At 42.7% G+C, this 532,572-nt stretch overlaps 7 protein-coding genes and 4 long non-coding RNA genes across 21 annotated transcripts; 4 read left to right on the top strand and 7 right to left on the bottom strand.

Annotated features, from left to right (window-relative positions):
* Positions 1–4,620: 4,620 nt before the first annotated feature.
* On the bottom strand, positions 4,621–14,172 carry CACNG1 (calcium voltage-gated channel auxiliary subunit gamma 1). The gene is made up of 4 exons (XM_061377020.1): positions 13,645–14,172; positions 8,616–8,690; positions 6,126–6,263; positions 4,621–5,431 (listed from the first exon to the last, which is right to left on the bottom strand). Exons 1-4 carry the CDS (start codon positions 13,883–13,885, stop codon positions 5,205–5,207), a joined length of 681 nt encoding a protein of 226 aa, XP_061233004.1. The 5' UTR covers positions 13,886–14,172; the 3' UTR covers positions 4,621–5,204.
* A 6,606-nt stretch (positions 14,173–20,778) lies between these two features.
* Positions 20,779–61,161, bottom strand: CACNG4 (calcium voltage-gated channel auxiliary subunit gamma 4). Its single transcript, XM_061376921.1, has 4 exons — positions 60,782–61,161; positions 28,542–28,625; positions 23,708–23,848; positions 20,779–22,876 (listed from the first exon to the last, which is right to left on the bottom strand). Exons 1-4 carry the CDS (start codon positions 61,002–61,004, stop codon positions 22,338–22,340), a joined length of 987 nt encoding a protein of 328 aa, XP_061232905.1. The 5' UTR covers positions 61,005–61,161; the 3' UTR covers positions 20,779–22,337.
* Positions 35,941–51,375, top strand: LOC133225016 (uncharacterized). Its single transcript, XR_009728997.1, has 4 exons — positions 35,941–36,488; positions 40,882–41,131; positions 50,207–50,321; positions 50,600–51,375. It is a non-coding gene; the product is annotated as an uncharacterized LOC133225016 (long non-coding RNA).
* Positions 61,162–93,118: 31,957 nt separating the features above from the next.
* On the bottom strand, positions 93,119–103,555 carry CACNG5 (calcium voltage-gated channel auxiliary subunit gamma 5). The gene is made up of 6 exons (XM_061376913.1): positions 103,372–103,555; positions 96,569–96,902; positions 95,793–95,879; positions 94,899–95,039; positions 94,330–94,475; positions 93,119–93,859 (listed from the first exon to the last, which is right to left on the bottom strand). The coding sequence occupies exons 2-6, from the start codon at positions 96,774–96,776 to the stop codon at positions 93,602–93,604; spliced, it is 840 nt and encodes a 279-aa protein (XP_061232897.1). The 5' UTR covers positions 96,777–96,902; positions 103,372–103,555; the 3' UTR covers positions 93,119–93,601.
* Positions 103,556–103,598: 43 nt separating this feature from the next.
* On the bottom strand, positions 103,599–109,853 carry LOC133225198 (uncharacterized). The gene is made up of 3 exons (XR_009729056.1): positions 109,722–109,853; positions 108,408–108,586; positions 103,599–103,671 (listed from the first exon to the last, which is right to left on the bottom strand). It is a non-coding gene; the product is annotated as an uncharacterized LOC133225198 (long non-coding RNA).
* Positions 109,854–119,244: 9,391 nt separating this feature from the next.
* PRKCA (protein kinase C alpha) lies at positions 119,245–280,858 on the bottom strand. Of its 4 annotated transcripts, none has more exons than XM_061377225.1 (18): positions 280,621–280,858; positions 260,503–260,534; positions 206,921–207,003; positions 175,991–176,102; positions 175,135–175,263; positions 164,195–164,351; positions 163,965–164,099; positions 163,157–163,253; positions 155,923–155,952; positions 144,837–144,980; positions 143,922–144,095; positions 140,973–141,064; positions 139,313–139,375; positions 138,677–138,815; positions 132,691–132,771; positions 131,192–131,299; positions 128,603–128,743; positions 119,245–124,380 (listed from the first exon to the last, which is right to left on the bottom strand). In XM_061377225.1, the coding sequence occupies exons 4-18, from the start codon at positions 176,001–176,003 to the stop codon at positions 124,216–124,218; spliced, it is 1,668 nt and encodes a 555-aa protein (XP_061233209.1). In that variant the 5' UTR covers positions 176,004–176,102; positions 206,921–207,003; positions 260,503–260,534; positions 280,621–280,858; the 3' UTR covers positions 119,245–124,215. The 4 variants fall into 4 exon arrangements, with proteins under 4 accessions (XP_061233209.1, XP_061233206.1, XP_061233207.1 ...); XM_061377222.1 differs by lacking the exon at positions 280,621–280,858 and adding an exon at positions 264,033–264,353; XM_061377223.1 differs by lacking the exons at positions 155,923–155,952; positions 280,621–280,858 and adding exons at positions 148,632–148,655; positions 264,033–264,353.
* Positions 278,005–284,948, top strand: APOH (apolipoprotein H). 2 transcript variants are annotated; one of them, XM_061377226.1, is made up of 8 exons: positions 278,005–278,155; positions 279,298–279,474; positions 279,922–280,018; positions 281,370–281,446; positions 282,002–282,190; positions 282,766–282,945; positions 283,458–283,655; positions 284,552–284,948. In XM_061377226.1, the coding sequence occupies exons 1-8, from the start codon at positions 278,092–278,094 to the stop codon at positions 284,620–284,622; spliced, it is 1,053 nt and encodes a 350-aa protein (XP_061233210.1). In that variant the 5' UTR covers positions 278,005–278,091; the 3' UTR covers positions 284,623–284,948. The 2 variants fall into 2 exon arrangements, with proteins under 2 accessions (XP_061233210.1, XP_061233211.1); XM_061377227.1 differs by lacking the exons at positions 279,922–280,018; positions 281,370–281,446.
* On the bottom strand, positions 283,527–287,652 carry LOC133225126 (uncharacterized). Its single transcript, XR_009729037.1, has 3 exons — positions 287,514–287,652; positions 286,460–286,588; positions 283,527–283,685 (listed from the first exon to the last, which is right to left on the bottom strand). It is a non-coding gene; the product is annotated as an uncharacterized LOC133225126 (long non-coding RNA).
* Positions 287,653–287,813: 161 nt separating this feature from the next.
* CEP112 (centrosomal protein 112) lies at positions 287,814–472,010 on the top strand. Of its 5 annotated transcripts, none has more exons than XR_009729033.1 (28): positions 288,472–288,567; positions 288,840–288,960; positions 289,391–289,581; positions 290,189–290,355; positions 296,319–296,415; positions 298,623–298,697; positions 307,044–307,091; positions 307,227–307,295; positions 318,100–318,186; positions 320,045–320,144; positions 321,309–321,427; positions 323,686–323,829; positions 326,556–326,710; positions 326,947–327,076; positions 327,836–327,928; positions 329,077–329,136; positions 331,608–331,687; positions 345,545–345,680; positions 348,779–348,886; positions 359,745–359,927; positions 387,312–387,542; positions 401,784–401,846; positions 405,893–406,042; positions 428,148–428,237; positions 441,616–441,717; positions 444,108–444,166; positions 445,475–445,529; positions 471,913–472,010. XR_009729033.1 is itself a non-coding variant. In XM_061377218.1 (27 exons), exons 2-27 carry the CDS (start codon positions 288,861–288,863, stop codon positions 445,476–445,478), a joined length of 2,841 nt encoding a protein of 946 aa, XP_061233202.1. In that variant the 5' UTR covers positions 287,814–287,971; positions 288,840–288,860; the 3' UTR covers positions 445,479–445,911. The 5 variants fall into 5 exon arrangements, 3 of the variants coding, with proteins under 3 accessions (XP_061233202.1, XP_061233203.1, XP_061233201.1); XR_009729034.1 differs by lacking the exon at positions 471,913–472,010 and adding an exon at positions 446,454–447,155; XM_061377218.1 differs by lacking the exons at positions 288,472–288,567; positions 471,913–472,010 and adding an exon at positions 287,814–287,971 and having other exon boundaries at positions 445,475–445,911.
* Positions 471,997–494,875, top strand: AXIN2 (axin 2). Of its 2 annotated transcripts, none has more exons than XM_061377221.1 (10): positions 471,997–472,842; positions 478,517–478,657; positions 483,920–484,022; positions 486,041–486,181; positions 486,388–486,875; positions 486,991–487,170; positions 487,455–487,673; positions 488,561–488,650; positions 489,899–490,066; positions 494,091–494,875. In XM_061377221.1, exons 1-10 carry the CDS (start codon positions 472,019–472,021, stop codon positions 494,215–494,217), a joined length of 2,481 nt encoding a protein of 826 aa, XP_061233205.1. In that variant the 5' UTR covers positions 471,997–472,018; the 3' UTR covers positions 494,218–494,875. The 2 variants fall into 2 exon arrangements, with proteins under 2 accessions (XP_061233205.1, XP_061233204.1); XM_061377220.1 differs by having other exon boundaries at positions 486,988–487,170.
* On the bottom strand, positions 493,739–520,943 carry LOC133225125 (uncharacterized). 2 transcript variants are annotated; one of them, XR_009729035.1, is made up of 4 exons: positions 520,721–520,943; positions 497,913–498,007; positions 496,198–496,413; positions 493,739–493,987 (listed from the first exon to the last, which is right to left on the bottom strand). It is a non-coding gene; the product is annotated as an uncharacterized LOC133225125 (long non-coding RNA). The 2 variants fall into 2 exon arrangements; XR_009729036.1 differs by having other exon boundaries at positions 497,913–498,002; positions 520,721–520,942.
* Between the last annotated feature and the right edge of the window lie 11,629 nt (positions 520,944–532,572).

Here is a 532,572-nt window from a genome sequence, read left to right as displayed (position 1 = left end):
GCAGAACGTGAACGCTGCCCTTGGCTTTCCAAACCCTGCAAGTACCATTCCCTGCTTTGATTAATTAGTGTTTTGTTCCCAGATTTGTCAAGTTCAGCTGTTTTGGTGCTTTTTTTTTTTTTGCAGAGATCATGCTTTATAAGCAATTCTTTTGCTATGTGTGTGATATCTCGACTGTAAGTAGCACTGAGGACACTGTGCCTGCCCACTCTGACTTTTCTTTGGAGTGAACTCAAGCATATGAGAATCCGCACGTTTCCAGAGCCATCAGGCCAGGATGCTTCATGCTCTGCCCTTATCATCGTTGAACTCATTTCATTTGTTTTGTTAGTTTTTTAACTTCCTGGTTTTCCTGGAAACACTGCAGACAATTAACTTGTCAAGGCGGGTGGGGATGATTTATGGTGCCTATAAAATTTGCACATCATATTCCTTGACATGAAATATGGGCTGTTTGTGTTGGTATAGCAGTACTTGCTCCAACATCTTTTTGTGAGCTGTGTCAGGAGCAAGGATTCAATAGTTCAATTCTTTCTTAGCTCTTTCATTCAAGGAAAGGAAAAAGATCTACAGCAAGTGCAATGGAAATGTCAGGCTGGGAGGGGGGTGGGTTTGGTAACTTTAGTTGAGAAATGTTTTCATGAGAAGTTTTTATCTCATTAAGGATTAATAGATGCTTCTGATACATGACAGAAGCTGCTCTGTGATCTGAATTCTCCCAGGCTAGTTAGATGGTGTCAGTCCATTTTCCATAGCTCTTGCTCACTCCCGAAGGGCAGATGCTTTCATGACCAGCACAAGCCATCACGGTGCTGCCAGTGATACTAGTAATGGTGGATGTAAAGCTGGACTCAAACTCTGGGGTGCAGCCCTACCAAAACAGGCTTGTTAAAATGAAATAGAAACCCAAGTTCATTTCCTTCTTTGCATTTTCTTGTAGAAAGCAGGGAAGCTGCTCACTGCCTGTCTAGCTGCAGAGTGTGCATATGTGATGTCTGTATAGCTTCAATTTATGTTCAATAGCTCCACCGGAGCCAGAACACCCATCAAGTATGACAAAGCAAGAACAATCTCATCCTCTACTACAGTCAAAACAAAGCCATGACGCTCTTTTCTTGCCCTTTGGTGATAATAGAAAGGGGAAATAATTTAAATGGATGCATTTAAAACAGGTACTGTGGTGTGTGTGTAGTTTATGGTACAGAGCAGCCAATACTCCAGTATTTAAGTTACAGAAGTAATACAAATAATTAAACTATAACCATCATTCAGAGGGGCACTGTCCCACCATGGGAAGTTGAAGCTTCTTTTAAATGGAGTTTAAACTGAGGTTCATTCTATAAACAGTTTCTGCACATGGGTCAGGTTCCTGGCATGCAAGTATCTGACTCCCACACTCTGGATGGAGCCCAAGAGCTCAGTGTTAATCCCCAGGGCCCTCCTTGGGGCTGGCAGAACACAGTTCTGTGAACAGCCATCCATTGACATCGATGACCTCTTGTATCAGGTATGTTCCTCAAGAGCTATCAAGGCCAGGGGAGAAAGGGTCCCTGTGCAATGGGGCCAAGGATCTCATTGCAGGGAGAGGGGGGGCAATTCTCCTATCTTTGGGACTGTCTGGAAATCATTTCCACAACAAAACTAAGGACAAAAAAGAGGTGATGGCCACAAGGAAGTGGGAGTGGAATAGGGTCAGGAGCTCCTTGTCCCGTGTGTGGCCGGGGCCAGGTTGTTGCTGCTGCAGATCCAGGCGCTGCAGATGGATGCTGTGCCGAGAGCTCAGCTAGCTGCGTGCTAAGCAGGCAGTTCTGTTCTTCAGAGTTGTGAGTCTGGCACCTTTTCTGCACATTAGATTCACACCACAGAGCATTTCACAATAAGGGAAGCAGATTCTCTCCACGCCTTGTGCCTAACAGCAGATCTTGCTCTTACATAAACAAAACTCTCCATGCCTCCTCTTGCTCTGGGATTTAACACTTGGGCTTTGCAGTGTGGTGGGCAGATACCAGCAAGAGAAATCTCACAGTACTGTGTGGCATGTGATGCCCTGGGGCACCCTGGTGTGTGAGCCCCAAGGAAGGGATGGGCATGGATGTTGGCTTATGGAGTGGCAAATGGCATGTACCCACTGGAGCCATGACCGAAGGTGTCCATGGGTTTGGTAGTGGCAGGACCAAGGCTTAGGGTTTTATAGTGTCTGGTGGTAGTTACTTGTTCTGTGAATTTATTTGCCTCTCTTCTTCTCTCTAATGCTTTTCCCACTTGGTTCTTTGTGTCCCAAGCCTGTGTGTGATCCTGTTGGTTGTGTAGCATCTGGGTTCCCATCCCTATTTGACTCCTGCCAACAAGGAAGTTTCTTGCACGTTTTCATGCTACTTTCCCAAAGTTTTGCTGGCCATTCCTTGCTGTTAGCTCAGGGAATGAAAACTGACACTGGTTACAGCTCCCCCTCGATGTTCTGTTCTTTTTCTTCCTTTAGAAAGGCCAATTACTTTTATTAACTCTCTCCAAACACTTTACCCTCTCCCTGGCAGACAGATTTCGGTATGGCAGCACAAACCTGCTGCAGGAGCAGTGCCTTTCCCACTGTGAATACCAATGACCAATTTAATGGACAGGTTCCTCATCAGCATTTCTTAATACCTGGGGAAAGAAAATGAAGTCATCCACATGCTTCTCAGTCTTGCAGGGACCATATGAAGTAGTGAGTGATGAAAAAGCCCCAAAGCAGACAGAGGATAAAGCTCAGTGGGTTTAAGAGCTTTAGGAGGCACCAAGCTCTGCCGCCTCTGTTGCTGCCTGTGGGTGTAAGGTCTCACTGCTACAAGCTCTGTGTTTTCTCTGGCTTGTGAGTCGAGTGAGCCCAGAGAGCCTGGAAAACCTCCAGATCCAGGCCAAACCACGGCACCCACTGGGGATCTTTCCATTGCCCTCACTGGGGTTTGGCTGAGGCAGTTCAGCACGGACCCAAGCTGGAGCATGCATGAGATGGGTGAGACCTCCTGGGGTGTGTTTGTCTGAAATACGTGTGCCTTGCTCTCGAGTATCACAACGGAGAGAGCAGCTCCTTGGCTGGGCAGCAAGTTGGTCCATCAGGGTAAGAAGCCACCTAGAAATGACTTCATCCCAGAAGCAGCATTGCACGAGAGGGATGGTGTGGATGAAAAGGTGTGGATGAAGGCCTTCCTGTGGGCTTCCATTGGTCTGCATGGGTGATAACCTTGGACCCATGTCCCCAAGCCTTGCTTATCTCAACGCATTGCATGTCCACGTTGGGGCCATTTTGATGATGATGGCTGAGCTGGGAATGTTTTGCTTAGATCAATCTGCGTTGTGCATGTTTGGATAGATCCCAACCTGGGTTCAGCTGCCGCAGGGGTCACACCAACTCCTTTCTTTTCTGTTGTCACATGTAAAGGATCTCCCTAGAAACTAACCTCTGTTTTCCTGAACAATGGAAATGCAAATGAAGGATGTCAGCTCTGTACCCAAAAATAAGATTTCAAAACCATTTAGCATTTCACAGTGACAGCTTGAAGACTCGCACTTGTCTCTCATGATGAGAGACAGGCAGAGGTCCCCAGCTCACACTCAGATCTGAGCACTAGCGACTGATTTATCCCAAACTTTATAATATATGTGTTATTTGTAGTGCTTTTCAACTTCAAAGAGCTTGAAAACTATTAATGCAAGAGCACAAAAGGCTTCTGTTCTTGCTGCCACTCTATGGGGGGGGGGGAAATGGAGACGTGCCTGAGTCTGGTGGGGAGTTGCTTGGGCTCAGTGTGCCTGCATGGGGTCTGGCTGATGGCAGGGCATGGGCAGCCCCTTGTACCAGCACAGAATTGCTCTGTAGCTTTTTGAACTGCTTGGATATGTCATGATTTCAGATCTCTTCAAATTGATGTTTTTCTGTTCCGAAGTCTGCTTTTCTTCAGGACTGTGGACAGCTGAATGCAGTGGGAAGGATGCTGCAGTCCCCTTCCCTCCTGCTTTTTGAATTATTGGGTGTAAAACTACATGTAAAACATACACTTTTCCTCCTGGTGCTGGAGGACTGTGATGGTGCAAGCGGCTGGGTGAGCACATGGGGTTTAGGGACAGCCATGGCACAGCACCACAGGGGCTCTGCAGCACAACCGGCCCTGCAGCATCCCAGCAGCAGTGCCTCGGGGGTACATTTTTTCAGGCATGCATAGAGAGCCATGCACTTCTGTAGTGTTTTCATTGCACCCTCCTGGGTGTTTCAGCCTAAATCCTTCTTTCTTGGTGGCTACCTTGAAGGATTTTACCTCAAATGTGGTTTTAGGTATGTATGCAGTGAGCAAAGCATAGTAGTCTTAAAAAACCCATTCACAAGGAGCAAATGAGAGCTCCATGCAGTAAATACCATCCCGAATCACACTGTCATCCTGGACAGAGCAGAATGATGGGCCAAGTGATTCATCCATCAGTCATTTTTCCAGAAAATCATGCTACTGGAAGATTATGCTTTTTATTAAAGGAAAATATCACTCTTAGTGTTCAGTACTTCCTGGCTCCGCTATCAAAGTTGAAGCAGAACAAAAACCCTATCTTGCAGGGGGTTTGTGCTTAATTCAAAAGAATGGAACTGCAGGGTGTAAGTTGGTAGGAGAAAATTTTATCCCAATGCAAGGCAACGTTTTTGGTTTGGTTTGGGTTTTTTTTAATCCCATATTTTAACAGTTTAATAGAACAGCATAAGGATGCCCAAGTTATTCCGCAGTGGTGAGCTCAGTCTTCTTAGGGAGGAAGAGGAGTACAGCATGAGCAGGGAAACGGACACCCCGCGGAGCTGCAATTTCCCACTGTCTATTTCTAAGTGAGGTGTCTAAGCCCAGTATTCCTCATGGATCTGCACCAAACATCATCTCCCTAAGAAAGCTGTCTTCTCTATGTCTCACACAGAGATTTTCTCCCAACTGCATTAGGACGGGGATCCCCAGCTGGTCACAGAGCAATGCCATTCACCCCCCGCTCACCGTGTGCTAACTCCTTTTTCTGCTCTCTTTAAAAAAGAGGGGGGGAGAATAAGGAAACAAAGCAATAATTACATTGACCATGCCTTGGTTCAGTAATGACCTCATTACTGGAGCCCACATTGTACAGCGGGACCCGGATACATTAAAAAATACAAATCTTTTCACAACACTTTCCTTATTTTCCTATGGGTGCTGGGAGCATCAGTGCTCCGGTTCCGCATCCATGCAGGTCTCCCAGGGGTTCTGGGGGAACCGAGGCAGCGCGATCAGGAGGAGGGCAATGCCACAGATGAAAAGCAGGACAAAGGAGGCACAGGCGCAGGCGAAGGACCAGGAGTAACTGTACTCGATCCAGAGCGTCTCCTCGCTGTCGATCATCCTCTTCACGGATTGCCTCATGACTTCAACAGAGATGATGATGCAGAGACCTGAAGGAAGACAGGAGCACGGGGGTGAACGACCAGCTGCAGGTTCTGCATCCGTAATTAACCACTTCATCTATTTGCCTACAGGAGCTGCAGTGAGATTCACAGGTGAGGCATTGAGTGCAGTGTTTGAAGGAGCTCTGCTATCACACAGGCCATCCAAGTGAGCCGATGACTTGTTGAGTGTGATCTTTATCAGTGGTGGAGGAATAACTGCATTCCCTAGGGAGCTTGTCCAAAGGTTGAATAAGATTGTTACTGAGGGCACAGTTTGCACCTCTGTCTTTCACTCATTGTGACATGTCAGGGTATTACTATCTCATGTAAAACTGCAGTCTTCATGGGTTTGGGAGACAGCTGTGTATTTTGGGCCTGAATAGGCTCTTTCTTTGGCATGAGTCTTAATAAATGAGGTGGAATAGTGAACATCCCTCATTTAGACTGGGGCTGGCACTGAATATGCTAGAAATACCCCTTTTAAAGGTAGCTGGAACAGACACGCTGCTGGGTAATGCTTGTTGAGCAGGATGCTCTCAGAGCTCTTCAGCTGGAGCAACACATAGGGACCTGCAGTCTGACTGGCTGGGAAGAAATGCCAGTTTCAGGGTGTTTTAGAAGTGTCTCCATCCTCCCAGGATCTAAATGCCTCTGTTGTCCTATGAACCGAGTGCAAGCGTGGGAGCACCGAGCCTCCTACCTGCGAAGGTGTAGAACATGGATGCTGGCTTCAGCAGATAGTCCCTCTTCTTCCTGAAGGATAGGAGGACGCAGATTGTGCCGATGATCGCAAAGCCAACGCTGAAGATGGCAATGGCTGCAGCTGAAATGCTGTACTCTGCCAAAGCAAAACAAACACCAAACAGTGAGAACGGATGTGAACTCGGAGCATGCTCCCATCAGCTGTGGTGACTGCAGTAGGTCGCTTTGAGAAATAGGTATACCTAGCAAGGTGACTCTGGTGAACTGAGTTTTTCCCTCAAATAAAAGCAGGGGCAAGTGTTGACCATGCATCTGCTGAACGTGAAGGGTACAAAAACAGAGCAGGAGGAGGAATCATAGAATCATAGAATAGTTAGGGTTGGGAAGGACCTTAAGATCATCAAGTTCCAACCCCCCTGCCATGAGCAGGGACACCTCACACTAAACCATATCACCCAAGGCCTCGTCCAACCTGGCCTTGAACACTGCCAGGGATGGAGCATTCGCAACCTCCCTGGGCAACCCATTCCAGTGCCTCAGCACCCTAACAGGAAAGAATTTCCTCCTTATATCCAATCTAAACTTCCCCTGTTTAAGTTTTAACCCATTACCCCTTGTAATCACTTTATGAACACTTACTGAAAGAGCAAATGGCACCACAATTGGGCTGAAGAAGCTCTGGGCTGGAGCTGTTTTAGCTCTGCTGCATAGATGTTACTGTTGAAGCCTTTCTGGACTCTGTGCTTTCGCTTCCTCCATCACCCCACACTCTGCTCGCACAGTAAATAGGCAGCCTCATGCTATTTTTACCCCGTGCCTGTACGGCAGAGCCCTGACGAGGCCCCTGCGCATGGTGCTGATGTTGTGCGATGCAGAAGGACAGCTGTGTCCTCCATGGGCTCAAAGCCTGAGCTGGCAAAGCAGGCAGGAGGCCAGAGGTGAGGTGTTTGCATGGCATTTCTTCTGTTTATTTCTCCCTTAAGCCAATGATTTCCAGGTCTGTGGAACCCAGCTTCTTCAGGGCATAGGATTAAACCCTCCATAAAGCATCTTGGTTTTTGCTAAGCCAGCTAAGATGTGTGCTGGACACTTCCCCCAGCTGACTTCAGTGCCTGAATGGAGGGGACGAATTGCTAATTGAATAATTCAGGCCTTCATTTACATCTTGCTTTCGTTTTCAGATGGATTTAATATTTAACACATGCAGCCATGCGTGAGCATCACAGCCCTGGTGATATTTGCCTTTCAAGCCATTAAAATATAGATCTCCTAGGCAAAATCATGAAGGTTTTGCCTGTTACTAATTAGCTCCCATCAAAACGTAGCTATTTCTGCAGGGGGGGACAGCAGATCACTCTTTGTTCTCCCTGCTTTTCATACCACTGTTTCAGTGTGATTTCCTTCATGTTTCTCTTTCCTAGGTGCTGGAAGTGCCTGAAACAGTTTGTTTCCATGTGAAATCTTTTGCTGGGCTTAGGCTTTTCTTTTTGCTTCAAAGAAAAGGAGTTCTTCCTGACTCTTTTCCTGACATGAGCAAGAAGGCATTGGCTGTGTTTTTAGACCAGATAGCTAGATCTGATAATACACAGAGCAAAAGCAGGTAGTGCCCATATATGCTCTTCTATCCACTTAAAATTCCTATTCCTTCCTGCCTTAGGAAAGTGCTCATTTAGCAAACCCATCTGCAGGGTTTTCCACTGTTATAATCTCTCTGCAAGAAAAGCAGATTGTTTAATAAGTGTCATGCAATCATCTGCTCATGTACTGCACTGTCAAACACGTCGTGTGGCGAGCTAGAGAGGAATTCGTCCTTAATGAGAGCATGAGGAAGAGAGAGAAGTGTGTTAGGCAAGTGCTCTAAATATTGGCTTTATCAGGGACTTATTGGAAATGTGAAATGTATCCAACTTTTCCAAACCCACGCTCTGAGAACACTGATTGTGGCTTTGTAGGATTTCTGTTCCTTCCTTCCACCGATTGCTCTGTTTTTCACATGGCTTCCATATAAAATCAATCCAAAGCGTAACATCCCTGAGGGTCTTCACAGGGTCTCTGTGCTTCTTTTCAGGGTCAGGATGCTGTCTGGGGTATGATTTATTCATTTCGATTTCATTAATGTTTTCTTCCTTCCATGGCAAAGGCTCGGGGATCGTGGATCATGGCTATGTTCTAACATCATTTTGATGCTGGAAAGACTTTCTGCAGTTTTCCTGTGTATTGACAGTGTTATATGTTTGTGGGACAGCTTTCAGTCAAATCACACTTACGAGTGTGAACGTACATAAAAGCTCTTCCCATGAAGCTGGCATTTGAACTCATTCAGAGCATTCTCCACTTTTTTCCAGCTGATGGAATCTGATAGGAATTCCTCTACTGCTTTCAGTGGGACCAGGGTTGAACCCTCACTTTGGGGACCCCTTTACATTAGACCTTATGTACAGCTCAGCTCATACAACGTTAGGGGAATATATTTCAGGCTTATTCTTACCTTTCTGCGTGGTTACTTCAAATATCTCTGAGCTCTGTCCTGGAGTGAAGTGCTTGAAGTAGGAGCAGTTGTGTTCTGGAAGAGAAAAGGAAATGCAATTTTGTGTAAACCTTGGATTAAACGTAGTAAAACTGGATTTGCTTTTTACTGGTGTATCAAACATGCACTGTTCTTACGGTTCCCTACCCTCAGTGATACCAGGAAACTGGAGTTGGATCTGCTGTGTTAAGGAGCAGATGGGTGGCGCACCAAGCCAGGCCACCAGCTCCAGCTTCAACCTCAGCACCTCAATGGGATGGAGGAGGGTCTGGTGAGGACCCGCTGCCTGGAAGCATGAGATGGTGGAGGGTGCTCTCACTATTTATAACCCATTTAACTGAAGGGATGTGGAGCTGGGGGAGCAGTTGCTCGCCAGGAGGTTGGCTGGGAGGTGCAATCGTGCTGAGCAGTGCCAGCTCTGATTGCTCTATTCTGCTGAGCAGGGATGGAGAGGACACAGCGCTGGCCCCAGCATCCCTCCTGCACCCCAGGCTGGGCTTCCTCCTGGTAAACCATGCCAAGACTGCACGAAATACAGGCACTGCCTGCAGCAAGGGCACGCCTGGTGAACATCAGCATCTTTGTCCATTGAATGGTAGAGTCAGCACCAGTTTCCAGGAGATGCTTTGGGGTCCTCTCCAGCATCCAGGCTGGGTCAGGCTGCTCCAGTGTAGGTTGTGGGGTAAATCTGAGCCAGGTCCTGGGTGCAGGACCATGCAGGGTGTGCTACATTTTGCCTGTGGGCACGTGGTGCATTTTGGTGGTTGTTTTCAGCTTTAATTTCTAGTGGCAAGAAGACACCAGCACACTGTATGTTACCTGTTGGGTTCTGTGCTACTTTTCTGTCATGTAAATGGCAGATGTTGGAGTTACTGATTCAAAGAAGATTTATTTTCTCTCTCCCAAGAGACAGGCAATTGCAAAGCAGCAATTTTGGGCCCGTTAAGTGGAAGATTCCTTTGAGATGCTCTTATCTACTTACTTGTAAAAGCTGACTTTATTTAATGTGGAGCTTCTTGCTGGAGACTGGGTTAATGTTCAGCCCTGGCATCTTCTGACCTGCTCTTTATTATCGTTGCAAACAACTGGAGGAAACAGTTGAACTCAGACCTCTATCACTGAAATTGCAGATTCTGAGCCCTAGAGGAAGGCTGCGTGCCTCTGCCAGGGACTAAGTGGTAGCTGAGGCTGAGCATCATGTCTGGTGATCCCGGTTTCGGGATCCTTTGGCTCCTGTGCTAAAGAGGAAGGAATGGGATGAAATGGGGATGCTTTGGTGTTGTTTGGTTTGTCTTTTGATTAATTCTCTGAAAAGCCTGAACTCAAAGGAGGCCCCACATGTGGTGACTGTATGAATCCCAGGGTGACACCATCCGGATGCAGTGTGGCTGAGGGCACAGCACAGCTTTGTGTCCATTGCAGGTGAACCAAACCAATCCCCTCCTCAGTCTGTGAAGGCTCATCAGAGGGGGACACTGCCCATGGTGTCCCTGCCCATGGCAGGGGGTTGGAACTGGATGGTCTTAAGGTCCTTTCCAACCCTAACTGTTCTATGATTCTATGACACACAAACCCTTCTGGAGATGCAGGAAAACGAGCTGCTTCTGTCTTGTGACTTATAGCAAAGCTCTGCCAAGGCACAATAAATAGGGTTATCACAGAAGGGGGCTAGATCTAGGGGAGGTGGTTTTATGTAAATGACATTTATTGTGGGAAAACACAATTAGATTGTTTGGGGTGAAATGATGCATTGTTTAAAGAGGCTTCGGTGCTCTGCTGAGCTGGGAATACCTGTTTCAACAAGGCTCCCTGTTATTCAGGAGAACTGAGGGACTTCAATGCCTCCCTGGTGCCATCATGAATAAGAGAAAAGCCCATTTGTGTCACACCATGTTTGCATAATGGATAGGATTTAAAATGGGTTTTATAATGGATGCAAACTGTGTGGCAATCTTTGCTTCTCTCCACCCCTAACTGCATTATCTTTGCCAGGAGGTCACCTCAGTGTGCTGATGGGAACAGTCAATCAGAACTGTGGTTGAACCCTGGGGGTCTGCAAGAAGGAGACCTCATGGGGGAAGAAAGGGCAGAAAGACCATGAGATGCTGGAGCGATGCACAGCTTCAGGTAGCTGCTGTCATTCATGTGCAGTGCAGTGACAGGTTGGGAAGGGGATGAAGCCACCTTGCACTTGAACATGAGATGGGTTTGTTGCAGGCTGGGTGGGTAAATCCATGTTAAAACCATAGATTTTAATGTGAGGTTTCTACCTGCGTTAAGTTTGGGAGACAGGACCTGCTGCTCTAACTAGAAGAGGTGTTAAGGTGAGGGCTGTGTGGTGGAGAGGGCCAGACCTCAGGCTCTGACCTGGCCAGCAAGCCAGGGGAAGGCCTTTGATACACACCGAGTTATGGAGATGGTGTCTCCACATAGTTTAAACTCACACCAGTATTGCAGAGTGAATCTCTTGTATGGAGGCAGCCCTGCTGAAACCCATCTGCTCAAGCCCTTCTGCTCTGCAATTCCCTGAACTGAGGTTACCGTGTTTACAAGGACCTATTTAACATGCCAGCAGTGCATGCAGGCTGTAGAGCATCCAATGCACCAGAGCCCACTTTGTAGGATAGCAGCTACACCAGAGTTACTAACAGTGACAGTGATCTTGGTTTACAACCAGTAGTAAATAGCCCTGATGCCCACCGGTCACAGTTAAAATGTCCCAGTGTTAACCTGAATTTACCTTGTTTTAGCAGCATCTCTGCAGCAGGATGCTGAACCCCTTCCAGTTTGTCAATATCCCCAGAAGCATGCTGCGAAACTTCAAAGCCCTGCCTAAATCACAGCCCTGCTTTGTGCTCTGCGAGCCAGGGCACCCTCCCCATTTCCACCGTGCTGAGCCCAAACCCTAGTAAATAACGTTAATTGTGCCATCCATTTCCTCCTCGGGGAGCCACTGGTGAATGGTTATTAATGCAGTGATGAATTCTTATGTTTCTTTTGCAGCCCTGGCAGTAATGCCTGGTTATGCCTCACGATCTGCAGGAAGACCAGTGCCCACATCTGCTCTTTAACCGCATGTTCGTTCATTCACATTGTCTCGGCTGCTGCAGGTTTCACAACCCTGGGGTTTCCCTGCTGACATCTCTTCCCAGAAGTGTGAAATCATTCTAACACGAGCAGTGGGGACGCAACATCGTTTAGCAGCCTGGATCCACTGCGGCTGCACTCCCTCCCCTCCCCTCCCCTCCCCTCCCCTTGCTGTGTTCCCTGCCTGAGTAAAACAGGGATTTGTGTATATATATTTATATATATAGATACAAATTTATATCATTATATATTACTTTTTTAAAATAGATTTTAAATATATATTTATATACAAAAATGCATAGATATAGTATATAAATATGTATTTAAATGTATTATCTATATTATATATATAATATAAACATATTATAAATGCAAATTTTGCCCTTTGAAACCTCAGATGTCGATTACAGGATATCACCTAAATCCCCAAATATCCTAAAAACCTGGGAAAAGACCTCTGTGGTGGGATGGGTGGCTCAGCCCCTTCACTGTCCCCCTGGTTATTCGCTGTGCCCAGCAGAACAGCAGCGCTGGGCCGTGATTCAACGCCTGTGCAAGCACATGCTGATGTCTGTCAAAGATAGTGGCTGCTTTCGTGCTGCCCTGCCCTGTGAATCTGGGTTTTGCAGACAGCTGGCTCTTTATGAGGTTTATATTTACCCATGGTTGTGCAATTCCCCTGTTTATGCACCCATTTCTATTGTTTTTCCCCGTTTGTGGGCGCTTTCCTCCGCACGCGACGGGAAGGCGTACAGTGACAAATGGGTTTCTAGGCACGTTAGGTACCTTCGCGTGAGACATTAAGCATATGGATGACACACTCCCAAGTTTGGTTAGAGGCAGATCTGCACGCTGAGGCTGAGCTCCTCTCTTCAGAACACGCAATTTGGCCAAGGAGATAAAGAATTGCAGTGATGCAGGGAATATGCAGCAAGCCCAGGCAGTCAGGTTTTTCACAGGCAATTCTCAACTATGCCTTCACATCGATATTTCATTTCAAGCAGGGAGTCCGACATGAAGGCAATCCTGTTATTTCTGTTCTGGAAAGCATCCAGTACCTGATCAGCCTTCTAAAAAAGCAGTGGAGCTCAGCCATGGAGGCAGTGTATTAGCGCAAGCGGCGTGAATGTTGCTGACTTTGCGATCAGCAAAACCATAATGAGCTCCTTTTACCATGGGAATGGAATGGTCTTCCCGGAAAGCAGCCCTGCAAGCCCTCCTTATCAGTAGCACTGGAGGGACCCGTGTGGTGGCGATGTGTGGAACCAGCCTGCCAGCACTGAGTGAGGAGTTTCTCTGCTGAGAAACTGCTTCGAAGCCAGTTTATGACTCTTTGTTTCTTTTGGATGCTGGCAAAGCATCCTGCAGGTCCCGCTTCCTCCCTGCCCTGAGCAATGGTTGTTATTAAAATAGCTTAAAGGCATCTTAATGCCAGCCAGAGACTGGAGGTTCCTCTGGGAAGTTGGATCTTTAGGATTTCCAGGTCCATATATGCATGATGGACTCATAAATCCTGTTTCTTGCCTGCTGCCATCAGCGTCCCTGGGTGCTGTGGGACCCTTGGCTCGTGTTCAGCAGAATTTCCTCCATCCCATGGGACAATTTCCCTCTGTGATTTCCACCATGTCCGATCCTCCTCCCCTTCTCCCCGCTGCGGTCATCATTGCACAGAAGGTTCAAATATGGTCACAAGCAGACGTGCAAGGCAACACAAGGCACACTTACAGCAAGAGTGGTGACAACAAGGTGTGATCGCAGACCAACATGAAAACAGCCCCATGCCAAACTAAGTGCTGTGGGATATGGACCCCGTTTTCCTTCTGCTATGTCCTGCAACCTCCTAAGCAAAGCCTGGTGTGATCTAAAGTGCTTTCTCCCATGCGTTGGTGCATTGCTCACGTACCTCCTGGCAGGCTGATTGGCCCGCAGGCCTTCTCTTTGGGGTCTTGATTGTGCACAAAAATCCTCTTTGTACAGAGCCGCCATAGCCCAAAATGAGCCGCTTCGCAGGTGGTGTTGAAGTTCTCCACTTTGGGGCTCAGCACAGCCCAGTGGTCCGTCACTACGGCTGCAAACAGCAGCGAGATGCCCACCAGGATCACGAGGAACGTCAGCCGGACCTTCAGGGGTTTGCTCTCATCCATCCCGCTCCACAGCGGTGCTCCCAGCGGCTGATTCACGAGCGCTCCCCAAACCCCGGCTCATCCGAGCGCTGGGAAGTGTCAGCAGGGAGAGCGGGATGGCCACCGGCAGCTGCCGGGCTGTGTCAGCTGCGCAGGGAGGAGGCTATTAATGCACATGGGGAGAGCAGTGCCGGCGGAGCTCGGCTTTCTGCCCCGTCCCACCGGGATTGCTTTGGATTCCCACGAGCCGGCGGGGCGGGCGCTCGCTCCCAGTCGCTTTCAGCCGCTGCTCAAAGGCCGTAAACTCTGGACTTGCAGCATGCCCAGAAATAGGCATTAAGAGGACCATTAACTTGTGAGCGAGGTTACACAAACATCTGTGTTTATGCGAGGGCCGGGCCCGAGCTCAGCCTCATCCTGAACAGTTTAATAGCCCGGGAGCCCGCTCCCTGCACACCCGTGCCTTCAGCTTGGGACGGCCCCTGCAAGCAGCCCTGAGCTGGATGTCCCTCCGGAGCCCAGCACTGCAGTGTAAAGGAAGCAGCAAAATAAGCAAATAGCTTCATTTTCATCTCTGAGTACTGTATTTTTATTATTACCTTTATTACTATTATTATTACTATTTGAATTGCTTTTTATTTTTACAATTTTAATTATTTTAATTTTTATTAGTTCTCTTATTTTCCTTATAATTTTTTTACTAACCTGAAGTATTCTGAGTAGTTGGGGGGGTTTGTGTTTGTTTTTTTATTTATTCTTGCTTTTATTTCCTAATGCAAAACCTCTCCAGCACTCGCTTTCACGCCAGCCAGGTCTGCCTGCAATGCCTATAGTAACTCCAGCACCCACCCAGCACATCCTTTCCTTCTTTGAGAAGTGGCTTCTGCCCCCCTGAACCCAACCTCTCTCCTTCCCTTTGGTATTTCAGCTGATCACAAAGCTAATTTGATGATAATATCAGTGCAGAGGCCACTATGGAGGTGATGTTACCATTGCGGTGTCAAACAGAGGAGGGTTACAGTACCTCAGTGTTAAAGAAATGACAGTGGAATGCTGCAAATACCATGTGATCGTGTCAAGATAAGGTCAAAGCTCCTCCAGTCCTGTTTTATGAACACCCCAGTTTGATGTCAAAATTAAGGTGCAGTGGTGTTAGCTCAAATTAAAGAGGACAATCTGTGAAGCAAGGAGTTAAGTAGGAAGAGGAGTGTGGGAAAAGGGTAAGAAATAAGGAATAAGTTGAAACAGATTGACCCAAACTAACTGTATTGAAATAGGATTTCAAGGGGTTAACATTGCTGTATTTGATGTGTGGCAGGGTTTGATGTGGACACCCCTGGGGAGCAGGGGGATGTGTCTGAACCCAGGATAGCATCTGGTAACCTGGTCCTGCTGGGGATGTGGAGCCGTGGGCAGGAGAGAAGGTGTGTGGTGCAAAACGGAGGGGAAAGGGACCGGGGAGGGCAGTGGGGCCATGGGGCAAGGCAGTGCCTATCGACCACCGGCATGTCCGAAGGGAATTGCTCACAGCCTTGCGCAGGACTGTGATGTGCTGTGTTGGGGCTGGGAGAAAGATTACAGGCTTACTTTTAAATCAGAACCAAGAGTTCCCATAAAGTGGAAAAGCCCAAAGGGAGCAGCCTTTACTCCAGAAACAGAGCGCATTAAAAATGTAATGCTTTCTCTTTTGAAGTACTCTTGTTAGATATCACTTAGACATCAGTCGATCTTAGGAGCTGCAGCCTGACTCTGCTTCCTTGCTGCTACGAACCGCAGGTCCTCGCAAGCTGAGCGGAGGAAAGCCGGTGTGCGCTTGCCAATGTGGGCACAAAGCGAGGTTCTGGTTGCTGAGGAAGCAAGTGCTAACGATCCCACTTTAGACTCATTACAGCCTGCGAGCACTGCAGGGGTGGGAGCTCACTGATTTGTTTTGTCGGTGCTGGTCTTTGTGTCTCTTCCAGTATCGGCAAGAATCGCGCTTTTTGGTCTCATTTAGGTCCTTAGATCTGGGTAAGTTCCTCGGGTTTTGTTTCGGAAGTCCAGGAAGCAACTGAAGTGGGACCAGAAGGGAAGAGCTCATCCTCCCCAACCCTGCAGGGCAGAGCGGGGGGTGTGAATGAGCTGTGATGAGCTTCTACCTGAGCAGCAGGCTGAAAACTCCCATTACTGCAGTGGAGGTGAAACACTGTCCCCAGCCCAAATAAAGTGGCCTGCAGCCACCAGCCTATGGGACAGAAAGTATTTTGTATGGTTATTGCTCCCCATGGGCTCCGTGGGTTTGCTACACGAGCTGATGTAGCTGCATCACAGGGATGCTGCTGCCTCCTCTTCCCAGCATGGGCTCCATGTGGTTTTGGGGAATGTTGTAGGTGATCAGTGCTTGTGGCCCCTGTAGCTGCTGTGGTGAGAGCCAAAAGGTTCCTCTGCCGATGGGCTAAGCCTCTGTCCTCAACCTGTGTCCCCAGCCTCTGTCCCTGTGTGGAGGTGAAGATGCTCTCCCTGGGGCTGGTGGGCTCTGTGCCTCAGGTGGGCACCTGACAAATACAGAAGCAAACCTGATTTCTGGGGAGCAAAGGACCAAGAGAAACCCCAAAATTCTTCTGCATGTCCAGATCAGGATACCTAATCCTCTAGGAATGGTTCCTGCAGCCTCCCTGTGTCAGGCGGCAAGCATTCGCATCTAAAAATCAATATCCCATGAAATATAAATAGTCTATTAACGAGGACCTGTTGGGAAGCAAGGAGGGGTGTAATTAGTTGCACTTTATCAGCAGTGAGAGACACAATAATGTTGCTCTACTGGAGGTGTCTCAAGACCAACTCTTGTGTTATTTCTTCCCTAGCAGAGGCTCTGCTCCCCAGAATTTGCCCTTTTCTGTGTTTCTTCCAGACCAGCCTCAGTATTTACCACAACCAGGTTAACCAAACTCTATGGTTCCTCCTTGCAGAATGATGTTCTGCAGAAGACCCTTCCCAGGTGAGAACCCAGAGCCGATTACTCCCCGTCTGTTCTCAGCTCAAGTATTTACAGCAAACAGCTTCCTTCAAATGGGAGCTCCTTGGCACTGTTTGAGCTCCTGGGCCTGAATTGCTCCAGTGTGCAGAGACCACCATAACTGCAGTCATCTCTGCATAGAGGATACCTCAGAGTACCACCAATGGCACCTTCCAAAGGGAGGTGATGGATGCGCCATCCCTGGAGACATTCAAGACCAGGCTGGATGTGGTTCTGAGCAACCTGGTCTAGTTGAAGACATCCCTGCTCATTGCAAGGGGGTTGGAGCAGATGAACTTTGAAGGTCCCTTCCAACCCAAACTCTTCTATGATCCTGAAAGCTCCCTAATTCTGGGGCTGAAATCTTGCTGCCACTGGAGGCAACAGCAAAACGTGTGTGTTTCAGTTGGTTTTGTTTTCATTTGTCAATAGACACCCACGTGCATGAAGAAGAGACAAAATCCCGCACCCCCGAGCACAGCCTCTCGATGTGCCATCCCCGCAGCCCGTTGAGCACCCCACCACTGCCTGCACTGTGTCTGACCCACAGTTCTCTTCCAGTACGGAGCACCGTGCCCAGCGTGCTGGCTCGGTAAGTGATCCCTTTCACTGCGGAGAAGCTGTAAGATGAGCTCCTTTGCAGACAGGTGCAGAACACTCCTCATTCCCTTTTATTTTCAGCACCTCCCATGTCTGTTAGTTTTCTCATTCCAAGGAAATGCCACATCCTCCTCACCGGGCTATTTTACCACTTACTGAAGCCCTGCATTTTGCTTCCCCCTCAAACAACACGATGCTTTGATACATCCCCGTTCACAGCAAGGCAGCCGCAGCTCTTGGGTCACTATTTACCCACAGACTTGCTCAGCAATGTGGGATAAACCTTTATTTTAGTTCAAGGGAACCAGCTTTGGGCTTGAGCTTTAAATGGCTCCTGGGGTTCAGAGGCATTTGGAAAGGTGAATCCCTGCCTCCCTCCAGACACGCTGGTTGATCATATGCATGGGGAGATGCTGATATACACAGACAGTGTTCATCTGTAACAACAATCTGGAGGCTTAGGAACTTGGAAGGTAAAGTTAAATGAAGTATTTTAAGAAGAAATAGTGTCTGTAATACAGGGATGGTTTGGAATGTCTGGGAGCAGCCGGGAGTTGCTGTACTGCTGGTTTTATGGTGGTGATCAGATAAAGGCTTTTGTGGAGCTTCAGCACACAGGGTTGAGCTTTCTTAAGGCAAAAATGGACAAGATCAGGGAGAGGAGGATGCTTGGAAGTGAATTCATATAAAAAGTGGAGGCAAAGCACAGGGTTAGGGCTGGCATTTCAGGAGACACTGGCTTATTCTTCTTGATGGTGGTTTGCAGTGCCTCTGGCCACTATACCACTCCCAAAACAGGCACTGAAACCAGAGTGTGTCACATATGGTCCAAGCTTAAGCTGGAAACAGAAGGTTTTTCTTAGTTTCTAACCCAAATACTGTGAAGATAGCTTATCTTGGTGGTCTGGGGGACCACAAGAACAGTTTTCTCTCCTTTAATATATTGGCTTCTAATAACATTCCCAGCTGCAATCAAAATAGAAATGTGGAAACAATAAACACAGAAATCTCAGCTCAGAGAATCTGGAAGTTCAAAGTCTATATACCTTTCTCCACACAAAAAATGCATACATTTAAAATGGTTTATTTAAAAAGTAAGGATTAAGTACATTATACATGGTTGTGATTATACCAGTAGAACTGAAACACAGTGGAAATAACACTTTCAAACTGCAGACAGAAAGGTAACCTCAAGGGACGTGATATATTAGCCCTTGTGGATATGTGATCCATACAGAAAGAAAAGGAACTATAAAAATAGTTTACTGTTAGATGTACGGGCACATGAAGTGATTTCTCCTTTTACTCCTATTGTATATGAGAAACTAGGAAGAGAGCTGATGATATACCTGAAACTTTGTTTCCTGGAAAATAGAGCCTGATCCCATAGCATTTATTATTTAGGTCTGCTCTTGCAGTATGTTACAGGATAATGCCAAAAGGCTGACTTTTGTGTTAATGATGTGATGATATCTGCAGGCCTTGTTGAGAAAAGGGGGCTAATTTGTTCGATGCTGTCCGGGGAAACCAGAGAGATGTGGAAGAACAGATGATTTTTATTCATATCTAACTATCACTGAGTGGTTCCGAACTCTGAGCACAATCTTCTGCTTAGACAGATCAGCCATGGAGCAAGACACTGCTCATGGGCAGGAATGATGTGACTTTTTCAGTGGCGTCAGAATCACAGTTTTCCACTGGAAAAGACTGATTTGGGGGGGGGATTTTTTTTTAACTGGAATTGTTCAATGAAACAACTTTCTTTTTGCTTTGATTAAATTACTATTATTAGCTAAATTATTGTTAAATATTTAATTATTATTACTGTGCCGAAAGTTGACATAGACCATGGGTTTTAAATCTCAGCCCCCATTCTCCCACAGGAGGAAAGCTCTGGTCCCTGTACCTTTGCTCCCTGTCTGTGCGCTGTATCCCATGAGCATCCCATGAATACTTGCTCACTCCATCTCCATTTTCAAAGGTGGTTTCTGGAGAGGGACTCAGACTGAAGCAGGGCATCGTTCTCAGAGAGCTGCTGAAACCAGCCCTGCTCTGAGGAGGAGGCTCTGGCAAAGAGGAACATCCCAAAACACTTGGTAAGACTCTTTTGTTGTCATGGTGTAAAAATACTGCATGTGCCTCTGCAGGTCCAACCCGGGCTGTAGGGAAGCCTTGGCCTTTGGCTGGAATCAGATGGTTGGTTTTAAACACATTCACTGGAGAATGATGATTAAAAGAACAAAACCAACGCGCGAAGCAAACCTCACACTGTCAACTTCCAGTTCAATGGACATGAGCTTAGAAAAACAGCCTATATCTAACTCCTGGTTTTAAAGGGAATGGTTTTATTCTTAATTACAGTAAACACGAATGAGGACTTATTTCTAACTATTAGTTTTATTAACACAGTGGGAAACAAATAGTTCTGGGAAATTGCACTTGAAAAATACATCGACTATAATTAGATGTAAATTAATTAGCACTTAGTATGACACACTAATGAGACAGAAGGTTGGTGTTTTGTTTTCATTGCAAACTTCTACTTCTATCATAGCTAATCAAAGTATTTGAACATTACGAAGTCTCAAAAAGTAGGAAATAATTTATTGTTTGAAAGCATAAAGATTCTTGTAAAAAAAACCTTTCATCAAGAACTTTAATAATTTTAGAACTCTTTTTTGTTGTCCTAGCCGAAAAGTAGGTAAAAAAGTTTTCTTGTCTGCTTCTGATTTTTTTCTTTAAAAAGCTTGTGTAACATCTCTCTCCATCGTGTGTTGATACAGAAAGTAGCACAACATTTTCTACTTTTCAATTGTTCCCATCCCTCCATTCACTTCAGGTCTCAGAGTTCAGAGGTTTGAAAAAGGATCCCAGCAGAGTTTTAACCTGAATGGAAACTCTTAATAAGCAGGGATGAAGGCTCCAACCCACCTCAGCCAAAATAACCATGTTGCTCTGCCAGGCTGAGGGCGAGGCAGAGCTTAACAGCTACTAAGGGAAGACTTTAGCTTACATTTGAGACTTGTGTCTTGGTTCTTGCAAGGAGAGAGGCTTAAGCAGGGTTTACCTGGAGGGGAGAAGGGATTCAACTTGCTTTTTAGGTTGTTAAGGCAGCTCCTCCGGGATTTCCCTGGAGCACTTGGTTCCACTAGCTGAAAGCCTCATATCCAAAACACCACGTAGTCACTGATGCTGTGGCCATTGCAAGATGAATTAAGACTAAAGAGGTTTTAACAGTTTGGCTGAGCTCTCCCACTATCAGTGAGCCACGTTTTCCAAATCATGACTTTTTTTTCTTGTCACTTCTCTGGTCTTCTGGCCAAAGACGATGGGTATATAATCTACAGGAATTAGATGCTCCTCTCTCACTGCACCTAATTCATCCAAGGGGAATTGGGCACCTCATTCTCATATGGCTTGGTTGAGTGGTCACTAAAATTAACATGAGTACTATTAAATTAAATTACCTTTGAGTCAGGCCCTTGAGCTTTGAGATTCCAAGCCTATGTGTAAAAAACATGAAAGCAGGAATTTGAAAGAAAAAGGATATTTCAGACTTTTTTAGAAACATACAGAAGCGAAGGGTACAAATCAGTTCCCCCTTAGGTGATGCATAGAGTTGTCTGTGGGCTCTCTGCACGTCAGTAGATTCACCATTACAAAATAAATAAAATTAGACCAAACCAGACCATCATTTCCATCTAAAAGTAACTATACCTTGCACCATGCGGCACTTATTCATAATAAAAAGAGTTTAATAAATATCTCATAAACGGTGATTATTTTTGTTCTGGTTTAAAAAATACAAAGTTGTCATCCGTTCTGTTAACACTCAGTCCCCATTGCTGCAGGAAGTTTTGCTAGTCCGAACATATTAGCTTCTCGTTTTCTCACGCACATTGCTTAGGTATCTTAGTTTCCAGTAGCGTTAGTGTTGCACTTGTGAAGCAGTAAGGAAAACAGGAATGCAGTCGCAGGGAACCGGCCACCCTGGCTCAGCTCTGCTTCTCACTCTTGCTGTAAGTAGTCTATAGGGGCTCCTGACAGACAGCACTCAGCACCTTGCCAGATCAGGCACTAGGGCTAGTCGAAATGAGAATTCAAGTTTTCTAAATGTTAGGCAAGAAATGATATTTGCAAATATGCTCAAGTCCCACCTACTTCAATCCTTCCCCTTTTAGGTGTTTCAGGATGCACCCACCCTCTTCTCCCCTACCTGCATTGCCCCGAGGGACGACTTACACCAGAAATGGGAGACCCCCTTACACCCCATCAGGGAGTCTGTAATGCTCAGCATGCGGGTGCTCTGCGGCTTCAGTAGCACAGGTCAGTTTTAGAAAGTGTTGCCTTCAAAAATATTCCCTTTTTTTTCTTTTTTTTTCTTTTTTTTTTCTTTTTTTTCTTTTTTATTGGAAAGAGGCAAAGCTTACGCTGCATCAAAGGGAAGTGGCTCACTTGAGGAGCAGTTCATATTCATCCTTGGGCTTGGTTATAAATTACATTTGCAAGTTCGTACTAAGGGATCTCAACATTAGAAAAAAAGAAGAAGTACGACAATTTCTCTGTAATCCTTTAAAACACACTGGTGGCCAGTCCTTTGCAGTTTCTCCACGACTTTGTACACACTACAGAAGTGCAGCAACATGAACCACCTTCATCTTGTGACACCAAGAACTGAAAGAAATGAACTCCAAATAGCTTCAAAAAAAGCTACGAGCGTGTGATATCATTATGTTGGTCCAGAGGATCTCCACTTGCTACCTCAACACATGCCACAATTCTAGAGGTGAGAGGGTATTTTAACATCGCTCCTTCTCGCTCATGACCGATCCATTCTGTTTCGGTATTTCTTCAAATAGCATGGGAAAGGAGGGTGCTTCAAACAGGCGTTGTTCTCCTGTTGACCATGTTGACATGGAGTCCTTCCTTAAACTCCTTCTGAAGGAAGTTGTGAACCTGCAGAAAACTGGCTTCTTGGTCTGCGTTGTAGCTGGCAGCGGTTGTAACCTTCAAAGGCTCTCTGGAAAGAGTGTACATGGAAATCTCATTCATGGGAATGGTGCTTGCTATCTTCATGCCAACTGGAGAAATGTCTCTAGATGGAGAAGGTTCTGTAGACCGAGAACTGGATCTGGACCTCCGCCTCCTGTACCTGTAACTTGGCATCCTGGCATAAGGAGAACTGGAAGAAGTCTTAAGGAATTCCCTCCTGGTCTTAAACCTCAGCTCTTTGTTCTTCTCAATATAAATGTTCACAGCCAGAACACCTATGGTTTCAGCCACGATGAAAGACAAGGCTCCAAAATAAAAAGACCAACCATAGTTGTAATGGTTCTTTTTGTCCTCATCTCGCTTGTCACTCGGGTCACCTGTGTTGCTTGATATGTAGACAATGATCCCTATGATATTACTTAGTCCTAGAGACAGAAAAACATAAATCAGTGGTTATGCGCCTGGGAAGAGAAAACTCAAGCCACGGTACTTTCTGGACCTGAATAGTTCAAAGAAATTTTATTACATTTATTCACTCTTCCATTTATCTCAAGATTTTAATTATTCTTGAAAAACAAAGAACAGATCCACATCTTGGTCACATACGCTTGCATGGATCCCAAAATGCTCATCAGGATTTGTTCCCACCTCTTCATTGCCACCGTGGGAAAGAAGTAGCCTATGGGAGCTCGCTAATACTGTTAGTGGGATTCTAACATTCAGGATAATAATAAGAATACATTTGGAGCTCAAGGCTATGGCTGTTCACCTTGATCAAGATAAGTTGTCTTCCACCTTGCTGAATTTTCATCTATATGCAGCGTGCTTAATCCCAGCTTCAGGGAAAGCTATTAGCAATGTGGATGACTCTCTCCGATGTTTCTAATGTGAAAAATGGGCTCACCTATCACAGGTGAATATTTTCTGCCATCATAGGAAAGAAGAAGGCCCTGGATGTAAGAGGTGCCTGATTCATCTAATGTTTAATACGTTTTTAATAGTGCAAAACCTGCTTGTTACTGAATTGAGCCTTCTTTTGCAGGAAAGCGAAAAGCTTTTCTAGAATATACTTATTCTAGAGCTTCAAAACATGATTTCGTCTTGAACAATTTGCCCAGTGTGATGCTGTTAGTGCCCCCAGTCCAGAAAAGGGGTTTATATTTTATATGGCAGGGAGAGAACTACCAACAAGGTTTTCCACAGTCCTTTTCAGTTTAAAAAGGCGGCACTTAAGGACTCAATTTAAGGGAACATACCTGCTGCAACAAAGAGAATCCCAGCACTGAGAATAATGTTGTTTTTGCTGTTGTAAATCCTTCCTGCTCCGACACAGAGTCCTCCCAGCAACAGCAATATTGTGCTCAGGATGGGGAACACACTGGAGGCACGGACAATGCCTGGAGGGGAGATAGATAGGGGGAAAACCAAGACAGACAGTAATCATTTCAGATGCCTCCTCGAGTGCAAGTACAGAGCTTACAAAGTCTCAAAGCCTTTTCCTTTTGCTGGAATTATCACTGATTCTGCATTTCTGGGCACATTTTTGGGAGCCAAGGCCATGGGTACGTGGTCAATGTGGCACAGACACTCTTCACTAAATAGCTTAAATCTCTTTCTCCTAGAACATCCAGAGTTACCACCATTATTTGAAGCCACCATGTACAGAGCATCTCTGGCAACGCATGAGGTAAGCGACAGCATCACGCAGGGAGCAGCAGTGAAAAATTCATGAGCTGGCTACGAACCCTACATCTGGGGCTGGCTTCAGCAGACAGATCCCTTCCGTGATACATGCACAAGGTGAGCAAATTACAGCTCTTGAAGTCTGCAGCGTTGGCATTGCCAGCGAGCGCAGCTAATAACCCCTTTTTCTGTAGTTGAATACCGAGGCTGTTGGAACCTTTCAGATTGTTAAGGGAGACATTTCAACAAGTGTGTCTCGGATGTTTGTGTTTAGTTTCCTGACAGCTAAGTAGAGCCATTTAAAATTCCGTGTGCTTCAGCCCATTCACCAGAATGGGCTATAAAACCCCTGGAAAAAAAGATTTAAAACACCACTTCAAGCCAGCTTTCAAAGTCGGGGTCACTGCAAGACCAAGCAGCGATCGCAAGGGAAGTGGCAGGGAGGGAACAAAAAGGCTGAGAGAAAAATAAACAAGCACAAGGAGAGAGATGTCTGTATTGTAAAACCAAAGGGGTGAAGCCTGGTAGGCGTCCCTGAAAGGCAGAGCGAGGAAATGAGTTATATTGTTGTAGAGAGAGAGGATTTTGTTGAAGAATGGGAGATAAGGTGCTGAATACTGCTGTGGAAAACACGATTGCCCCAAAGCTGAGGACAGTGGAGAGGCAAAGGCGCAGAGGGGAGTCCCATCAGGGTGAGCGGGTGCATGGGCACGGGGCCAGAGGCTGCTGCCACAGGGCTGGGTGCACGGACAGGAGCAAACCTCCATCTGGCTGGATCTGCTGCTGTGGTGCCATTCCCAGCGTGTGCTTTCCCGGGTGCCATTCGCAAGCAGTGCCCGCTTCCCAAGGAGAATCAGCCAGATGTTACAGCTGATGCTTTCCCATTTTACTTTTGATGGCCGCGGCGTTCCCAGTTCAGTGAACTGCTTCCTAACGATTCCCCTGGTAACCGGTGGCAAAACTCCCACTGACTGCAAAAGGGACAGGGCTGGGCATTTAAAGTGCTTTTGTGAGTGATGCAAAGCCCCCCCCCGGGAACCCCAGCTACGGTCCCAGCCCTCATTAGGATGGTGCAAACGTAAAGCCAAAAGGACAGTCCCAGCCTGGGAAGCTTATGCCTGTATCGATCTGCACCAGTGAGAAAGGTCTGTCTCCTACCAAACCCGGCAATGTCGCTGCACGTGTCCTTTACAGACAGGGCATTTTCTAACCGGATCTAAACCCAATTCAGTCGATGCATTACTATTCAGACAGTGTCTTGCAATAACTGGCAAATCCAAGCAATGAGGGTGTAAGGTTTCTAATCAAAGCCTGTTGAGTGGTGAGAGCCTGTTCTGTTGTCCTGGGTGTATTCCCACGTGTGTGGTATGAAGTAATGGTGCTTTGACCTTTGGGTCAGTTTTTAAAGTCAATTATTAGAAACAGATTCAATGTCATCTCTGTGCTGCTGGACATGAAGGCACCCCAAATCACTGTCTGTTAGTATCCTGGCAAAGGACAGCATGGCTTTAAAATCTACTGTGGCCCACCCTTTCTGGCTGTTGTTTCCCCTGTTTTATGGTCATGCTATTTATAATGGTTTCAATTAAATCAAAGAGCTTTCCTAAAATGCTTCAGTGATATCATCAGCAGGAACTTGCCAGACATGCCAAATATAGGGAGAGGGCTGTTCTACTTGTAGCAATAATCTCCAGAGATGATTTTTCTACAGTAGAATGAATATGAAGAGAAAGAAAATCAATATGAATTAATTTTATTCATATTTATTTGTAATTAATTGATATGGAGAGAAAGAGAATGCCCAGTGTTCTCTTCTTGTAGAACTCTACTGTATATTTTTTCCTACAATGTGTAGCTCTGGTATTTAAAAGGAAGCTCATAGGTACCATGTAGAATTTGCATATGGCTCCTGATACTGGCAATAAAACGACAACACACCAAAACCCATTAAGGCAGTCTGATGTTTGCTTTCTCCCCTGCTTTCTTTTCCTCTTGTTTACCATCCTGTCTGTTTACATCGGCTGCTCTGCACTGCTATGCCTTGTGACACCTCCTTCAGTGGTGCGCTGCAGCGTGCTGTGCTGCTCCTCCCCATGGGGCTGTGAGCCCCCGTGCTCTGCTCATGCTTTTATTCTCCTCCAAAAGGCAGGAGCCAAGCAAGCAGCTTTAAAAAGGGGATTCTATAGCATATGGGAAAGAAGTGTGGACATGCCCTGGAAATGGGGTCCCTCTCCTCACTTTTGCATCGCAGCAGTGAGGATGAGTATGGCTGAAATCCAAAATGGGATTTTTTTAGACATCCCAGTTGGTGTGTGTTGTCGTAAGGAAGGTTCAACAGGAGGGGTCTTATGTGAGCTCTTTTGCACGTGTTGGTGGCCACTGTGGCTGCTGCTCACTTAGTTTAGCCTGAATGCCAAAGGGTAAAATCTAAACTCCTGCTCCTATCCATACCCTGGACCAAAGTCTCCTAAAATTGGACTTTTTCACTGATTTCAATAGGCTTTTGAACCAGTGCCTGATTCTGCTAGCACCATGATGTTTACATTTATCTCAAGCCTCTATTAGAGTGGTCACTGTGGAGCAGGCTGAGACCTCTCATGCTGCTCTTTCAGGAGCACCAGATGAACATGGCATTAGACCATTTATCTAAGCCAGACAGGAGCAATAAGGATTACCCTCACCGTGGCCCTCTGAGAAACTTGTGCCAAAAATGGCTGAAGAACATGGTGAATGATACAGAGACTGCAAAGGTGTTGCACAGAGGGCAAAAACAGGACGGAACGTCTCACGTCTCCTTTGAAACAGGATGCAAATATCCTCTTGTCTTAGACAATGATTCGATCCCTATTACATGTACATATGAGCTCATCTCTTCTGGATTTAGATACATAGCCTTTTAGTAATCTCTAAATCAGCTGTATGCATTTTAAGTGGTGCTTCGGTTTTTCCTACAAGAGTTAAGCAGAGGGGCCCTGTTATCTGTGCAGATGATGTGAGGATGAGCTCTCCTCTGTGGGGCTCATTTTGCAGAAGACATAAAAGGTTGGACCAACTTGTTTTTAAGATCTGTACTGAGTCACTTTGGAAAACAGCTTTTAGGAACACCCGTCACAAGCACACTTACAACCAATTTACCAATCTCATGTCTTACTGCAGAGCTGTAGACTGCTTTTCCCAGTTCTCCCTTCTCTCCAAATCAAGAAGGCATAATACACTTTTATCAAGATGCTACTTAATTCCTCTTTCCTTTACAGGCCTTTTACTAATGATGTTTGTTTCTTAAAGCTGACTTGGCATCCATTTAACATTAATTCCAAGTCTTTCTATGAATGATGAATGCAGCTGTGCTCACACTGTGCTGCTGCCTTCGCCTGATCACTGAAATCATGACACCCAAGCGCTATGACTGATCTAAATCGACAAGAGTAAAGAGCAAAAACTCTGGGTTTTCTGGTAAAGTGTCCCTTTTGGAGATTGATTTTCTTCTCTTGTTGTAACTAGGATTTGTTTCCCAGAAGGGAGCAGAAGGGCAGAGTGGTTCTCTCAGTGGTGTTTCAGGTAATTAATAGCAGTGTAATTGAGAAGTGTTTTGACTTGCTGGGTGTCTCAGCCATCAGCTCATTCATTGCTCCCTAAAGCTTTCCCAATGCCTTGTGAACTTTCTTGGTAAAGGGCACTGCTTTCAGCTTGGCTGGCCAGCTCAAAGGGAACAGTGAGGCTGGGCATCATCTGGGGAGTGGGAAATCCAACTCAAACTCTGCAGGTTCCAAGACTTCCCATCAGCTGAGTGAGTGGTCATCTGGAGGAGCTGAAATGATTGCCCTTATTTCAAACACCAGGCTGGTGGATGAAATGACTTCCATAGTAATTCCATGCACAGAGCAGCAATGGCTGGCTGTCCATGCAAGGAAGCCACAGCCCATGCTCATGCTGAGATTTTGCTGTTAACTGCAGAAATTTCAGCTTCCTTCCTACAATGCAGTAATTTCACTGCAGGGGGAGGTGGCTCAGCAGCTGGAAAGGATGAGGCTTGCATGAGGGTTGGGCTTAAGCATTAGGAAATGCTTAACCTACTCCTCAAACTAGTTTTGATACCCTAATCAGATAAATAATCCCTCTGTAAAATGCCCTTACCAGTCTGGGAATGATGGCTGTAGTTTTCATTTGGAAATTTTCCATATATTTAGAGAATGGGCACTACCAGTGGAAGGAAACCCTTGAAATGGGGTCCCCATTGTCATGGTTGTGTCAGGGGCAGTGTGAACTGGGCATCCATCACCACTGCTCTGTACCACCCAGTTTGGGCCAGTCTCTTGCAGTGAATAAGACTTGCTTGATTCCACTCTACACAATAGAAACCCAGAAACATCTCTCTGGCCTCTGTATTAGGTATTACTTTTCACTTACGGAGAAGGTATTCTGAGCTGTCATGGTCATAGTCATTGTCTTCAGGGAAATGGTTGATTCGGAAGCAATGTCCTTTGTAGATTCCTAAATGAAAAGAAAGCAAATGTAACACATGAGGAATAGAACCAGGTAAATGTGCTTCTGCCAGCTCTGCTTTGTTCCCTTTTCCTCCCAAGTTATGTTAGTGAATTTTTCTCCTGTAGTGTTGGTCACAAACCATCTCTCAGGTCAGATTGGGCTGAAGCCTCACTGAAGAACGGGAGAGCCAGGATTTCTGGGCTCTTTTCTTCAGTCTGCCCCTAATATAGTTCTCTTGAGATGTGAAATCTCTCTGTGCTTTATCAGCACTGTGCTTATCTTAACAAGCACACTGAGTTTGCAAAGCTTCTTTCTGTTCCTAGAGTGACTGTCGCTCTGGGTCCCTGCTCTGGGATGGTGTCCACAGCAAAGCCAAGTACCAGTCTAGCACACATCACCTCTCCTGTCTCATCCCCAGGGAAGTGCTGGCTTCCCTTATCAGAACTGGCAATTGTTGAACTGTCTGAGGACTCTTCAGTTACTCTCTCAGCTTGGAAAACAAGTCCATAAATCTCTTCCTGCTCCAATTTAAACCCGTACGTCCCCCTCAACATTGGCTCAGCTTTTAATGGTGTATTTGTTTAGTTAACTGGTAGCCTGTGCAGCAAGTCAGGTGTGCACTCCTGATACCTGAAGGAACAATACCAGAGTTGGTTGGATGAACCCCTCGCTCAACTGAACAAGATAAGGTTCAGCACTTTGTCCATCTGGATAAAGCTTTACATTAGTATTTTGCATTATCTTCTATCACAGTTATCCATGGCCACATCCAGTCTTAGCTGCTGTTGGGTAGTTGCACTGCAAGCTGCACGGGGACCTCTCCCCAGAGAGCTTATTGCAGGAGTGAAGCCCCAAGGTGTGATTCTGCCTTGGTGCTTTCATTATTCATTAACCAGCACTTTCATGCCCAGGAACATACATCACCCAGGATGAGTTATCCTCTGCACAGGGGTTTCGGTGCTTACAGCTCGAGCTGGCAGAAGGATTTAAAAACCTTCAGTTAATACCGCTTTAACAGAAGCACAGCTGCAGTCTGGAGGATATAAATGTGGATTTATTTCACTACCTATTACCAATGATTACAAAGATCTCAAAAGAATTACTAATCCAGAGGATTTAAATTGCACCCTGCGAGTGTCAACTGCAGGTTTGCTACTACAGCGCGTTTTAATTCTTCCAGTAAAAGATGTATCTACTCTAATTGCGGTAACGGCTCAGGCTTTCTCTGCACAGCACTTCAAAGGCTGTGCACAAGAAGTGAGTGGCTCATGTCACATCTGGAAGCGACACACCTGCCCCGTCTGCAGGCGGAGGAGAGCCCTTCAGCTGGGGCTGCTCCTGCTAGGCGCATTGGTCCGTGCATCCCTCTGCCATCAGCTGGTTTGTCACTCGCTACGGCTCTCCAGCAAGGCAATCCAAACCCCAGGTTTTAAAGATCCCACTGCTTGTTTTTATGGCAGTTCACACAATGAAATTAAATCGCTCCCAGCTTAACAGGGCCTGTGAGGTTGGATGGTCATTTGTTTGAGCCTCTTCATTATGGTGTGCTGGTTTAGAGGGAAGACATTCAGAGTATGATTTTTATCCTCTTGTATTCAGTAAGGAAAAAACAAATCTGAATCATGTTCTCACCCCGATTTCCCATGAAATAGGCTTTTCAATGACTCCGTGCTTGTGTGTGTCTGGTGGGGCCATCTGTATGTACTTCTGTGTGTACTTTATATACATACAGTCTGTATGTACTTCTCCAATAACTTTTAAGGTAGTTGGTTGTATTTATCTACAGCTGATAAAAAAGTAGAAGTATCACAGGTAACTGAGCTCCCACAACAGGATGATACACGAACGAGAAAACTCTGTCCATTGAAAGCTGCTTTGTGAACTTGCGCATTCACAGCATGGACATGAGCTACAGCCCAAATAAACGTTCTACTTCCAGAAGCTCAGTTAAGAGGCAAGAAGTCTGCAAGACTGAAATGTTCCCTAAGCCCCTTCTGTTTGCAGCACTGATGGATTGATGGAGGGTTCTGGTCTCTGTGAAATGGCCTTACATTATTAAACTGCTGGATGAAATGGGCCCCTCAGCAGAAGTTTCTCTTACGCGGAGGCCATGAAGCCATCCCTTCCTCCACAGGACTGAAATGCATCAGCAGGACAGGATGGGCTGGTATTAGCAGTGTCTGGGCTATTCCTCTCTTATGGTTCGAGACCTTCATTTCCTGATGCTTATATAAGCCTAGCAGAGATGAACAAAGAGTTTAATTAGCCCCAAACAGAAAATTGCAGATGAGCGTGAGGTTTCTCTTCTATTTCCAGTTTTTAGGAATGCTGTGGTTGATCGTTCTGGCCAACTTTATGCAGAAACAGCAAATTACAGTGAAATTTGGACCTGTATCAAAGCCTGGGAATCCAAAATATTCTTCCCAATATTTTTGCTATAGATCAGGTCATAGATGCTGGCTCAGGGTCCTCTCTGGTGTCTGTGGTATTTGATACCTAATAACAGCAGCAGACTGGGTAAATTTTTCCATAAACTTAACAGGTATCATATAGCTGCAGCAGCTTATTAAACTTTCAGTGAGGCTTGAAGGTGCTATCATGAACTCTGGTGATCTGCAGGGTACTGAGGGCTTTTTTAATCCATAAAGTATCAGAAACAAAGGCTTGCTGAGAAGTACAGCAGTGCCTTTCTTTTTTTCATCATGATGGACTTTTTGAAACTTAGATTGGAGAAATACTAAAACTAGCAGGGTGGAAGCTACTGGAGCATGATCAGCTTTAACAGCACAACAGCAGAGCCTGACTTGTACTTAAACACAACAAATCAAACCAAACCAAAACAGATCTAGTGAAATACCTGGCTCCGTGCCCTAGTGTGTAAAGCAACACCAAAGAATAAAAGTCAGGAAATAGAAGAGGTGGAAACACCTCAATTAAATTCAGTAACAACCATTCTGCAGCATCTGCACCAGATCTGAACTCATTGAAGCTCTCCTCAAAGGCTTCACAGAGGCTGCCTCAAGGAAATGTGCAGACAGATGTGGTCGCTGGTCCATGCTCACTCAGGCACACACGGGCCATTTCCCACACCAGAATGTGATATGAAGAGAGATGTTCTTTGCTTGAGTACGGGGATACAGTCCCTTATATCCTTTGGAGAGGGAGATGGAATATTTAACTTCTACTGATGTACCCACTAGAGAGAGATAAATAAACTGCACTCACTGCCTAACAGATACTAAAATATTGAGCAGCACTTCTGGATGCCTCTTGAGAGTAAGATGTAATACCCCACTGAGATGCTGTAAGTATTACTCTTTTCTTTGAATGATTACTGATATGTTTTAATGATGCTTTTAGAAATACAAATATAATGCTTTTTTCTTTCTCATAATAATAATAACAACTTTGTTCTGAATTTTGAGCTAGGAGTTCAGGATCTGAGTTAATGATAATGAAGAGGCAAATTTCCTCAAGTGTTGCTGGTGGTGTAAGAGTACTTTTTTCCCACTGGTTGCAGCATACATAGCTGGCATTTAGAACCTTAAAATTGGTTCTGACTCGGCCTTACTCTGTGTTCAAGGGCTCCTCCAAAAAGGTTAGTACTTCCCAAGCTCACTAAGTGTTGTTCAGATAACTGTAATTAGAGTGTGATGTATTCCAATAATGTGATAAGGGAGGGAATCGTAGTGCCTAAGTGAAGATTTAGCTTTGTTTTGGGGTTTGAGATCTCAAAGTACAAAGAGTTTTCAACAGTAAATCAAAGTAGTGATCCCAAATTCTGATGACATACTGCCACCTCCTTGCTCTTTCTCAAATAATCCTTCAATAATCTTGCCTGTACCATTGCAGAATGGCTCACTGGGGTTTTATTTCTTGACAACTGATGGTTAATGCTGTAGGATGCAAGTGCTTATTAACTTTGTTTGTGGCCATGTGTTACATGTTCACGTTGTTATTGGCCATACCATCAGCCTTTTCCCATGGTTAATATTTATCAATGACAACATTCCTTGATGTCCTGGAAGTGTTTGCACAAATCAGCTCTGGAAGATAGAGCCTTTAAATGTCTGGCAGTATTTGTCAAGGCAGGCTGTACTTTTGTTTTCTCCCTCCCTTATCCTGAAACCTACATACAACAAGATCTTTCCATAACGTTAGTGTTGTGTTCTGATTTAAAATAGGTTTCCACCATGCAAGAAGCTAGCAGCTTTGCAGCAGAGGACCTTGTCTGCAGGGTACTTCTGTCAATAGCAATTTTCGTCTCCTTGCTCTGAGCACGAGCTTACGGGAGGCGATATCTGATAGCAGTGGGAGACACATGAGGATAGATGGGTCAAGCTGCTGCCTCTTTCTCCATCAACAGCTTCTACAGAGCTGTTGCTAGATTAACTATTTCATCTTCCAACCCTCTCACCTGCCCTTGGTAGTGAATCTATGCAGTAAAATATCAGGTTTAGGACTTGGCTGGGAAACCTTTCTTGTTTTCTCATGAGACATTTGCAACCTCCTTGGATCAAACTCTCCCCTGCCAGCACACCACGTTCTTGTAATTCTTGAGCAGCTATAGATACTTAGTGAGCACACGTGCACACTATTAATAGAGTTAAACAGAGTTTTCTCCTGAGAGGGGTTATACTGGTGGAATGAGGGCTACAAATGTCAGCTGCAGAAGTAGTTGCATGGCTAGAGCAATTACCTGCAGGCAGGTAAATACACCCAATAACTATAGCCTAACATCCCACTAACCAGCGGATTTCTTTCTGGCAAATATGGGCCTTCTGGGATGGTACAAAGATGTGGAACGAAATGATCTTTGCTTGCAAATACAGGGAATGCAAGTTGTAAGGAGCTGACTGTATATTAAGAATCAGGCAATTAGTATGGAGCCATTGGGAATTTGGACCCAATGGTTCTGCTGCTTGCATCTATCTTGTGATCGAATGTTGTGCTTCAGTTCCAGAGCCAACCATTAGCCTGATTTACTGCAACAACACTTGAATATCCGAATGTTCAAATGACAAGTTTTCTGACTCTGTCAGCACAGAGAAGGCTGACTGACAGACAACATCACAGACAGCAAGAAAAACGTGATGTGCAGAGTGGGGCTGTTGTAACAGAAGTTGCCTGAACACAGTGTCCATCCAAACATGCTGTGTGAGACTGGGTTTCCTGAGTGGCATGGCTTTGCACTTCCCTCAGACGACAGTGGAGAGCCTCTATTTATAGTGAGTGAGTGTCAGCACTGGACTCTGCCAGGGGAGGAAAGAAACAGTTATGTATTTTTTCTATAGGAAAGTTTCTTTGCTGACAAGTCCTGAAATCCTCTGCCGCGTGATTTGAGCAATAGTGAGCAAAGGAGATCAGACATGCCCAAAAATGTCCCTCTCTGCACAATTCATAGCATGGAGTCTATCTGTGCACTGTGTTCATTTCTTTGATTTTCCACTGGCACAACTGCCCTGTCTCACTGCATTGACACACAACAGTGGATGCAGCTGCCCAGTTAACTTTCTTTCCTCTTCATTCCTCTCATCATAAAATCACTCTTGAAGAGGAATAAGCGGTATGCCTCCTTTTGCATTCAGAACCTACTGTTCTAGAACAGTTTTGTTCAGAACCTACAGTGGTGCTGCAGCTCAAACAGGTACTATTGTGGTCCTGAGCTCTCCATTCAGGAAACAAGGAACAGCATTAGATGTTTTTCTGTTTCTTGGCACTTTATATGTCAAATTGTCCCAAGTTTGATTATTTGTCTCCCGCTGTTTGCAGAGAGTTTCACAAGCCTGTCCTTAAGTTACTCGAATGAGCACAGAGCCTGTGAGCCTCTGCCAGAGGATGTTTAATGCTGTCATTATAAAAGAAATCATGAAGTATTGATGTAGGTCGTGTGCAAAACACATCCCATGTGAATTTGCTACCCCACATTGCTGCTGTAACGCCGCCTTCATCACCGTGGAGGATGGAGCCAGCAGAGAAAGAAGCCTTGGGAAGTTAAATACCCATTTATTGGGTGTCTGCCTTTGAGAAAAGTTTGGCTGTTGTGAGAGTCTTGCAAAGCTGGGAACGTTAAAGCATAGGTTTTTGAGACGGATGCTGTCTGGCACCCTGAGTCCTGCCAGGCCAGGAATTATTTGTCCATATGACAAATACATGTCCATATGATGTATTTTTGTTTCATCCCGAAGGTGAGTTTGATGAGCACTGGAAGTACCAGGAGTTATTGTCGTGCTTTTTCCAGGGTAGGTCCTGTTTTCAGAAAATGTTTAGGATCTAAAAGAATCAGAAGTCCATTCCCAGAACTGTGGGCTAGCATGGTAATAAAACAGCTGACCATCACGAGCTTCCATGCGTGCCATGGTTGGGCTAAAGCAAATGCAGCTCAGCTGAGTCTTTAAAAGGGATTTATCCTGAACCTTAACCGTGTTTCTCTGTGGGTGTTGAGAAAGTGGAACAGTAATCCTTTATTTTTCTTCATTAAAGTCCTTTCCTTCATTCTGTCCTTCCTCCGGTAACTCAGAATTCATGTTTCTCATTTCAGGGAGCTGAACTGCCTACTTAAGGGCCAGATTCTGCTTTCAGTGCAGTGGGCTCAAATCTGTCTCCCTAAGTAACAGTGATAGCAGAATTTGGTCTTGTTCCTTTGTTAGCTCCCCTTCTACTTCCCGGGCAAAAAGGAAATGCTTTTAAAATGTTGAAATGTATGAAATTTGCCCCAATTTCTTCCTTAGGAGCTGTCATCTCTAAGAAACCCTTTGGGTTCTTCTTTTGATCTATTTTCAATTGTCTGGTGGGCAAAGCAAAACTCCTCCTCAAATCCCTGATTTTCTTATCTTCTGCTGTGACATGAATTTCCCCCTTTTCCAGTCCTCCCCTTCCGCTGCCTACAGACCCTCTGCTGCTCAGAGCTTTTCAGCCATGCCCTTGGTGCCACGTGAATAACTACTGGTTGCTTTTGCTGTCTGCTCCATCTTGCTCCTCTTTAAGGTTTTTAAACACAAATCACGTTCCTGGTGTGTTTCACACCTCACAAGGGCTCAGACTGCCCTGGTGGCAGCGATGCTAGAGGAGACGGGCACCGGAGCAGCTTGCAGCTGCTTCTGCCCATGCACTTGCAAATGAGCTGCTGTTGGCAGAGGATCATCTCTGCTCTCATCCTCCCCCTTTATTCTTAGCGCTTGCCATTCCCCTCACCCCTGGCAAAAGCACTTTTTCTCTAGGAACAGGTCTCAGTTTATCTCGTCATTTGACATGCTAGTCCCACCATTAACCTCACTTCACTTCTCTTACCTTCATATAGTAGTTAATGCTCCCTCCTCTCTCCTTTCTATGAGAAGATACTGTCTTATACCGCCACTTTCAAGTATTTAGGATATTATGATCTGCTTTCCCCAACTTGCCAGCACTGTGGCAGTGTCTGATCTGATTGCTTTCTGCTGTCTGCAGCCTCTCCTTGGTGCTCTTCTACAAAGCCCTCTCTGTTGGAAGCAGAGGCAGTTCACAGCTTCTCCCCTCACCATATCCCCGCAGAATGAAGGTTGTGTTGCTCCAGTCCTTGCATAGCTTCCTTCTACAGTGGTCTCAAACTGCAGTGGAGCTCACGCGCTGCATTGCAGAGGAGCCATCTCCACTGACCTGAGTGCCAATTTCACAGCCATAGAGACTGCCAAGGTTCCCATTTGGGCAGTTTGACCTTCATGTCATGAACTAGCCTATTCTCTTCTAACAGTCTTGAGTTTCCTGTGACCCAGATGTGGTGCCTTAGCTGATCTTCCCCCAGGTACCAATGGGTGCTCACCGTTACCCAAAGAAGTTAGCTACAGAGAAGACATATCTCCCTTAGGTGGTGAAGAGGTCTCCTGTTGGGTGGTGAGTTCTAGTTTTGGCTTGAACAATTTTACTCTGAACAATATTATTTTGGCATGCTGCAATCAGGATGTAACACCTGAATGCGGTTTTGTACAGCTTGGTAAAGCATCTCCAGCTTCTGGATCACCTACACCAGAAGGCATCCAGGGAAACGCCTACAGAGGCTCAGTCAGTTCTAATTCACGTGGGTATCTACAGCCTTTACAGCAACCTTCTCTTTTCAGCTGGGCAAATATCATCAAAGATGTTGTACATTTGTATTTCTGTGTAAGAAACGAACACATGCAGAAAAGATGCTTTGCCAAAGATGAATTTAAAATTCTGTGACAGCCTTTCCCCTCCATTATAAGGTTTTATATGAGACCTTGAGTGATGTTAGAAAATCCATGGCAGCGAAACTCATTTACCGAAGATTCACCTCACCTGCACATCTGGGAGCTAATAAAACACATCACAGTGTCTGGCTGCTGTCCTTTGAATTCTCTTTAGTCATTACAAAACTGCTGCCAGAAGTACTAAGTGTCCTTGTGCTACCACAGTGAATACCAATAGTACCGGGGAAACGCAGGACAGCAGTGAAGTAGGTAAGAGTTGACTGTATGTTAAATATTGTTTTGAGCTACTTAATTTCCATTTTTTCTAATGTTCCTCTCATAAATCAGCATTTTGACCACAGAAGTAATGACTGAGGTTTATTCAGCAATGCTCCTATCACTTTCCCAGCTGCCTTTCCTTAGCCAAACGGCAGATAAAGTCCTGTGCTGGATTATTCCACTGTTCAGGCATCCCCAGTAGCCCCTCTGTGTATTGCTGACAGCCTTTCTATTACCATCTACAGTTTGCTCTTTAGTAACGACGTCCTCTTGTGCTGCTGTTTGGATGGCAAAATGGGGGAAATTTCAAGGGGGTTCTGTGACTTTGTTTAGTGGGGTTTTTTTGTTCCTCCTTTTTATGGAGCTTATTGAGGGAATGACTTTGTGTTTTCTAGGAAGAAACACGTACTTCCAGTCATGACGTTCAGTTTGCATGGGGAGATAGGTTCAATTCCTCAACCTGAGTACGACATGATGGAGAGGGGGGCAATGATGGTGATACTGCTTGAGGAACATTTTAAAGTCAGAGATAAGATAGCCCTGCCGTGGCAAGCATTCCCATTCCTGGCTCAGTCCCAAGAAACTGTCAACATTCCTCGTTGTCATGGGGTTGCTAACTCACTTTTCTGTGTCTGCTCTCCTACCTACCACCACGACCCACGCTTGCTGTGTTCTGCCTTCACACCTCATCTCGTCCTGCGTCTCATGCTGCAGTCCTTTATCCCAGCAGCCCAGAAGTTTGTCTCACCACTCATTTCCATACTTTGCTCTGCTGCTGCTCTGCCAAAGCTGTTTCTGGGTGGGTGATATCATTGTTTTCATCCTTTTAAAATGGATTTGGAGCTTGGATAGAAACCTCCATTGGAGTTACGTAGTTGTCTTTTCTACCTTAGCTAAAATTGGTCTAACACTTGAGGGGTTGGTGCTGGCTTCTTCCCCTATCAGAGCTTTTAACTGAAAGTCATTCTCCAATGACTTTCCAGCTCTTTCATACATTCTGGTCTAAAATGTCTTAATTTAAAGAGGTACTTTGGTACCAAGCAGTGCTTTTGGCACAATGTGTCAGAGACTAACTTTTTATTCGCAACTCTCACTACACTGTGGCCATCATCACTCCAACACCCCACAGACTAGCAGGAAATAAGCTGTGATGGCATGTGTGCTAAGCCAGGATTCAGGTATATCTTGATTTGGACCAAAATCCAGCTTTTCCTCCCCCCAGTATTCTTGACCCTGACATACATTCACTGGTACGAAGACTGCTCATTCAAGCAGCTTGCTGCCAGTCCATCAATCATTATGAGAGGGCTCAAATGCCAAATTGTACCGGATGCAATTTGGAGAACAGATAGTCATTTTGTCTGACGAAGCGTTCGTATGCTGCAAAATGACAAATCATGTTTATTTTCACATTGTCAAACTGCTTTTTTTCCTGTGTTGGCACAATTGGAATCAAGTTTTCCTTCAGGGATAGCTTGGGTTTTATCCATATGGTTTGCCTTACTTCAGTAAGTCATCAGTTCTCCCTCATTAACATCATGATCAACCAGGGCTTGATGGTTTCACCTCTTACGATCACAGCATGTCTATAAAGCCTGTATCATGGCTCATCACTACCTGGGATAGGAAATCTAAGGAAATGGACACTCACATCTCTTCAAAGTCCCCATGGACTTTATAATTTGAGACAGTCATGGTCACATCTGGGGAATGAATGCTGCTCTTGAGCTAGATGAAATATACCCAGTACAACATGTGCTGCTTTGTCCCCTGTACCTTCTGCCACTTCGACTTTCATACATGTGCAGACTTGAGCTAGTACCTTCTCAGTCTTAACTTCAACTTTTCAACCCTCTTAAATTGCCATTTCTTGAGGCTCCTGAAGCATCATTTCACACCAGGCAAGGTTCCTCAGGGATATCTGGGGTAACATGCACAGGATGGCCCTAGTGCCTTCTGTAATGCAAAAACCCCTCCAGATCAAGTGAGTAGAAAAATGGTTCATATTATTGATACTCCTTGTGAGAGCTCTTGGTGTAGCTGAAGCTTACAAGGCATCACATAATTACCTCTCTACATAAAATGAATTATTGTCTGCTCTAATAGCAGGGAAGATCTCTAATCTGACATCTAAAACTGAACTCTTTCTTTACAAACCTTCTTTTGGCTCATTCACACACCACAAAGTTTTTAGGACCTTGCTAGTTAACTGATTAGGAACATTTGGACACTCCTGGAATCTTGTAATGATTCCGTATCTCTTTAATCCATGGTGATTCATCTTAAAATGATGGCAGTTAGAAAAATAGTTGGATATTGAAGAAGCAATGGGGAAATTTCACTCCATAAATCATTTTAATTGAAGGGAATGCTTGCAATATGTCTATCTTCGTAATGCTGTGACCTTGAGTGGGATCTGCATTCATTTTGGATCATGTCTTCCTCGTTTCTATGCCAGCTTGTTGAGTTATACATAGAAGCTAAACCTCTAGAGATTGATCATGCACAATCAGTGATGCGGGACTGAAACAAGGCAGATGACAATAGGGAATCTAAAGGTTAGGAGAAAGGGGTGTAACTGCCAAACCCTGCTGATGGCTGGAACTGGGAAATGCAAGGCAAAGGTTTCTAAAGTCATCTGGGTGACGTATTAGTGGAAAAGACATTTCAGTAGGAGAGATTACTTGAATACCCAGGGCTGATGTCTAACCTTGGAAACAGACAACAGAGCTGCTGGTTACAAAGAATAGGTTCTAGTGTGAAAAGTAAATGAAAGGAACAAATGTATTTTGCAGCTGAAACGTATCCTGGAAGAAAATACAACAGAAATACGAAGGCCCTTAGCTTGAATCTGAGTTATTAGAGGAGGAGAAGACGACAAGGTGGGCAGTGGGTGGCTGGAGGCAAGGAGAGGGCTTAGGAGGAGAGCAGCAGCCTGGCAGATTGGTGGTGCCTGTGGAGACAGGGACCAGATGGCGACCTGGGTCCTCCCTGAGCAGCTCTGCCTGCATCCACAGCCCTGCCCAGCCAAAGAGTCGGTGTCTGTGCTGTTGACAGAAGGCGAGGGGATGCACAGAGCCAGTGCCTGATGAAAATAAAGAGCCTGAAACTTATAATTCCCAGGACTGATTTAAATGACTGCAGTTAACAAATGATCTAATACATCAAAATGGGACGCATACTAAACAGATCTGTTTATATGAACACATGCAGAAGAGATTTCTTTTGGCTCCTGCACCTGAAACTTTCTATTTCCTAATGCAAACTAAACAGTGACAAATAAAAATGAGACTGCGAACGCAGCATGACCTCTTTAAGCTTTAATTATTCATTAGTTTCCTTCTCTGCTGAGATTCAGAGCAACACATTGAAGCAGGTTCCTCTCAGGTTTATGGAAGATGTAGCTTTCTTGTTATGCCATCTAATAAATACAACTAAGCACAATGGCCCAGCAATACCTGTAGAAACAGGATTTGGGAAAATGTGTTTAATGTATCAGAAGTGCCTCAATCTAGTCAGTCTTGAAAAGCAAAGCAGATCATGCAAAATAACAATGCACTAAAGCACAGATGCTTAAATATTTTATTATGGAGTTTACTTTCAGTATTTCAGAAGTGCATTTTACTATGAAATGTCTCTGCCTGCATGGGGGAAGGATGATGGTGGTAATAGCTTTGAGCAGTCCAACCTGAGATCTCAGAATTAGATTTAAATGTGTCTTAGACTCCCAGCCCTTAGTAGCATCAGGCACCTCTGCCTTTGTAATGGTTACAAATGCTTATTGCGTTTTGTTGTCCTAGGATGACATGGAAGCATCTGTGAAGATTTACAGCTGGGAGAAGAAAACCAATACATTTTCATTGTGCTGGGAAGACTGGACAAAAGGCAGGAGCCCCCAGGCCATTGACTCCCTCACAGCTCTCCCTCATCAGTCCTTCATCCTTCTCCCTGCCCTTGTACAACAGCATCTCGGGGACCATATTTCCTCCTGAGTTCTGAAAGCAGGACAGGACCTGAGTTTGTCACCACCTTGGCGAGACCTCCTGAAAGGTATGCAGCTCGGGAGGCAGGCAGCGGCTCCGACCGCCTGGGAACGGTGCCATGCACAGGGGGAGATTTACGGCTCCTTTCCCCTTCAGACACTTCATCTGAGGCGATGCAGAGCTGACAGCTCCTCATTTCCAGGTACTGCAAACTCCTCTTCCTCCACAGGAGCCTGTACAGGCTGTTCGGGGTCCCACAAGCTGAGTGCCCCCTAAGACAGCATCCCTGAAACGGTCCTGGCAGACAGGCACTGGCAGCCAAAGGGCAGCTTTCCAAAACCCGCTTCTCCTAACAGGGCCACGCTCTGGTACTTACTCAGTCTTTACAACTCAGTGATATGCTGCCAATGTATTTTTGCCAAGGAGACAAAAATACGTCTCTTCTTCCTACTCCCTCAGCCTATGAAAAATCTCAGTTGTGTGCAAAGAGACTCTGTCTGTATACATGTGTATATTTAGGGGAGGGGAAAATAGAGGTTTTGTTAATTTATCTCCCAGTTGAAAGTCTGCCTTGTAGCCAGGGAAGCACTGTTTTCACCATGTATAAATTTGGGCAGAAAAGCCTTACTTTGTGCTCAGCAGAAATGGCAGTGTGTGCAGTGGGAATTGGGAGCAAATCCTTTAACTGCTCCAGGTCCCAGGGTCTCCTTTTTAGAATGCAGGCATGATGGCTTATAAATAATTTGGGGATTTATGGGTCAAAAAGCTATATATTAGCAAAGTCTCCTAATAATGCATGAAGAAGAGAGACATCATCTTTCTAAGGTGGGAGCTCTCTGCTTAAGTAGTGCTTCAATTTCCCCAAGGGCCAGAGAGACTTCAGGTATTTCACATGTTAACTTACTTAACTTTCAATTAAGCAAGACACAGCCCACACAGCCATGGTTTGGGATTCTAGCTATGCTCTCGGAATGATTTGGGTACTTTAAAAGCACATGGCACAAAGAGGAGGGTTTGAAGGCTTTTTCTAACCTTCAAGGCAACTTTGCAAACAGCATGCTCCAAAAAGGTATATTTCTTTTTCCTCTTTCCCCTCCCTTTTCCCCCAGACCTTGCATGACTTCAAGGCATCAAATGTTAATGAAAGTTTGCCAGGCTTCAGGGGCTGTGAAATGGAAGTTAAAAATCCTGCACCATAGGATGGCTCTAAAAATACTCAATCATGTCGAAGTATCAGCGGCTCCAGCAGCTCTCCTGCACACAGCGCTGCTGATGCATTAGGGCTTTCTCTTCTAAATAAGCTCTTGAGAAAGTTTGCGTAGTGACTATAAATCACTTACGCTCTATCGACTGGATTCACCAGGTTGTGTGCCAGCAAATACCTACTGCAAAGTGAGCATCTGCCTTGTCATTTAACTCTTAATGGTGCTGCAAGGGAGGTGCCAGCATCCAAGGGGGATGCAGCGATGCATACCTGCTCTGCTTTGCTCTGCCTCCATCCAGGGACTCATAAATGTGCTGTCTGTCCCTCAGGATGAGCACAGCCTCAAACACCAGCCCTGTGGGTTTGCAAAGCTGTCTGATGCCAGCCTGCTCACCGTTAGTGCCCAGCTCCTGAGTTCTACTCTTCAGTGTCATTTCTTGTCCAGGGTGCTGGGGCTGGTAGGCTGAGCTACTTTTTAGGAACAGTGATACCTAAGCCCCTTTGCAGATCTCTTCCTAAGTGCTCTTGAGAAGGAGAGCTGTATCCTCATGAGACATGGGTGCTTTTCTGCAGCAGCTCCACATGCCTCAGGCGATCTTAGCTGATGTGTCCTGCTAACCAGCAATACTCTATATGCCAGGTGTGCCTTCACTGCCTTCCAAGGGGCTCCAGCAGAGAGATTATCAGTCCCTTATGCTATTAAGGTGTTTTTTGCTGGATTTTTTTCTTTCCTAACAGCACGCTCCTGAGTGGGAACCCAGGAGCTCGCTTTCCCACACCACCAACCCCTTTTTCTTCTCCAAGAAGCACAACATACTTTCCCCCCTGTGAAGCAAATGAGGAGCTTGAACACAATGATTTGCATCGTGACTTCAAGCACAATGTTGAATACGGTGCCTAAGCCCTTCCCATCACAGGTGAAGCCACAGGAGGCTGTGACTCAGCTACACTCTGACTCATGCAGCATGATGCTCCCCTGCTCTCGGGGGACAGCACTTCCCCATTAACCTCTACAGGCAACAAACTCTGGCTCTGTCTCACTGGTTCAGACCTTAGTGAGATGCTTGGACCCCAAACTCTGGCCATTCCCTGTTGAACTGTATCAGGGGACGGACAAAGAGCATGCCCCCGACCCACAGTGTTGGGGAGTTTTATAAACATATATATATACCTAAGGAGGGGTATTTGGTTCAGGTGTGTGCAGGAAGTCTTGCCTTCCTAGGCATGAGCAGGCTGCCTGGCCATGCTCCAGCCCTGTGTGAGTACATTGCAAGTCAGGCTCAAACTGCTATTTTTGAGCAAGTCACTAGAAATAATTCATGTACGTGCAAGTTAAAATTCTGCTTAAAAATCACTCCCTGCCTCAGAAGCTTAAAACCTGGGAGATCTACAGCAGCGGATATTGGATTTCATTTTACCGTGTTCTTTCCAGCTGTTATGGTAAGCTTAGATCCTCATCCTGCACTTCTTCACTCTAAGGGTCTTTTCTCATGCAAATAGCTTCAACTCCAACACTGACAGGACCAGCCACACATGTAAGTGTTGTGAAGAATCTGCCCCTTTACCTGGACCAGATAAAAAGTCCTGCGCCAAACACTGAGCTGCATGATATTTCTGAAGTGAAAGTTCAAGTAATAAACCTTCTTCTTTTAAGGATTTCAAAATCGATTTCTGAATATTGAGTCACTTCATTTAACCCGAGCTTTTGGGAAGCTGGAAGGTGCAGGTCTGTGGGTGTGTGAACTGTGTGAGAAACAGCACAAAAGGAAAATGCTTTTTCATCCATATGAGCTTCTGTAAATTGTGTTCTATTCTTAGGAGAGTAAGCATAACATTAAAAAGAAAATCTAATAATTTAAACCTTGCAGGAAAAGAGGCAGGAGCGAAGGGAACCTCTGAAATGATAAATGTCTGAATTTATTCCACTGCCGCTGCTGGCTTTTAAATTAGTTTTCTTTTTCTTTCATTTCTTGCTGTTGACAAGTTGGGTTGCATTGCTGTACAGTTCTAATGTTTACAGATAAGGAAGTCTTGAAGGTCAAACATTCTGTTCTTAGTTGTATAAGGTAATCTTCTTGTGTTGGTGACAGTGCGGAGTGATCTCATGTCGCCATGGGTACCTGAATCATGCCTGTCTAACAGCAACATTCTTCATTCCTATCCCCTCCCATTAAGTTCTTAGATAGGAAAAAAAGAGCCACCTACAAGGAAAGCTTTATGTGTGATGCAAATAATGGATTGGAGGAAACACTTTAAGAAAGCTCACCGAGCCAGCGGTCTCTCCTACCGCACCCATGCACAGTTGAGGTGATGAATTGGTTTGTATTTGACTACGACCAGTATGAATTTTGCCATAAATGCTCCAAAAACACAGACTGTGTGCAATGTGTTATTAGTGTTCATCATAATGCCTACATGTAGACATCAAAACCGCCATCGTTCAGATGGGTAACTGTCCCCATAGTGGATGCACAGCAAACTAGACCCACGTGAGGAAACTGGAAGATTGCTGAAATCCAGATTACAGGGGAGAAGTCAGACCAGCATCTGCCCACAGCTGATCATAGCAGTGACATGGCAGGGAAGCACAGAAACATGGTGAAATGAAGGTACGTGAATAAAGGACAACCTTAATTACACCTTCCCATGTTCCTGCAGGTTCAGTTCAGTGCTCTAATGCCTGCTGGATGCAGCTTTCCTTGACAGTTCTGTAACATCTAAAGGAAAGAAAGGAAAATGAAGAGGAAGCAAAACGTATGGGCCTTGATTGTGACAGGGCTGCAGCTCTTTGATCGTCAGCTTTTCTCCCTGCTACAGCATGAAAGTTTTTGGTCTCTGCTAAACTGCACTTTGAGTCAATGTGGATGGATCATGTACATGAAAGACCAGCAGCAAGAGTTTCTAGAGGCTGACAGCGTGGCTGCGGATCAAGACTTCTGCCTTTTACTTTATTGATGGGAGGGACTGAAGTCTAAATTTGGGTCTTTGTGCTGAATGTCTTTATGCAATCTTATTTTAAGGGGAAAAAACCCCATACAACAAGAACAAAAAAGAGCACTTTCCAGGAAGGGAAATCAGTCATTTTTCTTGGTAGCAGGATTTCTGACTCCAGTAATATGCAGAAGTCAGGTAAATCAGAAACCTCAGCTGGAAGGTTTGGACCTGCAGGTTCTAGCAATGGGATAATATAGTGGAAATCAAATAAAGCAGCTTGTACATACCACCTTGCTGTGAATTAGGACTGTCCCTGCCTTTCAGTGTTGTACGATCAATATTCAGGATAATATCCTTTCTTTTACGTGCTCAGGGGGCTTAATTCAACCCTGGAATAAATGGGCAGCTAACAATGGGCCAAACTCAGCTTGGATGCTGCTGTAGTTAATTAAGAAGAGTAGCATCAGGGATAAATTTGGCAAGGAGTGTTTAAGTGACTGCCTTGGGAGGCAGGGAAGAAAAACCCTTGCTTAGCTCACTGCATCCAGCTCTTCAAATGCAAATTAACCTGTCAACATCTGCATGCAGCCACACAGGACAGCTGCAGAAAGGAGCTCCCAGCACCCAGAAGAAGGGCTGGAAATGCTTAGTTCCAAACAGCTATTTTCCAAACTAATTTCTAGTAAATAAGAATACATTTAAAGCGGTAAACTGAGCATCTGCTACATGAAACGGATGGAGGACAGCATGTGAAAAGAAACATATGTCAAGCATGCACTTCAGATGCATTGACTACTTGCCTTCAAAACAGAGTGAATTTAAACATATTTGCAGCAAACACTGAGAAAAAAATTGCCTTTGCAACCCAAAGAAGAGGCTCAAATAACAGTGCAATTTAAGCCTGACCATACCTTGCCTTTCCCGCAGAGGAAGAGAGCAGTTCATTGTGTTTCAGCTGCTGCCTGGCTTCTTTTAGCGAGGAATACATCAGGAATGCCAAGTTGAGGCAGCATTTGTTTGGAGAGAAAAATGTTCCTTTAACAGTACATTTAAAAACCCAATTAAACCAAGTTACTGCTGGAACCAAACCGTACACAATTCAGTTCATTGGAGGGAAGATGCAAAAATACCCCCGTGCTTCTTACAAACTACCGTATCTGCCGGCATAAGACAGTGACATCCTTCCCGGACTGATTCAGCAACGTGTACAGCAGGAACTGAGCTCTGTTGCTGCAAGGGGATTGCTTGTGACTCAATCTCTTTCTTCAATACGCTGCAACTCAGGGAAATTGCATTTCGGTATTTCCTTGAGCCCATTATCCTCAAACAAAATCTCTACTGACTTAGCTGAAGCCCTTACTTACAAAACAAGCACAGGATAAGGCTGCTTCAGCAAGCAAAAGAAGGTGAGGTTGGATTTCAGCCCTGAAGGATGCAACTCTTCCTTGCGAAGCAGCATGCAGGAATACTTTGCTCTTGTTTTCAGTATAACAGGGCATGGAACAAACTCTGATGTCTCTTTTTCTTTGTCAGGGGAATAATCTCCCTAAGAAGCCTGGGACATGTGTGCTGCCTGTCAATCTGCCGAGGCTTTTGCTAACTTTTTGGTTATGCAGCTGTGATCTCATGGTGCAGCCTTCTCCTATGGTCCCCTTAGGAGAGAGGGAAATCAGAATGGAAATAAGCCATGAGCAGCTTCTGCAGAAATCATTTTGCTATGACAATGCGGTACAATTAAACAAGACTCGTAAATCCCACTGTTATAAAAAGCCATGGCTTGCGCCAACACTTCTACTCATCTGTGAGTTTTCAGCCTGGATCAGGGCTGAGGAAATAGTAGAGATCCTTGACTCAGTTAACAGCACTGCTCTTCGCACTATTCACCTTGGCGTACTGTAGCATCGTGCTAAGCAACATGAAATGAGAAGATAAAAGAGAAAAGCCTCTGGAAAAGCCAGAAACCAGCCTGACACAACTGTGGTTCCCAGAACAGAGACATCGCCTCCTGCCCCTTCACAGCACCCTCACTGCCTTGCTCAGGTTTGCTTCAGTACCTTTTTACCCCTGATCCTCGGAACGATGATTGTGGAAAGGAAGAACTGTCATTGTAACAGCAGTGAACTGACATGGCCCAGCAGCAGAGATAGGGTTTTAATCCCCTTGGCTTGCAGAGCAGCACAGTGTGCTATTGAGTGCCTGTCCACCATGGCAACAGCAGTGGTGCTCCAAGAATTCAATTTCCATGGTGCCCCTGGGCCTTGCCTTGACATCTTCATTGTTCCACAGCAAAATAAATAAATAAAAAGCCAGGGGTACTGTAAAAGCAGTGCAAAATATGGAACGCTATAGAACAGGGTTATTTAATGGTTAATTTAGAAAGGAACATAGCATTAAAAACGTATGAAGGTGGCTACATATTGATGCTGTATACATATTTAAAGGGATGCCTCTCTTAAGGGCAGAGTTCCAAGCTACACCTAAAATAACGTGTGCAAAGGAAAATTAAAAGTATATTTCACCATTTGGACTTGTTTAATCTGCCTCTGAAAGGCTTTTTCAGCCCAGCTCCTGAATATTAGTGTGGGAAAGGAGATAGAAAAAACCCCTCAGTTTTGGTGTAATTCTAACAAAGTCAGCAGAGTTAAACTGAGGATGATTTTTCTGGCTTTTTTAAATAGAGTGTAATTTCCTCCATGGGTAGTTATTAAATGTTATTGAGAGCGATTGCTGCTGCTGTTGGACAGGCTTTCTGGAGAGGTCACTCTGTCCCATCTGAATAGCACCAGTGAAAAACCAGAAGAAGGTTTGTAGTTTTTACAACTTGAAGAGTCCCTGGGGGCTCTCACTACACCACACATCACTGCCTGACCCAAAGCTAAGAGCACATATCTGTGCTGAGTTGAGATATCCTGGCTTGACATCCACTCCTACATCACAAGAATTCTGCCTGTAGAAATTGCTTGAAATATTGGAGAGGGCATTGCAGAAGATATCCATGTGGACATTTGGTCCCGTCTCTGTCAGAGAGGACGTATTCCTTAAGTATGCTTTCTGAGGCTCAACTGCTCAATGTTGACATTTTGGGGCTGGTGAGGGTTTGTATCCCTTTCACCAGCAGTCCTAAGCACTGGCTGAGAAGGGCATTCCCTATCTAAAAGAAGAAGGACTTAAAATAAGGATAAGATTAAAACAATGACTTCAAATAAAAATCAGATTGGACTCTGATTTCTGTAGCCTTATAAGCACATGGACCAATTTGAAAGGTGCAAAAAATGGCCAACCGAGGGCCTACCGCATGTCCTCAAGACATAACAGACATCTTCAGGCTCAGTAAGCCCCAGACTAAAAAGTTCCTATTCTTTTTGGCATTGGCAAGATTTGTGTGTGGGAAGGCACCGTTGTTGTCAGCGGCTCTCAAAAGGCACCTTAAGGATCTGGGTCCCAAGTGGATGGCATTGCCCATCGCATGCAGTGCTAAGCCAGTACCCAAACTGCGTAGGTGGGTAGGAGCCAACGTGTAGCAGCACAGCATTGACCTTCCTGCGTGTTGACATAGCCAGGTCCCCACCTAGCACACACATATCCAGAATTGCTCTTTCAAGGCACCTGGGTTTAACCCCTGCCTCCACAAGGAATGCAGCTGCCCAGCCAGGGACCCTGCCCTGTCTTGAAGAAATCAGAACCTTAATTCTTAGGCAATGCAGCATCAAACTTTGCATGGATCATGCATAAATCAAGATAAATCTTGGCTTAAATTGGGGCCAAACCCAAAGAATTATTTATCCTTCCTACCAAAATCCTAACTAAAAAGATTTTTGGTTGAAAACAGGAACACAAAACCTCATAATTCTCCCACTGGAGAAATTAAAATGCAAAATAGTATCTCTAAACAAAATTATGAAGCTCTGTCCCTTGAGATAGTTAAAAATTACATGAGCAAAGCATATACCCAAGGATCTATTCTTACCCTTGCAAGACTTTGGGCTAGATAGTAGGTATTTTCTCCCTCTCACAGCTACAATGCTGAGCTCCCAGAAAGGATTTGTCTGTGCAATACAGTGAAGCTCAGCAATAATTACCCATTGTGCTATGTGATGAGGCATCCTTTTGGTTCTTCAGTAACCCGTGCACCTGGACTTTAACTAAAAACCAAATAATATGCACAGAAAACATTTTTATGTAAGAGGAGGTGAACATCACTAAAAATCAGAGAGCCTTTGTATGGCATGCCAAACTGCTGAAGCGAAAAAATGTCTTCAGTGAAAGGGCTCAGATGTGAGCATGTTTCAGTGCACAGCTCCAGGAAAAAACTCTGATAATAAATGTGAGCTTGTTATCGTTGCTTTTCAGTGGGAAGTAAAGCCGGAAGCAGGGTCATGCTGGCTAATTGAAGCTTACATTTTCATTCAAGCACTGCATTTTAATTATAAACTGGTGACACAAGTGTCACTTAGTTCTTACCCTGTTTTAAGTGTGCATACACATAAAGAAATATTTTCAGTTATTAATTTATTCTTGTGATCATACTCATTATCCTACATTATGTCTACCGGGCACGTGCCTAATGACATGTTTGATACGCGCTAATTCTCATGCCTCTTTTAATACAGGGCTTACACACACATTTTAGGCTGAACACCGTGCCAGCTGGCCACCAAAACAGGTACACACTTAAATGCTATAAAATCAGCATTAGGAACTGCGTACCCATGTTCTGGCCAGCTGCAACCACTTGCTCAGCCCTCCTAGGGCAAAGTGGTCATGCCAGAAAAAGGGATAACCTGTGAGAGTGACTGCATCCAGCACTGATGCTTGGAGGTGCCAACAGTGAGGTTCTGGCTGCCTGGGTCTGGCCCTGATCCTGAACCACTTGCCCTTCATCCAGCTTGTGAGTGCTCCTCTGATGCTGCAAAGTTGAGTGTGTTGGCTCTTTGTGTGGTTGAAGCCGTGGGTAAGACTTAGAATTCAGGTGGACAATTTCTGGCCCGTTTTCCTTCCCGGTAGGGTTTTGCTGCTGTGTCCAAAGACTGTGTCCAACTAGAATGCTGCCATTTATAAACAGGAATTAAAATAAAATGAGGAAAAATGTCACTGGGAATTGGCTACTGAGAGACACAAAGTAAGGTATTAAAAATCAGACCAGGAGTACAAGCAAAAACAAGGCGAATATCCCCAGAAATCAAGTTGTGAGGGTAAACCTCTTTCAAAGCCACCAGATGGAATGGGATAGCTATGTTTTTCCCCTCTTAATTTTCTACCAAACTATAAAGAGGATTCTATTTTAATAGCACTACCATAGCGGGACTTTGCAAATGATTTGTTTGAAAGGCTATAATTAGAAGTGATACTGTGAATACAGCCTTAGCATTATTCCTAAATACTGGATTTTTTTTCCAGGTCTTGCATCTTTAAGGATCCCAAAGCATCTCCAAAACTGTCTGCATTTGCCAGTGCTAAAGGCAAGGGCAAGAGTACAGCAAAACATGCCGAGCGAAGGAGAAATGCTTACCAACCTCTGTAGCAAACCTTCTGTCTACTGAGGACAGCCACAGGATGTTAAATCTCATGATTAGCAGATAGTCTTGGGTGAATATTTTTGGAAAACACCTAAGTAACCTAAAAAATTGAATCTTGTTGACTCCCAATGCAACGTTCAAAGACAAAACTTCACTGGAAATATGAGTTCATAAGCCACAGCTTTTGAAACAGCCACTCGTCATCTCAGAGCATCTTTTGTCGACAGACAAAAACGTGTTTTCGCAGCAGGCAGAGCTGGGGGGACGTGGACCAGCTCTGATCCAAATGCAGGGTGGGCAGATCCAAGCAGCACGAAGCCTGAGCCAAGAAACTCAGCCTCTTGCCAGGTTTATTGGCTGAGGTTCAGCACATGCATAAATGTAGAGGGGCTCTTTGGATTGAGGCCGTCTGCATCCTACCGGTCCGTCGGGAAGAAGCTGGTCTGTCTGCAAAGAGCACACTGGTGAACCCAAAATTGCTGTAATGGCAAATAATTGATGCTCTGCTGCCTGCTGGCAGGAGGGTGAGGATAAGCACCCAACTGGTTACGGTTAGCAACCGTCGGTTTAAGAAGCCATTTCCAAAGAGTTACTTAGCTTCCTGATTTATTAATTGATATTTTGCCATGTCTAGGAGAGCTTTGCTTGATACGGATGTTTCCCAACCGTTCCTCAAATAAAACCTGATTGAAATTGTTAACAGTGTTGCTGAGATTTAATTGTACAGAATAAACTGCTGCCAGCCAGGCATATGTCAGGTGGCAGAGTGGGAACATGGGACAGTAAACTGAGGAGGAAATAAATGAAGAGTCTGGAGCTCTCCCTCTGCAGCCCAGCCTGGAAACTGGGTTCCCAAAGTTTTGGCAGTTCATAATTGCCAACAAATAACCTACCCTCCATCAGCAGAGGTGTATCTGCAGAGCTCAAATAACTGAGCTCTGTTCAGTGACTCTGAGGGCTTTGACCCTGTTCAAGATCCATGTGGATAAAAATGCGATGCGACATAATGCAACTTGCTGCTTCATCAGCTTGCTAAAAACAAACACACACACAACGCAACCAACTCCAGCCAGTTTTGCATTAAAATGTATGCAAGTATGAGAAGGAGCACTGCTATGGTTTACCTGAGTTTAGAAGATCCGCTAGACAAACATGATTACAGCCCACCATTGCCATTAGTGAGTCAGATAGGAATATTACTAGCTTTCATATCTGGCTACCTTTGAAAACTCAGCCTAAATAGTCACAAGGTATTCCAGCATTAAGAGCTTGCTATTCCATTTGCTTGCAGGCAGCTGAATGCTGGGGGCTGACCTTTAAAGAAAACAACCCAACAGCATGGCAGTTCTTACAACAAAATTATCCCGTGTCTTGCTAATAGCCATCACTGATGCTCAGTGAGCCATGAGATAGGTATGCACAGCTCTAAGATAGGTGTATGCAATAAGTTCTATTTTAGATTTGATTATATTAAGGCAATGTCGCTTCGGCAAGATCCTATTTCAAGTCATAATTGCAACATGCCATGGTTCCCTTTTAATGCCTTGCAGCTACAGCAGATAAACTATGCCTCTGGGATGCAAATAAAACAATAACAATCCTAACATTATTGAAAGCTATATATTTGGACAGGAGAAAATAATCAGTCATCCATATTGTACACAAAATTGCATTATTTGAAATGTATAAATGGGAGAAAATTGATATGAAACCTCCAGTAAAGAATTGGCAGTAACTTAAAAATGGTTATTAACTAAATCTGAAAAAACACCCCTGGCAGCTAAACAAGGGTGGTAATTCCTCGCTGAACTGGGTACCTCTCCCACTCAAACAAGGGATGCTCATTGCTTCTCAGTATCTTTGAAATATTTGGCATTATGAAGCTAATGGGACTGGCTAAATGAGAAGCATTCAAAGGGCATAACTAAGTGGCACAATTCCAAAACAGCAATTAAAAGGCGGAATGCTTGAAAAAGAACAATAAAAAAGGTTAATTAGTATCAGGGCCTGGCAATCTGCACAGGAAATACTGTAATTCCATAACGCGCTCTCCTTTCATCTGTCTCTCTGTGTCGTGACCATGTTTATTATCTAGCATTTCTTCACATATACCATTTGCAAGCAGATTGAAGAAGAACTTACAGTGCTACTTGTATTTTAAGCAGGAGCCTGGATAAACCCATGGGAAACAAAGTAAAACAGATAGGGAAAAGAGAACCCAAACTTCATGCCTTTTGTCAAGTATATTCATCGGCAGGATGGCACGGAGGTGCTCAAGAGTTAAGAAAAGAAATTAGAAATCTTAAATTTCTCCCTGGGGCTGTATCTACCTGTTTTCTAAAGGAAGACTCTTGCATGGTCATCGAAAAGCTAATAAAGAATGTATAGAATAGAATAGAATAGTTAGGGTTGGAAAGGACCTTAAGATCATCAAGTTCCAAGTATCTTTTTAGCAGAAGGAAAGTTACAACATTTCAGCAAGGAGCGGACAAAAGAGAACAAGAGCAAAGATGTTAAGGCCACAGGATGCCACAGGAAGGAGCAGAAGGAGGGGCTGGACTATCTGCCAGGCTAAATCAAGAACTGCTTCAACACTTTTACTGCATCTGACCTGCAGCAGGCAACAGCTGGCAAAAATGCTCATGGATTTGAAGGGAAATCTAGCTAAAGTCTGTCTAGGCTGGGCTATCCATCCTGCAGGCAGCTTGCCCTGAGGCTTGCTATTTTGAGGTATCAGAGAGGCCACTTGTCATTAATATGATAATAAATTCCAATACAGAGAAAGCCACCATCTCAAATGTTGCTGTGGTCCCCAGGTCCTCTCTGTATCCCTCAAACCAGCCAAAACAACCGCTCTGAAAGAAAAAAATGTGAGCCAAAGCCCAGAAGAGAGTCACCTTCCACTGTAACATTTTGAAGGTAAAATGAACTGATGTACTTCAGGAGTGGAGGCAAATAACTAAAGGAAACAACTATCCAGGAACAGAAGAGAGAGGACAAAATATACTGTAATTTAACTGAGCAAAATGTGATGAAGTGAGAGGCTTTAGGTCAAGGCAGAAAACAGCGAGAAGCCCTGCACAGCACTGAAGACATCTTTTTATTCTGAAGTCATAAATGTGTATCAGCCTCTCAGACATATGGGCAGTTGTGTATTTATCCTGTTTATTTTACTACTCCTGTGCATCCTGCCTTGCCATCTGTTGGTAAGAATTTGGATGCTGAACCGTAAGTCTGTGACATAATAAATACCAGTAAACAGAAATCGAAAATGAAGATAAGCACAAAGTAATGTTTGGAAGCAGGATCAGTTTTTCAGTTTGGAAGTATGATTTATTTCCCGAGATGAGTCTTGGCTCAGAAAACAAGGACCGGCAGGAAAAGGTCCAATTGAAGGGACAGATCTACAATCCGGCCTCTTATATTGGCTTCATATTGGCATAATTCCACCGCCTTCCTAGAAAGCATTTAAATTTATGTAGGTGGAGAATCAGACCTAATCCTGTTCCTCAAGGAACACATGCTGAAACACAAAATATTGCATGTATAAAACATAAGTTGCGCGCAAAATGCTTCAAACCCAGTTAATGTTCCTGCACCTTCTCAAAGCTGGGCAGCCCTATTGCCGTGTCCCAGTTTCTCCGCATCTTCTTTTCCCTTTTATTACTAGTATGAGAGGAAAGTGGGTGGGAAGGAAGCACAGTTCTCCCTCTTAGTCAGGAGCAGAAAGAGGAAGTAACTGGCCCCAAAAAAGGCAAGAAACCTAGCTAAGCCCAGACCCACAAGCCCATCCATCCTCCTACTCCCTCTCCATTTCCAGTTTGGGGATATAGAAATTACTGCTCAGCTCTTTGACACACAAACCACACAGACACCAACTAAATATCTGGGTGTGGAGTGGTATCAATAACAGACTTCATATTATACTCAGTACCTAAGTGCTCACCTTCCCAAAAGAGTAAAAATTAGATGAAAGCACTGGCTTCCCTGCCTAATATTCTTTCTTTTCTTTGCCTGTAAAGATACACAGGGCCACAGAATGGAGATATTGGATATATTCCCCTTCTCCTCAGCTTTTTAAGGTGATTCATGTGTTTGCACCTGGCAAGACTGACCAAAGCTACAGGTCAACCACAGCACAATCTGGGCTGAAGTTAACACAGAGTGACCCAGGCAATGGGACAGGATTCACCAGGGAAATAACGACTGTGTGGAAATTTTACAGGAGCAAAAAATATACATATTTGCCTGTTTTATCAGTTCACACTGGTGAGGGTTAGTAGAGCTGCCAGAAAGCAGGGCAAGCCCTGATGAGGCACAACGGCCATGGGCTCCTGCCAGTATCTAAGAAGAGTAATAAAGCCCATGGCAGAAGGTCAGTTAAAGGTAATGGCTGTTGGAAGAAGCCCAAAGACTACATTACATTACATTGCAAAGGTTCCCCATGAACCCCAAAATGACTTACTATGGCTCTGACAGATATTACCACAAATGCCATCTGTCAACCGCCTACAATATGCAGTATAATTATATACAGAATAAAAACGTAACTATAGCACAACGCAGCCACAGGTATTCCATTTGTACAACCCAACGTCTCCTTGACCCTTCACAAAACATTTCTGGAACCTAGGTAGGATTATTCTCCACATTACATCTTGCACAGATGAAGAAACTTTACAGCTGGATTACAAATGTGCTCTCATTGGTTTGCAGCCTCCGGGGAGTATCGCTAATGCACAGAAAGTCTTTGGGTTCTAAGTTTTGCACTGGGATATCTGACATGCTGATAGCCACGGAGAAAAAACCAAAACCTTCGTGTAGCCTGATAGCTCCCTACTGGCTATATAGTAGATCGAGTTCAAGAAAGCAAATTAATTCATTAAAGCAACGTATATTCAGTCAATTAGCTTCAGATCCCTGTTTCACAGAGCACCTCAGGAAGAATGGATGTTTTGTTACATCAATACAGTCATCTGAGAACCTCTGTTACAAACGTTCAAAGAGGTGCATTTAGGAGATCTGTGCTTTTCTTTATTCAAGAACAGATAAAGCCTCGATCCATCTTCTGCTGACAGTTCCTCCAGCACAAAATTCCTCACTATTTTAAACTATGTTATCCTATGGGCAGTATTTCAAAGGGGTTAACTCTGCATCCCTAAAGATTGCTCCAAATTCAGAAACTCTCTGTAGCAAACAGAATGCTCTTTCAAAAACTCAACCTAAAAAGGCTGTCAAAAATCACTCCATCAATTGCTGGCAAAACTGCACTGCTTCAAACACTGCTTCAAAGGTGACGTTAGAGCTCTAAGAATTCCTTTTAAAAACAGTGAGCAAAGCACAGGCACTTTCTCAACAGCACGGGTTTTACCAAGGAAACGGAGAAGGTATGAGTAGGATGTATGGAAAGAAAGAATGAAAACATGGTCTGAATCTCAGAAAAGTCTCTCTCTAACATGTTTATATTTGTTTTGAAAGATTCGTGGATGCAAATTCACTCTTCAGGACCTATAATACACGTACAAAATACATATAGATTGTCCTAGAAATAGGCTACTGCATGCACAGGGTAAGTTTTTCATCGCTTGTACACCCACTTGTGCATTCTCCATTTGCAGCTACTTTCTCTCATAATGAAAGACTCACACGCTTAACAAAGACTGAGAAGACCAACCAACCAGCCATCTCTAAATATGCCTGTGGATACACCCTCCAGGTCAGGTCGTGTCTGATATTAAAGTGATACAACATTTATTCTTTGACAAATAAAACTTTGGCAATAACACCTGAATACAAAGTCTGCATTGTGCTTCGTTCATTACAAACAGCGGTGGTGCTAGGACTTCATAGCTTTGCTCTGAGAATACCAAAGAATATTCATTCTGTTTGGAAAAGCCATGAATTTGCAGTATTGATGGATAGCAGCATTTGGATTTGTATAAGCATTTTTATTTTGTTTTCCAGAGTATCCATGGAAGCAGCGCATGCGTGTGCTGCAGTTCCCACATTCGTGCGCATTCATCCAAGCTGGAAGTCTCGCAAATAATGGTGCAAATGTGCATTTGTGCAAGTTTTCAAGTCATAAATGATTTACTCTCTTCTTCCTCCCAGTTATAAAGGTTCCAACCACCCAGTCAGGAAGGACATGAGAATTAAATAACCAATTGCACCACTTGAAAAGTAAATGGCAAACAGGGAATACTAAAAGCAGGAGACACAATGGCTTCAAAGAGATTCATATGCTGAAGTGTTTAATAAAACACTCTTTGAATACATTTAAATTTAAATTACAAGTACATTACTTGATTTTGTATCTTGATGTTGCGAGCAGAGCTCCCTGTTGTGAGCTGTCCTATTAACTTCAGCATGATTGTCCACCAAGATAAGCAGTTTCAGCAGATAAAGTGGTGTTTTTTAAATCTTTTCATTTCTTCTAGGCAAATATTTAACAGCACATCCTCCTTGTAAGACTGTGCAAGGCTTTCATAGTTGTGCTGAGCATTTACTACAGGAATAGGGGTTGCTGGAAAATTATGGTGGCTTAACCTCTCTTTCTTGGGTTAGCTTGACCACGAAAAGATTATTCATTAAATACACAGCACCATAGCACAAGTGTGTACACAGGTCAGAACAGCAGCCATTGAAATGGGTCTGATTTGCTTCTATTATTAACTTGTGGATTGGGATGGAAATTTCAGGTGTGATCAGCTGCATTGCTGCATGGGACTTCATCCGAAACTTCTTACTCCAGCGACAGCTTAACTGTAGCTGTCAAAACTGCAGTTATCACAGATGCTGTGTCCCCAGAAAACCAGAAACCAGCTTTGCCAGGGAGCCCCTGGGCCATTTTACTGCAGAGGCTCAGGCGAATCGCATCCACTTCTGCTATGCTCACATTCACACCAAGAATTATTTTAAACAGTTTCCTACTTAAGGCAATTACCTTGGATCAAAATCTTAAAACTCCATGCAGAAATACTGCTATTATTTAAAATTCACTCAATGAGCCTCCTACCTCCACCTCTGACAAACACACTAAAAGAACAAAATTGGGATTATATAGGCAAGAGCTTGACTGATATATCATTAATGCTACTTCTTGAGTGACTAAGCTCCATAGTAGTATCGCCTACTAGTACTGAATATGATTTCATCCCCAAGACAACTGCAGCTCCAAACAAAGATAATAGGCTGGATCGCTAAACTATTTCTCTCCAGTTATCATTATGATGTTCATTTGTGGTAAAATGCTGTCTCAAAGAAGAAAACCAGGAAAACATCAAGGAACATGTAATAATTTGATTAGAAGATTATTCTTTTCCATTCTGTTTCAACAATTTGGTTTGAAATCTTGAAACTGGGAATAGAGGTCATTGTTCAAAACCGGGCTTAGAGGTTGTTTTATGGATATAGTTGAGACGCATTTCAATGGAAAATTTCAATTGACCTGAATTTACTTGGTGAAATGCTTTATTCATGTCAAAAGCAACTTGGGAGGCCATTTAAGGTATTTTCAGCTTTGTACATTGGTGTCTTTGATTTGTCTTTCGAGATGAGTCAGCTGGTGCTTAAGACCATTAAAATAAATTAAGTTGTTTTTTATAATTATTAGTTCAAAACACAGAAAGAGTTCTAAAAATAGGTTTGAGGCCAGACTTTTTCATCACATGCAAAAATCTATACCTGAAATCATCTTCTTGCCGTGCATCTCCTCAGAGTTGCAGCTGTGATGTTGATTTTATTAGAGACTCATCCACTCCGAATGAGTGATGCTCTGAAGCAGTCAAGGGGGTGTTGCTTTAAACCAGCTTCTAGTTTTATTATTTTATGGAACAAAAGAACCTTTCCACGTGGAAATCAAAGTCCCACGATATGGCTTAAAACATGAATAATGTAATGCATCTATAGATTTTATCTTACAAAGGCAGAACATACCGAAAATGTAGGAGAGAATATCTGTGAACAGATGACAGCTTTCTCAAAATTGTCCATTCTTAGCACATATTTGACAACTTTGAAATTTGTAAGTTTGCAATTGCATTATGAGCATTTGAATTTTGAGCAGAACAGCTCAGCTGCTGGTGGATAGATGGGGCCCATGAAATGCTTTTTTCTCCCCTGAGTTGATGAGGATTCAAGGTTCACTTGCACACAAGTGCTGCATGCAGTTTTCCAGCAAACACCCTTGGAAATAAAACATGCCCAGGAAGGCAGAGGCACTGCCCCAGGGATGCAATGGGATCACAGACCAGCCGGCATTACCGGGCACTGGTTGCAATGCTGCCCCTTTCCCTGACATCTTTCTTTTGAGTAAAGTTTTGACTTAAGCTAAAATCAAGGCAAAAATTCCAGCAGTTTCAGTCAAAGCTGCACTTCATTTCAATGAATGAGATTCCTGGAAGACCATACAGAGATCCTGACTTCAGGAAACTCGGGGATTTCTCCTGGAGATGATGGGCCCAGCCTAGCAGAGCAACTCCCGTAAGATGCAAAAAAACTTACTTTCTATGGAAAAGGAAGACTGAAGGCACTAGAACAAGCTCAGTGAAGATGACAAGATTTGGTTCAAGCAGAAGATGCTCAGCATCTCTCAAGAAAACTCAGGAGCTCTCAGATGCAAGCCCTTATTTTCCAAGTATCATGATAGCCCACACCGAGAGTTAGATTTCCTTTAGGAGTCATAAAGCCAAGCATTATTATTACCCATAAATCTTTACATTTCAGTAATCCTTTTTCTCTTTATTGTCTAAAAATATTTTCTTGTCCCACAGCTATTCTACGTATGCATCCTATCACTAGGTAGCAAAGCTGGTAATTTAGAAGGAAAATTACATTACACTGTAGCCTTTAATTGTTAGGGAAAGGAGAAGATGAGAATAGACGTGAGGATGAGGTGCTCCTACGACACCACAGCCTTTCCTGGGGAGAAAAGCCACCTCTGAACACAGCTGCTAGACTGAACTATAGCTGGGCTCATCTGGGCTGAGCCGTCAGAATAAACCGCAAAACCAGGCTTATAAAGTTCATGTGTGCTAAGTTGAGCTGATGGAATTGGGCGCAATGCAGCCACTATGCCAAGCACATTACTGTGGGAAGAAAGACTCCGGCATACCCTCTACCCCCACGAGCCCCAGAGCAGCAAAAGTCAACAGCTTTCCTCCACGCTCTCCCTTTCACACAGCATCACTGGTGCTCTGGAAGACGTTCACACAGAGGAAACAGACACAGTAGATGAGGGGGTTCAGAGCCCCATGGCACTGGTCCCACTGCCAGCACCAGCCCTCAGCGTGTGTCCCTTTCCTTGGGACATGCCGATTTCCCACGGTCAGAGCTCCGTGCACACGGCTAACAGATGTGTTTTCCCATCTGGACTTCCCGATCTGCTACGCCGAACCCTCGGAACACCCATGTGTTTCTTTGTCCCGGCAGTTACCCACCGCGCCTTCGCTACAACTCCATTTTCAGAGGTAATGCCACATGTTTGGCTTCTGCGGGGAGTGGGGTGCCCTGCTACCCATCTCAGCCACTAAAACACATACCCTTCCCTTTGTTAATCTTATTCAGCCTGACCCTTGGCTCTGTACTAAGTAACCGCGAGTCCAAACCAAAGCACTTGAACAGTAGCAACATCATCTTCAACCAGGCTCTCGGTATGTGTATCGGAGGGTACACAGGGACGAACTTGGATTTCCACTGTCCCGCCCGAGAGCTGTGGCCAAGCCCCAGAGCCGCTGAGGCCAAAACCCTAGGGGGTCCCTGGCCCCGAAGCCTGTAGGGCTCCGATGCACCCCAAAGCCCCGAACCCGCCAGAACCCCTCAAAGCGCTGCAGCCCCGTCGGGGGCCACGAAGCGAGGTCGCTCCCTTGGGCAGTGCTCCCCCGGGCAGAGCTCCGCATCCCGCCGCCCGGTTCCCATGGCAATCTCGGAGATGCCGGTTGCCACGGTAACGCCATCCTCCTCCTCGGCCGTGTCCGAGGCAGCGGCGCGGCTCCGGCTCTGCCCGGCGGCTCCGGGCGCGCAGCCGGTCCCCCCGGGAAGTTGCTCTCCCGTTAACCCTCGGTACCTTCGAGGCAGCAGATCCTCCAGAGCCCCGAGTGCGTGAGATCTCCCCTCGCCCGCCGCGGCGGTCCCTGCGCCTCGTCCGTCGTGATGTTGGTGCCGTTGCAGATGTGAGCGCTGGAGTAGAGCCAGTAATCGGTGCCGATGGCGATGGCCATGAGGCTGAAGGCGGCGAAGGCTCCCACCGTGGTCAGCAGCATCTGGACGCCACGGTCACACCACACCATGGTGCTTCATAGTCCCCGCACGGGCGCGGGGGGCCGCACGACACCGCCCGGCAGCCGCCGCCGCCGCCCGCGGGAGGCAGCCGAGTCACGGGGCGGGGGGCGGAGGCGGCGGCGGGGGCAGAGCGGGGCGGGGGGGAACCGCTCTCCGCCGCCGCGGGGCCGGGCTCCACCGCCAGCCGCGCCCCGCCCCGCCCCGGGAGGGTGGGAGCGAGGGAGGGGCCGCCCGGCCGTGGAGCACCGGGAGCTGCGCTCGACCCCGCGGTGCTAGGAGAGCCCCGACCCGCGGCCCCGAGCATCGCTTTGCTGCGCGGGCGCGGAGCGCTCTGTCGGCGGCCGGACCGCGGTGCCCCGTCTGAAGGGGGAAGTTGGAAGGGGGCAAAGGGGCGAGCGGTGCCGGCTCCGCACCCCGCGCACGGCAGGACGTGCCTGGAGCCGCTGCCCAGCTGAGGGTGCAAATCTGATGTCTGTCGGGTCCGCACATCTGCCCCTGCCCTGGGAATCACCGCAGGGATGGTGCCAAAACCGGGGCGCAAAGTGCCGCAGTCCCAAGAAGGGTGCCCGGGTTGTGGGGAGCCACAGGCAGAGCAAACGGGGTGGGTGTGTTAGCCATCATCTCCTGCAGCCCCACGCAGCGCAAGGAGGTGGTAGGCAACTATTTGGGCTGCTGGTTTCCTCCTGTTTGGAAAGGGATGGAGAGAATTCGGCAATTTTCTGTTGGAAAACCGAAGGGAGAAATATCTACACCATTTTTTATCATGTTACTCTGCTTCCCACCCCTGACTCTCATCACTGCGAGTTGACAAGTCTGTCCTGCCTCCACCTCATCCAAGTGACAAGCCAGATGAATGGGAAGCCTTCCTGATCAGCTAATGCATTTGTGTGGAGGGAGCGTGGCAGCACACCAGCTTTATGTATATGAATTAGGGAGTGGGAGGACAAGAGCTACAAACCTCGAGAAATACAGCGCTCTTCCCGAGCAGTGCGTGGATGGCTGCAGGTGCTTGTGTGACTCCGCTGCTCAGTATTCCAACGCAGAGATGCTTTTCAGCTGCTTCTCCTTGCCATAAAAACTGGGAAGGCAAAAAGCAAAATGCAGATTAAAAGCTGGTATTTATTTCACAGAGACCTTAGCAAATTGCTCAGACGTGAAGCCTGTAAGCACAGAAGAGCTCTACATGAGGTGTTTGGTTTAAGCATGTCAATTATGCTTTTCTTTTCAGCTGTAGCTTGTAGGGCTATCACTGCCTTTGCAAAATCACCTTCTAAATGAATGGCTCCATTAGGGATGGAAGAATGAAGTCAGGTAAACTCAAAAGCAGGGTGAAGCCTCGTTCAGGAAAACTGGATCGAGCATTTAAGTTTAATGAGGTTCAACAAACTTCTCGGTTAAAATATATGTTTGTACCTCTGGGCTTTGGGGGTTTGGACAGAGTGGGAAAATGAGATACTGAAACAGCGGGAGAGAAGCCATTTCCATAGCTTTTTAAACCCATCGAGCCTTAATTAATATTATTTATTTGTATTACTGCATTGCCTGAGAGAGCTGCTCCTGGCTGGTTCTCCATAGCGAGGAAAGGGGAAGGGCCATCACGGGGCAGGACTCCAACATGGCATGGAAATACCCTTCTCAGGTGCTCCCAGTCCAGACGTGCAGCAAGAGGCAGGATGAATGGTCTGGTGGGCTCTCAGCAGCCTCTGCCAGCAGAAAACAGACACATGGCTTCCATGGGCTCCGAGCCACCAGCCCTGCAGCAACCCTCCCACATAGCCCTACTGATTGTGCAAGGTAACAGGACATTCACAGAATTCATTAATACAAATCTCTGCTCCTCATCCTCCCCCTGCATTTTGCAAAGGAAGTGTCTGTTTCGACTGCCTTGTGAGAAGTAACTCAGGTTCCTAAAGGGTTACAGAGCAGCATCCAAGGCAGACAATCATTTTCTGCCCAAGCTGTCTTTTTCAGTTTAGAATTTTTCTCTGTTCTTTTGAAATGCATGAAGTAGATCGTGGGAGAGCTAATATTATATTCCACTACTGAAAGCTGGAGTATTTTACATTGATGTCTGGCTTTAGTGATTTTCTAAGGATTTTGAATTCATTAAATCCAACCATTGAATAATCTCCATTTGTGGCAAAAGGAAGGCAAAAATGCTTGAACTCCTCAGTAGCAAAAAAATCATGTAGTCTTTTCTTACATGCAAAAGCTATCTGACCTGCTATATGTAGTAGAGGTTGGCCATCATAAAACTTCTGATTTGCAGACTTGGCTTATGATACAGCCTTATAACGCACTGTTGAAAGTAGCAGTAGAGCAGCCTTGGTGGGGTGTTTTGCACTGCAGTAGCATCCTGTCCTCAATCAGAATTAAAGACCCAATTGTTCCAAGCTCAGACCAGAGAGAAAAGCTCATGACAATGACAAGAGAAAGCCCCACAGCTTCCCCCTCTGATTTAGCCCCCAGAGGACACCATGCAAGAGCAAGTATCCAAACCCAGCAATACTTCTTACATTGGAGAAACAGAAACTTGAAGCAGAATTGTTTTGATTCCTTGATGTCAATGTTCAAAGCTTTAAATGAAATCCCGTGCCTGATCATTTTATTTCCGAACTGAATAACAGTTACTTTGGAGATGAAACTTGAGCTTTAACCAAATTCAGCAAGAGCTGTCACTAATAAAATCCTGCCCCAGAGACACCACTGATAGCCGAAAAAACTCAAGATGTTACCATTTAACACTACTGCTTCTGCTGCCAAGTGTCAAACACATTGAAACACATTGACTTTAACAGATTAGTCTTTTCCCTTTTTTTAATCTATCATCTAGAAAAATTACATCAGAATTTCACCAAGAGAAACTTTTTGGGAGTTGCTCAAGAAAAATTCAAGAGAGTTCTTTCTCAGAATGAAATAATCATTTCAATGAAATAGCCCTTTTGATCTGAATACAGCCTAACCATCAGCCAAGCCTGGAACAGATACTCTGTCCTCCCTTGTTCTTTCTCAGCTTTTGGCTTTACACATGTGAGAATGAAGTTTAGCATCTAGGAATGTCCTAAAGCTATAAGAACATCTATATAATTAACTATTATCTCCTGTGGGTCTTAATATCTTTCCTATTTATTTCAATGCTAATATTAGGGAAAAACTCCTTAATTTCCTTCAGATTATCTACCCATGACGAATGGGAGAAAGGCCTCATACATTTTGTACAGTGTCAGATAATCTCCTTTTATACACAGAGCAATGGTGGGATTTGATTCAACTCATCAGATTAGCAGCAGAGCTTCACAAGCACAAAGATCTCCAGCCTGAAGAAAGAACCTTGCAAGACTATGGGATGTGGCAGGAGGTATCAGTTATGTCACAGGTATATGTAAGAGGAATAATACTGAAGTTGTTCATGGAACTATATTTTCCATACACCTTGCAGATCAGTGTGACACCTACTGAACTGCACTAGGAGACCTTTGTAGAGATGGATCCAAATGACTTGCCAAGCTCATAAATTCTACAGCAAAACAAAGGCTGAATTAACTTCTGAGGTCTAATACAGTACCTGAACTACTGATCCCTTCTATTATCATTCATCATATATTGGAATGGCATGGCATCTTTCACCTCTGGGGACCCTACACCCTGTGGAGGGTCGTCTTCTTCCAGCAAGAAGAAGTCACCATCACATTTCAGAGAGTTAAATCTAAAAAAGGGTGAACTTGATTTTTATTTGAGGAGTTATGAGGCTGAATTTATTCTTTAGTCCTATTAAAAGGCCATCTGAAGTCAACATGAATAGTTTCACTTTGTCCCTCAGAGCTGAAGAATTGGTCGTCTTAAAGGAAAAATATTGTCGTTCTCTTGCCACTCGGTAGACAACAGCTTGGCCTCGGTTCTATTATTCCTTTTAATGTATTAAATATTCCTTGGCTTAGTCATGGGAAGCAAAGCAACACAACTGCTTTCTAATAAATAAAATGTGCTCAGAAGCAACTCTGAAGCTTTCCAGATAACTGCATTTCGAGTTTGTCAGGAAGCCAGATGCTGCTATTGGAAAAGTAGCTGCTATGGTTTGTCATCTGAGCCTAGAAATTGATACTCAAGGATGATATGATGAGACAGACTCGATGACAGCAATGCTCTTTCTATAAATAATTTGAAAAAAACTTTCTTTTTTTCATTAAAAAAGGAAATCTCTTTTGCTAGAGACTTGCACAGCAAACCAGAAAATTAAAAAGGATAGGCCTGCTGTGTTTGAATAGGGCCATCACAAACCCACAATATACACAATTTATAGCAGCTCCTCACATATTTTACACTACATAGGCTGCATTTTCCCATAATACCAATAGTTATGAAGCTCATTATCTTTTTGACAAGGGAGAAATGGAATATTATTCCTTTACTTGCTTGATCATATCAAATGTCAAAGCAAATTATGAATGCTTGTCCTTCAAATACTCATCCCTCCTGGTAAGATATTAAATATCAATAGTGTTCACATTCTGCTACAGGATGAACTAATATTGTACACATCTCCCAGATCTAAAGTTCACTGTGCCTGTTATCTGCTTTCATCTCTTAAGTCCTACCTTTTGTCCATGCCCTAAGACCTGGGAAATTCATTACAGTGGTAAATACCACCATAAAGATTATCTGGAGTATGTGTTACATCTGTGAGTAGTGGTCACTCGTGAGTTTAAAGTGTTAAAAAGGGAGTGGGAGAAAGAATGGGGGGTTAATAGGACTAAACCTTGGTTTTGCATTGTGTTTCCAAGGATTTAGAGAGGTAAAAGTTATCGAATCATAGAATAGTTAGGGCTGGAAAGGACCTTAAGATCATCAAGTTCCAAGCCCCCTCCCATGGGCAGGGACACCTCACACTAAACCATCTCACCCAAGGCTTTGTCCAACCTGGCCTTGAACACTGCCAGGGATGGAGATTTCACAACCTCCCTGGGCACCCCATTCCAGTGCCTCACCACCCTAACAGCAAAGAACTTCCTCCTTATATCCAATCTAAACTTCCCCTGTTTAAGTTTTAACCCATTACCCCTTGTCCTGTCGCTACAGTTCCTGTTGTGATGAGACACAACTTCTAGCACAACAGACCTGCTAGAAGTTCAGTGAAACAATCTTTACCTTTCTTGTAGTGGGGTAACAGATACGCTGACTGAGAATTCATCCCGACAAGGCACTACTGGAATGAGCTGTGTTCGTTCTCAGCGCAGCATCCAGAGGGAAATGCGAAGTCTCCATGGGAATACAGTACAATGATGGGGGAAAAGAGGAAAAAAAAAAAAGGCTGTGAGGTTTTCCCTATTCCATCCTTTATCAGTCAGTTCTAAGAAGTATGTACCTGCAAACAGCCCAGCAACAGGCTATTTGTGCTGTACAGACACACACACACACAGAGCTACTCCACATGGACTTCAGACAAACTAAAGATGAAATAGGGAGCTGAATGTCACTGTGATGGATTGCACTTGAGGGCTCTCTGAAGCACACATGTGCTTGTGTGCATCCTGCTGATCACTGCCAGGACTCCTGAGCACCAGCCCCTAACTGCTCCACAAAGCAGCATTAATCTCTCTAATATCCTTTAAAAAAATACCAAACCCCAAAACTCAATCCTTTTGCAAACAGATATCTCTCCCAGACCTAAGAGAGAAGGTGCTGTAGCAGAGCAGCATGGTGATGCTCGCTGAAGTCACATGAAGTGTAAAATGAGGCAATCTGTAGGGAAGCTTATTGCTTCTGAAACATTGCATCACCCACACATCCGGAGGATAGAGAAGAATTACCCATGGCCAGAGAAATGGAAATGGCTTGCTGCACTCTGACTGCATTTTAACCTGAAAAGAAGGGTTTCAATGGGGACGTCTCAGGAGGTGGATTGAGCAAACCAGGTTTTTAGGATAAGTCTTAAATACTTAATCACGATAACTTGCTGCACTGAATTTATCTCCTAAGCTGCCTAAAGTAAATTCCTCAGATCTGGCTGAATCATTTTGAGCTGATAATGCAGCATTCAAGTAGGAAGGCTGTTGCCCAGTGAGGGGATTTTTCTCATTAGAATTTCAGCTGATTATTCACCAGCAAGTTGGTCTTTTGGGAGCACACCCTGGCAGCTCCCTTGGAAAAGTTTCATAAGCACTCAGTCTGCTAAGGAAGGAAATTGAAAGGTAAAATCAAAGCTAGCCTTTACTTCTGATAGGTCAGTGATAGAACCATCAGCCAAAACAAGGTTTATCTCATCTTCCCTGTGCTCTGGACCTGTTATTTCTACACAAGAGACCAGGAAATCCCTTTAGATCAGCCTCCTGAGATGGCAGGGGCTGCAGTCTCTGGTGCCAAGCCCAAGTTACCAAAAACATGCTCATGATCACCTTTGTAACACTTAATGGGTCTGAAGAGCTGCTTTTCCATAGAATCACACTTGGGATGATGGATCTTGAAGCAGATAATCAAAGCTTTACCGGGAGCCTCCTAACTCCACTGAGATTATTCAAACTGAGAAGCTTAAATCTGTTTCTGTAAAGGATTTCTCATTTCATTGCTCTTTTCCACTTTCAATGCAATCAGTTTTTCAGACGGAGATCAGCAGCAAGGGGAGATGGTAGGTGAGAAACAGGGAAACCCAAGGCGGAGATCTGCCAAGAGGAGCAAAACTTCAAACCTACTCCCAATTCATGAGCTAGTTTAGGTGGAATAAATGCTGGAAGTGTCCATGCACCTCTTCCTTATTTAGCAACTGCACATGGAATGACAGCAACCCCTTTCCACAGACTATTATGTGATAGTAGCAGTGATGAGGAGAGGGAGAAAAGCTGTGGTAGTAACATCAAAACACCCTGACACAGTGTTTTAAATGAGCTGTAAATAAGGCCAGCAGAATGCCATAAACCCTTGCCATACACAGTGCACAAGAGCTGTAATTTGTGCTATCTGCTTGAAAGCTACACCAGTGTCTCGATGAAGTATTTTGTTTGGGCTGAGCAAATGGTAAATGGTGTATTTATTGATTTTTATCTCTCTTCACACCTCAGATGCTGCCCGTCTGCTCAAGGCCAGGTCACAGCTCACTTACTTATTCAGCAAACACCTACTCCATGGCTGAACCATAAGCTCTTTGGGGAAAAGACCGTATTTACTCAGCCTAAGGTACCAAGTGTTTCCTTTCCTCTCCTTCTTCTCCCAGAGAGACCTGCAGGTCATTTTGTAAAAGGTGTTTTGCTAATGTAGTCAATCTACTGTAAATATGAACCAAATCAAAGGCAAAGCAGAAGGAAAAAACTCAGCCCCCTTACACCTGAAACTGTCAAAAAATAAGTCAGAACCTTTGGAAGAGTAAGATCACCAGCCAACACAACCTGCCCCTCTGCTCCCATGAGACCGCACTTGGAGCGCTGTGTGCGGTTCTGGTGTCCTCAATGTAAGGACATGGAGCTGTTGGGGCAAGTCCAGAGGATGCCACGAGGACAATCAGGGGCTGGAGCACTTCCTGTATGGAGACAGGCTCAGAAAGTTTGGGCTGTTCAGCCTGGAGAAGAGAAGCTGCGTGAAGACCTCAGAGCAGCTTCCAGTGTCTGAAAGGGGTTACAAGGATGCTGGAGAGGGGCTCAGTTTGGGAAGTGCAAGTAGCTAGGATTTACCTGAGGAGCAGCAGAGTCATCCCCATGGTGGAGTGGGCAAAACTACATGCTTCCAAGCCCTGAGATCCCCATTTGGTTTCCTCTTCATGGATACACACAAGAGCAATGCCAGGCTGTACCCACCACAACTCACAGTGCTGTGTTGGGGCTGCACTGGCACAACACTGCTCTTAGAGAGCATTCAAGAAACAGGAGGCTCTGCCCAAGAGAGCACAAAGTCTCATCTGCTCAAAAGAAAACCAGCTTTTGGAGATAGATGTGAAACTGCAGCAGCCAGAGTCGTGAAAAGCCTTGACAAAATATTTAGCACGGAGAAAAAGAGAGCGCTTACCAATTGCTAAAGCCTTCCTAATTCAGGGTATTAGATGGTTACTGCCACTACTATTAAAGAGACACTGTTTTCTGAGTGATCTATGCAGAGAAGGGCTGGAACACACCTACAGGTTTCCCATGTTCTTTTAGCTTTGCTAGTAGAGAAAAAAAAAATCCTCTCCTATGAGACTCAGTTGAATAACTATTCAATTTGGTTCGCAAATAGGTAATGTGTGATTTTGTGCTGTAGCCAGTGAATATGTGCCTAGAAAATTCAGTAGATAAATCCTTAGGTTTTAGGTTCATCACATGTATGTTGAGGCATCCAGATTTTTCTCAATCTATCATGGAGAAACTGCTAAAGAATGAGGATGAGGTTGCAAAAACCCTGAAAGGAATTGGCTTTCCACTGAGCTCCACAAGACAACAGTATCATCTGAGCAATTCTACTACAATTTACTTACTAGAATGAAAAATAACAACAGCTATTCTGGTTGAAATAACCTCTTTTCTCATAGCAGAGACCCATTACAAGGTCAACATCTACTGTCAAACCTCATGATTAGGCTCATTAAAACTGTCCTATTGAATTTGCTTTCAAATGAGAGTTATTTTTGTTCATGTTCCTACATGGAACTGGAATATCCACAATATGAACATTGGATCCTTCCCCATCCTAAGCCCCCTCTGGTCTTTTTTTTTTTTTTTTCATTATTTAGGTGAATGATTCTAGTAAAAATGTTTCTGCTTTTCTACTGGAAGTTTTACATTTGTCACAGAAAAGCATTGCAATAAGATCTCTATTAATATAATGGTTTCTAGGTAGCAAGGAAAAAAGCACCGTAAACCCACAGCTTCTCTATGGAAAAACCTGGCAGATGTTTGCTTTCTACCCGTAACTGTAATGCCTCTATAAAAAGGAGCATTCCAGTCTTACAAGCATTAAAATGGAAAATAAATAGAAGTGGTGACTATGGCACACCGAAGATTACCTGTGAGGGACCTGAAATTCAAATCCCCTCTCAGAAGGGACATTGCAGGGGTAATGAGAAGATGCAGAAGCTTTTCAATCTCCAGAATCAGTCCCTTATGGAACATCACCGAGGCAGACAAACCAAACAGGGCAGCATGGGCGGAAAGGATTACTTAATGAGTATCGGCTGGTGCAAGACACCTACAGACATCCCAGCCTGCAGCCTTGCAAAGGAAAGTGCCAGAAGCCATTCCCATTTGCAATAAGCTAACTACGTATCAGGGATTTTCTTCTTGTTTAGACAAACCACACCATTTTATTTACAGTTCTTTGCAGCCTTGTGGAGGTGGGAAAGGGTGCACGGAGCTCCCGGATGGCAGCCGTGATGCCATGAGATGCTGGAGAGTGCTGGGCAGCACCCACCTTATCAGAGGGTCTTAAATATAGCAAATAACAGATTCACCTCATGGGTTTTCAGTAATGAATGAGAGCAAGTGAACCAACACCATTCTCCCAAGATGATATTTTAAAATGAGATGAAATACTGCACGCACACTGGGCTGGGGATGCACAGGGTTCTGCCATACTGAAAGAGCATCATAGTGCCAGGAGGGGTAGCAGTTGCCACATGGCATGGGACAGGTTGTGGGGACCATAGGGACTCACTCCCTTCTGGGATGGGCAGGAAGCTAAAGACAGAAGATGTGATTGCTCAACTTCTAAGCAAACCTGACCAATTATTGTACAGATATCTGCCTTACTGAGAATAAGAGAACAGCTGGGTCCAGGCTGCACACACGCACTCCTACCTTCTCCAGGCTTGTAGCCTGCAGGATACCTTTTTTCCTTCCCCTCTTTTATAGCATAGCCAGAGCTTGTTCTCACAGTCCCAACCCAGGGCTGAAGAAGAAACAAAGTTGGAGAGGAAAGGTGAAGTGGATTCTGCTCAATTGCTAAAAGCTTGCAGTAATCTGCACTGCTGTAATTCCAGCAGTTGAGATAACTAGCTAGAAATATACATTTAATATTTCATTTTTCTGCCTTTTTTCCCCTCCAAGACATTTTTTCCTCAGTGGGGAAGAGAGCTAACAATGACTTCAATTGCAGAACGAAGTTTAAAGCCCAGATCTTTCCAATTCCGCTTATTCCTTTAAGCTATTCCAATCCCCTTTATGTTCTTTCTGCATACACACATCTGTCTTCTTCAAAGCCTTAACCATCTCTGACACACCTGACCTTTCCATCCAAGCGCAATGGTGAGAGGCAAAGCAAAAACCCTTTACCTGCAGCAAGTAACTCTTTGCTTTGCCAGTCCCACGCCTGATAATTTTGCTGCTGCAGGAAGTAAAACAGTGAGCAACCTTTCCTTCACTTTTGAAAACGGGAACTGTCATCTCTTTGAGAGAAATAACAGCTTATCTTTATGCTGTCAGACATGACTTAGTTATTAGAGTCGTCTTAAGCAAATGCTACGAGAAGAATTAGGACAGTTGGTGCAGAAGTGTCAAGAGTTCAGAAATTAATTTGACAAGAAGTGAGAGATCTCGGATGTGAAGCTCTCTGTGACAGTTGTTTTGTAAATACTGGAAACCATTAAAAACAAAAATCAGGTGAAACCAGTCTCCATATTCAATTAATAGATGTTACACCCATTCAACAGCCATTACTCTGATTAGACCCATTCAATACATGCCAATAAATATAATTTAATCTATTCATGCACATGGATCCTACCCATTTTTAACTAAAATAGCTGATAAACTTACTCTTTTTTGGCAATACTACTATATTTTTGGCTGCAGTTTATATAAACATCCATCTCCTCCACTTAGTGAATAAGGTCATACATCGCTATATGATAGAGCACAAGCAGCTCTGGTTTTGAAGGTTTGGAATAATTTCTGTATGAAAACTTATTTCTAAAGATGAAGAGAATTTAGGCTAAGAGGAATTATGGCTAATAGATTCTGACCTCAACAGGCTATAATGCAGACTGGCTTTCCACTCAAGTAATATTTGCATCAAGCCCATACCACATAGCTGTGCTAAACCATACCAATTCATCATTTAAAGAAGCCACTACATCCATTAGTAAATTGTTTCAATAGTTAATTATTAGCAGCATAAAAAGGATGTGATTATCCCCAGCCCAAGTCTCGAGGGGCACTGTCAGCACATGGATTATACTACTGTGACTCCCATCCAAAGCCATCAGCTTAATGAAACATGAGAAACATTTTCGAAACCAAAGATGCTTTCTCTTGTTAGCCAACAGCTGGATATTGGAGCTGCCAGTCTAGGCTTAGGCAGAGGATAAACAGGGCTCAAACATGTAACATGGCACTGCTGCTGCACACCCAGGCAGCCCACATGGCCACCACCATGTCGTGGTAGCTGGGGAGGAGCTGGCACAAGCCCTTACTCATTTGTCTCTTGCTCTCCAGCGTTACTCTGCCACAAGGTCAGTCTTCTTGGCTGAGGATGGGGAAGCTGCGCATCCCCAGGGATCAGTGCCAGTTGGCGTATGGTTGCTAAGCAAGTTCATCAATGCCAATTAATCCTGGAGGTGACATCTGCACGTGAGCATGGCCAGGAGGTGCACGTTCTGCAGCTGGAGGACGTGATTAATTGCGATGGCTTCAGCAGCTAAGGTGGTCGGTGCTTCCATCAGCGCTGCAACTGGCAGTGGAAAGTCACCAAGCCAGCTTGTTGCTGCTAGAGACGGATCTGCAGTCATCTTTGGGGGGGGGGAATATGAGCTAAATTTAAGGAACACTGCTCAGTATAGAAAGTGGTTTTGTTTGGCAGAACAAAAAAAAAAATACCATATATCAGTTGTTTCCAGTATTTGCTGCAATTCCTCTAACTGATGATTTGTCTTAGCATTGGGGTTGGCTGGGAAGAGCAGCATTTGCCAGTAAAACTTCTGAAGAAACTCCAATAATTTAATTAAAATCCCTCCCCAGATTGTTTTCTGATGCAAAGGTATGAAAAATTAGGAGTTGAATTTCCAGTTCATTTTGTTCTTTGATAGTTAAACAACACTGCTTTTTTCAACTGGCATTTTGTCTTTCTGCACCCTCAGCTGTTCCCACCACCATCTTCTTCATCTCTTACCCAGGTAAGCTTCATGTTTGGGCTGCTTGGCAGAAAACTGAGGGCAGATACTCTGCAGGTCCTCTGGGGCCAGGAATCACCTCTGCTCAGGTGGCCAAAGGGGAAATGTGCATCTCTCCAGGAGCATCCCAGCAGAGAAGCGATGTACTACAACCTCCATCACCAAAAAAATCAAGGAGCCTTACCCTGCATGTTCATGCTGAGGGGGCAGGATCAATATCTGTAACTAAGTGGAAAGCCAGTAAAATTATCTAAGAAAGAGAATATAGATAGAAGAAGAAAGACAATTACTTTTCTTTAACTTAGTGTGATGGGTTCTTTTACAAAGGTTTTTCCCAACCATTAAAAAAAGGAAAACCCAAACCCCCACCAGTGTGATTTGTTCTGGAGGCAGGGTAAGACAACATCAAATCCCACAAGCAATTTGCAGTGCTCTCTTACAAAGCACAGCCTGGCAATCTTAGCTCTCCGCCTCACTTAAAACAGCATCTCTGTTCCTGTATAACCCCCAAACCCATGGCGATTAATGAATACAAAAACAACGGGTTGTTGTTTTACTTCCCATTCCCAACACTCACTCTGCATTAGGCTCCATCATTTCACAACTCGCTTGATGTAACACACTGTGGCAGAATGCACCCTGATCCAGAAGTGAACCCTGATGCAATGCAGAATGGATGCCTTGGACTGAAACCGCTCCTTCGTTGCCTTTCCTACCTTTGATCCACATTTTCTGCTTGTGACAGGCTGTTAAACAAATATCAGTGGCAAGGCTTGGAATGCATTTGTTTTCCTGCAGCTTGCTTCCTTTCTGTTCAGCTCTCCAAGCCGAGCGCCTTGTTGTCAAATATGCAAACCCCATTACCGATTAATGCTTTTAGCCTGGTGTCCTCGCCTCTCTTTACTCCCCAGTGCCAGTTCTACACATTAGCCTGGGTAACATTCAAAGATAATTGTTCTGTTTATTTGTTTGGGGGAGTAACAGCAATCAGACAGGCAAATCCCAGTCCTCACTGAAGCTGCAATTCTGCTTTCAAACGTAGCCTGCTCCGAGGGAAGCTGGAGAAGCACACACCGCGTTTGCTCAAGGCGAAACCTCACGTTTCTTCTTTCACTCTTAATTTCTTTCTTCTTTCCACAACAGGACACGTCTCTCAGCACTCAGGGCTTTTGCAGGCTTTGCACATCTAGGACAGGGTTCCTGCAGACTCTTGGTTTGTTTTGTTGCTTTTCAAAGCCCACCCTTGTTGCACGCTGCAATAAACTGAAAACGAGAACTCATTCTTGGTAATAAATGTCAGCCCCAGCACATGCATTTGGTCAGGATCACACATGTTTGTGCACAGAGACCTATTTCAGTGCTTGAAGAAACATTTCATGAACGCTTTCAGAAGTGGTCATTGACTTTGGTTACCTTGATTTCCAGCACAGCTGAAGAACAATGGTTGAAGGTCAGGTGCTTGGGATCTTTGCAAGCAGGAGACCCATAAATCCTATACCTATAGAACTCAGATAAGCTCATTCCCTGCTAGTCCTCTGTGGGAGAAACCCCATTTGATTAACACTAAGTGCAGGCAGAGGTAGCACGGCTTGAGCACGTTAACATGACTGCAAAAGGGAGTGAGCAATGGGTAAGCTTAATTCAGCCTCTTTTCTGCTTCCAGAGATGTAAAGTCTTGCTGAACAGCCGTGACCATGCAGCATGTTAACTGAGGAGACATGAGACACAGTTGGCAACACACATTAGCATCTTCCGCTCTGATAATTAGTTTAGTGAAAAATTATTGCATTATCTGTTCAGTTTCACTAGAGACCAATTGCAGTCTTAAAGAAAAAGGAAAGCTCACATTAGGTGCTTTTAATAAGACAATAAACTCTACAGCATTTCCAAACAAGATTTAAAACCCATTCAGCATGTGAGTAATTAGCACAAGTCAGGTTGGAGGCCAAATGCATTATTTAGTAACGGAATTAAATTCGCTTTGAAAGAAAGAAGCCCATTAAAATCCACAAAAATGCCTAAGTGTCAAGGCAAGGTATTTAAACCATACTGCAGCAGAACCGGTTGTAGCATAGTAACAATGCACTGGGATGCAGTTCAGGTTTTAGCAAATAGGGACCCAATCTTGCGGTCAACGACAGAGATTTTGCTCCAGCTATGCAGGGAGAAATAATCCTACCAGAACCATATTGCATAGCAGGTGTTCATCTCACAGATGGGTTGAAATCAATTATCAGCACTGACTGCTGTGCCATTGGGCAAGAAGTTTGAGATCCTCCAAATTACCCTCGGGTTGTCCATATCTGCATCCCAAAGAGCCACTGGAGATAGTTTTCCAGGTACAGAAAGTCCTTCCCCTGTCTTTTTTTTTCCCCAGGAACATGAGACAAAGCTGTATTTTCTTACATGCTGTATTTTTAATTTCTTCTTGTAGCATGGGCAAATATACTGATCAGTACAAAGGATTCAGAAGGAATAGACTATGCTTAGCAACCTCCAGCAAAACGAGCAGAATGCGTTTGACAAAACTTGTGCTCTATAATGAAATCCCTACAAAGCATTTGGTACTTAAACTAGGACAAATTATGCTGTAAGAAGTAGAATATGTAAACGTGGCAAGAAGCTTCTTTTTAAATTCTGGCTTCAGAAGGGTTACTTCCAGTTGACAGCAGTGTAAATGAGACCAGAATAAGACCCATGCCCGCCAGCAGGAAGGCAAAGCAAGTTTTGTATAAGGGAATATAGAAACATCCCTTAACCAGGTCCATGTGCTGGGCATACTGAGAAAGGAGGTGGATTGTTTGCATCTCTGCCATGAGTACATTCAGACCATCTCTTATATGACAGCTTAAGAAGCAACAATTTCTGGAGCCAGACTACCAGCTCAAACATGCCAGTGACTTGCCAGCTCATCCCTGTGGTAATTCCACAAGCCCAGCAATGCATGTACCACACATCCACAGTACTAACAGGACCATGATGATTTCCAGAATAGTCAGCCAGCAGTGACTAATGGAAAACAAGAAAGAGAAGCAAGAAACATGGCAGCTCCCTTGACCCAGAGACTGGTGGCTGCCAGGATTGCTGCTGATCTCTGGTGTAAGGGTATGAGTTTTCCAAGTCTTGGTGCAGACCCCTCAGCCCTGGAGCTTCTCCCATAATCATTCCTCTCCAGGTACCTTCTTGAGGCTCAAACTTTCATTGCAAAGCAGCAGCAGAACCGGGAATTAGTAGACATTCCTGTCTCTACCCAGTGGGGCTTACATATAAACACTTGCTGCAGTGATTTGTGCTTCCAGGATTTGGTCATATTCCTGCCTCCCTGGGGTAGGTGTCTACTTTCAGAACTGATTTACCTGATGGAGAAGGGATATCCACATCTTGCTTTTCTTCCCATTGGCTTTCCATCCCTGCAGAGAGCAGGGGAAGGGACTAGGTGTTACATAGAGCAGAGTAGAGCCATACACCTTGATCCCAGTGGGATCACTGCCTTCATAAAACACACAAAATGCAGAATGACTCTGGCATGATACATAATTCAAGCAGCCCAAACAGCTCAGGCTGTCAGTGTCTTTACTTGCAGCTTCCAGTCAATCTTATTTACTTCTCCTTCAATTGTGCCAATAGGTAACCCAGCACTGCCTGGGACCCCACTCACTATAACCCTTGCCAGACCAAGCCCTGGGCAGGGCTGCAGAAATAGGTTTGTGTGTCCATTGCAAGCTCAGCACAAACAGCTTTTGCTCCAAGTTCCCAGCTACACCCAGGCACGTGGATCTCTCATTGCAATGTCTGAATAAAGCTTCAGCACAGAACAGCCTGGCAGTCCTGAAAAGAGTCAGTGATCTAAGGAAAATGGGTTTATAGGTGATGCAGAGCTCTCACAGTTTCTCTCTGAAGCTGCTGAGCCTCTTAACATCTTCAAAACCTATTTTCTCCTCTGGTGTGGCAGTGTTTCAAAAGGTGGCTGCTTCCTAGATAGCAGCTTTGAAAGGTTTAAGACTCCAGGAGAGCCATGACATTAGCAAAGGTCCTGCGCAATCACTTGTAAAATCAAGAGATTCAGCTTTCATGAGTGCATTTATCCTCCTTTTATCTGATTGCCCTTGTTTCTGAGCTGGCCACTGCAGGGAGGAGACATCCCACCAGTGACACTGAACACCATGCGCAACTTCCATGCTCCAGGTTTTCCATCTTGACCTTTCAGGCAGCATCATCTCAGGGACCTTCTACTAATGATGTCAAACTGGCAGCAGCTGGACAAGGCAGTGCATGGTGAGACTGGGAGGTCAACACATCCCAGCCAGCACTTCTTTGGCACATCAAGTCAAAGCCTCATCTTCCATCTCCCTTCTATTCCTGGGAAAAGCTCAGAGATACACCCAAGCTGGGGTGGCAAAGCTTCAAGCTTTGGACTAGAAGTCATTCATTATGGCCTTAAAAGCATTCCACCAGCCTGGCTTTTCTCACAGCTAACCTTTCAACAAGGGCCTTGGAAATGTGACAAAAGCAACACGTGGCCTGAAAAGCAGCTTTGCATCAAGAACTCATGCACCAAGCAAGAGCCCTTTTCCTGGCAGTTGTTGTAATGAGTTCAGCCACTGCATAGCTAATGACTGTCACACACACTGAAACCCAACCAGAACACTTGGCTGGAGAGAAAATGAGACATTTCTATCATCATCGTTATTAAAACAGAGACCTGTGAAGGATTACTTGCATATTATGGCAAACTTCAATGGAAATGGGCCATTACTTGCCTCATTAATATTTGAGGTGTGTTTGAATGCATTATGGCAAAAATATATTGCTTGGAAACAAATTCAGGTAGAAGGAAAAAAAAACCCCACAAAACAAATTCCCTTCAATAATGAACACACACTACACAAAGCCATCCTGAGATTCAACCCAATAGCATCAAAGATGAAAAATCCTGGTGTTCTACTTATTTATAAGGCAAAATTATCTATTCATTTAGGAAAAAGTAATCATGCTCAGTTAGACACACCAGACAAGCATATGAAAAGAAAACTGGCTTTGAAGCTGCTCCTGATGGCAAGCCTAGACAGCTCGAGAAGAAAACTCTGCAAGCCAGGCTGTTTTATTATATTTTAAAGTATACATTAGGAAGTCTATTAAAGAAACGGTGTGAATTGCCAATTTTTTGTTGCATAACATTTTTGAATCTTTAAGAGAACATTAATGCAATACAGCTCATTTTGCTGGTACCCACGCACCTCGGTTGGAAACAATTCCCAGCTAAAGGTGCTCCTTATAAATTGGATATTAGCTGTGCTGCTCATCTCTAGATGGAGCATAGCCCACCAGTTTTCCAAAGATTCAGGGCAGGAAAGTTATCTTCTATCTGCAAGGTTTGAACTACCAGTAACCAGTAAAGTGGGCAGGGAGAACTTGTTACTTACCTCCACAATGCAAAGTTTGAGGAGACTTTGCTAAAGCTAAGGAATTAGTTTCTTGGGACATCAATTTTTTACCATCTCTTCTCGTTAAAGCTACTATTAATGGGTGAAGAGAAACATCAAACTATAGCCTAATGACTAGGTGAAAACTGAAAACCCCCTCTTTAACATAAGCTTTGCTGCAGTGGAAGATGGATAGAGGAATTAGCAGCGTGGTTTATCCCCTCAGGAGTTTACCACCTGATTACAGTAGTCTCTAGTTGAAGGTTGGAGGAACTCATTAGTATTTTTAATCAAGGTATTCCTCAGCAGGACCATTATTATTTTCAATGGACCAACTCCCTCACCCTGCTCCTGCTTAGGGGGCAACACCTTTGATTTTCCTCTACACCTCCAATTTTCACCCTCAGGTATATATGTACCAGAAGAGCTTTTCTTTTGTGAAGACAGGAACACCAAAAACAGCCCTCAAAGCTATCAGAGAGAAGCTTTCATTTCACATAAAGCCCTTCACATCAACAAACCCTCTTCCTTCCACTGGGCCCAATACACAGTCCAGCACACTGAGGACCTCAGCTACCTGAACAAGCCTGGACCACAAGACACAGGGTTTGCTACCTCAGTTTAACCTCTTATTTTCTAGACAGGAAGCTGTTCTGTGGGGGTTCAACCTGCAGCCCCAGCAGGTTCTACTGCACCACTGGGCACAGCAAGAGACTGCTGCTGATGCCTACCTAAGAAAATCAGGTTTCAGACTGGGATAACTCAGTTGAAACACAGCAATAATGGGTAAGCAGAGAGAACTCTTACCTGAACAACCCCACCCAGCAAAGGCTGGTGCAGCTCCACCTGACCAGAGCAGAAACCTTCACAGGTGCCTCATTGATCACTGCAGACCTTTTATAGCCCCATCACCTCCCACCTCCCACCTCCCCAATATGCATTAAAGGGGCCAAAACCCAGTGGAGCCTGCAAGCAAACTCAGCAGCCCAGGGGGACCAGAAGAGGTGAGGGCAGCCCAGAGCAGGGATAAGCTCCGAGCTGGGAGGATGCAGCAGGCTAAGGCACCCGCCTGTGCTGCCTTTGCTTTGCCTTTTCCTCACTAATGAGACCCACTGCTGTGGGTACCTAGGGCAGAGCCTGTGGCAACCTACAGGGACAAGGCTCTCCATAAGGAAGTGCTGTCTTCTCTTCTTCAGCACTGGGAAAAATTGCTGTCCTGCACACATGCATTGCAAAACCCTCTAAAATCCCCCAAAGTAGTTTCCTTCTGCCTGCTTTGGAATCCTGCCACTTGCATGGACTGTGTCAGGGTTAGCTCCATCACTCTGTTCTCACATGTGCATTAGGTGCTGGCTATATGAGCATCTTACAAAAAACAGCAATCACTGAGAAAAAATACCTTAAATTGAAAGGGTTTATTATGTCCTATTTTCCCAGTTCTTTGCTATGCCTGTGACTCAAACACTAAAAGCTGACAAACAGACTGTGTATATATATATATATATATATAACAATAGAAATTCACAGTGTTTAACAAACACAGGGCTGCTTCCAAGCTTAGCAAGCGCATCTATGGGTAAAGTGCAGTTTTCCCAGCAGTGCCATAACAGATCCTGTGCCAAGCACCCATAAACGCAAGAGCTCATCCCTCACTGCAGGGCTCAGGGTGGATGCACCACTGCCATGCCTGTACCGAGAAATTAAATGCCTTTAAACTTCTGAGTAATAGCACAGCTGCTTGTGCCAGGCACTCCGAGCAACCTCGTCTGCCACCTTCTGTTCCTGAAAGGATATAACTTCCATGGAAGAATATGGTCCTGTTTTCCTTTGGGCAGGCCTGGTAGGTAGGGAACCTGGGAGAGGAGTTTGTGCAATTAGGGGCTCATTTCTGGCTCCCGCACTCCCAGCACAGGAGCCTCGGGTGCAGCCTAGCATATAGATATGGAAAGCAGGAAAAGCACTTGCACTTCAAGGCTCATTTACAAACAGAAGGAGACAGATAAATGATGGGTGCCAGCGCCGTGGCTTCTAGCACGAGAGGCATTTCCCCCAGGTATCTTTGATGGTGATAGGAATTTCCTTCCAGAGAAAGCCCAGGCTAGGTTTGCACTGTGGCAATGCAAAATGACAGCTGCACATGGCTGCATGGCTAGGGACTCAGTTGCCTTTAGCCATATTGATGAATCACAATGTTTGCTTCACGACGGACTTGCTTCACCAGGCAGGAATAACCTCAGGTACCCAGGAAAGCTGTGTTATGTTTGCCATGGGGACGTGAGCTGCAGCCTGGAGAGCTGCTCCACATGGCTCCGTGTGCCTTCCCAGGAAGGCAAAACCCAAAGTGGCATTTTCTCTGTCCCCAGACTTGTGACTGAAGGGATAAATGAGGAAAATCAAGAACAATGACAGCTCAACAATGGCAGCAAATTGGGTTGACACTCTCTGTGCTTCTCAATTACTCTGTACAACTGCTAATTGGAATAGTTCCTTTCTGAGGCACAGTCAGCACAAATCTCAAAACCCGAGATGGTTTTTCTTTCTCTGCAAGCCATCTGTCATGCTAATGTACCTTATTGCTGAGAGTTGATGCTTGGTTTATCTTCCTTTAGCACCATTATTAAGAGCCAGTGCTATGTCTCCTCCATGGATGATGGCCTCTGTACAGAAAAGAGCAGCTTTCCCCATAGCCCGAGATCTGTGTGCTGCACAGGGGTTGTTAATATTAAGGGAACTGGGTGCTATCCTGCACCAGGAGCCTGTACACCTCAGAGCTGCTCTGAAGATGAGTTACAAATAAGAGCCTCAACTGATGCTTCTCTTTCCTGGAGATTGATTTATCCTGATACCTATGACTGCATCTCAAAGTGCATTTAATGATTCATTCCCTTGAATAATGCAAGCAGATATTGAAGAGGTCTTCAGCTTCCTGAGACAGGCTCTTTTAATAACAAAAACCATTTTCATTTGTTTTCTCTTCAAAATAATAACAGGAAAACCCCAGGGAGATTCTTGGTCTCCCACATCCTCAGCTTCTAAGGAGCAGTTTGAGCGCTCACCTCTCAGTGAGCCGCTGGTGAATGTGGGAGGATGCACTCATCTGCCCTTGAACATGATGGACATTTTCTGTCCCATCTGCCCTCCTCCAGCCTTTGTCAGATAACTGAACCAGGTCATTTCCCTTCATTCCCCCTGTCCCAGGCTGTCCGTGTTTAAGCAGGAGTATCTCACATTTAGCTACCTAGTGTTGCAGCCTGGCTGATGCAAGGCAGCTTTTATTAGGGCAGTATTTACTGAGGGGTCAATTCTGTCCACACCGAGGCATTCAATTCTTATCAGCAAAAATCCATGTGTGATGTGTAGCTGTATCCCCGAGGTAGTTGCAGAGACCATGCAAATCAAATCTCAGCTGTCAGAAATCACACCAAAGAGGTGTTTATTGACACATCTCTTTTGCCAGATTAAAAATTGCTCCATTACTAGGTGATAAAGTGCTTGTCCTGGAGCTATGGACCTAGAGAAGGACAGGATATTCCTCACGGCAAGCTCTTTCACCTTTGGGGCATTTGCTCCCATTCTGCTTTCCCATATCCAGCGGTGCAAACACTGAGCATCCTTGATGTCTAAGCAAAGGCAGGGGTGTGATAACTTCTTGAATATCACAAAAGCAGCATTTCTCCAGAGCAGACAGTACAGGTACACTGAAGCCTTCAGGAATCACATATGACAGCATCTGGCATCTGGAGCCTGACATCAGTGTGTCAGCCTGGGTTTGTGGCCAGACCTGGTCCTCAGAGCCAATGAGGGATGGAAAACACAGTACAAAATCCATTATTTAGCCCCAAGGTGCTCTCCACTGTGTTTGGGACAGAAGGGAAGATGTGCTGGTGTTGGTGAGACCACACATGCAGTGGGTTATCAGGCTTGCAGGAAAGCTTTAACGTGTGTATTTACATGTTTTAGCTGCTGCTTTCCAGAAAGCTTTGATTTCTCTTTTCTGGCCCCGCCAGCACAGCACTGTTGCTGTCCCTTCCCTCCTGCTCCTCTGTGCTGGTTTAAACGGCTCCTTTGCATCTGCACTTTCTGCTTCCCTTGTCCACACTCTTGTTTGGCTTTGTCTGCTCAGAGGTTGAATGAGATCTCTTAAAGCTCATCCAGTTCCAGCCCCTGCCATGGGCAGGGACACCTCCTGCTAGAGCAGGTTGCTCCAAGCTGCGTCCAACCTGGCCTTGAGATCCTACAGATGGGGATCATGCTGGCACCATCAGTGATTCAACCTTCACTTGGGCTTTGCATTCTCAGTTATGTTAATTCCTTTCTACTCTCAAACAGTATTTTCCATATGTATTTTTTTAGCTGAGCCTACCCCGGCCTTTGAGGATTTTCCTTAATATTAAAAGTATTTTTGCTCTGGCAAAGTCCTAATAGTTTCTGGGAGCTACATCAGAACAAGGACTCTGAGCTCTGCTTTCACCCTTTGGAAAAGGAAAACACTTTGCCAGAAGCAGCACAGTTTCTAGAGGAGAGCATCACCGCTGTCCTCTAGATGCTTTCTAGAGGAGCATCGCTCCTCTCCAGGGGGGGTTTCAGCAGCCTCCGTTCACAGGAGCTAACAGCGGGGCTCGGTGTCACTGAGGAGCCTTTACAGCATCGCTGGCGATGGAAAAGGCAGCTCTGCGATCCGCTTCCAGCCTTCCCAGGCTGCTGTTTCACCAGAGGAGCAGGAGAGGGCGTGCGCAGCCAGCGGCGGGGCCGGCTCCCGGGGAGCCCCTTTCTCCTAGAGAAGGGAGGACGGTTGGAAAGCCTCTGGAACAGCACTTCATCATCCCAAGGATGAGCAGGTGAGGCTGGAAACTGCTGCACACCCTCCTCCTGCAAGATTCTTAACTCAAAACCCCCAAACCACTCCCCTTCTGCCCCAAAATAACTCACCCAACAAAAACCAAAAACCCAACCCAAACCAAGCCACCCCCCTCCCAAACCCAACAAACATGAAACTGTTCAGAAACCCACGTTTCAGATCCTCTGGTTTTCAGCGTTTCAGTCTCTGGGATTAGCAATGAATTTACAACCTTTTGTATTTTTCATGAAGGACAAATGGGTGGGGATTCTCCTGTGGCTGTTATTTAATGTATTTTGTTATTCTCAGTCCCTGCCTGGAGCCAATGCAAGCAGTGGAGCTGGAAATGCTATTCACACTGGTGCCAGGCTCGCTCAGGCTGCTGCCTGGTGATGAGCCTTTCCCCTGTTGTCCCAGCTGTGAGCTGGGCCCTTGGCATCCAGGTACTGTGATGCAGTTTGTGAGGGTGAAAACAAATGTAATGCATTTTTAGTGCTGAAAACCAGCATAAGTTGGGCAGGGAGCACCAGATCATGCTGAAACCCTGCTTTGTGCACAGCACCCAGCTGCTGGTGAGCCCACAGGCAGTGAGATGCATGGGGCAGGGGCAGGCAGGAGACTGCGTGCCCTGAAACCAGAGGAAAGGCTCGTTTTATCCCAATTTTTACTGTAGCTCTTGCACAGAACCTGTCTGGAGAAAGAAATCCTTTGTGATGTTAGGGGAGGGAGGCCCCAGCAGCTGTTCAGCGATGCTAGGTGCTGTCACACAGCACCAGGATAACCACACTACAGATGGCTCAGTGAGCGCTACCCATCACCGTTGGGAGCTGCTGAGCTCCTGCAGCTGCGGGTGTGAGCACACACAGAACCACCACTGTGGGACTGATCTCCTTGCTGTAGTTACTGGGGAACCATCCTGTCTTAAATATTTCAATCCATGTGGCTTCCCTCAGCCCTGTTATTGAGGATCCCTCACATCCCTCCGGATGAGCACTTGAGCTGGTCTAGATCTGGTGCTGGCTGTCAGGAGTGTGACCTGCTGCCGAGGTGGTCTGTGGGCTGGGGAGCTCTCTGCTTCCATTTGGATCATGAATATTTGATGCAATGAGTGCTGCAGCTGGGATGCCGCAGAAGCTGCTGCCGAGCCTCACTGTGTGCCCAGGACATGGTGAGCAGCCCAGGAGCCTTAATGCCAGCACTGCTGCAGTGCCAAAGCTGAGACCAGGAGCTTCTCTTTAACAGTCGCAAATTTTGGTTGAATCCTGTCCTGTTCCAGCCTCCTGCAGACCTCCAGGCCTACCATGAAGACCCCCATGTGGAGTCCTCTTGTGTCCAGTGTCCTCCGTGCTGTGACCCATGGTCTCTGGTGTTTTAAATGGGTGGTGCTTTGCTCCAATTTCATTATGAATTGTGAAAATTGTTACTTTGGGAGTATGAAATAAGAACCATACTTCCTAAGGTGTCTTACCTTCCACCCTTCCCATGGGTTACCCCACTGATGGAAAGCCATTGCCCCTAGGGTGAGATGTGAGGATTCCCTTCAACACATATGAGTGCTATGAGCAGACAGAGAGAGGTGCCTGCTCCTTTGAAATCCTGGGAAGAATTTGGAGATGCAGAATGAAATGGCTTTAAATGAAACAGGCTGGAAGAGCAGGTGATGGGAAAACCTCCTCAGCAAGAAGCCCACAGTGTCACAGGTTAGAGACCAGCCAGAAGGTCATACAGGACAGTTATAGGGTTGGCTGATGGAAACATGAGTTGAATTAATGGCTCCACCTTCAAACATCCCAGTCTGAAGGTCTCTCAGCCCAAATAGGACAGTGAAAGACACAGATAACATCATTTATGTGCCAGCCTTTTAATTGATTTGCCTAAACCAGCCCTGACCATTCCAAGTTTTAATTGTTACTCAGCCAAATGAAACCTGGTTTATTTTCAAGCATCTTTCCTGACATTTAAGAACCCAACCAAACAAAACCCAAAGACCCTCAAGCAAATAGGACAGGTTGCCAGATCTATTTCCACAGTACTTTAAACTGCATTTGAATCTTCCTAACCCCTTGTTTCCTGTGCAGCTCCAGCACGGAGCAGGAAGACAGTTGTTCCTTGCAGGCTGGAAAAGGGTGCTGTGCATGGAAAGGACAATTCTACCCCTAACACAATGAGAAATAACCAACTGAATGTCCCGGCTGAATGGCATCACCTGGAATAAGGACAGACCTGGTTAAAGAGAGGAAATAGAGTTTCTTCCCACCCATTAATGACCCACTTGCCTATAGAGGAGGTCAGATTCCATCTTTGGTGCAGCTTGGGCTGGGTTTGGTGCTATGAAACCCTCCTTGCACACCCCTCTTCAGGAGCTTAAGCATCACCTTCCACCCTTCCTTCTTAAACAAAGGCCAGCTGGACCTAATTCCATTTTCCCCCTTTTATTACAAATGAAGCACCAGAAAAACAGGAAAATGCAGTAGAAACCCCAAATTTCCCTAGCTCTCCTTTTTTCCTTCTGTCTGTTTCAAGCTCCTCATTTCTAGGTGGTGCTGGTCCCTAAGGCAGCCCTGACATCCCTCTTAGCAGCAGTTTCTATAAGCAGCTCCAGTTTCTGTTGCAGTGGTAACACACAGCCCCGCAGTGGGGAGGGAGCATCCTGCGAAGAGGAGCTCAGCGCTCATCACCATGCAGTGTGAACCAAACATTAAACCTCCAGAAGACCACATTATTAATGATCTGTATGCATACTAAAGGCAACTCGTTTCCTCCAAAGTTCCCAAAGTACCAACGTGCCAATCAAGAATACAGTTTCTCTTTTATAAATAGGGAAACTGAGACAGACAAACTGAGGTAGCCGCAGGCTGCAGCTCCACACAAGCAGTGGGTTGCTGTGCAGGGTAGTGCCTCTCAGCCCCATCAGAAGCTGCTCTGATTTGCACCCCCAAAACCAGTCTGGACCAGATGAAAGCCTGGATATTGCTGATTAACACATTTGCACATGCTTTAGGTACACACCAGGAGAGCAGCTAATGGCTTTGCCATTGTACTTCAACACCTCCCCTTGTGCAAGTGATTCCCATCTTGCTCAAGAGCCTTTGAAGAAGGATAATTGGTAGATTGGGCTTGGAAAATGCAGCTATACCAGAGCTGATGGCAGGGGGCAGGAAAGAAAAAGCCCCCAGGAGTGTGGAGGTGGCAGCGTTATAATCTCAGGCTGTCATTGGTTTAATGTTATTAAATAACTTCTTAAAATAGCAGCCATAATTATTCCTATATGGAGCTCAATCTGGAGAGCTCTAAGCATTTTCTTTCACTCCTCTCTTGCTTCACTCTGCTTTCCTGCTCCCAGGCCAGTGGCTTGGGTCTCTGTGCCCATGGCAGAGGAGCAATGGACCTGCTGGTCCACAGACAGGCATCAGCCCTAACCCAGTTTCACCAGACTCAGCTCTGTCGACATGAACATGGTTTTTTGTTGCATTTTTAATTGTAGAAATGAATTTACATGAATAAAACACAGCTCAGTTGGGGATATGACCTACTTTCCATGGGATGATAAACCAATAGTAGGTTTGTCTTTTGATTCCATTTATTTCAGCTGTTCTAAGTTAGACAGAGTTGCTGAAAGCAGATCAATAGGAAATCCACAATGCTTTTTTCTGTAAATAATCACATTCTGATGGAAGTGATGGGGAGCTGCTCCATTTCCATGGTGAAGCCTCTAACCTTCAGATCAGCAGAACAGTTTTGGCAGTACATAATTTATATGGAAATAAATAATTTGATGGGGATTTTACATGTACATGTTCTGCACTAGAGAGACCTTCTCTGTTTATCTAAATTATGAATAATAATACTAAATAATATATAATCCTATTGTCCTGGACAAACATGGATCATTCCAAAGTTCATTAAGCGCAGCAGGAAATGGCGATGCTCTCTCAAGAAACAGATCCTGTAATTCCTGCTGAAATAAACCACAGTTTGGTTTTAAGGGTGAAGAAGAGCTTTTACTCAGATGTTTGAACTTGTCTAGTATGAAGCAAGGCAGCTTTCAAAGATGTATTATTTCCATACAAGATGTTGGCTGGGCACTGCGCAGCCTTGGTAATTGCCAGGGACGCCTCTCTTATCCCCTCACTTCAGCAGCCTTTGATGAGCTGAGTTGGAGACAGATTAAACCAGCATTAAGGCCCACACAGCACTCAGTTATGCTAAATCTAAATACCATAGACTTACTTATTAAATACAGAGAAATGAGCAGGGCCTGACCTGCGCTGACATGACAGCACACTGAGACTTAAGACACCGCTGCTCCTTGTCATGTGCATGGCACTGACAGTGTCCCCTGGCTTCAGGAGCATCCTCACAGAGGTGAAATCACCTCCAGAGCAGCCGAGTGACATTTCAGCACTTACTCAAATTAGCTGTTATTAATTAAATAACACCTTTCAGTGCTCTCAGCAGCTTTCCCCCTGAAGCTGCAGCGGGAAGCTGGTGAGCGTCAAGATGCCAGGCAGATGTGAGAACCTTGGGGTTAGATTTTCATGGGCATGCACCTCATTAAAGGTGTTATCACTATAGGAAAATAAGAAATGTATGCTCCTCTATCACAGAAACCCACTACCAGGTGCTTTTAAACATCCCCACAACGAGAGATCTGGTCCAGCAGAACTTCATTTCCCCTTACTTTGGCTCTGGTTTGGATCCTGCTGGGGTCTAAGAGATTTCAACATCTGCCTCCACACTTTGTTGATTAGCAATGGAGAGCTGAATCTCAGGTCTGATTTGTCTATGTGCACAGTTACAGGTGCTGGGTGGTGACAGGTACCTTGTTCCAAAATGAGCAGTTTAAATAGAACCCAAATGTGCTGGCTCTTGCAGCCCCGTGGGCAAACCGAGCTGCATCCCTGGGAATGGAGAGAGGAGTGGGGCTTGGGGATTTCTGAGATGTTTTGATTAAAAATGCCAGACAGAGCCTGAAGAAAACTGCAGTACAAACTGCTCTGGGCTTGAAAACATCCAGGTAGAGCCAATGTGTTCTTCAAACACAGCCCCTGGGATAGGAGTCTGCAAACACAGAGGAGTGGGACTAAACTTCTGATTGAAATACTGCTTTTCTGGGTTGTAAATGATGATGATGATGATAATAATAATAATAATAAAGAATCTTTCCCCTACAAAGTTTGCTAGAAGACTGAATTGACCAGACTCAGAGGAGAAGAGATGTGAAAACGAAAGGGATGTTGGCACAGTGGTGCTATACACTTAGCACAGCTGCTGCAGTAATGGGCACCAGGCTACAACACAGCAATGCTGACAGTGTCATCTCCTTTTCATCCATCTCTGTTGCCAGTACAATCATCTGTGACACAAGCCAGTGGGACTGACTGGCTACAAGCCCTTCATGACTCACCTGCAGGTACATGAGGGCACAGCATATCAGTGTATTCAGCATCACAGTGCCCATAACCAAAATCAGTGTGGTGACCTGGGCATATATTTTGCTAATCCCACACTCTGCAGCCATGTGAAGGGCCTGGTGATGGATAGTCCCACACTACCCAGAGCCACCTCTCCTTTCCTTTCAAGTGTTACATCTAGGGGTCTGGTTTGCAATTGAAGATACACAGGGTAATCGCTGCAGCCATCACCTACTCATTATAACCGCCACAAACCAACATCTAAGGTACACAAAACCTTACATAAAGATAAAGCAAAGAGGCAGCTCTTCCTTTCCTGTAATCTTCTGTATCCATGGGAACAGCAATTTGATATCTACATAGCAATGACAGACAGAAACCCTGCACTGCATGAAGGACAGGTCAGCTGAGGACCCTCACCATGGCAGGGCACGTGTGCTGGCACACACTGGGGTGCTGTGAACACCCTGCTCCCCATGCAAGGAGCCACAGCTTTAATGTGTGCAGGACAGCCATGGTGCAGCCTATTTGCAGAGAAAATGCAAAGACATAACATGGTTCTTAGTGAGAAAGAGCTGGCAAAATAACCTGGCCCATGCAGCAAGGGATGCTGCAGCAGGGTGAAGGGGACCCCTAAAAAAGGCCCTGAAATTGGGCAAGAAAAGTGAGGAGGGATAATGCTGTTTTTTCTAGTTAGGTTTGAATATTGGCCTTTTGTGGTGGGGAAAAAGAATTGGAAGTAAATAAATACACCTCATAAGGAAGGAGCAAGAAGAGAATAAAGATCTCTCAGCTACTTCTCATTAGTGGAAGAGTGTTTACTTGGGTGAATATTTTGCCTTCTCATACAGCATCCTCACCATGGGCATGCCAGCTCTGCACAGCTAACAAGCTGCCAGCAGGTAGGAATAAGGCTGTTTAATTTCTTAGCACACCTTGAATAGCCCATGGGGCTCACATTTGGGAAAATGAATACACAACCCTGACAAATAGTGTTAATAATGCAGCACAAGGACTTGCAAGCAGAGCACTGTGTACCAGAAACCCCCAAACTGCACACACTGTTCCTGAGTCAGTTCTTTAGACTGTGATAAGTGGCTGAAACCCATCCTTACAAAATACCTGTGAGTCTTGCCTGCTCAAAGCTGATGAAAGGGCACAGGTCCTCAGTCCTGTGTCCATGAGAGGCAACAGTAAGCTTCATATGGCTCATTCCCAGCTGTAGGGATGTGCTCTCCCCCTGCCCTCCTGTGCTCCATGTCATCCTCCTAGGCAAGAGCAGAACCAGGTTGTCCCAGAACATCTGCCCAAACCTCAAATCACCACAGCAGCAGCTTCACCAGCAGCCAAAACAGCTCATCAATGCTCTTATTCTGCATCCCTGCAGGGAATAAGATTTATATATACATATATATATATGATTTATATATACATAAAGTGATACATTTTCCCCAGTGCAAGAAAGGACTCTGGAGCCACAAGTTGCTCCAGCAGCAACTGAGAGAGAACATGACCCAGTACAGCCTTATTATTCCTAGCTACTTAATTACTGCTCATGATTGGTCTCTAATGAATCTAATGCATCCATACATCATGATTCAATTAAGGGTTTCAGGACAATCCTAACTAATGAGCAAATGGAGCCTATTCCCACCAGGGTCCCATCACAGCTGGGGCCATGGGAATGACAAGGTGTAAGGTGCAGTAAGGAAAGCATACCCTGGGGATGGGAGGGAGATGCTGGAAGAGAGGAGCTTTCCTATCCTGGGACTTACAGACCACAGGATGCTTCCCTGGGCTTACAGAAAGAGAATTTGATTTAAACAGCCCCAACCACACAATGTGGGGGGAGGCTGGCCCCCAAGTGATTCCCAAGAAGGTCTCAGAACGCTGTCTTCCCAACCAGTGCGTGCTGGTGGCTCACTCACCTCCCGTGTGCAGCTGCTTCAGTTACCATCCATCTCTCCTGGTGCTGTAAAACCCATGTGGCACTAGGGCTGAAGAATGGATGTTTGCGCTGGGTGGGAGGCTGATGGCAGGGACAGAAGCAGCTTCATCCTGCTGCAATCCTGAGCAGTGAACTGTGCATGGCAGGTTTTTATTTAACCCTTAATCCCAGTAATTTGCTCTAGCACTATGGTTCAAGCAGGCACAGCCACATGCACAAAGAGCCTGGCATCAATCACTCATTCATGCAAAGCAAGAGGATTTTGCTTTTAAGCACAAACAACTTTCTGGGAAGTGTCTGATGAGCAATTACCTTCCTATGGGTCCATGAGCAGCTTGACTCAGCCTGTTGGGCGAATGCAAGGACCCTAATTTAATTGCTACTTAATCCTCAAACTCTACTTTTTATTTATCACAATCCAAGCAACAGGCTCAGAAAGAACATAGCAGGAGGCCAGCACTGAAAGAGGGGTGGGAGACGGGCCAAAGGAGGCAACAGGGAGGTTACTCAAGGGGAGAAGGATGTGGCACAACCTGTGTGAAACCACAGCAGACGACTATGAGAGGTGTTTAAATAATGAGTAGGTGCCCTAAGGGGGTACTACATCTATTTACTGAGCATTTATTGCTGTGGAGAATGTCAACCTCGGAGTGATGCTCAGGGAAGAAGGACCTCCCAGTGTTGGCTGGGCTCTGCAGCTCACCCCATTACCTCACTTACACCACCACCACCACGTTCATGTGTCCACTCCTCAGAAACTCTGGAGAAGTTTCTCCACAGTCAATGAAGGTGTGATACTTGCAATTAGAGGCCCATAACCATCCATGTTGAGAGCTGCTGCCATGCCAGGCACTGTTAGAGGGACTGCAACATCACTGTTGCCTGGGCTTGATAAAGCACCACATTTTCCTGCCCCAAATCAGCCTTTACTGAATGAACAGCAAATGCTTATTTTGACAGATTTCTTTTGGCAATCCTGTACTTATGAAGAATACAAAGGCAATCATTCCTAAGCCACCAGAAACCGCTAACATCAAGCCCAACAAACTGTATTGGGCTCTGGGAAATGCAAGATCATCACCTGTGAACTTCAGGGCTTTCTTGAAGCCCAATTCACACCAAACTTAGAGATCCCAGTGGAAAACTCATGATTAATCTGGCTGGGGCAAACAGATGAGGATCAACATGCTTTGTTGCTGGATGATGTGCCTGGGCTGTACTTCACTGCTTGAACCTTCCCAGCAACAAACCTGTCTCATTCATAAGCACTTACAAACGGGGTTTTAAAATGAGAACACAGATGCTTGTATGTAATAGGAAAAGTAAGGGTAAATACAACTGGGTCTACAAGAAGATGCCCTGTTTTTAAAACTTAGCAAATTAGGAGTCAGTGACACTACATATGCATTACTTGTTTATCTGAAGCAACTGGAGAGGAAATAATCCTGTTAAAGAGTTGGCTGGATATATGCCTGCAGTGAGGTCCCATGGGATGGGTGTCAGAGTCGATGCAAACAGTGCCAGGGCTTGGACCCTCCTTTGGAGTAGCTTATAAATATTAAATATGAAACATTAAATATTAACAAAGAGGTGCAGTGCCCATTACACAGTATGCTACAAATGAGGTTAAAAGTGTGTATATTCTATTGTTTTAATTACAGTAAGACGAAACAAGCTCAGATATACCAAGAATCCCCAAAGAAGGGTTTTCTTTTTCAGAAATGCTTAAAATAACAAGAATAGAAATAAAGTTGGGACAAAGCTCTTTCTCCTGCAGGTGACAAGCTCATGGCTTGCACAGGAATACACGAGGGAGCCCAGCCTTTTCCCTGCCCTTCATTTTGAATCAGTGATGCTCTCACTCTGCCAGCCGTCCAAGACCAAAACGCCAAGGCGTCATATGAAATTTACAACTTAAAACCTCAAAATAAGGTTTATACACAGACAGAAAAAGCAACTAAAATACAATTTTCTTGCCAAAATGAACTATAAGCCAACTACTTTGCACTACTAGTGCCATTAATTTCAGCTACATCACTTTACACTGGTTTGGGATCTCTTTCATTGAAATAACTCGCACTTCAGGCTGTAATTTCTCCTAAACTGCTGATGTTTCCTGTGGGAAGGTTTTAAGTAGTTCTTCACTTGATGCTGCACTGAAATTCTCCCTATTGCTCTTCAGACCTCTAGACTATGGGATAGTGGAAGAAAGTGGGTGCCTGAGCCACTGCAGGAGCCTGAACACCGCAGGGCTGTAGTGCCTCCAGTCTAACATGGGATATTTAAGCAACAGGTTGCAAGTGGCCATAGAGAAACAACAGCCTGCTTGTGTCTAAGCCTGCTGAGGTATAGTTGAGAAGGATGGCTATTTCCCATTACAGCCTGGTTAATAGTGGTGTCTGGCAATGAGAGATACAATCAGTGAAGATTGTCTTTTTCTAATGATGGCTCTTTCTTGGAGATTTACACCAATCTTTGATGCCTGCTAGCACTTAGGCCACTGAATCTAGAATAAATGATACGGTAAATGCACAAACTTCTGCAGCCTACCTAAACCAAAAACTACACTTTTTCCCTCCTTTCGTTCTACTCTATTTCCTTTTTCTGCTTGAGTCCAGCCGTGGATTTATCCCGCAGGCAGAACTGCTGTTTGCTCAGCAGGATGAGCTGAAGGAAAAGGACTTTGGAAAGGTTTTAGTTATGCAGGGAAGAATTAAAAGGAAAAGAAAAACAAGCCACAAAACCAAAGGAAAATATCCCAATTCTCTGTGTTTCATGGTTGGTTATATAACCGATCTCCCTGGTTATATTTACACTCCTATAAATAGAGAATTGCTCTGAAAGAGTGGCCTAAAAACCAATGACAAACGGAGTCAGCGACCATCGGCGCTTGGGTGGGAGCGGGCGCAGGGCTGGTGGGGCTCAGCACGGGGACGAGGACATCTGGTCATAGTCGGGGCACTTGAGCAGAGCAGGGTAGCTACTGTTCATCTGCAGGGAGGCCTCGCTGGAGATATCCGAAGGGCTCCGTCCCCGTGCCCATGCGTCCGGGTGCAAGAACTGCCCCGAGTAGTCGGAGCAGTTGCTCAGACGGGGACGGTAGAAGCTGGGGTGAGGTCTGTAGATGTCCTCGGCCATGTATCGCTTCATGAAGAGGTAAACGGACATCACCCCGGCGCTCTGCAGGGATAGACAGACACGGCCTGATGCTCACAGCTGCCTTCTTCACCACCACCAGTACAGGACAAGAATACAAGCTGTTCTTTTTTGCACTGCCGACAGTGCACGAGGGCTCCTAAGAACAGTCACTTCGCTGCCCTGTGCCTCAGATCCACACAACCACATCTCCTCCTCCTCTGCATTTCATACTTGGCATCAAATGGTGATCAAACACCCCATTAGTGCTCCAGGCTTGGAGTCTGACCCTGCTGTATGTCTCCTACCTATGTATCTATGTAGTGTTTTATATATATAATAATAGATATAATAATAGTATTATACATATATCTAATACTACTGTATATTACCCTTCTGCCTGCACATCCTACCCTTAAACCCTGTCTGAGTCCTCTTTTTGCTAACAGCCTCAATACCCCCCTGTCCTAAGAACAGGATATACTCCTTACAGGGATGTGAGGGCTGCTACCTACCTCTGTGAGAAGGAATGAGATGGCAGAGAAGGCAAACGACCACCCATATTTGTAATTGAAGAACGTGTCCGAGTCCTTGGTCCTGTTCAGCATCTCGTCGTTAATGCTGGATATGTAGAGGACCAGCCCCACCACCAAGGACAGACCTGGGGAGAAACCAAGGAGAAGGACAGTGGGAAGTGCTTCAGGGATGAAGCCGCTGAAGAAGCACCTTCGTTTAAGACCTGACTTGTGGGTGAAAGTGTGAAACTCATGGAGAAGTTTCAGACCTCTCCTGATGTGAGACTGACGTGCCATGAGAGGCCTCCTCTCCCCCAGCACCTCCTTCTGCACGAGTGCTGGGTGCTTTCTCCTGCATCTCCTCACCACTGCCAAAAAGGAGTTTTCAACCAAGTGATTGCCCACCCTGCAAAGCCCAATCAGGCTGCAGGGCTGAGCCAGAAGCCCCTGTGGGTGATGACTGCAATGAGGAGCCACCCCAGTATGTTAGGAGAGCACCAGCACCTGTGAAAGCAAACGTGCTCCATGCTCAAGGGTTTTCAGGATTAAACCTGGACAGAAGAACTCACCGGAGAGGATGAAGAATATCCCCGAGACGAAGGCGAGGATGGTCCTGTGGGGCCGAATGTGACCGATGTTGCTCAGGATGAAGCCGATGAACATGAAGAAGAGACTGACCAGAGGGAAGGGGGTGGCAGAGCGAATCATCTCTGATGGGAGAGGAGCAGAGCAAAGGGACAATGGCTCAATCCTCCCCACATTGTGAGAAACAGGCTTGGCTGTGAGGTGGCTCCATCCCTCCTGCTCTCTGAACACCCTGCATCCTTCCTTGCTCCTGGTTAATGTGAGTGCCTCTGTGCTGCTCCCTGGCCCCTGGCAGGGCTTCCCCTCTTTGCTGATGAGCTTAGTAAAGAGGTGACTCTGGCTGCTGTGGGAATGGCTGCTAATGTTGGCATTTCTGAGGGTCTGTGTGAAGTCTGACATAGGAGAAAGCCATCAGAACCTGCATTCCTCTCTAGCTTTGCTATAAAACTGTTTGCTGAACGCTTAGCTACTAAATAAGAAATGACCACAGAATTCATTGTGAGAGCCGTGACACCCCATCCTTAATTCACCCAACTGTGTAATGTGTGAAATTGACTGTTACAGAATAAGTACAGCTGCAAATTACAGAGGAGACTTATAAAGCCAAACACTTCCATAAACATCAGTGCTGAATAGCCAGTGACAGGAAATTGTGCAGCTTAGAGCCTCTGTGAGCATCCTCCCATTAGAAAGTGATGTTCCCAAAAGCTTAGGCGCATATTGGGTGATTCATGGAGTAAAAAATGTAGTTGCATCCTTGCATGGTAGCACTGCCAAGGAAGTAGGAGCTTCTTCAGCAAGGACGCAGAGGATTCTTGAGGGGACCTCTAGTGACCCTTTGTGGGATGCAACAGGTAAGACCCCACTGAATCACTTACTCAGGACATTGACCGTGGACTCAGACGTCAGCTGGATGTTCATGGGCATGATGTATTCAATAGTGAAACACCGGCCATGCTCTTCACCTGCGGCAACACAGACCATAACTACAGACATCTCTTAACTACCATCTCTCTTGTGCTGAAGGGCTCCCCTTGTACACAAAAACATGTCAAGGCAGAGGGTTTAAGGTCACCCCAGGGGTGTTATCAGAGCTTTTCACTCCCCCAACTTTTCCAAAGCAGCCTTGAAACTTCATGGCATTTCAGGTTGGTCACTTTGAGATTCCCATCCCCTTGGATTTTATTCAGCTCCTGCAGCCAAGCCACTTCATCCATCTTGGCATGGATGGAGGGAATGGTCCAGCTGACCTGAATCTGAATTTTAGAGGAAAAAAGATGAAAGCTTTGAGCTGGTGCCTGAGGCACTGTGGCATGGAGAGGGACAGCAGTGGGGTCTGGCATGGCAGCAGCAAACTCACCCAAAGCCTGTTTGCAAAGGCACATTTATCCATCTGACTATTAAAGCTGGGCACAGGGCAGACCCTTTAAAAGTCAAAACACAGCACTGTACCAGCTACCAAGAAGGAGAAAAATGACTGCTACTGCTAAACCCAGGACATGGTGCTACTTGTCAAAGGTTCTGCCTGAGCTTGGAAACAAAGATGCGCAAAGCCTCCAAAAATCCTGGTTTTCCCCATCCCTTTCCCACAGTATGACCCTGACACCCACCAGACATCACCTTACTGAGGGGTGCTTTCGGGATGAGACCATACCTGCCAGGAAGCAGACCCTCCAGAGCCCCGAGTGCAGCGACAGTTTGATCTCAGCCGTCTGGTTTTGGGGCTGGACGATGCCCTCCTCCAGGTAGAGCCAGTAGTCGGTGCTGACGGAGATGCCCAGGAGGCCGAGGCCGCAGACAGCAAACACACTGCTGAGCAGGGTCAGCGCCTTCCTGCTGCAGGCACTCATCCCCAACAGCATAGGGGGCCGAGGCAGCGGCTGCCGGGAGCGGGGATGCAGCCGTCGGCACGGAGCCGTCTACAGCTCCTTGGAGGGATGGATGTGTCAAAGCTGTGCCCTCTGCCCTCTGTTCTTATATAGGTCGAGCTGAAAGAAGCCATTAAAACAATCACAGTGAGCCTTGACAGATGGAGAGTTTGAACTAAATCCCACCCGACTGCTGCCCCATGCTGGCCCAGGGCTTGGGAATGTGCTGAATGCTGGGTGCCAGCACTGGGAGGGAGCAGTGTCAGAATAGCTGTCCAGGAGCAGCTCATTGGCTCCCATTTTGTTTGCTGCAGGTGAATTCCTGCTGCTCTGGCCAAACCTGGTGCTTGTCTCCCCAAGGACGTAGCCAAACCACAGCATCTGCCATCCTCAGAGCCTTATCCATGAAGGGTGGCAGCACGAGCTGTATCCCCTTGGCACAGGAGCCTGTTGAGACTCATGGACCCATTAACGGGTCAACAAAGATGCTTTCAGCTGCTGGACCAAAACCACCTCCAGTGCAGCTCCAGCCACTACCAACAGTGCCATTTTACCTCTTCCAGTGCAGATTTACCCACTAGGGGATCAAGGTCCCTGTTTTGCAAAAACCATGCTATGTCTATGGACACTGAACATCATCAAACACCTTAGAGCAGAGCATGATGCAATCTTGCCTTCTTTTGCTTTTTACTGTGCTTGCTGATCAGTACTGGTGTTGACTGAACGCACAGACTGAATTGGTCCAAACTCAGCTTGTGCTTCAGGGGGAGGCAGGGAAACTGGGCCAGAGAGCTGCAGTCAGGCCCTGGGCAAACATTAAAGAAGGAGGCAAAAACTTCCCTCATCCCCATGTCGCTTATGGATGGAATCTTCTTAGTTTATTTCCTTCTATTTTTGCTGACATGAGGAGTTTTGCGGCTCTCACGGTGCCCTGCAGGCTGACAAAACATCACCAGAAACCGGAGTTCTTGGTGCGGCAGAGAAAAAGTGCAATTTGTATAGGGGGAAAAAGCCACAGAAATGAAAGATGAGAGGAACAAGAGCAAGAAGGGAAATATACGTGCGAGTGACGGTCTTCTGGGGAGTGGGAATGAGGCAGATAGCACTGACTGCTGCTATAAAAGCAGTATGAATCACAAAGTGCAGTGTAATGTGTGTTTTCCAAGGCACATTTTGCTGTTGTTCAGCAGTGCAAACAATATGGGACAAAATTAAAAATAATCCAGCTAGATGACAAAATCTGCCCAATTTAACGCAGCAGCAGCGGGATGCATCTCCCTTGGGCTCCCTTTGAAAGTGCACAAGCTGTGTTTGCGCTGCTTGAAGTTTCAAGGGACAACAAATGGGAGGGAGCTGCGCAGCACAGCTGCATCCCACTGCCTGGGAAGGAGGGCAGCATCCTCCTAAACACATATCTCATTTAAAACACCTATTCCCAAAATAGTGATGGATAAGCAATAGAGCCAGGGCAGGTATGTCATGTATGTCCCTAGGTGTCAGCTTTTGAACCCACGCAGGAATAACTCCACCATGCCTGTATTCACAGCCGGTGCTGGCTATAGCAGCACGTGTTGGTGAACAGGATCTTTGGAAGGGAAACTCATTGCTGTTATCACAGCAAAAGTGGTTGGGTTTAGTGATTAAATCGGATGTGGCTCCTTCCAGGGCTGGGAGATCAGAACTTGCTGTTCTGACACATCAGGGCAGGCGAGCAGACCAGAGGAGGGCTTTTTTCTTGCACCTCTGATATAAACTTATTAATCCTTACTTGCTTCCTGTGACTCTCAGAGATGCCAAAAGTCCCCACAGCTTGCACTTTTACACTCAGAAGTCTCCAAAGACAGTGTTCTGCCATAGTTCACTTATGATTAATAAGAGCAGACAAGGCTGATAGTTATTTCTTGCTGCTGAATGGCTGCTCTCTTGGGAGCTCTGTGCTCTTGCAGTGCCTATCCCCAGCACATCTATAGCACAGTGAAGAGCACCAAGCTCCTGACAGCCCGGTCCTGGGCTGATCCTGCAGCAAATGTCATAACAAGACTGATACGAAGGAAACTTGTAGCTACCATGGACTCCAAATAAGTGCATTTACTGAACAGATGCAATACCCAAAGGCCATCTGCACCTCCAGCTTGCTGCTCCAGGCAGCAATGAGAAGAGCAGCTAATGCTGCTGGAAGAGTTGCAAACTCTTGTGTAAAGAGAAAAAGGGGGAGAGAGACTTTTAGTATCACATCCTATCCCGAGTCCAAAGCAGGCAAGTACATCTTGGTTGGAAGCAGATGTACTTGCACCCTCAAGCGCTGCAGCAGCTCTGACAATTCTCTTCCACATGAAATTGAGGATTTGGCTTTTGCTACGTTCACATTGAGCCATTTCCCAGAAGGTACCGACCTACAGGAAGAGGAGCGCTGTCGCTCACAGGCAGCCCAAGCAGGAGCTCCAGCTCAGTACTGAAAGCTTTCCACCTTTGGCTTTGCTAACAAGCCTCATTTTTAACGTTCTCGTTTAATGCTTCCCTCAGCCCAAGAAAAGCAGGATGTGTTCCCAGGAGGAACATCTCCCTGCTAGGGATGTGAGGAGTGAGATGTATAGAGGAGATGTTCAGGTTTGTTTTCCCTGAGGAATTAGGAGGCAGCAGCTAAAGAAACTGGAAGCTATGGGGGAAAGAAGCACATCCTGCAAAGGTAGCCTTGCATCTTGGCTGCCTGAGGATGACCTTGTCAAGGGGAGAGACTAGCACAGAGCTATAGACATTAGCACGCTGCTCTACTCCTTCACTAGATAGGAATATGCCATTTCCATTTCTTATAGATCCCATTTGATCCAGCAATATAAGCAGGGAAAGCACAGATCATCTGGCTCACCCCTTCTTCCCCCTAACTCAGTTAGAGCTGTATTTTCTAGTTGCTGCCTCAAAATGAGCAGTGGTTACTACAGGGAGTCTCATCCCTCTTGGCAGTTTGGTGCCAAGATGGTAAAAGGAGCTGGAGTCTATTCTTGGCTCATGTATCATTGACAACCATCCTCCTTGCACATTTCTACTTAATGAGGAGCCAAAAAAATCAAAGTAGGGAGTATATGGAGGTCTAGATAGAGCCATTTGGAGGGAAATAGCTAAGTATCGCCTATGATTTGCTACCCATCAACACCAGACACTGGAAAATATACTCATTTAGCATCATTTATATTGGCCATTGGGGTGACGCCAGCAGCAGGGAGAGGGGTTGGGAGGCAGAGTCACGCCTCTCAATTGCCTCATTTCTTTTCTCTCTCACACTTCAATTTCCATGTAATCACGAATGCATTAGAGACTGATCCCTATTACTGCCTTGCTGGCACATAAAACTGAGCTGACCTGGTGGGGAACAGGAGGCAGGGATGGTGCAGCCGCTTGGATCAAACCTTCCCCATGTCCAGTGCCTGGAGAATTAGCAGGGCTCCCAAGAGAAATAGTTTTCAAGGACACCAGCAGGAGCTGGCTTGATGTTCAGCAAGGATTTAGTCCCCAGTAACCTTTACCAGCTGTGTTCTGCTTCCTACAGCTGGTAAAGGTGATGCTGGTCGGCTTCCAACAGTAGCTGTATTTTAAATTAAGTGAATATAGCCCCAAAGATTTCCAAGAAATAGGACCTTATAACAGCTCCTGCTCCTTCAATCACACTGTGCCTTCTGGTAGGAGTCCAGGGAACAATACAGGCAGTCTGCAATGTAATCTGCGGTCCTTGTAATGAATTTCTTCTTGTCCTGGAGCCACAGCTTCTGATGGAAGCTGCACACAGCCCATGCAGAACTGATCCCTTCAGAAAATGAAACGAAATTGGTGGTGTTCCTAAGGCAGTTCACTCAGATGAGGAGCGAGCTCAAGTCCTTGCCTATTGCTCCACAGCCACAGAAAGGAAATATTATCGTGGTCCAGATTCCTGAGCCCACTGCTCTATGACAGAACACCAAGCACAAGCTGCCACCACTCTGGGCTGTGTGGATGAGCTGAGAAAAACAGGTATATCACTGGTCTGGAGAGGGTGGTTGTATCAATAAATCACTACTCCATATTCAGCAGAAAACAACAGCACCTCCTGCCCTGGGTAAAGGTAGAAAGAGCAGGGCCAAGCAGGCCAAAGAGGCAGTGATTGGTTTTTATGTGGCTACAGCATCATTTCCAATTTCCTGACATTTGTGAAGAGGGGAAGCACTGCCAAGGTTACTGGAGCAGACGGGAGGGAAGGTTTTGTTTGTGGAGGGGTGCTGGTATCCAGGACAAGCCTGGCAACCTGTGCTTGTGAAAGCCTGATCCCTGCCAAGGGCAGGGAGAAATCAGAGGTTAAGCCATGGACGTGGAGCAGTGCGAGAAACTGAGCAGAAGATAAAGGAGAGGGAATGAAGCCTGGTGGAAGAAGGGGTAGAAAACCCACTGAGTGAGCAACCGATATACCAAGAGCATCAGGGACATGGGTAAGGGCTGGCAAATGCAGGAGAGCAAGAGCTGTGATGGAGCTGAGCTGAAAGGACCAGCTCCCACTAAGCTGGAACAAGAAAACTGGGCTGGCTAAAAATAAAGGGCCTTCAAGCAGCACGATCTCTTCCTCAGGACACAATGCAAGCCACAGCCGTGGGCAGAAGTAAATAGGTCAAGGAGAGGGGCTATTTCAGAACTAAACTTCCCCGAGCTGGTAGGGCTTAGGCAGGCAGGACCATGCTGGGGGCTGGCTAAGGCCACTGCCACATTGTCACTCCCTTCAGACAGCACATCATCACCCTGGCTCCCTCATGGGCAAATCCAGAAAAGCCTAATTTGGCCATTAATACCTCCAGTGCAATAGAAAGGTGGTTGTGAAAGGACATAGTGGTTCCCACTGAGCTAACGGAGCACCCGAAGGGTGTAAATGCTTTGGTCCTAAAGCAGCCTGTGCAAGATGCAGCTTGCATCCTGCTGAATTGAACTGATGCTGTCAGTTTACAAAGGGTTTTATCAATGTGAGGAGCATGTAGTGAGGTGACTTTGGCCACAGCCAAGTGTACGCATCTCATCAGAGAGGGGGAAGAGGAGGAGATGGTGTGTGCAGTGCCTGCTGCTCCATCTGGAAACCCAGGAGAAGCAGCTCCACAAACCTGAATACTTGGTGATTGGGAAATTACTGCATGGGAAGCAACAGTCCCTCCTGAAGCTTGGCAAAGGTGTACTGCAGGTAGGAGAGAAGCACAAGATTGCTCTGCCTCCATACACCAGCTGAAGGGGAGCAGGAATGGCTGCAGAGAAAAGCAGTATCTCCTGTGCTGGTCCACTTAATGGGAAATGGTTGAAGGGGATGTGGGATGCTGGTCCATAGGGTTCCCAGGAGCACTGTCCTGGGCTGCTGGCACATGCCATCTCACGTGGCACATAGGAAGACAGAAATATATAAGGCAGCTTTATAGAGCTGCATTAGTGTCATAAACAGCTCAGTTTCTGGGAGAGAAATCATGTATTGGTAAAATCAAGTACAGAAATAAATCTTTTTGAGTGGAGGAGGTTTAGCCTGATACTAAGAAACCAAACAGTCCATCTCATGGGTGTTTGAATGGCACTAGTAACTGTGACTATGAGCCATAAACTTCAAAAGGATCAATACTGGACTTGAAAGCTTTCCCTTGCAGTGCCATTACAGCCGGGTAGAAACAGCAGCATTGACTCTATCGAGCACGCAGGGCTCACAGGCTCTCCAGAGAGGGTTTAAAACAACCCCCAGAAGGCTGGTTGTGAGTTATTTACACTTAGATTGAGCCACAGCAATGATAAACCTGTTAAGTTTTTGCTTGTCATCAGACATAAGGAACACCTGAGAAACAATAGGAAGAAGCTACCCGCTGAAATGCTCACCACTCATTTTGTGAGTGGGATTACTTGGCAGTTTTCTCTTATAACTGACTTCCATATTTTTCCTGAGAAATTCCCCTATTCCCTAGCACTTCCCATACTTTATTTCTTGTCCGAGTTATCTTTTTATGCTTGATCAAAAATCCATTCATGGTAGTGCAAGAGTGAAGGAAATGTTGCATAGAAAGTACCATATTTTACTGCTGACCCCACTGCCTGCTTAGCGAGCCCTCAAGGCTGACCCTCAGCTGCTCTTCCCTCTCCTTTAACCACACACCAGCCTTTTTGCTGTGGACTGCTCAAAGCCTGCCCTTTTTGCCTAGGTCTGGTTTGCAGAGGAGGTTGTTACTGGTTAACTGAGCGCTCCTTCGGCTCGGTTCAATATCAAATGATGTTCCCAAGGTCAAAGGAGCAGCAATTGAGGTTTATTTCCCCACCCCAGCCCTGGAAGCAGACACTTTCCCAAATAGGCCATCTCTGCTGTGCCCGTGCCGAGGCGATGGCTCTGCTCCAGCTCGCTCACACTAATGGCTTTGAATGATGCCAGTAACATTCAGCAATCAACTCAGCAGCCCCCTGGTCCCGGCTCACACGCTGCTGGCACAGCCCATGTGTGTACAGCCAGTGCTCATTCACATGGGCTTTCTGCATCCGCAAATATCCCTTCCCAAACCTTTTATGCAGCACATCCCACGCGCGCATCTCCTTTCTCCTTGGTGGTGAAGGCTCTTACCTTGCTTAACCCCAGCTGAAGCAATGCTTTGGCAAGCAGAAAACCTGCGGCACTGGTTGCAAAGATGGGAAGCTCGGGTTCCAAAGGGTCCTTGATGGATGCTTTGGCTGCAGGGTGGCTCTGGGAGGAGCTGGGAGCGATGTGGCTTTAGCAGTGGGCAGGGGAGAGCTCCTGGACCATAGGAAAGAGCTCCCAGACCATAGGGAAGTGTTCCTGGATCATAGGAAAGAGCTCCTGGACCATAGGAGAGGACACAGCCTTGCTTCTGCTTCTCCAGTTGACTCACAGGAGGGCTGCACGCTGTGGGGACACGGGGACAGGGGTGCAGCAGTCAGGTCTCTGCATCCACGTGCCAGCAGCTCCTACCCTGTGGGTTTGTAGGAAAGCATTACACAAAGTGTATCACTCAAGAGCAAAATGAGAGCTGAAGCTCTGAGCTTGCAGCTTGCCCACGCACCCAAGTCCAGTTCCCTAGGTCTGAACTATATATATGTACGTTCAAGGTTTACACCAGTAACAATAGCTGAGCCCTTTCCTCTGCAGAGCCCTTCCCAACGCCCTCTCACCTTCTGCATATCAAAGCTAACGTACAGTATTCCCCTCCTTGCAGTGTGTCAGAGTGCTCGCAGCCAGGGGCATGACTCAAACTGCTCATTTCAATACCCTACAAAGAGCTGTAAAAGCAGAATAAAAGGGGGATATCTAGAGCTGCAGAGCAATCCAGCTGGGGACTTGGCTGTAAAAGCTGCAGAGATCTCAGTGCTGTGTGCTGCGGAGAGCAGGACCTGCCCATTAATCTCTGCCTGCGGTACATTACAAGCTATATTTTATACCCTAAATATATAAACTCCAGTAACCCAACGATCCAGTGACCCTCTTCTGGCTTCGGTGCAGTGCTTCCCTCTGCTCAACTTGGCTGGCACAGAGGAAGCCTGAGCAAGCCCAGCAAGAAGAAGGAGTGAAGGCAATGTAACCCTCAGCTGCAGGCATCTGCTTTCCAACAGGACCAAGACTGGCTGGTCTAGTGGAATATTAAATCTTTAACAGTTGGCTCTTCACTTCAACATTCAAGATGCCACAAAGTCCTGCAATGACCTTGTATATTATAAAGAGGAGAATTAGCTTCTTTGCACAATAGCTTTTCTGTATGTCCTTCCAGCAGCAAGGCAGGTCACGGCACGACTGAACATCTCGGGTACCTTTTCCTAAAGACACTGATGCTGTTTGAAAACGAAGTGGATATGAACACAGCCCACAAATGCAGTGCAAGCCCTGCAGGAGCTGTGTGTTTTGAACGCCAGCACATGAGATTTCTCTGGGCTATAAACTCCTACTGCTACAGGTCTAAGAAAAGCCCCATTCCCAGCCCAGGTTCCGAGAGATGAGGCTGCTCCACAGAGCGTGGCCAACACCTCTGTTTCCTTATTTCCCCTTACCCACCAGTGTATGACAGCCTGAGCTAAATGAAGCACTGGGAGACAAAAAATAGCATCAAGAGCTAATTAAAACTCTTCCACCTCCCCCGTGTCAGCAGTGGGGAGAAGCGAGCCGCAGGTACCCGTGCCATGGAGGCAGGGCAGCCCACCACGGCTCATCCCTGCCTGCTGCAGCTCCTCTCACCAGCACTGGCAGCTGGAGTGCTTTTATGAGCACTTTCAGTGTGATAAATGAGGGAAAGCAAGAAATCCCCCGAGCGCCGCCGGCATCTCTGAGCGATGAAGGCTGCAAAGCAGCACGGTGGGGAGGTTGCACGTGGCTGCCAAGACCCCTGTCCCTTTGGTGTGATTAAACATGATTGCTAGCATGAAGCAGATGCCTTGTTAGACAGGAGACGTGCTTAGAAACCAGCCTCTGAGTACCAAAACAATGGCATAAATAAAGTGGAGAAGGGCTGTGTCGCCCACACGTCAGGCAAACATCTTAATAACCCAAGCGCCATTCGTGGCTGTCGTGAAGCCCTGTTACCAAACACAATGGCAGCTCCATCCAGCTTTGCTTGAGCAGTTTGGGACACAGCTCCTCAGATAGCAGAGGTCATCATACAAAAGCTCCCCAGGTCTGATGCTGAGCAGCCACAGTTTTGTCCCATCTTCGTGTAGGAAAGGCCTTTGCTTTGTGTAACTTGCTGGGTTCAGTAGTCAGGAATACTGAAGTACATAATAAGCATTTTCACACCATTGGAGATATCAAACTTCCTATCATCACCCAGATTTTAGCAAGGCTCATTGCTAATTCCAGGGTTTAACAGTAAATGCCTCAGCAAACAGGGCAGGAAAAGCCACGCGGGACACGGAGCAGCCTGAGCCAGGCAGAGGCAGCATGACCTGGTCAGAGGAGCACAGCCCAGCAGCACAGCCACATCATGGGGAAGGGAATAGACTGGGTCTCACCCAGTTTCCATCCTTCCCCCAGGCCAGCACCAATTACCAGGTGAAACTTGGCCTGCCTGGTGTACCTGGTCTTCACCAGCACCCCTCTCCTATCCACACAGTTCCTTGGTACCACCATGTGCTTGCATCTGCAGCATCCCCCCCAGCAGTACCTCTCCTGCCACCTTTATAATGACCTGATATTTTCTTCTCCATGTGGTCTGGAAGATATTTTACAGTAAGAGCTGTAAAGCAGCTGACACACATGATGCTGATGTTGCTTTCCTCTTCATATGTCTTTACCTGTACATTGTACAGAAAAGGGCACCTCTGTCCCAGTTTGCCTGTAGTCACCTTTTCCGTGTTTCAGGAGAGATGTGCTGCTTCCCAAGCAGCAACTCAAGCTTCAGCAGGATTTAACACAACTTCCCAAATCACCCAGTTTCCTAGCTTGGGTTTGCTGTGTTGCCTCTGGCCATCTGCATCTTCCAGGGTCTCCCAGCAGCATCCAGGAGAGGACCATTTTCTGTTGAATACAAGTCAGTGCAGCTCTGAGCATCCTCACAGAGGCACGAGGGAAACTGGGGATGGTGACAAAAGAAAGCAGGGCCCCAGCTTGGATCAGGTGTTTTGGGAATGTCACAGGCAAAGCTTTCTGTTCCTGTAGAAAGCGATGACATCCACCCTCACTCAGGTAAGAGGCATGGTGGCAGGAGATGAAGGCAGAGCAGCTGCCAGTCCCTCACAGCTTCATCTAGACCCTGCCACAGTCCTGGGAAGAGCTCTTGGATAACAGGCTTCCAGCTATGAGACAAGCAGGATGTTCGTAGTCCATCCTTCCAATGGAGGATGCTCCGAGATTCCCCCATCTGCCTTGTGCCAGCACCTGCTGCAGGATCCCCATTGGCACCTTCCATTTGCTCCAGTGTCTGACTTGAGCATCACCTCAGGTCAGCACTTTGCAAATAGTTCAATGTTTTTCTTCTGTGATAGACTGTATCTCAGTCCCCCAAATGCTAACCCTTACAAACAAACAGCTCACCTTTAGCCTGGGACATGGCACCCAGGGAGTCCTGACAGAGGAAGGACTGGAAACCTTCCTGTCTGCACCCATCCAAGCAGTGGTTGCAATGGCTCACCCAGGCTTGGCATTATGGTATCAACCTCTGCTGATGGATTTTTTATAACCAAATGCTTACCAAATCACTCCTCCTGCCTACACCCAACTTTGTGACTGCTGCAAACACTGAGGTTTCTCCGCACCCTGCTCACAGCTCTGCTATCCCCACTGTCCTGCAGGCTGCAGAGCACTGGAGGACACAGATGCCCATCCAGAACCCCTCTGCAGTCCCACACTCGGGCCACATCTGCCAAACAGACCTCTTTGAGCAATCAGAGCTATTCCCAGCCAGAGCTGTGCAGGGAAAAGGAACATTTACTGTAACCAAGTGTTTAATGTCTCGTGGGAAGCCAGGGCCATGGGGCTGCCCATGTGTAGGGCTTTGAGGGTGAACGAAGTCCTCCCCAGGCAGACCCGAGCCTCTGCTCCCTGCGGATGTCACCCAGCAGCACTGGATGGGCACCGAGGGGGAAAATGCAGGTTCTCTTGGGTCAGTGGATGCCATCTGCTGTGCTGCTCAAACAGCCCCCTCGGTGCGGCCCTCAGCACCGCTCTAACGAGGTTTCTCACTGATGAGCAGTGATACCTTCCTTGTAATAAAGGAAAAACTGCAACTCCCAACTTCCAAAGGGACCAGACATAAACTCCACTCTGCTTAACAGCCCGTTTTCCGAGCCTGATGGTGCATCAGTGTTGTCCTGTTACAAATTCCATTCTCCTAGTAAATATTTCACTACAAATGTCAGAAGTTTGTGGCTGAAAAGAATAAACTGGTATGACTTTGATTCCCAATCCTCTCTCTAGAACACACCTGAAGCTCAAACTCCCTTTAATTTCAATCAGATTAAGGCTCCCAGGTAACTTTTGACCTAGACTCCATCATCCAGCTGTTTTCAAAATGCCATCTTAAACCCAGGGCTTTAAATCTTCCCATCTGACTTACAGAAACCTCCCAGCACTGTACCCTTGCATAGCTCACAGCTTACAGATACTGCTGAAGCCTCTGCAGGCTTGTGCATTATTTCCCTTTAGAGTTTTATATTCGCTTCCCTCTCCATAAATGAAGCTGAAGCTGCAAAAGCTGTGGTATGGATGCTGCCAGGTGGGGATTCATTCAGCTCAATGAATATATTCAACAGCTACAGCAATCCAGCAAGGGATCGGAGCAATAAACACACAGAAGCATTTCTGTCTCCTGGATGCCACGTGGGGCAGCCGCAGGGCTGCTGAGGGGAAGGCATGATGGCAGCAGGGTGGGCTGCAGAGAGCCCTTTGCCTTTTTACATGGTTGTGCTGTGACAAAATGAAAGGGTGTCCCTGAGATCCAGCAGCTGATGAGCCTCTGACAGGAGGGAGCCCAAATACACTTGTGAAACCAAAGGGCAGCAGTGATGGAAACACAGGAATGCCCCTCCTGCCCAGGTCACACCACCAGTGCTGCTGCTACTGCACAGAACTCAATGGAAATGCTCTTTTTCAGCGTTCCTGCTGGAGCAGTGCTGTTTTCAGTGGGTGCAATGCCCTTGCTGCCCTTCCCAAAGGCTCACCTGCACCATGCAGGGCACCTACCAGCTCCAGTGGGGCCTCCTCCTTGTTGCCGTCTCCCCTGTGTGGGTTCAGGGGGTGCAAGGGACACGATGGGGGTGGCAATGCTGCAGGTCAGAGTCCTCTCTGGTCACCACCAAGGAGCCTCCTGCTGCTCTGCTTGGGAGACCCAACCTAAGAGCTGCAAAAAACATCACCTGTCAGGGGCTGATGAAGTTTTACAACATGCCAAGTGATAAACCAACAGTCGAAGGATGTGTCGGATGCCCTCCCTGCTCACAGCCGTGGTGGTGAGGTACCACACTTCCCATTTCACCACCTTTCACGGGATATGAATAGTGCATGGAGAAGTGCAGACAGGCTCCACGTCCCTGTTTGCCTGGTCCTATGGTAACACATGAACCAGCTGGTTTGGGTTATTTTCTTCTCTACTTTACTTAACAACCGGGTGAGGTTTTTCTCAGGTGGCTTCACCTGGATTCACACTCCTCTCTCCAAAGGGTTTGCAACAGTGAAAAGCACTGGTAGCCCCTGACTTCCAGCAAATTTTACATTCCCTGTGTTGGATGGGAGGCTTGGAGCAAGCTGCTCTAGCGGAAGGTGTCCCTGCCCGTGGCAGGCGGTTGGAACTGGATGAGCTTTAAGGTGTTTTCCAACCCAAACCAGTCTTTATGAAAATACACTTCCTTTCCGAGGCTCAACGTGCCAAAGTCACTGATGAGGAGAGGGATGGATGCTCACAGCGCCCAAGCGATGGCCTCTGTGTCCGAGCAGCCTGGTGGAGGAACACCCCTGGGTGTAGAACCCGGGATTTACCGGATCCCGGTGCTCTGAGGTCTGACCGGGAGGACTCGGGGCTCCGGCAAACCCCGGCTCCCAGCGCCCGGGCGGTGCCGTTGGAGCGGGGCCGGAGCAGCCGGGCAGGTACCGAAACCGCTTCCCCACGGCCACACGGGCACCGGTACCCGGGTCCTGCCTTGCTCTCGGCACTGGGACCGGCTCCGCGCATCGGAGCCCGAGCGGCAGCTGCTGCCCGGGGCGGTGCCCGCTCCCCCCGGGCGCTACCGAGGGCAGGGCCGGCTCCGGCTCGGGGGGATATGGAACGTGTACAAATGGATCCATTGATCCCTCAGCCCGTGCCCCTCCGCGCCCGGCGGCACCTCCCAGACACCCCCCCCCCCGCTTTAAACTTCCAGGGCTTCACATCCAATTCGGGACCCCCCTCCCCGGTCCCGGGAGCAGCCCGGCCCCGACACGAGAAGCGGCACCGGCACCCGCCTCCCCCCGCCCCGCTCCGCTCGGTCCCCGGCACCCACCGGCCCCGCGGGCGCTGCTCCGGCAGCGGGACGCGGCCGTCGGCCTCGGGGATGCTCCGCGCCGCGGCGGGGAGGGGAGGGCATCACATGGCGCCGGCGGGGACAGCCCACCTCTCCCTCCCTCCCTTCATCCATCCCCCTTTCCCTCCCTCCATCCCTCCTTCCCTTTCTCCGTCCTCCCCGTCTCCCCCTCCCTTTTTCTCCATCCACCCCTCCTACCTCCCTCTCACTTCTCTTTATCCCTCCTTTCCCCATTCCTCCCTCCCCTTCCACCCTTTTCCCTTTATTCCCTCACTTTCCCTCTATTCTGTGCTCTTTTCCTCTAGCTCCCTGCTTTCCCCAGCCCCTCGGCTGTAGCTGGTGGCTCCAGTTCACCACGGGGCAGGGGTAGCAGCCAGCACTGCCCCTCTGTACATCCTCCCTTCCAAGCACCTCCACAGCCCCCCTGCACCCCCTAACCTGGAAAACCATGGTCCCCTCTGGGGTGGCAGCGCTGAGTGGGTGATGCACCCTGGGACACAACACATCTGGGAGCTGGGGAAAGGAAAACTGGCTCTGTGGGTTAAACACACCCACAGCTAAGGACAGAGCAGACAGCGGGGAGGGCTGAGGGCAGCAAGCCAGGGTGCTGGAGAAAGCCAGCTTGGCAGGGCTGGGACCAGGGCAGGGAGAAAGCCAGGGCTAAAGGAGAGGGACACAGGGGCAGATGCTGTGGGCTCTGGAAGCCACGTTCAGAAGTGATTCAGCCAAAACACACAGAATATTAGCAGCAGAGCCAAGAATAAGCAGACAGCTCTACCAGTGCGTCCAGCAATGGGACACTTCACTGGATACAGCAGGAAGGACGAGGAAAGGGTCACACACCATGCAGGTGACTCCTGCTATGTGAGCTGCCAGTCCCAGCAGCAGGGCCAAGGGCAGCTCACAGCACCATTGCAGTGCCAGAAGCTCAGATTTGTGCAGTGATTTCTGCAGTGAGAGCTTATTCTGTGCAAGGGCTTTGCATGTGCCAGGGTGGCTCCTGCAGTGGGGAGCTGGGCAGCAGCAGCAGTGGGGCACCTCTGACACCTCCCAGCAGGAAAGCAACAAAAGCAATCTGTTAATTACAAGTCTGATAAATTCAGTTTCTAATAAGCACTTAGGGCACCAGTTCCCAGTGGTCTGGCTAAAACGTGCTGCATCTCTGCTGGAGGCATCCTCAGTTAGCAAAACATGACAATCCTAGATGGAATAATTCAAAGCAAAGTGAGATATGAGATGCAGAGGAGGTGTTGGTTGGATGGCTTGTTTGAAGTCAGTGCTCTGGCTTGTTGAGCTCTGCCTTGATTGATAGAGATAATGGAAAATGATGCAGATGTGCAAGATTTGATTTCTCCAACGAGAACACAGTGGAGCCCCCAGTGAGATGCAGGCTGGTGGAAACCTGCCTCCCAGTAGGGCCGCAGCTGGCAGCCAGGGCATAGTGGTTATTTGATTTGAGGGACTGCACCTCCACATATGTTCTTTTGCCCTAAATTACAGCAATACTTAAGTTACAGCAAATTCAGCATGTTTTCCTGGGCTCATGTCTCGGCCCCCTAAGGAAGAATTGGCTGGCCTTGCAAAGATGCATCCTTCACCATATCCTTCCTTGCAGCTGGAGCTCTCAAAACAATCCCTAAAGGTATTTGGTACCTCTCATTCGCATTTGGGGAAGAACAGAAGGCAGCAAATCCATCAGGGGGTGGACAGTAAGGACAGAGCAGGGATTGGGTCAACAGAATGGATTCTGCACTGGAACATGGAGGGAAAAAGAGGTGATGCCCTCTGGTACCCCAGCCCCATGCAGCTCCAGAGAGGAGGCAGCTTCCCTGGGATCAAGCTAATCAGCAGGGAATTACCAATAAAGTCAAGTTACAAGAGGCAGGCTAGACCTGGATGTTCATCATGTTCTGTCAGGGTGCATTATTTAATACAGTAATTGGCTGCTCCATCACTTTTCTTTGCTCTATATTGGTAAAAAAAACCCAGCAAAACAAAGCAGACCTTCACTTCCTCCAGCCAGGCAATCTGCTGTATTAGCTGCTTGGGCCCTGAGTGAGGTTATTTGAATACAGCATGAATAAAGGCTGCAGCTCATACAGCCAGTGACATAATTAACCATTACAGTGTGAGAGGCCCCCAGCAGCCATGCATATAATCAATTAGAAATACACATTTTGGGCTTCAGCCTCCCCCCTCTTTGCTTCTGTACAAATGTGCCTGGGCTAAAACACTCGGATGGATTTTCCATCGCTGTTTGTCTCACACAGCAACTTCTGTCACGGCAAAGCACATGCATGATGCCAGCACTAACACCAGGAGTCTCCCACCAGCATGGCAGGGCCCGGCTGCAGGATGGTACCAGTGATGCCTCCCAAAACTTCAGGAACACAGCTGAGTTTTCCTACCTCGTTAGCAGCTATCCATAATTCCTTCCCCATAACACCTACCTCCTGCTGACAGCAAAAGATGGTGAATGTGAAACAGAAACCCCTTCTCCTGGCCAGAAGCTTGGTGTGGCTGCTCCAGGCAGGACAATTATTACTTAGCATCTTCTCAGCATCCTCCAAAACTTGGGGAACAGCTTTGCCACATCCTGCTTTTTGAATGATGTGACACCATCTTGTGTTGCATCTCCAAAGCAGCATCACTTCAACCACCCCACTTTTCACTATTTCCTGCCTTGCTGCCTCCTCCCCAAGAGTGAGGATCTCTCACCAGAGCTACATGTGGGGCCAGTGAAGCTGGGTGGGACCTTGCACCTCACAGGGTGTTACACAGCTGTGCCAGCAGGGCTGAGTTTGATCCTTGTGCTGGCGGAGCTCCCTTGAACACCATGTCCAAAACTAGCATGGATGCATGAAGTTCTAGAGATGCCTGATCAGGCAGCTTTATGATGCACTCAAGATCAAATCTTATTAGTGAAGAGGGATCTGAGCTTCATTAATGGCCCAGATCAGATGCAATCCTTTACAGCAGCTCTCCCTGGCTCTGGGATGTTGAGAACCCATCTCCTTTCAGTCACAAGTGTTTTATTTCTGCAGGTGGCACCTGCAGGGAGCCTTTTCCCTTCCAGCAGAAGGCTCTCAGGACATTACACAATAGAAGGCCTGGGCTAGAAGCTGATAGAACCCCTCAGGTTTGCCTCCCATCCCACTCCCTCCAATTTACACTGAGTTATTCAGACACCAAACCTGCCCAGCAAAGTGGCTGGGATGAGGTGCCCACAGGCAGCCACCCCTCAAGCCCACGTGTGGCTCTGCTCTGGCATCAGACAACAGCTATCACCCAATTTTAACTGTACACCAGGCTGTAAAGGAGCATTTTGGACCCAGGAAGGGAAAATCTGCGCTAGGCAGAGATCGCACTGTTTGGCCAGGGAAAGAGGGGAGCAGGCAGATGCAGTGATTTGGCGATGTGATGCTGAAGCTGCTGTGGCTTGTGTGGGAGGTGACGGCTGCTCCATGCCAGCTGCCTTGGTGCTTGCTGTTTTTGTCATCTCGTGGGCAGCACGGCTGGAGGGAGGCTTGGGCAGACACTGGACCACTGCAGAGATGCACAGCAGCCTTGGCACGATGCTTGGGGGACCCCGCTGCCACCCCGCTGCTGTCCCCATGCAGCTTCCCAAGGTTGGGAACCACTTGTTGGAGACCTCGGAGACTTTCTCTTTCCATGAGAGGGTTTTTGTAGGACAGGGATCACACTGACAGCAAAACTGGCACCAGCAGCCTGGGTTTGGGATCCGCAGCAGCAGCACCCATGGCTGCTGTGCAGGTGGGATGCAGCCTTAGGACGGGTAGTTCTAACCAGGTCTGGTTACATGGCAGCAGTCAGCACACCCTCAGCCAATGGCTGCTTCTTATCTCAGCAGCAACATCATTATTTTCTTAGCTTTCAAACAGTGAAAGTAGGAAAAGAGGGAAAACTCCTGGCACCGAAGACCACCAGGGACTGGTTTTCATATCCCGCTGGCACCATGACTAAGTGAAAGGGATGGACCCCTGTGGGCCGCTGGAGCTGAAGCTCCGTTTGCGGTTTCTCCTGCACATCCCTACTCCTGGAGCTGCTGCTTGGGAGGAAGCACAAGGAGAGGTGTAACTCTATTTCTGTCTCTGCACCCACACGCTCTGTGAAAGCCTGAAGAGCAGCGCAGAGCCTTTCGCAGCCAGCATCCCCGAGAGGCTCTGCCTCAGGGGTAACAACGGTGCACCTGTGAGCCAAGCTATGTACCTCATTCAAGAAGTAATACCTTCTGCCATCATATGGGTCTAAATGGAGCTAAGCAAAGCTTAGGATGTGCCAGTTGAGGGGTTTCACCTTCACAGCTTGGCCAGGAGCATCCTTCAGCCCCTGTGGTGGCCTGGGTCAGCAGGCAGCATTGAAAGGGCATGAAGTGCCCACATCCCACCACTTGATCCTACAAGAGGGCAGTGCCCTTCCATGAGACAAGCTAGAAGAGATGTGGCAGTAAGTCTGCTCTCACTGCTGGTGTTCTGTTAACCCTCTGTTGAAGGAGTGGATGTACCAGTAATACAACCCCTTTCGTGAGTAGTCTCTGGGGTGGGGACCAATCTGGGTTCCACATCAGCTGGAAAACAGGCTCCTTACAGGATGAGGGATGGCTCTGGCCACAGCAATCAGATTGAAATAGTCATCTCTGGGAAGCAGTTTAGATGGCATTAATTATTAAAGCCTCATAACACTTGTATTAAGAGTAATAGTTTCCCATGTGATTTATAGACCACTGAAATTCATTACCAATCTCTTAATAATGTTATGGTCAATCAGGCACAAGAATGCTAAATGACTTATCCTAAAAGGACCAGGAACTGATCCAGAGAGTTTTGGGATGCTCTCATCCCTGGCTTGTGCTCTTCCCCTCCTTCTGGCACTTGCACTCATTGCTGGTTCCTTGTATAACCATTTTTGATGGATTTGTCCCAAAATCACACCTAAGCAGTGTCTGAGACGTGGTTACACTTGTAGGAGAAGTAAAAGAATCCTGTTAAAAGAAGAGTGTTTCTGGAGGTGTCACTGAAAGTGTTGAAGCTTTAATGAAGTTTTATGTGGATGGTTGCGGAGTGTTTCATGAGGATTAGGAAGTCTCCCTGTTATGGGCAGTTTTATCAAGCCCTCTGCATAGAGGAGCAGGGTAAGGGGTGATGGATCGAAGGCTCATCCCTGAAAACCAGACTTTGCTGGGCAAACCAGCAGCTGAAATCCTGCTACAGACAACTGAGCATCCTGAGCATTCCCACTCCCCTGGGTGCCTGTAATACAGAGCCCTGGAGCTTGCAACAGCCAAACGGCTCGGGTGGGGAAAAGCCAATGGGAATGAGGATGAAGCCATTGACCTTGGTAGAAACAAGGAGCTTTCCAAGCACCTCTGTGGAGCACTGCAGACCGCTCTGAGCAGCTCTGGCTTGGCCTCATGACGGGGTGTCAGAGGTGGATTAGTTTTCCTTCAACTAATGCAGGGAGCACCAGAATGTGCCTCCCGAAACCCAGCTCCTTTAAAACCAGTTGGAACAGGAAATTTGCACGAACCCGAATACTCACTGGTAACTGCAGCACGTGCCTCCCATGCTCCTGAGGGCCTCCACTGCATCTGCTGCAATACCCAGGCACAGGGGCAACACACTTCATGTGACATTGAAAGCCCCATCACTAGCCAACAGCCAGGCTGCTGTTACCTTATGGGAGCAGCCGAACTCTTGCTCCCAGCTGAGCCCTTGTGCTATGGGGAGGGTCTGAGCCCTCCAAGGAGCAGGAAATTCATTCCCAGCACATGAATCACAGCACAGAGGAAAGAGATGGGTGATTTGTGCCAGCCTGGTTGGGTGAGAATAGGATCTAAAACACCTCCAAGCAAACTGCCAATGCAGGGTTGGGTTTTTTTTTCTCACCCAGGTATTGTGCTTTGAATTGCTTCTGGAATGTTTTCCTCTCCTTCATTACATCGTGCAATGACATCTCCTGAGGTAGGATGCTGGGTGCTGACTCAGGGACCAGTAATGAACACTGGAAGTGGCAGCTGGTGTCTGACACTGTCACCCTGGCAGCAAATGCGACAAGTCCCCTGAGAAAGCGACAGCACTGACTCATTTCCCATGAGATCTGCCCTCATTTTGTGCTCCTCCTTTGGGAAAAGCAGGAGAAGCAAGCAAAAAAGAAACCCTTGAAGGTAACTCCGTGGGCCCAGACTTGCCACTGACTGTTCTCCTGGTCCGATTCCCACTTCTTTGGGTTTAGCATCACTTTGGGAAGGTGACACTTGACAGATGCAGTTTGGAAAAACATCCCTTTGAGGACAAGATGCCCACAAGAGGCAGGAGTTTTCCTGTTTTGGGCTCCTCATTGATTTGTCTTTGCTTTAACACAGCTCCCCAGGGCTTACTCAGGGTTTTTTCAGCCCAGCAGTGAGAGTTGCCTTTGCCAGAGCAGGTGAGATTGTAATCACCTCGTGGTAATTAACGCAGCTATCAGTTCAGCTGCCCTAGCAGCTCTCAGAGGAGATGGTTGTATTTGTGGCTCAGGAACCAGCTCTGTAAAGATGTTCTGATATTTGTCAGTCAAACACCCAAATCCCTAAAGAGAATCTGGGGCTGGGAAAGGCAACCACGAGTAACTGCCGTGATTTACTTAGAGCTGGGAGCAGATCTGATGGAGGCTCTCATGTATGGGATGTGGGTGGCGTGGAGAGATTCCTCAGTCCACCCTGAAGGGCACAACTAGGGATGAAATCCCACCCAGCTCCTGTCGGGACAGCCAAGGTGATGGGAGAAGCAGGTCTAGCAGTACTGAGTGCCAAGGAACCCTTTCCTCTTGCCCTGCATGCAGAGACTCAGCCAATGTCTCCTTTAACTCCTGCTCTGCAGGAAACTCTCAAGGCCTGAGAGCAGACGTGTTTATGGCTTCAGGAGCAGCTGAGCACATCAGATGAAGGCTGAGCAGCACGCAGCAGCCTGGAAACACTGTCTCTGCGAAAAAGGGAAATGAATTTCAACCGTTCCTTTGGGCAAACTCAGCCAGGCTTTTCTGCAAATTAAGCTAACCCAATTAATGCGTTAGCATGGGATTCAATACGTTTGAGATCAGGCAGAAAAAAGAAGTCGTTTATCAAGTTGTCACAATATTTGTACATTGTCAGCCTCAACGAGGCAAGTGCTTGGACTGGGGGTGAGCACAGCTGGTGGGGCTGGGAGATCGGGATCCCTTCCTCCAGGAGCGTTAAAACAAGCATTTCATGGCAAAAGGGGGCCCCTGGGCATCCTTAATCACATTAAAACTAAGCCCTCTCCCCGGGAAGTGGCAGAGGGTGGAAGGAACCACCTGGGGCTCACACACAGGGATGTGAAGAAGAGAAGTTTGAGGTTTCCCAGGGTCTAACTGCTAGGAAGGAGGGCACATCCCTCCTCCATCACATCTCACATCAAGCATTGAATCAGACCCTCCAGCCTCAGATCTCACTTCATCCTAGGGCTGCGTTTCCCTGGGGCACAAGCACGCAAAGCAGCTCAATGCTTCTAATAGAGTCCAACAAGCAGGTTAGCCAGGGACCTGCTGGTCCAAAGAGCCACTGCTCCCCTTTCAGCATGCAGAAATCCTCTCACAGACACATCTAACCCCAAGTTAAGCCTCTTTCCCCTCTAATTAACATGAATTAACAAAGAACCCAGGTTAAAATTCCATGTATGGATGGAGAATCCAGGTCTGGGTCTGGCCAACCTCTGCGGCTGATCCCACCGCAATCTGTGCATCCTCTGGGCTGCGTGGGGTCCATTTTGAAATGGCATTTCATAAAGCCAGCCCAAACTCTCACCCAAGTAATGATCAGGATTGTTTATTCATACACAACTTGCTTTGAAACTACAATTAATATTTAACAGAAGCATTTCATGCAAACGAGGATTGAAGATCTAGCAAACTGAGAAACAACCCGATGCTGTGATTTATACATCGGTCGTGCCCACTGCACTGCCAATGACAGTGATTTTTTAATTACTTTTTGAAAAATGAATGGCCTCTCCAAATCTTCTGGTAGAATCTCGCACATAAATGATGGGATATAAAGCTCTCCTTTTTATAAGCACAAAATCCGGGTCTGAAAGTAACACTAAAACCCATGAATGAGTCCAAGGTGGGATTACTCCTTGTTTAAAAAGGTAGTATTACGGTAACATACAATCATTTCAAAGGTTTCAGGTGTGCTCTGTGTACTAAACCAAACGTGGGAAATGCATGTTTTTAAAAGATACAAAGAGCTTCATTTCATTGAAACTATTTTCCTTACATTCATTTTAATAGCACAGGAGAGGATAAATGAAAGGCTTTGTGGGGAACTGTCAGATTAAATTGGTATTATTACAGCAAGATTGGTTTTTTTCTGCTTTTAAGTCAGCAAGTCATCCCAGTGTGCAAACTCCACTGACTTCTATGGGATGTGAAGCCCCAATGGCTGTGCTCTGCTGACTAGCATTGGGCACAAACACTTCCACAGTAGTTTTACAAACTGGGGTTTATAAGCTCCAGTGTACTGCGCATTGTGTACTCAATGCACTGAGTATGCAGCGAGCTCCAAGCACATGGTGATTCCACTACAGGGTGCCCTGGAAGGCCAAGACGGGCACACAAACCTCTGGGAGGATGGAGCCATTGGCACTTATTGGTTCAAACAGAAGGGAAATAAATAAATACAATAGATTTCAAAGTCATAGAATCATGGAATGGTTTGGGTTGGAAGGGACTTTAAAGCTCATCCAGTTCCAACCGCTGTCATGGGCAGGGACACCTTCCACTAGAGCAGGTTTCCAAGCCCCTGTGTCCAACTTGGCCTTCAACCAGTCCTTAGGAAAAGGTTTACAAAGATTAGAAACATCATTTTCCTTTCTATGAACACATTTCTGTCACCAGGTTACAATTATAAAACAAATGTACTGTCAGCTTTAGACTTCCCAATGTATCCCATAGTCAGAAATGAGCTTCAACGGCGGCAGGCTGGGGCTGGTTATCAGTGCTATTGCTACTCTGACTGCACATCACTGTTTAAAATCATTAAGAGACTCCCGATTTTATTTTTTTTTTGGTCAATTGACATTAATGGAAGAAAAAACATTGCTTTTAGGGCAGTTTTCTTTTAAATTTGAATGATGGTGTCACACGCAAGGAAAAGCATGAAGATACACGACAAACAGACACATTAATATATCAATGGAATCAACCTCTCATGGATGGCCCAGCTGCATGAAGAACTTCACTTCTCCTTCAATAGGAGTCAGTATAAACTACCAGAAAACTGCTGTGCTGTCTTTATTCACCCATAGGGAATCTCACCTTCCGAGAATCAGTTCTGCTAAGGCTTTCATCTACATGGAATTGGTCAATTGCAAAAGAAATCTCAATAACTGGGAAAGAGGTGAATACTGCTCACCCATACCATCCGCAAGCATCACCTCCCACTGTACCCTGACTCTGGTTAACGAAAGCTGGACCCCAGGTTCTCTTAAGAAAGGCATCAGATTGCCTTTTATTTCTCTTCACATGTTTTCAGCTGAATTACTAAAGTTCTATAAAAAGTAGAAATAGCATGATATATCCAGCAATACCACGGGAATAAGCTGATTTAATATTAAAAATTATAATAATACTTACACAACTCTTTTCAGGTTAAAAGTGTATTAGAAACATTACCTATGAAGTCCTCACACCTCCTTGTGAGATATGTAAGTATTATTATCCCCATTTTACAGATGAGGTAACTGAGGCAGAGAGGTTAATAACTTGCTCTCTCTCTTAGTTTTCTTAGGAACAGGAGGGCTGTAGTGCATGATGATTATTCATTATAAGGCTATTTAATTACCAGTCATTACTGGCACAGTTACTGGCTGAGAGGAAATCACATATACTTATGGAGTCAGGTCTTTAGTTCTTTAACTGAACTATTTCAGATCCCATTTAAAAGTATGGAGCTGAGTAAAAAGGTGCTTTAGCTTGTCTGCTTTTCTACTTGGCCATTTAGTGCACAGGGGTACCATCGCCTAGAGCTGACACCCATGTTTGTGAAAAGATAAAACCTATGTACAGTAGTTCATGGTACTGACCAAGAGAACTGAAAATCACATTAGATGTTTCCAGAAGTTACATGGCAGGCCCAAAAGCTCACTGTAAACTCAATACTGTCAATATGTTTCTACTCATATCAAAGCTTTACTATTGAATTACTATTATTTCCAGTGATGTGTTTTGCTTAGTAAGGAGGGTCTTCCCCCTCTGCTAAATGCATGTGTCTCCTGTGGCATCTAACTGGGACTGCATCTGGATGGACTGGCTGAGAAAGAGGCTTTGAAGTTGTATCACTCCATCCTGGCCCCTGAGCATGTCACCCTCCCATCTAGAAGGCAAGCTCCTCTCTCTTTACCTTACTAATTTTACAGCATTATTCAATCAAATTCACCCCAAAAGACAGAATGGATTGTAAAGGCCAACAGTGTAACACGAGTTTCTTTCTTTCTAAACAGCTGATTTCCAGAAGAACTTTCTTCACTGTGTAAAAGGAAATCCAACTGTATTTCTGGAAAGAATAAAGGATCAGAAAGCTAAATTGCATTTCTCCTCTAAACTGGATTAAGGGGGAGTATTTTGTTATGGGAACGTGCTCTCTCCTCCTCATCTATGTGCAATCCGAGACTGGCTGGTGGTGAAGTGGCTGTGCTGGAAACCCACCACCCTGCTCAGCTGACTCAAAGGTGCATAAGAACACCCAGATGCTTGAATAATGAAGAAATTTACCTAGGAGACAGTTAAATTCTATTTAATCCCTGAGAACACAGCTTGGAAGTTTACACTGCATACCTGTGCTTCCCCCCAACAGGAACGGGGCTGCTCCAGAGCCCCTTGGGATTCAAGTGCATGTGGGATGGAAACACAGCTCCCAGAACTTCCACCCCAGCTTGAGTGTACTGTAATTCTCAATTTGACTTGCAACGTGTGTTTTCAGACTATGGTTGCTATTGAAAACAAGTGAAAGAAAAGCAGTTCCAATGCCTATCCCCCTGTTGATGCCTGTTCTCTAGAAATCCAAATCTAATGAAAAACAGCATATAAATAAGATCTGTATTTAAAAAGATATGAAAAGACTGGCTGGATACTTCAGTTCTACTTGCCATTATAAATTCCTGGATGGTAAGAAAGCCACATAGAGTTCTCATTAAAGATTCCAAGCATGAACACTCACATACGAGGGCATTAGGCAGAGCAGTGAGAAGGAGCACAAATACTCAATCCCTGCTTAACACAACCCTGTCTTGTTCCTGTGGGAGCCCTGAGTTCACAGTACCTTTCACAACCTTTCAGAAACCTACAGAAGGTGACATGAGCCATAGCAAGCGCAGGGACTTGAAGTAACAATAATAAAGAGGAATTTCTGCTTCTACATCAGGAAAACTGGTGAACAAATGCCCAAGAAAGTGGTTTTGAGAAGCAGCCAAAAAATGAGCAGCTCTGTTCAGATGCTGGACCACATCTTTAATGCCATGTTCTGGTGAGACCATCACCGACCATCACAGCTGTGCCAGAAACATCTGCCTGCAATGGGGCTTCCCTGTCCAATGCATATTTCACCAGGAAAACCAGAACTGTTTGGGCATGTCTACCCATGCAATATCCTGCTTGCTCCTGGCACAGTTCAGTTCTGCCCCTACAATGCTTTTCCTCCTTCCCAAACCTGTGTGCTGCTATTTCTCCCAGTATTTTCCTTTTTCTTAAGTGTCTTTTTCACTTCACATTCTTAAAACACACCTAATGCTGCCTCTCAGCAGATTGAGTTACTCGAGAGCCCCTTCTTTATTCACATCTGAGCCTCAGTAATCTGTTGCATCTATTATCTTCTACAGTGTGATGCTTCTGCATCTTCTAAGCTATGGCAGACTAATAGTATTCAGAAAAACATAAATAGTCATGAACGCAGCATTAGTCCACGTGCTTTATGGTGAGTACCATATATAACACACAAAGAGGATAATGAACTCCCAGACCTGGCTGATAACTTATTTGACACAGAAAGACTTAAAAATTTGACTCCTAAAATGTTTTAAAAATGGTAAGTTCTGTTTATTTAGGCAACAACCCGAGTTCTTGCTAGTTGGTCAATGCCCCTCATTAGCTGTGTGTTCTCCCACCCCTTGGAATGGTTCGGTTCACCCATTAAAGCCTGCTGTTCACTCTTACCCAGGGAGATGCTCCTTGCTTCAAGCTGGGTCTGCAAAAGGACTATCACCAGGAAGAAGTGAGACTCTTGGAGTGTTGTGAATCATTTCTCCTAGGCACCAAGAATACAGCTTCCGAGCATGCCCCAGGAGCAGAAACACATCAGTGACCATTCAAATCCAGTTGTGTTTCGCACACAAACTGTCCCACTCCACCAGGGGTCACCCCCGTTAGTCAAACCCATCCACTTGGATACCAATGTGCAGGACTGGATAGCTCTAACAGAATCTTTGGCACAGGTTCCATGTTTTATTGTCATAAAAGATGATTAGAAAGTAGATTCCCCTCCCACCCCCCCCGTTACATGTTCTAGTATAAATTTAAGTCTTTTATGGCAAATACCTTACTTTTGGAATATGTTTACATGCTGGAAAAACTGTAATCAGTCTGCATGCAGCAACAGAGACATCATGCTTCTGGCATCGTCATGCACATCTGACAGACAAAAAGTGCCTATGGCTGCTAACAGGAACAAGGCAGAAGGGAGAAAAAAAGAAGGAAAATGCACCAACTACTATTTTACATGCTGTAACAAAACCCAAATATGCACAAAAAGAATTCACTGATATTTGAATTAATATCTTCTGGTGAGTTGTAAGAAGATCTATCAAAATGTTTCATCTAAGTGATAGGAGAGGAGAAGATTGCATTAATTACAGTGTTCATCATTGCAAATAAAGTCCATTTCCTTCCCTGTAAGTGATAAGCAGACGTAAAATGAAAGCCTAATTGAACCTTGTATAAAACCTGCAGGTAGCCATTATAGTTTAAAAGTATTTCTACTTTTAAAAAAAGAGATTATTCCCTAAGCCATTAGAATATCCAAACCCTAAAGTAAAAATCAAAACAACAGCAGTAAAACATTTAGCTAAGTCTAAAGGATGTCATTCAGAACAAGAAGGTTCACAAATAAAGCACAATTTGTTTTATAAAATCTTTATAATACTCTTTATGCTGGATATGATTATGTCGATATTATAGATCTGCTTATTATTAACCCTTATTATTAAGAGTTATTACTAAACATGCAAAATTCATTGCATGAAGCCTATGTAAAATGTATTAAATCCCATTCTATCAATAAAACAGGTTCTAGGTGCTTCTTTTTTCAGGCTTTATTATTCGACAGCCCAAAGTTTCCTGAATTAAAACTGATTATTTTTATATCACACTTAATTTTCATGAGTTATTCTGAAGAAATCAGGAAGTCACTTGGGGCTGTATGTGTTGTGAATTTAGGATATGTAACGCTTCCTTCCATTTACTGCCCTATACTGCAGACTATAAATAAACACAAGTAAATAAGTAAATAAAACAAGTTTTCTTTTACATTCCAGGTTAAACAAATCCCATAGTAAAATACTGGTATTAGAACCGGTTAGCAGTAAACTTGAGGAGTAAATTAAATTAACCGAACAAACAATGGCACCCTGGATCACAGAATAATCTCATGGAGATTAAAATTCACAGAAATATTATTAAAATTATTACTATTATTATTATTATTAAAGACAAAAATTCACCCTTGAGTTTATCACATGCTACTTAGCAAAGATCCTAGTGATCTGGCCACCACTGAAGTGCGTTTAAACTTGGAGTTGCTTATAGGATCATAGCCACAAAGGTCTAATTGGATTTTATCCCCCCCTCCCACCCTCTCCCAACTTGTTTTTGTCCTATTTTCATAACAAGTGCTTTCAACATTTCCTTTGCAATGCCTCTCCCTCTCAGTGATGCCTCCATTCCAGCCTCTTGTGCTGCCCATCTCCCTGAAGTCACCGGAAGGAGCGGTCCCTCGGGAATCAGTGCGTTTGTCTCCCAGCATCTGTACAGAAGGACTCAATATTCGAGGTGGTTTTATTCTTTCAGACCACATGTTAGAGGAATTCTAACACAGCAGAGTGGAAAAGGGAGCAAAAGGACAGCGGGAAGTTACAAAAAGATCAAACGTACTAAAAACTGGGTAAGTTTTGCCAAGTCAGTGGCGCCTTCTAGAAGGGTAAGTGGGCACCATACACTGATTTATCTCCCATTAAGACAACACCGCTGTTGCAAAGCCAAAATCCTGAATTAGTGGCCTTTCCCCCCCATCTTACACTTTCTAACCCTACAATTTCCAGGCCCAAATGGAATCAAACAAGGCAAAAGCCTAAACATTGTAGGGTTAAAGATCATTCCCTGCTGCAGGATTTGTTCCCGTTCTGCTGCTTCATGCTACATTTTGTAAAAGGGGGTGTATGAACTGGGGGTTGACGTAAGAGAACCCTTCAAAATCTGTTTGGTCTATGTTAGCAATGACCAGCTGATCCGGAGGCGTTAACACCGGCTGTCCTCGGGTGAAGAACTTGTCGAAGTTTTCGGCACCTTTGCCACACTGCAAGGAAACAAACAGAAACAGGAAAAGGGCTGAAAAAGCATCGGCAATATATCGTCAGTTCCAGCTTTTTGTGAGTTTCTCAGGACACATGTAAGCCTTTCCCTTGTTTCTCCTCTGTAGTTAAGAGAAAATCTTCTTTTTAGCTATTTTAACAAAAATCCAGGCAAACAGAGAAGTTTTTAACAGACAAATTCTGACGAAAACCAGTCTGAGAAATTCCCACCTAACAGAATAAACTGACGAGGTAAAAAGGGTTAAATATTCAGAATTACTGGGATATAAAAGGAGAAAGTATTTTTATGGACATGTATTGGCAAAGAGAGACTTTATCTGTGAAGTCTTTTAATTCTTCTTAAAACCTTTATGATGCAGAACTGAATTTTCCTCTTAGTCTCCGTTTCCTCCACAATCTGCAGAAAGCTAAATGTAATTCATCCATATGCTCTGGTTCTCCATTGTACAGCATATAAAAGCTGGTAAATTCATAAACAACAGCAGAGCTTCAGTCCTGGGGACTGCAGGAGGGAGCTGGGGCAGGGAGCACATCCTGGGATCCTCATCCCATAATGCGCTATCACAGGTTTCCTCCTTTTTTTGTCTAAGAGAAGAGACACATCATCTCATGAAGCTCAGCTAAGAAGGGGGTTATATATAGCTACGCATGAACACAACCCATTCAGAATAGAAAACAAAAGAAACCAGGTTTGCAGAAAGGGTAGTTTTGAGTAATGCAGAGAACACTTGAAAGGCAGCGCAGTATCATTAGAAGCAAGTTAAAAAGGATGAAGGTGGGACCAGAACAAAATTAGCTTGGGTGCAAGAAAAAATGCATGTTTGGGGAAAACTACGCATTGAATATTGTGGAGAGGTCTAAAGGAAACCGGTAAACCTCATCTCAAAAACTATCTACTGTAACAGATACTCAAGCAAAATGTGGTTGTATGATAAAGCCCTGAACGTTTCTTCTTCTTGTCCCTCTTTCCTCTCTATCCATCCCTACAGTATATCTATATGTGGATTTAGAGGTTATAACATGACACTATTATCTTCAGCCTTAAAGGATAACTTGGAAAGGGTAGAATATGGTTCATAAACAGACCAATATTAAACATCGATTTTTCTGAACTAAAGCAACATAAATCTGTGTATTTATAGGAGAAACCAACTGAAGAGGGGCCCGTTTCAAGGGAATTCGAGGGTGAGATGTTTGGCTGTCTTGAAAATAGCACAGTTGCCAGTCTTCTTACAAAGCACCTGGCACATCCTGGACTGGCACATGCCATCTGATCTGAGCTGCAAAGAACTTTTGCTGCCTGAGGCACAAGCTGGTTTATATTTCAGATGAAAAATGCATGCTCAGGTACTGGACTGCAGTGCTCACAGAAGGACACTTGTTCAGTCTTAGAAGGACACAAGCAGAGGGACACTTCAAGAGGTTAAAGGCTAAAAGTAATCTGCTTTTTCACCGAGGATTCTCACTCACCGAGTACCCTGGTGCCCACTGAAGCCAATGCATTTTGGTACAGAATCTCTGGAGAACAAGAATGGACAGAGCTCAACTTTGACAAAAGGAAATCTCTGCATCAGTGGAATGAAAGTCGATGTATCCCTGAATTAACAGTCAAATTTATTTGGAGGCAGTACAGTCACCTCAGCAGCAAAGAAGTGCTATTTATACAGGGAAGACCTTATGCTAAAAAGATGTTCTAAACATATGCATCACCCTTCTACAGAATAATGCTTTTTTGTCTTTTATTCTTCTTTTTTCCTCTTCTTTTTTCAGCAAGTGGAAGCTATTCAAACAAACTGTATATTGAAACCAAAATCCCTGACTCCATTAGGTCTCTCACTATTGCTTACATTAGTAGAGGCTAAGAAATAACTCATGTGAAATTTGGGTATTTTTTTGTGTGTGCAAATATAATAATTTATCAATTATATTATAAAAATTATATTTTCAATATAATTTTGCATCTTCATATACTTATCTGTCTTCACATTAAAGATCAGCAATGTGTTAATGCAGTATTAAACCAAAACTGAAAACAAGGACTCCTACAACTCCTAAACTTACAAATACAAGTAAAATGTCCTTGCCAAATAACCACTCTATATCTATCGCCTGTGAAATGTCAGTCTGGAAGGGAACACATTATTTAAACTGACCAACTGCTGACCCGGAATCTGCAGCTCTGTGTTTGAATGAGAACTGTTCCTGTGTGCAAAGGCAGCAGGATTATTCCCGCAGCAATGTGCTTCCTAGAGATGCACCTACAAACAAACCTTACAAATACATCCATATCTTCAAACAGATTAAGGGTTGTGTGATTTTTTTGCTTTCTAGAACCAATATCCATCCCTGGAGGTATTTAGGAGACATGCAGATGTGGCACTGAGGGACATGGTTTAGTGGTGGACTTGGCAGTGCCAAGTTAATGAATGATTCTGTGATTCTAATGCAAACAGAATCAGCAACCACAATAAAAAAGTTAAACACAGGGTATGTAAAGATCGGACTTGGATTTCAAGTTCTTTTCATCTGGGAAAGTTAGGCTCTATGTGAATATGCTTTGGTGTGTTTAATAGCAGCCTGTATAAACAAATCAGGTCATGATAACTAGGGAGACAGAGCACAGCTGCTCTAAACAGGAGCCAGGATCTGCCACAAAGCGTGCTATTATGAAAGCAGACCATACTTCAAGATTTTAGGACCTGCATGCTGGTGTTACTTTTAACTTGAAGGAGGCTCCATGGACTCAGCTCCTGAGCTAATAAAACTTAAAAGATGTGAAGGTAGATTTCCTTTACGATTATCTTTGACTCAAGAAGCACGCAATGAAAATCTTTCATAAAACGTGCTTTCAAGAGGTGCAGCTCCCCTTCAACAGAGAGCCCTGGAGACCAGTTGGGGAGGCTTGACAGCACCACACGTGTTCTTTACCTATTTACACCCTTCCCTGTGTGCAAAATCCACAGTGTATGAAAGAGGTGTTTTCCCTGGCACAAAACACCCTTCTCAGCATGCAGCTGTCCTGGTGATGTGAAAAAATCATTTGTAGGGGAATGTATTCTTGTGATACCACACCAGCGTGTCTGTATGGGTAAATGTACAGAGCAAGGATCCTCTGCCTGCAGTGCTACAGCCAGCTACACATCTCAATTGAAACAAAGAAAGTGTTGGAGAAGAAAGAGCCAATGTCAGTGCAAAACAGTTTACAGCTGTTCCTGGATGTTTGTACTCTAGTGTGCAATGCTTTTCTTTGCCTGTCAATACAGCACACAGTGCCCACTGAAAGAAATCCTGCATCAACAAATACAGATCTTCAAATTCCATTATGCAAACAGCCCTCATTCTAAGAACATAGAATCACAGAATAGTTAGGGTTGGAAAGGACCTTAAGATCATCCAGTTCCAACCCCCCTGCCATGGGCAGGGACACCTCGCTCTAAACTGTATCACCCAAGGCCTCGTCCAACCTGGCCTTGAACACTGCCAGGGATGGAGCATTCACAGCCTCCCTGGGCAACCCATTCCAGTGCCTGACCACCCTAACAGGAAAGAATTTCCTCCTTATATCCAATCTAAACTTCCCCTGTTTAAGTTTTAACCCATTACCCCTTGTCCTATCACTGCAGTCCCTAATGAAGAGTCCCTCCCCAGCATCCCTATATGCCCCCTTCAGATACTGGAAGGCTGCTATGAGGTCTCCACATCTTTCACTTGTTTGGATTTCTAAAATACTCCTGCAGATACGTGTGCAAACCATGTAATAAACATCAATAATAAACCAGGGATCATTCTTGCAAACTCAGCAGATGTCACTCTGGGATGGGGAATCCAAACCCCATGTGCTGTGTACCCCGGTAATTCAGATACCTTTAATCACTAGCTTCATATGTTATTCAGAGGAGACAGTTGGGAGCTACCTTTATTACAGTGGCTGATGTGAATATGCTAATTTTCCCTGTTTTAACTTCTCATGTAGCATGTCCAGACTCAAACCATTGAGAGACTTCTTCACAAGGACAGAGTACACAGGGTTATATCACCCAGTGCCAAAACACGAGCAGATTTTCTGACTGGTCTGCCATAATCAAATTGCCTTATTTTAGCAGTGTCCCAGATTTGCAGCACCATCAAGCCAACATTAATCTCACCCCGCGGGAAAGCATGAATGCAGACACCATTAGCGAGGGAAGTACTTGGCATCTCACTCACCACTTTAGGTTTGAAAGGTGGCTGAATCTCTCTGTTTTCCAGTTTTTCCCAGTCGATTCTTCTGAAGAAAGCATGTTCCCTGATGTCTCTTTCACCTTCGAGGCCACAGCCAAGGCGTTTTGCAGGGTGTTTAGTCATTAGCTGTTAGGAAGAAAACACCAAGTGATTAAACTCAAGGCACGAATGAAAGTGAGATGGACTTTCCCCAGACCGCAGTGCTCTTGCTCGTCTCCTGAAGATCCAAGGTGCTGATAAAATTGCTTTGAAAAGCTAATATTCATATTTTGAAGGTTACTTTTCTTGTTTGATCACTGGAGACAGCACATCAGCACGAAAATGAAGGTCTGTACTTGAGCTGCTGGGGGTGTGGGGGGGCAGGCAGTGCCTGGGGCACATTGCCATCTGGTTCGTTCACAACTCACTCCCGAATTTCCCCTTTGGTCTTCTAGTTCAGCCTTATAAATCTCTAGGACAGCTCCTGCCCTACCTCAACGATCAATTAAACTCAATAAATGCCAATATACTAAAGCTGTACAAAGTACAACTCCCCCTGATTCATTTTTCTGGGCTTGTTCAAGACATCTCATTACAGAGCCTACAGTTTCTTGGCACCCGGCTGACAATATCTAATCTGCGTTTCCTCCCTTGCATCCTTAATGACATCTTGGTCAATACTATACTCAGTTGCACAGATAAGCAGACATGGGGAAAAAAGCCCAAAACAAAAAGCCACCAGCTTTGCGTGCTTGGAAACAATAATGTGCTCCCTTCATTAACAAGCTCCTCAAAATCTTTTCAACTGATAACATGAGGAATTGAGCAAGGCAGCCTTCACTTCTCAGTTTCAGTGTTGTGGGGACTGTTTGAAGCTCCTTTAGAAATTCTATATGATTGATACATTGCTGGGAGTGATACCTCAACATATCTTTTTAAAACCTCAGCTGTTCTGCTTTAGCCTCCCTCCAAATGCTGAGTTGATCACAGTCCAATTTTGAACCTAAAATAAAAGTAACTCTAAGCAGACTTTGGGAATTCAGCTGTGCACCAGGCTGGGAATCACATCCTTCTGCAAGCTTCCCATTTCTGTTACCTTTTCTAAACCCCTTAACAAACAGTAGGTGACAGAGGAAAATGTGAGAAGTGGTTGCAGGAGTTTAATTTTTTCCCAAAGTCACTGCATTCACCAAACCCAACAAACTGAATCAGTGGGAATAGATGTCAAGCAGACAATTCAGCTTCAAGAGCACAGAGAGCAGATTTGCCTTGCCCAATGGTGCACGGTCCCAGGGTTGCTGAGCTACTGCTGCCTACAAGGTTCAGAAGCTTTCTCATATTGACTTGCTAGATCAGGCATAATGCTTACTGAAATTTGGGATTAATTTGTTAGTTTAATACAGATGATGAACATATTAATATCACAGAGACTTGACCTTAAACCTAGGAGGCAATGTAATTTTAGCTTTCTGACCTCCCTAGCAGAACAGCAGCAAGCAGGAGAGCTGAAAGCAGGGTAATCAGATCAAGTTCAAACCATGCTGTCTGAATATATGATTTTCATGGGAAGGCATCAATATGAATGTACTTTACAAAATCATCATGTTTAGTTTTTGTTGGCCAGCACATCTACACTGGGACGGATTCCACAAGTAGAATGGTCTTTCCTTTTCCTTTGTTTTTTCTAAACAGCTTTTCTATTCCTTAATGAGTTTTCCTTAAGGGATTAATATCCAGCCGATGTACAATGCTTCATAAATGGTTGCAAAGGAAAGGAAGAAAGTAAACACCAAATTAACTGGCACTAAGTGCGGTGATATTTTATCAGTGCAAATAAGACATCAGAGAATGCTTTATAGAGGGTGGTTTGAAAAAGCCACACACTGACAGTACTACAGGGAATCACATGGAGCCAAAGCAAAAGTCAAATGAATTCTTCTTTTCCCTGAGCTCATCCCCTGAAGTCAAAAATCCCCAAACCTGAAAGCAAATTAAATTACCTAAGAATTTAAGATCAATTTTAGGCCACACAGGTTACCACTGGGTCAGCATTTCCCCATGGTTTTCTTGCATTTACACTAAAGACTTTCATATAAGCTCATCTTTACCTACATTTAAGTATTATTCTTATTAACTCTTTAGCTCTGCTGCTGTCATTGGGCACACTGGGCTGAAGACTCGCTAGGCTATTTGGTATTCATTCAAGCTTGGAAATCTCACCTGCAAAACAGGGGTTGTGCTGCAGAGGGCTGAGAGGTGAGGTGGGTGGAGATATTCCACACTTTGGATTTGGTTTATAAATTCTGCTTTGGATTTTGGATTTGGTTTATAAATTCTGCTTTGGATTTCGATTTTGAATTTGGCAGCTACTGATCCTGACATTTGCTCTTACCATAAAAAAAGCTGCAACACAGGAAGAGCTCAATACTCACCAGTGACACCAAGCGATTGGCGCTTCATGACAATTTAGCTTAGCACTGCCTTGACAGAAGTTGCACTTAAAAATCAGTAGTGCCTTATCAAAGCCAGACAAATTTAGTTATTCACAAGGACTGCCAGAAAGGAACTTAAAAGATAAAAAAGCATCTATCTCACCCCCTTGCAGATGGAGACAGCTTCTTTGGACAGTGACTTTGGATAGGAAACATTATGCTCCATTATGGACTGGAAAAGCTCATCCTCATCTTCTCCATCAAATGGAGGCTGTTGAAAATAAATCAAAGCAAGTTATTTCCTTTTTGTAATAATCCTCCACTTTTTATAAATGGCATAACAATCCTGTGGCCACACTGGGTCAAACAAGAGTGCATCCAGCCCAGCGACCTGCCTCCTGTCAATCACAGATGCCCAAAGACATCAGTACACAGCAGTGGTCCTTACCCAGGAATACACACCAAACTCCCCGCCATCTGCAGCTTGGGTATATTCTGACCCAGAAGGGTTTATCAGCCTCAGGTAGAAATTGAGGAGAAAAGTTCATTTCTGCCCCCACACGGCAGCCAGGTTAATGAAATGTGTGCAGGATTATCTTTGTGTTCATCTTTTATCAGTTTTTAAAGCTACTGCACACTCAACAGTCAAAATACTTTAAAAGGGTGAACTCTGGAGACTGACTTTTAATTACCTTGATCCATTCCCCACTTAATTCCAGTTATGCTCCAGTTTGTTTCATAAAACATGGCTGTAGGTTCTGCTTCTGTGAAAGGGAAACTAATCACAAGACAGGGCTGCATTTTATGTTTAAAGATAGGTGATGAAGGAAGTGCCCATGGGGGACAGACTAGGAGCAGGACTCAGCTAATGGTAGATCTCATTTTCTGAAAAGCATTCAGATGCCTAATATTTGCAGTGTAGACTGTAAATGTTAACAACCGCAATTGCTACACTTTAGAAACTTTAAAAATGCCAACTGGAATTTAGTTGAGAAACTATTACAGGCACTTGTTAAAAATGTATGTTTTAAGCTTAGGAAATGCATGCCTCTAGCTAACACCCATTGAAAGCCAACTGCAGAAATGTTTTCCAACTCAAGACTAATAGAATTCCTTAAAGTTGGTAGTTATCTGCCATTCACTGCTGTACGGTGTTGCTTTTCTACTTGAGTGACTCAGAGAGCAGCATCTCATTAACTGTGCAGAATAAGGGGTCTGTAGTTGAGCACATTTCAAGTAGCAAGACCCCTACTTTACTGCTCTTACATACAACACAAAACTGTATTATTGTGACTTAACTGCCATGCAGAGCATGTACACACTCTCATAATGTTTCCCCGTGCTTTCAAACTACTAAATGGCATTTCTTCAACTTGACACGCATTTTTCTGCTCAAGTGTCTCCCATTCAATTTTGAAGATGGCTATTTATAACATTATTACAGTACAAAGAAGCCGTATTCAAAGGCAGGGCTTGATTATGTGGGTGCAATGGAAAACGCTTAAAGCATAAATACATTCTCAGTTCAGTCAGTCAAGAGTAGAAGGAGATAATGTGCGAAATGCCCCAGTATTGTCCTCTAATAGCCTAGGCTTTTAGGGAGCCTTGAAAGACAGCAGCTGCGGGAGGAAGTCACAGTGAGCACTAAAGGGTAACTCTTACCTGACCAGCCAACATCTCATAGAGCAGCACTCCATATGCCCACCAATCCACAGACTTCCCATAGGGCTGGTAAGCAATAATCTGTATAATCACAAAAACAAACCAAAGAGAAAACCCCTATGTTAACCAACACCCAGAGACACATTAGAGAGACACGCAGAGACAAACATATTTCCTTCCAAAAAACACCAATTCTGACATCCTCACTCCAGGTAATCACTGGTTTTAGTCGGAGTTGGATTGTTCTGCAAACCACCCACATCCTTCGGTACTCGGATATCCTGGAAAATGTGGCTCTTGGGAAACCCTGGGATGTGCACTTGAAGGCAAAGGAGGAAGTATGGCAGCACGGTGTAGGAGACAAGGCAAAAGTATTATCCATCCATTTGTGTCACAGCTTGAAAGCAGGAGAGGAGGCTCACTTAACTTACAGGCTATCAATAATTAAGCCCTTCTTTTCAATATTCATGCTTTTGTTCTGCTATAAAAGGGATCCAAATTTAAGAAACGTGCAAAACCCTGAAAAGCTCAGCTACATTTTCCCAAGTTGCATGATTAAAATTCTCAGTACAAAGCCAGATACCAGCAACACCAAAAAGGAAGGGGTTTCTGCTGTTCAGCCTAATGGAACTATCAAGTATTTTGCATCCTCTGGGTTCACACCTGCCTCAAATTGAAGCACAAATTGAGTTCTGACACACTAACAGGCTGTGTGTGCCAAGAGCGCGCAGGTCCCCTCGTGTCATTTTCTTTAATCGAGGCTTCTTCAGAGGTGAGTGTTAATGTATTTAAGAGATGCACTGGGCATGCTAGAGAGGAGTTCTGAGGTGCAGGTTTCTCTCAGCTCTCTTTCTAAACCACTGTGAAGGGATACCATGAATCGCGAAGAGATGCAGGATGTCCTGACCACTGTCCATCCACAATGGACAAGGCAGTATCACAGCCTCCAGCCCCAACGCTACTGCTGCACTAGGATAAGCAGAGAACTGAGGCAGTCATGACTGCAGATGGGCTTGCATTTATTTCCCTGTTTACATGCTTTTCTATTCTTTATGAAACGAATTGCTAAGACACATATCACATATCCTAGACCTTTTAGCTGCCTGCAAGAGAAGTTTAACTGGCAAGTTCTACAGTTTCTCAGGAAAACAGTGAGTCACCAGTTCAATAAAGCAGGACTGCCTGGCTACTAAATAAGATTACAGTCTCTGGGAGAATATATGCTCTTCCTGGGGATAACAGCAGTACATGAATTAAAAATTACTGCTATGTTTCTAAGCAAAGCATTTCAAAATCAATTGTACTTTGAAATACATTACACATCCAGAGGTAATAACAAGATTCCCAGGTGGAAGGCCCTACATAAAGGCAATCTTTATTACTTGTCTTTTAGCAGTAATATGGGCTTTAAAATATATATTTGGGACATTCATTTCATATTATTGTGGTTCACATACTTGGTTACTCTCCCTCCAATTTCTATCACCAGTAAGTTCCCAGAGGCTAGCTGGAATCAGTGCTGCTTCTTGAAAGACCGAATACTTTCAAAATCTCATCCAGAAAAAAGACTGGTCTTTGTATACAGAAAATGATAAAAACCATTTTATCCTCAGCCCTTCTCTGACAATCTCTCCATGCTTTATGGAAATGAGCATTTTATCAAATAAAAGGGGTATTTTTCAGAAGGTCATTAATTTATCAAGGCAGAACATTTTGTACAATAAATGCACTTCGGGAAAGTGGTTTTGATAGGAACAGTTTATTTCAATTAGCAAATGAGAAAAAGATGGACCCATAGCAGCGAGAACGAAAATGCTGCTACATCACCAACAGTTCCCAACCTGGCAGTTGGGTCTGTCCAGGAGCAGTCTGCTCCTCTTCCTACTGTGAGAGAGTTTGATGGGATCATTGAGGAGAGGAAAGCTTTCAAATATGGCAATGCAATGTCATAACACTGAAGATGTGACAAAGCACGGACTCAGTGTTTGTTTACCCAGCAAGAGGTGAGTCAAGATGAGGCTGTTCTCTGAATAGCATCGTCATCAGCAAATGTAATCTGCTCTAAGTAAATCTGCCTGTGTGAGAGAGTATCAAGCAGAATCATTGAGAGAGACAGAATCAACATGAAAAAGCTCCTACATTTAACCTAACATATGGTCAGAGTCACTAAAATTTGTGTCCTATTTGATGCCACATGTCAACATCAGCTGAAGCATCTGACAAAGAGACCAGTGCCCCCTCTGAGCTGGCACACACTTCCCTTGCCTGAACCAGCTGCATGATGAAAGAGTGGGATTGAGAAATAAATACCGACATCAAGGCTGGAAAGGTGCCACTCCAAATGCAATGAAGACACCTTTGTCACTGAACCTATTGCAGTAGGGAAAGGTGGTACTGTCCATGTCTGCTGCTGTACACTGGAAGTCTTTTTCCTTTAATCCTAACCAAATACATCCAATCTGAATCACCAGCTTTGTCCTGGCAAGGATATGACACAAGTGAAACACACAAAAGCCATCTGCCACGCTCATTCACCAACCTGCATGGAGTGCATGGGAACTGGTGCTTATTCGTACTATCGGGAGCTATTCAAAGTGTTCATCGGAAAATGTAAATGAGAGGAAAGAATGCTCACTTCAAGGAAGGAGTTACATGTGGGAGGAAGTAGATGAGTTTTCAATATACAGTCAAACATGCACTGGTACAAAGTCAGCAAATTCTAAATGTCGTATCTGCAGTAGTTCCCTCCTCCTCATCCAGAAATCATCACATATTACCTCCCAGCTGCTGCACTCGGAGCCATCACTGGCTTTGCAGCAGCTGCCAAAATAATCCTGTCTTCACGGAACAACTTTGATACCTGTTAGAACACATAGGGGTACATTAACATGACTCCTGTCTCAGCGCAGTGTGCAGAGCAGACCCAGTGCAGTGAGGGAGCTCAGCTGTCTAGAAGCGAAGATCTGTACCCTCCTCCAGATATGATCTCTGCCTTTACTGGCCAGGGAGGAGTGGAAAGTTGACAGGATGCTTCCCTTCCCCTCCTTCTCCATCATTAATTTAAATTACTGCCTTTTTCATCTCCTTTTCCATGTCACATGGCCCATCTTACCTATCTGTTAAGGAGCTCTGCCTTTCCTGGGTCTGTGGATTTGAGAGCTCAGGAGGAATTGCTTTCATCAAGCCAAACTGGCAGAGGAATGTGGATTGCTTTTTTCCTTTTTATTTTCTGTTTTTCCTCCAAGGAAGGCACAGTTAAGAGCAGGACACAGAGATTAATACCAGCAATTTGGAGGAATGCTCAGATCATTGCAGCTTGCAGCTGGTAGCCAGTTGGGATGAAAAGATTATATCCCAGCGGCAAGAGAATGTCTTGTGTGAATGTACCTAATGTCTACTGGAGAAGTTAAAACTCAGTTATTAAAAGAATAAATATTACTAGCACAAGAAACAGTCAAAGGTACGCTCTCCAAGCCTTTGTAATACCTATCAGCCTCCCAGCATCCTGGCAAATGCAAGTTAGAACTTGAGATTTTGAGGCTATTGGATGGAGGAGAAAGGAAACTGAGCTTTTAATTTAAGTTCTTTGTAAAGTTAAAATCAGTGCCCCAGCTGCTGCAGGGATGCTGATGGTTCAGCACCACACCACAGGCAGCAGGCTGTGCTGGCAGAATCCCTTCCAGCTAATCCTTTTGACATTCATCTCCTTTCTCTCTTGACTGGTCAAGGAAATACAAAGACTTAATTGATTTCACAGCTATTTTATCAATCCAACCATAAATATTTTAGTTCAGCACATCAATAAAGAGATAACCACTTTCTGCCTGACAGAAGTGGTCAGACCTGGGATTCCTGTGCAGTTTAACCTCTGCACATCTCTCGAATTGCATAGCATAACAAAAGGAGTATTAATTCCAGTGTGCTACACACCTAAGTAACAACAAATACAAGCTTTCCCAATCATTAAATAAGAAAAGTATCATTTTACAGTACTCCAAAGTGTGCAAGTCCACTTTGCTGAATGCAGCATCACATTCCTCTGTTTTTCTGTCTGGAGACTGTAGATGTGAAGCCTGCTGAGATGTCCCTGTATGGTCCTTCCAGCCACGTTATCTCTGAACTGTGTCTGTGGATAGCTCATATACAGGCAGCATGAGCTCCTCCAGACCCCACTGCTGTCACATTATTTCCCAGATACTAATTAAAAGAGCCAATTCTCTATATCTGAGTGCAACACACTCACAGGACAAGTCTACTTTAGATACCTTCCGTGGTTCATTTAGATTTAGCTCATTTATCTCCACTCAGTAGGGAATGGTACCGTGCAAATGCCTCCTCATTATAACCTATTATAAATTTAAGCCCATGGAAACATGCTGAAATGCTCCTGCAAGCAACACATGAACTTTACTTTTGCCACGGACCTAGTTAGCAGTTTGTCAGCCACAATAATGTGCTCAGAAATGAAAGAAAATCAGCCAACTGAAGAAAAATAAGTCTATCTGTTTGTAATGTAATAGAAAGACTGATTTCCTCCCAGTTAGTGAATGTTTTGGTCAAAGGCTTATTTCTTCATATGATATTTCCCAATAAAGTGAAATAAATCATTCCAACGCTGACCCATATTGAGCATTTTGGCACTGACAACATGTTCTTTGGTATTATCTGGCACAAGACTATTGCCACAGAAAGGACACTTTCTAAATGTGTAATATTGGCTTCATTTATATTTTGACAGGAGAAAATGAAATACTGCTTTGGTTGTTCCGATATCCTTATGCAAGCAACAGCAATTTGGGAAAAACAAGGTTTTAGAATACATAATATTTCACTCTGAAAATTGTAAATAAGCAAGTAGAAATAACCAAACTATTTTTCATCCCAGTTTCACAGAAATGATGAAATTTACCTTAGATACTAATTTATTTGTCTGTGTATAAATCTCCCCTATTCCAGCAAACATTCAATTACAGCCAGAAATGTTCCAGCCAGAGCTGCCTCTTGCCCAGCACTCAAGTGAAAAAACTGAGTATCTTGGATGAGGATCCAGCCTCTTGCACTGAATTTGCAGCCAAACAAATCAAGACTCTTGAAAGCTCAGTATGGCCAAACACCAGATTTTAATATTCATATATTTGAATCATTTCCACATCACCACATGTGCTTGTTTTTAATGTTTTATACCTAAACTATTAAAACACAAATCATATCCAGAGTCAAAATCTTAACCCTAAGCTCGTATTGATCACAGTGCTTGAAAGGAGAACTGTGCTTCTCACCATCACATTTTCACTTTGGACCCATTTCAGTTATGTTCATGTTTCAATGTGATTTTCAGTGGCTTGAATGCAGCACAAGGATCACCAAGTCACACAGAACTCAAGGCAAATTATGGATTTCTTATGTCAACTCCGTTCAAGCCCTGATTTATCTTTTAGCTTTGCTCAGGCTTTCAATGACTGGAGCTTTCCTGAGATCAAGAGCAATAACTCAAGATACCTGTGTACCATTTGTAAGACATGGCCCGGAAAAGACAAAGTAGCTTTGCAGGGAGGGCAGAAAAGGCTTCAAGACCTCATGAGACCCCTCCCAAAAAGTAACAAATAGTTTGTGATGTCCGGAAAATGCCAAACAACCCTTTAAATGACGGATTTTGGCAGCCGTAAGGAAAAATACATTAAAGAAGCTGTGTTTGCTCCCGATAAAATGTGTGCTGACCTCATCAACAACCTTAGCAACAAAATCTGAAGCTCTGATTTAATAAGAAGTCAGGTTTTCAATCAATTAGGTATTTTTTAGAACAGTGCTGTCTTACTGATAGTATTGTATTAATTCACAAAGTCATTCGATATACCTGCAGAAGTATAAAAGGTACCATCCACACAGTATCCAGAGTGACAGCAATCCGGACTTGGTGGTGTGAAACTCGTGTAGGGACAATTTTCATCTGAGAAACTAAAAGGTTCTTGAAATGGTAAATATTTACCTCTGGTGCAATGTAGTCTGGAGTGCCACAGAAGGTCCTGGTTGTTACTCCATCTAACATATGTTCTTTGCACATTCCAAAATCAGCAATTTTAATGTGTCCTTCTGAATCCAACATCACATTATCTAATTTCAGATCTCTATGAAGAATCACAGTAATTTAATGTTAATGTTTAGGATCAACCAGGGCCAACTTATCTACTTCTGAGTCTAGGTGAGGAACGTGTGGCTCTTCTGAGGGGTGGAGGGAACAGGGCTGCACATGCACAGCAGCCTGGACACTGCACTGCAGACACATAAGAAGGACCATAAGCCCTGAAAATGGAAAAATCAATGAAGAGATGGCTGTGTATGACCACAAGCACACTCACACTGAGACTTCCGAGGGTGTGAAACTGTTCAGCAACACATAGGAATGCACTACATGATGTTTTTTCATTTTCAAGAATTTTCATTTGCACTGGGCAGAGCACAGATATTGGAAAAGCTCAGGTCAAGCAGCGACACAACAAAAAGAACACTGCAGTGATTCCTTCTTACAAAAAAAGGCTTTAAAAATGCACAGAAATGTTAAAGAAATGGATCCTTTCCGTTCAGAAATTCAGTTTGGAAATGATTTATGTCAGATAATACTCACCTATAAATAATCCCTCTGTTATGGAGAAAGAATAACCCGATTGAGATCTCAGCTGCATAGAACCTGTATGAAAAAAAAACAACAGATTTCTTATTGCCTCATGATTTCCTGCAGGCAAAACAGCCTGGAAATGAATCATGGTAAAGAATGATGGCATAAGAGCATATAAAGTATATAAGATACATGGGGTATATACATAAAGTAAAAAAATACATATTGCAGTTGGATGACATAAAAGATACTTCAATCTGACTTTAACAGAAACATTTTGAGTATTTGATGATAAAATTATGTAGAATTCAGAAAAAAGTATGAAAATATCTCCCCAGACCAGAAGAAAATGGTGCAGGAGCACAGCATTTTACTGCTTTGATCTAACTCTGCCTGCAAAGGTCATTATCTGTAATCACATATCAAGGCTGAATGCAGGATGCTGCTCAATTTACATCGCTATTCATATGCCCTGAAATAAGCTGCAGAAGTGGTATTCCTTTATACAGGCTGTTAATAGATTAATTACATAAAGCTAATTAAAATGATTACCATATAAACTATAATTGCTGAATGCAGTTAAAAGATATGTAACATTGATGGATGTTTGAAGCCAGTTGCTGTGGAACTGTGCGAATTATATGCAAGAGGATTATTTAAAGATGAGATTAATTTTTAGGCTAGCATAAGGGAAAGGGAAGCTCGGCTCAAACACTTGATCAGAGGTGTCTGTGAATGCGTGTGCTGGAAGATGCTCCACAGGCATAAACTGTCATAAAGTACCATAGCTTTCAACGGGTGTTGGCAAGTTACATTAGTTGGGAGTCAAGGAGGATCTGACACCTTCTAGTTTTTATTCAGCAAGTTGTGAAATCTTGTTCTCTATCCCAGATACTTATATTTAGAAGGCCTCTCATTTAAAGAAGCACTGATTACTCACATCAAAATGAGAAATTATTTCAGCTTAATTCTTGAAACAGTTGGTCACACTTGATTTTAAAGTTTCACTGGTAAATGATTTATGAAACACTAATAAATGATGATGAGATGATAGAAGCATGACTAAAATGGTACTGATGGATGTATTCACATTTGATATGCTACAGATCATTATCAGTTGCTCACTGATATGCCAGATGTACAATTACCTAAAAGGGATCATGTATATAAACAACTTCTATTTATTAGCTCCTCACAAAACCCATTCAATAATGACATCACAGATATTCTCACAAGCTATACATTGAATTTATCTTGTATAAACTATGATTTATATTGCAGTTCTGAGTCTATTTGTATTGCCTTTCCCTGTAACATTAATTCAGTCTGAAACATTCTAATCAGTTTATTTTATATTTGTCTTTAAAAACAACACCAGCATAACAAGTAACATCTTTAATTTCCTGATGCCTTGTTTAAATTCTTGTCACTTTTAAAGTAGGCATTGCATGCCTTTGCTCGTGCTCTATTTTTCAATAGAAAGGCACAGCTAACCTTGGTCTATGTGTGCAATTTTTAACATAAATTTCAGCTTTTGGGCCTAAAAAACACAATTCAAAATGCCAGCCTTGACTTCATAGTGAACCTGGGAGGCAGAAGAAACCTAATCCTCTTACAGGGTAGAATTAAGATGATGACACGATTTAAATATATAAACATGAACACTCACACTGCTTGTGGCTCCTTAAATTTTCCTACTTGCTGAATGTGATACATGAGATCACCTCCATTCACATACTCCATAACAAAATAGAGACGGTCCTAGGATAAAGTATTAAAGATGCACATAAATACATTACAAAAAATATTAGATAAACATTAATCAGCAAAAAAAAAAAAGTCACTAATACATCATTATAACGCTTTATAAGATTATTAGGACTGGTTGTACATTCTGGCACAATGGTCAGGAAATGGAAGCGGAATGTCTTGTAAAACCAGCAAGAGTATATGGACTGATGAGATCTGTCTTGATCTTGCCAATTTTAGTGATGTACTTTTATATAATACTAATCTACAATGGTTCCCATAACTACTCACATGCAGCTCTGTATGAAAAATCTGGCTCTCTAAAAATAAAAATATATATATAAAAAAAATAAGGATGGTTGAAAATTCTTGCTTTGAGGCCATTTCTAATCCATCTAGTAAGTTTTCCTTTGAAGATGAGAGGTATTCATATATACTTCTTTTATGATTAAAAAGAGGCAAGAAGAAAGTTGTTTAGGGTTTACAAAAGTATCTGGAACGTTTACAAGTGACTCTATATTAATCTCTTGCAGGCACATATTTCAGCTAGAGGAAAATGGCAGTAAAGTATTTTGGAGGGAGATTTTTCTTGCCCAGTGAGGACTCCTAAAGGCCATATCCAGGTATCTCAAATCAAACACAACCATAACATACTTGAGTGCACTTCAGTCGTATTTTCCCACAGTGACCTTCAGACAGTAAGACTTCAAGCAGTAGGTCTGCTCACCAGCTTTCAGAGGACTAAAACTGAGCTCTTCCAAGTGACTTTGTAAGACTACACTGTTTACAAACATGTGTGATTTAGAGTGGGTGACTCTGACCACCTAACGCTACCCTCTGCAGTTATACCATGATCCTGACAGCAGATGAGATACATTAACAGTCTTCCTCCCACTTATGGAAGACAGATTGTTGGCTTCCTCTCATTTCCCTTCAGCTATTTTGGACAGAATCACTATCCTGAAGTATTTGTAGGAAAGTCTGGGTCCAATATTCTGATGCGAAAGAGATTCATTAGTAAGATGCTTTTGTTCAATCTCTTTCCTTCATTGATTGATAGTCTCCCATCATCCAGTAACTAGGATTTCAGATTATTAACATACATTTCAAAACTGTGATTTCCTAAGCTGAGTCCAACAGACCCATGAGCAAAGTGTTTCACTGGCTAGATCTGATTTATAAAATTCAGATTTTTGTAGGAATTGTGTTATTGCAAAACAGGAGCCCACATCTACAAGCACTAACCAAAATCATCAATTTTCCTACGAGCACAGTTTATGCCTTTGCCTTCACACACAATTTCTCATTTTTACAGCTAATATTAAGCCCCCAGAATATTTCATAACACCCAGTGCAAACTACTCAACACTTTGGAAAACATGAAATAAATTAGGCAAAGGTGTTAACGATTTATCTAGGCCTTACATAGCTCCACTGCTCTTGTACATGGTAAGACAAAAAATGATACCGTCAATACTAAACCCCCACTATTTTTCCTTCATTTCCCTTTGCCAGAAAACACCAGACATCTATACTTTTAAGATTTTTCATTTAAAACATAGTTGCTCAAAAGAAAAATAGGACCAAACAAACTGATTTTTTCATTTACTGATGAAAATAGTAGTAGCCTTTTGGCTACTAATAAAGTTATATACAGAACCAGAGGGAGATATAGATATAAATCTATTTCTGACTAGGACTTCTTATAAGTATCTTCATATTGTAAGTAGAGGCAGCAAAAACAGAAGAAAGCAAGCAAGAATTACCAAGTGCAATATTTCCCACATTCATGTTTTACTGTGATTAATTATGTCTACCAATCTGCTGCATTCAGGCCATTTTCTGCTCAGAGATTTGTAGACATTGAAAAGAGTTTGAAAATGCCTCTAACAAGACCAACAATTATGCTATGAAATGGTGATAGGATGGCATGGCTTGCTTGTGGAACATTACAATGTTATTAATCCAAACTGTCTGTTGCTTGTTCATTTGTTTTTAGATTAAAAGCCATCAACAATGTAAGAAGTAAAAGATAAGGAATATTCAAGTGGAAAAACAACCATGTGTCCTTCCATCACCCCATCAAGTGACAACACAGCCCTGAGGCACCAGGTCAATGTCACTGTCATAACCATCATAAGATGGCTACAAGTGAGACAAGAAGAGCCTTGGTTTCTTCTGAATAAAGACCTCTAAGCAGTCTGGAACATTTGGAGCCAGTTCACTAGTGGTGCGCTGTGCACCCATGCCCACTGGAAATCAAAAGCACACTAAATGCCAACTCTCTACCATGCAGCTTTCCATATCATCCAATAGACTGGCATGGTGTCACTGGACCCTCACATCCATCCTGCAGTCTGTCCCTGGGAGATGTTTTGCAGGGTGGTGGGGCAATGTCCACTTCAAATATTCATAAAGAAGGAAGGAAAAACCCCAGTGTTTTCCCTCTGTGCTGATGTACCTGAAAACTGAATTAAAACCTACAACACTGATTCATGACTATCACCTCGTGATATAATAACAACCACTGAGACTTTTCAAGTTATATTCTCAGATCCTTAGGAGCATTCAGGAACCTTTGGGGATCTGGGCTCAAGGCTCTGCCTTAGCAAAGCACACATTATTAAGTTATGAATTGTCACACTGGTCTGCCTGAATTACTGTATGAAAAGACGCAATTAAACCTAGGTTTTGTATTTAACACACAAAGTGTAACTACATGCAGTACCTATTTCTTCACCAAATTCTGTGTACAGAATCTATGATATATAGGTTGGATGATAGTAAATGTTACCGAACTCATAAAATCCATGGTCACACAGCATGGAAAACATCAGGGTTGCAAGAAGGACAGAGCTCTTGTACGTACAACTGTTTGGAAACAAGAGTGAAGCTGTGTCAGGAACGGTGGTTTGTCTTGCAACGCCAGGACTCGCTTTTCAACCATTGTACATTCAACATCATCATCCTGAATCACCACATCTTTTTTCAGTATTTTGATTGCATAGAGCTCCTCTGTCCCCTTCCTGTCTGCCAGCATCACCTGCACAAAGAGAGGCAAAAGGGTGAAAATCTTCCTTACCTGCCAAGGAGAAAAGGTGACTTATATGCCCGAAGATTTGTATAGACAGCAATCCAGCTTTTCCTTTTAATGGTATAGACTAACTTGATCAAAACTCCAAAAATACCACCATTGCTCACCCACTGCAATGAGCTGTACCAGTCATTTCAGACAAAGCCTGTGCCAAACCCCTCTGGTTAATCGCAGGCACATTGCCAAAGGGCCGATAAAATGTTAGGTCCCTAGGGACTTCTTCAGTAAAGGGCACTTTATCACAGAAGTACTTGCTGAAATAGGGAGGAAACCAGCAGCCCTTTCTCTGAACTACCAGATTTCAAATACGTATATGCTACTCCTGCTTTTCCCCCACTATTCAGCCTTACCAATGTTGATGACTTCCAGAAGCAGCAGTGACCTAGGTGGCAAAGCCAGAAAAGTAGACTTGATTTCATCGAAACTGCCAAGAAGTGAGGATCTAAAAGGATGTTTCTTACATCCTGCCCAACAGCCTGAGTGCTTTTATTTTTATACTGCCAATCCTAACTGAAGCCTGCTAGTCCTTAAGGAATCACCCTTTTCCATGTTAAAAAATCCTCCCTAAAAATGCACATCCTTTTGGCTCTCGATTTTGCTTCTTACAGATCTGTAAATTCAGCCTTCCTCAAGGACAGAAAGGAAAAAAGAAGAATGTGACTGGAAGAGTTATTGAGAATTCATTCCTACCTTCCCGAAGCTCCCCTTTCCAAGAACCATGAGAAAGTTGAAGTCTGTCAGCTTCACCCTGTCCAGATTGTTGGATGGCACACTTGAGATCCTGTCTTCTGTTGGAGTAATGACTTTGTTACCAGCTGGCCCAAGTTTGGCTTTCTGAAGAACATACACACACATACACACACAAAAACAGGAAAGTAAGAAGAGCTGCCAGTTTCCTTGGCAGAACGGATCACCGGGTGAAGGTTAGAATTGAAGATCACCGGATCTGAGGTGGCATTCCCAGGAGAAAGGCTGCATAACAAAAGCTACACAGACACAACTTCAAAGACTCATTCCAACAATACTTTTGACATCACCAAATGAAGTAGGAAACTGTGTTCATGTATAACCAGATAAAGGCAGATATCTGCTTAGAAGAGCAAAACCAAAGCAAAAACCAAAGCCAAAGGAAGAAAGAAATCACTCATTTTCATGCCAAACGCAGCCTTATCTGGTGTTTTTGTTTGAAAATACAAAAAATGCTTTTCAAAAATGTCATGCTACGATCTACAGAGGGTATTTTAGGGCATAAACAGACTCTTCAATACATTCTCTTTTAAAATGTAATTCTTCACATCATTGCACAGCAAGAGTTAGGAAATCTTTGACATGCATTACGAAATATTACCTACATTAGGAAAAAAACCCACACATGAGAATTAATGCAGATGAACATGGCCACTTTCAAACCAGCAACACGATCAACTTTGATTTTCAATCAAGTGTTGATCTGGAAAAGGGAGGAAGGGAAATATTACATACAAAGGCTCTGCCTCGGCAACAGAGTCTGGTTTGTGGAAGGTTGCAACAGTCTCAGTATTTCATAAGAGACACCATATAATTGTTCAAGTAAATTGCATTTCAAATCTCAACGTTAATAGAAGAGAAAAAGAAAGACTCACCAAAAGCCAATGCAGGCTACAACATAATATCCCTCTTTTTCTCAAAACAATCCCATATACCTGCAGAAGTAAAGCCTTTGGGATAGAAGCGTTTTCCCCCCATCTATCTAGTGAGTCTGGTAAATCACTTTTAATACAGTCAATTTACTTTGTGCCACTGATATATGTTCCATGTTTAAGAACTACTTTTCTCACTGCAGAAGTATAGTATTTGTGCATTCTCACTGTTTTACAAAGAAACTCACAGAAATAAAAGTTTATTCAAAGTCATGCAATAAATCATCTCAGAAGCCTGGCCTCGTGTATACCTTTGGCAGCCTTGCTGGAAACTGGGAGATACAAACTTTCCCCTCCACAGACAAGTTTAAAACCATTAAGATTGAAAGGGGAGACTCGATCCATGGACTCCAGTACTCTTCTACTGCAGGCAATAATGTCAAGTAATCCTCTGATAGAATAACCACGTGTCACTCGAAAAGCATAATCAAATTGGATGATTCTTCCTTCAACTTTATAAATGCAGACTCTGATACCTGGGATATGAATTCTGGCAATTGTGATCTCTCTTTTTTAAACTGCAATACAGCTTAAAATGTGCAATTTCTTCCATCACCATTATTACTTGCTTGCATGAAAGCAGCACAAAAAAAGGAAGAAAACTCCCAATATCCTTTATTTGAACAAGATAAAGACATAGTTTAAAGAAAGAGCTTTGCTGGCCATGCCTCTGTGATGGGATATCAGAAAAAAGATCCTGCTCCTCAGAAACAAGAAGCAATTTCAATATCCGCCTTTCCGCTGAAGAACTGAGTTCCAAATCAGGCACTGAATGGAAAACACCAGCTTTATTTCTTATACTTTAAACCCACTGGGGTAGGTTGTTGACAGCTTGGTCAAAAAATGTGTAATTCGGAACAACATTATTATTAAATTATTAAATTCTCAGACCCGTATCAAAGGTCCGTATTTCCCTTCCGCCAGGACACTGCTCATGAGCGTGCTGAGGAAAGTTCTTCACATTTCAATGTGAATTCCTGTAACTCCTTTCTGGCTTAAGGTCCTAGTAAAAGTATACTGGGAATTTCAACACTGGCAAGCATGTAACAGGAGGATACAATACAATACAGGATACAATAATAAACCAAATCAAAGCATTTCGTAGATGATGCATTAAGAGCTTCCCAAGACACTACAGCAACATGTTTCAATTATGACTTAGCTTCAGGCATACCACTTTATCATCTTCTTAGTACTGTTTAAAAGAATTTACAGAGATACTGGAGCAAAATTAAGCTACAGGCATGGAAATAAAGTTAGATAAACATAGGGAAGCCATTACAGATGCTACCTGTGCCACCAAGTTTGTGAGGGGGCAGAAAGAAACCCTGAAAGATCTATTACTTATTACCTGTCTTTGAGAATTATCTGCTGTGTATATCCCATGTTATTAAGTTCACCCTGAAGCACAACCCTAAACCAAAACATCTCTTATGAGCCTCATGGAAGTTTCTATACTCAGCAGAGATGTCAGAACTCATCAGTAATAACTGACATTGATGGGTATAAGGAAAGCCTTTAACCTTGCCCTTCATTACAGAACTTAATGCAGAATAGGGGGCAAGACAAAAGTATGCCAGAAACTCAGCTAATGATGTCTGGTTATGACCAAAGGATCAGGAAAATGTCTTCCAAGTATTAAAACTGCTTTACATTAAAACCAGCAAATCTACAACATTTTCTTTACAGAAAACCTACAAACTGAATGAATGTTGTGCCTTATACAAGTTATACACAGGGTGTTGACTGGCAAACTTTCTTCATACAGAGAAATGTTCATCTCTTCCTATGACCTGCCTGGGAAATAACTTGCTGAGCAGATATTTCCCTCAGGTTTTTGAACACCTCAATAATATCTCTCAACAGGGACACTGTCTTTTCACATAAAAAACAATTGATGTATTTCAGGTATTTCCAAACTACTGTTAAAATACAGCCAGGGAGAGGAGCACAAGGAAAATATATATAACAGGCAAAACATTACATTACTGATGCATTTTAATTCACATAAATTACATGCAAAAGCACACACCATTACGTTTACTGTCACCTCTGCAGCCACGACTGCCCATGATGAAGACCTTTACTGTTTATTAGAAAGCAAAAGAATCTATTTGAGGCTTATGCACTGTTAAGGCTAACTTAAGCACTAAGACCAGGACAGACTGTGGCTAGAGGTGATTTCCAGAGCTCCTGGGAATGCTGATGCACCAACATGACCAATCACAGAGGGATAAGGAGACCCAGGGGGTATTCCAGTTTCTGTGGATCCATAGCCAGCTGCAGTACATGTGTGTTCTCATAAGGTCAGGAACAGGGAATGTTTTAACATGCTCTCAGTGAGCTGTATCTGATACGCCTTGGATAGTGTGGAGAGAAAATGCCATGCAACCAACACACTCTTCCAGATTCCTGGAGCAAAACCAGTTCTGCAGCTACAGAAGGGACGTAATGCAAATGATTCATAAAAGCTGACTGGAAAAGAGCAATGGTATTTTGCCTCTTGTACCATGACTGAAGTTGAAAAGAGCAGAATCCTACTTGAATCCACCTTTTCTTTTTATGGATATCAAAACTTGCTGACGTTGAAGATGGCATTCCCAGCCCTGGATTAATTTTCAATTTCCAACTGCTTGGTTAATATATTTGATGAACCCACAACATCATTACACTGAAGCCAGCTTGCAGCAAACCAACCAGGAAAACTGTATGTTAAAGGTAAGTTAGTTTGCACGGTAGCAGCAGAGTTAATCTAAGAAGAAAACAAGACATGCACATCATCTTACTTCCTCTGGTTTGGACGCACCTTATCTTGGCCAGTTCGTTTACCCTGAAACCACAGGTGAGACACACTTCACATATTGAGTCCAAGTTCACTCCTCCATGGAGTGTTACGAAGGTGCAGTGTGTTACACTGCAGAGTCTCTCATTTGGTATGTGCTTTTTGGAAATGATACTTCAGGTTGTGCAGTAAAACTGGTTTTTTACTGCACATTTAATTCAAGTGTAGCAATTTTTCTAGATATCTGTATCTAGATACAGGTGTCAGTATCTGAAGGGGGCCTATAGGGGTGCTGGGGAGAGATTCTTCATCAGGGACTGTAGTGATAGGACAAGGGGTAATGGGTTAAAACTTAAACAGGGGAAGTTTAGATTGGATATAAGGAGGAAATTCTTTCCTGTTAGGGTGGTGAGGCACTGGAATGGGCTGCCCAGGGAAGCTGTGAATGCTCCATCCCTGGCAGTGTTCAAGGTCAGGCTGGATGAAGCCTTAGGTGATATGGTTTAGTGTGAGATGTCCCTGCCCATGGCAGGGGGTTGGAACTGGATGATCTTAAGGTCCTTTCCAACCCTAACTATTCTATGATTCTATATGAGAAGAAAAAAAAAAAGGCTTCTCTAACACCTAATGAGAAGTGTGGTGCAAAGAAGCAAAACAAGTGATTTAGGGAATAGTAATTTACTATTGCATTAAACTTTCAACTGCAAATTCTCATTGAGTCTCTTCAAAACTTTCTGTCTGATTCTCTGCTGTGAAGACAACGTAATGGGGCAAAACAATAAATCTGCACTGTGGCTCCTCTGCCCTCCGGTTATTATCTCTAGTTCAGAAAATTAAGACTCCAGAGCAAAAAGATTGAATTGGTCATTCTTCCCTTTAGCCAATAAATGAATAAAATTCATGAAGAATTTAGAAACCACATTCTGGCTTTCAGTCTCTTTAGGGCAACGAGCTACATATCACAGTGCTAGTGCTTTAACACCCTGTATCGTTCAACTTCATTATTCCTTATCTCTTGTGGTCAGCTCACTAACACTGGATTTGTTCCCATACGGAAAACCAACGTGGGGTTCCAGAACAGCCCAGACCTGCTGCCACACCCCAGCACACTTCAAACACAGCTCCAGAAGGGAGAAACGCTTGTCATTTCCCATGGAAAAGTATTCCAGCCAACAAAAGGCAGGGAATCAGCGGTTCACCAGAGGATGCACTTCTCGGTTGTCAAGGCAACTTGCTCTTTGCAAGCCCAAGATGCCCAATGGGGAGATCTCTGGTAAATTCTCCAGAGGAGGAAGTGACAAAGAGAAAACATTTGACAACGCTGCTGACTTCCCATCCTGTGTGTGGAGGTACCACACATAGAGCACACACAACTTCCACGTGGAAACAGCCACAGTTCATCATTACCGATTCACTCCACTGACACCTACTGGGAAAAGAAATGGGAAAGCTTTGCTCCCGGCAGCTGAGCCTCCCGGGGACTCATAGCTCTGCTCTGCATCACACATCAGCATCCCCTCCCCTTCTCTATAGCAGACTCCACCTAGCACTGGCTGCTTTGCCATTCAGCTGTAAATAGCAAATGAAGGATGCAACAACAGAGCAGCACTGGCTTCAGTGTCCATTCCAGAAAATCAGTTTTGATAGCATGAGGGTCAGCAGTCTAAGGCCTGACTGAGCAGGTTTTATCTGGGGTCCCAAGATCTCTGTCCTCTGGACACAATTCAACCAATTCCTCTGCGAAACCAACAAAAATCACAGCTTCTCACACTGCAACAAGTTCTCACCAGTTCTTTAACAGACCCCAGCACACTCTTCGGATGTCACCGGCTGATGGAACAACCATAGCCCACATTGCTCCCAATGTTTCTCTTCCTAATTCTTATATTAACCCAAACCCGTAACAAAGCTGCAGCAACACTCTGTGTACCACCTGAAGAAATGGCAAAATGGGTGGTGAGAAGGAAGGAAAGAACAGTCTCAACAGCAACATCCCAGTTTCACTACTACAGCCCAGGAGGCTTCCGCTGCAAGTATGAAACCAATGCTCAGTTATGTCTGTCAGTAGCTGGACTTCACACCAGAAGCATCAGAGCAGCTCAGATCTCAGATGAACTGTAGATACTGTCACTGATAGAACTGGCAAAACTCATACCAAGGATGTAAAAGGGAGAAACTGAAATAATCTACTCAACTCTCAAGGTAGGATGAAAAGCCCTATTCAGGTTTCCAGTCATGAAACCTCACTGGGGATTTTGATCAACACATTGAGCTATCAGCAAGCCTTTAATAAAGTAAATAAACACAATAAATTACAAGTCAAATCTGGAGGAAAAAACCTCCCATTTACCAAATGTTCTCCATCATAGTGGCAGCTTGTTTCTTAGATTATTGCATTTCCAATTCCATGTAATTATAGATGCTATGAAGGACTATCAATTTCCTAGTTTATACAACTTAATTATCAGGATGCTGAGAATTTGAAATGAGAAAGCCCACTTCTAAGCCCCAGCAAGACCTAATACTTCACCAGAGTTTTAAGCTTAATACCATAACCTAATGCAAGCTTATAATTCATTAGTGGAGAGTTTTGTAGTCATGGAAACAACAGAAAAGAGAAAGTTAGAGCCTAAACTCTGGATGATTTAGCAGCCCATCAGCTCGAATGAGGGTGGGGACAGCACAAGCACTACACCTTGCTCCAGCCTGAGCTGATGTCATTGCTGTTACACGTCAACAAGGGGGAATTAACTTCCTTGGCCACTTTAGCTGTTTCCCTACAAAACACGCGCTGAGCATCAGGGGAGATGCTTTTGCATTAAATTTCCCATGAAACAGAACAAAAGACGCATTCTCAGACTCTTCTGCTTCTTTCCTTGGCTTAACAAATGCTCATACAGAAGACAGCAACATGTGGCTTGTCCCATCCTGCTGTGCACTCTCACTGGTTCTTCTTTGCTCCTTTCAAGAACAAACTAACTAATGAACTAAACTACAGGAACATACTGCACTCAATGTATACACACACATATTTGTCCATATAGAAAGGAGCACACTTGGATTAGACTGGTGCAGACTGGGATGCCTACACAAAACATCGCAAGAGCCACCAGTGCTGGAGTAATGGGCTGGACCACAGGCATTACTGAGGATTCACAAGGTCTATACAGATCATTTTTCAGCCATGTATTCCTTGGTGAAGTTACATCCTAGCAAGACTTCCTAGCAGCAAGAACACTGAATATAGGCAAAGAAGCAGAATGCTGTTTATATGTACTCATTTATCATTTATTTTCATGACAGCCATGTCACTATGGTGAACTGTGACATAATGCAATATATAAAAATGGAAATGCCTTTTTTACTTCAAAAGCTAAAGTAGTTATTGAAAAAGTAGCTAGGAAAAGAGTTCTCATCATTCTCATTGCTACTAAAAAGGCATGGAGGCAAACAGGATGTTTCATAAAAATATAAATGGGGAGGGTGATAACGCTCTACCTGGGAGTTAAATATGGACTATTTTATGTCTTTAGTTTACTTTTCCCCTCATTTCCTCTCCTCCTCCCCTTGAACTTGTGCCATATTGACCCTTTGGGTTAATAATAGTAAATTCATTTAAAGGATATTCCTGAAAAAAATAATTGTGCCATATACAAAAAGGATTAGAAATGCCTTTCTGCAGAAATCATGTGGAAGAACACAGGAAACCCACTCCTGAAGCCCGCTCTTGTGCTAAACTGCTTTGCTCATCACATAGGAACGATGGTATCAGGGTGCTCCTGAATTAATTTGGGTTACAGATAACAGAAGTGGTGTGTCAAACAAAGAGTCCTAGGCAATTAGTAAAACAGAATTATGTTTCCTAATCCTAGCAGGAGCTGGGTACTTGGATCCCATGCCTCTATTAACACCCTGCAGGCTCACAAAACTGATGAGCTTGTTCTACTCAGTGACTCACAGATTTCCACTGAGGTGCATTACTTGCAGATAGCATATAGAGATGAGCATGACGGAGGCAGAAAGACAGGGAATCATGGAATTCCTGAGGCACCCAAAGGTAGAGATGAACTGAGCACTGTAAAGGTGAGCAGAGGCAGTGCTCGCCAGTACAGCAGCAAGTGACTAAGTACTTTGATTAGTGAAAAAGTCATCAGTTCCAGTTAGAAATCTTAAGTATGAGAATGCTGCATTTTATCCAAACAGCAGTTTAATTTAATGGCTTTGCATCTTTCTAAATATATACCTGCAATCACTTTCATGATTTCATTTCTTTCCGGACTCTTGCTTGCCAGCCGCTTGCTTTGGGAGCTATTCCATGTTCTTTACTGACCCCGTGTGGTTTCTTGCTCCAAGCAAAAATTACTTTCTCAAGCTCAACGTCATGTTCAATGGGAGTTTACTTACGATAAAAGCAGTAAGAGACTCCTAAATGACAACAGTTTAATATGCCATTCAGAGCTGCTTATTCTGGGGGGTTTATAACCTCATTCCCTATTCATCTCTTTGTTTAATGTTATTTATATTGCTATATAGAAGTTAAAACTGTATGAGGTACTTGAATAGATGATTTCCAAGTGATGCCCAAATCTGCCAGGCTCAAGACTAAGGTGACTATATCCCCTAGAAAATGTAGACAATGAAGTCAAATGACTATGAAAAAGAGTAAGATGAAAAGGGATTTATCTACCTTAAGAATAGGATTTTCAGATGATACTGCCCTGGACAGCGGATATCTGGCTGTGAGCAGTGAAATGAAGACAGGGAAGAGCTTCCAGGTTCCTATTTGGCACTGTCAACATGTTTAATCTGTTTAATAATCCTGTGGCCACCTGAGTCTACTTTGTTTTCTGCTTTTATTGCCAAACACGCCATCCCCTGCAACAGAGCACTGTCTAACGGGATGAAATGTAATTAAAGAGGCTGCCTAGGAATAATATTCAAGAATTCTTGCAGAAATACCCTGCAGTAGCAGTAATAAAAACCCCAGACAACAAATACGATGCTAGAACAGCAAATCCCTAAGTGACAGAAAGAGAATTGCTTTTATACATGCTCCCTCATCCTTTAATTATGCTCATTACTGCTAAGTTTCAGTAATACAAAAGCCTGGAGTGCAGAATTTGCTTTTAAGCATAAAACTCATTTTTATATAGCTAAAAAGAGTAAAATTCTGATATAAAATAATCATTAACAACTTCAGTTCTACCTGAACTTAGGGCAAATCTCGGCCACTGACCACCATAGCCATGAGAGGCTGCAGACCAGGACCAACTTTAAAGCCTTGGGATTCTGTATCCAGTGAAACTATTTAGCACACACAAGCACACACACAAAGCTGGAGGTGTTTTCTGCATGATGCTAAGAAAATAATCTGATTAAATATACGCGTTGCTGGTGGAACAAAAGCAGCAGAAATGCGTGATGCTTCCCAGCGTCTGGTAATTCCATAAACAAGAGTTGCTGCTCTTGGACCTCGTTCACAGCATTCTCACATTTGCTGTGATATTATAAAATCATGTTTGCACATTTTACTGGCTTCTAGCTCCAAAGGGTTACATTATCCTCAGGAACACAGCCTGCCTCCTTCATCGGCTCCTGCTGCTTCCTTTCAATTCCAATCCTGGGAACACAACCTCCCCAGACGTCCCACATAAACTGATTACTTACAAAATTATTTCCATGGACATGCTAACGTCAGTGGTGATTAGCCTGCAGAATGCAGCATGCAGTGACGCTTCTGAGCTCAGGTTAGTGATGCTAAGTCACTGCCAGCAGCAAGCAGAACAGGGATTGGTAATAAAGTAGAGAGAAAAGACAAGACAATAAAGAAGCAGCATTTTATCCCATGGAAGTCTCCTCTTCACATCAGAACAACTTTGTTTGTATTCACATTTATGATTTGCAAGGACTAAACATGAATTTTGCCTAGGAAGCAGCTGTAGGAAACTGGTCTGCTCTTTTCTTAGCAACACTTCTTTGGTGACAACACAAATTGATCAAGGATCCTGTTAGTTGTATCAGTGCACTTCAAGGTCTGTATTTTACAACAAAGCAATTAACACCATGTTAGACGTAACTTCACATTTATCCCAGAGGTCTTATTTCAAGGTAGAGTTGCTCTGGTTTAAAATACATTTACACAGAGAAACTTGTAACTTCCCTGCATTAAACAAGTTTCATCAATGAAACCACCATGTGATTTTACTTTCAAGTAAGAAGAGGTGTAAAGCATTGAGGGAAGGCAGTCCTCTTCTGTACAGGCTTTTCTGAGATAAAGATACCAGATAAAGAATCAAGGTTAAGAAAAAATAAGTTACTGATTGCATGGCAAATGATTACTGCATTAGGAAATACTTGGTAATGACAAATACTCTTTGTTTTTCTGGTTCAGCATTAAAGCATTTGGTAAAAACATGCATTAATGATATCAGCAAGTCTTCAATAATAAAATGTGTCTTTAAGTATTTTAAGCTTTGAGCTGTAAGATGCCAACTGCTTCAGGTCAACTTAAATTGCAAAACCACTATCTGAAGATGATAATGGGTTCAATTATCAGATTCTTGAAACAGTTTACATCACAGAACATCAAATGACATTTAAATTGTAATTAACCAATGTTTGAAACTGAAAGCAGGATTTGTGTCTGTAACCTTTTTGCCTTAATAAAGCAAGAGGATTTGTTAGAGATACATGCAACAAAAAGTTCACACATGTATGTTCTCGATGCTGATGTGGGTCTTTTATGGCACTAATTCAGTGATGTGGTGATTAGTGAAAGAAATAAAATGGGAAGTAAACAGGTGAATTGGTATTTCAGGTATCAGAGCAAATGTGTAATATCTTATGATATAGTATACTCCAACCAAGATACAGCAATATATGTAGTACATTATGTAGTATATTATATCATAAAACATGCATGCTATATTATGTAAATTTATCTATTGAAATATACAGTGAACATGAGCATTATCAGATTTGTGGAAGCTAAAGTTCCATGAGTGTCTTTCAAATTAAAGATGCACCATTTTCCATTTTCCATGAGAAGGTGGCATTCGTTTAACTAATTCCTTCAGAAGGAAAGGCATCTGCTGAGGTTTGAGTAAGAAAAATTTGGATCCAGGGAGTACTTTATGACATCATAGAAGATGCATATTTCATTTTTTTTTATCCATTAGAAGGGCTTAAACTGGGGAAATAACAAGTGCATCCTTAAAATAAGGTGAGAATGAAAGTGAATGTAATAAACTTCAAACACTGGTAAAGAGGATTGTGTGGAGAGGAAGGTGTGGGAGAACACCAAGGAGAAAACTACCTTGAAGAAGTGGATATTTACATGACAGTCCTGGAAGAGACAGGAAAGGGAGAAACACTGCTTGGTTAGTAAAGGGCTTGCAAAGCAAAACAGCAACAATTAGTCGCAGAAGTAAGCAAAATCAAAGCAGCCAGAATACAGAAATGGACACATCTGCTACACAGAAAAATCACAGAAAAGAAACCATGGTGTTAATACCCTGCCAGTACAGAGCATGATGCAGCCGTGGTCTGCACGCAGCTGCTCTTCAGTGTGAGCCTCAGTCGTGTACATACATAGGCTTCATGCATGGAACACCCCGCAATGTGTTAAACCACTGCAATGCATAAAGCTACATGTATGTGCAGATGTGTGCAGGCTGGGCTCTTCACAACGAACGAGCACTGCAGAAGCATGGCAGCATGAAAGTTAGGTTTGATTATTTTTGGCCTTGTTTTGAGATGCACATTTAACCTTTATGTATGGGATAAAGAAATCCCTGCTGTCAGTATGATCTTCTACATTCTTCACCTTAAATCACAACATACAGGCTGAGAAAAGCCTTACAGAAATCACAAGCTCATACAAACTGAGACCAGAGATGTATGTCATCTGGTTAGGAAATTTCAAGTTCTCTAGTTTCAGATATGATGAGTCAATGGGAAACCTCCAGATAAGTGCATATGGGAATTCCCCGTGCCAAACTATAGCATAGAACAGATGGAGTCATCTAACAGCATCTCTATGCTGCTGCAAAGTATTCTCTAATGATTAAATATGCACAATTTAAAAATAGGAATGAGTGCCATGGCCAAAAAAAGCAACTCTTCTTTTTCTCTCTCTATATACATAATGAGTGTGTCTCGATGTGCCAGTGATATTTTGGCTGGTCATGATTTCAGTGCAGCTTAGTGCCTGTTTCCTGAAAAGTAAATTGAATCCTTCTGTTTACAGTCTGAAGTGTCAGCAATGTTAGTTCTCTTTTCCATGTCACCTTTGCTGAACTGCCTGAAGTTACAGGGATTGCTTCCCAATGGGAATGCTATTGGTTAGATATGGACAAAAAACATCGCCAGCCTTCAAAGACTTAAAAGAAATGTTTTTCACAGCCCTTGCTAAGGCTTTAGGCAGAGACCTGAAGAACTTAACTCACACATTAACAAAACCACAAGCTCCTCTACAGGACTGAGTGAAAATGTCATATTTAATCAGAAAATTCACTGGGTTCTTCAGAGGCTACTGCAAGAGTCCCTAGAGTTGTTTGCCAAAGCCCTGGCTATGGACCTGCAGCACTTCCACCCAGCCTCCAGCTCAGAATTGAAACTGCTCTAGGATGTCACCGACACTGATTAAAGGAAGAAAGCGTCCTTCTGACCTGTAACTGTTGTGAATTACCAGAAAAATGCCAGATTAATGAGGAAGCGCTGACCTGCTCCTTTCTAACAAAGCCACCCAAAACTGCTTTAAAGGAAATAATACTACAGGGAGTGTCAAAGATCTAAGAAATGCAGCACCTGCAGAGAAATAAACTGAAATGATGCACTGATGTTCAAATGGAAGAGGTTTCTCTAGTGTTAGACTATTAACATTGAAAGACATCATAAAGCCTTAATTGTGCCTTGAAATCTGTGGCAATTTTCTAGTATCGTTTAACACTGGCTGTACTGCCATGAAGAGGGCCGTGATGGTGTAAATACATGTTAGCTTCCTATGTAACAGGCTGAGATAGGCTTTATATACAGACTGAGATAAGCTACTTGTTCAAGTCTGCATAAGGATTAACACACAAGTTTGGTTGAGCAAAATGCTGCCCTGCTTCTAGAAGAGTTTATAGCACATCAGAAGTGGAAACACCTACAGCTCCTGCCTCACTGGAGAAATTACAGGCATTTATAAGCACATTGTCCCTGTTCTTCTATTTACAATATTAAGGCATTTTAGAAGACATTTTCTTTCGGATCATAATAATAATTCTGTTTAGAAGCACTGAGATGTCAACCAAATGTCACCACTGACTGTACACTTCCAATTATCAGATGTATCTACCCTGTTCTGATCTCTGTTCCTTCTCTTGTTATGTTTTGATCCGTTTAGTCTGCAAAAGGAAAGTACAGGTCTAGCTTCTGTACAGCTTTCATGAGTGATTCCACTGCACAAAGCCTCTGAAAGCATAACCTGAAAACAGCCAAAGCAAGACTGCGGGGTGTCCAGAAGCACTGCAAAGCTGGGTCTTGTCACTTCTTGGCAGCAAAATTATCCCATCAGGCAACTGGGATAACCACAGAATGGTTTGGATTGGAAAGGACCTTTAAGTTCATCCAATTCCAACCCCTGCCACGGGCAGGGACATCTTCCACTAGAGCAGCTTGCTCCAAGCCCCTGTGTCCAACCTGGCCTTGAACACTGCCAGGGATGGGGCAGCCACGGCTTCTCTGGGCACCCTGTGCCAGTGCCTCAGCACCCTCACAGGGAAGAGCCTCTTCCTAATAATAAACAAGAGCTGCTCCTGGATGGTTTATCCAGTAGCTGAATCAATTCCAGAAAGGGGAGACTGGAAATAGAGTGTACAACCAGTATGGCCACTTTCGCTGGGTACCCTGCCTGGCCTGCCTACCACACACAGGCTCACAGATCTGGCCCATGATGTCAACTAATAGATGGAAATGGTACCTGATTTTACAAACACTCGCTGTTAATTATTTTGCAGAAAACATACTTATCAGAACAACAATGTCACTGTATTGTGGAGGGATTTCATTGTTATTCATTTAATTAAATGGAATGGTACAAAACTAACTGCCAGGAAAAGCCATGTGCACTTGATGTCTCAGCTGGAATCCTAATCAAGCTAGCCGCCGCAGCAGTAGGTGTGGATGGACGTGCCCAAGAAGCACTTCCTGAGGTCCACCAGAATGGTCCCATATGGATCCCGACAGTGGGGACAGCAGTCTGAGCCCTCCCACAGAAACTAAGGGAACGATTTTGTTCTACTGAAACCCACACAGAGAGCTACAGTAAAGGAAATAACCAGAGCAAAGGAACATGCCTGACATCTCTGGAGTGTGTACCAGGAGAACCATTACGTACCTTCCCCATGGAATGCCTTAAGATTATATGAACACTAACCTATTCCCTCATAACAACGTGCTTGGGTCACCTTAAATACTAAAGCTGACTGAGGCAATTCAGATTGCTCCTATCACTTAATATACCTTGTACTTGGTAAATGTATCCATATGTATGAATTGCAGCTACTCTGCTCTTTTTTCTAAGTAAAAAAAATCACTGCTATGGACCACAACAGCTGCTTTATTTGTAATAGCATTTTCCATGATGGTGATGTGGAAAGAAGGGGACAGACAGAATAATTAACCAGCCTACTTTTAAACCAGCGTCATTCTATTATTATTTTAAGGTGCTATTTAAGTACCAAGAAGTGCTTTGCTAAGCAGCAAATTACAGGAAACGGGGCTTGGCACACTAAAAAAAACCTTTTTACAACAGAAGTTTTAGAATTTGCACATTTCCCCAAATAAAATAACGAAATAATGCCCTAAATGGCAAAAATTACTGCTCAAATCAGAGCCGGGTATGAAAACTACAATAAGGTTGCATTGTGTCAATATTCTGCTTTTTTGACTGGCAAAATACTATAAGAAGTATATAACAAATAGTAGATATTGTGGTTAAAAGACTTGCTGGTTTGGGTCCACGGAGCCACCTGGGAATGTTGGGAGTTCCCATGGCAACCTCAGCACGGACAATTATGGAGCAGCTACAATTACTCTGAATATGCCTGTTGAGAGCAGAGTTTCGTTTTCAGATGGCCACAAATAATGCCATTCCGGAGAGAACAGTCACACCCAAAGGTTGAAACTAAGCGAAAAACAGTGACAGATTTTATCCTGCCTCCACTTCCTGCAGGAGTATATTTTTATCTCTAACTATTAATAATGATGTATCATCTATAAATCACTGAAGACAGATTTGATCGTACTGCTAAATGAGCAGATAATTGATTTGTAGGGCAAGACCCAGAAAACAGATTCATTACAATTTGCTGTAGAGAAAACAGGGCACTGCACCTACAGGTAATGTAACAACTTCGTATGGTAATACATAACAATACATAAAAATCTACTTAGTGAGGTCTCTCTGTGATTCCATTAATGAAACCACCGTCCTACTTAATCCTCCTATTTCTTTTCCAAATTCGGTCCCATTTGTTGGCTAGGGTCTCTAACTACTGGGTGCAAGTCAGGTGTAAATTCTTCATCTGGTTTGGAACTGTCAGGATGAGCCATGAGAAAACTTCTCATCACAAATAGCTTCTAGTGTTCAATTACAAATGTAATGAAGAGGATGTTTCAATCTCTTATTTATTTCTCGTTTATAATCCTGTATAGTTATTTGATGGTAGATTTACACAGAATAAATGACTTAAAGCATCTGTGCCACAAGATCCAGTCAGTAAAACAGCATATCAGTGAGATCTGTGTGACTAAAAAGCACATTTAAATAAGAAGTCTGGGTTGTTAAAGTGGAGCGAGAGGGATTCAATAGGGTTGTGTAAATAGTCTGAAATCAGTGAGAGCTTGAGGCCGAATCTTAAAGATGCCTATTGAACAGCAGACACAGGCAGGTACTTTAAATATGATTTAAATGAGAGGTAGCTAGCTCCTAAGTGCTCTTGGAAAGATACTAAGTAAGTTTCTAAACTTGAGTCAAAAGGGCGAAGTCAGGTTTAAGAATGCTTTAGATTTATCTACTTTAAGACCAGAAACTGGTTTCAGAAATTTCAGCCTGCCCAGGGCAGTGGTTGTGTCACCATCCCTGGAGGGATTGAAAAGACATGTAGATATCTTAGAGTACTTAAAGCCACCATCATGGCTTAGTGGTGGACTTGGCAGTGCTGGGTCAGTGGCTGGACTCTTAAAGGTCTTTACCAACCTAAGCAATTCTATGACTAAATCACAAATAGCAGCACGTTTCTCTGCACTATCTACTTGTTCCTTAGTACAGGGTACCTAAAATAAAATGACTATTTAAACCAAGATATATATGATAAGAAAAATAATGTAAGAGATGATCAGTCAGCACCACTTATGTGCCATACCAGAATAGCTAATAAGTTAAATACCACCATTCAGACATCTGTGATGATTATTTTTACAAGCTATAACAGTAATCCCCCTCAAAACCAAATATGAACATTACTTGGAAGTGCTACTTCCCCCTCTTCCTTCTTACAGTGGTGTATGTTGAGAGTATGGGGCTGAACCTAAACCCTTTTACCATGTAACACTGCATTATACTAGCTTCGGTATAGCTATAATCACGTATTCCCATAAATCATCACTAAGTTTTAGAACTGTTCATTATGCAACTCTAAATGATACTGCTGGAGACAGTGTGTTCACGGAAAACCTATTCCCTTTCCTTGATTAATTCAGACCATTAAAATAGCACCAACCAGGCTACCTGCAGGAGAGAGAAAGCTTCAAATACACAGTGCTGAAGCTGAACTAATTAGACTTTGAGACAGACTAATTAGTTCTGGGGCAGAGCTGACCCCATGTGAAGCTGCCATTTCCGGGACCCAGTCCGGCAGCTTTACACAATGCAACCTCTCATGATTTCTACTTTAGTTCACTGCAGGACACGGATAAACCCTGACTGTTTATTCTGCAACCAATGTATTTACAGTAGGCTTAAGAAAATAACCTAAGAGATTGTAAATTCCATATGCAAACATACTGCATATAATAGCTGACATTTTCAAATAGACCATTTTAGTGATTTGTCTTTGTGCTCTGTCCTGAAAAAAACAGATAGATTTCTATACTTGTATCACCAACATACACATATCCACCCATTCCCAGACTCTGTATCTATTGCACAGAGACATGGAAGAGGTGAAAAGAATTACTTTTGAAGCTATTCTTATTTTCGGGAGGATAAAAAGTAAAGATGATCTTGACTAGAAAATGACCTAGTGCAGCAAAATAAAATCACACTGGTCAGATCACAATTGTAAAGAAAAGAAAATGGAATGGAGATTCAAATACTTCTCAAATGTGTAACAAAAATCATAGTTCATGCTGCAGGCAAAAATATGGTAGCTGATCCAAATGTGTTCAGAAGAAATTGATGCACCTTTTCTTTTTCTTTCTTGAAAGTTGAACATGTGCCGTTTTTCCTCACTTTCTTGGGTTAACCCATCTTTTATAATAACAATGTAGAATTCTGCCTGATGGTGAACATAAGAAATGGCCATTTCAGGTTGAAAGGTCCAGGTGTGGTTGTTTATGCACAACAGGTACATTAATTACTTTCTGGATTAACAGTCATACCAGAGTTGTAAATGTTCAACCAGAAAAAAGGAAACAGTAGTGTAGACTGGAAGATTTCAAACTCAATGCTGTGTATGCAGCTGGGAAAAGCAGTCAAGTCAGATGAGCTGAATCCAGTACAGACATTAGCAACACACGTCGCTTCCCAAACCCTACCTTTCCTGTTGCTGGTTTTAATGGCCAGCAAGTGTTCTGCTGTAATACTGGCTATAGATGCCAGAAGAGGCAGTTGCTGGCTAAGTCTGTTCATTAAGAAGCAATTCCTTTGCGTGGCACAGTGAGACCATGCTTGTGACTACCAACCACTCCATTCTGCACCACAGGAGGCAGGAAGACTGCGGGAAGTATCGCTTTTCTCCAGTATTTCTTTTCTGTATGCAGCCAGAAATACTTCCAGCCCTTCAAAATTCCATACCCACATAAAAGCTGTCAGAATCTCACATCTACAAAGGTTTGGAGGCTCCAAATAATCAGTAATTAACACTGTAAATATTTTCTTTAGAAGAAAAAGCATTTAGTGTGAAACGTTCTAACTATTAAAATACTTTTGTTTCTGATAGTCTAATTTGTCAACTAATGGAGATAAGAGTGATAAGGGCTGGCAGATTTTGCAGCAAGGATTAAAAGACACTGAAATTATTACATATTCTTGACAAAAAAGGTTTTCAAATACCAACTTACAAGTGTCAGGGGAGAGAAGCTGAACCGTCAGAAAAAATGGTACAACTACAGAGTTACACCATGTGGTCCAACCTCCAAGAAACCCAAAGGCACATAGTGCTGTCACAGGCAACAGAAACAGCAGTACTCTAAAAGGTGTCTTGTAATACGTGGGTTTCTTTGGTAATAAAGTGAAAAGTGCATGTAATATACAGTTGCATCCATTTGTGTTTAATCCTCACCTCAAACTTCTGCCTGAGCTCTGCGTTTCCATCTTCATCAGCATCTGGAATTGGAACATTGTAATATTCACCTTCCTCTTGATTCAGCAGCTTGTACCTGGGGAACATTTGAGAAAACAACAGTGACTGCACAGTTTAAGTGCTGCTACATTTAACATGGGATTTAACTGCATTAAGTGTGGTTTGTATCAGTGTCACAGATATGTGAAGAACTGCTCTGAAAGATCTAAAGCAAACTCAGAAACAGAAGATATTTAACCGAACATTAGAACTTTAATCCAAAACTATCTGCCAAGGCAGTTTAAGGGACAAGGAAATTCCACCATCCTGGGGTATGATGGGAGACATCAACCTTGAAGAACCTTTATCTCCAGTGCTTCTATAGCCATAGACAATTGACAAAAGGTACTTTCTGAGTCGACGTGATGAGTTCTATGCCTATTTTACTTGTTAGGACATAAGATGGTACTTTACAAAATCAGTTCCCATGTACTTTGAATCTGCAGAGCTATATATAACATAATACACTTTGTAATGAATATATCATATTCATGATAAAAATAAAAGTCTTATCACAAGAGCATGTACACAGAACTGAGTGTACAGCAGAAGCTTCAAGAACACCACCAAAGAAAAGCATTCCTTTTCTTATCCTCCTTTGTTATAAATAATCTTTTTCTTAGGTTTAGTTGCGTTTTCAGTGAATTCATAACCTGAAATACAGCGCAAAACTCCAAACCAGATCGATTATGTTGAAGAAAAATACTGGAATGTGTTATATTCTCTCCTCTCTTTTCAGAACTCTCACCATCCACTGGCGGGCATTTTCATAAGCTCTGACACTCCAAACGAAAGGGATCCCATGAAATCGTTTCTGGTTGTTCGATCCCAGTCCCAGACCTCTACTGATAACCGTCGATCTTTGTCTGTAGGTTTTAATTTACTAAAAAGGACAGAAACAGAGGAATTTTCAATGCAACACTGAAATAAAAGAATCAGTCCATACACAGGTACTTCATTAGAAGGCGTTAAACTTACAATGTGAATGATTCATTCCAGTCTGGATTCAGAGTAGAACGGATGGTTTTTGTTTTTTGTTTGCTTTCATTCTTAGGATCTGGGATGAGCTTCAGTTTAACGTAAGGATCTGAAAGTCCATTTGGATCCATGGGAATTAGGTTTTTTGCTTCTCGCACTGTCAACATAAAACATAGCTGATTTGTATAGGACTACAGATCAACATAAAGAAAGCAGTTATATGTCAAACCAGATACTGAAACATGCTGGAAAATAAAACAAGCAAGACATGAAACCCATTTGTCAGACTTGGCATGGAAGAAGCTACTTGCTGTAAAGTAAGGCTGCACTTAGCACTATTTATAAGGACGGTAGAGAGAAATGACAGGAGAGAAGAGCAATTCACAAACAAGAAGCACCTTTCAGGCAGCTCTTTTCCTGCAATGGAATGACTGAATGCCCAAATCCATCACTATACATTTTTAAGTGCAGATCTTTTATTTCCTCATCAGTCTCAGGTTATTACAAATACAGGACTATCAGCCAAATACTATAAAGGTGATATAGCTAGATCATAATAGATGTCAGAAGACTGCTAATTTGCTACAATCCTTCCTTTGAAGGTATCTAACACTAAATGTCTCTCAGATTCCTGGTTCTTTCGTTGTCAGATGGAATCACTGTAAGCATTTTATCATGACAGAAACCAAAGTAAAAGTGCAGAGAAGACAAGTTTAAATTCAGCTTCACAAAAAATGCTAATGTAGCTTCTATTTTTGCAATGTCAAAAGAAGGCATGAAGTGAGTTAATATATCTCTTGTTGCTACTGATCCCCAAAGAGAGACAAGAATAGTCCGCAATCTGCAAGGGGTACCATTCCCTGCAAAGACACATCCCTGGAACAAGGCAGGGATGATGGGTTACAAAATGGCTCTTACTGGGGGCTTGGCAGCTTTGGGGTTTCAGCCTGGCTGGAGTTCCTGCAGCACTTGTGAGGTTCATTAAGCAGCAGCTCAGGAGTCACTGAAGGGGAGTTAAGTATCCCAGTGGATGAGCAAAGGCAGCTCTGCCATCCCACTCTTGCAGAGGACCAGCAGAACACCCCCATAACACTTTACTACAATAAGGTTTTATTCTGCATTAACAGATTGAGCCATCAGCTCCTGCTGAACCTCAGCAGAAGAGGTGAGTTTTCCTCATGCTGTGCAAACCCCATCCCACCCTGTTGTGCTGGGAGGAACTGCAGTGGTTGAGTTGGGGTGGGGAATTCAGTGATCACAACAGGGCATCTCAAAACCTACAGGGAGCAGCAATCCCCTGGGCTTGTTTTGGGCAGAAAGCAGCTTTCATTCAGGAATTCTTTTGTGAGATTCATAGTTCAAGATTAGAATTGTCCCTGGAAGGAAAATAACAAGAAGCTTTGAGGGTGACACGGTTCCCAGGGAAGGAAGGAACACCAGCATTTAGGAGTCACTAAACTTCTACTGACTGTGTCCTCAGCTACTGCTTTCACAGAGTCAACCTCAGGAGGGCTTCTTAAATTTACCTACTTAACTGAAGAGATCTGAAAGGAAATGTAGGAGAGATCAACCCTTAAGTTACCCAACAGCTCTTCATGGAAAACATTTCCTACAAAAGGTTGAGCCTTCGAGTCACTTAAGAACTCAATCACAGCAGATCTTCAGCAAAAGACAGTTATGGTTTGCCCAAGGCTCTCTCCTTCTTTCCCCCAGATTTAAATAGCATTTCATATTATGAATGAAAATTACAGACCTTCCCAGGATTTCAACCTGTTATTTCCCAGAATGGGGACTGAATGGCATCCAAGCAACACAGATATTTTATAGTCTCATCTTCTCTCATTATTTATAGAGTTAGAGGAGGGGACACTGATGACGTGTAAACCAGCTGAAGTATGTCTTTTCAAAGTGCCTTTTGTTCTCCCTTTAGAAATAAAGGCAGGGCTGTGGTGGACTGACAACTGTGCTACTAAAACAGAAAGAGATGGACAATGCATGTAAAGCACAGGACAGGTATGTATTCACACGCTGATGTAAGTAGCTCTAGGCTGACAGACTCCTTTTACATGATGGAAAGAGTGTTCCAGTACTGGCAAAGACTGTGTTCTTTCAAATGACATAACTGCTAAGTAATGATTTAGTGCAAGTCTACTGCTTAGCTGTTGTGTCATTTGATTCAAGCTGTAGAGGGAAAAAACTGGGGGAAAACAGCCACAGTTCAACCTGCTCCATTTAATAAGAGAGGATTTGATGTGGTGGAAGAAGTTGGAAGAGAGAAATACCAGATATAACCGGCACCTTATATCCAAAATGGCTGTAGACAGCAGGTAGAGCACAGGAATGAAGCTACTTGTTTGGAACACGCTAGTTTATTTGTCAAGATAATTCTCATGCAGAACAGATACCCTGATGTAGATTAATTATTGACATTAGATCCTGTTTGGAAAGGAATCACATTAACCTGAACCAACTGTTAATAATGATTAAGTTTCGTTTCTTAAGTCCGAGCTTTTAAAATGAGGCAGAAAATGTGTATGGGCTACAATCTTAAGATGAAATGTATTTCTTGTGTTACTCAAGTAATTGTACCAGATTTAAAAGAACAAAACAGAAACATGCATTTTTCTTGCAGTGTTTCATCTGCAGTTTTCCACAATCCCTGTATGAAGCTGACAGTGCTTTGCAATTGGGGAAATGATAGCTTTCAGCCTCCACTCTCATTTCACTCTGAGTTTGCCTTTTGAGGGTCTCTGCATGCAGAGGTCAGCTGGAAAACCTCTTCTGTTCTCAACCCACGCTAAAGAAACCTTCATCCAATATTAAAATTAAGCACACTGAAAGGGACTGTCAAATGCTTTTGAGGAATAACATCACGATTAAATAACTTGCTTCAGTTGAATATTTACAGTCCCAAAGGGATTAAGAACCATAAGTGAGTGAAGGATGAAGTGACAGCTTTCAATGCAAATTGCTCGCTCTCTCATCTTAGATGTGGTTTTATTTTGGGGTTTGGGGTTTTATTTTTGTCTTCTTGTACACAGCACTTGGGACTGCGCTGCCAGGTTTGGCACATGAACTATTGCTTCAAAATCCACCTTTGCATTTTTATTCTCTATTATTATTTCTATGCTGTAGTTGGGCATAAGTAAGGAGCAGAACGCTCCACGTGTTCTCCAGCTTCCCAGGAATACACACTAGTAAGTTTTCCATTAAAATTCCTTGAACAAAATTACTTAACATGGTGCCTTCATGGTTAAATTTTACCTGGAGATTCTCAGTGTGAAACCAAGCACAGTTCTGAGGAACTGGCTGGGTGGATGCAGAGCCCTTCTTGAGGCTGTGCTACGGATTGCTCCTGGAGAAAGCCAGCCCTGATTAGCCTTGATCCATGCCTAGAAACGAGCCCTGACAGCAGGAGGAGGTGGCAGCATGTGTAAGACTTCTTCTTTTCACAGCAAACACATAAAAGGAAAAAAAGCCCTCCAAATACCAGAAAAGAAGCTCAGAAATGAACTGGGAAGAAAGAAGCAACATCTACTAAATACAGGCTGCCAAAGAAGTCATTATCTCACTCCTTGTTTTAAACTATCTGGCCCATTTGCACTTTTGTCTGCATAATTAGTACCCTTAGACATCTTTCTTCAACTGACTTAGCACTTCTTTTCTTGAGGAAACAGCATGATGATACTTGTGCTAAAGAGTGCTTATAAAGAATTAGCATCTATGTGGTCCACCTCTTTAAGAGCACCCTATTTTTAACAGGATAGGTCAGGCTTCTCTAAGAGGACTGAGAAGGAGATTTCCCCTCCCCACCAAAGGCACTACTTCTTGTGTGTGGTTGAAACACAAAAAGTGAAATGAGAAATAAAGACATTTAAAGTGAAATGAAAAATAACACCAAGAAAATACATCAACTTACTGTGGCTGGATTCTGCTATAGCTGTAATGATGGCAAGCAATCTCATACTGCTCTATAATTACCAGTTAATTAAACTCAACACTGTGATAGAGATGTCACTCTAATTTGCAGATGGCTGAAGTGAGATACAGTTCAGCATCACTTGGAGTGTAACTTGGGTGAAACTTAAACTACTACTTGACAGTCTTCTGTCACAACTATTAAGTTATAACTATCCATGACTGAGCAAAGTAGCTGGCACAAGATACATTTCCCAACGTTTTGCTCGGATTACTCTTAAGAGGGACTGAGAAAGCATTCATGAAAATACATTAAAGAGAAGTATATGTTGAAGTTTTGAACACATCCAACATTGCCCAGGTTTTCCTTCTGAAAACCAGAAATATTTGTCAACTTGTCATAGAGAAAAATGTGCCATTTTCCTCCTCATGGCCAAAGAAGACATCATCATGATGGTGATTCAGCAGAAAATGTAGAATATTTGATGACTGTCCTATGGCTGTTCTTATGTATGTGCTACTTATATCCAGCAGTATCCGTCCAGAAGCCATGCCTGAAACTGGGACGCCCACTTTTCCAGGAATAGTCTAAAGCCATAAGCAAATACAGAGCTGGTTCTTAGGCATCCGTACTTTAAATAAATACCTAAATAAGACAGAGTGGGCTGGTAGAGAACAACTGACATTTTATGTACAGAGAAGAAATTCAGGCAGCATTTTGAGGAGCTCAGAGTGCAGATGACAAACCCAGAACTTCCTTCATGAGATCTTATAGGTTACAAGTTGCGAGCCCCATGCAGTTATGGGTTTATAACTTTTGGTGATACCAGCAAACAAATTTAGTCATGGGAATGAATAAATAAATGCTATTGTCCCTATAACAAAGCTGAACTATCAACAGCGTGAGTTTATTCAGTTCAAGTGAGTCACAGCTACCTTTCTCCTGAATTCCCAAATGTTGATAATAAACCAGTTTACTAATCACAGCAACCACTTCTTGCCAACCTTTAACTCCCTGCAGGCAACTTAGATGAGCAGAAATCTCTCAATCACACATGAATAGCTGCTTTTAAAAGATGATTCAAATCTCGAATGGTCTCTCTGGCAAACTATCCAGCAAAATGAAAGCAATGGAGATGGCTGTTAGCTCCAGTACATCCTGCAGTTCCTGCCTTCCCACAATAAAGCATTAGTAAATTATTCCATACGTCTTACTACTTAAGTAATTTGACACAGATTGCAGTGACCTGCCCACTACATGCACTGCTTAGGTGGATAACAGTATTCCCAACCAAGGAACTTTCTCCCCAGTACACCACCACACTCCCCTTACACACAGTTTAAAAGATTCACCCACTACAGAAAATACTCTATCTCCCTATCTGTGCACTTGTACTCTTCCAACACAAAATCCAAAGGTGCCTCCAAAACTGCTCAGCTTTCACTGAAGATTTATTATAAGATTTTATTAAGGTGATCTGATTTTATCCAGACTGAATGCTTGCCTGCTGGAGCTGGCTGTGACTCTGGTACAACTGGCTCCAAAACAGATCCTGCTTTTCAGGCAGTGTCCAATTTCTATACAGTTTTCATCAAGAAGAGACCCTTCAGAGATGAGACTTTTCTCTATTCCATAACTACTCCCCTAGCAGCTAAAATGTCTTTTAATATCCCTCCTGAGACCATCGCCTAATGAATGTAGATGACTGGAACTCCTGCCCTTCATAGGTGATTTACACACAAGAGTAGGTGATTAATTTCCTTCCTAGAACAAGATGAGAAATGAACCAATGTTACAGGATCCTTCACTCCCCTGTATTTATTCAGATTCTTACTAACAAAATAACGTACAGCCATCTCTAATGGTACTTTATAAGTACTTGATGCCTGCAAAAGGCTCTCAAGCTTTGATTTCAACTGGAAATCCCATAGGAGCAACTGTATTTTATAAGATTACCTTTACAAGAATTAACCACCATAAAAGAAAATGTACTACTGGGTAGGACAGGTACTTAATAAAACACAAGTCTTAACACAAGATATATCTAATCATCTGAAAAGGGATTTGGACTATTAAATTTTAACTCTTATCTGTTTATACTCCTACATAAGTATGTAGCATTTTAGTTAGATCTGTTCTATGCATGCAGATGGCCATTTCTGAAATGCTAATCTTCCTTTTAAATGCTACGCACTGCCTATTTCTTTATGGTAAATTGAATTTAATGAATGAAACAGGAAGATTTTAGCTGCTGCCGGGGTTGGCATTTGTAAAAGGCAAAGCTCTTTCCGTAATGAATGCAGTGACCCTGCAGGTTCTGGGAATGCCAGAAAAGAGATCAGATACTGGTGAGATAAACCATGAGATTTGTACTTTTGAGATGTGAAAAATGCCTCCCTCATGCAAGTCATTATTTGGGACCACTTTATAGGTATTTGGTACTAAAAGCCGGTCAAACAGCCAGCACATTCATCTATGTTCCCTTTTAAAGTTGTGGACATTATGAAATTAATGCTAACAAAGACAGACTAATACTGACCTAGACAATCATAAGTAGAATTATGTCTGTGTGTGTGGTGTGGGATCCTTTGAGGAAACATCTTTACAAGCATTCAGCAATGTGCCCAAATTCCCCTCAAGCTTGTTTGGGCAGAGGCTCTTCACTCTGCTGCCTGCAGTGACCAGTGTGACAGGACATTAACATGCAGTGCCATAGGGTAGCTCAGCAGCCAGGCAGTCACAAATGATGTGAAAAATGTATGGAGAGGAGCACAGAACTCCTAGGGAGATGACTGTCGGAGAGCCTGTTCGGTGCTCCCAACCTCTGCCGGGGTCGCTGCCAGGTTTCCTCTTCTTTTAAAGAACGGAAGCATCAGTGAAGAATAAAACCAGGTCTTCTGTATTCTTCCAGCTAGGGAAAACACACTTTGAAAACCCTAAAAACTCTGGGCTGTGTATATATGTATTTTAATAACATTTATGTAAAAGCAGGGTGCATTAGCTGACAGTGAGTCCCTAACACCCTGCCTCTAAACCAGTGCCTGTGTCAGGAGGCCAGCTCCTTAGTGTCAGCTCCTGCCAAATCCAACTCCCAGCAGCTCCCAGGTCACAGTTTTAGGATCCCCATCAAGTGCCAGATGGGGTTATTTTCTCACAAAGGTTACTGTTTACTCACTAAAAAAAGAGAAATCAAAACTGTGATTCAGCCACCTGCCAACTCATTGGAAGAGCTCTGAATTATCAGATGGGTCAAGAAGTAAATGGAAGAGTGACAACACTTCTAATGCACACGAGGAGGAAGAAAATTCAGTGCAAAAGCATAGACTAAAAATACCCCAAACTGCTTTACTCTGCCTAAAAGCAAAATCCCCAACTCAGTCCAACCCATGAAAGGGTCACGAATGCAGTGATTTCAGAAAAAAGCCATTTAGGAGTGTTCCTATAAAAAGAGAACCACCATGTTGATTTACTGCAAGTGCAATGAATTATTAACAGTCACTGTATCTCTCAAGCTAGCAGCTATAAAATAAACCACTGCTATTTAAGAACTGCAACACAAATGAGCACTGAATGAGGCACACTGACTAGCCCTGGAATGATGAAGTTTGGCAAAGTGTGCCTGTACAAAATTCATACTTGTGAAGAGCACTGCAGTCTGTAACTCTCACACAGAAAAGACTGAATGTCTACCTTCAAGCACCCAGATTGAGGATTTGCCCTTATAAACTGGAAATCATTATGTTTTCATCTAGGACTGAATCATTCCCACTATTAGCTCAATTCAAATCTTACCTAAATACTTGGGTATTTCAGATAATCTGACTGAACCAATAGCCAGCTCCATTCGACAGTGCTCCATTTTGATTTTCCCCTAGTATTCACTAGGAAAAAACCAAGTCCTATTTCCAATATTTTATCAGTAAAACACTCAGTTTTACTCTGTGTGTGTTTATTGTGGCCTTTTTGGAAACAAAAGCTGCCACAAAACCCTCAAAGCAATTAATCAGAAGTGAAACCAAATTATGACGCATTAAGCAAGTGTTCCTTAAATGAGCACATCTTGCAGGCGGTGTTATGGGTGCTGCATCACTGATGCGTGCCCTGGCTGGGACTGCGATGGTTGAGTTGCCCATCAAAGTGATTTGCAAGATGCCAACCAGAATGGCAGGTCTCCATTTAGCAGCACAAATGTTTTGCATGCAATCAAGGCTGGCTAGGATTGAATCAGCAGGAGCTAATTAACAACCAAAACAGGATGCAGAGCAGATATTAAGGAATTCAGCCGAAGGATTTCAACACCTACAGAGTAATTCCTTTGATAAAGATACAGGCAAAGGCTCAAACTAAACAGCCAATCATTGATTATTTTTCCTGCTGTTCATACACCCTCCTGGGTGTTTAATTCACCTCCTTTCTCAAAGCTAAATGCAGTGGTGTCGTGCTTGGCAGCTCAGGGAACAGCCTATTCTAGCAGTCCCATACTAGGAGAAAAGGAGTTCAAATGCTTTGCACAGGAATATGTCCATGAACTACTTGCCAACTACTGATTTTATTTGCTGTGAAACATGCACAAAAGGTATCCGAAACTTCCCCCTGTGTGGGTTTAGTCTGTATATATGTTTTTCGTTGGAGAAAAGGATCTGCCTTTCAGGGCAACTGTCATTCTTATTTAAAGGAGTTTTCTGAAAGCTTGGAAAAGCTGGCGAGCCTCAACCAAAAGAACTTAAGAGCACTGTAATGGTTATACACACAACAAGGTTCTAGTAAATGGTTTTTCTTGTTGTCCAGAAACCTACTTCACTGTAGGATGGAAATGCTTTATTTATAAGCACACAAGTAACAGCATTTGCCAAGTCCAACTGCACCAAAAAGAGCTCCAGGAGGAAACCTACCAAATACCTGTAACCATTTTACCACATTCACATAGAATCATAGAATAGTTAGGGTTGGAAAGGACCTTAAGATCATCCAGTTCCAACCCTCTGCCATGGGCAGGGATACCTCACACTAAACCATGGCACCCAAGGGTAAACCATGCGACCCAATATCTTCTCTAATAAAACTGTGAACTGAAAGAATACCTATTTCTGTAATTGCTTTATAGTGCCTTGGTACCACACACTTGTGACAAACGTTTTTGCCCCTAAACCGACTATAAACCTGTGGAATCATCAGAAAATAAATACGTGTTATTTGTCAAATTATGTGCATTATGGCAGGAAGTTTAAGCCATATTTAAGAACCTTGCTGCAAAGCAGCCTAAAATAATGCAAACACTAAATTTAGTCACGTGGATGAGTTTCGAATTAGCATCTATCATGGTACAATTACTTTTAGAATCTGCATCAGCATCTATGAAATGCCTCGCTACTTCCAGAAACCACCTTTCTGTTAGAGTCAGTACCTTGGACAACTTTACCCCTCCTACGTCAACAGGAAGCGATCAGGAAAGTCAAGCTACAATTAGGTACCATTTGGGATCTGCTCTGACCCTAACTAACATGCATCCTATTTCTACATTTTACAAGGGCTGGCAGGAGAATGCGGAGCTGTTTGGATTTAGAGACAACTAAGCCATGGAGTGTGCTGGTTCTGTGAGCTCTGAGAATTCACTGTGATGGTCTGATTTCCTTTCTGTTGGCTACAATGGCTATGGTCTCTATTGAGACTCATTCCCCACAGAAGAAATGCAGGAGTGGTACCCTGCTCTTGTTTCAGTGTGGACACTGAATTCAGTCTCTTGCAGCACCAGTTTTGCAGACGTGTCAGTGTACATGTAGGTTTGTGGCCTTCAGTGCTGGTCACACACTAACCAGCACACTCTCCTGAGGTAAAAGCTTTTGATGATTTGTGTTTTATGAGCATCTTCTAGTCCATTTCCTACATAAGATCATACTTACTTTGGTTCTAGTTACTACAGCACATATTTTATGTGTCCTTAAAATTTTGAGCCATAATAAAATCAGGTTTCTCTTTTAGAATTTGTTTTGCAGGCTTACTCCTACACTTATAAAAAATAATAATAATGAAGATTTTGTTGTTATTGCCTCTCTTATTTAACTTCTGTCCATCCTAACTCCTGCCCTGTGGCCTCCCTTTGAGTAAATACACTGCAATGTGACTGGCAAAGAAAACTGTTTGCATTATTTGTGTCCAACAGAAAGGTAAAATCAAACAAAGTTCACTCCCAACTTTACATTTCAGGTATCAGATACATTCATTAGAAGCTGACCCCACCTAAACAAGCAGGCACACACAGAACAAATGTAACACGCTGTAAATACAAATCCTCATGCAGACCCTGAGCAATGAACTTCGCTTTCTGACACAGAACAAGAAGTCCTGTTGGAGTTAAACAACATTTCACGTGTCTCTTTAGGGGACAGAACAATCCTTCATCTCACAAAATACATTTTCCAGAGCTTTCTTCTGGAACTCCAGAGCTGGAATGGGTCACTGGGATGTGCACAACCAAAGCTCACTCCTAAATCCTGGGAGAAATGAACTGCCACCCTCTCTTTCCTCCCCTCTCTTCCTCCTTCCCACCTGGGTAACCTTCACTTTACAGAATGTGGCGATTTCTTTTTTCATATCATAACTCACTGTCAGTAATATTTGGGATTGAATCCAAGCTGCCTTTGTTTATTAAATACTCTGAAATGCAGGAAGCAACTCCTCAGCTGATGAAAGCCCAGAGTACTTCTGAAGATGATGGCTAACTTCCTGACCAGCTGCAGCCATCCTACTGGGCTGCTCTCTACATGAAAACCAACATCCCAGTTAATTTCTAATGAATATTCCTATGTTTTTAAAGCTATTGCTACAGCTTCCATTTGTCTACCTTTGTGAACACCAGTTCATAGCTTCTTGATTCAAGGCCACGTCGAATGAAATCCTCACACTTCTGAATGGAGATACTCCATCACTGGCTTTAATACACAGAGGTGTGACAAAGGTGCATAAGCCCATATTGTGTATTATACACTTAAAAATCTGCAAAATTCCCAAGTAAGTTGTGTACCTGTTACTTCCAGTTTGTCACCATTGACTTCAGCTTTCAGATAAATCCTTCCTCGTTTCTCTGTGTGATCCATGCCACAGAGGCTTGGGACGTTTATTACACATTGCTTATGAACGTTCATATCACAGGCTGTGGATATAAAAGCAGTTCAGACAGTCATGAGAAGCTAATAATATGACTACACTGCAAACACCGAGCAAAGAGAAAGTTAAGATTACAGTGCTTAACTGTTGGCAAGACTTTCAGGTTACAGCTGTACATTTTCAACTGAAGGACATGGCTAGTTCGCATCTTAGGCTTTGCAGACAGCGAATGAAACAGAGAATTAAATAATCTACTTTAGAAAACTAAAGGTATCTTTAATGGAGCGCAAGGGAAATGAGTGAAAATGGAATAAAGATTTGCTGGGAATACAATTAAGACAACAGAGCACTCGTGCCAGCATCAGCAACAATGGGAGCTAGGTTTAAATTGATTATTTGATTTTTCTAGCAGGAGACTTCCAAGAAGAACGAAACAAAAGTGAAATATTGGACCTTGGCTACCAACTGAACTCCAATTTCAGTCTTCAACAGCACATTCACCCTGACCAGTCTAAAAAGAGGCTATCTCAAAACGGGAACGGCAAAGGCTCTTCAGCCACATCAAAGTGAATACACAGTGTTCTCAGTAACACAGGTGATTTTCATCAATGTATTATTACAGTACTGAAATACCCACTTGAAATGTAACATTACTATAAATAGCTGACATTTGAAATGGTATTTTCCACAGAAAAGAGCTGAGAAGCTGTTACCCACTGTTTCCACTTACTTTCTAAAACACCCTTTTGATAACACAAAAAATCTTCACTTACTGTCACATTTCATCCCTTGGTGCAGAAGCCCATAAAGCAGTGACCCACAATGGTCACAGAAGGTCGGGCTCCCATAGGTGTGGATCTTAAATTTGTGCTTGCTTCTGGGATCCTGTAGGGGAAAAAAACAGAAAGGGATTCCTTTGCTTTGGTGTTGTAAGAAAGACTATGTCAGAACTGCATCAGGCTTGGTCCTGTGATTCATCTTCACTAAAATTCGCCCATTTACTGACTGGACATTGTCACCATTCTGAAATGATGACACCAATTGTACCAGAAGAGGAGGGAAGTAACTGCCAAGGGGCTAATCAGAAATACAGTCAAGTGGCTGTCAAATCAGGACCTGGAAGATGGGATCAATCTGAAATGTTGCAATTTATAATCTATATTATTGTAAATGAAAGTGAACAAATTCCAGTATTTGTAGTAAGTATCTTACAGACTGCTATTCCCATCTGATTTTTGAATAAGGCAACTGAAAGTGACATTTTAAGGCCACCAGCAGCTTGGAAATGGTTTCTAATTTAGGACCAGTGAAAGGGAATACACCCAAATCACTTATATGTACCACATGTCCAAACACATCTGTTCTTTCTCCAGTGATAGAGGTCCCCTTTGGAAAGCTAAAATTTATATAAAAGGAAGAAATCACATCTTCAGTATCTTCACCCATGGCAGCCTCATTCCATGTATACACAGCCACAGAACTTCACATACACCAGATTCCCACAGCCTGTTCCCAACACTCGGAGATGCACACTGCACAAACACAGGGTGCAACAGCTCTGTCCTCCTGGGCACATCAGCTGTACTTTGGTATCCATTATGACCGATTTCAGCCCCAACTCTACTTTAGTCCAAGCTCTCACTGCACAATCTCAATCAGGAGCTGGGAAGAGCAGTCATTTTTCTTCATTAGAAAACATTCATAGGGGACTAAAAGCAATTCTTGCTCACATTCTTTTCAGAAAAGACCATGCAAATTAAGAAATGCTGGGTCTTTCTTGCATTAAAACATCTTGAACAAAACCACAACCTCAAAACAAGACATCAAAAGGTTTTTCTTCTATTTACATTTTATATTAATATACCTTCATATCAGAATTATCAAATGGCCTTAAAAAATTAAGTAACTTTTCAAGTTGCATCTGCTGAGAAAAGCTTTCCAAAAAATCCAAAGCATTGGGACTGTCACACAAAGTGGAAAATCTGCCAACTCTTTCTGCACACAGAAAAGATTCCTCTAGGATAAGAACTTCCTCAAGAAATTTAGGAACTTCTCCTAGTAATTATCATAAAAATATGACTAAGAAGGCAAAATCTTACCTCCAGAATTTGCTATTTTGCCATATTATGCTTTGTGAAGGTTTTCTGCTTGTTTCAGACAGTATTCTTTGTGTGACTTTTTTTGGCAATGAGGAAGCTATGAGCATTGCTTTTCACTGCACAGCCAGAAATTAGACATACAGTATAGAGGAGAGCAAGTAAACACTTCACATTAAGAATTCAATTGGAGACTATTTCACTAGCTCTGTTGGTTATGCAGCTTGAGATATGACATGCAAACTAGTAACAACCATATTGCTTTTGTAAACACAGTTAACCTAAATGGAATGACATTCAATGCTCCGGAGAACATCTGTTTCGTTATTTATTAAAGATGTATCTAATGGGTCTTGTGGTGCAGGTCATGGGAACATTGCTTTGCTGAAGGATTATCTGATGGATTGCCTCGGACTATATGCCTTCCAGACAAATCAGAACCCATTTTCAAAGTTAATTCTGCCTTAAATTGTTTTATTTAGAAGACATAAGGGGACTTGTTGCCTTATAAATACAGACACTTAACCAGTATTTGGTGAGCACAGCTGCTGATGAGAAGGACAGACCCCCAGCTTCTAAGAGTGATACTGAATAAACAGACTTTTGTAGTTGTGTTTAACATCTGACATAAGTGGTATTTATGAAGTAATGACACAGAGGGGAAAGAACTATGGGAAATTATTATAATGAATGTCTACTAAATCCATGGAACCTGTGTATTATACTGAAATTGTATCAAGCACTTCCAGATAATTCCATTTCCATCAATGGAATATACATGGCATTAAGTTAAGCAGGGGTGTGCCTGTGGCTTAAAAATGTTGTGACATGTAAGGAGAGCTCTATCGTACCCGCTCCAGAACAGCAAGCAAGGGCCCATGTACTCCTGCACTTAGCTCTACGTAAACACAAAACACCAGGAAGAGCATTATTCTAAAGCAATGAAGCAAAACCAGGCATGTGAATAAATAAATCGGGTTGGATCAATCCTATTTTCTGCTTCAGTCCTATGATTTTTTTTTTGTTTTGGTAAATTGAAGCACACAAAACAATTGTTATTTTGCAAGCAAGTCTGAGAACATACAGAGAAAGATAGCTATACATCCATCAGAGATGTTAAAACCTTTTCATCTCATTCTCTATATTAACATGGGCTATTCACACACAGTACTACCTTTGAACATATAGGTTACACTTTAAATAACTATATTACTAATAATTACTACACTGCCAGTACTAATCACCTGTATTATTAGCAGCAATTAAGTTATTAGTTGTTAATGTAGTTTTAATACTTCCCAGTGTTAAATATGCAATAAGTGACTTACACAGATTATTGAGGAAATAGCTTTGACATTAGTATTTTTCAGCTAGTCGTAAACTGAGTTAGAGGTAAGCTCCTGTAAATTGTCTTCATATATCCCCTTTTAATCAATGTAAACTTTCAATAGTTCCCTCAGCATTGCTGGCAGTCATATTTCATAGTAAACACAGGGAGCCAAGCCAGGATATGACAGATGAACTGCCAAATAGTGGCTGCTATTTGCAAGAGAACTGAACTTTGCACTAAACTTGGCATAGATTAATCGTGAAACTCTAAAGGGAAAACCCACTTCTGTTTCCAAAATCCATCAAAATTATGAAGGGAGAAGTGGCAATGGGAAAGCAATGGGGAAGCACTTGTTAAGTGATGAATGATATGTTCTATTAAAATGCATGTTATTTTCATGCTAAAATGTGAATTCTTTGCTGTTATGAAGACAACCCCCCATTTTTGTGTGCAGAATTGAACGCAATATACCATTAAATGGGAAAGGAGCAAATCAGTATTACAGACATTTAAATATTTGCCTTTGGAAAACCTTTAAATTGGCAGAAATCTAGCCAGTGCTCTGCAATTTGCCTGCAGTACAACAGAGTTTTCAGAGCCTGTAGTGACATGCATGGGTGCAGCATCCCTATAAAGATGAATAGCAAACAGTCTTCTAAACCCCATCAGCTCTGGAAAAATCAAAATATTAGTCATTAGCCTCAAAGCTGAGACATGCTCATGCAGAGAGAGGCGGCCACACAATTGCACGGACCAGATCTGTGTTGCACAGACTTGTGCTACATGGACCTATAGAAAGAACACTGAAAACAGAGCAGAAAGCTTTAAAACATAAATAAATGAGTTTGCAGAAGTGACTGGCTCAGTTAATGGGCTCTGCACCCATTAAAAGAGGTTCAGATTTGCTCCAGAGCCTGGCCAGGAGATGGGCAGGAATCCTGCCACACTCCAGCAGAGGGAAGCAGAAGAACACAGAGGCATCTCACCAGACCCAAACGTTTGTCACTCCATGCCTTCCCATCCAACTCCATCTTGCCCCCCTGCAGCAGCAGTGCCACCACCCCTGCTTTTTGTCTTTGTTTAGCTAAAATGAATCCATTTCCTTTATTGAGCAGCAATAGAAAGCACCCCCCTGCGAGGAACCATTCCATCATTTTTCTGGCTCAAAGACGGGGGTGTTCAGTAATTGAAAGTGCATGGTTAACCACCAGCACACGTCAAACTGTGCTTTAACACGCTACAAAACAGCTTATGAGTGTTATACTGCTGAATAGCTTCTAAAAGCTCTCTTTGGGTTATAATTTTATTCCTCTTGATAGCAACATTGAACCGGCTATAATTTTGCAGGCATTAAATCATCACGTTGCTTTGAAGTATAACATATCCAAACGCTCACTTTGTGTGAGGTTGCATTAGCGGAGATTTGATATACAAAGCAGCATCATATTATGACTTGTTAAAGTCCCATCAATAGTGTGCACCTTGATAGTACCAGTAACTGTCACCAGACCCATGTAGCTGAGACCAAATCCTCTGAAACTGTACAGATCTTGTCTTTAATTCAGCAACTTCAGGGTGACACAGCCAGAACTGGTGGGGTTTTTGGAAGGGATTTAAATCAACATTGCAAAGCTGATCTGTCAGTGCCAGAGTCTGTGCCAGCGATAAAGGTAGGGGAAATAATGACTGTTTTCAGTCATTAATGCAACGCACATACATTAACAAGGCATTAGGATGTAAGATTGGTTTTCTTATTAAACTGCCTATAGTTGGTGAAAGGTGTTCGTTTGGGTTTTTTCATTTCTGAGCTCTTCTGGGGAGCACTGAGAAGCAGAAAATGCAGAAGCGCGAGTGCAAAAATATGCTGGGAGAAACAGAAAATTCTATTTTCCATTACAAAAATAACTTGGAGGAGTTCTGCAGCAGATGACCCGGAAGGTCCAAAGGTTGCAGCAGGGCTTACAACAGCAAAGAACAATCCTGTGTAAATAAATGCAAATACATCCAGTTTTCCATTTCCTACCTCCATGACAGAATCACAGGAGTGTTCTTCATCCCCAACCAAATGCTTACAAATACATTTATTTACTAGTTGAAAAGGTGGAAAGGAAAAATAAAGTGAAAACATCCCTAATCCCTTCACTTAGGTGAAAGAAAAAGTAATTTCTGGCATAAATTATGGTATGAACTTTGAACTTCTGCTGAAAACAGAAAGGGAGGCAATACCTTAAATATATGCAAAAACCATATACAAATTGTTATACGAGAGATGAGATCAACATCCCTCTTTACGAACAGAAAAGCCCTGGAAGACTGGCAGGTCTGTTTGCCTCGCGTTAATACACAACAACCTTTAGACATTTCCTACTGTGATGGAAACACTGAATCCTGCATCTTTCTTAGTTCCCCTCCAGATGTCTTTAAAGTATTGATTGTGAGGGGTGCTGCTCTAGCAGATCAATGAAACCACTGCAATTTGTGCCACGTGTATTTTCCTTAAAACAGCTTTAATTTCCCCAAGTGAATACCAAGTTAATAAAACACAGTTAAGAACCTAGCATGTTTTTCTCTGTATGAAGCCAAACCCCACATTCAACCCACGCTGTCCTCAGGCAAACTTCCATTTCATTTATCAAAGCCTTCACACTCCACTTCAGACTTTAGCTTTTCTAAACACCTTCCAAACAGCAACTACAATATCTAAGTCCCCATTCAGATACCATGTCTGAGCAACTTTCTTCACTTTCCTATTCATTTTCCTGTAGAGATAACAAAAATTGGTTGGTAATGTGCATCTTCATTTGAGAAAGCAGCTTCAACCTCGAGGAATGCTTGCACTGAAATAACTTCCAGGGCTTAAAGTATAGCTTCTATGAGCCCAGAAGTAAGAAACAGCAAAAAGTCATTGTTTAACTGCTCACCAGCTTTGCTCTTCCCTGACTGAATGAAGCTGCATACATGGGAAAGGGAAAGCAAAGAGAATCTGAGACTCTTGGGAATGACTAAGATCATATCACTTTTTATTACAAAATGTACAAATGCTTAAAGTTTGTTTGACTTTTCCTGTCCCACAGCTGCCAATGTGGGGACCTTTTATTGCTTTGAGTAAAGTACAATAACAGGTGAGACTTCTACTGCCTGAGGAATCAAAAACACACCACAAGGGCTGAGGCTGGCAGGACCTCTGGAGACCAGCGAGCCCAATGCTTGGCTTAAAGCAGGGCCAACTACTGATGGGCTGCGTTCTGCAGCGACTCATGGGTTACTCCTCCCCATCCCAAGACTCCGTTGAGCTCCAAATCTACCTGCCAAGCACTCCAAAAGCCTTCTACATGTTGACATATAGCTGCTAAACGTGCCTTCCTGCAATTAAGCAGAGGAATGACCCAACCCAGCTTTCCCACTTGGCAAGGAATTACAGACTGACTCTTTCCAGGATTCCCACCCTCCAGGCAGGATTTGGAGTTTGACTGTCTGGAGTGACTCTGAGGAACAACTCTGAGAAAGCATTCACCCACCAGCATCTGCAGAATGAGAAACCATATGCACATCTTAACATACTAGTAGCTGTTAAGAGAATGCCACAGAGCTGCATTCAACTCTATAGTAACAAAAGAAGTGGTGAGATAAGAAAACAAAGACTAAGCAAAAATATAGGTAATAAAATGTATGTAAATTAGGCTCTAAGACTGTACAAGGAGGCGATGGAGAAGAGAAGACGCAGGCTCTTTTCATTATGGATTTCAGTGGTAAGGAGAGCCCTGAGCTGCTGCACAGACACCACAGAGTGCTGTGCAAACCCTGCTGTGCTGCTTCAGACCCATGCAAGCACAGCGGAAAGCAGCAGCAGAACAGCGAGTTCCAAACACAGCCAATTCATCTATGGGTTCAAGGGCTGGAACTGCATTCTGAAATGAAGACTGATTCTCAGGCTCTGTAAAACAAAAGTCTTTCATGATAACAAATGACAAACCCCAACCAAAAGTAACAACAGCAATAATCTGTTTTCCCATCACTGGTACTAAAACCACTGTTATTCTTTATTACTCTGAAGAGAAATAAGAAAGTGCACAGACAGAAAAAAATCATATTTAATATTGATGCTTATCAATGAACATTTTCCTTCCCTATGCTTCTACTGAAGGGGACAACTTGACCACAATCAGAAATGATTCCAAGGCAGAGTTTTCAGTCCCCTCCTGGAATTCACACTGAATTACTAGCTTTAATTAAACAAAACAGGTGGCCATTGAATCAACTGATTCTGATTGCTGCCTTTTGTTCATGTTCTGCTTGTATAGAAGAGGACTGATTTGAGTCGGCAAATGGAGAAAGGTCTGCATGCCTGAACTCCCAGGGATTTGTGATTTCCTAATTACTGTAAGAACAGTTAAATTCCAGAGGGGCTTGCTGTTTACTGGCAATTTTTTCTTCATTGCTTTTTAATGAAGAAACTGCAGTATAATTACAGAAAGCACATAAACGAAAGATCCTGTCGGAAACTGATTCATGACTAGGAAAAAATGGAGCAAGATTCTCTTTCAGATACAACTCCATGTTACAGTGAATGAATCATTTCAATAAAGACTGAATCCAGGGATCTGGATTCAAAACGAGTACTAGAAAGACAGAGGCACAGCTTAAAAACCTCGTATCATGTATTACTTTTATTATTTAGACATTTATTGATTTGGAAGACAGACACTTTTCAATGCACAGTATTCTTTACACCTAGAATACATTTTACAATATATAGTTTAACATTGATCAAATGGAAGTAATTTAAATAATTTCCTGTTATATAAAAGAATTTTGCTACTTCCTGATAAGTACAATATGCTGAATTGTTTAGTATTAAAGTTACACGGCAGTTTCTGTGCCTTTCAATGGAGCTGAAATGTGGCTGGATGTAGTGCATCATGACCGTGATACAGGATGTCATTGTCACTGGACCGTGTGACACCAGGTTGCACAACGATTATTCTACATTAATACATTTGTGCACAATAAAATGATAGAATTAAATCTGTTTTCCCATTATCCTCAGCTGAAGCTTACACTATCACTTCACTCATTAAAGAGAGATGAGATGAGATAAAGGCTGAAAATTAATCTCATCTAACGTGCCCTGGCTTTGCTGTAAAAGCAGGAGAGGGGTACATATTTATCCAAGAATAAAGGGGAAAATGGCAACAACAAACCCCCTTTCAGAAGCTAAGGCAGCCATAAGTCAAGTTCACTGTTAGCACGGTAAGAATTAAGGGAGCATCTTCATGAGCCCAAACTTCTTGGCTGCTGACAACTGCAAAACCGAAACAAACTCAAGCTTTTATGTGTAAAGCCAGATGTGCCCACAGTTAGTTCTGGCTAACGTGGTTTGAATGAAGGTCTCTGCAACTATTAAGTGACAGATCTGAGCCCAGAAAGATACACTGATTTGCAAATGGCTCAGAGTAAAGTAGCGGCGGCACTGCGAGCGTAGGTGATGAACGCAGCTTGGAAGCTACTATTCTTGCCTCTAAGCTTCTTCAATATGCGAGGCCCTGGATAATAACTGGTTTCCATTTCCCACTCCTCCTCACAGAGCAGAACTCTGCTTTCCCGTCTAAAATGGTGAATGCTACCAGAAGAACCCACCAATTCATGAATGCACACCTTGCACGGCGGCACCAAACCCTTACCCTTATTTACACGGCACCGTGTCTCCTTCCCACCTCCCACTGCAGCATCTGTACACTTCAGTCTACTTCTAAGTAAAGACATTTGTATGTCTGGATGTACTGCTACCAAACGGAAAATGTAACATCCATATACATTAACATATGCTTCAAAATCTAAGGCCAACCCCACTAACTTCTGTACAGATTTGTTCAACACCAGGCACTGCAGGAGGGTGTTTCCTGAATGGTGAAAAAGAAATCCAAGGAGAAGTTTGTCTGTCCTGGGTTATCACACATTCTAGAGCTGCATCTCTATCTTTACCTTCAGGTTAAGTACTGGCAAAGTAAAAGATACCTCTTGTATACGCTCAGTCATCCTTTGGAAGAGTTTTCTGTATTCTCTACAGAGTTTAAAAGGGATTTAATTTAAATGCTAACATCTGTGTGTCCCTCTCATCACAGACCCCAAAATCTCCAACGCAAAACCAGTTCACATGCAGAATACTGCAATCCAGGGCAGCATTCTATAGATATCTATAAACCTATGGAATATCACTTCAAGAAAGATGGCACGATGAAGCTCAACAGCTGTGGAAAGGCACATACATATAGGAGGAAAATCAGAGTTGCAACGAAGCCTTGCAGCCATGACAAAAGCCACAGTGCAAGAAGTATGTACTTGTCATCGCTTTATTCAGTTCCTTGTGTCACAGCTCAAGAGCTCACTTAAATGCCAGGCCAATGGTATACTTGCATTCTGTAATTTGTAAAGAACAACCTTTTGTTCCTTTTCTTTACCTACATTTTAAAAAATCACATACATGCTAATAAATACATTAATATACTATGCTATCCATTACAGAATTGGGTATCTGCTTATTTTGCTATAATGGGGGCTGGAACTAGATGATCTTAAGACCCTTTTCCAACCCTAACTATTCTATGATTCCACGGCAAAACTGTGCTGACGGTGCACAAAACCAGGAACGGTGATTTCTGAAAAGTCAGAGAAGTTTTGGGTTCAAACTCAGTCAGAATTTCATCACTCAACAGCTTCCTCGTGCAAGAACTTGCGGGGTGTCCTCCTGCTCCTCATTTGACAACTTTATTAGAGACAGACACGAATCTGAAACACCCAAGCAAATTGTCTTCAAAGTTCCTCACTGAATAATTCATTTTTGCCTGATATTTTATACAGTGGTTAACCACACACAAAAAAAAGAAAGGCAGGCAGGAAGGCAAAATATGCATAATTTAAACATACCCTTTCATTTTTGTTCTCCATCTCAGCTCTGTCTTTCCAGAAGGATGGAAGCTTGTACCTGTGAACCAGGCTGTCACTGCACAACATGGGCAGGGTTTTGTTCTCCAGAGACAAAAACTCCATGAATGACTGCAGGTATAAATTCTATTAACAACTGAAGGATTTGATTGAAATATGTTTATCTCAAGATCTACACCTCAAGGTGAAGAACGCTGCTTTTAAGAAATCACAGCCAGAATCATATCACAGTAGATACTAATTCACAGTGTCATTGAATGGTCTTTTACATTTACATATAACCTCTGAAACACTATTTATGCCTTGAACAGATGTTTTTCCATATGTCTATATAACCCTTCTATACAGTAATAACTTTCTGTAATAACTATAAAGTAATTCAAACACATTAAATTTTGCAGACTAAGGAATATAAAGACATTGGACTCATTAGTATTGATAGGGTATTTGGTATCTTTTCTATAGTGAAGTATCTTCTCTTTTGGAAAAGTCACCAATCCTACTCCTCCAAGCAAAGCTAAAAACCATATAAATAGGCAGCTAAGACTGAATGTGCAGTATGTTCTGACAATAGCTTTTGTGCTCAAACCCTGACCTTACAATGGTGGAGATCACAGCCAAGCTGTCTGATCCACACTGTTTTTCCACGGCTGTTATTTATTAGCTGATCAAAAATTCAGAAAACAATAGTGAAACTCGAAGGAAAAGTTAGTGGCACACAATAAACCCCTGAAAGAATGCCAGGCTTTTAGCACTGCCTCCTGATCCTCCAACATTTGGCAGTGCTATTTGCCATTTAAAATGAGAACTACTTGCAGAGAAAGGTGCTTCATTGCGACCACAGTTGAGAGCACACTTAGGTTAAAAACAAGAACTGACACAAATTCTCTGTCCCTTGGGGAGAATTTGACCCTTTTGAGGTTTGCTAATCAAAGAATCTGAACACGGTAAGGACTGTTGGAATCGCATTAGAAGGGTGAGCTCCAGTGCTTGAAGCCCTGAAAGGAGAATTTCCCCATGACAGCCACCTCCGCTTTGTCCTAAGGCTGAATGAGTCTCAGCTGCTTTGCAGCATCAGGAAAAGTCCTTACAACATTTAGCAATGCATAATAATAAAATCCATAAATATTTAATATCTGGCAATTAACTCTGCACTGTTCAAATCAAGGAAAAAACACAGAAAGCCCTCACCAAACCATTCAGTACGACTGCAACACCATCTCCTTGCTATGCCCACCCTGAGACCATCCATGCACACCAGCTTCAGTGACAAGCATTTTTCCTTCTTCTTTAATGAGCATTTTCCCCAAGGCTGCTGATGGCAAAAGAGCTTCCCAGATTACACTGAAGGCTCTGCATTTGGAAGAAAGCCTGCACAGAAGTGTTCTGCTGGCAGAGCACTCCCAACGAAGGGAAGATGAGTTCAGACTCCTACCTTTTATTTCTCCAAAATCACTTGTGGGCAAGAACATTCCTTAGTAAAGCCTCCAACTATGAAGATTTCATAGCCATAGAAAGCACTGCAGTCAATATCTATACTAGACAATGAGAAGACCTGTAAATATTATGTCCTCCTTGTAACTGGTACCTAAACTAACAAACCAAGGCCAAACTTTCAAACAAGCCTACTCTATGGCACTGATTGTAAGTGTTCTTCAATTTACAGGTTTCTTCTGCATACATTCCTCTTTCCTCTGTCCTTTGGCATGAAAGTTCCCAGACAGTATAAATTAATGGTATCTTACATATTGCTAGTCAGGTTCATCCTCTTGAGTAATACTAGTTCCATTTTATACAGAAAATGTGTATCTGAGAGCAACAGACAAAAAGGAAGGAGCAAAAATTAAATAAATAGGTTTTTGTTTTTTTTTTCATTCTCTTAACAAAGGGATAAAATTTGTGCCCTTTTGGCTCTATCCTGGTTTTACAAAATGCAGTCAAAATCACGTACTGGCACTTCCCTGCAATGATTACACTGTAATTAACGTGCCAACATGAGGCAAGTCAGGCTGGATCCTTGTCTGCTCACTGCATCATGTACCACTGAGCCACACTCTTTAGCCAGGAGCTCTGCAGACTGAGACTGCTATGGGGGAAATGGAACAATTGGAGAGATACAGATGTATTTGTAAAAGGTATTACAGTGCTATGTTTAGTCAGGGATTACCAACCAGGCATCTATGAAAACTGCAGCAGAATAAGTGCATTTTTCCTCATCTGCAAGTAATGCAATGTTCATAAAGAAAAAGAAGAGAAACCACTCTTCCCCTGTAATCCCAGTACACATATTAGCATAGGCTTTTACTAACATAGGCTGGTAGGCTAAGCCTTTGTAAGGCTGCAACAAAAGCAATCATTAAAATTAATCCCAGGAACAAATGGAATTGCACAATATTAATCCTGCTGAAAGACCTGATATGATAAACATGCTGAGGATTGACACGAGGAGCAAAGAAAGGAAGGAAAAATAAATCTCTGAAACCCAGTTTTGCTGGCACTGGTCAAGCGATGGGCCTGCAGAATCACACCAAAATTAATGCTGTCAGTGAGATGCATGTCTTTCCTCTGTTGTGGCCATCTTGGCAATGATTTAGGCGCTTGTAGTCTATCAAGAAGAAGCTGAATGACATTCAAAGTGTTTTTTTTACTTGAAGATAAATCAAAACATAAAATTTAGGAAGAAAAATCCTTCCATAATGGACTACGCCAAGTGCAAAACATGGAACAACTTGATTGCAAACCAAGTATTTATGAATTGGCAGCCAGAAATTACATTATGGCTCCTTAAGAAATCACAGAAAACCTCTCCTCACCATGAAACGCAACAAAGCCAAGAGGACAATAACTGATGTCCTCCAGATGAACTTTCACATTTAAAAGAAAACAAATGGTTTCAGATAATGCTTTTACAATGGCTATAATCTAAGTTACTAGATGGCAATATCATGCAATTAGTATGGAGTTGCTTAATACAAAAAACAAATGCCTCTGCTACAGTTTACACTGAGGACTTTACACTCAGGAAAAACCATCTTTCGTACTCTGCTCTTCACTGGGCCTTTGATTTTGATAGAAAGCAATTCAGATTTACACTAAATGCTTTATCTGCAGGAAATCTGTAAACTTCATCAAGTGGAGGGGACAGAACAGATGAAGATACAGGAAAAGCCTCATACAGCTCCTAAAATCCTAATCTGAAATACAGCACTTCCACCAAATTCATGGAGCAGTTGTGCAAATAAAACGCACATAGCACAAAAATATATTACACTTTCTCAGATAAAATGAACATCTTAACCTCTTCCCCATATTCTGGACATAATGTTAAGTTAAGAGCCTGTCTGAGTGCTAATGCTACTTACATTTTAGTTGGAACACTTTACATTGCCCTTTATGAGATTAATGCCCAGCTATAATGCCTCGTAACAGTGTGTTGCAATGGGCAATGACAAAGCTATGCCTTAACACTCTCCCCCCATCAACATGCAGCACTGCAATAGGCTTCAACTTAACATTAAACAACTTGCCCCTGGTTATCATGAGCAAGGTGAAAGACTCCACAAAAAAACCCAGAGCTGATTGACTGACTGAATCCGACACAGAAATCTATAAAAATGCATTATTTAGGAAAAAAAAAATATTAATTGAAAACCAGAAATATGTCAGTTAGAAAAATAAAATCAAATTGGACGTGAAGTAAAACAAAACCCATGGTTACAAGATAAAAACCTGCAATAATAATGTGTTAAATATTTATAAAATACTATGATCTTCCCTAAAGTAAACATGCTCTTAAAATATATGTCTCTATTATCCACAGTTACTGTTAGTCCCAAATTCACCAACAGCTTTAAACTCATTCATTGCCTTATATCCTTGCCCAGAGTTTCTGCAATTACCTGTGTGCCCCGCTCGTCAATCACAGTATTAAAGATTGGCACCTCTCTACTTACATTCATCACTTCTCCATTTTCCCGCAGCACTTAACATCATTAATTTATCAAGTCTCATTCCATTCAACTCCCACGGCTCCTTTAAGCATGACAGAGCAAGGTCTTGTTGTATTATTTTTATGTTTTCCATAGCTCATGTCAGGCACAACAAATGAGGCTGCTCTGCAGGAGCAGCACAGCGCTAAAAGGAAAGCTTTTAGCACAGCTTAATACCAATTTAAGTACCCAGAGTAGAAACACAGCTCTATGCTGAGCTCATATTCTTCCTTACAACGGACCAGCACCCAAAACAACCAGACCCTTCTCATCCCTGTATTAGATGATCTATTTGTAAAGTTATATTCAAGTATTTAGCGATTTTCACTATCCGAGTAATAACATTTTTCTAAATAGGGTTTTTGGAGATTGAGTAAGTTTTGAGCCTGTCGACCACATGATGCTCCAAAATCTATTGTCCTACAGAAAGCAGCACAACTCAGTTCAGCACAATTCAGTTAACTCATTAGCTAATGCCAGACATGGTGCAAACCTTCCTTAGTGTCATCTGGGCAGCTTCAGAGGTTGCAATAAACCTGGTTTTTGACATGCCACATCTGATTCTCTGAGCAGAAGCTTTCCCAGCAGTGCCAGGAGGGGTTTTTAGGGTTTTTCAAGTAACTGCTGTTCTAGAACCCCAGAAATAAATTTAATAAATGCAAAAAAAAAAAATGGTTTCCCACTTTCTTTTCTTAATCAATTACAAAATAATTTCATTCCAAAGGCATGGAACTACTGTCCAGAGATTTTACCATATGCAATTGGCAGTCCTGTCCATCAGCAAACTACTAAATACCTACAACTAAGAGAAGAGAAAGAATCACAACAGGTCTGATCAAGTAAGAGATTGATCTGTGCAACTAAGCCCACTGAGCTACTGATTTCACAGACTAAATATAGAAACTAGATTTTCTCCTCTCTCATTATTACTTTTTGTATTATACTGCGTTTTATGTAACACAGAACAAACAACTGAAGTCTCACCCAACAAATCACTGCAACAGCAGCAATTCTCAAGTGCTCCAACAGTAAAATTCAAGCAGTATGCCCAGTTGTGAGATATTAACTTCAAGTCCAACAGCTCTGCACTTATTTTTTCCCATTATGTATGACCTGCCTATGTTGCTGCACTTCATCTTCTGGCCAGTGCTTCAGATGTCTCACATTCATCTGTGCTGCTGGCCTATGGATGGTGACAGAAGCTAATCAAGTATGGATTTAAAACTGCATGAGTGACTTATCCCATCATTTAGCCTATCATTTTTCCTCTACTACCAGCTACTCTGTCAATATACGTACCACATGTCTGATTTCTCCTCTAGATGCAGCTCAACCTTCTTGCTGGCCTGAACATTTATACTTTCTTTTTTAGTGTGCCAACAGGTCTCAGACCCAACATGCGCTATCAGTAGATATATTCTTGTGTCTCCTAAAACATAAAACATTGCAGGACTGGGTTTTCTGTTTTAAACAATATCAGCACCCAATATAATGTATTTATTTGATAGCCAATATTGGGAAGAGTTCAGAAAGCAGGCTCCCTCCTGAGCCAGTAACTCACACAAAGCTCTGATTTCACAGTACAGAGAATGAGCAATCCACTTCCTGTAAAATTATTACCCCCCAAAAGCACAGAGCCAAATACATAAAGTCAATCTACCATGTATTCAGTGAGACATATATTTGTGCACTCCTACTCCTCTAGGACATGTTGTGCTGATTCCCAGAAAAAGCTTCCTTCCCAAAAACAAACAGTAGGTAAAAATGACATACCCTCAGGTCCCCTTGGGATTAAAAGATACCTGAGCAGTGCTCGGGATAAAGCTGCAGCTTCCACCCTGCAGTTTATAGCACGAGCCCCCATCTATGCCCTACCTGTACCCATTCATCTGTGACCCCACCAGCCACCAGACCTCAGCGAAGGAGATACCAGCTTTGCCCTGGGGTCTCCACCAGCCCCATCATCCAACATGCGGAAGGGATCTGAACCAGAAGATGAGCAAGACTGCTTTATGCCCAACTACTTGCTTTTCCTTGAGATTCACTCAAGTCTTTCCCTGAAAAAATTTACATCTCATTAATTTAACACAAATAATAATTTATTTTCATCCTGCTCCAAGACTGTACCAAGTAACTATTAAAAACAACAGAATAACATTCTCCCTTCTGTCTAAGCAAAGACACTGCGAATCAAAGCATTCTCTGTTAAATAAAGAAATGTTGGATGCACAGACTGAAGTAATGCCTGAAATACTAACACTGGATGTTTCTTGAGATTACATGTTTAAAAACCTCCTCTCCAGAGGCTAATGCACACAATTATAACTCTCTTTACACAAACTGCATGTTAATAAATGAACAATAACAAAAGCCATGGATGAAAAACACTACAGGAAAGTATTAATTATGCTGGTGTTAATGAAAAAGAAACATTAAATGTTAAATCTTTACCCTAAAGCTTTCTACACCTCTCCTTAATTAAACATGTGTTTGTGTTTAGATGTTACCTTCCAGTTATCATGCCCACAGCATCATGAAGCGCTTAGAATAAGAAGTCAATCCAGTGAAATGGTAATTTATTTTTGTAATAAATAAATAAATTATTCTGTAATAATTCTGTAATTATTTATAATATAGATTATATTTTGTAATAAATAACTCAATCCCCTGCAGGTTACAATTGCAATATCGACTTGAAAACCTAACTCTTCCTTCAAAAAGGGGGTATCTGTATGGAGTCACTGGAAGCGTTAGAACTGGTAGAGAAAATATGTGACAAAGGAACAAAGAACAGTAAAGGCAGTGAAATTAAAAACACAAAACCTGGAGATGTCACACTAATGGAACACTGTGAAGAGTGGTTTGGGTAGAGCCATTTCTTGAGCTCCTTATGCTGCGTGATGGTGGATATGCAACACATACAGGGAATGCACCGGGCTCGGATCAGGCTCATGGGCACAAAGTCCAACATCAGATCAGGCAACTACCATTTCTAGTGCACACTGAGTCAGCAGCAGAGCCTAACACATACTGGGCCTGCTAGTGAACCTCCATGGATCTTGTGTGACTCCAGGCAGATCTCAAAATGATTTCCACTGGTTTTAATGTTTGGAAACAACCTTAACATACAAAGGTTGAGAAGCCTGTTATGTATCTAAGAACGGAGCAGTGATGATGCCAAGCACAAAGAACAAAACCCCTACCACCAACCTCCCAATCTCTAAAAACTGTTCTTTAACCAGTGGGAAAAAGCAACTTCTCCTTGAATAAATGGGTGCCACATAAACATGAAATCAGTATGCTGACAATGAGATACTCCCATTGTTGGGGCCTCATGAATCCTGAAGCACAGACATCTGCTTCCCGATCTCTGGGGTTTTGAAGTATTTTTAAACTCTGAACAAAGAACACTCAGTACCACATACTTCCAGTTTCACAGCTGGGTTATTTTAAGCAGGCAAAAACCCTCATTGGAATATAACTTTCTTATTTTGAAATATTTTAGCTTGAAGTTATTAATCTGTCCCCCAAGAATTCAGAACATGTTAGAACAGTGGTTTTAAATATTCAATATCTTTCAAAGATACAATCTTCTCACATGGCCTTACAATAAATGCCTGAAATACCGCACTATAATAACCCAAATGGAGCTCTTGTTAAAGGAGGCATTCAGTTTCTTGATTACAAAACTCTCAATCTCCAATCCCCTCCCCTCTAAAAGGAAAAATGTTCTCCCCATGATCATGAGATGCACATACCATGTATTTTCATAGTGCTTTGGGAAGGCAGAGAGCTACAGACATGCACGCTCTGCAACATGGGGGGTGTAGGATGTATGTAAGGTCAGGAGAATGGGAATTCTGACCCGGTCACCCCATGATCCAGGCAGGACTCATTTTCCCTGCAGCTAAATATCAGTTTCTAAGATCCCTGTTTTCAGAGGCCCTTATCTTGCAGAGACATCGAGATGGTTGTGGAGTGCCTGAAGGCTTGCGAGAGGTGCTGTAAGAACGGAGTGTCAGGCTGACACCCACTCCTTGCTGTGCTGCAGCAGAGCAGGCACACGGTGAGGAGCACCAGGGATGCCTCAGCACAAAATCAGACAACTGAATTCCTAACTGGTGGGGAAACCATCAGGAGGAAGAAGCTGTCGGATGAATTAACCCATGGCACGCACATTAAGTCACAAAGACCACAAAGCGTGGTGGGATGGAAGAAGTGTCCTGACAAGCAATATATGATTTCCTTATGAAATCAACCTAAAAACTGAGAAAGAACCTGGTGGCAGTAAGAAGCGTGCAGCAAACTCAGCAGATCTACGCTAATATTAAAAGCCTGCTTTCACATTTGCCACTGTTTCATTACTAACTCGGTGATTGTTTCTAGGTTCTTAATGAATTCAAACTCAATTTACTCCCAGTAACATCCAGCTTTAGTAAATTTTCATCTTACATATTGACAATGAAATTAAATTTCCCTCTTTAGTGCAGGATGATGAATTTTGTGGCTAAATCTCGAACTTTAAGTGCTAACAGCTACTCCGTCAGTCTTCCCTGAATGACACAAACAGCAAGATTAGTTTGCTTGTGATACAGAACAACAGAGAAGACAAAAAGTCATTTTTCTTCTCTGCAAAATAATACAATTTCTTTTAAAATTCCTTAAATAGGTTTTAAGGAAAATCATGGAATCCTATTGCAGTCACAGCATCTCAAGATGTATTCACGGAGGATATTCTGGATGCAGCAGGCATATGCAAGGTCAGGGCAGTGAAATATCCCAAAGGAAAACCCCACACAGTAAAGAAACACAGTTACGAAGCGCTTTAGCTTCAAACATGCTGTTAATGAAGTGTCTGCTTTAAACAGAGTGGTTTAAGTCTGCTGGACAGTTATTTACAACAGATTAATCTGTAGAGTAAAAACTGGTTTTATGTTTCATTGTCTTTTCCATTTTTACCAGTAGAATCTAAGAATTGATTCTCACTGACAAGACCTGTAGCATGCTGCTTCGTTCACCAATTCTCACTCTTCCAAAGGCAGCTCCAAGTGAAATCTGAAGGCCACAAAGAAAATCTTAAAGGACAGCAAGACAAAATGATTTTATCATCTGAAGGAAAGGTGGGCAACTGCTCAACACTTCTGCCAGTCAGTTAATGAAGATGCTTTGGCAGCATCTTCTGCAGAGACTACTTCCAGCAAGAAATGAAACACCATCTGCATGCATAGAGAAGGGAAAAATAGTGGCTTTGTATTAAAGATGAGTTTCTGATCAGCTGTCCAATATGAGAGGAGAATTAGGGATTGATAAAGTAATAAAAGGCTAAATTTGTGTGTTCAAAATGTGATTAATTAATTAAAGATAGCAAACACTGAAGTTAAGGAATATACCACTACCAATGTCCAGGCAAGTGAAATCCCTTCAATAATAGCATCAGAATAAAAAAACATAGTTTACCTTATTATAAAGTAACTATTACATCTGACTGCCATCGTCATATGACATGTAAGGTCATAACTTACAAACCTATCAGCAGTTCATATTCTTTACTGATTGTATCTTTTGCCATCTCTTCAAGAAGAAATGCCCAAAAAGCTCTTGAAGAGGGCTGAAACTTAAGATATCACCCGAAGCACAGATTTAATGGAATAAATCAGTGCTATTAATTATCATTAGAAAAGTTACATAGGAAATGCAAAAATGCTGACAGATTTTTCATGTCTCCTCATTGTAAGGATTAAACATGGAACATCTGCCAAGTCATCATACATGAACCACTGTAGCTGGTTCTGTAAGTAAAATACCATACCCATAGTAAGAGCACCCTTGCATACTGTCTGTAGACAACTGGTCCTTTCACACCTGGTACAAGAGACCCTCACTTCCCCAAAGAACTCTGCAGACAAACTTGTGAGCATCAGGAAAACATCAGCTGCAGAGAACATGATCATGAACTTAGTGCAAACCATGCCAAAAATTCCAGCTCCGATAATAACACCTGAGGATGGGATCTGAGTTGAAAACCATGACAAACTTCCCAGGGGCTTACTCTTTACTTTTAAGTTTCTGTTGTAAGTGGAAAGAGACACATTTTCACCTCATTTTAGTAAAGCAGACTGGTATCTTTTCCTAACTTTTTTCAAGCAGGCAGTAAATGTTGTCTCAAGAAATAAGCTGTCTTAAAGGGACTGTACAGACAAATAACATGCTTTGAAGAGTATTAAGGAGGTCAATCTGCCCAATCCATTTTAATTGAACTAGACACAGATGGTATATGATTTCATTTAATTAGGATTTAGATAAAGAACATCTCCACATAAGGCATGCCAGTCAAGGATAAATCATTAAATAGCAGCATATACTTGAAAACACTTAAGGCCAAAAAGCTTGCTGTGTAACTGAGGACACTGGTGCAGTATCCCTTTCCATCAAAGGATCAGCAGAAAGAGACCGGAAAATCCCATCAGGAATAGTAAGGAAAAACTACAGAAGGCAATATACAAATGTCTAGTAAATTAAGAAAAGAGAGCATTTTGAGAAAACCATATTTATTCCAAAAGTAATGCTAGTTCTTTCATTATAGAGACATGATACAATAAGGCACAGTGCTCTACCATAAACTATAGTTACAATTAAATAGATTATTCTACCCTTCCATTAAGCAGATCTAATTATGGAATATCATTAGCAAGGGCTTAATTCAATCTTTTTCTTTGCTTTTTGATTACTACCTATTAGTTTTCTCCCTTTACTGACAGACTTCACTTTTAAGTTGTTATCTTTTAAGGCAGAATAGCATTAACAGACTGGCTATACATGGATGATTTTGCACAAGGCTGGGGCTATTGGAGAAGAATGCTCTTCCTGGTCTATTTTCTTCCATTATTATTCTAGCAAGACTTTGGAACCAACAGTTTTCTTCCCCGTGGCCTTATTTATACCTCACCTCTTTTTATCACAATGAATAAAATGCATATAAAAGCTGCAAGGCTTACAGAAAAAGATGGAGGTGACAGTGTAAATGCTATTTTAGGCAAAATACATGGTGCTTATGGGCACATTTACTTCCACAAACTCTGCAGAAGCTGCACAGCCTACCATCGTGACCCTGTGCAGGGAGATGGAGACATCCACCTGCAGAAGAAATGTCTCCTGACACTTGAGTCTCCTAGAACAGGAGGGCTGCAGGAGTACACCATATAATACCTATGGCATCATTCCTTATTCCATTCCCTACTGAACAGATTCAACATTTTAAATCTGATTTTACAGGTATCATTCAACATCATTACAATGGCAGCAGAGTGTTTATTCCATCATCACTACAGCCAAAGGTATTTCTGCCTGGGAGTTTGTAGATGCACTGAACCCCTCTATATAATCAACATTTTCCTCAGCTCTCTGAAGGGAGTAGGGGCAACGCAGTATATTTTGTGTCATTTCAGCTTTTATTATAGTTGCAATCTTACAGTCTTTATTTTTGTGTTAAAGAAACAGTTTAAATACCAAGTTTGTAAATCAAGCACAGTTCATTAAGCACTGAAAAGACTCCCACTGACTTGGATGCAGATTCTGTACTAATGTTAGAAATGCCCAGAAACCCACTGTTTCTGAGACCTTTTCCTGAATTTGTCTTCACCATCATGATTTCCAAAGCAGCATTTTGCATTCAGTACATTTTACAGAACTCAACTCTTTGCCCATTCAATTCATTTAAGCTCTCACTTATGTAGAGAGCTTTTCCTTGAAACATAAGTGGTTTCTTAAACCTAGTATGCTGAGCCAGCATTACCTGCGGTCCTGAGGGTTTTCCTTCCATTCGGATATATCTGATGCTTTTTAAACGTGCAAGTACCACAAATGCTTTATAATATATGGTGATAACGTTTATGCACAAAGAGGCACACAACTGCCTAAAAGAGGCCACTGCAAACAGCATGTATCTGATTAAACAGATGATTTTAACACACGCACACACTCCCAGCTTAGATGTTATGATTTATTAGTCTAATTTTCCAGGCATCAAGTGCCTACCTGCAGCTCCTGTTGACTCTGCTGGCGAACACAGGCACTAATGAACATGCGGAATGAACACTACCTGTGTGTACATGTCAGACGTGTGTCCATGGATGAGGAATTTAATATCCTCTTGAAAGCAGGGCAGATTTTGCCAAAGGCCTTGCTTAAAATTAAAACCTAAAAATCTCCTGTTAAACACACCTCCAACAACGTGCTCTCAGAAGACAAACAATCTTCTACTTATTAAGGAGGAACCTGATTTTCAAATGTGATCATTTTGAACCACAGCTTCAGGAAATGCTTCATTTTTGGAAGTCTGCATTGATTAAGATGCATTGGTCTTTTATTGCAGTGACTAATAACCCAAATTCTTGGAGTGTATCCCAACAGTATTGGCAAAACAAGCAGTAATGAACCTGAGCGACTGGAATGCAGCGACAGGAGCAGATAGATTAAAAAGAATAGAATGCAATGCGGTGACAGCGAATGGGAAAAACCCCCAAAATGGCACTTTTTCATCATTTATTTTAGAACTATTGGAAAATAAGCTTTTATTATAATAGCCATTTCTGGACTATTATGTCAGTGATTTAATCTAGATAGACACAATATCTCCTCACCAGGGTGCCTGCAGTAGTTCAGGCGCATGTTCTGGTGCAGCAGCAGTCTCCTCATCTGACCCAAGGGCTTTCTTGTTACCCAATATAAAGCACTAGGAAACACTTTGATTTGATTTGAGCTTACAAGATCAGTAAACAGCTGCACCTCCTCACAGAGGAGCAAAGGATTAGGCTACAATGGTAGGGTAGAAACTTTTCTGCTCCTCTCATTATACAATGTGCTTCAAGCAAATAATAATGATAAAAAAAAGATGTGTATTTCTATTTCTCTTAATTCTACCTCTATGTAGCCTGCTTCTAAATTAAGCACGTTAAATATAAACCCATTTGTGTTTGACTGAAGTCTTTCATATTGTTTATTGCACCCCCCTTTCTGCAGGAATAGTGAACAAAGTCTGCTGATTGCACAGTTCTTTCTCTCCTCATGAATGGTCCAATCACACTCTTGGCACATGAAGATACAAGTAACAGATGTTAAACAAAACTCTGAGGGATTATATGTTTCCCATAAAAGTTATAGGACTGCTTTCATTTCTACTGTTGGGTTTTTCACCTTCCTTCTATCTCTTCGCTTCTGCTTCTCCAAAAGCATGTTCCTTCTTGCACCCTTTAGAGCCCAGAACCATTCAGGAGCCATCAACGGAGAATGTTTAATTCCCTTATTCTAATTGCCACTATTAATCCAGAGTACTGACTTCATTAAGATTTAGAATCAAACAGATAGAACAAATAGAACAAGATCAACATGACAAAATGAATAAACTTTGGTAACAACTACATAAAGGCTCTGGTTATTAAAATTCTTATTTAATTAAATTAAGTAAAAAGCTTTTTAATATTGTAAAAAAGAAAAAAAGAATGTTATTCATGTGTGCTGAAGAACAGGATTTTAGGTTTCAGATTCAATACAACATGGCTCATTGACTTGTAAGTAGGTCAATCTGTAGGTAACTAATACAGACCTTGGGAAATAAAAGTGGATTTTGACTAAGGAAGGATTTCATAAATCTATTTATAAGAAGAGATAGCCAGGTCTTCTTCCTGTTGCATGTAGGATTATAGGGCTCAAATTGTCTTCAACAAAATGCAAAGAATTTTCTCGGGAAGAAAACTGTAATTTGGGATAATCCCAGGTTGCAGACCAAACACCTATCATTTCCCACCTCACGATAACGTTCATTAAAGAGAATTAACACCCTCAGATTCAAAAGATGCTTTTTAAAGAGGGCTTACATAAAAATCACTTTATAAATTATACTGCTTCTAGTAAGTTTAGATTTAATGTCTGTGAAGTTAACAATTTGCTATTACTCTACTACTTGTCCAGTACAATAGGGTGTACCCTAAATAGTTACTATAATAAGTAGGTTCCAAAAACCTCCAGGTTTGGGGCTATATGCATTTTATATGTATTTTATAACTATTTTTATAGAGGGTTTTCTCTCCTTTCTGGTCCATTCTTTGCTGGTCTGATGCTCCTGTTGCCATAGAAACAGACCTGAAGGGAGCTTTGTTACAGATCACAATGGTTTTCCCAACACAGAGACGTTTCTTTCATACCTTAGTTCAGCAGGTACCTTCTCAGGGGGACAGACAGAAGAAAGGAGAAATCAATCAGTGACTCTACTCTCTATTAAGTTCGCATTAATGGAATTTATTACATGCTTTTCCTTTTAGTTTATGAGCTCAGCCTATGATCACTGGTACTTTAAGGATTAAGTTTCATTAATTACATGGGCCACACTACAGCTTATTTATTTGCAGGGGAATAATGGAAATCAAATCACAAAAGGAATCACGATTGCCGTGATGTTACTGCCACAGAAGCATCACGATTTATTTTTTCGAGGCAGGTAATAGGCAGTTGGTTTAAGATCTGTGTGCATCCAGTTTCATCAGGTTGTTATTACCTAATAAGTGTGCCCTGGATGTTTCATGATAAATCCAATCTTTTTCCAAAAGCTGAAGAAATTTCTATGAACTGCCTGGATCTCTTAAGAGCATCACCTCAACAACAGCAAAAATGAAGAGGAAACAAACAAGGTAACAAAAGCATGTCCAAGAATGAAACCAAACTGCTCCTGTTTAATTAAAGCTACCCAGATGCTTTACCAGGACCAGATAAATGGAACACAAATGGAAAAGGATGACGGCTGCTCTCCTGCCAGACATGATGTGTCTCAAACTTCCCCTCCCTGCTCTTCCTCTCTTTGTCATCTCTTTTTCCCAGGGTCAAAACACCTTGATAAAAGAAACTTGTTCTCTCCTGCAAAGCACAAGTTGCTCTTTCCCCCCCAGCACCATGGGTGGTTTCCTGGAGCTGGCTGTTTTATATTAAGAAACTGAGGCTGTAGCAGTTTCAGTGGGCCCCATCAGCACTGTTCTGCCAGCACCCCAAGGAAACAGCTACCAATAATTTACAAAGATGGGTATGCTCTCTGGTGACACATCTGAGATTTATTTGTGGCATATGGGATCTACAGGGCTTTTCAAATCAGCCCACTCGTTTTATTCCAAATTGAGATTTCATCTAATTTTGGTGTAAGAGCTGCCACCTCAAAAAACAGCCCGTGCTAAGAGCATGTGGCATTCTGCAAGGTTTTCTCAGTGGTCTGTGTATGTTCTCTTGAGCTAGTAAGTTCAGTGTGCCATAATCAGGCTTTTCCTTAAAGAACCCCCAAATCCCCATTGTGGGGATGGTACCTGCTAGAAACGCCCATGGCACATCTGACACGTGACATCTCATGCATGAAGGAAGTCTTAAGCACTCTTCCCCCTTAAACCCCAATATCATGTCAGCATATTTATAAAGAGTAAATATAAGATGACAAGGAAATAATCAAATTCAACTCAAACCGCAGAGCTAACAATTGGAAAATAAGGAATAAACATCAACTTCAATTTGGGGAATTACAGAAAGTTTTGATTGTGAAACCAGCACCCAGCAGATTGCTTCATCAGTTGTAGCTACAGCCACAAAAATGCAACCCTATCAACAAGATTTCTTTCTACTATTGGGAATAACTTTGCTGAGAGTTCTCCTTTTATAATATCACTGCCTAATTGTTCTCCAGTGCTAACGTATGAAAATCACTGGTATTTTTAGAGCCATCATTTATATATATTTCCTAACTCTCTCTGCAGTACTGCCTCTGTTTAGCTATTAACTCTTACAAGGCTATGTGTGTTATACTGTACACTGCACAGCAAAAGCATAGAAAATAAAAAGATAAATTCTGGTTTTTATTATGCAGTTATTCTGCATTGTTCTGTATTGGGAAAATAACAATAATCTTTATAAATAAAAAGCTTTAAAAAGCTATGGACTTTCAAAGCTCACAGACTAGCATAAATACTAGCTAAACGACATGCCCTGTGTGTCTCAGGTCCAAGCTCCATGAGCTGAAAGAGGGAAGGGCTGCAATGGAAGACCTCGGTAGATGTGCCACTGGAGTCACACGCTGTGTGTAGGCAGTCACCCGTCACATATTTCCTGCAAGTGGGGGGTGTCTAAGAGAGGCTTCACACAGCTCCTGGCAATACTGCAGTAAAATTATTCCATGCATCTTCTGCAGAGGGACAAACTACGAGCGTCAATTCCGGGATTGAGCCGTAGGCAGAGGGAAGGAGTAGGAATTATAGACGTAGTGATAAAAGTTTGTGAACCTGCTCCTTTGCAGTTTCATTCTGCTTCATGTGGATCATTCACTCCAGCTCAAAAGCCGTTTCAGTTGCCATAAAAATAGCCGGAGCTTTAAATCAGGAAATAGAAGGTACATCTCAGTAATGATAAAACAAGTGCCAGTACATGAACAGCTTTCAAGCAGAGGCTGCTTCCAACCACCTAAACAAAGGCATTCAGGTGAGCAGTGCAATGAACACCTCTGTACAGCCAGCTAAGAGCAATTAAAACCTGTCTCTGGAGGGCACTGAACAGTTGATCAGTGCATAAGCTGTGCCTGGGTACCAAGTGGTGGTAAAACTCCCACAGGCAGGTGAGCAGCAAAGCTCTGACACAGGCAGTGCCTGCCAACGGGTGATGAACATAAGGTGGAAAGGGTGACATATGGCTGGATTTTATTGTTTGAGATGGGTGGGGAAAATAGCACTTGGATTCTGAAGTATCCAGTAATGGGAGAGGAATGTCAAGGGCCGTAAGATGCTGCTGCAGTTTAAAAGCAATTGATGGGGGAAACTGAGGCACATCCTCTTCAGATGCCAGCTGAATATGAGCAGAATATCTACTCAATATACAGAGCCCTTTGTGGCAGATTTCCTTCTGTAATTCTCTCTCTTCCATTAGAAGGAGTCTTACCTCCAGACTGATTCTGTTCAAAGTGAAATCTCATTGTCAATATACTCAACTGCCCACATTTCCTACCGAGCCATTACAGCCGTGCACAGCACCATTTAAGAATTATTTAAATAAATTATAAAAGTTGTAAAAGCTATTTTTTTCTCCATGTAGTTAATTTTTAGGGCTTTGAGGTCAAACCCATAAGCATGAAACCTTTATTTCTCCATAAACTACTTTGGACACTCTGCAGAGATTCAAAAGTCCGGGTAATAAAAACATCCTTGCTGTTCCGAAATACATGTTTTAAAGTACTGCATCAACTGTGACCTTGCTCATTTTGGGAACCTAGGACTAGGCTTTTGGGAAGGGGGAGTTGTAATATAGTAAGGAATAGCATATTTTGACAAAAGTATGCTTGCATTGTGATGGTTTTATGTAAGAGTATTATCTACCATCCTCATCTAATAATGCCCATTGTAAACACAGCTAGTGTGATTAATCACTTAATTAGAAAACAGACAAACACACTGAGTTGGTATCTCCATTTTTAAACTGAGGGGGCTCTGTATTTTCTTTGTTTAGGATAGACAATGGAAAACTAATGCATTTATTGCATCAGAGCAGTTTAAGAATCGCTTCAAGGAACCCATGCAGCCTGTATGAATTCAAGCGAGCATTTATTGCTAATCTGGCAAGCAGTAAACTGTACCTTGCCAGATCTTCCTCCTGCCTTTGTGTATCTTTTGTGAGGAAGTGAGAAGGGTTTTATTTTAATTAAAAAGAAGATATTTCTAGGACAAGACTGCCTTTTATCCAAAATTCAGATTAGCAGTAATGTTCTCCCCCCTTGGTGGCTCACAGTTCAACTTGATCTTAAGGTCCTTTCCAACCTAAACAACTCTATGATTCTATAATACATATACATAAGATACATCTGTATCTTATCAACTGATTCTCTTCTAGGTGCTTAAATACTACGAACTCACTGCAGTTTTGAGTAGCAAAGTCAGAGTTAACCTCACTGGACAGTACAGTCACTTCCTCTCATTTAGGTTCTTTTCACTTTTTAAACTAAAAGTGATTTTTGTTTAATTCTATGTGATGTGGAATTGGGAACATTTAACAAATCACACACAGTTTGAAACACTTTCTGGTCACTATATTCCATTAACAAAGGGAGGAAAGATCTAACTCTCAATTTTAAAGTACCCTTTCTGAAAGAAACCTGACAATTTACTCCTTACCATTAAACACCTCTTAACAAAGCAGCAGTCAATTCCTGAGGTTGCTCTTAGATTTTTATAGTAATTTCCTCAAGTTTTAAAGCGTTTAATCAATGACTTAAAATAGTTTTTTATGAACACCAAGCAATCTCCCAAAAGCAAGCAGCTAAATTAGAGATGATGCTTTGTGCAACTTAAGAGTATAATAGCAGCAGGAGCTGCTAAACTGTACTCAATAGCATCACCATAAAAGAGCTGGCCATGAAGAGAAGATGAAAAATCTCTACTCAAACTACAGAGAGACATCAGATAGCAGCAAAATAACACCCTGCCAAGCATAAAGGAAACATAAAGTTTTCTGGTGGTGTGAATCTTTATTTCATCTGAAACAGGATATTGTTCCCCAGACACCATCATTTCAGTGCTAGTCAAGGACGACCACTTTATTTGCAAGTCTTATCTTCCTTTTGGCACAAACACAGACCTTTCAACCTTGTATTGCAGCTAATCAGAATAAAGCAAAACCAAGGTGATTTTAAGCTTTTGCCTCTTTTACGCTCACCTTTATTAAGGCATTTAAAACTTTGAAGGAATAAAAAGAAGAGATTCCCTTTTCTACAGCAATAGAATACTGACGCAAATAAAATCGTTACACGAGGAGACAATACGTGTACACCACTATTTTTAGCATGACACAGACCACAGGACTTCTATACAACTGAGTAGTCAGTTTATTAAATACTTGAGATATAGGAGAGCCTAGAGAATAGGTTTGCAGAGCCTGAAACCCCTTTTGTTTCCTGAATTTAGCTAGCTAGTGTATTTATATCTAGTGTGTATTCCTGTTTATATATCTAGAAGTTAAAAAACAACTTTTGTTACAGATGTTAAAGATATTTAGAGTCTACTGAAGCTATCCGTGGAGCCCCCCTTTCTGAGGAGGATGCTGAAGCCAGAAAACAAGAGTTTGGAAACTCAGTGATACAAATCTCTCTGTACACAATTTAAAGTAGCTCAATTCTCTCTTTCAAAAGAGCATTATTTTAAGGACATTACTGTGACCTTGCCCTTCAGCCACAACCACAGGTTTAGCTTTCATGGAAACCAGAATGAAATGTCTAAACATTAAGGGTTTTTTCCCCTTCCCAACCGACTAATAACCCCACCATAGAGACCTGCCATGCCCCGAGGCAGGCAGTGTCAGTGCCAGACTATCGCACCTCAAGACACATCTATAAATAAGTCCTTGCCATCGTGTCCCAGATACCTCCGACCTCAGCAGGGAGGACTGGGAACACTCACCTGCAGGAAACGTCTCCCTTGGCTGTGAAAGGCAGCTTGGCTTCCGAGTGGGAAATGCTTTGCCTATTGTTCTGCAGTCTAACCTTGACCATCACCCATTGCAGGGCACCCATCTGACTGCCAGACTTTGGATTCTCCTTAGTAAATACAACAAATTTAAGTGATAACCACTCTAAAGATGTATTTGTAAGGATTGCCTCATTTATGCTAAATGCGCAGTGCATGCTAATTTAGATTTTTTATAACATGCAATAAATATTATAACATATAATTATAATTTGTAATTATTACTCTGGGAATTTTCATTTTATTAATGACAGTATTACTCTTAAAATTAACAGAAAGGCTGAGTCAGGCGAAGGTACTGGAGAATGTGAGTATGCAAATTAATTGTGCACCTGCATGAAATACTGTAGAAAAGGACTTTTTTGTATTTAAAAATCTGCTAAATATTATGATAACCTTTTTTAACATGCTGCATTTCAGAACAAAGCTTCCAGTAACTCAGACAGGGATAAGTTACTGAACTGAAAAAGGGTAGACATTACAGTCAAACATTTCAGTGAATTAAAGTATAACACTCTAAAATCCTCTTCACATAATAAGACCCACTAATGTAGCAAATTTTAATAAACCATATTTATTTTCTGTTTGCTTTTAATCCTCAAAGTGGTTTTGAGATATTGCTTCTGTGTAAATACTGAAAATGATTATTTGGTAACCCAAATACCAAAAGAAGGCATTAGACTGATTTATTTAATCACCAATGCCCCAAAAATTGAATCAGGAAATGCAGTCAGCAACATTAAGGACTATTAACAACGTGCCACACAACACATTCTATAGCCATGAATTGATTCTCGATAAAATTCAACCGTCTCACTCATAAATGTTTGTTCTCATTTATGAACTTTTGGAAAAAACCCTAAAGAAGTCACCTTTCAAACGAAAAAATAATCAAGAACACTTTCAAAAGTCAAACATCCATAGGTGCAGAAGAGCTACTCGTGCCACCACTAACAGTGTCAATCAGCAATAACAACTGTATTTAAATGTAAAAACAAGATAACTTTTTAACATCCCAAATTTTCCAAAACCCCTTTTGGCTTCTGCCCATGTACTGTTCATTGATCGTATGGCTGGCATATTAAAGCAACTCATGAGGAGCTCATTAAAACCTAGCAAGAAAAGTCTTTGGGTGCATTTCGTCAAAAGAGATAATAGCCTACAATCTAGGGCATGAATATGTCGTAAGAAACAAAACAGAGCCATTCAGACAAAGAACTCTTGGAATGCACTGTTCCCATAAGCAGATGTTAAATTACTTCACTGTAAAGCAGAATTTATAAACCCCAAATGAATGGTATCTTTATGTGAACAAACAAGATTAGCTTATTATTTCAGCAGGGTGACACACAATTCTAGTCCATGTGTCTCACCATGTAAGCAGATGTGCCCAAAGTAAAAACGGGTTGTTGACCGAAAATGCTACGGGTGTGCAGAAGTATTGACACAGCAAGATAGAATGAGTGTATCCTGACTGGAATACAAGCTCAAGCATCGCTGTAATTGCTTCAAAAACCTATCTCAGGTAAGTCACTTGGATCACGATTAAACTGTTATCTCATTGAGCTAGAGATCATTGTGTGCAAATGATAAGGACCAGGGTCAACTCTGAAGATGCACCTTGAGATAACATGGATACAAAGAGTATCAACAAGCTCTTTATGATAGATATTTGTAGTCTAAGTGGTTTTTAAAAGTTCTGAAGTGAATATTTATTATAAAAAGCCTAGTGACAGTGCTTACAATTAATTCTCCCAGTTAGGTGCAAACAACATAAAACCGTGTGTAAAAGCAACATATTAAATGTTAATGTACTTACATCAGTATCAGGTCCCTTGTCAGCCCCAGGACAGGAAAAGGTAACAAACTCATGGCATCTCTTATGAACCACAAAGCAGCAAACTAGTAAGAAAAGGGAAACCAACAATTAGAATGGCACATGTTAATTTTTTTCCTATTGCAACAAATACAACAACAGTGGAAATAAAACTTGTCGTCAAATATTTCACCTGTAGGTCAGTGAAAGAAAAGAGAGCCTAATATTAAATAAAGACACACAAGAAAGGCAGACATCAAGTGAACAATTTAATTAAAGATGGATATTAGAAAAATCAAAACACTCTACACAACACTGAATAGTTAAGTGTTAAAATACAGTGTGGGATGAGCAGTTCCATAAAGCCATGTTTCCTGAGTCTAAATCCATATCTGTAACAAGAACTGTCAAAGTGCATGCAGACAAGAGCAGGAGGCATAAATAAGGAATGAAACCCGTGCTTGGGTATGGGATGCGTTCACCTGTATGCCTTGGTGAAGAGGTCTATGACATCCAATGTCTTTACTGCTTAATTACTTCTGTGAGAAAGCAAAGTCTGGAGACTTCTGTTGAGAACAAAGTGTTCTCATATCACAGAATAGCAGGAGATAATGGGCAAAGAAAATGATCTCCCGATTACAATATGCCTCCCATTTAACATTTATGATCTGAAAGGAATTTTTCTTTCTCAGATAAGGAAAGCTTCTTTTAATTTCATTACCTCATGTGAGCAAGGCTTTAGGCTGTCACACAACACAGGGCACGCGTGTCCCCCCAAACCACATAAGAACAATTTGATTGCTCTTGAGTGTGCTTACTTTGAGAAGCAGGGGTTTTTGCTTTTCACCCTCACTACAGGTTATTTTTAATATTAAGCTTTGTTCAGCTACTCCAGAATTGCTCCACATTTTAACAAAACGGAACAATTTATATTTGAGGCTGTGCAAATACCTTGAAACAAACACACACCAGCAAGCAGTGAGTCAGGAGATGATAATGAAATGATTCAAAGGTAATTCACTATTTCTTTACATATAATACATTCCCTAAAGACTTCAAATTTTGCATTTGCAGTACATAAAAAGACACTATTTCATAGGATGCTTCTAAAGAATAAAATAGATTTCATTCGAATGGCACTTGCAAACACTGAATTTCCTCAACTTCAGTGGAAACCAAATTAAATTATCTCTGGTTTTCCAAACAATTCATTTCCTGAGGCATCTTTAACAGTTCTTTTCCCCCATTTAATATGTATACAAATTTCTTTCACCTAATCAAGAGAGCTGAGAAAGATGTTATCAAGTGCAGCTTCATGTCAGTGCAGCACACAATGATGACTCCTCCATAATGCCAGACTGGCCTCATTTACATCCTTAAGTCAGCCGTCTGGCTTTAAAGAAGTCTAATCACCCTCATATCTTTCTCCAGCTATTTTTCATCCTCATCCCAAGCAGCAATTGTTTCCAACAGTTCTATTTCTGACACGGCATATGTTAATTCTTTGGGCAAATGGAATAAAATGGGCTTTGCTCTACTGATTCCAGATAAGCTCTGTCGTCTTCACATGAGCCAGAGCTCTGGCTCAATGTATGCTGCCCACTTGGTTGCCTAGTTTGTTCATCAATCTCAAGCCCAATGAATCCTACAATTATAATTTCCATGGTTTGTTTCTACCAACTGGAAGATCACTAAGTGGCAATTACTATTAATACTACTTGCAGCTGAAAAACGTTTCACTTCCAAATTGTGTTTTTGGTTCCAAACCTTGAACTCTTGAAGACAAAAGCCCGAATAAATCTCATGAAAAAAAAAATAACATCCTCATTACACCCTTCAGGAAACAGAGAAGTTCACTCGTTCCTTTTGTAGGCAGTGATCATACAGTTGGAAACGACACCACACGCAAAAGATCTTAGAAACACTTCTGGGAAGTTGTAGGACTGAGCGGCTCTACCAATGCCTGCCTTTCAAATCAGGATCTTACACTGGCTACTCCAGCTCTGCCTTTATTCAGCAGGAGTCTGTGTTACAAGAACTGCATTTCTGGGTATCTATTTTGGGCAGTATTTATGAAATAGCATAGTCGCATCCCACCTCTGAGCTGACAGCCTCACACAGCGTGTTAAAAAATGCATTTAGCTAGAGAAAATGTCAACCTTGTTTTTAATATGATATATTCTAAGTGTCAGGATAGATACGTAGGAAAACCATCACCACTCTTTGCTACAGCCTCAGACCATGGTTATCAACTTTAGCTGCATGAAAACAATGCGAATCACACTACAATGGAAACTCCAGCTGCCAAAACACATAGACCAGAGAGCATTTGTCCTTTGGGACTTGTAGCTACACCTCAGAAGAGTCATTCAGGTTTCAGTTATCAGTACTGACTACTGAACTTTTAAAACCCTTTCTGTTCAGCCAATAGACTGACTGTTGTGTGCACATCGGCAGGGGCAGCCTCAATTCTTTTGCCTTTATTTCCTATTTCTATCTGTAATGTGTTAACTCTCTCCAAAGAACTTGTTTCCTTAGGGAGCAATTCAAAAGCATCAGACCTATCTCACCTTTTGTGAATACCCAAATAGACTGACACAAACCAGACAATGGAATGAGCACCTCTCCTGGAACCATAAATCCGAAGGGAAAAGAGTGAGGGTGAACTAAAATCTCTTGTTAGCACTGGTCATTTCCATACATAAAATTTAACACCCAAATTCTCATTTTGAAATTCAGCCATTAGAGTGCATTTCAGCTTCAGTTTTAAAGTCTTCTTACTTTCACAAGGCAATACCGAGCTAGAGAACTCACGTAAAACATTCTTAATCCACAGAAGTGCAAATAAAATGTTATCTGCTTTAAATAACATGCCATTTTTTTCAGGAATAGAGATGAAAAATAACCCCTCACTTGTTACTTGTTTTGAAAAGACGTTAATAGCTTCACATCACTTACTGCAGCTGTTAAGAAGTCACATTATGTTCACCACCTTCTTGCAATGAAAGTTATTACTCTGCTTTGCAGAGACTGCCAGGGAATTTGTTGCTTTATGTTTTAACAAGAGTGGAAGTGAGCTGGCACACATTATGCATAGTAGCTCGAGAGCAAGTGGTATCTTGAGGCTGACAGTTACGATGAAAAAGAAAATTATTGAGGTATTTTCATGTTTTGACAGCGTGATTTTGATCTGTGGTATATAGAAGATGGTTGCAGACATCCACCCTTTCCAGCTCTGAGCTTGCTAGAGACAAATAATCTCTCAGCAGCCCAGGGAGGGGGCACGGGGAGGAAGGGAGAGAACAAAACAGGCCTTGTGTTGCAAAACCAGAGTAGCTGCTAGTTCTCCACCAGCATGCTGATCCCTTGCCCTCCATCCTCCCAGCAGAGAGCAGAGAATGCTAAAGGGGTAACACGAAAACAAGGAAGAATGTGCTACAGAGCACTGGGTGCATTCTCAAAGCAAACAAACAGGAGATGGAGTACATGGTAGCTGGGATTTATGATATGTAATGGGAGGGCAATTCATTCTATCCAGCACTTCTCTGTGCATGCAAAATACTGAGAAAAACATGTTAATAATACATATACTGTCATCAGTCAGAGTTACAAGGCACTGCTGTAAATTTCCAACTGTTTTCTCAATTGTGATGTGCGAAGGTTATCATGATATATATTGTTGGGTGAGAGTTATCTGCTGAAAACCACTGTTAATTGTAGCTTTCAGATATGACACGAGGCTGATGAGAGAAACAAAATATTACAGTAGTAAATAACAGAAGCAATCATCTCTATTAGATGCTCTATAAAGGAGAAAAGCCATTGTGGAGCCCCAGTCCCCCACACATCCTTCAGGCTTATGTCCGAAGAGCTCCACTACCACAAACACTCCAAAAACATCAAGTCAAAAGTCACAGAGTTCATAATTTGGAGTTATCAGAAAAGTCCAACAGATACTTTAAAAATATATACCATTTTTATCCTCCCACTGCTGGGAGGGAAACAGCAGGTCAGATGAGCTCTTCCAAACAGACATGAATATTGCTACCACACCATCTATTTATTCAAGTAAAACGAATTAAGCTGCAAACCTAAGGGGCAAAGGGAATTCATTTCTAAGAGACAAACTGAACTGTCAGTTATTTGCTATAGAGAAATTAGTGAGGTTTTCCCAAGTAATCTTTGACTTGTTTTTCAATAGTCGAGTATTCTCCCAATTTTAATGATGAATTTATGAAACTTTAACTACTGTAAAAATAATGTATTAGCTTCCTATTTAAGCAAACTTTAAAGCTGTGGCTCCACTGTTATGAGATTATTAGTTCACAACAACAATTCCTATACATATTCTTGCATACATCATTTGTTTCTGGTAGTGTTTCTTCCCAAGGAAGCAGTAGAAGCGGACTGGTTGGCCACAACAGGGAAATAACTCTTGTGTATACTCAATATTTGTTGTTAGATTTTGAATAAGAATTGATTGTGAACTGGACAAAGCAGTTGCAACGTAACTATAATAAGGCATGAAAATCACTCTCTGCCATTACCCTCAGAGTACACTGGAGAACTTCAAGGGCCTCTACAGTAGCTTGGAGCACTGCGTAATTTTATGTTGCTGTTTCACATACTTTGCATTTCCAGTGAGGCCACAGAATTTCCCCAAGGGGCCCATATTACTGCCTGCCTTGTGTCTTCTGCACGACACCAAGCAATGAATGAATTTGGCACATGGCACGCATTAGTTAGATCTAAGATTAAATACAGCAATTACATTAAACGGAAATAGGGTACTACTTCAAAATAGACAAATCACTTAAATACCAACTGCATTTGTTATTTAATTAAGCATTACTGTTTAAATAAATTTACTAGGAATAGATTAAACTCAGGAAATATTTCCAGAGCAAGAAGAGTAGCAATTAAGAAACAGGATTTAGTAAAACTTGTCTTTCTCCTTTTCTGATTACGATTATAACCTGCAAGGAAGTAATAATGGAAATCCCTTTCAAGGCTGTAGATTCTAAACCAAACACAAGTCAGAAGGAGCACTACCTTTGGCTGCTATGAGCATACTGAATCCACAGGGAATTCTACTAGAATTCCATTTCTCTAACTTTTTCAACATATATAATTCATAACACGTCAGCTAGTTTTTCTGCTGGTGTTTCACCCCATCTAGAAGAGAGTGCTATCTCACGAGAGTGCCCAGGCTAACACTCACAACTGCTATATGCTATCTTTCCACTTGGCATTTACAACTCTTCTCACTGAAACAGCCTGCAGCACAGTGAGATACAGCCTGTTCCAGGATAACATAGTTAATAAGAAACTGTCTCTCCCCACCACCTTAACCTGTTACTAAGCTGCTTAAAGCTCTGTTATAACAGCATGAGGCCACACAGCACCTTCATGGCACTAATCTGCATAGTGCTACACACTGCTTGCTCCATGGGTTATCTTTATTTCCCTTGCTATTTCTGCAAAGCTCAAACTACCTGCTCAAAGCAGCATCAAACACCTACCCTCAAGTCAACGTACAGAGACTACACGAAATCAATACTGATAAATTAGGGCTGATTCCTACTTCTAAGCGCCAAGCCTAGCACTCAATAATTGGCTTGTGTATCCTCATCCTTCTGACCTTGCTGCACAGGTTGTCAATTCTGGCAAGTTCAATCAGGCTAAACAGGTTGGGGAGGACACAAGTAAGATCTCTACTATGTATTTTTGAAAGAGAAAGTAACAGTTAACTGCAACATCATCTTATTTGTGTGAAAGGATTACACGGATCGTCAGGAGAGTCTTAACTACTCAGGTCATTAACTCCTTTACACTAACTATAAAGCAGATGGATGCTGCCGGTAAGCTGGCTTTGCCAGAACTACAACAGCGTGCAAATACAGCCTGTATGCCTGGCAGAGGACACACAGATATATTTGCATCTACCCAAACAACTCTGGCCAACCTGGTAGTTCTGTGGGATAAAATTATCACCATATACCTGCAGTGACATGTCACACATTGTCAAACAGGCTGCATTCAGTAAAGTAACCAACACATTCTGGTTTGTCTGAACACTATATTCAGATACATACCCCTTTCGCCATTTCTGTCTTCCATTACAGGGAAAAGAATGTTCATAATCCTGCTTTTTCCCCTACAACTGTAGCACGATGCTTGCAAAACTGAGGAAGAGCTTCAAAGTATTGAAGTATTTAATGAAATATGAAACATTCAACACTATCTACTTGTTAATTATACACTTTCAAAAAGACTGAGATCACCATTTCTATGTAAAGTCCTTGCTAAGATTCCACAAGCTATTAATCTCTCTCCTTTGAAGTGTCCCATTTTACAAATGAATAATAACCTAGAAGTCATCTGTCAAAACCAGTGCTGGAACAGCTATTTCAAGAACCTGTAACAGCAAAAGAGATGACCCACAATCAGCCTCTTTACATCGCTTCTGGAGTTTGAATTCTCTTTAGTTTAAAAATCTGCTGATCTGAACGTGTTGTATGCCAGCAACAAAGACACTCTGGGTGCCTGCTGTAACCTGCTTTGGAGCTGTGTACAAGCGTATCAGCAAGGAACAGCACAGCTCTTTCAATTAAAGACCTGACACAATATGAAAGCCCGCAAACGGTTCTCGTGAACACTGAACATTAGTTCTTGATTTTCCAACTAACTCCACAGCGACCCTAATTGCAGAACTGGGATGCCTTAAACGAAGCTGCTGCCTCCAGTTTGATGTATTACCTACTGCAAAAATAAAGGGCCAAGAGAGGCAGCACTGCGGAGCAGCACAGGCTGTACACATTTAAGACTAGGAAACAATGGGATACAAGATGAAACGGATCTCGGGAATGCAGCTGTTGGATTCTGTTTTCTAACACAGCTGGAATCCTGGACACCAGCAGAAAACAGAGCTTTTGGAAAATCATGGTGACTGCCTCTACTGATGCTACAAGACATGAGCATCACATCTAGCATGGAAAAAGAACGAGGTCCTCAACGAGTAAACCTCCTCCAACACTAACAGCAATCACAATGGCCATCCCAAGCCACATTCTTCCCATTCTGCCTCTTCACCACCAAGCCCAGGGCTGGCTTGAGGGAGTGCCAGCCCTGGATGCTGCTGTGGGCACCGCTGCTCCTCGCTGCCAACCAAGCTGAAAACTTGATTGTTCAGTCATGAGGTGCCTAATGCACCAAAGACAAACGTCTGGGAGATTTATGTGATTCCTTAATCTTTCATCTCGCATTAAATCACCCCCATGGCCGATTTAACACAGCCTGCGCCATGCTCCACCGTGAGCATGGAAAACTGATGGAATACAGCAGGCATGCTCGTACAGCTGCAAGGTTTTACCATTTTAGAAATAGAGTATTTTGGTACTAATGTTATAGCTTGTTTTGCTCCTCACTTTACTTCATAATTTAATGATACTGAGCTAGTGGTGGCTGTAAACCAAAACATTTCCTTCCTTCAGTGTGATCTGTATGGACACAATAAATACAACAAGTGAAATGCCAGATCTGAATGCCAAGAGCTGCACATTAGGTATTTTAGTATATTTTGGATTTAAGACTAGGCTTTCTGTTGTGTTTGAGAAACCTTACACATACTAATGAAACTAATGAGCCTTATTTGCCAGTAAACTCAATCCACGCACTAATTCCACTGTTGCCAAAAGACAGTATTTATTTTCTTCATGATGGAAAGAAGTGAGGCCAGGATGACACTGAACAAGCTGTTTGAAATACGAACAGAGCCATATCCCAAGTACTAAACTGCAAGAAATGAACCTCCTATGATACCTGTTCGGGTATAACCTGGGTAAGAGAATTGTTTCACAATTGCTAATACAACAGGGACAATCACATAATTCTGCATTTATTTACATATGCAAAAGTCACTAAAAAGATGATAGAAGTCTTTGACCTGAACTTTCACACAATCAAGATTCCCAATGTTTTTTGCAACTCTTATCCAATTACATACATCTTATTAAAGGGTCATCTGTTAGGAACTTCAGTATCACTTTCCTGAGTTCATCAATCACTGAACACATAGTTTCTTCCCAAAGTAACTGCAAGTTCTCAGACAGAAAAACAACAAACGAAACCCCAAAGCTCTGCATTACATCCCTAATCAGTTAGAAATTTATTGCCCATGTAAGACAACATACACACATTGAAGCCAATAGGCAGAAGACGGTTTTTATCTGCAGTATGTTAGAAGGGTACATTGCTTACTCGTAACAGGCACATTAACTTCTAAGGTCTGGCAGATATCAAAATTACATGGTTGAGTGAATAACACAAGTTATAGTAATTCATTCCAAATAGCAAAAGTGGCATTTAGAGGAAATACCTGCGGACTCAGAAGTAGGCAGTATATACACAGCTAAATATGAAACCATGGAAACATGTCATTTAATTACGAATGAATTATTTACATTTGCAGTAAGGCATTTAAAGAAGAAAATAACTGAAACAAATAAGTAGTTGAGATGGGAGATCTGCAGCAAGAAAACCTGCATGGCAAGAGGCAGTGGAATGTGTCACCATACAGTCACTAACTTTTAAAGGTGTATGTTGAGCATGCATTCAGGAAGATTTAACTAATTGTACCCCCCTCAGTCTACTAATTCAGCACCAGGCTTTCACATACAGCCCTTCTTAGCTTACCCAGCTTGGTTCTAGTGCTTTGCCAGCTCAAACATTTTCACTCTCAGGGAAACACCTCATCAGCATGCAGAGCTGACATAGTGATGACTTCCTAAGTCATGGTTAAGCGACCACTTTAATTTGACATATGGCACATTGCTGTCAAAACCACTGGCCCCATCCACTTGCTTCTATGTCTTAACATTTATGCAGTCAATTTTTTCTGGCAAGGCTGGGTTTTAGCTGGACTAATTCCCCGAGCTAGCTCAATACACAGAGCATGAAAGTTCATGAAGCACAAAAATAGAACAACTACAAGACCCCCACAGTAGCCTAGATTCATGCTAGATAAAGCAGACAGGATAACAACCTATATGAATGTTAAAATGCAATCCATCGTGCACAGTTAAGTCAAAGAACTGAGATTTCTTTGGTTTATCTAAGTGGCTGACAAAGATTTCAAATCATTTTTCAAGTATAGGCAACATTCCTGAACTTTAATCTTTGTCTCAAAATGCTCCCCAAAATTTAACCTACATCTGAGTTCTAAGTTCTTTGAATAATTGCAATCCTTGTTATTAAGTCATATAGAACGTTGACTCTGAAAGTAGCATACAAGCGTTTTCCACTGTATGGTGATGACAGATTTGTGCGGTTTTTCCTGGCTCCCTGAAGCAGCAATAGAAGCAGTATTTCTTACTTTCTGTCAGACAGAATGAGTCGTATTCTCATGATGTGGAAAGATAAACACGATTTCCTCTCCCATATATTTACTAAAAGCAATACATTAGCGCAAGTGAAAAAATGAGGCAGGGCTGTCAGTGATGTGTTAGCTGAGATCCATCCCAGAATATTGCTTACAACAGGCCAAGAATTTTCAAGCAGCAATAAGGGACTGGAATTCAGTAACCCATGACTCAACCCCCCAAAACAACCCCTCAGAGATTGCAACTCATTCCTGCTCGCCATGGAACACGCACAAAGGGTCTGCAGTCCAGAAGGGAAGGAAATTAATTTCTGTCATTGCTGCCTTTTCAGCCTATTTTTGTTCAAGGCTTTACTGTAGGCCATGTTAGCACTTTAGAAGAGATCATAAAGGCCACTGGAAAGAATTAAAGCATTCTGTAATCGCACATCAAATCTATAACTTGTTAAGGAAAACAACCACCAAGATTTGAGCTCTCAGTTGACAGGTTTTAAAAGCACAGATTAACAGGTAAAATAAGAAATCTCTTTTTCATGTGTGTTAAAAAATAATACAGCCTTTATGAATATTTCTTGAGAAGAAACCACCGAAACCACTTTCTTCTGAGCTTTAAAGATTCTCTGACATAAATAATAACTATTTTCCCTCCCTAACTGTCCCCCTTCTTATATAAAGCACAACAAAGCAATTCAGCATTTTCATAATAAAGATTGGATATAAGGAGGAAATTCTTTCCTGTTAGGGTGGTGAGGCACTGGAATGGGTTGCCCAGGGAGGTTGTGAATGCTCCATCCCTGGCGGTGTTCAAGGCCAAGCTGGACGAGGCCTTGGGTAATATGGTTTAGAGCGAGGTGTCCCTGCCCATGGCAGGGGGATTGGAACTTGATGATCTTAAGGTCCTTTCCAACCCTAACTATTCTATGATTCTATGATAGTAAGCATTTAACATCATCAGAAACCCGGCTTTTACAAAGTGCGCGCAATGTGCTTCTGGCTACCTGGGATGCTGTGTTATTCCAAATCGAGTAGAAGTACTGGTGTTCTATCCATTCTAAAAGACAATTTACTGCTAGAGGCGTCGTACAGATCACCCCACCAGTGATATGGATGAATTAAAACAGACTTTTTTTCCAGGAAGTATTAAGATAGGCCAGAAATATAATTTATATTATTAATATATTAAACAAATTTAACATTAATCTGCATAACTGTAACACTCCCAGCACTCCAGTGAGTCAGAGGTGTAGGGGGAAGAGGTAGAAACCCCAACCAACAAAACCCAGACACGCCGTTTGGCATCCAGCCCCAAAGGGACATCTGGGAGCAGTCTGTCACTAGATACATAATGGATGAAGCACAGACCTGCATTCACAGGGTAGCACAGCAGTTGGTTGACATTCAGGTCCCCATTTCCAAACCACACTGGCATAAGAATGAAACCCCATGCATCCATGAATACAAGCAAAACACAACCAGAGCAAGGAGTGCCACTGAGTAGTTTCCATAAGCCCATATAGAGGTAAGACATAGATACCAAAACCAAAGCATTTCAACAGGACAAGATTTCTTCGCATGCTGTGATGCCCATACAATGATGGTGGAAATGGTAAAAGCTGAGAACTGGTAACAACACCTCAAGGTTTATTAAGCAGAGTACATGATCTAGAAAGCTTGTGGCAAGCCACCTCACTTAAGTAGCTTCCCCAGTGCTACAATCTATGTTTATGCATCTTTTGCTCCCCAAGTCGCGTAATTCAGACATTCAGTGTTGCCTGCAAGTTCTAATGGATTTGCACTTGGCAATGTTTCTCCTTAGGCCTCAGTTTAGTAACAAAAGTTAACCCATAGCTAGTTTGAAGCAAGAAAAAAGCCACTTTTTCCCTTGCAAGATTTGGATTTAAGTCCCTACAATCAATAGGCTGAATAATGCCCCTTTTATATAATGCAGCTCATGCATTGCATCTCACCCACACTCCTTAAATGCTGTTTAATATTTCTGACTGTGAATATTCCATTATTTCAGCCAAAAATAGTCTTTATTTTCAATCATTATATGCCTTGTAATGCTGCACACTGCAGTGTGCTTAAATCCTTTGTGAGGTGAGTAAAATAATGCAGTAAAACTGTATGAAAGCAAGCGATTTCTATAAAACTGCATGTTCTCTCTGTAAACAATGTGAAACTATTACAGACATGAATGCAAAATAACACATCCCAGTGGACTCCAATTGGCATGCAAAGAGATGAGTTCTACATGAGTTACACTGAAGTGTCGTAATACGTGTAGAACTAATTTCAGGCTCCAAAGGCTGAAAAAGTGCATCCCACATACAGAATAGCATCATACATCAACAAACTCTTACATAAGGAATCAAACTCCCATTAGTGCCTGGATGCAACAAGAACTTTCAGTGTGGCAGGAACTTTGCTTTAAAGCTGTCATGATTAATCTGCAAATAGGTCAATCATCAATTCAATTAAAATGGGACTAAATTGTGTCATAGGCAAATGGCCAGGGCTGGTCACAAAACACCCCAGCTAGAGCCTTGCCATAGATTGTTTCTTTGGGAAATGAGTTTTTTCACTAGTCTGGGTAAAAACATCCCTCCAAATTGGAGGGCAAACCTACAACAACTACAGTCTACAGTTTCAGCGCAGCACGAATCCTCTTGTGACACAGGCTGGCTGTGCTTGATGGGAAGGAAACAAGCTAAACAACCTCAACCTGTCAAATACTTCACTAGAGAAAGGAACATTAGTCTGTACTTTCCTATCTGCTTCACATAAGCTTAAACCAGCATCACTGCTTAAAGAAACACTTCTGTTACCTGCCTCTCTCCCCAGCTGACTAGTCCTGACCTGGATCAGATCCTTCTTTTTACTGGTGCTTGTAGCTGAGTGGGCACATAGGGCTTCAGTCAAGGATCCCCTCCTTGGCACATTACTGGTGCTTATATGCTGATGCAGTGAAAAGCCTTTGGATGGGCTGGTACACAGACAATTAGTCAGGCAACTGCCTGAACAGCATCTCTAGGGCAGAACCAGACTGCTTTCAACTTGGAGCAGTGTACCTGGGTTGTGGAACGGCATCACAGTTATCACTGAGAAAGGCTCAGCATCTTCACGACAGAGATCAGGCAGGAAAACTCCTGTTTTGGGTTTCGTCCCCTATCCCCAGCCATCCACAACCCCTTTATTTTAACACTACATACCTCTAAAGCCGAAGACTGCCCTCCAAAATACTAATTGTTAAATTCCAGGAAAAGAATTACAGAGGCTGCAGAGTTATGTTCGATGTGATGGGTGAGAATTTCTGCAGCTGGAAAGCCAATGGATGTAGTTGTTCTGAAACTCACTGACTGGATAAAACTCGTTACGAACAGCTTTATGAAAGTGACTCAGAATTTGGAACAAACTGAGGATGAGTAACACAAAAAAGGGGAAGAGAAAAAGATGTGTTCTATTATTTCAAAGATGTGCAGGGCTGACAATGTGCATTGAGGCTGCTGAGGACAGAGCCCTGGGCTCTTCATTTCAGTGCCTTTGTATTTGTTTCCTTCCCTGTGCTGCCTTAAGAGTGCAATGGAGAACTAAAAGGGGGTTTTAAGGTTTTCTTCTTGGACATACTTCTGCTAAGCAACAGCTAACACTGTTACTACTGAAAATAGTAATACCAGGTATTACTATAATCAGGAAGTCAGTTAATTTCCCTGCTGCATAATGGAACTTCATTCTTATCACAGAACTTCCATACTTACATAAAACATCTTGTTTTACAAAATACAATTGCAACTGCTTTAAGCTTTTGTAGAAAAGCCACCAAAATTGTAAACTTTTCTGTTACACTATTTCTACACTGGTATTTCATTCATTTTTATTTGTGAGCTAGGACAAAGACTGGACTTATGTCTTAAAAGTACACAAGGGTTAGGAGTTTTGGTTTGGATTTTACATCCATTCATAGAGACATTAACACAGTGCATCTATGAACAAACGCAAGGGGTTTCACGAGTTCAGTTGTGCTAATTAGTCATATTTCAGATTGAAATGACTCTCTGCTCGAAAGAAATGATTAGGGCTTTGCTTCTTGCTCTATTACCCAACTGGCATTTAAGTCAATCTGCTAAAAGTGTATCTGCTTCAATGAAAGCTCAAAATAACCCATTAACAGAATATGCAAATCTCCAAGCTTTTATTCCTTTTTTTTCCTAATACTTTAATCTAATAAGAACATACTACACTACTAAGAAATTCTGGCTAAATCTCTTATTCAGCCCCTTTTTAGTTCTTTCGTAATTCCACTTGTGCTGTCAAGAATAAGACAAAACTAAGCTATTTTCCTGGCAAGATGCTCAGAACAACTTCAAGTACTTCAGCATTCAGAATGTTTAACAGGGTAAGGAAAGCCTTTCCACAGGACAAGGCACATGCTCAATTGATACTTCAATAGAGATGAGACCATGGGTAACAACAGAAAAACCACCACTGCATGGACCTGAGGTGCCCCTAAATTAGAAGGCTGCCAAGTAAGATGCTATTCCCCAAATCCTAACAGGAAAGCTGTATTGCCTTTCAGCCATACTGTTAAACACAGCTGCATCATGAAATTCATTTAGTGATGTTATTAATAGGTTTGATAAATATAAAACATGTTGAACATGAGGAATACGGAAGAATATTGATTAGACCAACAGCTTGATGAAGGAAGACATTGCCTGCCATTGTTTTGCTCCCTTTGGAAGAGACAGTGCATCACCAAACCCCACAGATAGGCAAAACAGGAGGCTGGTATCTACTGAGCAAGGACAAATAAGGTACTGCGAATTCACTAGAATGGTTGATAAAGAAAGAATGTGTTTCATGAAAACCGCTAGTCCTACACCTTCCAAAAACCCCTCTATGTGGATCAAAATACCAGCTCTTCACATGAAACAATATTCAGTCATTCAATGTAAATGGAAACTAAACCAAACAAACATAGACTGCTGCAAAGTAGCTTTCTAACAGTCTGTGTTTTACATCAACCAGCTCATTTTATTTGGAGTAAGAGGCAACCGAAACCTGACAAACTTCCATTATACTCGTGGTGTTTTGACAGCAGCTGGCACATGCTGCTCTGATTTACAGGGATGCACATTCTAGTTTTTGCACAACGGAAATGGCTCTGCCATGCTTTATGTTGGCCTCTTCACGTCAAGATGTTACATGTGAGGCTTTGTTAAATGGGTTTAAAAATGGCCTATGGTAAAAGAAGAAAGAAATGAAACCCCATGTCTTTTTTAATGTGGAAAATTACTCCTACTTCAGGGTAGCTATTTGATTTCATATAAGAATTACTGAAACCTCAGGATACTCAAAAGGCTTTCAGCATTTTCAGTGAATGGCTCTCCTTTCAGACATACTTTGTCCATTTAAATTCTACTTCCAGCAATGCTCTACACATTTATCATTCTGTTAGAGAGGAATTTACACTGAAGTCTATTTTGCTTTAAGAGGAAAACACATTTATGTACATGTGATGGCTTCTTGTGCCTAGTGCTTACATTTGTGTTAATATACTCATGTTAATGCCCCCCTTGGCTTCCTCCAATCCCGGAGTCAGCAGAGCTCTCCTACCTGTTAAGTTAACAGCCACAGAAATCCAGGTCTTCACTTTTGCTGAGTGACACTTGACTTGGCTACTCTCATTTCCAGCTGACTTCTCTTTGTCAATAAAACTGTTATCCTTCTTCCTGACTGAAGCAGGATGATTCATCCAGTTACAGTAGGAGGGGGGTTGTGTTGGGTTTCCCGATGATTACAGATTTATAAATGAATGCGAGTGGGATTTATCTCATCCACATGTTTAGACATTTACAGGGATCAGATCTGTTTGAGATCACTGCTTTATAATCAATCAAGGGAAGCAGGCACTTCTTTCTCTTCAAAGAAGTGCTTTATCACACCATGATGTAAATTGCTTGCATCATGTGGAAAGGTCCCCTATTAGAAACGATAGATACCACTCTTAAAAAATGCTTTAGGATGAGATTAATCACATCTGAGGAGAGCCCATTTCTCTCCATAGGCTATGAAAGGATTCAAGACAACGCATTTAAAATTTATGTTGGCATTTAAATGTGAACAGATTAAACTCATCCTATACGTTGGCTAAAGCAAAATAAGGTTTAAAGTAATAGGATAATCTGGGTGTGCACTGTGCTTAAAGCCAACTCCTGTAGAAGCTGATGCATCTGCCTCGTTTCTCCAAGAGCACTGCCTCAAATAATGAGAATTCCCTGTGTAGTGGGACCAAAGGAGAACTGATGCACTGCCTCATGCCTTCTGGTTTCCATTAGTAGGACACTTACTGAAGATCTCTTTCCTAGGGATTTCAGGATAAAAACTCTTTTATCTTCATTCTGGTGTCTAAGTGCTACCCTCCTTCTACCTAGTGAGCGCTTAGGCATTTGATCATATCAACTTTTCTATCTCATTCCATATACAGGAAGTGCAGCAGAAAGCTCATTTAGGCCCAAGCAGCATATGTGTAAGGACAGTCAAACCAGTCCCCTATAAATAGAGCACATTGACTTTCATCATTTTCAGTTCATTCCTTCCCTTTTTGGACCAATTTCTGGATATATTATGCAAGCTGGAAGAATAGATGCTAATTCCCTGGTGGCTATTAGTGCGTCTAGACTCATTCATTGACCTAGATGATGCCTTAATTGCATCTTTTCTATCTGATGGGGAAAATATACTCTAACTTTTCCTGACTGCAACCTTTGTCATTAAGTTTTCTAACTGAAATCACCAAATTTACTGAAAAGCAGTTACACTCCATGTTCTCTGAAATTGAGTTATGTGGAACACTTAATATGATCCACAGGAAACCTCTGTCCCTTTAAATGTCTGTTTTCAGGACCAGATTTTTTGGCTCTTGGCTATTAGACAAAGCAGTGGTGCTACCTCTGGATCTTATCGCCTTTTGCAACATATGAGGTTAGACTGAATAAGACAAAAAGCTGAATTTATGTGTATGCTTTTATCAGCACATTTTCATGCTATGGAAAGAAACCTATTCCAGATGTGTTCAACTGTACAAACTCCTCATAAACTTACAGGTTTACAAACCAGGCTGTACCCTCAAACCACACTCTGCATAGCAATGACAAGATGAGAACAAAATAAAGCCAGAGGCTGCGGTGTAACTTCTGCTATCATTTTTCAAGTGGAGAATTAACATCCTTTCTCTTTGCACAGCTCACCAAATGCCCGAGTGCAGCCACTACACAGATTACCAATGCCTTTTTTAGATTAACTGACAAAAAACTGGAATCTCTAGGTGCAAACCCATGTGCATGGATTTTGTTTTGCAGCAAGGAATCTGTCCCTCAGATGAAGCCACGCATTGGGTGGATGCATTATTTCATGATTTTAAGATTAGAAGAGCCTAAGAAGCTTTTGGACTGGATGCTGCATCAAATTGACTCTGCTGCGTCAGTGAGCACTAAAAGCCAAAAAGTATTAGTAGATTTAGCAGACTTAAGCGAGGATGCATTTCACTGATTACTTCCTGCTAATGAAATTTTGTTTTAATCATTTAAACTATTAATGTATCCTTTGTATCAAGAACGTAAGAAAGAGCTATTGTGTGCACTGTGTATCAGGTGCTACTTACACGATACTTTCACCTCTATGGAATTTCCAGTTTGAATAACAGGTTTTTGTACAAAAGCCATCAGTTTCTGATGTTAACCTCTTTTATCCCAACTCTTTCTCTGTGTAATACCCAACAGGAACAGTAATTGGAGACTGCTTTTAAATAGTCTCCCAGGTTTCCAAACTCAAATAAAGCATGAGGACTTTACCATCGCAAAGTCTGGGCAACAACGTGAAGAAGTACCCTGTGTCATCCAGGATGCACAAACAGCTCACCTCAATTTAAGGCATAGGAATCCACAGGGATGCGTTCTCTCCGTCTGTGCTTCCCTTGTGGGAGCAGAATGCCTTCACTGCCAAAACATTCTTTAGACCTCTGATCCAGCAATGGCATTTTAGGACTTCATGGGCCCATTCTAGCACATACGCGCGCACCAAAGGTGCAATAAAACAACATCCCAAAGCTGTATTATAATAAAAACTTGAAATAAGCCTGCTTTGTAAAATGATTTTTTTCTTCCTTTACTTAATACATTAACACCCTTTTCCATTCTTTCAACGCCTATTTTTATTCTGCTCAAAACATGACTGTCTTCAGGGACAACACGCTCATTGAAAGGATGAATGTTTCATTCATGGCCTCTGACAGCCCCAAAAGAGAATTTTACTGCAGGAATATATAATTGTGTATTTTCCTCCACCCGAGTCCCATCATGAATAACACTCTTTCACACTAGTTTAAGTGATTTCCTGGAAAAATATGATGACTGCAATCCTTTGGCTCTTCGTATTTGTGGTTTTTCCCTTACCATGTGCTCAAAAAATGTATTCAATGCTAAGGCAGCAAATCCTTTCTTGTTGTGGCTGATCACACTCCTTTCATATCAGTGTATCCAAAGGGATTATACCAGAGCAGGTTCTATATCTAAGATTAGTTCTATATTGTCCAGGTAATTTGCTTATCTGCTGAACAGCAGCCAGCTCCTTAAACTGGATACTGAAATGGGTTAGGGATAAACACTCAACTTCATTTTCTGCCTTAATAATTTAGTCTTAAGAATGTTCCAGGGGAAATACACACAAACTAGAAGGCTGTAACTGAAACACAAAACGACTTCCTTGTGGTCTCTGAAGGAGTTGGTGCGGATCATTTTAATGTGCCAGCCTGAATCTTGTCACGCAATACAAGAACGGCTTCTGCTGACAGCTGTATCCTGCCACGGAGCTCTCTGGATGCAGTTTCCATCCACTTCAGTTGAACGCCAGGCAGCAGGAAGTTTGTAGGCAGCAAATGCTACAGCCAGATTCTAGGTGCTAGATAGTAAAGGAGTTTGAGGGATTCTTGGGTTGGGCCTAACAACCTAAATCCTAAAATACTTCTTTTAAAGCATTTTAATAGAACAATTCCAGTGGTAGGTGTTGTGAAGAAATGTATGAAAATAAAAAAAAAAAACAAACCTGTATTTTTGTAAAATAAAGTTATAATGAATGATTCATTTTGTCCCCTTTTAACCAGTCTCCAATTTCCACTATAGATTGCTAAGTGCACATTCATTCTAAGCATGGTACCTTATTTTTCCCAGTGCCAAACTCACTCTAAACATCTTTCTAAAGAAGTTGCACCACAAACATGAAATGTTTAAAAGTTTCAATAGTTCAATAAGAAAGGACCTAAAGGAGATCAAAATAACGTAAGGATTTTTTTCTGGTGTGATGTTACCCAGCAGTGGGGAGAGCAGGCTGAAATAACTGCAGAGTTCTCCCCTTTCACTAATACATAAAACGCTTCAGTGATTCATAGGGAACAACCATTACAAGTTCTACTGAAGGACATTTTTAAGCATTTTCTTACTTCTGGTCACAAAGTCATGGCTTTGCAGAGGCAGTTAATAAAGTATTTCTAAACCCTAAGTGAATTTTGTTAGCTCAGGGGATGAAACCACTGTCATCTCCCCAAATTGTGATGGTCTGTAGCATTGACAGTAGGGGGAAAAACCCCATGTAGCTTAACATTTATTCCAGAGCAGAAGACCATGCAGGCAGGTTTCATTTCAAAACAACAAAGATGCATTTGAAGCAATGGACTTGAAGCAATGAACGTGTCTGCTGAGTCGAGCAGACAGACTCCGGCAGGATGCCATTTTCATTATTAGTTCAGTGCAATACCCCAACTTGCTGAGACAGCTACAACCAGAGAAGACAAACCCAAGCTTCTTGCACTGGAAACTCCTTATGTGAGAACTGCCTTGATGCAAACTGGAGGAGTTCAATCAAATTCTGTCTCATTTTCTTCATCAATTCGGAGTTTCACATTTATACCAAGGCCACAACAAGCACCCTTTTCTATTATGCATATTATGATACTTTGGAGAAATAACATTCAAATGTACTGAAATAAGGACAAATGGACAGAATAGACACATTCACTATGCTTTTAAAAATAACTACTGACAATAATGTCCAAGTGATGATCATGTCTCATTTTTAAAATGAACTAGTATGGTAGAAGGCAGCGTGTGACAGTTCCAGGATAGAGCCTATGCACCATAATAGTTCTCTACATTTTCTCTTTAGCTTTTGACATCCCATGCCCTTTTCTTACTCTTCATGTACTTTACTAAATGTAGGCTGATGTCTGCCAGAACCAGCTTCTAATACATTTTGTAATCTGTTGAATTATAGTACTTCAGTGCTGTGTGGCAAGAAGAAGGATAATTTCTTTCTGACAGTTGCAGAAAAGCCTGTGTAAGCCTGAAGATGTAGTTAAAATCGGAACCAAACTAATGCAGCTGTTTCTGAAATAGGCAACATGGGACAAACGCTTAAATTCTTGCTGCAAACTTCCCTAGCTTGGCCTTAAGAAGTTAAACATGTATTTGGGGATCAGATTAGCTTAATTCAGGGAAAATCAGGACACGTAAAAAACCATAGTATTATAACATCTTCAAATACCCAAACTACCGTCAGTACCACAGTAACTTGAAAATGGCTTTAAAAAATAAATGCTAAAGTCTTTGGTCCTTACTGGAAAAGTATATTTAAGAATCAGTGTGTAATTCCAATGGCTTGTTATTGAGTTAGAGTAGCTCACTTCAACGCTCACAGTTTTTCAGTTTAGCCTTTCTGTGGGCCCTTGTTTTCTTACTGGTTTTGCATTTAGAGATTAATGTTTGAATCAAAGGCCCTTAGAAGTTGCTAGGTGACTGAGCTGGAAAAGTCTAACCAAATAAGAAAAGCCCTTCTTGAAGATGAACTGAAAAGGGAAGCAAACACTATTTGTTCACCTCACTGCTGCCCCAGCCCGAATAAAGAGACCTTCAAACTAAACCAAAGTGTTTATTCAAAACATAAATACCTTCTTTCTTTCGTTTTTGGCACAGCCCTCAACCAACCTCACTGAACAGTAAAACACAGCATTAATGAATTTGAGAACTTACATCTATGTACATTTGCTTCTTATAAAAAGAAATGTCTAAAATTACATTAGTCTGGAAAGCTGTTATGTTGCTGTTACCCTTCTACAGATAAACTGTTTTGAATGTGAGCTCAAGCATACTATTCTTGACACGTTTGGACGTTTGCCTTTAATATCCTTACTCAGGCTAAACCAGGTTATTAGGGAAATCCAAGACACAGAGTTGCAGAATAGAAACATGAACAGCAAAACAGGGAGCAATACATGAAACTAGTAATTTAAGAAAGAATCCCACTTGAAGAATATTCACGTTGTTGCTCATGGGCAGGGTAGTACAATATGTGCTGCTGTCCTCAACTTCTGTTAGAAGACTCATCAGGACACAGAAGAAGGACCAAAAGGATTAAGACCGTCTCCACAACCGTTTACAAGGTGAAGCACAAGCTGTGCCACATATTCTTTGTAGAATCCTTTTAACCAAAAGTTTCTAAGAGAACGTGGATGTTTCACACTAAAAATTACTTTGAGCTGCAGCAAGACCTCAGACATTTTTTGTTCTTAAAAACTGAACATTTCTAAAATATTGAACATCAAAATGTCACTTTGATATTTTCCAGTTACCAACCTTGATTTCAACCAAAAATGAGGTTCAGACAATTCTTATGCTAGAACTTGAAACTCCATTCTGAAATAGTAATAGGTAGTTTCCCCACAAGAATACATGTCAAATGTTTGTGAGTTTTAACCTTTCTTCCTGAACTGCTTTTGTTGTCATGCCATCCTTTGTTTCCAAGGCAGCAAGAGCAAACAGGAATGAGTAGTGAGCTGATCCTGTATGTTTTGTATGGACTCACGTTATTCCTCAAACTCCAATCTGTTCTTTTGTGCAAAAATACCAGTGTTCCTTTCACATAAAATCAGGATACAAGAGTCTCTTCAAATGGTAAGGGAATTTATTTCAATCATTCCTAGATGATAGCTAAAAATCGAAGTCAATGAATTACACAACTAGAACTGAAGTTGACACAGCTACAGGCTGCAAAGTTACAAAGAGCAATACTGTGAAAAGTTCCATATGGGAAAACACATTTTTCAGGTACTTCAGTGGCAACAGCCCTATAAATGCAATTCACTGCCTGAATCCCACCAATTCCCCCAATATTCTAAGGCATCTATTGCATTTGAGTTCTCCTCACTGGCAGAGTATCTGTTGATTCCTGCCAGCTTTGAACAACCAACCCACCATCTCTACATATGACAAAGAAAACTGGGGCAAACATTCAATTTGACAGCTTGCTGGAGAAGGATAGAGGAAATCAATTACAAGAGATAGGCAAATATCTTCTCTTCCTCCTCCTCCATCATTGAGAAGAGCCATGCTACACTGAACATGATGGCAACAGCCCCGTTCAGTCATCTGGCACCAAAAAGCAAGGCTGAAAGGTTATTGCAAATAACACTCCTGACCCTGCCTAGATAGATTACTTGAAATAAAAACAAAATGTTAGCACAGCACTAATTTGTCTGCCAACAGTGCTCAGTTCCTTTGAGACTGAACTTAGAAAACCTCCTGTAGAGAAGCAGACAAGCAACTGGGCTGCAAGTGCGCAGGAACTCGGTTTTGCTCTGAGGTTGTTTTAGAAGTTTTAATTAATCTCATAAAAAGCCTTGAAAACCTCTGCAGAAGGTGAAGAACACAAAGAGAGCACCAAGTATTTCAGGTTTTTGCCTTTGCACAGACTGGAAACAAAGCAATTCACCACTTCCATTTAGCTTATCAAGAGACTAAAAAGAAAAGGGCACAATCAGGAAAAGGAGGGAAGGGAAATGGAGGGGAAACACGTGCTGATTGCTGCACACTACAGAAGAAAAAGCATTACCCAATTCTGGCCTCCATATGGAACTACGTATGTGGTACATGATACTGTGTGGGAAGTGTGCTCGGTTTCACTTGTTCAACAAATACAATAGTATTTAATCAAAACAGTCATATCTAGTACAACATGTGATGAGCTTCTGGAAAAAAAAGTCTCAGAACAGCAAGTTTATGAGCAGGTAAATGTCTTCTCCATTCCCAGATCCAATTAGGAAGCTGCCCTTCATCACTTTCAAAACTCCTTTTCCCTATTTGTCCAACTGGGTTTTCTTTTCTTCCCATTTACACACATCTCTTCTATGACTCCATCTCTCCAACAACACTGTCACTGTTGGGAAACAACTGTGCCTCTGAAATTTCCATAGTGAACTGCCTCATGTTCATCCTACTTTCAAGAAAGAATTTCAAACACTTTTTCCATCTCCTCTTCCCCCCTTCCCTAAATAATTTTATAACTAAGTATTTTTTTTCCATCATTTTCCTGTGGTATTTTCTTTTCCTGTGTTTAACAGAGAAAACAACTTGACATACAGCTAGAAAAACACCACACAAAATTAAGTCATTCTAATGATGCAACTCCTCCAAATTTCAGCAGATGGAAATGTTATTAAAAATAACAAAGTTTTCCACGTATGTTTAGTATTTACCTAATTTCATTTTGGATGTGGTTTTGAAAAGATTGCACAGGCTGAAATGAGAGCCACAGTCCCCATTTAGTTTGTGTTGCCTCAAGAAACAGAACTGCAGTCAACGCCCGGATAAAGCAATTCAGTTGGGAGCAGAATACTGATTTTGTCTTTCCACATTAACATGGACAATCCCAACAATGCCAACCAGAAAACATTATGTAAGGCTGTTTGAAATATTCAAATGAAGTTTTGTTAAATTTGTATTTAGAGCTAGAACATATGATCAGCCCAGCATCACCAAACTACCTCATTAGCCATCTGCTTCTTGAAATTGTTAAATATGTATTATATACCTCTAACAAAAGAGTATTTTACCAACCCATGTAGTCTTCTCTAAGCATATTAAAGCACATAACAATGAAGTCTTCTCTGAGCTAATGGGAAGCCAGACATCTCAATCTGTAACAACTTCTGAAAGCCAAGAAGAAACATCAAATAAACCCAAATTCAACCCAAATTCAACCACCCATAGTCTTTTTCATCATTAAAAAGAAAGCCTGTACACCACAGTCTTTACTCCACGATGACACTTAGCTAGTTCTTTAGGTCTTTCAATTCTCCTCTCAAGGCATTAGGACTTGGAACACCAAATTACACAAACATTTGCATTTCCAGAATGTATTTGTTAAAAGTGCCAAAGAGCAATAAGAACTTAGTTTGCCCATTTCACAGGGGGGGGCTCTAAATATCAGTGATCCCTTTTTACAGCTGTAGGACCAAGACCGTAAACAGAACCAAAAACTCTTCTCTGTGATGGCACTAACCTCCATGCCAAGCCACAGGGCTGACTAGAAATGGAAACACACACAGTTGTTGGACCAGTCAGAAAGGAATAATAAAGCATTCTGACTAAATTTAGTCAAACAACATAGGTAATAGTAATTTCTTCAACAGCCCCCCCTCCTTTTAAGAGCAGCAGGATTCTGAGGAGCAAAGACTCTAAAACCCGAAGTTTCCATTTTGCTGCTTTACTGATCTCTTAACCAGCAAAGGACCATTAGAGCTCAGCTAAACCAGCACAACAATCCTAATGCTATTAAGCAGACAATCCAATTAAGCCATTTCCAAGTAGTGTTTGTCATTAAAGAGAGCTGTAAGTGAACAGCAGGCATGTCCGTATCTGAAAATCAGTGATGCGAATACCTTAGAAATAGTTCTGCCAAGGCTTTTAGCTCAATATAACAAGAGCCAAGAAGATATAGTTTCAGAATATTTTTATTTTTAATGCTGAGAAGTATTTGTGCTCCACAATAAATAACCTTTTTATCATTTATGCAGATTGGTCACACACAGTAAAACGTGCTGACAAACGTGCAGACAACTTACTTGGCCAAAATTCGACTGACATGTTTGATGCCAAAGAACATTATCCTCCTGCACGCCTAATTCCAATATTAACTTTAACTACATTTCCAGCAGTCGTATTTCCAGTCATCATTACTGCTGCAGTGTAAATCCCTACTGGACCTACTCTGCTTCTGAAGAATTTTCTCTCTGCTTTATATCTTCAAAAATGAAACCAAAAGAAGTATGAACCCGACACTGGACTCAGGTTATCACTGCAGAAAACAGCAGCAGCCTCAGCACCATGTATTCTTAAAAACAACCCCCAAAATCTGTATCTACAGCTGCTTATATGTACTAAAATGGGAAGGGTGGAACCAGAAGGAGACATGTCCATGTGCAAACTCATCTGCTAAGCAAGGGGACAGCCACTTCTTCACTACCAATTAAGCCTGCAAAGCTTAGTTTGAACAGACTAAAAGAGATCAAGGAGCAGCAAGCTTTAGTGCTGGCAGATAGATCACAGGATAGCTAATACATTATTGCTAGTTTAATTATTATGAAATTCAATTAAATATTTATAGTAATAAATTAATAAAGATCTCTAATTACATCCTTATGAATATTTAATATGCAAGTGGATTAATAAGCCAAAATTTCCTGAACTGTACTATACAAACTCCTGCTGGACACTAAATGGAATTATTCCTGCCTGATGCAGGGAGGCAAAACAATTGCTGCTCACGTATAATACATTAAAAAAGAAAGAAAAATGGCTGCGAATGAGAAAGACCATGTCTCTGCACTAAAAATAACACCAGTACTTTAGCTGCAGATACCGACATATAAGCATTGCATACCATGGAAGACAAGAAGGATGGAAATTTCATGCTGCCTTGATTTTAAGGCAGCTCAATAGTTAAGGGTGATTTGGGCACTTCAGAATCATAGAATGGAAGCATTCCTCTCCAAGTAAACTTTAAAGAGCTGAGGACAACACGAGAAAAAGTTTCTTTCCCTTAAGGAAAGATTCTGTAGCATATTTATTTAATAAAAATAAATGAACTTTGAATCATAGATTTTAACCATCAAGACAAACGAAAACAAACTGTCTGAAGTACCTCCTACCGGGAAAACATGAACAATGGTTTCATTACTTCTAATTTCTACTAACTTCAGCTTCAGTGTATCGCTTCAAGTTTGTGTTCAAGAGATGGAAGGCATGTCCATCTAATTCCATTAAAGAAATGATTTTGCAAACGCAGTCTGTATTGATCATTTTGGACATCAAAAACCCCAACTGACACTGTGCAATGGGAAAGTCAGAGCTGAGCAAAATAGGGAACTATTTAGAAAGAGACAGGAGAGATAAGGGAGAACAAATGAACTTATTGAAAACTTGATGCATTTCCAAGGAAAACACCAGCAAAAAAATGTGATCAAGTGGCATCTAAAAAATTATTCGAGGGAAAGAAAAAAGGCTGAATAAAGTTTTACTCATAAACCTGTATTTTTAATGGATGCGCCAAAGAGAGAGCCTTTACGGCGTATTTTGAACCCAAATACCGAGCCATGAGTCACCTGCCTTCCGAGCAGGCAGCTCCTTTGTCTGCTGCAGCTCGTGCGTTGTAAGACAGAAATCACGATGCTGCATGCAAGGACTTCTGCACTTTGAAATTCAGCACATGAGTAAACAGGGAGGAGGGAATATTCCCACAGAGCTATGAGAAATGCTGCATGTAAAAGCAGTGGTGAGGGATACAGCTGCAGCCGAAAAAGCAGCTTACAGAGCTTACACAGGACTTTTAATGAAGAAGCAGCAGCCTCCAGCCCAGCTCCATCCACCCAGGACAGTATGTTTGTTCAACTTCATAGAACACAGTGACAGCTAATGCAAAAAGAAACACTATCAACACACTTCTTCATACACAAAGACCACAGATTTATACTTAAGTTTTCAGATAATAAGATTTCTAGCTAAACCAGGACTTTGACACATTTATACAAGTTCTGGCAATTCCCAAGTTTGCTGGCACTATCTCCTAGAAAACTCTTCCATAGTAAAAGCCCATTTCTAGTTACACCCCACTCTTAATTTCTATTAGAAACAAGTGACCAAAGGGTATCACCTTCTTCTCAACCACCAAGCCAGCACCAAACCCCCATGAAATCTGAATGCATAATAATGCAACACAAGCTGGGGTGGCGGGGGGGGGCAGCACATGGGACACATAACCCAGAATATCGAGTCACATCCCTATTTAAGCTACAAGGAAAGTCACAGCTCATAGGACACACAAGACGCAGGCAGAAGCCAGAGAGCTTAGAAGCAAACACAACTCTGTTTTATCAAGACAGGTCCTGATTTCTGCAATTACAAAGTCACAGAAAGCTACAAAAACCTCATCATTTAGCGTAACAGAGTAATAAAATAATACTTTAATAAAAAAATAAAGCATTAAAAGTAAAGAGGAATATAACTACCAAATATTACACTTAAAGAAAATGGGACATTAGGAATCCAAATGAACTTTTAAATCTGTTAGTGTAGATAAAGCACGACTGGGACTAATATATAGTTCTCAACTGGTTGTTTTTAGATCCCCAGACACATTGAGGAAGTAATATATTTGACTGACCATATAGCCAGGTCTGCAGAAGCAATAAAGATCCTAATCATGCACCCTGGAGACCTCCTCATGCAAATGATTTCCTCAAGACCAGGGCCTGTATTTTTGTGTATCACCCAAGGACCCATGCAATGCATTACACTGAAAAACATCAACTTTATCCATGGTACGAAACAGAAGCACTGCATCACCCCAGAGCCCAGCCCATGGCATCACCACTAACCCACACCATCAGCCCAGGTTCACTAAATGAGAAGTAGTAGATGAGACTGGGCCAGGGTCTGTCAGCCACGCAAGTCAACCAGCCTCAGGGGTACACACCTTGCACCCAGGGAAATTCCAGCTGGATGATAGGAAAACTATGTTCATGACAACAGTGATCAAACACCGGAACAGTGATGCTCTGCTGCCCAGAGAGGCTGAGAAATCTCTGTCCTTGGGGATATCCCAACTTCAGCCAGACACAACCTGACCAAACCAGCAACACCTCAAAGCTGATCTAAGTTTGAGGTTGGTGCTGCTTTGAGCAGACCAAATGACTTCAGGAGTTCCCTTCCATCTCTGTTTACTCTGCATTTCTATTCCGTATCACAGCCTCATGGAAAGTGAGAGGTGGGGGTGAGGGGAAACAGTTCACTCTCAAAATACTCTGCAGCTTTAGTGATTCAAAAGGTCAGATTATTAGTTGGGGAAAGAAATGTCATGTTCTACTTTCATTACCGCCCACTGTAACTTTACAGTTGAGTGATACTCACAAAGAATATGAAGAGTTAGATTAAGCTTAATCTTAAGCAAGTAGTAAAGGCAACACTGTCAGCAGAAGCTCATCTATTAACTAGAGAAGATGGTAATAGCACAATAACAATCTCAGATCATTCACCATCTCCCTTCCTTTACGTACTTAGTATTAAACACATTACCAGTGTGTATCAGTGTCGCCGATGTTAGTGTCAAAATGTCAGACAAAATTAGTGACAGGATACAGTGAAGAGTTCTTATTGTTGCTGCTGATTTTAATGCAGGATCACAGAAATGCTGTGGTACATTATCTTAGAGGATAACTGGACTAAGACCTCCAAGCAGCAAGGCCTGAGGCCACTAGCAGGGCGCCTGCCTGGCTTTGGGGCAGCAACACTTGTCAGCTAGCAGGAGAATGCTGTATTTTGTCCTCATTGGTGGCCTCAGTTTTAACTTCCTAATTTCTATCATTAGTCGAAAGTAGGGCAGCATGTCACCCATAAGCCACAGGCTTAAGCTGCTATAAACCCCTAAGCTGCTATAAAACAGTCACACATTCAGCACTTACAAGAACTGCCAAAGCATAAAGGTAAAAACACCCTCATAGCACGATCAGTCTGGATCAGCTCAAAAAGGCGATTTCTTTTGTGACCACTGACAAAAGCTTAGCTATAGGATAAAGCAATAATGCTGCTACATCAACTGTATGGCAACAGTGAACTAAAGGGTTTATTCTTGTTGCACGTAGATGTCTATACGCTACAAGTTCCATACAGAAAAAGTGCCTTTACGCATTCCTTCATGTATTACTGACATTCCAGCTGAGCAGGGCATGGTCTGATGCCATTTGCAAGGGCTGCAAGCAACATAATTGCTTTGTTTGTTTTTGTCTGTGCCTCCCATTACCTTCACCACAACATTTACATTGAAGAGATATTACCAGCTGCAAATATACACACAGTTGTAATTCAAGCATAACAAACTGTAAAAACAGTCCTAAGGCAGTAAAAGCTGCCTGATAGAACCAGGAGGGGAAAACACCGTGTTCCTGACAACAGAACTACGTTAGAAACGACAGCAATTATATTAAAGCAAATGCAAAACCTGCTTGCAATTAAAAGTACATGCAAGAGCATCCTCCTGGTTCAGTTTCCTGTGCCTATGTCTGCAAAGAAAGGTCTTAATTGTGCTATAAAAAGTGCACCGGGGAAAATTAATACATGTAAGGAGTGTAGATGCTACCATAACTGATTGTGAGAACCCTGCTGCAAAGGAACCTGAGCAAAATGCACCTTGCCACGTACTGAAGTGACTGCAGCTCACTCAGCAATACCAAATTCACCTTTAAACTGGCACGCTCAAGGAGCAGCATATTTGTTTCTGCTGAAGAGGGTAACTCAGTTGAAGCTGTAAAACCTACTTGAGAGGCTGAATAAGTACTTGGCTGACTCACCCTATGTCACCACAACTTTATTGGTAGAGGTAGTTTAATCCTTGGGTACTTCTACTATTTGGAGTCACTGCAACATCTAAAGGTCAATGAACACTGCATGTAATTACTTCCACATGCTCCCAGTTCTCAACACATGAGGAATTCCAAGCAAGACTGGGACTTTTCATAATCCTGCTGTTAGGCACATACTAAATCAGTGTGCTAGACCCCAGGCACGATGTTCAGTATCTGACAGACCTGAGCTCAGAACCAGGAATCCAGCAACTCATGAGAAGCTGTGCAAGTTGAATGAAACAAAACCCAGAGGTTCCTGAAGTCAACAAGAAGTGAATGTAAAGAGACAGGACAGTGTCCCCTGGAAGATTTCTCTCAAGAGAAAAGGTGATATATAATGGAAAACTTCAGTTACATGATCCAATGCACCTGAATGGTTACTTGCCTTACTTAAATGTTCTTCTGTCAGCAAAACTGCTCCCCTTTAAGCACTTTTGCTAAGCCAGAAGTGTTTGGATTGAAGTATTTTGGATTCTGTTATTTAAGATCTGGTCCAAACATTGAAACAATTACTTCAGAAAAAAACCCACTTCCATTTTATCTCAATAGCTTGAAAAGCCAGTCCTATACTGTTCCAATTAAACAAGTTATGGCAGCAGTAATAAAAACCTGCTGAGTCCAAAGAGATGTTAATGTTTCTGAGGAAAGTCAAACGGCAGACAAGAACCAAGGTTGCATCCAATACTGGGTTTAAATAGGCAACGTTACCTTCAACAATTAGAGAATACTATTATAATAATATTAGTAATAATATTAATAATAATACAATATTAATGAATACATAACTGCAGAACACTAAAAACTTTTAAGAACTGGGTTTGCTCACTCCAAACTTTTCTGATTCGATTAGCCATTACTTCAGGCTCCAAATGCAGCTATGATTACACAGCTATGTGCATGGGTTGAACAATGAACTGAATTCACATCTCTGACCTCCCCATCTCACACTGCACTACCTACAGTTCCTTATTTTAAAGACAGCCAACTTGTTTTCTCCCCAGTCCATTTTTCAAGCAGCTAAAGAAATAACAGAAAAAAAGGCAGATCAATCAACATGTTTGTGTTCTGTTACCCTGACTTGGAGCTTGGAAACACGAATGGTCCAAAATGTATCAGTGCTGATTTTCTGTTTAACAAATAACGATTTCTTTCTGTATCACTAATGGAGCCTGAAATTAAAATGGATTTTCAGTTGAGCCCCTGCTCATACATTGGTGTCATCATCAATACCAGCCTCGCTCGAGGAACAAGACTTATCTTGGCTACCCATCACACAGAGGCAAGCAGCTTCCAAAAAGCATATTCCCAGGACTCCCACAAGCAGAATCAAACACTAAGGTTATGTAAAGTTTGAGATTCTCTAGGGCTTCACTCATCAGGTTTATAAACCCAAAATGAGGTCAACTTTGGCATCAAACTATCTCAGCCACTGAAAGCAATGACTTAACACTAACTAGGGTTAAATCCTCATATACCTTGAGTTTCTTTAAAATACCTTAAGCACACGGTAAGCGCTCAAACCTACTCACAACAGTGAACCTGAGCATCTTTGCCATAACACAAGGGTATTTCCGCTACAAATCACTGCCAAACTCTGCGTTATTTTCAGACAACTTTAGCGGAGGTAAGTAAAAGACAATAGCTTGCCTGAAGCCAGCTGCACAATTCAGTCTAGGGAAAACAGTCTGTACCAACATAGGTGCAGTTGCCACTTCCTGAGACCTTGCTGTCAGTGTGGGAGAAGATACAGGCTAATTCTATCTCAAATACTGCATAATCTGAGCGTTTTAACACCAGCACTGAGTTTTGCTATTGCATCTCTAACGCATCCAACGGATGGGAGTGAGGGCATCTCTCTAAACGCAGACCTCTTTAAAACAATATATATATATATTCCTTGAAACAAGTTACAGAGGAAATAAGATTGCAGGGAAAAGGCTCTAGCAAACTGTTTAAATCCTATCTGTGTTTTTTTTAACAAGAAAAAGACTCTTTAGACAACCACTCTCCTCCCTCCCCTAATTCATCATTTAGGAATGATTAGGAGAGCACTCCCTTTTTTTATACCTAGAGGACATACCCATTTTACTGCTATTTGGCATAAGAAAGGACTGAAAACAATTCAGCAAGACAACATCAAAGCCGAATTAAGGAGCATGCTGTGCTCTGATGAATATAAAATACCTTTGAATACAGACTTTCAGCACCACCTGTACATGGCTTTTACAAGCTCATGACACATTTAGGCATAACCTTTTCCTTCTACAAATTAAGGAAGGTATTTATATTGCTTACAAGATCTGAAAGCAATCAGTAAGGAGATGAATATGCAGCTTTTACCTGTCTAAAAGACTTTCATTCTCTTAAAACCCAATGCAATCCTTACAGAAAAAGTCTACACAGCAAGACAGCATTGAAAGGTAAGTGACATGAACAAGACAGGTCTGCCATAAGACAGAACGTGCATAAAGTGAACATTCTAAAATCATGCAGATTGTCTGCTATGGCTCCTAATGGCCTGATTTTAAGCATTTAATCCAGGACATACCTCTCTTTTTCAAAGAGAGGTTGATTAGGTTAATGCAAGGATGGCCACAGAGCTGTGAAGGGTATATCGTTTGAAAGCATGCTGCAAAATGAGAGTGATTTTGAAGGGGTCAGTCAACCATTTTACCAACAATGTCTAACATTTTCCATCAAACTAAGCAGTTTATCATAGGATTACAAGAAGATTACTGAAATGCATCATATAAAAAAAACCCTCCAAAACAGATTTTAACACAGCGACAGCCTGAAAGGAGGAAAAATACATGAAATCTAGTAAAAACTTCTGAAGCCCTTTTACTCATGCTTGAGTCTTCATCTCATCATAGTTTTCTGTTTTCACTAATACAGCAGCTTCTATACATTACAGTAATAGGATTCTTATTTCATTTCTTTTTTCCTATCTCATCAGCACTTACCAGCTCAATAGGAACATATGAGCTGAATATAGGAAAATCCTACTTAATTAGAAACAGAGGACTGAAAAGAACCTCCAAGGGTAACTGAATCCAGCTCCTTGCTCCTACCTACAACCATGACACAATTCTTTTCAGAAGGTCATATTAAAACCACTTGGTTCCTTGGTCTGCTAATCTCTTTGGAAAGCTATTCCAGGACAACTGTCTTCCAACAGTCAGGAGACCAGCAATTCTCATCCTAAACCTCATCCTAACTAGAAATACATGCTTATCTGTTCTTGGATTAACACACAGTCACTGTCACAACTGATGTTAAGTACTTCTGAGATGAAAATGTCACTGGCAGCACTGTAGGTTAAAAGCAAAAAGTACATGATAGAAATTAAAAGCCTATCAGTGCTGAAGCAGGCTGCTTCAAATGTACAGCAGCAGCCTTCAAGTACTCAATGAAGAAACATCTTCAGTATCTGTCAACCAGTTCCAGCAGTTACAGAGTACAACAACAGCAGAAGCAGTAAACAAGCAGTACAGGATAAAAATGGTGCTTCCATCACAAAAGTAATTTGTAATTCTAAAATTGTTGTTGAAGAAAGACCAAAACTTTCAGATCTTTCATTTAAAATAATCAGAGGCCAATAAGCTTGCCATTAACAGAGAGGTTTTCTTTTTGGTTTTAGCATGGCAGAATCTGGTGAAAATCTAGAGCACATCATCTAAGACTTCAGGTTTTGCAACACTGTCAAGGAGACACAGAGCTCAGAATAACCATAGTTACAGGAACCTTTACACTGCATATGCAGGGAGCACTATAGAGTATTCAGTTGGAAACCTCCCCAGAGTATTCAGTTGGAAACCTCCCCATTTACAGTGTTTAGTTAACCGACATTTGATGGCTGAAGGCAGTAACTATTACTTTGACCACATAGCTCCTACATAAATTACCTAAAACAGCAAAACATACACACAATGTAAGTGATCAACACAGACACCTTCCCCTCATTTAAATTCATGCTTTTCAAATACCAAACCCACTGTCAGGACTTCAGTTTCCCACACTTTAACTCTCCCTGGTTAAAACTTCCTGTATCAAACACAGGTACCGATTTCTGTTCACATTTAAACAGTGAAAACTACAGATACAATAATTAACTTTTCCAGTCTAACACTGCCTTAAGTCTTCTTACATCATATATTTAAAGATATTAATAGAGGCCCTAAAAATAAGCATCATCCAGAACAGCCAGGAGAGATACCTAATACTCAACAAAATGCAGTCAAGGGGATGAGAACCACAGCTATTTTTAGCAGGAATGAAATTTGCTTTTACATAGGAGTTAAAAGAGTAATCCATTTTGCGGGGAAAGGGAAAGGTTGAAAACAAAGTGCATGGACCATGTCAGAGCTGGCTGGGTCTGGGGGTAGGTAGCACCTCACCTTCCCAGAATACAGCATCCAGGTCAGACAACGCTATTTTTGGCATCACTCATGGCAAAACTCTCATGCACTTGAACTGTGAAGTGTATCCCTTCCAGGCCACACAGCAAAAGCATGGAAAAGGGAGAGAAAATACACTTAAAAATACGTTTATATCTAAACATAAATCTAGCTACATTCAATCATTCTACAAACACATGTATCAATGTTCCAGAGGGTCAAACCACCAAAATCAAATACAAAGGAAATCTTCACTTAGACACATTTCAAAGGTTTCGGTGTTATTTAAAACAAAGAATCAAGAAATAAATTGATTTCATTCCAAAATACTAAAACTACAATATTTGGGGAGAAATACAAGACATTTCTTGTATTGTGACTCAAGCTTGACTACATCATGATTTCAAATTAGCATTATTTCAGCCTTAAATGCTATAATTGCACAACAACTTGAATATAAATAAGCTCCAAAAGATTACAGAATATGAGAGATGACAGCACTTGGTCCAACCAGTTTAACTTTAAAAGACAACTGGTGAGTTTGTCCCCTAAATTTGAGCACAGAATGAAAACTCCAACTGCTGACTCTTCTTCCTAAGTATAGATTAGTATCCAGTATAAATGGCTGTTCCATAGCAAATTTCTGACACATTTTGAGGACAAAGTGGGCTTCAGCAATACTTAGTTCTGAGTTTAACTCTCTTGCACCTAAACTTATGTAAGTGACTAAGAGAAGAGAAAAATAAACCCAGCAGGAACAGGCCTTAAGAACTTTTCCACAGAGTGATACCATGACAGAAATAAACCCCAATTTGCTTCATTCACAGCAGGGTGCAAGTAATGAATTTCTTTCCATCACTTAAAATGATTCTCTTGGTAAGTAAAATCTGTTTCCCCAAGCATTCAAGACAAAGCAAGCTTCAGTGCATAGCTTCTGCTACCATCACTGTTAGGCTCAGGGTAAGAAATCTTCATGAATGTTGTAACAATCAAAGTAACCTACATACAGGATAACTGACAAAAAGGAACAAAAGGAAAACATCTCCATGAGAAAAAAACCCTAGCAGTAGCATTCAAACAACACCTCCTCAAGAACATACAGCCCAGTAAAATATTTAATGATCTCCACCAACCAACACCTCCAAGAGTCTTAACAGGAGGGAAACAACATGGTTTAAATCATCTTTCTGATTCCTTTTACAGTCCCATAAACGGAACACGTAACCCTGTAAAACAACCTACTGAAACCTTTAACGAGGAGGAAGTACAAGATGACACACGCTGTTAATGCTCATTCAGAACTATCTCCACAGCAACAAACATTCCAAGTCCCAAGGACAGCTTATCTGGTACCAAGATGAGGCTGACAGGATCAATACTTCTTAGCTAATTATTTCTAAAGACTAATAATTAATGTCTGGGGGAAGTGGAGTGGTTTGCTCTAGATCTTCCTATGCAAGATGTTTCAAGTCTCACCACTTCAAACACGAAGTATGCTTCCATTGGCAGAGGTGCTTCATAGGGAAAAGTGAGAAGTTCTCCCTACAAGCTAAAACCAGCATGACACTAAAGTGTCAGGTTTTAAAGCTTTTAATAATTTCATTAAAAGGAGGAAAAAATCAATTTTAAGTATAATGCCAATTTTTCAGATTTTTATCCATTCATGAATGGATAAAACCCAGGCAACTGAGGGCAGCAGCGCTCAAAGCAGTGCTAAGAATGGATGCTCTCTGATACAGGTCTGACAAACCCCTTCAGCAAGGACTGAATGCAGGGCAGCTCCTCAGCTTCCCAGGAGCTGCACCAAGCACTGTGCTACCAAAGCTATGCTGATACTGATAACCTGCACTACCTGATAAGGTCAAAGTGCAGCTGTGCCAGCTGCAATCCCCATAGGAAATGCAGTGCTTACACATGGATGCCTCTCCCTGCTCTCCACTGCAAAACAGGAAATAATAGAACAGCATTTCATCAGTAGGACTTGAAGGGATCCATAACTTTGGAGGTTCTTTTATATGACGTTAATCTATTAAGTATCCCAGTTACATCTAGCACCTACAGCACTGTTACACAGCACTAGGATACTCACAGAATCCCTTACTCTGATAAACATCCACGTTAAACTTGGACCACGCTCCCATACATTAAAATGTGCCATAAGAGTACCAGATTCTTCCTATACTGCACATCATAAAAGTCACTCTTCCTCATAAGATATTCCTCAATAAAAGGCTGTAATGTCACAATATACAGGGTAGGGGTTCTGATTACTTTTAGCCCAGGCCAGCTGGACTGTTGTAGTTTAGTGCGATTTGTTAAGAGTAGTAAGAGGAACCTGATAGTAAAGAAAAAAGACTGAGGCCACAGAATTTCATTATAAATTGATTTGTAATTATAATATTAAATAACTACACAACATTTAAAGAATAAGAAAATTGTTTCAGAATACATTTCTAAACTACTTTTATTTCTACAAAAATGGATGCTAGTGGCAAAGCAAGGTAATAGAAACCAGAAGATCCTGCCACTTACTAATTGCATTTTTGATGGAAGTGCTATCAGAAGGCATTAAGGAGACTTAAAAGCACAAACTGCACTTCACTTATTGCTAATAATAAAACATGAGTAAAAAAAAAAAAGTCTTCCTAAAGGCTTAATAAGAGCTGGAAGGGAATACTTCAACTAAAACCTGAATAATGAAAAAGTGGTGAAATATAAAATTGACTTATTTCAAATCCATGAAAAACAGCATCCTATGGAAGTTTCAGTTTCTTTGCTCCTTCTCCGAGTTTGACACTCAAGGTGCTCTAAAACCATAGGAGCCCTGTACCAAAGCACACCCCAGCTGTGCGTGCACCCCAGGTCCCCAGCTCTCCTGGTCGAGGCATCTGCCTCCTGCCAAGGCTCTTCCTGCTCTTTCTTCTCCGTTTCCTGTTCCTCTTTTCCTTCTACATTTTCACATGGAAAACTACTTCAATGGCACAAATTCAGGGCAGGTAACCTCTTGCCAAGCACAAATCCCTTCCTGGCTGGGACAGAATGAGCCCACACGAGCTCTGCTCCAGAAACTGGAACTACTTGAGCTCCAGAGGCAACTTAGGGCAAGCCAAGGCATTTCAGATTGAACTCTTCTGCCGCACTGCTCCAGGCTCCAGCACAGCCCTGCTGTGCTAAGGTTAAGAGTGTGATTTCTGCTCTTATTTCTGAAACACAGAATTCTCCTTCTAGACTGCGGCACTGATTTGGGGTCGTGATTAACACAGTGGAATTCTATCCAGTCATACAAAGGGAATCAAACTGATGTGCAAACATTTGCCATCTCCAAGATACGTTACACACTCTCCCTCCAGCTGCTAAACTAGAAAGAAACTGACTCAAATTGTGGTCAAAGGAGGAGCTGAAAAATAAAAGAAGGTGTTCCAGGATAAAAGCAACGAGGTCATTAAGTGCACTTCCAGAACCGAGAGGGTTTATAGCTGTATTTTTAATACATCTGCTTCATTCCACCAGCTTCAAATAAGGAAACATCCCAAAGATGGTGATAGCATGCTGAAGTTGTTGCTATCTGCAGAAATTAGTTACTATAAATAGTTTTTCCAGGCTTTTTAAGATGCAGCTGTACCGAGTTTCCACCAGAATCAAAATCGCTAAGACACCGGTTTACTGCATTGCCTGTTCCACAAAGGTGGTGACAGTATCCCACCACCAGCCCATTTTATGCTGAAGACACCCTCGCCACACATTTTAATCTTATTATCTTTAAAGATGGAACACCATCTGCAACAAGCTTTTAAAACGTTTCTTCTCAAGAAACAGACTCCAGTGATGATAACACGACTGGGTAACATTTTGCTGTTAATCATGACCCAAAACCAGTGTCATGATCTAGAAGGATCCTAAATTTCAGAAGTATAGTAGAAATCACTCTCTAACCTTAACATATGTTAGCCTCTTCATCCCTTACACCTAACCTTCAGCTGCAGACAGTGGTTTAACAAAGCCAGGGTAGTAGACACTGTTGGTATCCATAATAATGTGGAGAGATCCCAGACCACATGGATTTCCTAAGTAAAATCCTGTAATGGACTGAACCAGAGGAAGCAGCACATTGACTTTGCAACCTAACTACATAAAATCTTTTAACAATGAAACCAGAATTTACACCTGTCAAGCAAGTGATAAAATGACAATACTGGAGCAGTGACAAGCTCGGGTCTGGCACGGGCAGGGTTGCTGCAGTTTAAACTCATCACAGAACTGAATTAATGCCAGCTAAATGGATGACCTTAGGAACAGATTACTTGGGAGCAAGCAGCCATTGAGAAAGTTATCCATTATACATTTGTTCTTATTTAAACAACCCTTGAGTCATGTAGCATCCTACAGAAAGAAGGCAAAAGAGGTGTAGAAGAGAATACACCTCCCCAGCAGAAAACTAAATGGAAGGGTAAGATAACACAACTCACTCTTCAGGTATAACAAGTTATGAGTCCTCACTGAAAGCCAAAATTAACTGAATCTGCTTCTAGACAATAACCTCCTCAATAACGTTCTGCTTAAGAAACCACCCCACAGCTTCTCACCAGCCAAAAAACCCCACTTTATTCTGCAGAATAAAGAGCGAACACTGGAGATGCTCTGATCAAGCAACACTATAGACCAATGTGTCACTGCTCTGAACCTCACTGCTCTGTTCTGACTCATCCCTTTAATAGTCAAACTCCCTAGGACAAGGATTCCTGTAAAGCATAAATACATCTTTGCACAAGACTTCGTACCACAGCGATGGAAAACACACACACAAACTCCCTGTCTTACAGATTCACCTCGTGTCCTTGGTTCTGACACAACCTGTGTAACCTAAACCTAAATATCACCGGTTTACAGGTGGAGACAAGATCAGTCTAACATACAAATGAGACTATGCAATTACATTGGTAATGTCTTGGAGAGCCTTAAATTACTGACAGACATGCAGTGCTCCTGTCTAAAGACAAGACTTAGAAAAACCAGAGACCTTCTTAGCTCAGAGTACCATCAGCATGTTATGATCTGCAAGTCCTTGTATGAAGGGAAAGCCTAAGGGTATGTATACACAGGTTAATAAGCAAAACTAGAACATCTGGGTCTGGTAAGTTTCTGCCTTATAAACACATCAGTGATCTATGTGCAAAGATACCAGAAATGTCAGTATTTTCTCAGGAGACAGCATCCAGGGTTTTTTAACCCTACAATGAAAACACCACCTTCACAAATGGCTCTCTTCATAAAGCTAATCTGGAGACACAGACGCAGCTTTCAAAACCACACTGGTGTAGTGCATTCCTCTAGAGACAGCTTGGAGTTTCCCTTCAGCACAAAGATCATTCTGGACACTGTTCAAACTCTGACATTTCACACTGTTCACCAGGATCTCCATGTAAACTGGTTGCACAAGATAACTTATCAAATATGACATACAAAGAGAGGTTTCCACACCCCAGATTGACTTGAAAGCAATTCACATTTAAAACCAGCACTGACTAATTTTAGAACTATTCTGCACATACTACATGTGTTAAATAATAACCATTTCCTACCTCTCCTAAACCCTAAGTCCAAAGTACACATTAGCAAAAGGATTGTCTTCTATTTTCAGTCTGAAATTTGTGAAGGTTTCATTACCAAGAGCACTGCAAGCAGCTGACATTTCATCCTGTGTTCCTTCTTAACACAGAACTCATTATCTTCCTTCAGGGCTCCCACTTCAAGTGCCACATCAATGCTCTGCAAAGTCCTGGTGCTGTAATTGCACTACACTTTCAAGAACAGGTAAAGAGGGGCTTGTGGCACTTGTGCAGAGGATGTGAAATGGTGAGGAGGGAGAAGGCTGGGAGCACTTCCATCAGGCTATGTGGTAGGCAACTTCAGAATTAGGACATGCTGTTACAAACACAGCAGGACATCAGCTTCTAAGAGCAGACATGTGGCCTTGAAAAGCATCCTCATGGCAACATGGATTATGCCATTAAAACAAATTAATAAAATATCAAAGTTGAGGGCTGAGCAAATGGTAAAGGGTTGATTCAAAGTCTTAATGCTTGCCTTTTGAAGGCAGAAACAAAGACAGCATTGTTCCCCAAATAAGCAGAGACTATACCTAGTGGAGTTGAAACTAAAGCTGGAATTATTATCCAGGGCAGGTTGGATGGGGCTTGGAGCTAGCTGCTCTAGTGGAAGGCGTCCCTGCCCACGGCAGGGGTTTGGAACTGGATGAGCTTTAGGGTCCCTTCCAACACAAGCCACTCTGTGACTAAGCACCTAAACCCTGCAAGCTTTACCTGTTAGAAAGCCACAGTTAGGCCACTGCCCACCAACCTGCACACAGGCAGAAAACCCCAACAAACCACAGGGTTCACTTACGCAACAGTCAGAGAAACAAAACAGTTGGAGAGGAGCCACATGAACCCAACTCCAACGGGGTCTGCCCGTGCTTCTCAAAAGGGCTCATTCACATGGTCCATGCTGTGTTGTCCAGCACAGCTGTTCCCAAGGCCACTCCCCAGTCCAGCAGTGTTTTTCCCATCCCACTTCACAAAAGGCACAAACATATTTCCAACAGATGCGTTTTGTACTCCAGTAATTTCGTGATATTTCCTGATGACTGCTTAATACAAAAGCTGTAGCTGGTTGATCCAAAGATGGCATCTGTTACCCTGCGTCTCACCATCAGGTCAGAATGGATTTCTCACTGCAGAAAGAGATACCACGGAAGAATAAATTACTCTGGTTTTAAGCCTCAACCCAGGGATAAATAATTTGCCCATGCAATGAGGGATAGAATTAAGGGCTCTGTTTTTTCAAATATGCTGGAAAAGGGGGGGGGGGGGAGAAGGAAGAGATAATTTTAAGCATTTTCTTATCAATATTATAGACAGCACAACAGAAAATACCTCTTGATCCTTAAGCGAGACCATTCTCTTCCTCATCACCCATCCAATTTCTGTCAGTTTAATCAATGGTATATAGCAAACCAGGATGGAAGACCCCATCACCCTAAAGCTCTGTAGTAACTACAGACAAAACTTGGCTCAAGGAGCAAGTTTCTCCTACCACATCACTCATACGCAAACCCATCACCTGAGCTGTCCTTACACACAGCAGCACAACAGGGAAGTTGGGTACTGAGTATTTATCTGCTGAGATGAAGTTTTAAGTATATCATGTTCTGCTCCACTGATAATTGTGCTTTAAAATAAGGGGGTAGGGTAAAAGCAAAGAATCATCTCTGTATCATTAAGCCTGGCAGACCTCTGTTGAGAAATAGAGAGAGATGGAGGCTTCTCCTAAAAGGATCAACACTGCGTAGCATAGTAAAATCATCCAATTCGTTTCACACAGTTTGCTTATGTATTACACATGCACAGGGGATGAAGCTATTCTCCAAGTTTCTTATGAAGTAAGGGCTGCATCTTCTCACTACTGCATCTTAACTGCTGTTATGGGAGATGTGTGTATAATGGGAAATCTTTTATGCATGGTCCATAAGTTGGCCACTCTCTCCTGATGAGGTATATATTTATAGGCAGTGAATGTTTCAGATGGTGTTTACAGCTCTGTCCTTACAGCCATAATGGATATAACATAAATTACATCAACTGTTTATAACACAGGGTGGCTTTATGTAAATTTCAGGAGATATTATCATGCTACTATTGAAATTTCAATACCAAGCTCAAGCAAATCATTTCCATTTGGAAAATGATAGGATAAGATGCGCATGTATCAGCATGCCTGGCATCTCTCTAGGTTACTAAACCGTCTGCATCAAGGGCATCTCACTTCACTAAATATTAATGCAGAATTCTGCATAATACAAGGTTACAGTTATTCAGAGGATCTCTGCACTGTAAATAAACCCAAGTATTAAATTCTATACTATTAACTACAGATTAAGGTCAGACCCCAACAGTTGTTCCATACAGAACAACAGAATAGATAGACGTTCACTGCCCGTGATGCTGATCCATTCATATAAAGCAGCTTGCAAGATCCAAGCTTTAAAATATTAAGAACATTTATTGGCTCAACATGAATGCAATCCCACGCTCTCACAAAGAGGACCCCTGACTGCACAACTGTGGTTTAGAAGGTCTGGAAATCCATCAGTTGTGCTACCTGCTGGCCAGCCTCGTTTCTACTCTGTACACTTCACATTTGATGGGTCTAAAATTAACCCTACTGATTTTACCACCCCTTTCCTTTTTCATTTTGCCATGTTAAATGTCAAATGGTCCATGTCTGACACTGCCCTTTTAATTATTACAACAGCTTAAAGATGATACCACAGCCATCCCCCTCCTTCAGAGCAAGGCTCAACGAAACATAGGCAGGGGTAAGAATTCAAAGGTCAATATTTGCATGAGTTGAATGAAAGCCAAGAAAAAACGAGATTTATTAAAAATTTAATTCTACAGGAAGCTCTACAATCAATCACCTTTGGGGGGTATGGATTTAAATTACAGAATAAGCTCCAGGGATAGTGTTTAGGGCCTCGTTAATAATAACTGAGCATATTTATCAATACTTCTTGCAGAAAGCTTGTCATAAATACCTGCACAAACCCGATCAGACCTGCCTAATACATTAATGATATATGATGGAGTCTTTTATTCCCTTCAATCTTCAGCTATGTATTTGCTTAGATAATCAATACTTCAAATTACAACGTGTCCATAAGTTTGTGCCCCTGCATCAATGAATTTGTTCAGTATCTTCTAACATGAAGCCTCAGTCACTGTCAGTCACATTAACAGAACAATAAGATGTGGGTGATGGGGTACCAGGATTCAGAAGTACTTAAGATGACAGTAGCACTAAAGCATCTTGAGAGCTTATATGCTCATTATGTCGCTTAACAACTGAAGCTGCAGGTGCAGCACAGGATTATAAATACAAGAACTCAGACCCAGAGAGAAGTTTAAGGCACTGGCAGGAAACTAAAGAATCTAAAGTCAAAGACCTACAGAAACCAGGAAAGGGATGCAATGGTGACGAAGGTTTGTCCTCCCTCTTCCCACTATAGAAACGGCTCTATTATCAAGTATTTTACAGTGTTCTCATTACATTTTCTATTTATAAAAAAAGAAACCTGGACAAGGACAAGGCATATTAAGCAAAAAGTCAAAGTCAGGTGTTTCTGCTCCATTATATCTGTCCCAGATACTAAAGCAGCCCCAGGCTGCCAGGGATATCCTTTTTGATGGACATTCAGCAGTTCTCCTGAAGCTAGTGGACTGTGTCTTCAGCATACTTGTCAAGTATTCAAACCCACAGAAGCTACATAAAGCATTTGCTGCCAGGAAATGGTGATGCAGCATATACCAAATTATGAACAAAATACAAGCCTAAAACACTTGTAATATGATGTATTTATAGCCTAAAATCAAAGTGACGCCTGGCCTTGTACCAGCTTTAATAACATACAACATGAAAGTGTTTGAAGAAACCCAGGCTCAAGCTCAATTAACTGAACAAACCTGACAACTAAACTGCTCCTCATTATACAGCATCAGGAAGCTGCCACCAGGCTTCAGTTTTGCAGAAATCATCGAAATAAGCTTTGCTGACTTAGGTGTCAACAATGGCAAACCTTGTAGGCTGTGAAACTCATGTCTCTCAGGCACACCTGCATATCTAAGGCAGAACAAAACACTTGAAAGTACTCCTCAGTGAAACAACTGGCAATAGCATACAGCACACCAGAGCGTAAAATCACCTAATGCGATCGCACGCTGTGCAGTTGGCATAATGACTGAACGATCTATTAGGAAACAATACGGCTTCTGTGAATATGTATAAAACATATCCACCACTTGCACTTTAAAACCCTCCTCGGCATCCACGCGGGTTTTCAATGCTCTGTTTAGGAGGTAAATCAGGGATATTACTGCATAGGCAACTCAGAAACTAACACCGAAGAACCTGGGTTATTTGTACCAACATACAGGTCAGGTTTTGACAAGCAAAGAGCAACACAAAGAAGCAAATTACCATGAAAAAAACCACCTTTTGCCCACTGATATACTGGGATAAGAATGGAATTTTATTAAGCCTTCATACCTAACTAAATGCACTTTACTCCCCAGGGTCTTCAGACAGTTGCAACAGTTGTATTCGTCATGGATGCACAATGCAATGGAGACACCACTGCACAACTAGATTTATTGAGCCTTTATTGAGTTGTAAAGGCTCACACCTGAGGATCCCTCAATAACAGCAAAAGGAATTCTGAGCAATATCCAAGCACCACAATATTTGAAAGAGAATGCCCAAAAAAGTCCATTTTTCTCCCTTTTTTCTGTAATCTTGCAACATTTGTCTCAATTGGCCCATACGCATACAGAAGAGCTGGAAAACATGCACCCCCAGGAGTGCACCTACTGCTTTCTGCTGTGTTCACATCCACTGGTATTAAAGAGAAATCCCATTTTGCAAAAATACATCCAACAGATGCAATTTGTAAAAGCTGACGACAAGGAAGAAAGATAGAACTGACATACTGGGAATGCCTTCAAATTTAATTCATTTCATGTAAAAGTCAGCAAACAAGGTAAGAGCAGTCCAAACTCTGACTCATTTTAGGGCACATCACACATCAGCTAACCTGGCATTAAGGAAAACCTTGGAAAAAGATATATATGCCCTTAAAAAAAAATCACTTCTGGTGCATTAGTCTATGTCCATATTTATTGGAACATGATTGGTTTTTAACACTTCCAACCAAGTTCAGGGAATTGTCAGGCTTCATCTAGTCATATTATGAAAATCGGAACAGGAGAAGCTCGAGATGCCCAGAACCTGTCAGCACCTTGGTGACATCTGGCAGGATGTCACCTCCAGACACACAGACAGGCTGCCTGGAGCAAAGCCTGCATATAGAAAATGGAAAACTAGTTCAGGTAAGACTTAGGAGAGCAGAGAGTGGGTCTTCACCCAGAGACTCGGGGATGCCATGGAAATACACACAGCGGGATGCAGAAGCAGAAAGAACAGCACTGCAGAGATTGCACAAGCAATTACAAGGGGAATCATCCTGCACTTCCCAAAAGTTTGTTTCAGCTTCTCTGCAGAGGGAACTGGTAAGAACGCAGACCATGATTACTAACAACAGCGCTTTGGGAAACAAAGAAGCCTTTAAAATCAACCCACTAACACACTCACATACACAACAGCATTCCATAAAGAAAGGCGTATTCCAGTACTCTGTGCTAAAGCAGGAAGATTCACCTTTTTCTTAAGATTAATGACCAATTATTTGAGAACAAAACTACTTTGAAGCAGGTTCTGGTTGATGTTCTGGTGAGTAAAACAACAAATTAAAACCCAACACAGAACAGGAGCTGAAAGAAGAAGATTAACTATTCTTCCAACTCATCCTCGTACATGAGTAATGTTTTGTTTACTGAGGAACTAAAATAGCACATTTAGCACAGAGGTCCAGTTAGAGATGCTAGTCATTTTAAATGAGTGAAATACCTGTGCTTCAAAAAGAGAGCTACATTGGGAATAAATCTTAACACTCTTCAAAATGAGAGCATCTCTCTTCAGTCTGTACTTTGTAATGTGTACGTTTCCTACATTTAATGGTAAAATAAGGAAGGACAGCACCTAATCCACTTTTGAGTCACTAATCTTTTCTTTTTTAACAATTACAAGCTTCATTTACCTATATGCAAATGCTTGAATGTACACAATATTATTAGCTTTATATTGAATTCTTTTGATTGAAGCTAAAGAAATAAAAGGGGCAATTGCTGCAATTCCACTTAAAAATTACAATGTTGGTTTCCAAATATGGGCCATTTCCTTAGCAAAAAGTAAAAAGAAAACAACTTGACAATTATTACACAAGGTAATAAAGCCTTGAATGTGTCATCCCAGCTATTTTTATAGATCATTGTCCAGTCATAGATGCTCCTGACAGTGTCAAAACCTGCCTATGTGGCTGTAAATGAAAAGCAAATATTCTCCTAAATCTTGATTGGCCATCATATAAAAAGAAGTGCTGATCAGAATTTCACAGCTTCCTTTTAAAAACTAACAAATTGAGAGTAATAATGACCAAAATCTTATTTTCAGTTTAAAAAGTCTTGTTTCTGTATCAGTCTATGGAAATGTTAAATACAATTAAAAACTTTTCCAAGCAAAAGGAGACAGACAACAATAGTAATTCCAGTAAGCTTTTACATTTCCAGGGACACATCCCAGCCACCTAATAAAGCTCATTTGATGGAAAGATTTTTATTACTAAAGACAGCAATGTCATTTCAAAACCTGCACAAAGTCACTAGAAGGTAACCTGAAAAAAAAGGCCTGTGCATCTGCAGCATCTTACAGTCCAACTTATATAAATAGGAGAAAGGAACCCAAAAACTTCATGTAAGTCACATTATAACCATGAGATCTGGGTGAGTGATGATGAAACCCACAGAAGGATACATACACATGGGTTTGGCTGCCTGACTTACAAGGTAGCTAATAGAAACACATTGATGGAAGGCAGTGCTCATATATAGCTGCAACTGGAAAATTAACAGTGGAAAACCAACTCCCCAGCACTCCCAACCTCCAGCCTTCAACCAGCACTGCTGAAACCAGTTTGAATTAGAATATTCAGCATCTACAAGAACTTAAAAACACTTAAAGGGTAATTCCTGTTATTAATTATACACAAGAGACTCCTTTGCTCCTAAACTTTCATGTTTTCTACTGCAGATGTAAAAGCTGAGGAAATTAACCCAAAATATTTAAGCAACTTATTTTTTTTTACCTTTCACCCTAAAGAGAAACAAGCCATAAAGACAAGCTTAAAAGAAATCATTATCAGTGCATCCCAGCAGGGAAATCTGTGCCCTTTATCTTTCTGCATCTTTCTCTCCAACGTTTCATTAAATTCCACTCATGGCATAAATCACATCCGTGAAGATCTTGTATAAAATTAACACCATATGTGCCTGCATATCAGCAGCATCACACCAAAACAGAGGGGAAAACAAAGAATATGCCAAACTTTATCTTGCCCAGGACGCACACTGGTTTATCTGTCAACTCGGAATGTGCTGTCACTCCCACATGTTTAATTAGAAGCTGAAAAGCTTCACAGAACTCCAACCAGGGCACTGGAACAGTCAGTTTCTTTTAACTGGAACACACTGCTGGGATGTCTGAGTGACTTCCAGTAAACAAAGCAGAACTTAACATGTTCTAAGTGTGGGAAGGGTGAAAATGGTTTTGTCCTTGAAACTGAATACAAGAAAAAAGCCAACAAACTTTTGCTGCAAGATAAGATTTATTTCTATTCCAGCGTTGATAAGCACAATATCAACCAGGAAATCTAGAGAAACAGAAGCACAATGGCATCTTCCTCTATTGTACTGTCATGTTCTGTGTTGAGTGAATTGGGTATTGCGCATCTAGAATCACAGAATCATTTAGGTTGGAAAAGACCTTTAAGATCACTGAGCCCAACTGAAACCAGCACTGCCAAGCCCACCCCTAAACCATGTCTGAGCACCACATCTAGTAAGTCTTAAATACCTCCAGGGGTGGTGACTCATCCCTGTCTGAGGTACAGAATTTTTCTGTGATGCACATCATCGTAGTAACAGAAAATCCTCACCAACATCATAGAATCATAGAATAGTTAGGGTCGGAAAGGACCTTAAGATCATCAAGTTCCAACCCCCCTGCCATGGGCAGGGACACCTCGCTCTAAACCATATCACCCAAGGCCTTGTCCAACCTGGCCTTGAACACTGCCAGGGATGGAGCATTCACAACCTCCCTGGGCAACCCATTCCATTGCCTCACCACCCTAACAGGAAAGAATTTCCTCCTTATATCCAATCTAAATCATAGAAGAGAATCACAGAATCACAGAATAGCTAGGGATGGAAAGGACCTTAAGATCATCCAGTTCCAACCCCCCTGCCATGGGCAGGGACACCTCGCACTAAACCATACCCTCCCTCTTCTGACGGGGATGTCCTTTTGTCCCTTCTATATGCAATGATGTCAGAAACAACATATCCCCCTCCCCTGCACAGAAGACAATTATTGACAGCATAACCTGCATGTCCACATTATCAACGAAAGTGTTCAGAACCCACACAGCCCGCATTTCAAGGGCTTTCTGTTTGATGAGCTGCAGCGTGATCCATGAACCAAAGATCACTGTGCTGATCTAACTCAGCTCTCTCTGGTACGAGCCAAAGGAATCCACTTTGCATGTTCCACAACCACCCAGCAATGCAAACCAAAGCACTATGAAAGCAGGGATGACTGGGGGACATATTCCAAAGGGCTTTCCTGGTCTGAACCAAGAACTCAATTTGCACTCACTAAGACTGAGGAGTTTTCATCTGTATCAGTGCTGTTCTCAGTTCAAACTTGGTAATTTTTCCAAGATCTCCGAGTTCAACTGCAGGGATAGGAATAGAATCTCAACATATTATCAGGCAATTAACAGGACCATATTTCCTCATACTATAGCACATATGTTGCAAAGGGAAGGAAAGGGACAGCCGAAGGAGGGGAGGAACAAATAAACAAAAACTGACAAGACAAACACACAACAAGCATCCTATCTGCATGGGTTTAATCTGCGTGTCAGATTATCTGCATTAGAAGTTCCTTTGGGGAGCCCACAGGCACAGAGACCACAGATTAAGCTGAGGGCAACAGGCTGATGGAGAGGACAAAGCTGGCTAGAGGAAGCATGGCAGCTGTCTGTGTGTACTGTGTACAGGTAGAATATATGATCTCAGATGGGGTTTTTGTTTTCTTTCTAGTACAGATATCTCCAACTCATATGCATGAAACTCTATTCAGGAGTCAGCTGCTTTAAGTATGTCCATACAAAGTTTCCATTTCAAAAGCTGATGGTTCAGTTACATAGGAAGCACCAAGAGTAACAGACAGCGACTCCCAAGGAATTCATTTCTCAGGCTTTTAGAAACATTAATGTAAACTGTAGCCCATGACTAAGAAGTAACATAAAAAGCACAAAGAAAAATGCATACATTGTTCAAACAGTGGTCTGTAATATCCGATCTCGCCACAAAAATCATAATGATACAAGAGAGGCAGCTCTGGCATGCAGAGGGGATCTCACTTCCTATCTTATCCGCCCTTTGGCAATAACATTTCCAACAAAGGGAGACAGAAAAGCTTTTTATGAGAAGCAACACAGCAATGTAATGCATTTTTCTTTATTAGTTTTTTTGAGGGGTACAAAGGAGGATGAAGATGGGAAAACGAACAAGAAGCTGTTGGTAGAGGAAGCAATTATCAGGATGGAAACCCAAGCAGGAAGCCTTGATCCATACACAAGAAAGAATTAATTGTGCTGCTGCTTCTATGAACATGTTAGAACTGGGGGTTAATAAAAACTGCACGTGTCAAGCAGGCCACAAGTGTTCAGAGGGTTCACTGGTTCAAATCTTCAGATCACAGATATAGCAAAACAAATTAGTTTTTTGACCACCTCCCTACAGAGAACTTCAATACAGCATCTTAAATGAAGATACATGATTTAAAAAGGCAGCAAGCATCAGTGGGTTCTTTGCTCTTTTCACTGTAGAACATGGGTTAAGAACTAGCAGATAAAAGATAACACTGAGGAAATGAAGTGATGGTTTACTGTGCCATTGTTATGATATCATCAGTGATGGTATAAAACAATCAAATTCAACCATTTCCAGTTTTAGTGAAGGGTTTACCAGAGATACCCAGCTAGCAGAGAACCAGCAGCATTAGGAAGTGCCACTGGAGTGACACAAGCTATTCCAAAAAGCTCACCATGTCGACTTAAGATAAAATTCAACATACAGCAAAAAACAGCCTGAAAAGAAATAGAGGGAAGACAGGGGAAAAGTGGAAAGAGCAACAGCTGCACAGATTAACTAACGTAACAGTCTGCTTTAATTGATTTTTTGGTTTTACGTTAAGTAGAAAACAAAGGTGAAACACTGCCCTAGCTAGCTCTTATCCTTAAGCCAAGGATCCCCTTTATCCACTCCAGCAGACCCTGCAGAAACCATGGGAAAGAGGGAAAACTTGCAGTTAACTACAGGCTTTGACCATCTGGGAGAGAACAAATGCTCCAGGTTAAGGGCCTGGAGTTGATCACGCTTATGCTACTGTACCTAAAAATACGTTCACCTCAAGGAACTCATGGAGCCTGCAGTGCTGAGCTGAAGACAACCCCTAAACACATGTAAATACACATTCTCCAACGGACATGCTTCACGTCTTGGTGAACCACTATTGGTTTTGCTCTGTTCACCAGAAAAGCTTTGCTCACAAATCAAAGACACGAGCACAGGGCATACTCGGAGTATTAAGAAATGGTATCAAAAGAATGATGAAGCCAAAATTGCACTGAAAAGCTTCCTTAATTTAAAGCCTGCTTTCTTAAAAGAGGAGCTTTCATATTGTGGCAGATTGAAAATGATTTCAGTTATTCCATTTTTCCACATTCCTCTTGCAGTATTTCAGGTGCGCATCAGAGCAAAGCTTTCAGCACTGCAGCCAGCCTGCTGTCCTGCTCGACAACGTAAGGAAACAAGACAAAGCTGCAGCTCCCTTAACTAATTTTACCATTGTGTTTTCACTGCCACAAAGCGAGTCAACAGAAAACAGCAAAACCAGAACTCCTGCTTCAAAAGCACTGTGTTTTAGAACAGTTCATGGCTCTGTAACTGAACAGTAAAACACAAATATCCAACAGCTACATGCAGGAGGCAGTAAGAAATAGATCCCTTAGGAGAAAGTTAATCCACTGAACTCTTCCAAGTTCATTTTCAAATTCATATACTACTACAGACAGGCCCAGACTTCTCCCTCTGCTAGATTTTAACCCCAAGCCCTCTCTCTGAAAAACTCATTTCTGATAATGCAGCAGAATTCTACAGCCTCTCCATCAAATAACATATCACAGCTCACACGTGGAAACCTAAGTTGCCATTCTGAGTAATTATTTGGTAGTATATACAGTAGGTAGCTACTTTATGATACATGCATTAAGAGTGACAGACTACTTAAGATGTGGACTGTCTCTTGCTAAGCATTTGCACAGGAGTAATGCAATTGCACCCTGAACCTCTGCTGCATCAAGGGGATTTAAAGTCATACCAAAATTGAATTTGTCTTTTGCTAATTCATAGGGATCCCATAAAAATAAGGGGAGGGAATTCTGCAAAGGTTTTTAAACAAAATAAATGACACTATTTCTCTTCAATTCTGAATGAGATTATGTCTGACCTCACTGAAATGAGTAATTTCAATGAGAAATAACTCATCTAAATGAGTTTATGCAACGCTGAAACATTACAGGCATCAAAATCAGAAAACAAAAATGATTACAGGCAACTGAAAACATGTTCCAAAGCTCAAAGAACAGGTATTAATGGTCAAAAGAAGATCATTACAATACAGCATTAAGCTTTAATTTTAAAAGAATGTAAGCACAAAATAATGCCTTTCGGGGGCATCTCTTAAAAAAAGAACTAGAACTGCATTTTGTGTGACACTTTTAAAGGAATCTTTAAAAATACAGAGAATACTGTGCAGGCTGCAGTGTTGAATAGTGCAGAAACACTCAGGGCTCCTGTTTACCTGAAGAATTACTAACACAAACACTCATGGAATAACTGCAGTTTCTTAGAGTAGAAGCATCGTTTGAGTTTGATGCATTACTATTACAGACCTTTCCTCTTCTCTTTGGTAACAAAGGCCAGAGGAATTTAAAACAACTTTGGAAATAATAAACCCACCCCACTCTGAAACCTGCCTGACATCAAGTTTCTGCCCAGCAGGAGATTTTACACCACCTTGAAAAGAGAGCTAAACCAGCCTCTTATAATGGAAATTCTGACAGACCAAGAGCTATAGTAAGAGCTGACACTGTAATAGTCTTTCCTTCCCTTCAGGTCATACTGAAATCTTTTGTCATTCTCCTCTGTAAAGATAGTTGCTTAATTACAGAAACTAGAGGTTTTGCAACCTACCTCCTAGTTTCACACTTTAATTCTTCCTGTTCTCACTAACTCCCATCACTAATTTGTCTTTCCAGCTTCAGCTGGTGGATTTAGATGGAAGCTTCAGAAAGTTGATCTGCAAGAAATGTGATTCAGCTGCTTAACTTTATCACAGAAGTTTCATTTTTCAAATCCACTGTCCCTAGAGAATGAGCTCTGATTTTGATCACAAACAAATCGAATGAACGATGGCAACAATCCCACTACTTCAACTTATCAGTGCACCAACTCCTTATGAACTATCTAAAATTCAAGTATTGCTTAAGAGACTTTTGCCTGTGTAAGAAAACAGGCAAGGACAAGTCTCCATCAAAGAGGAACAGCAGAATCTTGGTCTGATGCAGACAAAAGTCAAGTTTGAACACATTTAGATTCCTAGAAAGTTATCACTTCTGAAGCACTTAAAAATAAATCAAGCTGCTCTACTGCTTCTACTGTGGGTTATGTTCATGCATGGCTTTTGGAGAGAAAATGAGACTGAACTCCAATTTTTAGCTACCTTTATAAAGATCAATCCTTATCAAACAAAACTATCTGTGGCTAAGTAGAATGGCAATGGTAGAAGGGATTCTGTCCACAGAACCCAAAATGCTGAAAATGAACTGGAATACCAAATTTGGATCCCATCCAACCTGAGGCTCTAGCTGCCTGGCTGGAAGACAGTAGAAAGCCAACACTGTGCGAACTGCAAGACTTGAGATAGATACTGTATAATTTAAAAGCAGCTCCAATTAGTTTCTTTATACCAATGGAAATCTGTAATAAACACCTAAATAATTCCTGAAGTCAGATCCACTGAGCTAGCCTGAATGGGATTTAGGAAATGCCATTTCATTAGCAACCAAGGACTAAAACCCTGGTTGCATGCTTACCTTCATAAGGTGTGCAATGTTTTCACTAGATGTGTGTGCCTGCAAGTTTCTGCTTGCAGAAAGGAAAACATTTATTGCAACACCTTTAAAAGGCAACATTCTTTTACATTCAGTTTCTCAGCGCTTTAACTGCAAGAAGAACCAACTAACATCAATTTTCACAAGAATACCACAGAATCCATCATTTCTCCAAGTAAAAGCAACATTCAGGATAGTCAAATATGCTCTGAAGCATTAGCAAATAACCATTAAGAACGTAATGAACTAAACAACCAAAAGGCTTGCTAATGAGTGCACAAGGTACATCTGCAGGTGAAATGAGAGGGAAGAAAGTGGGGGAAGAGAACAACAACAAGCCTCATCCTTCAGTAAGCATACGACATAGGAAAATAACAGTTGGGTGTGGTGATTAAATGCTAAATAACAGTAAGAATTTACTGAAAATACAGGGTACGTGAGAATGCAGCACGTCACGCTCTGGCTTTCATGCACAGTTATCCTCCACAACAGCAGCTTTCCATTTCCCAAGGTTAGCAGAATGTATTAAACTGGTGATTCTGTACAAGTGGATTTTTTTTGTAATTGAGTATTACATAAGGCAGAAAAATGCTGCTTGTCCTAAAGTGGGAGTTCAAACCAAAGGTCCTCCTAAACATACTGCGTATGAGCATTAAAAACAGGGAGTCTGGGTTATGAAAAGAAGCCATATGACTAAAAAGTGAATCCATTTTCCAAGACGCCCACACAGACAAGAGCTTCTGATGTGAAAAATGGTCTCTGCAAAAGCTCAATTGCACAGATTATTTTCAGGAGGAGACAGAATCTGCACCACATGCAGATTATATGACGTTTACTGTGACGAGGTTGAAAAACCCCACATTATTCTGCATTATTACAGTATGAACAATGACTTGATCAACATTACGAGACAAATACCAAGCGTTGTTTAACTCAATAATCATCTTCCTTTCACATTTACACAGCAGAGATGCTTGATTTTTCCAGGCTAGTTTTATCTACCTTTAAAATAAGGTACAACAATGTGTGTTAGACAGCAAAGAGTTTGTGGCTTACCTTGGCACTGAAATCCTTGCTTCCCAAATCCCCTGTATAAAACAAGGAAAACAGAAAAGTCTTAGTATGTTCAGTCACAATTTCTTCTCAATGATCTGTAACAACATGAAAATAGCTTCATATTCAATTACTTCACATTTTGCTAAGACAGCAACAGATCTGAAAACCTCAAACACACAGCAGCCCACCCATTTCAGAGCACAGAACAATAGCTGTCACCAGCTCTGCAATTCCAGCTGCTGGCAACTCTGTTTTTATTATTATTATTTTACAAGCTATTTTGGATCTACAATTATAATCATCTGTGACTGCTGCATAATATTTCAACTCATTTCATGCCACACGTATACTTAACAGCAATGCAAAACACTCCAAGTTCTAGGAAAGGCATCTACAACAAAGCAGACTTGGTTCTGCAGCCAGATTTGGCGACTGCATGCCAACGGTGTTACGTGCCCCAGCGAGATACCAGTTGTTTGTTGTGTGGCAAGGTTTTGCTTGTTTCACTATGAATGAGGAGAGGACAGGCCCAGTGGTTTCACACTGATTATACTTCCAGCTTCCTTTCTTTATTTCCATAACAAAACACAAATGTGCATGTGATACTATACCAATGAAGACAGTGACACACAAGCCTTGTATGTGGTATCCAGAGCTCCAACACGTATTATACCTCTGGCAAGTTGCACTGTTGTTGGTGTATTTATTTCTTTAAACATTCAGCATTCTCTTTCCACAAGAATAAATATTTTGAGTAGCCTCCCTATTCAACATTTCTCTGCATTCTCCCTTCTTTGCAGGATGTTTTTCATCTGGAGAGCTGGAACCGCTTAAACTCAAAGGCAAATGAACAAGAGGCACGGACTGGAAGAGCCAGCCAGCAGGCTCTATGCAATTAACAGCATGAAGATTAATTATCAACTGTGGAAATTGCTTTTAAAAACATTATCTCAATGTTTTTCCCACTTTTTGTTTATTTACTTCAGGCGAAAGCTGAAATTACACAGGTTTGAGCACCTCCATCAATTTCTACACAAAAGTCTCTATGTGCTAGAAGTAGGCCTAATCATTGAATGATCTGGGTTGGAAAGGACCTTAAATCTCCTCCAGCTCCAACCCCTGCCACAGACAGGGACACCTTCCACTGCAGCAGCTTGCTCCAAGCCCCTGTGTCCAACCTGGCCTTGAGCACTGCCAGGGATGGGGCAGCCACAGCTTCTCTGGGCACCCTGTGCCAGCGCCTCAGCACCCTCACAGGGAAGAGCTTCTGCCTTATACTGAATGTAAATCTTTCAGCTTAAATCCATTCCGCCTTGCTCCATCCCTACATGCCCTTGTAAAAAACCTACCTAGAAAAGTCCTAATCTAACAAAACCAGAAGAAATGTAGATTAGTTCTGTTTACTTGGCAGCACCCATGACTGTACCATACTGCTGCTCTGCTGTTGTTATCTCTTGTCTTCACAAAAGTAAGCAGCACGCACTGGAAGTGTGCGAACGTAACTGCAGGGAAGCTGACAGCAGGACCAAGAACATGAAGCAGACTTTAGATAAATGTTCAGCCTTTTAAACAGACTTCTTTGTAAAGAACGTTCCTGTATTATCTGCTCTGCAAGCTGAGCCAGCCTTCAGGGTTTGAGCTGAATTCATACGCGAACCAGCTGCAGTCCACCCCCTGATCACTTACAGTGTATTTTAAGGAAAAGGTCTTTAAAATATCAGCATTTCAGGAACAAAGAGAAAAGGTGTTTAAGGAGATAAGGAGGAACTGAACTATTTTGGCAAATCTCACGCAGTCTAATGTAATCTAAGAAAGAGACTCTACTTGCACAGTTCACTGCAGGGCTGTATTTACTATTCCTTATACCTTAAAGCATATGTTAATTGCCACATGTCACGCTGAAAATAGATGAAGCACTTTTTATGGTGTATGATGCTTATTCAGGAGCTGCGCATCTCCAAATGCAGAAATGAAACCGAAGTTTGAGTTGTCAGATGCTCATCTGACGAATGCTGAGAGCTTCCTTAGGCTCACCAGCAAGACAGGACAGAAGAGCAGAGCCACTCTGCCCACCACCAGAGAGAGGACACCCTCTCACTTCCAAATCCATCCCTTCACCTCATGCTTCCACTTCATTTTTTGACTGTGCTACTTCTGTGCACAAACACAGCCTGACAATAAGCCTGCAGCAGGTTCACACCTCTCAGTTCATCCTGGTTTAGATTAACTTTGAAGCAGTTTCTAAAGGTCTCTCACTTTTACAATACCAGACTTTGGTGGTTTGTTTTTCTTTTTAGAATAGGAAAACATAATAGAGAGAAACCAAGAAGTTGGCTTGTTTCTTCCTGTTCCCTACCATCTCATTGTCCTCCCTGACTCTGCAGATAGATTTCGATCACTTCTGGAGTAATCACGGTCTTTCCTTCACCATGCAAACCGAGGGACACTCAATAAGGAAGGCAAAGGTCTGTACCCAGACACGTTAACACGTGTGAGAAGGGCAAGAGACCAGCGGCAGGCACAGAGCCAGCCGGGCGCAGAGCCCCCGAGAGCCTTCACAACTTTGTCTGAAGCAAATCACAGCTCGTTTTCAGCTCGGAAACCTGCAGCGAGAGCTCCAGCAGCAGAGCAGGGCTGGGGCTGAGCCACGGCTCGGGTAAAGGTGAGGAAGCCGGGGCTGTTTACGTTGCACACCCGCTGAATGTACCAACAGTCACCGAAACACAAGGGCACACGCCCGCTCCTCCTGCCCCACGGCCGAGGAGAGCGGCTCGGCCTGCTCCGGCGCCGCAGTCCTGCCCAGGGAGGGCACGGCACCAACCGAGAGGTGCATTTGCTCCCTAACAGCTTAGTAATAAGGGTGTTGGTAGGAAGTTTTCCTCCCTTCCTCCCCTCTCTTGTAAAACAAAAACCCCTCCCTTCACTCAACACGTAATGTAGCAACAGTGTCCCTGTGCATTCCCGACCTCCCTGCCCTCCCCTCTGCAGCAGAAGGAAATAAAGCCGGCACTGATCTCAAAGTTTAAAGGCAGGGCTGCTGAAGTTGTGCCACACAGCAACACCCACAGCCTGAAACAGAAAACCCTCCGTCCCCACCGCGGCAGCTGTAGCGCTACCGGGAGGCGGGCACCGGGACGGGGTTTCGCGGGGGGAAGCCGAACAGGACCCGGGTCCGGCGGGTGGGACACAAGAGGCACAGCAATACCCGCACGGGCTGTTCGGGGAGCGGTGTCCCCAGCGCGGGTCCTCACACCCCGCTGATCCCTGCGGCACCGGCGCTGCCCCCGGCGAGGTCAGGGGCTCCCCGAACCCGGGGTGGCCCCTCGAAGGATGCGATAGAGCCGGGGGCAGCGAGGCGATATGGGCTGTGCCAAGCCAGGGCTCACCTGCCCGCCCCGGGGGGAGAGCGGAGGGGACGGGCGGTCACCGGGACCGGGACACAGCGGCTGCCCCCGGAGGGGGAATCCCTTAGAGCAGCGCGGGCCCGGGCGGAGGAGCGGGGAGGGGAAGGCGCCGGCGGGGTCGCTCACCATATGAAGTCCGTGCAGTGGCTGCAGAACGTGGGCTGCTTGAAGAAGCGCGCGATGAATTTGTGCTCCTTCACCTCGTGCACGTTCTTCTGCCTCAGGGCTCCCTTGCGAGCGAAGCGCCGCGCCGCGTCCGGGGCCGCGCCGGGCTCGGAGCCCGGGAACACGTCGGCCATAGCGCCCTCCTCTCCTCCACGGCCGCCGCCCCCCCTCCTCTCCTGCCGGCAGCCGGCAGTCACCGCCCCGCACAGTCCGCCCCGTCCGGCGGCCGCCGAGGCTCTGGCGAGCGGCGGCGCTGGGCGCTGCCTCCGGCTCCCGCGCCTGACGTGAGAGCGGGAGGAGGATCCCGGGCCCGCGCCGGCTGCTCCGCCCGCGGGGTGAGCGAGCCCCGGGCCGCCGGCGGGGCGGAGCAGAGCGGAGCGGCCCCGCTCCGGGCCCGCCCCTCGAGCCTGGGGAGAGGAGAGGAGAGGGGGGGCGTCAACACCTGCCGCCTCCCGTCAGCGGTCCCCGCCCCGCGGCATGGGTTCAGCGGGGCCGCAGCGCTGCCCGCACCGCCCCGGGTCTCCGCGCACACGGGTTCCTCGCACGCATTCACACGGAGCGGCTCCGTCCCGTGCCTCGCCCGCAGGCAGCAGCTGCCTCCCTTCACACACACCCCCCTGCGCAGAGTTTCCCCAGCTCCGGCCATGGAAACTGACACCGCGGCCCTCGGCAGCCGCCGGCCCGGTGCCCCTCGCCGCTGCAGCAGCGCCTCCGGCCGCCTTCCCTCCGTGCAGCTGCTGCGCCGGGCCCCTGGCACCCCGCCTGCCACCGGCTTCCTGCAGCCACCGTCGGGCGGCTGTGGCACCACAACAGGCAGCGCTGCAGCCCAGGCGCGCTCCCCCTCAAACCTTTCCGCTTCCTGCACCTCCAAACCCAAAAGCACGCGGGCAAACGGTGTCCGGGGCCGCTCCCAACAGCCGCACATCACACACCACCACCAGGCGGTCCGCGGAAGAGTGGCCTCACCCTCGCACCCCACTTACCTGTAATTTACCCTCGATTAAATGTGTAGGAAACACACAGCAAGACTTTCTCACCAGTTCATCCACCCAACACAAGCACAAAAGGCCTTTACTGTGTTTTTGTGCATCACACCAACAATGTAATAAAGTTTTCTATAAGATAATAGCTCATGAGGTCTAGTATTCATCTTTGTCTATTCACATTACACATGAAATGGTCACAAGTCTCTGGGGACAGAAACATCTGTCTGGCACACCTACATCCTCATACAGCAATCTCTACAGGATCTCTATAGGTTCAGAAGAACACCACATAAAACATGACTGTATTAACATAAAACCACAATATCTGCCTTAAATAAACAAAGGCTAATCATATATTTTAATCATGTTTTTAATAAGTGTTATTCCCATGGCTACAAGTCTTTACCTATGGGAAGCATTCACATTAAAAGCTTCTCTGCCCCTATATATCACAGCAATAGACTCACAAGTCTGTGTAAGCACATGTAGTGTGTTTTATTTCACAAGAATGAGAGCAAGCTAATTAAGTCAAATTAAGTCTTTTTTTGCTGATGGGAGAAGTGCACGTGGATATTTACCACAGAACAGAAACAACTTGTTACACGCTATCTTACTCTTGCTTTTAAAACCTAGGTGCCAGCCCCGCTGAACAGGCATGTCCATGGTATTTCATCAAATAACTGATGACAGGGTTAACCCCTTTAAGCTTTATTCTTAACCTATAGAATCAAAGCAGGTACCCTATAAACTGTTTCCATATGCCTGTATTCATGGACTATTATTTTACAAGCAACTGCTTTTAAATTTTATCTGAAAATCAACAAAATAGAAACATTTTTTATTTGGTTTCTACCTATTCTACACACTTCAAATCTCTTATTCCCCTTCTGAGGAAATGGATTAACTTATGCCAAAGCATGAAGAGCACTAAGAAACATTTTGTTCTCTCATTAAGTGTTCTATCGAGAAATATGGAATGTATTTTGTTCCATTCCTTTAGTGCTGGATTACAAACAGCCATCGAAACTGGAGATTCTGAACCGCACACAACTCGCGCTACATCAGATTTGGGCTAATCTGTGTATTTGGTTGTTCCTTCAAATCTCACAAACCTGCTGAATCATCTTGGATTCCTGTTTCTTTCCTGAGAGTGACCCTGCCCAAGATTCATCCACTGAAATGTAGTCGAGTTGTCAGTTCCAGGCTCTTCGTTCCAGCACCAGTAAATTGTTAGGCCTCAGGGAAGAGCCAGCCAACACCAGTCGTGACATAGCACAATCACATTAGGATCATTTTGCCTCTGTAAAGCAACCATTTTTTCTCAAACCTAATGATTATTTGTGCATTGTGATTATACACATCAGCCAAGAGAAAAAATCTGTTATGTCTGCATCAGTGCTCTGATGAGCATGTAAACCACTGCCACACGGTCATCCCCAACAGTATATAACTCCTCTTACTGCTGTATTTTGAATACGTACCACTTACACAGTGCTTTTTTGTAGGTATATATATATTAATCTTGTCTTATATCCTTATATTCAAATGTCAAGAATTGTCACGATGACCAGGATACTACAAGGAGATTCTGTGTTCCATTCACCAGGCCCTTCTGGTACATGCTATTGTAATATTAGCACCCTCTTGCTGGGAGGCTTTTAATTGCTTAGCCTCCCATTTTTCCTACTCTGCACTCAGGTCCTGTGGGTGATGCTGATCCTTCCTCTGCACATTACTGTGAAAGATGTCTGCCACCTCTTCCTGAGCACACACATTCCCACCATCAGCCCATGACTTGTTCTTTAGCGCAGGGTAGTGTTTGCAATTTGTTTCTGATTCGGGCCATGTGGACAAGGAGTCAGCATGATCGTTGTTTGTGTTCAGGTTATTAAATCAGAGCACCAGCTTTTCCAGTCTCCTGGCAAGCAGCTTCAGTATTCCCGACTCCAAAGTGCCGTTTGCAGGGTCTTCTGATGATAAATTTACTCCTATATGAATATTTGGATGATCTCCTAGAGAGTTCTTCCCCCACAGAAATTCCCATTGGATGGCTAATGAGGTTTCTTCTCTGAAGAATCTGATTACTGCTGTGACAAGCATAACTTCTCAAGCCCTTTCTATATTTGCATCAATACCATGCCAGGTCTGTAAGTGCAAGCATCTGTGTTCATTCTGAAAGAGGCTTCTCAGTCGTTCTGCTGCCTGTGAAATGCCTTCTCTTTTTACTCATCTGCTGGGTCAGCATGTTACAGCTTGTATCATTTTTGGATCAAAAAAGCAATAAAAAAGTGTCTCCTTCCTAAAGGAAAAGCGTCTGGATTGTTCTGGCCCTGTTCACATGTGCTGCACTGCACCAACTCAAAGACAAAGCCAAGGAGAACACCTTTATCAAGTTCTTTGGCAGTTGTGGCCCTCTTTGATTATTTCCTGCTTGTGAGAAATACTCAACAAACAGGAGTCACTTCCTGCTTGAGACCTATAAGGAAGTCCACAGCCTAATTTCTCCTCACATTTCAAAGCAAATTACAACCACTTCCTTTTCTAGAGAGTTATCAGAGCAAATAGATGCTTCCCAAATCCCCTTTAGGAAGGATAATGTATTCATTGCAAACCTGCTGCCTGAAAATGATCTGCTTCACTCAGTCTCATTTTCCAAAGGAATTTCCACACAGTCGGGTTATGAGGCATTTCTACCAGGAACTACCATGGAATGAACTTGCCATAAGGAAGTCAAAAGGAGCTATCAGCTTCCACTAATAGAAGGACTTCAGAGTAAGAATGCAGAAGCCAGGTTTTCCTGATGCCCTTGGCCACGCAGCACATACTTTGTTTGAAATCACGTTCAGCACTGAAGCTCTCGTTCATAAGTTTGTCATGTTTTGACCAGTAATTATGGGATAATGTCCACTACTCCTATGGGTTTTCCTGGTCCTACCACGCCTTATTAATCACACTGTTTATTGTTTTTACCCAGACACTTTGGCAACAATGTTTTGTGAAGGTTTCCCTCAGAAAAAGGTAGGATGTCCTAAATATATACATATTATAATGTATAGTATTATAAATAAATAGACTTGTGTATTTGCATGTCTGCTATCCCAGTGGTGAGAAGGAGGTAGAAATGTTTTGTCTGTGTGTATCAACACCAATTTCTGCATCTTTTTGTGTCTTTCTGCATCTGCGCGCTTACAGTCTGCACAACTCTACCTGTGTCTCTGTATTCACATTGATTCTCTGCCCTTTTCCCCTCAAAGTTACCCAGATTGCAGGTTGGGAAATACTGGGTCATTAGATTTGATTAGTAAATTATCCCGCAGACAGCTTGCTTACACACAGTACTGCTAATGTGAAAGCCTGAATGTATGTATTAAACTATGGTCAAAAAGAAGACTAAGTGCAGAAGAAAAGCCCTATAAGAAAATAAATATCACAGAAAAATACATTTCTGAGAAAACCTGCTGGAAAAAACTGGTATCTTACTAATAACTAATACTGTAATAACTAAACATCTAATAATAACTGATCATTTGCCAGGGGTGAAATTGCAGATCACTGAGATGTCCTAATCAGAACAATCCTGTCTCCCTTTGTGTCATGTAAATGATGCCATTATTCCAGCTCGAGTTTCCTGGAAAGTGGTGCCAATCCCATTCCTCCTGCAGACAGCTTGTAGGTGCCTGTGAATTATCCTCACAGCATCTCTCCATAGAACTGGAAATAAATGGCTGATGATATACAGAACATTGCATGTAAATACATCATTTTTCAGTATCAGTGTAGTGAGTGACAACCTATTGCTTTCTTTTCTCATGTTTCAGGTGTATCAGGAGCATGGTAAACTATTTCCTAGTTATAGAGCTGGATCAGAGCTTGAATGCTGTTCTGCACTGAAATGCCATGGGGGTCCTTTGGGATGTTTCATGAGGTTTTTTCTCTTTCTAGACTGTATAAATAAACATCTCTGCCTCAGCTGGAGGATTTGCTATCATTGTTGTTTTGCAGCTTTTGTCCTTCCCACCAGCAATCACTTTGGAAACTTTTGAACATCTCTACCAAAAAGCAATTCGCATTCTTTTGAGTGCATCAGAACAATTCTCTTGTGTAGGCAAATTTTCAGTCTTTAGCTGTATATGGAAAAAAAGCAGACTCAAACCCTGAAATACAAATGAAGGACTCAAAGGACGCAGAAGAAAGAACAAACCTCTCTTGTACCAACTGAACAAGGAAGCCTTTATTGTTTATTTAGAGAAACATGGCACACAGATTTGTAAGAAACAAAGTAGGTGGGTTTTGCCAGGGCCAACTGAATCCCAGGAGAACCAAACACAGGAAACCAGTGCTGGTGCAGGATGGTTCCACTGGCTCAGGGCAGTGAGGAGGCCTGGGAGAGACCAACAGTGGGTGTTACTAAGCACAGACCACAGACAGTGCTCAGAAAGTGAGAGATTCTTAGAAGGAAGTACCATACCTGCTTGCCCTTTCCTCACTTCTTAGGTGTGTGCCTGTGGTCCCTGTTACAGACAAACTGCTTGAGATGGGTTAGATGGGCCCTGCCTGAACCAGCACTACCACTTCTGTGGCCTTCCTTTTTTGGTGTGTATATGTGTATGAGTATCTGTATTTTTTGGTGTATGTGATGTATCACTGCCAGTTGATGAAAAATTACCCTCCAAACACTATTTTCCCGGTCTTTTTGCATTAAAAGGATGAGCTAAACATGGAGGGTTTAATTCTGCAGGTAAAAGGAACTGCATACGCACGTATAGAGGCGATCCCCAGAAGAATAAAATATGTCCACCAAAAACCGTTTGGGATAGCAGAGTCACTATGCCATTGTGAAGCCTTTTCCTGACAGCCTGATGGATTTTCCAGTGCGCTTTTCTGACACTAAACTGACAAAGAGTAAATTACTTTATACTGCTTGTTTGCTGGAAAACATCCATTTTGGAATATCAGCATGTTTAGCACCAGGTAGCTTCTGGCATAGCAGAACAACACAGTCATGGGCCATGTCATCCCACTGGCACTGAAATCAAAGTGGAATTTCCCACCACTGCAGTATGAACAGAAAGTGGTATCTTTTATCTACCATATTCCCACATATCTTCTATTGAAAGGGATGATAGTTTTGCAAGAGTAAGCTGAGTAGAATTCTGCCATGTGAAACTGAAGTGTAAATAGGCATTATGTACATTGTACTTGAAATTACTTCTGACAGCTGAATACCATTTACCACAGATACAAGAAATAGTAACTTTCATGTTGCATTTGAATTATTCTAGAGAATAAATGAGAGAGGCAAACAAAATCATATCAACTGGAATATACGGGATATTCACTCCTCCTTCTGTGCCACCATTATATTATGACATGTTGACGCAGAGAAAGCAGAGCACCATTTTCAGTGGTCTGATTTCCAATTACACCACGTCCGTCTGTGCTCTACACAAGTGTTTACACTTATGGAAACACTAATAACTGAAATGACAAGAGTTTGGCTGGACAAACACAGCTTTAAAATGTTTGTTTGCTTTAGAACTGAGAAGAGAAAACACTGACGCACAAACCAAGCTGACAATAATTTCACAGACACCATTTCAAAACCCCAAAGTGGCAGTTAACTGAAAGATGAAGCCTGGAAAACCTCTCTGCCACAGAGACGTAACACAAGGAAGGATTCTGTTTCTTAGCATTTAAGTCATTCAACTCCCCATCGGAATTTTCATTTTCCAAAAATCCCAAGAATCTGTCCTTTAATGACAGTAGTGACTATTTTTGGTCCTTTAATCCAGTATTGTGGATTAAAGACTGGAAAGATTATCAGACTAATACATATCATAACAAGGGAACATCTCCTTAGGTTGCACTAAGAAGTCTCATGTTCCCATTCCGTTTCACAAGGCATGATGACCTTAATAGCCCAAACTGCTGTTTGTATGTGAAGAAAATGCCACAGATGTTTAAAATGCTTTTGTTCCAGAAAACATAATTTTAACACTAAGACATTTCCCCTGCAATGCTGCTAAGGAAAAAAACCTGGGGCAACATCTGGCATGTGCAAATGCCAATGGAATTTGCTCCAGAGGTATTGTGTCTGATACTGAAAGAGGAGAGATTTAGATTATATACAAGGAAGATATGTGCCTCTTCCCTGTGAGGGTGCTGAGGCGCTGGCACAGGGTGCCCAGAGAAGTTGTGGCTGCCCCATCCCTGTCAGTGTTCAAGGCCAGGATGGACACAGGGGCTTGGAGCATCCTGCTCTAGTGGAAGGGGTCCCTGCCCGTGGCAGGGGGTTGGAACTGGATGAGCTTTAAGGTCCCTTCCAACCGAAACCAGTGTGGGATTCCTTGACTGTGTCACGTCTGTGAGACAAGAGCTAGGCAGCTTGCTTTCTGCACATTTTCAACTTGTATCATAAATATTTTGCACTTTGTAGAGCACTTGGGATCTGTTCTTTCCAAAACATCTGGGCTTCTCTTTTCAAAACTTAGATTTATGAGAATGTCACTGATACCAGTTCTGGCAGTGCTTGAATGATTGCAATCCTATTTCGTTCTGTTGCCAAAATGCTGGCAGCATCTTTGTGTCTCCCTGTGCAGTGGAAAATCTCCATGTGCCATGAGTACAGGGACCTGTGAGATCTATTTTTGTTATTTTTACATAAAATTACGAAATAAATGCAAAGCTCCAACAAAAACCTGTCTGGGTCACGATGAAGATTACAACACTAGAATCAGAACTTTCAGAGGTACACACACATGTGGAGATGGTCAAAGCAGCTGAGTGGCCTTCTGGAAACTGAAAGAGCAAGCTGCATTTTCCAAAGAACCCAATATACCAAAAATGTAGTTTAATAAAGTGAGCTCTTTGAAAAGCATGGCCTTCATTTAGTTGTCTAAATAGAATTTGAGCTCTTCTGAAAATCTGATTCCAGTTATTGATACTGGCCCCTTCAAAATCTGCTTCCTCTTAGAAAGGCTTTGCCCTGGATTTATTGCTGGAGATTAGAGGCTGTCACAAAGGGAAATCAGTTTACTGAGATCTTCCTGCTCTCTAATGGTCCCCACTATAAAAGTACCATATTTTGTGGTACAGTAGGAGTCTATTAACAGGATCCAGATGCAGAATAATGCTATGTCATGAGCATCAGCCACAGGCCACCTCAGCAGAGGTGTATTTCAAGGCCAGGTTGAACAAAGCCTTGGGTGAGATGGTTTAGTGTGAGGTGTCCCTGCCCATGGCAGGGGGCTTGGAACTGAATGATCTTAAGGTCCTTTCCAACCCTAACTATTCTATGATTCTATGATTTTATGAGAAGCTTCAGCAGCAGTGTGATTTTTCTAGCAAAATCACTCAAGACAAACCGATCTTCCCTATTGCATTAGATCTAAGCTCATCCACTTCTGTTTAAATATTCAAGAACACTCCAAAAATCAGCCTGTAAAAGTCAATGGCCTTCCTTCTGGATCCCACATTTTGTGACATTTTTAGTCCTGAAGCTACATTTTTAGCTTTTTCAGGCTTGTCAATCAACAGTGAAGTGAGGAATTCCTCTTGTTGGAGTACACTTGCTAAGAACAGCAGATTAAAAAGACATGAGGAAAAGTAAGAATCAACTATTTGTGTTGAGTAATAAAGACTGGGGAAAAAATCCTGATCCTCTCACTTTGTTAACTGCATATAAATGGATTCAAATCATGTATAAAAACACTGATAAAATCCCATTTAAGAAAGCCCCAAATGAAGCCGGTGACAATACTTGCGCTGGCTTGGGAAGGTTTTGGGTTAGACCATAAGGGAGATCAGTATCTACCGTTTGATTTCACTGTACAAGAGCTGAATCACAAAGAACGTAAATGTATTCATCTGGAACACTCTGGACTTCTGCCCAGAAAGAATTTAACAGATGATATCCATGGGTTAATAGAGATCATAGGACCTATCTAAATCAACGCTGTCGATTTGTTAGATGATCCCAATGGATGCCTCTGACACAGCCAAATACATCAATTCTAAGCTGATTTTAGACACATACACTTCTCAATGAAGTTTTTAACGTGGATGAATACACCAAACACTTTCTTGATTGTTAATCCTCTTATCCATCATTTGGGAAAACCGAAGAAGGCAGTGAATAAATCTGGTGGTAGCTGGGCTTTCTGACAGCATCATGGGCACATGCCAAGGGAGGCACAGGCAAGTGAAGAGTGTTCTCATTTTCCCTGAGAAATCCTTTATTATGAGGGATGGAATCATTCTAGGATGACAGCTAGCAAGGATTGCTCGGCTGGATCACAAAGTGGTAAAATGCCAGTGACAGTTCTGATGTGCTGAAAGTGTAAAGTGCATTCCTGCAGCACACACTTTCCTTGGAGAGCCTGCATCAGCTCCTGACCAGCTCTGAACTCTCCCCAGCTTGTAAACAAGATGACAACCTGAGGCAATACATATACATACATAGAAATTAAAAACCCCAAGGCCAGATGCTGCTTTCACAGCATGTGGCATTTGCTTTAACAGAAAGCAGAAGAATAATAATGAAGATAATCCTGAAAAGTTTGTTTCCAGCTTGATGAGAAAAGGAACAGTTTAGCTTGAGCCTGGAGAGCACCCTGTCTTTTCTGACCTTGCCATTATGCTGGCTGGCTGCTTCCTTGAGTGCAGTTGTTTATCTCCACATCTCTGAGGGAAAAGGCAAAAAAGGTGGGACAAGGCAAAGAAGGGTGAGAAGGTCTGTGTCCTTACTCTTCTTTTATGTTGGCATCTCCAAAGTTGTCCCTTGCAGATCTGTTCACTGCGGATTCAAACTCTCAGAGAGAATAATTTTCCCCCAAGGCTTCATAATTTAACATTCCCCATGAAGAAATCTACCAGAGGATTTTTTAGATGGGGTTTTGATAAATTTACCAGAGGAACAGACTGTTTCACAATATTTAGGTCGCAGTAGGACTGCAAGAGAGATTCTCCGGATTTTCTGTGCAGGAAATGAGAAGGCGGAGAGGGGGAAGTAGCTTTCAAGTGCTCTCTGGTTTTGTACACTGTGAGTTTAATGTGTGTGAAAACCAGAACACCTTCATGCCTCTCTCTGCGAGAGAATCTAGGCCTGCTATCACCCAGAGAATTTGTTAATGCCAGCCCTCTGATATCTCAGATTAATGCAGGATTGGGTATTTTCATACTACGCTTCCTGTAAACTGGTGGGTGCTTAAAAGTGATTTAAAGTCTAGGACTAAAATGAGAATTATTTTACTAACTTCAGATAAGACATCCTGAAACATCAGTGCCAACAAGCACTGCAGTTTGCCCCTAAAATATGTTCCTAAGTGAAAATAATCTTTACTTATGTCACCAAGACATAAGGTTCTTTCAGGTCACTGTCTTGTTACTGTGTGTTTACTTCATACATCTCCAAACACATGATATAGAAACTTTCATTGGAAAATAATACACTGCAAATGGATCTTGGCTTCTGGCTGGCTATTATTATTTTGCTAATTATAATATACCTGCAAACTATCCATGCATTAAACATGAAATGCAAGTGATATAAAACAAGTCAGAATGGTCTCAACTTGTCCAGAACCAAAAGCAATTCTTTTCATTGGAGGCTAAAAATGACTCAGTTTACCTTCTTACTTTTTGTTATCTTTTTGGTGCAATGGAGCACTCACTTCAATATTGGATGTGTTGAGTAGAGGTGATAAAAATATTTGTGCAGTGCATAAATGAACTTTGAACAAATATTAATGGAACTATCTTGGCAACATGAAGGGTAATGATTGGACCCATGACTTAACACCTGCTCCCGCAGAGGAACACGGATACGTCCGTTCACCATCTGGCCATCACCTCTTCATACTCCCGAGGAGAAATGGGCGTACACATGAAAACCCAGCAGCTGACATGTGAAACAGAAGGAACAAAAGGAATCTGAATATCTTATCTTTGCAGTAAAAAGACATGATTGTTGGTCCAAGTACAGTCCCAAGGCCAGCTTTCATGTCAGAAAGAGTGCCTCAGCAAGCAGGTGCTGGCACATAAGGGAGAAATGCATTCAGGCCTCTCTTCAATATTCTACCTCAGTGTCCCTCACTAATACATTCCAGTGGATTTGAGAAACACCTGCACCTTAAAATGCCTGTGTCGTACATTTTCTGGTTGGAGAACAGCCACAAAATCTTGAGAATGGCGAGTAATGCAGCCCTGACACTTGTTTTTGGAAGGACAGGCTGCAGGAGGCCTGCGGCAGGACAGGAGGTGTCACCTACCCTATGCTATCAGGAAAATTACAGCATCAACTGGAGGAGCAGAAAAACAGATTAGAGGAAGGACATAAGGTCTGGCTCATTAGCTGAGGAACTGTTACCTCGCACTGACCTTCAGGCTGTCTAGTCTTGCACACTTTTTGCATAATATCTCCTGGAGAGACCAATTCCTGTCTGAAAGTCTTTGTCTACATTATTTTGAGTTCTGACTATTCAATGACTTTTCCTATTGCCACGACAGCTCCAGGTGACCCCAGTGTCAATGAATGCTGCTGCCGAATAGACGGGTTTTCATCATAACTTTTCTTTTAGCATCCCTTTTCGTCCTTCTCTTCCCTATGACACTTTCACTTCACTCATAAGGCTTTTGCTGGGTTATCCTCTTCCTCTCTCTTATTCCTTAGTGAAACCATGCCGACTGGCCAGTGATGCTGGTCTTCATCATTTAATTGCTATCTTTGCAAACACACTCTCCTGATCTCTGCTATGCTGCCCTTTGTATTTTTGTGTGGGCAGGACCATTCTGCAAAGCCAGTTTGTTCACATCCCTCCTGCATATTCTCCTTTCAGGTGATGCTAGCACAAACCCAAGTAACAACTAGACTGCTGTGAAACTGATACTCTGTGTATCGCCCTAGCTGACATCATCTCAGGGTGTTCTCACACTATGTGCTCTGCTTGTAGCTACCATTTCTCGTGATAGTATTTATGTGTTCACTAATGAAACAAAATTTGCTTCATGATTTGGTTTTATAGGAGCTATAATACTAAATAGTGCATGTGCTAAAGGAGTGGGTTGGATTTGATGGAAAATTAGATGATATATATAATTGCATATTATCACCAAATACAGAAAGAACTGGGTTGGTTTGCTCATGCTTTGCCAGGGTGATTCCATGCAATAATAATTATGTCTTCTCCAGTTAATGGAAAAGACACAGCTATTTGTAATATACACTTTCATGTTTGCATTGCAGAGAAATACATTTGCAGAAAGAATCATAATATTGGCAGTTATTATGCAGTTATGTGAAATGCATACTTAAATATTCATTCCTCTCAAATCCACATGCAATTACTCAGTTTTGCTTCCAATTTTAACAGCAGTAAAGTTATCACACACAAAAATCTATGGAAAAATTCATGTGTATGTAATTTAACCCTTTTTCCCCTCCTCTTCTTAAAGTACAATAGAAAACTTTTCAGTTCACGTTTACACCTGTACGATATATGGTAGAGTACGTTCTGCCATCTGCTGAGCACAGTGAGAAATGCTCGTATGATCAATGTTGAAATGGATAAATTTGTGCCCATTTATTCCTGGGCTATTTTAAACATAGAAAAGAATATAATCAAAGTAGCAGGTGGATCTGAGGATGGATTTAAACCAGAGGCAAGAAAGTTCATTACAGAACTGCAGTCTGTTGGGAAGGGAAAAGATAGTTGTGAAATTTTGTAGAGAAAGAGAAGAGGAAGAAGCAGGCTGGGACAAATGGGAAAATAATCAGATGTAGATACAGAAAATGAAATCAGGACTTTTTTCTGCTGATTTAGCAGTGGAACTCTGCCCTTTGGGACTCTGGTAAATAGCCTGAGCAGGACATTGCAGCATTAACTTTCAGAGAAGATTAGCATGTTCCTGAGGCTTAATAATGTTCCTTAAAAGTGTGTTTTAAGTGGAAACAGAGAAACTTTCTAAAACAAAAATAAACAAACTATTTCAGTTCACAGCAGTAAGAGTTTGACATAACCTAGCTGCTCGTTAGAGCTTCAAATGTCCCTTACTCCCCCTCACAGGCTGTGAGTCAGCAGGGGAGGAGGATACTGAGATTAGAAACACCAAACTGTGGAACAATGATTACACAAATGTTATTTTGGTTGCACTTCAGAAGCTCCTGCAGTTAAAATCTGCTAAATTAGGAGAACTGCAGTGATCAGAACCTCAGCTGGTACCTGTGCAGTTTTGACTCGATGATCCCAAATTGCAGCGCCAAACCTAATACCCAAAAATATGATTGAAGTCTGATTGCCTTGTCACACATAAGCACTGTCCAGAATCCTTACTTCACTTTTCCTGCAGTGCTGGTGTTGTGAGCACTGTCTCTGCTGTTTTTAGCTATCTGCTAGTTGAAACATGCTCATTGATGATGTAAGTCTGTTCAAACAGGCCCCTGAAGCCTGAAATTTCAGGCCAGATCTAATGTAATGTAAACTGGCATGAAGCTGGTATCATCAGTTATGATGAGGCATATGACAATACAAGTGTCACTCCAACAATTATCATTTTGCCTTAAATAGATTTTGTTAAAACCCTCAGGAATCATAGAAATACACGCTCAAAGGATAAAACAAGAGTTTCTTGGTGACAGTTCTATCTGATCCAATGTCATATTCCAAATATCCTCATTCTCTAAAGATATTGGGAAGATAATACTGTTTTTTTCAAAACCTGATGGTTTTGAAAACAGGAGATGCTCTGCAGTCCCAACAGGAGATGCTCTGCAGTCCCAACAGGAGATGCTCTGTAGAAACAACCAGCGAGGAGACGTTTTCAGCAGAGATGGCTTTTTGAATCCCTGCATTATGTACCAATGCAACATGTGATGGTTGTTTCATCCTTAATTACAAGCAATACAAAGAACCTTTTATCTTCTGTTTACCAGGATGGGAATAAATACAAAGAGTTAATATGTAACCATCCTTTTGTGGGTGCCTTTATTTTTAAGGGAAGAAACACTGGCCTGAGGGTCATTTGGGACGCGGGCAGCAATGTACTCCCTGGCACTGGTTGTGTGCGCCGTGGCTCTGAGCCACTGTTCTCTTGCAGTGAAAGGTAAGAGTCTTACACTTTCTAAGGGGAATGCTATTCTCAAGTGTAAATGATGGAAGCTGGAAAAAGCAACAGGATTTAAAAGCTAACTTTAGACAATTCTGGTCGACTTGTTTGAATAGGAATTTTCTCTGAAAGCTGTAACCTCTGGGTTTCCCCTCCCTTCCATTCCTTCCTCCACCCCTTCCTATGGTGAGGTGGGATGCTGTATACAAAAGAACAAAATGAAGGAAAATGAAGAAGTATTGACATAGGTTGTAGAAACCAGGCTGCCTTCAGGCTGAGGGGCACTGTGTGTGCCAGGAGTTAACCCTTGCGCTGTTCCTATGCCCAGCTCACCTTGTTTTCCCCTTCACTACAGGGGTGGCCTCGCACAGCTCCTGCCTTGCTTTTCTCCTTCTTCCCCCATACCAAAGGCTCTGGGCACTGTTTCATGTTCTCTCTCCCTCTCTTTGCCATTCATTTCTACAGCATGAGCTTTGTGTCCCTGTGTTCTCTCCCCACAATCTCAGCAGGAACATCTCTCCATGTCTTCTGCAGAACAGTCTGCACCCTCCATTCCTCCCTCGCGGCTCCCCTCTTGTTCGCACTCTCTGGGTGATGAGTTGTTCATGCTGTCAACATGTGAAAGCTGTTTTGGAATCAGAACTGTCTAATGTAACCGACTGCCCCAAGAATAGAAATCTCAGGGGAACCAGAGAAAAAGAAATTTAATTAAGAAAAATGTCTCATTTTGGGCTGACCCCACCAAACTAAGATAGATAAGAAATGAAATGCATTAGTTTGTTCTAAGTCACTCTCACCTTCTTTTACCCGTTATAATTTACCATAACTGACTCACTTTGTAGAATACCTTCAGAAATCCATTTTGAAGCAAAAGTAAAATTCAGCATGAAAAAAGTGACACAAAATCTCACTGAGGCCATTGATAGAGCTACTGAGGAGAAGAGGGATAACACATTTCTTTCTGTAAATGCTTACAGCAGCCATGAGCCATGTCAAAATGTTATATACCTATAGATTACAGAAGGACAGTATAGCTCAGTGCAGGAACATATAACACAGAAATCTGTGCTTCCAGTTGAGAAATAAAACCAACTCCAATTTTCTGCCCAATCTCTTGTAAAGTGTCTCCTTTTCTCCAGTCTGTTCCAGACCACCACAAGTGCTATTTGCCACCATTGATGTAGATAAAAGCGTGTATGAAGTGGGTGAGGAAGTAGAATATACCTGTAGGCCTGGGTTCATCCCCAACAATGGCCAGAGGAAGTACACCTGCCTCCCAACTGGCAAGTGGCCTCTCAACACACTGCTGTGCCTACGTAAGTAAAACCAAATCAACTCTACAAGTAACAGGGGAAGGCTCTTCCCATGCATGTCCCACGCTGTCCCTTACGCCTCTGCTCCCTGATGATGATGAAGGTTGGACGCGGACAAGGTGAACCTTGATCTGACTCAGCCCAGCAGTTCTTATACTCTAATGACATATGCCAGTTGATAACACCTGCATTTACTGTATCCCTCAGTGTTCATTTTTATCATTTCATTGCACAGGATTTATTTTCCTCAAATGATAAAAATTATTTAGTCATAAACACTTTGAACCTGCTGTATTTTGACAGAAATGTAGAACAACTGGACTTATGAAACATGGTACACAGAAGTGCAGAAATGTGAAATTACACCAGGACCCCTTCCTTATCATCTTGTTTTCATTATCCTCACACTCATGAAATAATATTATCCTTTTTTTCATCTTTAATTAACAGCAAAGAGATGTCCCACTCTTGGACCCTTGCCGCATGGGAAAATTGATTTTGTAGACCTCCACTATCAGAGTTCTATAAATTTTTCCTGTGAACCAGGGTAAGAGTTCCCTTCCTCGTGCTGTGTTGAACAAATAACCTAAATCACAGTATTACATTCTAGTGTCACCTGCTGCAGTATTGCAAACCAGGGAACTTGGAGAACCACACATAAAACCCCACCTCCACTTCACATATTAAAAAATGAAGCGTATCTGGTGATCCTCCTCTGTTTGGTCTTGGCTGTAATATCCTGAAGCTTTGCTACTCCAAAGCAGTGTCTTACAGATATGGAAAACACTAACATAGCAGAGTTTTTAGGCAAAGATTTATTCTGGACTGCTTTCCCTGCTTTTGAAATCCTCTTACATCATAAGATGAAATCCTAGAGCAGAGAGAAGATAATCTCCATCTAAATTGTTATGCTGTTAGGCTCTGGAGACTGAGAATTTTATTTCTATCCTTTCTGAGCTCAATACACGAAAACACGAGGTTAATCCTACTTCAGTCCCTGGAGCAATTGCACTTGTACTCAAGGCTACTTGTCAGCTTTAGAAATGAGGAAGCATTTAAAGAAAAACAGTTCTGATAAATGCAGGGAAATATTTGATAGTAGCATGCAGTGCCTTTTACTTGGGTAATGAATGAATAAATAGTGCTTACCTGAGAAGGCCATAGGTGAGACATAGTTCACTGAACAGTATCAACAGCCTCAACTGCCTCTTTCTCCTGCAAAAGATGAGCAAGGTAAGGAATAAATAAATTCAAGTATGACACAAAATATAGCAATGGGACTTGATTCGGTTTTGCTAATTGTAATTCACTGGGTTTTAGCTGTATGATATTGAAATGGTAGATTCACAGTGCACATTTAAAACTCAGAATGAGTGCAACTAATGTAAGTACAGAGGATGGGAGAGAAGCATTCAGAGTGCATATGGAAATTAAATGGGGCTATCTGGCATTAAAATAAAATAATGCACCTCGGTGACTTTAGTTCTTAAGAGTGCTTAGGTCTTTACAATAGCTTGATCTGAATTGCCATAATTAGCTAGGAATTCCTCCCAAGAAACCATACAATACCATACGAAACCATACAATAGCAATCACAGATCAACATTCACTACTTACATATATCCACAGTACTAATCCATTGTAGAAATTAATACACAAGGTGGAATACATAGTTGAGACAGCAAAGCATCTTGTATCAAGGCTTGTGTCTGGATACTCGAATACTAACAATTTTGAATCTAAACTTCCTTTGAGGCCAGTAAGTACTAGAACTAGAGAAGGATTTAAACTGACTCTTAGCTCTGTTTATGAGAAAAGGTAACGTTTCTTGCAAAGAACAACTTGATTCCTCTCTGTGGTCATTAAGCTTTCTGAGAATCAGTTCTTCTTGTTTTCAGTTACAACCTTGTCGGGACAAGAATGAGCCAATGCATGGCAGATGGGAAGTGGAGTGGAAGTCTTCCACAGTGTCAACGTATGTGTTGAAATACTAAAGAACTTCTCTATCATTACAGAAAGATTCCTTTATGTTGCTCAGAATTACATATACTCATATTTAGAGGCCTCCTACAGAGCCATGCAAAAAATGATTAGGAAAAATCAAGAACTCTGTGTGTTTGGTTTCAGATGTGTGGATTCTGGTTTTAGAGAAATAGGGTTTAAAGGTCTGTACAAAAGACAGGATCAGGGATGCTATTTACAGCCAAACATAAGATGCTTATCCACTCAAATTCATTCTCCCAGTGTATAAAAAGAGGATATTGTCGCTACTTTCCAACTGTTACAAGTGGTTTTGTATATAACCTGCCCTTCATAAAGACTTCACTGAAAAAGCAATATACTGCATAATATTGCCTGAAAAAATATAGCAAAAATAATGAATTGCATCCTTTAAGACTTTTAATCTGATTTTTTTCATAGCTACACTTCCACAACGGGCAGTGTGTGTTAATTTGGTTATAAGCATGTTGCTGCTGTTACTCTAGTAATAATTTGATCTTTAAACTTTTATTCCTATGTGTTTCTCCAGCGGTGACTTGTGCACCTCCCTCGCTGCCTGAATTTTCAGTCCTTTCTTACCGTCGCTCAAAACCTGGAAACGTTTCTCATTTCATGGACACAATTACTTTTGAATGTGTACCTCCTCTCGCACTTATTGGGAATGAGACAGCCACCTGCATGGCCAATGGGAACTGGAGCAGCATTCCAGAGTGCAAGGGTAAGTGATGTACTTTTATCAACACCTAACAATATTCCCTAGAATTGTAGAGATAAAACTGTATGATTTTTGTCTTACAATTGTGATTTCAAATATAGAATTATTCTGGAAGTCAGGTTCGTGCACACAAGGTGATTGCTAGCGAGATTACATGCAATGTGGGATTGACAAAATATTTGCTGCAGGTATAAAGGTTATATAAACAAAACCTGCTAAATGTAGTCCACAGGGGAACAGGAGCCTGGCTACAGAGCGCAGGGAATGTTTTGTTCTATGAAGTGGAATTACATAAGAAACAGAAAACCTCACCTTTAGTCCTAAGAACTTCACTGCTTTCAGTGAAGCTGAAGTTTTTGGATATGCATAGTTTTTGGTCATAACCACAGACTGCTATAGATGTATATTTAAAACAAATAATATTTATTGATCATGGGGTTTAAACCATCTTCCTCTGGCTGTGTTTTCCTGTGCAAGAGGCTGAAATGAACCACCATGACAGTTTTATGTAGTTTTTGAAGTATATTGTGTGTCTTTTGGAACTGCAACACTGATAAAGCTTTGTCTTTGTACCCCAGTTGTCACATGCCCCACGCCAACAGGAATAGAAAATGGATTCTTGGAGTTTGTTGTTCGTAGAACATACCACTATAATGAAAGTGTCAGCTTCGGCTGCCAGCCCAGCTACGTGCTGGAAGGACCTAAGCATTCCCGGTGTGAAAATACTGGAAACTGGTCCACAAAGCCAACCTGTAAAGGTAAACATATACTGTCTGTTAGAAACCATTATCAAACAACTTACATATATATAAAGACCACTAAAAGACCACCACACTGATGGTTAGTAAGCAACTACTCCTTTGTGCAAGAGCTGCCCTCAAAAGGAAACTGAGATAGTAATTTCAAGGCCCTGATAATCTAAGACCACTGCTAACATTGAATGTTGTATGACATGATGAATTTGAATTAACTTCAACAACCAGCAATGTACCTGTATTTTACCTGAGTGTTTCCTCTCCTTTTCCTACTTAGTATAATTAGAAATTTTACTGAGGCTGGATTTTCTCTGGATACTTTTGACCACATACTTGAGTGTCCGAATTTCTTTAGAATTGTAAAACCAGCAGAAGTACCATCTATGTGTCAAACACATTATTTTCTATTCCCAAATATCACTTGTACAGAGTTCTGATGGGATCTAACCTACCCACTTTTCAAAATAGAATTCTAATTATCCTTACATGCTGCTTATATCTGGATTATTTTACAGGACCATGTAAAATACCAGTGAAGAAAGCTGTAGTATTATACAATGGTGAGAAGAAAAGAGTTCAGAATGACCTTAAGGATGGTATTCAGCATGGTGAAACTGTATCCTTCTTCTGCAAGAATAAAGAAAAATCCTGTGCCTATACTGTACCAGTCCCATGTGTGGATGGCAACCTTACTCTCCCTGCCTGTTTCAAAGGTATGAGCTAGGCTGATCACAGAAGAACTTCTATTGGTAGAGTAACAAGCACTTCAGTATGGGGGGCAAAGTCATAATTATCCTCAAGCCCTATTTGGCTAATTCATCTGTCTTGTACTAGAGCTATTGGGTATTTTGGAAGAAGTGGCCTGAGTGAAGGAGAGAATGCACAGCAAGACTTCTTTTGGATAAATCAGAGCCCTGCTTTAATTCCTGTTCTGTTCTCAGAAGGTGTTATATTTGGAGGTCTATATTTTAGGACCTATATTTTAGGTCTAGCCTAAAGTAAAATATATAAAGTATTATGGGTTTTCACGAAGCCTTGGATCAACAACTTCTCTAGGGATAAAGAGCCTGAACACTGCTGCTGCCTTGAGAATCTGCCATATTCACTCCTATTCTGGTGACATATGACTACGTGCATAATTCCCACATTATGCTGATTGGTAACACACTGGTCTGACTCTAGACCAAGAGTGTTACAAAGCAGCTAAGAGCCGTAGTGAGGAATTGTTGCTGGAGGAATTGATTCAGGGGCATGCAGTTGTTTAGAATAAATGAACAGACTAAATAGTGAAGTCCATTAGCAAGAGGAAATGCTTGGCATTTCTTTTGTCAATATTCCTAGCATAGAATAGCCCTTGTAAGTTTTATTTTCATTTTAAAGTGAAGGAGAAGCACAGCTTATGTATAATGAAAACACCTCACATTTGGCATGGCTTCTGGTGGATGTAACTTAGCCTTCATTAAAATAGAAACTGCAATAGTGTACTTCTTCTAGTGGTTCTACTCGGATGCAAAGGTCGATTGCTCACCTAGGAGGGTCCATGAGACCTGCTGTTTTCAGCTATCACATTTCAAGAGTATAACACAAGTTCTTAACTTGTTTTCAACAGAACGTGGCTTTTTTTCAACTCTTGTGAAAAAGGACCCATCAGACATGAAACCATGTGAAGATCAAGAATAAATCTGAGAGAAGCAATACAGTATGAATTTTCTGCCTTACTGAGACAAAACATAAGAGAGGAAAACTTAGGTCCTGTGAGTGTAAATTGTCAAGTGAACTCCAGACTCTTTGCAATGTATGCTCAGCTCTTTTCCCTTCCACCATCTCTACCAGCCTCTCTCACAAGCTATGCCACATTATTCCAGCCATTAATTCTCATTCTCTTCTCTTTGCCTTCCTCAAAAACTCTGCAGTGCTGCTTCTCTTTCCACACTTCCAACATTTACGTAAACTGTAAATGACTTTCTCAGTAGTAGTCCCTTTACAATAAAGTAATTTTCAGCCAATAGTGTGTCCTTTTTTAATATTAACTAATCATCAATCAAATCCTGTAGCTCTTAGCTGCTTTATACAGAAAGGCCATCATTAGTTATTAGCTGGGCTCAGATTCCATTACTGCTCCCCTGTGGTAGGGTGTGGACCTTTAATATAGATGGACAGAGGGTCATCAGGCAAGGATTTTCCAGAATGTACCCAAGTAGAAAGACTGAGATTTCCAAATGTATCCACTGTGGTTTAAATGTCAATAGCATCAGGTAAAGGCTTCTTTTACACTTAAAAAATCCCCCTATTTTGTTAAAAAGGTAAAAAGTTAGCAGGATTATTTATGCTTTTGAGATGTTAACTTGAATCTGCAAAGCATAACTTGAATCTCTATTTATGCTTTTGAGATTCTAACCTGAAACTAGTGATTTAAACAGCTGTTAATTTTTACCACTGTTTCAATATTACACAAGGTAACTGACTCCTTAAAAAAAAAGATAATCGTACACCATTGAGCAATAGCAATGATTTCTGGTCATTAAGTAGCTTTGAAGTAAGCTGCACTTCTAATTTCATTTATGATACAGGTAGATCATTGGTATGATCCAGTCTGGCAAGTTTTATGCTTATGTCTATTTCCATTGCATTTCCACAGTATTTCCATTGTATTTCCATTGTCTTACATTGTATGAAAGTAATTCCATTCATAAAAAAAAATTATGATTTCTACATACTAGAAAGTGATAAGAGAAATCTTCATTGTGCACTTACCATAAATTGTGTATGTGATAATAAATTGTGTATGTGGTTCCCAGCAGCAGTAAGCGATACAGTAAGCAAGCTACTGTTGAACTTTCCAAAAGGACCATTTACCATTACAATTAAAGTACTTGTAAGATGCTACAGCTAATCTGAACATACTGGAATTATTTTACTATTGAAGCCTGCATGTGCATATTTTATTAGTATAGTAGTAGTGGCAGTTTAGCAGTATAGTAGTAGTTTAGTAGAAGCCTTATGCTTCCTAATTTTAAGGAGAGATTGAGGGAGCTTTTATTAAGTATTTCATACTTTGTCCTTATCAGCAACTTAATTCTCTAATGCACAGATAGATAAATTCATGATAGAAGCTGAAGAAAGTGTTTTATTGGTAGCATGCGAGCTGTGTTTTGCTTCCTAGCATGTTTAAGTGAATCCTGGAATGCCATTTGACTTACAGGCCAAGATATTCATAACTACTTTTAACACATACCTAAACCAGCTGGCAGGAGCCTATCTGTGTGGACATCTAGTCTAAATGTTGTGTGGGTACATCGCTGGGATCGGGATGTTCAGGACGGAGCTGAGATACCCAACACAGTTTAATATTAACTTGTCTTTCACAGCAGAACACTGGGAAGTTGCCATGAGTGAAGTTAACATGAAACACAGCTGAAATGCTATTTTTCCCCCGAAATGATTTGTATTTTGCACAAAACCACTTCCCTCAGGAACTTTAAGATTTTTCCAAGTGAATTTCCCCAGTTTTTCTTACCTGTGCAGCAGGATAACAACTGATGGCGTCAGCTGGCTCTGCTTCCTAGCTGGATACGCAGTATTTGAATACTTGAAAGAATCACCCTTAGGAGCCAGTGTTCTTATGCTGAATTTATTATTTAGTCTCCTGCAGCAAGAAGAGGGAGGGAAAATAAATCTGTGACCTGCTAAGTCTTTGAAGCAGGGAGGTGTTTGTGAATCAAAACTTTACAGACATGAAAGCTTAGCTTCCAAGGTCTAAAAAGTAATGTCTCACAAGTAAAGGTGTTCCAAAGGCTGGTATGAGTGAGTGAAATCTGCCAAAAAGATGTTTGAAAGAATGCCTTAAGCTGTGCTTGCGTTACTTGTGGCAACCTGCTGAGACAGTTACAGAGATAAGAGAACATGGTAAAATGAGATGAAAACAGAAAAGTACTGAACGTGCTTTGCTTATATGAACATCTTTTTACAATTCAAATTGGGAACTTGATCTGTATTCTGGTTGGGACATCTATGTGTTCTATAGTGGTGTGTCTACAGGGATTTCCTCAGGAAGGCCACTGTGCATCAGAACTCAGCATGTCCCGGCTGCAGCGTTGGCTGGCGACAAGACCTCAGCTATTTCTTGCATCTTTAGTTTTTCTTTCTCTTTTAGACAGAAGCTATGCAATTGTTAAATCAATGCAGGTAGGCTTCGACCTCTCTGGCCACCCTGTTCTGCTTAGTAAACAGTGCCAGAAACGGGATCTATTCCATCAGGAAATGTCTCCTGGAATACTGGTCCCCATTCTGCTCTGCCTCATGTCTTCACCATAGAGCTGGTTCCCAACCGGTAGCAATTAAGCCAAAGAAACACATCCCAGAGAACCCGGAGGAGTTCTCTCCCGCTGCTTCTGCACCCTCACTGCTCTAGCCCAGGCTCTCCTGTGGTGCTGAACACTGGGTCTGTCCCTGTGTAAGGGACCTAAGTCAATTCCATTATATTTTTGGCATCTCCCTTTTCTCCCTTGGTGCTCCCTCAGGCTCCCTTCTAAGGGTTTTAATGTGTGTGCATAAAATATTTAGTTCTATACACATATTTGGGGGAAGCATTGGGTGATGATTTCACCATTCAGCGTGCTGGGCCCGGCTGGGCCAGCCGCGCTGACCGTGTGCGAGGGGTATCAATCACTTCAGGCTGTAATGAACAAGCACAGGCTCTGACTGTTGTCCTCCATCCCGGTGTCCTCTCTCAGACACAAGAAGTTGTTTCCGTACCGGCTTCCGGGCCCAAACGCAGCCCCTCAGCGCTCCTCACAGCGGCACCAGGGCAACCGCCTGGGGCTTGGCCGCGTCTCCTGGCAACCCGCGGGAGGCCGCGGAAGCGGAAGCGGAAACACGTGGTGCCCGCGGGGGCTGCCGGGAGCGGGGGTGCGGCCGGTTTGAACTGCCGGCCCGGCCGGCTCTGCCTTCCCCCGCCGAGGGGAGCCGGGACCCGGCGGCCCGGCTCGCTTCCCCCGCGGAGCCGGGGCTGTGCGTTGCGGAGAGCGAGGTGAAGGGGGCGGCGTGTCCCGGGGGCAGTGCGGGGCCGGGGTGCGGGAGCTGGGGGTGGTTTGTGGCTCCCAGCGTCATTCTGAGGGAAGGGAAGTAGGAACGCGGTTGGTTTCCCCCCTGCTGAAGCTCAGAGGGCCCCGGGGCTGTACATGGAAGCGGGACCGGGTGTGTCGGGGTTGTGTGCCCCAAGGGAAGAGCCGCAGCGGCTGCTGTGCTCTGCCGAGATTGACAAGGAAGTGTGCCAGCGGTGAGCTGGGGCATACAGAGATGTATCCTGGGCTGCATCAAAAGGAGCGTGACCAGCAGGTCGAAGGAGGGGATCCTGCCCCTTTACTCTGCTCTCGTGAGAGCTCACTTGGAGTATTGTTTGCAGTTCTGGTGTCCTCAACATAAAAAGGACATGGATCTGGGTTCAGGAGCTCTCGGTGCTCAGTTTCAGTGCTCCTTCGTTAATAAACCAGTTCTGACAACGTTTGTTGGTTCTGTTGCTTTTAACCCATAGGTTTGTCATTGGTTTTCGTTCCCAAAGCCAACAGCCCCAAAGCTGCTTCTAAGAAGGGAAAACTTACCAATGTGGCTATGACATAAATGCCTGTAGGTGTTTTATGCAAACTGTATGTAATTGAATGCGGTTTTGTGTGGTTGAGTGCTCCTTTTCCAATCTAAACTAGCACGCTCTTGTAAATGTCATTCAGTTTCTTCCGTTTGCCATTAATCTCTCTTATTCCTGTGCTTGTTTAAACATAGTGAAGTATTTAGGTTTATTTTCCTTACAGTTAAAAACACGTCTTTGCATGGGCTAAGATACAGAGACTGAAGCGTAGTGGGGTTTGATCTTTTCTATTCCAATGTGAATACTTTTGCAGGTTACTTTGTGCTCTTTCAAAATGAACAGTGAAGAGGAAGTATGGGGAAAACTCGATGCAGAATTCGATCACTGTGTTGTGGATATGAAGCCTCATGTTCTAAAACTACAGCATAGGTCAGGTAAATGTGGTAAAATGTGCATCAGTAAAGACTTTTAAAATGGATGAATATTTATTGTGTATTTCAAACAGAAACGCTCATGTAAGCTGTGTGTGGTAGTTAATGGGGCTCTTGCAGTGAGTTCAGAGCTCCTGGTGACTTGTGTGTTCTGTGCTTACTAGAGATTGATTCTGAGCATGCTGTTTGTAGAAGTCATAAACCTCTGGTAAACGTGATTTATAGAAAATGTGGATGATTTAAATTTCAACTATTGTTAGAGACTTTAGTCTAGGTATTTAACAACTTTTGCCTTTGGTTCGGTCGTTGGGGGGGGTGTTTGTTTTACATTAGAAGGGAACCAGCTACAAAATAGGTGCCTGGTTTCTGTTTTCCCTATGTGTTTGATTTGCTCTGGACATGTGCAGTGATTTATGTGTATTTATATTCCTAGAACGACAGAGATGTGCACTGTGGATTAAAAAACTATGTGAACCCTCTGGAGCGGGCACAGGAATAGTGGGCAGGAAGAATCGGAACCTATATGCGAAACTCCTGCTCCACATGCTAAAGCGAGGTGTGCTAGAAGGTCCTTTTACACATAAACCAGAACCAGGAATGCTGAAAACTTTACCTTCGTACATGGTGAGTGTAGTTTCTTTATCAGACAAGCTTGCTTAAACATAACTCTGTAAATGCTTTTGAGTCTTTGCTTTGGCATAAATGTGAAAACTAGTCCTGAATGAATTTAGGCATTTACGTTGTATATCTTGTAACTGGTGTTGGTCAAATCTTTCAATGTGCAGAATCTTTTATTTTGAAGAACCTTCTTAAAGCTTCAGGTTCTAGGAAGGCATTTAAAAATAACTGGTCTGAAGGATCAGAAAAGTAATTTGTGTGATTTGAAAAGATGGAATAAAAGACTCAAGGCTGTATTTTGTCTTAATCAGCAGATAGTTCTTGTGAAAGGAAAAATATGCTTAAATGAGGTGACTAGTAGCCATCTTAAGTGAGATAACAGGCCTAATCTATGTGAAAATTGCTCATATTGAAACACTGGAAAACACTGAAACCATTGCCTGTTGTACTGAGTTCCATGGGTTGGGAAGGTAATATGTGCAAGCCTCACTGACTGCAGTGGAAAAAGGATATTTATACTGCAGCTATTCCTGCAAGTAATGACCTTAGAGGTGTAAGAATATATTTCTGTAAATATATTCTAGTGTTAATCTTATGTTTATTTTAATTGTAGTCGATTTATTTTGATGAACCAAATTCAAGAAGCGTTCGGAGTAGTACCCCAGACTGTTTACCTGACTGGGTAATGGGAGAACTGGGAAACAATGGCTCTAAGCATGAGGTGTCATGGAGTACATCTTCTACAGAGGAATTTTCTTTAGCGACACCACCTGCATATGGGTAAGATTTCTGTATTTGCTTTATTCAGTATTCGATTCATGTTTAATAGATGTTTATAGTGATTTGGACTAATGGTGACTTGCAAAAAGAGACTGTTTGCTCATATAGAAAATAGTCATGGTCTGCTTTTTTTGCACCATTATCTCTATGTCAATACTTTCTGTAGACTGGTAACGTACTCTGTAGACTTCAGAAGTAGATAATAGCTGCTATTCTGACATTCATATCAAATAAGCTGCTACCCTGGTTATGTTTCTCAGACCTTGGATATTATGGTGGCAAAGCATACTAGTCAAAAGGAAAGAGAATTCATACAGAATTACTTGGAGAGGTTAGCACAGACAAATGTGGACAGGCAGTAAGGAAGAAGTGATGTGGTTAAAGACTGTATAGATGCAGAAGACTCAGATTTTTTCTTACTGTAGGTCAAAACAGTTGCTGTCTTTGGAGTTCTTGCACAGTCCTGTTTTCTGCATGCTGATGTATGGAAACTGGAAAGTGGTGTTAATGAAGGAAGCTGAGGTGGATTAATCTTCACTGTTTCTGTACAGTTCAAAATATAAGGAATGTACAGTAAGCAAGTGACCAAAAATGTGGGAAGAGTAAATGTATGACATTAAAAAGCAATTGTAATCTGAAGTCATAATGCTGAAAGGATCATTTGCATCAAAGATTTTAAATGGCTTTTTTTTCTGTAGGGAATAGAAATATAAACAAGCATACAGGTGATAGCTTTGAAGGAAGTTCTGTTGTTGCTCACAGGTTTTATAGAAGACACAAAATAGTGGCTCTCAGCAGATAAGCAAGTGTTGCTGTTCTGTGCCAAGAAAAAAATTTAAATGCATACAAAGAAAGGGATTTGATCCATCTTTTTGTGAGCAAGTTAGTTTGTATTAAACACCTGTTTGTCTTGTTTCTCATCGTGGCTTTATTATGAAATAGCAAGATTTCTTTGTATTTCCCATAAGCTTCATGGATCTTGGATTGCAGAAGGTCAAACTGGACCAGCTCTACTTGTTAAAACTTAGGAGGCTAAAAATCAGAGCTGCTGCCTGTGAGGTACTCAGCCATGTTGTGTTCTTTTGTGTGTGGAAGATTGTTTGCATTGACTTCATCCTTGTCTCAACAATCTCTCTGAGTTTGATTTCAAGTGTTCTGATTTGTATCATGCTGTCTGCATGCATACATGTACTTTGTTGGTGACTGGCACCCTCTATGTCTAGATCCTGCATGTTTGTCATTAGGGTAACACAGAAATTTCAGTTCTGCTTATTTGCAGCTGTACAGCAGAGCCCCGAATACCTGTAGCTGCCCCTTATTATGGTAATCCATCCGGTAGTATCATTTTGTAGGTTTGCAGGAGCCAGTAAGTTTGAGCTGCATCCTTAGATCCAATGAATTGCATGCAGAGCTGTTCACAGAGCAGGTAAAGGGATGAAATGTATCAGGCTTCTCCTTCTGGTGGCCAAGAAAAATATCCCCACAGTACTGAAGTTGTGCCAAGCTGGCTGGTTGGATGCTGTTGGAAATCACAGGCTTTTTTCTGCCCTATTTGGTGTGAATCTGAAGCAAATTTTAGTTTAATCTACATTCTGTTCTTAAATCTTGACTTTCTAGTTTTTCCTACGCAGTGCAACTCTGTGCTGATGATTGAGACTTTTTGACTGCATGATGCACATTTTGATGCATGATGATTGCATTTTTTTTTATGTGGCTGCATTTCAGGCATGGATGGAGCTGCCTCTTGTTTGCTCATTTTGATGTTTAGTTAATGTTGAAACACTCTGAAATCCCTGGAGAAAAAAAGCGTTCTTAGAGGCAGAGTGTGACTATTACTTGAAACCCAGTTGGTACTGTGCAAGAGGAAGTAAGTGTTTGCTCTGCTTCTATATGAAACTCCTGGCTTGGTTTCATTGCATTATAAATATGCACCCAGGTTTTGTTTCAAAAGTCTAATGCTTTTTTAAGTGTTCACTCATATTGTTCGTAAGTGGTTATTGTTTGTTGTTCTTCCTAGTTTTCAGGCACACTTAGGTTTATGCTGTGTATCACAGTGCAGTCTCTTGGGTTTCTTAGTTACTCAGCTGTGATTTGGGTAGATTACAGACAGGCCCTCTTGCAAGTTACATCATGTTGATATTGAGTATCATGAAACTTCCTTTTGTGTATCCATTAACTATGTAATTCCTCACAGTCATTCAAAATGTTGCTCTAAGGACTGATGCATCTCCTCTTTCTGAGTCCTACTGTCTGTACTGTGGGGTGGTCTGATTGCTTGCACTCAAATGCTCGGACATGAACCTGTAATTTTGGTAGCAGACTTGTGGTTTAAGACGAAGGTGGAGAACAGAGGAACTCCTAGCTGTGTTACCCTATTGCTGCTTTAGGCTCAATGATACAAAGAACAGTTGGGAAGAGCTGTTCAAATACCCTCAATTAAAAATAAAGTAGGTTTAAGCTTATGAAAACAAGCAATGTGTTATGCTTTAGAAATGCTTTTAGAGGCCTCAGCTGAATCTGTGTTAGCATTGTGCCATGTAAAGATAGCTGGCATAGATCTGATGAGGTTGTCTTGGTCGCTGGAGTAGTGCCAGCATGATGCAGCATCAGTTTAGGTATTAGGAGCAGTAAAGCAGTATCAGCACAACTCTCCTATCTAGAGGTAGGAGATAGTAGATATAGTAGAATATTGGAGATCTGACCCCTTTATCCCTTAGCTGGCCCTAAGATTCAGCTCGGTCTTGCAAAGTTCCCAAAATCATGGGCAGGGTGGTGAAGTTTTATTTCATCTATTTCGTTTACTTTTCCTTTTTTGTCCTGTGGGACTGTAGCAATCCCTCCACGGGTGATGGTCAGACAGTTCCCAAGGCTCTGGTGAGGTCTTTGGAGACCTGTGTTACGTATTATTTCATGTCAGGAGAAGCAAGTAAATGTTATGGGGTCAGTTATGGGTTTAAAGAAATCTGGAAGTGAAACTTAGCTGTGTAGGCATGGCTCTGCTAATGATGCTCACACCGAGAGTGCAGCTGTGTCTAAGGAAATCTGAGTTTGTGTTGGCAACTAGAAATCGTGATAGCTTTGTAGATTACATAAATTAATCCACATAGCAATGAGAAACTTGGGTTAAATGTGTGAGTTAAGCAGGAAGAATTACTGAAGGCAAACGTTTCGTCTGTTATGTTTTGTAGAAATAGCTTATGTAATACATATCCACATGTGTTTATGTTATGATGTTCGCCATACTCAACATACAGATCCCGTCTTTGTATTTGCAGTTTGGAATGGGCCGTTCATGCGATGTGAAGCGTTTTTTCTGGGCTCTGCAATTTGCACGGAGAGCCAGCAGATGGTGGTCTTGTTACATTACACTTGTGTGTCTATTCAGAACTTGTATCAAGCAAGCTGTCTCCATCTCCATAGGCATGTAATCTCTGTAGTTGGATGAACATTACGCATTCCAGCCGTGTCTGTGTTCTTACAGATAGACCACAACGTTTTCTCAAGGCGAAATAGATAATGTCAGTGAGAAATATTTGAGTAATGTTTTGATGTTTGTTTATCTCAAGATTCCCTCCTTTAAAAGAAGCAAACAAATGGAGAACTTCTTTTCATAGTCATTCTTATCTTGCAATACATATACTTCTATGTGTGAAGAGTCTGGCTTTTCTATACAGAATTGTTTATCTGGCTCAAGAAAAAGCAGATAGACAAACCTTGCTTGCAGGGTGTAAATGAGTAAGACCAAGCCAGCTGGAGCTAGAAAGGTGCATCTTTATTTTGAAACATGAGAGGATTGGGTTCAGCAATGTGTGGCTTGGTTTGAAGAGAAACCTGGGCTTTCTGACCCCATAGGAAATAAATATATGTATGTTTATAGATCATGCCTGGAAAACATTGTTCAAGGTTAGTGCTGTATACCAGGAGGAACCAGTGAGTTTCCCTTACTTTGTTCCTAGTAGGAAATTATTTACTGATCTCCTTTATTAGCAGCAAATTGCTTCCTTCTCCCATGCTAGCTCACTGTTTTGGCTGAAGCAGGAGGTCACAGGGCTGGTGTCAAGACCATGCTCTACTCATCTGCCATGGGAGGAAAAAGAAATCATCTTGTGATTTCTGGAGCCTGACCTGTGTTAGCAGAAGGCTGGAAAAGGGAGTGAATGGGTAGTATGTGGTTGATAGAAGCAAACTTGCAGTCCATCCTTAAGGATCTCTTCAAATACAGTTTATAGAATCAATTACAGCAACTTTCTTTTCAGCTCCTCTTCAAAATAGCAAATAAAGAACCAAGAATGCATCTAGTCTTCTCTTCCCCATTTTGTCAGTTTAAAATACTACAGGTAACTTGGATTGGTTTGCATATTTATTGATATTCCTTAATCTTTTAATGATATGGGCATGAAATCTGTTTTCTGTCATTTTAAACAATTGGGGCTGTATTGAGTTGTTAAGTAACCTGAATACTGTTCAGGAAAGAAGCCTGATACAAGTGAACATCTACTGACATGCAAAGCTTTGTTTTCTTTTAATGATTGATAATTTTGTGTCAAATGAAATCTGGGTAAGAAATGCATGATTTGGAACATGCTGAAGACAGTCATTGTATTCTTATATTTCATTTGGGTTTTTTCGCCTCTATTACTGTGCTTATCTAAACTATTTACAGCTTTGCAATAATTTTGCATCCCTACCCGTTGTTGGTATTTAGTGGTGCTGGAAGGGAAGGTATGCTCCCAGTTGTTCTGTCTCACTGTTCCCTGCTGTTTTGTTGAAAGCTGGGGCTATGCTTCATGAGAAGTTCGTCTGGGTTTGTCTTCCTAGAAGTGACTAGTTTATATTGTACATGCAACAGTTGTCTTTCTGTTCACAAACACTTAATTTGTCTGTGTTTTTTTGGCATCACATACTGTATAATTTGCTGCCAGATGGAAAGAAAGGTATTTTAGTGGTCTGATTTGATTTTAATATAACACAGTTAGTTCATTTCACCTTCCTGTGACTTAACAGGAGTTTTTAATTACATTAAGACGTGTGGATTTGACAGTGGAGTATATGCTGAAGGGTGTTTCACTACTGTTTTGGATCTTTTGCTTTATCAGCCTATCTAATAAACTCATATAACTTTCATTTTATTTTTGTCCTAGGCAGTTCTTTTCTTTCGTTGTTCTATGATTGAGAAATATCTGTTGCCCAGGTTACATTAGTGAAGGTTATCAGCACCTATCTGCTGTTCTTAATTTGCTGTTGCTTATGACTAAACAATAGGCCTTTAACTAAAGGTTTTCCAGAAAATCCCTGTCCCTGTGCAACCAAACCACTTGAGTCGATAAAATGGAAATGCAACAAATACAATCTTTAGGACTTTTCTTTGCCATGTTGCTCTCCACTTACAAGTCATTGCCTTCCTGTTGAGCTCTGTGTAGTGCTTGCCCTTGTCTTCAGGTGTGTATGTCCTACAAAACATACCTTGATCTAACCTCATGTATTTTTGGTCTTAAAAGTCTTCTCCCCTTTGGTGCAGCCAACCATCACCTTAATCCCTTTTTCTTCCCCTAGATGCTGGACTTTATCCTGCACAGTCTCAGATGCTCAGTGATTTTGTTTTAAAAACATTCTTCTAGATCAGCCTTCTCAGTTAGCTTGGATTTAGTCTAAAAATCTGTTGGCAGATGCTGGGTCATTTGGTAACAGAAATGTAGAGAACACCTTTTAATATACTGTGATGTACATGATATTTCTGGTATTTTAGTTGGTGTGGGAGGTTTTGGTGTTGTGTTTTTAATGGAATGCTGAAGGCTTTTGTTTGCCTTTAATAAGAAATTTTCCCCTTTTTTGTTCTATTTTTGATCTTTGCATCTTGACAATTATTTTGTAAATTTTAAAAGGTTTTAACATTAACTTCCTTTGTGTGCCACCAGTTGCTGAAAATGAATTCTCTCTCTGCTTACTGTTTTTGTTAATAAAAGGGAAAGATTCAAGTACAATGAGAAGCCAGCATTAAGATCGCATTCTATGAGTCCTCCTCACCGGACAGCTGAAGACAACCCAGCCACACCACAGTCGGTAAGATGCTTCTCCTTTTTGTCATCAGACTTGCTCTAGTTTCAATGTATTGTTTCTGTATATCCCCATAAAGCTGTTATTTCTAATTGCATGAAGCACTATCCATGTGTACAAGTGCAGACATTTGGGAAGGAGTGATAGAAAGGACTAATGCTCATCAAAATGTGCCCTCTGCAAGTGCAGGGGGAAAGCAGTTGCAGGATGCTCTCCATTAATCCTAACAGTTGACCTCTGTTTAGTGTAGTGTGATTAACGTCTGCTGCATTGTTTTCCCTAGGCTTGGCAAGCTGACTATATTGACATCATTTTGTATTTTGCAATAGTAGATTAAAGAAGGCTGCATAGACGTCTTTGGCTCTCTTTAGTGATGGTTGACCTCTGAAGGAGTGAATTTTGGACAGTTTGTTTTATCAGTCTTTCCACAGGCAGCATTGTGGCTGATAGAAGGACACTAAACAGACTTCACGTAAAACCCTTTTAGTCCAAAATATCGAATGGTATTGTTTGTATAATTGCAAGCATTTAAACTGAAAATTCCTCCTGACAACTACATGTTATCGACAAGCATCGTGAATGTACTCTGTAGCCTTGCAGTGTCCAGTCTTTATTAATACAGTCTTATTAATATAGTCTTTATTAATCTTTATTATAGTCTTTATTAATATAGTATTATTACTGAAGAGGTCTGTCTGACACAGTTCCTTTGCCATAGCCAGTGCTTCTATAATAGCTTTCATTCCTCCATGAAACACTGAATTTGCTGTATGTGTATTGTGGGCTTGCCCACAGTTATTGTTTTGATGGTATCAGAGGAACAGTTTAGAGAGCATGAAGCTGGAAGTGGGCTGTTGACACCCGAGCAGTTCATACAGACTGTTCTTACCCTTCTTTACTGGGCTTATGACAATGTGACATGTGAGTGGATAAACTGGCAGCTTGCTTCTGAGGCCTTTGTGAGGAAATTTGTGTTCTAATACGTGTTTGGAATAGAGGACTAGCAAAGGATGCTTTACCATGGCAGGCTACAAGTGGCCTGTGGGCAAAAAATGAGTGTCTGCTCTATGCTCTGGCTGGTATGAGTGTACTTATGTGTGTGCTAATTGTGTATATACAAGTGTGATTTAAGAAAGAAATGACATGATAAAAAATAAAAACCAGATGCTGGATTTACTAAATTTCTCCTCATTGGTTTCCTGTTTATTTTACTTGACTTAAAGAAATAGCTTTTATGGAGCAGCTTTTGTAAAGAAAAGGGTTTTCTTCAATTGAAACCTGGATCTGGGGCTTTAAAGTGTCTGATTTTTGTTGTTTTGTTTATGCTTTTTGTTCTTGGCTCTGCCACAGGCTTCCAGGGCAATGTTAGACAAGTCAGTGCACATCATTGTTCTTCAGCTCCATATATTGGATTCTACTGTGATTACAGTTTTAAAAGGGCCTTTAAATGAAATAATTCTCTCTTGCGTTGCCAAACAGTTTGATGAACGTTTGGCTGGCTGGAACAAATAGTATCTTGTTCTGTTGTCAGGGATGCACAGATGTTCTGGCATAATTCAGGCCCAGGTAGAGGAACAGGGAGTCTTTTAAGAAACATTAAGAGCTGCCTCAACCAAGTGTTGATTAATTGAAGTCAAAGCACCATTCACTGTATGTTTACAGTGAATGAGCAGATTTAAGAAAGATTTGCTTGCACGCCAATATGCAGACCTCTTGCTAGCAAAACTTAATGTGACAAAGTAATCCAGGCTTCAACGTTCTGATTTTCTGGTTATATCTGCCCACTATAACTATCCCTGCCTTGCTGCGGTTTCCTTTAATTACTATTACTTTTCATTTATTTGGAGGCTTAGGGGGTGGTTTCTGGATTAGCCACATAGAAAGTCCTGTGGAGAGGGATCATTCCTAGCTTGTTGCCTGAAGAACAGAGTAGTTTGGTTTTTGTTTAGTAAACTCACCCTTTGTAAAGGAGGCCGTTGCTTTGGAAATAAGTAAAATAAAGAACAACATTAAAGTGAGGAGACAGCTAATTTATCCTTTGAATTCCTTTCTTAGTACAGTATCCTACTGGTAATGGAGCTATTTAGATTAAAGCTGCCAGAGGTGTTAGGAAGCAAGGTGTAGGCATAGCCAAGGCAATGAGTAGCTTATTTTCTTGCCTATGTATCTGCCAGCTCTTCTGATCTGTTGTTTTGACTTTTTTTATGTTCCAGGACCATCGTCATAAAAAACCCAGTTCTTTGGATGACAGCGACCTCGAAGCACGCCTCAATAGTTGGAATCTTGGGGTAAAATAAACAGAGTACATTACTTTAGGGATAAAAACTCCTTAGTGATGTAGTTTGCATCTGGGAATTTAGTCAACAAAACTTGACGTAGGAATCAGGCTTTTAGACAGGAGTTGGTAAACTTGGGAAGGTTAATTATGAACACATCTCATCTTGAGAAGAAAACGTTAAAAATGCCTTATTTTAAGGCAATAATAATCTGATTGTATTTAATAGTCTTACTGATAAATTAAGCAGAATAATGCTACCTGCTGGTCAAGACCAAGTGTCTTACCCTGGACAAAACTCAGACTCTTTCTTATAACTTGATAATGTTATTTTAGATCTGTGCATATATATATATATGACAGAAGAGTTTGGCTGTTTGTATTACTGTTTTTTTTTCTAAGGAATACAGAGTTTGTAAGCCATTAATACAACTTAGTGTTTTTTTGCCAGAGTTTGCCTTTCTTTGGTAGTGTCCAAGGTGCTTTTCAGTGTGTTAAAGTCTTTCCTCCCCTTTCAACAATTAGAAGCTTTAAACCAATGCTGTGGCTCTGATTCCTGGACAGAGTAGCATGTCTTTATCGAGGGAAGAATCTGTGATGCATTTAAATTTTGATTTAAGGCTACTGTTATAATAAGACTTTATTCCCTTGGTTGTATTTTCTGTTTTATTAGCCCACAACAACTGTTAAGATCATAATGTAAGTTCCTTCTCTCTTTAGCTGTATCCTGCTATTCTGTTGTGTTTTGTCTCTTAAAACTTTTTACCTGTACCTCCAAATCTTTACCCTATTTGATTAGGATTGATGTCCTCATAACAACTTAGTTTTATTGAGATCACTTTTAATAAAGAGAGTTGTTTTTTTTCTCTGTCATTTTGTGCATAGTCTCATAGTTTCAAAGCTCCATTGTTTTTGGGAGGGAGGTGAAGTTAGGAGGGATGAGTTTCTAATGAAATACTTCAGCTTTGGTTTTTGTAATGGTTATGTATTTTCATGTTGTCATTTTCATCAGCTGCCAAATTATCCTTATTCTTCCTACACTAGTGTCAGTCCAGAGGGATATGACAGCATTTAAAAACCTTGCCTATTACACTCACTGTTTTGCATTGAGTGTTAAGTTTGCAGTTGAAAACATAAATGATGAGAGAATGTTAACATTTTTGTGTCCTTCTTGGTGTTTCTTGTGCTGCTGTGGTGCCTGTTAGCATTCTAAATGCAAGTTGCTTGCTTTACTTGTGAGGGAGAAGAAGTCTTGACCTTAAGATGCTGCAGGAGCTGCCCAACCACTTTGTCTGAACTAAAGATTGAGATTAGTGAAGATGTTAGCCTGGGTGCATGGTGTTGCTCCTTGATGCTTCTTGTATTTGATAGAGTAATATGAGAACCATTTCTAGCACTTCTTGATTTAGATGAATGTATTTTTTGGGCATTGTAGTTCTCTTCTGGAGACCCACTCTCTGCACTGAAAGCTTTTCAATAGCAGCCAACTCTGGTTTGCGAAAGCTCTGCGCAGGTGTCTGAAACAAATGTGCAAGCAATCACTTGCAGGTTTTGGGATATTTGGACTGTATAAATACCTGGATTATATGAGCAGGTAGTTGTAATACCTTGAGCTTTTAAAGCTGATGTAAAAAGGAAACTTGCTCATGGCCATATTACAAATTGTTCCAGTTGATGTTGACAAAGAATCTCTTTATATCCAGCATTTTTATATCAGTGTTGATCTGCCTGCTTGCTTATCTCTCTACTTTTATTTGGGGTTTGTTTCTTTTTCTAATTGAAATTCCAGTTTGCAATCATGTTGTGTTGATAATGGATGGTTATTAAACTGGGATGATCCTCCACTGATATGGGAGCAATCTTGGATAACAAATTGGCTACCGTGACACATAAATCAGTTTTTCAAGTCTCCTCTCCAGGGATCGTAATTAAACAAGTCGCTAGTGAGAGACTTTGATTGCTTGATAAGACTTGTTGGGAGTTAGGATTCGGGGTTGTAAAAGGGAGGTCTGTAAGTGGTTGTTCTTGTACAGTGTTCCCTTGCTATGGATCACGGCCTGCAGTGGGCTCTTAAAGGGTTGAGGTGTTTTAAGTAGGGTTACATACTTAAAGAAGGATATTTGATTATTAAAGATGGAAACTTACTAAATGATGGCAGCACTTCAGATTCTGTAGGGTTTGAGTTCAAGATGTGACTGCTGTTACTTGTAAGCGTTTACATTGTCATAGGAGCACCTAACTATCCTTTGACAGCTAGCCACATTTGCAGACCATTTGAGAAGCTTAACTTACAAGCGATGCCACCTCAGATACAGGAGACCCTTGACCTAAAAGGATACTTCAGTACTGGGGGAAAGTTAGGGGAGGAAATACAGAATGGCTTTTGCTTTGGATGGCCTAATATAAATCCAGTTGTTTTAAAAAAGCTTTCAAGAGTTCCTTGGGGTTTTTGTTTGAGTTTTCCTTGTCTTGAGGAATAGATGGTGAATCAGGGTTGCTGATCTGGCAAGGGATGTGTGCTGCTGTGTGTTCTTGCAGTGATGGGGACAGACCTGATCCTGGGAATTTTGGACAAGTCTTTATACAAGGATTTTCTCAGTAAGTCCTTGAAATTTTAGGAAGCTCTTCTTATTTCAAGCAAATGTAGATTTTGGTTAAGAATCTGCAAACATCTAGGTAGGTGCTGTATATAAAGGTGAGAAAAACCTTAGCATCTTCCAACCGTGAGTTCTTGCTAAGCCTTCACTGTTCCACTACAGGCTTGTCTGGATTATAATGACCAGTTACACACTGTTAATTTATGTTTACCCTTATCTCTTGGGCTTTGACTTTGATGTATTCTAGATTTCCTCTTCTTCAAAGATGGTGTGGTTTTAAGGTTACATATGAATGTGTTTCCACTGTTTATGATACGCTTACAGCAGTGGCTGAGATATTATTACTATTATTATTATTATTACTATTACAACTATTAAAAGTATTGTGAAATGTTTGGGTAAATAATTTTATGGTTTCTCTACTAAGCAGGGAGGTCAGAGCTTAAAGAGAGTAATATGGAGGATTCAGATACTTGTTGCTACTAGTAATAACTTTTGCTACACGAGAAGTAAAACTTTGCTAATATTGTTGCTTCTCATGAGTAATAAAAGAACTTTCCCAGTTGCCTTGCAGCATTCCTGATTATCTCTCAAACATTTTATTGTTCAAGTTCTTTAGATTCTAGTCATGCATGAATAAATGTTTAAAAGAAAAGAAAAAAAAAAAGCTAAGCTTTGATTGTGATAAATTTGTCTTTTATACATGGAATACTAATTTTAAATAAATTATAACAATGTGCTTTTCTTAGCCCTTATTGACTCTTATCTAAACTGATGTGGGGACTATCCTTTAGTAAGTGTTCATGCCTTGAGGCTGCATTTGCAGTGTAGAAAAGACATCCTTTTGTATTACCATTTGAAGGGGAAAGTTTCAGAGCCAGGAGTTTAGACAGACACAAGTCAGCTTTAGTTGTGTTGTTGCTTTCCACTTTTTGTCATGATTTAGCTATTTCAGAACATAATACAACTCGGGTAGCTGATTTTATTAACAGCTGTCAGTAGACTTGTATATGTTGTTGCAGATTTAGTACATTTCATTAATGGGCCATTCTCACCTTTCCTTTTGTTATGTCTCAAGAAATAATTAAATATTGCAGTATCAGGAAAAGAAGTTACTGGAAAATGGAATTAAACTGGCTTTTTTTTTTCTTCCTTTTCTTTCTTTCCTCTTGTTAAGCTTTTTTGACTGTAGACAAACACAATTTTGGGGTAGAAAATTAAAGTAATGTAAAGGAACATTAAAGAATTTAATCCCTGCATGTTCTTAACTGACCTGCCTATATATATATATGTATATATATATATACACACTTTTTCATGATGCTTCCGATACGTTTTCACTTGTCACTGAATTGTAGCCCATTTGAGGTGTGACAAAGCAACTCGTTTAAACATCCCAGGAAATTCAGCACTTCATTTTAGGTTGAAAGCATCCAAAGACATTGTACCCTCAGAAACAGCAAAGGGGTTTTTAATCAGTGAGAACACGGTTTTTCATCACTGGAATTCAGCCAGGACGAGAATTAACTCTTTAGCCTTTACCACAAGTAATGGAGGATCTTCAGCACAAAGAACTGGGATGCTCATCTCTTAATATGGGAAATGTTACTGCCTAATAAAGGTTTAAGAAGACCAAAGTCTAAGACCAAAGAATTGCCTTAACATTACATTACACTACAAGTGGCTTACATTACATTCTTCTTTTTGAAGAAGTTTTCTACCACACAGGGTTAATGTAGATGTGAGCACAGAGGATTCCTGGATGGCTACAGCAGCAGTGTACCTTGTGCCTGTTTTGTGTACTTGGCTCACATCTGCCTGTGTCTTTCCAGTCTAGTTAAGCCCACCCATTTCTGTACAAGCCATCTCATTATCTTTTGTTTGGTTTCTTAGTCTCTCTGCTTACAGTAAACATACCTACTGGATATGTTGTGGCCTCTGAGGGCACCAGCGCTGTAAAAACTTTCCCACAGTGAACTCCAAGTGGTGGTGTGACTTCAAAAACTCAATTCAACTTCCATGCTGACAAACAGTCTTCATGTGCTTTAATGTCCTTCCACTAAGACTGCAGAAGCAGCATTAAAGTGAGCTTCCCTACGAATTATGATGTTAGATAAGAATGTCCTTACTCAAATTTCCTGAAGCTACTCAGCAGTTATTTCTGTAGGGAGCATGCTGGCTGGCTGGGTTTGTTAGATTAAAGTAAGAATTTAGGGCAAGGTTCAGTTTAGTTGTTTACCATTTCAAAATCTTAAGTGTTCTTAACTCTTTCATGTGTGGTTTTTCCATCCTTGTTTTGAAAACAGTCTCATTTTGTCTTTAAAGATGCTTAAGGGAGAATTTGCAGCAAGCCTGATGGTCCAGTTGTGTTGGTTTGGGTTTTTCCCCCCCCCGAATCTTAATATATCCCACCCCCCTTCTGACTCTGTTATTGAGCTGTAATAAGCTACAGTTGTGCATTATTGAAGATAAATATACCTTGATAAATATCTTCCAAAGAATGAAATGTGACTTTGGAAGCATTAATGTCATCATCGTGGTATTTACTGTGTCCAAAAAGCAGAAGCTTTGGTCTAAGTTTCTGAGCTATGACAGATATAAAGCCTGTACGGTATTTCCAGCCCAAGGATGAAATGTAGTTGATGTCCTGAGGATGAGTCTTGCAGAAGTATTTAGTGCTCAAAACTGTGCTCTTTCTGTGCCGTCATTGCTTTTGGGTGAGACCATTTCAGCTCAGTTTGTTTCTGTCAGTGCTGCATTCATTGCTTGTGATGGTAGCTCTAAAATGTTTACTTCAAAAATGCTTAGTTTTGACTGCTTCAGGTGGTGTTACAATAAACAGAAATTGAAAATATTGAAGTTAAAGATTATGGCTAATTTCCCTCAAATTCCGTTTTGGAATATGTGGGTTTTTATGCAGACTTCTTCCAATTTAAGGAGAACGGGTATATTTTCATAAAGTAGATTATTTCTGTGCAGTAATGATCTGATCATCCTGAGCCTTCCCAACTCTGGTTTATGAGGACTCAAGTGCTACAAGGTGACCGTGTCAGTCCCCCTCGATTGCGACACGGTTTGTTGTCTGTTGAACTGCCTCACGGAGCAGGAGGATCCAAAAGCTTTCCTACAAAGAAACTCAAAATGCCATTTTGTGAAGAAGTGGTATTTACAAATTAGAGTTCAATTCCAGTTCAAATAAAGATGTCTTTCATGATGACATTTATTTGGTTCATACTCTTAAAAAAGGCATGTGATTTACTGTTCTTCTCATGGCAGTCCTTCAGTTTCATGCATATGTATTTTGGTTTGTCTTTGACCTTTTGGTTATTATTTTTAAATTTGCATGTTTCTCATAAATACAAGCTGCTTTTTTCTTTTTTGGGGCATTCTTTATTGTGATACTCCCTCTTTAATGTGGTAGAATTCTGAGAACAAGAAGTTTTGCAGAAGACCAGCATGAAAAGAATGAACGTTGAGGCATTAAATGTTTACAGATCAGTTTAAGTGGATATAATCCACAACAAGTAACAAAGTGGGAACATTTAACTTCAAAGCACATATGGCTGCTGTTACCAAATCAAAAAATGCAAGACTTGAGCCATACAAAGTATTAGAGATGCATTTCCTTTCTTGTAAGCAAGTAGTATATACCTTAGTGTTTGGTTTTGAAATGAAGACTAAATGGCTTAATTTCATGGTCAGATAAAGGATTGGAATTAACTGTAAATATTTACCATCATTTTCAGCTTTAAAAAAGGAAAAGTGAATGATTATGTTCTTTTACATGAGAGAGAGGGCTTCTGGAAAATGGTTAAGCCTTTGAAATTTGATTGGGGAAGGCTTTCAGTGCTATTGGCTGCTGTTGGTTCAGGGAATCGGATCAGGGTTTGCCTTGAGCTTCTGGCTTCAGGCCTTTGGTCCTGGGTATCTGTACAGGTGGTGATTAGAGGTGTATGATGGATGGGGATGCTGGTGAAATAAGCTGGAAGGAAGAATATAATAGTGGTAAAACTAGAGACCTTTTAGACAGAAAATAACTATTGCACATACAACTGTGTAGAATAAAGAGACCCCTCAAAAAATTTTCTGGCTTAGAATTTCTGTGCTTCTCATTTCTATCTCTTCATTATTATTATTTTCTAATCACTGTTATCTGTCTGCTGTGGTTAATGCCCCGTGATGTTCTCCCTCCTGTATTCCCCTCCTCGCCAATCTCCTGTGTCCAAAAGCATTGAGTTTGGTTTTGCAGTAGGTGCGTGCAGGATTCCTATATTGACTGATGTCTGCCCATGTGTTTTGCATGCGCAAAACCCCAAAATAAAACCAACCCAGGATGCTTTATATGAAGGAAAGTATAATGTATCTGTTTTGGTAAACTCATTGACAATATAGGGAAATGGGGTATCTGTTAAATTATTGGTTTTCATGTACTTTCAATTACAGCATTAAAATATTAGATCATATGAAATAGAGTGGATATGTTAAATGTGAATATCTACAACTACTTCTGGGGGAAATAGGACGACTCTTAACACCATATAGAAATCCTACATAACCTTTTAGGATAGGAAATGAATAATACTATATCAAATTGAAATTTCAGAGGGTTTAAGCCTTCCTTTCACTGATAAATCCAATGTAAAACTTTATTTAATAGTACTGGAGAAAGTGCAAGCATTTGATACGCTTACCATGCCTCAGAGATCAATTTGATCTTAAATAAAATAAACTAAAATGCACCGAATGTTGTAAGATGTGCATTGCAATCACATTCACATTCCAGATCTCACTGCCAGGTTTTCCAAGATTATACCCTTGAAAGCTTTTCTTGGGTGTTATGCATTCTCTGTGATGTGATATTTGAGCCTCATTGTCAGAGTAAATGAAAAAGATAGAGCTGTCTGATAGAGGAAGTGGGTTGTGAACAGTGTTTTGTATTCAGTACTTAAAAATAGTGATTAAAAGAGCTGCTTTAATTATACAGTGGTGTTAATGAATGATTTCCTTATGTTTTGTCTCTATGGCTTACATGTGTGGGTATAGTTTCAATGCACTCGACTGTAATTTCTCAAAAACACTAGATGAAAATCATTGTAATCCATAAATTTATTCCAATTTGACTGATTTAAATGCAAGTTTATCCAATAAAGTTGGGATCTTTTGCATAAGCCAGGTATTCAGCTGCCAAATTCCTTTAAAACATGCACTGATGGAATTTTTACAACCACAGGGGGTTGGGGGAGAAAAATAAAGTGCAATTTTTGAACCATTTCCATTAGGAAACACTAAAACTGTAAAACTTGCTGAGTAGATCATGTCCAGCAGAATGATCCCTTATGAAGATTTCCTATTTCTGTAACTTGTAAAAGATGGACGTTTGCATTCCATGGAGTTAATTTCTTAGGGGTCATTGAAGTGTTCTAAAGGAGAGGGAATTATGCACAGGAAAACGAATGTATGTGTTACTTCTATGTTATAGCCATGTGCCTAGAGACATGATGATTTGCAGATAAGCTGTGTTTTAGTAGATAATCAAATCTTAGTGGAAAGCAGTTGTTGAACTGGAGTTTATAACCAGAGGCACGCTTAAATCTGTTCTACTCTTGTGATAGAGTTACCCGGTTAAGTATTCCCACCCTGGTACAGACCACTAGAAGTTGTCATTGCAAACTTTATTGAGTAATTGGAGATATTTTGTACTTTATAGAAGAAATAAGAAGACATTGTTGACGTGATTACTTTCTCTCTGACTTGTTTTTCAGTTAGAAAATCCAAGATACTTGCGAGAAAAACCAATGCCAGTGTCTTTGGTATGTATCTATATTCCCATAATGTTTTATAAGGGGGAACAACATGCTTAATATTCTTCATTTCTGGTTAGGGTGGATTGTATTTGGAGTTACTGCTTTGAATTAAGTTGTTTTGAACTCTTTTGCATTCAACAGATGACACCCAAAATGGGCCGAGGAAGAAGCAGCCCTGTACGTGATGAGCAGGCGCTGTTTCGAAGAGAGGTAAGGTCCTTTTTCGTCTTTCGGGAAAAAGAAAATTACACCCAAATCAGTAAATTAGGACATTTTCTTGGGAAATCGGGTATTTGCAAAACAGTTTGTTGTGGCAGAAGAGCTCGTGGAAGAGAGCTTTTGCTGAAGTGCCAGGACTTGTCATTAAATACGGAATGTATTTCCCAATTACTTAGAGAATAAAGAAGACTTTTGGAACATATTTAGTTTTCCTTTGAAGGAATTCTCAATGTAGAACAGTTTTGAATTCTAGGAGTTTTCCAAACTACCTTTTAACAGAAGCAGTGGAAGCCTTGATTTAGTGACAGTTTTTGTAACTTTCTATATACCTTTAAAAATCTCCAGATCTAGGCCTTATTTCCATTAAGTAGGAGTTAGAAAGGAAGTGACATCATTTCTCAACCATTAAATTATCCCTCCTTTTACATGGTATCTTATAAGGATGCTTGAATTGTAACCTTCCTAAGGTTATTTTCAAGACACTTTAGGATACGTCTTTAACTGGGATGCAGGGGAGGCTAAATTTGTTTTGCAGGTACTTCCATTGTTAATAAAGTAATCACAGAATCCCAGACTGGTTTGGGTCAGAAGAGTCCTTAAAACTCATCCAGCTCCAACCCCGTGCCATGGGCAGGGACACCTTCCACTAGACCAGCTTGCCCCAAGCCCTATCCAACCTGGCCTTCACAACGTATATGAAAGCTTTGTGTTGATAGCTGTTGGTCTAATTCAACACTTACCCAAGCAGCCTGCTGTGGCACTTGCATAATACATGTGCCTTTCACTTTCTCTGGTATAATATTGGCTGTTCTTTTGTATTAACAATATTGAAACCACCATTGTCTTGGGATGAGGCAAGGTTTCATAAGATGTGAAAATAGAGCAAAAAATAAAGTAAATTGAAAGCACAATGCTGTCATGTAAGTACTATTTTCAAATGAAACAAACAGGAACACATGCCAAGCAGCTACATAAAATACAGCAAATACTTTGCTGGGTCAGTGGAAAAATCCTCGAAACCACACAGTAAAAAACCCTGTCCTTTTTGCTAATGGTACTTGACTGTGGGCTAGTTTAAACTGGAAACGTTATAGACAGTATTTCACAATGCCATGTGTGTGCTGTTAAGTAGAAAACTTCAATGTGTTTTCGTCTTGTTTGGTTTGTGAAGCTCAATTAAGAATAAAGCCTTTTCACTTATTAAAATGTGAATGTATAAAGAGAAAAATAGCGCTGTACCAAAGGTTTGGGTAAACCTTTAACTGTTTTCAACCTCTTTGTAGTAGAACTCGAGAACATAAAGTAGGATAACTGTGGGTTTTTTGCTTTTAACCTTTAGACCTTTGTTCATAAACCATTCCTGCACCTGTTTTGACTCTGTAATGCTGAACACATGGCCATTTTCAATGATAACCGCATCCCAGATTTATGAAAATGGGAATATCATCAAGCAGTGGGGTTTAGTCATATTTTCCCCAAATCCTTCTGACATGGATTAAACCATTTGGGAAACTTTGTCATTACTGAAAAATCATGTGCTCAAACGAGGAAGATGCAGTAAAACAGGACTATGTTGGCTTTCAGCAGTACAGCAGACCAGAACAGACAGGCTGAATGCCTTATCTAGATAAATAGGAAGAAGTGTCTCTTTGAACTTCACCTTTGGTCATCCTGAATGCCACCCGATACTGCACAGAGCAGAGGAGGGGGAGAGAAAAAGGTTGTAGTTGTGATTGTTCAGAACAACAGAACATAACTGTTGCTCCAGTATGGGCTTGACATTGTTCTGGAATTAAAGCCTAGATTTGTCTCTATTAATAAAACATGATGCTTGTTTAACCTTTCTCAAGCAACCGATGTATCCTTTAAAGGAGTTTGGGGGTTTCTTTATAAAGTTCTCTTCATTTTTCATTTTGTCAGCCTTAATTTTTCTTTCCATTTTTCTCCACTTCCTTCTGTTTTCTTTCTGTAAGCAAAGATATTTATCTGTGTGGACTCAGCAAAAGGAACGTGAACAAACCTGAGGCAAGAACATTGGAAATAATTTTCTCTTTTTATCCTTCTAAATTAAAGGTTGTAATTAATACCAGGAGCACATTTGTACTGAGCTGTATAGCAACTCCTAAATCATGTTGCTTTAGACAAATGCCAAGCTTGATGCTTTGTGCAGTAAGTGTATTATGAAGTTTCATCTAATAACTGAGAACATGGAGTATTAACAATGATTTTGTCAACTTTATCACTGCTCCTGTCACTTCTCTGTTTTGCTTTTTGGAAATCCAGTGATAAAGTCTTTGGACACTGAAGCAGCGGCTGCTTTTCCAGGTTCTCGTGTCCTAAAGCAGTCAGGCAGAAATGGTTGATTTCCTAATGTCAGCTGGAGGAGTAGTTGCTGCAGTGCAATTGGAGGGAGGAATAATTCTGGAGGAGGCAATGGGTAGCTTTGCAAGAAGATATGGAATACCTGCAGGACAACTTGCATTGCTTTGTCACGTGGAGTGAGGACTGTGAAGAGGGAACATGTGCTCAGGGGAAAGGAGAGATGAGCTGGATAGTGAATGGTGACTTAGAGTGTAGGGAATGGGAAAAAGACATTTATTTTTTTTCCCCTGAAAATGCATTTTCATGGGTCAAGGACCAGAAGTAAGATGAAAATGAAGAGGTTTTAGTTGATTTTTATTATGTATTCAACAATTGTATCTTTAAGATGCAGCCTTTAAAAAAAAAAAAGCTATATAGAACCTTTACCTTTGTAATCATTATTTATGTTTTTCTCCCTTTTTTTCTGATGAATGAGCACTCCATTTGTTGCATTACACAGATTTTCTTTGTAAAGACCATCAAGCTGTGTATATAGTATTACTGCACCAAAAGCGTTGGGATCTAGCAATGTGTTTATGTTAAGATAAAATCAGCACGCTGCAGTGATGATGTTATGGTTGAGTCTTGGTCTGGCTCAAAGTGTTCTGAATTTAAGGTGTTGAAAGCAGCAGATTTACTGTGCTTCTCGCTTATCTGGCAAGAGATTATGACTTGAAATGGGGAGAATTGCATAAGGGCTGCAATACAGATTTTCCCCAAAAGGGACTATACATAGGATATAAAGGAAAGAATGCAGGGAGGAAAGCAAGTGGGAGGGAGGGTGAGTAACACTTGCAGGTGTTATCATGGGAAAGAGATGGGGTTTTAGGAGAAGGAAATACACACTTGAAGATAAAAAGATGTTTCCTTGCAGTTGGAGATGGTGTGCAGTGAGCACTGTCCTTTTGGTTTTGATTTCTTCCTCTTTAATTGCTCTGTTCTGTTGCAAAGTATTTAAATACATGAATTAAATGTTTACTGCAAGCCAAATTAAAAGCAATAAATAAAAATGGTATGGAGTCAGTATACTGAAAGAAGGATTCTTGTAATTAAACTGAGCTTTTACCAATGTAAAAATAACATTATTGTGATTTGAGCTACGTCGTGGATTTGATTATTTTTTTTTTCCCCATTGAAAACAGATATTTGGTAACAAAATCTATCAGTCTTGTTCTCTTGTATATTATAATGAAATAAAAGTGTTTGTGTGCTCATGCATATGTATGTTGTGTATCTGCTTGGTGGATGGCTACAGACAAGTATGTGTATGGAGTTGGGAGAGCTGAATACAGCTAAAGGAACCTATGTAGGCATGTAACGGTTTATTCCCCTTAAACATATTCCAGGCAGCGTGTATTGTGACTTCAAATAGTCTCTGGTTCATCTGAACGTTCTTTTATCCGCAAACCTGATGTCTGTTCCGAATGCAGTGTCTGATTTATATTGACAATTCACTTGTAAACTGATTCTCACCACCAACTAATCATTCTGAGTAGTGATCTGCTAGTTCGTGCTTAAAAACACAGCAATCCTGACTTCTGTTAACATGATTCCTGCCTGATTAATGTCCTCTTCCTAAAAACATATGCAAGTTGTCCATTGTCTTCTGTGTGAGGAAATCACATCCTGCCTTGCTTTGATAACTCTTCGGAATGTAATATCATAAACCCCAAACCTTATTGTACTGCTAGCCTGGTGTGAGACATACAGTGTGTCAGGATGAGACATGCTTCCATAAACGTACTTGTGATTTATAATTCCTGTTGCTAATTGGTGTGGTCGTGCAGCTCTATATGGACATGTACAGTTCCTTATTTTTTTTCTCAGTAGTTTGTGAACTGTGTCTTTAATTATTGCACATATGTGCTGGAGACATTGGGAAAGATCAAAGAGGTAGGTTAGCAATTCAAACTAGTGTTTTAACCAGTAGAATGTCCAGATGGTTGCCAAGCAGCTGGGAATTAATCTTTCCCCGCATGATTAATCTCTACCTCAAAGTGTGTCTCTCTTAGTAAGAAAAGAAGAAAGTTTGATTGTTTTTCGTCGTCACATGTATGGATTCTGTTTTTTAAGGCAGAAAAGCCATTGACTGTTAAAAGTAGGTACTACAGCCTCTTGCTGATACGTTGCACTTGTGAAATGAAGGTAGGAGCACAGTTTTAAGGACTGCTTTAGGAGATCCTGAAATGAGTGTAAAATGTCCAGCAGCTGCTGAAATACGGCGTGTTAAAAATGAAAAGGAATAACAGTGGGAGTAAAAAGTGTTGCTGACTCAGTGTATAGAGACTCATCTGCTTCACTGGACTCTGCACTGTGCAGAATTAGAGGGAGCTATCTCCTATTATACTCAGGTTTTACTAACTCCCTTTGAGATGGGTGTGATTTCTGCATGTCCACAAGGTTCAGCTGGGTTCAGTTTTCAGTGCTGGCGATTGAAGATACGGTTTGTTGCCATTTTGAGCTGTCACTGATGAAACTGCGTCGGAGAAGTTATTACCATGTATAAGCTTTCACAATTTCCAAACATTCTAAGCTTTTTTTGGTACTCCTGATGTCAGAGGCACTACTGCTACTGCCACTGCAAATAAAGCTGTTAAGTTAGTTGACATGGTGTGGTGCTAATATGCATGTTTTGTTTATTAGTTATATAAAACATCCTTCAGAGTAAAAGTACCATTTCAAGTTATTGTAGTTGTTGGGATAAAAAGCTGTACGCTTTTCTCCCCATTCCCACCATTCCCAACTTGGAAATCTGTGCAAAAACACATTGTTCTCTCCTCCAAGAGACTGATGACATTTACATATGAATAAGAACAATTGTCCAATTATTTTTCTGTATACAGCAAACATGTATTAATGTTCAGTGTCATTTAAAAGCTGGTGTGATTTGATTTAGGACAAAGCCTGTAATTTTTAGTGGCTGTAAAAATGGGGCAATGTCATATTAATTTTTTCCTTTAGTGAATATCCAGTTTCTCTTCACAGTACTCTGTAAAACTTATTCAAACTGGAAGCAGCAGCTGTAGTGTTTTTAAAGAGCAAAGATACAAAGAAGGTTAGATTTGTGGAGAGAAGTGGAAGTGTTTGTTAGGTCAAATAATATAGTCCAGATCATAAACATAGACTTTTGTGGAGGGGCCTTTGCATCTGGGCAAAATGCCATGTTTATAAAGGGCCTTTTTACATTCCCGTTTCTGGCTTGCGGGTTTCACTTGTGTGATGCTACAAATCTCTTTGTGCTTTTAAGACCTGTGGTCATATTTGATACTTTGGTCATGATGTGAACATTTCACTTTGCTGTAGACACGGCACATTGGTGAAGCTTCTCTCCTAATGCACTTTGCCTGTTTTAATTGTGGAGGTTTTCCAGCTCTTGGCAGTCATGAGAAGGAATATGATCACTACGTGTATCCCATGGCTGAAAGCTGGGGTGTATTTCAATGTGCATCTGACATATTTGACCCTTCCCACTTTCTTTTCATACTATAATGTGTGCCCCTCTTCACTTCAAACCACTTCAAGAGCAGATATTGATCTGCAGAATTGCTTAAGCAAGTAGGTAGAAGTTGCTCATTAAATATAAGATGCGATATTAAGTTATTCATCATGTGACAAGCGTGATGGTTACAGACATCTGAGTGCAATGAAGTTGGAAGTGGGGAGTGTTTTTCTGCATGCTGTAAACTCAGTGCAAGCTCTTCAGCAGTTCAGTTTTGAAACTGGAAGATTAGTCCAATATGATTTAAACTTTATATGTACTATAGAAGTTTCTATTAAAATCAGTTGTTATAAAGGATGAATTTGCTTCCTTTATTATTCCACAACAGTGACTTAGGTATTTAGGTGGTTATTCTGACTCTTCACTTGCTCTAAATGTTTAAAATATTAATACACTTCAAAGTTAATCTTAAATATTTTTGTGGATCCAATATAAGCTATATAAATAACACTGAGAAAATATAGCTTGTTATTTATGATGTGAAATGCATTGTCCTAAATTACTTTTGCCTGAAGTCAGCGTGTCTTTATGTGGAATAAATCTTGACTGCTTTGCCAGGACAGTATCTCCTGCCTTGGTCTGCCTGTATAGTTTAAACCTCTGTATACATTATCAGTATTTATTTTTATAACCCTGGATGTGAAAATGGAGCAAACACAACCCAGTAGAAAGTCCTGGTGGTTTGTTGGTTTTGTGGCTGTTTGCTTAAGAAACGTTTTTCTTCTGTGGAAATATCAAAGCTTTGTGTTGTGCGCTGATTTCTTTTAGCAGCTGCCTAACACCAAGACAAATAAGTTTTGTCCTATATTGTAAGATACACAAGCCATTGTTCCACATTGTTAGTTCTTACTTTGAAGTTCTCATTTATTGTTTACATCCTTCTCCCCCTTCCTGGCTTCCTCCCTCCCTCCCCCATGTATTCATAGGCTTGGAAATAGCCCTGGCAAGCCACAAGTACTGTTTTGTCAAATAGCCAGAGAAGATCTCTGATGGATGTGAAACCTTCAGGATGCCACCTCTGGCCTAAGGGCATTCCCTGTAAGAGGGACAAGTGAACAGTGAGGAGTTCAAAGTTATCTCGGGTTGATGTTGTAAATCTAATGATTGCCGTAGTTTCGAATTGGGTATTTAAGCATTTCTACAGGTTCTTGTAACTGGTGACAAGGTAAACGGTTCTCTTCTGTCATGAAAATCTGAGATATCACCTTCACCCCCCCCAGATTTATGGTAGTTGCAGATCAGACTCTATCAGTTTAAGTCTGACAGTTGTTATGTCCTTTTTCATAGCACCTAACCCGTGCTATGAAGTACAGGACAGTGATATGATGAAACCCTGTTTTCGGTAACTATTTACTGCTTTTGGTGGTGTTTTGTTGTTTTAAATTAGGAAGAAAGTGTGACTAGGCACTTAAAAGCAGTTCTGTTGATACCACCCTCCATGGCTTTAAATAACAGGGACAGCACAGATGTTTGACATCAGTGTTGTTTACATGGCCTTAGGGTTTAATTGCCTCATACTCTTTGTAAGGAGAATAAACAATGACAGAAATCCAAAGGAATGATGTGCAGGCAGCAGCAATGGCTGCATTTCATACATAGTTGCAAACTCCTCAACGATAGCTAAATATTCTTGTTTTAGTTTTGTTTTGGGGTTTTGTCTGAATGGTACCATGCCAGAAACTCAATGTTCTCTGCTGCCTCTTAACTAGTAATAAAAGCTATTAAACCTGATGAGCATGAGCGCAGTTAATTGCTTCTAACAAGGTGAATGACTTTACTAAGTGGTTTTTATCTGTTTTCTCTAAAACTCACAAAGGGTTTTGATGCTGTTGTAGGTTATTTTGTTTCTCAATATGTGTTTAATAAATGAAATAACAGCTGAAGTGGAAAGGGTGCCGTATAGAAAGGTAGCACAAAAGTTACAGGGTGCTGTTGCATAGGACACTGAGACTAACTTTGCAAATGAGGTTTGATGTTTGGTAACTACAGATACGTGGTATGGTTTTCATTTGAAGGATAACTCCTTTATTGAAATCAGCATTTAATAACGTGTTTAAACTTCAAAATGGAAGGGGAGAAGCTTCACTCCCACTTGTGATGAGCACATTTACTTCATCCCCAGACTTCATGAGAGCACTGTGAAAAATGTGTTTACGTGACTCTATTTCTTTATCTCCTTATGTGGTGAGGTTGGAATTCCATCTTATGCAAAGGGTGGGTCAAAAAGCAGATTTTGACAGGAAGCCAGTATTCCAGGCTCTGCTGTAGGACGCTGTTTTGCTGTATGGATGTTTCCAGCTTTTCCTGCACTTTTCCACAGGGAAAATCTGAAGTGTAGGGTTTTTAAACCGATATATCTTTATTTTGACAGCACATGCTCAAATGAACACTTCCAGAAGTTGATACGTGAAGGTACGTTTGTGTCATGGAGCTGTGGACCATTATGAACTTGAAATGATGTTGGAGAGTCTCCTATTTTATTCTGTTTTTTGACCAATTACTCATTACGAATACAACTTTCCTCTTAAGGCTAGAAACCTGTGTGCACATCAACTCCTGGATTTCAAACACACAAGTAAATGTGAGGAGTTCCCTAAAGGGACAAAATGGAAGCTGTGGATGAAGCAAAGAGGGCAGTAAAAACAGCACTGAAACTTCAGAATTTCATTGAGTTTATAGAAGCTGAGGACCATGGGCGCTTTTGAAGGTGTCACCTTCAGAGCCCTCAGCTGGTGAGGAGTTGGTCCTTGGCATTTTTCAAGAGAAGAAAGAGATTTATTTTCTTTAATCTTGTTTTTAATATTTAAAGAAAGAAGTAATTGTTTTGTTGTTACAGCGTTTGCCTTCCTTCAGAGCTGACTTGCGCATCTTGGACATGTTTTTCACATTGCTTGGTTGCAGCTTCCTCTCCTTTTTAGAAAGTAGTCCCAAATCCTAGGGCATGGCTGCTCTACTGGGAGCATTGGGATGAACGAATTAAAATTGATGAGAACAAGTACAAGTGCAAGACTGGTGCTAAGTGGGAGGTTAATGACCAGGAGTGGGAGCCAACTTCAAGTGCAGGGTTTTCTGCTGTCAACCTGTGGCAAAACAGCCACATGGCTGAGACCAGTCACCATCACTTGGAAATCCATGTCTATATTTAATGCAAGGCAAATTTTAGCTTTTGATTGATCTTTATGTTCCTTCAACCTGTTGAATAATAGTATGTGGACCGGATTTCAGCTGATGCAAACCACTGAGGACTAATTTACATCAGCCAAAACCTCATCACTTTATTAATGAGTTTTAAATGTTATGTGCTTGTGTGGATTTAATAGCTGTGTGAATACAATAGCTATACATCAGTAATTCATAAGCTTTTAATGTAATTCAGGTAGATTGGAGTCTTTCATGTTTAGTTTCTAGTATCTGTGTTTTTACAACACCTTCATGTTTATTTATGGAATGTTCACAAACTGTCTATGTGGAAGTGGATTGCTGTGCTCTTCTTTAAAATCAACATTTATTTATCAGCTGGTACTAAGGTTTTCTTCTATAATGTCACTTTGTTAGGGGGATATATGCATACATTTCTTTTCGTATATACATAGGAGTCTATTTCATGAATAGAACACACGCTTTATTGTGATGCTTATTTCTGGATGATAAAAGAGACAGTTGACAGCTCAGAATATGATCTGTTTTCTTCGGATTAATTGTCAAGCTAACTTCTTCCCCCCTGCTACTTTGCATAAGACTGTGTACCTATTTAGTCTGGGAAGAGAGGTGGCCTCTTTGCATGCAGTGTAATAAGCAGGCGTATGCTTTGGGTATCAGTGGATGTAAAGTCTGGAAATGGAAAGAATTTGCTGCTCTTCCTGCTTCTGTTCTCAGTTCTTGAGGAGTATCCTATAGTTACTGCACAGCGTTTTGCATTTCCAAGTTGACTTGGATTCTGTAGCTCACTTCTAAGTCACAATAAGCAAATATAACACAAAGTAATCGTATGGAAGAGCTTAAGAACTTGCAGCGTGTTTATTGTTTGTATGTGTTAGATGAAGATTCATTCTTGAATGGCTACTTTTGAGAAGCCAAAGGAATAAAAAAGAAGTCAGAATGAATAATGCTCTCTGCAAGCAAGGGAGGTTGTTGGGATCGGTCACTCTGAGGAGGCTTTTCTGTCCACTTTGCTTTGGGAACAGAAGCAGTGATTAAATGTAGAAGAGGAATAGCCTGAATCTGAACTTGAGCTGTCGCTTGGGTTTTCTAGAAGACAGAAGCACGAAATACCTGTCATGTCTGCAGTGCTGAGGACAGGCATAGTGAAAATATGCAGCAGATTTAACACCTTAAAGGGAAAACTGGGTCTCTAAGAAGTGGCAGTGTGTTATTGTGTCGGAGGGTTCAAGTACACTACTTGGAAGAAACACAAGCAAAAGCAGGAAATGCATGTTGGCAATCAAATCCAGCAGTGATATCCTTAATTCCATTATAAGTAACCTTGAAAAGGAAATGTGTTGATGATGTAGATGAATAATAGAAAACAAACACAAATAAACACGCATCTGGGCTAAAGGACAGTCTTTATATAAATGTGACACCTGCCTCTAGAATAAAAGCAAGTTTACCGTACTTGGTGTATTAACAGAAGTATTAAAAGCTTCATTCTGAAGTGTTTATTTAAATAAAGGACAATAGCTTTTTCTGGGCAGTAGCAGTTGGTTTTATTGCCAAGTAAAACATCTACATTTAGGTTGACATCTTTTCTAACACTCTTAGCAAATAAATGTGAACATACCAAGAAACTGAATGTAAAGTTTTTCATAGCACTTATTTGTTAGTGACTTCCTGTTCTCAATACGTACATGAATAATCCAGAAGTTATATAAAGGTCATTAGTGTAATTTGCTCTTTATTTTAATGCAGTTATATATCTCCCTTTTGCTTTTAAAGCTGGACATTAAAATGAAAATAGCAGAAGGTAAATTTCATGAAGACAAACTTAAATTACAGCAGAAGCATGATGCTGATGTTCAAAAGGTAAGAAATGCTGGTATCTTTTTCCCAAGTTACTGTATTAAGACAATGGGGAATCTGACTATAATAAAGAATTAACACTTGTAGTTTAACTTCTTCACAGTTGCAGTTAATGTCCCTTGAAAGTAAGATTGTAGGGAAAGGTTTCATAAGCTGATAGGAATGCCGAATATTCTATGCAAACATAAACTTAGGAAAAGAGAAACACGTGCAGAAAGCAGATGAAAATACAAGGTGATTTGTTTATTTGTTTGAACAAGACAGCCTATTGTACCAGCCTAACAGCTTCTGTGGGTTCCTGTGCTGATGAAATGTAAGCCCCTGATTTCTCTTCTAGCGCTTGTATTACAGAGAAATGGGAACAAAACCACTTAATTAAATTTTTATGGACAGAATGCAAAAAATAACAGTAGGAAAATCCACAAGTGTATCCCATGTGTTCCTTTTAATACAGAGTAGGGCTTGTTCTTATGTCTTCATTTGACACTGTATCTTAAAGCATGGGCTGGTCAATAAACAGTTCGTTATTTATGTTATTGCATTGTAAAAGCTCTATGTGGCTTTTAATTCTTCACAGCAATAAAGTGACACCAGATACACTTCCTTTGGGTTAGGCTGGATTTGTCTTTATTGTGTTGGGTAACACCACTTTAGGAAAGATTATAGAAAGCCTCTCAAAGACCATACTGTTACTTTTAATGCCATGTTTTATACATGTGGGATAAAATTCAGCCAGGTCCTAAGCACCTCCTGAGCACTGAGATCCCTGTTAGATGCTCAGCATCAGGGTTGTGCTGACTGATCCTACTGTAAGCTTTGCATTACGGAGTACCTCTTGTGTTGTTTCTTAAGGCTGAGTCACAGACTTGGAGGAAGTGAGTTGACACAACACTATGACACATCAAAGCCTCCTGAAAGGATGTTAATATTTGGTCAGGTGCATATTTGGCTCATCTGGTCTCAAAGTCTGCAAGCACAACTGGCTAGCAAAGCCGAGAGCTTAAAGGAAATGGCTTTTTGAGAATAAGAAAGAGTTTTCAATGCTTTCTCATCCCTGGAGTTGTCAGCCCTTCCTTAACTGATGTTAAAATTCAATCTTTTGAAGTTGTTTAATAACACTGGATATTTTTGAAGAGGTTAAATAGTGTCATATTAATCTTGCAAGACACAAAACATTTAATGCAGATGGGGTAATATTGTTTTAAGATGAAAGCTTCTGCTGATGCGAGATTTGGGGCACTGTTATAAAATTTCTGACTTTAATGTTTATCTTAAACATGAAGTTTAAATTAAAATTCTATCTCAAAGTGTGCAAATATTCCAGCGTTTTTTATCCCCCCAAATCAGCGTGTACGGAACAGTGGATGATGTAGTTACACCTCATCTACTTGCTGTATTCCCAGTCATTGCTTCATGGAATACATGCAAAGATTTGCACTTGGTGAGTGTAATGCAGTTCACCAGTTACTCATTTCTTAAAGCTGGTGGAATTGCAGATGCTATTAAATAGTATTAGGGAACATAAGAATGAAAAAGGAAACAAATCCTTTGTGTTTGCAGTAGTAGCACCATGAAACTTCCAAACTCAACAAAAGTAACATTGGGTTTGCCCAAATTTAAAAGAAAAGAAAAAACACCAACCTAAAACATGGGTGTCCTTTTAAATCAGCATTGCTGACTACATTCATCTAAATCAATCCTTTGTTTAGGACTTGGCAGACTTAGCTGTGAAGATCTGATCACCTCGTCCTGCTTGACCTAAGCACTCCATTGACAGAGATCAGTGTCTATTATTTATGTACTCATTGTAGTTATGGAGTTTTTTGGATTTCTTATAAGGTATTATGAATTTTCCCTACAGATTTTGGATAGAAAGAATGATGAAATAGAAACCTTGAAGTCCCTCTACAAAACCAAACAAAATGAAGCTGAGGAGACCATTAGAAAACTGGAGACTAAAGGTGCTTTTTATCTTCATGGTGATGGATTTCTGCATGGTGGTATTGTGCTGCATCCTTCTTGTGGCTATGGGCTTACGTGTTCCTTCTAGGTGCAGATGTCCCTTTCCTCTTCATCTGCAGATCTTGACCTCTTCCCTTTACGTTTTTAGAGGTTTGCCTGGATCTTTGCTGTCCAGTTTCCAAACCATATTTTCCAAGAGGCAGAGTGATGCTGTTCTATTTCATACTCACAAGTTTCATGAGCGTCACCAGAAAAAGTTTCTTTGATGATTCCCAAGTAGTTTGACCACTTATTTCAAACCTTCTGGAATCTCCGGCTCAAGGTTGATTTATTTATATGTTCAGTACATTTTAATCAAACCACAACATATTTAGGACTGTTACAGCAAGTGTTCAAACAGGAGTAGTCATCCTGAATATGTCATAAGCACAAACTTGGCCTGAGTGTGGCTTGTCAGCAGTTTTCAAATGTTATTTTCTTTTAGAATTCCTTGGAGTCCATTTACTCTATGGACTAAACCACAATGTAAAATAATCCACAAGTTTGGCAATCTACGTACTAAAAGCAAGTGAATTCCATGTATATTGTTTCCTGCTCCTTGTCAAAGTAAATTGTCCAGGAAGGGATCTGGCGCTTCCGTTGGTTGCGCTCGGCTATAACAGGTTGTGTTCAAGTCGCCTACACTCATGTCAGAGTGAAAATAATCAGTGACTTTTGAAAAGTGGATATGTACCTGCTTTGTTTTCCATAGAATTTGTCAGGCTGAATTCGTGATGCAATCACTTGCAATTTAAATTGGGGAACTTAATTTCCTTGTGTATCTTGGGCATTCAACCTTCACAAGAACTTTCTCTCCTAAGGATGCACGTAAGCTCAGGGTAGAAATGCCCATTTTCTTTAGGTTATACGGAATTTTGATGTATACATACTACTTCAATAAGGAAAACTCACTATGAAATATTTTGTAAATAGAGAAGAGGAATACAGAATTCAAGTGCTACATTTTCCAGGAGCATGTGCATTAAGTATTTTTAAGAGCGAAACAACCATCAGAAAGCCAGGTCAATTGGAAAACTGATATAATCCAATTGCATCTGTTGACAACACTGGTAAATCCCAAAGTTATGTCTTGAATGGTTGTTTTATTTCCCTGTCTTTGACAGTTCAGACCCTTCTTCGTGAGTTGCAAGTCATCAGAGAAGCAAAGGAGAAGCAGATTGTGGAGTTAAAGAAGATGTGTGAGCAAAGCAATGAGTCTTTGAAAAATGAGTGGGAGAAAAGGGTAAGGAATAACTTGCTTTCTTTGAAAGATTCCTACAGTGTATTTGTGGGAAAATGCATTTTGTTGCTTTAAAATTGAAATAGAAGGAATACTTTTAGGGCTGTTTTCTTCTGCTGATCTTATTTTTGTTACTGGAGTCATGTTGCCAGACTCTTTGCTGATGCCCACACCCCTGCACCCCGCAGCTGGGCACTCTATTCTTGGGGTTCATCTGGCCCTCTTGGCAAGTCCTGGGACGTATTAGAGAGCTGTTTGTTTCTGGTTGACCTGACATGGATTTTTAATCTCGGTAAACCTGCTGCTACCTGCTGCCACAGTGCTCCCTTTGAACTCTTCCTTTTGCAATGGGTCATGAATTCATCAATGTGTTTTTATGTATTGTTACACTCAAGCCAGCAGCAAAGCAGAGGGAAAAGCATCTTTATGGTGAGACAGCTTCACCTTTCTCCTGATTACTGTTGGCTTTTTCTTTCTTGCCCCTCTCAGGAGAGGAAGGGTCACCAAAAGGGTAAAACCACCTCCCTCATAGATGGGGTTTTGCAGCTCTGTGTGTGGAAGTGATGTTGGTTTTAATTCATGCCTTGTAAGAGCTAAGTCATAAATCTTGTCCTTTGTGCTTAAGTCCTTGAGGCTTCACCATGAGGTGGGGTTTTCTTGTTTTAGAGGAACATTACTTTCAGCCCGAGGTCATTCCCCTTTTTGCAGTTACCTGGCAAGTGCTGTTCCTTCAGCTGCAACTGTCATCAGTGATGCCAGTGTGCAAACAAGAGGGCAAATTGAAATGCTAGTATTAACTTCATGGAATTACAGAAGTGAAATCAGAGCATGTATCTAATGGAAAAAAGTGGAGATAGTGGGAATTATGGTGGAAATAAAGTAAAAGCTTTAACTTTTACAGTAACAATGCAATATTTTAATAGCTTTATAATTACTTCCTTCTGTATATAGATACAAGCTGTTTGAATAGATGTTGCTGACAATAAGGCAAATATTATTGTAGTCTGGTGTACAGGAGGTTGAGACATTCTCGGGATTTTGGGGTTTGTTTATAGCTCATGCACCTGGAGATGAAATGGTGATTTATTTGTTTTCCTTGATTGTTTTTAAAAGGATCTGGGATTCAACAGATCTTCTGAACCCCACAGTGTATGCATGGTATTTACCATAATTTATTAGCATTCTTCTCCTTTGGATGAAGCATAGAATGATACAATCATAGAATAGAAAACCCTCACGAGTTTCTGGATGAAAGCTTCTATGTTCAGTTCACGCTGTTGAAGTCTGTTAAATCATGGTCCAGCTTCACAGACACCTCCAGAACTCTACATGATGAAAATCCTTTGCTCTGGCAGTAGGCAGGGTAATGAGTAACTTTCTGCTTCTCCATGTGTTGGAGGGAAACCTCTATATTTGTGCAAATTAACCTGACTTTAGCAGTGCATTTAGAAAGATGCTTTTAGAGTCCATATTGCAGTTTTTGCCTTCAGCTCTGAAATGGATTTGTTAGGAACTTGAGAAACACACAGTAGCTGTTACACAACCAATGCCCAGACAAGTTTTGTATGCTAATTTCACGTGACATTATTCTTTACTATTGTTTAGACAGACAACTTTGATTTAAGGCTGCTTAACTAGAAAGAGAGGCCACTGGTGTTTAGAATATAAACCAAGCATTAGTAATGACAAAAATAATCCTTTTATTAGACAAGTAGATGGCCAGGGCTCTCCAGCTTCTTACAAATTGAGAGGCAGATAAACCACCAATGTGAGTAAGTGGGGAGAGTATTAGTGTTTCTGTAATAGAAAGTCGTTAATTTTGTGCAACACCCATTGGTGTTCAGTTTAAAATATGCAAGCAAACTGTGTATCAGAGTGGCAAAAATGTGGCTTAGCATTCTGTATGGATTAAGTTATGCATTTGAATATTACTTACACGTTTAAATGACATTCAAGGCCAGGCTGGATGTGGTTCTGAGCAACCTAATCTAGTGGAAGATGTCCCTGCTCATTGCAGAGGGTATGGACTAGGTGACCTTTGAGGGTCCCTTCCAACCCAAGCTATTCTATGATTCTATGACTTGCTCATACTCCTAAATAACTGCTTCGTAGAGTCATAATAGACCTATTTAGTGAGACAATGATCTAGTTTTGTTGTAGACTCTGCTTCTCCGTTATTCTGTTTCTATACTATAATAATACAATATTTATGAATGCTGGTTTTATATACCCCTTATTTCCTAACATTTTTTGTGATGCAGCTTCACAATGCAGTGGCTGAAATGGAAAAGGAGAAGTTCAATATCCAGAAGAAGCACACAGAAGATATGCAGGAGCTGCTGGAGGACACCAACACTCGTCTTGACAAGATGGAGGAAGATTATTTGGAACAGATAAAGTCAACTGTAAGTAAATATGTCACAATAGCAAGTGTCTTGTGCAATGTGCACATTTCATGACTTGTGTATGTAAGTACTGTTGGGCTGAGAGTGGTTTTGGTAGTGCAGTGCAGTTGTTCTCTGTTGGGAGAGAGCAGTGGCCTGGAAGCTGATCCAACCAATGATTTTCTCCCAGGTAAAACTCATTGAAGTACAGCCCTTCAGTGAATGTTGCTCAGATATGTGTTTGTGCTGAGGGACTAGCATTTCTTACTGGCTTCGATTCAAGTTATAAATAAGGATGTAGATAGTACGGCTGTTTTCGTAAGTACATGTGACTTCTTACTTATGACCTCCTCTTTGAGTGATCAAATGCTTCTGGTAGATTAAAGAGCAAATAAACCATATTTTAATAATTATTGCATTATTCCAATTTATTGCATTTCTTTCCTAGAATAATTAGAAATGTGTAAGCAGGATTTTCTGCCTGGTCTATAAATGTTGTAAAAAGGCAAAAAATTAACAGGTATCCTCAAGAAAGCATCCTGTACTTTTTATGAGGATGAGGTACGAAGAAAATGGGATGAGCGGAAAGACGATGTCAAATAAAATTTATTCCTTTATTAATGAATGTTGTATTCAAAAATTAGCATTCAGATCATGGCATAGGTAACAGTAAATACAGAGGGAAAATGGACACAGTCTGTCAGCAGGATTGAATTTAAGAACCATCAAAAGTAGACAGATCTTGCTGAGCAGCTTCTGATTTAATAATTAAACAAGGTAGAGTTCAAGGCAGGGCTTAAGATGAAAGACGAGTCTGTCACTGGAAATTAGTTTTCTTTTTTCTCTCTTCTCTTTCTTTCTCTCTCCTGATTTTTGGTGGTTTTGTTGGTATTTCAGAGTTCCGTTGTTCAGAGTTTCACATTGTTGAGAATGCCAGTGCTGTTAGCAACTGAAATTGCCTGAACTATTTAATACCATAGGAGTGATAAGCAGGGGTTTGTGCGTTGAACATGTATTAACTTCCTCGAGGGCTGGGGGCTGGGAAGGAATTATGATGTTTGGTAACGTGTTAGGTATAACTTTTCTTACTTGCTTGCTTTTTTTTATTTGTTCTAAAAAAAAAAAAAAAACCAAACAACCCCCCACCCCCAAAATAGACAAAAAAAGCCCCCAAACCGCAAAAAAATCCCAGCCAAACCCCCACCCTGCAGCTGGCTTTGCAGTGATGGAAAACTTTGCTGCACTGTTTCTGAAGTATCTTAAGCCAGTTGGTGAAGTTCAGGTGACCTTTCTGGCTGTGTGAGGTTCTTGCATTAGCCCAAGCTCATTTAACAGTTCCGTGCTTATTGGGGTTTGGAACTGGGTGGTCTCAAGGTCCTTTCCAACCCAAACCATTCTGTGATGCTATGTGACAATTGAGGCACTGAGTTTTGATTTTACTTTAACAGAGGGTGAAAACACTGTCCCACTTCCCTTTGGACCTTTGTTGATGTAAAAATAACTATGACACATCCTGGAAGGGCAGCTGCATCTTAGTTTTTGACTCCAGCTCTGGAGTTCTTTCACTTCCATGCTTATTAACATAAATGTAGGGAAGAATGGGAAGTAGTAACCTCATGCTACCTGCCTGTCCTCATTCTGCTCATGTTGAAATGGTTTATGTTACAGGATGAAGTTCTGGGGAAAAAATGCACATTTTAACAGATGTTTTTAAATCATCATAAGGAAATCACTGTAATTGAACAAATGATGGGAAGAAGTAGCTTAGGGAAAGGTAAACCAGCAGACACTTGAGGGAATGCACTCCCAGTCCTGATGCAGATTATGCACAACACTTGTTTTCTAGTAATGAAATGGAGGCAATACACTTACCTTACAAGATGATCAGTGGATATAGTTAATATTTGTTAATTGATTTCAAACACTACTCGGTAACATTTGCACTGTGAATGCAGCATTTGTATTACAACCTTCTTACATCCTCCGAATCCACAGCAGATATTACAGTATCTTTTAGTTTACGTCCTTGGATGTGGTTTTTCCAAAGTGTGCACATAAATGCAGTTGTTTAAAATCTATCATTCTTCAGCAACCTGAGTGCATTGCTCCTTGTTTTAGTTTAGGAATTTAAGATATGTTATTTTTATGTCTATAAACCTACAGTAGTTGTAAAAGTACTCTGAAGAATATTTCAGCACGAAAGCTACAGATTTCACTGACTTAGTTTAATAACTGACTTTAGTTTTAACTGACTTTAACAGTTTAATATGTTTCCTAGGTGACTTTTATAGCTGCTCATCACCATAACAATCAGTAAAAACTTATATATATATATTTTTCCTCAAGTACCCCTTCCCACATGCAGGTTGTGTTAGGGTGTGCTAGTGATAACACACTCTGTGGTTCATGGGAGGTCTAAGAATGCTTTATGTGCATCCGTTGCGGTTTTTCCTTAGAAATGTCTGTTGTGCCTCCCATTTTAAAAGAGTAGGAATATAGAAATCAATTGCACACATTCTTCTGCTTGGGGAGGAAGATTTTTTACTTTACAGGGGGGAATAGACCTCCGTATTTTGAAGATTTATGTATTTATATACAACATGGAATTTATGGTCGTGATTGATGACACTCCTGCTGTTGTAACTCTTGTGCCTCTGGACCACCAAAGAACCTTCTTGCTTTAGGCTACTGAATAACAACAGGAGCATCCCCTAATTTGTTCTGGTGTTCTCAACCTGCTCTTTCAGAACCAGACTGTCAAAGAACTGGAGGCTCGTGTCCAGCAGTTGACTGTGGAGGCTGAAAATAGTAATGTGCAGCGTCAAAAGTTATCTCAAGAAAAGGCTGATGCAGAACAGCGTTACCAGGTGCTGTGCTCTGAACTTCAGGAAGCAAAAGCAAGGTAATTCATTGACTGTTGCTGGTTTTAACTTTGTATTAGTTGATGTAAAACTCATTTAGGAACTGACCCAAGTGACCACTGGAAGGAGGATGTTATCCTTCCGTTATTTATAAGTGTTCCATTCTGCTACAACAAGCAGTTGCAGGCAGGCTCACATACTCTAGAATTCATACTGAGCAGGTAAAATGCCAAAATATGAAAGCAATTTCCATATTCTGTTTGCTCACTACTTGTAGGCACAGCTCCCTTCAGAAAGACAAGGACCATATTATACAGGAATACGAGAAGAACATTCAGCAACTACAAAGTAAATATGATGTTGATATAAATTTTATAAAGCAGGAACATGCTCTCTCTGCAGCTAAGGTATGCTTCCACATGTAACAGGCATTAAAATGTTGTTGAAGTGGTCTCTTCAATAGAAATGTGATGCTTATGAATAAATCCAAGGAACTCTTCAGTTCCCGAAGTTATTCATGGGCGTAAGTTTAAATAACAAATTGTGATTTACTTTTTTATTCCCAAATGTGACTGAAAAATCATCTGAAGTTGTCTGACAATTCTGGTGTGTGTATAACTACATACAGGTGATATTTCCATAGCTGATTCAGATAAGGGACAGTTAATGCACTGGGTTTGTTTGTGTGCTTCTTTAGAAAGTCCAGATATCCACCAATATGCACAGGTAGATATATGGTGTATATTTAATGCGATTTTCAAGGTAAATGCTTGTAGAAAAGGCTCGTGTTTTAAATCTGCCAATCCTCAGAGCCCTAGGACAGATGGGGCCTTTTGCATTTTTTTACTGGAATTCTGGGAGCTTCGATGCTACTTTACTCCATTTCATTTCCAAGGTATTTTTCTTTCCTTCTTTCAGTTGTTAGTGCCAAGGGTGTTTTATTATTGTCTATTTCTAGTGGTTTTGTTCACATTTCTAAGTTAACCAGGTGGCCACAAGTGACATATCCAGAGATGTAAACTCGTACATGTGGGGTTTTTCCCAATTTGATACTTTTTTCCAGTTTCCAGGCACCTTTGAGAAATAAATGTAAGCTCATTAAAGATGTATCTGTGAGGCCAATGAGGAATGCAACACAAGTTCCTGGTTTTGTTAAATCCCTGCAGGCATCCGATGCAATTGAAGAATTACAGCGTAGTGTAGCTCTATTAAAACAACAGCTACAAGATTCAGAACATCAAAGACAGCAACAGCTGAGGGTGAGTCCTGAATTTCTTCCTCAGGAATGAAAAACTCTTTTTCACTTGTCCCAGTGATTTGAATGCTGAGATGGCCTTACTAAAATGCACTTATATATAACATGCATCTTCATGTGTTTAATTCAAAGAAATAGATAAAGTGCCACCTCATGCTTAAAAGTTGATATAAAAAGTATGACTAAGACGTCACTCTGTGTGTAAAAGCAGAGAACTTTTTAACTACTTGTTGTAATTCATAGAATAAAATCATAAAATAGTTCGGGTTGGAAAGGACCTTAAGATCATCCAGTTCCAACCCCCTGCCATGGGCAGGGACACCTCACTTTAAACCATGTCACCCAAGGCTCTGTCCAACCTGGCCTTGAACACTGCCAGGGATGGAGCATTCACAACCTCCCTGGGCAACCCATTCCAGTGCCTCACCACCCTAACAGTAAATAACTTCTTCCTTATATCCAATCTAAACTTCCCCTGTTTAAGGTTGAACCCATTACCCTTTGTCCTGTCACTACAGTCCCTAGTGAAGAGTCCCTCCCCAGCACCCTTGTAGGCCCCCTTCAGATACCAGAAGGCTGCTATGAGGTCTTCATGCACATATTAAATCAATATCAAGGTATATAAATATTATAGGGAAGCATATCAAAGAATTGCATATCTCTTTTTTTTTCCTAAACTTTAAACATTTTTAAAGTAAGTCTCAAAATAGTTTAACTTTTTGTTTGCTATTTAACAGTTCACTTCAATATTCATTCTTCCTATAGGCTTTTAAATGAATCCTTCTATCTCAGGCTAATGAGTTCCACATCCATATCATGTATCCATCCTGTTTCAGTTTGGCATCTACTTTTCCTCCCGTGCCTTTCGTTTCACAGCTGTAGTACAGAATGTCATTTTAATAGCTCAGGAGAGCAAGTTGCTGTTTCTCCTTAGAAAACATGAATCACGACTTTCAAGATAGTTTTGTTACATGTGGATATTTTTGCTGTTGTTTTAATTTGTATGTCAAAAGTCTTTAATGATATAAAGTGGCTTATGAATTTTTATGGACAGTTCTATACAATAGCAAATATGTGTGTGTTTAATGACTACTTTGAAATGAAAGGAAAGTGTGTATTCTAAATAGACAAATCATATCTCTTCCCTTGCAGGATCAAGAATACAAGCTTCAACAGGAGAAACTTCACTTGGAGCGTGTGTATGAAAAACAGGTAATGTTATCAGGAAAATACACCATCTTAGCCATATTTCCATTTTCTTTTGGTATACGGAAGCTGAAGGTTGAAATTCTGAAATGCCTCAAGAAGTACATTTTGGAATCTAAACATTTTACATGGGTTGGAAAGATAATTGGAGTAATTCAAGGAGGATTTTAAGTCGAGCTCTCTAAAGACAGAGGTATCGCCTCTGAGGCTGGGAGTCTGCTGTCAACCACTGGAGGCTGGGAGAACCTTACCAAAGATGTGCCACTGTGAGCCTGGCCTGTTTGTACACACTCATTTTGGCAGCTGATGTTAACTGCTGCTAGAGGAAAGATAATGAACTACGTTGAACTTAGCCTGACCTGTTGTGGGTATTCCTATGTCCTTTCCACAATATATCTTTCTTCCATACTCCTCCATGATTTGAATGTGTTCCCTAAGTACTGTCAACATGCATTGTTTTAACATCAGAAGCTGAAACTAAGAAACTGAATTTTCATCAAACCCACTTCATCTTAATGCACTTTACAAATACTGTGTACTCTTTTAGACTTCAAACATCAATAGGTTTCAAATTAAACTTCCATTTTAGTGACATTGAACTCGTGCAAAAGAGGGTGCGTTGGATGCCTGTTTAATTGAAAGGATGTTACACAAACATATCATTTCCAAATGTAATTTTATAACATAAAATAATGAATTGTGGTCATTACTCATCATTTGGTAATAGCATTTGCAGCATGAATTGTGAGATTTTGGTTTGAGTTAGTGCTTTCTGCTTACTTGAATTCAAATACTTTTTCATTCCAAGATATGTTTTGGTCTGGTCTTAGCCTTCATTTGTCTTTTTAGATAAGTCAGGTTTTTTTATGAGTGTTGGCTCACTAAAAGCCTAGGATTTAATAATATTGCAGGTCAAAATAAAGATATAGTAGTATAATTTTGATATCTTCTGGCTATTGTAGTTTAGTAGATACTGGTTTATTGCAATACATCACTTCCACTGCAGATAAGTACAGACTAAAAGTGACTGGTGATATTTGCAGGCACCAAGTCCAAATGCTATCAAATTGCTCACATCTAGACTATTAAACTTCACAGTTCTGGGCAGTGAGGTGGAGGCATCCATGCTACCTGCTGCAGTGCTGCCTGTCCCGTGTGAATCTTGACTGAGGTTTGAGGATCATTTGGAAGGATGGTACATAGCATGGGCTAAGAGCATGTCAGTGATCCTTCTACAGCAGTAAGGACAGGTACCGAGTTGCAACTGTGATGCAACTGTGTTTTCTAAAGCAAATCTTTGAGAAAGGAGGAGAAAAAAATACATGGGAAGAATCTAGGGATATAAATCCATAAAATAATGTGGATTGGCCCATAAAATACTAAAACAAGCTTGCCCTCAAGTAAAGGAGTAGTGAAGTCTCTGGTGCAATCTGTTCGCTTAAGAACCTACCCATTATCTAATAATCTTTATTAGTCTACAGTGGCTATTGCCTGCTAGGATATTTAAACATCAAACAAAAACTAGGTAGTAACCCTAAATGTCACTGTTTGATTCAGTGTCCTTATCTGCTGAATCAGGAACCAGTTAAACTGAATGGTTTTACAAGCCAAGGAAACACCTGCTTTTTATAAATAATCTACCACTTGTTTTCCAAACACTGAGCTAAGGATAAGAACAGGGACACGTTATTCCTGAGAGCCCTTCTCGAGCCAGCTGTTGAATATATAGGATTATACCAGGTTTGGCAGTACCTTCTTTACTTATAGGCAGCCCATCGGGCTCAAAGCTCTTTCAAACCAAGTATTCTGTGTAATAAACACCTACAGGGAGCTGCTCATAGCAAAGAATCTCTACATTTGGTTTTGCAGTGGATGACTGTACTCTGACACTTCTGACTACACAGAATTAAAGGCTTTATATAATGATTCCAGCACTCTGGGTTGATTTCAGTGGGGCAGGACTTCATTAGTAGTAAACCACTTTTCCTCAGAGTGTTACTTTTCTTAGAGTATCTACCCTCAGATAGTTAATGCTTGAGTATGACTCTAAAGCAAAGTTAATTACTGTCATTATGTTTGGTACTCTTATTGTGGAAACAATGGAGAAAAAGTACTTTGCTTTGGGTATTCACAAATTGGTAGGTAGGAACTCTGCACCATAAGGAATACATGTCATTATTTTTAGGCATTTTTCTATGTGCTTTCCTATACGTATCTGTTTTATGTCATTACTGGTATTTCTTTATTGTAGAGGATAATACTCACTTTGACAAGAACAATTGTATTTGCTGTATTTTCATGCTTCGTCTCTGTTAATTCTTATTTGTGCATTTTATGTTAGGAATGTAAGCGTGGTTGTCTGCATCCATGCAAAAAAATATCAAAAATAAATAGGTTTTTGTAATTTAAAATAACTTCATTTTCAGATCTGACTGTGTTTTAGCTAAAATACGGGGTTTTTTTCCTTTCAATGGTAGATTCATGGCATCCGGAATGATCTGGATAAAGAAAGAGGGGATGCTCAGAAGAAAATCCGCAAACTGGAAGAGACGTTGAAGTAAGTGAATATGGAATAGTTGTTGAACTATCCCCAACTTTTTAATCCAATCTATTACCTAAACTTGTGCTCTGTCTTACCCAACAGCCTGCCTGGGATTTGTCTGGGTTCTTGTCCCATCGTAAAGCTGCATCTTCAGGGTTCTAGTCAGCCATAAAAATTAACAGAGTAAAGCAAGAACCGAGGCACCCAGATTTATGGGCTCTCAAGTGGTAGCAGTAAACCAGAATGGGAGTCGGTGGTGTCAGTGGGTCTTGCCTTATCAGATGAATGAAGCCAGCTTCGATTGAGAGTAGATACAGAGTAGGCAAAGAATCCAAACTGAAGACTTGGTGCTTTGGATGATTTTAGAGGAAGGGAAATGTTAAAGATGTATTTATTTCAGTTATATTTTAATTTGGTTTAGTATTTTATGTTGGGGGGGGTGTTTTTTATATCCATAAATTAGACCTTTAAAGTAGATTTTTCCTCTGCAATATCCACTTTGTGTGTGAAAACTTGTGTTTCAAATGTGGCTCGGCCTCAAAAACGTTCCGCAGCAAACAGAAGACACTTTTCATTAAGTAACTTGGAACAGCTCTTTTGCTGACCTTGTACATTAAAAATCTAATCAGGACACAACAAGCCTGATGTTTTCTGAGCGGAGGAGTGGTTTACATCCAGCAGATGCACTTACAACAAGATCCACTCTTGTTACGCTGCTTCCATTTCGATTATGTAAAATATTATTTCCATATGTTCAGCCAGTTTAAATTCAAAGTTACAGAAATAATTTTTAGGGAAAACAGATTATTCTGAAAGGAACCAGAAGTGATTTGCTAGAACTATTCAGCTGAGTATTAGGCTGTATCTTATCTAGGCTGATAGAGGCACTGCGAAGATACTTTTATTCAATAAAAGTCACAGGGCTGAAGTCTGTATTCCTTTATTTCTATAATCTCTTAGGTATTTGGCATAAATAGAGGCTATCTTAAATCACTGCAGACATTAATAAAATCTCTAGCTTTTAATCTGTAAATTCTTTACACTGACAATTATTTATAATTTTAGGGAAATTGAATTGTTATCAGCTGAACTTAATCTTTTAGTATTTTAATGTCTGATTTGTTGATAATAGTCACATAAATTACCTTCCACATCTTTCCAATAACATGTCAGTTTGCACTTCAGTTAATAAAGTAAGTCTGACTTTACAATCCATTGGCTGCTCAGAATTTATTCCTCATGTGGGTGCTCTCAGTGCAGGATGAACATGGTTCTACTCCTCATCAGTCAAGTAGCTGTGAAGTGCGTTAGTGCGCTGTGGATTTGAACTTAGTTTCAGTTAACAGCACCACACTGAGAAGCTGTTGTAGACAGCTGAGGAGGTCCACATGCATTTCAGATACTCCTGAGGTATAAATAAGCATACTTTTAATGTATGGGTTAGAAAAGGATTTGAAACATTAAAGTTTCAAGAGCCCAGTTTCCTGGTGGGTGCTTCAGGTTCCACATATGAAGACGATGTTGGCAGAGGCCAGCCCTTGTGCTTGGTGTGAGTGGGTCCTTTGGCCAAAACTGGGGATGGGTCAGTCCTGGAGGCTTTGTGACAGGTTAAAGCTGTGTCTAGAATGGTTCCTGAAGCAAGTGATTAATGTGAATTCCCAGTTTTCAAAGTGTCTTCTAATATGAGCTGCTTCCACTCATATTGTAGAGTACTTTCCCATCTCTGCTTCCATGTCCTATGGCAGTTTTAGGCTTACTTTATTTTACTGATTCAAGGTGTTGGAAATATTGTAGTGATTTCTGATATTAAATGATATATCACTCTCCTAATTTAAAATGGAAAATGTTTTAATTTTGGAGTTACTTGTAAATAGTGAATCTATACTACTGTTCTTTTGATTGGTTTTCTAGCATTGATTTGGGATTAGTTTTAAGATTAGTAATGGAATTAGTAATGCTAATAAGTAATCATTTTGTAATTGAATAGATAAAAAATAGCTTCATGTGTTTTTGTCTGGATGGAGGCAGAAGCTGTCAGACTCATCACGGTGGATTTGTGTTCCTGAAGCTGAAAACTACTGTATTTATAGAGGTGTAGTGCCCTAGTCTAAGCCCAGCATATATTCAGCTGTCTGGTTCTTTCACATTTCAACTCTGGTGCAGAACCCCTGGGGTCTTGCATCTGTACAGTTCTGATCTGTCAGCACACAGGACTTAAGAAGAGACTCGTGTGCCCAGTACAGGGGAACTGCTAATCCTGCAAGGCACACTTTCTGGAAACCAAGGCATTAATTTAGTACCAACAGTTCTGGACAACATTAAGATTTTATATATGCTTATATAGGATATATATAATAGATAACAAGTGTAGTATTTTAGTGTCAGAAATGGATGACTTCCGTATGGCTTCTTTTTCCCCATTACTACAAAATTAGTCCTTTTAACAGTCTCTTGCTATGAATATGAATTCATAAGACCCAGTGTTTTATGTGAAAATGCTTTGTTTTGCTGTATTTCTTTCCCTGTTTGTGGAATGGAATTAAGTAATTACAAGCTGAGGCAGATGCAGTAAACCTTTAGAACACAACCTTCTCTTCTCGACATGGGTGAAAATAAAACAACCTCATCTTCCTTGACGTGGGTGAAAATATGGTTCACCATCTTCAATAGAAACGATGCCTTGTGGAATTGCAGCTCAGAACCCAGTAGGTGCATCAGTGATTTCTCATAAACCACTTTGATCTGAATGCACTTTGATTCTGAAATGGCCACAGGATTCTATCTTGAGCAGCTAGTCAGCTGCAAGCACACAGAAAGGGAAGTGGCAGGTATTTTAGTGGGTTGGCTTTTTTGTTATTATCATTATTTTCCAGTGGTGTGACAGCAAACAGCGCTGTTGCAGTTTCAAACATCTCCACAGAGATGCATAATGAAAGTGATTTGAGACATCGTGTGGAATAGTAAAATCCCTATTTCTGAAAGTATCTTTCACTTCAGAAAAGCCCCAGTGTTGCCAGAGTTTTAATGCTGAATAGTGGTTTCCATAGTTTATGGAAGGGTTTCTTTTTCTTCTTCTGAAGTTTATGGTAGAAAAGCTGTCAAAAACACATCGTTTGTGAAAGAATTGCTCTAATCCTCATGACTGTTGGGGGTGACTTGTAGGTATAAGTTTCCTGTTTAGTTGAGCAATGCATGTCATAGGCAGTGCCTAATAACAGAAGTTACTAGAAGTGCTGCAAGGATTTTTCTAGAATGTCATTTAAACTGCATTTATGTACTAACAAAGTGTTCCTAAAATGTTTCTGTGCAATTATTGGGAGGGGAAGGTTGTTTCTCTGATCCCTCTAGTTTGGTTGCATAAAATGGTCAATGAGAGTTTTAATGTGGGTTACAAATAGGCTGCATCTCTGTGGTTCTTCTCCCTTCTACTTTAAGTTAGGGGTGTAGGAAATGAAGAGGTATAGTTACATTACAATGTGTGCGATTCATTGTAGTTGTGCAGAGTGGGTTGAATGCAACAGGAAAAGACAGTAAGAAAAAGAAACCCTGTACCCGTTTGTTGCAGAAGAAACTGCATGGAAGAGAAAGAAAAGCCCTAGTTGACATGATACATCACTGTTACGCGGAGTAGCTCTCAGCATGAGCTGTTGTGTCTTGCTCTGTGAAATGTGGACACCTGTTTATTAAATATGTTTAAGTTGCTTGTATTTTTAATATCTGATTTTTCATAATTTTATTTACTGAGCTGTAGGGAAATATTTCCCATGTTATGGAAGAACTGAAGTGTAGGCGCTTAGAGACCTGTGGCTTTATTTAAGGAACTGCAAATAGGTATGGTCTTGATGTGGTTTAAAAATAAGGCAAGGACATGTATGTTAGAGGCTCTTTAACCATTTTTACTCGTTTCCATTTCAGTGATCATCGTGGAAACAGCTTTACTTACCTGATCCAAACTCGAGTGTTGTTCCCAACTGTTGTATTGCAGGCAGCAGATTTATGCAGTTTTCCTAAAGACTTAACAAATGGCTGCTTTTGACAATAAAGAACTGTGTTAAGAATAAAAATCAGGTTAGACTGTAGTGTTTATCACTTAGCAATAATTCTATCAAGCTTAAAATGTCTCAGTGGGTAAGCTCCCTTCAGTTTAGACCTGCTTTGCTTGATCTCTGGCTATCAAGACACCTGCTGTGTCTGTAAGTAGGAGGATTTAGTAAATATCTGTCTTGATTACTAAACAAAAGGGGCATTTAACTTGTCATAAAAAGATGCAAATGTTCTGAGCTGCTAATGCCTTATTCAGTTTGATGTAGATCACAGTATTAATTGTCTCTCTTCAACAGATGTAGCATTAAAAACTGACCTTTGTTGCCATTAGCCTTCAAAATACAGACGATGACCTCCAGCTCTCTGACTATAGAACGGTTTGAAGGCATATTGAAGGTTCTATTTTCATGAGAATAATATCTTTCCTTTTTTACTGTTTCTTTGGGTTCCAAAATAGCATAGTAAGGCACAGAGAACAGTCTTCCTTGTCACTGTGAAAACAGCAGTAGTTTCATGAAACACCAATGACAGTACCTGTTCCGTAAGTATCCTGGAGATAAGTCTCTAATGCATTCACAATTTCAACATTCAGAAGTTAATGTTGGGGTGGTGTTCACAGCAATGATCCCAAAGCTTCCCATGGAAGCATCACAGTTCTGTGGCATTATCTGCAGACAGCAGAAGTGTGTGTACTTTAAGGCTGGCCTCCTTTATTTGCTGGTTAACAGAGAGACTTAGACCATTGCTGCTTAAGATCAGAGGTAAAAATCTCTTTTACAATCCCAAGAAAGAGCAGAATGGCCATGTACATTATTAGCACTTATGTACACCATCAGTGTTCGAGGTATAGCTGCCAGCCTGACCTACAGCAGGGAGGGTATCGGGTGTACAGGAGGAAACATTTGGTTTACAGCAGTTAGTTTGAAGTCCATTTATATGTTATTAGTAATAATATATAAAAAACTAGAGATGAAACAATAAAGAAGGGAAGACTTGGTTGTAGAAATAAATAGGTTTTGAAGTGTTAATACAGCATATATTTAGACCACCTCAGTTGTAATGTGGTTTAGTTTTGCCACTTCCATTCTGGAGTCCATAATACCTTTATGACTGCATAGAAGTATGAAGTTTGTCCATCTTGAGATGGAGATTTTGGACTAAATTATAAACATATGTAAAAGTTGAGGCTCTTATCTGTCACCTGCAGGGAAGCACAGACCTTGCTGCCTCTGCTGGTTGCTCAGGATAATGGTTGTGATGGTTCTAACATGCTGGGAATAATGATGGGATCTGATTTAAAGCTTTTTGGTTTGCATGTGTTGTAATGAAGTATTCATTGATGTGTGCTACTGAAATACAGCTTTCCTGAGTTCACACTCTTCTAGTCTGTAGTGTGATTGAAGGAAACACCTTTTCAAAAAGCCATGTTAGGAGAAATGAAATGCTACATCTGCAGGTGCAGATGTTGTAGTGGACCACTGAAGCATCAAGGAGTGCGGGTGCACTATCTACAGTTAAATACTTCACAGCCTTCTTCCTCTCAATCTTTGCCTTTTAAACCTGCCCATGCAGCCAACTCTGAGCCCTTTGCAAGTGGTGATGAGACAGAGCAAATGTTTAGCAGCTGCTTTATCGAAAGTCACTTAATAAAATTGTTTGTTTCCATAAGAAGCTGGCAGCACCGCTCCTTTTCCCCATTGCTCCTCATCTGAACTTGTTTCAAACTCTTCTGGGGAAGAAAGAGGGGCGAAACTTCCCAGAAACCAGCAAAGCTGCTCCTGTCTGTTACCAGACCTGTATTTTTACAGCAGTTCCTAAAAATACAGCTTTCACAGCACTGGTGAGGCTGCACCTCGAATCCTGTGTTCAGTTCTGGGCCACTCACTACAAGAGAGACATTGAGGGGCTGGAGAAGGGCAGCAGAGCTGGTGCAGGGCCTGGAGCACAAGTGTGATGGGGAACGGCTGAGGGACCTGGGGGGTTCAGTCTGGAGAAGAGGAGGCTCGGGGTGGCCTTATTGCTCCCTACAAGTGCCTTGACAGGAGGATGGAGCCAGGAGAGGGTCTGTATCTTCTCCCAGCTAACAAGAGACAGGACAATAGGAAGCGGTCTCAAGTTTAGATCATAAAAGGGGCAATTTAAAAGAAGTAAGGGTATGTGAATTTGAGGGAAATAAATGGTGCATATGGTGCTTCTGAGCTAATAAAGATGGAAACAGATGAAGGCAAGGATAAAGTGTGAAGATAGATGGCAGAAGGAGATAGAATAAGCAGAAGTGAATAAAACTTCATTTTGTTTTGCAGCTTAGAGCTGCATAATTGTTGGATCCCAACATTTTTAATAAAGTTAAATTTGGACTTTTCAGGATATACGGAGGTTATATTTTTGAAACCCTTTGATTTACAGTGGACCTGGGGAATTTGGTTTTACCAAACCCTGTGAGAGCTTTATTTTTAAACAGCTGCTTCTTCAGAATCCTATTGCATGGGTTGTATTGTATGGACTTCTTGTAGTGATGTATGTCATGAAGGCCATGCACAGTGAAAAATACAACTGCATGATAATCATCAATACAACAATAAGTAACTAAATGGAGTCATAGCTTGAACCACAAGCTAATTCATTAATGTCTTTTTTTCCTTCCTTGTTCCTCGAAGCTGCATCCAGATTCTGAAGAACTGCTGTTGTTAATATTTTTAGGATAATTGCCCAAGTGGAGCTGTTTTGTCCTTTAGTTACTTCCATTTTTCCTTGAAAATGAGGTATTTGTGTGTGGAGGAATTCTTGTAGGAATGGAAAAGCTATTACTATTTAAAGCCGGAAATACTTAAAGAAATACGAGAAGGCATTGTCTTTAATTCCAAATGTTGCAATAAAGAACACTGTTAAGAGCTTATGCTCATGTTCGTTGTGTTCATCCTTCTCTTTCAGTAAAACGCTCAGTGTTGTCTCGTTAGAACAGTTGCAGCATGATGAAGAAAGCAAACTTTGTGATTTGAAACCAGGGGTAGCGTTAAGTGGCTGAGGAATGTGGATGTCGTTTGACTCTTTAAAGCAGAGTTGTGTGGTTTTGGTTGGGTTTTCTTTCCCCCTCCTGTAAGAATCAGTGGAAAAACACCCAGCTGTTCCCCACTTGGTGCTCGGCTCCAGCATCTGAAACCTTTTAGGGCAAAACCAGTCAAAGTTTCCAGCATATTGTGAACATTCCTTGAGCAGTGGTGACCATGCTGACATAACCCTCACTCCGGGGGGCACGACGTAAAGCATGAACAGAGGACCAAAAAATGCGGTAGCTTTATTTAATAGTCTCACTTAAAAGAACAAATAAAGTGTTCTATTAACTATTTACAGCCTTTCATTTTCTTTCACCAGTTTCTCTGGAGACCTCCTGGCAATAATGAAATATGTATTCAAAGGAAAGCCCCAGCGGTAACAAGAAAAGTAACAGTTGATTTTTAATCCATGTCTATGGGATCGTTAAGTCCCTCAAGATGGTTATAGAGATGTCATTTGACATCTTCTTAATGATATCAGCTAGGAAAATGGCTCGATAGAACGTATATAGCTTCATGAAATGGAAAGCATTGCCTTGTGAGATGAACAGCAGCAGTGTATCATGTAAAACTTCACTGCTGTAAATTTCTATCCTAATAATTAATGTAGTTAGGGGCTTCAGTTAATTGGAATTGTTCCCTCATTGCTCCAAAAGGCTGCCCTTTCACATTCGAGTATCTTTTAACTTCAGTGCAGTACATTTAAAGGCCATGCCGGCCTCCTAGAAAGAGATGATAAGCTCACCCATCATTCCTCAGCACTGAGTTACTCTATTATCCATTACAGCTTGGATATTATTATTCTGAATCCTAAACTATAACGGTACAATTATTTTAGCCATAAAAATAGTTACCTTAAATATATAGAGTGACAGAATGAAGACTGTAGCCTTGTACCTCCTTAACAATCTCACTAGTCTTATTTCAACCTCTTTGTCTTTGATTTGCAACTGCTGTTGGCTCTGTCACTCATCTTGGGCTGGTTTTTGTTAGTGTGATGTGATTCTTCTTGCCTGGCTCTCTTCTGCCTGGTGATCTCTCCCATAGTTTGCCCTTCAGATGGTTTATTTTAGTCTCCCTCCAGCTTTCTGTGCCGGGGCAGTGCTCTGTGATCCCTCTTTTTTCTTTGCACCTCTTCTCTGGGTATCTCATGAATCTACTCAGTAAATGTGCTGCTGACTTTCTGATCCACCTTTTAATGACCATCTTGTCTCCTCCTTTCTGACCCATCATCTGTAGCTGTCTCTCTCCCCCCATGTTCTCCTTGTTGCAGTTTAGCTCATCTCATCATGTGAAAGCCATGACTATTAATCTCTGTTCTAATCCTCCTCTCTTGATAACTGAGCCTCTGTGGCCTTTCATGTATGTGGTATATCTAAATCTTGGAGGCAGTTTCTGCAGCGCTGAGCAAAATCATAACGTTTTCCTTTCCAGCCACATTTACATCACTCACCCAGCCTTTTAACCCGCATCTCATTCATCATTCTGCAGTTGCTGGTTTTATTCTGTTTGCATAGCACCTAGCACAACAGTACCCCGTCATTATTATAATGAGAAATAGTTATAATAATTATTAGTGTGTTTAACCAATGTCTAGGTAATTTGCCACCCATTAATTTTGAAGGTAGTGCATTATTCTTCTTACTTCACAGAAGTGTGAAACTACACACGTGGAACATTATTTACTCCATATTCATTAACAGCTTTAAGTAGTGGTTTCAATAATGTTATCTTGTGATTTATTTTAAACATAAGCATATAGTTTAATAATTGCATTGTAAATATCCTTATAGCTTACTGGAAAGAATGCAGACCAGCTCTTTGATGTCAAGTTATGCAAACTGTAAACTGTGGATTTGTGCTTTTTCCCATAAAGACGAGCTCATCTTATACTTAAAATCGGGGTATGAAAGATAAAATTGTTCTCTACTTCATGTATTTGCCTTTATTTCTTTGAAATGATGAAACAAGTTAGAATGCTTTCTAACAACTTCGAAATATTAAAGGCCCAAACAGGATAGGGATGATGTTTTGAAGGCAATAAATATTTCAGCTTCACATTTCAGTCTTTCTTCTTTGTTCCTTTGATCTGGCTTTGGTTTAGTTATCATTCCGCTTGAATGACTTCACACTGTCTTTCTTCCTCTCCACACCAAAAAGAAGTGTTCTGCACATACCCCATATGTTTGGGTGCTCGCGTTGTAGGAGAGCCCTTGTTGTTCCTCATTGCTTGCTGGTAATAACTGCCTCTGTAGTAAGATACTCTAACCACAGCTAAGATGGGTGCATTTAGGCACAATATGTAATTTACACGTGAAGACGTTACTTAACTGTCACTGTTTTGCTTTTGCATCAGAGGAGTGTGCATGTTTGGGTGAAGGTTGTGTTTAGCTACTCGAATTGCTGCATATGATGTTGTATATCAAGTTGTATTCCCCCTTGGGAACACATGTCTGTACAGTTTTGTGTTCTTTTAAATCTAAGTGGACTACATAAATGGTGATAACAGATTTTGTTTCAACACAGACTAGTAAAAAAGTCAGTTTTCCATTTCTTGTGTCAACAAATGAAGCAGAAAGCTGTTTAGAAACAAACCCAGCAAGATTCTCCTTCAGCTGCCTCCCAGCAAGTGAATAGATTGCAGATTGGTGGGTAGTGAGCCATTTTCCCTCAGGAGTATTAATATGTGGAAAGGAGAGGAGGGAATGGGCAAAGATGTATGTTACTGCAGCAAATCTAAATGCATAGGATCAGTGCATATACGTAATGCGGGGTCGTCAGGGTATTCTGCAGGAGAGCCTGGCCTTTCAAAGCAGACTGCTATTTGAAGATCTCCACTTCATCCGTGGGGCTGAAGGCTCAGCCATTTCTTTGCCTATACTTCAACCTTATAGAGCAAGATTGTTATCTACAGGGATAAACCCAGAGTTATCCTAACCAGTGCCAGACAAGAGCTGAAGCCTCTTGCTCATGTAGAGTCCATCAGAACACAAGCTCCAGAAGTTTCTTGAGTGGCAAAATGTATCCTTACCTTGGAAATTATCCTTATCCTCACCAGAAAAGCTTTGCTTTTGTGCTCCAATGCAAACAACAGTCTGCTTGGACATGAGCGGGCTTTCACTGTTGCCAGCAGCACTGGAAAACCTGGCAAAGAATTTGCATATTCATGAGTTAGAGCCTGGTATGATTTTTACAAGGAAACCTCAGGAGTTTCACGGTTGGTTGTTTTTAATATCATTCAAAAGCTCTTTAAACTACACACAGGGAGCCTGGATGTGCATTTGCTAATGGGATGTGGAACTCTGTCCACAGAAGTTAGCCACATGTAGCTCGCGGAGGTACGCGTTTTGTGCATGTGTGTGCTTACATGCAACCTAAAGTGTTGAAAGCAGCTGAGACCAAGGCAGGTGCATCCCCTGCTCTTGTGGGCTGTTGGTGAAGCCTTGTTTTCATAGTGGGAGCAGTGAGGACCCTGTGAGTAGCAGTGCTGGTTCATCCCACATTTGCTGCGACAGCTTGAGTTTATTTAGCCTCTCCTGTAAATCACTGCACTGCCCTGCGTTTCGTTAACTTGACTCGCAGTGGTGTAATGTCTTACTGGGTTTAGTTGTTATCTCTTGGAAGGCATTTTATGAAGCAAGGAAAATATTTATGATTAAGCATGAAGAGGAAGTATGTAAGATGTTTATATTTTCCATTTATCACTACACTTCAGAGTGCTGCTCTCTGAAATTGCAATTCTGGACTTCACAGTCAACTTCCACTGCGATGGTTTGTGCTGTGTAAGATTGCTCGTTCTGCTGCCATATCCTTTATACACTGAAACAAAGGGAATTTGCTGCTTTTTAAATTGGGGCCAAAGAGTAAATTCACCCTATTTTTATATTCAAGCCGGCTCAGCTTGAGGGGATTTGAGTGATGTAATTGTATTGTATTCAGCCCCACAACTAGTCCAACTGAAAAAAATAATCTTCAAAGTGAATATTTTAGTGCTTCATGCAAGGCACATTGCTGAGTGTCTTGGGGAAAAAAGTAAAGCTTTTCTTACATTTGTGAGCTGGGGTCCATTGTTGTACGTGGTTTCTAAGCTTCTGTACAAATCTTGACTGCACAGAAAGTAGAGCTCCCACATCCTTGAAAAGTGAAGTTTTATTCCTGGTTATAATGAGATGTTGCATTTATTCATGGGATTAAGTCCTTAAAGGAAGGTGCATAAAACCCGATTCCTAAAGGTTTGCAGCATAATATTTCCAAATAAACATATATTCCTAAGGAAGAAGATGCATACATTCGGAGGCTCACTAACAGCACGAGGACTGACATATTGTCCTTTTACATTTAGATCTGTTGCGTTTCCATCTGACTCAACCTAACACGTTCCAAGGTCTCTTGACACCAGGGTGGATATGTTTGAACAAGCTTCAGGTTTTAGGTTTTGTTTCCAGTGTGGAGTTGGAAGTCTTAGCTGTAGTTTGTGGGGAGGGAGGTTTGTTGCCTGGTGCTCATAACTGAATGAAGGATGTTGGGGAGGAGAGGCTGAGGATTTCCTCTCTCTGTGTTCCCTCCAAGGTAACACATGGGGACAGTGCTCTGCAGGGGAACCTGATCCCATCTTCTCTTTTCAGGGTGTTGAGCTGTAACACAGGTCTTATAAGAAGCTGAACCAGTTTCTATATTCTTTCCTGTGGTAGATTTTGTTGGAGATGGGAATGGTGTGCTCGGTGTAATACAGTATCAAACCTAAACATATCTGTGTTCAGCAGCTCCCAGGTACATGGGTTTCAGGGGAATAATTGAGCCAGATGCCTTTGTAGCTGGAGCTGCTGCATAACTAACTCACTGGATAGTTCATCTCATTTTTAGCTCTAGGGGCATTGTTGGTGTGCCCATGCTGAGAAATGTCTGAGGATTTTTATATTTGCAATTTTGATCTTCCGGGGCCTATAAAGTAGAAATTTCAACCCTAAATGGTCATTCTTCCATTGTTGATTTTAGTGGTGTTGGATTTTTGCTGTATAATTTTTATGGTCTCGTAAATGAGTGGGGAATATGGTAAATTAATATACAGATATGCGTCCCCCCCAAAGGAGTTTAGAAAATAACATTGCTGAGGCAGTAGAAGTAAAGCATGTCTGCAGAGGAGTGATGGATGCTATATTTGAAGAAAATCTGTTGATGGTGTTCTATGAATGCAAACCCCAAACCCCTGAACAATTACCACCAAAACTGTGGTGCAGGATTTTGTTCTGTTTTGCCCCAGTTTCTGCTGAGTAAGAAAGGTATTTCCCTTTTTCTATAAGAAAACCAGCAGTCTCCTCCTGTCTCGGTTATTCCGTCAGCGGTGAGTAAGGTACCAAAATCAAGTATTTTTTTCAAGTACACATGATGAAAAAGCTCTAAAAGTAAACAGTAATATCCTTACTCAGGGCTTGTGGCATCTCTTTGATCTCTTTGCTAACAGAATTGCCCCGCTTTCCTACACTGCAAGCAGACGCCTTGTGAAGATGGAAGATTCTTTGTCCCATTGTCCAAGTCTAGTATGAAAACCACAGAAGAGGATGTGAATGCTGTAACTTTGGGCTTGGCAGCTTCCTGACCTTTATAAAAGGCTTGCTCAGTGCTGTAATAGCTGGTTCAGTGCTGGCAGCGTGACAGACTAGATGAATTAACAGGTCTTTTCCATCTCTTGTGTGTCAGATTGTTTTATATGGAAATAATTTCTGTCAAAATGGGAAATTCAGCATAAGGTACTTCCTCTGCCTGTAAAATGGAAATGTCAGCCACAGGTCTGCTTGAGTGTGTCTTCTGTACCAAACCAGCATTGTCCATACCACCGTTGGGTTCCCCTGTGTTTTGACTCAAAGTCAGGCAACTCCACTGACCTGTGGTAATAGAAACGTGTAGTAGAAAGCTAATATCGCTGCCTGATTGTTTTCTATGTGAGGAATCACAATGGGATTCCTTAAGTATTTACAGGCTATCAGGATTTTTATCTGTGATGTGCCAGTGTGGTGATTGTGTCCATTTTTCAGATGTGTGTTTATATATGTCTCTATATGTGTTGTAGATATATATATGTGCATGTACAGAAAAGGTTATACATGCTTTACTATTGATAAACTGGATGTCTTGAGAAACCCAAACTGATGTCTCAAGTCTAATATGTCAGATAGTATAGGCTGTTAATATGAAATATCATTGCATAAAGATTTAACATCTGTCATTACTTTAAAGGCTGAATAGGCATTGCAGCATTATGGGTTTCTAATAGATTAAGAAGGTACCATATGTCACATGTTACCCTGCTTTGCATTTTGATATACGTCAAGCAGTGAATAATCCCGCATCTTGTCTGAGCAAAGATGGCACTGGGATAATTTTGTGTTTTTTTTAATTGGAGATGATGATAATGCTAAAAGGAATTAATTTAAATGGGAGGGGGCAATGCACTTTTAAAGGTGAGCCTAAAAAAGGGGGTTATTCAGCGGGCACTGACCCATTCAAGTCAACGCAGACTTTGAAGCTGGAGGTATTGTCGTAAGCCCCGAACGCCGTGTTTAGGCGTGCGAAATTCAATCAGAGAAAGCGAAAATAACTCCAGCCTTCTATTCCCTTCTTCAAAGTCTTGCAAAGGGAAGTTTGGCAGAAGCTGGGACAGGAAATTGAAATCTGAATACTATTTTAAACTGATGGGGTTAAAGGCCTCTCTTTTACACTCGCACACTTGTTCTTTTATTTGATACTTGAACTCTGAAAATTTTCTGTGACTTTCTAGGGAGAAGGAGGAGCAGCTGACTCGGGTGACAGAGGTACAGAGGCTGCAGGCCCAGCAGGCAGATGCTGCCCTGGAGGAGTTTAAGCGGCAGGTGGAGCTGAAGTCAGAAAAAGTCTATGCTGAAATGAAACAGCAGGTGAGGAGGTCACAATGCCAGCCTTTCTGAAACTCTGTCTCAGTAGGATAGCATATTCTGATCTTATAATGCCAGAAACATGCTTCACTTGAGAGTGCGACATCAAAATCTTTCACAATGTAGTGTCTTTGCTAGCAAGTCAGAAAGGGATGTTAGCGGATGTTTCATCTTTCTAACAAAGCCAGAATTGTCATTGTTACAAAGATAGCTGCGGTTATGATACTGATTAGGGATTTTTCAGGAGTGAGAGTATAAAGTGTTAGTTTATACACCCCTATGGAACAACGGTTGTAATTTTCCACTTAAATGCGTGTTTCTTCCTACTCTTTTTGGGAGGACTCTGTCTTCCGTTAATGAGGTCTTGTAATCAGTTTGAGCCTAAACAGGGGCAGAGCCATTGTGGCTGCTGGCAGTCCTGTGCACAGGGCAGAAAAATCCCATTTTCTAGTCCTGAAAATTAGTAGCAGGTATTTCTATATAAAGATTTTAGTGGTTTAAGTTCCTTATGGAATAAATAATAGTTAAACCATTGTTCCTGGGATATTACAAATGCAGCGCAATGGGTGAAAGAAAGAAAAAGCAACAGGTGATCAAAAAGAAGGGAAGAGAAGGGAATATTCCCTGAACCTACCTGGATGGTCAAAATCTCAGTGCATAAGTCAACCATGTAATTCTTCCTGACCATATACTCAGTTCTCCAATCTCACCTATAGCAACCAAACCTCGCTGTTGACAGTAGGATGCTGCAGTCTGATACGGTAATGGATTTCTAACAATGTTGGGTTATAATTTAACAAATTCCCTTCTTGTTCTCATGAAATTTTTTCTTCCTGAAAATCTTCAACAGAAGTGAGACATTGACACATTGCTGATATTTTTAAGATCTGTGCAGACAGCAAATGATAGTGTTTGGAAATACAAAACAAGCAAGAACAAATTCATAAACCCAAGATTTGTTCTGCAGACTAGATCCATGGGCAACACAACAAATCCTACAGTTCTCATCTGACCTTTTCTGTGCTGAGACTCTCCTCCAAGTTCTTCACAATGACTTAAAATAATGTCTTTCTTCTGCTCTGAAAGAGATATAATCTAATTTTAGAAAGACTAATAATAGTTTATTCACTTTAAAAAAAGGCCAGCAAATAAAACCAGTCCAAACCACAAAGATGTGGAAAAGAATTAGGAAAACTTGAAGTCAATTCTTATTTACAAGTGACTGCAAATTTCTTTTAGAATATTGCTGTGTTCTGGGAAGTTTTGAAAGCAAATTTTCTTGTACTCCATGAATCAGCCATGGCTTTATTCTCTCCCTACTTGAATGCTAAAATCTAGAAGCAGTCAGTGATATTGTACCATTGAGCAGTTCTGTTCTACAGGAACTGAGGTTCAAGGAAATACATCAAAGAAACACTACTGAAGCTGTCTTCATAGCTTTGTCCTTTCTCATTCTTCTGCACACACATCCTCTTTAGATAAATCATCCATTAGACTGTAACGTCGTGGCAAATTCTATTTTCTTTTTTTTGTTAGGTGGAATGTGTTACTCCTAATGCAGAAGCTGTGGTAGCTATAGCAACACTGCTTTTAACTACTCTAGAAACATTGGGCTTCTAAAACAATGTTTTGGCGTGTGGTAAAGTTAATAATGGAGATAAGAAGGATGGGGCCTGGCATTTTCAGTTCTCATAATCAATATTTGATTCATTAGTTTAGCTCTGGTATTTTTTTTTTTGCCATCTGCTTCCTATTTTGTCAAGCTGAGATTGTTAAGAGTCACCTGATGCCCACTGATAGGTGAGTAGTACATTATAAACTCCAAAATATGCTTTTTTCTAGTAATAATTAGACAAAAAAAAGGCAATGGCTGTGTCATGAGACTTTAGGTCTAGTATTTCCTGGATTTCTTTCTTTATTGATCTCAATAAAATTGGCCGTGGCCATGCAGTTTGAGTAAGTTTAGGTGCAGAAGAAATTAGTCCTAAAATATTCATTGAAGTCCCTTCTTTTTATTAGCACATAGTAGCAGTGAGGTTTGGGAGCTACTGGAAGGATAACTTGTTCCTTTCTGTTCTATTTTTCAGCTTTCTATCTGGCCAACTATTCCTTGTCCTGTAGCTTTCTCTTGCTGCAGTGTTTTCCAATATAATGCTTTTCCCATTCCAAGTACTGCCTTTTCTCCTCTTTCCCTGGCTTAGAAGTGATGTCCAGGCCGATTGGCAAAGACATCTGTGGAAGACTGAGCACTCCCTTAGGCCAAACAGGCTTTTGGCTCATGGTTCAGGAATTTGGGCTTTTATTCTTTTGGTACAGCAGATGGACTTGTGGCTGCACTGGTCCTCCTGACAGCGACACCCCTTCGCTCCCATTTTTAGGGAGATGGTTTATTTGCTGCTTGTGTTGGGACCTAGATCGAAAAGTCGTCGATGAGTATGCATGGCAGCATAGTACCTTCTGTGTGCATATATATATTTGTATATGTATATATGTATTTTCCTCTGGAACCATGCCTGATGTGCATCTGCGGTTGTGCTTTTGATACAAAAGCCTTTGTTAATTGAGTTATGAAATTGCTTCCTTGATGCTGTGTGCTGGAATCGGTGGGACTCATTATTCACAGGCGATGACTATCTTCAGAGTACTTTACTTGCAGCCAAATAATTCTCTTTTAAGTTATTTTACTGATTTAATATAAGCTTACTTTAAATGTGGAGTTTGTGCACTGACTCACATATGATTTCCCTTGAATTTCCACAGGCAATGTATTTTTGAGTGAAATATATTTGAGTCTTAAATATGACTAGAAAAAACATTCACTTAATTTTGATGGGATGTTTCCCACTGTTGAGTGGAAAACAGAGCCAGTATTTTGTAATCAGGGAGTGGCATTGTATAGGTGGTCACTGTGTCCTTAAATAACTAATAATCCTCTAGTAACTGAATATTCATTTCCACTACACACAAATAGTGTCATTATCATTCTCAGCAAGTTATATTCTGCTTTGATGGTCTGTGAACAACTGTAGAAACATCAGAACGTTTCAAGCTATGCCTTTTTAAAACAAAAAATTAAATATTCCCTTTCTTTTACCATGTAGATGGAAAAGGTTGAAGCAGATCTAAGCAGATCAAAATCGCTCCGGGAAAAGCAATCCAAAGAATTCTCCTGGCAATTGGAAGAGCTGAAGCAGAGATACGAGCAACAGGTCAGTCGGTTTGCTCCTTCACGTGGAGGGGAGGAGGGACACATTCCCACACAGATGTAGGTCAGATCCTGTTCCTGCTGCGCATTTCTGTGCTTTGTATAAAGACACAATTTATAGTGGGCACAGTTTATGTGATGGAGAATGGAAGGGGAAAAAGTCTACATAGAAAATATTTTTGTTTCCCTGTTGTGATCTTTGTACCTCTTTCAAATCATTTCCCAGGCTTACAGGTGGCAACACCTATTTTCATAGTGGCCAGATGAAATTATTCAATGTGTTATCTGTTTTTCTTCTTGTCTAGAAACAGCGTTTTACTCTTTTTATCATCTTTTAGCATGGGGAGTGTTCATACGAATGCTTGTTTTGGCCCACTGATAGTGAGTTTTCTGTATTGTAGTATAATTTCAGGGTTGGGAAATATTCAGGAAACATTTGGGTGGAGACAAGAAAGCCCAATTCAGTACTGTTGTGAAGTGGAAATGGAAAACCAGAAAGAGAGAGAAGTAGACGAATTATTGTGTGATACAGGCTTGAGAGCTACACATCTGAAACAGCCCGTGAAACACTTGCGTAAGGAAGGTACTTGCTCATGGAAGTGATGTGGCATCAGTTTGGGTAATGCCTGGTAAAGGACTGAATTTGTAACTTATAGCAGTGATACTCTTAGTCTTAAGCTTAAAGTTCTCTTATCAATGTTTTTTGTGTGGATTTACATTTCCACCAGGTTCTTTTTGTATTGTCATTCCTGCAGCACAAAGCTCCTTCAGCCCACCTACAAAGCGGTATGAGCTCAGTTCTTCCACTCTTAATATTTCCTTCCAGTAGTTCCAACTTCTGTTTCTCTGTATCAGTCTCTGTTTATGCTTCAGAACTTCTAAACTGTTTTTAAAACAGATTTTTCCTTGCCTTGTTTTACTTCGTATTTCTTTGGTTGTTTCTTGGGGAGGAATAGACTGATTTAAACTGTTTAAATAGAGCAGTAAGTTGGAACTGGTGGTGCATTTCAGCAGGGCTCCAGCAGACATCCAGTGCTGAAACAGACACCCAACCAAAACAAAGAATACTTTAGCTACCTAAGAAATGTAGTAATTACTTTGGGATGTTCTGCTTCAAGTGCCTGAATCTAATTGGCAAATGGAATTTACACACAAAGGGAAGGGAAGTTGACCTTCAGGTATATTTTGTGTAGGTTGGTGTGGTGAATGTCAGAAATGGCACTTTTGGCATACTGGACAATTCAGTAAATTAAGTCACGTTGGTAATGAAGAACCAAATTAACTAATGTACTACCACTCTGAGAAGCATCTTGGAAGTGTGGGAACTTGAGAGCTGCGTCATATGAATGGTTGCCTGTGCTTCACAGGACTGTCCTTGAAGTCTGATTTCAGAGATAACACCAGTGTGAACATGGGCTGTTGGTTGTGGGACTGAAAGATTGCCTGCAGGTTAGGCATACTGATATGTATTCATAATCATAGAATAGTTAGGGTTGGAAAGGACCTTAAGATCATCCAGTTCCAGCCCCCCTGCTGTTGATCTTTATCTGATATTTAGATCAATATATATTGATATATGTATATTTTATCTATTTTTCTGGAAAAAGAATTAGGAAAAAAGCCATACAAACCATGGCAGTCAATATTTTGTCAACTTTTCAAACGCACTGGAATCCGTTCGTAAAGCAAAGCAGAGATTGAGGATCTCGCACTATTTGGTTTCAGCTGTCACATTGTCACTCCTGGTTCCAGCTTCATCTGATTCAGTGCCACTTCCTTTTGAAGTATCCAGTGAGAACACTCTTAGAGAGAAACCAGTGGCTTTTTTCTTCTTTAAATATCCTTTAGCTCAACTTTGTTCTCCTCGCAGCTGCTAGATTTGAAAGTATATTTTGAAGGGGAAAAAAAATAACTCCAGCAGCACCACAGTTCCTATCTGCTGGGAGCAGCTGCTCTCGGCACTTCAAAGCCAGTGGACACCACAGCGAAGGCCTCAGCCTTTCCTGCCTTTGAAATGGTTGCAGTAGCTGGAGTGGGGCTTTATGGCACCGTCAGCACAGGAAAAAAAAACCCTGTTTGGTTTGTTGCACCCCCTCCCTTTTTTCTTTTTTTCCCTTTTTTCTTTTTTTCCCCCTTTTTTTTTTTTTTTTTGCCTACTTTTTAATTACATCCTCAGTTCGGCTCAGAATACCTGGGAAGCGTTTCTGCTGAAATCCTTTTCCACAAGCCCACGTTTGCAAGAACACATGCCCAAACTTTAAAGTAAGATTTTTTAGACCGGCAGATTTGACTGAAAAGTGAATGAATTTGCTTGGTTTTCTCACACCCACATCAGTTGGGCACTTTCTGAAAGCACATCTCTTATGGTACCCGGGGGAGCTCATGGTGGAACAGGGCTTTGCTCAGGGCCATATCGCAGTAGAGTTATGGATGTCCTCACCTTTGTTTCAAGCTGATTTTCATAAATTGCCATGAATGGAACATTTCCAGTGAACTTTTAGAGATCTTGATGTTTAAATAGCATTAGGCTGTCTGTTTTTCAATAAAGAAATACAGTAATACATCACTATTATACCCCCTTTTTTGCTATGAATTGTTGCTGAAGAGCTATGACTGAGCTTGAAAAAGAGATGTAAGATGAGCAAGAAAGACAAAGTCTATGAACCTTCATTTTCCCAGCAGGTAAAACGCCCTACAAAACACTTGATGACTTACTGTGATAGCAGGATGGTGTTACTTTGCTGAGTTACAGACACATCATTCCCGAGATAAGATGCCAAGCTGAATGTATAAATAAGCCTCTTGTTTTAGTTCCTCTTTAACTGTTTCTTCCATTTTAAAACAGTAATTCTCCATGCTTCCATAGCAAAGTGGAAAGCTGGTGCGTGATAGCTGAAGAATCTCCCCCTCTCTCAGGAAATCCTTTTCTGAGACATTTATTGTTGGGTTCCGACTTCTGTAAAACTTGTGAGGGAATAATTAGAGTTGTCTTGCCCTATTTAGCCAAGAAACGGGACACCTTCAGAAACATTTCACTGGGTATTTAACAAAATCGCTTTGAAATCACGTTAAAGATGAGAAAATAGTCTGCGCTTTTAAGTTGGGAGCAAGGCAGAGGTCTGGTTGAGCTTAAAGATGCCTTTTGTATTGAAGGGGAAGTAAAGAAGTGCAGAATCAGCTGGTTAAAAGAGAAGAAAGCATGTCTGTAATCTTAGCTGCCAACAGCAAGGACAAGTACCTGAGGTAGTGTTGGAAATGTCTTACTTCAGCGGGGTGCTGGAGCAGAGCAAAACACTATTGAGAGGAAGAATGTTCTTTAGATCTTTCTGTGTGTTTTATAACTTTTTAATGGGGTTAATTTAAAGAAACAAGTGAAGTTCTCTCAAGTAAAATATGAATGTTGTAATCACAACCATTGGTTTTATACAGAATAGTATATGTTTAAAACCAAACATCTCTCACAGTGGTAGCAGCGCCGTTTAATATTAAGGATCCAAGCACAATCTCACGTGCTGAAGTTTATTTAGATTAACGTTTAATGGTTGGGCATCTCTCCTGTTAACTTTTAGCTCTTTAACTCCGTGCCAAAAGATGTCTCCAGTGTTTGGATGATCAAGTCTGTGATGATGTTTTGCTGTTGGTTATGACTCTGGTGATGGTTCCTTGAAATGCTGGAGGTGTTACCGGCATTTTGGACCTGGGGGTTATTTTATAGATTTGCCTTGAGGATTTACTCAAAGGTATTTAGGTAAGAAACAGTGTTTAATTCAGATGTACAGGAGCTCAGCAGCTGAGTGTTCCAAAGAGCCGCATTGGGAATGGAAATGGAGCCACTGCAGTCACTATATGCCCCCCGGGGGTGGTATTTACCCCCTCATCTGACAGCCGCCATTTTGTGCCCCCTCAGGCGCCATTTCTGCGCCCCTCACTGCAAGAGAGACTTTGAGGTGCTGGAGCGGTGCCGGAGAAGGGAATGGAGCTGGTGCAGGCCTGGAGCACAAGGGTGATGGGGAAGGGCTGAGGGACCTGGGGGGTTCAGTGTGGAGAAGAGAAGGTTCAGGGGGGACCTGATGGCTGCCTACAACTGCCTGACAGGAGGATGCAGTGATGTGGGGTCAGTGTCATCTCCCAGTGAACAAGTGACAGAAGAAGAGGAACCGGCCTCAAGCTGCACCAGGGCAGGTTTAGATGGAGCTGAGGAACAATTCCTGCCCCAGAGGGTGCTCAGGCATTGGAACAGGCTGCCCAGGGCAGGGCTGCAGGCACCATCCCTGCAAGTGTTCACACACCATGGAGACGAGGCCTCAGTGCCATGGTTAGTGGTGGCCTTGACAGGGCTGGGGGACGGTTGGGCTGGATGAGCTTAAAGGGCTTTTCCAACCCAGTTGATTCTGTGATTCTAGGAGAGAGTGGTGTAAAGGCTGTGATCTGGTGAGAAAACAGGAGAAGCAACAGCATATGTGGGGATTAAGCATTAAAAACCAAGAAACTGCTGTGACTGGGGATGGGACCTGGAAAGGAAGCTCCTAAGGGAAAAATAAGTTCTGTTCATGAAAAGAATTTGAGTAGCTGTGAAAAGGCATTGCAATGGAGCCTAGAGCTATTTAGGCTGGAAATGTTATTTGGTCTCATGGACCAGGAGCCCTGGAGAGGCAAGTCCTGCAGAAGGGGTCAGTCAGAGGCTTGGTGTGGGCTGAAGAGTCCATTGAGCATGAGCTTGGCTCCTCGGGAGCCAGCGTTCCTCAGTACCTCCTGCTTTAACCGAGGCCACTCTGCCTTTCTAAGGAAGGGTGAAACGATACTTCTACACTGGACATGGTGAGTTTATAGTCCTGTTGTTCTTTGGTATATTACCTTATATATTATCCATTTTTAGTATGCTAGTTTGGTTCTAGGGAGAGGCTTTGTTGAAAGCTTTGTTCCTGTCCTCTTTGTCTATAGTCTAATTGAAATCCAGCCTGTTCTTGCATGGAGGCCAAATGAGCACGATAGCAGAGGCTCTAAATTTTTCATGTCATCAGCAACAAGCTGCATAAATTTCACTTAATAAATTAATCTAGGATGCATAAATGTTTTCCTTTGAGCCATCCTAACATGCAGATGAATGCCATTTGCGCTGAGTATCTGAGGAATAGTTTCTGCAGTCACCAGTATCAACTTTTCACTTGATGATAGAGGTAAAACTCACAGATGGGAAAAGGATATGAATTTAACCTGCAAGTAAAGAGTGGGTGGAAATCTCTCTGTACCATTGCTGTTTACCGAATTGTTAACGAGACGGACGAGTATTTACACTGTCTCCTGCAGGCATCTAACATGTGTGTGATTCAGAGTTAAAAGCCTGAGCTCCCTGTATAGTCAACAGAATCAACTTGGGGTGGGGGAGGAGGGATAGGAGAAGATGATTCCAGGAACATAAATTGGTGCCTGCAGTAAATGGCAAGTCAGGCTGCGAGCGCCTCTGAAGTCGGTTCTCAGTGTTTAAAGGAGGTCCTTGGATAAACTCCGAATCCCTAAACAAAGACTGTGTACAGTAAATTGTGTACCAGAGCCTGCTACAAGCAGGGATTTGCAGTGACTCAAAGTATATTAGTTTGAAAGAAATATTTCTGTTTGCAGAGCACATTGGGTTTACTGGAGCATGGCTGGGGAGGGGAGTGGGACCTGCTGATGGTGACCATGGCGCTAAGCATGATTTAATGACCCCGATGCAGCTTCATTTCCAATACACTGTTGATTTAACTTTACTCATGGCGGGAAGATAGGACTGAGGTGAGGTTTGTGCTGCCCATGCTTTACAAACATTACAGTTCTGAAATGCTTTTCTAAGTAAAAATGTACAGCTCAGGTATATCATTTTATAAGCACAGTGAGACCATGCAGGTATGTTGTAGTAGAGGGGAGAATAAATCAAACTGCGGTTTGGCTGAAGGCCAGCTCATCTCTTTTAGAGAATTTCTTGCAGTTCTTAGTTTGCAGCTGAAATAGAGTTATTAGTGGTTGATTATAAGGTGAAGTATAACAGGAAACACAGTCATGCCCATTAAATTATTGCAGCCTGCAATGAGGTATAAAGTAAAATGCATTCGCTATGCATGTACATTACCCTAGATGTATTTGCTACTTCAGTTGTAATATGTGGTTCTGCACTGATGTATTTTCCACTGTCCCATTTGCCCGCGGCTTATTACAACCCTTGTATCTTGGGAATACTTTGAGTTCCAAATTATAGCAAAATCTCAAAAGAAGTGTACTTTTAAAATCCATTTAATTTTTGTGCTGCAAAATAGTTCTGGTGCACTCCCTCTTTGCAGTGAAGATTCCTCTTTTCTGCCCAAAGTTATGCTAAGCCAGAGCCCAGCATGGTTAATACTCGATCCTGCAGCCTGTTATATCAGATTACTTTTAGAAGCAATGTATTTGTGGAGATGGGTAATCCCCATATCCTCATGAAACATGCACATTTATTTATAGGCTTAGGAGACAGAAAATGCTGGATTTAACCAGAGTTGTTGTGTGGAGATAGCTCATGTGTTGTGTGCTGTGCTGGGCAGAGGTTAGGGCTGGTTTTGAACAGAGTAATGATAATGAAGACACCTGATTTACACTCTTAAATGCTTGTAAAATAGGATCACTGAAAAACAGATGTGCTGTACTGAGTGTGTTCAGTTAAAGAACTGGCATGTATAACTTTCTGGTGGCTTCTTCTGCCCTCAGAAGTTCAGTCATGCCAAAATAGTGCTCATAAAATCATCCTGCCATGCAAACCCATATTTTATATAGGTGTTACTTACAATATTTCTGGAATTGGGGACATAAATTTACATGAATTTTCATACTTTGGTGTCAGATATTTATTGTAGCAGTTACATTTTTCAAAGAGGCTGTGAGCTAACTAATTTCCTTTCCCTCCTTTGGGGACTATAAAGAGAATTTCAAAGGCATGCTTGTTCCTACGAACAAGTCAAAATTGTTCTAAAATTGAAAAGCCTAAAATTAGCACGTGATGCAAAAGCACAAACTGGATAGTAGAAGGTCTTGTCTATATGAGGGACTTAAAAAAGGTATTTGCTGATGTTGATTATGTTACAACTATTTGGCTTCTGAAAATATCTTCTGCAACCAGCAGGCTATTTACTGTAGAGCTTTGTTCTTCTGATGTGCAAAGTGGACAAGCACTAACAGCAGCTTGATTTTACTTTAGGTCTTTATTAGGTTGTGCCTTGTGTTAGCAAGTTATGCTAAAGCATCTCCACATTTGGGTGCCATTAGGTCTGCCAGCATTAGAAGCCCATCATTCTTCAGCAGCTGTGGATGTTGGTGTCCTGTGTAAGATGGGCATGAACCACACTGCCAGATCTTTTTGGCAGTTTGTGTGTATTTATGTGAGTGAATAGCAGAGGACTGTCATGAATTAATATTTTTTTGTTTTTTTGTTTTTTTTTTTTGTAAAAAATTTTGTCATCTTTTAAAGTTTTGGATTTTTTTTTCCTCTGCAAGAGTAAGGAAATATTACATTTCAGTCAAAAGCAGAAATGTAAAAATAAATGGTGTAATTCTGGTGGTGGTTTATTAAACGGGCTGTTGACTGTTGCCTTGAATAAGGTTTTATCATGCTGGTGCAGAAAGAATTAAAAAAAATTAAGATTTCATGTAAGAGGAGATCATAGTTTTAAAATATCATGTTACTTGGGAGTAAGTGAGGGTAAGAACAGATATGTGAGCTCAGTCCTGCTTGTTTTAACGCCCATGCCATGGTTGGAGATAGGAACAGATGTACAGAGAAGAGAATAAGAGATTTTTGTCTTTGGGAGGGCAAAATGAGGGAACATCTAAGCCACAATGAAGATGATCTGATTATGGTAATGGGGCACACACTATTATTTAATGAATGTTTCTTTTCAGCATCACTCCTAATTCCCATTGTGAATATTGTGTTGCTTGCATGGCTGCAATGTATAGCACCTAAAACTGCCTTCTAGATGCTTATATGCTGGAGTTGAGCAGACATTTTAATGTCACTTGATGAAGTCTTAAGCGCCTAAGGGTAGATGCAAAAAGATCTCAACCAGAAGGACAGGGTTTTGTTATCTCATTCATAAAGACACTATCTATCCCAAACTGGAGACGGAACCCATAATGATTTATGAAGTATAATTTTCATGCAGCTTCCTGTTGCTGAAAACCAGCATGGGTTTATTATTTCCTTTTGTTAGTATACGTTATTTTTTTTTCCATTAAAATATAGTCCACCAACAATACAAGAATGAGAGAGGGTGTGGAAGAGAAACTGTAGAGCTTGGCAGCAGTTCTGTGGAGAACAGGAGGTTCGGTGGGTGCTCACCAGTACAGTCCAACAGCTACTCAGGCACTTCAAGTTATTTTTACAGGAAAGGATGTTTTATTGGTTGCAGATGTGGAGTACTTGTTAATATTTATTAGGGAAGATGGGTTTTGTAGTCTTTGAGGGAAGAAAACGCTGTGGTCCCTGTCGTTCTCTCCGTCTCTAATCCATCTGTAACATCTAAAAGGCAAAACAAAACCAACATGGGGAGTAGTTGGCACTGGAATAGGTTGCCCAGGGAGGTTGTGAATGCTCCATCCCTGGCAGTGTTCAAGGCCAGGTTGGACGAGGCCTTGGGTAATATGATTTAGAGCGAGGTGTCCCTGCCCATGGCAGGGGGGTTGGAACTTGATGATCTTAAGGTCCTTTCCAACCCTAACTATTCTATGATTCTATGATTCTAATTTGCATCAAGTGATGAGGGGTTTTATTCTTCAACAGATTTTCCTATTATAAAACATCTTCCTTCACACCACCATCCTTCCTCTTCACATGGGGCAGAGTGGGGGACACCCTGCCTGCATGCAGAAGGACCAGTCTCTTTTTGCTCTTTCCACCTCTTAACTTCAGAAATGTTGTGTCTATAATATAAATGCTGTGAAGATTTTATTAAAAAAACCTGTAACCTCTTTGGTTGGGTAAACTGGTGGTGGTTGTATCCAGTGCAACTGGTTGAAGAGCAGGTTCTGACCCTTCCTCCTTTTAGGCAACGGTTCCCTGCCTGCTGCTGTTTCTTGTCTTCAGTTTTGAAAGTTAAAACCTCAAGATTGGAGTTCCCACAACAAACTGTCTTATCCCAGACCTTACATGGCACACCCAGCTGAAAATCCAGTAATTAGGTAAACTCTGGATAGAAAGACCTCCCTTCTTATTGAATCTTCTTTAATGAGGTCTGATTTATGAAAAAACACTAGACGTTTTTTCCTGTAACTCAGGCAAAGCCCATACAATTATTTTAGAGGTAAGAAGCCTTTCATGTAGGCGTACTAAGGACACTGCTGGCATCTGAAAAGAAACCAGTTTTGTACTGGTTTGTACACAAACTTTGGGCAAAACCCTTGACTTAAAGAACTTCTTTTAAGGATCCCAGGCCCAGCATAGATAATGTGTGCCTCCTGGGGGGCTGATGCCTTTGGGGACTTCAGACATCTGCTGATGAGCTCTTTAGCAATATTAAATAATGTAGATATGTTAAACCGTAGAATATTACATCTGTTCTACTCGCTTCGTTCTTGGAAGATGCTCCCGGCCACAGCATGGGTGATTTATTTTACTTTTAAACCCTGAATATGCTCATCTGTAGTTTGAAAAACTGCTTATATCTTTTTCTGTTTCACTTGGCTTTCAGGTTCAAGGTTTGAAACCATACAAACAGCTAATATTATCCCAGAATTGAATGCTACAGCTTTAAGATAAGGTGCCGGGGCGCTCTCAGCGCACACACAGCCGCCTCCTCCCATTCCCTTGTTTTTTTTTCTCATGCTGAAAATACCCCACCATATTCATGATAACAGCGTTTATTTTTTTTTTTTATACTTCCCCCCCTTTCCGAAATCCACCAAAACTGAAGAAAAATCCAAGTGACTGTTCTTAGCAGCTGTGTGGCCCGGAGTTCAGTGGGGAAGCGGCTTCCTGCCGTCCCTATTCATCACCTGCTTCAAAGGCAGCCTGGCTGCTCCAGTGTGCAGGCCAGGTAGGGTGCCATTGTGCGCAGGCGGGGAGGATTAGTATCAAAGCTGCGGCAACCAGGCCCTTGGTCTCGGGCTGCCATTCAGTCTAGCGGGGAGAGGCTAAGACTGGCCAAGGTCACAGCATCCAGTGTGGTGCGGACTGGGAAAGGATCCTGAGAATAGAGGGACTTCTTATGAAATCATGGCGCAAGCTTGCGGCACAGCAGGTGCCCTTCTGGAACACATACATCTGTTTATGTTGGGATAGCGTAGCTGACAACGGGATAATAGAGCTTTGTTTTTTATAATTTTCCCCTTTTTTATTATTTATTTATTTTAAAGAACTACAACTCTATATACGACAGCGTTGAGTGTTGGCGGGAAGAGCACTGGCTTTGGAAATCATAAAGAAATCTTTAAAAGGTTTAATTGCTGGGGTGGGGGGTTGTGTGTGTATACTTAAGCGAAGGGGAGAGCAGGCTGCCTATTAACCATTTAGGATCCTCAGCCCTGCTGATGAGCAGCAGCAGGATCCAGGGGGACCGTGCACAGAAGGCGACAATGCCATATTTTTTTTCCCCCCTATCTTTTCTCTTTTTGTCCGCTCCGACATTTGTACTAACACATTGGTTAAAGGATGCGCTGGATTTGCTCGGTTGTCTCCATTGTTGGGATTGTCTGGAGGAATCCTGTCACGCTAGCGGTGGCTTTTTAAAAGGTGAGGTAATAGTGACGTAAAAATAAAATTGCCAACTTGATGAAATTAAGGGGGAAATTAAGCTGTAGACGAGTTGTCATGACGACAAGGATGTTCTATTGATGAACTGTACTCCTCACTGTCCAATCAGATAGTGGAGCTGAAGCTGGAGCATGAACAGGAGAAGACGCACCTATTCCAGCAGCACAACGCAGAGAAGGACTGCCTGGTCCGAGACCACGAACGGGAAATCGAGAAACTGGAGAAGCAGCTTCGCGCTGCCATGGCAGAGCACGAGAGTAAAACTCAAGAATGCAGGAAGCGAGACGGGCAGGTAATGATCAATAATGCTTGAAAGGCGGCCGCTTATTAGGAAATGCTGATAATTAGTGGTTCCCGTTGGCAGCATTGTTGGTGCTGCACCCTGGGTGAGCATTTGCGAAACTGGCACATAGACGTGATTTAGTTTTTTCTTTTTCCTTCTTTTTTTTTTTTTCCGCTTTCCCCCCTCCTTTCCCACTGCTGAATAGGGGCTTTAACTGCAAAAACCACAGGTAGCCAGATTAAAAATCCCATGGTGCGCTATAACTCGGCCTATTTATAATCTTGTCTCATTTTCTTTCATGATGGATTTGTTTAAGAAAAAAAAGGTATCTGTTCTTCTCCCCCCCCCCCCCCCCCAGCCCTCACACTCACCCCCTCCTTTTCTCCTTCCTGGGCAAATCCATGTGAATTATATCTGCTTCATTCGGATGCTTTTATTTTTGTTTTGAAATCTCTGCAGGTAACTCACAAATGCCTTTATTTCATTCTGTTCATGTCCTTTTGTTTCAGTTTGGTATTCTAGATTTGCATTGTGTGCCTCCGTATGTCGGGTGTTTGATAAGATGATGTGGCTTTGGGCTTGCTCACCATCACGTTTATTTTCCTACACACACACGCACCCCTCCCATCCTCCATCTCTGGTCACTGTTGGAAGCCATTTGGCAGAATAACCCCCAGCTGGGGTAGTATTTGACTCTTCAAACTTCTGGATGAAATGCACACTGTCAGCATGGAAAATGATCTTTATGAGTTTTCAGTTCAAAACCCATCTGATAGCATTTTTTTCAACGTATTTTGTGAGGATGGCATGTATTTTCCTAAGAACCTATATAAAAAAGGGCCTGCAATGGCAATGTTAAAAAAAATGGAGGTGATTTTGTAGTTGAAAGAGTATTCAGAAAATAATCTTTACTAATCAGCTTTAGAATTACTTATCATGCACGGATTATTTTACCCCAAAACTGGACATTTTGGGAAGGCGTCTGTAACGATGTATGTTTTCCGCTCACCACCGCCTTCCCTACAAGATATACGACTCTGACATTGAGGCGTTTTCACTTTACTTTCCTGTAGACTAGTGGGCTGTGTCTTTCACTGGCAACTTTAACGTAGCTTAACGAAATTGAGTGTTAAATTTAAATTAATTTTTTCTTTTACCTTTGGATGACTCAGACTACGGAAGTGTGGCTTAAGTAAGTCTATTGGAAAACAAACGGCTGGTTGGGGGAGGATGAGGGATACATTGCAGAGCGAGGACTTATTTCTCCATTTCCACCATTATGGTTTTCCAAAGAAAATGAGAGAGACTTTTGTGAGAACGCTTTCGAAGAGGATATTCAGGTAGCGTCTGAAAAAGTGAACCTCGCCCTTTATTCTCCACTTTATTGTAAGAGTGAACAAAGACTGAAATCGTTGAAGGGTTTTATCTTTGCATGTTTTGCTTTGGCCCAACATAGATGCATCTTAACTATAGAGATCTTTGAGAGTACCTTGTCAAAGTTGTATCACCCTCTCACCCACATTCCTGATGTTGTGTTTGCGTGGCACTCAAGTTAAAAAAAAAAAAAAAGGTTTAAAATGATACAGAATTATTTTGTCTACACGCCAGCATTCTGCATATTGCTCTGCATAGCCCTGAATACAAAGACGAAGAGACTATCTTAAGCAAATTCAGAGAATCTGGGAGGTTTCTTGTAAGCGTATCTATTTCATTCTGTTGGGGGTCATTTCTGGCAAAGGTTGAAGCCCGAAGTTGGATTGTGCTTTCTCTTTGCAATGGGATGTATAATGCTACTACAGGTGCTACACAGAAAGCTAGAAATTATCGCAGCTATTAGGGAAACCCTAACAGTCTTAATAGCAAAAAACTTTGGCCTTTTTACAGGGCTTTTCTTTGAATATCCCTGTACAGTCACTTGAACATTGCTGCCATGAGAATGTCATGTAAATCAGGGAGGGAAGCGCGGTTGCCTTTGATTAGAAGAGCTGTTTATTTAAATTCTAGTAAGAATCTATCAGCTTTCAAGGATGCAGATTTTTTTCCGTTTGGGGAAATAAATTGTTCTTCGTTCCTTCCTCTAGTCTTTGTGTTAGGATTCACTTTGTCTTTGCAATGAGCTCAACAGACAATACTGGTGTTCCTTATGGAATTATGGCACGTATTTTTAATATTTTTTTTTAATATTTGCATATATTCTCCAAGAAGCATGTTTGGCCATTGCATGTGCTAATGGCCAATGTCCTTTATGAAACATTTGGCAGTCTCTAACAAAGGTATCAGTGGTTTAATGAGTGTATCTAAACAGGGCTTTGAAAAGCCTGTTTATTTTGAACCATGTTTGGCAGCAGTATGCTTTAGGACTGCTCTATGTGACAGTCGAGGTGCAATGAAACAGGAGAAGAGGCCATTTTGCTTCGCTGAATGAAAAGTAGATTTGCTGGGCATTTAAAAAAATTTAAATAATAATTAGAGTTATTCACATAGAGCAGCGTGTTTTGAAGGACCTATTTGTTCAATGTTTAGCGAAGGATGTGAAAGCACCGTTATTAAAGGTATTTATTCTTCCTTAAATCCTTTTCCATATGAAAGAGTAGCGAATGTTTAGATTACATATTTCTTAGTATATTCCTGAAGACAGCTGTGATTGAGTATTGCAGAACAGTTTATTACACTGTTACTGAAAAGATTAATTTATTCTTATATTGCCTATCCAAGGTCTCTACTTGCACATAGATCTTCAGCTACTGTAAATGATAGTATACAAAGCGGGTAGATTTTATTCAAATACGAATATATTACTGCTTCAATCACAGCTAAAGTATAAAAATTAAGATTTCAGTGCACTACCAGATTTTAATGAAATATAAAATAATGTTACTGCTTTTTTGAAATACAACTGTAATATATTTTCAGGAAAGGAACTTGATACACATGAATTACCTTTTGTGTTGCTGGTGAATTTCTGGGTAACAGTTTCATTCCACTTTAGGTCTTGGATTTCTCCATTTCTAGGAGGCTTGCTTAGATGTTTTTCACCTAGGGTTATAATGCTTGGGGAGGAGTAAATTGACATGTAGGTCAATAAAAGTCAAAGCAGTACAAAGGCTTTTATACCATGCTGTGTTCTTGTAGTCTTTTAAATGCTATGCGTTTTCTATGAACTGCCATAATATTGTTATTCTTGAAGAAGTAGCTAATAATACAGGATTCTTTTTCTTTTAAAGGGTAGTTTTGAATCACTACTTTCTTTAGGAGCAGTTTTTTTGCTCATTCGTTCCCGACATCCCTAAATAATTTTAGTTTATACGTTAGTTCACAAACCAGGGAGCTCCTTACATGACAGAGATCTTCCTTTGTTTTAATAAAACCAGCCTGGCTACTGAATTGGTGATTTTTCTGAAGCAAGACTTATGATTACATAGAATAATACATCTAATTTGCTTCTGTGAAATGAGGTAGAGAGGTTAGGAAATCCTAATAACCAATGCCAAGTGGGCTGTGGTACCAGTTGTGCCCTTACATTGTCCCTTTGTCCTGTGAATGTCATTGTCTCCTCAGCATCTGAAATGTGCCCTCAAACAGCTCAAAGATTTTCAAGTTCCAGCTGCTGTACCGATTTGGATCATTTTTGTGCTTGTTCTTTGACGTTGACCTTCGGGCAAGAAGAAGGGGAAAAAATATACCCCTGTAACTTCAAATGTGGCACTTGGCACTACAGCAAGAGGAGAAAGTTTCCGTGAGGAAGCTGAATTCCCTTTCCAGGTTCTCTCGTGAGATAATTGGCAAGTCCAATGTTTTCATCCATTTGTAAATCGGTCAAGAGTAGCGCAAATGCAGAGGCACGTTTTGCCAGAATGTGTCACTGATGTCTGATCTGGGAAATGAGGCTTCTTGAAGAGAAGATTGCTGCTCTTTGGGGGTGTCTTAGGGCTCTCAGTAAACCATTATTCATGGGGAAAGGAGAACCTTGAACAGTTCTGAACTCAGGCGAACACGCACATTGAGAATGGAGGTTGTTACGGAAAAGGGGCAGGCTGAAGGTGGTGAGAAGAGTTAATGAGGTATTTTCCCATGGCTGAAGTATCCGTTTTCTTTTTCCTCTTTTGCTTTTTGCATTTCCCCTGATCCCCTTGGCCTTTACCATCCTGGTTTGCTTTATCTTCTCAGAACTCAGTGGCTCCTCCCCTGGTGCCCAATGTACAGGCAATTCTTTGACTTTTTTCTGGCTTCTCCTCTTTGAAAATTTGCTTCTTCCCACTTGTAAATGGTGATCTTTCCGCAACTGGTGTTTTGCACCTGGTTTTGTCTGAATTAATTCTGAGCTGTTTGAACCTGTTAACAATAAAAAAACAACCCAATAATGATCACTAATTTCATACCAGCATGATAGTTATTTTTGTTCCAACAAGTCCTTGGTATATGTTTATAGTTCTGTAGAGATAATTACTATATCTACAGAGTGGAGGGAACAGATTTATCTTACCTTCCTGTACATAGTCAGCCTGAAGTGTTACTAATATGTTTGATGGAGAGATGGAGAGCCTTATTAACTATTGACAAGAGAAAATACAGAAAAAAAATCAATAGAAACACCATATACTTGCTCAATGATAACTAAATACCCCAACACATGTGTCTGCGTGTAAATATTGCTGTAGCAGTTAACTTTTCTGTATTATAATACTAATACAGAAGAATTTGGGGAGTATTTGTTCCACAATAGGACTTTCTCAAACTTTGATCTCAAAGAGCCTATTGTTACCATACAGATAAATCACTGATGAGCTCCTCTGCTTCATGTAATTGTTCTGTATCTCCAAACACCAGTTTCCACAGGGTTGTTATTCTGGTATCAGTGGAAGCAGTTTGCCTAATCGTGTCTGGAGGGTACAGATAGATGTAGCTTGTGAAACATTCAGATGTTGGTGGTGCTACTGAAGTCACTTCTGTATACAATCCTGAGTAAATAGATTCTATGACTCACTTTTTTCCTTTGACTCCTTTTTCTTTTCTTAATGAAAGATGTGTTTGGCATGAGAAGAAATGCATTGTTGGCTATACAGCCTTGCTCTGCAGACAATTTAAATCATGGACTTGCAATCTAAATATTTGTTTGTTATATTTGACTTGGAAAGTGGCTGTTGGGCTGACAGTCAGGCTTCTGTAGACACACAGCCGTTCCCTTTTAGCCTTTCCTAAACAAAAGCTTTTGTCTATATTGCAGCATGTTTAAATTGCCACCAATCAACCCAGGAAAATGAATGTTGACTGTTGATGCAAAATATTTAAAGTACCAAATATTTGTTGCAACACTTCCGTGGTTTTCCTTGGTTGCGTGGTTCATATTCTGCTGACTCAGGGTTGGGATGGATCCTTCTGATGGTGAAGCTGAACTAAAATCAAGGATCTTGTGATGAGTCCTATACAGATGTTCAAACTGGGCTTTAACTAACAGTGTTGCTGTGGAGTGTTCAATAAAAGGGCCAAATGCACCAGTCTCCTGGGGAAGTATTCAGATGCTATACTGTGCTGGGCTCAAGTAATCAACACAGCTGGTTTAAGCTGTACTTGTGTAAATGCAGAGGAGCTGTGGGAAGAATCTGGGCTGCAGCACAGATAATCTTTGAGACTAGAGGAAAAAATGAACTTTTGCTCTAAAGCTGAAGCACACATTTGAGGCTCAGAGTTCCCTTCAGGAGCACCCCCATCAAGCTGAGAGTCTGGGCCTTGGGCGCACCTTCCACTTCCCACCCTGACAAAGCCACCTTGCCACGTTTGTAGTTTCACATCAACCACTCTGCTTCTGGTCCTCAGTTCTAAGCTGTTGCTTCTGTTTGAGCTGCCTTTCAAAAGACTTGAACAAGCTATAAACATCTGCCACTTCCTTGCTTAATGGAACCATCAAAGCACTTTTGTGCTGTACTGGGTGATCATCTGTGATCTCTTCCACATTTTTCCTTGCCTCTTGCTTTTTAACCTAGGACTCAAATTAGTGAGGAATTAGGTGCAGGAGGTGGCACTTTACCTGATACCCTGTCCTTTTATACTTCAGGCTGCTCAGCATTTGAAATATTTACTAAAGATGTTTTTGGAAACCATACATAATGGTGCATAAATTATCATTTGCTGATTAAAAATGTTAAGTTAGCTTAGGAAAGAACTGACATTTTGTGCTGTCTACAGTGTAGGTAAAAGAGAAGGCAGTTGCCATAGAAACTGGCTCATCACAGAACAGGAACTCTGATTCTGAGATGGAGTTCTTTTCAGCAAAATGGACTTTCTGTTTGTGTAATATGAAATTGAATATATGGTAATTATTATTGCATTGTAATCAACACTTTTCTATTATTTCTTGGTTTAATTTTAAATATTGGCAGCTGAAAAGGTGGAATGCATTATTTCACTTGTGTAGGGACAGGGCGTATATCATATGGCAGTAATTTTCTTTTTTTGCCAGTACTCCCTGTTTAGGAAAAAATGATTCTTTCCTGACTAGAATAAATATAGAATAATTTCTCTGAGACAAAAAATGAGACCAGTCTTGTTCATCAGCGGGGTAAAGGAGCTTTATGCCAAGGTTTAAACATATGCACTAGGTGTGGCTTTGCAGATAGGGTTTGTGTGTGATGCCTGCAATGAACGATTGCCACTAACAGACAGTAAGCTATACATGGTGTAAAATTATTTTTAAAAGTGAAATGATATAAAGGAATATTGAAGTAATAAATGATCGAGTACATCAGTAAACACAAAAGAGGTGATAGTAACTGTGGATTTGAGATGGGGTAACATGATTCCTTAAGCAGAGAGGCAGAAATACTGTGTTACTCTGCAGAAATGGTCAACTTACAATATAAGCTCTTGTATGTAAAGTTCAGTGTGCAAAGCCAGACTCTGAAGTTGTTTATTGATACTACTGCCAAGTGTAAGAGTCTAAATCTTTGCTTTTGAATGAGTCTCTTTTATATTTGATTGTTCCAAATGTTACAGGTAAACTTGTTTGGTAAATGTCTGCTGTACAGATAAGGGAATGCTTCCTCACAACATTATTAATGGTTTTTAGTTCTTTTGTGAATAAGATAGTGTCATATTATAGTGTGCTTGACAGAGTTGTTGAGTAGAAGGAAGTTGACTTCTCTTAGTCCATAGAACAAGTACAGCAATTTAGAAAACAGCAGCGATATCTACTTCAGATATTCCCCTGGATGGCTGAAGGGACATCCTCTAATAGGAGATGAGGATTCATACTGAAGATTTTTCACAGCATCATAGAATGTTTTGGGTTGGAAGGACCTCTGGAGGTCACAGTGTCCAACCTCCTGCTCAAAGCAGGTCTAACTTCAAAACAGTATCATGCTCCTCAGGGCCAAGTCCAGCTGAGTCCTGAAATCTGCAATGATGGAGATTTCACAACCTCCCTGAGCAGCCTACTGCAGGGCTTTACTAATCCATTGTGAAACTTATTTTCCTTTATATCCAGTTGGAACATCTATTGTTACTATTTGGATCTGTAGCTTCTCATCCTTTCACCGCCACCCTCAAGAAAAGTCTGCCTCTGTCTTCTCTACAATTCCTTACACTTGGTTGAAGACAGCAAGTGGGTTTTTCCTTAGCTTTCTGTTCTCCAGGCTGAATAAACTGAGTTTGATGAGCTTCTTGAAGGTCCTATCAAGTGACAAATGCCATAAAAGTCTGTATCAAAAGCCTTGCCAAAGTAAAGATGAAAGTTGTTGACAGTTCCCTTTCCACAGAGTCATTCATTTCACTGTAGAAGACCATCAGCTTGATCAAGCATGATTTGCCCTTGGTATATCCAGGTTGGCCGTTGCCAGTGACTCTTTTATTCCTCATGTGCCTGGAAATTAATTTCATGGAGTTTTACTCCATCATTTTTCCAGTGATGGACATTAGGGTATCCTGTCTGTGACTACCTACTAACATGCTTTGTATTGCAGATTAAATAGTTAATTTTCTTAGAGTGTGCTTTTTCTCTTGCCCTTTTCTAGAGAAAGATGATCCAAAATCAGTTTAGTCTCTCTTCCTTAGGTCAGCAGATGTTAATTCCATTCACTCACTGCCACCATAAATCAGGGTTCGAACAGTAGTCTAGCTGTTAAATGATTTATCTGATAGGAGAGATTTTATGATCCATTCAGTTCCTCAATTCAAAGGTATTATAAATACCAAATGAAAGAATGAAACACTGGACAAGAAATTATGACAATCTGTAGTTTGGAATGTTAACACCACTTGTTTTGGCAGCATGACTGGTCTTAAAACAATAAGATCCATATGGATGCTAATTTTCCCAATTTTAGGTAATAAATACAACCTCTTTATGGTTTAAGTAATGATGTTACTCAATACCACTGCAGGGTCCAGTAGACGATTTCATGATGAGGTAATAAATAGCAATTTTGGAGAGCTAATTTATTTGTATTTTTCTTTCATGTGGTTTGTGATGGGGGAAGAAGAAATCACAAAGCCAGTGAAAAGCTTTGCCCTCTCCTGTAGCTGACATGCTTTGGCTGAAGATATGTCAGTTGAGAAATATGAGACCATCCATAAAGCTCTGCACGCTCCCACATTAAAGTATTATAGAGAAACCTTCAAGTGGAAAACCAGTAACAAATTGCAGCTGAGATGGTTATGTTGTGCTACACTGTCCTGGGTACCCCACCATGAACTGCTTCCTCCTCCGTATGTTGCTTTAGTCAGGAAGAAAACCGGAAAGCTTCTCTGGTTTTGCTTTTCATAGACAAGAGCTATGAAAGGAAAAAAACACGCACCCCCTGATGGGTTTTCTGTGGATCTGAAGATGATGTTACTGGCACAGACACCAGGCTGAGTGCTTCACTGTTAAACATCTCTGCAGCTGTTTCCTCGCAGGCCCAGCCCTGGTGTCTGTAGCAACTCTTCGAGGTCTCATTTTCTGCCTCAGATGTTAGGAATTTGCTAACCCATCAGCTGGAGGGATAGCCAAGTGCTCTGCGCTCTTCTCTTTCAGTACTGCTCCTCACACTGCTGTGCTTGGTGTGTGCTCCCAGCTCCCTCCCCTTGCTTTGGCTTGGAAGCAGTTCCAGATCCACCCCTTCCATGCTGCTCAATCTCCTTTCATACCAATGCACCAACTCTTGGCATGCCATACACAGTTTAGGCTGGGTTTTGTCTCCTGCCAGTTCTTGGCGGTGAGTAACAACTATGTGCCAGTGAAGCAACCCTGACTGAGCTCTGTGAGACATGCAGACCGAAGAAATGGGGGAACTCTGCTCAGTGCAAGGAATCATGTTGGACCTAGGTGGTGGAGCCTGTTGGTTTGGTCAGCCCTGCTGTGCCCAAGCTCCTCCAGGGAGTCAGCTCAGAGAGACCATCACCTATGTCCTCTCTTCAGAACTGGGCTCTGTTTGGTCCTCAGGCAGCACTGGCTGCCCTGCAGAGCATTGGAGAGTCCACATGGTCATCCACATTTCCCATCCTGATTCACTATCTTCTTGTCTTTTCTGCTGCCATTTTGTGTTCCTGTTTTTCCTCACACCCAGATAACAGCGGGGATTTTAGGCTCTGCATTTGGGGAAATTCCTGGTAGAGAAGTCACTGTGTGTCCTCAGCTCTAGGCTTTGGACGTGTGCTAGCTTCATACATTTAAGCTTGCAGAACCATATATACCTTTTTTGCAATTTGTCTTTTTTCTCCTTGGAAAACTTTTTTAAAGAAACAAATTAGAAAGAAAATACATTGGTTTTCTACAGTGAGTCTTTTCAATATGAAGTCAGGCAGCAGAGCTGCTCTTTGGTCCAGTCACCTTTGAAGAAATGATTGTCATCTCACTTGAACAAATACTGTTTCTTCATTCTGAAGGAGTGGCACAGCCTCTGACAGTGATGCGAGGTCTTTAGTGTGGATTTCATGTGAAGAAGTTATTTTTCACAGTATGACTTTAAAGTCGACTTTTTTTCCCCAATTACTTTACATGTTGGCAGCAAATTAGCTTTGAGGGAGCATTGTGCACATCACAGTTCTCTGTTGATGTGCTGGAGAGTCAGTTTTGGATCTTTTAGCTCAGTCAGACCAATGACTGACATTGTTCATGTCTCCGTTTCTGTAGATTTGAAAGACTTTCTTTTGACAAGGAAGGTGATGTGGAAAAAAAAAAGAAGCCAAAGTACAAGGAATGATTGGCAAAGTGATGATATCATCAAATGTTCAAAGCCTTTGCAAATTGAAGCTTATTAGGCTGACATTTTGTCTTCTATTCAGCACTAATTGGAATCATGCCTGGGTGCATGATGTGGAAGGTACTTAATACCCGAATGTTTATCATGACAAAATGACAGAAATCGATGTCAAGGGTGCTGTAGATTTCTGTTTAATGGAGAAAAACAATATATTTCAAACTGCAATTACATATCTCACAATAATTTATATTCATATGGATGAAAGTCCTGAACTATTGCAACTATTCTGAACTGTTCGCCCCCTAAACTATTGGCCTGATTGTGAATATTCCATTTTAGGTTTGAGAGTTGCTCTTCAGAGTTCATAAAAACAGCACTGATGTAGTTTGAAAAAGAAAATAAAGAATGAGAGAGACAAAAACCCCTGACACAGTGTTTTTACTTGAAACGGATCTGACAAATCCCACGAAGAGTGAACTCCATTTCTCGCATGGGTGATACAATTCTTCTAAAGTTGTCTCTGACAGCTTGAATCCTTTTGTAGTCTGTGCTTTCTGCTGTATTGGCATCTGTAAAATGAGTTTAGAAAAGAGAGATAGCGAGGAAAGTGGGTTTTGGAAAGGCAGCTGCTGCAAACACAGAGGAGGCTGGAATACTGGAAAATAGCTGTGTTTTGTCTTGCTGTGTTTGGTATCATTGGGGATGTCCGAGCTCGAGGTGCTAACCCCTCTCCTGGGCACGTGTGCGTCCTGTCTGGGTAGCACACATGGCCACTGTGTTGTCCTACATCTTCATCTTGGAACTTATGAGGTTGAATTCAGATCTCGATTAAACCTCTAGTATAACATATATATTTATTCAACAGTCAATGAAAGCTACTAGTTGATAGTTGAAATCATCACCTGAATGATTTCTAATGAAATACAGATTGTAAGTAATGTATTTAAAATTACAAATAAATAAATAAATAAACCCCCAACACAAATCAGTGTAGTCTGGGTGCTGATAGGAATTACTGGTCATTATGGCACTGATACAGCTGCCTGTGTACTACTGTAGACTCCAACAATTCTGTAACTAATAAGATGTTGACAAGGGGCTGATGGTAATTATTTGTATTGCTGGAATTCTCTCAGGGGTCTGAAGTCTACCCTGAGTTAGTGAAAATATGGAGTAACATATAGTTCCTGTCCCATAACATAAGCTCATAACATAAATGTGCTCACAGGCTATTAGAAGTGGGGGCAGCAAACAGGAGGTTGAGGACCTGTGATACCCAATGAGGTTTACCGGTAGGTTGACATGGTTTGAACAAGCAAGCAGAAGATGCAGTACATGAGGTGGTTCCCTCAAGTGGCTCTACTAATGACACAGGGAAAATGCCTTTCCATGGTTTGTCTGTAGCATTAGCAGGAATCTAAAGTATATTGGATGTGTGCCATGTCTGCAGTTGCTGCTGTTATCAGAGGTTTCTTATGTGACTGAATAGAAAAGGAAGAGTGTTTGATGTTAGGAGGGAGATGAGCGCAGGAAGAACATGTTTGTCTCTTCAAAGTTTGGGAACCCTATAACGATTTACATGCTTACATAAATGCTGGTTGTTCCATCTATTCAACCTACGCTTAATAACCACTAACTGTAAGCTTTCCAAAACTGTATCTTGTATTGATTTCCTTGTAGAAAAGCAAATTTAAAGAACAATTTGTTACTGTACCATTTGTTCTGATGGATACTGTTGTTGGGGAATGGAGGGGAAGAGAATGAAACAAGACCCAAGTTGTCTGTATGCTGCTGCTAATATTAAAGAGAAAATACTTGTTTTCCTTCTAAAGTCAGTGTGTGTTTATGTGTGTATATGTATGAGCATGTGTGTGTGTGTATTATTGCCCTCTAATGGATAGAACCTGAATGGCTCAGCTTCACATGCTTATATGGGGTGTCTGCAGCAAAACATTCTTTTCAGGGTGTCTGATATTATAGAAGAATCTTGCAATGTTTATTCGTGTCTGATACATCTTTTGTGCATAATGTGCCTTAAGTTTGTAACATGAATTTGAAATGCAGTAGCAAGTCCTGCAGTTTAGAGTCCCACAGACTTTTCTTTGTTCCCTGCCAGTTTATTTCAGCTAAATTAGAACTGCTTAAAATTTTATTTTCCTATTTCACCATAGTGCTAAAGTAACTGAATATGAACAGAAAGCGCCAGATCTCTGTGCAACAGCAGCAGCAACATTTTCATGGCAATGTTTTCTCTTCAAAAACAATTAGAAGTAGATGAGCAGAGCTTTCTCCCCTTGCTTTATTTCATCCAAAGCTTACCCCTGTCTCAACACTCCTGCTGAGAGCTCCACATAACCAGGATCTTGCATGCTCCTGAGATGTGGTTGGAAGAGGGAGTGAGATCTTCATCTTGTTTCTCTGTTTGCCACCCTAACTGTAGTGGTTGTTCCCTGCAGCCACTTCCACCCCATCCTGCTGAGCAGCTTCCTGGCTGCTCACATGCATGGTTTGTTTTCCAGGAAAAGTGGTGAGAGTGGGTAATGGAACATTCATAGTTTAAGGTTCAAATCTTCATGAGAATTGTGATAAAGTAAAATGTTGCAGTGATGAATGGTATAATAGCTTCTAAATATAGCTATCTTTGAAGGTAACTTTAGAATAACCTGACAAGGAAAGCTGCAGGTTAGTTGTAAACTGGATTTACAACTGTTTGTACTGAAAGTACTCCACTTCTACATGTTTGTTATAGTGAAATCCTAACATAGTTGTATTTTTTCCTAGCAGGATTCCGTTTCCATTCAGTAAATACCTTTGGGAGAATTAGATTTCAGAATTACATTTCTTTTCTCTGCAGCTATAGACTATTCCTTTTCAAAATTTACAGTTCCTGTGTTTGCAGTTGGATAACTATACAGTGCTGTGAACATGTAACAGGACATCTGTTGCTAACAGCTTTCTTCATCTCCAGCTGTAGGTGCATGCAATTTCAGAGCAGCAATGAGCATGCAACAGTTCTCTTCCTTCCCTAGAGGAGGTTCATGATGGTGGTGGTAGGCAGCATGGTTATTACATGGGAATATGGTTCCTAATAGGTACAGATTGCAGCAAACCAAATATGCATAATTATGAAATCATATAAATGAGCTGGGGAGACCAGCAACTGATTTCACAGAGCTCTGTTAAGGCACCTCCAATCTCTGTATGTTAAGTTATAGCCAAGCCCATCGTGTTTCTGTTTATGATGCAATTAACAAGCTGACTCTAGGTTGGAAGAGCAGAAGGAACAGTACATTAATGAAATTCCCTTTTAATGACTGTGTGTTTGTATGAATGACTTCTCCAAGGCGTGGTACAGCACAAGGGGTGCAGTGCTTGCTTCTCATGGCCCTCCCAGGGCTGGGCTGCTTCCCTGTGCTCTACCTGCTCATCTTGACAGCTACTTTCACAAAAGACTATTGTAGTGATCTGAGAGCTTACTCCTGGGAGCAAAGAGATTGTCTCTGGGTTTGGGGGTACTGCGTTTTCCATTCATGGTGAAAACAGAAAAAAACTACATTTAACAGAGTGATGATGGGAACTTCCTTTGCATTTATAAATATTGGTGGTTTTTTTCTTCAAAACATGGTGTTTCCTAGCAATATGTTGTTTGGTGTTTTTTTTTTTTCTGAGAAGTGTTATTTTCCACTTACAATACATTGGCTGCCATTGTTTGTATTGTTTAGGATCAGTTGAGGAATTTTTCGAACTGTTATTTTGATGTGATGACCTTGTTCATCAGTGGATTATGAAAGCTCTGATTGTTTAGGGCACAGGAAGGGTACAATACATTACTGGGTCACATGTTCCCTTAATGCATGCACATTTTGATGGCAGTAGTAATAGCACCATTAAAGAACAAAAGGTAGCAAGCATAGTAGCTCTGTATCTGGCCAATCCCCTCAAATTACCATAAATATTTGAGCAATCTGAATAGTTTTGGACTCTAGTAAAGCTTTCCTGTTTTTATCTGGCACTGAAGGAATATGGAATAAAGTATTCATTTAACAGAGTATAAAAATATGTATGCTATGCAGTTATAATCATGTGTCATTAATCAGAAAATACTGCAGAAACTCTGACAAATTAAAAACACAAGGATGTGTCTGCAAGGGCTTTTTCAGTCATTAAAAAGCTGCTTCACCTCTCAGGCAAACTATTTAATGGCAACTTCTTGCTCAGTGTACTGACATCTTCAAAGGCTCTGACATCTGTCGGCCTTTGAACTGCCATTAAAAAATATTATCCCATTTCCATTCTTTTATGCCCATTTTTTTAATTATAGCCCTTCTTTCAAGTTGGGAACATGGTTGGTTTAAATGATGCTGTCCTTTCGTTTTCAGCCACCCAGCTGCGGTTTGAATAAATTGATGTAGAATCAAAGGCGGGACTTTAAAGGGAAAAGGTTTGATGGACTTGGACTCCGAACCAGATGAGGTTTTATGATGAAAAGGGTTTAATCCCAGCACAGGCATCGCTTCTATCAGTCGAGCAGTACAAAGCGATTCATATATATAGGTTCACGAGAAATGATCTATTTTTTTTTTTTTTTAAACAGCACAGATCTCTTCAGGACTTGCAAATGTGGCATTAGCTAATATTCAGAGAGCTGATTTCCTTTCATCCACCAGAAGCTTATGATTATAGTACAGTTCTCGAATTGGAAATGAGAGCTGCAACACAGGTTTAAAGCTCTGCTGTCTGATTTGTATTCAATATACATGTCACTGCGGGACAAGCTAGTCTAGGCCGAGCTGGTTCAATAAAGGGAAAAACAGTTTCAGCATCTGAAATTCGGGGGGGGTGGGAGAAGGTACCAATTAATTCTTACCTGTGCTACCCAAGTATCTCAGTGGATACTTAGTAGATTGCTATCATTTCTAAAGCTGTGCAAACAAAACCTTGTGATAACGTGTCTTTGGCATCTTTTTCATCTGAGGCTGAGAGAAAATGCACAGCATTAATCAATAATGGCTTCTAATGCAGCCATTTATATGGAAGGCAATGTTTGTTTTTCAGTGCATGAGTTTCAAGGAGGTTTAACAGAGACTGCCTTGCTATTCCTTTATCGCAATAGCTTTCATTACTGTGGTAATTAGGCATGCAGAGGGAGAAAGCTGAAATCTCTGCCTCAAAAAGGCATCAGATGCCATTTGTCAAAAATGCCGCCTCATGGTACGCAAAAATAATCTAATAGTTCCCTGATCTTTGTGCTTCATGTTAGTGAAATGTGGTACACAGTCATGATTCCTTACTTCTACACAGTAAGATCGTGTCCTTCAAAACAGTGATGCTTGCCACAAAAGTAAAAGCAGTAGATTTCAAACTTTGTGTCCTATAATTTATGTCCTCTGAGAAGACTGCTTCATTGTTGTACCGAAAGGAGACTACTCCACTTGCTGCTCTGCCTCTAGCCAACAGTTTCTCCTTCAGGCCCTTCCCACAACTGTTGTTCCTTTCCAGAGTATTCAGTTTAGGGATAATACATAGTTCCTAATCTCCAAATGCATTTCTGGGGGGGAGTGGGGTTGTTTGTTTTTTCCACAGGGTGTGATTAGTAAATATAAACCTGGACCCATATAAATGGATATACATATAATGGGTTATTTTACTCTTATTTCATAGAATTTGCATGTTTATTGTTTAGATTTTACATTTAAACTATATATTAGTATTTATTCAAAGTGCACAGTAGATTCAAAACAGTTGCATAAATAAATCTGAAGAAATTCCTGCCCCAGGATGCAGTGGCCTATTTGTCATTCAGAAAATGAAGTGGCGTCAACTGCATTCAAGGACAAACCCAAGAAGGATGAAAAGGATAGAGATCAATGTAAAGGTGCCAGAAGAAGATACTGACCAAAAAAACCCAACCCTTCTCTATTCCAAGAAAAGAAATGTTATGCACACACTTTTCATATATTTTGTACAGATCATCCTCTGATTGATCTTGTCTTTCTGAACTAGTAGCTGTAGAGCTTGATGCTTCCAAAAGGTCTCTGAACTTGGAAGAGCCACTGCCAAGATGATGGGAAGAGTGCAACCAGCACTGGAGGATGAAGGTGCAGAAAGGGAGACTAGAAATGGTGTCAGCTCTATGTGTGTGACAATAGGTGCCATAATCGATGCCTCTGCCTCCAGCCTTATAGCCAGGTTAGGCTAAAGGCTTCCTTCTCTAGGATTTTCATCCTTGGATGGAGGTGACTAATTTATCTGATTTGATATAAGGATTGATACTAAAGGTAGTCAATCAGAATATGCTTCTTCCAATTAGGAGTTGATTTCAAAAAGGAGAAAGTCAAAAGTTGTATGTCTGTGTAATTCTGCATCTTCCTCGTGTAAGCAGCTAATGTACACATAGCAATGTTCCACAACTGATTTATTAACAGAAATACTGGAACCATTGTTCCTGCCTCACAGAAATGAGGCTTCTTTTGAAAGTTAGAAAGTGATTATTTCTTTAAAGTCTAAACCTGCAAATGACACCATTTTTATTGCTGAACCTGCTGGATTTCAGGATTTCTGCTCACACATGTGCCATTCAGGAGACCAGGAATGAGGACTTTGTGCTTGGTTAAAGTCTGTTATCTTTGAAGTAGCAGCATGATGTCAGTAACGAGAGAGTTTCCTGGTGTATTAGATTCTTTAGTAGAGCAGAACAGTACACACACGCTAATGCATTTAAGTCATCTTTAGTCACCAGCACAGAGAATAACAGCATCAGGTGCCTTAGTTGGCTTCCTGTGGTTATCTGGAGTTCTGAAAAATTCTGTTTCACCTTGATTAAGAGTCAGGGCAGAGCTTGAGCAGTAGCATGAACTTCCCTCTTCCTTAAGTCCCTCAACTGTCTATTGAAGAGATAGTCATGGCAGATGACTTGAGCAGGAGTCATTTGGATGCATTAAACAAATACATCCAAAAATGAAGTGTGTGATGCTTTTTGGGGTGTTTTTCTGGGGGGTTGTTTTAGCAATTCTACTTACAGTGAAGACTTTTCATTAGTTGACAGGCAAAGACATTTCTCACAGACAATACAGCCTGTACCTCTTCTGGGGGCAAATTAGGAATTATAATACATTTAATTTTGCTGCCTCATAGAGATGAATGTCTGTAGTAATCCTTAAATCTGTAATACATCATGTCTGTATTTAAGTCAGTATTACATGTTGTTCAGGAAACGTTAATGCTTTTAAATTTAATACATGGAAAATTTAAATGCAAATGTTTTTTAAAAGCTTTGATTTAGGGGGTGCTGGACACAGAAACACTTTCAGATTGATGGGTATTTTTTCCCATCCACTGCAGAGATTTTTAGCCTCCATTTCTGTAATCCATTGAAGGAAAGTCCTTCCTTAAACAGCAGTAGCTTTTCTTCACTTTCAGAACAAGCTTTGGTCCAGTGTTATTTCAGAACTGAATATATCTCAACATTCATCCAAAAGGAATATTTTCATTTCATATCCCGAAATACAGAAAATAAAGCTACAACTTTCATAAAGGAAAACAGGGAAGACTAAACATGTATTCATAGTAATTTTCATCAATCATCATTTAGGGATAGGTTGTTATGGTTTTATGATACAGTAAACCTGGTTTGGGATATAGATTACTATTTATTTTTATTTAGCCACTCCATATTTTATCTATATTCTGCTTTCAAAAGTCACTGTATTAAGCAGGCATTTATGGCTGATTTTTTCTTCTCTCCATCATATTTAAGTTCTGTTAGTGCAGTTATGTGGATTGTTAGGTGCCAGTTGAATGTCTCCATTGAATTCCTTAGTAGAACAACAGAAGGAAATGTCTCCTCCCCCTAGTCCTTTCCAGGTAGGTCTCTTAGCATTTGAATTCAAATCGCTTGCTTTGTACAAAGAAAACTATAGCTGTAAACATTGCTTTCATCAGAGAGAAGGAAGGCTGGATGGTTTAATTTTTGACTCACTAATCTATTTCAAAGCAAATACAGTAAATCAGGTAATAAGAAACTGTTCTGGAGCTGTCTTCCAGGCAAGAGGGCCAAGTCTTTTACAGGTCTTAGAACTGTTAAATGGAAAATGTATTTACATTTATCTCCATTTCAACTTGGCAAGTCGTCCTTTCACTCTCCAGGACACCGTATTGTTTAGTTACACATGTAGGCTTGAGGTTCTTCTGTTTGACTAAAAGTCGTTTTATTAGGAAGGCCGTGACAATAACCAACCTATATGAAGTTCTGCTTTCTAGCTGCTGTTAACTAAATTGGAATCAAATGGACTTATGTAAATTAAGAAATCAAAATAAGCTCCGCTAATTTGAAGTTCTTTGTGGAGCTGTTCACATGGATGTCTGATTTTCTTTCTCCCCCTCTCTCCACCCCTTCATTTTTTTAAAGCCCAGTTTGTAGCTTAACTGTCATTTACATTAACTGGGATTTAAGCAGCTAACTGGCTGCTTTGAAAGTCCGGATCTCTTTAGGTGCACTCCTTTTGGAGAAAAAAAATGATCAAAACTTCTGTTTTCCTTAATGGTACTGCACACCATGAAAATTTGCTGCCCCTTTCTGGCATGTAGGCATAGATGTAGGAACAAGGATGGTGCCAGTTTTTTCTGTGTAATTTGCATTTTGATACCTGTGTATTGTGTGTTTCTTTTCAGCCTGCAGAAATATATATGGCAAAGTTAGTGTTTGTAGCAGTACAAAAGAATTCCTAAACTTGCTATTATTCCCTGCCCATGGCAGGGGTGTTTGGAATTAGATTATCTTTAAGATCCCTTCCAACCCAAACCATACCATGATTCTAGTATTCTACAGCGTGATTTCTAAACTCTGAACATTTGATTTATGTGTGTATTAATAACTTCATCCCATCACTGCAGTGTAGTTATATAGAGGATAAAGATCTCTTCTAGTTCAGAAGTTATGTATTATCACCAATGTTAGGGACATAATTTTTCCCCTCAAGAATAAGAACACTTAAGTATGCACAAAATACTGCATAAGCATACAATAAAATGCACCTCTGAGTATTGGAGTTTCAGCTTTGCTGATATTTAAGTGTTTCTAATAAGTACTAGACTACTGATCAGGATTACTTCTAATTCTGGAGGTGCTAGCAGGGCTCCTGCACTTCCATGATTTCCTCTGGAAAAGCCTGCACAGCCCTGTGCTTTTTGGGAGGGCTCTGAGGAGGTGAGACCAACCTGTTGGTCCTTGAACTGTTGCTCATTTTCACTTCATTTCACACCATTTCATTTATCTGCTCCCTTAATTACCATATTTATGGGCCTATGTGTTCTTACCCAAAAGGCATTTAAATTTGACAGTGTAATGTATGGTGGTGTGAGAGCTAAATAGCTGTTTATTACTTATCCCTGTTAAGTTGTGCTTTGCCACATCATTACCCATGTGATAATATGTGTGTGACATTTGTAAAAGTTTCCTTTGCAAATCAATTCTATCTTTTAAAGGATTCATAATATCAACAAATTGCTGATTTTACCAGCAACTGGATTCTAAATTCTTAACATATTTTAATTGAAATTAATATGATATAGCAAATATTTTAGTAGAGTTGGTTAAAATGGTCATAATAAAGTTAATTACAAAGCTTTATTTAAAGATGACAAGAAGCTTGAGCTATTAAATTTCAGTGACTCTTGCTAATTCATAAATCTTTTAAAGTGTTGGTTGAGGTGTGATATCTCTTCAGGTTTAGGTTGTAGCTTAAACAGAAAAATTCCTCTTTCAGCACTGCTGTGTGTCCTTTTTATCTTTGTCATGTTAAAAGGGAGCTACAAATAGAGCTGCCAGTGGGCTGAACTGGCCAGCTGAGATTCATCTGACATGGAGAAAACAGGTATACTGGGCCCAGTGAGTCCAGCTGGGTACGATACTCTGTGGACAAAAGTATCTGAGAGCCCTTAGGACTGCCTGGCCCTTAGTCCTGTGCTTGGTTGCCTAACTCTTATGTTTTAAGGGTAAAAATCACTGTGATAGTTCCCTTAGACCACAATGAGATCAAGTGCCAGACCAATTGTTGTGACTTGCCAAATCTGCAGTAGTAAGATTTATTAATATAAACCAATTTTGTTTTAAACAGAAATCAGTATTATACATCTTTGAAGTTCTTAACAGCTGTATTTTTTTCTAAGCATCGAGCTGCAAAAAAATAATATTTGTTTGCTTTTTAGGACTCATTGCTTACTTTTGTGATGGTGGAGAAACTTGCATTATCTGTTTCTCAGCACTTGATAAAGCTTTGTTTATTAGTAAGTAAGCTAAACTAGTTCACATTCCCACTTTCAACAGATAATCCCTTCTGAGGTATTTTACAGTACATGTGCCATGAGTTGCTGTGTGACTAGGATGGGATATTCATCCACATCTTCTGGGACATTGCACTGATCATGGGTTAAAAGGGAGTCATTGTCACCAGTGGCTCACTGGGTGCTTCTACTTTGTTCCTCATTTTCCTTTTAATTCTCCATCATCAAAGCAAGGTTTGTTTTTACTCCAGACTTCCTTTCCCTTGACTGGACTGATCTCCTTTCAAAAATAATCCACTACCCAATAACAAATGTTATGTGTACCTCATCCATCTCTGTCACATCACACCCAGGACACAAAGGAACAAATCTCCCTTTCAGAAGGGTTCAGCTGATGGTTTCACATTGTGCTGTCTTCAAATATATGCACTGATTTTAATGCTCTTCCAGTTGAGAAAATGCTGAGATGAGTATTGGCACAGAGAGGCAGATGCTAGGTATCAGTGGTTCAAATGGGGCAGTTACTTACAGTCTAATATTTTAGATTATCCTAGAAAGTATCATTGTGATCATCTGAGCCCAACAGTTCATGTCTGAGTGAAGTCCATGGAATTGCTCAGAGGTTTTGGGTGGCTTCGTTGGGTGTTTCAAATGTTACACGCAAGCAAAATTAAACACAGCAAACTGGGACTTACAGAGTCATCTGCAACTGCAGCCAAGTCAGCCCAACATGGAAAACTTTTGAAACTCTGTTTGAAGGGTTGTCATGACCACTTGAGCAATGCAGTGGTCTTTTAAAGTGATGCCCTGTTTCAGCAGCCTGAGTACACTCAGCAGTGAAGGGTTATTGCAACTTCATCTGCTGGAAGATGTTAGTCACTGTACGAACTGCTGAAGCAACACCTAAATTAGTCTAGATCTGAGCCTCAGGGAATAAATTGAGTTGGATTTGATCTTAACTCTTCATTGCTTGTTTTTGTGACTTTAAAATGCCCTCAACACTGAAGCTGAACGATGGGTGGATGTGGTTTGGTGTGTAATGCACTGAGACAGTGGAGTCCATGTATTCCACCACTGTAGGTCTAAAAGATGCAGTCATACTCCAGCCTCTTCCTTAGAAACTGATCCAAGTAAATGCTTCATTGGGTTGAAGTAGGAGCTCCTGAAAAATAAAGGGAAGGTTTTTATTGTTTTTAATTAGACTGTACTCATTGGGCCCTTTTCTCATCTCTGTTGCCTGTAACTGTAGCAAAGCTTCAGCCATCAGCACCAGATTTTAATTGAAACTTTTTGCCAACTTTATATTTTCTTATGCAATTTACTTTTTAAAATTAAGAGCACATGTTTTCCTTCCAAATAACATGCAGTACATTTATTGGCATTTTAAATAGGCCAAAGTGAGTGAGCAACCTTCTTTTTTTTCTTTCAAGTCTATTTTTTCCCTACAGGCAAATTGCTGTGGGCTTATGACCCACCCTTTTTATGACACTATTTCAGCACAGATATTCTTAGTTAGAATTCTGAGTTATTCCTTTGAAACAGAAATAGAAATCACCATATCAGCCAGTAGTTTCTTCAGCCGTGGGGCTGTCATACGTGCACACACACACATACAAGTATTCCGTACAAGTTCATATGCAAACACTATCTTGTCGCACAGTTTACATATTTTGTATTTTTGTTTTATACACTGTGAATTAGTGTTTTCTTTCTATTTGCTTTCTTGTATGTGGATTAAGAGTCATTTTACAAGATGATTTCTTGGTTGGGGTATGCTGCCTTGGCACAGGATCACAGAATAGTTAGGGTTGGAAAGGACCTTAAGATCATCTAGTTTCAACCCCCCTGCCATGGGCAGGGACACCTCACACTAAACCATGTCACCCAAGGCTCTCTCCAGCCTGTCCTTGAACACTGCCAGGGATGGAGCGTTCTCAACTTCCTTGGGCAGCCCATTCCAGTGCCTCACCACTCTTACAGTAAAGAACTTCTTCCTTATGTCAAATCTAAACTTCCCCTGTTTAAGTTTTAACCCATTACCCCTTGTTCTGTCACTACAGTCCCTAATGAAGAGTCCCTCCCCAGCATCCCTATAGGCCCCCTTCAGATACTGGAAGCCTGCTATGAGGTCTCCACGCAGCCTACTCTTCTCCAGGCTGAACAGCCCCAACTTTCTCAGCCTATCTTCATATGGGAGGTGCTCCAGCCCCTGATCATCCTCGTGGCCCTCCTCTGGACTTGTTCCAACAGTTCCGTGTCCTTTCTGTGTTGAGGACATGAGAACTGCACACAGTGCTCCAAGTAAGGTCTCATGGGAGCAGAGTAGAGAGGCAGGATCACCTCCTTCAACCTGCTGGTCACACTCCTTTTGATGCAGCCCAGGATACGGTTGCTTTCTGGGCTGCAAGCGCACACTGAAGCCAGCTCATGTTCATTTTCTCATCGAGCAGCACCCCCAAGTCCTTCTCCGCAGGGCTGCTCTGAATCTCTTCTCTGCCCAGCCTGTAGCTGTGTCTGGGATTGCTCCAACCCAGGTGTAGGACCTTGCACTTGTCATGGTTAAACTTCATGAGGTTGGCATAAGCCCACCTCACAAGCGTGTCAAGGCCCCTCTGAATGGCATTCCTTCCCTCCAGTGGATCAACTGAACCACACAGCTTGGTGTCATCGGCAAACTTGCTGAGGGCGCACTCAATCCCACTGTCCCTGTCAGCAACAAAGATGTTGAACAAGACCGGTCCCAACACCGATCCCTGAGGGACACCACTCGTTACTGGTCTCCAGCCGGACATTGAGCCATTGACCACAGCCAATTCTTTATCCACCGAGTGGTCCATTCATCAAATTGATGTCTCTCCAATTAGAGACAAGAATGTCGTGTGGGGCAGTGTCGAACGCTTTACACAAATCCAGGTAGATGACATCAACTGCTCTACCCCTGTCCATCAGTTCCATAGCACCATCATAGAAGGTGACCAAATTGGTGAGGCAGGATTTCCCCTTAGTGAAGCCATGCTGGCTGTCACCAAGCACCTTGTTGTTTTTCATGTGCCTTAGCATGCCTTCCAGGAGAATCTGCTCCAAGATTATGCCAGGCACAGGGTTGAGACTGAGTGGTCTGTAATTCCCTGGGTCACCCATTTTCCCCTTCTTGGAAATGGGGGTTATATTTCCCTTTCATCGGGAACTTCACCTGACTGCCATGTTTTTTCAAATATGATGGACAGTGGCTTAGCAGCTTCATTCACCAGCTGCTTCAAGACCTGTGGATGGATTTCATCAGGTCTCGTGGATGTTCCGATTCTTAAGATGGTCTCAAACCAGAACCTCTTCTAAATTGCTGTCCCATGGAATTGCTGTGGACTTCTGCATTCTTGGTAAAAAAGATACAGATCTCTTTTGTTTCATTTACTCGTATCTATACAACCAAAATAAAGATTATAACATTTTGATCCATAAAAGGCAGTAACTAACAATAACATTTTGGATCTATTGTACATTATGAAGTCTTCATTTCTTACGCTTAAGCCTTATGTTTGGCACTAGAATGAGTTGCTCTGGTGGAGTGTTTAAGATGTATATTTCTCAAACCAGCTTTTGTACTCAGTTTATTGTTTGGACCATGCAAACAATTTGGGAGGCCTGGTTCACAAACACAGAGCTCAGCAGCCAGGAAAAGTTTAAGAAACCAATAGTGAGAAGGAGAACTCAGTTTTACAAAGAAACCAAGCAAGCATCATGCCTTCAGATCTCCAGCATGAGAAGTGTGATTTTGTAATTGCTTCTTTTGTTTTTCCACAGAATCATTAGGAACAGACAGCTGCTCCCAAGTTTTATATTTCATGGATTTTTCACAACTGAGGATTATGTCATCTTGGGTTGTTTTTTTTCCTAGTAATACTAATTTGCCTACATTTGAATCTAATAATAGTTTATTAAACCTGGCATGTGGCAAAGCAGAATCTTAGTGATGGAAAGTTTGGGATTCGTTTCCATTAGCAGTTTGAAGATATCCATGTCATACTAAGTTGTCTTATGCAGCAAGTTGTTCGGTTGTAAGCTGCTTCTGCCAGAGACTTTGTTTATGGGAAAAAGTAATCTGGCTGTGAGAACTAGACTTATTTCAAAGTAATGGACAAGAACTATGTCTCTGATCCCCAATATAAGCTTTTTCCAGTCACTTTGGAGAGATTAGATGTCTCTTAACATCATCTTACTAGCAGTGAAGTTGCTCCTAAAGGACTCCTTTAATCATATTAGTTTCACTGCCATCACCCCGTCTTCAGATTCTTTCTTCTTTCCTAATAGAACCAAATCTCCTTTTGCCATCTATGAGGTCCAACATTAATGCTCCTTTGCATGTTAATTACTGTTACTTTACCCTACTTCAGCCCCCTAGCTATTTACTCCCATTTTGAATCCAAAGACTTGGATTTGTTACTTTTTCCATGTGGCAGTAGAAAACACTATATTGTGCTATTTCACTTTTCTAACAGCTTTGTATAAGAGTTACTGATTATAGAACAAAGTAAAGGAGAAAGATGGAACAGCTGAGTTAAGAATTCATGTCTCTATGGCTTGTAATATGATTTATAAATGGATTTACCCTGTATTATAAGAAATTAGCCTTAACTCCATATCCTATATATTTAATCAAACTTTTTGGGAAAATAATACCTCAGTTTAACTTATACAGGGAGAAACAAAGTTTAAGAAGTATTTTGTTTTAAAAAAGAAGGAATGAAAACCAAAAGAAAGCAGTGGTGGAGGGGGAATGAGGTCTCCAAAAGAGCGCTCTCAGATGAAAAGATAGTTGTTACTGTTCCAGGCAGGACTTGAGTTGGAACAGCTCTTAAAAAAGCCAAAGTCTGTGTATGTCAGGTTAGAACTTGGACTGTATCATCCCATGGAAACTGGAGTTATTAACCGCATTGACTTAGCATTGCTTAGGTTTAGTAAAAGCCAGTTAGGCTGTCCTTTTATGCTCTTGAGGTTAAATCATTTTCTGAAAGAATTACAAAAGTACATTATAGATTATAATTGCAAACTAAAATGCACTTTACATTTTTAATCTGTATACAGATTTAATAAAACAATTAAACATATGTAGAGGAAAAGATCAGGAAAGGAAGGAAAGGATCTAGTGCAGATTATACTATATGAAACATATGTTTGAGATGATGTTGATAGAGCTGAAATATGTGGCCTGTGTTATACTTCTGTATACAAATGATGTGCTCATTCCTACTCCACGCATGCACACACGCAATTTTACCTTGGACATAGTAGGGAATAATGCCAGTGAGTAATTAGGAAAGCATGGAAGCAAAAGTCAGTCCTGTGCTAAGTTTCTGAGATGGTTGATATTATTTAATACATATTACAGCTGTGATAGTTGAAGGACACAGCTGAAGGTTTGAGGGGAACCAACATGACTTTTATTGCACCATAGAGTTCAAATAGTTGGAAAAAAACAGGCAGACTTTCAAGCCTGGATTTTCCTCTCTCAGATCACAGTATTTATAACAATCTGTCTTGGGATATTAATGTACAAGGTGATATATCTGATAGTCATTCACTTCCCAACTTTGGTCAGAAATGAATGTTTCTTTTTCAAAGCTTTGTAGTAACGTCATTCTCAGAGATGGCAAATAGGCGGTTTAGCTGGATACAGGCAGTATATTAAAAATGTCTGAACAAGAAAAATAGTAGTTGGAGAGATCAGGGCTCTATCATCAGTAACTGACATTCCAGGGCAATGGGATCTTTAAATATACAGTAATTTTCATCAGACTTTCTTGTGAAACCTGTAATAAACTGGAGCTGAGCCGCCTACATTTGTTTGCTAGAACATCAGTCTCTCATCTCTATATTGTCACATCCTTTAGGAAGGAATTCCAGGGAGCTGCAAAGTTACTTGTGAAGCAGGGAGGGAAAGGGGATAATGCTGTGTGAGGCTTTTAAGGAAGATGCTCATTTTCCGAATTTATGAATGAAAACATACATGTGCTTGCAACATCACACATTCCACTTACCTGTAAGGACATCTGCAACATCCAGATGCAATGCTCTTATACTGCATTTGAGAAGCTACAGAAGACATACACTTCGAAAAGTGACCAGGAAGAGTTACTTGGAAGTGTATATCTGAAGTAATAAATGTATACTCTACTGCTACTGGACAGCAGCTATGTGTATTCTATATAATCCAGGAGTAACACAGCTTTACTGGAGATAGATTTCATTCTTCACCCTCCTGAGGTCCCCCATGGAAGGCAGGCAGTGAGATACTATTCTGCTGCCGCTCTACAGCTCCACCTTCTGCATCCCACAACATAGTTTGCTCCCAAGAGCTGAAGGGTAATGTAAAAGAGAGTTGTGGATTCTGAAGCCTGTCTCTTGCATTTTGAAGGTCGGATATCTTATCTCTATTGTGTTTGCAGAGATTGAACGGTTCCCTGCACTGGTGTCATCCTCTCTCAGTGTGTTCTGGTTCCTCACCCAGAGGAGGACATTTTTTGATACAATCCTGGTGTACATTATGATGAAATACAGCCTATAATCTGTAGCAATGATTGGCAGTACGCTGGTATCTTCTTAGAAGGCAGCAGGTCATTTCTTAAGGGAAAAAACCCCATGCTTAGGGTTAGGGTTAGGACATTACATAATGGACGGTGTATGTAGTGATTATATGCCACAAACTATGGGGCACCTCCTCCAAAACAGTAAATCTTGCTCTATGTATGCTTTAGGCAGGGAGGATCTGTATTCATCTACATGTATGAAGAGAAGGGGAAGAGCAGTAAGAGAAGCCAAGAAAAAGGATAGAGAATCCTTTGAGTCTGCTCCCTACCCCAGCTGGCAGCCTGAGAAAATCGAGTGGGTTTTGTTTTGGAGGTGTGGGGTTTATTTCCACTTTGTTTGTTCTTTGTTTCAGGTTATCTGTGATATGGAGAACCAAATCCACAAACTGAAGGAAGAGCTTATTCAGGTGAACACTCAGCGGAAGCAGCAGCTGCTGGAACTGGGCCATCAGTGGGAAGAGGAGAAGCAGAGGGCAGCTCGAGACCATGAGGTGGCACTGAACAAGTTGAAAGTGGAGGCAGAAAAAAGGATGTTAGACCTGAAAAGGATACATACAGCAGAAATGGAGAAGGCTTTAGATAAGGTGAGAGGTTCATATAGCTTTGCTTCTTGTGGTCTGGCCAAAGGGGAGGAATCACCCCAAAAGCCAGACAAGTGAAGTTTCACTGAGGAAAACTGTTTAGGGGTCACTTGAGTTGGAAGAACAGATGTGTACTTTAGATCTGATCTTGGATGCCACAGGCATGGCTTCTCCCTGCCTGTGAAGGGCAGCAGTGGCTGCTGTATCTGTTCTCCCTGTGAGCAGAGCTAGGGCAGCCCCTTCAAGCCATGTGGAGTGCAGAACAGGAACGACCACAGCACTTAGGAGCTGACGGGATTGAAAAATCTACATGATTTCAAAGGCAAAGCCAGCCAAGGACTAGGCTGGTCACTTGTCCTTTGCTGGAATAGATGGAGTAGAAAGGGCAGTTCCATCTAACCGAGCTTTTTCCTCCTGTAAAAAGAGGAGAAATTCTTAAGGAGGAAAAATTTCAGGCAAGGAAATTGGGAGCTGGTAACAATGGTTGGTCTACTTCTGCCTGTGTGCATGGGGTGAGCAAGGCCTTTGTGAAAGGCTTGAGAATACAGATTAATGTTACATCAGATAACAAATATATCAAGCCTTCTCTGTTCACTGGGGTCACTGAGTGCGCATCCCCTTGTAATGGGGTCTGAATTCAAGTATTTCCCTACATTCAGGATGATATGAGCTAAACCATGTGAGTTTTCTTTCAAAAGCTAAACTAAAAAAACTCCTTACTTAATATTTATGGTAGACACTGTGTATATATAAGCAGGGAGTTGTTGAGGTATCTTTTATATGCATTAATGTAATAAATAATACATTTCATTGCAAAGCGATGTACAGTGGCACAAATTAACAATCTACAGAGAGTGTTTGAACAGCCTTTGTGAAAGTGACATTTCATTTACCTGCGTCAGGTTCTTGGTCTGTAATTTTAAGCAGCGTTTGGAGGATTATGTTGGAAATCACCCAGCCTGAAGCCATTAAAATGGCTGTGATCAACAATTCACAATCTTTTCTGAATGTAAGGAAAGCTCCGCTTGGCATAATTATTTAAAGCCAAGGTCACAGAAAGTATTTAAACCTTTGAAATTCATCATTAAAGGATTAATTTTAACTCAGGAAGACATTGTCATTTTTGCTTAAAAATGGAATTTGAATCTCAATTCTTTTCTTTCTTTGATCTTTTCTTACATGTGTAGTATAGCAAAAGAAAAGTTAACTTCTTTACATCCTCAAATTAAAGTTACAAATAATCCTTCATAGGGCAATATCTTTAATAGTCTTGAATTGTCAGTTCTGTCAGAAATACTATTTTTTTTAATTTGGTGGATTTTTTTCCTATTTTTCCAAAGAAATTGCTAATTTGAAGCTGTATTAGCTGCTATTGAATTATTTTTTATTATTTAACCTACTTCCCTATTTTTACTTCTAATGAGAAGAGCACATGTTGAGTAAAAGAGAGGAGGAGGGGAAAAAGGTATCTTTGATGGAAAGTCTCTCACAGACACGTGAAAATACCCTGCAGTACCTTCAAATCTTCATTTACCCTTCTGTTTCATTTCTGTCTTCTGTATGTAGAGCTGTGGAAATTGGCTGCAAAGTCCAAAAGTCAAAGTAGCTTAGAGAGCAAGCTCCATTTACAGCTCAAAAGTTACAGTTTCAGCTAACCTAGTTCAAATCTTGATCCTATTAAAGTCCACAGCACTCGGATAAAATCTCCTTCATCAAAGGGGGGGGGGGGAGGGAAAGCATCTTTTTTGCAGCATGAGTCTCCTTTTATTTTTCTAGCGAATCTTCTTGTCCTGAAATTTAAGATAATCTGGGAGAAAAAATTCTCCTCTGAATTTACTTTTTTCCCTTGCCAGTTCTTTAAAGATTGCTTAAAAATCCAAGGGGAAGCTGAATTTTACTGTTACGGTTGGAACATCTGACTGTCCATATTTTCTGAAGGTCAGGCCATTCCCAAGTGAAGGATCTCATCCTTGTGGTCTGTTTTGTGAGTTAGAACAGTGATTTCTGTGTGGATTGCTTTGTGTAATTGTGCACTGTTGTGCACATGAACATGATTAAATGGAAATGAAATGGCTGGCACTTAACTGAAAGGTAAAAATGAGTAGAAGGAGATAGAGAATTCCGATGGCATTGCCCTCCCCATATCCCTGCTTCAGTGGGGATGTGAAGGGGGAGAGGGGAGCAGAGAGGGAGGAACAGTTTTCATTGTAAGCACACTGGACACTTAAATAGCTGTTGGTATTTTTAGACAGCTTTTCAATCTTAGGGACACATAATTTACTGAGGTCTTTAGTTTTCTCTTGCTTAAAAATCTCAACTTTAAAGGTAGTACATTGCTTATTGTAGTGTGTATTTGATTTTGTTAGTGATTCCAGCATATGATGCTAGAAAGTTGCTCAACAAGCATACTACAGTAATGTTTTTGAACCTGTGATTTTAAAAGCAAGTATCTTTTGACAGTTACTGCATCTCCCAGTCCCTAGGGAATGATAAGTGGGAAGGCTGTAGAGAAATCAGGAGTGAAGTTAAGCTAGGTGTTGTGGAAAAAAAGTATCCCAGACAAAACCAGGATACCTGGAAAGAAAGGAGGGGTGGGAGGAAGGTGTTTTAAGATTTGGTTTCTTCCCTCACTATCCTGCTGATTTGATTGGTAATAATTTAAACTGAAGTCGAGTCTGGTTTGCTTGTGACACCCCCAGTAGCTACTCTGCTCTTGCTGGGGCAGGGCAGGAATTCGTCCGCAGCCTTGGGTTTTTGCTGCAGTTCAGTCACATGTAATCATCTTATTGCTCACCTTTTGAGATGTAACATGGTAGTTATATTAGAACACATACCCACCTTCTAGGGTAAGGATAACAAATGTTAATGTCCTTAAGGTCGGGTAAGCCATGCCAGACATAAATGAGACAAAGCTGATAGCATGGAGAAATTGAAACTGCACTTATCATGTTCTGAGGACTTCAGTACTTCCATAATATCTGTTATCTGTCTCTAACATAAAAATGACTTCAGAATAGCTCCAATTTATTTCTTGACTATTAGTTCAGAAATCTTAAGTATCATTTCAGAAGCAGACTTGTATTCAAGCATAATGATTTTGATTTACATTTAAATAATAGATTTAATACACTTGCATTGTGTGGTATCAAATGATTATCACATTTTCTGATATGATGGTAATTTTATTTCTTTTATTTGACTCTATATCTCATTATAATGAAACAAAACATAAATTGTTTAAGAAATAAACATATTAGAGTATACAGAGTACTGTAGTTGGATTCCACTAATGACTGATTTCAGCAGGAGGCAGGTGTGTTGTACGTTGCATCAGCAGCATTTATGGCACAAACACGAATCAGCCAGGTGTAATGGACTGCACAGAGCTGATGAGCGTTTTCAGGTTTGCCAGAAATTGCTAAAAGCAAGAGACAAACTGCATTTCTAAGTGTGTGCAGATGTGAGGCTTGGCTAACACCACTGTTTGTAACATTCAACTGTGGTATTTTCTTGGCAAAGAAGATGAGTGTTCAGAAAGCACGACCCGAGCAGATCAGCTAACGATGCTCCAAGGAAGCAACCTTGGAACAATGATAGTATCCCATAGAAAAGCTCTTTGAGCAGCACACATGAGTAAATTAGAGTGGGACAAAAAGGTGTGGTGAGGTTTTTTTTCTTCTCTAAATAATTTTCAACATTTAGCTTTTTATTGACTTCTTTTCTGTGCTTAAATAGGTATCTTGAGTCATCATGTTAAATCTTTACGTAGGTTCCAGGAACAGCTAATTCTCTTCCAGTGCTGCTTTTCTTGTGGAGAAATAATAGACATTTTTGCGTATTGACTGTACTGAACACAGATGAGATTTGATTACAGGATGAAGCTGTAGTCAAAAAAGTCAAACACTTTAGTTTCTGGGCTGCAGCTCTTCTGATATCAGGACAGTGGTAACATACTTCAATCTGGAGAGATAGGACTCCAGAATGGCAGTGCAGCCTGCCCAGAGCAAGGCAAGTCATGCCTGAAGACTTTAATGATGGAGCAGTTAGTTGTAGTCTGAGATTTCTATTATTTTAAGTAAGTATGGACATTTACAATGTTTTATAGTCTATACCTGTTGCAATCACTCCACCAATGTCTGGTGGGAAGTCAAAACTGAAATGCCAAGGGAATTCAAAGATCACTTGTAAGTGACCACTTCCCTAATTAAGAATAAGTATTCTGTTTAATAGGTATGGTTTAATATCATGGCTTTGTAACAGGGCCTTTTTCAAAGATTGGAAGACAGTGGCCTATAACTGGAAGCTGCTTCATTTTTGAGCAGCTTCTACTTGCATGCAGTTGGCAAATAAGGTACTAATAATATGTTCCAGACAGCAAGTTAGTCCTTCCTTTAGCGTCAAGCTTTGCGATGCTGGATTAATTAACTAGTACAGCCCTAGGATGGGGTCCAGTTGGACATATTCACTGGGCATATTTTCATACTGCATATGTAGGAATACCTTTATTCACAGTATCTGTTCTGGCACTGGACTCATATAGATGATGTCACACTGTTCAACACTGGCGAAGAAATAGAAGATGAAGGGAAAGAATATGACATCTTCAGAGATTCAAGAGATACTAATAAAGTATTGAGTTTCCCCTAAGCGATTAAGTTACTTCTGCTTATAAAGAATAAGCATTGCATGCTTTCCATTAGCTTACATTATTCAATACTGTCTCTGTAGCTCTTGTTCTTCTCTGCCAACTCTTTGTTTCATTAACTACCAAAAATGATTTCATCTTTGTATTAAGACGTTCTGGGAAGGGGACCATCTCTGCAACAATTCCATAGGTTCTTGTGTAGACTTCTGAGCATAAAGGAGCCTTTGATCTGAGTGACACCTTTCACTTCATTAACTTGAACAATAATAGCCATAGGACAGACAGCTTCATCTGTGTGAGCATCCAGATGAACTATTTCCACATTCATTGTGGTGATACCCTGGTTATTTACATGGGGGCAAATAGGTCAACCATAAAATGTGGACACGTATTCTTCCTGAGTATAATGATACCATTAAATTGGTATCTAATTATAATGTAGATGTATGTTTTTCTCCTTACTGAACACATCCAGGATCTCTACCAGTTGTTGTATATGTGCCATGTTTTTTGACTAAAATTCTCAAAAGTTAATTTGAATTTATTACATAGATTCTTTTGCTTGAGCCTTAGCTATGAATAAGCTGAAGAGCCTCTAATTCTTACCGAGAAGAATTAGAACAAGAAGTGTAGATTGTTTAATCTATAGCAAATTGAAGCCCAATTGAATCATTATCTCATTCCCTCCCTTTTTTTTCACCATACTATGTGTTTTGAAGAAGGCTGATTGCATGTAGGCTCAGTTTTCTCTAATTCACTAATTTTACTTATCTTTACATCCCAGGGTATGCTATAACGCTAGGAAAAACACTGGCTATTTTTCAGTAATTCCAGCTGGTTGTAATGAGAGATTACTTTTTATTTATTTTTATTTTTTAACAACTTGGCCAATTCATTCTTAGATTCTTTGCAAACTGTTGAATGAGCACCATCTGCTCTGGGTGCCCAGCCAGGGGTGAGAGAACAGGTCCTACACTGATGCCCTAGTGCCAGATACTGTTACCTGCAGCCATCACTGCTGACTTTAGTGGAGCTGGTTCATGCTTTTGTTTGTGCAAACAACAGTAACTGGTGTTTGTTGCCTGGAGTCAGTAAGTACTAAGTGGAAATTTCCCCCAAACCTGAGTCAGCACAAGCCAAAGCAAAAGCTGCCTCATGGAACGTGTCCATCACATCCCTGCTTAGGTCAGTATTCGGGTATCTGATTCTTTTACTATAGCTTTATCTAGAAAAAATGCTCAGTTATCAAGACCAAACTAATAGATTACAAACTAATATAAAACACCTTTATTGCATGTTTGAGTTCTGGCACAATTTGAAAACATTGTTTATACTTATTTGCTCTTTCTTCATATCTTTATAATAGAGAAAAGCTGCAGGTGTCTTTTTCTCCCCCTCCTTTTTTGAAGGGGAAGGAGTGTTTGGGAAATAGGGAAGGGGTAAAATGATATTATTAGTCCTTCAGAGTCTTTAATGTGAAGAAACAAAAGTGTTCCAAAACGACTGCCTTACAGCTGCAGAACATGTCACGGAGTAAAACCCACCTTCATTAAATGAGTGAGAAAGAATTCTAATTGTTTTGAAGTTCTTATGATCAGGCTGCGAATGCTTCATTGTAATGTGATACTAAAGTGCCTCAATTATGATTTGTATATTTTGGTGCCAGAAGGTTTTTTTCTTATGCTAAATTATTAAGTTCTGTCAGCTGCTGGGCTGTCATATAGAGATACAGTAAATCACATTATATTTTGTCATGGATTACACAGAGCAATAAATTTGGGAACAGAGATCAAAGTAGTTTCACAATCACATCTGAGTGTAGGAGGGGTGTTTAACTTGTAGAAAATCTGATTTAGGTGAAACTGTTGCAGTTCTTGTGTGAATTTGAAATGAATTTGAGTGTTTGCTTGGAAATGAGTAAGGTACAAATCCCCACAAGAGTTCTCCTGTATTTAGTTCGGAGGAGTTAATTCTGACCTAGAGCTGCAGGATGGAGAACGGATAAATAATTAAACATTGGGAATGTTAAGAGTCTCTCAGTGTCTTATTTATGTTTTTAAATGCTTTCATGATTGAGCAATATATTCCATTCTCTTTTAATTGGGACTGTGCTGGACTTGTGCACAGTTAGTCATCGGGATGGTAATGCCTTCTGGCTCCGTGAAGTTGGCGTTCTTTTGGGGAAGCTTTGTTGTATTTAAAACTACAAAAAGTAATGCAGCATAATCTTGCTAAGGAACACTGATTGCTTTAGATCAGAGATTTGTTAGGGGATTTTGTTGTATTTCAGTGTTTGTCTTTCCAACTGTCAAAGCTTAACTTCTGTTTGGCTCTCATTTAATGATGTAACTTAGTAATACCAAGTTAACTTAGTAATACTGAGTCTGTCCTTTCATTTCCAGTTTTCCTTCTATCTACTAAAAAAGGTTCTGTCTCAAAATGATACATATGTAGGATTTTTTTCCCAGTCATTATCTTCTTAACACTTGCTTGTTATTGCCACAAAATTCAACTTAAAACAGCAATGGAGAATCTAAAGAATAAAACTCATATTTTTATCCCTTTACAGTCCTTTCAGGAGCTTTAGTCTCTTCTTGACAAAAATCAAGGCATATAAACTTGGCTGGTGTAATGCTAAAGTGCATGGGTCTCAGAAATCTCTGATTCCTGAAAGAATCATGTATTGTAAAGCTTATACTTACTAGTCTTTAACTGAGACTACTCAAATCCTGGATCAGTGCCACATCTTGGTACCATCGCCTTCTATCTGGGGAGGCAACTTTAGCTTTGACTTGCATCTTCAAAGATATTTAATAGCCTTTCCCTTTGTGATTCTACGGGGTGTCAGCTGCTTGGGTACCAAAACCATCTGGGCCTGAGTGATACAAGCTATTCTGTAAACTTCTTTGTGTTAGAGTTGGAGAGAAAGACAGAGTGCACATGAGCAAGTGAGGTGCCCAGTATTGCTGATGAATAAAGGCAGCTTGTAGAAGCTCAAATAATTCTCTTTGGGTGCATATTTCACTTGTTAAGGCTCTGAAAAGGAAAATGCTACCACTTGTGATATAATATCTTAAGTCCACTTTAAATAACCATCTTAACTGAGTTGGAAAGGACAGAAGAAAACCAGTAAATACTAAAAATTGTAATACAGAAATGTGTTTATGCTGTACCAGATTGAGGCATGTAGCCATGGGAAAGCTGGGCTTTAGTACCCTGATGTGGAGAGTGTTGCAGTCTCAACATCTTCACTAGGTTTACTCAGTTCATCTTATTTGTTGAGCAAGAGAAGGAGTCGTGCCATAATGTAAAAGCCACCTGCCTCTGAACTGACAAAAAAGTTAGTATCAATGGGAAGTTAACAAGAAATCCCAAGCAAAACTGTCTGGCGTGATAGATGGTAGATGAGGAACAGTTACATATATTATGATAGAGTACATTGATAATTGGAATCTTTTCATTTTAGGAATCTCTGTCATCACAAAATACAACATTGATTTCCCCGATAGTCATAGATGATTGATGAGAATAAATCAAAGGGAAACTGGCCTGCTTTGCTCTTGCAGCCCAAGATCCCCCAGCCTGATGCTTATCAAATGAAGCAATCTTTTGGCAAAATGTCACAGTACATCTTCAGGTTAATCTGTAATTCCCTGTCTGTCCTTTAAATGCCTGCTGCTTGCATCAGTACTATCTTGTATAAAGTATAGTTAAGGCATTGAACAATTTCATGTGGCAAACCCGCACTATTAGCCTGGTTGTAAAACCTTGTATTGTATACAAGGCTTGTGTTTTAGGCTAAATTTTGTAGTTGGTGTTAAATAAGGTGCCTGGCTCACTACAATATTGAATAAAAATCAGTATTAATGATGCTGGGAAATATTTAGGTGCTCAGTACATCCGTTTAGATGAAGTGAGTAATTACATATGAGGGTAAGGATGGTGGAACTGTCATCAGACCCCATGCAGTTAAGTCTCATAGAAGACAAATGTCTGTATTTAATTCCTCTACAGAATTTGGGGATAATTAGAAATACACTGTTGGTTTAAATGGAAAGACTGGAAATCAGAGATTTCCTAAGGCACAAATTGCAGAAGCAGCTCTTCAGCAGGCCCCCGTTAAGTAGAGAATTGCAATACACTGCAGAAAGGCAATTCTCCATACAGGTAGAGTGTCAAATTCATTTCTATTCATTCTTGTTCTTTTCCCAGTGAGAAGTACTCAGCACATGAATGACAGGGTTGTAGGTTTTTTTGTCCTAAAGATATATGTTTAAAGAAAAAAAGAGAAAAGAAAGATTTATAGCCCTACAAAAGTGAAATGGAAAATAGAATATTAATAGGATTTTGGGATTTCTATCATTCATTTTCAAAACCCTTGAAGTCATTTGGTACTTGGCTAATTGTTCCCTTAACATCATTTTGGATATTGAACTATTTTTAATGGTCTTTTGGGTGGCTCAAATTACATATTTGAGCTGGTATGCTATTTCCTCTGTTACACAAAGATTCAGCTTTCCTTTTGGTATCTGGTTGGTGGGAACAGCAGTAGAAAGAGCAAGATACTGGCATAGGGAGCCCCCACTGCTGGTTTTAGAGGTACATAAGGAAAATACATGTTTCAGGCTTTGAGGTTGAAATGAAATTTCTGTGTACAATCAGATGAACTTAAAAGGTGCTCTGCTAATCTCTGGAGTTTAAACAGATAGTGTACAGAGCCGTTTAACATGCTTAATAACAAAAATTGCTCCAGTTCGCCATCCTGAAGGTCATTTTCGTTTGACATCTGTCAAATTACACAATCCTGAATTTTAGTACAAAGCATAATACTGTCAAACTTAAATAGAAATATTCCAGAATGCGGAGTGGTGTGTTGTTTTTTAAGGTAAATGGGCCCCATTTACATTAGTTCTTTGATGTTAAATTCTTTGCTGCACATCAGAGAACAGTTGCTTCTTCCCTGGAGCAAGTTTTCTTTCTTCTCCTTCCCCCACCCTTTGATTTTTTTTTCCTTCTTCTTTTTTTCCCCCCAGTTTGCTTACACTTTTATCTAACTAATTATGGAGGATCAGCCATCATTTAGCTAGTTGCAGGCATTTTGAAAGAATTACTCTTTCATAGCTAGTACCCTAAGCAGTTTTCTTAAAGCTGCTTTTCTGTTAGTGAATATGAGTGTGTGTATCTATACGTATGTAACCCTCTATTTTATGTATGTAACCCTCTATTTTATGAGAGTTATGTTTGTGAGGGTTTTCTGTATTGGGAGATTGCAATCAAACTGAAACACCACTGAACCAGTCACAAACTGTAATTCATAGATAGATGAACAGGATTTCCCTATGCATCCTTAACTCCTACAGATCTGTATGCATTTGGGTTGCAGGAATTAGTTTTCCTGTTAATTTTGTGCACAATTGCAGTCTAACTTTCCATCCAAAAATCACCATTCCAAAGCTGGAAGATAGAGAGTCATGGAATCGTTTAGGTTGGAAAAGACCTTTAAGATCATTGAGTCCAACTGTAAACCAGACACTGCCAAGTCCCACTAAAACCATGTCCCTGTGTACAGATTTGGGCTGCTCCAGAAAATTCTCAACAGCTGTATTTTTGATAAGCATTCAAGCCGTCTTCAACGCCTTCATGGATGTTGGTGGAGGATGAAGTTGTCCGTGTGCCTGCCAACCCCACAGTGCAGCCAGAGCTACTATTGACATTGTGCTGGTGAGCAGCCCCTGGGGCTGTTCAGAGCATGCAATCCATCAAGTAGAACTAGAAAAGTCCCCTTTAATACATCATATACCTTAAAAATAGCATATAGAAACTTTGCAATTCGGGTAGGACATGGTATGCTTTCATGGTGTGATCCCACCATAGATCCTTTGCTCTTTTATTCTTAGCACTGCTGTTCTGTTTCATGAAAGGAAACACTGATGCTCAGCTCGTGTTAGAATAGCAGACACTAATTCAGATACCACGTCTCCAGTGCTAAAACCAGCTTTAATATTCACGTGAAATGTTTTGTTGAAGCCGGTGCAGTTTTGCTCAGCAACCACAATATGATGCTTTGAGGCTTGTTATAGAATTATAGTTGGTTTTTAAACCCAATTAACTGTAACAAGGACATAATCTTTTTAATGCAAAAGTCCTCACTCTGTAATATAGAATAACTGCATGTAAAATTGTCCTAATCAGATAATTCAGCTAAAATATGTATTAACTGTGTGAAACTAAACAGAAGTTAATTTTTGAATCGGTGGAATTCCTCTATGGCTTATCCAATTGAAACCTTTTTATCCTAAGAATGGATATTACAATTGATATTTCTGACAAGTTGTTGCCAAGTGTGAATTCCAACAGCTGCCTCTCGCACACGGAAAACTAGTTTAAGACCATTAACTCTATTTGCAGCGCTGCCCATCCCTATAAAAAGAGTTAGACTTTAATGAATACTGGCTGACCCTACAAATGTTCACCTTCCAGTTGGATTCTTATTCATTATGTTTCTGAAATAGCATGTAACCTGCAAGTGAGGGAATGCCCTTAAAATAATACAGAAGCAGCTTGTGCTTCATACAATGCGTGAGCAGAGCAGCCTGTTATAAAAGGAAACTGCTGCTTGTGTATACCAGGCCATTTTGAACCTGCTCACTTGTCAAGATAAATGTAATATAAATCCCCTGTGATGTTCACAGTATGCAGCTATGTGTATTTACTTTGCTGTAAGTCATTCCTTCAAAAAAAAAGAAGGTAAAAAGGTGCTTTTTTGTGTGTAGCAGTGCTGTATGTGCCCCAGGGGAGGAGGTTTGTGCCTCCCTAGGCTGCAAAGCAGCAGCCTATAGGCGAGAGGTATTAAATTAGTTTAGTTGCAGGCTTTAAAAAGGGAAATTTTTTTATGTCTGCAGTAAAAAAAGATGAGGGAAAAGAGTGCTCCTGTGCATTGCCATGAATTAGCTCTTCTCAGCTGGCCAGTATGTGGTCACATATGGTCACTGCTTCTGCAAAGCTTCCCTGGTGCTACCTGTGCAGTTTGTGATGATGCAAGACCTGTGCGGTGTTACAGATCCAAAAGAAAAGCTGAAGTCATCATGGGGCAGTAGTTGTTAGTGCCACAGGGTCGGGATACAGTCAGTTTTAGACAGCTAGAGATGTTCTAAATGTGTTGTCACCATCTCCAGTGGCAGCTTTGGTAGCTCAGTACTTCTGAAAATCAGACCCCTCAAATAAAGATGTTTGGGACTGCAGTGAATGCACTAATTTGTGGTTGGTTGATGACTGGGAGACAACGTGCATATATATTTTGCTAATTGGTATTTGTTAAAGGCATTATAAAATAAAATGTCATAATTGCCTTTAAATAAACTGGTAGGATGTACTTTCTTTGCCTTCAGTTAGGACTAAAGCACAGGAATTTGGCGTATCTTTCTTTTGGCTGGCCTCTGTCATGTCTATCAGAGGTCATTCTGGTTCTACTTGGTGTGCACAAACCATTTCCAATTTGTTTATGGAACTTATGAGTGGTTTCTTATTATTTATTGGGATTTCTTCTATGGGTTCAGGAGGTTATAAAGCTGCTTCTATGAAAGATGAAGACTTTTACCCCAGGCAAGTTGAGTGAGAGCAGCTGTAATGTGATCTTCTCTGCGGTGCTTGCTGACTGGTATCTCTCCCTTTCTGGGAGTAACAGCAATTTATATTATTACTGTAATTTATATTTTTACTTTCCCTAAAGATAAACTGGCAGATTCAGGCACTTGATGATATGCAGTGGTGGTAAAACGTAATCTGAACCTAGACAATAGGGGAAGGAGTGTTAACATGGGTCAGCCTGAATACAAAGGGAAATGTAACACACACAGAGTCCTCTGGCATAACCCCTTTTGTGTTACTGCTCTCTTTTCATTTCTGCAACCCCATAATATGCCTTTGCAGTGTTTGTGGCACACTTCAGGTGATAAATGTAGAAGTGGAATTGCATTTGGTTGGTGCTCCAGAATTCTTGTATATGCTGTTTTCAAACAATAAGTAGTGCCATTATCTTTATTTATAACAAAAAATAACCAAAAGCATGTGTTCTCAGAAATCATGCATAGACAGTTTTGATTGGGTTTGATTAACTGGCTTTGATAAGAATTGGGTTTGATTCTTAGTAGATTTCTTAGTACCAACAAACAGATGACATATGGACCTCAAAGAGCTTCATAATCTCAGAATTTGAAGGGATTCAGAATCTTAAATTGTAGTATCATGTGCAGCTTTAAGATTATTTTTAACTGGCTGTAATATACTTATATTAAGCTGCACCATACAGAACTGCCTGGATTGCACAGGATGATTTGAGCCCTATCAACCCCGGTGGTGATTCGCAAACACACTCTGCAACTTTAAGCTCCTCAATTTATAGTCCAGTAAAATCAATAAGCGTGTTTGCTTGACTGAAATCCCTGGTGTTTGCAGACATGGAGTTTCAGTCCTGCAGCTGGATCCAAGCAGGGTTCAGAGGCTTTGGGGTGGGGGTCTCCTTGGCTTCTGTGGTCCCCCAAAACACACACTGGCACATGAGCAACTGATAGAGCATGTGTTTGTGTGCTGGATGCTGCGCCGTAAAACTAAAGATGACAGATCAAAGATTTGAACATAAGGTCAGATAGATTTTGAAAACTTAATCAGCTTAAATTTGCTTTTGTAATATCCTGCCCCCCTCAGAAAATAGTTCTCTTAGACACCTGTCCTCAAACTTTAGAGCCAAGAACATGCGAGTGTTCAGCAGTTCATCCGAGGACAGTGTTTTGAGGCTGCTCTATTGATATAATGCTATGGCATTTTGCAGGGAAAATACAAATCAGAGTTGTGCTCTGAAATGAAATTGAATTTGCTTTAAATTGTTAGTATTATTGAATTATTTTTGAAATTAAATTCTGTGAGAAAAAAAAAAAGAGCTACTTTCCCCAGAGTTACAGAAATATTTGCTCATTGGGTTCCAGTGTGACAAAGCCGCCTTGTTTTCAGTTTGTTCTCTTCTTTATCTTCAAGTTGGGAAAAAAAATGCTAGGAGCAGGAAAGAACTGGGTGTCCAGGAGCTCCCAGTTGGTTCAGCTGTGTGTCGGGTCGATTTTCAGTGCAATCGCCACCTTTAAACAGGAAAGGACGTGCAATGGGACAAAAGGCAGTTGCAGGCACCAGGCTGAGACATGAAGCTGTGTCCTTCATGTCCCCATGCCTGGGACTTTCTCCTTCGCTTTTCCCTGCATTCAGAAACGAAGTCACCCCAATAAACTCCTGTGTGCGTTGCCTCCTGCCCCCCACACACACTCACTCACTCACTCTCTGGTTTTTAATCTGCAGAAGTCTTTATGTTTTTCTAATAATTGGCAGCAGAGGTACAATTTCTCCCCTCTTTCAAGTGATGAATAGTTGGCCCGAGATCAAAGACAAGCCCTCGCGGTTTTTTGGCTGCCACAAAAGGGCGTTGGAGTTGGCGCGGGTCCCAGCCGCTCCGCGATAGGCATGTGGATGAGGTGCCAAGCGGAGGGGTCGGTGGCAAAGTGTCTGTACACGTTCTTCATCTGAGCTAATCTGGTTGCCTTTTGTGTGTGTTTCAGGCAAACTGCCGGCTAAAGCAGGCTGAAAAGGAGTACAGTCAGAAGCTGGCTAAATCCTCGCAGGTAGGTAGCGAGAAGACAGGAACCTCAGGTGAATGCATTTGATTTGGAAACTTGATGAGAAGTGTAATTATTTCTGCTCTGAACTGTAGGTCTTGATGAGAAAGAGAAGCCATAATCATTTCCAATCCAGTGTCTATCTTACTGATTTTAACCTTTCAAATAACAAAGAGCATTAAAGCTGACTAGAAAATATGGGTGGGGGTTTTTTGAGTTTGAAATCTTATAGAATCCCAACCTGTTTTTTGGTGGAAGGGACCTTAAAGCTCATCCAGTTCCAACCTCTGCCACGGACACCTTCCACTAGAGTAGGGTGCTCCAAGCCTGGCCTTAAACACTGCCAGGGATGGGGCAGCCACAGCTTCTCTGGGCACCCTGTGCCAGCGCCTCAGCACCCTCACAGGGAAGAGCTTCTGCCTAAGAGCTCATCTCTATCTCCCCTCTGGCAGGTTAAAGCCATTCCCCTCATCCTGTCCCTACAGGCCCTTGTCTAAAGGGTTTCCTGTAGCCCCTTTAGGCACTGAAGCTGCTCTAAGGTCTCCCTGGAGCCTCTCCAGGCTGAACAAGCCCAGCTTTCAGCCTGTCTTCACAGGAGAGGTGCTCCAGTCACCTACTTTTTCATCTCCTGAGCACTCAAGAGGTCCAAATCCTCCCCCAGTCAGTGGGAAGGAAAGGTGAGGTGCCGTGTTAACCAGCTCATCTCATAAAATCAGGGACATTCACACAACCAGGGCTTGCATTTAATGTTACAAGGTGATGGTTGCCAGCGCAGCCAATGGCAGAACGGCATTCCCAGTTCTGCCATCTCCGTGTTCATCATTGCTCCTAGGCCCTTCAGCATTTCTGCCCAGAATAGCACTTTGAAGAGTGTCAGTGTCCTGAAAACAAAGTGGGTTTGACGTGAGTTGTTGTTCTTCAGAGTAGTCCTTTGAACATGGAAGATGAAGATGTGTGCTGAATTTACATATATACTTAAAAATGAGAAGACAGGATGATTTTGAAATATTCCAGCTGTCAGTTTGATTGACAGGTAATACTGAAGTGTGAAAACTGATGGAGATGCAACCAGAAGTTAAGCTTTTAATAGTAAGAAAACTGCCACGAGGTTTTATGTGAAGGTGTCATTCTTCTCATTCCTCCCAACCACAGCAGGATGCCTGCACTTGCAAGTGTGTTTTCAGCAGTAGTAATAATAGTCTAATGATCTCTTTACAAATCAATAGAAACACTGCAAAGAATAGTTGAGAGGCCTCTAAGCTGGGCAGAAGTGATCAGTGAGACAATAAGAAGCTGCAGAATTTACTGGTTTACCTACACTTATTAAAACACAAGATCTAAGCTTTTTGGCTACCTTTGAGTCTCTGTAGCACTTGTCCAAATTGTGACTTTAGTTGTTTCGCTGAAGTTTATAGGGCTATCGCTGTTACATGCTACATTTATTTCACTGCATTTATCAGAATCATTGGTAAATAAGTTTTTACATTATATTTCTAAATCCTGATTTATATTTTATGCACATGTATTTGCATACAGAGGGATTGTGAAATCTCCATCCTTGGAGACACTCAAAACCTGACTCAGCAACCAGCTCTGGTGACCCTTCTTCTCTCACTGGTTCCATGATTCTGTGATACATCAGAGAAGATGCTCTCCTAAATGTCTTTTAATAATTTGTTGAGGGCCTTATATAGAAAGCAAGAAACAAACAAATCCCAACACCCTTCATTTTTTTATCTTGCCACCTGAACCTGAAGAGCAGAGAAATGATAAAGCTCAAAAAGTAACATTTATTGCATGCCAGACCTGAAGGAAGAGATCCCTTTCATTGCTGATTCTATTTCACCTCTTGTCATTTTTATGCTTTTGTCATGCCTAGTGAATGTAATCAGTCAGCCCCTCTGTGCCAGACACAGTTTACTGTCAATACAAAAATGGGTCTTGGTCCATTTGTTGAAGGGAGATGGAATAGAAGCATTTAATAATTTGAGCCTTTCTGGATGTTTTAAACAAGGGCTGAGGGAAATGGCTGTAATTGTTGCAGTGGGAACACCTAGATGCAAGGCAATGACTATTTAACCTCAATGTCATAATGAATTTTGTCAGACTGAAATTGTTTGCCCTGTAGAATAGTCTCAAAAGGGAAAATTTGAGGCTTTCTTTCTTCTTCAAGCTAGGCATTGCTGTACCTACCACACTGTTCTCTTACTGGGGAGAGATGGGCTCAGTGGCCAGAACTGGCATCCCTCCGTGCTCTCAGTGGCAGACACAAGACGTACGTCATGCATCAGGGCTATTTGGCACAATAAAGGAGTTTCGCCCTGATGTCTGAATGTCTTTACTTTAGTTGGCTTGAATCAAACCCCCAAAGTTACTTGGACATAGGAGGGTTTGTAGCTCAGTATTAATAATAGGTCAGTTGCAACTTTCCTTGTGGTCGTGTTGCTGACAACATCTGTCTAATCCTACTCTCTGTGGCCTCTTGGAACATTCACTTTTAACACCCACACAGAGGAGAGATTTCAAGACATTTCCTCTGAAGTTTATACAAAGTAAACAGATATTTTTTTCCTCTGAAAAGCACTGCACAAAGCACATCTTTCTCCATCAGTTCATGCTGAAATTCCCTTGCATGCATTTCAGAACTCCTGTGCGAGCCCAGGGACTTAACCTAGTCAAAGCTTTAAATCTCATTTTTGTGTTATATGAAAGGGTTTGTTACAGGTTTGCATGGCTTCAAGTTGTTATCTTAATATTTCATATGGTTTTGTATGATCCTTATAAGTGGGTACATACCAAAAAAGCCAAATTTATGCAAATTGTGGCAGCTGAATGATGGCCTGAATTGCAAACCCAGTGACGCTGCTTAATTCTTCCTGCAGAGTTACACCCACCCAGATAATCTCTACACTTTGGCACACTGATCTTATTAATAGCCTTGCTTTTAATTGGTGTATTGTATTATTTAATAGGTATTTGGTTTTAAAAAAGAAATACAGGGATATCCATGTAGGTTTTACTCTGTATTCCTCTCTTAGATTTTTAGCTAGTAAAACAGAGAATTAAGTTTTCTGTAGAGCTTCAATCAGTCCTGTTTCCCTTCCTCTGTGATTTTAGTACCTTCATTTCTCGCATCTTTCTTATTATGTTAGTCCTATCCTAGTAGGAGTGTTTAAAAGCCTTTTTTTTTTTCCTAAAGAACTGTATCCTTAATATATCTGTTTCTCTACCAAAGAGGAGGCCTTGCAGACACACAGGTCCAAGCACTCTAGTTCCTCCCTGACCTGCCTGTGTGCTGAAGTGTTCTTAGACTATATCATGCTGCTACGGCAGCTTAACCTTAAGCTTGCATATATACATTGAAGTCAGGTACTCTCCCATATGTTTAAGTGCTTTGCTGGGTGATGACATGTCAGCATAAAATTCTGTAAATATGCCGAAAGGATCAGGTTTAGTTATGACTTTTCCCAGTGATAAAAAAGGTGAAACAAGTACATTTCAACAAATCACAAGCAAATCATGTGCAAGGGCTGGTTTAAGGGTCCTGGACAATGAATCAGGTCCCCACTGTATTGCTAAGCAGAATATGCTCCTTCCAGCAGCTCAGAAGTTTTCACTATCAAGTTTAAATTTCACTCCAGTATGTAAATGTGGGGTTTTTTTCTTCCCTGCAGTATCAAGTCTCAAGCTATAAAGTATCCAAACACCACAACCACCATGTGAATTTGCACTGCTGGTTTCAGTGCAGTGGCAGGCTGGAAGCATGCTCTGTTCTAAAGCTCACAGATGTGCTTTGTTCTCATGAGTAAATATTTTGGAATGTCATAGTGGAAAACCCTTCCAAATATTTTGTGTTCAGCAGTTTTTGTCATTTGCAGCTTTATTCCTTTTCTCTGCATGGAATTTCATGCTTGCTAGTGTGTCATATGTTAATTTAAACTATTTAGCTTGCGCAGCAGAGTTTGCCAGTGCCATGCTTGTAGCAAGCATAGAAACATGCAAAGTACATGCCTTTAACTGAAGGGAGATTTAGCATGCTGTTTTCTTTTTAGATCATAGCTGAACTTAAGACAACCATTTCCTCTCTGACAGAGGAGAGCAACCGGCAGCAGCTTGCCGGAGAGCAGCGGCTCCAGGAAGTTGTACAAAAGTTTGAAGATAAGAAGCAGCAGCTGATTACAGATAATGACAGAGCAATCAAGGTAATCCGGGGATTTCAGTCACTGATGCTACTGGCTGTTTGAGTGTAATTAAAAGTTCTGCAGTGGGCAGATGAATGCAGGTATCATTCCTGTTCACACAGCGCACACTAATTCCATTCACTGGACCTTGACTTTGATGTATCTGATGACTCAGGTTCGCTTTCCTCTAGCTGATCATACGCCTGCATAAAACCTTTGGGTTTGGCGAGTCTAATCCATCCACTTCAGTCAAATACTTCAGACTTTCCTGTTCTCTTTCTTCTAATATTGACTCAGATATTTTAACGTATTTTCAGCACCTTTACATGAGTGCTTTTAGTACTTGGAAAAAAAAAAGGTGAAAATAGGAGAGCCCACATGGGCACAGGCTTTAGCTTGGTTTTCACAACACTTTCTTAACTTTCACATTTAAGGCTACAATGAAAGAAATTATGTTCTTAGGTTCCATTGAAAACTATGCAAAATCTGTGCTAGATATGAATGGAATGAAGTATTTTCATGCACAACTTCTTTTTTTCATTAGATTTCTGATTGCATCAGAGTTGCATTGTCTATCCTGTGCTAAAGAAGCTTTAAGAGACTGTGTTCTGAATATTTGGGCTCTGCTTCTTGCTTCTTTGACATCTTGATACAAAGCGACTGCAGAGAATCCCACCTGCAGAAGCAAGCAGAATCAGTTTTTAAACACTTTTCCTTTCAGACTAGTAAAGTGCAATGGAAAAAGTTAAAACTATGCAATCTGTAAGGGCTGACAACAAAAACACTTCATTAAAAGTTGTATAGAAGAAGGAAATTCCTTCTTTTTTCTTTGTAAAGGCATTTGCTAGTGCCAAACAATGAATGGTGGTGTTGAATCCAGAAACTCATGGTTTCTGCACAGGGTTTCTGAGCAGGCTCAGCACTGGGGCTCAAGTATGTTTTGTCAGATTTGGTCAGCCTGGGGAAGAAGTTAGAGGAAATGTTATCCTTGGAGCTCTTGAACTTTGTTTAGTATCACTACTATTGTACTGCTAAAAAATATTCCTTTGAAACCACTGATTTAATGGAATTACTGAAAGCCAGGTACCCAAACAGAAAATTCTTAGGAAGGTAAACTGCTGTGTATACTTCTGGAAACAGAAAGAGGTGGTTTTAATACTCAATCACTTTGTATTTTTAAGAACCACACGTACTTCTAGATGAGCATGTGTACAAATACTTTGCTTTTATTAGCTTGGGGCAAAAAACACTGGTTTTCATGGAAACAGAATCCTAGATGCGCTGGAGATGGGGAACAGCATCTATCCTAGGGCAAGCTGAAGACTTTGAGGGGTGATTAAAAACATTCTAAAAACAAAGTAACTCTTAATATAGCATAAGCCTTTGAGAAGACTTAATATAGTAGAACCTATTAAAAAGACTATGGTTAAAATACAGGCATTTGCTAAATATAACATTGATTTAAACTAACATTGAGGAACACATTGCAATTTCCTTTCTATGGTATTGAGTGACTTCCTGTAAGACCTTCCAATTATTATTTCCTTTCAAAGGGAGAAATCCACTTTTACAGAACCCAAGTAGCTCTCCAAGAAATTTTGGATGTAGTCAGTAAAGCGATATCCAGATGTGGATGCCATAACACATGATGTCGATGTTAATTCATATTTCTGACTTGCTTTGCTAGTTAGATTTCTACATTGATATTTCACAGTTGTATCTAGCTCCTTAATATTGATTACTTTTTAAGATAGTATCTTAAACATTAGTGAAAAAAGAATAAATGAAACTTTTAAGATCATTTGGCCACTTTTCGCAACCTAAAAACCCCAATCTGAGCAATGTTTTTTGGTTTCAGATGGCCTCATTTTGGGTCAGTTTGAAGCAAATGCTTGGAGTACTTGCCATTCTGTATTATATGGTGATTTATCTGGCCTAAAGGCAAGTCAGACTTTCTGCTGTCAGAGTCATAAAATCAGGATAAAATCTTGGCTCACTGCATTCCTTTCTTGTGGGTTATAAGGTAACCAGTTTGGATGCCATGGAGTTGCGATGTCTAATAACAAAGAGCTGAGCAGCAGTGGTCTGACACAGTGCTGAGCAACTGATGGACTCCTGTCATTGCCTTTCCTCTGCTGTTGAGTTTGAGCTTGTTGGGATTACAACACTGTTGGCGCAGAATAATCCCAAAAGTACAGCTCACCCTTCAGTAGATATCTTTGCTTTGAACTTACCAGCACTTGTATTCTTTGGAGCAGAGTACAAGGACACTGGAATTGGCCTGGCATGGGGCAAATCCAGCAAAGCTCACCTGGTCTCTGTGCCATGCCTCTCCTGTGATGTGCTTACACTTCAAAGATCAGGAACCATTGGTTTAGACCATAGGATTAGTTGAGAGCACAATTATATTAATGCCCTGCAGATGCTTGGAAAAGCTGCTTAAATTGCCATGTCTATTAACCCATTTGTGATGCTTCAAGCTGAGGTTTCAGAAGGCACCTTCCAGTTAGGGTTTGGGTGCTGAACTGCTCTGAATGCAGTGCAGGAGCTATGCTGGTCACTGAGGTGTAATAGAAACTTATTAAGGTTAAATTTAAGAGTGTGCTGGCATCCCAATAGCAATCCAGCCACAACAACCCCGAGTTTAACACAGACAAATGGTCAGAGCATTTACCTAACTGTGCTGCTGCTTTGGGCAGTGGTTGCTGGCTGGATTTGGCACTAACATAAGGCTGATTGAATTGTAGAGATACCTTGAGGTTGTTTATGAAATCCCAGCCTTAGGATTTTTATTTTATGTATGAAATCCTTTTGGATTCTGGCATTTAAAGTGCAAAACAGTTCCTGGGATTGGAACTGCAAAACATGTTTAGAGCATTTTAATGAAGAAGTTGATGGCCAAGTGGGGACTCCACATCAAAAAGTAGATTCTGGAAAGCAAAGGATGATGGAGAGCATGCAGTGACAAACCCACAACAGAAAAGGGAGAAAATGATGCTTTTTTGCCAGAGGAACCACATTTGTTGTTTGGCTCTCATTCCAGATTCTAGGATTCTGTTATATCCCCTGAATTAACACCAAAATTTCATTTGCAAAGCATGGTTTGAAGATGACATATTTCAACACTTTGTGTGTCAGCCAGCTTATGATCAGACTAATTCTGTTAATAAATAAGACTTAAAAGATTTCTAGGAAAGAATGTCATATAATAATGTTTCACTTTGTGTGAACAATTTTGAAACAGTTGTTTTTCTTTGTTGTGTTTAAACATGTTGAGAGGGCAGAAAAAAATCAGAAGTGGATTTTATAACCAGAGCAGAACAAAGGAGAAAACTTCTGGTTTTAAGTTGTCTGGGCTTATGTGGGCATTGAGCATTCTCAACATCATCATGTATTCTTAGATGCTGTTGTATCTTGGAGCAAAAAGATCATTTCCTCTGTGGAGGGGCTGGACTGGAGATTTTAGCAACACAGTGAGATTTCTCGATGCAACTATAACAAAATCCTTACCCCGCTGTAGTTGTGCTTGGGTCAGTCCTTGTATGGGGTCTCTATTTCTTTTTGTTCTGGAATACTATTTCCACAGGGGGGTTTATACTGATATTCCTCTATTTTAGCACATCACAAAGAGAGAACATGGTGTCTTGGGCTTGTTGCTTGAAGCACCCCTTTTCCACACAGCCCACCTCTCCGGTCTGCCCATGTCCTGCTGTGCCAGGTCCATGTGTCCTTGTTTGGTTTGCATTATCCTCTTCCCTTCATGTTTGGTTCCTGCTAAAAGTAAAACAAATTATTTTAAACCTTGGGATGCTTGAAAGCATTCAGAAAATTTCTTTAAGGGCACCTTATATTTTTGTTTCCAGAAAGCAGTTGTCAAAATATACGGATGGTATTTACAGACATCTCTAAAATACAGTGAAAAAGCAAAGTTTGTGTGTAGTTACGTTTCATTATCAGCCATGTTTATTAGCAAATTCCATTTGTAATTACAAATAATATTTTGTATTAAAAGAACAAACATGTCAGAGCTATGAGAACATTAACTAAATGACTAGAGTCCTGCAGAAGTATTTAGGCTATTGTCCTCAAAATACCTTTTGGAACACTACCGTCATACTCTGCAATACCTAATGTTGGATTTAGTAGGAACTTAATAATTTTAATTTGTCGGTTTTTGGAGCCAATCAGTAACAAAACTGTGCAGTGCTGGATGGTTAGAGTGATTCTAGAGGTGAGATTTCCCCATGTTAAAGCCATGTCTGACAAGTGCGTTTGTGCTCATCAGACCCTTTTGATGAAGCTGGGCAGGTTCAGTTCTTTACCTGGTTGGGAAGGCTGCTGACAAGTTTCCAAGCCATGGCAAGTAAAGGAGGAGCAATTTACATATTGAGTATTTTGTCTGTATTTAAAGCATGAAGACTGTAATGGTTGCTTGGAAGGCGATGACCATGTATAACTGACAGCATTGAGGACATTCATTGGGGGAAAAAAACCCTGAAAGCTTAGTATAAGCTAAAAATTATAATCTAAACTGTAGGGTAAAGTGAAGACATATGTTATGTCAAGGATGTTTTGTTAAGTGAGTCTTGACTTGCTCTCTTCTCCAGCATACACTGGTTCAGTAGGGTAAGCTGTTATAATCTAGACTACTGTTGAATAGCTGCACAATAGACTTCTGCTAATAAGACCCACATTATTTATAAGCTTTTTAAAATATTATATTATTTATTTTAACTTGGCTGAAGGTGAGGTGGTGTTTTTTTCAGCTAACACTACCTGTAAAAAGGAGGTCAGCATTTCACTGCTGAAGCTGACACTTCCAGGACATGTGGTCAGAAGATGTATTGCTGTTTGTGATGGTTCAGTGGCGACAGACATGCAGGATTCTGTCAATCATTGAAGATCTTCAGAGCTGTGTGTGTCACACAGTTCTCCAGAGGGATCTGAAATCCATCTAATTGCCTTTGTCACTGAACATTACCATGATAAACCATTTGGCATGGTGAAGTAAAGAGTTTTAAGGGACCATCTTGATGTAAAATACATGGAGTCATTTTTCATGGATCTCTTTCTTTGTTGATGACTTTAGTCTATAATAATACTAACAACTCTGCACTGTCTTTTATTAGTGGGGAATTACAAGGCACCAACATTTGTACCTTAGCATTGTAAAGCAGGCATTAAAATTTACCAGGCAAATAAACATTATCTTGCTCCTAATTTGCTATATTCTGTTTGATCAGCAAAAGAAGTTATGTCTTCCAGAAGAATAGGTAAATGAAATCTGCAGGTCTTTTCTGGTTTTGCTTTCTCTTTTACATGGGGTCCAAACTCTGAGGCACCTGTTTTTCATGGTCTTTGTTTATGTGAATACTAGTTTCACCCAAAATTTGTCTGTTAAAGAGATGAGGGTTTAGCCCCAAGCTTTTCAGCTGTGCTCATGCTCTGTCTCTTGATTCCATTATGTGGTTATCTTTAGAAAGCTCTCTTGGCACACTTATTATAAATGATCATGAAAATAGGCTGATTTCCCTGTTCAGGTTAGATAAATATTGATCACAACTGAAATTTTGGGTTTAAAAAGCCCTCTCTCCCTTTCAAAATTGTATCTTTTTCTGTTGCCACAGAAATTATTTCATTGTCTGCAGCATAGTACCTTCTCTTCAGAATTACAGGGTTTCAGATGTTTGGCCAATCAGGCAATCCAAGTGGCTGAGCATCTGTAAGTACTTTATAATATCTTTGACATGCTTTGTGAGACAAAGAATTGAGTCATCTTTCTTTTTCCTGCAGCGAGCTTTGCACTCTGGCATTTTTCTTGACTTTTCATGTCTCAACACATTGAAGAACTTACCATGGCCAACAGCAAAATCATACTTACAAGTTTTATAAAAGACTAGAACTAGTGCTTGCCTAGTCCTCTGAACTGCAGGCCAGATTTATCTGGCAGGTTTTAGAGTTTGTATTTTCACTTTTTCCCACATTGTCATTGTTGTCTTCAGTGTTTTGCTTTCCCCCCACAAGGCACTTTGCTGCATAACAAAATCTCAAGTCTTATATAGCTAAGCTATTGGTTTATTTTAATGAGTAGGCTACACTGATTTTGCACTGAAAAAATGGTGGAAAAGGATGCAAAACAAGCCATAAAATTCACTGCTTTTAACTGACAAGACAGGAGTAATAAGACTGAGTGGAGTCCAAAGTTGTCAGAAAAGTACAGAGAAAACTCCGTTAGCAGTAACTTTAAGTAATGCAGACTTAAGCCTACACAGCCAATTAAGAAGGGCAGACAATGTGTATCACAACGATAGAAGAAAATGAGAATTGGCTTTTTTAAGGCTGCTGTGATGGTTACAGTTTACTGTTGCATTTCAAAGGCTTTTTACTCTCCAAAGAGCACAGGGACTTTTATGTGGAAGAGAAAGTAGTGCTTAGAAAGGCAGAGCTGAGGTGATACCCAGGAGGTACAAGGCAGACTGCCTGGGAGGAAGAACCTGTGCTCCAAAGTCTGGGATTTTACTGGAGAGGGGAATGAAAAAGATGAAGATAAAACCAAGTTTCTAATGTCCTCCAAACACAGGGCATCTGTAAAACAGTCTGTGCATAGGACTGTGTAGACTTTCCAAGGCCTGTTCTTTGTTCCAGTTCCAGTGAGTTCCTGGAACACAGCCTCCTTCCCTGCTCCTGGAACAGCCTTGACTGCAGGGCTTCTCCAGCCGTGTAGGTGGAAACACAATATGTGTGAACTATATATTCGACCAACAAAAGATTGCTGGAGAAAATGACATCTTCAAAGCAAACCTTCTGTAGTCCACAAACATTTATTACTTTGTAGTAAAGATTTTTAAAGCCTGGCACAATAACACAAGTGCTGGGTTTGGTGAATGGAGATTTAGGGATGTGGACCCGGTCTACTTATCAACATGTATTTCCTTTAGGTATCTATCTTATCGCATGGCTCGTCCCAAATAGCATCAGGTTGCTCATGCCCACACATTTCCAGTATTTGTGTAAACCTTTTATTTGCAAAACTATATGTTCTAATACAGGTTTGCTTTTGATTTTGTACTATTCATGGTGCTGGCTGCTCCAGGGCTATCAGCAGGAGAGAGTCACTGAGGATTTCAGCTTTATGCATTAAAATGCTTCTGCCAAACTGAGTGTTGACTTTAGAAATCTTCAGATTCCATTTAGAATTTTCAGCTGGCTCTCCTGCTTTCTGTGTAACTGAAACTCAAGCAGATCAAATATCAGAGTGTTTTTTACAAAACGACTGGCTAACACTTTCTGAATGGCAGATCACAGTGAAATAGAAATATCTTTGTTAAACTTCCCATTTTCATCATAGTTGGGCTTTTCTTAAGTGTAACGAGAGAAACCTGGTGAATCCAATAACTCTACAAGTTAACTACTCATATTTAAAGGCAGAGTAGCAGTAGAACCAAGTGGTCAGTTAGCTCTCAGTTTTTGGAAGGCATTGCCTTATTTTCTCTAATTAGAGTGGGTTTTTTCCGTATAAAATGAAAATACCAATTGTTTCGTTAGCATTAAAAGCTCAGTTACAAAGAGCTACTAAAGGAAAGCAGCCAAAGCTGCCATATTTCTGCCACTTTCTTGCATCAGTGGAGTTGAGAAGGAACTTTCCAAGTTCCAGTACTGTACTTGAAAAGGAAAAAAGTATGCGGTGACTTTTATCTGTGTATTCAGTAGATCAGATGGCAAACTCCCCCAGACAGCCTAGCAGGGGAGCAGCTTCTGCTTTTCTCAGTAAGCCCCGAGTGGTGTGAAGCAGCACCAAGTACAACATCAAAAGCTACAAATATGCATCGAGTGTAAAGTTTGGGGGTTTCAAAACCTCTGTCTAATTAGCACAGCTCGTATATTTGTGAGTTCTAGCTCTGACTTTCTCATAGTTGCCTGCTCAGCAGAAGTGGCTTTTTCATCACACAACTTTGTGTAAGCAGTTAAACCTACAAATACTGTCACCAAACCCGACCCTTCGGATCCTTGGTACAGCCCTATCCTGTTTCCTTCGAGCATCAATCACCCCATTGTGCCCAGCTAGAAAATGTGAGGTGTAGCTCTTAGCCAATTTTTTTTCGAGAACAGGATCATTTTAATTGAATGTTATTATCAGCCAGTTCTTGTGGTTTGACGTGGATTCCAGATGAAGCAGTTCATCTGCTTGGAGAACGCGTAGGCACTAATATAACCTCAGTCAGTTTTTGGATGCTTCCATCCTAAGGGAAGTTGGTTTGACTTGCCCTTCACTGGAAATTTAGCGTCCTGTTGGCAGCCAAAGTAGCACTAGAGACCAGAAACAGAAGAAATGCTGTTCTTGTATCTCATGCATTGCTCCTTTTCCCATTAAGTCTGTATTGTAACCGTTTTCCATTAGGCCCTGTACACCTTGCTGCTGTGCAGTTCAGTTGAAGCACCTCCATGTGTTCATACAGTACATATGTTCATAAGAAGGTGAAAAACTAGGTGAATTTTATTGAAAATACACATTCTTCTTTAAGCCTTTTTCACATGCATAATATGCACACTCCATCTTGCACTGGAGTTTGAGATGCCTTCCCTGAGAATGTTTGTTGTTGCTTATTCATGCAGCATCTATACTGTGTTGATTCTTATCACTGATGAACAGGATTTGATACAGCATTATTTTATTTGTTTACCCTTGAGAACATGCATGAAGAAGACTGAGCACTTGAAGCTGAAGCTCATAGGGAAGACTGGGAGCCTCAAGGCTGAAGCTTTTTCTTAAGCTCTTCTGTGCAGGCATCAAGAGTTTTGTATCTTTGGCCTCTTCAGAAAGCCTGAGGTCCTCCAGTGAGGAGATTATTTTATGGAGCAAAAAGAGTTCTCCTGTTTTCTTCTTCAGGGGTCTGTCCATGCAATTTATTCTCAGGAAACTGGAGTAAGTGTTGCCTACAGGATAAAATTCAGGACTTTAAATGAGCTTCTTGGCAGCATCCCCTTCAAAACTGCCAGATAACAGAGGACTGGAAGAGCAGTAAAGCAGAGATTAGTCAAGCACAACAAAAACCTTACTCCTCTGACACAACCACTTTTAAACTTCTGTTACTAAAACTGTCTCAGCTTATTTTTAGTTCAAGCTTTCACAGCCCTGAAGTCAATAACTTCAGTTAAGTCAATATGTTAATGATTATGAAACCAAATCCTTCAGCACTGATGTATGCTCATGGATGAATCTGATCTCTGATAGAACAGTTATCTGCAGTGTGGTGAAGATGCCTGTTGGAACTGCCTTCACCAGCTTGGCCAGCCAACCAGGAGACCCAACATTTGCACTTTTAATGGTGAATATTTCTCCTGCATTTGTCACCTAAAGAGCAGTATATCCTCAGTGAAAGCCCCAGATTGCCAATTATGAAGAATTCATTAAGATCTGCTGAAGTTCAAAGCAAAAAGGCCAGTTCCTCACAGGTCAGGGCAGCTCTTTTAATGGTTCCTGCTTTGCCTCCAGCAGCAGCTCATCTCCAGAACCTGTTTATTTTTCTGCCAGGCCTGTTGGCAGGTGAATAGAGTCACATCAGATCACCCCGTGAGTATTTTTATGCTGGAAACCTATGCCCTGAATATGCCATTTTCCTGGCGCAGCATGACATGAGATCATGGCTTTCACACCTGTCCATGTTGGCCTTAGAAGACAGAACATGCAATGCACCATTCACTTCCCCTTTTGAGACCTGTGGTGAAGTCACAGCTCAGTTTTGCTTTGGGGTTTGCTCTCTTACAGTTCAGACTATCACAAAGGATTAATGCTTGCTGTGTGGGGAGGAAGGAGAGCATCACTTGGTCATGTCTTGAAAACAAATCAGATCCTTTGTGAAACAAAAATGACTGAATGCAAGTTCTTCTAGAAGGAGATCAGGGGAAAAAAAACCAGACCGTTTTCCTGGGAAGTAATTAGTTAGGACATGTCAGCACCATATCTGGATGCACAGTACATCCAGATACACTGTGGTTTAGGAAAGCACAGCATTTGTGCTCTTGCCAAATGGGCAGCAGTGCTAGTCCAGAATTCATCCGGGCTCCTGAGAGTCTCTGTCTCAGGAGTGCAGCATTTTAATTCCAGTCGAAGGTTGCACTAGCTCTGTGTGAGAACTGCTGAAAAGTGATCAGATCCTGAACTGCTCTAATGCTTTCCTTTGTATTTTCTACTGCCCTGGGGCTGCCGGGGCTACCCATGTGTGGCACCATGGTCCAGCTTGGCCTCTTTATTCCTATTGCCAGCGTGACTCCCTTCTCACCCATCATCCACCCTTACCAGCAGGATCTAACCCGGAGGAGCTATGGGAAGAGGATGTGCTTATCCAGGGAAGGATGGTGCCCGCTGGCGAGTGCCCGACCCGTTGCACCCGTGCCAGGAGCCTCGGGTGCTCTCCACACTGCTGCTCTTCCAAGTTTATTATGTAAGAGAGGGTGAAAGTACAAACCAGAGAAAACTAAACATGAAAAGTGAGTTTGTTTGCTTCCCGAGGAGCTGGGGAGTGGCAGAATGAAACTGCATAAATAAATATTGAGGCTACCAAAGGTTAGATACCTGCAGGAACACCTGCACATGGGACCAAGCCAGAACTCTGCAGGCAGCTCAAAGGAGAAAGCTGATGTGTGTTGGCTCTCTCTGGCTTCAGAAAACAAGCATTGCTTTTCTCAATATGGCGATATTTAAATTCCTTATCTTTTAGTTCCTAATGTTAATATCATTTGTATCCTTTACAGTTTTGCACTTGTTATTTGGCAAGGTAAAACAGCAATTACTGAAAGCTAAGTAACAGTTTGAATCATATCAGTGGGTTTTATTTGTCTGCATACCTGGAAACACCTTTGACCACAGCTGTGCTCTAAGCTCCAAGGAGCAGCTAATACCTGATGTCTTGTTTTCTTCCTCCTACCAGAATAACCCATCACTTCTAGTTATGTTTGTGTCAATCTGACAAGTGAGGACACAGGGAAATGTGAAGTGGTGGTGTCTGGGTGTAACCCCAGCCAGCAGCTGAGCCCCACACAGCCACTTGCTCAACCCTCCTCCCAGTGCAACGGGGGAGAGAGTCAGAGGGGTGAAAGTGAGAAAACTCGTGGGTTGCGATAATGGCAGTTTAACAGAGAAAGCAAAAGCCTTGCACATGAGCAAAGCAAAACAGGGAATCCACCCACCACTGTCCATTGGCAGGCAGGTGTTCAGCCATCCCCAGGCAAGCAGGGCTCCATCACATGTGACAGTGACTTGGGAAGACAAACACCATCACTTTGAACACCCTTCCTTCCTCTTCTCCCAGCTTTATGTGCCAAGCATGACATCATATGGTGTGGAATATCCCTGGGATCAGCTATCCTGGCTGTGTCTCCTTCCAACTTCTCGTGCACACCCAGCCTCCTCACTGGTGGGGTGAGGAGCAGAAAGGCCTTGACTCTGTGTAAGCAGCTCAGCAGTAACTAAAACATCCCTGTGTTATCAACACTGCTTCCAGCACAAATCCAAAACACAGCCCACACCAGCTACTGTGAAGAAAGTTAACTCTATCCCAGTGAAAACCAGCACAGTTGATGGCCAAAGGATACAGTGAGGTCTTTGCTGTCCCTGTTAACATTTATACATGCCTTAAGTGTTAAATGCTGCTTTTTCCTTTTAGCTGTCCTTTACCAGGTCTCCCCTCTGTCCTGAATCGTGGAAATGTGCATTTGCAAGTCGAGCTTGGCATTGTTGTGGACTCATTTGCTAGCACCTGCCTTTAATAATCCAGCCTCCATGGTGTATGTCAGAAGGCTTCTGTCCCTTCTCCTCTCTAACTTGCTGTTTGTGAAACCTGTCTCTGCAGAGGACAAGTTTATTTGTGCTGCCTTATCAGATCCTGAAACTGGATTGAGATTTATGCAACTTTAACAATACCGGAATTTTTAGTGCTTTCACCTGCACCATGTATTGTTTTTCCTGCAGTTTATGGCTTGTTCTGTGATAAGGAAAAGTTTTGGAGTGTGCATAAGTAGCTGGAAGGCTCTGCTCTGTGCTGCACAGGTCTAATGAGAGACGTTCAGATGTAGCTGCACAAATGAGAAACCGGTGGCGCTTCAGAACTCGATCTGTTTTCTGTTATTTTTAATGCTCTTGCATTTTAAAAATGTCATTCATATAAGAATATTTGGAACTACTTACATATAAAAAACATAAGAGAAAATGAAAGGAGCCTGCCTTCCTTTTAGATGTGCCAAGCAGGTTTGGCAGTGTTTCACTTAGCACTGATCAAGAGGTCCTCAGCCAGCTGAACTCTTGTAGCATTTTCTACCTGTGCAGAGCCATTCTCACCAAGCATTTCTGAAACCAGAAGACACCAATTGCATTCTTTTTTTGTTCAGAGCATTTGGGATGGTAACAGAAGTGTTTTGTGGGTGTCGAGATTTGACACTGGTCGTTCAGAACCCTGAATGTCCTCTAGAAGATAAACTGCAAAGCTTATTTTGGTTTGGTTTGGCTCAAGGAGAATAGAAGTAGCTGTGCTGGGTCAAACTGTAGTCCATGTGTCTGTCTTCTGGGACATGGTGTCTGTCATAACAGCATACGATTAACTAGGCCAGAAACAGTCTGGGATGTTCTCATCAGTTATGGTAATGTGTCTTTTAAAAAGTATAAAGCCAGTGCTCTATAAAATAGATACTTGAAAAACAGTTTTGGTTTTCCTCAGGCTAGTGAGATTAGAGTTTCGTAATCTGTTTGACCAGCTGCAGAGCACAGTCTGTTTCATTTTGTCTTTTTAAGTAAATGAGTTTTATCTCAACATGATTAAAACAAAAAAAAAAAGAATCAAGCTTCAAAAATGCTCAGTTTTCACACATACTTTTAGATAGGAGCAATGGCATTGTCATGTCTCTTGCAAATGTAATCGGATCAGAGGTCATTAAAGACTTTGAATGAAAGAATTTCCAAGTTTCCAAGTGAGCATCCTCCCCTGTTGAGAATCATCCCACTTTTGGCTTGCAGACATAGCGTTAGAAGATATTTCTTTGCTTCTCTCACATCTCACATGCATTGAGTGTGCAGGCACTGTAGAGTCAAGCTTGCTCTTGTGCAGTTCAAAAAGCAGTGGTTTCCCTTGTGAGTTAATATTGATGATTAAGGTTACTTTGAAAGGTATAAAGACATTACTAGTATTCTTTTTGAGTGCATATGTGTAAGAGAATGTGTGCTCTTTTATGTAACAGGAGAATTCCAGAAATATTGGGCAGTCTGCTAGTTCATTGCACAAAATAAATAGCTTTTCTTTTGTTCTTACTGGGAATCAGATTAGTCTATTGATTAGAAATATCTGAGCCTTTCATATTTGCTTTTAAAAGAGCATAGCAAAATAAGATACCTTGTACAGCCTGTTAGAAATGTTTAGTTTTCCAGGTCTTCATGTATCTGTGACAAGGAATGCATTTTAAGGAGACATTTGTAGAACACCAGGGGTCTGCTGGAACCTCTGCTCTGTCTCCAGGTGTAAAGTTTCCAAGCACCCACTTAAAGTGGCAGTTTGGTGATAAACTTAGTTGGGAATGAAGCCCCAGGCGGTGAGAAGCCTGCCTTGTTCAGCAAGTGATTGATAAATATGCTTTATCATGAGTCAGGCATTCTCTAAGTCAGTGCAGGAAATTCTGCTCAAGCCCTTGATGTTTGTTTTTGCAGAGCTGTTGGTATAGAATAGAGCAAGCAGCAAAACCAGATGTTTTACCAGTTAATTTAGATTCACAATAGCAATTTTTCACTAGCGCAGCGCATCCATTGACATGATGGTTTAGATATTCTTACAACATAGCATCAAAAATTCAAGAAGTTGTCTGAAAATGTCGAAGCCAACATCAGGTCTTCACAGGAAACCTGCTCTGAGAGTGGCAGACTCCGTGCTGTTCCCTTTGATTGCAAAGTGTTTAATAAAAAGCAAATTAGGAAATGAAAATAGTCTCGTGGATCAATCAGGTGCAGCAGCTACGCCTGTTCTGCATTATCTGTCAGACATTAACCTGATTGGGGATGGTTTACTTTGTGTAAGAACCTCAAAATCAAACTGAAGGGTTGACTTAAAAAATACCTGATGTATTTTGTGTGTGCTCTGAGGCTGATAACGAACTCTGCAGTTCAAGTTTTAATAACTAGGGGGGAGCTAAGAAACTTCAAAAGGCTCCTGATAAATGTTTTTGACAATGCGTCAGCTGAACATTAGGCAGAATCTTGGTAAATCCTCTCATAAGTGGTTTAAAATGGAGTTTTGAACTTTTCCTTCATAAGTGTATGCTTAAGATGTCAGGGTATCTTGAGGTTTAAAAGACTCGGTTTATCTGGTGTATGTGAGCCATTGGTGTTTCTGTCTACACCTCCGAGAGTGAAAGGGGGAAAAAGTTCAGCAGTTTTCTCCTTTGGGCAACCTCTGCCATTGCTCTTGACCATGAAACTCATGCAGGAAAAAGGAAAAGCCAGTTTCAAAGCATACTAACAAGATACTCCAGGTAAATAACACAGTAAATCTCCCGAGCTGACAAGCTTTCCGAATGACTTCATCGCAACAACGCTAAAACGTCCTGCTCATAGACAAAGCAGTGCTTGCACATGGCAACTGCTTGTTGGGTTTTGTGGTTCATTGAGAAAAGCAGATGAAAGCAAGTTTATTACTGCTCTTTGAACCTTGCCTCCCTCCCCCTCTCCTATCACCTGAGCCACGAAAACAAAGCAAAACCAATTCCTTCCTTGGCTCCCCTTGAAGAAAGAGCCTGACTTTACAATTCCTGCTGCTGTTTTCTTTGAATTTTTATCTTTGCAGGACTTGCTCTGCCTCATGACATCCTTTACGGTTCAAAAGAATGGAGTTTACAGTGTCATGCGGTGAAGCCCTGACTCAGCAAAATGCCTAGGCCCTTGCCTAATTTTGAGCCTATGAATAGCTCTGCTGGTGCTATCAAGGTTTTAGGGATATATTGCTAAAAGACTGTGCAGAAAAATGGTGTTACAGAAAGTGCTGAAAACTCACCAATATTTTATAGGAGCGAAGCAGGAAAAAATATGCATGTTGACAGCCCTAACAGTGCTCAGGGCATCTCCAGAAAACACCACCCCAATGAAGTCCGAAAGTGTTAAGAGACTGCTTAGGAATTATTGCTGATGATCCACTCCAGAGCCAGAGTGTATAATATACTGTCAGTCTCTTGCCTATGAATTGTGAAAAATGAAATTAGTATAGCATTAGAGCCTACCACGCTGGGAAAATGTTTGCATATACGTTTCTTTTATGGTAAGTTACCTACTTTAAATGTTTTCACTACTACTAAAGAGGCTTGATTTTGTTCTTAGACTCAAATTATCCCCTTCCTTCCCAAGCCCCTTTCTTTCTTCCCAAAGTCCCTCAAGGGGAGAATTTGTTGTGCTTCAACACTGGCATCTCCTATTGGCAAATCTCAGAAGCAATATGGGATGGTGCAAAAAAGAGCTGCTTGACTTGTGTGGTGGTGGTGGTGTGTGATCTCCACTCCCATTCTGAGATGTCAGCAAAGTGGGCCAGACTTCCAAATGCGCCCAGTATATGGGAGTTCACATTATTCCGTGTGGGAGTTAATGAATTCTGTGCCTTTGGAAATTAGCCCTTTTATCTAATTCTTAACCAAATAAACCTTTTTTCTTCATAATGATAGGAGAAAATGGGCAACCAGCTCTTTTAGGGGTGCATTTTAAAAGGTATTACCATTTGCATTTTCATTTTATATTGTAATTTATGTTTGCTCTTCATGAAATAGCGGTTAGTGGTTAAAATCATGTATTAGGCATGAAGATTCCCAGATTTGCTGTTCTGTCTTTGCATGCTAGGACACTGTGAAGATGGGTCTTTGCAGGACTTCTCTTTTCCCCCATCCATATGTAGTTGTTGGCAACTTCACCCAAGGAATGAAGTTGAACTGATTGTAAAAGGCAAGGAGGTCAGTGGAAGTAAAATGTTAGAGATGTAAAATATCGCTTAAGGTGGTTTAATTTCTGTTCCTGAGGAGCAATAAAGCATAAATTCTCTGCACAGTCATAATAGTAATTGTAATGTTACCTATAGGATGGAAGAATAATTTGTGTTATTAAGCACCATAACAATTTTCAATATAAAAGAATGGATTTCTTTTTGGCTGCAGTAATGTTGGCCCCTGTCTATAGGTTGTGGAAAAGTTTGTTTGCAAAAACAAAGCTATTGTCTTAACAAAAACCACAGAATTTTTGCCTTTCATATTGAATCAGTAGCATAATGAGTAGTGGAGCAATAGTTCAACATCAAAGGAGACTTCTTGGATATATAGTGTGTTGCAACAACAGCGAAAAAGTTCCCACCAGAAAGGAATTTTGCCATATGTGAGCAGCAAACATATGTATTAGGTTAAAACCATAAGATTTCCTTTGCTTTACACCAAAAACAAGAGACAACTTGACTACAAAGATTTTCAAAGAGTCGTGCACTGGAATGTGCATAGAGAGCAAGCAGTGTCTGAGGGTTGGAGCAGTGACAGTGGACTAAAGCTCTATGAAAACCTCAAAAGCATTGAGGATGCACCAACAGTTTGGCTCAGACATCAGTATTTCACTTTCCAAAGACACTTGTTTTGCTCTGACTCATGGCATTACATCAGTGATCTTCATAGATATGGCTTCCCCATTTATTTACAGTAATAATAATAAGGAGGTTTTGCCCAGATAGCCCATACTTCCAGCTTCGTGGACTCAGGACTGAGCATTTTAAGGGCAAAATTTTAAAGCATCTCCACATATATTCCTGGAACAAAATTAGCTTTAATTTTTGTTAATGTCTGCATGGATTTTCTTTAAAGTTCCAGAGCTGGGTTTTCTTCTCATGACCGGGGAGAGAAAACACATCAATGGATGTAATTTGAATTTAGAAGACATTTAAAGAGGGGCCTGTATTCAGAATTATTGTTGGCACATGTTTTGAGGATGTGAAGTGGAAGCCGCCTTCTGTGGGCATTAGTAAGGAGATAATTAAAACTACAGTAGGTAATTATGGTGGCTTTTATTACTGCATCTTTCATTAACTAATTATCTTAATTTGGTAATGTTTGAAAAATTCTTTGAAGATGAAAAGTGCCAACTATTACTACCTTTAGTTACAGTATTACTCTGCACTGGTCATAAATAGTGAGGTCTTTTCTTGATACAGGATTCCAGCTGTATTCTGGCACAGCTAATAAGAATTACATATGTGTATCACAAAAGACTCTGCCATTATCTGGCATCATTTGATCAGGATGAGCGGTGACTTCCCTACTGACACTTTGTGTTTCAAAATACATTGTTATTTAACATTTTTAGATGATTTTCTTTCTAATTGTTATTTATTCAATGCTTGGTATTAGAGAGACAAATCATTGTGATCCCAAACTTGCCATTGGTGGCGTGGGAGCAGGAATCAAGCCCTGTCTGCTCGCAGGAGCACACCAAAAGTAGGAAGTTATTTCAGGTTGAGGAAGCAAAACATCCCACCTTTGTAAATACAGTATTTCCATCGTAATAATCCATTCAAAATAATAATTACTTGTTTATGCAATTCTCCCAGAAATTAATTTTATTTCAGGAAATCGAACGCTTATTTTTGAAAGTATCCTGTGGTCAAAGGATAATCAAATCAGTTTTCATATATTAAAGACTAAATCCTTCATATATTCCCATGTCATACTTGCTTATGTGATTCCTAGAACTCTTCTCTACCAGCTTTTAGTTGATATAGATTAAAGCCCTGAAACTAATGCCAGAAATTTACTCCTGCCTTGAAAAAGGACTGTGTGATGCTGGCAGCATTCCTTTGTGTCTCTCTGTGATTCCTTGTTAAAACTATATGCTTTACAAGTTGTTTCGTTTTTAGAGACCCCTCTTCTGCAGCCTCAGCCTGGCACCCACAAGTCAGACTGAATTCCTCTGCTCTCATGCATCAGCCCATCTCTGCGAGCTGCTCAGGCCAAACCCCACACTGTCTCCCCATGTGCTGCTCTCTTGTCTCCAGAAGTTCTCTGTTACCATGAGCAGAGTTGGGATTGAAGTAAACTTCATTCAACATTTTCCTGGTGATAATGAAGCCACAATAAAATAATAGGAAAAAAAGAAGTGCCTACCTAGAAACGTGGTTCAGATGTTCCTTTCTCCTTCCATATCAGCTGATACCCAAATGTTTCCTGTATCATAGACACAGTGATGGGCTCGTCCACCAGCTCCAGTTGAGGTCCCAAAATCTGACTGTAATATTTCAGCGATGTATTCTCAAAGCCATTACTTTTCTCTTCTGTCCTTCTCGTGCCTCTGAATGTTGTATGTGACCAAATCATTTCCAATATGAATTTATTTTAGGATCCTTTCCATTTTTATAAATAAATGAACTGAGTGTTCCTTTTATATGGCTGTAATTCAACCACATTGTTGCAGTCGAGCTTATTATCTCATTTACATTTTTAAGTGCTTTTCAAAGTGTAGGATATCTGGGCTGGAAAGCAAAACATTTCATTTCTTTGTTCTCAGGCCAACACAAAGCACTTCCAAGGTCAGGTATGGTGTAGACATTCAACAGCAAACATGTTTACATGGCATTTGAAAGCCAGTTGAACTGAAAAATACTGTCTCTATAACAGTGATGCAAGTCAGCTCAGCAAAGCCAAGGGACAGGGATTAAATCTGTACCTGGAAAAATTTAACTACAGCAGTTAGGCTTTGTTTTCCTTTCAGGGGAAAAAAGCTTCCGCCACTTAAAAATTGTCCTGGTTGGGTTTTGTTGTATTTTTAAGGTCTTTTTCTTCATCTCTACAGTTCTTAAACATAAATTCTGTTTTCTTTGTGCAAAATCCGACACTTTGAAGCTGTAAAATAAAAACTGCTTTTCTAAACAAAACCAAACCCATTAATTTTACAAAAGACATGTTCTGTGTGTACCTGGGGTAAGTTATCTCCTGGTTTTAGAGTGTTCCATGTGACAAAAGCTTCTCTGTTAGATACAGAAAAAGATTTGAGGGTACTGGGTAGCTTCAGAAGCAGCTATCAATGCTCAGGCTCTGGCCACTGCATATGAAGCTTTTTGACAACAGAGGGAAATTTCGGTGTGATCTTCAAAAGAGCTCTTTATTCATGACATTCCTCATGATTCCTCCTAGGAAATGAAAACTGTGGGCAACAAACTTGCTTACTTCTAATTACTATTTTCAGAGCTAATTGTATGCAGGAATGTACAGCAACCATGAGATTTGATGTTACTTTCTCTTTTGGCATGGATTCGATCAAATCCTGATGTTTTACTCTTTTGTCCTCATACTCATAGGAAAGCTGAAATACCCAAATTAATATTAATTACTCGTGGAACATCCTTTATCTGCAAAACTAGATTCTACAGAGTGACCAGTGGGAGAGCTGGTGTGCACACAGCAACAGGCCAAAAAGAGTCAAGCGGGAGGAATTCATGATTGATCAGAGGAGTCAGTCTTTTTTTCTGCCATCCCAATACAAAACATACCAACAACCAGTTAGGATGTGATTGGAAAAGTCTGTAAAGTCATTCAGTGTGTTCTGGTTTGGACAGTTGGTGAATGGATAATTATAAGACTTGATATGCTGGTAAACGCTATCTGGAGTAGGTGGATCTAACAAAAACTCTGTTATCTGACTTTCACAAATTCAGTTACTTTAACATTTAAAGGAACCTCTCATTTTATGCTCTGTGTATGTTCTTCTGCTGTAAATAAGGAAAGTAAAATAGAGAAATTAAGGGAGAAAATGGCAGTGCCCAGTTCTCTTCTTTACCTCCATGTGGTTGCTTTCTTTACCAAGAAAATTTGAGATCCTATTTTGTATTCAGTACTTGCAGGTTTGTGTGGTGGAGCGTGATATAAATCTGTTCCCTGAGCGAAGTTTGTACATACATATACACTTATACATCCCTATATATATGTGTTACCTCTTGACCATCTTCAGAGTCCTGTGAAGTAGTGAAGTTTGCTTTTGAGCACAAGGAGGGAGTCCGAGTAGGGCGACTGATGTGTAGTGAGGTTTCCTCCCTCCTTATTTTTCACTATGCCAAGGTATTTGGACTGATCGTGTGGAAACAGCAGGAGAAGACGGGTCACACGTTGCAGTTCATCCAAAACGTGCTCTCCGAATGTTCCTGTGAGTCGTCCAGTACTCATTATGTCTGGAGTCATGGCAGGACTTGTGTCAGACTAATTGGGTCTTTGGTGATCTCCGTGATACGTGGAACATCCCTGATCTCTATTACATTCCTACATTGCATGACCTGATCATTTTAGGTTTTAAATCGAAGCATGCATGAGTTTTCCCTTATAAAATTAGATGTACAAAAAGAAAACAAAAAGCCTCCAATTCTCACATATATTTCATTATATTAATGCAAATTCCTAATACGTCAAGAGTTGTTGACTATTGAAGACCGGTTACATATTCCAAGCCTGGATTTCAACATTTCTCAGAAGCAGTGATAGCATGAAAGTCCCTGGGCAGACTTGAAGTTCATGCTTGGGTCTGGTTACATTTTTTGGCATGAGAACATGTAATAGTCTTATAGCTCTAAGACTTTAAAGTTAATGCCTGGCATCACTTCAAAACAATGTTCAAGATCTATCATAAGTAGTCCTCTTATCTCAATAGCAATTTTATCCTGTAAATTATTTGAGAGTACAGTATTTCAGTGCTGTGGAAAAGAGCAAAGGGGTGTTTTTCTCTGTTAAAACTTTGCACTGTGAGTACTTTTAGTGATCCTGGTTTATGTATAGGTATTCTACTTGGAGGAAGCAAACGCAAACAGTATTGCATGTTCTGTGAAGTGCACTGAGTTCATGGGCTCGCTGGACTCCTTTTAAGGGTGCTCTGCAGAAGGTCTCTGTGCAGCTCAGGCAACACTGGAGGCACCTTCAATGTCATTTATAGCATATCCCCAGTACAAGTCCCTTCCCAGGTCCTGCCCCGCACCGCGCTTTCCAGCTGATGGGTAGCAGTGCCCTGGTTTCCTGGCATACAAAAGATAACTCAAAATATTCCCTTTCTGCTGCCACAGCCGCCTCTGTGTCGATGTCAATCTCACATCCACATTGTGCACTTTGCTTCGAGTCAGCACTTGCAGTTAACAATGCCTTTATTCACGCTGACAACAGAACTAAGCTTTTAGTAAATGTGTAAGTAAATGTTAAGTGTGTATTCAAACATTAACAATGAGTAGGAAACTTGAAAAAAGAAATCTTTGAAACTTTGTATTGTTTGTTTGGTGTCTATCTGTTAGAAATAACATAGACTATCAGTTCCTTGGGGCATGACTGTTCTTTTGTTAAGGGTATAACAAAAAGATCAAGGCTCTGAGGGCCTGCCGTAATAAAAATAAATATATAAGAAGAACAATAATGACAAAAGAAATTTGTCAGTGCGTTTTATGAGCTTGGGTTTAGAAGTGATTATTTCTGAACTAAATAAAGGCTGGATAGTTGTGGTAAAGTGACATGATCATAATATTCCTTTTATTTATTGCCATTTATACTTCATTTGTAGATCACATGCTCGACTTTATATGAGCGGGAGGGGAGCCCCTCATCCCACAAACATCCCATTTCAATAATATGGAATACATTTTCACTGCAGATTCCAGACATGGTTTTCCAGAGAGAGGATTATTCTTCTGGCTTAAAGGAAAAGTTATTGGTACACAGCAAAAGTGTTCCTAGGAAGCCTGGATTGTACAAATATGATGATAACAAAAGTCAGAGGCATTTGCAAGTGCAACATTTCCATTTCCCTTTCAAGCTTTGAGGGTATTTATTACATTTTTAGTGTGAATACTTGTGGCCTCTAATGACATAGAACTACTAAGATTTCACTCATCCTGTTCGATGGTTCTACCTGTGCAGAATAGCTTTACTCAACAAGGGTCAACTGCGTCTGTCGCATCTCAGCAGCTATCACGTACAGCTGGAAGCAACAGCAGCTAAAGAGCTGCACTGATTCTGCACTGCTTTCTTAATCAGCTCATTGAAAGACATTACCTACAAGTTTTTCTGCCAGCCCACATTTCTCACGTGTGTTCTGCATCCCTTGGTATTGTTTCAGGCCTTAGAAGATGAAGTGGAAAGTTACCGCAGTCTGGCACGGGCTGCAGAGAAGAAGCTGCAATGCAGGGAGCTGGAGACCCATGAGCAGGTACCCAGTGCTGTCCCCCCATCCTCTTCCCTTGGGCAAGGAGTTCAATGTTTAAAAACAATATCTTGCTTCAAAGCAAAACCACTAGTTTTTTATGTAATAAAACAGAATTAAACTGTCTGAACCCTGCAGGCAAATACTTATGCTCTCTGTTTCAAGTTGGTATTTCAACTATCCTAGCTGTTAAATGATGCATTTATTCTGAACTGTCTATACTGTTTTAATAGAGGTTTCTGAGAGTATCCTAACCTGTTGTTTAATGGCTTGTATGAAGAGAATTATAATTGGATGATAACTGAGCTAGAATAATCTTTATTCCTGATCTTATGAACTCATTGTCCCAGCATGTTGTCTGTAAACAGTTCCATATGATTAATAGCGCTAAAATTATTCTGGATACTTTCAGTGGAATCAGAGATTTAGTGTGCTTTAAGCGAAATAGTGTATGTAGTTTACAGACGAGTGTTGAAACTGAAAATCAATGATCTGCATTCAAAACAGAGTGATTTGAAGCATTCTGGAAAATATACAGGTGGTGGCTGTCTGAATCACGTATGAATTTCCAGATTTGTAATGTAAGTCAGTTTCTGCAGCATTTGAGAACTTATTTGGTGCTGAGTAAACAGTATCTGTAACTTACATCCTATCTAAAGCACTTCTAAATCTATACCTGCAGGAATAGTAAGTTGGGGTGGTTGTAGAAAGTAATAATCATTAGTTTGAAGTATTTTTTTGCTGGTTGTTGTCATCCCACTTGCACATGGGAACCTTCATTCACCCTTGGTGTTTATGGTCATGTATCTTCAGGAGAGCTGGTGATTCTGCTCTCCTCCCCCTCTGCCTCCCAAATCCAGATGCTGGGCCAGGTTCACCCTTAGCTGCAGTGCTTGCAGGATCGAAGGAATTCAGTGTAATGAGTGAGTTGGCCCACAAGCATTGCGTTTGGCTTCAAAGAGTCTCCTGGAAAAGAAGAAGGAAAATTAGCTATTTGGGGCATGGTTGTCCCTCCCTCCCAGGGAGCAGCCCTGGCCTGCACGCTAGGAGGGTCCTCTTCCAAATCTCTGGTTTTCTTTTACCTTTGCTACTTCCATTTTGCTTCTTTTTCTGACCATTTTGAGAAAGTATCCAGAAGAAGAAACAAAAAATGACTTGTGAAATACAGAGGTAGAAGGTTGGACATGCAGGATGGTCCCTGCTTTCTGCCTTGAAGGTTTTCTCTGAGCACATGGTCCAAAACAACCTACAGGACTATCCTGCCCACACTAAGTTACTGAAGGACTGGCTCAGCTGGTCCATTCCCCGGTATAAATAGAACAGAAATGTTATTTGAATGACACTGCATGGTCCAGCTTAGAGCTTCTCCTGCAAGGTGGATGTTTAGCAGACTTATGCTGACGCTCCTATCTATGTTTGTCAACAGTCTTGTCTCTGCCATTCATCTGTTGGGACTTTCCGAAGCTGGAGCCATTGAGGATGTTTTTGTTTAGGGGGCTTTGGTCTATTTTGCAGACAAATATGTTGCAATTTGTTTGTGTGTCTTCTGTGGGCCTGGTTAATTCATCAGTTATGCTTATCTCTCCAGAAGAAAAATGGGAAAATGACAGCTCTGACATATTTCCAGTTGTTATGTCTTGGCCAGGCTACCTGTAAACATGTTCATCAAGTATTAACAGTAGCTAACGACTTGTCAGCCCATCAGGGAGCTGAAATATTTAAGGCTGTGACTGAGAGCTTGCTTTCTGTTTCTACCAAATATTGTCTGGAGCAGAATTGCATAAAACATCAAAATCTGTGCTAGGGCTATTACAAAGGCCACTGCTCTGAGCTTTTCTGTGTCTGTAAATAAGGAGGAGAGAGGGTTAAACGGTTTCTGGTTTTCATTAAAAGGAAAAATCTTGTGTTTTGATTCTGTAACAACAACAAACAAATGAATGAGACATGAAAAAACATTTTGTTGTGCTTTTAATTAAAAGTAAGAAGCTGTTTCTCGTTATGGCTTGTTGGGTGGTATCTTAGTGCTCCATGTTTGTCTTTCTTTCAGTGCAATGTCCTTATAACTCTTGAGTCTCAAAGAGTGACTGACAGATCCACGAAGCTTAACTCTTTGTTACAATAACCCTCTAGTGATTGCACGGAGTTAACCTTTCTTTACTGTAATTACCCAGAGAGACAAACTATGCTGTAAAGAAGAGGGGAGAAATATGTTAGAAGGAGTCTGATGGCAAGCCCTGAGCTGTCTAGAGGCGAGTGTGGCGCTGTTGTTTTTATGGAGCTCTTTCATTCCAGTACTTCATGTTCTTGCATGAACTTGGTTTTACTCCTGTTTACTCTCTCAGTCCTCTTTACAGTGTGAGCAGATGCAATCGTGTTGTATCTGTGTTGTTTCATCAGTCTGGCAGCGTTATCTGAATGATGAGTTCCAATCCAAATGAATGTACATTTGTCAAAAGTGCCTGCAAACCTCTCCCGCTATGACTGACCTTAAATAATGTTATCTTTTCCATAAAGGTTGTCCTGTCTGTGCTAAATGTGGCTGTCCAGGACAACAGTCCGTGTGTTCAGTAATGCTACACTTCTAAATTGGCATCTCAGAACTGTATCAGTTTCCTTCATGTCTAAATGCTAGATGTTTCCTTCAAAACTTAGACGTCCACCTTCTTGAGACATACATAATTGTATTCATGGGAAGTGGCAAACTAGCAGTAAATTCAGTGTAATTCACACTTAATATATAGGAGTTTATATATAGGTTATATATATATAGCTCCATGACAGTAAAAGCAGTCTGGGAAGGTTCTTAGGAAATTCGGGTGTGTCCAAACCTTTTCCTTTCAGAGCAGTGCTTGAAGTTTCTTGTATCTCAGTATTTTGTAACTCTGGGAACCACCTTCCCATCAACTAATCCCATTTAGGTTCTGTTCCTGCATCGTTACACTCTTGTACTGTATCACTTGCTTGTCTCTGATACATACCTAGATCAAAGACAAGAGTTCTGATAGAAGGTGCTTTCGTTGCACTGAAACCACTTCTCTTTCTTGAGTCACGCGGCTTTGTGCAGTTGTCAGTCATAGGTAAAAAATCCTCATTGTTCCTGCGGCAGACTGTACATCCTGTGAAGGTGCAATTAAAAATGACGCACATCACCGAGCGCTTAAGCTGGGAACTGAGGCATGGGCAACAAATTCTGCTGAACTGGGGTCTCTACAAAACTCCATGGTAGTGATCTTTCTGCTTTATTACCTAGGTTTCTTTAGAACACCTCTTTTTATTTCAGGTAGTCACCCCAGCACCGGACACTGAAAAGCTCCAGAAATCTCTCTTTTGAGAATTACATGCAAGGAGCTTTTCAGAAGAAGACCCTATTCTTTTCCTTACTTGTTCTAATGTTTTTAACTATAGAGGTGGATTGAGTAGGATGTACAATTTCTGATTGGGATTAATAGAGGAGGAAAAGATCCTGCTGTTCGCATACAACTGAAGTAGCAACACCATAGATACTCATACCATAGGAATACTCCTCCAAGCAGTCAAGTCACAAATAGAGTCTTAAAGGAGAGAGATTCTGTGAAGACAGAAAATCAATTATGTTCATTCAATGCATGAATATTACTGCGGAAATGAAGGAGAATACCAATGTGGATTTCCAACCCTTTAATTTCTTCTTTTCCTTAAATAGAAAGGGAGTTATCAGAATATAAGCGAGTTATCTCCCTTGTAAAAATGGGAGAAAGGAGTTATCTGAATAAGGATGTTGTAGAACTGTTTGGGATAAAATGGGGCGGCTTAGTTTGTTAAGTGGCTTTCACTCGTGTTCAAATGCAAACAGGAGTGATAATTGTAAAAGAGCTGCAATTCAAAAGCATTCTGTGAGTTTGTGTGCTTTATGTTTATTATTCTGACTTGCTCAATTTTTTATGACTGCTGGATATTTACCGCATCCAGCCTAACTTACTGTTTCCATGCCAACTAAATATATTTGTTCTCAGACGAGCGCTGTGATGCATCACTCTGAAATTTCAGTTGCTGTGCAGCACAGAGAGCTTCTAACAGTTGCCACACCTTCTGCTCGATGGGAATAGTGCCACTGCCTGCAGATCTGTGGAGCTCTGAGCAAGGCTTCGTGAGACAGGGATGAGCAACCTATGCCTGTGTCCAGGGTGTGGGTCCCAAGTAGTTCTTAATGCAACGATGGCTGGAAGACTTGAGTAATATTATCCCTTTACTTTAGGAGTTTTGGTCCAAGGGGGAAGAGCTTTAAACTGAAAGAGGGTAGATTTAGGTTAGATACAAGGAAAAAAATTACTGTGAGGGTGCTGAGGTGCTGGCACAGGGTGCCCAGAGAAGCTGTGGCTGCCCCATCCCTGACAGTGTTCATGGCCAGGTTGAATGGGGCATGAAGCAACCTGATCTAGTTGAAAGTGTCCCTGCCTGTGTCAGAGGGTGGAACTGGATGAGTTTTAAGGCTCCTTCCAACTCAAACCACTCTGGGATTCTATTATTCTATGATTCTATATGTCTTTTCAGATTCATTTTTTAAGGTATCAGAGTTTTAAATGCAATCAGATAAAATCACAGAAAACCTTTGCCCTCACTTCCATCACCCTGTCCTGCTATATATCCTTTGCAAAAATCATGTGGAAGCAGTTGAATTTCCTCCACATGAGCAAGTGTTTGGTACAAACCCAGCCTCTCTCCTGTTGCAGGACTTTTAGCACAGGTGCCCCAGCTGATTGCGAGAGCCAGGCAGTGCCTTGAATTCCCAGGCTTTCTCAAAGGGTTGTCTTGGAGAACATGTTAGAGTTCTCCAAAATCAGGCTAATAAGCTCTAGATTAGGTATTTAAAAATGGAAGTTGGCTTTGTGGCCAGCTGCAGGTGAGGAGGATTTAGGCCGCCTTTGTTTTGCAGAGGTGGGGAACACTTAGACTGAGAAACAAAACAGTCAGCACGCACTGGAGTTAGTGGTGATACTCTGCCATTTGCTCTGGTTGTTTCAGCCCACGTCACTGAAACGCTTCCAAAAGTCTCCCCCCAGAGACCCATGCCTGCTCCCACAGAAATGGGAAGCTTAGTCTGGATTTGAATGATCTTAACCACAAAAGTGATTAACAGAGAGCAGCCTCTGCACTGTCACTGCCTGCAGAGCCGGCAATTAACCCCTTGGGCAGGCACCAGGGCTCAGCAGTCTTTGCTGCCGTGGGGGACTGAGAAGCTGCAATAAGTTTCCACTGGGACTTGAGAGAACAGACATACTGTCACTTTAAACCAGTGCCTGTATGTGACAGGCACAGGAGAGGATGTATTGGAAGAGCGTTGTTTTTCCACAGTTCTGCATGGCCAAGGAGGGTCCTTCTGTCCATCCATCCCTCTGCCGACACCACAAGCACTGGCTCGGGAGGGTACCACGTACTTCAGCTGTTTTCCTCCCAGAAACCATTTCATATATGCATATATATTGTGCAAAATGCGGGAGACAAGCAGCCAGGCATAGCTCCCCGCAAGCTGGCACCTGAAAATCTGCTGGTTCCATGGCTGCAGGCAGCACAATAGAAGATTTCTCTTCAAAATACTTGTGGTGAACACATTTCAAGTTGAAAATATTTTTATTGAAAAGAAGATGCTGAGGAACCACGGAGAAGCAGTGAAGAATGTGATGTGAGTGGCAGCACGCTGGTTGGGCTCTGCGGCATATACAGCATCCACTTCTTAGCGTGTTATTCTCTTTTCAGACTTCCCGATAGAGGCTGTTGGGGAAGAATCAGACTGATTCTGGTTCTTTCATGGGTAGAGGTGCCCATATAGGTGTATGGCAGTCTTGACTTCAGTACCATAAAACAACTATTGACATTATTTGTAGACCACTTTTTCTTGGTTATTCTACCGCTTTTATGTTGGTTAGGGTCTACCATACATGCAATTCTATTGATATATCAGTTAATTACTTTGATACAAAAGCACCCTTCAATTTTTAATTAAGGCTGAGATAGACTGTATCATAACTTTGCATTTGACATTTTACAGTTGCACAGCATTTTCTTTAACAACCTGCTATGAAAGGACTGCAGAATTAAATCGAAGATAGTAAATTATACTGTATAGCATGAAGTTTCAGATTAGCAGAAGGAGATAGAAGCTGAGATTCAAGCACAGAAAAACAGATTTGCAGGTGGGATTTGAAAGGAGCTGGAAATCAACGGAGTTGAAAGTTCTCAGGAGCTCCATATGGCAGGAACTGCAGGAGTGAAGGCTCTCACCAACTGTGCAGCTGTCAAAGGGAAAAGAGGTAGATGGTGCTGATGTACGTGTGGAAGTCAGTGATCAAATGTTAGCTTCAGTAATCAGGCACAACTGGAAAATACACAAATATATACCTACTTCATAGGACAGAATGAATTACTGGAACGAAGTGGCCAGCTGGAGAAAGACACTAAACCAGAAACTACAGAATAAATAGCTAAAAGGAAAAAGAATTTTTAACGAAAAAAGACTAGAAGCATATGGTGGCTTGCAGGAATTAGAGAGTATTGTAAAGTGTCAGTTTCTAGCTCTTTGTCTTAAGTAGCAGTGAACGAGAGAGGTCTTTCAAGAGAGCAGTACATCACTTTAGCATGTCTGTGGTTTGCTTGTGTATTATCTATTAAGGGAATTCTGTTCTTTCAGAAGTGTTTAAAGCAGGACTGCAGGGGACAGCAATGCTGGTGTTTAATGCAGGGAATTAAAAAAGGAGAAGAGATGGGAATGCAGGGAGGAGCCATTCGGATGACAGCAGAGAAGAGCAGAGACATCTAATCTCCAGTGTGGGCTCTCAGCAATGCAGGCTCAATTAGGACACTGTCCCATTCATTTTTTCTAGGTGATGAGGTACTTGGATGGAGCTAAAAAGACTGAAAAAAGACCAACTTTATGTGATCTTTAACATAATTTCAATTCTGAAGTGTTACTTTGTTTGCAATTTTATCAGCACCAAATGCCATCCATCAGAAGTCCATTCGGGAAGCACAGTCATGGCTGTCTCCTGTATCTTATCATCACCCATGTCCAAAGCAGAGCAGACTCTTACCAACTGCGAGGCTTTCTCACCCTGGCAGCTTGTTTTCCAGTTGAGATGCTGATCAGATTTTTGTTCTTGAAAGAGGGGAAATGGTGATAGTAAAAGGAGCTTCTGATTATTATCTACAAAGATTTGCTTGTTCACACAGTCAGTGTGAAAATGCTGAGCCTAATCGTGTGTGCTGCTCAGCCTTGTCAGCTCTCACTGCCATTAGCGAGCTCTCAGCACCTTTGTGTATCACAGGCTAGAACCTTGACTTGCTGAACCTCCCCAGGATGGAAAGGATTATATAGAAGGTAACACATGCTGGAATGTAAAACTGAAATGCAGAAATACATTCCAGTGGTGGTGTCAGAGATGCTTATAGCTTTAGTTCAGGCTTAAATATCTTGATAGTGTTTTAGGAATCAACAGTGCCAGAAATGAGCACCATGTGTTTTCAGCTTTGGCCCAGCAGCTCTGGTTAGTGGTGGGCCTGGTTTAGGTTTTGTTCCTCCAGGTCAGGGGATGTGAGCTGTGTCTCCGAGCCCCCTTCACCCCATGGAGCAGAGGGTCCTCATGGTGAAGCAGTGACCATTCCAGCTGATGAAAGGACAACACTGACGAACCGAAGGACGTAAGGGCTCGAGGACAAAGATGGCATCTGCAATGAGTCATTTGGAAGGAGAGGAAAAGAAGTTAGGGATCCTCCAGATCCCAGCTGGAACAATAGCAGAGCCCTGGAGAGGGGGAGGTTGAGAGAACAGCGTGAATTTTCTAGCCACAGCATTCCTGGTTGTTCTATGGTGTTGACAGTGAAAGCTTTTATTCCTCTCCAACTCATGTAATCCCAAGAATGCTGTTCTTGCCATATGCAGCCCACTGGTGTTTTTTCTCTTTGCCTGCCTTCCCTTCCTTTGCAGCTATGAATGATACAGATTCAGATTGCTTAACTACAAACAGAGCTTTTTCCAGGTGGGAGATCTTGGTAGAGAAAAGAAAGATATCAAAATACAAACCATTGAAGCAACAAGGCCTTTTGGATGCAGGTTTGGGGAAAAAAAACAACTTAGAGCAGAAAGCCCAGTGTGCAGCGAGCAGCTCTGTGTAACTGGAGGTCCCTGTGGGTTAGTAAAACAACAAGGCAAAAATGTTTTGGATGCTCTAGTGCTTTACTAGCTAGAGACAGAGAAACAAAGAGGGCGGCTGTGCCACTAATTTCTGTCTTATTGGAACTGTCAGAACAGGGGAGGTTCTCCAGCAGTATTTCCTCAGTGGAGAGCAACATGGTGTACACTTGACAAAATAACTCACTCAGCTGATCTTGCTCCATTGCTCGATCCAAATTCATGCGATTTATGGCATTCATTACTTTCCTTACAAACTTGAGAACATTTGTATCAGGTTGCATTCCGTTTCTCTAAATCTGGAAGAACCATATTTCAACCTACATTGCACAGTCAGAACAGAAATTCCCACTGCCTGAAATAAGAGAGGACGTGGACTGAAAAGCAGTGGATATTCCTATTTGATTATCTCATGAAAAGACAAGTGTTCAGATCTTGTTCTTCATTGAGAAAATGGGTGCATCAGTTGATTCTTCATTAGGAAAAGTTGCTTCAGAAGATTTCAAACTCCAATTAACAACAGAAACCTGAGAGAGATGTAATGTAAGGAAATTCCGATTTCAATGGATTTGGTTCCTTGGTTATAGACCAAGTGTCCCCTGGGCTGATGGAGGAAGAGGCCCATAGAGACTCAGAGCAGTTTTATGGGGTTATAGCTATGCTCACTTGGACGTTGAGAGTGCTGAAAAGCAAAGGAGGAATCACTGCAAAGGAGAGCACAAGCAAACAGTGATTAATCACTGACATTCTTTGGGTTGCTGTTCGGGGTTTGGGGTTTTGTTAATTGGGGTTTTCTAATTGGGGTGGCACTGCAGTAATTTGTCCTTCGCTTGCCCTTTCTATAGTGCTCTTGGAAAATTGCTTCAGCAATCTTCACACCACCTGAATGAAGTTGACCTACGCAATGTTATTGTTATTATCCTCATTTAGAAGGCTGAGACTTTAGTCTGAGATTAAATGATTTGCCTAAGGCTGAAGGAGTTATTTTTACCTTTTTGGTACCCTAACCTGTCTTCAGATTTATTACAGCAGATCTTTCATGTCTGCTTTCAGAGATGCATATTGCAGAACAGATGCATAACCTTTTTAAAGAGATTTCTCTTTTAAACAGCTTTATAACACCATTGTTTATAGGAAAGGATTGAGAGAGCCAGGCTATTACTTATCTCACTCCCCCTGAAACATGGAGAAAATTTGATAACAATAAATGATCCTAATTATGCTTTCTGGTCACTATCCTCGTATTTCCTGGCACACATGAAATTGTTATCCTTCATACATATCATAAACAGGCAGAAATTAAGCTACCAAAAAACCACAACACCTCTTGATTCTTATCTGACATAAAATGTTAACTTCATGCCCTTCAAGATGAGATTTATGTTTTCCAAAGGAACTCAAACAACTCCTCTGTGGTCCCTTCATTTGCTTTGGCAACGGATACTTCAGAGTTACTTTTGCATTTTCCTTTGGTTCAAATAAAGTAAATTACATTGGGAGAGCTAGAAAAGATTGCATTTGTTTAGTTGGATGATAAACTCGGCATCACAGACCTCTCACAAGCAAGAAGGGGGAGCTGGCTATTGGGAAGCTGAATAAGATATGATGTGGTTGTGGCTGTGCACAGAAGAGAAGCAGAGTACCCTCTGCCTTGAAGGCTGTTCTCAGCACATGGATTAAAATGCATCTGGTCATCTTGAAGATACTGCACTTCTTCTGGATGTGCTTAAGTTATTTCTTTCAAAAAGGAAGGAGAGTGACTACAGTGCAGCTAGATGCAAACAGGACTTGTTCCGTCAGTCCTGTGCTCCCATCTGCTTCAAACTCCACCCAACAACATCCCTTTTTAGGATAAAGAGCTGCAAAACTGAATTGTGCCACCTGAAGACTCCTTGAAGTAGTAAAGAAACCCATTGTGCACTATTGAGAAGCATCAGGCCAGGCCTGACTGCTTGGTTTGTAAAGCTCAGGTTTGAATGTTTCTCTTCTGGGCATCAAAAACCAACTCTCACCTCTTTCAAGAATGGTCAGTGCTCAACTATGACAAGTTCTCATTGCAGCCTGTGGAATTGAAACTTCCCTTTTTGCATCACTATATAATTGTGTGAATATTTGTCTCTTCTTGTTTTCTCTAATCCATCGTGTGACCAAGCACACATGAGCTATGTGCCGCAGCCTCAGCTTTCAGTTGTTTCCACTGACACCAAAGATGATTGATGGTAAAACTTTAAACCTCATATGTTAGCCACCAACCTGAGTAAACAAAGAGCACTGTGGCAGCTTAATATTAAAAGCTATAAAAAACCTTCCTGGGGGTTCCTGGATTAAATCAACTCACCAAAATGGATTTTCAAATAAAAAGAGAAGCTTTCTCAGGACTGAAGCAAAACGAACGCAACAGTAAATGAAATAGAGCTATCCCCATCCAGCAGGCTAAAGCCCTCCTGAGGGCTGAAGAATGGCAATTTTCAACGTCTCTCAAGAGTGCAAGAGGAGACACACTATTTGTGGATCCTCGGGAGGCAGCTTGAGGCTATAAAAGAACAAAAAAGCCTTTAAGGCACCAAAAAAATAGAGAGAAATCCCTACAGACCCAGCTTTCATTGGTCAAAAATAAGTGTTAAAAACTCCCCATTCAAATTAGTACACATTAGCCCCCTATATATTATTTTTCAGTTATAAGAAGTGATTTAGGGTTTTGCCATGCACTATTTTAATCTCTTGGGTCAATAAACCTTGGTAGTAACTTCAGCCAAAAACACCAGCATGCTGTTGATCATAATGTGACAGGAAACAGCTGGGATCTTATTTTCATCTTATTGTGATCCAATGATTAGTGAGCACAGTGGAAAGTAACGTGTTTGTCTTAGCAAACAAACAAATCGCACTTGTATCCCAAGGTGCATTTCTTCTCTGTGAAATAGAGGAAGAAATCAGCTCCAAGCAACACTTCAGCCACCAATTGTTTCTCATTCTCTCCCTCCATTTTCAGCCGACCCAGTAACATACTTCAAAGCACAGTAAGTATTTCTTCCTGACTTTCCAAGAAACACCTTTATCAAATGGGAACAATCCCTGTGCTCCTTTGCGGAGTTAATAGTGAACGTGGTCATGGAAGCATGAGGTTAGAGGACACTTGCAGATTAAACTGTTAAAACCAGTAACCTGGTTGAAAAAAGACTGATGCACAATTAGAGCTGTATTATTTCAGTCCCAGAGCTGTAGTAAAGTTTGTGCTGCATGTGCTTAGGATGAAACTTGCTTGACTTTCATCTAGGTAAAACTGGAATTAGGGGCTCTTGCTGTGTGCCTGGCACCTGAGGAAGCTGGCATCAGTCCCCGATGCTCCGTAGGCATGGCTAGGTTGCAGTGTCGGGAGTTAGAGTCCAGGCTCAGCTCCTGACATCCACACTGTTTGAGTGCAAGTGAGGTAGGGTTTCTGTGCTGGTTGTGCCACCCCAACATATTGCCAAAGTGATCACGCAGATCCTCTTGCTCATGAAATAGATCTTTATTATTCAAACTGTGGGAAATAGAGGCATTTTGCTTTTTCTAGCTGCCTCTTTCTGCTCCCATCTCACCAAAAGCAAATGTAACGTGTTGAATTAACTGAAATATACATTTCTGCTCTATCAAGGTCCCCACCCAAATGAGCTGTTGGCTCAGAAAATATTTATCCTGGCAAAGCACCTATGCATAACTTTGTGAGCCTTTATAGAAATGGTAGCGTGAATTTATTGGAGTAACTTTCAAACCCATAAATTCTGATCACAAGCTTCTATACAGGCCGAGTTCAAACAAGGTTTCCTGTCTCACCATCTCTTTTTTTTCTATAGATTTACATAGTGGCAACACTCACTTGCAGTTCACAAGGAAAGCCTCTAATTGCCTATTTGCATAGAGATGTGGAGATTTGTGCAGCCTGTCGGAATGACTCATAGAACTTTCCTCAAGTTTCATCAGATTGTTTTATTCCTTTTGTATTGATAATTGTGTTATGCATAATGCAGATTTTGGCACAACCTGCTTTTTACCATGAGCTGGTTCTTGGCACGGCTCACGCTGAACTTGCTGGGCGCTTCTCACGTGTCTCAGCGCGTGCGCTCCTCGCGAGCCGGGAGCTGGAGCTCGGGACTCGTGGCTTCTTCAGCTGGAGGGCTGAGGTTTTGATTTGTGGTTGCAATGGTAGATTTAAGCAATTTGGTAACTAAAACAAAATTAGCACAAAATGGCGTTGGTGTGTAAACCATTGGGAAAATAGATTCAGTTTGAAAGTTTAAAGATAGTTTATAAGTTAATCTGATATTGAATCTCTTTTATCCTTTATTTACATGTTCAGCTGCTGGGCCAGAAAAACACCTGAGTACTTGTTTCATTTGAATTAAGACGTTAATCCTATTGGAAGTTAAGTACAGATGGGAGGCACTGATTCAACCAAGTAATAAAGCTTTTCCTGGGTCAAGGTTCAGCAAATACAACCACATGGGAGAGATACAAAGCACAATCCTTCCAGCTAATCTCCCCTCATATACCTTTGCTTTGTAACTGTACTGTTTACTCAGCATCTGTTGAATACAGTTATAGACTAAAATGGCCTCCTTTAGATGTAACCATTTTGGTGTGAACATCTGATATCGTGACATGTCTCAAACCTACTTGTTAAAGTCCTGTAGCCTCAGTGAAGTTGAGAAAGACACAACATGCAATGACAAATAGTTGCATGATGAATAAAAAGTCCTTAAAAGCACCTACAAGATGAGAAATGTAAACGGATCTTGGGAAAAAATAATTCACCTTGTCTGAGCCAGTAAGGGGCAAATATCGCTCTAGTGACCTGGTTCAGATGCCACCAAAGGCAAAAACAAAACTGATTATCAATTGCAAAGTATACATCTGTATAAATGCTCTACTGAGATAGATTTAGGAATGATTATTGCTTCTTTTGCCCATGTCCCAGCGAATGCCTTACTGTTTCCTTTTCATTATTTCTTCCTCCGCTCCATATATCCTTTATTCTTAATGTTTTCTTTTTCCCTTCTTCTTTTTAACCTCATTTGCTCTTTACATGTTTTTGCTTATCTTTCTTCTCTCTCCTTCCTTTTGCATTGACACCACAGTTCTGTGTTTATTTGGACCTCAGTTTGGGCAAAAGAAGCAAAAACATTACTCTGCATCTTCCAAGAGTAGCCATCTACATATAAATGTATTTTTGTTCTGTTACAGATGACCCATATGCGACAAGAATATGAAGCCATGCTCAAAGGCCTGATGCCAGCAACTTTGAGACAGGAATTTGAAGACACCATTGTATCCTTGAAATCTCAGGTAAATTCTTATTATTCATCTTTAACTTTTTGAATCGGATAAAAACCATCTTGTCTAGACAAGAAATTCTGACTGTCTAAAACTTAGCCAAAAATACAGAATAAGTCTCAAACCCAAATCATGGCAGCACTCACATGCTTCTCAATCATCTCTCACAAGGCTTTTCTCCTCCAGTCTCCTCACCTTGAGAGCTACCACACTGCATCTTTTGATCCCAGATTTTGCCTCGGTTGGCAGTTGAAAGTAGAAATTCTGCTGTGTTCAGTATTAGGATTTTTTCTCAACCTTTCAAATACAGCCCACGGTTATCTCTCATCTTCCTTACCCTGTTTCTCCTGAAGGAATCGTTTAAAGGTTGCATGTAAAGGATGTAGAAGAGAATTGGAAATAATTTTCTTTTCTTTCCAGCCTATATAATAAAGAAAATGGGATATAGCATTTAAGATACTAGTCCAAATGATCAGTGTGTTATTTCTACATTTTCCTATATAAAGAGGCTCTAATAACCTTCTGTAATGCTTTATCTTTAATATTTAAAACACTAGCTCATCTAGAATAATGCAGAATCAATGTTATTTCTATGAAACAGACTTTTAAATTGGCTTATAGAAATACCAATATGTCATTGTGAATAGGGAGCTACTAATGAGCTGGGTGATTTTCTTGTTCATGGTTCCTGCAGAAGGTATTTGATGCTTTCCTATTCTGTATATTGGGAGCTGGAAGAAAACAAAATGTCATCATTGCCTGAACTCACGTGAGGAAGGGTAAATAGCTACAAAAAGAGGTGATCATAGGTGTGGAATAACAGTAATCCAAAGAAAACAGTGTCAGTGTTCGCGTATGGCCAAGGGCAGGGCTGTGCATTTAAATGTGCTGGGAAGGACTGGGATCTGTCCTGGGCTGCAGGGAAGAAGTGAGAGGAAGACTGGAAGTGCTGGTGACTCAGAGATGCCCATGAGCACTGGGAAGAGGGAAAGCCCTGAAGACACAGGATAGGTACCAGCACACACCTTATACCAACTGTCAGAACCAGTCTTCAACAAATTATGCATCCACAAACTCCATTTCTTATGCAATCTCTCTCCATGGACATGGTTGGGAATTTATTGTATTTGGGAGTTTTCCCCCTATAATTTTTCTTTACAGCACATAAGGGTTATTCTGTAGGGCTTCTTTCTATCCATGGGACACTTCCCCTGTGCCTTTAATAGAAGTAGGAAATATTCATAGGGGAAACATCCATATTCCCGTGTGCTGGTAGTGACACAACATCAACACTGTGGTTGTAAACCCTCTGCTTACATATCAAGGGATACCTAATGCAAATCATTCTCATTTAAATGATTGTGGGAAATAAGGAGTTAAGGATCTACTGGGGAAATCTATTTCCAGTTGATAGTAAAAAGCTATTTTTAAAGTGTGGCTGTCTATTAGCACTGTCTGGTAGGAAGTGTTACTCCGGAGCCAATGCAAGAATACCACACCTTTTAATGAGTTAGGAAGAAAAAACAGGAGAATCTGATACCCACCTGCAGGGCTTCTGTAAGCAGGAGCAGCATTTCAAAAGAGTAAAAGTAACTACACACATGAAAACCTGGGTGCTATCCCAGAAACACATTGCTGCTGGCTGTATTTCCAGTGGGATGCTGTCGGCACGGACCACTCAGTGAGCAGGGCTTGTACTGAAGCACAGGTGTCCCGGTCTTTGAAAATAGTTGGAATTCCAGTTTGAAAACAGCAGACAAGAAGGGCAGTGGAATCTCTGCACCTGTCAGGATTATTTATTGTTGGAGCAGGATGAAGAGGATGGGCTGGGTGAAAACACTGAGCAGTGATAAAAATAAAGAAGAAAATACTTGTGGCTTGGGCGAAGTGTTCTAACACCACTGCTAAATATAAAGCACGCTGCCCAATTGTCTGCTCCAGGTGAGTCCTCCAGGAGGGGCCACAGTGTATGAATAAACATTCATTCTCATACACCTGAAGTCCGGGTGAGCACATTCATCACAAGAGCAAAAGCACAGGGATCAGAGCGCGGGCATCATACTTGAGTTGACAGTAGAAGTGGAGCTCCCAAACCCTTGTATAACCCATATGGTACCACCAGCTGAGTTTAAAAACTGTTTTGCCTCTGTTTCTAAAGGAGTAGGTATAGCAGGGCCAGGGAAGCCATACTAAGTCTTCTACCAAGCAAGTCCCTGCCCATGGCAGGGGGGTTGGAACTTGATGATCTTAAGGTCCTTTCCAACCCTAACTGTTCTATGATTCTATGAATTCTAGTTTGCGGCTGAATTGCTTTTTATTTAGGCAGGGTAGACCAGAAAAACACTTTTTATGAAATGAGCCCAAATTTTGTCCATCATTTTCATGGGGGTTGTATTTTACAGGTAAATATTCTGCAGAAAAGAGTCTGTGTCCTCCAGGAAGAGCTGAACCAGGCCAGGAGGTACATGATTCTCTTTGATCAATTTGTACCATTTCACACCTGTGGATCCCAGTTATTGAAGTTTTACGGCTTAATTAAAACACTCAAATACAGTTGCAGTTTTAAAAGATCCTTATTTTCAGTAAACAAGCGTCTAAGACCTTTCCCAGTGCTTAGTCAGTACTATTAGAGCAAGATTAGAGAACTTGCAGGTGCATTACAAGTCTGGGCTTTGCCTCGACATTCATGATGAGACAGTGGCTCGGTGCACAGCTGCAGCTCTGCGGTGATGCCACCTCCTTTCAAGATAGAAAACAATGATGCAATGCATAATATTACAGATCACATCTTCAAAGTACCGGATCTTCATGAGCCTGAGCTTTTTTTCAGCCGTTTACACCCTCCAATATAAATTATGGTGAGTGCTGCAGCAATAAAAAGCCTGGCTGTGCCTTTAGAGTAAGTGATTCACATGGAGAGGTGAGTAAAAGGAAACTTCCTAGGAAAGCCACTCCATCTTTTTTATATTTACAGGCTTTGATGAAACTTTCATAGCTCACATAAAGGTCTCTTACAAAGAAGAGTGTGTGCTTGTAAAACTAGTGTAAGGATTTGTAAGATACTTAAACCTTTGTAAAAATGTTAGCAGTGTGAAAGTTGTCTGAAAGCATTAGTCCTGAACTATTTGTTAATGAGAATTAGCTAAAGCTAATTAGAAACTGAAAATATCAGAGATTCTTGGTAATATATCCAGCATAGGTAACTTTGTCAGATAAATCTGAAGCTGTAATGCATCTCTAGACTCTTTCCTTCAGCATCAGCAGCATTACCAAGGGATGCATTTTGTCTTATTCTGAATCAGTATCTTCTCAATTAGGAAAATAGCTATTTAAAAAGGTGAATAATCATGTAACATTAGAGCAGGCCAGGCCACAATGTCCTTGTGGAGGGGAAGCAGGGATGGAGCCAGCACGGCACACAGCAGCTCCTCTCCCAGTGGGGCTGTTGTGGCATTTGCTCCAAGACTTGGAGAAGCTTTTGTGCTGCTTCTGGTCATGAACATCACCTTCCTGACCAGATCTTTTCTCCAAGTCTACACTCGTATTACATTCTGTGTTACCATTTACTTCACTCTCACTCAGTGAAGAACTGCTTTTTGCTGCCTTAACACATATGCATGCCTGTGGCTGCAGATTTGATGCAGCTCCCTGTGTGCTCCTGACCCAACAGCAGTGGGGCCACGTGCAGCCCCACTGCTGGACCAAACCCTGTTGTGTTTTTATAGCTAAAATAGTAAGATATAACTAATGAGAATCTCTTGGTTTTCAGGTAGCTGCTGGAGCTGTTGGATTTCTTCGGTTGCCAAATGGACTGCTTTGAATAGGTTTGAAGATTTGGCTCTTGTAAATTCAAATGCAAAGATCAGTGGCTGTTTTGTTAGCACATAAAATGAAGTTCATGAAAACACATTCATTGCTCGTGCCAGCATGTTTTTAGTTGTATCTTCCTTCCATTATTTTTATCATCTTATTACAGACGTATGCTTTCGATGTACTGTGTGTTTGACTCCGTGCTGAGCTTGCTTACTGAGCCCTTAGAGTTTCCTTTACTAATAGTTTTGCTATTACTTCCCAGTACCGTTCTTTTCACTTTTATACATGAAGAAAATCCCATTTTCTGTTACTATTGTCCCAGATATTTTAACATATTTTGACATTGTTTTGTGTCCATGTGTTTACATAATATTAAAATATTATTATTTTGTACTATTTTGTTTTGACATTATTGTCCTGCTTGGGCATCTCACTCACCTCAGCAACCACAGTGCCCATGAGGGGTTTTTATGGCTTTGTGAACTGAGGAGATGTTTTTATGCTGTGTTTCAAGGAAAAGTATTGGATAGAGAATGAAAATACCACGATGACAAATGCAGCCACCATTGCCAGTTATATCTCTGGCTGGGGTTGCATATGCTGGTCACGGGGAAAGTTCTTTGTCATTTACTGATAATGCAGTTATGGGCTGTTATTGAAAAAGAGTCATAATTGATTCAGCCTTGGTTCTGCAGGCTCTCTTTTGGGTGATCCCTGTAAATGTAAGCAGATTTGGTTTGCAGAGATGAGCTTTGAGCAGCAGTGGAAAACTGAAGGATCCGGACAAGGAATCGTCCTTGTAGCTGGCTCTGCCTCCCAGGCATAGGAAGGCTTCCTTATCTCTTGGCCATCCATACACCAGGGTGTACATTAGTACATTTGTAATCTGTAAATTTAGATATGCTGAATACAAGAATAGCCTTTTTCTTCCCTAGGCACCATTCTGCCAGCACAGTTAATGGTCTGGGTGCTTGTGAGAGGCCACAAATTCCTGTCTTCCAAGGCCAGCCGTGGCCCTGAGACCCAGAGGGTCTCACTGCTGATGGGAACAGCCACCTCTCCTCCCTTGCCCCAGTGGCACAGTGATCCCCACAGGATTCTGAAGGTCCTGGAGTGCCTTGTGGCTGGATGTAGCTATCCCAAGTCCCAGCTCTCCAGCTGCACTCTTATCCCACCTGGCATGGAGATCAATGGGGAGAGGCTTTGGCAGGCTGAGCTCCATCCACCCCTCCACCTGACAGCGCTGGCGGGGAGCTCCTCGCCAAACACAGGCTTCAGCTTTGCTGATTGTAACCCTGTCTGAGCCTGGGCAGGTTTTCCACCTTCCTGGAATCAACAAGTGATTCTTCTCATTATAGATAAGGGGTTGTCATGGCTCTGATAAGCGAGGAGGTGCTGTGGCAGGTGCCACAAAGACCCGCCTGGGGCAACGGGGAGTTTTGGTAGGAGGAAATTGTCAGGGTGTATTTAGTTCATTGTGATCAGTAAAATGAAATGGATTTGACTGGTTGTACAAAGACCATAAGCTTCTTCATGTCACTTTTGTCTATAGTAGTTCTTAAACATTAAACTTATACAGCATTGAAAGTTATACGATGATGAAAAATGAGGAGAATGACAAGAGTTTAATTCTCTTATTGCAGATTGCCTAAGTATTCATTCTTTTGATTTCAACAAAAGCATCAAGGCCAGGTTGGACGGGGCTTGAAGCAACCTGTTCTAGTGGGAGGTGCTCCTGTCCATGGCAGGGGCTTGGAACGAGATGAGTTTTAAGGTCCCATCCAACCCAAACCATTCAATGATTCCATGATTCTACCCAGAGACGTGCAGGGCAGTGACGGTTCAGCTCCTTGGGAAGAGCACCAAGAGCTCATGCTGGGATTTACCCAGTGGTTATTGCCTGTGTCCTAATAGACATGGGAACAGTGAAATCTCTCTTCTCATGCACGAAGGAAATAAGGCATTTTTGATTCTGATATTCTGCTTGTGTGTTTGCATGATCTCCAGGTGGTTATGGTGCTTTCAGAGGTGGTAAGGGGGGTACAGCCATACAGAAAGACCTGGACCCTCTTCTACCTACTTCAGTTCAGACCCGACTTTCCTTATGTTTGATGGAATTGGGTTGCTGATGCAGTTTGAGAAAAGTAGATGTGTTGGTCAATCAGTTTTTAAACTCTCTCCTACATCAAATACGGCATGAGAACCATTTTGAAGGTGCTTGTAAACCTGATAAGAACTTAGACTCAAGGTTGGTTGCAGTTCTCTTACAGTTATTAACATTTCTTTGATCATTTTGGTACCAAGTAGTGTACAAATGGCAGGAGTAGAAATGTTTTTGTACATATTACCTGCTCTTTATCTCTCTTTTACCCTGCTAGGTAAGGAATTGCCAGTGGCTAGTAGCTGGCTTCACTGTCCACAAAACAAGCTCTGGTGAAAACAACTTGAGTATGGTTACAGCTTTATTTGTGTGTTTGATTTACTTATTTTATTGATTTTGCTTTGTTTCACTCTCTGTAAAACCCCGCAAGAAGAAGGCATCATCATAACATTTGTCACCGGTGCCGAGGGAGGTGACCCTTAGCAAGGTGACACATTATTCTAGTGCCACTCACAGTTCTTGTGTTACACGTAACAAATATGCTCGTTTCTGGTGCACTTGGAAGAAAAGGGATACAACCTCCCTCCTCCTGCCAGCCCTCTGCTTTCTGCTGCAACAGTGCTCTAATTGTGCTGGTGACAGCAGATACTCCTGGTACTTGCCCAAATCTCTGCTGACGGTGCTTTCAAACCAAGAGATGATTTTGCTGCAGAGGAAGAGATTTTATGGCCACCAGAAGAAAATATTTGCAATCACTAGAATACTTTGCAGCGTTTTATTGAATTTCCTGAAAGCCATCACAGCTTTGATTCCAGCGATGAGCAGTCTTGATGGAGACTGTACATGGGATCTGATTTATTTCCTTTAATTATCTCAATGCACTGCAAGTCCTTCCCAAATCACAGAATGTACTGGAGGCACCACGCTACTAGATTATACTTGGTCTTGTTCTGAGGGTACAAAGGAAAAGGCGTCAGATATTGCATGAAAAAGTTTCAGAACACAAGGTCACTTTAATTCAGACTTTTTTTTCCAAGGAACTATCTTTTCTAAGCTTTGATATTTTGCTCAGAAAGGTCATTTCTTTTAAGCCTTTGTCATTAAAGGAGACTTGTTCTTTAAAGCGTGCTATCAAAGGGTGCAGAAATTGCAAGTTACTGAAACTGAAACACATGATCAGTTTTAAGTCTTCCCACTACAGCCCACTTAAAGTTCGATGTGCTCTGGGACTGGTGGCTCCTTTGATGGAGCCGGTGGAAGATGTGCAGTTGGTCAACTCAAACCAAAAAAAAGATAATCAAATAACACTTTTCCTCCCTAAATTAGATCTCATTTGGTGTGAAAAAGCATTGAATGGACTGAATAAGCATCTGATCCTGCAAAAACGTGTCGTGTGTGAGAGAAGTACAGGGAGTGCGCTGTGTTTGGGAGCAGCTTGTACCACTTAGCCATAGGAATTACGCAGCTCCAGTTTGTGTTATCTGACATTTGTAATAATGTAAATAAGGCAAGTTCCTGGACAAAATATCACATATTTACCATTTGCTACCACAAGACGATCTCTCCTTCACTGACAAACATGGGAAAGAAAAGAGTGAAGATCTTGTGTCATGCCCTTGTTTGCAGCCCCTGATCCTGACCTCTGCTGATGCAGCCTTTATCCCATGAACCTGTATTATGTCAGCACATGTATCACACTTAGTCTCAGCACTTAGGATTGAAAACAAGGAAATGTGTATTTGGAGAGAGAGCGAAGTAAAGGAATACCTTTATCTCAGCTGGGCAGTTAAGTTATAGCACAATACTCCCAACTTCGTAACATCCATTAACCAGATTTATCTTGTTCTTCTCCCATTTGAAACCTGGTATCAAAGTTTAATACTGGGCAGATTTGTCCATCATTTCAAAAGAAGGTTGTGGGTCCTAATTCTGTTGGTGTTCTTATTTAAGCTAACCTAATGCTGACGTTCACTTTGTCCAGTTTTGCCCAGAAAGGCTTAAAGTTTTTATTCAAATTCTAGGCCTAGAATCCATAAGAAATCTGTCTTTCAGAGTGATCCTGAGCTGAAACTGAGGATTCAGTAACACCATCCTTGTCTCTTCACAGAGGATCAATGCTGAGAACTCCTGGAAGGTGCAGGTCATGTTTGATGAGGTTTAGTTGACAATCCATGTCTCCTTAGAGGTAGCACCTACCCAGTAAGACTCAATACTGATATAGACCTCCACCATTAGCTGTAGAACAGCTGTAATGGTGTAACTCAGCTGTTAGCATGGTTAACTTGAGGGATTTTGTCTGCAGTGGCCTGTGGATTCACAGGTGACTTCCAGAACAAGCATTTTTAGAAGAGAATTCTTCAGAAGTGGCACTTTCTCTTTAAATTCAGAGCCCACCTAAATCTCAATAAGTTTTTACAGAGTCAGGCTCTCATTCTGCATCTAAGGGTGGTGGAGAAGGAGACCAAAGAAGGCTAATGACTCCATATGGATTTTATGAACAGTCAGAGCCTGGATGTTTGTATGGCTGTGTTTAATTGTGCTCAGGAATAATGTTACATCTTCTGAGACGTATCGACACTTGCTTGTCATCTTGTTTGTTCATCCCTGTTGGATGAGCTCATTGGGTGACTAACTTCAGTATAGATTTGAATCTACAATGAAAACTGTGAATGAAAACCCTGATTTTAATCAGCTCTTCCTCATCTTCCCTGGGCTGTAGCAGATGGAATGTCACTTGTCCCAGGTTCCTGGTGGAAGGAAAGCGCAGTAGTCAGTGAAGGGATGGAGAATTGGCACTGGGAGGCAGGAGCTGCATACCATGGCACAGGACTGGTAACACTGGGTCTAACGTAAAGACCCTTGGGCATTCAGATACCTGAAACATACTGTAAATTCCAAGCTGGCACTGTATGAAATTCAAATCCTTCTCCATAGTGTGTAGCTGAGTATTGCAGCAAAATGCTTACTGTAGGGTGCTCTGAGCACTAGAAAGGATGAGTTCCTCAAGCACTTGTTTATGGAGCTCATGGTGCATTTATGGCACCAGGAACCTGTTTAGCACATGATTTGGCCACTGGGCATCCAGGCCTGATCCAGGTCCAGAGCAAACATTCAGCAACTCCATTTACCGTTAATTACTGCTCATAATAGAGCTGAATATTACAGCTGAAATTGTCAGTGACTTCTGCTGAGGAGCTCATGGTGTGTTGGACTGTCCCCCTCTTACAGAGCAGAGTGAGCACGCCAGTCAAAGGTGGTTATGGAGACATTTCTGAAAGTCCTCAAAGCAGGTGGTGTGAATTTATCCACACTCATATTGTGTTATTTCAACTCTAAGTGGAAATAACACAAAATCAAGTGGTTGCCCTTGAAATAATTTGAGAAACATCTTCCATTTTTAATGCTGTTTGTGGCAGCATCTGAACAAGTGCAAAACAATAAGGACCTACCAGACTGCAGACAAAAAGCAGGAGGACAAACCAGTCAGTTCTGTGCAGGGCACATCCCACCTGAAGCTTTGGCCTTACTTCAATAAAGCCCATGTGCAAACACTTAACCTTAACCCTGCACTTAACTCCAGGCCTATCCCCATGCCTGCGTGTGCTAATAAACCTTCTGGGGGTTTCAGGCTCACAGCTGGGTTTGATGAGTAGCTTCTGCCTTTAGTGCAGTTTATACCTGAGCTAGTTTATGCTGCCACTTACCTTCCTCAGAGCTAAGGCAGTCCTCTAAGGAGCTGAATTCTGCATATAGAATTATTTAGGTTGGAAAAGATCTTTAAAATTATTGAGTCCGACCACATCTTTACCTTCAGCACTCCAGGAGCTTTGCATCCAGCCCTCTGCATCAGCATCTCCAGCGTTGCTGTAGAAAGGATCATGGGAGCATCTTGTATGCACAGAACAATGGAACATCTTACACTGCAGTGAGTTGATGGGGTTTTATAATGGTAGAAGCAGCATTTTGTGTGGAGCGGGTTTGTGTTTTGGTAGGACATGGTGATGTGTTGGTGGAATCAAGTTATTTAACCTTTCTGATGGATCTAGTAAAGGCTGTACGCTATGTTCCTTCCTATATATCTAGTGGGAGTTGGTATTTTTCTCTCCAGGCAATGCTAAACTGTACCAGTGTGCTTCATTCTATCTTTGCAGAGGAATTGCCTCTGCAGTATACATGTGGGTTTTTGGAAATGGTGGCTGTGGTTATATTAAATCTATAGAGCAGCATGGGAGGTGCTTGGGGGAGGAGGGACTCATAGTCCTTTGTCTGCAAGTGCTGTTGTTACAGAAGATGCTGGGTTTGGCCAGATAGTCACTGTAAGGTACATTGTTGTTGTAAGGAAGAGAGTGGGAAATGCTAAGCTTAAACTGAAACAGTGTTTCTAAATTCATGTGACTGCTTAGAAACTTTCTGATTGATGTGTGCAGCTCTCTGGATCTACAGACCTTTATTTCTCTTTTTCATATGGTGACCATTTCTAAGTAAACTTACATGTACTCATATGAGTGCTAGCTGTGAAATAGCTGCATGGGTGCTTAGAAACTTGCATTTAGAGATCTAAAGACCAAAATGGACTTAGGAGTGGCCCAGGGCCACCACTCCTAAAACTTCCCTGAATTAATTTTCTGCTTCAAATCCAGTGGGTTTGGCTGAAATAAACCACCTCTACTAGAAAAAGAACTATTTCCCAATATTATTGAATCCTCGTCTGCATTCTTGCTGACTGTGATCAGATCCTTTCTGATTAAATCTTTTTAAGCAGAACAGACCAAGTTCTCTCAGTCTCACAATTGCAGAAGGTTGTGATTTCCTGGTCTCACTCATCATAATTTTCTCTAAGGTCTCATGAAAATAATACCCAGTTAATTCAGTAGGGCATTATTGAATAGACTGAAATTAATTCTGTGATTCTAATTATAGCACATTCAATTAAATCTATCTTTATTGAGCATCAGTCTTTTATCCCATTTGGAATTGAACTTGGGGCATAAGTCAGTAATTGTGTATATTTACCTTTTCTTTTTAATTTGTCATGATTATGTTTTGAATTCTACTTTTTGCTGCTTTGACTCCCTCGTTGCACACTTTACTTGCCTGCAATACTTTTCCGTTGCTATAAGAGCATAATTACATGGTATGCATTGGTTTGGTCTAGCTAAAAATGTGTTCTGAGGTTGCAGTTATCAATCATATTTTACAAAGTTGACTTTTCTTCTAATTGTTTCTAAACTGGTGAAAACCAGCTCTGTAAAATGCATCCCATGCAAGTGCAAGCTCAGATCTACACTGAATGGGCACAAAAGACTAGGCTTGGGAAACAAACAGAGCACATGCAGTGGAGGAAACATCTCCCTCACTTGCCTGTGGTGTGATGGCTACTGCCAGTGTTGGGGTGAAGGCTATGGTTAAAGGTGCCTGAAATCACCCTCTTTATTTGTCCTGGGAGTCCCTGGAGGCTCCTGCAGATGTTTGTACCCCTGAGGTCGCAGCCTTTGCCCTTGCTTTGTGGTGAGGAGCCCTTCCAGGGCGTGTTATTTACTGGGCAGGCAGGTTAAAGCCTTTCCCCTTCTCAGTGTGCGTTTGAAGCTGTGTTTTCAAAACAGCTCTGGGGTTTGATGCTTGCCTTGATTTGAATGCCCTAAGGGCTCTTTGATTGAGACTCTTCACAACCTGATGTTCTCCAAGAAACCCAAACACCCTCGGTAATTAACAATGTGCAATTATGGATGCTTTTATTCCTACCCTGACCTGGGATACAGGGCTGTATTTATTCTGTTGGAAGACTAAAGGAGATTGGACTTGGGAGTCAGTCTGGATCCTCCTTTGGAATGGGACTTTTGGGGGGCTCAGGCCACAGCTGACCTTTGGGAACGAATGGAGCAGGGGTATTGCACCCCAGCCAAGTTCACCTTTTAAATCTGCAGTCACCTTTGGTTTTAGCCTGTTCTTGCCTATGGGGAGACAAAGGCCACATCCTGGTGGGGTGTTATTTGTCCTGCCAAGGCAGGGAGGTATCAGGGTTTACACTGAGCAGCTGTAGCTCCAGAGAACACAGGGATGAGACAGAGCATTGCAGGGAGGACGTGAGGGCTGATGTATTTACAGCAGCGCTGCTTCCTCGATGTTCCTAAGACACAGATGAAAGTAAAACTGGCAGCCGCTCCCCGCGATGCAGATCGTGCGCAGAGGTAATGCCATGTTCAGCCGTGGTTATGCAAGACACTGCTGCCAAACCATGTTTCCCTCTGTATGTGGCTTGACAGAACGTTGTGTTTAACCTCAGACTAGATGGGATAAAACACGGTTCTCTGTCAGGACTACAAATTCATGTGTCTGTCTGCACCTATAGTCTATCTCCCACTCCTAACTGGCTATTGCTATCGTGTAGACAGGTGGAATACTTTCAAGGGGACATAAGAGCCTAAAATCTTGATCTTTTCAATCTGAATTAGGTTCCTAAGTCAAGTGACAGCTTTTAATTTATGCACCTAAACCATTTAAACACTTAGAAAAATGCCTTCAGTCCCTAAGGAATGCCCTGCAGCGGCTTGCTTGTCAGCTCAGCCCACATCTGCTCATACCCAGATGTTGCCCCAGTTAAAGCAGGCTCTTTTTACTACTGAGTGTTACATACGTGTTCAAAACATTTCATAGAGCCCTGCATGGGGGTTAATGTGTAACAGGGCTCTCGGCTCAGCATCTGTGAAAGATGTCCAAGGCAAGCCCATCCCCAGTGCAGAGCTTTCCCATATGGAGAAGGAGAATGGGGACCCAGCTCCATCCCGTGCTGTCCATGTATGGAAAAGCTTGAGTGCTGATGGTCTATAGCTCCCCAATATAACGGTGTAATAATTAACAACAGCCTCTGTGGTTACATGGCACCTTCTATCCGAGAGGCTCGCAGCGCTTTACAAGCCTGTTGCCCTCAGACTTGCGATGCTGGGTCCAAGAGCCCCATCTTGATAGATGATCTCCTCGGGGTGGATTTGTGGCAGGGAAGATTTGTTGCTCAGGCTTTGACATGTCTGTTTGAGAACTCGGATCCGTGCTTCCGCTGAGTGCCAAGAAGCAGGAGCTGCTGAGAGGGCTGCAGCAGATCTTGCACTGCGTGGGCCAAGGCTTGAGCAACCCTTTGTCGGCATCTCTTTATTGTCAACTCTAAATCTAGCCCTGCTCAGCCACTGCAGGAAAGAGCCCTTGATAGATAACACCATTTATCTGCTCTGAGCCTGATGAATAACCAGACATTGGCACGCGCAGCCAAGCACGATGTCTTCTCAACACAGCCTTCTTGAGGTGCTTTCATTTCAGGGCTCCTCCAGGACAGCACAGAGCAGCCCCTGAGCATCCTAACAAGCCCCCTAATGAGCTTTGTTTGGGGGCTGCAGGCACAGCTGCTGTGGGGACAGCTGGGAGACGCTCGGAGCTCCTGGGCCCTCTATATGGATGCTCTTGACCTCTGAGGCCTCTGAAACTCCATGTGGCTGCTGAGGACACTGGAAAGGGTCAACCCCCTCTCTGCACCCCCAACAAAAGGAGAGGTTTGGTAGATGCAGCCAGGACCAGGCAGTGAAGAGATCTTAGAGGGAGATGAGGAGGAAAAAACATTGATTTTCAAGGGGCATGGATTTGCAGCACAGCAAAACTTGCTTGAAAATATAGGCTGGGAAAAGCCAGCTACCACATCAGCCACCCTCACTGGATACCCAGTAAGTGGGGCCAGACGGGTCGAACGGGGCTCGGATCCAGCCACTGCTGTCCCTGCAAAGGCTCTCGCAGCTCTCCCGGGCAGCGCAGGGCAACTTTGAACCCCCTCCCCATCCCCATCGGCTTTGTTATCCCTGCTATTGTGGGGCTGGCGGAGCCAATCCCCGCCAGCCCTGATTCAAAGTCCAGGTGCCAACCAACTTGAACTCTCCAGCATCCCCGCCGTGAAGCAATTATTCCCTCAGACACATTCATTGTTCTCATTACACCATAAATTGTGAATGAATTAAACATGCACTTACCACTATGCACCACAGCTGTCAAGGAAAATAACACACAAATACACATGGGGCTGGACCCTACTCCTCTCCCAGGAAGGTTTGCTGCTTGCAGGGAAGGAGGCAGCAGCCGAACTTGGTGGAGCTGGTGTTTATGGCAAGACCAAATTGCTGTTCTCAGTTACAGCAGTGCAGTGCAGGGCTATCTCCTTTGGATTTGAGGATCTAATAGTTGCTGTTTTTTCCTTTTGGCCACATTTATATCACTGTTGTGCAGAGGGAAAACTGGCCCCTGAGATTTCAGAGGCCCTAGTTTGCCTGTGGCTTATGGGGCACAAAATCCTGGCATGGGTATAGGAGGACAAATGGGGTATCACTTTGAGCCCATGGGATTTCACTGGATGTGACTGGTAGCTCTGAAAGAAAGGTGATTCAGAGTGCCCAACTTCATTTGGCAGGGCTATATTTGCTATATATATACATGCATGTACTTTCCCAATGGGAAGGAAGGGTGTTTGTTTGTTTTCTCATCTCTGCTCCATGTCCATGGAGTTACAGAGCCGGGAACAGTCTCCTAGCAGATGAATTCCCTGCTCCAAAGAGAGGACCTGGACCTGGCAGCTACCTTGAGGTACAATGTTGGGATTCACCAGACAGGATTACAGAGGGGGCTTTTCTTCCAAGCGCGGGAGCTGGAAGTTTGTCTGCATTTCTCTTCTTGCACCGCATCTCCAAGGAGGTTTTCACTTTCTAAGAAGGATGTTACCCACTGAGCTATTCATAGCAGCTAAATGAGAAAAGGGGTTAATAAAATACATGCTAGAAGAAAGAAAATAAGATTAGAAGGGCTGATGTTTTGGCTGTGAGGCCTTCTGTGGGCTGCGGGGAGAGGAGGGGGGAAAAGGAACAAGATTATTATTTTCTTTTCTCTAGCTCAAAGAACTTCATGGCCAGAATGGCACCACTAATCCAATTTTCTTTCTAACAAGTATTTTATCAACGCCTCTTTCTTTCCCCCTTCTCTTCTCCTTCCCCCAGTCTCTACATTGACATATCATTAGTTGTATTAAAACTATAGAGTTTCAGCTCGTGGTGTCTCTGCTCTGCAGAAGCTTTAGAGGGGGGCTTGCAGGACCCCCAAGACTGTGCACATCTCCCCCTGCACACGCAGTCACTGCATTTCTGGGCACCTGGTTTTCCCTCGCCAACCACAGAGGAGTATCTTTTACAGGCGCCCGGTGCTGTTTGGCAGAGGATCAGATAGCAGCTCCACTGAAAGCAAACAGCCGCCTTTCCGAGGGAGTCAATATTTCGCAATGTGTTACTTCAGTGTTATTTATTATGAACATATTTTCCCTTTTATCCGGGGATTTGCCAACTCTTTGGAGTCACAAAACCTCCCCGCGGCCTCGCCAAGGGCGGCTGCACCTCTCCTGCCCTCTGCCATGTGAAGGGGGACCCAGGGAGGTTTTGCTCAGCCCCAGCTCCCCTCTGGAGAGGAGGATGTTTAGCAGGAGACGGGGATCACCCCCTGCTCTTTTAAAGGCAAGGGACACCTGAGGTAGAATCATGGAATGGTTTGGGTTGGAAGGGACCTTAAAGCTCCTCCAGCTCCATCCCCTTCCACTGGAGCAGCTTGCTCCAAGCCCCTGTGTCCAACCTGGCCTTGAGCACTGCCAGGGATGGGGCAGCCACAGCTTCTCTGGGCACCCTGTGCCAGCGCCTCAGCACCCTCACAGGGAAGAGCTTCTGCCTCATGTTCCATAAAGATGGAGATTTGTTTTTCACAGTGGGTCATGCATCAGAGTCAGGAGAAGTTGCAATAGGACCAGTCTGCCCCAGTATGTACATGGTGTGGTGTCTGAGGGGGGGCCTTTTGTGACAATAGAGGAAAGAATAAATCGTGGGGAAGGGAGATGCTCTCTCTTGTTATCTGCCTTCCCTCTTATATCTGATGCATGGAGGAAAAGGGAGGTGTGATGGAGAGAGGTCCTGAGGCTCCTCAGAATACATGGTGGCACAATTTGTGGCACTGTTTTGTCCCTTTGTCAAGGATTAAGGAAGCTGCTCCTCTCCCTGCAAGGTTTGCCTGGGTCTGGGGCAGGACCTGAGATAGGACTTGTCCCTCCAACCAGCTCTTGGGGTTCAGGCACTGGTGCAGCTTTTGCCCAGGTCAGTCCCAGCCCCCTGGGCTGTGATCTCCTCTATGGTATTTGACTCTGTTCCTTGATATAATGGAATTAAGTAATAATCATAGTGCAAGAGGGTACATCACTGCAGCCAGCCCTATCCTATGGGATGGGACTCAGCCTTCCACAGGATGAGCCCGTGCTCCCCACAACACAGCCGCTGGGATTTCCAGCAGCAAAGAATGCTCCCAAGAGCCAGGCTGTGCCCGGACCATCTCCAGGCAGGCTGACCAACAGTGTTACTACAGGAGCACAACAAGAGCTTGGAAGTGTTCCTTTCTTCCCTCATTACCTCCCTTTGCCTGAGTATCCCGGTGCTGATGATTGGCCAAACATCAGAGCAGTTGGAGCAGGAGCCAGTGGCTCAGCCACACTTTGGGATTTCTGCTTTGGCAGGAATCAGCCAGGACAAGATTCCCTTTGGTCCTCCTGGGTTTGTGCATGCGGGGCTCTGGAGGCGGAGGAGCAATGGCCCACGGTGCCTCCGTGTATGAGGAGCCATCTCGGGGTGTTCCCATTTGTTTCTAAGCCTTCTTGGCACTTGTCTTCATTAGAAAACTAGGCTGTGCTGGAACATGACTTTGCCTCAGCATATTAATTACTGGATGATGAAGATAGGTCAGCAGTTAAGCGTAGACAGGCATGGTCATGCCCAATGTAACATCAGGTGCTGGGAGTTAATCCTGCAATTCCAATCGAATTCACTGAGGACCAGATGGTGCGATTCCAACCAACTGACTTTTTTCAGTCAAATCTGGATTTTGGTGGGAAATCTGGTTTTCTACAAACACAGGAGTTTCTAAATCGTGGGGTTTTTACCCTCCATGGAAAAGCTGAAATTTTGGCCAGTTTTAGCCAAAACCCAGAATGCAAATCAGAAATGCAGCAGTGATTCATAGTGGTTGCCATCCATAGGGATGCCTTGTGCTGCCATTTCCCAGCCACGCACGTGCTCCTCTGCTCCCCCACGTACTCCTCGTCCAAGCACAAAGCCCAGCCTTTTGTGGGAAATGCATCTAAGTCTATGCAACAGCACAGAGTGTGAGACAAACTGCAGCTCCCATTTGTATTGTAGTTAAAAAGCAGCTCTTTGCTTGCAATATGGAGTTTATCAGGATATTTTTTTGAAGTCAGCATAATTTTCTTTAGAAATCCCTTCCTGCCAATCCTTTTTCAACTGATTTGATGCACAAAGACCAGCAGGATCCCACTTAACTAGCAACCAGCCATCCAGTCCAGGCTGCAGCAGCACAAGCATCCTCCTGGGTGCCTCAGCATCCAGCCATTCCCTTCCTGTCCCTGCAAGCCTCAGCATCCCACATCTCGCTGCACTGCTCTTGGAGGTTTCCTTATCCTCAACATGGCATTTGATGTCCCTGGCTGGTGGCACCTCTTTCACCACGCCTTCTGGTGTGCTCCCATGGTGCCAGCCCGCTCCGTGGCCACCCCTCGCTGGGCAAGGCTCCTGCAGGCGTGCTCCTTTGCATCCCTCAGAGCCTGTCATTAGCGTTTCTCAACCAAGGCCTTCTTGTTAGTGACTGGGGCCAGTGGGAGCTTTAGGTGAAGGTGGAGCCAAGCCAGGAGCAGATCCTCTCCTGAAAAGTTATAATGAAAGCAATAATGGTTGGGTCCTTGAGCAATGCCCGCCTATGACAATCGTTGTCTGGAGGCTACCTTAATTACGAAACAGTGTTCTCAGCCTCAGGCTTCACAGTCTCGGTGCCTTTATTCTCTCTTGAGCAATATTTTATTGCTATTGTCCTCAACCTATTTCATACAAAGTCCAGAGTATCTGAAAGTTATATGCAATATATGTTTGTTTTCTATTCTGTTTGCACAAATTTCTTGTATTGTGTTTTGGGTTTTTTTTTATCAGTATCTGAAAGCCTAAAGCTGGGATTATCTAAAGGATTATAAGAGAATTAGGCACCCAAAGCCAATTGATTTTTCACTGTGAATTAGCCAAGTGTATTTGGAGGGGAGACTTTAGTCTGCGCTCATGGTTTCAGGTCCACCTTGTACCTTGTTTGTAAAGAGACCTCAGCACCACTTATATGGTGCCAAAGCAGGAGCAGTCACTAAGAAACTGCAGGTACAAGGAGGTGGATGTGGCCTTGGGACTTTAAACTGCCTTTGAAAAACCTCCTTCTGACTCCCTTAGGCTCTTTTGAAAACGCCACTCGGAGTTACCATCAATTTTGATAATTAAGCACTGATTTAATTTTAGAGTAACAATAATTGTCAACATTTTCCAGCCCAAGCACCTTAAATTAGACACGCAGATCCAACCGTTGGCACCGCATCAAAGCGGCGCGCAGTGATGCTGAGCACACGCGGCTCTCGCTCGGCGGTGGTGGAGGTTGTGCTCAGGACTTCAGAAAGCCCAGGCCGTTTGGACTTGATCCCCTGCCAAGCTCGGCGTGCTCAACATGCATTTCAACACCTTGCTTTAGGCACCTCGGATTAGAAAAGAAATAATCATAAAAAAGAAATTGGCCAGGAGTATTACAGCAATTTTTCCCCCTGACAGAGTGAAAGTGGAGGGAGGTTGGATGCTTTGCATGGCGGTAGTGCTGGGACACACGCTGGAGTCCTCGTAGGGTGTGATGAGGGATGTCGCCAGCATCCTCGCTGACAGGGAATGGGTAAGACCAAGACAGGTCATTCTTTAGCCCCTTTCTCTGGGCCTGCCTTCCTCCAAGCAGGGACTCCTGTGTGCCATGGTTGAGGTGGGTTTTGGGGCCTTCTAGGTGGCAGAGATCATAGAACCACAGACTGGTTTGGATTGAAGGGACCTTAAAGCTCATCCGGTTCCAACCCCCTGCCATGGGCAGGGACACCTTCCATTAGAGCAGGTTGTTCAAATGCTGATGCATCCTATGTGCGCTGGGGAGGAATCGCACATCTGGTGCCAATGCTTGGCACAGGGACCCCTTGCTTTGGGATGGGGGGCATTGCAGGGGACACATCTGGCTCCCTGCTGGGTTCGGCAGGGTGAGGTGCCATGGCAGACATCAAAGCCGTGATTAAGCCAATACTTTAATCGTATCTCCGTGCCTCATTACTCGTCCTGTGCCTTTGATGAGGGCTTCACCTCTCGGTGCTCTCCCCACGCCCAGCCCCACCCTGAATTAGTGCTTTTGCTTTATTTTTAGCAGTGATTTGGGAATTGCTGGGGCTCCTTTTTGCTTTCTTTCGTTCCCCCTTTTCCCCCTCTTTCTTTCCTTTGTTTTTTATCATTTTCCTTTTGCTTGTTGGGGTGTTTTCAAGGCTCGTGTCAGAGCTCCTTGTCCCCCCAAACCCCCAGCCAGCCGTTAAGGGAACATTCACACCTATTTTCCCTGCCTTGTCTCCCCTTTATTCTTATGAAGCTCTCATTGATTATTGCCCTTAAATTCCTCAGTCCGGTCATAGATAAAAGGATAACCACTTCAAAGCAAAGTGTTAAGAGTTTAACCTCGAGCTAAAAGAGTGGACAACAAGGTAATTGAGGGTAATAACTGATCACAGACCTACTTTCAAAGGCACATGCAAGCCTCACTTTCAGATGGCTTTAATTTTATTAACATTTGTAGCAGCTCTAGATGCTTTTGAATCATTACAAACTTCAAAGCTTGAGGTAACACTCCAAATGGAGAACCTGACACCAGGGTTTTTGTTCAGACCCACATCATATTGATAGTCTCTGTTGCAGGCATGTAACATCTCTTCTCAAACTATAAAAACCTAGATGAAAAAAATATTGCCAATAGAGAAGATCAAAGCCTGAACCTCCCTTTGAATGATCCCAAAGAAGGCAAAACAGAAAACAACATGGGGAAAAAAAATAATGTATCTATGTTATTCTAAGTATCTTTATCCATGTCTGCAGAAGCGGATGAGCAAGGATAATTCTCCCTGAGTTTTATGAAGGTATTTGGCTAATCATCTGTTTCTTTTTGGGTGTTTGGAGCTGGCCCTTTTGCTCTCGGTGCATGAGGTATTTAGACCCAAGAATGTGGGAGCAGCACCTAAAGGAGCAGCCCTGACTCAGCCGGGAGCGGAGCCATGTGAGGTCAACATGAAAAATACATTTAGAAACTGAACACGCACAGACTGAAATCAGGATTTATAAGAACACCCCGAGCCCTCCCATCTCCAGTTGTAAGAGAACAGTCACCTGTAGCTGTCAAGCTGGTTTACAGGTAATGGGTCTCACCCCCTTGTGTCAGTGGGCTGTGCCCATGGTCACCCCGATGGGTTTGCCATGGGGCTCCTTATGGCTTGCCCCAGTGCAACCCTTCCTGGGGCCGCACGGTGAATCAGCCCCAGGAATTGACCCAGGGTATAAATAGCCTCTTTCTTTGTCTATTTTTTGTGCAGGGGAGGGTTATTTTTAACTGGGTGAGTTCTTTGAGCTAATGCATGAAGCATTCACAATGAAGGGGTGGCCCAAGGAAAGGGGCTGTCCCTGCTGCCAAAACACGCATCCCAGTGCCCCTCTGCAGAGGGGTTGCTGCCACTTGAGGCTGGTATCGAGGCTCCATGGGCCTCCAAGTAGTCAGGGAGAACATCCCCAGCTGCTTCAGCCTCTGTAAAGTCATAAAAGGAAGAAAAAAATCACTTGTTGGGGTTTATTTCTTACTGGTTTCTGGTGGTGTGCAGCAGGTTTATATCAGTGATGTCCTTTCCTCCTGTGTAATAGCAGAAAGAAGTGTTGGGCAGGTTATTTTTCAGTGCGCTCCAGGACAAAGGGCTGGGTTTGAGTCCAGAGTATTTAACAGTCTCTCAGCTGCTGAGCGGGGTTGTTCCAGTTGTTCTCCCTTGCTCCAAACTCTGGCTTGGGAATGCAAAGCCAAACCCTATGGGGCCCTGAAGCACGGTGGCTTTACTACAACTGTTGAAGGCAAGGGCTCGGTGTTGATTAAGCCCAGGTATCTGGCCCGCAGGTTTTTGTCATTTGACTTGCAGCCACGCATGGCAGATCAGCATTTCCAGTGTTGCTGGTGTCAGGTGTATCACATAAGAGTCTCATCAACAGCAGATGTCAGTGAGTATGGGCTTGTGGAAACTGCATACTTTTAACTGCATTAACTTCAGTTTTAGCCTGCACTGATATTACATTCTCTATGGACTGAAATCAATTTAGTATAAGCTGTTCTCTCTGTTTGCATGCTAGGTATGTTCCTGTGTAATGAAAGGACAATGGTATGTTGGTTATATCGATGGAATTTATGTTATTGTCTAAAGTTATGGCTAGAATAATGAGCAGTTATTTCAGCACTTCTGTTGTGCTTTTAATGAGTCTATTATCAGTTGCACAGCCGGGGCGGGTAGATGGGACCCAGCACTAAAACATATGTTCCAAATGCCCAAGGCAAGCTGTGACCTGCAGATCTGGATCTGCACAAAATGTGCTCAGAAACTGCTGCTTCTGGTGCCACTTTGTGTGTGCTGCTGCCCATGCTGGTCTATCCTGGTGATGGGCATCCCACTGAGCATCCTCCATGCCTGGTGGGAGTGTGGAGCAGCAGGTGCCCTCTTTTCCTGGGAGATGACTATCATTCCCAACTCACTACAGTGGGAGACATGGACTGTGGCCATGTTCTCATTTAATTTAACCAACAAGGCATGGGAACAGGGATCATAGTCAGTTCCACTGATAGAAGCCCTATTCCATAATGCCATTTCCAAGCAAAACCCTTCATGCATGACTAAGATGATAGGAATGCTCTCAGTGTGAAGAGGAGGAAAAAAGGCAGCTTATTGGAGCCACGTTGGGAAGAGAGGGAGGAAGCCTTCCTCTGAGGACTCAGTGAGCAATGTGGGGATGAGGCTTTCTCCATGCAAAGTCTCCTTTCTCCAGGCTGTATTTCACACCTGCACATACAGGTATCCTTAAATACATAAACATATATAGATACATATATATAATTTCTTTTACATTCTCAGTACTGGTCCACTTTATGAGAGGCAGAGTGGAGGCATCATCCTGCTCCTGACAGCACCACAAGGGCTGGAGCCTCATACCCTTCACCATTCCCCTTGATACTGAGAATTGAATGGACAGGCAGAAACAAACCAAAACAGGTATAATTTAAGGGTACTCAGCTTTTGACAGTGCACCTAAAAATAACTGTGCATAAAGGGTTTGGGGTTTTTTATCCTCTGGATGTGAAAAGTTTTCTTTGACTTTGAGATCCAAAAGTTTTCCACTAGTCAGGAAAGCCTGTTCACTCATAAGCGTTGTCTCTCCTCCTGCTTTTTCCATTATCATCATCCTTGCAGAGCTGTGTGGATCAGGATACTCAGGGTCCTGCTCTATGTGTGGGATGCCCAGTAGCAGGCAGGGGTCAGATGCACTGTGCCAGCCGAGCAAGCACCCTGCTGCATAGGAAGGGTTAAATTCCATGCTTGCAGCTGCAAAGCCCAATTTCTTTATTTCCTGTTAATGACATTATTGCCTACATAAAACCATTGAAACATGTTTCTTTCATTTGTTTAATTTCAAATTCTGAGCACACTAGCTGGAAACTATGTTTAATAGTTAAACTCAAAACATTTGGATTTCCTTTCCTCGCTGAGATCTGCAGTGAGTACACTTCATACTTAGTTGGGTTTTTAAGTAACCATTTTTACACAGCTATAGAAGCCAGCCAGAAAACAAAAAGGATTATATTGCAGAGTCAAATCACATCAGTTCAGGCTAGTAACACATCATATATTTCACTTCCTCCGCTCTTGTGCCAAGATACCATCAGGCCCAACTCGTTACCAAGCTGGCCACGTTCTCTTCCAGGAGCGTCCAGCCTCTGCAGAAGCAGGGCCAGCACACCCTGCTTGCTCTGTGCACGCACAAAAAGGACTTCCCTGAGCAGGCATGGAAAAAAGTTCCCGTTTCCATGAAAAAGCAGGATGGAATCTGGCCTTGCTCGCACTGATGCTCCCATCACCTCCCCTACGTCCTCCTGCTGAACCTCATGTGCCAGGTTCTTGCTGCTAAGCACCCTCTGGGCAAGGGTGAAGAGGGAGCGCAGGGTAGGCAGGATGAGTGCTCATGTAGATGGATCCGAACCATCTCAAAGTTAAAAGGCAGTCCTTAAATCTGAGCCCATCCAGCAGATAAAGATCCAAGCTGCCAGAGACATGTTATCTCTTGATGGTTATAGTGAACTGCCACAACCTCTGCAAGGAGCAGGGGGGGTTTGGTCTTCAGGGTGATGGACACCTACAAGCAGTTGCATCAATTTTGACTTCTTGCATGGTGGCACGTCTAATAGTCACTTTATAAGCACTCATGGGATTAGTGGATGAGAACCCCAATGAAAACTGGGCATTAAACCACTTTAGAGTCGGATTCTCCTTGGCACATGCATAGTGTGCACAAAGCAAGCCCAGAATCAATATTATCCCTAGCAGAAGCAGTGAGCAGAGATGGAGCAAGGAGGAGTGTGAACCTGAATGGGACTCTCTTAGGAGTTATCACTTGATCCTGACAAGAGGGCCACGCTCAGTGCCTCTGCCATAGCATCATGTGTGTGTGTCCCCAGCAGCCACAGCAGGGCTCAATTTTCCATCCAAAAAATCCATATTTGACTAAAAAAATAAATCAGTACCACTTAAATGTTGCTTTCAAGGGTGCAGTCCGGGCTCTGTGTTGCCAGTGAAGAGCTCAGCTGCTAGGACTAGAGAGTATATAGCATGGCTGCATACCCTGGCTGTCTTGTATGCACCCCTTACTCCCATCCCAGTGTCTTGTAGACTTGGTTTCTTGCTGGTTGCTTAAACAAGAAGCCAGCAGACAGGGCAATGTCTCCTTCATGCATCATGAGCAAGGGGATGTGGAAGAAATAAGCCATTGGAAGTTGGTCATAAATATCCTCATCTGCTTCTTTTGCCCCCACCCTCTTTTCAGTCCCTGTTCAGTGCAGGTGAAGGAAGCAGTTCAGAAATGTTAATAGATAGCCAAGTGCTCATGTGAGTTTTATGAGCCCTCATCGAACAGTTAATGCTGATACGGTGCCCCTTTTAAGTCTCAAAAGTCTGGCCAAGCGTGTGCAGATAGCAGGGAGTGCGCTGAACAAAACATCAAGGCAAAAAAGTCTGTAGGGGGGAATGGAAATGTTAAAAGGATTATAGGAAGAGAAAATGGATCGGACTTATCTGGCAATACTGGGGAACAAAAGTATGTCGGTTTATGAAATGAACTTCAAATCCCATAAAACTAATTGTGTGTTTTCTTGTCTTATTTTTGAGCATCTCTGGCAGGGCTTTTTCTTTTTCCCCTCCACTGCAAAAGCATGTCTGCATGTGGATAATACTCCGTGCTTGTATACAGAGAGATTACACAGCCGATCGGGTTTGTAGCTCTTAAACTAATGATGTTAAACTAGTTTATATTAAGAAGAAGAAGCAGCAAACTTCAAAGGTTCGCATGTGGGTTGCAAACCTCTCATGTCTTCTGTATACAAGGGCCTTCCTCTTATTTTGATCACGACTGTTCCCAGCACTCCTGTTGAAATCCTTGCCAGCCTTTGATCTTGTTATCAACATGACCACCAGTGTGAGTGAGCACCGCCGCTCGCTGTGTGCGACAGAGCAGGGGACGGCACCCCCAGCTAACACCGCTTTGGGGTTCGGGTCCTCCTGTTGAGCGGGTCCTCCTCGGGATGCTCTTATCCCTGAGGAATCTTCTGGCCTGGATAATGATCTAGGCCCTGAGACCTCAGCCCACCACAGCTTTGCATTTCAAGGTGGGGAGAGAAAAGAGCGCTGCTCGCCCTCCTCTTGCTTGGCCAGGGAAGGGGAAGCAAAAGGATGGAGCAGGGAGAGGTTGGAGAGGTTTGGGGGCTGGTGAGAGGTGTGCATAGAGAGGAGGGAGCTCAGCATGCTCATTTCATATTTCATTCATATATTCCATCCGTGTCCTTGTGTTTTATGGTAGATTTTGAGGTGCATCAGTAAAACTGGTGTCAGGCAGCAGCAGCAGACCCTGGCCTGAGCAGGGGCTGCCCAGGGTTTGGTGCCATCTCTTGGCTTCATTGCCACTTTGGTATTGTTCATCAGGAATGTGCTTCCCTGGTCTTTGTCTCCCTGTGCATAGTGAAGATCTCTGGTATAGGACTTGTAGTTCATGAACAGCACAAGCTGCTGTTTAGGCATGACTGTTATTTGCTGAGGCTGTTAGATCTGATTGTGCTCCTCGTGCCGCTGTCATCTCCTCAAGGCCACGTATAGGGGTGAACAGAACAGCCCTGGTGTGGTCCTTAGAGCCTTAACTGGTGTTTGACCCAGTTTTCTGCAAGACAGCAACAACCTGGAGACATCTCCTTTGGTGCAAGACACCAGCAAAATACCTGCCCTGTGGGCAGAGGAGGCAGTGATGGAGCCAGGTCTGTTGTGTACAGTTAGGACAAGATGGGGTGTTGCATTATGAGCCCAATGAGTGTGCACCGGCACATCTGTCACCGAGAGCGATGCTCTTGGGCTGGCACTTGACTCCTTAATAGCTCCCATGGAATTTTCTTTCCTATTTTTTTACTACCTGCTCTAAAAAACAACAACAAAACCCATTTCTCTTTATTGTGCACCTTCACTGCAAACTGACTCTTTTCATCTAAAATTATTCCTTTTTGGTGCCACAATCTGACTTCAAGCTTCTTTGCACTGCCTGTGAACGTGATGCAGAGCAGCAGCAGCAGCGAGGAAAGGATGCTCTTGGCCTTTGCAGTGGCACTGTGAGGGCACACAGCTGGGTGACAGCACTTTGTACAGCTTTTTGCAGTCATTTTCTCACCCATTTACTGGTATTTTCATCTAAAATGCAGAAGGGCCAGGAAACAAAACATAAATAGTTAATTTTCCTTCTGTTCAGCCTGGGAATTCAGATTCAAGTTTAGACTGGAAAATCAGAAGGAAATTCAAAGATTCTCTGCTTTCTTGATGACTGCAGCCGCTACCTGAACACAGAGATTCCCTGTAGATCTACGAACAAGGGCTTCCAGAAACTGATAAAGATGAAGAACACTCTGGAAGACCTTCTTGTCCCTGCCACCGCCTGCCTAGTTCATCGGAACGCTTTCAAATCTCAGGCACTACGTGACTCTTCCCTGTTGGCAGGAGGAGAAAATAGACTCCCTGACTGGACACGTAGAAGATGAACGGGGCTACTGTGGCTTTGGGAGGACAAGCTGCTCCATGGGCACTTCCACACAAAGCCATGTCCCCAGGGGCTTGCCCTCCTCTCATTTCATTCCCAAATTATCCCTTTCTGATGGTCATGAAGAGGATGGTCATGAAGAGGATGGTGCATTAGACAGGTCGGTGGGAGGGCTGCTCCTCTGCACGTCTGATCCCAAATAATGCAGTAAATTAAGTACTGGGATGAGACTTAATGCATGTATTTAATACAAGTACTTGTTGCATGGTGCATTCCCAGGGCATCAGTGCAGGGCAGTGTTATTTATTGCACAACTTGGAGAAAACCAGTTGGTTAAATGACATTTTTATGAAATAGAATGAATGACACTTAATGAGATTTACTTCCAAAGTGGAGAAGTCCAAGGTTTTCAGCCTCCATTATAAAGGCTTCGCTTTCCATGCTGTAGTAGTGAATGGGACTCAACTTTCTATGCCAGTATTGTTTCAAAGCACCTTAAAGATGTAAGAGGCAGGAGGTGATCCTCCAGCTTCTGGTGGCTGGAGGTGTTCTCACTGTCACCATCACAAGGGGTCCAGGGGACCCCGGCCATGCATCTCATATGGCTCTGGCATAGTGGCATGTCGATACTTGGCATCATCAGCAGCAAATACATTAGTAATGCTAATAGTTCCTAACTGCTTGTTGTGCCTAACAATGGCTTTTACTGCTCTGCTCGTGGGGTTGGCAGCACGTTTGCTCTCCATACCCAATGGTAGCCATTCCCAGGCCTGAAAAATGTGTAATTGGGCAGCAACAACAGATTCACCCATGTTATTTCATATGATTAGCCCAGGTTATCCAGTCCAGGCACCCAGTAATATGCGTGGCTGCCTTCTCCCTGCTGTGCATGGTGCTCGGATGGATTCATCCATCCCGGTGCTGATGAAATCGCAGCTTCAAAGGCTGCCACATCCAGGGCCACTGCGACATGCGGTGTTTTGCTGTCATCTTGGTGGAGACAGTGGTTTGAGCAGGGCCTGGAGGAGAGGAAGAAGTGGGGAGCTCTTCATCGCAGGGCGAAGCCAAGCACTGTGTTTAGTGATGTTGCAAACCAGTTGCTTTTCCAATGGCTTGGTGGGAAGAGAAAAGGATGGGTTTGTGGCTGTCACAATGGTTGTGGTGCTCCTGTTCAGGATCAGGTTGAGCCCCTGGGACTTTAGTTGGGGTTCCTCTGATGTGCTGGTTGCAGGGGTCCCTTTAGGCTTTACAGTGGGGTCCCCCCGCATTGTGGAGACACAGGAGGGTGGCAGGAAGGAGGGAGCTGGTGGGGATGACCTGCAGTGGTGGGAGCAGGCTCTGTCTCAGCTCCATTCCTTGGTTCTGGAGGTGTTTTGGGGCTGGCATGGGCAGCTCTGACTCAGTGCTGGGGGGACAGGGCAGTGAGTGTGGGGAATAGGGATTTTTCCTAGGAAAAGTGGGATCATGGGGTGCTGAGCCCAACTGCAAGCCTGGGTGCAGGGAGACATGAGTCTCCTTAGGTGGTGGTGCCCACGGTGGTCCCTGCCGAGGGGCTTGAGGAGCAGGGGTTGGCACATGGGATGTTCTGCTATTATATAGAAATGCTTTCAAGAGTGGGGCTTGATCCCAAAGTCTTTACTCAGGGATGTAAGAGAAAGAATCTATTTGGGGCCTCTGCAGCAGGCTGGGCTTTAATAATGGTAATCATGGTAAGAATGAAGCAGGGTTTGGAAAGCTCACCCTTATCCCTGCTGTAGCGTTACCCTCCATCCTGCCCTGCAACCCTGCACATGGGGCTGTGCTCTGAGAAGAAGGGAATGGAGCTGCAGGGCTGAGGTGGAGCAGGGCATTGCCAGGGCCACAGTGGGCTCCACCAGCCAGCAGGGAACCTCTGAGCCTTGTGCCCAGCCTCGGAGCAGGATGGGGAGGAGGGCAGGAGCCTCCTTGGATCTGGAGGGCAGGTTTGGGGGCCAACCCCTAATTAAAACCTTTTGTGCAAAGTTAAAACCCCTCCATTCCGTGTCTGTTAAATATTAAACAGATGGAGGGGAGATGTGAGCACAACTGCAGATGGAGATGTGCTGGTGTGCCGGTTCTATGGCAATCACGTATTGTTTAATTAGCGCAAAACCCATGCTTTGGATTATTCATTAAGAATTAATGATAGCCGCGGACCCGCCCCGTTTGCTCTCTCCGATCAGAACTTTTCGCTAAGTTTTCACGCCTGGCCCTGGCCTCCCTCCCCGCAGCCCTAAGGGGGGCCGGGGGCCGAGGCAGCGCGGTGCGGCCGCGGGGCGCGGAGCGGCGCGGAAGGATGCGCCTGTCCCTTTAAGGCGTGGGGGGGGCGGCGGCGCGGCGGCTGCCGATCGCTTCCCTTTGATAAGGTCCTGGCAACTCCGTAACCGCTCCGGGATGGGGAGAAAAGGGGGTAAAAACACCCCCAAAAATAAACCCAAGGCCGGAAAATACAGTTGTTTTCCTCACGAATAATGACCCCGTATTCACCCCCGCGGTAGCGCTTCCCCCCGCGCACACCTCGCGCTGAGGATACCGGGGCGGCATTCCCGGCCGAGGCGGTGTGTTTGGGGTTTGTTCCACCTCGCGCTTCTCCTTCTTCATTTCTTTCTTATCTTTATTTTTTTGGGCCTGTTTTAACTCTTTTTGTGTGCGTGCGAGCGGAGCGGAGCAGCGCTACCGCCCTTACAGGACCGCTCCGCCGGCCTCCGCTTTGATGCGGGGAGAGCCCGGGGGGGCGGAGGGAGGAGGAGGAGGAGGAGGAGGAGGAAGGGGGGGGGGGGAGGGACCTTCGCTTTTGTATTTAAAATAAATAAAATAAATAGGCAGGGGCGGGAGGCGCGGATCGCAGTGGGCTCCTTCCCTCGCCGCTCCCCCCATCGCCCCCCCCTCTTCCCGATGCTCTCCGATGCGGTTGCACCGCCGGGGAGGAGAGGAGGAGGAGGAGGAGGAGGAGGAGGAAGGACAGCGAGGGGCGCGGGGGGAGCGGGGCCAGCCTGCGCGCTGCTGCTGCCGGCGGAGAGCGGCGGGGCCGCGGGCGCGCAGCGAGCTCCGGCTCCGCGGTGAGTGGTGATGGGGGGGGGGCGGTGTTTTGCTGTAAAACACGGGGGTTTTCATTAATTAGAGCTATTTTCGGGGATGTTGCGCGCTCTGCGGAGCCTCCGCGGGCGCGGCTGTTGCACAGGGCTCGCAGATCCAAGTCGCTCCGGACTTTTTCCCTCCTTCCCTCCCTCCTTTCCCCCCCCCCCCCCCCAGCTGCGGCCCCGACCTCCCTCCTCCCCGCCCGTCGCCATTTCTGGAGCAGGTCATTTTGATCATTATTAGTGCTTTGCCGCCCGGTTGCGCTCGGGGCCGCCCGCCCCCCCCCCGGCCCCTCTCCGTGTGTTTCCCTCCTACGGGGCCGGGTGTGATGGCTCCGGCCGCAGGATGCCCCGCAGCGCGCAGGTACGGACCCCGCGCCTCACCCCCGGTGAGGTTTTGGGGACGGGGGTCCCGGTTCCAGCATCTGCCTCCGCATAGAAGCGCCCCAAAAGCCCTCCCGTTGGGAGGGGAAGCAGCGCGGTACTGCTCGGGCGCGCAACATGCGCGCAGGAGGAGGGCGAAGGGAGCACGGGTTTGGGGGTGCGGAATGGAAACCAGATGCCGGGGCAGGGCCGGGCTGTGCTGCTGGAGGGGGGGCTGCGCTGAGCAAACCCCCCCCCCCCCACTCCGCCCCGGCCCCGCTCAAAGTGCGCCGGGAGTTCAGCGGAGCGGACCCGATAGTCGCGATCGGGCTGGCGATGGAGCCGCGCTCGCTCTGCCCTGCCTTGCTCCTCTTCTCCCTTCCTCTTTTTTTTTGCCTGTGAAGAGTTGAAAAGCCTGTTTACTTTTTGTCTTTGATGTTGGGAGGATCTGGTTTTGATTAGATCAATACTCCTTTTTTCTCTCCCCCCCTCCTCCTTTCTTCCCCCCTCCCTCCCTTTGCAGAGAGGAGGCTCAGAGGATCCCCTGCTGACTCCAGGCAGAGGCAGGCAGAGGGGCAGGCAGCTCCAGGAGGAACTGGGAGCCCCACTCCCAACCGGGCTGCGGAGCCATGAGCAGCGCCGTGCTCCTCGCCCACCTCCCCGACCCCAGCACCAGCTTCAGGGAAGACGCCCCCCGACCCCCTGTCCCGGGGGAGGAAGGAGAGGCACCATGCCCGCATCTCGCCAGCTCGTTCCTCCCCAAAAGCCAAAGCTTCAAGGCCATGCCGGTGCCTCCTGCCCCGCGGAGGAATGAGAATGGACTCGGGGAGCCGGAAGGCAGCGCATCTCCAGACTCCCCTTTGGCCAGATGGACCAAATCCTTGCATTCCTTGTTGGGAGATCAAGATGGTGCCTATCTTTTTCGGACCTTCTTGGAAAGGGAAAAATGTGTGGATACCTTAGACTTCTGGTTTGCCTGCAATGGCTTCAGGCAGATGGACCTTAAGGATACCAAAACTTTAAGAGTAGCCAAAGCTATATACAAAAGGTACATCGAGAACAACAGCATCGTCTCCAAGCAGCTCAAGCCTGCTACCAAGACCTACATAAGGGATAGCATCAAGAAGCAGCAGATAGATTCTATCATGTTTGATCAGGCACAGACTGAGATTCAGACTGTGATGGAGGAAAATGCTTACCAGATGTTTTTAACTTCTGATATATACCTCGAATATGTAAGGAGTGGAGGAGAGAATCCTGCTTACATGAACAGCAATGGACTGGGGAGCTTAAAAGTGGTCTGTGGCTATCTCCCGACCTTGAATGAAGAAGAGGAATGGAGCTGTGCAGACTTTAAAAACAAGATCTTGCCTTCGGTAGTGGGACTATCCAGCAAGACTCTGAGGGTTACGGCGAATGTCAGAGCCACGGAGACCATCGAGAACGGATACAGGTAAGGGAAGCCTTGGGAATGGTGCTTTGTTTTAACTTTAAGGACTTGTGAGAGTGTTGGGATGGAGTGCTGGGGAGCTGGCAGAGAGGCTGGGAGCTTCCCCGCGCCTCCAAACGCTGGAATTTGGGGGGTGTTGGCTGGGTTTGAAGGTGTCTGTGCAGAGGAAAGGGAGAGCCTGTGCTCTTCAGCCCCATTGGCTCTTTCAGTTCTCTTATAGATCAAAAACTTCATGGCAACTATGTCCTCCGGACATACGTTAATTATTGGTTCAGCTTTCAAACGTATTAAGAGCAGTAGTAGAGTGGATCAAATAGACGCATGAATAATGTAACCTACTAGTTCCCCAACTCCACCATCAGCCAGTGTTTAACTACGTTGGTTATGTGGGAAGCAATTGTGCGGTCATGGAGGAGGAAATGCATGCACTTAGTGCATCAAACTCTGCAACTTGCACAAAATCAGCTCGGTTTGTGTGTGTGATGTACAGCCTCTCCCACCGCGTTGGGTGTTGGTACCGTGTCAAAGGCAGTTAGGGTGGCTTTGAGCCAGTGCGTACGGGAGGATACTTAAAGTTGAGTGCTAATAGAGACATCCCAGGTATAGAGTAATAGTAGATCGTTGGTGCTCTCCTGTTGGCCGTGTGCTCAAAGTTAAGCTCATTAAAACGTGGTTGTGCCTCATGGCAGCTTGTGGAGAGTGTTGTGTGGTGGCAGGGTTTTCTGCCCTTGTCTTGGGGTGCAGCTGTGATGCTGAACCCATCTCTTTTGTTGGAGATACTGATGGCACAGCGGTGTGAGGATGCAGAAAGAACCATCTTCACTTGAAGATGGGGGGATGGGAAAGAGAGAGTGATGAGCAAATGATGAGTTGTATAATCCTCTGAAAATGTATTCTTTCCTCTCCCCACCCTTGCCATAAATGTGGATTGTTGAATCAGGGCTGAGAGGAGAGGGCTCTGCTGGCAGATGCGCGCTCTCCTCTGCTGGCCCAGGAGCCTGGGCTTTGCTATGGTGAGTGTTTGACATCTCGTTTACAGGAATGGTGAGAGCGTGTCTGTGATTCACGGACATCAAAGGGCATCAGGCTTTTCCTGGGAAGGCTTTGCTGGAGCGAACCCTCCTCTCCTGCCCTGCGGAGAGCTTCCAGCTGTGCCGGGCTTCCCAGTGCCGAGACACCTGGAGCTGGGAGGCTCCTATTGCCTGTGAGGGAGCTCCGGAGGCAGAGGCCTCTTTGGTCCTGTCCCGGAGGCGTGGGTGCAGACCAGAGGGAGGGATGGAGAGATGGATGGATGGATGGATGGATGTGTGTCATCCTGGCATGGCCTTTGGACCTCTCCTGCTGTGGGGCTGTGCGGGGGGGGGCACTCGCTGGCAGCTGGTGTGTGGAGGGCTTGGGGTTTGGGATCTGCATCTCGTGCCTGTTACTGTCTGAGCATCTGCTGCTCTCCAGAACTTGGTTTGAACTGCTGCCCTTCGCTTGCTTTCCAGGAGGGGGATGTTTGATGCTTTTATCTCTCAGCCTTTGTTGGTATTCAGTGCTGGAAGGGCTTGGCTGTAATGTTCTACCAGAGCTGCAGGCCCTGCTAAAAAGCCCACATGTGCCTTGTCCAGGGGAGTGCTGGCAGAATGGTGGCTGCTTGCCTGATTAGTGCTGGGATTTTTCCCTTTTCTTTATTGCCTTCCTTTTCTTTTTTTGTCCAGGGATTAATGCAGCTCGTTCCTCACATGTCAGAGCTACCCTCCTAGGACATTAGGTAGTGCCTTTTGCTTTGATCACCTTCTGTTGAATTTCCAGGAGCTTTTGCTCTCCATGGGGCCAAGAGATCTCAATGCAAAGAGAGGGAGGTCAAGCTGAGATGCTTCTCAGTTCCTCCCTGAGCTATCCGTTTGTGAAGCCACTTGTGCGTGCATGTGCTAGAAGCTGATGAGCATATGGATGGGTTATCTCTCATCACCCAGGGCTTAGGATTGCGTTCAGGATGGGAGCTGAAGCTTGCACAAAGTCTTTCCTGGTGAGTGGCCAAACCACACCTCCCTCCTCGTGTGTGTGTGATGGAATTAAAGCATTTCTGCTGGGTGTTACGGTTTAGAAGAGCAGTGCAGGCTCTTGCCACTCACTTTGGTGGGTTTCCATGTGATTAGAGCAGCAAAGCCCTGTGCTGAGCATACCTGATGGTGGGAGCAGAGCGATCTGGGGCCAGCCTGGTGTTTGAATGGGAGACCACCTGGGAATCCCCGGGCAAAAACACAGCCCATGGGAGACCGCAGGATCTGTACAAGTTGAAAGGCTTTGGCCCCAGCATCATTGATGGACAGGAACAGGAGAAGTCGAGTGAAAACACAGCGTATGCAGGCAAACTGCTGCCCGAGACAGGGAATGTTTTACATGCAGAACCTCCCTCTTGTCCTTCAAAGCGACTCCCCTCCCCTGGAGGTTGTGGTGTGGTTAAAAGTGGCCTCCCCACACGCTGTGCTGGACCTGGCCCCATGCGCCAGGAATTCCAGCTATTATTTATATGCGCTTCTATATTTATCAGGCACGACTTTGTGTACACAGAGAGGGCTCTTCCTTTGCTGTGCCGCCGCTAACGGGGCTTCGTGCGGTCCAAGGTGGACTCATCTGCCTCCCATTAAACTCTAACATCAGTGGGGCTGGCCTTGCTTGGGGAAGGCTGGGGCTTGCAGATGGCCTTCTGCCGGCTCCCAGTGCTTCCTGGCCTTTGAGAGGCCCCGCCGGTGCAGCTCCTTGTGTGTGAAGTTATTGGAACCAAGTTTGGCTTCAATTATCAAAGTAAATGATGCCATTGTAAAGCTATGCTCCAAGCACTGTTCTACAATTAGAGCATGCAGGCTGTGATTAACATAGTTTTGCTCCAATATACCTTTTTTTTCCCCTCTCTCTCAGGTTTGTGCATGTGTGTTTTTCCGTTTCTTTTTAATCCCATCATTGCCCAGTGCTGGTTGTCTCAAGAAAACCCTTAATGAGATTCTATTTTACCTCAAAATGCTCCTTGTAGATATTCTCCTCTCTCTGTCTAACGTGGTTTGAACTGCCAGAGTGCTCTTATTTCTAAGGAGCAGTGTCTGACAATAAAAATCCCTTCCACGCTCTGAAATTGCACCCTCATAACAGGGGATACAATCAGGAGCCCCTGAAATTTTCATGGCATTATAATACCTCTGATATGCCCATTGCCTAACATAGCATAGAGAGAGGGTTCCATGCTGTGTGTCATCGCATCAAGATAAGAATAGGCTGAGAAACATCAGACATTCTCCTTGAAGCTCCAGAGCAACTGCTACCTGACAGCTGAAAACACTTTGCATATTGAGTTTGGAGCTGGGGAGTGTGTTTGTGATTGCAGCATCTGTGGCAGGAGACCACCGCTTTCCCCTGGAATTCAGAACCCTCCCAGGCAGCTCCATGCATCTGGGTGCAATTAGTGTAGTAAGGTGGTCAGATTAAACACAGCAAACCAGCCCCCATTGGTGTCTGTAAAGGGTTTTCTTTGGGGCAGTGTGGTGGAGATGGACTGTAGGGGTTTGCTTTACAAACACACCAACTTCAGGGTTGATGTGAGGTCTTGGTGGGTGAATTGGTGCTGATGGGAATGGGAGCTTGTTCTGGCCGCTTTCTCTAATTGTATCTTCCCAAACACTGTGTTTGGACACACCTCCCCTTCTCCCTGTGCTGTATTCATACAGACCCGCTGCCTCCGCCCCCATCCCAGCCTCTCCATCCATCCATCCATGCAAACCAGCCCCTGCGTGCACCCAGGGGTGACACAGGCACCTCCCAGCAGGGTGGTGATGCTGTGCAGGGAGTATCCCACAGCCTTATGGTGCTCTGGTTGCTCTCAAGCCCTGAGATGGTTTCAAATCAAGTAGTCATGAGATGTGCATCCCTTACACTGGTGACCTTAAAGCCCACCAGGATCTAGGAAGAGTTGCTTGGCTGCACATCCCCTTGAAGTAGAATAGAAGACTGCATGGATTTTAGAGGGACTTCTTGTAGTAGTCATAGGATAACTTTGCTTTCACCCACATGTGGAATTAATTTCTCTTTGAAGATTTAACTCCTTTCCTGTGGCATTCCCAACTATCTCTTTTTTTTTTCCTTCTTCCCATATATATAGATATATTATTTTTTTTACCATCTTGATCTCCCCATCAGAAATGCCTTGGCCTCCTTCAGAAAGGAATGCAGCCCCGGCTGGGCTGAATACCTGCCTGCAGCCAGCCCCGCGCCTCTCATACCAGAGAGGCCCATCTTCCCCATTCCCCACCATGCTTCCCCCTCCTGGGGTTCTTTTTTATCCCCCTCCCCTTGTTTTATTATTATTATTTTTACCTTAAGCCTCTGTGGCTCCTGTTTTCGGTGCTGGAGGAGCAGGGATGCGCGGGGTGCCTGGTTAAAGGATGGAGAGCAGGGTGATGGAGGGATATTGCTGCTCACTTCAACCCAGCTGGTCCCCTCCAGCCCCCCGTGGGGGCAGGGAGGTGGAAAGCCCATTAAAGAAACCTGCCGAGCCTGCTGGCACATTCCTTAGGCCCCCAAGTCCTGGGGAAGTGGCCCTCATTATTAAAATCAGCAGTCCTTATCAGATGACAAGGCCTTCTGCTTTGATATACAAAGGCTGAAGCTTAACAACCCCATCTTCCCCTGGAAGAGGAACAAAATGGGCACCTTAACATGCGGCTTCCAAACCTCCCTGCATAATCCCCTTATCGCCTGCTGGAGATATGTATATTGATCCTGCCTGGGAAGTTGGTGTGAGGGGAGGTAGAGGGCAGGGGGATGCACAGGTCCCCCCCTGCCTTGGTGACCCTGCCATGCTCCCATCACAGCCTGTATCCCTCTGCCCATGAATTTTTCATGCAGCCATTCTTGGGTGCTCAATTCAAACACCCAGACTGGGCTCTGTGTTTGCTTCTCCAAAGGTGTTGGTATCAGTAACCCACGTGCCTCTTAATACAACCTGTCCTCACATCCCCATCTTCTTCTTCCTCACCCAACTCCACACAAAAGCACAAGCTGAACGTGTAGTAGGTTCTCCTAAAAACTGGGCTTTTTGATAATGTCAGGAAGATGGCACCCATCCTTGGGAGGCCAAGCCCAAGACAGGAGGTTTCAGCCCTATCCATGCCTGTGGCACATGGTGGTCCTGCTCCCGTGGCTTCAGGCAGTTTTCCTGGCAGGCAACACAGGTACTGTAATTCGTGTTCCCAAAGGGGCCCTAACCCCTTTATTCTGAGTAGTCTCAAGCATTTATTAGCCAGTTCCTCAATGGCTTTCAGTGGGACTTGAGCTATGAACTTCTTGATCTTTTGCCCGCTGATGCCAACAGCAAAGCTCCTGTTGACCTCAGCAGTGCAGCATCAAGCTTTAAGGACCGAGTCTTTGAAGGTATCAAAGTACATAGAGGTGCTTCCTGGGGTTTTATAAAGTGCACTTCCAATGCTAAAAGCAACATCTTTGAAGTTGGACTTTGGCTGTGTTTGGACAGAGTGTGCCTTTGGCTGCTGCTGGTCTGAGCAATGGATGGTTGGTTGCTTCTCAAGAGGTTGTGCAGCCGTTGTGCATGGTTCCCATAAGGAGAGTGCTACCATGAAGCTTGTCTGCTTTTCTCAAGCCCAAGACTGGCTGGTAACGAGATCCCTGCTCTTGTCCCTAGGTGCTTCAAGAGGAACGATCCCGTTAACCCATACCATGTGAACTCTGGCTATGTTTTTGCCCCAGCAACCAGCGCCAACGATAGTGAGATATCTAGTGATGCCCTGACGGATGACTCCATGTCAATGACGGACAGCAGCGTGTAAGTAGCTTGTGTCCTTTCGGGATGTCCATCTGTGAACCTGATGCGCCATGGGGGCTTACAGGAGTGATGGGTTCAAGATAATCGCCCTGCTTCTGCTGCCAGAACTGAGGTGTGCACCCAAACTGGGAGGTGTAGCAGGGCATGGTGGCCTTGCTCTTCATGCAGTCGCCGGAGGTATCAGATGGAGTAAAATAATGAATCCCTCTATTGCTGTTTTGCAACTGCAGCTGAGCAAACATGTTTTGCCCTATGGTAATGGTGCTGCCTGACTAATCCAAGGACCATATCTCCCTGAGCCTTTGTCTTAAGGCCAGGCTTCCTTAACTAGTTATCAGTCATCAAAGAGGAGGAGATTACTTCCTGTAGGAAGTACTTTCTGTAATTAGCGTTCATCATTAATGTCAGAATGTGCATTAATAGGGCCAGTGACCTGAAGGGGCAAATAGCTGCTCATCTAGTGTGGCTGGGGCAGTCTTCAAAGAGCCATTTGAATTGGAGCTGCATGGATCAGGCCTGGGTGTTTCAGAGGCGCTGGGATGAGAGATGATGCTGTGGCTGAGCCCAGGAGTTGCAGGATCTGGCTTTTCCTCCTGACTGTTGAGTGTGCAACTGGGAGCAAGTCATTTGACTGTTCTCCCTCTGTTTGCTGTCCCCAGTGGTGTTTAGTGTCTGTAGAGGAAACACTGAGACTTAGGGCTCCTAAGGACCATCTTCTTGCACTGAGCAGAGGGCAGATGTTGCTGTCTGTGTGTTGTGATCTTCACTTACATACAAGTGCTGCAGAAAAGCCCACCTTAAAACAGAGTGCTTCATTCCTGGTCTTCATCTTGGAGGTGAAACTTCTCCAGTGTCTCTGTGAGAGATGCTCAGTGCTTACTGTGTACTCCTCAGAGGGGTTTGCATGCTGGGTTTTGAAAGTCAGTGTGTGTGATGGTGCATAACAGAAACCAGGATTTACCAAAACCCCTTGATGCGTAAACAAAGGCTTTATTTTTTTAATGCACATGTGTGTTTTGAACTGATATTACGGAAAAAAATAGTTTGTTGTCCCACCAGATTCCCTTATTGAACAATATTGGCATTAAATAAAAGAGCTGAATCATAGGGTGACTTCTTTATTTCTTCTTACTGGCTCTGGTTGTATGTGATCATGTGTCAACAGAGCATTCATTGGGTTAGTCATTTCTGGACCAGTGTAGGGTCACTTGGGATTCACAGGGCTAGGATTATACCCTCTCTTCACAGCAATGCCAATTGTAGGCCTTATACAGATGAGAGCACTGAGTGAGAAATAAAGTGCATGGTGGATGAAAGGCTTAACTGAATCGCTTTCAGCCCATTGTTAGTCCAGGGGAGCTTAGCGGGGATGAGAGGGCAGCAGCCCGCTTTGAAATTTGCTTGAACAAGTGAATAGGAGCTCCCCATAAAGCAGGGCTGAAAGGAGCCTGCCTGTTTTTTCCTGCTGTAACAATAGCCCGTGCAGGCTGTGAGAGTTTGGGGAAGCTTGGCTGATTAAACTGCCCCCAGCTCCAGGCTGGGGGGCGGCAGGAGGGCTGGGCTGGGGGGGGGCACTGAGGATGCTAAAAGGAGCATTTCCTGCTGCAGAACCGGTCCCGCCGGGCATCCCTTGAGCCGTTGGGAGCAGGCAGGGATGCTGGGTGCTTTTGGAAGTGGGAGAGGTAAATTGGCACTTCTGGAAGCTGGGCTTCAAGTTAAGGCTGATGTAAAACTTCCTCTGCAGAGGCGAAGGGGCCGCTGCCAGGATCGCAGGGAAACGTGTGGGATTCACGGGCCCTTCCTGGCACTTGGCTGGAGAGATGCTGTGGGTGGGTTTGGGGCACAGAGCTGCTGCGCTTTCACGTGCTGAGCCCAGGTGCTCCTCTGCCTGCAAGGTTTTACCCCCTCGAACAGAGGACCCGGGGTTGTTCTGTCAGTGGGGATGCAAATCAGTGCTTTTGGCTCATGGTGGTATCAACTGAAGAGGAAAAACTTGTTCTGGAAAAGTCTGTCAGTAAAGTGAGGGGGTTTTCTTTTTAAGTACATCTCCATCTGAACTGGAATTAAGACTCCAAATAATGCACGATCTGCCTTTTTAATTGTATCACAGATAGCCAGGGATCAGACCGTCCATATATATTTTGTAATAGCCACAACGCATCATGCAAATTTCTGTTTCCATTTCTTGATTGGGGAGGGGGGAGAGGAAAGGGGATTTTTTTTTTTTTTTTTAATTTGCTTATATCTTATTTATGGATTTACTTTGGACACAGGGGAATGCTGCTGAGCAAACTTCAAATATTACCTTATCTTACAAACCAGGCTTTTGATGTTGGCAAGATCAGAGGCTTGTTTCAGAGCCGTTGCCAAATGAAGATGGGAGTGAATGCATATGCGCATGAGTCTGATATTTCAAAGCAGCAGTAAAACTACATTCAGGTTAGGTCAGGCACATCTGAGTCAAAAGGCTAAGATAATTGGCTCAGCTTAAATGGCAGCTGACTGGGTAGAAGACTTCAAACTAGTGTTTCCCCCAGAAACAGATTGGCTTCGCCCCAGCCTGGTTAGCTGAAATGTTTATAATTAAACTCTACTATTTAGTGCCTAAACTCTGCAGCTCTTCAGCCCGCAGCTTTTAGGAGCCAAGAAAGTGAGTGCAGATGTTTGCTGCTGGAGCAAAAGGTGGCACCTGGAGAGCTGGGATTAACCCTTGTGCTGCCCCAAAACCCCTGCTTTTCATTTCAAAGGCGCTTTCTCCTGGTCGGGGGGTGTCTGCTTCAGCATCAAGGTACCCCTGCCCCCATATCTCTTGTACTGAGCCTGGCTGCAGCTCCAATTCTGTCCCTTCCTCACTCCTTGGTCACCCTTTCATCCCTGGCCTTGTCCATTTCCCCTTAGGTTTAGAGAGCACCCATCAAAGGGGCTCTAAAAGTCCCTCCCCATTCCCAGGTTGCCTTTCCTGAGCTGCTCCACAGCTTTCCCATCCAATGAAATACCTCTTTTTATTAAAAATGAGCCTTTTCTCTCATTCTGCGTGTTGTTACAAGTTGTGGAACTCTTCTGAAAGGCAGGGCTGCAGAAGCAGGGAGCAGGAGGTTTGATGTGGGGCTCTCTGGTGCAACCAGAGGAGTTCTAGGAGGAAGGAGCAGCTTCTGTACTGACTTGAATGAGGGCAAATCTTAACTAGAGGAGCTGTGCTGTTGGATCAGTGTTGGTTTTCAAGCCTGGGAACGGCATGAATTCTTGCTCCTGCTCCATAGCCTGTCCTAGGACTTCCCCTTTTGGCAGAGATGGTCCCTCCAGCGCTGGGAGCTTGGGGATACACTGGGAGATGAGCTCCCAGCTTGGTGGCCACAGCAGAGGGGTTGGGGACATCTCATGCTTGCAAACCTGGAGGGATGTGGGGAGCACAGGAGGGCTGCAGGGCTCCCGTTGTCCCTTGGTTGTGTCCTTGGGTACCTCTTGTTGAGCACAAAGCCCTTCAGCTGCTCTTCCCCATGGGGCCTCTTGGATTGCCATTTGCAGAGGTCACCTCCTCTTCCATTGCATATGCTAACGGATTAGTCTTGTATGGATGGATGCAGGTAGCATGCTCTTGCTGGTGTTTTTACTTACCTTTACAATGCCTGCTCTGCTGGTCACTCCCTATATTGAAGGTCTTCCTGAAGGGACCCTTATCTCAGTAAGCCTCAGTTAGCAAATGCTCCTCTGAAGGTACCAATGATTTGGTTTTCACCTTAGATTGGTATTTCCCCCATCCTCTCCCACAGCTAAGGCATGTCATGTACCTGTTGTCCTATGGGTTCATGGAGCAGAAATGCTTGGTGGCCACCAGTGGCTGTGGTCAGTGGCCATGGCCAGCTGTATAGGCCAGTGTGTGCTGGGTTCTTCCCCAGAAAGTGCATTTTGGGGGACATCAAGACAATCAACTCCTTTCACTTGTAATGTAACATGAGTTCATGGACTGTGTCTAGAGGAGGCTGATGTTCATCCTGTAGCGTCAAGGCCTTTCTCTGCAGTCCTGGTGTGCTCTCTTTCATGATAAAGGTTTTTCCCAAGTTTATGAAGATGGAATTGTACTGATCTTTCACTGCAGGCTTTGCAGCTCCACCATGCTCATTAAAAGAATTTAATGGTGACTGAACGCATTGGCCAGGGACTTCAATAGCACACTTCAAACCTTGGGCATGGAGCGATGGCATCTCATCATCCTCCTCCTCAAGAGAAGGGACCTGGTGTCTTCAGGAAGGCATTCCCTTGCGCCGTGTCTCTGTCTATGCATCCAAAGCACGTTGGTGTGTCCGTGCCATCACTGTGGCTATAGGAGGTGGCACACAGGGATGCTGTGCAGCGTTGGCTCCTCTGGCAGCAGCATGGGGCCACCGCTGCCTGCTCGGGCGCTGCTCCTCCTTGGATAGGAGCTGTTTTCTGGGCTCGGGAGATGAGTCAGGTGTGGGTGAAAGGGCTGGGACCGGAGATCAAGGCTGGGCTGAGGGAAGAGGAGGACTCAGACATTCAGGATCTCCAGGCATGCTCTTCCGGCTGCCCCGCTGCCTGTGGAGGTTCCTTTAATCCTCACTGCGGGAGGTCCTTGCGTGGCTGGATGCAAACACCCCGCGTTGCCTCGAGCGGGATGTGCAGGGGCTCTTCCCACTGAGGCTTCCTAGCCAGGAGCTGGTGTGGTCAAAGGGAGCAGCGCTGTGCCCGGAGGGTACAGCCCAGCTTCGCTCGTGCCTCTGGTGTCCTGTCTGTGCTGGCCAGCCCCAGGGCAGGAGAAGCATCTCTGGTCTAGAGATGGGACCAGCCTTTTGATGGCCATCCATCTTCAGTCCTTTCTTGTTTCCAGCGCTCCGTGGGGTGTTTCAGAGCCTGCTGAAAGTTGCAGTCTTAGAGAGCATAATTCAGGGGTGAAAAAGCAATGAAAATAAAGGGCAGAAGCAGAAACCAGGCACTGGAAGGGCCTTTTCCTAAGATGCCTCAGAAGTGAAGCTGATGGGTTCTTTGGGTGTCTTCCCATGTGGAGTTGCCTTCAACTTGCTTTTCAGCTTTTGCTTAATTACTGCACATCCATGTAGATGATGACATGGGCAGTTCCCAAGCTTCCAGATGTTTGAGGCTTCAGGTGCCATCCCCAGGGCTCAGCACCTCTGGGAACATGGGCCTGTGGGTGCCTGGGTGGTTTCAGAAGTGATGAAGAAGCATCTTGCTTAGAGCATGGGGAGAGCCCCAACTGACTGATGGTGACCTCTCTTCCATGTGCAGAGATGGGATCCCCCCGTACAGAATTGGGAGCAAGAAGCAGCTCCAGCGGGAAATGCATCGGAGCGTCAAGGCCAACGGTCAAGTTTCTCTACCTCATTTTCCGGTAAGTTCAGGTGGGAGCTGCAGGGAATGGGTTGGCCATGGGGAAATGTTGGGATTGGGAATTCGTGTTGGGATTTCATCCCTGGCGGTGTTCAAGGCCAGGTTGGACGAGGCCTTGGGTGAGATGGTTTAGAGCGAGGTGTCCCTGCCCATGGCAGGGGGGTTGGAACTTGTTGATCTTAAGGTCCTTTCCAACCCCAACTATTCTATGATTCTATAACTGGGACACGTGGAGGGAAGGAGCAGGGGAGGAGAGCGTTTCCATCCCTACGTCATGCCAGAGAGGAGATGCTGCTTGGTGTTGGGCAGGAGCCATGTGCTCTCAGCATCCCTGCAAAACCCTGCTCGTGTACAGCTTGTACAACCCCGCTTTGGTCCTTCCTTGAAACCCAGTGCTAATTAGGGTTCCTCAATGGCACTTAATTTGTCCTCCTGGGCTAAATCCAAGCAGAGATGCCCAGGTTGGGTCTGGTGAGAGCCTTGGCTTTGGCCACCACCCTCACACGTCCACTGGTGCTGGGGCTTGGCCTCATCTGCATCACCGGTGGCCTTGGAGAGCATCCGCATCTCCTGTGAGTGATGGGAAGCAGGAGCTCCCAAAAGAGGTGTGTGCAGTGGATACAGGCCTGGCTTTGGGGGGCTTCGTGCTCTCCAGAATTGCCTCTCTGACTTGCTAATTCAGTTGACTCGCAGGCTCCCGATTCCTGCAGTGAATAAACTGTTTACACAGACAAGTACAAACTTATCTTGTCTTGAAATGAATGTGCGAGAACTCCTCTTTCTGCTGGGTTAAGCAGCAAGGAACCATAGATGAGATTTCTGGGGTGTGTGCGGGGGGTGGTTTTTTTCTTTTTGGTATCTTTTTTTGCTCCCTTCCCCTTCCTCCCTAAAGAAAGTTCTATTGCCTGAGCTTGTAAATTAGATTATTTTGTCCCAGGGCGTGCAAATCGACTTTCTCTGTAAGGCAGTGCTTTGATCAGGGACTGAATAGAGCCAGCTTGTGTAAGAGTGACAATTTCCAGCAGAGTGGCCTTTTTCTACCCTCACATCATTTCTGGAGCTAAGTGGTTGCCGGAGAGAGGCCCCACCTCATCTGGTGGGTAGTGTGTGAAAGAGCTGGCAGTTCAGCTTTTGGGGGGGGGGGTTTAAGAAGGAAGAGGGGCGAGGAGTGGGGTGGTGGGAGGGAGGGCGCAGGCCGGTGGGTGGTTTCTTTTTCCTCTTTTCCCTTGGTTTTCCCTCCCCTTTTCCTGCCATGTTTGCTTCTCTTGGCAGAAATCCGCGGTTTTGCCTCTTTATATTCTGCACTTGATTTGGAGATGTTCCCTTTTTCCCTTGATAGATCTGCTTGAGGCAGCCAAGCTCAGCAGTGTAGCACCACTAGCCTGCAGCAGCTTTCTTCATTTTCTGTACAAAGAGATGGGAAGGGGAGGGGGGGAGAGATCTAGGACACTGTTGAGACAACACTACCTCAAAGGTGCCCAGTGTGTAGCCAGGAAATAAATTACCAGCACTTCTCTGATCTGCAACCGTTTGACTTCTGCTTTTTTTTTTTTTCCCCTTTTTTCTTCTCCTTTCCCTTTTTCTCCCCCATCTTATTTTTTCTAATTTCCAACTCCTTTCTGTTTATCCTCACTTTATTCCTTGAGTTAAAGCCTCCCCCTCCCACCTCAGAGGCGGGTTTTGGGGTTTTTTTTCCTCTTTTCCCTCTATTTTTTTGATGTTTGACAACAGTCTTTGAAGATTTTCTACTTCAGAGTAGCTACTGATGGGCTGGTTGTACTACAGAGAGAACAAGCGGGGTTCCTCAGAGTGCGACCAACTGCTCCTGCCGAAGGCAAACGCTGGTGGGGAGGATGTCACTCCATGAGGCCACAGCACTAGCTCATAAAAATCCAGAGCAGACCATGCCTTGTTGCGGTCGTCTTTTCATCCAAACATGGAGACACAACAAGCGTAGCGGGGCCGGCGATGCCGCTCTGGCTAAACATGCCTTGTGCCTTCTGTCCCCGCTCCTTGTAGAGGACCCACCGCCTTCCCAAGGAGATGACCCCGGTGGAGCCAGCTGCCTTCGCCGCGGAGCTCATTTCCCGCCTGGAGAAGCTGAAGCAGGAGCAGGAAGCCATGGACAGTCTGGAGGAGAGGCTGCAGCAAATCAAGGAGGTAGGAGGGTTAACCCTGCCGGGGCTGGGCACAGCCGGCCGCACGCTGCCCTGCTTGGGTTGGGACTTGGGATGGGAGGGGGCCGTATCCTGCCCAAGGGCAGGAATGTGTTTTGGTGGCACTGGATTCCATGAGCCCGTGGGGGGGGGGACCTCGCTGGCTCCCAGTGCTCTTCCATTGATTGCTCGCCATCGCTTGGCCGGCAGGACGAGGAGAAGGAGGGCTCGGAGCTGGCCGCCAGCCTGCAGAGCAGTCGGGAGATGGCGACCCCGCAGCACCCGCTCTCGCTCCTGCCCTCCAGCAGCTACGAGGAGGACCCCCAGGCCATCCTGGACGAGCACCTCTCCCGCGTGCTCAAGACCCCCGGTTGCCAGTCCCCGGGCATGGCCCGGCACAGCCCTCGTGCCCGCTCCCCCGACCGCCTGCCCGTGGGCAAGCTGCCGCCCGGCGCGGCCTCGCTGGCGGCGTGCACCTTGCTGGGCAAGGGCTTCATCACCAAGCAGACCACCAAGCACGTGCACCACCACTACATCCACCACCACACCGTGCCCAAGACGAAGGAGCAGATCGAAGCAGAGGCGGCTCAGCGGGTGCAGTGCTGCTGCCCAGCAGGCAGCGACTTCTACTGCTACCCCAAGTGCAAGGGACACCCCAAAAACACCGACCCGCCTCTCCCTCCGCTGGAGCCCTTCGGGTAGGTCGTGAGCATCTCCCCATTGCACGCACCCCAAACCATCACACCCTTGCCATGGGCATGGTCAGCACAGGGGGGTAATTGTGGGCTCCTCTCTCCTTTGTGCCATCAGCAGGACAGGGACGCTGCTGAAGAGGCCGGGCAGAGGAGTGGATAGCGTGGCCCTGCCACCCGGTGATGGGGGGCTGCCTGGCCCCGGTGGGGTGCAGCTACCGGGGGGCGAAGCAGACCGGGCACAGAACGTCTGGCAGTGGATGCTGGAGAGCGAGAGACAAAACAAGCACAAGCCCCATAGGTAAATACGCAGCTGTCTGCAGCAATATCGCTCCCGGTAAATATTTATATATTACATGGCCTGTCTATTTTTACAATCGCTAAAAACAAATGAGACTCTTTGCTCCTCCGGTTTAATATAAAAGCTGTTCCGCAGAACCAGAAAAACCACAAAAATGTCATGTTTTTGGCAATAAACCTCCTTTCATGTTATGACAGACTTTTGAGAGGGAGCGAGCAGAATAGGAGCTGCTATTAAAGTCATATTTTCCAGCTTTTCTAACCCGACTTCTTCCCCTCCCCAAGCACACAAAGCACAAAGAAGGCCTACAGCTCCGACTTCACCAAGGGGGCCCCCGGCCGGCACCACCCGTGGGGGACCAGCAGCCACCCGCGTGGGGCGCAGCCTGCCCACCCCTTCGTCCAGGACCCCGCCATGCCGCCGCTCACCCCCCCCAACACCCTGGCGCAGCTGGAGGAAGCCTGCCGCCGCCTCGCCGAGGTCTCCAAGCCGCAGAAGCAACGGTAATGGTGGTGGTGGGATGGAGCTGGTCCTCTGGTGGGAGGGATGGACCTGGTCCTGCAGTGGGGAGGGATGGACCTGGTCCTGTGGTGGGAGGGATGGACCTGGTCCTGCAGAGGGGAGGGATGGACCTGGTCCTGTGGTGGGGAGGGATGGACCTGGTCCTGTGGCGGGAAGGATGGACCTGGTCCTGTGGTGGGGAGGGATGGACCTGGTCCTGCGGTGGGGAGGGATGGACCTGGTCCTGCAGTGGGGAGGGATGGACCTGGTCCTGCAGTGGGAGGGATGGACCTGGTCCTGCGGTAGGGAGGGATGGACCTGGTCCTGCAGTGGGAGCTGGGGTAGCAGCAGGGGTTGGGGAGGTTTGGTGGGTGCAGGTTGGGCTTATCTTCAGCCAGCACCCAGGTGGGATGTGGGCAAGGAGGTGGCTGCGCATCCCTGGTGGGCGAGCATCCCTGGTGGGCGATGCGGACATCATCCTCCCTGCCTAAGTAAAGGGTCATCCATGGCCAAGCTCGTAGCCTGAGCCTCCTTATTCCAACCCCACCCTCCAGGGGCTCACATAGTTTGAATCCTAGACGATTACTTCCACTCTTTTGCTGGCTGTAATTTGCCCATTTTTCCTCTGGGATGGACTCCAGCTACATACCAAGTGGGGAATTGGCCTGGTTATCATTCATTTGGGTATGGAAGGATGAATTAGCCCACAGCATTTTTAATTCTTCCTTTGATTGTTTACAACATGTGAGGCTTGATACAAAGAGCGAACTTAATGACCCACAGGAGACTTCAATTAGGAGGAGGTTGTATTTCAACTATCGGTTATTAAAGTTTGGGGTTTTTGTTCCTCTCCTCCCTCCCCACTTGCCCTCCCCTCTCCCCACTTCAGATGTTCAACCTCAAATCAGCAGAGGGATCGAAACCACTCCGGGCCAGGGGGAAACACCCCTTTCTGCAGTGCAAGTCTAACGACGGAAGAGTGAGTATTGCACGCAGAGAAAAGGATTAGGAAATATATATATATAGAGAGAGAGATGTAATAATTGTATTTTCATTAACTGGCTCGTGCTTTGAGGACATTCTCCTATCTGAAATTTCGTCTTTCAAACATTCTTCTTAGAGAAAGAACAAAACATTTTCAAATCTTGTCTGTGGCTCTTTTAAACTCGCATTCCTGTAAAGTGGACAAAGATTGGATTAGTCTAATTACAGGATGGTTCTTTTAACAAGAAATCTGCTACAGAGAGGTCTAAAATGGCCTAAATAATTAAAGTTTTCTTTCTTACCCTCTTCATCTTAAGCAATGAGTAATGTTTGAAGTCCAGGCTGAGCCACCTGACTGGAGCCTTTCATTTTTAATTGGTTGACCTTAAGTCCACCAGCTGTCTTTGCTAGCAGCTTTCTTTCTGAAGCCACTCTACAAAGACTTAGAACAAATTAGGAAGACTAAATTACTGCGGACTAACACTTGGTGACCTCTTGACATGCCGAGTGTACATTGCCTCAGCAGCAGTTGTGGAGCGGCCTGCGCCGTATTCACCAGAGCGTTGCCATTTGGCTGGGTAATATTGGTTTAATTATTCCCAAAGAAGGGTTTCTTGGTGCACATGGCAAGATCCGGTTAATTTTACCCTCGCTGGGCAAAACTAAGGTTATTTGTGTACTGCACGTGATGGGGTTGGCGCTGGTTTTTGCTTTGTGAGCTGGTGCTTGCAGGTGCCTGAGAAGCAAGTATGGGAGATGTGGTGCAGGGAGGCAGATGAAACAAGCCTTTTAAAATCAGGGATGTGCACAGGGGTTGGGACTCGATGATCTTAAGGCCCTTTCCAACCCAAACTATTCTGTGGATACTGGGGCTCACTTGGTAGGGGATAGCCCATGGTGATCCCTGCGCTGGCCCATGGTCCTGCTCTGATGCTCCCAGCAAGCACCTAACCTCCATCCCTCCATTCTCCCATCCATAAACTGGTAGGAGGTCCCTGCTGCCTGGAGCCACAGTTCCCATCACCCCAGTGAGCAGGAGCTGTTGTGGGAGCCCAGCAAAGGGCTGTGCAAATGCTGTGTGACAAATGCACAGCGAGTACAGGAATATCTGAGTGCTCAGGTCACACCCAGGGTATTTCTGACCGGTGTTCCCAGTGGCAGGAACATTGCTGCATGGAGTGCGGTGAAGCGGTCTGGTCCTAAATGGAAAAATAGAGGGTTTTGTGTGTTTGCTGTTTTTCAGTCACAAAGAGCCAAAGAAAGTGCCGGTTGTTCACACCTCCCAGGCCACTGAGCTGGTTGTCACCTATTTTTTTTGCGGAGAAGAAATTCCCTACAGGAGGATGTTAAAGGCCCAGAGCCTGACACTTGGGCTCTTTAAAGAACAGCTGAGCAAAAAGGGAAATTACAGGTAAGAATCCATGATTTGTTTGTTCTTTAGTCTATTGCAGTAAATCAGTAAGTGGATGCTTCGCAGGTCTGCCCACAGTGATGCATTTACCTGGATTTCCAGAGGCTGCAGCTCTTCTTACTCTCTTCCCACTCAAACCAAGAGCATCTTTGTGGGGCCAGCTCCACTCCGTCTCTCCCCCTTGGTAGCATTAGGGTGCACTCATGCTTCAAACCTTGTCCACAAAGCTTGAATACCAGGGATGGCCTCGTGGCAAAGGCATGGAGCAGTGGTGTTAGGTTTCCAAACAGGGCTCTTTCACCTTGCTGTGGCCTCCTTGCTTTGCCTACTCATTGAATTTCTTAATGTTCTGTGATGGTGTGGCCATAAATGGGGTCAGGGAAAGGTTGGGATGCTGCATCTGAGTGGACACGGAGCTGAGATGCAGCCAGCTTGCTCTTCATTAGGGGAAAAAGAAACCTTTGTCCTGCAGGGAGGGCTCCACCAGTGATACCCAGCTCCTCCTCGGGATCACCTGGGATCCCTGCCTGTCTGGTTTCCAGGGCCCAGCTCCCAGTTTAAACAGTTTGCCCTTCCCATGGCAGTAGCTTCACATTGCCCATTTTCTGCAGTACTCTCCCTAGGGATCATCTCCTGGCACTGCTGCAGGGTGAGCAGGAGAGGGAAGTTGTGACTTTAAGAGCTGAATTTGGTGGTGTTTCAAAGAGCAGAAGGCTTGTCCCGTCACTGGCATCCTCTGCTTTAACCTCCAAATGGTCACTTGGGCTTGGTATGAGGAGTTCCCAGCTGCTGCTCCGTCACTTGCCTGTCCCTAGCTTTTGCTAGGGATGCAGATCAGAACTGGGTGACCCAAGGATGCTCTCAGGCTTGGGGTCTGTCTATGGCTGCTGTGAAGTGGGGCTGGGGCTGAAATCCTGCCAATCCTTGCCCAAAACCACCTTTGCAGCTGCCCAGCTGCCATCAGATGGCAGCAACCTGCAAGTACATCCAACCTGGACAACCTGCAGGAGAGATCCCTGGGCTTCCTGCACCCTTGTGCCGTTTCCCAGCCCCTAAAGCCTTTCCCACCCTGCTGTGCTCCTCCTCCGGCTGCTTCATGTCCCGCTTTTCCTGACCTCCCCCCTGCGCTACCACTGCTCCAAGGGCCGTGTAGTCCCACCCCCAGAAACATCCCTTTTTGTGAGTGTGTTGTTCTGTGACATGTTCAGTGTGATGCCCCACTGCAGGAATAGGCCCCTAAAACCTCTGTGGCCCAGAAGCCCCTCCAGGTGCAATTATTTGTTCCTTGTCAGACTGTAATTACTTTAGAAACAGTTTTTAAGTGACTGACAAGGATGAAACACCGTTCTGCTCAGATCTCGCCCCTTTACACCTGGGTAAAGACAATACCGAAACGTATAAAAGGAACTTGGGTACGTGCCCAGTATTTTATCTTGCACAGACACAAGGTGAAACTAATTACACCAATGTGTGCACCTCCAGGGAATCATTTTGATCTAAGCTTTGACTTTTGGCTGGACTTTGAGTGAAACTGCGGGTGACCTTCAGGGGGAAGAGGTCCGCAGTGCCCGGAGTAGCGTGTGTGTGTGTTACGGGGAGGCACTAACTAGGCTGCTTTGGTCACATCTGGCATTGATTTCTTTTTAAGGCACATTTAATAAGCATGGCTTTGAAGCCGTTGCCTTTCATTTAATGCACAAAGACACGCAGAAACGCTCCGCTCTCCAAATTCTTTATTGATTGGATCAGTTTGCGAGGCGGGTACCTCGGGCTCCCGCGATGCCAGAGCCGTGGGGCAGCCGCCGGGAAAGCGCTGCTTTGCTTCCCTTCCTCCCCCCCCCCCAAGAAAAAGGAGGAATTAAGCAGTGATTTAATACTGATGGCGTTAACAAAAAACAAACATCCACGCACAAAAAGGCTGGGTGGTGTCGGGTAATGTGAAGATGGCAGCGGTTCAGAACAGCGCTGAAGGGCCCGGCCCGCGCGCCTCGATTGGTGCCAGATGTCCCAGAAAATAAAGGAAAATAGAAAGGAAAAAAGCAAAAGAGCAAAGCTTGCCACATAAAATATGCTTCAATGGAAAGCCCATTGCTGAGCAAATACGAGCAGAGTGACTTGTTTGAAGATGTGTGGGGGAGGATGGTTTTTTTTCCCTTGTTTTGCCTCCTCTTTCTCTTGTTTTTCCCCCCCTTTTCTGTGCGAAATAAGGTTGTAATTATGGAAAAGGTCAGAGCCTGTTTTCCCAAATCCAAGCTCAGTAAACACAGCCAGGACTTGGGGTGGTGGAGGAAGTGATGGGGAAGAGCGGCTCTTATCGGGAGAGGGGCGGAGAAGGGGAAAGGGAAGAGAAAGTTCTTTGTAATTCATTCAAACTTGCCTTGGGTTTTGCTGGGTTTGGTTCACGGCTGCTGGCCTGGGGAATTGCTGCCTTGACCTGCAGCATCAAAGTTGGTGGGAGCTGGGCCATTGACTTCAATGAGCGCAGGCTCTGAAGGGCTTAAAGAAGATGGTTTTTTTCCTTGCTGAGCCATTAAAGACGCAACATGTGTCAGTGCAGCTTGGAGTGACTGTACAGAAATAAACCCTCACCGTACCTGGGCTACATGGGGCTGGTTTCATCTCTTTTGACTGAAAAGGCAGCTTTTATCCCCCTACCAAAATAATTCTGCCCTAAAAATACATAGGTTTGTGGGCTGTTGGTGCTGGGTAGTTTAAAAGGGTGGAATAGAACAGGCACTAGAAAAGAAATCAAACAAATCCTAAACCCCTTTTGTAGCTCTTCAGGTTTTAATAGTAAAAAGGAGCTTAATTTGATCTCCTTTCCCATCCTCCTAAAAGAGGAAGTGCAGAACCCTCTCCCCTAACAAACATGTGCCAGCCCCAGTTGTCCAGAAACTACAGGGGAGGGGTTAATTTTTATACATATATATATATATATATATATATGTTTTATTCTTTGTAATCCATCTGATGAAGGTTTTTCCATCCCTGGTGATCAGATGGCAAAGCCCTTTTCCAAGGGAGCAGGCATGTCCGAGGAGGTGTGCGGCGGCAGACGGACAGGCTCCCTAAATGCTACCCCTCTGAATGGAAGCCCTTCATTTGTGCATATGCAATTAAGCAGCCTTAGAAGGAAGAAAGCTCCAAACGGGATAAAAGGAACCTTTAATCAAGAAGCTGAACGGTCTAATTCAGGATAATAGAGGGGTCCTTACTGTTTGACACAGGAGGGGTGGGGGTGCTTTTTTGTCTCTGGGAGCCTTGGCTTCATGATCTAACGACCCGGAGCAAAAGAGCAGGAATGTGGGACACTGCTACTTGACCTCCCCGTGTCACGTCCCGCAGGCTGGACCAGGGCTGCTCCGTGCCTCCCGCCTGCTAGGAAGCATGGGGAAACAAGGGCAGGAGTTTCTGTCACTTAAAATGGATCCATGAATTACGCACTTGGTTGTTTCGAATGCGAGGCTCCCGGGTTGGTTTCTCCCGGTAGGAGGACTGCAGAGTTGCAGCTTGTGCGTTGCAGGAAGCTGGGATGGTTTTCTTTTAATCCATCCCTCTGCCTAAAAAGCCTCTCCTTTTAATAACAGTTGCTAATTTTAATGTTGGGCTTCAGCTTTGAAACAAGAAAACACATGAAAGAAAGAAGGTGGGGAGAGAGGGGAGCCTTAAGAATGCATTGCTTTGAAATGCTATTTATTTATGTTTTAAATAAGACATTTGACCAGAAATCACCGTGCTTTCTAATTTTCTTTACGGCTGAGGATATCCACTGCCAGCACGTACAATTTACTCACTGTAGAAGAGGCTGTCGCTGCTCCCTCCATCCCATCTCCATCCCTGCAGCTCTGGGGATGCTTTCATGTTGCAGGGCCTGAGCAGCCCTGAGGTTTTCCTGGCCACGCCAGGTGCTGGAGCAGCATCCTAGGAGGGAGAGATTGGAGAGCTGTGGTTCAAAGAGCTGCCGGAGCGTCCCTTGCTTTTCCCTGTTGATGTTTAACTGTGTTCTAATTCTCCTTCACCACAGATACTACTTCAAAAAAGCAAGCGACGAGTTTGACTGCGGCGCGGTGTTTGAAGAGATTTGGGAAGACGAAACCATCCTGCCCATGTACGAAGGGAGGATTCTTGGGAAAGTCGAAAGGATCGATTGATGGCATCTGCGTTTCGTAAGGGAGGTTAAGCTGGAAAAGGCTTTGGACACACACAGCAGTGGTGATGACAAGGAAAGGAGGAAACCAGAAACCAAACTCTGAAGGAAAGTTTTGAACCAATGAAGAAAACAAGTGAGGTCTGTGAAGACTTTGCTGAATTAGCCTTAGAGGAGTCAAAAAATGGCATTTATTATTCATGAGTTGGGTACCGAGATGATAAAAACCCTGAACTATTTATTAGAAACATGACCACTGTTGGCTATTGGAGATGCAGACCCTGTTTGAGAGACTTCCATGCATAATATATGATTTCCTGGGGATCTGAAATCTATGGACTAAGAGAAACTGTGTATAGCTTACCTTAACAGTAATCCTTATTGATATTTATTGAACAGTCTGTTTTCCCTTAAGTCCAGTTTTTGGATATGCTGCTTTAACAATGGAGAAGAGAGGGGCTGGGAAGTGGGGTGATGGGAGGAAGGATTATTCTATTTTTCTATGTTGTTCCCACTATCTAAAACTGGGAAGTTTGGCTGTGAGCATGTTCATGCTTCAGTTTCGGTTGGAGGGGGAGGAGGGAAGGAGTCACGGTGTGCCCAGTCTCTCTCCCGAGTGAAATAAGAGATAAGAACAGTAATAAAAGGCAAAATCAAGACACTGTCCTGCCACTCACCTGGAGACCGGTGCATCTTAATCTATGCTGCTCTAATTGGAAATAAAGGTCTTAAGCATTCATGTATCTTAGATGCAATAGAAGAACAGCAACATTGTGATTTCTGTCCATGGATTTCGGCGGTGTGAGGTGTTTGCTTTGCTGCTGTCAGGGGTGAGGGTACCGTGCGGTGGCCAGTGCCTCTTGGTGGAGGCAAGGTAGAGCAGAACCCTGAGCCTGGGAGAGCTGTAGAAGCCATCCAGTTCCCATTCCCGTACTTAGCGCACCAAAAGGACACGTTGCAAAAGCCAGGTTAAAAAGAGAAGTATGTATTCCACATAGCTAGCTAATTGTTTTAGCCATTCTACTTCAATGTTAGCACTACTTGTATTTCAACCACGTGTATCTAGGATGGGGCACGACTTCAGGCCGGTGTGGAGCGCGTGAATCGGTGTGTGGTGGTTTCTGGTTGGGGTTATTGGTTGGGTGGGTTGGTTGGTTGGTTGGTTGGGGGTGTTTTTTGCCTTCCCTTCACAACCCCCACGTGAGCCCGTGGGAGATGAGGGGGAAGGCTCTGTGCATCCCTTGGGCAGAGCTTCGTGTGTGCATGTGCGTGGATGTCGGGGGCAGAGCGGCCCTTTCCCGATGAGAAGACCTTGCATTTCTACAGTTGGGTTTTGTGTTGATTAAGTTAATCTGTGCATTCTGTTTGCCATTGCTACTTCGTGTAAGTCTGTATATATTGTAGACAACGTATGGTGAAAATATTAATACACTATCTCTAGTGTTTCTAAAATTGAATCAGTACAGTACCTGTGCCTGCATGGTGTTACGAGGCCATGCGTCGCCCTATATTCAGGGTTCAAGCTTTCCCTTGTTTGTTTAAGGGGTTTATGTATAAATCTATTTTATGCCTTTTATTACAAGTCCTGTACTCATGACTTTTGCCATGGCATTTTGTTCTACTTATACTGTAAATTATGCATTATAAAGAGTTTCATTTAAAAAAAATTACTTGGTACAATAATTATTGTAATTAAGAGATGTAGCCTTTATTAAAATTTTATATTTTTCAAATTAACATTGTCTGACTTTTTTTCCCCCTTAATGCCTTAAATTGTTTTTTTTCTCATGTAAGGTGGAAACAGCAGCTGAGCTCTACCTTGCCCTTTCCCTCTCTTACCCTGGCAGGGGCTATTCCCATTGGGAAGCTCAAGAAAGGCAAGGCAAAGGCTGGGCTGCACTTCAGTGCAACGATTAAATCATTTACAGCTCCTTCAGGTAACAGCTACCAATTTAGCATGACCTTATTGCAACACTGAGCCTACCTGATGGAGAGAGAACAGGCTGATGGAGGAGAGAGGACTTCCTCTTGCTCTGTAAGTGGGTTCATGAAGCCAGGGTGTGATGTTCGAAGGGATGGAGTGGTCCAGGAGCTCTCCTGCAGGATCATGGCACATCAGAAGGTCTTCATCCTTGGGTGATGGAGGGTGGGCACAGCCTTACCCAGGTGGAGTTGAGCTGGCACTGCTCACCTGCATCACCTGCCAGAGCAAAACACACCTTTGTCAAGTCACAGAATCGTAGAGGGGTTTGGGTTGGAAGGGACCTTAAAGACCATCCAGGTCCACAGGCAGGGGCACATTCCACTGGACCAGGATGCTCAAAGCCCCATCCAACCTGGCTCACAGTTAGCCAAGTCCTGGCTAATGCGGCTGTGTCAGCCAAGATGAAGTAGAGAGAGATGTGATGGAAGGTGCTGAGCAGGACAAACACTGGGAAGCTCTCACCCCTGCACCTTCCCCCATTGGTATTTATGGCCCAAACCCTATTTTATAGCTGAACGAGCTTAATTTGTTCCTGAGGGAAGCTGCCCATTCCAGGCATGGATTTGTCTCCCAGCTGTTGCCCAGACCTTCCCCGGCTCAAGCGAGTAACCCTGGGAAAGCGATTGTGGAAATGCTTTTGGTCTGTCCTGTTGGTAACCAAAGCCAGGCTCTTTTCTTCTGCTGCACCAATGGCACCAACCAGGGCTTTTCCCTCCCCCCCTTCTCTCCCCACCCTATTTTCTTCTATGAGGTTTTAAATGATCTGGGTTATTTTGTGTGTATGAGAAGACTTCATTTAAAACATCAGTAAAACTTCTATCAAAGGGCTCCGCTTCACACCGAGTACACAGAGCTCCGGACTGGATCCTGCGGTTCAAGGGAGCTGCAGGCACTTTTACACATTTAAATGGATGGTGCCTTGTTTTAGAAAAGCCATCTGAAGTTCATGGGGTTCATCTTAATTGATAAGCTGGACATAACGGATGGGTGTAGGGAGACTTCAACAACATAAGGGAAGAAAGACAGAGGTTTTTTTCCCCCTTCTCTTTTTTTAGTCTCCCATCAAAGGTTGGGAACTTAGCACTACACTGTAGTATTATTTTTCTTCTGCTATTAAAATGAATCACACTGTGCCTAATTCTTCTTGGGAAGATGAATGTGTTTGAGGCAGCTTGAAGCCATTCAGCGCCTCGCAAGCCTTTGCATCTTTCTATCAATGTTCCAAAATACCTCTGTTTTTTGGATGTCTGTAGAAACAAAATAGAAAATGGCTTCAAATACATGGCAGGCTGTTTAGTGGAGATGAAAGGGTATTTGAATCGTCTTTTAAAATGAATGAAAAGTGAATCCTCTCTTCTGTTTCAATTATAAGTGGGACATGGAGCTCGTTAGACGCCACCTTAATGTGTGACACTGAAAACGTTCACTTACCTTCAGCCCCTCGGAAACAGTTGTTTTGCCACTTGTCTGGGGCTGGAGATGGTGATTGCAGGTCTGCCTTGTCAGCTGCTAACTGGAGAGGAGTTCTGCTGGAAGAGTGCAGCATCCAACCTGGGTGTAAGCGGAACAGGAGGTGGGGAGGGAGTGAGAACCTCATTTTGACCCAAGCATTGGGTTTCTTTAGTTGAGCTCAAGTGTATCAGGTTAAACAACAGCAGTGCCCACAGAGCCCCTTGCAGTGCTATGGTACTTACCAAAATGTCCTGGTTTGGTACCAAAATGTCCTGGTTTGGTACTTCCAGAGGAGGGATCCAAAATGTCCCAGACTGGGGCCTTCAAGAGGAGGAACATCAACAGCAAGCACCCTGCACTGCAGAAATGATGATGTGAGTGAGACCAAACCACTCCATACACTGAAATCTCACTAATACTTAACACCTAGAGCATCTTTCGTGCTGAAAACACATTAAGCCCCACAACAGCCATGGAGGAAGGTAACCTGCCTGCATTAGACCATAGCATGGTGGAGAATTGGTATGGGTGGGCTCAGGTGAGCTTCAAAGCATCGTGTTTGCTCTGTGTTTGTGTCACCATCCAGCAGAAACACCAGCCCTGGTGTCTGCACAGTTAAAACACATTGATGGCCCTTTAATGGTCCTCAGGAGCTTTTAGGGCACAGAGCCTGGAGAAAGCAGTGGGCTGGGAATCACCCGGGGGCTTCTTTAGGGAGGAAATCCCCACTTTCCCAAGTGTTCCACAGCTGGAAGTTGTTGGAGGGGCAATGGGCTTGCTCAGTCCCCAGTAAAGCCTTGAAGCAGTGGGGAATAGGGCTGGGAATGGTGCATCCATGGGGCCCGTTCTCTCTGTGATAAGTGGGAACAAGGACCCTGGAAATGTGCCTTTTGCTTCCCTCAGCATAAACCCAGGCTGTGTCTGGATGCAGAAAGCATCCCAGCCCTTGCTTGCAGGCCTCTCCGCTGTGACACAGTGCATAGGAGGAACAGATTTGTGTTCTCCTCTCTCTGCTTGGCATTGCCTGGCTCAAAGAGTGCAGAAGGTCTGAGTCAGTGCCCATAACCACACCTGAGCCTGCCCCCACAGTCAGAAGCTTACAATCGAATGATGTTAGAGCCCCCTCAAGGCGTAACCTCCATCTCTGCCCAGTTCCAGTTTGCAGCGAGAGCAGGAGGTGGGGACAGTGTCAGTACGCACTGAGGGCGCTGACTCACAAGCACTGGCACATCCTCACTGGAAGAGGTTTGTGCTTTGGGAAGAGGTACCCCAGCCCCATGGCAGGGTGAGGACACATCCCTGACACAGGTGCCTACATCCAATGGTGTTCTCAGCTGGTAAAACCAACTCAACCCCCCAAAATTCCTGGAAATGGGAAGTGGAGGAGCGATGCCACCTGCCTCCTGCAGCACCAAGGACCAGCGGATACAGGAGCCAGGCAACAATGTCCTGGGAATCCTTTGTCCATAAAACCAGTGCACAGACTAAGCGAGCTGCCACCATCCCACAGCTCCCCTGCACCATCAGAGGCGATGGGAAGCTCCCACCCTATCACAACACACCATTTACAGCATCCCGAGGCACATCACTTCTGTCCAAACCCTTCCAGAGCCCTTCTGCAAACCCAGTTCTCGAACAGTAAAAGACCCCAAAACAGTGACAAAAATCCCTTTATAAGCAAACAGATTGTAGGCTCTCTGTTATTTTTAACAGTGTCAGTATTGGGGAGGGTGCTTTGAGCTGAAGTCCCATGAAAACTCCCTCCTTTTCCCAGGTGCTGGAATCTGCAGCACTTCCTATTCCCCCCCCCCCCAGCCTTTCCCAAGTCTCCCTGAGGTTTCTCTCCCCTTTACCTATGGATTTTATTCCCTCTAATCCCATAAATCAGTTGTGCACTGGCTGGGCTGGAGGTGCTGCTGGTTCACATCGGCAGCATCATTCCCTTTCTCTTTCACCTTCCATTAACCTCCTGTTCCTCAAACACCTTCCTCGGAGCACTGCACTCCTGCAGCAACCTCAGATTAATTAAAGAGGAAAACACGAAAGGAGCACTGGGGCTTTAAACGAGGCTCCTATCCCATCGCTTTCAAACGCTCCCTCTTAATCACAGAGCCCAGAAAACACCCACACAGAGGAGGATGGAGACTTATTTAAGGCAAATCATCTCCCTTCCCCTCTGAAGAGGGGACCAGGCTCCCTCTGGATGCTGAAAGCAGCTCTGGTTCAGCTCCTTCCCATTCTTCCCAGCGACATCCCTGATTCCTGCCCGCAGCCTTGCCCAGCCATGCACACACACATTCCTTCCCCCTTGCCTTCATTAACACGTTGCTAATCAGGATGAAGAGTCTCTCTAACACGTAAACCCTGCCATGCCGTATGTTTTAGCCTCTCTTCTCAATTAAATGAGTGTTGCGATGCGTTTAATCTTCAGGGAGCATTGAACCCACGCAGCGAGAGGGGAGGTTAATTTTGGACATCAGATCTAGGCAATAGCATAATTTCAGCCAATTTTGGCTGACCTCCCTGGGCAATGCCCTTCATCTCTTTCATGAGGGGGAGCTATTTTTAGGGAAGAAAGCCCATTAAGTCTTGGCTCCCTTAATTCAGCCCGTCACTGGGTGAGGTTTGACAGGTAGATCTTGCCTTATTGCTATTATTTTGGGTTAAAAAAATAAATAAAAAGGAAACAGAAAGGCCCTCTGGGAATTCTGCCTTTCAACGTTTGCCTTGGGCCCTGCAGGAGTCGGGAACATCTCTGAGCCCTACAGCTCAGCCTGCTTTGAAACGGCCGCCTCGTCATTCCTGGTGCATGGCGCCAGCGCTGCCTCCTCATCTGCAGTCACAGCGCTCCTGCTCCCGCTCCCACCAGCACTGCAGCTCTCCTCACCTCCCCTTCTTCTGCTGGGCTGGCTCAAAGTGAGCTCGTGTTCCCTCCCAAATCCTTCAAAAGACCTGGGATACGCAGGATGCATGGCCGGGATGCTCCTACTTCAGCTCTTCCCTTTGCCCTCGCTTGCAGAGCTGAAAGCTCAGCATCACCCCTATGAAGGAGCCCAGTTCACACTGAAGGCCTCATCCAGCCCTAAAATATGAACCAGCAAAACCCCTCCATCCCTTTGAAGTACTTGCAGGTGGCTGTGGCAGCCAAGAACAAAAGGTTTGTGCCTTTTCCAAAGCCCTGTTACCCAAACCCCTTCCATCTCTAAAGGTTTTCCAGCACAAGCACAACGTCCTCTCCAGACATTTCACAGGAAGCTGTCAACCAGAAAGTCTCTCATTGACAAGACATGAAGGACAGACATGAAGGATTACACAGCAGGTGATGGGTCTCTGCCTTCAGACCTGAACCAACCAACCTCCCACCGGCCCCAGCAGGGCAGAGGCGAAGGATGGGGTTTGGGGACCAGACACAGCTCCTGGGACAGATGCTGTAAATCCAGCTGGCATCCAAAGATGATTTGGGAATAACAAGGGGGCAGCTGATGGCACATGCAGGTGGGGAATGGCTGGGCAGGGGTTAAACCCTGCCCTGTGTTGCTGCCATGCAAAAACCAGGCAAAGCACCAGAGTTTTGCATTGAGATTCAAATGCCCAGATCAAAGCAGAGCTCCAGGAAGGAAGGGCCAATTTAGGTTGGAACCAGAGAAAACTTTCTCAGCTAACTTCTGGGAAGTGAAACAACCAGGTCTCAGAAAGCTTCCATCAAAAGGGTACCTTGAAGGGAGATGAGTTTCCGCAGGAGCATCCTGCAGGGAATTATTACTGGATCACAGCACACCCCATCACAAACCTGCCCTGCTCTTTTGAACCTGTCACCAAAACGCCCTTGTTCTTCCAGAATAGGATGAGCTTGAGTCCTGCCAAGCACAGCCCGCTGCTGATGGCACAGTGGCATTCCCATCCCGGCATTCCCGAGAGCCACTGCCCTGACTGAGCCAAACGCCCAAAGCCTTCAGGGACAACCCGTGTCCAAGTCGGGCTCCATGGCCTTTCGGGATGGCGGCTGGCCCGTAACTCAGCATTTGATGAAGCAGCCAAAAGACTATTTCCGACTTTTTCTTCCTCGCTGTTTATTCCAAAGCAAACAAACAAACGGAGAGAAAAAAGGAAAAGTTTGAGAGTTCAACGCTGCTGATTTATGGCTCTGCCCTTTCTCCTTCGGGATTCATTGCCCTGACCCTGCTTGAGCCGGGAAGAGGAGGGCTCGCTCTTACCTTGCCTGTGCGACAGGTTGCCAAAGGAGGGGAAAGTGTCTACTCCCTCACTCCAGTAGCGTGCAGTGCTTTTGTGTTTGAGGCTTTGTAGCTCTGAAATGCCTTTAGAACCCCTTTGCCCCTGTCCAATGTGGGGTGTTTAATTACCAGGTAAAAGAAGTTGTGTAGACTCCATTTAATTATTTGATTGCACAGTAACCAAAGGGTGTAAGAGGGCTGTAGCCAGAAGGCACTTCAAAGCGCTGCCTTGATGTTCCTTAGTGGGCATTAATGGTTTCTGAAGGCAGGAGATTGTTTCAAAAACCCCTATATTAAAACCCTCCTCATGATCCCGCCAGCAATCTCCCAAAAATGCATAAACACTGGAATCCTCTGCCAGGGAGGAAAAAAAGAGTTCAAAGGGATCCGAGAGTTTTCATGTAAAGTTTGGAGTTTAAGGCGTGACTGTTGGCTATGGAGCCCCACTGTTTGAACTCTTGTTTATTAAAAACAGTTTCCCAGCGTTTCACAGGGTTCAGAAAGACAACAGCAAAGCGCAGCCTCTTTCACAGCGCCCTGTTTAAAGGCTCCATTGATTTCTACCTTTGTGTTTTATCTTTTCTCTCTTTTTTTTTTGGTGATCAAATGCTGAAGTTTAGCACAATATCCAAGAGGAAAGCAGAGCTGGGGCTGCCGAGGAGAGAACAGCTCGGGAATAAGGCTTTGACTTGCTTTTTCACAAGGCTTTGTAACAGTTCACTCCACACTCCTCAGTGCCCCAGAAGGCTGGGTGACAGCAACAGCAGCATTAGGAAATGACAACTTGGCTGGCCCCAAGCTCCAACTGCCTGTTTGATATCATCACCAAGCCTCCAGCCTTTATCTGAGCCCGAGCACTCAATCCACGTCCAGCCAAACAATCGGCCACCAGGGAAAGAAAAGTCTCTTCTTTTATTATTCTCAGGGTGGGAGGTAATCCCCCAGCCTGTCCTGTCTGGGCATGCATCTTAGTGCTGATGAGCCCATCACCACCGCTCCAAGAGCGGTCTCATTCTTCCCTGTGCTTACACATCCCTCTTCCCTGTGCCTTCAGCCAGCCTCAGCTGCTCAAAAACCTCCTGCTTTTTTAAACCAAGGGGCTTTGGCTAGCAATGAAGTGAAAGGGAACCTGCAGCATGCAGCAGCCATTGGCCAAGCCTGGGAAGGAGATGGGCTTTGAAAGGGCAGCATCTGGAGCCACTGAATGTCTCGCAGTGAGATGCGGTGATGCCTGCAGGGAGAGGAGCACAGGGACATGCAGGAGCACTGGGAAAATCCTGTGCTGTCCTGGGAAAAAGGCTCACAGAGGAGTGTTTTTGCAAGTTCTTAAGTCTAACTGGAGAGATCTGAAGATAACACGGCTCAGAGCTGCCTGAGCTTTGCCTTAACTACAGAGGCCACCATCCACCCAGCGCAGGTCTGTGAGTATCGCCAGCAGACATTGTAAAAGGCACGTTAGGAGCAGAGTTAAGGTAAACATGAACCCAAACAAACAGAAACATCTGCTGAGCAGGTAGCCTGAGAATAAACTCCTTGTTAAAGCTGCTCTCCAGGCTCAGTCCTCAGCTCCAAGTCACCAGGGCACTGCCAGGTGACACCAGCATTGGTTCTGACGCAGGAGAGAAAGAGCTAATAATAGTGTTATGTCAAAGCCTGACTTTGTCTTGCACAAGCACAGCACAGGGAAGGGAAAATGGGAGTGGAAGGGAAAATAGGAAACAGTTCTGAGTCTCAGGGCTCAGTCCTGCTTGGCAAATGGGGCTGGGAGCTAACAGGAGACCACTCAGAATGATAGAATGGATTGGGTTGGAAGGGACCTTAAAGCTCATCTGCCCTGCCATAGGCAGGGATGCCTTCCACTAGAGCAGGGTGCTCCAAGCCCCATCCAACCTGGCCTTGAGTTCATGCTTGACCACTGATCCTACAAAGTCTCTGTGCTGGAGCAGGATGGGGTAAGATGGAGAGAGGATTTCTAGTTCTCCCTCAAGAGAAATGGGGATGTGCAGTGGAATAAGGCAAACTGAGGTGAGATCAGTCCATGGGCATTGAGATCACTCTCAGGACTTTGCACCAGAGGAGACACATTCAAACCTGAGGACAAGAAATGCCATCCTCTTTGAATGAGGAGATGCTGGCTATGAGGGACTGCATGTGAAAATGTCTCGTGTGCTTTACAGTCATGGAGATAAACTCAGATTTTAAATGCTGTGGGGAAAGAAACTGAAGAAAACCCCACAAAAAGCAGTCTCAAAGGAAGGAGCACCTTGTTTCTGCTCCAAGCAGCTGATGGCAAAGCCCTGCTCCAAAGATTTCCCTGCCTCTCTCTGACCATCCACCCAGCACAATGATAGCAGAGAGCTGAGGTTATTCTCCTGCCATCCCCACTCACAGGAAAAATCTCCTCCTTCCAAACTCCAGGGACTGATGGAAAATATGAACTTAATTTTGGGTTCTGTTTTCCTTAAATCGGCGCAGTTCCAGTAAAATCAGATTAAAATACCTCCAGTTCCTGATGTTTGGGGATATTTAAAGTCAGATCAAAGCACTTCTAACCAGTCCTTTTGGTAGCACGTTTGATGAGAAACACAGGTGCACTAATATATGAAGCTAGCAGCCAGGCTGATTTAAATGCTGCCTTGCAATCCTGCCTCTGATCCCCTTAACCATCAGCTGGGGGAGGGAGAAGGAATGGATGGATGATGTTTTAATAGAAGACTCCTTTTTATTTTTTTGCTGGATGCAATTTGAGCTGCTTCATTTTCTGCATGAAAACTTTGCCCTTTTTTATGCCTTTATTTCTTTTCCTTCTAATAATTACAAATAGAAGGAGACTGTCAGGCAATGGAGACCCGTGGAGAGGTGGAGGGGAAAGCGAGTTACTCTTTCAAGTGCAAGGTGTTGGCTTGTGCTTGCATGGAACCAAGTGCAAGCTCCACATCTCATGCACAGAGCCCAACCACTGCATCACCATGGGGTTGAATCCTGCTGGATGGGTCTGGGCAGGGAGAACTAGGATCAGGGTGGGCTCAGCAACTCGGCTGTGTTCCTGTATTGGATGGGGAATGCTCTCCAAACCACACAGAGCTTCACAGGGGGGGTTATACACATTCCCCTGGAGGCATTTAGCTGGGAATTTTGGGGTTTGGAGAAGAGAACCCAACCCAACTGTACTCAGTGAATATGAATGGGGTTTAGACAACTTTCTGCAGAGTTAACCCAAACCCAAGCAGTGGGATGCAGAGCGGAGCTGTTCCAGGGGCATGGATCCTCCCCTGGTGTTTTGGATACCAGTCAAAGATTCCGAGATGCCACATTTCACCCAAGACTTGGTCCTCTTGGGTTTTCCTTGTCCTGCCTCCAAACAGCACCTGCTCCCTTCAAAACACACCCAGAACGAAGGCAGGTTACACAGAACCGTTTGACAGCCCCAATTAGAAGTTGCTGCTGTTATACTTGAGGGAAATCAGAGTGTTTCCTACAAAGGGTTCAGCCCTGATTGTTGACAAACGACATGACCCCAGCAATTCGTCCCCACTGGGACAGGATGGGAAGTGCTATAGGATTTTCTCTGCTGGGAGCTTTCAAGTTTTATTGTGTGCAATTAAAATGCAGATGAATAACACAGTAAAATAATAAAATGCTGCTCATAAAAGTGCCCCAGTGAAACAAAACTGTCAAAACACAGAGGGGAAAAAAACCCCAAACCAACAAAAGAGCAAACATCGCTTCCTCTCAAAAAATCATGGAAGTTTAAACAAACTCATTGTTATCAGGAGATAGCAAAGGCAGGGGTTTGGTTACAGCTTGCCCCTGCTCATCTACAGCTCCTCAAGAAGGGATCCAGAGCTTGAAGTGATGCCCTGCAGAAGATGGGTCCCCATGCAGGCCCCCAGCCCTACATTGCCCCTAGGGCATCCCAACCTCATCACAAACCCTACCTTCACACCCAGAAGCATGAAGACACCATCCTGTCCTGCACCAAGAGACTGCTTGGGCCAAGTGCTTTTGCTATGTGCAGTGACAAGCAGTCCCTAAGATATAGTTGGGAACTTTGTGCATCTTCCATGTGATTTTGCTGCAAAAGGGATAACTGGAACCCTGCTGGCACTGCATGGTTAGGGAATTGCTCCATGTGTGTAAGAGAGATTGTTTTAAGCTAGCTACTGTCCAGTTACTTACTAAAAGGCTCAGAAAAAGCCAGGCTTAGACTGTCAACTCAAGTGCTGGCAAGTCAGAAGATGGCCCTGATCCCTCCCCCAGCAGATGCAGTCCTGCAGATCGATCCGTCACTCCCCCAGAATCCACCCAGACTTCCACAGGAACAGGTTTCACTCCGTTTAAACCCTAATAATAATAAAAAAGAGCTATATTTCTCTTGTGATAAATTACAGGGCTCAACAGAAAACAAGGCCAATAACAGAGAAGAAAAATAAGCAAGGACATAGAGCCTGGACATTCAGAATCAGATATTAAACTGAATGGCAGCAGGTGCTTTGCAGCGGTTTGAGCACTGCTCCAACAAACCCAGGCAAACCAAGGTGCAGGTTGGACACTGTACCTGCACTTGCAGTTCAGGTATATGATCCAGCAGTGAAGTAAAGAGCAAGAGAAAGGGCAGGAGGAACCTACTTCTGCATGGCACAGGAGACACCCAGTGATGGAAGGTGTTCCTTTTCCCTCTGTCCCTCCCAAATACTGCAAAGACATTTAAATCATCTTCAGCAGGTTGTTCTACCTCATAATAGAGTCCACAGAGGTGTTTCCCATTATCAGAGGTGTCTCTATGTTGCACTGACCCTGGCTGCATCCCTCAGCAGACAGATGCTGTGGTGGGGCCAGACTTGCTCCTAAATTCAGCCCTTCCCATCTCCCTCAGAATGTGCTCATCCCATGGACCACTTACACAGCATCTCACACTGAGCAGCTGGTACCCAAACCCCATTGGGCAGCCTGTCTATGAGCTCCCTTGCTGCTGCACGGGCAGCTCACATTCAGCACTGCAGAGCTCCTGGCTGACCAAGCTGGGCTCTGAGTTTTGTCCATGACACAGGAATAGATTTGTATTTATTTCCCTCTTCACAGCGTTGAGCAATACCCAGCATGTGCACATCAGGACTTGTGCAAAACGCTGCCTCACGCCAACGTTCTGGGATGGAAACCCAGGATGCTGACATGCTTCATCCTGATTTCCTGGCCTTAGCAATGCCTAAACTGCAGCTTGCTCAGCCCCTCACCCTGCCTCCTGCTGAGAGCCCTCTGCAGATGCTGCTGCACTAAAATGCCCAAACAGGGGCCACATGAACAGGCTCCAGGGAGGTTTTCCTCCCTGCGCAGCCCAAGAGGGATGAGGTGATGCCCATCCAGGTTACTGCTTTAGTCTAAATCCATCCTTTCACCGCTCTAAAGCGATTGCTTCAGGCAGAGCCTTCTCTGGGGTCCAGGATCTCTTTCTTGCTTTTTATGAGTTTTTTGCCTAATTATGGAATCTCTTTCAATCTAGACCTGCTTTGATCATGGCTGGCCCCAGAGAGAAGCCATCTCATCTGGATCGACTGAGGAAAGAAAAGAGATGATAGGCAGAAGTGACCTGCCCAGATGACTAAGAAAATAAGCAGCAAAGCAAAGATCTGAACACAAGCTGTAGAGAAACCTTCCTCCTTGTGATCAATCACCACATCCTTCCAGGTAAACCGCATTCTAATGGGAGCTAGGGGCGAGCCATCACTTAGCACTTTCTATGGCTATTCTGCTCCCCCTGGTATAGGTGGGATGAGGATGGATCATTCCTGGTGCAATCTGAGCCCTCAAAGGAGATTTCTGAGCCAGGACATGTTACTGGTGCAGGAGGAAGCCACCCCAGTTCACCAGTGCGGAGGAGACCCCGCTCTGATTCAGCTAAGAGATCACAAATGGCTTCCTATCAAACCCAGCTAAACGAGATCTCTCCAGAAAAGGGCCATTTTCAGTGCCACTCGGATTATTTGCCCTCTGTTGTCTTCCATAAAGGATACTGTGAAGTTAATGATCCAGCCGTGGAATTTTAAATAGCTGCTTCATGACTAACAACATGTGCTCTGGATCAGCTCGAGCCTCTATTTACATATTTCCCATGATAAGTCAACATATGGTTCTTGTTTGTAACATGGACTTGCTCTCTTCATATTATTACCATTTTTTTAACTTCTTTTCACAATTACAGGGGGAAAACCCGTTTTTCTTACAATTATTGCTAGAAAAAGCACTGTACAAATAAGAAGCTATTAGGGGATCTAGAAGCCTGCTAATTGCTCTAATTTGATTCCCACTCCATCCCGAGCTGGTTTGTTGCACAGGGGCTGATCCATGAGCGCTGTTGGATGCAGGAGGTCAGCTCCCTCCCCATCACGCCACGGGATGGGGTTTCACAACCCTTCCTGACAGCTTGGCAGTGGCACTCTTTGGGAATCTTGCACTAACGGGTTGAATTTCTTCCCGTTGGAATTTGCAGCTCTAAGGACGTAGAAAATTTGTACAATTGTTGTTGTTGTTTCTCTTCCCTCCCCCTTTTCCCTCCCCACATCAAAGCATCGGTCAATGGCTGGATATAAACATCCCAACTGCTCTCATGGCACGGATGGAATCACAGAAATTGGCTTTTTCCAAACTCCCGGTGTCGTTCTCCCTGGTGTTTGCTCCCCCCACTCCTCTCAATGCAAGTCCTGAGGTTTCACCTATTTCCTTTGGGAGATTATTCCACATGGAAACGGGCTCGAACCATGAAGAATTTTTTCCTTCAACCCAGTCACAAAGATTATTTCCTTTATTTAATCTTATTACTCCCACTTCAACCAGGCTAAATAATTCCCATCCTCCCTGGGTATTTACACCCCTCTCATACTTGCAGACAGATACTGCATCCCTCCCTTAGCCATCATTTTGCCAAGCTAAACATATGTAACTCTTTTAATCCTTCCTCATAAATCAGGCCAGCCCTTTCATCATTTTTATTGCTCTTCTCTGAATCCCATCCAATTTGCTGACATTGTTCTGCTCTTTAGGTGCTCGGAGGATGGATATCTGACAACCTGCTCTAGCGGAAGATGTCCCTGCCCATGGCAGGGGATTGAAACTGGGTGACCTTTAAGGTCCCTTCCAACCCAAACCTTTCCATGATTCTATGATATTCCAGGTGGGATTTCACTGGTTACACATTACAAGGTTAATCAACACAACTTTCCTATCTGAACACAGTTCACAGATCTAAGGCTTGATGCTGCAACCTCAGACGGTTAGGAAGAAGGACTCACTGATATCACTCAGGGTCATGAACAAGTGATCCTGGGATGAAGCCCCCATTCAGACCTTACTGGAGGGTGCCTCCTTCCCAGTCTCACACACTCATCACCTCAGGGCATTTAATGCCTCTTCCCCCCCAAAACTGCTCTGTGGGGTAGGAAAGGGCTTCTGCAGAGAGGGGGCAAAGCACCTTCCATCACAGCACTTCCCAGGGAGGGCTTTGCTCTCTGCTGAGTTATGAACATCCAGCAGATCCAAAGGCAAATGTGGCCAATGCTGCTTTTACTGAGGGTTGGGATGTGCTGAAAGGAGGTGGTGCCTCTGTGTGAAACCCTGTGTGAAACCAGGGAAGAGAGAAAAACCAGTTCACAGGCGGTGGCTCTGACACTATTGTTTTACAAGGGTCCATGTGCTGCTTGGCACCGAACCTGATTTACAGCCGCGTGTGGGGCTCAGGCAGAGGGACATCACCAGGAGCTCCACCAGGAGCCTCAGCCCACTACTGCACCCTCAGGATGTGCCACGCTGCCCAGTTTACAGTCCCATTGCCTTTCACCCCCCAGTAAGGGTCTGCACCCAGCGTCCTTCATGCTACGAAGCCCCAGGGCTTTGTGCTGTAAAGCTAACCCCCTTCAGCACAAAGTTAATTCTCTTTGCTTCTAAATGGTGCCACCATTCATAACAAATAGTCTAAGATAATAAATATCTCAGCGAGATCAAAAGATCCTTAAACAGCCTTAACAAAGTCAAAAAAACCCCCAAAATCCGAGGGAAGTGCAATTGGGTTCTGTTCTCCATCACTTTTCTTCTCTCCTCTTTGCGGAAGGCAGCGGCTACATAACTTTTGCATTTCAAAGACCCACATCCCATTGTACGGAGAGGCAGGCTGAGCGCTTTGTGTTGTCCTCCGTTTTGTCCAGCGGTTGTCCCACTAACCAGCCTCCTGCCAAGGGAAAGGGATTTCTCCCTTCGCCTGCTGACAGCCTTTTTGCTTTGAAAGCGAGAGTTGACTGCTTCTTAATTAGTGCTGTCATGAGCTGGTCACTGAGGGCCGGGAGTCTCGCGCAGGAGCTCGGCTATTCACTCCTGGGGTGTCCTGGGGATGCGAATCCAGCCCAGCCTCAGCTGCTACTGCCGGGAGCTCCCGGGGATTCTCCTAATGGCCCGGTTTCAACCATGAAACACGGCTCAGAAGCCTTGCAAATAAACGCAGTGCACTTTAGAAAGAGCGCTGAGATTGATATGGTATAAAAGAGAGGTTCCTTTCAGACCCCAGGTATCCCGAGGTGCTTTACAAACTAATGTTAGGGACCTGCCAGCACGGATTTTGCCATTGTGATTCTGCTTGCAAAGCCCAAATACTGCTCAACCACACACACAAAAAGCATTAAGCTCTGAAGAATATAGATCACCTATTTGGAGAGGAATAAGGGAAGTTATCACTGTCACTAGTGTTTGTGTTCGTTACAGAAGCACCTAAGAAATGGGTCTCTGGCCACACTACCCTGAGCAAACAAAGGGACTCTGATATGACAGCAGTGTCGCATCCAGCCCTGTGCTCCATCATCGTCCTCTTTCACCCATAGAATACTATAAAAGCAATCCCACCATAAGTGGATGCGCTTAATGCATCATAAAATTCCTACTTGTTTTTTCCCCCTCAAACATTTTACCTGCAAAGTATTAGCAGCAAATAAAGATGGGGACTTTTTGACCAGACAAGGTTGCAACCACCATCCCTCCATCTCCCGTAGTGCAGATTCCCATCTGATTGCTGGGCTTACAAGCATGCATATTTTTCCTTTGTGTGTTGATTTGAATCCAAACAAAATACAGGATAAATGTCCTTTGAAGAAAGTGGGAAAGCAGAATGGCAACAAGCCTAGGTAGGTATTGAGTTACTTTCTGTAATTCATATTTTCTCTAATGAGAAGCTTGCAAGAAAGATATCCCTCTGCTCGCTCTTCAAGTCAGACAGGTACAACAACAAGTAACCAGACAGGTATATGTACTCTAGAGGTGGCTTTGAACCAGCTCCCAGGATACGAGCACTCCTGAACTTTAAAGGTATTTAGATCCAAATCTGGATCTGTGCTTTGTGGTTGACCATTTATCCCACTCCCCCACCGCATTATGCATGTAGGTATTTATTTTTCTCAGCGATGACCCAGATCAAACAGGAGATATGAACAACTTCTGGCATCTCAGTTTCCAGGCTTACGTTTGTGAAAAGGAGAGGGCTTGCACAATGTGCCTAGCGTGTGACTTGCAGCATTTGCCTGACAATGTCCCTTCATTTTGCATATGAGCCCAGCTCAGAACAGTTAGAAAATAGATAAAACACAGGAATGCAGCAGGAACACGCGTAGCTTTGTGTGATCCCTGTGCCAGAGCACTTTGTCACATCCCTTTTTCTTGTTAGGATCAGCACAGTAACTTCCTAGAGCCAAGACCACCTCCAATATGAGACTGGAAACGAGGCAAAGATCCTGAACAAATACGGGATTCCCTGACCTCAGCTTGGTACCGTCCTGGGAAAATCTGAAGTTCCATGGATTTATCCAGAGGTTTTCAGCCCAGGAGGGAGGGTTATAAAGATACAGAGCTCAGGTCCAAGCAGCTCCCCGAATGCAGCCCAATGAAATGCAGATCTTGGATGAGAACACTTGTTTTAGCATCATTTCATGCTTATTGCTCCCCAGGGTGATGCAGGTACTTCGGGCAGGTTCTGCCTGTGCAGCTCCACCTGCCTGCCCCAGCCACACCACGGCCTTCTGCTCCTCAGCTGAATAAGCTTGCAAATATCCCGCCCTGCACATTGCTATGAATTAAAACAATCAGTTCCCATGCACTCAGCTTTGAAGCTTTCCCTTTGTGAGCACTGGGGACATTAAGAGTCATTTGTTGCAGCGGCTGCAGGAAAGGAGCTGGGATGCGGAGGGGTAAGGACAGCCAAGGAGGAAAGGTGTCATCTGGAAACCTGCTAATCAGCTTAGAAGAAAGCATCCCACAGGATTCTGTGGCATCACTTGTGATGTTTTCACAGTGGCTTTGTATTACAAGAGCGGACAATGGGATCGCTAAAAATCTTGTAGGTTTTTATCTCTACAATTATATTTTCAATGGGCTTTAAAAATACACGACCTTTCATTAATATTCTCTTTCAATGGGAGAAGCACCCATGAAACCACCAGCTAAATGTGGGCCTTGAGCTAAATTCAGGCCTTGAGCTAAATTCAGTGGCTCTCACAACCTCGGCTGTGCTAACAGGGAAAAAGACACACTTGGAAGAGGAACTTTGCCTTCTTTTGAAGTCAGAGTGGATTTGCAAGGGTCTTATATGATGAGGGGACAGTTTTAAGTAGAGGGGATATATGTGTGTCATTTTAACCATGTAAATAGTCCTTTGCAGCCTGGGAATCTTCAGACTTTTTCAAGGCTTTAAGAAGTTGGCCCTGCATACTTGTTAAAATCAGTTTAAGCACTTGCCAACAGGTTTAAAGAAAGACGACACCTATTTTGCATGAATAGTAATATTACTCTGATGAATTTAGTTATACTAATGGCAGAGCATAAAGAATATGCTCCTGCCTGTGACGGATATATATTTTTTAAGGCAAATAATAAGGTTCTGGAGGGTGTAACCTAAACCAGACATTTCATAAAAGATCCATCCTCCAACAGAAATGGCATGAAAGCATGAAATGAGAACTAGACGACAATCAGAACTCCTCTTCAAGTGCTTTGTAGTAATTATTTAAAAAAGGCCCCACAAAAGCCTCTATTCAATTGCAGAATAGCAAAGTAAGGGCTCTATGGTTCAAGGCCAAATAATTTCTGCAATGGAAAAAACAGCTTCAGTTCTTCAGTTCTGATGGAAGGTATTTTAAATGGGCAAGAGGCTTCAATTATTGCTTTCTTTTCCCTAGCTTCTGTGGGACATGAATTGCTCACAGACAAACCCCCCTGCTCTGCAAAGTGATGATCAACATCATTTGCAGCTCGAGTGCTCCCAATTCCACAGGGACACTGAGTATCACAGCCTTCAGATAAGGGTTGGGGGCTTGTGGCACCACACATGAGGCTCAAGATCCCTTTTTGCCAGGTCCCAGCTGGTCCAGTCATGCTGGTGGATGAAGCCTGCTCCTGAGTGACTTGAAGCAGACCAGGTTGGGAAGGCTGGACCCTTTCTTCTCTCTCCTGCCCTCCTTGTTTCCTTCTTGCACCCCAAAACCAGCTCTTTCCTCTTCCAAAGATACGCTGGAAGGTGAGAGAGAGCCATGGAAATGCTGCACTTCCAGCCCTTATCCTCCTCATTGCTGCAGGGAGGAGACCATGAAAGCAGCAACTCCCAGCTCTGTCATGGAGAGACCAGGGCAGAGCCAAGCACAGACACGATACTGGTTCTAGCCATCTAACAGCTGTGATCAGATGCACATTTAGTGACAACATGACTGATGCCATCTTTAGATACCACCTTAACTTGCTACTACGATGGAAGCTCATCACCACCACTGTGGTGACAGATCCGCTCTAGATGAAGACATTTCCCTCTGAAGGAGTTGCACTTTTCAGTCATTCAAACTGTAAATACAATCTGGAAAGTGTCAGCAACTGGAGAATCAGCCAGGATTCGTCCAATATCGAATAAACACTGCTGATACATACCACCATGAGGCAGGTACACACTGCTTTCCTACCTCAGGCCTCAGTGTTGGCCCAAGCGGAACTGGTGGGAGCACTATGTGTATGAGAGCCCTCCAGTATCTCCAAGAGCCCAACTGCCAGCTGAGCTTGCTGTGATTCCCCTTGGAAATGGGCCCGTTCCTGCCTGTTACACCTTTCTATAGCGATGCCCAAGCAGCACAACCGGGTGAGAACCAGCCAGCAGCCCTGAGCACTCCCCAGCGCCTCAACGTGCAGGGTCCTGCTCAGCAGGGAGTGATGGAGAAGGGCACAGCAGGCCAGGCTCTCCCCCATCCTCCCCTCTCACCCAGGGCAGTTTCACACTGTCTGAGCTCACCACGCTTTCATCTCTTGATTTTCCCTTCTCATGTCTCATGCAGGAAAAAGCACTTCCCAGTCTGCCAAAGCCCAGCCTTGCTCCAGTGCTGGGTGAGAGCAGATACAAGCACAGACCCTGGGCACAGCCATGATTTCCCAGGTCCTCAGCAGGGAAGAGCTGCTTGTGCATCCACAGCACAGCCAGTTCCCAGACCTGCTCCCACTGTCCTTTCCCCAGCATCCTTGCCCATCTCTCTCCTTGTTTATGCTGGTTTCCCTTTGGCAGTTCTAGCTTCACACTGAAAATCTTTCTTGTCCTTCTTAAACCAAGGGCTGACCCACCTTTACGACTGGGGTGTTTGAAGCGGAGCCTATTCCCCACCAGAACATCGTAATTCTAAGCCAAGCGCTGCGCTGTGATTCCAAATGCTGTATTTAAAATTGCTTCAATGTGTAGCTTTTCCAAAAAAATATTTCCCCCTTTCCAAGGCTTTTCTGAGGCTTTGGGGTTTTTTCCTCCTGTTTTTTAGGACTTCTCTTTCTTCATTCCTGAGGAAACACATCCCCTGAACCAGCTCTCTTGCAAACCGCCTCTGGACTTTCCCGCAGATGCGTAACCTCTCTGTGCCTCAGTTTACATAGGTGTAGGAACCCAGGGAGCATAATTTCCCTGCCTCAAACAAGTAGGGCGAAACTTAATTAACCTAATGCCTACAAAAGGATCTCATATCCTCAGGTGGACAATCAGTACAGAAAAAGCACTTCTGAGAGAGTGCAACAAGCACTTCAAGACGAAGCTGTAACAATAGGAGATCACAGGGACTTGGCTTCACTCCTCTTCCTCCAGCAACAGCATGGTCTGTGCATCTGCTCCCCTCGAGGGATCTTGGTCAGACCCTGCAGAGGGAGAGCTCCAAGGGAAGCCCATCCTTGCCTATTGGGATGCTCTTTGGCTGGGGACATGGGACCAAGCAGGGGTGGCAGTGCCTGTGTGCAAGGTTTGTGTTGACTGTGGTGGATCTGGAGGGCATAAACCCAGATTCTGGGTCTCCCCTTTCCCTGCGACCTTGGAAGCAGATGAAATGCAGCTCTCCTGGGATGTGACAGCAAGAGGAGCTTGGGATCAAGGAGGAGCAAGAGCAGTGAAAGTGTTTGGTGCTCCGCCTGTGTTTAACACAGCTCCTGTCCCAGGGCGGCAAGAGGAGCATGAGATGGAGCAAGTCCTGCAGAGGGACTGGGGACTGTGCTGGAGGCTGAACCCCGTGAGCCTCAGGGGAGGAAGAGGTGACCCAACCTGCTCCTGCCATAGGCAGGGCTGTGTGTGTGGTATGAGCACTGCCTGGGGCTGTGCTGCACCCAAACCCCAGCACCCATGGGAGACAACGCACCTCCGCCAGAGGTGCAGCCACTGGTGCCTTGATCTGCACCAAGCATCACACAGTATAGACACACACAGAGAGCTGGGCTTCTATAGGTCTGCTCCTTCCCTTTGCAATGGGTTTTGGAGAAGCCTCTTGTGCCTTGCCCTTGGTGGGTACCACTGCCCTCATCCTGAGCATCGGGAACTCTTCCCAGGGGAAGTTAACTCCGTCAAGATACACAAACACAACCCAAAAGCAAACAAAAAAGGATACATTTTCCCAGACACAACAGCAGACCTGCCCCTCTCCTCTAAGCAAACCTACTGCTGCCTACGTGATACACACAAACCCCTGGCTCTTTGTAAGTACAAGGAAATGCATATTTCATTACACCGACATTCCAGCCACCTACAACAAAAATAATTAATGACTGCTTAATGGCCCCAATGAGGGTTTGGTTTTTTTGAAGCATTTGAATAGATTAAACTTTATTGCCAGCGAGAAGCTATAGATCATTTTGAGCCAGAACAAATAGATGTGATATTAGTCACTGCTCTGCATTTATCTAAGTCAGTTATTTCTGAATGACTGAAATAACAAGCGCCTACAAGTAGGAGTAACAAAACCAGTGCAAAACACTGCGCAAGCAGCTACAGAGTGACCAAAGTAAATGCAGGAATAGGAGCATTCCTGTGTCCAGGCACCCCTTGTGCTTTCCTCCCTCTCCAATCCAAGCGCCCAGCACAACCCAGTAAGGATGCAACACAGCAAAGCCAAACGGTGTGAGCTGTCACAGGGGGAGCAGCAGGACCACTGCCACATCTGAGCACTCAGGAAACCACTGCCAGACAAAAAGGATTGCTTTGTACAAAGCCTGAAGGAGTTCAATTCATTTCCTGGGTTCAGAAACCTTGTGTTTCCTATGCTGGAGCTTTACTCTGCCACAGCACCCTCTGGTCAACACTCCCCACGGTCCCCAAGTGACAGCAAAACCCCTTAGTGACACTGCCCTCCCTTGCTGGCTGCTTAGGAGCATCAACACCAGTTTTCCCCCATCCTTTGGACACTGGATGTTTTCCTCCCTAATTCCCAGCCCACCTCATGTGATTGAAGCAAGACCATGGAAGAGCTTGGGAAATCCCTTCACCCCTGTGCCAGGCCAGCGTGTCCCTGGTGACTGGGGATCACAGGGAGTTCGCAATACCTGAGGTGCACCAGCTATTGTCGTGCGCTGCGGGTTTAGTGCTGAGCACTGCTGCAGTATTTATGAAGTGGTTTCAGTTCCTGTGCTACACTGACACGGTGTGAGCAGTCATAAACAAGCCATCTTTGCAAGTGGAATTTAAAGGTGTTTTGCAGTGCTGTGTTCTCTAACAACCCCATCACTTGTAAGGCAGAAACATTCAAAGTTCAAGTCCTGCAAATGCATTTACCGTTTTGTTACTACCATTAGCAGAAGCGTTACTCAGCTGACGAACAGACCCAGGTCCCCTCTCACCACTGGTAGTACATCCCTCCAGCCTAGTTTAGAACTAGGTTTAGGTTAGCTTCAAATACAAGATGAGTCTCATGGAAAGTTAAAGCTAGCAAGAAGCTCTTAAGAGGCATTTTAAAAGTAAAATACAAACTTCAGGCAGACACCATGGGGATAAAAGTGTCTGTTTAAACTGTCAAACATTAACATATAATACTATTTATTGCCTTCCATTGGCTCCCTTCTGCACATTACCCATCACACTAATGGCTGTCCTGTTATTAACCATGGATTTCATGGTCATTAACTTGAGTTCAGCAAGTCACAGATGACTTTATTAGGCATGACGTTGATAATCACTATCTTAATTGCACAAGCTGTCCTCTATACCCACCCTGAACACAAGCTGTTTTCAAGTTGAGGCAACATTACCCTCTCCATTGGGCAGCGCAGCATGCCATCCCATAGGCTGCTTTGCCAGCTAAAGAAACTAAGGGAAAGAATTCAGGGTAAGAGCTTCCCATTGTCTGTGCTGCTCTGAGGGACAAGCCACAGCTGATAAGGCAGAAGTGAGGCCACAAGGACCACATTGTGCTCAAGGTTTTGATAACAAGGCTAATGGAGAAGGGAGGGGAGATGGGGCTCCATCATCAGACTGGATCAGGATTGTGGCCACCAAGCCTGTCTGCTTCAAAACCACAGAAAATAAGCTTTTTAAGCAGGTGGTTGGGCCTTCCCTGTAGAGGTAGCACAAGCAGATTGACGTGGAGCAAACATCACATTAACATTGCTAAAGCATAAACTGTCATGCTGCAAATTTCCCCCTCCTTGGACCATTATAGACCCCTGAGCCACGGTATCCAAGATGGGCAAATCAACCCTCTTGGCTGGGTCTGATAGGAGAGAAGCAATCTTCTCTTTCAAACAGAATGTGGTTTAAAACTAAAACCAAAGTGAGAGCTATGCTGGTCATGCACTAGCTCATTAGCTTTGAAGCAGGCCTGGGCCCAAGTGCAAAGCATGGTCTCCTTGTTATCATTGTTAATGGAGCTCAGCTGATCCCATTGCTCAGCCTCCCAGGTAAGAGGTTCCCTCCTCCTTGCCCCATCAGCTCTTAGCATGGAAACCCAGGTCTGTAGGGTTGCTGTTTGTATAGGTCACCTGTGGCAAAGACACCTCCCAGCACCCTGCCCTGTTTCTTTGCGCTGGAGACAGTATGACGTGTTTCAGATACCAAGATTACAGACCCCAAAAATCCACTCCCAAACCCAAAATTTAAACAAACAAACAGATCCACCCCCAAACAGAACAGAAAAACACAGTTCTGAAAGTTCAGATTTCTCATATTACACTGGAACCAGCTGATGGGATCCTCATGAAACTTCGGATTTCAAAGCAGGAGAAAAAAAGTGGATGAGTATCCCCCAAACCGGATTCCACACCAGGCTCAGCTGTACTACTGGCAGGGACAAACTCATTTCTGCACGAGCAGCATTAAAGCACATTCACACCCTCAGGGCATGTAAATGTGAGGTTACCAAGACACAAGCCCTCATATAATCCTCAGCTCTCCCCCCCCAACTAAAGCACAACCTTCCCAGATCAACAGAGTTTTCCCCAGGCACAGGAAGTCTTTATGGCTCCACTACAGGACCGCAGCCTTAGATCTGCTCAATCACAGCTGTGGCACTTCTGCCTTTTACATAGACCCTTCCTGATAACTTTTATTGCACAGTTTAGAACCATAATGCAGCATGTGATAAATACTTGTGTTAGCTCTGCTCACATGAATGGCTTTAACTCGCAGCTTATACTTAGTAATGAATGTCAGAGTATGTGTTAATAAAAAATTAAATCACCAGAGTGTGGTGTCAGGGTACGTACTTCAGTAACCTAATGCTGTTAAGTTTGCATGTCATGTGAACTGTAATATCCAGTAGCAAGGAACAGGCTTTCCTATTCCCTTTGGAATGTTTTGCACTCCCAGATATTATTCTGAAGAGGGACATACGCTTTTAGTATGTATCTATTATAACATTATTAGCCACACTCCTAATTAATCTTTAGGAATTCCAGGCATATTTCATTTAGTTCTTAGCAAAGGAAAGGGGAGGGGGGGGAAAGGTGCCTTAACAACTATTTGCATCGTAGAGTTCATAAATGAGCCCATCACCCTATACCAGAACTGCTATAATTTTATCGGAATGAAAACCATTCTCTTTGATCTCCTCCAGTTCTTAAATCCAGCAGTTGTGTATTCAAACATCAATGGAAATGTGGTTTCAAGCTTCCTCTTTCATTATCTTTCTCAAAGATAAAAAAGAGCAAAAGGAAAAAAAAAAGAAAGTTCTGAGCTTTAGAGATGAGGCAATATTTTTACAGTAATTTCTTTATCTGATTTCATCCTGTTTACAGAAGCTGCTGTTTGGAAGATTCCCCCCCCCCCTTTTGAGATGGCTTTTCTTTAAATAAACGTATATTAAAAAATAGAACAGACAACAGAGGCAGCTTCCTGCTTGCTCTTTATTGTGAAGGAGATAAGGTTGCTAAATGCTGTGCTATCTGACTTTGGTTCAGTGCGTGACCTACATGGATCAAGATGGAGATTTAATGATTAAACTTAACTCCTTTATCTTCAGCAAAGAGGGAAGGGGGGGGAGGAAGAGTACTCAAACAAACTACTTATGTTCTGGCATGATAGAATTACAGTTCAACACGATAATTAACTATCTGACACATTCCTGCGAAGCTGCAGATGTCATTAATGGCTCCAAAATGCCCCCTCTGTTGTCATAACCCAGAGCTCTTCTCAGCAGCCAAAACAAGCATGCACTCTAAAGAGCATCACAGTTGGCAAAATGCATTTCAGCCCTCCTCAGCTGATTCAGACAGACACAGGTGTGTTTCATGGTTCCTGTGCCACTGATACACAAATCCAGGAGCAAATTCAATTAAAACAAACCAGGTCCTTAATCTACCAAACCCATAAAAGCATCTTAATCACTTCTGTCCAAGGCCCTGGACTCCAATCTTCCTACTAGCTTCTTTACAGCTCTTGAAACGTATCTTGATCTCTCACATCCACTAACACAGTCACCTCACTGTTATACATCCAGCATCCCTGAACAAACTAGAAGACATAAACTTCTAGAATGTTCCCAGGCTGCTCCTCCTGCACCCTATCAAGCCCACTGCAAGTAGATCCTAACAATCTTGACTTAATCTGCTACAAATACAAACTTCAAAAGGTCTGGCTCTTCAGTTCCAATGGGCTGTAAAAGCTGCACATACTTATGCATGCAACCCTTGCGCAAAAGGAACCCAAAAGAGCCTGGCAATCCATCCCAAGAAACCAAGCAAGCTCCAGCCTGGCTTCACCACAGGGGCCACCTGAGCTTTGGAAGCACCCAGATCAAACTGTGGACACTTTCCTTTTGCATGAGAGCCACATGACATGCAGCAGGTTTAATGAAGTTTGTTCTTAGCATTGTTCCAACCCTCCAGGGCTGCTGTCACCCACGTGGATCAAAACAGCAGCACCTATTTGCATCAACTCCCACTGGAAACAAGACACAGCAGCCATCAGCTTCTGCAACATCCAGAGCAGCAACAAGCTCTCTGTACCTTCCATACCATAGAGACGTGGATTGCATCAAGAGCAAAACTCACTCTCCACCTTGGAGCACCAAAGTTCATTGAAGGAAAGAATGAATTTAGGATCTTACCTTCCAAACCATCCCTGCAGAGCTGCAAGACCAGCTACCTCAGTGCCAGAGGAGCTTCCCTGCCAGGAGTCCCAAGGCAGCCCCAGCAGCACTCTCTACCCACTCAGCTGGAAGCATTTACCTTAATTAATGAACCCACATGCAGCTGAGAGCAGCATTTCTGCCCCCTCCTCCTCCCAAGGGCTCAGCAGAAAAACCTGGCTGCCCCCAGACAGGAGGGGTTGGTTGCCATGAGCAGGTTCATAGCAAAACTGGTTCTGTCCTGCTGCTTCCTCCTGCGCTGGATGGGGTGGAAGAGCACTTGTCCTTGTGCTCTTCCGTTTTCTGATAAGCAGCTTGGATAAAGAATGAAATTGTTTGGTCACTTCCCAGAGCTCTTTTCTCCCATCTTTCATGGCCTTCCTATGTTCCCCACCTCCCTTTGCCCACACAACAGCATAACATCCCAAAACTTGGACTAGGAAACCAAATGCCAGCTTAATCCCAAAGACCAATCCTGTCTAAAAGCGCTGGAAGGAAGCAGCCTGCAAATGCAATGCTTGCTCCTCATCAGGGGAGAGGAATTTCATCCTGCAATGCCATGAATGCCATCACAGCCAGAAACTGAGCTGCTTGCAGAAGAGGCTCTTTAGGATGAGGGGAGATGCTGCCACAGCAACTTCCAGGCAGTTCTGCAGTTACGTGATGTTGGCCTCTGCATCGCCTGGTATTAGATCATTGTCTTTCTTGTCAGCAGTGGAAAGTTTGTAGCTTTAGATTCCTACAGACAGCCATCACAGTATGACATTTTAGTGCTACGGAATCAATTAACAAGGGACAGGAAACCAGATTTTGGTGTAAAAAAGAATAGAGAGGACAACCTTCACTGGTTAGCCCCATTGCTCCCACGTTTCCCTAAAGAAGTGTGGAAAGAAATGTGGATTTAGGGTGATAGGCTGGATGGAGAGGTGCTGCAATGAGCTAAAGCTGTCTTGGCTTGTGGGATGGGAAGCTGAGAAGATGCCCAAGTCAAACTTCAGGGACCAGTTTTGGAGTCATATATGGAGTAGTGAACATGAACTGTGCTGGTATTTGGGGACATCTGCTCTCGAAGCTGATTCAGTTTCTAAACTTTGTCATAAACTTCTTAAAACCATGAAGCATTTGGCAGGGGACAGCCAGAAGATGATGGATTTTTCCAGCCCTGTGGAAAGAGTCAGAACCGCTTCCATGATGCCACATGGGCCAGATCAGGGACATTGCAAGGAGTAAAATGGAAAACAATGCAAAGGCACGTGAGTGCGGGATGAGGGAGGTTTGCTTTGCAGGATTTGCATCAGCGTTGTCTTTGGCTTCGATCCAGGCAGCTCTGCACCCCTTTGAGTCGCTTAAACAAACCCGACTTTGACAGCAGAACTCTGTCAGGACCTCTGAGTGCCCCCCAGCCTCACATTCACACCAGGGGAATGGTAAATGGCATGTGAGGTGGGCGCAAGGGCAGTGGGTCTGCTCTGAAGGTCTCTGCTCTTTTCACACACATGAAAAGCTATTCATAGGGGTCTGCATGTGGGTTTTAAGCTTTGTGATACAGATTCAGCACAGCCCCGTGCTGATGCCAAGTGTTCTGGACAGGGCTGTAATGGAGCAATAAAGCTCAGCTCCACCTTCAGTTTTTGCTAGGTTTAAAGGAGATGGTCAGATTGGAGATTGGCTCAGCACGCCCCAGAAGGGTGTAGGGGGATCTAGCGCTGGATCCAGACGTACCCTGATGCTGAGCCGTCAGCGGGTGATCGAGGGCATCACTTCAGATCACCAGTGACACGAGTTTTGGTGCATGGATAATGAACAACCCAGTGCATATTACAGAACAGCCGTAGGTTTGTTCCAGCAGATAGTTAGGGTTTCTCCATTTTATGGCAAGGTTTGCAAGGGCAGAGGAAAGTTTCTGCTCTGCAGAGTTGGGAGCAAGCTGCTGGCTGGGGCTAACATCAATATATGGGGCCTTGTGATTATTTTATTTAGAGCTTTTTTGCAATTAACCTCGGCCCTAAAAGTCTTTCTGTTTTGATGAGGTTATTTTCATATGGCACAAGTTGAAAGGGGGCTGAGACAGCCCCACATATGTATTATAATCATGTTTGAGCCGTTTTTGTTCCTCATCTGTTTAATGTCATCTGTGCTGCCAAAGCAGCTAAGCTCCTTCAGGGCGAAACTGCGTAATGGGAAGTGACTTCCCTGATTTACTGTCCCTGTATGCAGCTATGGAAGTCAGGCATTGCTGGATCAGTCTGAGCTCTTCTATCCTTATTACTCAATTACCATTACTTTTACAAGTGGATGTTAACCTCCCGATAACCATTAACTCTTGTCAGTTGTTGCATGTATACAGCAGCCTCAGCAACTAAATTGGAATTTGAATTAAAGTCCAGGTTTGGATTTACCCAGCACTTTGGAAGAGCTACAAGGCCACAAGCAGGGTTGAATCTGGTAAGTAATTGGGGTGAGGAAGAGTTTGCATGGAGGCAGTTCCCCCCTCACTCTTGGACTCAGACCACGCTCTGGGATAAGGAGGCAGACACTGCTCTCATACTGCTGCTGCTGCAACCTGAAGTTTTGAAGCCTGTATCCCTTTCACACATATGTGATCAAGCTGTGGATGTGGAGCCAGCTCCAGCCTCCTGGAAAAGACGCATGGTGGGGTGTACGGAGAAGAGTTTGCATCATGGGTTCTGCTTTAGACTCTGCCTTCGGAAGTGCCTATGCCCCAAAGTCCCAAGTGATGGACAACAAGAGCTGTGGGATGTTGGGGAGTTGAGACAGATGGGTCTCTTCTTGCTGTCCTTCTCCATGAAGCCATCTGAAGCTATTGGGGGGGGAAAGGTTCTGGAGTGGGAAGGGGCAATGTTTAATTTTACCCCTGACCTGTGCAGAAGCTGTGGTCACCCCTACCAGCACTGCATGCTCCTTTCCCATCACCTCTGTATTCCTCTTGCCCCCTTTGCTGCTAAGGGAGTAGTGACAATGTGCTGTCATGATTCAAAAATGTGTCACATAGATTCATTTCTCAGGTCCTTCTCACTTCCCCGAGTACACACAGACATTTAACAACCTAGAACTGTAATAGAAGCAATTACATGAACACAGAGGCAAATGCAGGTTCTAGCACCCTCCCAGAGAGGCTATGTGTGCATTTGCTTAATGCTTTTAATTACAGCTGTTAATATGACAGATTGCTACGACTTTTGACTGCTTCTGTTTAGGTTGGGATGTTCTGGTACTCAGCAAATGCTCCAGAGATGCTTGGGAGCAGCAGCCTGCACAGGAAGCAGTGTTACTGAGTCAAAACCATATCCCAGGGCACTGCAGCAAATTCAAGTGATTTTTTTCTTCTTCTTCTCTTTTCAATAGGGAGTTTTTCCTGCTTCACCTCCCGGTGTGAATGTGGATGGATGAGCAATGAACAGCAATGGGAAAGGAAATGCAGAGAAACCACACAACCATTTACTGGGGCTTTAACAAAATATTATCATTCTTCATGTTTGTCGGCATGTGGCACTTTGCTTTGAACCAGGGATGGTTTAAATTCCTTCTTGCTTTGAAGACTTCATTTTCTCCCATAGAGATTATGGGGACTGCCTTGGATAATTTTAGGACTTCGGCTCACTATCTGCGGAGCTCAGGCATGGTTTTGCACCATGTCTATTTTATTTGCCACCTGCCAGCTAGGGTCCACATTTTCCCAAAGTCTAGATGTCATGCACACATCCTGAGCTAAGCCTTTTGCTGTGGCTCACACCCTGTATTGGATGCGCATGGCTCAAGCACCCAGCACACACAGAGACACGGCTCAGCACCACTCATTGAATAGCATTTCACTTGTTAAATAACATTTCCCGGTGTGGTGAAAGCCTCGACCTTGCACACAGTGACTTTGCAGACAGACAGAGCAGACGTACGTGTGACAAGGTGTTTTGCTGCTGATGCAGAACCCAGGCTCAGTGAGTGGGGTTAGTAGGCAAGCGAGGTATGAACCTAAAGAACTATCTCAGTTACTCTGAACAGAGCTCGGTCAGGACTTTGCTCATTCTCTGATGTGACCAATGCAGAATGGACAAGGAACATTTGGAGGTGACATGAGAAACCACCATGTCCCAGGCCTGGGGACTGTTACCAAGCAGAAGATGGGGGTAAGGCTTGAAGAAAGCATGTCAGCATAAAATACACAGCAGTTTGGTCAGGAGGGGAGCACACTGAAAAGGTCTAATAGATGAAAACCAAGACAAATTCAAAATGAAGCCTGTAGACACAGCAGTCATTGTCGAGTACTTCTGAATGACTCTTGTGCCTATGTTTGTGTCTGCAGACAGTAAAGTAGAAAGAGATTGTTGTCTTTACTCACACACATTCCCTCGCCCTGAGTTAACTTCCTTGGGTAGAAGAGTGCCCAGAAATAAACTGTCATAGCCACCAAGTTCAACTGCCAAGGGGTGGCGAAATGTCCAGCTCCAATGTCTTCAATCGAGACCAGTTTCCTTCTTTGAAGATATGCTTTTGCCAAGCACAAGTTGTACCTCAGTCAGGCCCCAGTTACTGGACTTGATACAGCTGAAATGTAATGGCCCATGAAATAAAGGTCAGCAGAAAGGGAAAAGATTATTGAATGGTTTCTTCTGGCTTCAAGTGTATGAATCTGCAAAAGGTTGGTAACTCGTACCCACCGTCATGGTGCTTTTCATGGTATCCTTTGATAACGGGATTAGGAAGTACCAATATTAGTTCAAAAGAGCTGCTGAAACATCGCTGACATTTGGTCATTACCAGCCTTCAGTCACTATTGATCGGTGTCTGCACCGGAGCCGGTAATCCAGCACGGGGAGGGATCCACAGCAGCTGCACACACGTTGGAGATCAATACGGAGCCTGGCCAAAGGGATGCTGCTTGGCACTACTCTCTCCAGCGCTCGTGATGGGAGCCTGGAGCTTGCTGTGGGTGTTCAAATAAGCTACTCTTGGGTTTTGTGCTGTAGCAGATTATTCTGCCAAGCAGTCTGGCAGCATCCTCCCTTCTCAGAACAGAGGAATCACCATCTCACTTCTCCCAAAGCATTTACTGTCGGCAGCAGCTGCCCTGCATTCAACAGTGTTCCTGAAGCATGAATATTTCATGGGACCAGTTTTGGGGACTTTACTTCTGGTTGAGTTTTCATGGCCAAGAACTAGATTTTTTGTGCCTATCAGCACTTCTTTGTTAATTTAAAAATAACTTGAAAAGAAAGAGAAGCAAACCAAGGCTGCACGGGTACAACCAAGGTCTGACAAATACCACGATAAAAGTATATTGGTTCATAAGAATACTTTGAAATACTTAAAGAGAGCATCAGCAGGAAATATATCCACATGTATATGTATAAAACTAGCATTTCATGAAGCGTGTGGGAAGGAGCACATTTGGGAGTCAGCACATTTCTCACCAACTCTATTAAGTGCACCCAAGGGTGAATTCTTTGTTTAGTTAGGTTTTACTTTACAGCTACCCCTATGAATTTCTGGACATGGAAAATAACAACAAGCTTTACAAACATAAAGTCACAAACCCATCCTTGACATGAAGAAGGTGCTGAGCCTGCCCAGCCCCTGCTCGAGTGGTTGCCCTTCCTCTGCACACACTGAGGGAGGCTGGTCCCAAAGACCTGAAATCTCCCTCAAAACTGTCAGACCTGCCTGGACCTGATGGCTGGGATGGTCAGAGGCTTTTTCTGCTGCCTCCATGGGCTGTCCCACCACATCTCCCCCATTATCCACCTCCAGCAAGTGATATTTATATCTGAATTTTCAAGTTCCTATTTAATGGGAGGCAGCATCTTTGTGTGAAAATGATTCTGGAACACCCTTGGACTCGAGTGGTGCAGAAACCTTGGACAAAATATTTGGACCCTGTTTAGTTCCTTGGATACCTCAGTCTTGCCAGAAACGTAATGATTTTTATAAGCTCTTATTTGGAGACGTTTCTTAGCTCCCTCTTTGCTTCCCAAACAGAATAATTAATAAACCAGGAATACAGAAGACTACACCAGCATCCCAAACAAGCACTATCCCTTGCTTCTCTCAGTCACTCCTGTTACAGTCACAACATCGTAGAACTGTTTGGGTTGGAAGGGACCTCAAGGATCATCTAGTTCTAAGCCCTTGCCATGGATTATTCCACTTTCAGAAATCATCCAAAGGTCATTTTTTTCAGGACCTTGAATCAGATCTGGCCTAAAAGCACAATCAAGGGATCAGTCACAAAACAAGGGAGGGTTTGTCCTAGGGTAGGACAGTCAGATTCCAGTTCTCCCTCTTTCTCATCTGTGTACCATGGTGCACGGAGCTACTCCTGGTGGCCAAGGATGAGAAGTGTCACGAAAAGAGCCGGTCTGGCTTCTTCTGCCTTGCCTCGGCAAGAAGCCAAGATCAAGCTGCTATTTATTCCCCTCTGCCTCTCATTTCCAGGGTATTTTGCCTTCACATTAACTAGTCAGTGGCCTGCCTGATCTTGGCCAGGTTTGTCTCCCCTCTTCGCATCCTGTCTGGGATGGGCGCCCCTGCCTAGACATCATGGTCCACTGAGAGCCTGCAGAAGTGACCCCGAGATCTTCCTGACCCTTGCTGCATTTGCTCATTTCCTCCTCAGCTCCCTTTCTATTGCTTTTCAAATTAAGGTGCACAGGAAACCAGAGCAGTTTCTGATCTCTCCTCCACCTAAAAAATTAGAACATCAAAACCAGTTTTACCAGCAATAAACGAAGCTACTTTGAAAAGGGAGGCAAAGGGATCTATCTGGAGTCAGTAAGACATTGTTAGGATCTCTTTGATCGGGAGCTTTAAATGAAAATTATCAAATGGAGCTTTAAAACATACACCCTTTTGTTTGATTAGCCTGCTGCAGATAACCTTTATTAAACCTGATCTAAAATTACAGCCATGCACTGGTGGTTCTTTGATGCCTTGGCTGTTTCATTTCCTGTTTATACTATGATACACGTTGCACTAGGAGATAAAGCACTTCTGAAGGATATTAAGACATGAAAGTCCCTTGGCTATTTGCTGGCACTGTTTTGATGTTTTCTTGCTCTCTAGAAATTAGCATATCCTTTTCAAAGCCTGCCTCTGATGAGAGTAATCCTTTGCCATGATGTATTTGCTAAAAGTCATAAATGATAGTATATTGTGTAAAGAAATGACACATAAAAGGGACGATGCTAGATTATTGATAATGAGGCAACTTGTGCAACTCTGCTTTTGGCTTTTATAAAACACATTTTTGACACCATAAATACATTGAGCTTCTATTAATAAGGATTTAATACTTCTGAGATTTTCGAAACTTGCTCAGAACAACTTTTCAAAAGAAGGTTTTTTGGGGGAAGTTTCGTGTTCTCACTAATTTGGATAAGATGGTCTGTTAAGCACGTTTTGCTGCCTTCGTCGTGAGGGATGATGGAAAGGTTTTTAACACAGCTTTGGCAGAATTAAACTGTGCTGGAATATTTATTTCCTTAATTTGTATAGTGTCTATTGCCATAGAAACAAGGGGGCTTCATTAGAGACATTTGCAACAAAATGTTACCTTTCAGGGAAAAAAAACAGAACTTTGACACACATAAAAGCAAGACATAAGGATCTGATATCTGGAGGTGTAAATAAGTATTGCTCCATTGAAGCTTTGAAGTGACATTGATTTACATCACCAAAAGATCTGTCTCCTGTTGTCACTAACAAATGACCTGAGCGTTTTCACAGAAGAGAAAGACAGGCCTGGATGACCTACAAAACCAGGACCAGGGTGTTGGGATGGGTGGGATGAGGATGAGCAAAAAGGGCTTGGAAATCTTAACCAGTCTCTTTTCAGAGGCACTTTTTCAGGACTTTTCAAGGTGCTTTGGGTGACATAGGGACTATAAAATTCCTGTAACTGTATGATAATCATCATATTTAGAGAAGAGATTCAGAGCAGCCCTGCGGAGAAGGACTTGGGGGTGCTGGTCAATGAGAAAATGAACACGAGCCAGCAGTGTGTGCTTGCAGCCCAGAAAGCAACCGTATCCTGGGCTGCATCAAAAGGAGTGTGACCAGCAGGTTGAAGGAGGGGATCCAGCCCCTTTATTCTGCTCTCGTGAGACCTCACCTGGAGCAGTGTGTGCAGTTCTGGTGTCCTCAACATAAAAAGGACATGGAGCTGTTGGAACAAGTCCAGAGGAGGCCACAAGGATGATCAGGGACTGAAGCACCTCCTGTATGAAGATTGGCTGAGAAAGTTGGGGCTGTTCAGCCTGAAGAAGAGAAGGCTGCGTGGAGACCTCAGAGCAGCCTTCCAGTATCTGAAGGGGGCCTATAGGGATGCTGGGGATGGACTCTTCATTAGGGATTGTAGTGACAGGACAAGGGGTAATGGGTTAAAACTTAAACAGGGGAAGTTTAGATTGGATATAAGGAAGAAGTTCTTTACTGTAAGGGTGGTGAGGCACTGGAATGGGTTGCCCAGGGAGGTTGTGAATGCTCCATCCCTGGCAGTGTTCAAGGCCAGGTTGGACGAGGCCTTGGGTGATATGGTTTAGAGTGAGGTGTCCCTGCCCATGGCAGAGGGTTGGAACTGGATGATCTTAAGGTCCTTTCCAACCCGAACTATGCTATGATTCTATGATATTTACTGAGTTTTGTTTGCACACTCTTCCATCACTCTCTCTACTTGGACAAGAAGGTCTGGACTCTGAGAGAGGTGATGTGGGTCAGGCACGATGGCACTTTGGTGGAGTCTGATAAAGATTTACACTTTGTTTTACATAAAGTGCTTTCTGTAGATGGATACAGAGACATGGATTTGGTATTCTTCACACTGGGTGACCCGGGTTACACCTGAGGCTCTGTGGAACACACCCGAGGATGAGGATTTTGGTACCTAAATTAGCCAACAGAATTTGCAGCCACTCTGAATACCTGAACTCACCCTTCTGAAAATCCAGCCCCTTATCTGTATGCCTTTATGTGGAGCTGAGCCCTCACCTGAAATATCCCGGGTTGATAATCCTGCCCTCAGGAACCGAAGATCTCATCTGATATCCACTGAAATCAATGGAACAATTGACTGTGGGTGGCTGCTCCAAGGAGCCCTGGAGGGAATAAAGGTCACAGCCAGCCTTGCAATGGGGAGGTTCAGCTCTGCTGTCACCAGTCCCTTTCTAGCATGGACCATTGAGAGTTGCAATCATGCTGATCAGCACAGGGCAGCTTCATCTCTCCAGCTTGGGGCAGGAGCTGGGTTTTATTAGTTCATGTAGACTGCAGTGGGAGATGAGAGGAAGGGAAGAAGGAGCAATTGGAAAGGCAGAGACAAATTATACCTCCAGTGATGAAAGCCACCTTGACTGCAGCGAGGCTAAGACATTGCCAAGATGATTGCCAGTTAAGCATGCATTAAGCAAATATCTCCCCTTCCTTCCAGCTAGGCCTCCAGTGGGATTGCCTTCTCCTACAATTTACTGGATTGAAAGTGCATAGAGTGACAAAATTACCTTTTTTAATGGCTGAAAAAAAAACCCCAAAATCACAACCAGTTGACAATTCAAGAGAAAAAGGCTTGTAAAAAATTGATAGTGTTTTTTCTGTATCCTTGTCAGAAAGCCTTTCAACTCCCCTCTTGGAAAGCAAAGACATGAAGAAGGTGCTGGGAAAAGGATTTCTGCATGGGCACCTGCTGTTCTTATTGCAAGCTGTGACAGGGAGCAAAGGCATTTAGGATTAGTCCCTAAGAAACGGTGATTATCAAGTCTTCTTTCTGCAGGACCTTTGCTCATTGGCCTATGTGCCACCCGGTAACAGGATTTGCATGACTCCAGCCAGATGCTTGGAGAAGATGTGTCATTCTAGTGCTGTACCATATGCCACACAGGACTGAGGGCAATGAGCATGACTCACAAGATCAGCTTTATATAAGGTTGTCTGCAAATTTGGGGTGATTTAACTACAAGTAACACATGCAATATGATGCTGAGCTCATATTCTAACCAGAAAACAAAGGGATGGAGAAAGGTGACTGTGAGAAAGCATCTGATGTCCCCAAAGCCAAAGGACTGTCGTGGAGGTCCTTGGCAGAGTCCTGCTGTTGTCCTCTGATCCATCCACAGGTCTCCATGTGTCCAAGCCAGAGGCACCAGGCACTGCTCTGGAATCCATCCCTGCCCTGCTCAGCCGGCCCCAAAGGCAGCTGCGATTGAGGCCGGACACTCCCTGCAATAACGGCTCCTTCCAAGAGCCTCCGGCCCCGCCAGCACGCGAGAGGCGGCCAAGTGCCTTCTGCTGCCAGGATGTCACAAGACCGGTGAGTCACGGGAGGATCACAAAGTGTTCTCATAATGGAGCTTAATAACATCCAGTGTTGAGGGAAAAGCACCTGTAAACGGATGGGGCATGGCTTTACAGCTTTGCAATAACACTGCTGGGCAGTTCCAGCTCACAGTCCCTGCACTGCTTCCCCCATGCTTGGTCTTGCGCTCTGCAGCGGCTTCAGGGCTGTGTCATTGCCACAATGGGCATCTGTAGCACAGTGCTGCCTGGACTCTGATATCCAGGCAGATAACACGCTCCCTGCTCTCCTTGAAGGGCAAGCAGAGTGTGACAGCAAATGTTGCTGGTGAGGATGCACAGCTTTTCTGCCCAGACCATCAGCAGAGCAGGTCTGGATTTCGTGGTCCCAATGGAGATGAGCTACATGGCAGCTCTGAATGGGAGGAGGCCTCCATGCACCCTGACATGCTGTGCTTGGTGGGGTGAGGAAGAGGAGACAGCTTGTGCTGCACTCACTGTTGGTCCCCTCTTGGCCTGCCAGCCATTGAGCTGAGTGATGACTCCAGAATGTTGCATCCCACTTTCCCAGGCCTCCAGCACTCCTCCAGTTACTCCCAGGATGCTGCTTTCACTCCAGACCCCATGCAGGGTGTCCCCCACGCAGCCGCACTTCTACACAGCATAACTCCTCCTTCCCTTCATCAGCACATCCCTCTGTCCTCCCCATCTGACTGCCTTAAACTTCAGGGAAATCCCCCTTCTCCTTCCTTACACACAAGTAACTCCCCTGAGAGATGCCACTTTTACCTCAACCCTGTTAGCCAGGCAGGAGGTCCATAAACAGCAGCAGACCCCACCAAATAACACCATCATCTCTAAACCTGCCCCTTCAAGTGCTTGGGGAGGATATCTGCTCACCTGCAGGTTTTCCTGCCTCTTTGCTGCAGCTGAGGATGCCCTTCACTCCTCCTCAGCATCCTCAAGGCTGCATCCCAGGCATCTGCACACTGCCCATGAGATTCAGACCAGAAGGTGACCTTTCCCTTTGGAGCTCCTCTGAAAACACATCCAGCATCCACGCTCTCCCTTTGCTTGTCTCCCGAGCATCATTAGGGTTTGATAATGATCTCAGAGGTGCTAAGCTGATAATCATCTACCTCAGCTACTCTGCACACTTTGTCAGGCACGTTGGTAATGAAAACATAGAGTGTAAAGATATCCCTTTCCCAAGGTAATGGAAAACTTGAGAGGAGATTGACATTACAAACAAGATAGGCAGACGGAGAAGCCAAGTAGAAAGGAGTAACATCTGGTTCCGTTTTTCTTTGTGAAATTATCTCACACTGACCAAGCAGTGCCTTCTCTGAAGTATATAAACGTTGAAGACACACACACATGGTTGTTATCAAATGGTATTGTGCAAAATTAAATTGGCTACTTTATGGTGAAATGGAGAAGGAAAGCAGGCATTTCAAACACATGCGTGTCTCTCAGCGAGGTCTGGAAGCGATCACGATGCAAGGATGGCTACTTTAAAATATCTACAAATA

The sequence above is a fragment of the Neopsephotus bourkii genome, unplaced genomic scaffold, assembly GCF_033783945.1.
Source record: "Neopsephotus bourkii isolate Nb327-2 ecotype Australia unplaced genomic scaffold, CSIRO-AGI_Nbou_v1 NB_1749, whole genome shotgun sequence".
NCBI lineage: Eukaryota > Metazoa > Chordata > Aves > Psittaciformes > Psittacidae > Neopsephotus > Neopsephotus bourkii.
This window is presented reverse-complemented; position numbering and strand designations above follow the sequence as displayed.

Excerpts from the sequence above, each read along its gene's own strand:
- CACNG1 (XM_061377020.1), bottom strand. The coding sequence starts at position 13,885 with ATGGATGAGAGCAAACCCCTGAAGGTCCGGCTGACGTTCCTCGTGATC. Across the intron at positions 8,691-13,644 it reads GCCAATCAGCCTGCCAGGAG|AACACAACTGCTCCTACTTC; the intron begins GTACGTGAGCAA and ends TTTCTCTTCCAG. Across the intron at positions 6,264-8,615 it reads TGAAGTAACCACGCAGAAAG|AGTACAGCATTTCAGCTGCA; the intron begins GTAAGAATAAGC and ends TTGCTTTGGCAG.
- CACNG4 (XM_061376921.1), bottom strand. The coding sequence starts at position 61,004 with ATGGTGTGGTGTGACCGTGGCGTCCAGATGCTGCTGACCACGGTGGGA. Across the intron at positions 28,626-60,781 it reads GAGGATCTGCTGCCTCGAAG|GAATCTACAAAGGACATTGC; the intron begins GTACCGAGGGTT and ends CTTTTCATTTAG. Across the intron at positions 22,877-23,707 it reads GATTCTCTTTGTTGCAGCAG|GACTAAGTAATATCATAGGG; the intron begins GTATGTTCCCTT and ends TTCTGTCTCTAG.
- CACNG5 (XM_061376913.1), bottom strand. The coding sequence starts at position 96,776 with ATGCTGTTGGGGATGAGTGCCTGCAGCAGGAAGGCGCTGACCCTGCTC. Across the intron at positions 95,040-95,792 it reads GTCCACGGTCAATGTCCTGA|AGATGATTCGCTCTGCCACC; the intron begins GTAAGTGATTCA and ends CTCTCCCATCAG. Across the intron at positions 93,860-94,329 it reads TCTCATTCCTTCTCACAGAG|AGCGCCGGGGTGATGTCCGT; the intron begins GTAGGTAGCAGC and ends CTATCCCTGCAG.
- PRKCA (XM_061377222.1), bottom strand. The coding sequence starts at position 264,205 with ATGGCCGACGTGTTCCCGGGCTCCGAGCCCGGCGCGGCCCCGGACGCG. Across the intron at positions 144,096-144,836 it reads GAAAGGGGAGCTTCGGGAAG|GTGATGCTGGCAGACAGGAA; the intron begins GTAGGAATGAAT and ends CTCTTTGTGCAG. Across the intron at positions 124,381-128,602 it reads CACCTTTCAAACCTAAAGTG|TGTGGCAAAGGTGCCGAAAA; the intron begins GTGAGTGAGATG and ends GTTTCCTTGCAG.
- APOH (XM_061377226.1), top strand. The coding sequence starts at position 278,092 with ATGTACTCCCTGGCACTGGTTGTGTGCGCCGTGGCTCTGAGCCACTGT. Across the intron at positions 281,447-282,001 it reads AAGTCTTCCACAGTGTCAAC|CGGTGACTTGTGCACCTCCC; the intron begins GTATGTGTTGAA and ends GTGTTTCTCCAG. Across the intron at positions 282,191-282,765 it reads CAGCATTCCAGAGTGCAAGG|TTGTCACATGCCCCACGCCA; the intron begins GTAAGTGATGTA and ends TTTGTACCCCAG.
- CEP112 (XM_061377217.1), top strand. Across the intron at positions 288,961-289,390 it reads AAAACTACAGCATAGGTCAG|AACGACAGAGATGTGCACTG; the intron begins GTAAATGTGGTA and ends TTATATTCCTAG. Across the intron at positions 387,543-401,783 it reads TGGAGAAGGCTTTAGATAAG|GCAAACTGCCGGCTAAAGCA; the intron begins GTGAGAGGTTCA and ends TGTGTGTTTCAG.
- AXIN2 (XM_061377220.1), top strand. The coding sequence starts at position 472,019 with ATGAGCAGCGCCGTGCTCCTCGCCCACCTCCCCGACCCCAGCACCAGC. Across the intron at positions 484,023-486,040 it reads TTTCTCTACCTCATTTTCCG|AGGACCCACCGCCTTCCCAA; the intron begins GTAAGTTCAGGT and ends CGCTCCTTGTAG. Across the intron at positions 487,674-488,560 it reads TCCAAGCCGCAGAAGCAACG|ATGTTCAACCTCAAATCAGC; the intron begins GTAATGGTGGTG and ends TCCCCACTTCAG.